Below are 548,120 nucleotides of genomic sequence, written 5' to 3'. Positions count from 1 at the left end.
GCTTAAAAGTATTGCAGCACCCTTCAGCGGGGTCTGAGGGGTGATGCAGGGTTGAATTCAGAGCAGTAGTATCCCCAAGGGAGTAGTTAAAGCCCTCCTGTAATTTTTATCAGTCACCCCAGATCCCCACTAGGGGAAAATGGTACTTTTCATATGACTGCTACTTCAAGACAGGTGTCCTGCCTCTCCCCACCTTCCTCACCTAGGTGGGAGCTTACAGAGGAAACTTTTTCTTCTGAATAAAAGATCTCAGGGTATCTGGCCCCCAGGGACTCTTGATGGAACATAAGGTGGCCCTAGGGGCCACCTGAGATGCCAGCCAACCCACCACCAGCCATCTCAACCCATCTTCCAGAACTGAACAGGGACTCACATTCTCAAATCCCCCTCATCTCCAGGATCCCAGGGTGGGGGGTGCCTACAAAGGCTGTGGACTGTGCCAGCCAGGCCTCTGGGGAGGTAACTCTGTCACCTGTCCAGTATCCGGCATCTGACCCTGCCCCTTGCCTGGAGCTGTAGCCACAATCCCCATACTTTCCAAATGGACTGGCCACTTCCTGTTGTTCTGAGAAATTTGATCTGAAACTGGCAGAGGGTTTGAAGTCTCCTAGGACAGCTCCTGTCAAGGAACCAGAGGGGGAACGGAGGCCCAGAGAAGGAGTGTGACCTGCTAGAGGCCACTTAAGAGAAGAGGGCAGGCTCCTGAGTGCCCAGGCCTGGGCTGTCATGTGGGAAGGGTCTCACCTTTCTCGCGAGATTGCTGTACAGTTAATCAAGTTGGCTGTGTAAGGCACTTGGTATCATTCCTGGTACACAGCAGGTGCTCAGGAAAAGATTAGCCACTTCCCCTTCCCCTGACCATTTTCAAGACAAACCAATGATCATTCTTGCCAACTCCCTACATAGTCTAGCGCCCATGGGATGCACACAGCAGGTGCTTCATAAAGCCAAGCAAGAGGATATTTTCTAATATTTGTTTATTTTTGGTGTGTTGGGTCTTAGTTGCCCCACGCGGGATCTTTTGTTTCAGCCCGTAGGCTCCAGAGTACATGGACTCAGCAGTTATGGACCGTTAGCTTAATTGCCCTGCGGCAGGTAAGGTCTTAGTTCCTGGACCAGGGATGGGACCCTGGTCCCCTGCATTGGAAGGCAGATTCTTAACCACTGGGCTTCCAGGGAAGTCCCCTGAGCTTAGCGTTTAAGAGCAGAGGTTTTAACATTCAGCCAACCTGGGGCTGAATCCTGGCATCTACACTTATGAGCTGGATCCTCTTGAGCAAGTGAGTTACCCTTTCACTGCCTCAGTTTTCTCACCTGGAAATTGGGACTAATACTAGAGCCCACCTCATAGGCTGGGTGTGAGGATAGGATGATTAAACATCAAACATTCAGCTCAGCCTGGCATACAGTAGGTACTCATAAGTATCATGACCATTATGGAAACTCCCGATCCCACCACTGTGCCTGACATTGAGCCCCACTGGGTGACTGAGCTCTGAGGCTGGGTCCTAAAGACATGGCTAGGGCGGAGTGCCAGGCCCAGCCCTGAATTTCAGGGATGGATGGAATGGCCACCCTTCAGTGGACTGTGGTCACACAATCTACACAATCCACTGAAGTGTGGATTCAGCTCCGGGTTGCTGAGCTGGGGGAATCTGAGGGTTTGCATCCCAGCTGAGAAATCTGATAGTGAGATCCGAAGGTTGGGCTCCTGCACCCCCGGTGGGCCCCACTGCCCAGGACTGGCTGAGTCCCACCCTTGCACCCTTGCATGCTGAACCTGAGGCCCAGGGAGGCTCACAGACACAGAGTAAGAGAGGGTTCCTCATCTTAGAATAGGGATCAGGCTTTAACTTGGGCAGGGGGTGCTGGAGGCTGCTTCTGCTGGCTCCTCAGAGCCAGCCACGCCCATGCCTTTCCAACCCTGTGTTCAAGGATGCCATATCTGGAACTTAAATCAACCATGGTAGGAGAATTTGTGCCATGGAAATCAGCAATTAAACACTGATTTTTTTTTTTTTTAATTTGAAAGTCAGTTTAACAACACACTCCTGGGCCCAGGCTGTCCGCATGGCTCTCTAAAAACTGCTCCTGAATTCAACACTTGTAAGATTTTACTCACATTCCCCCCAACTCCACACTGTCTTTGCCCCGTCTTTCCACCAGGAAAGTCTTTACATTCCTTTTATGATCTACTTCCTGGCTTAAGTCCTACAGATTCTATTAAAAAAATATTAGGAGGGGTGGGGTGAAATAAAGTGCAGACAATGTAAGAACAATGTCATGGAACACTATACAGCTGTTTAAAAGAATGTTCTTGAAGACTTAAATGACAGGAAAAGTACTTCAAAAAAAAAAAAAAAAGCAAGTCATAGAGAATTCCCTGCTAGTCCAGAAGTTAGGACACCATGCTTTCTCTGCTGAGGGCCCACGTTCAATCCCTGGTCTGGGATCTGAGATCCCACGAGCTATGTAGCATGGCCAAAAACAAGCAAACAAAAAACCAAGTCATGGGGGACACACAGTGTATGCAACCATATATAAGCATAAGCATGATACTGATGCCATAAAGTATTTTATCTTTTTATTTTTGGCAGCAGCACGTGGCATGCAGGATCTTAGTTCCCCAATCAGGGATCAAACCCATGCACCCTGTGTTGGGAGCATGGAATCTTAACCACTGGACCACCAGGGAAGTCCCCATGAAGTATTTTATATGCATAAAATTATTTTCATATATATAAGATGTTTACATATTTTGTATATATATGTATATAATTCTTTTCTTACTTAACAAATGTGTAGAGGGCACCTCCTCTATACTAGGCAGTGGAAATGCAGTGAGGTACAGACAACCCAGCCCTGTTCTCTTGGGCCCCTACGAGGATGATAAGTAAGAGGCAGCCAGGAACAGACCTTCAGTGGAAAGCACGAAGTGTCATGTAGCCGATAAAGCATGCATGGAACTGGAGGGCTTTCTTCGACATAATGACATGTGCTTCTTTTTAATCAGAAATTGTAATCAGAAAATACTTCCCACATCCTCTGATCTCCGAAAGCCCGATGCCCCGCTGTGTGTGTTGTCGCTCTGCTGGCAGCCCCCCGGGGAGCCTGGCCAGTGGCACAGGAGGCAGCGACGACCAGCCCCCCTCCCCACTCCCTGCCAGTCGGCCCTTCTCTGTGACCTTGGTCTCCTGTTCTCTTGTTTTGTGGTGATTTACATGCTCGTCTTATCTCCTAAATGTCAGGGACAATGTCTGATTCATGCGGTACCTCCCACACCGCTTGGCACATAAGAAAAACTCAAAACACACTCTCTGGATTAAGTAGAACTTGGTTCCCCTGGAGGGCTGGAACCTGGCCTCTCTCCTGTGATATTGGTCATATTATTATTTACTTCCTTTCTCCCCACAGTGCCTTCACCTTACGAGTCCCCACCTCTCTGCTACACCCCCAACCTCCGAGCGGGAGACAGATTCCTCCTCTGGCTCTGCAGACCTGTGCATCTCTAGACCTCAGTTTTCCCTGCTGGGAAGTGGCCCCATCTCCTCTGAGGCCAAGACTGGGGCAAGGCGGACCAGCCACGGGCCAGATTGGGGGTGCGGAGCGCGTTCTTTGTCTCAGGAACACAAAGTCCCATTTGTAAGCGCCCGGCACGATTCTGGGCAGGGAGCCACGTGGGACAGGAGGCAGCACTGGGCGGAGTGGGCTGGATTTCCAAACCCCCACTGTGGGCTGGCTGCCGAGGAAGCAGGCCACCAAGTCCCCTCCTCCCACGGCCAGAAGACAAGGTGTCCGTCTGTCAGGCCACACTGCGGCTTCCTTCTTCCTCAGTCCTACTCCACCAAGTGCCCCTCCCCTGGCCCCCTGCCTTGGAATGGAGAAGTAGGAACGGGGAGGCTGACCAAGCGTGAGACTGGGGGTGGGGGGAGTGGATATTTCCAGAGCCTGTGGGTTTGTGGCCAAGAGCAAGGCCGGCTGAGAAGCTGTGTCGTGTCCTCTGTTGCTCAGCAGCCCCACCCCGCCCCCTAGGATGTGGGGACAGTGACGGGGGGGAGTCCTACCTCAGCATTGTGGCAGGGGGTAAACCCCAAAAGGAGGGAGCAAAGCCAAAAATCCCAAAAGGAGGTGGGAGCAATGCCCCCATTTAACAGAGAGGAATGCTGAGGCCTTGGCTGGGGGTGGATCCGCCGGCCACAGAGCTAAAGCTACAGTTCCAGCTTTCTGAGGACTAGTGTTTGTGTAGGGACTCTCTCCCCACCTCCAAGCCCAGGAAGTTCCAAACCAGAGATGGGTTATCTCTCTATTAACAAACCCCAGGGCCCTGCACCTCTCAACCTGTGTGTCCTTGGAGGAGTCGCTTACCTCCTCTGAACCTCCGTCCCTTGTCTGTCACTTCTAATCCAGATACTGCCCTTCTGTGGCCCTATGCAGTCCTCCTGACAGGCTTTTTTTTTTTTTTTTTTGCTGTGTTGGGTCTTAGTTGTGGCACACGGGCTTCTAACTGTGGGGTGTGGGCTCAGTTGCCCTGCAGCATGGGGTTCTTAGTTCCCTAAGGAGAGATTGAACCTGTGTCCCCTACATTGGAAGGCGGATTCTTAACCATTGGACCACCAGGGAAGACCCCAATCAAACTTTACAATACAGACTTTTGTTCTCTTCTAGGCAGGACCATATCCTCCTGCCTCAGGACTTTTGCATGTTCTGTTTTGAAAACTTGGAATATCTTTCTTCTCCTCTACTCATCCCCTCTTACCCTTCAGGCCTGGATTCATATGTCACTTCCTCAAGGAGGCCTCCCTGCCCACTTCCTTGCCCTCTGCACCTCTCCTGGCAATCCTATCAGAGTGTAATGATGTGTTTACAGAGTGATTTGACTCGTCTGGCCTCCCCATTAGCTTCTAAGCCCCATGAAAGTGAAAGTGTTAGTCACTCAGTCGTGTCCAACTCTTTGTGACCTCATGGACTGTAGCCCACCAGGCTCCTCTGTCTATGGGAGTCTCCAAGCAAGAACAATGGAGTGGGCTGCCCTTCTCTAAGGGATCTTCCTGACCCAGGAATTGAACCCCAGTCTCTGGCATTGCAAGTGGATTCTTTACCATCTGAGCTACCAGGGAAGCAAGCCCCATGAGGACAGGTTTCTCTTATCCGCTGCTGTATCCTCACACAGTGCCTGGCACATAGAAGGTGCGCCATAAACATTGGAGGAAGGGAATAGACCTAAGGAGGGAAAGATCCAAAAAGGGGCTCAACTTGGGACTTCCCTGATGGGCCGGCGGCTGAGACTCCTCGCTCCCCATGCAGAGGATCAGGGTTCAATCTCTGATCAGGGAACTAAGATCCCACTTGCTGCAGCTAAGGATTCCTCATGCTGAAGCTGAAGGTCCCCCATGCCTCAACTAAGACCCAACACAGCCAACAAAATAAATAAATATTTAAATAAAAAGGGCTCAACTGTCTCTGGAATGTTGTGGTTAAAGAGGAGGGACTCCACATCCAGATGGCCTGAGTTCAAAATCCACCTTTGACTTGATACCACAAGCACACTCCATAAAAGAAAATGTGACAAGTCAGGACTCATCCCAATTTAAAACTTTATAAAAGACCATCTGAGGAGAATGAAAAGAGGAGCTACAGGCTGGGAGAAGATATCCAACAGAGGACTCTCTGGAACACCTCGATGTATATCTAGAATATTCAGAGAAGTCTCAAAACTCAGTTAAAAAAATCCAATTAGGACACAGGCAGCAGCCAGGAACAGATATTTTGCTGAAGAGGATATACAGATGGCAAATAAGCGCATGAAAACATGGTCACCATCATTAGCCAGTAGAGAGATGCAACCTAAAACCACAGTGAGATACTGCTACACACCAATCAGAATGGCTAAAACAAAAAATAGTGATGGCAGTTAGGATGCAGAAAAAAACTGGATCACATACATTGCTACTGGGAATATAAAATAGTGCAGCCATTCTGGAAAAGAATATGGCAGTTTCTTAACTTAAAAACAAAAAAAACTAAACAGGCACTGGCCATATGACCTAGCAATTGTACTCTTTGGCATCTATACTGGAGAAATGAAAACTCATGTTCATAGAAAAACCAGGAGAGGAATCTTCACTGAGGCCTTATTCAGAGTAGCCAAAGTCACGAATCAACCCAAATATCCTCCAACATGAGTGATTTCTTTTTTGGCCCCGCCGCCTCTCAGCTTGCAGGATCTTAGTTCCCCAAGTAGGGATGGAACCTGGAGTCCCTGAAATGGAAGCTCAGGGCCCATCCCTAACCACTGGGCCCTCGAGGAAGTACCATAATGTGAGGTACATCTGTCCCATGGAATGCTACTCAGCAATCAAAAAGAATAAACACCTGTAACAAGCAGCATGGATCTCAAGAGAATGATGGTGAGTGAAAAAAGTCAATCTCAAGCGGTTACATAGCATATGATTCCAATTACTGTATAACACCCCTGACCTGACAAAGTAATACAGCTGGAGAACAGATGAATGGAGGTAGGGGTTAGGGAGGCAGGAGGGAGAAGATGGATGTGGCTATAAAAGGTTGGATTAAAGCACTCTTGTGATGAATGTTCTGTATCTGGACTGTGGCAGTCATAGGAATCGACATGTGATAAAACAGCATAGAATGAAGGAATTCCCTGGTGGTTCAGTGGTTACACCTCTGATCTTCCACTACTAGGGGCCCAGGTTTGATCTCTGCTCAGGGTACTAAGATCCTACAAGCCTCGCTATTTGGCCAAGTAAATAAACAATAGATGGTACCACCCTTATGGCAGAAAGTGAAGAAGAACTAAAGAGCCTCTTGATGAAAGTGAAAGAGGAGAGTGAAAAAGTTGGCTTAAAGCTCAACATTCAGAAAACTAAGATCATGGCATCCGGTCCCATCACTTCATGGCAAATAGATGGGGAAACAGTGGAAACAGTGGCTGACTTTATTTTTCTGGGCTCCAAAATCACTGCAGATGGTGATTGCAGCCATGAAATTAAAAGACGCTTACTTCTTGGAGGGAAAGCTATGACCAACCTAGACAGCATATTAAAAAGCAGAGACATTACTTTGCCAACAAAGGTCCGTCTAGTCAAGGCTATGGTTTTTCCAGTGGTCATGTACGGACATGAGAGTTGGACTATAAAGAAAGCTGAGCGCAGAATTGATGCTTTTGAACTGTGGTGTTGGAGAAGACTCTTGAGAGTCCCTTGGACTGCAAGGAGATCCAACTAGTCCATCCTAAAGGAGATCAGTCCTGGGTGTTCATTGGAAGGACTGATGTTGAAACTGAAACTCCAATCCTTTGGCCACCTGATGGGAAGAGCTGACTCATTGGAAAAGACCCTGATGCTGGGAAAGATTAAAGGCAGGAGGAGAAGAGGACGACAGAGGATGAGATGGTTGGATGGCATCACCAACTCGATGGACATGGGTTTGAGTGAACTCCGGGAGTTGGTGATGGACAGGGAGGCCTGGCGTGCTACAGATCATGGGGTCACAAAGAGTCAGACATGACTGAGCGACTGAACTGAACTGAAATACACGCGCACACACATGGACACAAACAAGTGCATATAAAACGGGGCAATCTAAATAAGGTGGGAGGATTTTAATCAATGTTCATATCTGGTTGCGATCCGGACTGTAGTTGAGTGAGACGTCACCACTGGGGGAAACTAGATGAAGCAGTATGGCTTCTCTCTTTTTATTTCTTAAACTGCAGAGGAATCTACAATTGTCAGTCAATAAAAAAGCTGTATCCATTTAGCTATCCATCTTTTAGAATGACTTTTACAAACGTAAAACTGACAGTCCCAATTGCTGGCTAGGAGATGGAGCAATCCAAACTCACATGCATTGCTAGTGTGCATATAAAACAGTGCAGCCCCTTTGAAAACCAGGTTTGCAGTTTTTTGTACAGTTAAACATGCACTTACTATATGGCCCATCTATCATACGCCTACGTATTTGTGCAAGTGAAAAGAAAGCTTCTGTTTGCACATAAGCCCTGCACGTGAACACAGGCTATATTTATAATTGCCCAGAATTAGAAATAATCCAAGTGGAGGACAAATAAACAAACTATAGTATGTTATCAAATACTACTCAGTAGTGAAAAATGCATGTCAATACGTACACGTCAGTATGAATGAATCACAGATGAATACTGCTCTGCGGAAAAAGCCAAACTTAAAAGGCTGATAATGTATACAAGTCTACTGAGGATATTCTGGAAAAGGGAAATCTACAGGGAAAGGTAATAGTGGTTTCCAGGGGCTGAGTGAGGACAAGGTGGATCACAAAGGGACACGAGGACTTTGGGGGGGTGATGAAAATATTTTGTATCTTGACTGTGGTGGCTATACAACTTTATGCGTTTGCTAAAACCCATAGAACTGTATGCTCCGTATACATGGTGCTAGTGGTAAAGAACTTGCCTGCCAATGCAGGAGACGTAAGAGACTCGGGGTTCAATCCCTGGGTTGGGAAGACACCCTGGAGGAGGGCATGGCAAGCCACTCCAGTATTCTTGCCTAAAAAATCCTATGGACAGAGGAGCCTGGCGGGCTACAGTTTGAAGGGTCGCAAAGAGTTGGACACGACTGAGCATGCACACAACACAGCTGATCACACAACCATGTTAGTGAAGCCCTGTCCCACCCATCCGGGAGGAGGTTTGACTAGCCATGATGCACCAACAGTAGCAAATTCTAGACCAAAAGACCCACGTCCTGTTCACTGCACCCCAATTTAGATTGGGAGTTCAAGGCTCCTCCAGAAAGGGCAGAAACTGCCCCCTCCCTGCAGCCCCCTCCCTCGGGGGGGGTGGGGCGGATTCTCCAGTCCAGGGCTGGCAATGGAATGTTGTGTCGTTGGTTGCCCAGGCGACCAAGACCTGCTGGGTGGCTGCCTTCCGGGAGTACTGAGCGTGCAAACCTTCCATCAGAAGCCCCCAGGGCCTCCTAGACTTGTGCAAAATTCCAGAAAGAAAGCAAGCCCGGGGCAACAGCGGGAGAATGGCAGTGCCCTGGGAGGAATATTTCCAACTGGTTTTGGAAGAGAAACTGTCTACGTGAGTGGTGTGCAGGGCGCACTGAGGCAGGCAGGACGGGTGGGCAGGAGTGGGTGAGTTGGCCCCTTCCTTCCCCCCACCCCTGGATCCTGGCTTCTAAGGGCAGTTCTTGGTAGGGGTTTATGGCCCCACTTCCCAGAGGAAGACACTGAGGCTTGCAGGAAATGGCAATTTTCCCAAGGTCTCAGGGGTAGTTAGGGCAGAGCTGGGTCAATAATCCAGGTCTCTGATCTGTGCCTGAGCCCCACCCCTAGCTGATACTCAGTTGAGATGAAATCGTTCGACCCAAGGTGGGAAGGAATTACTCTCGCACCCTCTCCCTGCAAACTACATTTTAGAGGAAGATTGGAAGAAGCTTGTCAGCCTTGTTCAGCACTGTGGCTGGAGGGGGTCCCAACTTCAGTATCATTTAATATATCATTATATATATATATATATATATATAGGCTGTGCAGCATGTGAGATCTTAGTTCCCCTACCAGGAATCTGCCTGCAATGTAGGAGACCTGGGTTCATTCCCGGGTCTGGAAGATCCCTTGAGAAGGGCATGGCTACCCACTCCAGTATTCTTGCCTGGAGAATTCCATGGACAGAGGGGCCTGGTGGGCTCCAGTCCTCGGGGTCGCAAAGAGTCAGACACAACTGAGTGACTACTGCTTTCAGTTTCACCAGGAATCAAACCTGTGCTTTCTGCAGTGGGAGTGTGGACTCTTTTTTAAGATTTATTTATTTAGTTATTCCTATTTTTTTGGCTGTGGTGGGTCTTTGTTGCTGCACATGGGCTTTCTGTAGTTGAGGTGAGCGGGGGCTGCTCTTCGTTGCTGTGCATGATCTTCTGATGGTGGTGGCTGGCTTCTCTTGTTGCGGAGCACAGGCTTTAGGAGCGCAGGCTTCAGTAGTTGTGGCTTGCAGGCTCAATAGTTGTGGTGCAAGGGCTTACCTGCTCCGGGGCATGTGAGATCTTCCCAAACCAGGGATCAAACCAGTGTCCCTTGCATTGCAAGGCGGATTCTTAACCACTCGACCACCAGGGGAGCCCGAGTGTGGACTCTTAACTTAGGGGAGTCCCCCAACTTCAGTCTCAGAATCAGTAAAATGGGAGGGTTTCCCCTGGACCAGAGCTGGGCAAGCCGAGTGGAATTGTAGGACATCCCTCCTGCTTCTGACACAGCTGACCCTGTGGGGCTGGGTCCAGCCTCTCCTCTCTCCTGGAAGCCTGGCTCCAGAGCTCAGTCTCCTAGACCCTCCTCCACAGAGATCAACTTGCAGCTCAGTCTCAACTTGGCCTTACAGAAGAGCTGACCTTCCTGCTCCCCACTCAGCCTGCCAGCAGCAACATCCTTCCAATGTCGAGGTTCCCCTTTGAACTCCTCTCTCACCGCCTCATCACCCCATCTGCTCTGCTCTCCAGTGGTACCCAGAACCCACCACTCTTTACCTCTCTACAGAGCCACCCAGACCAGAATTGCATCCTCTCCACATTATCCTGTGATCTGTCCTGGGTCCCCTGCAGCTGCCCGACCCCTCTTATTGGTCTTGCTCCCCACAGCAGCCAGAGGGGTACCTCCTCTGCTCCAAACCCTCCCATGCTTCCCATCTCACTCGGAGTCAAAGCCAGAGACCCCCTTCATAGCAGCCCACTGCAGTCTGACCCTTGTAACTTCTCTGATCTCAATTCCCATCACCCTGCTCCTCCCTCCCTTCCCACCACACTGGCCTCCTGGCAGCTCTTTCTACATACCAAGGTCCTTCTTTTGGGGTCTGGCATTGACTATTCCCTCAGCCTAGAATCTGTTCCCTGCAGCATCAACATGGCTCCCTGCCTCTTCCCCTTCAAGTCTCTGCTCAAATGTCCCTTTCTCAGAGACTTTTCTATCTCCTTATTGAGAGATTTCCTTTAGTCTGCTGACTTTCATCTCAGTCCCTACCATGTCCCAGCATAGTTTATTTTTATTATTTTTTATTTTCGCTGTACCACACAGCATGTCAGACCTTAGTTTTCTGATCATTAGTCAAACCTGCGCCCCATGCTTTGGAAGCCTGGAGTCTTAACCACTGAACTGCCAGCGAAGTCCCTCAAAGTATGAAAGTGAAAGTGTTAAGTCGCTCAGTCGTGTCCAACTCTTTGAGACCCCACGGACTGTAGCCAACCAGGCTCCTCTGTCTATGGGGATTCTCCAGGCAAGAATACTGGATTGGGTAGCCATATTCTTCTCCAGGGGATCTTCCCGACCCAGGGATCGAACCTGGGTCTCCCACATCTCAGGCAGATTCTTTCCCATTTGAGCCACCAGGAAGCCCAGGGAAGTCCCTAGCATAGTTTGTTGTTTGTTAGCTTTCTTTTCTGTGTCAAATAGTGGTATGCCAGCTCCTGGAGACCAAGGATCTGTCTGTCTTGACCAAGGCTGCACCCCCCAGTGCCGAGAACAGTGCTTGGCACAGAGTAGATTCTCGGGACAATTTGCTGAATGAGTAAAAAATTCCACAGCCAAGAGGTGGTTAATAGAGGCATGTTAGGCACCACTGGAGAATTTGGGGGCCCTACCTCTTGCCTCCTTTACCCCCACTTCCTTTTGCCCCTCTAGGAAGATCCCAGAGCAGAACACAGACCACATCCCCCCAGTCCTGCGTCTCTTGGAGAAGAGGCAGGAGCTGGTGGATGCAGACCGGGAGCTTCAGGCCCAGAAGGAGGTGAGCCACTCAATGTAGTCCCTGAAACTTTTGGGGGACTCCAGACCCCTCCAAAAAAAGATGAGAAAGTGATGGATCCAACTTATTACTACAAGGTCTGAGACAAGCCACTGTGCTGAGCCTTGCTTTCCTCATCTGTCAAATGGGGGTCAAATGAGATCAGTGGTTGGTGCAAATCAATGCGCATTGAGCAGCTACTGTGTGCAGGATATGCCCTGGGATCAAAAGTCTCACCACAGCCCCTGCCCTCATGGGCTCAGCCTAGAGAAGAGAACAGACAAGTGTCCAGGTAATGACTGCTGTGAGGGGGGAAGCACTGAGCAGGGACGGCAGGAGCCCAGAGAAAGCCCCTGTCTCTACACAGGGGTGGTCACGGAGGACTTCCTGGAGGAAGTGATGTCTTAAGGATGGCTGAAGGGCAAGTCAGCTTCTCCAGCAAAGAGGGATAGGGTGAAAAGGGAGAAACACACAGAGGGGACAGCATATACAAAGACAGGAAGGTGAGGACAAAACACAGGTGAGTAAGAGTCTGGAAAACAGTGTTGAAGGAGACAGGGTGAGATGAGGCCGGAAGGAAGAGCAGGGATGCTGACATGCAGGGGCTACAGGAGGGAATTTGGGCTTCATCATGGATAGTGGGGGGCCACGGGTAGATATGAGCCAGGGTGCAGCAGCAAGATTAAGGGCAAAAGATGAGCAGAGTTAAATACGAACCTGAAAGTGCTGGATAACTTGAAACCCCAAACACACACAGATACCTACTGCTTACCGGCCAGGTGTTCGAGATCAGAAAGGCCTCCCTGAAACAGCGATGGGAACAGTTGGAACAGAAAGAGCAGGAGCTAAAGGGGTCATTCATCCGCTTTGAAAAGTTTTTGCAGGTATGTGGAAACTGGTGGGGGAAGGCAGGGCAGAGGTCACAAAGTCACAATCCTATGAGCCAGACCGGTTACAGAAACTTAAAAAGTGGGTTTACCCAATTAAAAAGAATAAAGTAAGACCATCTGCAGCAACATGGATGGTTGTCATACCTAGAGATTCTCATACTTAGTGAAGTTAATCAGGCAGAAAAGGAACATTGTATGACATCCCTTATATGTGGAATCTAAAAAAAAAAAATCATACAAATTAAATTACCTACTTACCAAACAGAAAGAAACTCACAGACTCAGAGAAGGAATTTATGGTTTCTGGGAAGGCAGGGCAGGGATGGATGGAGGGGTTTGGAAATGGGTGGGGAACAGATAGTTAGGGAGTTTGGGATGGACATGTACACACTTCTATATTTAAAATGGATAACCAACAAGGACCTACTGTATAGCATAGGGAAATTTGCTCAGTGTTATGTGGCAGCCTGGATGGGAGGAGAGTTTGTGGGAGAATGGATACATGCATATTTTATGGCTGAGTTTTTTTCGCTCTTCACCTGAAACTATCACAACATGGTTAATCTGCTATACCCCAATACAAAATAAAAAGTTTCGTGTTTTGTTTTTTTTTTTAAGTGGCCTTAGCAATATAAAAGGGACCGGTGGGAAATACACACGAACTGCCTGCAGCATTTTAAAAAGCGTGGGAGAGGAGTGAGGGGCCGAAAAGATTCTAGTTGAATTTGGCCCGCGGACCATCTGTTTGCAACCCGTGACTCAACGTGTGAATATTGGGACGGAGTGGCTGCGGCGAGCTCTGCAGGCTCCCAAGTCTTGGGAGTCGTTGCCTTCTCTCCATCCCTCTTTCCCAGGACGCCGAGGCCCGGCGCAGCCGCGCACTGCGGAGAGCAGCGGAGGAGCGGCACCTAGTGGGCCGCCGGGAGGCGGAGGCGCTGCGGCTCCGGGCTCAACTGGCCGAGCTGCAGCGGGAGCGCGCGCGGCTGCAGCGCGGGCTGCAGCGTCTGAAGCCCTGCGCGCGCCTGCTGGGGCAAATGTTGGAGCTGCTGCCCGAGGTGAGCGCCCTGCAGGAGGTTTTGGGGTTCAGTGTCACGTGCAGCCCCGGGCGGCCTCAGGGACGGCTTTGGAAGTGTGCATTAGTGAAGCGCTGACTGTATGTCAGGAGTCACCACTTACTTAGCACTAACTGTATGCCAGGAACACGCTTTGTTCTTGAATTCTCCCTAAGGTCTAATGAAGTGAGTCTTACTGTCAACCCCATTTTACAGACGGTGCAACTGAGGCTCAGAAAGATAACCTACTGAAGGACACACAGGCATGTGGGGGAGGGGGAATCCAGGAACTCGTTATAGTTCAACGAAACAATGAATTAACATTAATCACAGGCAGTGAAACTTAGATGGGTTTAACGGTAGTGGTGGGGAGTGAAAGTCGGTTTGGTCGTGTCCGACTCTTTGCGACCCCATGGACTATGCAGTCCATGGAATTCTCCAAGCCAGAATACTGGAGTGGGTAGCCTTTCCCTTCTCCAGGGGCTCTTCCCAACCCAGGGATCGAGTCCAGGTCTCCCGCATTGCAGGCGGATTCTTTACCAGCTGAGCCACAGGGGAACCCAAGAATACTGGAGTGGGTATCCTATCCCTTCTTTAGCGGATCTTCCCAACCCAGAAATCGAAACGGGGCGGGGAGGGGCGAGAGTAACTATCACTTGGGGCGCAGGGATGTGTGATGCCCTCATTTCACAGTTGGGCTAAGGAGGCGCGGGGTTTGGGCGTGGGGAGGGGAGGGAGCCGCAGGCCCGGTGAGTACCCGCTCTCGACCCCATCCCAGTTCCAAGCGGTCCCCGAACTGGTGGAGCGCTTCGACGGGCTGGCGGACATGCAGGCGGCGCTGAGGCTCACGGAGCGCCAGCGGCTCGCGGAGTTGGAGGAGGCGCGCGCGCGGCTGCAGCGGCTGCGGGACTCCTGGCAGGACGAGCTGCTTCTGCAGGGCCAGCGGCGAGCGCATCTCCTGGAGCGACTGGAGTCGGCGCGGGAGCGCACGCTGCACTGGGTACCGAGGCCGGAGGAGGTGGGCGTCCGGGACCCCAGGCTCCCACCGCCTGGGAGGAGAGCCGGGGTTAATAACAGGAGATGCGGTAACCCTTCTTTCATGGGCAGTTTTCCTTGAGAGAGCCTACAGGGATCTGACTTGTGGGAAGCAGAGGGGAATGGGGCTCCAGCCCTTTTCAGGCCGGCTCACACCTTAATGGGGCAGGGGGCGGGGTGTTCTGCAGGAATCCAAGTGGATTCAGATCCAGACCACGGCGGCTGAGAAGACCTTGCTCCTGGGACGCACCAGGATGGCAATACTCAATATGTACCAGCTAGTGTGTCAGCATCAGAGTCGGCCACCCGCCCTAGACATCGAGGACGCCGAGGGGCAGCTGGAGCAGGTGAGGACCCCTCTGCAGGTCACCTCCAGCCCCCCAACCTTTGGGAACATACAGTGCCTGCAATCCCACCTTCTCTGGGTTGAGCATGACCCTCTGTGATCAGAGCCCAGTCTCTTAGCTGCATGCCCGCCTAGCCCCCTGCCTGGGAGCCTTGGATCAGTCTCGACTCTGCTGCTGCGAGGACAGAAGGAAGTCGGACCATCTCTGGCTCTCAGTGGCTTCACTGTGCACTAGGCCAGGGTACACTGATGCATACAATATATTTATGCCAAGAGTTCTTTTGTTTTAGGATCAAACAGCACAATCAAGTGACAACATGGATAAAACCAGGAGATGGAAATTCACTTTTAATTAGTCCCTGACCCTCTGGCTCCTGCAGGGGCACGCCTCAGCTTCCCCTGGGGAGTGTGAAGGCAGGGTTGTACAGTGGTTTTTCTTTCTGCACAATGGCATCACAAAGGTCATTGTGTCCAAGGATGCCCGGTTTTTCTATTCACTCAGGTTTGTAAGGTGGTAGAACACGTGACCTGGTTTACACTGGAGGGAGGGGGTTTCTAACGTTGGACCCTTGTTAGGATTCTAGTGGGTCCCCAAAGCATAGCCCCTTTGAGAAGTGGAGGAAACAAAGCGAGGCACCCCGCCTTGGCCCCAGCCCACCTCACTCCCGTCCTGTACCCAGAGGCCAGAATTCCAACCAAATGCCCAGAACTGGGTCCCCAGAGCCTACCTTAGTGCCTCATCCTGAGTCAGGCGGATTCATGTGTACACCACTGTTCTCTCCAGTGTGGCCCAGGTACCCCAAGGGACAAAAGGAGACTAGGAGGGACAGAGGCTCGGTATGAAATAACGCAAAAGCCAGTCCCTTTTCAACCAACTCTCTGATCTTCCCAAGGAGAAAGGTTCAGTGGGGTTGGGGTGGGGGGGGAGGTGGTGACAACATGCCTTTAATGCCTGGAATATCCCTGGTCTCCAGGGCCTGGGACTCACATTTTTTGTGGGCAACTGTAGCTGCCAGAATTCAGTAACCTGGTTTCCCTTTCATTTTGTTATTCTTCCAGTTACCCCCACTTATGACAAGGGGTAATTTAATCTCTTTCCACTTTTGATGGAGACATAGTTTCCTTGTCAGATGTTTATTTCAGTGACAAAGGTGAAGGAAGAGCCCAAGGTAAGATTACCATCACGTTCTAGGTCTTGGCAGTGGATCCATGGGTGTTCATTAAGCTCATTTCAATAAACAGGTTAATTTAAACAAAATAAAGGTGAAGATGAGAGTAGGTCATACACTAATGAATATGACTGATCGAACTAAAAGGAAAAAAAAGAACTGATGTAAGTGAAAATACTAACTCAACTATAATACAGGTAATAACCAACTAGAAAACTGAAAAGTGCCTGTGAATGAATTGCTTGGAAGGCTTGGACTGAGATGTTGGACTGAGGCTTAAAAAACCCAGAAGGGTTTAGGCCAGGTTCACTGCCCCTGGGGAGCCAACATCACTGCTATCTAATAGGAGTCCCTAACCCCCACCCCTGCTTTGCATCCTCTGGTGTTTTGGGAGGTGGGGACTGGACCCTCAGGGGCTGGGCTCTGACTCTGGCTGTGTTGGGACCCCAGGTAAAGCTGTCCATTCTGGACCTCTCCACCACACTGGCCGGACTCCGGCAGGCTGAGCCCACTGCCCCTACCTCCTGACCCTGACCCAGGTGAGCAGCGGGAGAGGGACCCCTCGAGGGACCCAGCCTGAGGACAGGGGAGGTACACATTTCCTATGGGGTGTGGGCTGAGTGGCTCTCACCAGAAAGATGGGAGGGCTGTGGGGTGTACACAAGAGGCACATAGCAAGTACTAAGTAAATGTGAGCTACATGGGGGCCCCAAAACCACATCCACTATGTGGTCTGGTACCTGGTCCACCCTCCCAGGGCAGTGGGAGCATTTAAACCAGCTGATGTTTGTCAGGTTAGAACGGGGCCTGGCACAAAAATTCTGGGAAATTCTAGATGAGTGTTTGGTAAGTAAAGTAAAATAAAGGACCAACAAGAGGGTCACATGCGGACACCATTCCCAGGGCGTCTGCTCACAAAGGCTCCTCCATAATGGACTGGCGCTGAGGGGTGGCCAGTCTGAGAACCCAGCTGCAAGATGCAGCCCATGACCTTCCCAGGGCCCCCAGCAGGGGCTGAGGAGCACAGGGCTTGGAGGAAAGCAGAGGTCAGAACAGGTTTTGACCTCTGGGTATGTGGTGGACTCTTCGCAGCCAAGAGGAGCACTGCATGCTCTGATCCTTGACCCCACATCCCATCTGCCTCTCACCATCCAGTCCCAGCTGCAAGCCTGTCCTGGTGGGAGGAAAGGGACCCAAGGGCCAATTTCAAGGTCCTCAAACCTTGGCAACCTACCCATCCTCTGAGCCTGACTTTTCTCATCAGCAAAATGGAGACATCGGCAGAACCCACACAGGACCCACCCACACGCTCTCGGCTCATCGGCACTCCAGCTGAAATTCCAGCACCCTGGTCTGTCCCTTCCAACTCCTCAAGCAGACTGTGCTCCTGGTCCACTGGAGATGCTCAATAAAGGTTTATTACATTAAAAAAAACATCACTGGGCCTCAGGCACTCAGGGCTCAAACCCATGGGGCCACCACCTCTGAATCTGGAACACATGACAAGCAGCAGCGCTGAGGTGCCAGCTCAGGTTGTGGCCTACCTGGCACACTCCTATGAACCCTTCAACACCCTACTCGTGTGCCCTGTCTTAGGCAGAGGCAGCTGCTGCCCCTCTGTGGCACTCCTTTGCATGGGCCAAGGGAGCTCCCCCCCGTGCTCAACTCAGGGCCAGGCACACAGCGGCACACGGGGAACGCTGCTGATGTCCACGCCTGGACCAACTGAGGAATCGCGGGCTGTGTCACCTTCTTACATCCTCTTCCTCATCTTGCCCTTCTTGGAAGGGGCGCCCCGGCCGAAGGCGCCCTGCTGCAGCTCCTGCGCGCGGCGCCGGTTGCGGGCAGAGAGCTGCTTCAGGCCCCCACGCTGCAGGAAGCGCATCTTCTGGGCTCGGCGCCGCTGCTTCAGGATCTGCTGCTTGGTCTTGAGCTCTGAGCGCACGCGGCCTGTGGGGGTGCCAGGGGTGCGGGGCTGGGATGCACCTGCCGGGACAGAGATGCCAGGAGCTCAGCTTTCGGGTCGACTCCCACTGTCTTCTCCTCCCAGAAATTCCCGTCCCCACTCCCATTCTGTGTTCAAGCCCCAGCATCTGGCAGGTGGTAACCGCTGAATAAGGCTTAAGTTGTCTACTGTAACGGGCAACAGCATGGACCCTCTAGCCCAAACTGTCGGGTTCAAATCCCAGCTGTGATCTCATGGACAATGACATAGCTTTTCTGTGCCTCAGCTTCCCCGCCTGTGAATTATGAATAGCATCTACCTCCAAGGTCCCAGAGAGACGTAAATGAGTTACGTGTGCAGTGTTCAGAACAAGGCCTGGTCCACAGTAAGGCCTCCTAACTCTCAGAATCAAAAATCACTCAACAAAGGCATTTCAGCACCTCCTCTAGGCTGGGCACTGGAGACCCAGGCAGACTCCAATCCCTGTCTCTATGGACTCTATTGTCTAGGCTGTAGCTTAACCTTCTTCTGGCAGAAGAGAAATCAGAGGAGGTCAGTGAGGAGAAGGGACTTGTCCATGGTCACCCAACAAAGTGGTGGCGGCGGGTAGGAGCAGTCAGGCGCCTGCCCCAGCCTACTCTCCCGGGTCTCTGGGAGGGCACTCTTACCCCTTGCCCAGGGCCTCCCTGGTGGCTCAGAGGGTAAAGCGTCTGCCTACAATGCGGGACACCCGGGTTCGATCCCTGGGTCAGGAAGATCCCCTGGAGAAGGAAATGGCAACCCACTCCAGTACTCATGCCTGGAAAATCTCATGGAGAAAGAAGCCTGGTAGGCTACAGTCCACGGGGTCGCAGAGTCTGACACACCTGAGCAACTTCACTTTCACTTTACCCCTTGTCCACCTTCGTCTGTCACCCGCTGAAGGACCCAGGCCGCGCCAAGAGGACCAAGCACCCGAGTTGACCAAAAGTACTACTTGGCAGCCTGGGTTTTAAGGACGACCCTCCCAGGGCTCTTACCTTGCCCTCGGCCACGCTTCCCACCTCTTCGCTCTGGGCCGCGACGGTCAGAAGCTCCTTCTTCTTCTGAGTCACGATCATCGATTTTCTGTTTCTGTTTCCACTTTTGGTAGCTGGGGGACTGCATTAAGGAGGCTACTTGTGGCACGGAGACGCCCTTGGCGCTCCTGGGGTGTGACCATGCTCCCCTCCCCAACCAGGACACAGGCCTCACCTAAAAGGGGTTTGGTGGTTGAATCTGCTGGACTCTGCCCCGTCCCTAACCCCCACCTAGAGGAAGCCGCGGGGGGTGGGGGTGGGGGTGGGGTGGTGGTTGAGCTAGGCCACGCCCTCCATGACCCCGCCCCCCCCACCTACAGTGGCTGTGCTGATAGAAAGAGCTTGGGCCCGCCCCCTCTGGTCCCGCCCTCCAGGATACAGGTCCCGCTTGTAGGAGCTGCTGATGTAGCGGCCACTCTCAGTCTTGATCTTTTTCTTGTCCTCTTGTCCTGACTGTCCCACAAACCGCTTCTTCTTCCGGTCCCTGTGGGAGGAGTTGGGAGGTGTGCCGCGGAGGGAGGTGGCCCGCTTCCCCTCCGGGCCTGTGTCCCTCTGACCTCTCATCGCGTTGTTGGGAGGATTCAAGGAAAGCAGCATGCCCGCGTCTGGCATGCAGCAGGTGATCGGTTAAGGCCCGTTCCCTGCCGTTCCTCACCATACCCTGGCATCCCAGGCCTCCAAAAACAGTGTGGGGGCGTCTGGGGATTAGTCCAACCTGGCAGTCTGGGTCAGGGGCACAGGCCCCCTGGGGGGTTCCCCACCCCCACTTTACCACCTCCTGGCTCTGTGACCCTGGACTGAGTCACATCACTTCTCCAGAACCAGAGTTCAAATGGGCAAACTGGGTCATGAGCCCCTGTCTAGAAAGACTAGCCCCCCAGAAGGGCAGATGACCACATGGTGATTCTGGGCGGGGGGGGGGGGGGGTGTCATGATCTGTGCTCCAAAGGACCCAGTGAGGGGTGGGAGGTGACATAATTCCTGCTCTAGGGGATCAAACGGGAGTCAGGACAGTCAGGGGGTCACATGTCTGTTGTGGGGACCAAGTGGAGGGCAGGTGAGCATGGGAGGGGTGTCCAGCTGGCTCACTCACCACTTGAGCTGCTGCCGGCCCCTGGTCAGGCTCTGGGCTTCGTCTCCCATCAGGTCCAGCACTGCGCCAGCCACCTGCTGCTCGAAGGCGCCCCCATCCCCGCCGACGCTCAGGCTGCAGAGGGAGGGTGGAGAGACACCCTGAGGTTGGGAGGGGGGCCCAAACGCCCACCCCACTCCACCCCCGCCAGGACCAGCAGCCACTCACCCCCGCTCGCTGTCGAAGTCCTTGGGCCGGTAGGGGATGTAGAACGCCTGGTCCCGCTGCCGCGCCTCCTCCCTCCGCCTCTTGGCTCCCCAGTGGGGTCCGGGCTGCTGCCGCTTCCGGCTGACAACTTCTGTGAAGACGTCCTGGTGGACGGAGGCCCAGCGTCACCTGCAGCCCCCAGGGAGCAAACTGGTCTCCCCACCCACCAGCCCAGCTGGGGTCTAGGGCCAGGAACTTCTGGGACCCTCCGTATCCTCATCAGGACCCGAGCACCAGCAGAGACTGGACTGGTAGTGTGGGGGTGGGCAGGGTGCCGGCCAGGGTGAGCCCCACCACGTGCTAGGCCCAGCTCAGGCCTCCAGTCACATGACCAAGGCAAAGCCCCCATCCCTCTCTGGGTGGCCTTGCTCTCTATGATGTGGACTAGTCCAGCGGTCTTCAAGCGTATTTTTTGCCTACTGGACCCTCTGTCTGAATCAAGCATTAGAAGAGCAGGCCCAAGGCCTTATCCACCAGGTGAATAGGACACCCTGGACCCCCAGCCATGCCTTTGGCCATGAAGGCCCAGTGCCTGACCCTGCCTGAATCATGCCTCCGCTGCTGCCAACTCGGCCCCTTCCACCTGCCCGGACCCCAGGCTGAGACAGACGGTGATGACGACACGGCCACCTGGGCCTGTGGGAACCCTCCACGTGCCGTCTTCAATCTGCCCAGTGGACCCAGAACTGGGTACTGCGATCACGTGGCTGCAGTGCCCTCGACTACCAGAGTCTGGAAATGAACTTTCCAGAAACTCACTTGGCGGCAAAAGCCGACCTGAGCCGACAAGAGGCTGTGACTGCCCTCTCAGCATGGGGACCAGCGCAGCTCACTGTGGAAACTGAAGCATTTCACGGCAGTGACACCCCAGACCCTGCTGAGGGTGTGACATCATCCACAGGGGACCCACCGTAAAGACTCAAGTCCTGAAACGCACTTGGTGCCCTGGGCTTCAGGCAAGGGATGGTGGATGAGACTATGACTCCCTTTCGTAGATAGGGAGGCTGGGGCTGGGTCACTGGTTCCCCCAAATGTCAGAGGTGACTGGAATCACTGCCTCCACCCCTAGCAATGGCTCAAAGCCCTGAGGTCAGCCCCGTGGGCTGCTGGGACTTGACCCTCCTGTCCCCGACCCCAGGCCACACTCCAGGGTCCCCAGTATGGGGCCTGCACCTCTACACTCTCTCCCGCCGCCTCCTCCTTCTCAGCCTGCTCCTCCTGCGGTGCTGGGAGGCTCGGGGCCAGGCCCTCCTGCCGCTCCTGCCGTCCCTGCTGGAAGCTGGCGATGGCTTTGCGGTCCTTCTCCCGCTTGGCGCGCATCACCTGGCTGCTCAGGTCGCGGCTGGAGGCGTTGATCTCAAAGATGGTCTGTAGAGGGGACACCCGAGGCCCTCACCCACTGGCCGCTTCCTCCCCAACTCCAGCCTCCCCAGCTTGGTGTGCGCTCCCTGGTATTCCTCCCAGTTCCCTTCCATTCATTCCTGGCTTTTCACAATCATGGAGGGAGGCCCAGAGAAGGCGAGTAACTGGCCTAAGGTCACACAGCTGGGACATGCCAGATCTGGGATTTCAACCTAAGTTCACTGGCTCCCAAACCAGTACCTTTAACCATTCGGGTCTCCTGCTCCGTTTTTCCCGGCACCAGCTGACAGGCCCTTCCTGCTTTTGTGGGCATCTCCCATAGGCCTTTCCTGCTTTTGTGGGCGGCATCCCAATGGGAGTCAGGAGATAAGAGCTATGGAAAGCCAGCTCCTCTAACAGGCCTAGGGCAGGTCACTGCCCTCTATGAGCCCCAGGCTGCCCATCTGTATGGAAGGCCTGGGAAATGCGCTGTTGCACAGCAGGGATGGTTCCAGAGCAAGCAGAACCTTGGCTCTAGGGATGCTGACACAGCTAGAGCCACGGACTGAGAGGGTTCCCTGCTCGGGGAGTCAGTCCCGCCGGGGACTCGGGCACTCAGCCGGACCCAGGCCCCGCACTCACGGCCCGGGAGCGGTAGTTCCTGATGCTGTCCACCAGCCTGAGCCGCTGCAGCTCCTCCTGCTGGAAGCGAGAGCCTGGCAAGCGGGAGGGAGGGAGGCGTGAGGTCCGGCAGGTTCTGCAGGGTCCACCGTCTCCACCCCGCGCCCGCCCGGGACAAGGACTCACTGAAGAGGGGATGTAGGCCCAGCCCGGCGAGGTCCAGCTCCTTGGCCCTCTTGATGGACTCGGGCGAGGGCGCCGGCCGTGAGCGCACATACTGCTGCTGGGCGTTGTCGGCCACGCGGCTCAGGCCCCGCAGCTCCAGCGACGCCTCCAGGCTAGTCCGCAGGCCGCAGTCCTCGTCGTCCACCACGCCCTGCGGCACCCGGCCCAGTACACCATCCCCGCCTTCCGTGCCTGCTGCCCACCAGGAGCCCCGGTCAGAGACCGTCCTCTGCCCACGGCCCCTCCCCAGCCCCGCTCTGGGTCCTGAGTCACTAAAATCAGCCCCACAAGGGAAACCATCACTTATCGAGCAGCTCCTCCTGTTTTTATAAATACACATTTACAGATCACACCCCCCTCTACTCAGGTCTGTATTGTCTGTGGCTAATTTCACACTACAAGGGCACAAGTGAGCAGCTGCCGGGCATCAGGTGACCTGCAGGGCCCAAGATGTTTACTATTGACTTTGCAAGTGAAAGTGTTAGTCGCTCAGTTGTGTCTGACTCTTTGCGACCCCATGGACTGTAGCCCACCAGGCTGCTCTGTCCATGGGATTCTCCAAGCAAGAATACTGGAGTGGGTTGCCATTCCTTTCTCCAGGGAATCTTCTTGACCCAGGGAAGGAACCCAGGCCTCCTGCATTGCAGGCAGATTCTTCACTGCCTGAGCCACCAGGGACACCCTTATCTAGCGCTTTATCTGCCTTTCAAATACAGACATCTTCCCCTGGGGTCAAATTCCAAGCCAGGACAGCGTGGCCCACCTCCACCCCGTGTCCACATCATGAACTCCAGGGGGACCCAGTCCCGCCCCAGCTTCTACTCACCTGAGGGCTCCTCAGGGGGACGGGCAAGGGTCAGAGCACGGCCCAGGAACAGGTGTAGGTCCAGCAGGTAGGGGACCTCGTCGGGGGCCACCAAGGAGTAGGCCGTGCCGCTTCGGCCGGCCCGGGCCACGCGACCTGCAGGAGAAGGTGGTCAGACAGGGACAGAGGCAGAAGACCCCAGAGCCCAGCACGAGCCCCACGTGCCCAGCCCTAAGGGAGGAGCCACGCCACGGCCCCACCTTACTGAGCAGGGGCCACCTAGGAAGGGGGCAGGGCAGTGAGAATCACTGGGGCTATCTGCCCGAGAGGTTGTGACCCACACAGTGCTCTGGGAGGTCAGCAGAAAAAGACGCAAGAGAGACTTCCCTGGCAATCCAATGGTTAAGAATCCATCTTGAGATGCAGAGGACACGGGTGCAATCCCTGGTCGGGGAACTAAAATCCCACATGCCACAGAGTAACTGACTAAGCCCGTGAGCTGCAACAAAAGACCCTGCACGATGCAGTGAAGACCCTGGGTGCCACAACTGAGACCCGACGTGGCCAAATAAATAATAAGATTTTCAACAAAGAAAGACACTGCTCTTCATCGGTTATCAGAGGTCTTCAAGCATCCCCACGATGGGCGATTTTTCCCAGAGAAATAACCCAGGGTGCAAAGATTCAACCGCAGAGACCCCTACTCCCTCTGGAAGAGCAGCAAACTGGAAATCACCTAAAAGACGTACGGACAGAGGGTCAGTTAATTAGCTGATGACCACCTGGTGGGTACTACACAGCTGAGGAAAGAGGCTGCAAACCGCGGTCTGTGGCCAAATCCAGCCCCAGCCTCACTGTGTAAAGCTTTATCGGCGCACAGCTGCTCCTTCATTTACATATTGTCTGAGGCCGCTTTCAGGCTACCAGAGCTGAGATCTGTAACAGACTACATAGCTCCAGGGCTCCAAGAAAAAATATTTACCATCTGGCCCTTTACAGAAACAATTTGCCGACCCCTGTCACAGAATGGTGTTTAGATGATGAATGAAAAATATGCATGATGTACACAGAGGTAAGAATACGGTTATAGGTAAGAACGGCCACTGTGGGGACTTCCCTGGTGGTCCAGTGGCTAAGACTGCACTCCCAATGCAGGGGGCCTGGGTTCAATCCCTGGCCAGGGAACTAGATCCCACGTACCACGACTCAAAGTTCACGTACCACAACTCAAGATCCCGCATGCCACAGCCAAGACCCAGTGCAGCCAAATAAGTAAGTTTGAAAATAAGTTTTTTTGTTTTTTTTTAAAAAAGGAACATCCAGTGTGATTTTAATTTTGTGTTAAGTAAATCCATGGAGAACATGACACTTTAGCTTGTTTCTGCATCTTGCAAAAACCACATGTCATCATGTTCAGAAGATTTCGTTTGTGGTGGTCTGATTCACACTGCTGGTCATGTAGCACTTGAGAAATTCCCTTTGGGGGTTTGGAGATGCCTCAAGGGATGCACAGGGCCAGCCCTCCCAAAGCAACGGAATCAAGGGTACAGCACGCAGCAGCCAACGGGGAGACGAGGCTGGAGACCCAGGTGGAGGCTCCCTCGCACCCCAAAGGACCACCCATGGGCAGCCCACCACGGGCAACCAGAATTTACCCATTCGACAAAGTTCAATTATATGCAAGACAACTGAAAGAAAGCAGCCCACCAGACACTTCTCTCACACGAACTTACTTACTTGTATTTATAAATATAACACACATATTTATGAGTTAAAAGAAAAAAAAGGGAAGTAGGTTGATGGTTACCAGGGGCTGGAGAAGGGGAAGAAGGAATTAGATTAATGGGTACAGGGTTTCAGTTTGTTAAGACAAAGATGCTCTAGATAAAGAAGGTGGGTGATGGTTACACAACAATGTGACCATACTTAATGCCACTGAACTTACACCTGAAAGTGGTTAAAATGATCACTGTATGTTTATGTATATTTCACCATAATTAAAAAAAAAAGAATCCCAGACACCCCGCTTTGCTACGTGTGTGACACCTGGCTAGTTCTGAACCTCCCTGCCTCCGTTTCCTCATCTGTAAAATGGAGCCAGTGCGGCCGGTACTGCACAGGGTTGTTGCAAAGACAAAAAGAGCAAGCAGAACACCCGGGCCAGCCTCACATGACGAGCACCTGTGGCCATCACATCACCAGTGGGGGTGGGGGACTTCCAGGAGGGGAACGTCCTGCCTTCTAGGTGTTTTGCTCCATTTTCAAATTTTCCTACAACGTGTGGACCTTACTTTTATAACTGAAAGACGGAATGGAGTGAGTTGGCCTGGGTGGACTGGGGCCTGACAGGCTGCCTGGATAAAGTAGGGAGTCAGGAGACCCCGTCCACAGTTGATGGAGCAGGAGGCAGGCAGTGCAAAGGTTACAAAGGTCCCCAGGAGTTTTAGGGAGAAGACTGTAGGGAAGAGGGGTCGCACCATCAAGGACCCTGAAGGCAAAGAGAAGCAGAGGACTGGGGAGCCCAGAAAACTCGGGAGCATCACCTCCTTAAGAGTCTGAGGCTGCCAGACAGATCCGCTCCCCAGAGAATCTGACTTATCGGTCTCCTCCTTGGGCCTTGGTTCCCCAGCAGCAGCGTCAGGAGTCGAGTCCTGTGCCCTCAGTTCTTGCCGGGACTTGGCACCCCCGTGGGGTCCAGTCCAGCCATGGGCTCCTTACCTACGCGGTGCAGGAAGAGCTTGCCCTTGGCAGGGAAGCTGTAGTTGATGACGCTGTCCAGCAGTGGGATGTCCAGGCCCCGGGCGGCCAGGTCAGTCACGATGAGGGCCGAGCACTTGCCGTGTGTGAACCTGGCCAGGTTGATCTTGCGGGCCGTCTGGTCCAGGGCGCTGTAGACGTGGGCACAGCTCACCCCCTGGGTCGCCAGCAGCTGCTCGGAGTGAAGACCGGAGAGAGGGAGAGGGGCTAGACACGGTGGCAAGACCACGGGCTCTGGAGTCAGGGCCCTCAGTTTGAACCCTGGTTCAGCTGGGTGACCTCAGTTTGGCATCTTCATCAGTATAAACGGGACTCGTATCACCTCTCACCTTGGCAAGGTTGTTTGAGTGTCAAAAAAAGATGACACGTGCAGAGAGGTCTCCCTCAGGGAGGCTGCAAGTGCCGCTGTAAGACACACAAGTCTCATCCTGATTCTGTCGCTAACAGGCTGTGTAACCTTGCCCAAGTTTCCTAACCTCCCTGTGCCTTCCCTTTCTTCTGTAGAATGGGGAAAGTAAGTTTCCTCTCTGTAATTTTGTTACAAGGATTAAATGAGCTACTATACACACAGTGCTGAGAACAGGGCCCACAACACAGGAAGCACTGTGAAAGTGGTAACTGCTCTTTAAAAACGACTTTGGTTTTATTCATCAGTGACTCCAGCAGCCATAGGGAGGAAGCACCGTTAAATGTGTCATGTGAGTGAAACCCAGTGAACTGCGACCTCAGATAACAGACCCCAGGTGTGGCTGACCCGAGGCGGCTGCATTGACTCGGGAGGGGCCCGGGCATCCTTGGGGGTTAGAGGACTCCCTCCCTAGGAGGGTGACAGGTGTACACGTGCAGAAAAGTTCATCAAGCTGCTCACGTAAGATTAGGGCACTTTATACAGCTTACAGGATGCAGGTTATTTCTCAATTTAAAAGAGAGAAATGTGGGATACTAAAAACCTATAGAGAAATGATGGGACAGCTGAGATACACTTCAAAATACCCCAGATGGAGCGAGGAATATTAGAGATAAATCAAGGCTGGGTATGAGTTGATAACTGAGTACCTGAGAGTTCATTATGCTATTTTCTGACTTTGCTGTGTGTCTGAAATTTTTCGTGTGTGTGTCTGTGTGTGTATTTAGTCACTTCAGTCGTGTCTGACTCTGCGACCCCATGGACTGTAGCCCACCAGGCTCTTCAGTCCATGGAATTCTCCAGGCAAGAATATTGGAGTGAGTTGCCTTTTCCTTCTCCAGAAATTTTTCATAACATCTTCAAAGAATAAAAAAAATGGACAGCCCTCTGGCCAGGCCCGAATCCCGCTCTGGTGCTGCTCTCTAGTGGCCGAATCCGGAACTGCAGCTCCGAGCTGGCGCTGGAGTAGGTGTTGGTCCCCAGGACAGGAGGGAGGGGATGGGGGCGTCCCTGCTCACCTCGCTGAGATATTCCGCGTGGTGCTTGGTGGCCACAAACACGACCGTCTGGTCCTGGGGCCGCACCACGTTGCGCAGCAGGTGGAGCAGCACCGCGGCCTTGGCGTCCTCCCGCACCAGGAAGAAGGAGGTCTGTGGAGAGACGCGGGTTACTTGGGTTGGCTCGCGGGGGTAGGGGGGATGGGGTCCTGGCCCCGCGGGCTGGGGGAGGGGCACGGGTGGAGCCGGCTCACCTTCAGCTGCTCGTTGAGTTTAGAGTCCACGTCTAACCGGATGAGCACGGGCTCCGTCAGGCCTGCGGTGGGCAACGGAGGAAGATGGGCGGGGAGTTGCTGAGAGTCAAGACTGCCCACCCCCCACCCCCCAAGTACTGATGAGTTTCCCAGCCCCCAGCCCCGCTCCTGCGGCCCCCTCACCAGCTCGGGCGAACTCCACCAGCAGCTTGGGCAGCGTGGCAGAGAACAGGACAGTCTGGTGGCCCCCCGGAAGGCGGCCGATGATTTCCTGGAGCTGCTCTGCGAAGCCCATTTCAAAGAGCCTGGGAGGGCAGAGGCAGAGCACAGGGCAGGGTCAGGAGAGGGCCTTCCGGTCCAGTGAGTCCCAAATCTGCCATCCTGCCGTCATTGCTGTCACCTGGGCAGGTGCTTCTGTAACTCAGCTCACTTTCTCTATTTGACAACCTTATCCTAAGCAGTCATGATCTTGGTACGTGGGGCCTGGTCTCAGTTATGCTTTGTGTTGTTTTGTTTTGTTTTGGGTGCACTGTGAGGCATCCAGGATCTTGGTTCCCCGACCAGGGGCCAAATTAGGACCCTGAATTAGGAGTGCAGAGTCTTAACCACTGGACCACCAGGGAGGTCCTTCTTGTTTCCTACAAATTCAAATAAATGATAGCAGCCCTCACTCTGGGTCAGGCATGGCTCTATATAAATAAAACTTCCCCTGTGAAGTGTGTGCTCTTTTATTCCCACTTAGTAGCTGAGGCAGGCCACCAAGGTCCACGGATCCTCAAGGATTTGCCCAAGTTCGCGGAGCCGGGATCAGCTCCCACCCCTGTCTGGCTCCAGACTGTGCTCTCAGCCTTGTGCTACTTTTTATCTCTTTGAAATCATGTGTTTGCTGTTTTAATCTTTTCAATATTCCTAAAGGCAATATAAAAGGAGAACTGTTGGTCCAGGGAGCCCCATCAGCTCTCACATGACCTGCAGTCTGTGGCCCACTTTGGGGAAGACACTGCTTCAGTCTGGGCTGCGTAGGTCTCTCCTGGCAGAGCCCTCCCTCCTGGCCAACCCTGACATGAGTTCCCGGGAATGAGCCTGCAGCCTTACCTGTCGGCCTCATCGAAAACCACGTACTCCACACTCTGCAGCTTCAGGTTCATCTCCACAGCCACATGCACCAAGCGCCCAGGGGTAGCGATGATTCTGGAAGTAGTTGTGCTGGCCAGGTCACCTGGGGCCAGGGTCACCAGCATAGCCCTCCCCCCACTCCCCAGGCCCTGGCCGTCGGGGAAGGGACCCCAGAGCCTCATCCGCAACCCAGAGACTCACATGTCAGGATTTTCATGCAAGGCTGCAAATTGGTCTTCCATCCTAGGAAGAAGAGGGGGTATCTGTCAGCTTGATCGAACAGGTTTCTTTTGTCTCTCTCCCTTCCCATCTCCAAATGCCTAGATGAGTCCCACACCTTGACCCCAGGCTTGGAACTGGGGAAAAGCTATTGCTGAGGTACTAGGCAAGATCATTGACCGGACAAGGGCTACAAGTTCAAACATACAAAAGGACTGATAACAACAAAGTTCTCCAAAGAGGACTCAACCACAGAATCCATCTTTCACTCAGTTCAGATCGAAACAAAACTGCCTTTGACCCACAGCATCACCGAGCAACTAACCCTGGAACTCCCAGCTCCACCTGGAAGCAGGTTTCCTGGATCTCTATGTCCTTGCTCTCACACCATTTAAGCATACATCCCTAACTCTAGTTCTCCTCTGAAAACACCTCGGGACACCTGTAGGAGTCTGGAGGCAGAATTCTGGGCCAGGTCCAGCTTATGGAGGTATTTCTGACAACCACAGCAATAGAGATAATAAAGTATAATGTAGGCAAAAGAACACTGAAAAGCAAAACATTCTCTCAGTGAGAATCAAGAGTGACTGGTGACAGTGACATCCTGAGAGAATAAAGAAGGGGCTGGCTGCCCTTTGAGGGAGAAAATGTGGGACAGGGGCAGGGACTCTAATCTTAGCTCTACTTCCAGACCACCGTGTGGCTCTCTGGGCCCATCACTTCCTCAGTTGGCTCATCTGTAAAACAGGTGTGGGGCCTGTTACCTCAAAAGGACGGTATAAGCACATCAGGAAAAATATAGTGTTTTGTAAATTTGAGCTATCAAGAACATCCCTTGATTTGTGTGCATTCCACCTGAAACAGCCCCAAATTAAGCATATTAAAACATATACAACTAAGCAACCCATTTGGGTGACCCTGGTGCTTCCAGCTCTCCTTTAGGAACACCAGAACCTATGTCTGAGTTGTGTGGGAAATTTCTTTCTGTATTTTACTGTATGTTTCCCCTTGCTGGTATTTCAGGAATGTGCAGAGATGTTGCTGTTATTAACAAGCAGCGTGGGCTCTGTCCATCTGATGGGGAAGCCCAGGCAGGCTTGCTTTGGGGGCCACCACGCAGGGCACCAAGGGGGCTCTTACTTGTCCCCACCCAGGATCAGGGCAGTCTTGAGGCCAGTGAACTTGCCGAGCTGCGGGGAGAGAGAGAGAGAGAGACTAAGAAGAGCTGGTGATGGGAGCTCAGGCTTCCCTGGTGGCTTGGTGGTAAAGAGTCCCCTGCCAGTGCGGGAGAGGAAGGTTTGAGCCCTGATCGGGGGAGACACCCTGGAAAAGGAGATGGCTATCCGCTCCAGTATTTTTGCCTGGGATGTTCCATGGACAGAGGAGCCTGGCCGGCTATAGTCGCTGGGGTCACAGAGAGTTGGACACGACTGAGCAACTGAGCATGGCTAAGGATGGGAGCTGACCCCGTCCACTCAGGCCTCACTGACTGGTCCCAGCTCAATCTAGCCACCCTGTCCCCCCGCCCAGACACACCTCCTTGGTGAACTTCATGGTCTGCAGGGCCAGTTCTCGGGTGGGTGAAAGGATGAGGGCACGGGCCCCAGTCTGGGCACTGTGGGTCTTGAGCCGCTCGAACATGGGGATGAGGAAGCAGGCGGTCTTGCCGCTGCCCGTCCGGGCCATGGCCACCACGTCCTTGCCGTCCAGGATCATCGGGATGGTCTGCAGGGGAACGAGCGGGGCAGGGGAGGGTTCAGTTCCTGCATCCACAGACCACGTGATCCGGAGCGTCAAGTCCCAGCGGAGAATCTGGGCATCTCAGCAGAAGGGGTGGGGCCTGTCTCCCAGCCCTGATCCCACTCTTGTTAAAGCCTGTGTGCACAACTCCAGGGGTGTTACTCCTAACTCTTTCGACCTTTGGGACACCTCTCTCCCGGTTAAGCCAGGCTCTGCCTCCCCATCTGGTCCTCCTCCTCAGGACCCCAGAGAAACGCTGTCTCCCTCTTGGCTAAATGTCTGAGGACAACTATCATGAGACGACAGTGGGTGATGACGGGGTGTCTGTGAGCTGTCGGGGCAGGGACTGAGCAGGGTGCAGCTTAAGTGGCAAAGAGGCCCCGAGTCGAGCATCTGCCCTGCTGGGCCCGACTTTTCTCCACTTGTGAATGAGCAAGCTGGTGGGGCTTCAGCCAGAGTAAGGGGGGACAAGAGATGTGATGGCTGGGACAAGGGTCGAATGCCAAGAGGCCAGATGGACGGGTCAGGTTGGCATCCCCTCCTTCTGACCCGCAACAGCGTCCCTGCCCCGTACCTTCCTCTGGATGGGTGTCGGCACCTTGTAGCCCTTCTTCATGATGCCTTTGAAGACTGGGTAGCTCAGGCCTGGGAAAGACACGGGAATAGCCAGGGAGCTGAAGAAGCCCCTATGACACATGGCTGAAAACTGCATGGGACAAATGACTGTCTCATCAACAAATAAACAGCAAGGAAAAAAAAAGCAATAGAACAAAGCTGATGGATTAATAGAGACTGAGAAGACAAGTTTACTGATTGTGGGGTATGAACTGCATTTGGATTCTGATATGAACATTCAATGCCGTGGGCTTCACTGGTGGCTCAGACAGTAAAGAATCTGCCTGCAATGAAGGAGATCTGGGTTTGAGCCCTGGGTTTGGAAGATGCCCTGGGGGAGGGTATGGCTACCCACTCCAGTATTCTCACCTGAAGATTCCCATGGACAGAGGAGCCTGGTGGGCTACAGTCCATGGGATCACAAAGAGTCAGACATGACCGAGCAACTAATACATATATATGTACATACATAATGCCGTGAGACAATGGGGGTCTGAACACTGATGGGACCTGGGATGACACTGAGAAACTGGGTTTATTTCAGGTGGAGGAGGGTCCTGCATCTCTTGGAGGCAGGTGGGAAGTATTTAGGGACAGGAGGAGATGGCTTCTTTCTTTGCCCAGTTCTCTATCTGGGTGACTGTCTTTTTCTTATTGATTTGTAAAAGCTCTTTATATATTAAGGTTATTAGCCCTTTGTTCCACAGTTGCAAATACATTCCAATATAGCATTTACTTTAACTTAGCCTACAGTGTTTTTTCGCATACACATGTCTAATTACCATTCAGCCCCCAGATATCTTTGCCTGTTCCTGCAACAGCATCACCTAGAGTCTTGCCCTAACTGTTCTCTCATTCTGTCAGGCCCGCTGCCCCCATAAGAAGGCCATGACTGGCTTGGAGATTATCTGCTGCTTCCATCCACCCAAGCCTACCATAGTGCAGTCTGGAACAGAGCATGGAGGCCATGATGACCCCCTGTGACTCCGCCCACTCAAGTTCCCAGATGCCTGGCTCACTCACCCATGGACTGGAAGCCTCCTGATTTCTTCTTCTTCTTGTTCTGAGCTCGCACCATCTCCCGCGTGTCTGGCTCCACGTCTGAGGTGCATTCCGAGGTGGGGAAAGTGGGTAGGGGTCTGCCAGGCGCCAGCTGGGAGGGAGCAACAGAGAGGAAGCATCACTCCAGGTATAGTCAGACCACTAGGGGCAGGGAAGGGGGCTGTCCTGCTGCCAGGCCCCTCCAACTTGCCCTCATTCAAGATGTGTTGCTCCTGTGAGATCATGTGACTTCTCTGCCAAAGGGCTCTCCTTTGACTGGACGAAGACAGGGCAGTGAGTCTGAGAGTAGGCTCTGCAAACAGACTGCCTGTGTTTCAGTCTCAACTCTGTCACTTGCAGCTGTGAGACCTCAGGCCAGGGGACTTCCTTGCCCAGAGCCTGTGTTCCCAAATCACGAAAATGGGGATGACAGGAGCATATGTCTTACAGGGTGTTGTGAAGTCTAAATGGGTGTGTGTAAAGCTTAGGACAGTGCCCAGATGGTGGTACCATCATCATTATCATCCAGACCAGTCATTCAGAGCCCTCAAAACTTTGGGAAGCAAATCAAAACATCTATTAAGACTGAGGGAGACTTTTCCAATTTGTCCTGCACCCCTCTCCCTCACCCCCTTTCTGATCCATCACCCCTCCCCAGATCTATTCTCTCTCATTCCTGGCTTCCTGTCTCTGCCACCCACTTGTCCTAGAACAGCTAAATGAAGCCCAGACACCTCCTCTGGGGAGCCTTTTTGGACTAAAGCACTGTCTTCTTCCTCTCAGAAATAACATTTATAAAAACACTAATTCATAATAATGGCCAAAACTTATATGGCACCTATAAGCCAGGTGCTGTGCTGAGCGTTCATATAAATTAACTCATTCCTCACAACAACACTGTCAAGCAGCTATTATTATTTAGTCTCTTTTACAGAGAAGGAAACTGACACAAAGAGAGGTGAAGTGACCTGGCAAAGTCACACAGCCAGTAAGGGATATGAACTCTGGCTTCAGAGTCTATGTTCTTCCCTATGTGCTCCTCTGTGGTCCAACACAACCCTCTAGGTCAGAGCTGTACCTGTCTTGTACAGTCCCTGAGATAAGAATGGTTTTTAAATTTTAAAAGGTTGTAACAAAATCAAAGAAGACAGTTATATGACCGTGTATGACCTTGCAAAGCCTAAACTATTTACCATTTGGTCCTTTACAGGGAAAGTTTCCCAACCTACCCCTGCTCTAGATAGACATCTGATAACAAAGTACCTGTAACACACTGGTGCCCCAGCAATATTTACTGAAGAGTAGAATGTCTGAACACTGTCATTTCCTCCTTTCCACAGTGTTTGAGGCACACAGAATCAACTACTTGCTACCCGTGCAGAAGGTGAGGCACACACAGAGAGGTTAAGCAATTTCTTCCTCCTATACTCCCAGAGCCAGTACAAGGTGTTGAACACCTGGCCTTGGCCCGTAGTTATAGAGTACCTACTGTGTGAGGCTCGGCTGAGAGGGAATAAGGTCCCCATCTGGTCCCTACTTCTGAGGAGCCTAATACAAATGCCCACTCATTCATCTATTATACCCAGAGTCTTCCCTGTGCCAGACATCCGCTAAGTACAAGGTTGGGAAAAACAATAGGCTACAGCTCTTTTGCTCCCTTGGGGCTCACACCTGCGCCGCCCCCCCCCCCCCCATTTGCATACACTTGGCACTCAGTAGTGGAAATAGCACAGGGCCTGGAACCATGCAGTCCTGGATTTGAATCCTGGCTCTCCCACTCACAAGCTATGAGGGCTTGGTCAAGTTCCTTCACCCCTCCAGGCTTCTGTTTCTTTCTCTGTAAAATGAGGATAAGTACTTAGCTCGCAGGGTTGATGTGGGGATTAAATGATAAGGCTTATAAAAGCTCTTAGCACGGAGCCTGCACACAGTAAGTGATCAACAGACGCGAGTTTAATTTATTATTAGTTTCCCAGAGGTTTGGGGGCGTCGCTGTCTCAAAGCCACGAGGTGCAGCCTTCTCCTAATTCGTCCTCCCAAGAAACCCCAAACTCTCAAAAGTCCAATGTTCACCACCCGCACTTTTCATTGGACGAATGGAAACGAGGATCCGCCCCCCTTGGCCAGGAAGAAGCCAATGAGAAGCGCTAGACCAAGCGTCAGCCAGGAAGGCCCGCAGGCCCCCAGCTTACCCAGCACCGAGGCTTCGGACGTCTGGACCCCGGGTGTGGAGGGTCCTGGGACACGTGCTCAGGCCGGAGGTCCTGCCCTGACCCCCCGGCCAGCCGATCTCTCCCCATCCTCAGCCGTGCCCGCTCCCCACCTGGGGGAACTGCCGGGCACCGCGCGGAGCCGGAGCTCGGGCTCCGACGTGTATCCCAGCCCTGCGCTCCCTACCTTCTGGGCCCGGGCGTCATCTTCTGCCTGGATCTCAAACTCGCCGTCCTCCGAGTCGCTGCTGCGGGACTGGGACGCCGCACCCCGGCGCTTCCGGAGCCCCTTCTTCTTCTTCCACTGGGCCATGTTAGCTCTGGACCGCGGTGCGGCCGCCGGGCGCGTGCCGGCAGCCATGCGGGCCCCGGCACCGGGAAACGGGAGGGGGCGGAGCCCGTGGGGTCATACCAACAGCGCGGCGGGGGCAGGGGGACGCCTCCACGAGGCCCCGGCTGCGTTCCCGCTCCTTCTGCTGCCTCCGGAGGCTTGATCCACATGCACGCACATACTCCCCTTGCTGGCGCGGGAGGTCCCCCTTCCGAAGCTTTGGGGAGCTCCGGGGGGCGTCCGGAATCGGGGGCCTTAACTCACCCCCGAGGAGTGAATGGTTCAGGCCGACCCGCCCCATCCTGTCACTCACGGGTTGCTGTTGGACGCGCGCGCGCGCGCGGAACACACGTCGCTAGGGCCGGGCTGCCGGCGCTGAGTCGTTCCGCGCAGAGTCCCCGGCTTCGGCTGGGGCTGGGGGCGGCCTTGGAACTTCCCGGGCTCGCGGGCTCCCGGATTTCAGAGCTGCCGATTCTGATGTACGGTGCGCGCCACCGGTGCCCTAGGGCCCCCGCGAAAGAGTCCAGGCCTGGGAGCAGGGGACGCTGAGGGTAACGACCGACGTCAGCGAGCCAAGATGCTCAGGTAGGAAAATAACTCGATAATGCGGGCACATCAGACATCTAAGGGACGTGGACTTGGGGATCGGTGAATGTGGGGCAGCTGGAGGACTGGGTGTGATCCCCTACTAGTGGAATGGTTAAAAGTGCACGAGCTTTAGACCCTTAATCAGGTCAAATTCAATTTCCACTGTTTTAGCTTTATAGGTGTGACTGACACTTGAGACTACACCTTTTGAAGCCTCAGTTTTGTCATCTGTAGAATGAAAATAATGGAAGCTACCTCACAGGAGTGTTGAGAGGATGAAATGAGACAATGCTTGTAAAGCTCTTTGCAGGAGGTAGGCTTGGGATCAATCAATGCTGGTTATTATTTCTGCTCCATAAATATGTACAAGATATAGAAAACTGCCCTGTTTCCCCCATCCCCCACCAGCATAGTTGGCTTTCTGTTTGGTGCCAGAATAGGAACAGGCCCAAATCTCTTGTTCATCCCCCTAGTGTTCTGTAAATATTGACTGAGCACACACCAGTATGCTAGGAATGCGTATTTACTCATTAAATATTTGTAGCACCCCTGTCCCCATCATTTCTGTGTGCTCAGTCACTCAGTCGTGCCTAACTGCGAATCCATGGACTGTAGCCTGCCAGGCTCCTCTGTCCATGGGGATTCTCCAGGCAGGAATACTGGAGTGGGTTGCCATGTCCTCCTCCAGGGGATCTTCCCAACCCAGGGATCAAACCCAGGTCTCCTGCACTGCAGGTGGATTCTTTACCATCTGAGCCACCAGGGACGCCCACCCCTTAATTACAGCAACTCAGAGAAGGTCAAATTTCTGAAATGTTCCCTGGGATTGGCAGCTCCCCTTTGAGGAAGACTGGTTGAGGGAGAATGTGACCGTTTTGCCCTGGGGACAGAGACTTAATCGATTACCAGTCTTTTCTGATGACAGATGTTGCCACCCTGACCCCTTTTCTTAGGGAACCCTGGAGGCAGGGCCTGGCAAGCAGAGCACCCCTGCTGTCACCCAGGACTACAGAGAGCATGAAGACCCCGGTGGAGCTGGCCATCAGCGGGATGCAGACCCTCCACGTTCAGCACCGCGGCCGGGGTGGCTACCGGGTCAAAGTTAGGCCATCATACGTGGATGAGACTTTGTTTGGCAGCCCTGCAGGCATACGGCCTGCACCACCAGACTTTGACCCACCGTGGATGAAGAAGGCCAACAGAACCAGAGGATTGGGGACAGGGGTGTCACAGGCCTTGGGGGCCAATGGGAGCTGTGAGTCCACCTCTTCCAGTGGCAGCACCCCAACCCTCACACCAAGGAAGAAGAACAAATACAGGTAATAGGATAGGGAGATTCCCTGCTGATCACCTGCTGTGTGACCTTGGGCAAGCAGTTTGACCTCTCTGAGCCCATTTCCTCACAGTGGAAAGTGGGACGTAGTGGGGTTATTGAAAAGACTTAAGGGGGTGAGACATGTACAGTGGTTGGCACGGTTACCTGACACTAAGGAATAAATAAATGGTAATGCCATTAGACTGGACTTCTGAGGCCCAGAGGGGTGAGCTGATTTGTCCAACAGAGAGAGTGTTAGTCGCTCAGTTGTATCCATTTCTTTGCGACCCCATATACTGTAGCCTGCCAGGCTCCTCTGTCCATGGAATTCTCCAGGCAAGAAGAGTGGAGTGGGTTGCCATTTCCTTCTCCGGGGGATCTTTCCAACCCAGGGATTGAACCTGGGTCTTCTGCACTGCAGGAGAATTCTTTACCTTCTGAGCCACCAGGGAAGCCCTTGATTTATCCAAGATCACAGAGCAATTTGCATAAAATTACTAGTGTGGTTAGTCCATCAAATGACATAGATGTGATTCCAAACTTAAGCAAGTCATTTTGAAAATGGTTCTTGCTGCATTTCCACCAGCAAGTTAGAAAAATGGAATCTAATGCCAGTGGTTATTTTGTAAGGATTATTTAAATTATTTCAATTAATAGTCTGGAGGGAGGCCACAGGGCTCTATCTTATTGATTGTCATCAGTATCTTGAACAGAGATATGAAAGACTAGTACATTAATCAATCAGGTTTGTTATCTATAACAAAATACTATAGACTCGGAGGCCTAAACAGCATAAATTTGAGTTTTCACGGTTATGGAGGCTTAAAGTCGAAAGTCAAGATGCTAGCAGGGTTGGTTTCTCCTGAAGCCTATCCTTGGGTTGCAGATGGCCAGCTATTCCCTGGGTCCTCACATGGACTTTTCGTTGAGTGTCTACATTCTTGTTGCCTCTTCCTCTTCTTATAAGGACACAAATCCTATTGGATTAGAGCCTCATCTTTGTGGCCTCATTTATGTGTGTGTTAGTCATTCAGTCATGTCCAGCTCTTTGCAACCCCATGGACTGTAGCCTGCCAGGCTCCTCTGTCCATGGATTTCTCCAGGCAAGAAGACTGGAGTGGGTTGCTGTGCCTTCCTTAAGGGGATCTTCCCGATCCAGGGATCAAATCCAGGTCTCCTGCATTGCAGGCAGATTCTTTACCACTGAGTCACCAGGAAAGCCCATGGCCTCATTTAACCTTAATTTAATTCAACACAAATTTTGGGGGGAGGTAATTCCGTCCTTAATAACTAGCCAGTCCTATTTGGGATCCATTCTGAGCCAAAAGGCATGTACGCTAATTGAGAGTGGGAATAGTGCCTATTTAAGAGGATAAAATTCAACAGAGATAAAAGCAAGACCCCATTATTGTCACGTCTGCTTGACAGTTCCCATGGAGCACAGGGCAGGCTCAGGTTGACATTAGCAGCACTGACATCTACAACGTGGCTGAAAGTGCTGCTGTCACTGTAGGCTGCATTCACAGAAGTCTATGACAGGGAGGCACCAGCCAACCCTATGCTCGCCTGGAGGGTGGAATTTTGTGCTGGATGCTGACAGGTAGAGGGTGTCAAGTTAGAAGGTGCATAAGAGGTAGAGATGCTATTAAGCAGAAACTTTGGTACCAGACAGACATAGGTATCAACCAAATCTGGGTTTGAACAGTTAAATCAAGTGGCCAAAATGTTGACTTTCCAAAGACTTGCAGCTTGGGAATGGGGAGCACTTTTAGTTCTGGCCTAAAGTCGTGGACCTCACACCTCATAGATATGCCATGAATATTTGTGGGATTAATAAAAAAAAAAATGGCTGAATGAATCTAGTCAAAGGTGAGAGGCCCTTAAGGCATTTAAGTCTGGCTTAGTGATCAAGAGCTTGGGCCCTTGAGTGGAGAGGGGCAGGGGCTGGATTTGAATCTTGTCTGTACCTTCCTTGTTATCCTCCCTGTGCCTCAGTTTTCTTGTTTATAAAATAGGATTATCATATTGCCATCCTGTGGGTTTTGTGAGAAATAATGAGATAACACAAGTGACAAGCTGAGTCCTGGGCCTATACAGGAAAAGCCCTGAGTAAATATTCAAAAATTTTAAAAGCTACTCCGGTGGTGTGCCAGCTCACAGCACCCTCTACATGCCACGTGCTTGGCTGTGCAATTTCAAATGCAGTTAGAAGGGCCACATGACTGCAGAGGGTTCGGCTGACAGGGCCACTAGGAAAAAGGTGAAGTGGTGAGTTGAAAGAAAAAGTGAAGGCGCTGAAGACTAAGGTTATATTAGTGTTGGTTGCAAATAACAGAAGAATTGGGCTTGGAAACAAGCTAAACGGGCCTCAGCAGACAAAGGGCATTTGGGGCTCATATAACAGGGGCCCAAAATGTTGGGATTCTTTCCCACACACATTCCAGGTGAGATGGCCACCAGCTCCTTTGCCCTTATATCCTTCCTACCCGTTCTTAAGCACTCAGTGGAGGAAAGACATTTCTCTCCTAGTAAGTGTCCACAAAGATTCTAAGGGAGACTCCCATTGGGCAGAATGGGTCATGTGATTAGTCCTGAGCCAATCAGTGTGGTCAGGAGGATGGGGTATGCAAATTGGCCTGGCGTGGGCCAATTGGGCACATGCCCAGGATGGGATGGGGAGGATGCAGGGGGACTGGATGCTCAGCAGGGGGAAAATAGTGAGAGTTGAAGATAGTGGTACATGAGGGCTGTGGCTTCCCTGTGGGTACCATGCTGGGAGACAAGGACCTCTGGGATCTACAGGCAGTCCTCTGCTGCTGCAGGGGCGTGGCCGGGGCGGGGGGAGGGGGATGGGGGTGGTGGTGAGAAAAGGTTACAAGGCTTATTTCCCCTGCTCATTGTTTCTCTTCCCTTCCCAGACTGATCAGCCACACTCCTTCTTACTGCGATGAGTCTCTCTTTGGCTCCCGACAGGAGGGCGCCGGCTGGGAGGCCAAGTGGATGGCGAGGGGTGATGCTGCAAAGCTCCACGCCCTCTTCTGGACACCCCCGGCTACCCCTAGGGGCAGCCATTCTCCCCGCCCCAGGGAGACGCCAGTGCGAGCCATTCACCCAGCTGACCTCTCAAAGACAGAGCACAGGGTAGTGGCCAGCTCCCGGAGGCTGTCCGTGGATGGGTTAGACACTCCACGCCCTCTGAGGCGGGAGCGTTCCCACTCCCTCACCCACCTGAATGTCCCCAGCACAGGTCACCCACCCGCCAGTAGCCCCTGCACAAATGGGCCCCGAGATCCCAGGCCTGCCCCATCAGGGGTGACCTTCCGGAGCCCCCTAGTGACTCCCAGGGCTCGGTCAGTCAGTGTTTCAGTGCCAACTTCCCCCCGACAAGGTGGGGCTACCCAGAAAACAAAGCCCCCTTGGAAATGAGTTTCTTGGTCCTTTCTACAGGTGTGCCCATGGGGTCACAGCGAGGGGCAGAGTTTCAGAGAATGGTGCTGGTGGGCAGGCCTCTGGAGAGAACACAAGGCATTGGTGGAGCACTCCCGGGGACAGAGCGAGGGTGGGCAGTGCCCCCCCTCTGACCACCTCTGGTTGCTCCCTGCTTTCCCCACTGATATGGATTGGAGGGTCAACCCTTGACATACCTGTGTCCAGTCCTGTCATGGCCACATGGCGTATCAGTGCCAACCCAGGGGGTGTCTCCCGGGAGGGTCCCCCACCTCCTCCATCACATCCACAACATTGTCTCCCCACCAAGTGTGAATAAATGGTGTGATCGCCAACCTGGAGGGCTCTTCCTCCCTCCCTTCAAGCCAAGCTCCTGCTCAGGGTAAGTTTCCAGCTGAGTCTGGAGGCCTCAGGAATTTTCCCAGGCACCATGTGTGGACCAGCGGGGAACACGAGGACCTGGGTGATATGTGGGTGGACATTCAAAAATTTTAATAGTCATGTATTTATTTTCATGTATTAAATATATCAGTAGCTCATCAAAGCCATGAGTTTTGTTAATTTCTTTTTTCCCTGTAAGGTAAAGACCAGTGTTAGGCCTGAATTGATTTAAGTAACAAAATTAATAATGTCGCAATCACGACCATGGCAGTGGGGCAACTGATCCTCCTCCCATCATGGGCTTCTAACTAATGCCACTGATTGGTGCGTTGGCTGGGTCTTCCTGAGTTCAGAATATGGGCTACAGTTGTTTTGAAATCAGATATATAAACATGTATCTGATGTACATTTCCTACCTTTAAAAAATGCAGGTCAAGAAGCAATAGCTAAGACTGGACATGGAACAACTGACTGGTTCAAAATTGGGAAAAGAGTATGACAAGGCTATATAGTATCACCCTGCTTATTTAACTTATATACAGAGCACATCATGTGAAATGCCAGGCTGGATGAATCACAAGTTGGAATCAAGATTGCCAGGGGAAATATCAATAACCTCAGATATGCAGATGATACTGGCAGAAAGGGAAGAGGAACTAAAGAGCTTCTTGAGGCGAGTAAAAGAGGAGAGTGAAAAGCCTGACTTAAACTCAGCATTCGAAAAAGCTAAGATCATGGCATCTAGTCCCATCACCTCATGGCACATAGAGGGGGGAAAAGTGGAAGCAGCGACAGATTTTATTTTCTTGGGCTCCAGGATCACTTTGGACAGTGACTGCAGCCATGAAATTGAAGGATTGGAAGAAAAAAGCTGCTCCTTGGAAGAAAAGTTATAACAAACCTAGATAGCATATTAAAACGCAGAGACATCACTTTGCCAACAAAGGTCCATCTAGTCAAAGCTGTGGTTTTTCCAGTAGTCCTGTATGAATGTGAGAGGTGGACCATAAAGAAAGCTGAGCACCGAAAAATTGATGCTTTTGAGCTGTGGTGTTGGAGAAGACTCTTGAGAGTCCCTTGGACTGCAAGGAGATCAAACCAGTCAATCCTAAAGGAAATCAATCCTGACTATTCATTGGAAGGACGGATGTTGAAACTGGAACTCCAATGCTTTGTCCACCTGATACGAAGAGCTGACTCATTGGAAAGGACCCTGATGCTGGGAAAGACTGAAGGCAGGAGAAGAGCAATCACCAACTCAATGGACATGAGCTTGAGCAAGCTCCAGGAGTTGGTGATGGACAGGGAAGCCTGGCGTGCAGCAGTCCATGGGGTCACAAAGAGTTGGACACGACTTAGCGACTGAACTACAACACCAGAGTTCTTAAAAAGCAAAATCCACAATGATTGGACTTTGCCCAATTGAGGGGTCCAGTAAGACCACAAAGTTACACATGGCACCTGGAGAGCATTCAGGATGGAGCCCTAACTGGTCAGGGCCCACCCTCCCCTGCTCTGCACTGCCCCGGGTCAGGCACCTTAGGAAGAACCGCAAAGCCTTTGCCCTGATGGAGTTGCACCCAGAATTGCAGCATCCCAGTGGGTTGGGTGGAGGCCAGACTTCCGGCCTCTCCTTGTCCCCATTTTCCCATGATGCACCTCCAGGAAGCACGGAGATTCCAGACAGGCCAGCTGGAGGCCACATCTTGGGTTCTATCCCTCTACGCTGGGGGAAAAGATGCGCAAACACTCCTGGGGAACTGTGGGAGGAGCCGACAGTGACTAGGACCAGGGGCCCATGTGCAGATGCCTTTGCAAGTCGGGTGGGCCATGAGGGAAGCCAGCAAGCTGCGCCCTCAGCACAAACACAGCATATTAAACACGGATGTTTAAATTCCTAGAACTCTAACAGAATGAGTACCCTCCCCTCAGTTTTACTTGAAGCTTTCATTTGCCTTCATCTCCTCCCCCTATGTTTTAACAGACATTGGCCACAAATACCTCTTTCCTCCAAACTGTACTAAAAAAAAGGAAGCCACTGCCCAAGTATGATGAAAAGAGGCAACTGACACTGAGGCGGTGAGGGCTGGAAGACAGCTGGGAGTGGAGGGGACTGGGGCAACCTATCTCTGCCATCCACAGGCATCTATAGGGGGCGCTGCTGCCCATCTTTTGAAGACATGGAGGCCCAGGCTATCTGGATGCTGAGTTGTTTGTTTCCAGAAAAGTTATTTCTAAGCCATAGCCTCTGTTTTTTTGTTTTTTGTTTTTTAATGCCAGAAGTGTATTAAAAAATACATTGTTCGACCCCCCTGGATACCAAATAAGGCCAATGTGAGGTTGCTGGTTTTTGACCCTGCGCTTTCACAGTTTTAAATGGGGGCAAAGTTGTAAAGAAAGTAATACCAAGAGCAGGGGCTGAGGGCAGCCAGAAACCCTACTTGTCCCTCTAAGAGTTCTCTGCTCGCCCTGCCTGCCTTTGTCGGTGGCTATGACCCACACCCAACTGTCCTGGCTGGTGATGCGCCCATCGCAGTCAATGGCAACTTCTGGTCTGGGACCCAGGCGGGCAGAAAAGGGGGTGCAGCCTGGGGTGTTCCCCACCGCACACCCGCCCCCCAACAATGGACAAAGCATCTGCAGCGTGGACACACACCCAGGGGCCCTGGGGAAAATGAAGTTTATCTGTAGGCTGTGTTTGACAATGGTTTTTAATTTTGAAAAGGCGTGAAAGTCATAAACGACGGGGCTCCCCATCGCAGGGGCTTCCCAGGCCAGCTCTCGAGTGAGAGGTTAGATTATGGCGAGGGCGGAGGAAGGACTTACTTCTTGCCCTTTCCTTTGCCCTTGCCCTTCTTCTCGCCTTTGCCCTTGCCCCGCTTCTTCCTCTTGGACTTGAGCATGGAGCGGACCAGGTAGCCCTTCCACAGGGCCTGGATGAGCGTGGCGGCCCGCACCATGCGCACCATCTCCTGCTCCTCCTCCAGCCTCTTCTTGGTCAAGATCTCGCGCTCGGCCTGGATCTGGGAGAACTCTTCCACCAGCACGTCGTACCGTTTCTTCAGCTCCTCCAGCTGGAGCTGCTCCTCTTTGTGGATGACGTCCAGCTCCTCATACTCGTCCTGGGGCGAGAGGCAGGGAGCGGGTGGGCCATCGCCAGGCTCAGAGCGCCGTCTCCACCCTCTTGTGCGCATGCTCCCCGCTTCCCTGCAGGCGCTGCCGCCCCCAGGCATGGCCGCCAATGCTAAGCTTGTCTGCATCCCAGGCGGGGATGGGAAGGGGAGAGGTGACGGCGGTCCATCCCCAGCTTGCGGTGTGAGGCCCGGCTTAAATAATTTCAGGAATGAGGAAAACACCCAGCTTGTGAGCTGGGCCCACTGGGCTTCTAATCTCAGCTTGGCCGCGTCTTGAGGGGCTTCACCTTGTTCCAAGCCTTCCCTATTTCCTCATCTGAAATGTGGGGACTATTCCAAACCCAGGAGCAGGGGTGGGAACTATTTCCCTGATTAAATGTTGGGCTGGATGCAACATCCTAGATGGTGGCGCCAGGCACACAGTGGGGATGTTTAAAAAAAATGCCAACCGCTGCCAGCCACATGGTCTGTGTCACAAAGATATCCAGAGAGGACCTTCCTCAGGTGACCGAACCCCACAGTTCTTCCCCACCTCTAACTAACCACAGCCTCTCTTGCTGTAATTCACACCTATCTCCCTCCCTCCCTCCTTCCCACCAAGCATCTATTAGAAGCAAAGTACTTCCAGAGGAGGCAGAGCTAAGTGGACCCTGTCTTTGCCATCATTAACCCACCACCCTCACTGGGAACAGAGAAATGAGCACAGCCTCCAGTCTCCCCCTTCCTAGAGCACTGGGGATCAGACAGAGCCCGAGTTGCCCTTCTCTTGACAGCACGCCTGATGTTGGACCCCTCAGAAGCTGAGGTCCTCTCCAGTACTCACCAGGCCTTCCTGGCCCCAAAGCTGGGGCTCTGGCCACTGATGTTAGCGCAGAGCTGAGTGGAGGCCTCAGGACACCCCTGTTTTATAGACTGCTGTTCCCTGAGCACCTGCTCCAGGCCAGATCTTGTGTTGTACGAGCTTCACTGAATCCCCACCATGGTCCCAGCCTGGGTGTTACTGCTTATGTTGATCACATGCAGAATCCAAGGTCAAGTCCCTTGCTTAAGGTCACACATAAGTGACATAAGTGCCACTAGAGTAGAACCTCCAGATGAAAATGAGGACTTTCTTCACCACTGGAGGCTGGCACCTGGCCCATCTCAAGCACTTGGTAGAAAGTTCCTGGGCAACTGAGTGAAGTGGTGGAGGTGAACTCGTACTTGCATCCAGCACAGATGAGTCCTGGCTGGCAGGGCTGCTGGAGGGAGCTGAACAGGAGGGGACAGGGAGCCTGGGATGTTGACCCTAGATGGAGCTGAGATCTTTGGATCTGGTGCCAAACGCCACTTGGTGGCTGGCAGCTTCCGTTTCCTTCCTTTGCCACTGCTCCCCTCACTGCCCCAGGCTAGACAAACCCTTGAGCCTAAGGAAGGGACAGGGAAGTCACTCTCGGGAGGCCCAGAACTAGGCGTAGACCATGGACCATCCAAGGGCTTCTCTTCCCCTGCCCCCTCACCCCGATTCCTAGAGGATCTTGGGAAACACACTTGAGACAGAATTAGGCAGACAAATACCTGCTTTTCACTCATCTCTGAATCATATTTCTGGATCCAGTTCTCAATTTCTGTTTCCACTTTATATTTTTTCTGGAAAAAAAAAAATCCAATTAGTCATTGTTTGATGGACTGAAAGTAACAATGAGCGGCACCGAGTCTGCTCTGCATCAGCAGGCACTGTGTCACGCCTCGCCTACTCGCTTACCCGAATCCACACCACAAGGTAGGTTCTCCATTTCATAGATGAGGGCATGGAAGATCAGGAGTACTGACTCACTGGACCCAAGATCACAGAGCTGATGGGTGGTTAGAGCTCGGATTTGAAGCCAGCTGTCTGGCTCCAGAACATTCTAGGCAGGTGGAGCAGCTGGTGCAAAGGCCCTGAGGTGGGAACAATCTTGTGATGTTTAAAGAATAGGCACCTGAGCCTGTGTGGCTGGGATGGCATGGCCGAGGGGGGAGCATGGTCCCGGTGAGTTCAGAGTGAGAAGCTGTGTCACAGAGGGAGGGTCTGCAGCTGAAGGAGTTTGGTTTCTAGTGTAAGGGGGAGGGGATGCTCGCTGTTGCATGGATTTAGACACAGCAGAGGAATGTGCTCTAATTTTGTCTTTAAAAGATCAGCTCCTGTACATACAATGGAATGTTTAGTTCAGTTCAGTCACTCAGTTGTGTCCAACTCTTTGCAACCCCATGGACTGCAGCATGTCAAGCCTCCGTGTCCATCACCAACTCAAACTCAAACTCATTGCCAACATCCACTGGATCATTGAAAAAGCAAGAGAGTTTCAGAAAAACATCTATTTCTGCTTTATTGACTATGCCAAAGCCTTTGACTGTGTGGATCACAACAAACTGTGGATAATTTCAAAAGAGATGGGAGTTTACTCAAACTCATCTCCATTGAGTCTGTGATGCCATCTAACCATCTTGTCCTCTGTCATCCCCTTCTCCCACTTTCAATCTTTCCCAGCATCAGGTTCTTTTCCAGTGAGTCAGTTCTTCACATCAGGTGCCCAAAGTATTGGAGTTTCAGCTTCAATATCAGTCCTTCCAATAAACAATCAGAACTGATCTCCTTTAGGATGGACTAGTTGGATCTCCTTGCAGTCCAAGGGACTCTCAAGAGTCTTCTCCAACACCACAGTTCAAAAGCATCAATTCTTCAGCACTCAGCTTTCCTTATAGTCCAACTCTCATATCCATACATGACTACTGGAAAAACCATAGCCTTGACTAGACGGACCTTTGTTGGCAAAGTAATGTCTCTGCTTTTTAATATGCTGTCTGTGTTGGTCATAACTTTCCTGCCAAGGAGTAAGCGTCTTTTAATTTCATGGCTGCAGTGATGAAATCACCATCTGCAGTGATCTTGGAGACCAAAAAAATAAAGCCTGCACTGTTTCCACTGTTTCCCCATCTATTTGCCATGAAGTGATGGGACCGGATGCCATGATCTTAGTTTTCTGAAGTGGAGCTTTAAGCCAACTTTTTACTCTCCTCTTTCACTTTCATCAAGAGGCTCTTTAGTTCTTCACTTTCTGCCATAAGGGTAGTGTCATCTGCATATCTGAGGTTATTGGTATTTCTCCCGGCAATCTTGATTCCAGCTTGTGCTTCTTCCAGCCCAGCGTTTCTCATTATGTACTCTGCATATAAGTTAAATAAGCAGGGTAACAATATACAGCCTTGACGTACTCCTTTTCCTATTTGGAACCAGTCTTGTTGTTCCATGTCCAGTTCTAACTGTGGCTTTCTGACCTGCATACAGATTTCTCAAGAGGCAGGTCAGGTGGTCTGGTATTCCCATCTCTTTCAGAATTTTCCACAGTTTGTTGTGATCCACACAGTCGAAGGCTTTGGCATAGTCAACGAAGCAGAAATAGATGTTTTTCTGGAACTCTCTTGCTTTTTTGATGATCCAGCGGATGTTGGCAATTTGATCTCTGGTTCTTCTGCCTTTTCTAAAACTAGCTTGAACATCTGGAAGTTCACAGTTCACATACTGTTGAAGCCTGGCTTGGAGAATTTTGAGCATTACTTTGCTAGCATGTGAGATGAGTGCAATTGTGCAGTAGTGATTGGATTGGAATGAAAACTGACCTTTTCCAGTCCTGTGGCCATGCTGAGTTTTCCAAATTTGCTGGCATATTGAGTGTAGCACTTTCATAGCATCATCTTTTAGGATTTGAAATAGCTCAACTGGAATTCCATCAACTCCACTAGCTTTGTTCATAGTGATGCTTCCTAAGGCCCACTTGACTTCACATTCCAGGATGTCTGGCTCTAGGTGAGTGATCACACCATCGTGATCATCTGGGTTGTGAAGATCTTTTTTGTACAGTTCTTCTATGTATTCTTGCCACCTCTTCTTAACAGCTTCTGCTTCTTTTAGGTCCATACCATTTCTGTCCATTATTAAGCCCATCTTTGCATGAAATGTTCCCTTGGGATCTCCAATTTTCTTGAAGTGATCTCTAGTCTTTCCCATTCTATTGTTTTCCTCTATTTCTTTGCACTGATCATTGAGGAAGGCTTTCTTAGCTCTCCTTGTATTCTTTGGAATTCTGCAATGTTATTCTGCCATAAAAAGGAGTGAAGAGTTGGCAGATGCTATGTGGGCGGGCCTTGAAAAGGAGATGCTAGAAAGACCACATGTTTTATGATTCCACTTACATGAAGAGTCCAGAATAGGCAAATCCATGGAGACAGAAAGTAGATTAGTGGTTTCCAGGGGCTGGGGGAAGGGGAGTGAGTGAGAAACTGCTTAATGAGTACAAGGTTTGTCTGGAGGTGATGAAAGTGTTCTGGAACTAGAGAGAGGCTGTGGTTGTACAACACTGTGAATACTAAGTGCCACTGAATAAAATGGTTATTTTTTTTTGTTATGTGAATTTCACCTCAATTTAAAAAAATCGGCTCCTTAGTTCTTACGGGCTTCCCTGGTAGCTCAGATGGTAAAGAATCTGCCTGTAACTTAGGAGACCCGGGTTCGAACCCTGGGTTGGGAAGATCCCCTGGAGAAGGAAATGGACAGTATTCTCCAGTACTCTTGCCTGGAGAATCCCATGGACAGAGGAGCCTGGCGGGCTACAGTCCATGGGGTTGCAAAGAGTCCGACATGACTGAGCGACTAAACACACAGTCCTTACAGTGCAACAGTTCTTAGCTTGTGCACCACGCACAGGCTGGCTTCAGGGAGCCTGTGACCCCAGAATTGCCCACCCCCGTGCGCAGATGCCTTTTCATGGGGGAGAGGCCCAGGGCTTCCAGCAGATTCCCGAAAGAGTTGTGATAAGGAAAGGGAGTCCGCAGCAAACTGGGTGCCTGTGGGGCCTGGGTCCTGGCTGAGATGAGGGAGAAGGCGGATGAAGAAAGGATACTTATTGAGCACCTAGTTCTCGTAATAACTCATTAAGGCCTATTCAATCACGATCATCTTCAAGATGTGGAAACTAAGGCTTGGAGGGAGCTGAGGGATTTGCCAGAGGTTTCCGTGTGCCTTCACTTCCTTTGCAGGATGGGGGGGGGTGTGGTGGGTGTCGTCCTCTTTGCGGGTCTCAGAGGAGGGTGGGAGCTTGCTCAAGGTCACATAACTGGCATGTAGTGGGACCCCATGTCTCTGCCCCCAGTCCCCTCGCGGCTCCTCTGCCGGGCACCTGCTCCTCGCTCTGCCCCCTCCTGCCTTGGTGGCCCCACTGCCCCCACCGTCCCGCTTCCCCAGGGCACCTTCCTCAGCGCCTGCTCCGCCTCCCGGTTCTCCGTGACCAGGTTGTGGAACTGCGACTGCAGCACCAGGATCTCCTGCTGGATCTTGGCCACCCTGGCCTGCGAGGCCCGGAAGTCCGCCTTCTGCTGCTTCTCCGCCTCCTGCTTGGTGCGCTGGAGGCTGTTCTCCGAGAACTTGAGCACCTGGTGCAGGTGGTTTTTCAGCTCTTGGATCACAAAGTTCTCCTTCTCCACCTGGACCAGAAAGAGCAGAGACTCTCAAGGGTACCCCCCGCGGTCATGGGTCACCGTGGCAGGGGAGGCTGGCGTGCCTGCAGCTCTCAGAGGTGGGCGGGGGCATTATTATGTCTCCCAATCCTACCCCCGGCCCTGGATGAAGGCGGGGCCGCCTGCCTAGAGACGGGAAAATGGAGGGGTTGAGTCTGTCTGGGGTTGTGCAGCTTAACTGGAATTTGAAGCCAGGTCTGTCCCATCTGGAGCCCACGTCTGTGGCCACCACCCTCTATTTCCTGGCGTGAGCCAAGGGCTCAGCGTGCCTGAGACAGCTCCATGCTCCTGCCTGAGGCACAATGGGAAGCACCCAGTTGGCAGAGATACCTGGCGTGATGAATGTAGGTGTGAGATAAACACCCAGCACAGGGAATGCCACCCGGTTCTCCCCTTGAGGGCTTGGCTTGGCTCCTGCCCTCAGTGGGTCCTGAAACAGGAATTAGGGTTGGGGGTGGGGGAGTTGGGGCTGTTCCATAAGTAAGGCTGATCACAAGCACTAGGGTTTCCCTCTGAACACGCCGGTGCTGTGGCTGGCTCAGGCCGGCAGCCTTGGGCTGGGGGGCGGCTGGCAGTGGGGTCGCGGTGGGTCTGAGCTAACTTCCTGGACTCAGGGAGTGGCAGGTGGGGTTGGGGAAGGGGTTTGAGGCAAACCAATCCTGTGGGCAAGTCTTCAATCTTCAGGTGCTGGGTTTGAAGGCACGCGATACTATGAGGAGTCAGAGCTTCTCGTGTGGACCCCTGCAACCTACCTTATTGGTGTCACCCCCTCATTTTACACTGAGAGTCGATGACCTGATGAAATCTGCCCACCTGGCAGAAATGAAGTTTGCCCACCCAGAGCTGTCCAACTTGGCAGCCCCAAGTTGTTCTCCACCACCTGAATGAGATCAGCAAAGACACTTGGCAGGGTGGGGTCTTGTCCTTGTCCCTAAGTCACACCCCTCCAACCTCTGAGTGACCTCCTCTGACTGAACTCCCGGGAGCCTGTCATCTCTCCACTCACCAAATAATTAGCATGTCTGCTTTTCATGCCAGGTCTGCTGGGGACACAGCGGGGGGCTGAGAGAGACGAGGTCCCTGTCCTCTTGTGGGAGACCCAGACCCCAATCAAATCATCACACAAGTAGTCATCAACAAGCCCTAGTGAATGCTGAACAGGACCAAGTCAGGAAACCAGTGCAGCAGGGAGGGAGTGGCCTTGGTCTCTCATCGATCACGGGGCGATGAAAAGGTGGCAGCTGTCCCCCAGGACCCGCTCTCCCTGGCAAGGCTGTAGAGCAAAATATTTTGCTGGGAGCCTGGCCCCAGCTACAGACCACTTTCCCAGCATCTCTAGCACTGGCTAAGAACTGTATGAATGCTGCTTCTAGGTGGTGGCCCAAAAGAGCAGGTCAAAGCCCCCTCCTCTGCTTTCCTCTTTCCTGCTGGCTAGACCAATGACAACATGACTGGGGGAAGCTGGAACAGCCTCTTGGGTCCACAGTTTGAAGTCTCATGTGGGGGATGTCAGGGAAGCCAGCCAGAAGGAACTTGGGCCCCTGACAAGTTTATGAAGCAGAACTTCCATGCCGGCTCTCTGTTAAACAGAAATCCGTCTCCAGCTTGACTAAGCCCCTATTATTTGGGGTCTCTTTGTTTTAGCAGCTAAACCTATACTTATACATCACCTCCAGGGACTTTGTAAGATGTTGGTGAGAAAATGTATGTAAAAAAATAACACATAGGACTTCCCTGGTGGTCCAGTGGTGAAGAATCGGCCTGCCAATGCAGGGGACATGTGTTTGATCCCTGGTCTTGGATCAAACATGCCGTGGGGCAGCTGAGCCCAAGCACCACGGCTTCCCAGCCTATGCTCTGGAGTTTGTTCTTCACAAGAGAAGCCACCACAATGAGAAGCTGGCACACGGCAAATAGAGAGGAGCCCTGGCTCGCCGCAATCAGAGAAAGCCCGCAGGCAGCAACGAAGACCAAGCTCGGGCCACCAAAAATAAATAGATGAACAAAAATGATTTTTAAAATAAAATAACACAGTAGGTGTACCCAGATGGTTATTAGGTTGGGATCATGTTATCTTTTCCCCTCTTAAAAATTCTTCTAGAGCGTCCACCCCTCCCACCTGCCCTCAGGACAAAGATCACATTCCTTGAATAGGCCTCAAAGGTGATCTGTCAGCAAAGTCTTAAATATTTATTATCCAGCCTTGGCCTGGAAGGTCCCTGTCTATTTCACCCGCCTGGTTTACACCCTCTCATTCTTCAAGTCATGGCTTCCATGTCTCTGAGTTCCAAGTTCAGGCCTCCTATAACACTCTCTTATAGCACCCTGTACTTAACCCTTCCTTGTACTTATCAAGACTGTAATTAAATCAGCTCTTTGAGACCTGCCTTCCCTCTCATGAACTCCATGAGGCTGGGACCATGTGGACTCATCATTTGTAAGACCTGGCACCTGGTGAGTGCTCAAAACAATATTTGTGGGGCAAATGAATAAAAACAACTATTTAAACCGTGGAGGGAAGAAACCTCAATTGCCAGAAGACGTGGGGCCTCTCCCCCGGGACTCCCGCTGTAATCTGACCAGTACCTTGTATTCATACCTCCGCATTCCTGTTCCTCACACAGGCAGCCAGTTCATTTTCCAGGGTGTCGATGATCTCTTGGTGCCTCCGATTCCGTCGGGTGATGTCCTGGATGAACTGGATCTTGTCTCTGGCTTCCATGGGACTGGTGAGTAACTTCTCAAATAGGAAACCTCGGAGTTCTACCAGGCTATTGATAAAACACTGGGCTTCCTCACTCCTGCCCAGGGTCTGCGCTTGCAACAGGCTGGCGGCCTGGGGGTTACTGAGCAGGAGTCTCACGACGTTCTTGGTGGATTCTTTGATCTCCTGCATCAGCTGCGGGAGCTGGGATTTCTGCTCGTCCATGGCGAAGAGGCGCTCTCGGAACCACGCTTCGTCCTCGAACTCTTCTGCCTCCTGCAGTTTCCTTTTTTCCTCCTGCAGGTAACTGACTCGGTCCAGGAGGACCTGGCAGAGGTCCTCGTGTTCCCTCACAGCCTTGGTGACGTCCGGCCCCAGCATCCCCTCCGAAGTCTTGGGCTCGGAAGCCGCGTGGGACAGCAGGCTCACCAGCTCCACCTTGTGGATGGTCTCGTCCAGGACGGACATGATCCTCTTGGTCTCGATGGTGGTGAGTTTGGTCTTGGCGGGGGTCAGGGCTTTAGGTGGGGTGGTGGATTTTTTGGTTGTCTGGGCTATCAGCCTTATTTTGTTGATGTCAGGACCTTGGTAGAGGGGGGACACGGCGAGGACGTCCAGAGCCATTTTATGAGCTTCGCCTCTGCACGCCCTGAGAGATTGAGACTTGGGTAGGCTCCCTGGGCCTCTTGCTTTGATTATGTCTGGCCACCCTGAAAAAGGAAGGAGAAGGCAGTCAGCAGGGTCACACTGACATCGGGATGGCTGGCGTGGCCACAGCAGCTGTAAACTATTGACGTGGAGAGATCGCCTTAGATGTTCTGCATCTTTGACCCAGAACCTCTCACGGAAAGTAGTTTTTAGCTCCATGACAGTGTCAGGGCCCCAAGGGTAAGGGGACCAAATGAGGAGGTGGGTCTCAGGCACGTGTGTCAGGCAGGGGCCAAGCAGGAATACAGACACCATTCTAAGTATTTAAACACGCCCTGGGCTTACCCGGTGGCTCAGTGGTAAAGAATTCGCCTACCAAATCAGGAGACGTGGGTCAGATACCTGGGTCAGGAAGATCCCCTGGAGAAGGGCATGGCAGCCCACTCCAGTATTCTTGCCTGGAGAATCCCATGGACAGAAGAGCCTGGCGGGCTACAGTCCGTGGGGTTGGAAAGGGTCGGATATGACTGAGCACACACACCCGTGACATGGGTGATGGAAGAGCTGAGTGGCCAACCAGGGGAAGGGGAAGCCACCCAGCAATTGTCAATGGCCGGAAGCCACAGAGGAGAAGGAGGAGGGGCGGGTCTGGGGATCAGGGTCCCCCGGAGGAAGCTGGAGCCACAGCCATTTCCTGCCCGGGAGTCACTGTAGCCCCAGTGGAGCTGTGGCCTCTGCTGGAAATGCAGCCCAAAGCAGAGAGAAGAGGAGGAAATCTGGCTCCTCCCTTCGTCAAGTCCTCCAACCTAACACCAGCACCTCCTCTAGACCAAATCCAGGGGGAAACCAGCTGACAAGGGAGCCTGGGCAATGCAACCAGCAGGGGTGGACAGCCAGAGACAGAGCAGAAGAGAGACAGCAAATAATAGTGCAGAGAGCAAACAGCACTAGGACAAGCACAGTGTATCTGCATTGGCTTTTAAGAATGTATTTTAGAAATCGGGGTGGGGATGATCGACGACTTCAAAGCACAACTTAGAAAACTGTTTTGCTACAGAAACAGACTCATAGACACAGAAAACAAACTTCCGTTTATCACAGGGGAAGGAGGTGGGTGTGGGGATAAATTAGGAGTATGGGATTTACAGATCCACACTACTGTATGTAAAATAGCTAAACAAAAAGGATTTACTGTACAGAACAGGGAACTATATTCAATATCTTGTAATAACTTATAATGGAAAAAAATCTTAAAAGTTGTATGTGAAAAAAAAAAAAAGTTGTATGTGTATATATGTATGTGTATGTATATATATGTGTGTATATATATGAAACTGGACCACTGTCCCATATATCTGAAACTGACAAATATTGTAGGTCAAGTATATGTCAATGTTTAAAACTATATTAAAAAAAAAAAATACTGTTTCAGGGACTTCCCTGGTGGTCCAGTGGTTAAAAATCCGCACTCCAATGCAGGGGACTCAGGTTTAATCCCTGGTCAGGGAATTAAGATCCCACATGCCAAGGGGGCAACTCAGCCCATGCCACAGCTAGAGAGAAGCCAGAGTGCCATGATGAAGATCCTGTGTGTCACAACAAAGACCTCATACAGCCAAATAAATAAATACTTTTTTAAAAAAAGAAAAACTGTTTTGCTAGGTGCAACAGAGTATACTGAAGTGGCTCCTGGATCACAAGAAGGACATTAGTAGGAAAACTGATAATAGGCAAATAAAGTTGATAGTTTAGTTCCTAGCATTGTATCAATTTTAATTTCTTAGTTTTGACAAACCATGGTTATGTAAGATATTAACATCTGGGGGAGCTGAACGAAGGTTACAGGGGAATTCTCTGTATTATCTTTGCTACTTTTCCATAAATCTATAATTACTACAAAATTAAAAGCTTAAAAGACTTTCAGGAAAAAAAAATACCTATGGTAGCAGTCAGAAATCAGTCATTGGTGTTGCCTATATGGCTGGATGGCTAAGAGTACTAAGCTTTGCAGCAACCCCATGTGAGTTTCATATCCTGGCTGTGGGACCCTGGGCTGGCTATTTAATCCCACTAAGCCTGGGCTTCCTCAGTCATTAGACAGGTATCATCACAGGGGAAGTTTCTGGCACAGATCCTGGACATTGTGAGTGCTCAATAAATAACAAGTATTATTTTCTGGGGGAAAACGAAATCCTAAGCTCAAGACTTCAGTGGTTTCCCAGTCTGCATCTCCCACCACCCTGCCCCTCCCTGGAGATCCAGATGGCCGGGATCGGCTGGACCTCCCAACATACCGTGTCGAAGATGGACCCCACCACGTCTCCACTCCTCACCTTGTCTATCCAGTACCCCTTGTCTGGATGGTCAGCAATTCTGCCACCCAAATTGCTCAAGCCAGAAACCTGAGTGTCACCCGAACTCTGCCTCCTCTCCCACATCCAACGTACCACCCAGTTATCTGTGTTCACCCTTGAGAGCTCCCAGCCTGTTTCCTCTCAGCAGCCTCTCTGCCACTGAGCAGGGGCCTTGATGTTGCTTGTTTGATGATTAAAGTGTTCTTTAAGTGGTCTGCTTACATCTGCTGCTGCTCCCAGCAAGAAAGATTGTCCAAGGGGTCACCCATTTGGGTATTTATTGAGCACCCAGGGATATTAAAAAAGATGCAAGGTATTTCCTGTCCTCCCAGAATTTATAATGGAACAGACGTATGTGAAAGTTCAGCAACTATAGAAGGCGGGGATGAAGTTGTGTTGTCAGTTGCCTAGCACCTGATATGGCTGCCTTTCTTCCTGTTCTTTGGCCCTTTAGGTGTTTCTTGTTTCTTGGACTCCCTCCACTTCTCTCTGTTTACTCTTTGCTTTGTTGAACAGGAAGTATCTGTTCAATGCTCTCTCTCTGGTTTTTCTTTTTTTTTTGGCTTCACGCCATGTAGCATGTGGGATCCGACCCGATTTTGAACACGTGTCCCCTGCACTTGGAGCTCGGAGTCTTAACCACTGGACTGAAAGGGAGGTGCTCCATCTTGCATCTCTTTTATTCCCACCCGCTTTCTGCTCCTCAAACAATCTTGTGAGTTGCTTCAAGCTTTTCCTGAAAATAACATTTTAGGGATATCCATAGAGCTTCCTCAGCCTCTCTAGGGATGAAGGATATCTGCACCCCCTCCCCCTCCGGCCACAGGATGGATGTGAACAAAGTGTTTCATGAAGGCATGTCTCCCCATCGCCCCCCAAAGCTCTCAAGCATAAATCAGAATGGTCGAATTCTTTGGAGTGCAGCATCGAATGCAGTGTTGAAGAAAATGTTCCCAATTTGCTTTCAGCCAAATTATCTCTTTTGCTTTAAAGGGCAAACTTGTTTTCTTTGATTATGATGATGCCCATCAGTTCCTGACAGCTCATTTGGGTGAACAAGAAAAAGTCAGTGGAACTGGGACTGGGGGAAACACGTCTGACTTCTGATGACAAAAATCACTGGAGAATTTCTTTTCCTTGAATTCTAATGTGATCACTTCATGTCCTTTTTAATGCCACCAACCTTAATATTTAAATCGCTTCCAACACAAGCCTCTCCTTTTAAGATTCCTGCCCCAAGAGTAAAGCACTACTGTTAATGGAGGGGGGACTTTAATTGGATCATCCCTTTATTTGTCATTAATTCTGCTGCTGAATTTTATAAATGGAAATATATCTTTATCATGCAAATTATACCTCATTTTCATTCAAATGGGCTTGTGGGATGTTGTATTACTTTCCCTCTCAGAACAGTTTGGAGTTTAAAAAAAAAAAAGGTTTGAGGTAAATTATGTATGTTTCTCCCTGGGGAGAAAAAGGAGAAGAAAATCCAGCACCTACAAGTACCCTCAAATCCAGCCCTAGTCTATGGAGAAGTCAAAGGATGTGAAAAAACAAGCTTGAGAGAGAGAGAGACAGAGTGTCTGTGCATGTCTGGGTGTGGGTGGGTATGAGGGGCATCTCATTTTAATGAATGCCATTTAAATACTAACTCTTAGGAACTCCTTGGCAGTCCAGTGTTCAGGACTCAGTGCTCTCACAGCCAGGGGCCTGGGTTTGATAAGTGGTCAGGGAACTAAGATCCCACAGGCCGAGTGCCAAAAAAAAAAAAAACAGCAGGTGAGGGAGACAGACTAAGTCATTTCAGGGTAAGCTCTGAATCACCTCTCGTTGGTTTTTCCATTTTGGAGTCAAGTGCTCACATGCTTTGGAAACTTTTGTGGGTGCTGCTGTTATTCAGTTGCCAAGTCATGTCCGACTGTTCGAGACCCCCCTGGGCTGCAGTATGCCTGGCTTCCCTGGCCCTCACCATCTCCCGGAGGTTGCCAGAGTTCATGTCCACTGAATCAGTGAAGCCATCCAACTAGCTCATCCTCTGTTGTCCTCTTCTTCTTCTGTCTTCAATCTTACTCAGCATCAGGGTCTTTTCCAATGAGTCAACTCTTCACATCAGATGGTCAAAGTACTGGAGCTTCAGCTTCAGCATCAGTCCCTTCAATGAATATTCAGAGTTGATTTCCTTTAGGATTGACTGGTTTGATCTCCGTGTAGTTCAAGGGACTCTCAAGAGTCTTCTCCAGCACCACAATTCGAAAACATCAATTCTTTGGTGCTCTGCCTTCTTTACTGTCTAGCTCTCATATCCATGCATGACTGCTGGAAAAACCATAGCCTTGACTATACAGACTTCTGTTGGCAAAGTAATATCTTTGCTTTTTAACACACTGTCTAGATTTGTCAAAGCTTTCCTGCCAAGAAGCAATGATCTTCTAATTTCATGGCTGCAGTACCATCTGCAGTGATTTTAGAGCCCAAGAAGAGGAAATCTGTCACCGCTTCCACCTTTTCCCCTTCTATCTGCCATGAAGTGATAGGACCAGATGCCATGATCTTAGTTTTTTTAACGTTGAGTTTTAAGCTGGCTTTTTCACTCTCTTCTTCCAACCTCATCAAGAGGCACTTTAGTTCCTCTTCACTTTCTTTTTTAAGTTTTTAAAAATTAATTTATTTTTTAATTGAAGGATAATTGCTTTACAGAATTTTGTTGTTTTCTGCCAGATATCAACATTTTCTGCCATTAGAGTGGTATCATCTGCATATCTGAGGTTATTGATATTTCTCCTGGCAATCTTGATTCTAGCTTGTGATTCAGCCAGCCTGGCATTTCGAATTATGTGCTCTGCGTATAAGTGAAATAAACAGGGTGACAACAGCCTTGTGGTACTCTCTTCTCAATTCTGAACCAGTCAGTTGTTCCATAGAGGGTTCTGACTGTTGCTTCTTGACACGCATACAGGTTTCTCAGGTGACAGGTATTATCGGCGAATTACAAAGACACAGCATGTAACTGATGATGACACGGGGAGCACAGGGCAGCCTGATGCTGCGGTGATGGGTAACAAGAGATACCTTCATGCCAGCTGGTTCCAACTCCATGGCGCCCAAATCCCTCTCGCTGGAATGTCAGCTTTGTGATTTCTATCAGATCTCTAGACCAGGCTGTGCTATTATCAACTCAGTTATTTTCTTTAAGTACACTTTCATTCTTAAGTACTTCTCATTAAAAAGGAAACTTTTATATCTCTGCTGTAACTGGAAAATCTGTTTCAACTCATTAAACAGAAGATAACAATTTCTACCTCCTGATGTTATTTCATTCCAGCTAGATACTGGGACCCAGGCAAGATGAGTCTGAGACCAGATCGCTGTCCTTAAAAAGCAAGATTAGCAAGCAGTTGTTGTTGTTGTTTAGTCACTCAGTTGTGGCCAACTCTTTTGCAAGAGAAAGTCCCCCTATGGCCATTTTTGAAGAATTACTCAGTCCTCTTTTGTCCTTTTTGAGAACCCGTGTTCCCTGGATGGCTTCCGGCTTGCAGAAGATTCCTGGGCTGGAAGTGGAGCCGTGAACACTGGCAGTACTAACAGACTGAAACTCATCAGTGGAGATGGCTCTGTGACAGCAGGCTCCAGTGTTTCCCTGGGCCTTGGAGACAGACGACTGAATAGTGTCTGAGATTGGGACGGAATGCGCTCCGCGGGACAGATTTCCAAGCTGCTGGTTAGGTTTATGATGAATAACTCTCTACTGGCTACTGGCCACGGCTATAGCCCTGGGAAAATTCACTTAATTTTGTGGGCCCTTATCTCTGAACCTGAACAGGAAAACATGAGCCCACTGCATGGTGATTAAGTTTGGGGGTTCCCATGTTAGACAAATTTGAAGTTCGGTCCTAGGGGATCACCACTTCCTTGCTTCATGGCTTTAGGTAAGTCTATTAATAGAAGTGCACCGGCTGCGACGGACCGCGCACAAGCGCGCCGGCTGCGACGGACCACGCACAAGCGTGGCCTTGAGGAGCTACCCCTCGCCCAGGGTAAGGGGTAGCAACCGAGAGCGTCAGGCTGCAACAGCTCAGGAGCAGCGGCCGAGAGGAGCTTCCCCACGCCTGAGGGCAGGGGCTGCGACTAAGAGGCGCTACCCCACCTCCGAGGTCAGGTGCGGCAGCCAAGAGGAGCTACCACACGCCTTAGGACAGGGGCTGCGGCCGAGAGGAGCAACCCCAGTTCCAAGGAGCGGCTGCTGCGGGGCGCAGGAGGGCTGAGAGGAACTACTCCATGTTCAAGGTCAGGAGGGGCGGCCGTGAGAAGATACCCCTCCGCCAAGGTAAGGAGCAGCAGCTGCGCTTTGCTGGAGCAGCCCTGAAGAGATACCCCACGTCCAAGGTAAGAGAAACCCAAGTAAGACGGTAGGTGTTGCCAGAAGGCATCAGAGGGCAGACACACTAAAACCATAATCACAGAAAACTAGCCAATCTGATCACAGGACTACAGTCCTGTCTAACTCAGTGAAACTAAGCCATGCTGTGTGGGGCCACCCAAGATGGTCGGGTCATGGTGGAGAGGTCTGACAGAATGTGGTCCACTGGAGAAGGGAATGGCAAACCACTTCAGTGTTCTTGCCATGAGAACCCCATGAACAGCATGAGAAAGAAAAGTGATAGGATACTGAAAGAGGAGCTCCCCAGGTCAGTAGGTGCCCAATATGCTAATGGAGATCAATGGAGAAATAACTCCAGAAAGAATGAAGGGATGGAGCCAAGGCAAAAACAATACCCAGTTATGGATGTGACTGGTGATAGAAGCAAGGTCCGATGCTATAAACAGCAATATTGCATAGGAACCTGAAATGTTAGGTCCATGAATCAAGGCAAATTGAAAGTGGTCAAACAGGAGCTGGCAAGAGTGAATGTTGACATTCTAGGAATCAGCAAACTAAAATGGACTGGAATGGGTAAATTTAACTCCGATGACCATTATATCTACTACTGTGGGCAGGAATCCCTTAGAAGAAATGGAGTAGCCATCATGGTCAACAAAAGAGTCCGAAATGCAGTACTTGGATGCAATCTCAAAAACGACAGAATGATCTCTGTTCGTTTCCAAGGCAAACCATTCAATATCATGGTAATCCAACCCCAACCAGTAACGCTGAAGAAGCTGAAGTTGAAAGGTTCTATGAAGACCTACAAGACCTTTTAGAACTAACACCCAAAAAAGATGTCCTTTTCATTATAAGGGACTGGAATACAGAAGGAGGAAGTCAAGAAACACCTGGAGTAACAGGCAAATTTGGCCTTGGAGTATGGAATGAAGCAGGGAAAAGGCTAATAGAGTTTTGCCAAGAGAACGCAGTGGTCATAGCAAACACCCTCTTCCAACAACACAAGAGAAGACTCTACACATGGACATCACCAGATGGTCAACACCGAAGTCAGATTGATTATATTCTTTTCAACCAAAGATGGAGAAGCTCTATACAGTCAGCAAAAACAAGATAAGGAGCTGACTGTGGCTCAGATCATGAACTCCTTATTGCCAAATTCAGACTTAAACTGAAGAAAGTAGGGAAAACCACTAGACCATTCAGGTATGACCTAAATCAAATCCCTTATGACTATACAGTGGAAGTGAGAAATAGATTTAAGGGACTAGATCTGATAGACAGAGAGCCTGATGAACTATGGATGGAGGTTCGTGACATTGTGCAGGAGACAGGGGTCAAGACCATCCCCATGGAAAAGAAATGCAAAAAAACAAAATGGTTGTCTGAGGCAGCCTTGCAAATAGCTGTGAAAAGAAGAGAAGCGAAAAGCAAAGGAGAAAAGGAAAGATATTCCCATTTGAACGCAGAGTTCCAAAGAATAGCCAGGAGAGATAAGAAAGCCTTCCTCAGTGATCAATGCAAAGAAATAGAGGAAAACAACAGAATGGGAAAGAGTAGAGATCTCTTCAAGAAAATTAGAGTTATCAAGGGAACATTTCAGGCAAAGATTGGTTCGATAAAGGACAGAAATGGTATGGACCTAACAGAAGCAGAAGATATTAAGAAGAGGTGGCAAGAATACACAGATGAGCTGTACAAAAAAGATCTTCATGACCCAGATAATCACAATGGTGTGATCACTGACCCAGAGCCAGACATCCTGGAATGTGAAGTCAAGTGGGCCTTAGAAAGCATCACTAAGAACAAAGCTAGTGGATGTGATGGAATTCCAGTTGAGCTATTTCAAATCCTGAAAGATGATGCTGTGAAAGTCTTGCACTCAATATGCCAGCAAATTTGGAGAACTCAGCAGTGGCCACAGGACTGGAAAAGGTCAGGTTTCATTCCAATGCCTAAGAAAGGAAATCCCAAAGAATGCTCAAACTACCACACAATTGCACTCATCTCTCACGATAGTAAAGTAATGCTCAAAATTCTCCAAGCTAGGCTTCAGCAATACATGAACCGAGAACTTCCAGATGTTCAAGCTGGTTTTAGAAAAGGCAGAGGAACCAGAGATCAAATTGCCAATATCCACTGGATCATCAAAAAAGCAAGAGCATTCCAGAAAAACATCTATTTCTGCTTTATTGACTATGCCAAAGCCTTCGATTGTGTGGTTCACAATAAACTGTGGAAAATTCTGAGAGAGATGGGAATACCAGACCACCTGACCTGCCTCTTGAGAAACCTGTATGCAGGTCAGGAAGCAACAGTTAGAACTGGACATGGAACAACAGACTGGTTCCAAATAGGAAAAGGAGTACGTCAAGGCTGTATATTGTTACCCTGCTTATTTAACTTATATGCAGAGTACATCATGAGAAACGCTGGGCTGGAAGAAGCACAAGGTGGAATCAAGATTGCCGGGAGAAATATCAATAACCTCAGATATGCAGATGACACCACCCTTATGACAGAGAGTGAAGAGGAACTCGAAAGCCTCTTGATGAAAATGAAAGAGGAGAGTGAAAAAGTTGGCTTAAAGCTTAACATTCAGAAAACTAAGATCATGGCATCTGGTCCCATCACCTCATGGGAAATAGATGGGGAGACAGTGGAAGCAGTGTCAGACTTTATTTTTCTGGGCTCCAAAATCACTGCAGATGGTGATTGCAGCCATGAAATTAGAAGACCCTTACTCCTTGGAAGAAAGTTATGACCAACCTAGACAGCATATTAAAAAGCAGAGACATTACTTTGCCAACAAAGGTCCATCTAGTCAAGGCTGTGGTTTTTCCTGTGGTCATGTATGGATGTCGGACTGTGAAGAAGGCTGAGCACTGAAAAATTGATGTTTTTGAACTGTGGTGTTGGAGAAGACTTTTGAGAGTCCCTTGAACTGCAAGGAGATCCAACCAGTCCATCCTAAAGCAGATCAGTCCTGGGTGTTCATTGGAAGGACTGATGCTGAAGCTGAAACTCCAATACTTTGGCTACCTGATGCGAAGAGCTGACTCATGGGAAAAGACCCTGATGCTGGGAGGGATTGGGGGCAGGAGGAGAAGGGGACGACAGAGGATGAGATGGCTGGATGGCATCACCGACTCGATAGGCATGAGTTTGAGTCAACTCCGGGAGCTGGTGATGGACAGGGAGACCTGGCATGGTGCAATTCATGGGGTCGCAAAGAGTTGGACATGACTGAGCGACTGAACTGAACTGAACTGAACTGAACTGATTAATGTCTCTAAGCATCTTTGGCTTCCTCACCTGTGACATTCCCCAGTGGCTCAGATGGTGAAGAGTCCATCTGCAATGCAGGAGATCTGGTTTGAATTCCTCAGTTGGGAAGATCCCCTGGAGAAGGAAATGGCAACCCGCTCCAGTATTCTTGCCTGGAGAATTCCATGGACAGAGGAGCCTGGCAGGTTTATGATCCAGGGGTTAACAAAGAGTCAAACATGATTGAGCTAGAGTTTCACTTTCACCTGTGACATGGGGACAGTAACAGACCCCACTGTTGGGAGCCATTATGGGAGATCCCACCCATGACAAGGTCATGAAGAGAAGACCTGAAATGCAAGGCTGTTCAGGCTACAAGAGACCCTCCAGGTTGACCCTGGCCTCTACCCCACCCTGTAGCCTCCCCCTCTTGCTGTTGTCCTTGTTCGTCCTGTTGCAGATCTTTGCGTTGCCTGCCGAGAGCTCTCCTGCTCCTCTTTCACTAAATAAAGACCAACATAGAACCCTAATTAATAAATCTCCTGGACGCTGGTTCCCTATGAAGGGGCCAGGAATGAAGGAAATGTTTCAAGTAAGAACCCTTTTACTGGCGCTCTGGCTTGTTTGGCAGATGTGTACTAATGCACATGACTGCTCACAACCCCTTAATCATAAACAGCATAAAGAACCTGATCACAAAAGGCCCTGATAGGCACAGAGCCCTTCGGGGGGTGAGAAGGCCCTATTAGAGAATACAAAACATATTATTCTAAGAGTGGTCATTAGATCAACGTTTGATTGCTGTTAATGTGCTGAGGTTGTCCAGTAAAAACTATTGTTAATATAGTTAAGGATTTAGAAAAATAAGAGTTTAGCCCTAGTGTGGAAACAATAAGATAATTGTTAATTTTAATCAAGAGTGCTAAAACAGAGGCTGCCTCATCAGAGCCACAGAGTCTTTGCATGCTAAACTTTTTAGATAAATAGCTGAGAACTTTTGCAAAAAAGGCTGACATTTGCGTTAACAGGATTGTATTTCTACTATGTTGCAACCTGCTGTACCATGAGACTGCAACTTTTGTGTTTTCTGCTAAACTCAAGGCAAAATAGAACAATAAAGAATAGACTACGGAAAACAGTTTTGCTTTCACCTAGGTCATAAAATGTTAGTAGGCCCCAAGGCCAGAAGATAATGTACAAAGATCCACTATGAAAGAAGACTCTCATGAACAAAGAAGTATGCAGAAAACACCCTGGTTTCGTGAAGGACAAAACTGACGTAATATTAAACTAAACTTTGTATGCTTATCTTTCACCTCCCCTTAGAAATGTACTAACTTAGGGTATAAAAGCTATGGTAAAAAATAAAGCATTGTCAGACTCTGCTGCACACCCCGGTCTGCTCTCTCTCTCTCTCTCTCTCTCTCTCTCTCTCTCTCTCTCTCTCCCTCCCTCTCGCTGACGCCGTTCATCCTGAGGGTACCCTTGATCCTGCTGGGGCTGGACCCCGGCAAGTGGCGCCCGAACAGGGACCCAAAGGTAAGTCTCTCATTGTCCAGTTTTTGGGACAGCTAGGACCCCACCAGGGCACCGTGGTCCCCCCTGCATAAGACAGGCAGGGTGAGGAGGGTGGGTAGGACCCCACTAGGGCACTATAGGCCCTCCCTACATAAGAAAGGTAGGGCGAAAAATGTGGGTAGGTTTCAGGTAGGACACCACGAGGGCGTTATAGGCCCCCCTACATAAGAAAGGCAGGGTAAAAAAGTGGGTAAGTTTCAGCTTCATTCTTTTCTAAAATTAAGATCCTCTCCTTTTTCTTCTTCTAATTACTAACAAAAATGGGTAACAGTGAGCCGAAAGAAAGGCAACTTTTTATTGGGGTGATATTACAACTATTAAACAAGAGAGGTATTAAAGTAAAAAAAAAGCCAGCATTCAATCTTTTTTCACATTTGTACAGGGGCAATGCCCTTGGTTCCCAGAAGAAGGCACTGTTAACTTAAATACATGGGGAAAGGTGGGAAAACAGTTAAGAGATTATTATACTCTACATGGACCAGAGAGGGTGCCCACCGATACCTTCTCCCTGTGGAGTATGGTTAGAGATACCTTAGATCCGACTCATGAATCTGAAAGAGTAAAAGTTAAAGAAAATACGGTTGATGATGAGCCCAAACCGAGCTATCAACAGTTAAAACAAATGTTAGCTGCTAGGAACATCAATAGTCATCCAGAAGGTGGGGAAGAGAAAGAAAAACAGCTTTCACCCCAAGATGAGGAAGATTTAGAAGAAGCAGCAGCTCGTTATCATTCTGATGAGGATTGGTGCTTTTTTGCCAAAGAGGCCCCTAGAAGTTTAAGAGATACGTCTCCAATTAGGTCTTCTGTAAAATTCAATCTTAAAATTCCTAAAGCATCCTTAGAACAGGGTGAAAAAAAAGCATGGGGTGATCTCGACCCCCCATGCCTCCCCCTCCATATAGGGGTAAGGATCCTCCCTTGGACTTTTTGCAAAGAAGGGTGCTTTCAGGACCTGGAGATGATTTTGACCCCCATCTTGAGGCTTGCTTTCCTGTATTACTTGATTCAGAGGATGAGGAGGGCCCCTCTTGGGAGCCCCTTCCAATAAAATTGATTAAGGAACTCAAACAGGCTTGTGCCTCATATGGGGCTACAGCCCCATATACTTTAACATTATTGGACACTTTGACAGCTAGATGGATGACCGCATATGATTGGAAGACAATTGCTAAGGCTTGTTTATCTGGAGGACAATATCTACTTTGGAGAACTGAATATGAGGATTTGGCCTGTAAGCAAGCTAGAGATAACTGCAAATATGGTCCACAACATATTGTGCAGGAAATCCTGGCAGGCACTGATGAATTTGAATCAGCCAGAGATCAGATGAATTTAGATAAAAAGGCCCTAGAGCAAGTGACAACTTGTGCTCTCAGGGTCTGGCGTTCCTTGCCTCAAGGAAAAATGCCTCTTCCCTATCTAACATAAAACAAAAACCAGAGTGCCCTGACCAACCGGTAGGGAACAAGAGACTTTATTGACCTCTCTCCCCTTCCCTCTCTCTTTCCTCTCCTTAGCCCTTCCTATCCTTCCCGTTTTTCCAGTCCCCTAGTCCTGGATGCAAGAATCGGAAAAGCCTTTAAAATTTTTATTTATTTCAACTTTTTTACAAACTCTGTTAAGAATAATTATTCTTTAAAAATATCTGTCTACAATAGTCTCTCCAGATTGGCGTAACTTGAATTTCTAAGGGTTGTGTTAAACTAAGTATTGGAAGTCTATTAAATAATTAGGTCATTTCCAAATAAAATAAGATTTTGAAACATTTACTACTAAACACTGATTTCCCTTTACAGAAAAACTAAAGAGATTTGGGACTACAAATGAATAATGTTTTATGCCATCCTGAGATGTTCGCTAAAATTTTGTTAGAAATTGTCACTGGTATTTATGTTCACCAATCTATAGAATGCTAATATAAAAGTCAATTCTTGGTTGCTTAAGGAAAGTAAGACGTGTGTGTTCAGTAAAGAAGGTATGAGGAATGAAGTTACATTTTATGAAGGAAAAGGAAGGAAGTCTGACTTACAGGTGGCGGTTTCAGGATGGGAGAACAAAGTAATGGGTACAGAAAGTGTTAAGAAGGTTTGATGAAAAGTGCACTCCAAGGGAAGAGTTTTGTGTATAAATAAAAGTTTTCTTTGAGATGATGAACTGCCTTTGATAATGGATTTTAAGTTTCTTTACCTCTGAAGTGATCTGTTCTATGTTTACCTTTAAAATCTTCTTTTGTACTTTGGCTAAGTAAATATATTATTTCACAGTGATCTATATGATTCTACCTGACAGAGTACTACAAACCCTTTTGATATTTATTGACAAAACTGCCTAAATAGCTTGACTTCTAGCTGACTTTGGGATGCTTCAGAGGGCCCCTGAGACATCCCAAAGAGCTATTAAACTACCTGAGTTCATTTGACATGTTAAATTGCATGGGAAATATTGTTGGAGGAGCGATAAATCTCCTCAGGTTATATTGTATGGTTGATGTTACTGATATAGATATCCTAAAAATTATGTGAAATTCATGAAAGTCTGATATGTCCTGGTAAAATGTTGTCAGTTATTTAGTTATCATGTTAAAGTGTTACAAGTCATAGCAATGACCAGGCTACTTTGTCAATTACAATTTAATTAGATTTTAAACATGCTTTATATGGTTTCACTCTCATGCCTTTAGAAAAATACTGCTAGTTCTTCAAGATTTATTAAAAAGACTTTTCTAAGATTAACTGATAAATTTTGTTTGTTTGCTATCTGGTGAATTGGTAAGAGACTGAAATTTAGTCTACTTTCTATGTTAAGAAAACAAAGTTTTCTTAAAATAAATCTTTCAATAATAGATTATGAATTTCTTTGCCTTTAAGTGATTTATATTTGTTTTTAAAATCTTTTGTTACTTTAGTAAAGTAAATAAGTGCTATTTAAGATTATGGTACATGTAAAAGCTTCTTTTGCTTCTACAAAAAATAACCCCTCACTGTTAGACTAGTGCTATTCTAATGTCCTTAAAACATGGCAACAGTCTACTCCTAAATTGGGTAATTAAAAATGGGTGAACGATAGCTGAAAATCAAAGAGTCAGGGCTATGGGAGATCCAAGACGGCCGCTTGGCTTTTCCCAGCTCCCTGACAAACCTTATTTTTATTTGATGTGTTAAAGCCTTCCCTGGCTACAGGGTTAATATATCCATAATAAAAAAAATCACTAAATATTAAGTTTTGTAAATTGTTAAACTAAGTTTCTAGTTATGTTAATTAAGGTTTAGTGTTCACTAAGACTCACTTCTGAGATAGTTCCTTGTTATGTTATATTGCTAACAGATTTAATTAAGTTATTAAAAAAGACACTCTAAGTTTGTTTCTAAAGCTTATCTCAGTAATCTATCTTTGGATGAAGATGAGATGCCTCATGACCTGCAACCAGGACGTCCTGCACGGGCAACTCAACAAGCCTCCGTACCCACATGGGGGACAAAATGAGTCGCTTTGCCATCAACCACAGAGAATAGCTTCTCTACAGGGATCTTCAGCCTCTCCTAAAAGGGTTTTTATTGCTATGCTTGCTTTACTTTCTTGCCAGCGGCAGTTGCATTAACCCGGCGGGTACATACTGCACAGTATGTTGATACTGTGTCAAAGGGTGTCTCCTTGGCTTTGGCTGCTCAAGAGGTCTTGGACAGAGGACTGGAGATGAAGGTGGATGCTCTGGAGGAAGCAGTGATGCATATCGGAACAGAACTGCAAGCCCTAAAAGTGAAATTAGCACTGTCCTGCCGCGCAGACTACTGGTGGATTTATGTAACACCCTTAAAGGTTAATGAGACTGATTACAATTGGGAAAAACTTAAAAATCATATTTCAGGGGTATAGAATAACTCTAGCATAAGTTTAGGTTTTGATAGACTGCATGGACAGATTAGAACAATAGAGCATTCTCGATTGGATTTTACTGCCGCTGGAGCTGCCAGTGATTTCTTTAAAACCTTCTCCAATTTTATCTCTGCCAAAAATATTTTGTCTACTATTTTTAGTTACATTGCTGCAATAGCACTGATTATTATTATTATTGTTATTCTCCCTTGTATCATCAGAACTCTTCGGCAGAGCACTCAGAAGCTTGCAACAGAGATTCATCTGGCTGTTTTAAAAAATTAAAAAAGGGATGATGTCGGGAGCCATTATGGGAGATCCCACCCATGACAAGGTCATGAAGAGAAGACCTGAAACGCAAGGCTGTTCAGGCTACAAGAGACCCTCCAGGTTGACCCTGGCCTCTACCCCACCCTGTAGCCTCCCCCTCTTGCTGTTGTCCTTGTTCGTCCTGTTGCAGATCTTTGCGTTGCCTGCCGAGAGCTCTCCTGCTCCTCTTTCACTAAATAAAGACCAACATAGAACCCTAATTAATAAATCTCCTGGACGCTGGTTCCCTATGAAGGGGCCAGGAATGAAGGAAATGTTTCAAGTAAGAACCCTTTTACTGGCGCTCTGGCTTGTTTGGCAGATGTGTACTAATGCACATGACTGCTCACAACCCCTTAATCATAAACAGCATAAAGAACCTGATCACAAAAGGCCCTGATAGGCACAGAGCCCTTCGGGGGGTGAGAAGGCCCTATTAGAGAATACAAAACATATTATTCTAAGAGTGGTCATTAGATCAACGTTTGATTGCTGTTAATGTGCTGAGGTTGTCCAGTAAAAACTATTGTTAATATAGTTAAGGATTTAGAAAAATAAGAGTTTAGCCCTAGTGTGGAAACAATAAGATAATTGTTAATTTTAATCAAGAGTGCTAAAACAGAGGCTGCCTCATCAGAGCCACAGAGTCTTTGCATGCTAAACTTTTTAGATAAATAGCTGAGAACTTTTGCAAAAAAGGCTGACATTTGCGTTAACAGGATTGTATTTCTACTATGTTGCAACCTGCTGTACCATGAGACTGCAACTTTTGTGTTTTCTGCTAAACTCAAGGCAAAATAGAACAATAAAGAATAGACTACGGAAAACAGTTTTGCTTTCACCTAGGTCATAAAATGTTAGTAGACCCCAAGGCCAGAAGATAATGTACAAAGATCCACTATGAAAGAAGACTCTCATGAACAAAGAAGTATGCAGAAAACACCCTGGTTTCGTGAAGGACAAAACTGACGTAATATTAAACTAAACTTTGTATGCTTATCTTTCACCTCCCCTTAGAAATGTACTAACTTAGGGTATAAAAGCTATGGTAAAAAATAAAGCATTGCCAGACTCTGCTGCACACCCCGGTCTGGTCTCTCTCTCTACTCCCCCCCACCCCCCACCACCACCACACACTCGCTGACGCTGTTCATCCTGAAGGTACTCCTGGATCCTGCTGGGGCTGGACCCTGGCCCCCCACGCTTGGTAAAACTGTCGTGAGCATGACATGAAGTCTGGACTCAATCATGTTGGGCTTTTAGGTGGACTTACAAAATGATATGATTTAATATTGACATTTGAATACTTCTTAAAACATAATGTGCGTTTTTCCTCAAAATAATATATATTTGTTTTTGAGCAGAAAGGTTTATAAACAGCCAACATGGATCCATTTTTTTACTCCTTTTACTATTTCTGTTTTTAATTATGCAGGCTTCTGCATTATTCATGACTTTCTGTAAGTAATGGAGGAAGACAGAGACCGATTAAACCACTCACCATTTTCCAGGCTCTTCCCCCTTACAAATTAATTCATCACAATTTTTAATTCCTCTTTTGGCAATGTAGCTTTCAAAGTGTTTATTTCTGGTTCTCTGCAACTGTGGATAGTATCACTTTGGTTGTTTCAGACAGAAGGAAGAATTTCTTAGCAGTGAATTTGGATTTTTCTAAAATAGACTTCCCCCACTGAAATATATGTATACATTTAAATTGTAATCTTATCAGATGCAAAATACTGGCTTTTCCTGACTGACACATATTGCAGAAGAGTCTTTTTAAAACTGTGACCCTTTAGTGAGTGGTGGAATCAGTTTGGCTGTTGAGACTAGCATTAAAAATAAAGGAAATAGAAAATATCAGAGCACACTGCATGTAGTATCCTTTTGTATTTAAACAAGCTTGTGCTGTGTGCTGGGTTGAGGAGGAAAATGTATTTCTTTGTCTGGCTTGTGGGTAAAAAAAACAACAACCTGCATCCATAAGCCCATATGTTAAAGGCATTTGATTGGCCATAGGATATAACCTGCTGCTAGGGTCTGCCCAGGTTCCTCAGTGGTAAAGAATCTGCCTGTGAATGCAGGAGACACCAGAGTTGCAGGTTCAGTTCCTGGGCTGGAAAGATTTCCTGGAATAAGAAATGGCAACCCACTCCAGTATTCTTGCCTGAAAGTTTCATGGACAGAGGAACCTGGTGGGCTACAGTCTGGGGATCAAAAAAGAGTCAGATGGGACAAATAATGCATGCCATTATTTCAAAGCTAAGGTCAAAGAGAATTTCCTCTGACGTTCTGTATTTCAAATGATCTTGATTTTTAATCCTTTTTGCTTTCAGTTCCATTAACTAGGGCTTGAAGGGAAAAGGTAGGGGGGTGTGTGTGTGTGTGTAGCATTGTGTGAAAATAACAGTGTAGCACAGAGTTTTTCAGTCTCCACACTATTGTCATTTTGGGTCAGATAATTGCTTGTTGTGGAGGCTGTCCTGTGTGTTGTAGGAGGTTTAGCATCATTCCTGGCCTCTATCCCCTTGATGCCACTAGCATCCCTCTCTCTCCATTAGCTTTGGTCAGTTGGAGATTGCAGTGCCCCAGTCATTGCCCCATGTTCCTGTGGTGTGGGTGCGGGCCTCATTGAGAACCACTGGTTTGGACCACAGTGGCCTGGCTCCCCTGTAAAACTCTTGCCCTCCCATACGCTAAGCCCAGTGCTTTATCCAGAGTCAAAGGAAGGCTTGCTCATGCCTTGCCCACTCGGTCTGATGAGCTGACCTTGATGCCATCTCAAATCACCATCAGTTACAGAATCAAGCTGGGTCTTAGGAGCCCTGGGGGCAGGATCTGCCCCTGCCAGGGGCTCTTAGAATAAGTCTGGGCAAGACCATTCTCTCTTTTGCATGTGGGAACACACACCTGTCACAGGCATCAAATGGGAGCTGGATCGAGGAAGGATGGTTTAACAGATGGGAAGGCCCTTTGGAGGGTTAAAAGCTCTCTCTCAAGTGGAGTCATTATGATTATTATTATATGTTGAGGGATAAATCAGGTTATGTATTGACCTCACTGCCCAGAGCTGTTTCCTCCCAGGGGAAAAGGGAACTGTGTAGAGGTGGGGAATTTAGCAACTGAGTAGGGAGAAAAGACTCACATTTTAATTTTTTTTTTTTTCCTTGTAGCTGCCCCGTGTAGCTGGTGGGATCTTAATTCCCCAACCAGGGATCAAACCTGAGCCCACGGTAGTGAAAGTGCTGAGTCTTAACCCCTGGACTGCCAGACTATTTCTAATTCAATCTGTTTACTCATTATAGGTCTATTGAAAATTTCTCTTTCTTCTTGGGTCAATTTTAATAATTTGTCTTTTTTTTTTTTTTTTATAATTTGTCTTTTTAGTCCTGAGTGTTCATTGGACTGATGAACACTGATGTTGGACTGATGTTGAAACTCCAATACTTTGACCACCTGATGCGAAGAGCTGACTCATTGGAAAAGACCCTAATGCTGGGAAAGATTGAAGGTGGGAGGAGAAGGGGACAACGGAGGATGAGATGGTTGGATGGCATGAACAACTCAATGGAGATTAGTTTGGGTAAACTCAGGGAGTTGGTGATGGACAGGGTGAAGGAGTCTTTTGGGCCTAGAAAAGAAAACAACAGTCTCAAAGGCCCCTTGCCGAATCATCTAACTTCGGAGAAAACAAAGCATAACTTTAGTTCCACCCTGATGCTCCAGGCCAGTTGCATCTATCTGGGACTTATCACCCCCTGTCCGGAAACCTACCACCCCCTACACACACCCAGAAGACTTATCACCCCCTGCCCAGCTACAAATGTCATCTCAACAAAAGAATACTCAAAATATCCCGCCTGATTGACGTTTCCCTTATCGGTTCCACAAATCTCCCTATAAGTATGAAGCCTCCCTGATTCCTCTCAGCTCTCAGCCTGGTCGTTAGGCCAACTGTCACCCCTCCTTGCCTAAATAAAGGTAACCTACTTCTGTTGAGCTCATCTTTCCTTTTCTGCGTCGTCAGAACTGTACCTTACATTCTTGGAGCCGAAACCCGTGAGGGGGGCGAGGCACCCGTCTCACTCTCTCACTCTCCCTCCCTCTCATTGTTTTCCTCTTTTCCCCCAGAGTCTGGAAGCCCGAACCTCCTCCAAGCTCACTTTTCTGCCAGGGCTCTTAAATTCCCCTCAGGGACACCTAGTGCCTCCGTGAACAGAGCATCCTTGTGCTAAGGCTTTATTGATGCTTTGCGTTCCCGCAGGCCTCCGCTTTACCCCCTTTTCCCTCTCTCTCTGACGACCTCCAGAATAGGGACCTCTTGCCATTCGACCGCTCTACATGCAACACTCCACTCAAGCAGGCCCCTAGATTAAGGTAAGATCTGATCCGGACGGAGTTCTAGAGGCGCCCTAGAGCTCAGTCCTCTCCGGGTCCCGGGGACCCCCGGCCCAGGGCCACTCTGTAGGCGACAGTGGGGGACGCTCCACCTCGACACAGAGCTCTCTTCTCATAACTCCTATTGCGACTACGGGTGACGACTCGAGTTCCCAATAGGAGCTTCTGCTTGCCTTTCAATTATGGGGTCTGGTCAATCTGTCCCAAAAGATTCCCCTCTGGCCTGTGTTCTCAAAGATATCAAACCACTCTCACTCACTGAACTCAAAGCTAACCGCTTAAAACAACTCTGTACACAGATTTGGCATCAATACCAATTAGACAATCAAGACCGCTGGCCTGAAGTTGGCACATTTGACTTTAACATTCTCCAAAATCTCACTGACTTCCTTAAATGGAATGGCAAGTGGTCGGAGATCCCCTATGCCCACGCCTTTTGGGCCCTTCGGAGCAGGCCCTCCTTATGCCAGGCCTGCTCCACCCAGGAAGTCCTTCTATGCACCTTGCCTCCCAAGCAAAAGGGCTCTTCTTCCTCAACTAACCGCAGACCGCAACCTTTCGCACCCCCGGAGTTTGACTCCGCGGACAAGCCCCCTCCCTACCCGCCACCCCGCTGCCCCTTCCTTCCCCTTCATCCAACTCACCTACTGGCACTGAAACCTCTCCTGACTCCCCCTTGGCCCCGCTACCCCATCTCCCTGACTCCCCGTCCTCACTTCCCTCCCCCACTGCCACACGGTCATGTACCCAACACATGTTTCCCCTGAGAGAGGTGGCAGGACCAGAGGGCCCCACCCGAGTCCATGTGCCATTTTCATTGTCAGATGTGAGTCAAATAGAAGAAAAGTTGGGATCATTTTCTGAAACTCCTACCAGATACAGAAAAGAATTCCTGAGATTCTCCCAGGCCTATAACCTCACATGGAGTGACGTATATTATATCCTAAATGCCACTCTCACTCCAGATGAAAAAGACCATATCTGGCAAGCGGCAAAAGCCCATGCTGATCATTTACATAACCAAGACCGAGACAGCCCAGTTGCTGATGAGGTGGCGCCTCATCAGTCCAGTTAGATCCCCACTGGACTTACCAGCTGGGTGACCCAGGTATCAGGAAACTCAATCATATGATCACCTGCATTCTGGAAGGAATGCAGAAAAATACTCATATCCATGTCAATTATGATAGAGTCAGAGAAATTACCCAAGGGGCAGACGAAAATCCAGCCTTATTCTTGGCACGCCTCACAGAGGCAGTCCAGAAGTATACCAGCCTATATATCACTACCCTTGCTGGGTTACTCTACCTTCATGTTCAGTTCATCAGCCAGTCTGCCCCTGACATCAGACGCAAGCTTTGCCAACTAGAAAAGGGCCCTGAGAACCCCCCAGAGAGACCTTCTAGAAGTAGCCTTTAAGGTGTTCAATAATAGAGAGGAGGAGGCTAAGAGAGAAAAAGAACGTGAGAGAAAAGCTAAATATGCCTTTTTGGCAGCAGCAATTAAGGAAAGAGATCAGCCTGGCCCAAGTCATCCCAGAATGGGGCTTAAGATGCCCCCCAGACCCTGCTTCCGATGCAACCAGTCAGGACACTGGGCAAAGGCATGTCCAAACCCGCGGCCCCCTACAAAAGCATGCCCAACCTGTGGCCAATGGGGACACTGGAAGATGGACTGTCCTCAGGGATACCCTGGCGCCCTCCCAGACCTGGAGAGTGGAATGTCCACAGGGACACCCTGGCGCATCTGAGGAGATCCCCACTTCTCCCCAAAACCCCAGCCCAACTCTACGAGAGTTGTTCCAATGACGGGGCCTGGGTTCCAGCCCCCCAGCCCTTGTCCCAAACACAAGTTCGGAACTTAGGGTAGACAGGGTAGTGGCCAGAAAAAGATCTCTTTTATAGTAGACACTGGAGCCACTTTCTCTCTCTTAACTTCCTACTCTGGCCCAACGCAAGACTCAGAACTCACAATCAAAGGGGTCTCTGCAGTTCCCCTAAGGCCAAAAATCAGTCCTCCATTACTCTGTCAATTTGGAAAAGCGACCCTTATACACTCATTCCTCATAATGCCTTAGTGCCCAATGGCACTCCTAGGGAGAGATTTGTTATCCAAATTGGGGGTCTTTATTACCATACCCCACCTCGATACAGTCTCTATATTCTGCATGCAGATGGCACCTAGACAGTCCCTGTCCCTCTCCCCTGACCTTCCCTTGGATCTACCCACCTTAGACCCCCAAGTCTCGGACACTGATCACTCATCCATAGCCAAACATCATCCCCCAGTCTACATTAAACTAAAAGATCCCTTGACTATAATCACCCAACAACAGTACTCTCTCACCCCGGAGGCCCACAAGGGACTTAAGTCTATCATAAACCGTCTTCTTCAAGCCTCTATCCTAATTCCTACCCATTAGGTACACAACACTCCTATTCTGGCAGTAAAGAAGGGACCAAACTCTTGGAGACTGGTCCAGGACCTGAGAAAAATCAATGAGGCTATTATGCCGACATTCCCAGTAGTCCCTAACCCTTATACCCTTCTCTCTACCATACCCCTGACTGCAACCCACGTCACAGTATAAGATCTCAAAGACGCTTTTTTCACCATCCCCATCCACCCCCTCTCCCAATCCCTTTTTGCCTTCACCTGGCAAGACCCTGAGACTCATGTGTCCCAACAGCTAACATGGACAGTTCTCTCCCAGGGGTTCAGAGACAGTCCGCACTTTTTTGGACAGGCTTTACAAAAGGACCTACAGACACTCGACCTAGCCCCGAGTCATCTCCTCCAATATATAGATGACCTCCTGCTTTGTAGCCCAACCCGAAAACTCTGTCTCCAACATACTGCCAAACTCCTTGGAGCCTTGGGATCCTGGGGTTATCCCAATCTAAGGCCCAAATAGTCCAGACAAAAGTCACCTGCTTGGGGCTTTCCATATCCCATCAACAAAGAACTATTCCCTCAGATAGAATTCAGGCCTTAATTAACTGTCCACTTCCAAAAACAAAAAGAGAACTCCTGTCTATCCTCGGCCTCCTAAATTTTTTCCGTATCTGGATCCCCAACTTCTCCCTCATTGCAAAGCCGCTCTATGAGGCAACTAAAGGATGTCTGGATGAGCCCCTCTTTAATCCTCCCTCGCTGGCCAATCCTCTTCGCCAGCTCACCCAGAGCCTCCTCCGAGTGCCAACTCTCCACCTGCCAGATCACACCAGACCATTCTTTCTCCTTGCACATTCCAACCAAGGACAGGCCCTGGGGCTTCCTTGTCAGCAGGCCAGAGACACCTGGGCTTCCATAGTCTATCTATCAAAACAGCTGGACATGGACAGGGGTGGCCTCCCTGCATACAGGCCATGGCTGCTATTGCAGCTCTCGTACCCGAAGCAAATAAACTCTCCAGACATGCCCCTTTAACAGTCTGTTCTCCACACACCTTCCGAGACTTGCTATCACATCGGGCTTTCCTCTCCCTTCCTCCTTCCAGGATACAGGTCCTACATGCCTTTCTTCTCGACCCTCAGCTCTCATTCTCCCCCTGCTCTCCCCTTAACCCCGCCAGCTTATTACCCGTGTCCTCTACAACAGACTACCTCTTACAAAGCTGCAGCCTAACAGTAGATCTTACCCAAAACCCCTTCCAACATCTAACAGATCAGCCCATCCTAGACCCAGACACCCCACACTAGTTCATTGAGGTAGCTCTCAAAAATCGCCACCCTTTGCAGCAGGATATGCCATCATCCAGGGACACCTTTGTCACAATCATGGAACCCGGACAATTGAAGCTTCACCGCTGCCACCTCACACCACCTTTCAACAGGCAGAACGGACAGCTCTCACCAGAGCTTTAACTCTAGCTAAAAATCTAAGGGTTAACATCCACACAGACTCCAGATATGCTTATAACATACTTCATTCAAACGTCCTAATATGGAGAGAAAGAGGTTTCCTAACCCAAAGGGCATCCCCCATTATTCATTCAGACCTGATCCACAAACTTCTAGAAGCAGCACTCTTACCAAACAAAGCCGCCGTCCTCCACTGTAGGGGACATCGAAAGGGAAATCTCATATCAGCCGACAACAATGCTGCAGACCGGAAGGCAAAGGAGATAGCCCTGTCCCATCCTTCCCTCCAGTCCCCTGTCATCCTATCTTTGACTCCACCCGACCCTCCCACCACCAGAGAAATCCTCTCTTAACTACACTCACTTTTTCATCCCTCATCCAAGACACTCCAACAGTTTCTCCGTAACCACTTCCCCATATCCAAGGCTGACCAACAATATTTAGATAACCTTACCCGCTCCTGTCAAACATGTCAACGTACTAACCCCAATTCCGACCTTAAGCCAACATCCTTTCCAACCCATCAAATGCAAGGCAGCCTCCCAGCACAGGATTGGCAGATAGACTTTACTCATATGCCCCGAGTCCGGAGAGTCAGATACCTTCTAGTCCTTGTGGACACCTTTTCAGGATGGGTAGAAGCATTTCCCACTACAAACAAGAGAGACCACACCGTGGCCCACATCCTCATCACAGAAATTATCCCCAGGTTTGGCCTGCCTGCATCCCTACAGTCTGATAATGGCCCGGAATTTACATCCAAGGTCACCCAACAACTTGTCCAATTCTTACAGATACCCTGGAAATTTCACATTCCATACCGTCCCCAGTCCTCAGGAAAGGTAGAAAGGATGAATAGAATAATCAAAGAAACCCTTACCAAACTAACCCTCGAGGTACATCTGGACTGGACTAAACTTTTGCCAGTTGTTCTCCTCAGAATACGGGCTTTGCCCAGAAAGCCCCTGGGGCTGAGCCCCTTTGAGGTGATGTATGGAAGGCCCACGCTCCCTCCTGGACCCCCCGCTGAACCTCCTCCCATACCAAGCTTCCTACACGCCCCTCTGCTGGTGGAACTCCGTGATGCCCTCTGGAAATACGTCAACCACAACTTGCCTGCCCCTGACCCCCAAGCCTCCCTGCCCCCTTTACAAATTGGGGACATGGTCTATCTGCCTGATAGTCCCCAGGGTGACCTAACCCCAAAGGGGCAGGGACCATTCAAAGTCACCCTCCTTACCCCAACTGCAGTTAAACTCGAGAAGGTCACTTCCCGGGTACACCTCTCTCACCTAAAACAGGTCACCTCCAATCCTGCACTGCCCTCCTTAAATGACACCTATCAGGTGTCCCTCACAGGACCCACCTCCTTAAAATTCACCCGGTGACAACCCCTGTCAACCACCGGAGGGGACACTGAATGACCTGGACTCTCTTCAACCTACAACTGTTCCTGACCCAACTACTACAAGACCTCTGGACCAGCACCGCAACAGGAACCTCCTTCAAAGACCTGACTACACTGGTGTCTCGACTGTGGCTCCAGAAACCTTCCACAACCTGACTCCAGACGAAATCAATTTCTTTACTCTCATTCTTTACATCATTCTACATCCTGATGAGCACTGTTCCTTCTCAGATTCAAACAACCACCAACTTGGGGCCTTCTGCCCCTCACCCTGACTGGCCTCTCCCTGTCTCTCTAACTATAACTGCACTCCTAATCTTAATCCTTGCTATAGGCCTAGTAACTGTCTCCCCTCAGGACTGGCCCCCTATCCTTCGTCTTTCCGTGGGTATCACCTACGTTGCTGGCTGTATTCTGCTCCTAGGGCGCTATTTCCTCTGCACTGCCTAACTAACAGCCCATGACTCCTCTGCTCCTTATCCTTGCTGCGCTCCCCAGCCTTCTGGCCACTCCCTGCCCCTGCTCAGACATTTATTCCTACGTACATTCCTCATGTTATAATATAGCTCCAAAACCATGCACCATGAACCTCGGGGGCGGGAAGTCCAAATCCCTACTCACTGTCAAAGTTCAAAAGAGAGGGAGTTTTGTGAGTATCTATCATAAGCCAAATGGAAGAAACATATGTTTCTATCCCATTACCCATTGGGGGTACTCAGAAGGGGGCAGGGTACCAGATCAAAATCGGGAAAAGAAACAAGAACAAGTCATAAAGAACATAATTTCCCGGTTACAGGTGACCCCTGAGCCTTATAAACGCCTAGACCTCCTTCCCAATTACGGCCTCTCCTGAAACCTCCCTCTGGCAACCAACACCTGACTCGCCTTCTCAACTCTTCCTTCCAATTCTTCCAGTACACACAGCACACATCCCAGTGTTGGATATGCATGTCACTGTCTCCCTCACCACACAGAGCAATTCCCTTACTCTCAACCTGGCTGTCACAGGGCAACTATACCTCCCCTTCCCAACAGAAAACTACACAACTCATTGGGCCAGTCTCTGACAATGTCCTACTCTCAGCCTCTTCAAACCTAACCTGTATTAACTACTCTAGTCCCAACTACACTGGTCTTACAAACTCTGCTCCCTCCTTCTGTTCCACTTGGGTTCTCTGGAACACCACAAATAATTGCACCAATCCGGGAATCTTCATTCTCTGTGGGACCTATGCATTTTCATGCCTCCCCTTAGAAACCCCTGGACCCTGCATCTTGGTCTTCCTGACCCCAGGCCTAACATTCCTCAAAGAAGAGATAGAACAAATAGTCTACCCCCAAGGGAAACTTTCCCACAGAAAAAGACAGGCTGTCATAGCCCCCCTGTGATTGGGACCAGCATAGCAGCAGCCCTAGGCACCGGGATTGGAGGCATCTCGACCTCTGCCCCTTTCTACTACAAGCTGTCCCAAGAACTTAATGAGGGCATGGAGCGGGTAGTGGAGTCCTTCGTTTCAATCCAAAGACAAATTGACTCATTAGCTTCTGTGGCCCTACAAAAGAGGCGAGCCCTGGACCTTCTCACCGCAGAAAAGGGAGGGACCTGCCTTTTCCTAGGAGAGGACGGCTGCTACGTTGTTAATGAGACGGGCATAGTCCAGGGCAGAGTCAAAGAACTTAGAGACAGAATGAACGTCGCAGAAATGAGTTACAAAACCTTTACCCTCCCCAAAACCTGTTCCAACAGATCCTCCCTTGGTTGCTCCCTTTCCTGGGACCATTGGTACTTATCATTCTATTCCTCTTATTTGGACCCTGTCTCTTCAATCTCTTGCAAAGGTTTCTCCAAGAACGGATTCGGGCCATCTCTTGAGATCAGGTCAAGACCATCCTTCTTCTTGAGAGCCTCACCTCAAGCTCAGAAAAAAGAGACCGTGAGCCCTAAGGTGATCCTCCATTCCAGACCCAAAACCGTCGCCCCTATCCAGCAGGAAGTAGCCAGAGAGATACGGCGCCCTTTTCCCCATTTTTTTATGATTTCAGGGTCTGGAATGAAGGAGTCTTTTGGGCCTAGAAAAGAGAACAACAGTCTCAAAGGCCCTTTGCCGAATCATCTAACTTCGGAGAAAACAAAGCATAACTTTAGTTCCACCCTGATGCTCCAGGCTGGTTGCATCTATCTGGGACTTATTACCCCCTGTCTGGAAACCTACCACCCCCTACACCCGCCCAGAAGACTTATCACCCCCTGCCCAACTACAGATGTCATCTCAACAAAAGAATACTGAAAATATCCCGCCTGATTGATGTTTCCCTTATCGCTTCCACAAACCTCCCTATAAGTATATAGCCTCCCTGATCCCTCTCGGCGCTCAGCCTGGTCGTTAGGCCAACTGTCGCCCCTCCTTGCCTAAATAAAGGTAACCTACTTCTGTTGAGATCGTCTTTCCTTTTCTGCCTCGACGGAACTGTACCTTACACAGGGAGGCCTGGCATGTTGCAGTTCATGGGGTCAAAAAGAGTCAGACAACTGAGCGACTGAACTGAACTGAGGAATTCATTCATCTTCTGTAAGTTGTCTTAGTTTTTTGGCATGAAGTTTTTCATCATTTTCCTTATAATTCTTTAAGTTTCTGCAGTTCTGATTTTGGCAATTTGTGCCTTTTATTTTCATGGTCAGTCCAGCTATATCTTCCTGGTGTATTAGCCTTCCTATCAATATCAAATGGTCCCTCTTTGTTCTAGTAATATTTTCTTTTTGCCTTAAAGGTAATATTGTCTGATAGTAGTTTAGCCTTTCCAGCTTTCTTATGGCTACTATTTCCATGGAGTCCAGTTTTTTTTATCTTCTATGTCTTTTAATCTAAGATGAATTTCTTGTAGGCAGAATATATTTGTCTCACTTATTTATTCATTTATTTTAAAGCATTTCTTTCTCTTTTCTTTTTTTTGACTGTGCCGCACAGCTTATTTCCCTGACCAGGGATTGAACCTGCACCTTTGGCAGTGAAAGCACTGAGTGCTAACCACTGGACTGCCAGTCTCAGTTTTTATTTTATTTTATTTTCCAGTCTCATTTTTTAAATCTAGTCTAGCAACCTCTATTTTGATTGGAGTGTTTTTTTTTTAATTTAATAATTTACATTAAATTATTCATATAGTTGGATTTACATCTGATGTTTTACTATTTTTTATTTATTTCATCTCATGCCTTTTATTTTTTGTCCCCATGCTATTTACTGAATGCTTTTTATTGTGTTAAATGTTTTTAGTCCATTCTTTTGATTATTCCATTGATTTTTAAAATATTTTTTGCGGGGAGTGGCCTGAACCAAAAGGCTGACTCTGGGAGCTGCCTTCATCCTCAAGGGTCTGTTCGCAGACATAGCTCTCTGTCCCGCCACCCCTCTCTGGAATTTATTATCTAAGTTAAATCTTAACAGAACATTAGCAAGCCTTGAATGCACACATGATGCAGATGGATAAGCCTTTCTCGACCACTCTTAAGATAAACGGGATGCCCTTCTTAACCCTTGATGTTATCAGAGAGTTCTGGTGATTGTTATCTCAAAGTGATGTATATGGAAAAATATTTTCTCTTCTTAAGATTCTCTTCTTGGTTTAGTATAAATGTAACCCTGAGAAATAAAGAATCATCGCTGACTGCAGCAATCCTCTCAACCCCATCTGTTCTGTGTCTTTATTTCTTAGCCTAAAGGAACGCGTCGTGTTGCTCGCTGAAATCTTCCGGCTGGCCCGGCAAGTGGCGCCCAACAGCGTGGGGCTCGACGAAAGTTCCTTGCAGCCGCTGCCCATTGAAACTATTAAGGTAAGTAAGAATGTATATACTTGTATATTGAGGGGCAGGAAGGAATATTGTCGAGAGTATAAACCATGGGACAAGATCATAGCCGTCAGTTGTTTGTGCATATGTTACAGATAATGTTGCAGGATCAGGGAATGCAGGTTACTAAAACGAAATTGCAGACTTTTCTTAGTTTTGTTGAGGAAGTATGTCCCTGGTTTCCGCAGGAAGGGACTATGAGTTTAGAGATATGGAAAAAGATAGGGAAACAGATTCAAACATATTATACTCTCCACGGACCTAATAAAGTTCCTGTGGAAACATTTTCATTATGGTCTTTAATAAGAGACTGTCTTGATTTTGAACATGAGGAAGGGAGTAAATTAAAACACATGCTCCCACCCGAAGAACGAATTTATGCTACTCCCAAAGTTTATGCTACTCCTGAAGGGAAAGGACCCACAACCTTTGAATTAGAATCTGCCAAACCTTTGAAGGAAAATGAGGGAACGTTGACTCCAAAGGATGAGGAAAGTTTGGAGAAACAGGCAGCTGCTTATCATAAGGAAGATCGTTGGGAATTACTTGTAACTGACGATTTGAATGTACAGGCAGCAGCTGCCCCACCGACAAAGGGTCTGGAGGCACTCATGCAGCAATTATTAATAACAATAAAGGAAGATATAAAAAGGGAAGGTAGGGATGAAGGCGTTGGTGCAATCCCTACTGCGCCTCCTGCCTATGCACCCTCAATTATTGCTGGATTAGATCCTCTGCCTATTTCCAAACCTGAAAATTCGTTGAATATAACTCGTGAATTACACAGTTTGTCCCCTTTGCAAAAGGCTATGCAACAGGCCCAAAGAGCTGGAGAAACTGTTCAGGGATTCTCCGCTGCTTTCCTGGTATTCGAGCATGAAAACCAACGGTATTATGAGGCCCTACCTTTCAAACAACCAAAGGAATTAAAAATTGCCTGTGCTCAATATGGACCTACGGCTCCTTTTACCCAGACCATGATAGAGAGTCTAGGAGGTCAAAATTTGCCGCCAAATGACTGGAAACAAATAGCGAGAGCTCGCTTAACAGGAGGGGACTATTTATTATGGAAATCAGAATTTACAGAACAATGTGGCCATATAGCTGAATTGAATCAACGGCAAGGGATTAATACTACATACGAGATGTTGATAGGGGAAGGAGCTTATCAGAATACAAATGCTCAATTAAGTTACCTGCCTGGGGCGTATGCTCAAATTTCTAATGCTGCTCGGCAGGCTTGGAAAAAGCTCCCTTGCTCTAGTAATAAGACTGAGGCTCTTGCAAAAATTCGTCAGGGGCCTGATGAACCATATCAAGATTTTGTGGCTCGTCTTCTTGACGCAGTAGGTAAGATTATAGCTGATGAGCAGGCTGGAATGGTGTTTACTAAACAGTTAGCTTATGAAAATGCAAATTCTGCCTGTCAGGCTGCGCTTAGACCGTACAGAAAAAAGGGGGTTCTATCAGATTACATTCGTATATGCGCTGATATTGGACCTTCCTATATGTAGGGTATTACCCTGGCTGCAGCTTTACAAGGTAAAAGCATAAAAGAAGTATTATATCAACAACAAATGAAAAATAAATGAGGATTACCTAGTAGGGGAAATGCTGGCTGTTTTGTTTGTGGCCAGCCCGGACATCGTGCTGCCTTTTGCCCCCAATGAGCCAATTCGGGGAATATTAAAACTCCTAATTTATGCCCTAGATGTAAAAAAGGAAGACACTGGGCAAAAGATTGTAAATCCAAAATTGATGTCCAGGGCAACCCACTTCCCTCACCGTCGGGAAACTGGGTGAGGGGCCAGCCCCTGGCCCCGAAACAATGTTATGGGGCAATGCAGGGAAATCAGATGGTAGAAGGCGAGTCACAGACTTGTTCAGAGCCACCTCAGGGAGCGCAGGCTTGGACCTCTGTTCCTCCTCCTACACAGTATTAACTCCCGAAATGGGAATGCAAGCTCTGCCCACTGGGATATATGGCCCTTTGCCTGATGGAACTGTGGGACTTTTGCTCGGACGTAGTAGCTCCACCATAAAAGGACTGCTCATGGCTCCTGGAGTAATTGATGCTGATTATACAGGAGAAATCAAAATTATGGCCCATTCCCCACAATGTATTACCACCATAGCTAGTGGGCAGCGTATAGCTCAATTGATATTGGTCCCTGCAGTGCAGACTGGGAAAGCATTGGCTTCCAGGAGAGGGGAAGGTGCCTTCGGATCCTCTGACGCCTACTGGGTCCAGGCAATAACTAATAATCGTCCTGAGTTAACGTTAAGAATAAATGGAAAGTTGTTTACAGGTATTTTGGACACAGGAGCTGATGTTTCTGTTATTGCCGAGAGACACTGGCCCCGAGAATGGCCTAAACAGATAGCTATATCAACATTGCAAGGAATTGGTCAAACTAGTAACCCTGAACAAAGTACAGAACTGTTACATTGGACTGACCATGAGGGTCACGAAGGGGACATTAGACCTTATGTCCTCCCAAACCTCCCTGTAAATTTGTGGGGACGAGATGTTATGACTCATATGGGAGTATACCTATACAGCCCCTGTGAACAGGTTAGCAATCAACTCTTGGATCAAGGGCTTCTTCCCAACTCGGGACTTGGAAGAAATAATCAGGGAACTGTTGCGCCTGTTCAGACAAAAAGGTTACCAAAAAGAAGTGGACTTGGGTATTTTTAGAAGGGACCTCTGATCCTCCTGTAATTCACGCAGATCCTATTACTTGGAAGTCTGAGGAGCCTGTGTGGGTTGATCAGTGGCCCCTTTCCAAAGAGAAAATTGATGCTGCCCAACGACTGGTGCAGGAACAGTTGGAATTGGGACATATTGAACAGTCTAATTCACCTTGGAATTCGCCCATTTTTGTTATTAAGAAAAAATCTGGGAAATGGAGGCTTTTGCAGGATCTGCGAAAGGTTAATGAAACTATGGAAGTCATGGGAACTTTACAACCAGGATTGCCTTCTCCCATGGCTATTCCTAGGAACGCCCACATAATAATCTTAGATTTAAAGGATTGCTTCTATACTATTCCCCTAGCACCTCAAGATTGCCCTCGATTTGCTTTTAGTGTTCCTTCTGTTAATTTTTCCCAACCAGTGCGTAGGTATCATTGGAAGGTTTTGCCACAGGGTATGGCTAATAGCCCGACCTTGTGCCAGAAATTTGTTGCAGCAGCGTTACAGGAAACTTGGGCGAAATACTCCGATGCTTATATTCTGCATTACATGGATGATATACTGCTAGCGCATATAGATAAAGAGTATTTGTTAGCAGCTTATGCCTTCATGGAACCTGCCTTAAAAGCAGTAGGGCTAATAATATCCAAAGAAAAGGTACAAACCTTTCCTCCTTATTCCTATCTTGGCTTTCGTTTAGAAAGGGAAACATTTGGAGTTCAGCCCATTGCTTTATGAAGGGATAATCTGAAAACACTTAATGATTTTCAAAAGTTGCTCGGGGACATTAATTGGATTAGACCCTATCTACATCTTGCTACATATGAATTAAAGCCTCTTTTTGATATCTTAAAGGGAGATAAGAATCCTACCTCCCCACGTAGCCTCACAGAAGCTGGAGAGCGAGCTCTTCAGAAAGTGGAAACTGCCTTATCACAGCAGCACTCCAGTTACTGTGACTATGAAAGGCCTTGGGGACTTTATATCCTTGCCTCAGAACATTCACCTACCGGTGTCCTGTTTCAAGATAACCCTCTAAGGTGGATCTACTTACCAGTTTCTCCCTTACGGGTGTTAAGTGCTTATCATATTCTTGTGGCCAAAGTAATAGCAAAAGGTAGACAGGAATCTGTGACCTATTTGGGAAGAGATCCCCACTTTATCTGTATTCTTTTTTCAACTGAACAGCAACTATGGCTCTCTCAATTTTCTGATGATTGGGCAATTGCGCTTGCACAGTATGCAGGAGAGATTAAACAACATTATCCTGCTAATAAATTGTTACAATTTGCACAGCTGCATCAGTTTATTTTTCCAAAAGTCGTGCAGCAATGCCCTTTGAAAAAGGGGACAACTGTCTTTACTGATGGATCTTCCAATGGCATAGCCAGTTTGGTAATCGAAAATGAATCTTATTATTGTCAAACCTCATATTCATCAGCTCAAGAAGTAGAGCTTTTTGCAGTACTCCAGGCTCTGCAACGTGTTCCTCAAAGTTTTAATTTATACTCTGACAGTCATTATGTTGTCAGAGCTCTCTCAGTCATTGAAACAGTACCCCTCATTGGAGCTGCAAAGGCCTCTATTCAAACCTTGTTTTTGAAAATTCAGAATCTCATTCGAGCCCGAACTCATCCTTGCTTTTTTGGGCACATACGTGCTCACACTGCCCTTCCTGGGCCCTTAGCGGCCGGGAATGCTCTGGCGGATGAAGCCACCCGTATGGTATGTTATTCTTCCTTAACCCCTATCTCTGCGGCACAGGCCTCTCATGCAATACACCATCAGAATAGCAATTCTTTACAATTTGGAATTTCTCGGGAAGCCGCTCGTCAAATTGTAAAAGCTTGTCCTACTTGTCCACAATTTTTTGTGCTCCCAACATATGGAGTCAGTCCTCGGGGTTTACTCCCCAATGATTTGTGGCAAATGGATGTTACACATATTTCTGATTTTGGAAAATTGAAATATGTGCATGTTACTATTGATACCTTCTCTGGTTTTATCATGGCCACACTTCAATCTGGAGAGGCTAGTAAACATTGTATTCAGCATTGCTTATGGAGTTTTTCTGCTATGGGTCTACCTAAATGTATCAAAACAGACAATGGCCCCGGATATACTGGTCGCAATTTTCAAGCTTTTTGTGCCCAATTACGAATTGTGTATAAGACTGGTATTCCCTATAATCCGCAAGGCCAAGGTATTGTCGAATGAGCACATCAAACCCTTCAGCACCAATTGAAAAAATTAAAAAGGGGGAGTTTGTATGCTATTACGCCTAACAATCCTCTTAGTCACACTTTGTTTGTTTTAAATTTTCTGAGCCTCGATAAAAATGGAAAATCAGCAGCTCAACGTTTTTGGCACTATGATAATAAAAAGGCTCGGCTATTGGTCAAGTGGAAAGACCCGCTGGAAGGCAGATGGCATGGGCCGGATCCAGTTCTAATATGGGGGAGAGGTCATGTTTGTGTTTTCCCACAGAATGCCGAAGCGCCGCGCTGGCTCCCGGAAAGGTTGGTACGCGCCGCGGAGGCGATCGCTGGTGGAACAAATGAGACGACTTACGATCCAGGAGACAGCCCCGCTACCAACAGCCCAGCAGATACAGGCGCTGTTACAAATGGCGTGTGAGAATTCTCCGAATCTTCCCACTGCTTCGCCTACTAATATATTGATTTCTCTATTACTTCTTTTAAACCAGATAAGTTCCATGAATGCTGATGTCGTCTGGGCATATGTTCCTGATCCCCCTCTTTTGCAGCCTGTTGGATGGGAAATGAATTTTGTTCCCGTGTATGTAAATGATACAGTCTTATTAGGAGGCTTCTCTGATAAGCACATCTCTCCTCAAAGTGCTAATATTTCTTATAGGGGATCCTCTTCACAATTACCAATGTGCTTTTTCCGACATCAAAAGGTTTCAGGATGTCTTACTGTTAGAGATGCAGGATACCTTGCTCATGAGGAGGACCATGGCCGTAGTTGGGTAGTGGATATTCCTAGCATTACGCAATCCACAGGATACGCACGACGAGTCAATGGAACTGGACCTAAGGACATTCCATTTTGTGGCCTGGGGGTAAAAGGACGATATATAGCTGTGCCATGGAAACTTTGTAGAGATGAGACTGCTACTGTATATTCTATTACTAATGACACACATTCCCTTTGGGATTGGTCGCCAGACTCCAACAGTAACCCCGGAAAGGAAGTCAGCAGACAATTTGCAGCCAGAATTTGGAATCTTGGCGGTACCATGGTGTATCAGACCGAGATATGGAAGCTGTTGGCCGCTTTCAGAACAGATGGGTTACGTTTGGAGACCGGAGGGAAGACCAAAGGAGCACGATCCTGGAGAGATCACTGGTGCAATGTGACTCAGAGATATCCTCGGGCCTGTGTACCCCATCCCTTTATGATCCTTGTTGGCTCTGTGACTCTTTCTAAAAATGGTAGCCTATATTATGTTCATTGTTTTAATTGTACCCTGACTAATTGTATAAGGGGTATGAAAAATAATTTTGGGGCTCTGATAGTCAAACAACCGCCCTTCGTCATGATGCCTGTGAACCTCACTGAACCTTGGTATGAGGAGGCAGGGCTTGAGCTGTGGAATAAGATGCGTACAGCCCTTGCTAGGCCACGAAGGGAGATAGGATTAATAGTTCTAGGAATAGCATCGCTTATAACTTTAATTGCTTCTGCTATTACTGCTTCTGTATCTTTAGCTCAATCTGTGCATGCTGCTAGCACTGTAGACAATTTAGCAAAAAATACTTCTAAAGCTTTAGAAATTCAAGAAGATATAGATATAAAGTTGGAGGATAGACTAAACGCGCTTTATGATGCAGTAAGATTTTTGGGGGAAGAGGTGCAAGGGTTAAAGCTAAGAAGCAAGATTAGATGTCATGCTAACTATCGTTGGATTTGTGTTACGCCAAAACTTTATAATGATACCGAGACCCCTTGGGATAAGATAAAATTACATTTAAATGGTGTTTGGCATAATGAAAACATTTCCTTGGATCTAATACACCTTCATCAGGAAATTCTTGATATAGAAAATGCTCCTCGGGCTAGTATGGATTTGGCAAAAAATGCTGAAGATTTTGTTAACAGTTTATTTTCAAATTTTCCCTCTGTAACTACAGTTTGGCACCTTTTTTCGGGGGTCGTGGCTGTGCTCCTAGTGTTTGCGCTTTTTGTGTTCATTGCTCCTTGTATCATAAAGAAATTTGTCAAAGAGCTGTGGGACATCAAGGCTGTCCTACACAGTAATTACTTACGCCAAAAGAATCAGGCGTGCCATTTTACTAAATAAAAAAGGGGGAGCTGCGGGGAGCGGCCTGAACCAAAAGGCTGACTCTGGGAGCTGCCTTCATCCTCAAGGGTCTGTTCGCAGACATAGCTCTCTGTCCCGCCACCCCTCTCTGGAATTTATTATCTAAGTTAAATCTTAACAGAACATTAGCAAGCCTTGAATGCACACATGATGCAGATGGATAAGCCTTTCTCGACCACCCTTAAGATAAACGGGATGCCCTTCTTAACCCTTGATGTTATCAGAGAGTTCTGGTGATTGTTATCTCAAAGTGATGTATATGGAAAAATATTTTCTCTTCTTAAGATTCTCTTCTTGGTTTAGTATAAATGTAACCCTGAGAAATAAAGAATCATCGCTGACTGCAGCAATCCTCTCGACCCCATCTGTTCTGTGTCTTTATTTCTTAGCCTAAAGGAACGCGTCGTGTTGCTCACTGAAATCTTCCGGCTGACCCGGCAATTTTTTGAGGTTTTTTTTTTAGTGGTTGATTTAGGGATTATAATGTACACCTTAATTTATCATAATTTATTCTGGGATACTAAATATTTTCTATTTGATGAGTCATTGTTATCTTGTCTTCTTTCAATTATTCAAACATGGTTTCCTTAGTTCTTTGATCGTATTTATAATAGGTTCTTTGAAGTCTCTGTCTGCTGAAACCAACATCTGGGGACACATAGAGACTGTGTCTGTTGACTGCTTTTTTCCCCTGAGTATGTTTACACACATCTCACAATTTTTATTGAACACTGGAAATCTTAGAGGGAAGATTTTTTTTTTTTTTGGTAGCAACACAGTATTTTTTTCTTCCTAATGATTGCTGTTTTTGTTTTGCTTGGACAGTTGGTAATTTACTTCCTGGACTAAATCTGTCAAGTCAGTCTCCTCCACGGTGTGCAGCTACTGATATCTCTGCTTAATTTTTTTTTTTAATATTTTTATTTTAAAACGTGGCTTCCTAGGGGTCACCTATGTATCCACATAGTTTAATATTCAGCCAAAAATCAGTCAAGGGTTGTGCTCAAACTTTGAACCAGTAAGACTCCTATTCTTGGATGGCAAGTACCGTATACACTCAGTACACCAGTCTACACAGTCTTCAACAGCCAAGGATGTCTAAGTCGCTGGGGCCCAAGCAGGTCTCTGCTGCACATGCGCATAACCTCTAGTCAGTCAAGGTAAGACACAGAGCTCGTCAGGTTCCGCATGGATGCCCCATTCCCTGTAACTCCGAGCTTTCAGTCCACTGTTGGCGCCGAATAGAACCACAACCTTGGACTGCTACACCCGCCGGGGTTCCCTGTTCTCATCCCACCAAGACTGCTACTTTAGCCAACAGTCCTCCAAATCAAGTGAGCCCCATCAGACAGCGACAGTGAAGCTCTTGGTTTTCAGGGGGCTACCCGCCCTGGTTGAACTATTAATCGAGATAGAACTGAGTATGGGGAAATCAGAGAAGTCTCAGGTAAGTACAGAACAAACCTGAAGTTCGGTGGTTTTATGAATAAAAGCTCTCAGTTTGTTTTATGCCTTTGGCTGATTTTCAGAGTGCTAATTTAGCAATAAATGGTTTTGGCTAGCTTTATAGTTGGTTTGAAAAATTATTATTGTGTTAAAATATACATAACCTCAGCGGTAAAGAATCCACCTTCAGTGCAGAAGACCAGGTTGGAATCCTGGGTTGGGAAGATCCCCTAGAGGAGGGAATGTCAATCCACTCAGGTATTCTTGCCTGGAAAATCTTATGGACAGAGGACCCTGGCGGGCTACCGTCCAAGGGTTTGCGGAGTCAAGACACAACTGGAGCGACTGAGTTGGATTGAAGCAACTGAGCGCGCATGCAGGCAACATAAAGTTTACCACTGGAACCATTTTAAATTCAGTGGCAGTAAATTGTTATATTCATATCTATATGCAGCCATCACCACCATCTGCCTTCCAGAACTTTTTCATCATCCCAAATTGAAACTCTGTACCTATTAAGTAATAACTCTCCTTTCCCACTACCCCAGCCCCTGGCGATCATTATTCTACTTTGTTTTAGTTAATCCTTGCAGCAAACCCTTCGTCTTGAGTATGTAAATGAAATTATATTTTTAAGAACAGGGATGGAAGTTAAGGTCTAAAGTTATTATAGCACAAAAAGCCAACATTAGTACAAAGGTACATAATTTAAAGCTTCACTTTCATTGCATGCTCACCTTGGGATGTATAAGCTGTTGATGGAATGGTAGGGGGCATATAAAACTACTCTCTCACCCCCGGCACCTATGTGTGACTTGAAAGTAGTTTAACTTTGGTGTGATTCCACTTGACTAGTATCATCCACGTTTTACGGATGAGGAGGTGGAACCATGAAGTGGACCAGAGGAGGGGCAGAGTAGAGGCAGAGACACCAAAGAGGATGCCCAGTCGTCTTTGCAGAAGGTCGAGAGGGAGGTCCAGACTGAGGCAGGGGCTGGAGATCAGGCTCCTGAGTTGGGGACTGGCTCGCGGTGGGGGCGGGAGGGCGCTGCTGATTCCTCAGAGAGTCAAAAGATACAGGACTAGACCCCATTCAACATCTCCCCATCATCTCCAGCCCTTCCTCACATGATCACTCACTTGCTCGGTGGTCTTTAGGTTTTTCTATCGTTGATTACCACAGCTGTACCTGCGTTGCTAGGTTACCCATCAATCTCAGAAGGCGGGACTCGGTGTCTGATTAACTTTCTTTTTCACCATTCGATTCCTTATTCCCCTCGGTTTGGTCCACCTCCTGAGAACTGACCAATCAGAAACACGATGTGTGTAACTCTCCACCAATTGGAAGAGCCGGGCCTCCCTCAGGGTTAAGCCGAACGAGTAAGGCGGGGAGAATGGGAAGGCAGGGCGGGCAGGGAGGCTTGTATTAACTGGGGAAGGACGTAAGAGCTGGCCAATCAGAGATCATCATGACGGCCGAGGTAGCCAATGGGGCGCGGCGAAGGGGGGAATGGGGCGGTGCCGGCCAGACGGAGGGGACAGTAGGCGGCGGATGGGAGAGCTGGCGCAGCTGCCGTGGTGGCAGCGGCTGAGGTGGCTGTTTCTGCGGCGGCTGCTGCAGCTGCAACAGCTCCAAGCTCGGGGCTTTGGCGGCTGCGCCGGCGGGCTGTGCTGGTTGTGCGGACCCCGGCGGTCGGTCCGGGTTGCTGCGGCGGCGCGTGTAAGAATTCGAGGCGTGTGAGGGATGGCCAGCGGAGAGGGCAGGGGTCAAGGGGCAGGGGGCTCGGAGTGAAAGGTTGCGATTGGGCGTTTGGGTGTGGGAGGCGGGCAGGTCGGGCCAAGAGGGGCTGCGGGGTTCATTGCTGCGCGTCTCTCCCTCCAGTTCTGGTCGGCGCGGGGGCTGGGGGCGGGCGGGCAGCGTGGAGACCGCCCGAGGAAGCCCGGGGCGGGGAGAGGGGGCTCAAAGTCGAACACGTGGAGTAGATCCCGCACGCCTCTTCGCCCCTCCTTTTCTCTCAAATGCTCATCTCCCTGGCGCCCTCAGGCCACTCACCCTGCAAGAGACTCTTGCCTGATCAGTCTGCCCGAGTGGACAGCGGGACGGCCTGCCGGCTTTCCCTGGGACCTTTCCCTAGGGGTGACCCTTCCATTCTGGATCCTCTCTAGAGGGAGAAGCACTGTGACCTTAAGTAAGTCCCTTCTCTTCTCTGAGCCTCAGTTTTCCCTCTCTAAAATTATGGATTTGAATTCAGATGAGGAGACTGGTCTGGGAAGGGAGGAAGGGTAATGGTTATCAGGGAGGGTCAGACTGCCTGGGTTGAAATCTGGGCTCTATTACTTCCCCGCGGTCTACTTACCAGAGGTAGGTTAATTTAACCCCTCTAAACCTCACTTTCCTCATCTGTGAAGTGGGGACATCAGCTAAGTAAATTTTCCTAACAGCAACACTATTTACATTTTGAGCCACATATATCTCTGTTGTGATCACCCCCGCTGAGAGCCACAAAACTAAGGCATGCATTACAAGCAAACAGTCATATATTATACAGCTAAAATAAAAGCCAGTAGCTACTATAATAGCAATGATACAATTAAAAAAGCTCTTCTTGATGAGTTGAAAAAGTTAATAGTCTCTCCAGCCTACAAAATAAATACTGGCTGGGACAAGATGTTAATAATTGTCAGGGCTGAGTGATCAATACAAGGAAGTTCATTTACATATTCTCTCTACATTTGAGTATATTTGAAAGTATCTGTGATGAAAAGTTAAGCCAGAAAGAAAAAAAAAAGACATAAAATGCTTTAAGACAGCCAAATGGTAGCATCTCATTTGGAATTTCCTTTTCTGTTTTCCCACTACTGAGATTTAAAAGTAAAATGAATCCCCAGATCTGGAGGAAACTTAAAAAAAAATCTCACAGGAAGTTTGCTGAGCAGAGCGCTACAGGCTTAGCAGCAAAGAATAGTGCTCACTTTAAACTGCCTACTTTTTAAGAAGCTATTGATGCACAGGGCCCTGCCTTGAATGGTCGTGGAGGTTTCTGAAGGAGGTAAATTGCTGGGTTGCCTTTCAGTGGGTTGGTTTGGAGGAAAACTTGATTGAGACCAGAAAACTGCAGTTTGAGGAAGGAACCTGCTGCTGTTTTCAAGTTCAAAGGTCTGCTGTGAGATCTGCTGAGTGCTTGCATTTCTTTTGGTCCTCCTCAGCGGAAACGGGAATGTGTATAAATAGGAACTGTAAAAGGCTAGTTCTGACGGTTTTGAATTGGAAGTTCCAAATAAGCATTTCACTTAAAAAAATATTCTAGTCTCTTCCCTTTCCTCCCCAAATACCTAAATCTAGGAGAATAGTGCCTCTGTAAGAATGACATGGGTACGTTTAGATGACCTGGCACACTATTTATAGGTTATTGGAGCTAAGTGCTGCCTAAATACCAGGGCTGGACTTGGAAGAATTGTAGCATGGTGGCTGGGAGCACAGGTCTGGAGTCAGATTATGTAGTTCAAAGCTTGACTTTCCTGCTGTGGGATCTTGGACAAGTTACTTAACCTCTCTGAGCCTTAAGTCCCCCCTTCTGTAAAGCGGGACAATAATCCTACTTACTATTATTGAGTTTCAATCAACTTTACGTAAAAATTGCTAGAAGAGCCCCAGTATATAGTAAACCCTCACTGAGTACTAATTACTATTATATGAACGGTCATATATGTAACATACAGTTCCAGCAAGACAGAAAAGGAAAGACGACCTCAACAGAAGTAGGTTACCTTTATTTAGGCAAGGAGGGGCAACAGTTGGCCTAACGACCAGGCTGAGCGCCGAGAGGGATCAGGGAGGCTTCATATTTATAGGGAGGTTTGTGGAACTGATAAGGGAAACGTCAATCAGGCGGGATATTTTGAGTATTCTTTTGTTGAGATGAATTTGTAGTTGGGCAGGGGGTGATAAATCCTTCTGGGGGTGTGTAGGGGGTGGTAGGTTTCCAGACAGGGGGTGATAAATCCCAGATAGATGCAACCAGCCTGGAGCGTCAGGGTGGAACTAAAGTTATGCTTTGTTTTCTCCGAAGTTAGATGATTCGGCAAAGGGCCTTTGAGACTGTTGTTCTCTTTTCTAGGCCCAAAAGACTCCTTCATTCCAGACCCTGAAATCATAAAAAAATGGGGAAAAGGGCGCCGTATCTCTCTGGCTACTTCCTGCTGGATAGGGGTGACGGTTTTGGGTCTGGAATGGAGGATCGCCTTAGGGCTCACGGTCTCTTTTTTCTGAGCTTGAGGTGAGGCTCTCAAGAAGAAGGATGGTCTTGACCTGATCTCGAGAGATGGCCCGAATCCGTTCTTGGAGAAACCTTTGCAAGAGATTGAAGAGACAGGGTCCAAATAAGAGGAATAGAATGATAAGTACCAATGGTCCCAGGAAAGGGAGCAACCAAGGGAGGATCTGTTGGAACAGGTTTTGGGGAGGGTAAAGGTTTTGTAACTCATTTCTGCGACGTTCATTCTGTCTCTAAGTTCTTTGACTCTGCCCTGGACTATGCCCGTCTCATTAACAAAGTAGCAGCCGTCCTCTCCTAGGAAAAGGCAGGTCCCTCCCTTTTCTGCGGTGAGAAGGTCCAGGGCTCGCCTCTTTTGTAGGGCCACAGAAGCTAATGAGTCAATTTGTCTTTGGATTGAAACGAAGGACTCCACTACCCGCTCCATGCCCTCATTAAGTTCTTGGGACAGCTTGTAGTAGAAAGGGGCAGAGGTCGAGATGCCTCCAATCCCGGTGCCTAGGGCTGCTGCTATGCTGGTCCCAATCACAGGGGGGCTATGACAGCCTGTCTTTTTCTATGGGAAAGTTTCCCTTGGGGGTAGACTATTTGTTCTATCTCTTCTTTGAGGAATGTTAGGCCCGGGGTCAGGAAGACCAAGATGCAGGGTCCAGGGGTTTCTAAGGGGAGGCATGAAAATGCATAGGTCCCACAGAGAATGAAGATTCCCGGATTGGTGCAATTATTTGTGGTGTTCCAGAGAACCCAAGTGGAACAGAAGGAGGGAGCAGAGTTTGTAAGACCAGTGTAGTTGGGACTAGAGTAGTTAATACAGGTTAGGTTTGAAGAGGCTGAGAGTAGGACATTGTCAGAGACTGGCCCAATGAGTTGTGTAGTTTTCTGTTGGGAAGGGGAGGTATAGTTGCCCTGTGACAGCCAGGTTGAGGGTAAGGGAATTGCTCTGTGTGGTGAGGGAGACAGTGACATGCATATCCAACACTGGGATGTGTGCTGTGTGTACTGGAAGAATTGGAAGGAAAGGTTGAGAAGGCGGGTAAGGTGTTGGTTGCCAGAGGGGGGTTTCAGGAGAGGCCATAATTGGGAAGGAGGTCTAGGCGTTTATAAGGCTCAGGGGTCACCTGTAACCGGGAAATTATGTTCTTTATGACTTGTTCTTGTTTCTTTTCCCGATTTTGATCTGGTACCCTGCCCCCTTCTGAGTACCCCCAATGGGTAATGGGATAGAAACATATGTTTCTTCCATTTGGCTTATGATAGATACTCACAAAACTCCCTCTCTTTTGAACTTTGACAGTGAGTAGGGATTTGGACTTCCCGCCCCCGAGGTTCATGGTGCATGGTTTTGGAGCTGTGTTATAACATGAGGAATGTATGTAGGAATAAATGTCTGAGCAGGGGCAGGGAGTGGCCAGAAGGCTGGGGAGCGCAGCAAGGATAAGGAGCAGAGGAGTCATGGGCTGTTAGTTAGGCAGTACAGAGGAAATAGCGCCCTAGGAGCAGAACACAGCCAGCAACGTAGGCGATACCCACGGAAAGACGAAGGATAGGGGGCCAGTCCTGAGGGGAGACAGTTACTAGGCCTATAGCAAGGATTAAGATTAGGAGTGCAGTTATAGTTAGAGAGACAGGGAGAGGCCAGTCAGGGCGAGGGGCAGAAAGCCCAAAGTTGTTTGAATCTGAGAAGGAACAGTGCTCATTAGGATGTAGAATGATGTAAAGAATGAGAGTAAAGAAATCGATTTCGTCTGGAGTCAGGTTGTAGAAGGTTCTTGGAGCCACAGTCGAGACACCAGTGTAGTCAGGTCTTTGAAGGAGGTTCCTGTTGCGGTGCTGGTCCAGAGGTCTTGTAGTAGTTGGGTCAGGAACAGTTGTAGGTTGAAGAGAGTCCAGGTCATTCAGTGTCCCCTCCGATGGTTGACAGGGGTTGTCGCCGGGTGAATTTTAAGGAGGTGGGTCCTGTGAGGGACACCTGATAGGTGTCATTTAAGGAGGGCAGTGCAGGATTGGAGGTGACCTGTTTTAGGTGAGAGAGGTGTACCCGGGAAGTGACCTTCTCGAGTTTAACTGCAGTTGGGGTAAGGAGGGTGACTTTGAATGGTCCCTGCCTCTTTGGGGTTAGGTCACCCTGGGGACTATCAGGCAGATAGACCATGTCCCCAATTTGTAAAGGGGGCAGGGAGGCTTGGGGGTCAGGGGCAGGCAAGTTGTGGTTGACGTATTTCCAGAGGGCATCACGGAGTTGCGCCAGCAGAGGGGCGTGTAGGAAGCTTGGTATGGGAGGAGGTTCAGCGGGGGGTCCAGGAGGGAGCATGGGCCTTCCATACATCACCTCAAAGGGGCTCAGCCCCAGGGGCTTTCTGGGCAAAGCCCGTATTCTGAGGAGAACAACTGGCAAAAGTTTAGTCCAGTCCAGATGTACCTCGAGGGTTAGTTTGGTAAGGGTTTCTTTGATTATTCTATTCATCCTTTCTACCTTTCCTGAGGACTGGGGACGGTATGGAATGTGAAATTTCCAGGGTATCTGTAAGAATTGGACAAGTTGTTGGGTGACCTTGGATGTAAATTCCGGGCCATTATCAGACTGTAGGGATATAACAGGCAGGCCAAACCTGGGGATAATTTCTGTGATGAGGATGTGGGCCATGGTGTGGTCTCTCTTGTTTGTAGTGGGAAATGCTTCTACCCATCCCGAAAAGGTGACCACAAGGACTAGAAGGTATCTGACTCTCCGGACTCGGGGCATATGAGTAAAGTCTATCTGCCAATCCTGTGCTGGGAGGCTGCCTTGCATTTGATGGGTTGGAAAGGATGTTGGTTTAAGGTCGGAATTGGGGTTAGTACGTTGACATGTTTGACAGGAGCGGGTAAGGTTATCTAAATATTGTTGGTCAGCCCTGGATATGGGGAAGTGGTTACGGAGGAACTGTTGGAGTGTCTTGGATGAGGGATGAAAAAGTGAGTGTAGATAAGAGAGGATTTCTCTGGTGGTGGGAGGGTCGGGTGGAGTCAAAGATAGGATGACAGGGGACTGGAGGGAAGGATGGGACAGGGCTATCTCCTTTGCCTTCCGGTCTGCAGCATTGTTGTCGGCTGATATGAGACTTCCCTTTCGATGTCCCCTACAGTGGAGGACGGCGGCTTTGTTTGGTAAGAGTGCTGCCTCTAGAAGTTTGTGGATCAGGTCTGAATGAATAATGGGGGATGCCCTTTGGGTTAGGAAACCTCTTTCTCTCCATATTAGGACGTTTGAATGAAGTATGTTATAGGCATATCTGGAGTCTGTGTGGATGTTAACCCTTAGATTTTTAGCTAGAGTTAAAGCTCTGGTGAGAGCTGTCCGTTCTGCCTGTTGAGAGGTGGTGTGAGGTGGCAGTGGTGAAGCTTCAATTGTCCGGGTTCCGTGATTGTGACAAAGGTGTCCCTGGATGATGGCATATCCTGCTGCAAAGGGTGGCGAATTTTGAGAGCTACCATCAATGAACTAGTGTGGGGTGTCTGGGTCTAGGATGGGCTGATCTATTAGATGTTGGAAGGGGTTTTGGGTAAGATCTACTGTTAGGCTGCAGCTTTGTAAGAGGGAGTCTGTTGTAGAGGACACGGGTAATAAGCTGGCGGGGTTAAGGGGAGAGCAGGGGGAGAATGAGAACTGAGGGTCGAGAAGAAAGGCATGTAGGACCTGTATCCTGGAAGGAGGAAGGGAGAGGAAAGCCCGATGTGATAGCAAGTCTCGGAAGGTGTGTGGAGAACAGACTGTTAAAGGGGCATGTCTGGAGAGTTTATTTGCTTCGGGTACGAGGGCTGCAATAGCAGCCATGGCCTGTATGCAGGGAGGCCACCTCTTGGGCAATACCAATACGTACATCCAATAGGTAGATGTGTTGGAGGAGATGACTTGGGGTTAGGTCGAGTGTCTGTAGGTCCTTTTGTAAAGCCTGTCCAAAAAAGTGGGGACTGTCTCTGAACCCCTGGGAGAGAACTGTCCATGTTAGCTGTTGGGCCACATGAGTCTCGAGGTCTTGCCAGGTGAAGGCGCAAAGGGTTTGGGAGAGGGGTGGAGGGGGATGGTGAAAAAAGCGTCTTTGAGATCTAATACTGTGAAGTGGGTTGCGTTGGGGGGTATGGTAGACAGAAGGGCATAAGGGTTAGGGACTACTGGGAATGTCGGCATAATAGCCTCATTGATTTTTCTCAGGTCCTGGACCAGTCTCCAAGAGTTTGGTCCCTTCTTTACTGCCAGAATAGGGGTGTTGTGTGGTGAATGGGTAGGAATTAGGATAGAGGCTTGAAGAAGACGGTCTATGATAGACTTAAGTCCCTTGTGGGCCTCCGGGGTGAGAGAGTACTGTTGTTGGGTGATTATAGTCAAGGGGTCTTTTAGTTTAATGTAGACTGGGGGATGATGTTTGGCTATGGATGGGTGATCAGTGTCCGAGACTTGGGGGTCTAAGGTGGGTAGATCCAAGGGAAGGTCAGGGGAGAGGGACAGGGACTGTCTAGGTGCCATCTGCATGCAGAATATAGAGACTGTATCGAGGTGGGGTATGGTAATAAAGACCCCCAATTTGGATAACAAATCTCTCCCTAGGAGTGCCATTGGGCACTAAGGCATTATGAGGAATGAGTGTATAAGGGTCGCTTTTCCAAATTGACAGAGTAATGGAGGACTGATTTTTGGCCTTAGGGGAACTGCAGAGACCACCTTGATTGTGAGTTCTGAGTCTTGCGTTGGGCCAGAGTAGGAAGTTAAGAGAGAGAAAGTGGCTCCAGTGTCTACTATAAAAGAGATCTTTTTTTCAGCCACTGCCCTGTCTACCCTAAGTTCCGAACTTGTGTTTGGGACAAGGGCTGGGGGGCTGGAACCCAGGCCCCGTCATTGGAACAACTCTCGTAGAGTTGGGCTGGGGTTTTGGGGAGAAGTGGGGATCTCCTCAGATGCGCCAGGGCGTCCCTGTGGACATTCCACTCTCCAGGTCTGGGAGGGCGCCAGGGTATCCCTGAGGACAGTCCATCTTCCAGTGTCCCCATTTCCATAGGTTGGGCATGCTTTTGTGGGGGGCCACGGATTTGGACATGCCTTTGCCCAGTGTCCTGACTGGTTGCATCAGAAGCAGGGTCCGGGGGGAGTCTTAAGCCCCATTCTGGGGTGACTTGGGCCAGGCTGATCTCTTTCCTTAATTGCTGCTGCCAAAAAGGCATATTTAGCTTTTCTCTCATTTTCTTTTTCTCTCTTAGCCTCCTCCTCTCTATCACTGAACACCTTAAAGCCTACTTCTAGAAGGTCTCTCTGGGGGGTTCTCAGGGCCCTTTTCTAGTTGGCAAAGCTTGCGTCTGATGTCAGGGGCAGACTGGCTGATGAACTGAACGTGAAGGTAGAGTAACCCGGCAGGGGTAGTGATATATAGGCTGGTATACTTCTGGACTGCCTCTGTGAGGCGTGCCAAGAATAAAGCTGGATTTTCGTCTGCCCCTTGGGTGATTTCCCTGACTTTATCATAATTTGACATGGATATGAGTATTTTTCTGCATTCCTTCTAGAATGCAGGTGATCATATGATTGAGTCTCCTGATACCTGGGTCACCGGGCTGGTAAGTCCAGTGGGGATCTAACTGAGGCACCGCCTCATCAGCAACTGGGCTGTCCCGGTCTTGGTTATGTAAATGATCAGCATGGGCTTTTGCCGCTTGCCAGATACGGTCTTTTTCATCTGGAGTGAGAGTGGCATTTAGGATATAATATACGTCACTCCATGTGAGGTTATAGGCCTGGGAGAGTCTCAGGAATTCTTTTCTGTATCTGGTAGGCTTTTCAGAAAATGATCCTAACTTTTCTTCTATTTGACTCACATCTGACAATGAAAATGGCACATGGACTCGGGTGGGGCCCTCTGGCCCTGCCACCTCTCTCAGGGGAAACATGTGTTGGGTATGTGACCGTGTGGCAGTGGGGGAGGGAAGTGAAGAGGGGGAGTCGGGGAGATGGGGTAGCGGGGCCAAGGGGGAGTCAGGAGAGGTTTCGGGGCCAGTAGGTGAGTTGGATGAAGGGGAAGGAGAGGGTTGGTGGGGTGGCGGGTAGGGAGGGGGCTCGTCCGCGGAGTCAAACTCCGGGGGTGCGAAAGGTTGCGGTCTGCGGTTAGTTGAGGAAGAAGAGCCCTTTTGCTTGGGAGGCAAGGTGCATAGAAGGACTTCGTGGGTGGAGCAGGCCTGGCATAGGGAGGGCCTGTTCCGAAGGGCCCAAAAGGCGTGGGCATAGGGGATCTCCGACCACTTGCCATTCCATTTAAGGAAGTCAGTGAGATTTTGGAGAATGTTAAAGTCAAATGTGCCGACTTCAGGCCAGCGGTCTTGATTGTCTAATTGGTATTGACGCCAAATCTGTGTACAGAGTTGCTTTTAGCAGTTAGCTTTGAGTTCAGTGAGTGAGAGTGGTTTGAGATTTTTGAGAACACAGGCCAGAGGGGAATCTTTTGGGACAGATTGGCCAGACTTCATCATTGAAAGGCAAGCAGAGCCTCCTATTGGGAACTCGAGTCGTCACCCGTAGTCGCAATAGGAGTTATGAGAAGAGAGCTCTGTGTCGAGGTGGAGCGTCCCCCACCATCGCCTAGAGTGGCCCTGGGCCTGAGGTCCCTGGGACCCAGAGAGGACTGAGCTCTAGGGCGCCTCTAGAACTCCGTCCGGATCAGATCTTACCTTAATCTAGGGGCTGGCTGGAGTGGAGTGGTGCATGTAGAGCGGTCGAATGGCAAGAGGTCCCTATTCTGGAGGTCGTCAGAGAGAGAGAGAAGAGGGGGTAAAGCGGAGGCCTGGGGGAACGCAAAGCATCAATAAAGCCTTAGCACAAGACTTGCACCGCTCACGAAGGCACTAGGCGTCCCTGAGGGGAACTTAAGAGCCCTGGCAGAAAAGTGAGCTTGGAGGACGTTCGTGCTCCCAGACTCTGGGGGAAAAGGGGAAAACAATGAAATGGAGGGAGAGTGAGCGAGTGAGAGACAGTGAGATGGGTGCCTCGCCCCCTCCAGGGTTTTGGCACCAAGAATGTAAGGTACAGTTCCGGCGAGGCAGAAGAGGAAGGATGAGCTCACCAGAAGTAGGTTACCTTTATTTAGGCAAGGAGGAGCGACAGTTGGCCTAACGACCAGGCTGAGAGCTTAGAGGAATCAGGGAGGCTTCATACTTATAGGGAGATTTGTGGAACTGATAAGGGAAACGTCAATCAGGCGGGTTATTTTGAGTATTCTTTTGCTGAGATGACATTTGTAGCTGGGCAGGGGGTGATAAGTCTTCTGGGCGTGTGTAGGGGGTGGTAGGTTTCCGGACAGGGGGTGATAAGTCCCAGATAGATGCAATTGGCCTGGAGAATCAGGGTGGAACTAAAGTTATGCTTTGTTTTCTCTGAAGTTAGATGATTTAGCAAGGTGCCTTTGAGACTGTTGTTCTCTTTTCTAGGCCCAAAAGACTCCATATATATATATATATGTGTATATATATATATAAAGTATTTAATATCTTTACGAAACACACGAACAAGGGTTAAGAAGGGTGGAGATGGAACATACTAGCCATAATCTCAATCTGCAAACATAATTACACTTAACTTTTTAGTATGTGTTCTTTTAAAGTTCCCGCCCCATCTGCCATATTTCAGTGCAATATTGGCTCAGACAGTAAAGAATCTGCCTGCAGTGAGAGAGACCTGGGTTTGATTCCTGGGTTGGGACAATTCCCTGGAAGAGGGCATGGCAACCTACTCCAGTATTGCCTAGAGAATCCCCATGAACAAAGAGCCTGGCGGGCTACAGTCTATGGGGTCGCAAAGAGTTGGACATGACTGAGCGACAAAGCATAGTACAGTGGCACATCCTGGGATACTCTTTTTTATTATTATTATTAAGATACAATTCACATTACTGTAAGATCCACCATCTTAAAGGGTACCATTTTTAGTATACTTGTAAAGTTATGCAACCATCACCACCGTCTGATTCCAGAACATTTTCATCAGTGGTTGTATTATGATAATTGTCTTTTTCTTTTTTTTTTAATTCCCCAAACCCTAGAAGATGCCACTGATGGAGGAGTTTCTGAGAAGCACCTCGGGGCCAGTAGCTTTGACCGGGAGCTCAAAGGAGAGACTATTTAAAGCCTTGGACATCACCTCCTGAGGGCTGCAGGAGAGAAGAACATGGCCGTGAGTTTAGATGAGGACGTTTCCCTCATCCTGACCTTGGATGAGAGTGGCAACACCCCACTGGCTCCCTCCGATGACCTGGGCCCGGATGATCTGCCCAGCAGAAGTAAGATGGTAGGGTGGGCTGGGGGAGGGGGAGAGTGCATCTTTTCTGTTTTGTTGTGGGCTTGGTGGTCTGATGGTAGGTGCATGTACCTGAATGCCTGACTCCAAGTTTGACCCCCAAGTTCTGACACATATGCTAGTGGGAGACTAATTCTGTGGGGTCCTTATCCTGCACCCCCAGTTTAGGGATGTTCCCCAGGACTAGCCTGCCAGGCTTCCCACAGCCCTGCCCCTCCCTTGCACCTGCGGTACCCTGGTTCTGTTCGTGGATGCCTCGTGGAGACCTCAGGCAAACCTGCTCCTTGGCTAGCATCCCTGTCCCATTCCTTGTTAAAAAAAGAAACAGATTTCAACATCAGCCTCCGTCTGCCCGATCTTTGGCAGGAAAGTGGCGTTGACTGCTTCTCCCCGCTGGCGTTCAGTCCCTGCACTGCCCAGGACAGCGTGGAGTGGCAGAGGGCAAGCATTTGTCATAATCCATTGATCAGAGGGTTTGGGGTTTCACTTTGTCTTCCTCTAAACCAAAGCCTGGAAGCACAAAGTGAACCCAAGAGAGGTGATGAGCTTTAAATTTTTTAGATTTTAAGTGTGTTTCTGGCGGGAATGAGAGGTCTTAAAAAGCCTTTCTTGTCCCAAAGGCATTTGTTTCATTTGCTCAGGCCTTGGGTCCAGGAGAGCTTAAAATAACTTGCCTTCTGGAAGGTCCTAAGATGTCAGGGGCTAGTGCTTTAGGGTCTCCTTAGCAGATGGGAGTTCTACCCACCAGGCATGCTTCTCAGCCAGGACAGAGGGGTACTGCTTGGGTCCAGGGAAAGGCAAGCCTGGCTCGCTTATCTCCTTTGTCCAGAGAGAATACAGTTGGCTCACAGGGAGCTTAACAGCCTGCATTTGGAAGTGGTGAAGGACAGCATTGTTCCCATGGATGGGAGTGCAGTGGGAGGCCTGGCTCCTCTAAACTGGCCTCTCTCCACTTTAACCCATTCACCCATCTAGAGTGGCAGAGCTGGGTGATCCAGGAAGCTTAGAATAGAGACCACATTTTTCCCTAAGTGCCATTCAGGACCAAAAATATCAATGGCTGTGATTTCAGGCCCACTTCTTAAATACCCCAGAGTCAGCAAGCTAAGTGTTAGGCTCCTTCTTACCTGTTATCTTAACTAAGATCCTCTTGGCAAAGTAGGCAGTATTATCCCTAGTTTACAGAGGAGAAAACTGTGAGTCAGAGAGGTTAAGGAACTTACCTGACATTGCATAACTGAGTAAGCAGTTTTGCAGAGATTTGAACCTAAGACTGTTTGACCCCAAAGTTCTTCCCTCCCTCTTTTTCCCTTTTTCCTTCTCCTCCCCTCTTCCCTCTTCTTTTCCTCCTCCTTTTTTCTTCACAAGCCCTTAATAAATGTAAGTGCTGGCCCTCAGCATTTGCATAATTATTTCATCATATAACCTCAGGATGGAGTTATTGTTATCATCCATATTTACTGGGGAAGAAAAGCTTCAGAGAGGTTAGGTAACTTGTCCAGGGTCACACAGCTAGCAAGCAACAGTGCCTCGCTGATCTTCCCCCATCACCCTGTGTAAGGTGCTTTGGGGAACGGGATGTAAATGAATGTGACATAGTCTCAGCTTCAGAGTAGGCTGCCCACTAGAGAGGGAAGTGGTTACATCCATGGCCAGTGAGGGACTGGGCTGGAGGGAAAGTGGTTGACATCCGAGGGTGTGGATCATTCTGGAAGTAGCCAGGCCCAAGGTTCTGAATTGGACTCTTGATCATTGTTGCGGGTGCCACCTTTAAGTCCTCCCAAGTGTCAGAGCTGATGGCAGGGTGTCTAGCTCTCCTGCAGGATCAAAGTGGGAAGAGTGGCCTAGTTCTACGTCAAGATCAGGTTTTGAAGCGATGGCGGTGCTTGATGACTAGGAAATAGGCCAAGTAGACAATAAAACTAACCTTGGATCAGCTGCTAGTGAGGCTGTCCCTTTCTTGGCAAAGTTGGTGGCTTGTTTTAGTTTGTTTAAGAAAAACAGGATAAACTGACAGGGTCCAGGGAAATTATGTTTTTGGGAAGTGCATTGGCGCATCGGTTTACTCTCTCACCCTCTTCCTGGGATATTTGCTAAAAGCTCTAAAAACTAATGGGTGTAACCCGCCCAGCTTGGCTGAGAAAAACAACATCGCCTCTTGGAGAAAAGGAAAGATTTCAGAGGAGGCCTGCGTGCTCCACCTCCTCAGCGTGGGTTTTTCTTTCTCTCTCTCTTTTTTTACCTTGTTAAACATCAATTCCTCTTAATCTTTTTACTTTTTTTTTCTCCAACTTTAAACTTTTTATTTTGTATTGGGGTATCTTTCTTTTTTAAAAAAAATAGTTTATATTTGGCTGCACTGGGTTGTGGCATGCAGGATCTTTCACTAGGGCTTCTCCCTAGTTGCGTCATGCAGGCTCAATAATTGAGGTGCATGGGCTTTGCTGCTCCATGGCATGTGGGATCCCAGCTTCCTGACTGAGGATCGAACCTGTGTCCCCTGCAGCAGAAGGTGAATTCTCAACCACTGGACCACCAGGGAAGTCCCCGTCTGGGCCTTTCTTATTTCATGCTTGGATCTTGGCACTGACTTTCTTCTCAAAGTCCGCCTCCCACTTGTCTGAGTGGTCCATCTAAAACACAAATCCAAGCAGGCATGGTATGGGCATACCTTGTTTTACTGTACTTTGTGCATACTTTTCTTTTTTCCCCACAAATTGAAAGTTTTTGGCAGCCTTGCATCAAACAAGTCTCTCTGTACTGTTTTCCCAACAGCATTTGCTCACTTCCTGTCTCTGTGTCACATTTTGGTAATTCTTGCATTATTTCAAATCCTCCACCAGCAAAAAAACATTGTGGTTCACTGAAAGTTCAGATGATGGTTAGCATTTTTTAGCAATCAAGTATTTTTTTAAATTAAGGTATGTACATTGATTTTTATAGCATAATGCTATATAATGCTTTATAGCATATATATACACACACACATATATTTTTCAAATTTATTTATTTGGCTGTGTCAGGTCTTAGCTGCAGCATGCGAACTCTTAGTTGTGACATGTGGGATCTAGTTCCCTGACCAGGGATCGAACCTGGCCTCCCTGCTTTGGGAGCATGGAATCTCAGCCACTGGACCACTGGGGAAGTCTGTAGAAATAAATTTTTTATGCACTAGGAAACCAAAAAAGTCACGTGACTCGCTTTATTGCTGTCTTCACTTGATCATAGTGGTCTGAAATTGGACCCGCAATATTTCTGAAGTCTACCTGTGATTTCCCCAGCTTGCCCAGGTTCTCAAGACCTTCCTGGGCCCAGCAGAATTCAGCTCCTTAGCCAGCATATGCATGTTCTAGCGTCTTCTTGCCTGACCAGTTCCATTTCCTGTTTTACCCCACACTTCTAGTTCTCTGAATCCCCGGTACATTCTCAGACCTCTCTGCCTTGCTAGTAACTGCCTGGCATGCTTTTCCCAGGCGCTTGTTTACTCATGAGCTTCAGTTCTGTCTTGATAATCCTGCGATAATCCCATCACTTTGAAGCCTTCACTGAACCACTATTTCCTGATGGAGCTGACTACTTACCACCCTTTTCTGCTGTGGTATCTGATCTAGGCTTCCATTATTATTACACCAGCTTACTGTGCGGAAGCAACCGTTTAACCATCTGATCACCTCCTAAGCCCTGAGTATTCATTCATCCACGTATCACATAGCTCAGTGCCTACTGTAGGTAGGCATTCAACAAGCACGGTCTGTGGAGTAGGAAATGGCAACCCACTCTAGTATTCTTGCCTGGAAAATCCTATGGACAGAGGAGCCTTGCAGGCTACAGTCCGTGGAGTTACAGAGTCAGATATGACTAAGCACAAACAAGCAAATAAAGGCCCACGGTAAATCCAGGGTGATCTCAGCTCAAAATCCGTGGTCACATGTGCAAAGATCATGTCTCCAAACAAGGTCACCTTTGAAGGTTCTGGCGGTAACGACTTGGGCATACCTTTGGGGGCCACTATTAAGCCTGCTGTAATCTGGTAAGAAAAAAAAAAGTCATGGTCCAGATAAACCTAGTTGGGTTTCTGGAACCTCAGAGCTCATGGGACGGGCTTCCCAGGTGACTCAGAGGTAAAGAATCTGCTTGCCAATGCAGGAGCCACAGGAGATGCAGGTTTGATCCTTGAGTCAGGAAGATCCCCTGGAGGAGAAATAGCAACCCTCTCCAGTATTCTTGCTGGGATAATGTCATGGACAGGGGAGCCTGCTGGGTTACATGCCATGGGGCCTCAAAGAATCGGAAGTGACTGAGCAACTAAGCACAATAGCTGTCTCAGGTCCCAGGGGTGGAGGGGCTGTCTGAGGATCCCATCAGAGATGAGTGGCATCCCCTCCTGCCTCTGCTCACCAGTGGTTGGGGTCTCATCACTCCCAGTGCAGCTGATTGCCCTGGAGAGGCTGCCATCCTTGCTCCCCAAGTCTGTGGCTAATCTAAACCCTTGAGGGGTTAAGGAGTTTTCCGCAGACCGACGCCTTCAGCAGAGTTGGCAGCTACATGGGCACAACAGCCGCTGAGAGCTAAGCCAGCTCTCTGAGGTTGGGAGCCTTGACTTAGCCTGGGCCTCCACCCCGACCCGGCAGCTGTTCCTAGCGCCTTCCCCCGGCTGCATCCCACACCCACCTGTCCCTGTGCGCTCGGGCTGTCATGACAGAATTCCGCGGCAGTGGGATTGTATGGGCTCAGAGTTCTGGAGGCTGCAAGCCCAAGAGCAAGGTGTCAGCAGGGCTGGTGTGTCTGAGGCCTCCTCTCCTTGCCTCTTTCAGACAGCTGCCTTCTCACCGCGTCCTCAGTCTGTCCTGATCTCTAGGTATAAGGCTACCCCTCCCGTTGGATTAGGGCCCACACCTATGACCTCATTTTGCCTTAATTACTTTTTTAGAGGCTCTGTTCTTTGAATACCATCACATTCTGAGGCCCTAGGGGTGAGACTTTCAACATAGAAATTTTAGGGAGACATAATTCAGTCCATAGCACTCCTGCCCTTTCCTTAGATGAGGTCCTCAGGAATCTGGCTGTGCTGCCTGTGACCTTTGACCCTATGCATGGGATGCTCCAAGCTGGGGAATTGTCCCTACAGGAAACCAGGGGGCTTGGATTTTTTTTTTTTCCCCTTATTTGGGCAAGGATGGATTGTATCCAAGACTTAAAACATCTCTGGGCTATAAACATAGCAACTGAAATGCTAATGAATGACTCACAGGCAGGAGATGTCAGGTTGATAAAGGAGGCAGGTATGAGCAGAGGTATTTAAAGCCTAGAAATTAGGAGTAACCTTGAAAATAGTCAGTGGGGTTGGCATTTGACAGTGTGGTTTAGAGATAGCCTGCTGTCTGCACTGCGCATCAGTCAGTGATCTGGACCGTCCCTGGACTGTAGAGTATGAATGTGGTGGGCCAGACAAAGTATCCTCTTGGGGAGTTCTGTTCACTCTTAGCTTTCACCTTTTTATTGCCTTTAAGCCTGACCGCTGCCTAAGATGGGCCTGTACTAACGGGTGATAGTCTGGGTGATGAAGGGATTGTGGGCAAGGCCGGGGCTGAGGCTGGAGCAGGGCACTTGGTCTCACGCGATAGCTTGGCGCTGGGTGGTTCATGGTTTCCTGGTGACAAGTCATGTGGGGATAAGACCTAAGGTGATAGAGTAACAGGACCCCTCTGCCTCCTTCACCCTGATTCCTAAGACTTCATCGGCACTTACCCAGGACCCAGTACAAGGTGGAGGACCACTGCTCCCTTGCATGGGCCGACATACAACAGGCACCCTGGCTCCCTTTCCAGAGTTTTCATGCAGCCAGAACCAGCTGGCACCCATCTCCATCAAGGTGGGCCATCTCCATCAAGGTGGGCCACTGCTCCCTTGCAGGGGCCGACATAGAGTGGACGCCCTGGCTCCCTTTCCAGAGTTTTCATGGCAGCCAGAACCGGCTGGCACCCATTTCCATCATGTTGGCCCCAGGGCAGACATGGCCAGCCTGAGCTGGGAGAGAGCGGTGAGGCTATATAGCCAGGGGAGACCTAACCCTGAGGCAGGCTCTCCATCACAGAAATCAGTGTCTGCGGTTCTTTCTCTGACTGAGCTTCCCCAGCACACTCGCCAGAGAGAAAGTAAAGCCCAAGGACCCAGGTAGCTTTTGTCACCCGTGATACCCTGGGCGGTGGAGTGGTTAAGCGTTCGGGCTCTGGAGTTGAACTGCAGGCTTCCTGTCCTAGGCGAGTACGGGACTTAGCGTCTCCAAGCCTCAGCCTCCTCATCTGTAGGGTGGGATCACGATAGCATCTTCCAGTAGAGCTGTTGTGGGGACTTAGTGAGATCACACGTGTGACGCCCGTGGTGGGTGCTCAGCCAGTTCTAGGCATTATTGTCATGCCCAGAGACTGGGCTTCTTGGGGTCCTGGACCCAGGCCAAGAACTGAGTCCTTTGCCTTACTGCTGGCCCGGCAGGTGGCCACCACCAAGCGGGGAAGGGGAGGCAGTACGGCAGCTGGAGACCGAACAGCACTCAGGTTTTCCCAGCCTCCCAGGGAGCTCGGGCATCTGGCTCTGCTGGAGTCGGCCCCCTGGCTTTCCCAGGGCCTCGCTGAGACAGGATGGTCGTGTCTCCAGGCCAGCAGAGGCACCAATTAAAACGCGCAAGCACCCAGCATGCCGGTTTCCAGCCAGGTGAGCGACACTTGAAGCCTTTCACTTCCTCCCCACTCCGAGTCTTCGTGGGGATCCTGTCTGTTGCCTCGGGCCCCCCTGCCATGACATGCCATCTCCCCGCTCTGCACGCAGAGAAGCTGCTGCGGCGGAATGGCAGCCGTGGCAGCTGGGTGCGGGCTGGAGCCGGGCTCCGTTGTTCTTTCCCCATCCCCTTAGGGGGCTCTGCGCTCACATTTGCTCCAAGAGCGCTTGGTGAGGCAGAACAGTCAACTTCTCAGCTTCTGAGTCAGGGAGGGAGCAGGGGAGGTGGGGCTCTGATGGCTCCTGGCTGCAGTGTCCTGCCCGGGGCTGCCTCACAGGTCACAGCTCGGCGGACCTGGAAGGAAACCCAGACGAAGCACCAAGGGATCACCTCTGCCCCACCGGCCCATACCCCCCCAGGCCCCCGGAGGAAAGTTGGTCCCCAGGCCGCCCCCATGCCCCCTGTGAAGGGAGCCCCCTGGACCCCCTTTGCTGGCTGACTTCTCTGATTGTTTCCTGACTCTCCCTTCTCTCCCCCTCAGTCCAAGCTGTGCAGGGTCATTCACAGTAAAAATAACGGCTCACAGGTATTGAGCCCCTATCACGTGCCCGGCAGTGTCTGAAAGCACTTTGTGCTGTCTGTCACTGGGTCCTCCCAGCAGAGCTGCGCTGTTGGTTCAGCATCTGTCTCTGACAGCAGCGGAAACGGACACCCTGAGAGGCTGAAACTTACCCAGGACCACGCACCTCTGGAAACTCGTGCTCTCCTGATCGGGGAAACTCAGGTTCTGGGTGCTGAGAGATTCAGAACTGGCTGGGGGCTCTTGTCCCTGCTCTCTTGGCTTCACAGAAGAGAGACCAGATTTCATTCAGCTTTGCAGTCAAGCCAGATTGGGCATTTTTCTCTCTTTTTCTGTGTCTGTCTTCCTGCATTGGCAGGCGAATTTTTAACCACTGGACTGCCAGGGAAGCCCTTGCATCTGTTTTTCTTTTCAAGGCAAGATTTAGGAGCTTTGTTTTTCCCTGGAAGAATCGGTTATGTTTGGGGAGTCTCCCAGGTGAATGTATGGTGGCTAAGCCTGCGTTGGGACCGACATGTGCAAATATCTCCCTTTACTGCTCTGTGGGTGCTACCCCTGCGTCCTGGCTCAAAGGTGAGTCCAGAAGCTGCAAATCAGGGCATCTATTGTACCACCTCAAAGTAGAAGTCTTCCCCAGAGCCAGTCTCATTTCTCTCTTGTCGTAGGCAGCAACACTGTAAACCTATTACAGTTTTAAAAAATATTTTTATTTATTCATTTGACTGTGCCAGGTCTTAGTCACTGCATATCAGCTCTTAGTTGCGGCATGTGGGATCTAGTTCCCTGACCAGGGACCAAACCCAGGCCCCGTGTACTGGGAGCGTGGAGTCTTAGCTGCTGGATCACCAGGGAAGTCCTAAGCCCTATTACAGTTGATTGCAATTGGTGACTGTGTGCGCAGTAATGTTTACATAGATGGTCGCTCCAAAGAGCCCTTGTGAAGTGAGAGTATCCCCATTTTTCAGATGTGTAATTCGAGGGGTGGGGCGGGAAGTGACCTTCCGGGGCAGATAGTGGGGCAGTGGGCCTCGCTCATCGTCGATGTTGCTGGAATGCTGTGTGCCCCGTGCACGTCCGGGCAGGCAGGCCCGTGGTGCCCTCTTGGACTTGGATCACAGACCTGCCATTTCTATTTTTAGGCCTTGCCCAGAAGGAATGTTTCTTCCTCCAAGCTCTCAGGTCAGTCACTCAGTTGTGTCCAACTCTTTGCAACCCAATGGACTGCAGCACGCCAGGCTTCCCTGTCCATCACCAGCTCTCAGAGCTTGCTCAAACTCATGTCCTTCAAGCTGGTGATGCCATCCAACCATCTCATCCTCTGTTGTCCCCTTCTCCTCCTGCCTACAATCTTTCCCAGCATCAGGGTTTTTTCTAAGGACTCAGTTCTTCACATCAGGTGGCCAAAGAAATGGAGTTTCAGCTTTAGCATCAGTCCTTCCAATGAATATTTCAGTTCAGTTCAGTTCAGTCGCTCAGTCGTGTCCGACTCTTTGTGACCCCGTGAATCGCAGCACGCCAGGCCTCCCTGTCCATCACCAACTCCCAGAGTCTATCCAAACCCATGGCCATCGAGTCGGTGATGCCATCCAGCCATCTCATCCTCTGTCGTCCCCTTCTCCTCCTGCCCCTAATCCTTCCCAGCATTAGGGTCTTTTCCAATGAGTCAGCTCTTCACGTCAGGTGCCCAAAGTATTGGAGTTTCTGCTTCAACATCAGTCCTTCCAATGAACACCCAGGACTGATCTCCTTTAGGATAGACTGGCTGGATCTCCCTGCAGTCCAAGGGACTCTCAAGAGTCTTCTCCAACACCACAGTTCAAAAGCATCAATTTTTCGGCACTCAGCTTTCTTCACAGTCCAACTCTCACATCCATACATGACTACTGGAAAAACCATAGCTTTGACTAGACGGGCCTTTGTTGGCAAAGTAATGTCTCTGCTTTTAAATATGCTATCCAGGTTGGTCATAACTTTCCTTCCAAGGAGTAAGCATCTTTTAATTTCATGGCTGCAATCACCATCTGCAGTGATTTTGGAGCCCAAAAAATATATTTAGGACGGAAATATTTATGATTTCCTTTAGGATTCACTGGTTTGATCTCCTTGCAGTCCAAGGGACTCTCAAGAGTCTTCTCCAGCACCACAGTTCAAAAGCATCAATTCTTCGGCACTCAGCTTTCTTTATAGTCCAACTCTCACATCCATACATGACTACTGGAAAAACCATAGCTTTGACTAGATGGACCTTTGTTGGCAAAGTAATGTCTCAGCTTTTTAATATGCTGTCTAGGTTGGTCATAGCTTTTCTGTCAAGGAGCAAGCATCTTTTAATTTCATGGCTGCAGTCATCATCTGCAGTGATTTTGGAGCCCAGAAAATAATCTTTCACTGTTTCCGTTGTTTCCCCATCTATTTGCCATGAAGTGATGGGACCGGATGCCACGATCTGAGTTTTCTGAATGTTGAGTTTTAAGCCAACCTTTTCACTCTCCTCTTTCACTTTCATCACTTGGTGAGAGTTAGGCCCAATTCTTGGATCAACTGAAAATGAAGCCCTTGAAGGCCAAGCCCTCTGATCCACCTTCCCAGCCTCGCCCCACCCACCTGGCAGTGGCCCCAGCACTTTCCAGGCCACGAGAACATCCCTCTCAGTTACAACCCTGCCTGATTGGCCCCTGTTCCTTCACTCCACCCCCTCAGTAATCAGAACAAACCAGCAAAAGTCTTAACTGTGGGGCTCCTCATACCATCTCATTTATTTGTTTACTTTTTGGCCAAACCACACATTGTGCAAGACCTTAGTTACCTGACCAGGGATTGAACCCATGCCCCCAGCGTTGGCAGCATGGAGTATTAACCCCTGCACTGCAGGTAAGTTCCACTGTCATCTCATTTGTTTAACGATCACACAATCTTGCTTTTTTTTTTTTTTTTCACTTGAACCACTTTCACTACCAAAACTCCCTTTTGGCTACTGTCTCTTGCTCCTGATCCATCCCCCTTCAGCTTTCTCCAGCTGAAGATCTGGTCCTCTGTTTCCATGGAGCCTTCCCTGACCCTCCCTAACCGACCAGGGTCCCGACTGCAGTTCTGCACCTTTGAATCCTCGAGTAGCTGCGCGGAGGCCCACTCCCTCCCCAGCACCTGCACGTGATAGATTTGATTAATGTCTCATGTACTGAATCAGTTTTCTTTGTGCCATGACGGATTCTTAAAGGTTACGAGAAAAGGAAAATTTGGTGAAGTAGATGATTTAAAATACGAGCAGGACAGCTGAGTTTGGCAAAGCATCCTTTCATAGTATGATTAACACCCCTTAGTTCATCCAGTATTGAGATGGGTTTTGTAAACCATGTTCCTTTTCTTTTTTTTTTTTAACTTTTCTGGCTGCTCCATGTCTCAGTTGCAGCATGTGAGGTCTAGTTCCCTGACCAGGGATCGAACCCAGGCCCCCTGTATTAGGAATCTCAGCCACTGGACCACCAGGGAAGCCCCCAACCATGTTCCTTTTAATCAGGGTTTAACCTGTTGGTGGATTTCTTTCTCATGTCTCCATGATGCTCATTTGGGGTGGGCTGGTTGGATGAGCAGGAACGTCTAAGTAGGAGCTGTTGTTTTGGGTCCTAATGTATTGTGCCTTTTTCCGGGAGCACATGTATTTGCAAATGCATGGACCATGTCTTTCCTGCACACACCCGGGACACCTAATAAACAGACACATGTGAAGTAAGGGATCTGGGAGTGAGTCACCAGGTTCTACAGACACCCAAGAGACTTTGTTTGTTACATCTTAAACCAGCCTGTGGAAACCACTGGGTTGACCAGAAGACTCATCCTCATGTGATCAGGTCAGAAATAGCCCAGGTGGATCCTGGCCTCTGCTTCCCCTAGGAGCAGCCAGTCTGGGGCATGTCTTTGGTCTCTGCTTTCGGAACTCTCCAGGGCCCCCACATGGCCCATAATTTCCATGTCAGCCCAGGTCTCACCTTCCCCCACCTCTGAACTCACCCACCACCACTCCTCCACTCTTAAGCTGCCTTTCCCTCTTGCTAATCTCTCTTTTTGTTAGACTGGGTTTTTATTTATTTATTTTTCTTATGCGTTTAGCTCTTGCTGGAAACCGGCTCAGGCAGAGCCATTGTGCTCAGCCCTGGCTAATGGCCTGGAGCCGCTCCAAGCTGCCGGGTGCCTTGGCTTTCACTCGTGGGTGGTCGTGGACAAGCGTGATGCCTTCTCTCTGTGACACCCCAGGGTCCCCTCTTGCCAGCTCTGCTGCTCGCACTTGGCCGGCCTGCCTTGTTTCGAACGGCAGCTTGTACTGCGCACGCCGGAGCCCGTCTGCTTGCCTCCACGGGGCTCAGACTTTCTCAGTCACAGAGCTCACTCAGCCTTGAGGCCGCTTGACCTGTTTGCTTTTGCTGCCTGTTTCCTTTTGGAGTTCAGACACTGCCCTGGGGTGGCCAGGAGCCCCCCAGTCTGGAGACGGGGAAAGGGCTTGGGAGAATCCTCAGGTGGTTAGAAATGCGTATGCATTGGTGGAGTGATAACACGGGCTGATAATCTAGTGCATTCTAATGTTTCTTCAGAGTCTCTTGGTCTACAGCAAAGGATGGGGTTGAATTTCCAGTGTCCAGTCTTAGCAAGTGTGCAACCTTGAATGAGGAGCTAAGCTTCGGTTTCTCCCTGAGTTTCAGTTTCTTCGTCTGTAAAATGGGGATGAAAATGTCTCCATTCAGGGTTGACATAGGAAATTTCCGGTAACATTCCAGGTACCAACTCAGTAAGTGGAAAACCTCTTAACAGCAAAGTGTCAGGGTTTCATTTTCAACAAAGTAGTAATGACCCCCTCCTTGAGTCCATGAGTAGATAATTTCTAGTCTCTCTGAGTCGAGGACTTGAGCTTGCCCTTCCTTTTATTACATTCCTCTAAGGATTGGTAATTGGGGTTTGGATTTTCTTAGGGATCCTGTTGTGGCAAATGGGGAACTATATGTTAACTTCCTCAACCATCCAGGTGCACTGCAGGGACAATTCACCTCAAGTAACTCTACCTCCTGCCTGCTCTTTAGGATGGCTTTTTAGCCTTTATTGTATTTTCCTTTATTCACAACGTCCCTTAAAAAAAAAAAAATATTTATTTGCTTGGCTGGCCAGGTCTTGGTTGTGGCACACAGGATCTTCGTTGCATCTTCAGGATCTTTCTTTGAGGCACACGAGTGCTCTAGTTGTGGTTCATGTGTTTAGTAGTTGCAGCCACAGGTTTAGTTGCTCCTGCAGGATCCTAACTCGCCAACCAGGGATCAAACACATGTCCCCTGCATTGCGAGGTGGAGTCTTAACCACTGGACCACCAGGGAAGTCCCCACGATGCCTCTTTTGAGCTGTTTTCCCCACTCGGTGGAAAATGAAACTGAAGAAGAGGAAGAGAAGGCTGAGACCAGGGCCTGGTCACTGACCACTCAGACTCTGAGGTCCTGCCAGCTTCCCTGGGAGCAGCGCCAGCCAGCCCAACCCAGGTCCCTGGAGAAGTGGCGTGCCCAGGCCATCAAACTCTGCAGGACGTAGACTTCCTCCCAGCTGTCACCCCGCAAAGGAGCTATGTGTCTCCCGGCTGGCCACTTTGCCCTTGTTGCTGCTCTTCTGAGCATAGCCTCCTGCTCACAGCAGATCCAGATGCTGGGGTGTGGCCAGTGGTCATGGGATCCGGGTCTAGCCAGTCCCCCAAGTGTTCCCAGGCACGGGCTAGAGCAGACCTCTGATCAGTACCCTGAGTAGAGAGGGAGTCTTACAGCCAGGGTTGTTCCTCTGAGCACTGCTCATCTGCTGACCCCTTGCAGAGACCCAGGGAGCCCCAGCTTGCAGTGGACAATGCCTTTGTCTCCATTTAAAAAAATTTTTTTCAGTGGGGCTTCCCAGGTAACTCAGTGGTAAAGAATCCAGCTGCCAATGCAGGAGATGCAGGTTTGATCCCTGGGTTGGGAAGACCTCCTGGAGAAGGAAATGGCAACCCACTCCGGTATTCTTTCCTGGAAAATTCCATGGACAGAGGAGCCTGGCAGGCTACAGTCCAGGGGCTCGCAAAGGGTTGTTGGCCATGACTGAGCCAACTAAACAGCAGCCACAGATTACAATTTCATAGCTGTCTGTCAAAGCTTCCTCCAACCTAGTAATTTGTTGAGACGCGTGAAAACAAAAAGTTACAAAAGTAAAATATTTTTCAGTGGGTAAGCACACACTTTGTTTAAAATAGAAGCCTCATTTTATTTTACTTTTATTTATTGTTAATATTTTTTGGCCACGCCACACAGCATGTGGGATTTTAGTTCCTTGACCAGGGATCAAACCTGCACCCCCTGCATTGGAAGTGCGGAGTTTTAACCTCTGGACTGCCAGGGAAGTATGCCTTTGTCTCCATTTGCTCTTGTACTGCTCCTGGCCCCACCCCTGTGCATTTCACAATTAGCATTTCCAGTGCTTCCAAGTGAATGCGGGACAGATGTTCACACAGGTGCTACACTCTTCCTTGGATAAACACAGGGGAGTTTGCATGTTTTTCTGTGTGTGTATGTGTGTGAGTGAGTGTGTGTGTGTGTGTGTGAGAGAGAGAGAAGCGTAGGTCTTTGAGATGGATGGAACCTTTACAGATGTTTTCTCAAAGCATCCCATACACTCTGCACATGGTAGGTGCTCAATAAATGCTTTGTGATGAGTTTTCAGTGGGAGTCAAAGCCTTCTGTTTCATAATAAACCCAGTGGACCAGGCTTAGGAAGTACAGTTCCTGTTGAAGTACAGTTGTACTTGGAAGTACAGTTTCCAAGTCAAGCCTTGAAATGCACAGATTCAAGGAGTTGGAAATCATTTCCAGCCCCACCAAGAGACTATCTGCCGGCATCTGGCAAACCCCTCCCTCTGTCTCTGCCTCGGCAGAGGGTGGTGGTGGGTTGTGTAGCAGCGGCCAGAGGAGGTTTTCTCCACGGACAGGTGGTGAGGACCATCAGATGATGGAAGTGACCCCGGGGGGCTCCTGGCAAGTTAACTGCTCTGTAAATGTGAGCTCACCATGGGTCCCCTGGGGAAAGGACCCCACCTTTTTTCCTGTGCAGAATGTAGACGGAGTTACTGTGAAACCAAGGCAACCTGACTGGCCCGCATATCTCCGCTCATCACAACTGGTCCAGCTGCTCTCTGTTAAAACCCAGCGACTCAAGTCCAGCCTCGTTATCATGGCTTACAGCCTGCCCGCTGCTCCTGCTTCACAAAGGAGCCAGGCTGCTGGGCTCGAATCCAGCCTCGCACCTTCTCGCTCTGTGACCTTGGGAAAATCACTTAGCCTCTCGGGGCCTTAGTTTCCTCCCTTCTGGAAATTGGAGATAGTAATAGTCTCTGGTTCATGGGGCTTTTTTATACTTAGGGGAATTAACTGAGTGTGAACTGCTATTCTTGCCCTCATTCGTATGTATCAGCCTTATATCTTTGGTCCTTTAAGCTTCAGGATTACTGAAACCTCTGCAGTTTCCCATGAACAGAAAAGCTTGGTGGGCTACAATCCATGGGGTCACAAGACTAGGACACAGTTTGGCGACTCAACCACCATCACCACACTTCCCAAACGTGTCCTGCTATTTGCTTTTCTGTGCTTTATGCATGACCTTCCTGTTTTTGGAAGGTAGCCCTCACCCCATCCCCAGCCCTTTTTGGAACACCTTTTCATCCTTCATCCTATAAAACTGGCATGGATATGGCCCCTGAATCTCTGTCTGCCTCTTCCCTCCAACCCTCATGGACAGTAGTTGCGGTCACATCATTTTCTAGACTGCTGTAATAAATGCCTTTAATGTCCCAGAATCATCCCTTCTTTTGCCTCCTGACTGTGAGCTTCTTGAAGACAAAGCCCATGGTTTTACTTTTTCAAATCCAACACCTAACCTAGTGCCTGGTATACTGTAGGTAAGAAATAAATGTCTCCTCACATGAAACCACATTTATCTGCATCTAGAAGGTCAGCCTTTTAAAAACATCTTTCCCACTCCCTTTTTCTTTCCCAAATAACCGCATGATTTATTAAGACTAGAGACTTGCTTTCAAGGTTTCGTTTGCAGCCTCAGTATGTGAGTGCCCTGTGTGGCCAGTTTGGAGGTGGGCCCCTGGGACTGCCATTGCTACCCTAAATTACCAAGGGGTGCTTATTTTCCTGGCCCCTGCCAAGAGTCTGCCATTTCTAATCTTCACCCCTCCTGCCTTTTCACCTCCTCTGTTTACAGCCGCTGCTCTCAACTTTCTCACCAGCTCCACGCCCTTCCATGGCAGGCCTTGTGTATCTACAGGGAATCCCCCTGGATTTGGCCACTTAGGTCCCTATGAGCTGGCCGGAAACAAAGTTGGAGGTGGCACAGGGTGTAATCCTGGCTGCTTCCAAACCAGGGCTTCCTCCTAGAATAATGCCTGACCGAGTACCGGCCTGGGTGAGCCTTTCATCTTTCCTTTCCTCCTCTGGCTAAAGCCTTTGGCAGGACAAGGTTTGGGCCTGAGGCCAGCGATTCAACTTGAAGGGCTATGCGCCAGCTCTTGCTTTTCTGGAGGTCGGTCTATTAGCCCCGGGTTCTGCCAGGGTTCACAGCCTTTCCTAACATGCCTGGATGACACGGGTCTACCTCCCACACCATAGTGCAGTCAGTCACCAGCAGAGAAATCCTGAGCAGAAGGAAATACACGCTCTGCTGTCTTTTGGCACGGTGTCTTTTGCCTGATTTTTATCCAGGGGTCCTTTAAAGAGCCCACACGGAAGCGGGGTGGCAACGCGTGCCTGGAAAATTCATCAGTGCCACTCGGGTTGGCACTGATGAGAAAAGCTTTTTTTTTCCCCCATGGAGTGGGGCTCTCAGTGACAACTGGCAAACTGTTGGGCAAAGGCTCGTTGTCATTCTGGTGGGCGCCAGTATTTGGAGGGCTACGAGTGCTTTGTGGATTTTTGCATTCGTCTCTGAGATGCCGAGAGCACAGTTGGCACAGGTCCCGGTTAATGGATGAAGAAGCTGAGCCTCTGGGGATTAAGATCATGAACCAGGGGCGGGGAGGGGCACAGATGGGAGAGAACTTGGATGTACAGGGCTACGTTCTTTTTTTTTTTTTTAATTTGGCTATGCTGGATCTCAGAGTTGTGCCACGCAGGATATTTAGTTGAGGCATGTGGGATCTAGTTCCCTGACCAGGGGTTGAATCCAGACCCCCTGCTTTGGGAGCACGAGTCTTAACCACTGAACCACCAGGGAAGTCTCGGGGCTACGTTCTGTCTTGAAGAGGATGTGCACGGTATATGCATGCCTGTGTGTGTGTGTGTGTGAGCGAGAGAGAGAGAGAGAGAGAAGGGTAGGGGGTGGGCGGAAATGCATGAGGTTGTGTACATGTAAGAGAAGGAAAATAAAAGGAACAGGATTGAAAGGAGAGAGGGACCTCAGTGTAAACCTACAAAAGAACTGTCACCGCCTCACATACTTTCTGATCAGAGCTGTCTCGCACGAGGAGCTCATATGCCTTTTATCCAAAGCACCCTCTTGCCCAGGCCCTCAAGGAAGGCCCCAGTGGCCTACCCAGCCCTAGCAGACCCTGCGCTTGCTGGATGTGGGGGGTGGGTCACAAAAGCCCTCCGTTCCCGCCTGTCCTTTCCCCGTCCTCCCTGGCGCGGCTTTATAGCCAGCATATGGAAACTGTTTCTGTTTACCCAGAGCCACCTCGATGCTGCTGCACGCTGTGCTCCAGCGAACGGAAACCCTGGATTCCCCGCAGGGTCGTTTGAGAGGCTGCGTGCAAAGTCACCAGCTGTTTTGCAGGGAGCGTCTGGGCCCTGTTACATCAGCGTGGAGGAAGCATTACCATCTGTGCAAACAGGTCATCCTGGTTTATCTGCCTGTCCTCTGTGTGGGGAACGCCTCTCCTACTTGGAGGCAGCTTTTGTTGTTGTGGTTGTAGTTACGCTGTTTTGTATTCCACCGCCTGCCAATTCAGCCGTTTTCTTTCTGTTCCTTATTCTCCACATTTGGCTCCCTGGGCTTATTGCCAGGATGTAGGGAGGGGAGTTTAGGAGTAGGTGTTGCATAAATGTTTAGTGGCGAAGGTCGGCAGGGCCTGAAAAGGCTGCAGACTGGCTTTACAGGAGAGCTCTTTGCCCAGGACACCCAGAGTACAGAACAAAGTGTTTTTCTCTTCAGGGGCTGGGGAGGGGGCGACTTTTCCCAGAGGCGCAGAGTGGGAAGTTCCTGGTTGCCAAGAGTGTTCAGCTGTCTCTGGCCCTTTTCAAACCTCCCGGGAGCGGAGAAGCTGGTTGGCTTCTAGGAGCCAAGGAGTTAGCCAGGAAGACTGCCGCTCCCGCCCTCCTGTGCTGCCGTGCATCTTGTTCCCCGACTTCTTCCCTCCCGGTGCCAGCTGTCTCCCAGGAAAGGCGGAAATGCAGAGGCGAGGGCCAGCCGTCCTCTTCCTGGAGGAGGCAGCGGAGGGCCAGCTCCCCGACAGCCCCGTGGAGAGGTCATCCCGTCTCCTCCAGCTGGGCCCTTGCGGTATGCCTTGACCTGGCTGTGGGTGAGTGTGGCACCAAAGGTGGTGCAGGGTTGGAGACCGGACATGTTGATCCTTACGGGGTCTCTAATGTAATCAGCGGCGTGAGGGCAGGTCCCCGGGGTGGACCCGGCGTGCTGTGAGAGCCCTCCAGACGGCCTTGTCCGGTCTCTCCCTGCGCAGGAGATGCCTCAAAAGCTGCCTCACCCACTTTTTACCTGGAGATGGTGGCAGGGTGGGTGGCGCTGTTTCTCCCCAGAAGTGCAGATTCAGCCCAGGTGGTTAGGAATAGGCCAGGGCCGGGATCCCGGTCGCCAGGGCAGGTGGGCGCTCACCATCAGCGGGGTCTGAGGCTCCCCAGGTGTGACCTGGAGCAGATCCAGTGGGCGTGATGCAGGGACCTCCACAGTGACACGGAGACAGACTGTCCCCTGGGACATCATGCTCAGTAGTGATCAGTCCAGGGTCCCTGGGGTTCCCAAACAGCCTCACCTCCTGCTCCAAGGGAGTTCACTCCGAGGAAGCCCACGGGATACGTGCCCCCTGTCTGAACTACAGGCCCACAGCCTGACCTCTGACCTGCCCCCCTTGCACCAGCCCCCTCCCCTCTCCTCTGATTTACCCTAGCCATATTTCCTTTTGGGAGGCCGCCAACCCTCTGAGCATTCTTCATCCTCAACAAGAAGGCACTTGGGGGCTGAAGGGTTTCCACTGCTTCTTTGGCCACTTCTCCAACCTGGGAAGTGGGAAAAAGGGAACGGGGCAGGGAATTTGGAGTTAGCCGCTCCCCCCACCCCCCTCCAGAAAAGGTGACTTCCCTGGTGGTTCAGTGGCTCTGGACTTCCATTGCAGGAGCCCCGGCTTCCATCCCTGGTCAGGGGATTAGATCCCACATGGCACAAACTAAAACCCCGTGCAGCCAAATAAATATATTAAAAAAAAAAAAGAATTAGGTCCCACAGTCCCCAACCCCCTCCTCTTGGCAGCGCAGGGGAAATGCTTCTGGTCTTGGCCACTGGGCTGCCCACCGCCTCTGCATGAAGACTGCATGTGCAAGGAGCGGACTGGACCGTGGCTCCTGCCTTCCATGTCACGCTTTCCGTGATCCCTAAATGTGGCTCCCCAGCTGCTCCTGCCTGGATCGCGTGGTGGGGTAGGGGGGGCTCTTGGAAGTCACCTGTGGCCTTCTTGAAATGCCCTGCAGCAGCCCTTGTCACCAAGGGCCTTTCAGCCCTGTCCCCGCGTCACAGTCACAAACAGGAGCTCAGGCTTTGCATCTGGAAAGCCAGCCAAGTTCTGTGTTCTGAGCAAGGGGAAGGTTGACTGATCAGAAGCAATGAACAAAGTCCCCCCTGCTGGAGGGAAGGATTCTCTGCCCTGTCTCCTCAGCTCTTCGAGACCTGTTTCCTTTTTTCAGGGTTCTGCCTGAATTACTCTTGTGCAAAATTGTCCCTCTTGCACAAATCCTCCTAAGAAGGATCTTTGGAAAAGGCAGAGAGGTCATGTCAAACCCCTTCTTAACCACCCGAGGGCACTCCCCACTGCGCTCCGGACGAAGTCTGCCCACCATGGTGGGTGTGCTTCTGTCATCTTTGGGGCATCTTTCATTTCATTTCTGTTCAGGTATGTGTGTGGAGCTTTTGCACATCGTGCCTGGCCCTGTTCTGGGCTCTGGGGATACCACAGTGACCAAGACAAAAGCCCATGGAGCTGATACTCCAGGCAGGGAAGCAGGCACCAGGCAGGCCCACGATTGAAGTCCATGCTCCCCTCCCAGGCGGCAATAGAAGCCCGGGAAGAAGCTGGGGGTCATGTGAGGGGGCCGGGGCATGGCAGTGTGACCGGGGAGGCCAAAGGCAGCCTCTGTAAGATGACCTTTGGGTGGACACCTGAGAGACGTGACAGGCCAGCCATTCAAAGATCCGGGGGCAGGGCTGAGGGTGCAGCAAGTGCAAAGGCCCTTAGTGGAATGTTCCAGGCCCGTCCCAGGAGGACAAGGAGGCTGGTGTGGCCAGCGTGAGGGATGACTGGGATGACATGAAAGCAGAGATGTCTCAGACCGGGTTTCACAGGACCTTCTCTCCCCAGAGGAGGATTCTGAGTTTTCTCAGGAGCTGGAGGCAGGGGTGGCATGTTTTGGGCAGAGGAGTGCTACCACCTGACTTAGGTTTTTTTTAAGGATTACTGTTATACTGAGCTAAAAAGTTTACTTAAAACACGTGCATACACACACCAAAGGATTTCTCTGACCGGCGTAGAGAAGAGATGGGCAGAGAGGGGCAGGACGGGGAGCCAGACCAGCAGCAGGGGCTGTGCCCGGTGGGGTGAGGGGCTGGGAAAGTGCAGACGGTATATGGGGGAGTCACTCCACATGATGAATGAGGGGGGACGTGAGGGGATGAGCCTCCTGAATCCCTGGGGCCTCTCCTGCCCTGAGGTTCTCTGCCTGTACTGTGCATAGTCATGCCTGACTCTTTGTGACCCCCATAGACTGTAGCCTGCCAGGTTCCTCTGCCCATGGGATCTCCCAGGCAGGCATACTGGAGTGGGTTGCCCTTTCCTCCTCCAGGGGATCTTCGTGACCCAGAGATTGAACCTGCATCTCTTGCATTTCCTGCGTTGGCAGGTGGGTTCTTTACTAGCACCATGTGGGAAGCCAAGGTACAGCCATTCTGTTCAGCACTTGTAGGTCAAGAAAAATATTCCCCAGCCAATCAAGACCTTCCGCCTGTCCACCGATCACTCATGCCCTCACTGGCACATCCCAAGAGCTCTGGCCAATGGGAATGATGATCTGTGGTGGCCCAGTCACTTATTCTCTTTGGTTTGTCTCACTCAGGGCTGCACACAGCAGTGGTTACCCTGTGGCAGACCACCATCCACATTACTCTAGTGAGGGGTGAGTGACCAGAGTTTGTGGTGGGGAGACCTCTAGGCAGTGGCCAGGAGGCCCGGGTGCTAGAGCTGGCTCTCTGACGGATCAGCCCCGTACACAGGTACACTCTCTGCCGTGACCTCCGTCTCTAAGAGACGGGCATTCAATTAAATGGTCTCTCCAACCCGTTCCAGACCTGAGTGTCATCCGTTCTAAGACCCTGGACCTGACACTCATCCTTTCTATGGTGGACACAGAAAGTCCTCCAGAGTCCATGGAGGGAAACCCCGTAGTCCATTTTTTCAGTCGCTAAGCCCTGTCCGACTCTTTGTGACCCAGGGGACTATAGCATTCCAGGCTTCCCTGTCCTCTACTATGTCCCGGAGTTTGCTTAAATTCACGTCCATTGAGTCTGTAATGCTATCTATCCAACCATCTCATCCTTTGCTGCCCCGTTCTCCTCCTGCCTTCAGTCTTTCCCAGCATCAGTCTTTTCCAATGAGTCGGCTCTTAACATCAGGTGGCCAGAGTATTGGAGCTTTAGCCTCAGCATCTGTCCTTCCAATGAATACTCAGGGTTGATTTCCTTTAGGATGGATGGGTTTGGTCTCTTTGCAGTCCCCGTACTTTGGTTAAGCATGGGGATTCTCAGCATAGACCCTGCTGACCTTATAAATGTGTGAAGCCTGGGTGAGTTCACAGGTCTCTCTGGGCTTCCTGTACCTGATCTGTAAAATGGACACAGTAATGGTAGCTACTTCATAGGGTTATTGTGAGGATGAAATTTACAATGATAAATATATCATGCTGAAAGTAGCCAGGCACATAGAATATGCCCTGGAAGTGTGTTTGTTATTTCAGCAGAAGCCGGATTGATGAGGTTTGGGCTACATAGATTTATAGGGCTGAGGTTCGTTAGGGTGGGGGTGAGATACGTGTGCTAAGAAAGACCCTTGTCACCTGCTCCTTCCACCACGGCCGCCTTGGTGGAAGGCTTCCGGTAGCCAGCAAGATCCAGGCGGCTGGGCTCTGCACCAGCTGTGGCAGGGCTGGCCCCACGGGTAGCTCAATTTGCTTTGATAACCCACCCCCCGCCACACACACACACATGAGAGGAAGGGCTGGGAGGGCTCACATCGGGGGATCTCCAAGGCAGGGGCTCACGCGGATGCTTATGTCTAGCTCAGGCTGGGAAAGCGGCACTAATGTCCTCTGCCATCTGTGCCAGCCATCGCCACCCACCCTGCACCAGCACCGCTCTTTACTTAGGACCGCTGTGTCCCAGGCATCAGCTCCTGCCGTGTGGAGGGCATGGAGGATTCAGTGCAGGCACCCAAGATCCCAGCGCCAGCCAGCTGCCTGCCTGTGTTTCTCCTGCTCAGGAGTCACATTTGGGCTCACGCTTTCCTGATCCATGTGAGTGGGTGGAAGAAGGTGGTTTTGACCTTCCCCTGGCTCCACCTGGGGCTCAGTTCTTTCAGAAATGGGCATGGAGATCAGAGTTAGGAGATCCTGGTGTTGGGAGAGCAGGACCAGAATGAGAAGGGTCGACTGCAGTCAGATGTGATGCAACAGCTGCCGTATTTTTAATCCTTTCAGCCAAAGCTTGTCCTTCTTTTTGGGTTTCCAATTCTTGAGAGGCATGCATGCATGCGTGCAAAGTCACTTCAGTCATGTCTGATTCTTTGTGACGCTATGGACTGTAGCCTGCCAGGCTCCTCTGACCATGGGGTTTCTCCAGGCAAGAATATTGGAGTGGGTTGCTATGCCCTCCTCCAGGGGATCTTCCCAACCCAGGGATCGAACCCACATCTCTTACATCTCCTGCATTGGCAGGTGGGTTTTTACAGCTAACGCCACCTGGGAAGCTCCTTGAGAGGCATTCAGTTCAGTTTAGTTCAGTTCAGTCGGTCAGTCGTGTCCGACTCTGTGACCCCATGCACTGCAGCAGGCCAGGCCTCCCTGTCTATCACCAACTCCCGGAGTCCACCCAAACCCATGTCCATAGAGTCAGTGATGCCATCCAACCATCTCATCCTCTGTCATCCCCTTCTCCTTCTGCCCTCAATCTTTCCCAGCATCAGGGTCTCTTCCAATGAGTCAGCTCTTCACATCAGGTGCCCAGAGTATTGGAGTTTCAGCTTCAACATCAGTCCTTCCAATGAACACCCAGGACTGATCTCCTTTAGGATGGACTGGTTGGATCTCCCTGCAGTCCAAGGGACTCTCAAGAGTCTTCTCCAACACCACAGTTCAAAAGCATCAGTTCTTCTGCACTCAGCTTTCTTTATAGTCCAACTCTCACATCCATACATGACCACTGGAAAAACCATAGCCTTGACTAGACGGGCCTTTGTTGACAAAGTAATGTCTCTGCTTTTTAATATGCTGTCTAGGTTGGTCATAACTTTCCTTCCAAGGAGTAAGCATCTTTTAATTTCATGGCTGCAATCACCATCTGCAGTGATTTTGGAGCCCAGAAAAATAAAGTCAGCCACTGTTTCCACTGTTTCCCCATCTATTTGCCATGAAGTGATGGGACCAGATGCCATGATCTTAGTTTTCTGAATGTTGAGCTTTAAGCCAACATTTTCACTCTCCTCTTTCACTTTCATCAAGAGGCTCTTTAGTTTTTCTTTACTTTCTGCCATAACGGTGGTGTCATCTGCATATCTGAGGTTATTGATATTTCTCCCAGCAATCTTGATTCCAGCTTGTGCTTCCTCCAGCCCAGCGTTTCTCATGATGTACTCTGCATATAAGTTAAATAAGCAGGGTGACAATATACAGCCTTGACGTACTCCTTTCCCTATTTGGAACCAGTCTGTTGCTCCGTGTCCAGTTCTAACTGTTGCTTCCTGACCTGCAATACAGGTTTCTCAAGAGTCAGGTCAGGTGGTCTGGTATTCCCATCTCTTTCAGAATTTTCCACAGTTTATTGTGATCCACACAGTCAAAGGCTTTGGCATAGTCAATAAAGCAGAAATAGATGTTTTTCTGGAACTCCCTTGCTTTTTCAGTGATCCAGCCGATGTTGGCAATTTGATCTCTGGTTCCTCTTCCTTTTCTAAAACCAGTTTGAACAGTTCACGGTTCTGAAGTTCATGGTTCACGTATTGCTGAAGTCTGGCTTGGAGAATTTTGAGCATTACTTTACTAGTGTGTGAGATGAGTACAATTGTGCGGTAATTTGAGCGTTCTTTGGCATTGCCTTTCTTTGGGGTTGGAATGAAAACTGACTTTTCCAGTCCTGTGGCCACTGCTGAGTTTTCCAAATTTGCTGGCATATTGAGTGCAGCACTTTCACAGCGTCATCTTTCAGGATTTGAAATAGCTCAACTGGTATTCCATCACCTCCACTAACTTTGTAGGGATGCTTCCTAAGGCCCACTTGACTTCACATTCCAGGATGTCTGGCTCTAGGTGAGTGATCACACCATCATGATTATCTGAGTTGTGAAGATCTTTTTTGTACAGTTCTTCTGTGTATTCTTGCCACCTCTTCTTAGTATCTTCTGTTTCTGTTGCTGCTGCTAAGTCACTTCAGTCATGTCTGACTCTGTGCGACCCTATAGACGGCAGCCCACCAGGCTCCCCCATCCCTGGGATTCTCCAGGCAAGAGCACTGGAGTGGGTTGCCTTTTCCTTCTCCAGCGCATGAAAGTGAAAACTGAAAGTGAAGTCGCTCAGTCGCATCCGACTCTTAGTGACCTCATGGACTGCAGCCTACCAGGCTCCTCCATCCATGGGATTTTCCAGGCAAGAGAACTGGAGTGGGGTGCCATTGCCTTCTCTGTCTGCTTCTGTTAGGTCCCTACCATTTCTGTGCTTTATTGAGCCCATCTTTGCATGAAATGTTCCTTTGGTATCTCTAATTTTCTGAAGAGATCTCTAGTCTTTCCCATTCTGTTGTTTTCCTCTATTTCTTTGAACTGATAGCTGAAGAAGGCTTTCTTATCTCTCCTTGCTATTCTTTGGAACTCTGCATTCAAATGGGTATATCTTTCCCTTTCCCCTTTGTACAATGTCACAAACCTCCATCCATAGTTCATCAGGCACTGTGTCTGCAACCTACCAATTAGGAGCTAACCAGCCTAGTTTGGTATCCAAGCCCTGCTTCTCACCGACTGCATGACCTCAGGAAGGTACTTAATTGAAGTGTCTTGGAGGAGAAAGGCAGAAGAACAAAGAACAGGTGGGACAAATATGCAGTAACTGCAAGATGATATATTTATGCCTAACCATATTAGTAATTACATTAAATGTAAATAATCTAAATACTCCAACTAAAAGGCAGAGTTTTTCAAGCTGGAGGAAAGAAACAAGACCAAACTTTATGCTGCCTACAGGAAACAAAGTTTAAATAAAAAGACACAAAGAGATTAAAAGAATGGAAAAAGCTACAATAATCAGTAATCCAAGCAAATAATCAAAACTGGAGTAGATATTATAATCAGAGACAAAGATTTGTATATTTATAGACTGCATTATATATATATATGCATATATGTGACTCAAAATTTAAAAAAAGAAGAAAATAACATAACAGAAACAGGTAAGAGTTGGAGACACTTCAATTAAGTTGTGCAAATGGCAACTAAGCATATGCAAAGATGCTCAACATTATTAGTCTCTGGGGAAATGCAAATTAAAAGCATTGGAATTAAAACAATGCAGTAACATCACAATATTTTAGGATAGTTAAGACTTAAAGCAGTGAGCATATCAATTGGTGATGCGGAAGTGGAAGGCCTAGAACTCTCATTTACTGCGAGTGGGAGTGTAAATGGTACAATCACTTCGGAAAACAGTTTAGTAGTTTTGTGAAAAGTTAAATGGGTGATCCAGCTGTTTCACCCCTTGGAATTTACCCCCAAGAAATGAACACCTACATCCATACCAAGTCCTGTACATGAATGTTCATAACAGCTTCATTTGAAATAGCCAAACACTGGCAATGGTCTAAATGTCCGTCCATGGGACTTCCCTGGTGGTCCAGTGGCTGAGATTCCTCACTCCCAATGCAGGGGGCCCAGGTTCCATCCCTGGCTGGGGAACTAGATCCCACATGGCACAACTAAAAATCCAGAGTGCCACAACTAAGACCCATCTCAGCCAAATAAATATACAGTAAAAAAAAAACTTAAAAAAATAAAAAGCTGAGACTTGTTTGTCAACGCCATGGCATGTATCAGCAGACATACTTGAGCGCTGTGACGAGCCCAACTCAAAGAGGCTTAGGTATAAAAGGGTCTTTGTGGGCTCAGAGTTTGGGAATGCTCTGAGGTAAATGTCAGGCACAGTTCGATCCCACGGGTGTAACTCAGGCAGGTCTTCCCCACTTGGTGGCAGAGGCAGCCTCCAGCAGCAATAGGGAAAGAGCTCCCCAATCCCTCCACACACACACACACACACCCCTTTCTAAACTGGTCCTGGAGAAGTTCTAGGCTCACCCTTGTTGGCTAGACTTTGGTCAGCACCACTGGCTGAACCAATACCTGTCTGGGGTGGGATTGGGGGCGGGGGTGCGGTGGGGTCGGGGGTGGAGGGGATCTCATTGCACTGGATCAGCTGCCAGGGGTGGAGTTGGCCAGAGCTGAAGAATAAGGACAGAAAGTAGGGAGTGGACACTCTTCAAAGACAGACAGGACTGAGTTACCAGAAGGAAAGGGCATGGGTCTCAGCAGGGAAGAGCCACGGATGACCCTGCACCAGGGAACAAATCCAGTTATTTTTATTTTTCTGACAAGGTAGTATATTAACATGCTTCCACAAGTCAGAAGTCATCAAAAAGATCACTCCCTCTGAGTGACTTCTACCCTGTTCTCTCCATCCATTGTAGGTAATCAATTTCATCAAGTTCTAATTTACTCTTCCTATTTCTCCCGTTAAGATAAGTAGATATCTCTGTGCTTTCTTGTTTTTTTCCCTTATTTACACAAACAATAGCACTGGGTGCATGCTTTTTTATACTTGCTTTTTTCACTTAACAGGAGAAAGAAAAATTTAATTGAGGTATGGTTGATATACAACACTCTATGTTTCAGGTGTATAATGTAGTGATTCACAATTTTTAAAGGTTATGCTCCTTTTATAGTTATAAAATATTCCTTTGCTGCACAATATATCCTTGTAGTTTATTTATTTTATACATAGTAGTTTGTGCCTCTTAATCCCCTCCCCATTCCCTCTCCCCAAAGAAACCACTGGTTTGTTCTCTGTAACTATGAGTCTGTTTTTGTTGTTGTATTCACTAGTTTGTTTTAGTTTTAAGATTCCACATCAGCATAATACCCTCAAGGTCCATCCATGTCAGAAAAACATTTTTGCTAGACTTACTATTCTTGCTGTCATTAGTATTGGGTTGGCCAAAAAGGTCATTTGGTTTTTGCCAAAATATGTTACCCAGACGACCTTTTCAGCCAACGTAATACATGGGATCATGTGTAGACTTATGTGTGCTTAGCTGCTCTGTCGTGTCTGACTCTTTGGGACCCCATGGACTGTAGCCCGCCAGGCTCCTCTGACCATGGGGATTCTCGAGGCAAAAATACTGGAGTCGGTTGCCATGCCCTTCTCCAGAGGATCTTCACAACCCAGGGATCGACCCCAGGTCTCTTGCATTGCAGGTGGATTTTTTACTGCCTGAGCCACCAGGAAGCCCAAGTGTATACAAATGGTATTGACTTATATAATAGGATATGAGTGAGAGCATGTGAGTGACTGCCAGCCTTCTCTCTGGTGAATGGTGTCTTTTTATTCTCTCAAACCTGGGTTGTAAGTGAATCTCCTCTTGCAGTTGGAGGCAAATATACCGTCCACGACTCCCAGGCCCCCAGTCTGAGCTTAAAGGGCGAAAACTCCCCCTCCAGCCCCACCGGACATGAATGGGAGATGATTTATCAAGAGGCAGCAATCTACCTCCAGGTGAGTCTCTCCTGGGCAGCACCTGGCCCTTCTTGCCACGTGTTGGTGGATACAGGGAGCCAGGCTCTGTTGGATGCATGCCCAGAAATACAGTTCTGGCTTTAGTGCTCCGTGTGTGAGCTTCTCATTTCATAAGATCAGGCCGGGAGAGCCGACCTGACTGTGTCCGTGGGCTTGTTCCCAGGACCCCCGGTGTGTGGCCCTGCCTGCCCCCAAGTTCCCCGAGTCTGTCCATTTGGCCTCCCCCTGCCCTGCTCCCTCTTCTGGAGAGGCCGGTTCTCAGGAGGGAATTCTTCTTTTATCTACTGAATCCAGCTGACTTAGTGTGAGGAGTCTGGAGATGTTTATTCCTTCCTGTTTATCCTGCTGTTGCTTTCATATTTGCTATTCCATGCTTGGTTTTTGTTTTTAAACAAATTTTAAAGTCTTTATAATTCTGTCTGGTAGGTCTATCTTAATTTATTTAACTATCCTGATAAGTTTGGATATTTTCTCTTTTTATGTTTCCCTTACTGTATATTATGCATTTCCCTGTTATAAATTATAATATGAGGACAGTCTCTGTCTTCAGCTATTTCTCTCTTTTTCTCTTTAATATCGAGGATTATTTTATTAGGAAACACTCCAAGAAGTAGAATCAGTGGGTTGAAGAAATCAACATTTTTTAGGGCCCTTGATATATAGTATTGAATACTCTCCAAAGGGAATATTGCCTGTTAACTGCTATCTCACTATCTATGGTAGTTTCACCTTAATCTTGTCATTTTTGTCATAAGATTTCAGCTTCTGTTGAAATTTCAGCATTGAGTAAGGGTTTGGGTGAGGAAATGGGATTTTTCTTAAGTTCATTTGAATGATCACTTTCCCCTAATGTTTTTCTTCTTTGAAGTAGCTCTCCCTTGTAAGTATTTGCTTTGCTATTTTAAAAGAATATTTAATGAAATTCAGATACTTATTTGATAGCTGTTCAGGTGTCTGTGTGTTTATCACGTTTTATGGCTATACTCCTCAAGGAATGTGTTTTGATTCAGGTTAAGGCAGAAATGATTCAGGTTAAGTAGAACTGTTTTAGGGAGATTTTAGCAAGCGTGGGCATGCCTGTTGATGGGGCAGAATCACCCTGTACACTGTCACCCTCTCTAAGGTTGAACAGGTGCTAGATAAGAGGCCAGGATGGATCCAAATACGGGATTAGAATCATTGCTTGGTAATTCCTTCTTTCCTTAAGCAGGTGAGAACATTAGTAATAAAAATGGCTATCATCAAATAATAAATGCTGGAGAGGGTGTGGAGGAAAGGGAACTCTCCTACGCTGTTGGTGGGAATGTAAATTGGTACAGACATTAAGGAAAACAGTATGTAAGTGTCTTAAAAAACTAAAAATAGAGCTACTGTATGATCCAGCAATCCCACTCCAGGATATATATTTGGAAAGAAAAAACCCTCTAATTCAAAAAGATGCGTGCATCTCAGTGTCTGTCGTAGCACTCTTTACAATAGCCAAGGCATGGAGACAACCCGAGGACCAAGCACCCCTCAACAGACAGTGGATTTAAGAAGATGTGGCATATAATACACACACACACACACACACACACACACACACACACACACGAGCAGTGGAATGTTACTTAGCCACAATAAAGAATGAAATATTACCATGTGCCATAGTGTGGATAGACCTAGAGAATATGATACTAAGTCAGTCAGCTAGTGAAAGAGAAATATTATATAACTTCTAAGTGGAATCTAAAATATAATACAAATGTATCTATATACCAAAGAAAGACTAAGTTAAGTATGTACTTGCTGATCTTTCTAACAACCTTACCAAGCAGTTTGGTCATCTCCCGGTTCATATACCTGAGATTCCCAGGGCCTAGTGAGTCCAAAGCCAGCCAGCTAGTAAACTTCCAAGCTTGGATTTAAACCGTGTCCATCCAGCCTCCAGATGATGTTCTTTCTTCTCTACATGGTGGCCACGTTTCTGTACCTGACCCCATGTATTCACTCAAAAATGGACCATTTCTTTGGGGGAAAAGAGGTTACAGAACAGAAGGTATCATATGGTGATGTTTAATATATAAGTTATATATAATTTAATATAATATGTGTCTATGCATGCACAGATACCCATTCATATCTGGAAAGTTATTTGTCAGAATATTAAAGGTGATTATTTTTGGCTGATGGAATTTTTACTACCTTATAATTTTGTGTATTACTTGAATTTTTTTTTTTTTTTTACAAAAAAAGATCCATCCTCTTATAAAATTAAAACTAAAAGCAGAATCTGAATCCCCGTGGACAGTAGTTTCTGGCTGTGGAGGGTGGTGTTAATGGGTGTCCAAGAGCTGTTTTTGCGAGCGTTCTCAGTCGTGTCTGACTCTTTGCCACCCCATGGACTGTAGCCCACCAGGCTCCTCTGTCCTTGGGATTTTTCAGGCAAGAATACTGGAATGGGTTGCCATTTCCTCCTCCAGGGGATCTTCCCAACCCAGGGGTCGAATCTACGTTTTTTGTGTCTCCGACATTGGCGGGTGGATTCTTTACCACTGTGCCACCTGGGAAGCCTTAGCATCTGGGTCAGGATAGAGACTCAGATCCTATTTCACTCCGTCCTTGCTGGGGGAGGCCTCATCTTCCATCTCCCCTGAGGCAATTCCAAGTCCCTGAGGTCAGACCTGAGAGCTCCATGTCAGTGGTTTCCTCTTGCCAGACCTTCATCCCTGGCTACTTGTTGGAAGAAATTACCCGAGAATTGCATTTTCTAGAAGTCCAAGCCAGAAGCTTCCCAGGCAACCATGTGTGACCCCTGTGGCCAAGGCGGTGGAGGTGAAAACCACAGCCCGGCACAGATCACAGGGCGGGGAGTGAGGCTTGCCCAGCTTGCCCTCTGTGTGACTTCCAGGATGTTTGTTCCCTGCCCTGTCCAGTCTGTGGTTTGCCTTTTATTTATTTATTTTTTTTGATCATGAGGATAGTGATGTATCCGGCTTCAGGGAAGTGACTCGCTTGAAGTTCCGTTGGAAACCACAGCCAAGGTCAGAGCTCCCAGCTGCCTCCCAGCTACTAGACAGTCCTCGGGCCTGGCAGGCGCTTGGAGAATGATCTCTTGCAGAAATGCTTCATCTTACCAAACATCTATTAAATGCCCACTGTGTGCACCAGACACTGTGCCAACTGAGGTCTTGACTATGTCTCTTGCTCTCCCAGTTCTCTGTGACAAGCTTGGTGAGCTGAAGCCACCTCCGGCTAGCATAGGAGCCCGCTGCCTAAAGCTCCTTCCATGGCACCATGTGCCACCTGGCCCAGAGACACTTCTTCCTGTCAGCCTGGCTTTGCGACTTCTGCGTGAATCACCAGGCACGTGTGTTAGTTTCACTTTTGCTGGAATAAGGGTTTATGAGGATGGTTGCATGTGGCCTCATCCCAGAAGGGCCAAATATTGGAATAGTTGAAGGTCTGCCTGCATTCCAGAATACCCAGAATGCTTTTGGAAAGGATGGGTGTCCCTTCTGGGACTCTGACCCTTTTCTCCTCTAGAGATTGGAGCCAAGGGCAAGAACCTCTATTCTGAGTGTCTGTGCTGAGAATGAACAAGACAGGTTCTCCTAACTCAGAAGCATTGGTGTTTGGGACCGGATAATTCTTTGTTGTAAGGGGCTGCCCTGTGCATTTTAGCAGGTTTAGCAGCATCCCTGGAATTGACCCTCTGGATACCAGCAACATCCCCCAGGTGTGATAACTACACATGTCTCCAGCCCTGGGGTGGAGTCAGGGGAGGGCAGGTGGTCAACACTGCCCCCAGTTGAGAAGCACTGAAGCAAGGCGATGTGTGAAAAGTAAATGCTGTCTATGTGTAGGCTGTTGGATGGGGTACCGAGGTGATGAAGTTGATGAGGTGGGACCTCTCTTACTCTGACCTGTGCCCACCAAGCCCAGGGAGGCAGTGAAGATCCCCTACCTCCCCCAGAAGGCCGATCCTAACAGGGAGGGTCATCGGCTTATATTCTCAAGGGCTCCATCATTTGTTTTCTGCACCATCAGCAGGAGGCCACGAGTAGATAGAACAGGGCTGCTGGAATCAGGCTGCCTGGCTCTATGGGCTTGGGTGCTACAGAAGTTCCCTGTCATTGCTGTCAGATGAGAAGGCATAGAAGCATTTGCCTGGAAGGCAAGTTGTCAGGACTGAAAGGAGTGTTGGGGCTTAGTGGAGGGCACTCAGTGGGGGTCAGCCACTGTCTCATTATTATTGGGGTGAAAGCATCAAGGGGTTAGAAAGTTAGGTGGAAATAGAGTCAGTTAAGAAGTGGGGGGACTTCCCTGTTGGTGCAGTAGTTAAGAAGACTTTGCCTTCCAATGAGGGGGTGCAGATTCCATCTCTAGCTGGGGAGCCAAGATCCCACATGCCTCATGGTCAAAAAGCAAAAACAACAACAACTCACATAAAACAGAAGCAATATTGTAACAAATTCAACAAAAACTTTAAAAATGGTCCCACATCCAAAAACTCTTTAAAAAGGTAAATGGGATGGGGAAAGCTGCGTAAAGCAGGATTCTGATAAAGGGACCTTCAAGCTTTGCCCTCAATGTTACTAGCTTAAAGTAAATCATAACAGGTCACCTCTTCAGGGAGCTTTCCTTGTGCCAGACGCTGCCCTGAAAGCCCTGAGAGTAAGTAAGGTCGGTAACCCACGGATGGTTGTAAAGGTGCTGTTACCCAGGGAGAAGGGGGCGGAGCCAGGACACAGTCGTGGCTAGTTTACCCCAGACCCCGAGCACTTAGCCTCCCGCACCTGAGAGGGAGACTTTGGTCTCAGAAGGGACCAGATGCGCCCGCTTCCCTTTGATCTCTTGGGCGTTTTATCCTTTGATTCCTCCAAGTAGTTTTGGAAAGAAGCAAGTCTTTGGAGCCCCATCAGCGGCAAGGGTGAGACCTGTGGGGTGTGCTAAGCTGTGAAGATAATACTTAATTTTCCATCCTCTCTGGCCTGAAGCTCCCACCTGCCAAGGGCCCGCCCCTTTCCCCCGCCCAGCGCACATCCCACATCCCAGGCCGCTTTTGCGTCCCAGGCGCCCTGCTTCGTGCGGGTGCACGCACTACCGCGACTCTTGCTCTTTCAGGAAGGCGAGAATAACGACAAGTTCTTCACCCACCCCAAGAACGCCAAAGCGCTGGCGGCCTACCTCTTCGCACACAACCACCTCTTCTACCTGATGGAGCTGTCCGCGGCCTTGCTCCTGCTGCTGCTCTCCTTGTGCGAGGCTCCCGCCGTCCCCGCTCTCCGGCTGGGCATTTACGTGAGTGTCCCGGGGCCGCGAGCCGCGGCTCTCTGGGGGTGTCGGGGGTGGGAGGGGGGCAGAGTAACTCAAGCCTGAGAGGGAACATTCTGGAAGGGGAGACACCCCACGGATTTCAAACGGGGAGGCCCCGGGAGTAGCTGGCTCACCAGTCTTGCTTGGGGTCCCCGCCCAAGGGAATGCACCACCCCCAGTCTTCCCTGGGATTCCGTTCCCTTGTAACTTCTAAGGAGGGGCGGGGGACGCCCTCGGACTGCCTCACTTAGGACCCGTGGCCAAGCTTTGGCTCCAGGTGAAAAGCATACCTGATCAGCAGTCCTGCCCACTGTCTCCAAAGAAAAGCCAGCAGGTGTGCTCACTTCTCCGACTGGGGAGTGGCTGATGACGCTGCATCTCCTTCACGCCCTGTGGCTACAGGTCCACGCAACCCTGGAGCTGTTCGCCCTGGTGGTGGTCGTGTTTGAACTCTGCATGAAGTTGCGGTGGCTGGGCCTTCACACCTTCATCCGGCACAGAAGGACCATGGTCAAGGTGATGTGTCCATCTCCAGCATTTCCTTGTCAACGTCAAGCCTGTATCGTCAGTTCAACTGCAAATCCCCCATGGGCCTAGTCGTGCACTCGAAGCGTAACTCTGGGTCCCGGACTTCACCATGCTTCCAGCTTTGCTCTGGGTGTCACGGTGGTACTCACAGTAGCTAACATGATCCAGTATTTAGTTGGAGCCAAGCACCAGCATGGTGACTTTTGTGGGAAATGTGTAACTATTCCTAATTTACCTCCAGCCAGTCGCAAGAGAATGGGATCTGAATCCTGGAGAGCTAGGATTCCAAACCAGCCTGGCATGGCCTCCACACTCATGGCAGCCAGTGCCGTATGTGTCCACTTTCTCTGTAGCAGAGAGAGGCATCACTTGGAATGTGTCAGAGTAGTATTTAGCAGTGTCAGAAGTGCACACACTTGACGGGGAGGATGTGCCCAAGGAATTGGAGATCAGGACATGCCGAAGACCCCAGGGCGGGCAGGGAGAGCTGGAACCAGAGGGTGGGTGGCTGTGGCTTGCGGAGTGGTGGTTTTGTTCAGTGGGTACCCTCTGATGAGCTGCTGGGAGCACTGATCGCCCTGGAGCTTGTTATCCTGGGTCAGCAACCAGTGGACGTCTCCCTGGGGCCTACCTGATGTTGGGGGAAGTGAGAGAGGATGAGGGAAGGGCTTCTCCAGGCTCCCCTCGGGGATGGGGAGGTATGGGGGACCAATATCTAGCTGGCCCTCTGGCCAGGGCATACAGGAGGGGCTGGGGCACAGGGGCTAATGGTGCGCCTTGCCCGGCCTCCCCCAGACCTCCGTGCTGGTGGTGCAGTTCGTGGAGGCCATCGTGGTGTTGGTACGGCAGACATCGCACATGCGGGTGACCCGGGCTCTGCGCTGCATCTTCCTGGTGGACTGTCGGTACTGCGGCGGCGTCCGGCGGTAAGGCCTGGGGAGGAGCTGCTCACTCAGGCGCTCGCCCGGCCCGGCCCGGCCCCCTGGGTCTGTGGTGGAACAGCAGTGAGTCACCTAGCAATAAGGTCCCTCCTGCACTTGGCTAGGTCACATTCCTGATCACTTCCCTCTGTCATTCGACCCCTACAGAGAGGAGGGTGGTCCTCCCACTGCAGTTCAGGTCTCTGTACTCCGGGTCCAGGGCGCTCTCCCATCATTACCTGTGCCCCTCTGGGGCTCCTGGCACAGTATCTGCCCAAACACAGCCTGCGGCAGTAACTCAATGAAGTCCACGCAACTCAGCAGGCGGTCCTGACACTTCCCCTGGGACTGGGGGACTGAACTCAAAACAGGCCATTGACCTAAGATCAAGCTGAGTTTTTGTTTTCTTTTTATTTTTTTTAATGCTAGTGTTGATTTTTGGTCAGTGCTGGGTCTTCATTGCTGCATGGGCTTTTCTCTAGTTGCAGTGTGAGGGCCCCTCATTGCGGTGGCTTCTCTTGTTGCAGAGCATGGGCTCTGGGTGCTCAGGCTTCAGTAGTTGTGGCTCTCCAGCTCTAGAGCACAGGCTCAATAGTTGTGGTGCACAGACTGAGTTACTCTGAGGCATGTGGGATCTCCCAGACCAGAGATCGAATCCGTGTCCCCTGCATTGGCAGGTGGATTCTTCACCACTGAGCCACCAGGGAAGCCCCGGACTGAGTTTTGAGAATCCATCTAGAAAACCTCTTAGCTGGAGTCCTGTGAATGAGAGGGGGCTAGCCATTCACTCTTGGTGAGGTTGCTCAGTCGTGTCCGAGTCTTTGAGATCCCATGGACTATGGTCGACCAGGCTCCTCTATCCATGGAATTTTCCAGGCAAGAGTCCTAGAGTGGGGTTGCCATTTCCTTCTCTAGGGCATCTTCCAGACCCAGGGATCAAACCCAGGTCCCCTGCGTTGCAGGCAGACGCTTTACCATCTGAGCCACTGGGAGAGCCCACGGGGTCACTCTTGGTTCCCCGTCTGCAAAACTGGAGACACATGTCCTCAGACTGAGTAGCCCTGAAATGTCTTCCCGCATCCCATGCAGACTGACCTTGGCACCCGAGGCCATGCACCCGGCTTTGGCCTGCCTGCTCCATCCCTTGCAGGCACTTGCCTGCTTGGGCTCAGTAAGCACCACGCCTGCCCTGGTTCTTTCCCCATCACCCCCTGAGTGGAAGTCCTAGGAGATCACTGAGCATGACGTCACAAGCCAGGGTGCAACGGGATTTAGCGTTCCAGGGCTTGGGAGCACCAGGCCCCCATCTCGACAAAGGCATCCCGCACTGAGGAGCCCCAGACCATGCCCCCTGGGCCCCAGCCCGCCACCCACCGCCCCTCACCCCTCCTGGCCCTGTCTCTCTCCCCAGAAACCTGCGGCAGATGTTTCAGTCCCTGCCACCCTTCATGGATATCCTCATGCTTCTCCTCTTCTTCATGATCATTTTCGCCATCCTCGGTGAGTTTTTTCCTGAGCCCCAGTATGCAGGCACTCTGTAAAAGCAAACTTATCATTGAGAAAAAAGGCACTTTGACAGTTTTAGAAATTCAGGAAGGTTTTCAGAATGATAGAAACACTTGTGGACTCCAGCTTAGGAAATGCGGTATTGGGAGGAAAAAAAAATAGAAGCCACCTTTGTAACCTTTCTTGATCTGAGTTCCCTTTTGCTCCCAGGGGGTGCCCCCAGTCTTTATTCACACTGATGCATGGCAATGCAGGCCATTTGTTTTCACTGCAGTGTCGTGATCCAATACGTGAATATACCCACATTTATTTACCACTTCCTCCGTTGGTGGGCATTTTCCTCTATCGCAGATCACATTGATGTGAACATTCTCCTGCCTTTCCTGGCGCGCTCTCACGGGAGTTTCTCTACAGCATATGCCTGGGACCTTAGGGTTGACAAAGTTCAGCTTCACTAGGTGTTAAAGCAAGGTCACGCCCTTTCTAACAGCGGAGGAGGCCTTGCCTCTTCAGATAAGATCAAGTATTGATGCAACTCCCACATTCAGACACGGGCTTTAGACAGTGGCGGTCTCAGAACACGGCAGGGAAGCCCAAGGTCCCTTCCCTGGTGCTCAGATGGCAGAGACAGTGGAACCAGAGGGCCGTGACTCTAAGGCCCCCACCAGTGCTGAAACCCCTGGGCCCTTGTGACAGTCTGTTCCCCGAGCCATTGACTCCCACCCTCCCACCCCACTCTGGATAGAATTTCCTTGGTGTTCCAAGGGGCTGACTTCCCTTAGGGGCAGAGTTTCAGGATTTCAAGGACTCAGGGGAATAGCCCATTCTAAGAGAGAGGAAATTAATGGTGCCCCCACCTTGGACCCTCAGCTGCAGGAGAACAGTGGGGTCCCTTTGAAGTTGTTACCTGGCTGTCATGTTCTCAAAACCAAAGATTGCAAACCAGCAGTCTGGGTTCCAGACCCAGCCTACGGATGAGTTTTGTTTGGTCTGAAAGTGTTGAACCAGCATTTTATGTTTTATTTTTTTAAGATTTTTCTGATGTGGACCATTTTTTAAAGTCTTTATTGAATTTGTTACAACATTGCTTCTGTTTACATTTTTTTGTTTTTTTGGGCACAAGATATGTGGGATCTTAGCTGCCTGACGGGATTGAACCTGCACCCCCTCCACTGGCAGGTGAAGTCTTTAAAAAAAAAAAAAGCTAATTAATTTTAATTTTTATTTAATATTTTATTTTAAAGTATTTATTTATTTGGCTGCTCCAAGTCTTAGTTGCAGCATTTGTGATCTAGTTCCCTGACCAGAGATCCAACCTGGTCCCCTGCATTGGGAGCTGAGTCTTAGCCACTGGACCACCAGGGAAGTCCCTTGAGCCAGCATTTTTAAAACTAGATTTTTTGACATGAAAATACAGATTTCCAGCCTTAAAATCTTAAATTTTTTTAAACTTTCGTTTTTTTTTTTTTAATTGACATGTAATCGACATAGCACTGTATTAGTTTTAGGTGTGCAGCATGATGATTTATTATGTACATACTGCAGAATGATCCCCATAATAAGGTTAACAGCATCATCTTTATACATACTTATAGTTTTTTTTTCCCTTCTAATGAGAAGATCTACTCTCCTAGCAACTTTCAAAAACACAATAACGGTATCATTAACTAGAGTCCCTATGTTGTGCATCCAGCCTTTGTGTTTTTTGGCTGCACTATACAGCACATAGGATCTTAGTTCCCTGACCAGGGATCAAACCCCAGCCCCCTGCAGTGGAAGCACAGAGTCCTAACTGCTGGGCCACCAGGAAGGTCCTCAACTGGCCTTTTGTAATAATAGCTTCAGTGGTGCTTGGATCACATTCCCGAATGGCAGCAGTTACCTGGTGCCTTCAGCCAGAGCATGCGCTCTGCTCTGCTGTGGTCCCCACCACTCGCTACGCTTTCCCTCTGCCCATTGCACTCATTTACATTTATCAGTATCTGTCCAGTCCTTTTGACATCTGGGTTTGGGACTTCTGCTCTAACCCATGTTTCCCACCACCTTCTTCTAGGTTTCTACTTATTCTCCCCTAATCCTTCAGACCCCGTAAGTAATCAACACGTTTGTCTCTGTCTTCCTGTGTGTGGGGCCTTTTCACTTCGGGCCAGGTGGCTGGACTGACCCTCCCCCGGCCAGCCGTATTAGGAAGGGATGCCCTGCTTGGTTTCTCATCATCGCTTATGGCACCTGGACGTTCATTTCCTTCTTCGAGTGCCAAGGGGATTCCCTGTCCTGTCATTGAGAGGGGTGTTTCCAGGATCAGATCTGGAACACTGAAACATTTTGGCAGAGGAGTGGTGGAGGAGAGCCCAGCTCATTGTGCAAAACATGTGATTCTCTGGGAGACAATCCCGAGGCCAGGTGTCTGCTTCTGCCAGAAGCATTGAGCTCAGGAAGGAGGAGGCCTTGGACTCCGAGTTTGCTTGTTCCTCTGCCATCCTTAAGGGATCCCGCAGGAGGAGGGAGGGGATGCGTGGGTGGGGTGGGGGAGGATAGGGCTCTGGAGATGACCCACTGCACACAGCCTGTTCCCAGTGGTGTGTGCCCTCGGCCTGGCACCCATGTGTCCTCTGGCCCTCCTGTCCCCACAGTACTTCAGCACCCTGGAGAACAGCATCGTCAGTCTGTTTGTCCTTCTGACCACCGCCAAGTAAGTTTGGACTCTGCTTTGGCTTCTGCCTGCCCTCTGGTAGTGCCCAGGTTTCTTTCCTCTTTTCAGCCAAGGCTCTTCTACGTCTTGGCTCAGACAGCTGCTCAGGGCCACCATGAGGGATGGGAGTGGCCTGGTGAGCTGAGAGTGGGGGAGGGCGGAGGGAGCTGGGAAGGCAGAAAGAGGGACGTCCTTAGAGAAAGCAGAGACTGGCAGACATGGGCCTTGCAGGTAACACTCTGCAAATACAGCTTCCCAGATGTGATGATGCCCTCCTACTCCCAGAACCCCTGGTCCTGCATCTTCTTCATCGTGTACCTTTCCATCGAGCTGTACTTTATCATGAACCTGGTGAGTGGCCTTGGCTTGTGTTCTGTGGACCAGCCCCAGCCATTGCTGTGCTGGGCATTGTGGGGATAAAGTAGGGGTGGCCATCCACCTCCGAGGGCGGAACATAGGGGAAGGAAGTCCTAGACCCTGGGCAGGTGTGGTGTGACTAGGAATTCCCTGTCAAGACTTGAGTTCAGCTGGTTACCAGCAGTAACTAGCCTCTTTGCGATAGTACTGCTGCTGCTGCTGATGACGATGCTAGAGCCTGTCATTCATTCATTCACTTTTTCATTTATTTGAATGCATTGGGTGGGTCTTCATTTCGGCATGTGAGATCTTTAGTTGTGGCATGCGGGATCTAATTTCCTAATCAGGGATCAAACCCGGGCGCCGCTGCGTTAGGAGCACAGGATTAACCACTTAACCACGAAGGAAGTCCCAGAGCTGGAGTTTACCAAAACTACCCTGGAACCTTTTCCTTCTCACGGCAAACAGATAATAACTGGAAAAGCTGACACTTATGAAGCCTTAGTCAGGTACTATGCCAAGTGCCTTATGGATAGGGGTTCAGTAATTTAACGCTCAAAGCCTAGATGTCTTATTATGATTCTCAATTTATAGTTGAGGAAACTGAGGATCAGACCAATAGGGTGAGTCACCCTTGCCTGCACAACTCAGGTGGCCAGATGAGCTGGTCTGATTCCAGAGCCCTGCTCTTAACCACCCCATCCCACTGCACCCACATGCCAGGAATGTCCTGTGTATTTCTACACCGTTTATTATGAACCCCTGGGAAACCCAATACAGAACACATTCCTTTAAGGACAATGTGCAGTCCCCATGCACACGGGGAACTTTGAAGGCTTGACTGGCCACCAGGAATGTTCCTGCCATCAGCAGATCGCCTCCTCCCAGACCATACCATCAGGCTGGAGCTGAGACCACATGAACGCCAGAATTATAAGGAAGAGGACTTACCAAGTCTTGCATTTATTTTTATACTTCTGATGAGCGTCCCCACCCCAGTCACCACAGTCAGACCCGGGTATAGAAATGGAAAACAATTTCTCTGGGGGTAGGTAGACTTGTGTTGCTGCTGCTAAGTCACGTCAGTCGTGTCCAACTCTGTGCGACCCCATAGATGGCAGCCCACCAGGCTCCCGTCCCTGCCTTAAAATGTGATGTCTTAAGCAGGAAAATATTTTCTTTTTTTTTAATTTCTCAAGACCCAAAATAAGTATGTTGGATATTTGTTTGTACATCTTAGAGTTTTTTTGTACTGTTGTTGGTTTAGAATCCTAAAAATATCGTCATGTGTAATTAGTTGCTTTAACAGGTATTTTGAACTGTGAAAATACGGGTATGAGTCAGCCGTTGGGGCCCAAACCCAGCCTACCACCTGTTTTTGTCAATAGAGTTTTATTGCACATGGCCACGCCCATTCATTTGTATATAGTCTGACTGCTTTCATGCTACACCTGCAGGGTTGAGCGATTTCTACAGAGACCATCTTGCCTACAGAGCCTAACATATTTGCTCTCTGGCCCTTTACAGAAAAAGTTTGCTGACTCCCTTGATCTAAAGGGAAATGGGGGGGGGCAGTCTGAAGGGATAGAGAGGCAAAGAGAGTCCCCCTCAAAATATTTTTGGAAGAAAGTGTCCCCCAAAAAGTCTTCTTTCAAATTCTGCTCCCGCCCTCCCATCACCCTCTGATAACACAGGCTGTGTCGTTCACACGCTGACTTTGGAACTGGGCAATTCCAGAAACTTGTGCCGTTGGGTGCAGGCCCACCTCTCATCCCTCGTTTCTGGGGCCACACAGACTCAGCAGGAGAAGGAACACGGGGACAGGGGAGGAAGGGACAGCGATGTCCCTCCCTACTCTGAGGTTGGGAGGGCACAGGATGGACACACAGCCTCCCTGGCCATCACACAGAGCTAAATGGGGCAAAGGCCCCAGCGTGTTCCCCTCACCGCTTCTCTCCCCTTATAAAACTGCCCAGGCAGGGATTAGCCACAGGCAGAGAAGAAAAACCGCGGAAAAATGTAATAGTGTTTTCACGAATCTGTAGAGGGGAAATTTACAAGTGGCAATGAATGACCTTCCTCTCCTAAGACTTGGAGATGAACTTCCTACACCACCTGTCCAGGGGAGAGGCTCTTCTCAACCCGTTTCTGGGGTGGCTGGAGGAGTGCCCTCTGGAGGCTGGGGAACTGTTTCCTCAGGAACTCCCTCCCTGAGGCCCAGTCGGCGTGGGCACCAGGTCTCTGCTCTTCCCTCTCAGCTCCTGGCCGTGGTATTTGACACCTTCAATGACGTCGAGAAACGCAAGTTCAAGTCTTTGCTGCTACACAAGCGAACTGCCATCCAGCACGCCTACCGCCTGCTCGTCAGCCAGCGGGTAGGGGTGCCGGGGGCTGAGCCAGGGAGGGGGGTTGGTCCTTGTTCTCCTGCCCTTCCCCCCCACCTCCACCACACCCCCCAATATCTCCTAAGTGTGGAAGGGCCAGCAGCTTCAGAAACCAGGGGTCCTGCCCTTGGGAGAACGAGAGAGAGCAGGGCGCCGTGGGATCCCACGTGATGTGGGACATCGGGCATGGCTCCCCCCAAGGGAAGGGGCAGCTGGACTCTGAGTTTTCCCATGTTCCATGTGGCCATCTTCCCTCTCTCCCCAGAGGCCCGCCGGCATCTCCTACAGGCAGTTCGAAGGCCTGATGCGCTTCTACAAGCCCCGGATGAGTGCGGGGGAGCGCTATCTCACGTTCAAGGCCCTGAATCAGAGCAACACGCCACTGCTCAGGTGAGAGGGATGCCAAGTGGGTGCAGAATAGCTGAAGGAGGCGTTGACAAGAGGCCCTGGGGTGGATGGGTGGGCAAAGATGCTCTTAGAGACTTTGTTTTCTTCACAGAGCTTTTTATGCACATAGACCCTATTGCTCAGGATTCTTTTTACAAATGACAAAGTCCAACCCACGTCCAATATAAATTCACAACAAGAAAGGAATGTACTGGCTCGTGGAATGGACTGGCCCAACTGCTCACCCTCGAGCCCTGAGCAAGCTGGGGTAGTTGATGTGAACAGATCCATAGAGCAACGTGAACAACACACACAAACACACAGCCCTGGCACAGCCTTAGAGAACAGGCCCGAGCTCTCTACGGTCAGTCTTGGCCTACTGACTGCTGATGACCAAAACCCTTTCCTTTTCGATTTGAGAAGCAGCAGGCGTTCTGTAGAGACGAGGGTGAGAGAGCTCAGTCTGAGCTGACCTCTCAGCCCCTGTTGTTCTAGGTAGTCCTCTGCTCCACTCCACCCTTGTCTGTCTGACAGTGGTGGTCATTTGGGGGCTGGCTCTCTGGGGGACGCAAGCTGGTGGTAGCCAGTGAAGACTAAGTGGATGAAGTATCAATACAATAGTCTGGGGGAAGGAGAAGATGAGAAGCCAGCAGGTACTGGTCCCCTGGGCCCCAACGGGCTGGGGCTCCCAGATGTCACCCCCTCCACCTCTCGAAGGTGACCACAGGCAGGCGGGTGTGAGAACCACTGAAGCTCCGTGGGAACGTGCCCTGATTTTTTTTTTTTTTTGCCCTTTCTTGTTGCTTATGACAGCCTGGAGGACTTTAATGATATTTATGAAGTTGCTGCCTTGAAGTGGAAGGTGGGTGCTCTCTGGGGAGGGACCAGGCCGACGGTCCCATGGGAGGGGGATGAGCCGGTCCAGCTCTCGGCTGGGCGCCGTGCATTGTAGAGAGAACAGGTGGCCCCCGGCCCACACTTGCCCGTCCACCTGCAATGTGCTGTCCAGGTTAAGAGCCCTGAGTCTCAGACCCCATTAGTCACCATGTGACATCCGGCAGGTTATGGAACCTTTCCAAGACTTGTCTCACCTGGGAAATGGGGTCATGCGAGTTCTACCCTGCTGTGTTATTTTCAGGGTCATATAAAAATAATGCCAGTGCACAGCACACTGAGAAGATCGGCAGACCTGGCTGGCTTGGTGGTTCTGGAGATCCCCGAGTATTTTCATGGTTTCCCGAGTTAGTCAGAGAGCAGGAAAGGAAGCGGCACCCTGGCCCCCAGGGCTGGGTTCCGGTCCCTGGTCCTAACTTCCTCTCTCCCACGGCCCTGTTCCTCGGTCAGGCAAAGAGAAATAGAGAACACTGGTTTGATGAGCTTCCCAGGACAGCATTCCTCATCTTCAAAGGTAAGGACGTGGCGTCCTGACAGCTGGGGACGAGTGGAGGTTTCCAGAGGCCACGGATGAGCATTTAAAGAACATGACCAGAGTGTGTGTGTGTGCACGTGTGTGCAACTGGGTGTGCAAAAGAGTATGACGACCCTGGCAGAGAATCAGTACTGGACTAGGGAGGGACGTCAGTAACATAAAAACCACACAAAAAATAACAGTGGATTTTTTTCGAGCTATTATTGATTAGTTCAGTCAGTATTGAACTATATGAATAGTTACTCATTGAAGGAAATGGATACAAAAGTTAGATAATTAAAAGAAAAGGAAAGTCTCCCACACAGAGATAATCAGTATTAATTTTCTGATGTGTTTCCTTTTGTTACGGGTTATTTTCTGTGCCTTTTAAAAGCAGATTAAAAAACATTGTAGATTCTGTTCTGAAACATGCCTTTTTACCTAATAATAGGCTTTTTACCTTCCTGTTGTATCAGGATATTTAGCTAGTGTATCTGATCTCATAGTGATGCTTGTATCATATAAAATTCAAAATTTTAACATCTGAGTCCACTGTATCATTTACCTAATAGTTTTCCCTGAATTTCATGCCAGTTTTGAAGTTCCCTGTGCTTAGTTCACAGGGGTTACAGTTCAACTATTCTGAACAAGAGTTAAAATGGCCAGACCCCCCTGGCAGTCAGTGGTTAAGATGCGTGCTTCCAATGCAGGGGGCTCAGGTTCTGTCCCTGGTTGGGGAAGTTCCCCATGCTGCTCACTGTGGCCAAAAAAAAAAAAAAACTTAAAATGGTATATCCTATTTTGGGATTTCTCCCAAGATAGGATAGAACTTTGAGCACAGCTGTTACTATTCCATGTTCTTTAGTGAGTTTTCCATTCCATTGGGAAGATAGTTATTCAATTGGATGAGTAAACAGGGCCGGGTCTAGGCCAGGAGCAAACTTGAAGCTTCAGGAGCGGCCAGCAAAACCTTGTTCTGCTGTCATGGCTCCAGGTTGCCCCGGCTCTTCCCAGAGCGGCTGTTGCCAATGCACTGTTGTCCGGGGGCATAAGAATGGGCGTTCCTCTGAGAGCAGGCCCTTCCTTTTTCAACCCCTGGACATAAACACCCCATTTGCTTACATGCATGATATATGTGGTTGGTGATTATGTATATACTTATGTGTGAAAATTTCACTGTTAACATTTCTTTTCTTCAAATAGGAATTAATATCCTTGTGAAGTCCAAGGCCTTCCAGTATTTCATGTGTAAGTGCAAAATGTCACAGCTCTAGGTCTCTGAGTCTTACTGCTCCAGAAGGTGGAGGGGCAAGGGATAAGTCATGCTGTTGGCTTTTTAGCATAGAAAATTCCAAGCATGTGTGAAAGTGGAGGGACTGTAATGAGCATCCATGTACCCATCCCCCAGCTTCAACAGTTATCATCTCCTGGCCAGTCTTTCTTGCCCATCTAATCCCCTCAGTCCAGCTCATCACCCCTTCTCCAGACCTGGGGTTTTAGGAATCAAATTCCAGAACCACAGATTGTGGTTGGTTGACACGTCACTTTGACCTGTTTTAATCTATAGGTTTCTCCTCCATCCATTTTTCCCCTCTTGCAATATTTAGTTGAAGAAACAGGATTGTTTGTCCTTCAGCCTTGTTTTTGCATGTTCCTCTGTTGCTTATGTCCTGTAGTTTGGTAGTTAGAGCTAGAGCTGTGTTGTCCAACATGGCAGCCATTAGCCACACGTGGCTATTTGAATTTAAGCCAACTAAAATTAAAAATTCAGTTCCCATCACAGCAGCCGAAGTTTGAGCACTCAGTAACCACATCTGGCTAATGATGACCAATGGGACTGACTGCACAGATGCAGACTGTTCTACTCACCCAGAGGTTTGGTGGGATTCACCCTTTCTAAGGAGCTCTGGTTCCATTTAATGGGAAATGGTGTTTAGAGATCACAGTTGGAGATGCTAACAGTACGCGTTGCTTGGAGTTGGTTATTGTTTCCAGGACTTTCCATGGACAGAGGTAGGGTTTTGTGTTTTTCTTTTCTTTTTTAAAGATAAACTAGCTTGTGAATTTTTCTTGATATTCTTAATTGAAATTTTGGACTATAGGTTTTTACCTAACTCCATCATTCTTTCATATCTAAATTCCCAGTCTTAAAATCCTAGTTCCCAGCAATATTGACACAACCGCTCACTTGCTGTATCTCACAATCCACACTGTGTCTTCACACGTAGTCTCCAAAGAACAATACCAACACAACCATTAAAATTGTTAGAAACACCACCGCAGGGATAAACATTTAGATGACTATGTCTTAAGGTCACCCGGAATAGTTTTTCTCCATGTGGGTATGTCACCATCTAGATGCATGTTTGAGATTTATTTCATTTTTTTATTTCAAAAAAAATTTTTTTTTTAATTTTTCCAATGTTGTGTTGGTTTCTGCCTTACAATAACACGAATCAGCCATAATTATACATATATCCCCTCCCACTTGAGCTTCCGTCTCCCCGCTCCATACCACCCCTTTAGGTCATCATAGAGCACCAGACTGGGCTCTCTTGTGTTATATAGCAACTTCTCACCAGGATCTACTTTATACGACAATGTATATATGTTGTTCTTTCTCCATTGGTCCCAGTGTCTCCCTCCCCCACTCTGTCCACAGGTCCATTCTCTACATTTGCATCTCCATTCCTTCCCTGCAAATAGGTTCATCAGTACCGTTTATTTCATTTTTTAAAAAAAATTTTAGGGGACTTCCCTCGCGGCCCAGGGGTGTTAAGACACTGTGCTCCCACTGCAGGGGGTGGGGGTTTGATCCATGGTTGGGGGAACTGGGATCCCACATGCTGCGTGGCACGGCCAAAATAAAATGAAATGATAGAGCATTTAAACATTATTTTAGAGATGGCTTTTTACATTTAATTTTGCTTTATAATTATTAAAAAAAATATATATATATGATTACAAGTCAGATCTACCAGACAAAATATATTCAAGGAAGTCTCATTTAATCCTGTCACCTCCCCCACTGGGTAACTTTTATTATACTTTATCCTTCCACTTTTAAAAACTATAAGTAGATGCATATATGCACACTTTCCTGTCTTAAATAAACTAGCACAGTTTATACACTTTTTTCAACTTTGCTTTTTTCAGTTAACAATATGTTCTAGAGACCACATCTTATTAATACATAGAGATGTTCTTCACTTTTTAAATATTTAACTGTCTAATTGCTGATGATCATTTTTTTCTTTCTTTTCTATGGATATTATACATGTACTTCATGAGTGTTTTTTTTTTTTATTTTTTAAATTGTGAAAGTATGATAACACATTTACAGGAGACTTGGAAAATACTGAACCGAGTTATGTATGGTTCCATTATATATTATATATTAAAATTAAATAGATACATTAAGATTTTTAGTTGGAGTTTCAATATCAAACTCTTCAAAAATTTAGTGATATAGATAGAAAAGTAGAAGGATATAGTAGACCTGAAAAGCCCTATGAACCAGTTCAACATAATTAAGATTTATAGTTGACAGTATACCATTTCATGAATGTATCATCGTTTACTCATCCAGCCTCCTGTCCATCATTTAGGTTGTTTCCAGTTTCTTTGCAATCACAAATAGCTCTTCAGTAAATAGCTTTCAGCATACGTCATTCTGTTTTTGCCAGTGTCTCATTGGGGTGGATCCTGTAAGTGGGATTGCTAGACGAAAGGCCAAGTGCATGTGCAATTTTGCTAATTAGTTCCTGGTGTCATTGAAGGATCAGATGTCTCTAGGGAAAAACAGATGTCAGTACTCAAACCCTTTGTGTGTGGTCCATCTTATACATCAACCTGGAAAAGCTGCAGGTTTTATGGAAACAGTTTTTTAAATTTTTATCAACTAAAATGGTCTAGTTGCTTTACAGTGTTGTGTTAGTTTCTACTGTCCTGGAGCATCTTAACTGGTATCCCTACAGTGACAGAGCGTGTCTTTAGGAATCTGTAGCTGTTTTCTAAGTGAAGCCACTGGTCGATGTAGCTCATGGTAGCAGCCTTAAGCAGGAAGTCACCTGTTATCTGGGTGTACACGGAGCCGCCCTGCATTCTCTCAGAGTTGCCTATAAACTAAGCAGGGGCTGCAGCTGTGACCTGTGACCCACCTGTGCTCTCTCTCTCATGAGCCTGTCTGTTGCAGATTTGGTGGTGGCCGTCAACGGGGTCTGGATGCTTGTGGAGACCTTCATGCTGAAAGGTGAGCCCAGCAAGGGGACCGGCCTGGCCTGTGGGCGCACCTGGCCCACCTGTTTTTGTTTTTGTTTTTAAAGATATATTTATTTATTTATTTGCAACTATGCTGGGTCTTTGTTGCTGGGTGCGGGTTTTCTCTAGTTGTGGAGAGTAGGGGCTTATCTCCGTTGTGGCGCACAGGCTTCTCATTGCAGTGGCTTCTCTTGTTGTGGAGCGCGGGCTTTAGGCACACAGGCTTCAGTAGTTGTGGCACATGGGCTTGGTAGGTGCGGCTCCCGGGCTCTTCGAGCACAGGCTTAGTTGCTCCCCTGCATGTGGCGTCTCTCCCGACCAGGGATCGAACCCATGTCCCCTGCGTTGGCAGGCAGATTCTTAACCACTGGACCACCAGGGAAGCCCCTCACCCACCTCTTCACCTGCTGCTTCTCTTACAGGCGGGAACTTCGTCTCTAAGCACGTGCCGTGGAGTTACCTCGTCTTTCTGACTAGTAAGTTTCTGGCAAGGCCTTGCTCATGTGCTTGTCCTCACCACTGGCTGGAACCTCCTTTTGGGTTAGGGTCTCACGGCTCTTCTTTAAAGCTGGGGAGCGTCAGGGGCGGGAAGCAGAAGTAGAGTCTGATTCTCCCCTGTCCCGATTCTAAACTCTTTGGTGGTTGCCCACTGCCCTCCAGACCAAGTCCCTGTGCTGGGCATGACTCACAGGGCCACGTGGGGCCCCTTCAGCCTGCATCTGAGGCCTCATCTCTCACCAGCACCGCCCCCCAACCTTGTCCCCCTGAACGCATCCTGCTCCCCAGGACCCCCTGCCCTCTCTCACCCTTGGACTTCTGCCTGGGTGTCTCGTCTGCCAGTGCACTCATCCCCTCACCACACCCCTCTCCTGACACCCCTCTCCCCCCATCATGTCTAAACATTAGACATAACTAGGAACGCCGCATCCTAAATTGTTTTCATTCTTCTTAAAAAGTAGGACTTCGACTGCCTTCATTAGTGCCCTCTGGCGTCTTCTGCGGAGTTCAGAGTAGCATAGGGATTCAGCGCACACACTCGGGTCAGAGAGCCCTGGGGGTCCATTCCCGGCTGTGTCTCTCGTGTGACCCGAAGTCCCCTCCACAGCTCCCGTTTCACCTCCTCCTTTCATCATGTTCCAGTGACTCCCACCTTCCTTCCGCCTCTCAAGCAGGCCAAGATCACATCCAGGCTGGCCCCTGATTGTTTCAAATGTAATACCTCCCCCAGTGTAACATCCTCGTTCCCCGTCTTCCTCTAAACTCTAAGCACCCAGTGCAGGGCCTGGCACCCCCCAGACAGCGGGATTGCGTGCTGGTCTTGTTAGTAGGCAGCCCTGGTTGGCCAGCATCTGGGCCAGGTCCTGCCCCAGAGCCCACACTCTCACTGGGGGCACAGGTGGGACGTGGGTGTCCACAGCGCACATGATCAGACCCCAGGAGAGTCCTGAGAAAAGGAGCCAGGCCAGGTGTGGGGGAGGCTGCACCAGGGCCCCTGCTCATTGCCTCCTTCTGCGCACAGTCTACGCGGTGGAGCTGTTCCTCAAAGTTGCCGGCCTGGGCCCCATCAAGTACCTGTCCTCTGGATGGAACCTGTGAGTACAGAGCATGTGTCTCTCCTTGATTATTTATTTGACCATGGCGGGTCTTGGCTGTGGAGCCCAGAGTCTTCATTCTTTGCAGCCCGTGGGATCTCTAGTCACAGCGTGTTAACTCTTTAGTTGCGGCACGTGGGATCTAGTTCCCTGACCAGGGATCGAACCTGGGTCCCCTGCCTTGGGAGCGAGGAGTCCTAGCCCCTGGACCACTAGGGAAGTCCCCAGAACATGTGTCTCAACCACGTCAGAGACTCTGATGAAAGCCACGGGCCCTCTCCCTCTGCACCCACCACCAGAAGGTCCGAGGCCAGCTTGGGTCTCTGTCTTCTGGAGGGGTTCTGCCTGTGACTCCGGGCACCCCCGGAGGCCCTCATCTTCCTCCCTGGGACAACCCCACCAGTCCCTCCTGGAGGAGGCCTGTTGGGGGTCCTTAGGCCGGCTGGCTGTTTCTGAGTCACTGAACCCTACACCCCTCCCTGACCACTAAGCTCTCTTATCCTCCCTGGAAACCACAATGCTCACAGAGGAGGGGGCACTCAGCCTGATGCGATGCTCAGCATCGAGCTGGAGGCCCCTCTCCCTGTTTCAGAGACCCCGAGAGGTCACTCACCACCCACGAAAGTTAACTCACCTGCAAAGTCAGGTAATGCTCACATGGTCTCAGGTCCTAAGAGTGAAATAGGTTAATAAGTAGAGAGGAGCTGGGCAGAGCAGCAGGGTGTGCGCTTGCAGTTGGCAGGTGCAGGGCATTAATATATGCGGGGGGATGGGGGGTGGGTCCTCTACCCTGCGTGGGGGGAGCTGGTCTCCAGGCGGGCCTCCGCTGTGGTCCTGCCCCACCCCGAAGTTCCTTCCCCAGGGTCACTGGTGTATCCTGTGTCTGCCATGAGACCAGTGCGGGACCTTCAGGAAGGGGTTTCCGACCCGAGGGGTGTGCCGTTGACTGAGAGGCCCAGCCACGCCAGCCTCAAAGACACCTGACGGCAGCAGGAAGCTGACCAGCTGTGGGCCCTGCGGGGCCGGCGGCCGCCTTTGCTGTGGTTTGGTGTGTGGGCTCCAACCATCATGCGTGCTGAGTCATAAACCAGAGCGCCACAACCTCTGAGGGTCCACGGGGACCCTCTGAGCCCCTACCACACCTCAGCCCTGATTTTCTGAGTCTCTTGTCAAGAAAAATCCTCCCTCGCTCTCAGCTTCCCCTGGCCACCACCATAGGAAACGAGTACACATTTGTAGAAACCTATGGACGTTGTCCCTTACCCGTTGTGGGGGTCTCCCTAGAGTAGGGGAGCCTCGGGGGGGCGGGCTGAGCAGACCACAGCTTCCCTTCCTCCCTATCCCCAGGTTCGACTTCTCTGTCACAGCCTTTGCCTTCCTGGGACTGCTGGCTCTGGCCTTCAACACGGAGCCCTTCTACTTCATAGTGGTCCTGCGTCCCCTCCAGTTGCTGAGGTGACGGCAGGGCTGGGTCTGGTGGGTGGGCAGTGACCAGACGGAGCCCAAGGGCTCACCGGCCGGGTGTCAGAGGTGGCTCGCCCCTGCAGGAGCTCCCGGGGTTGGTGCTTGGGGGTGCTGGGGGCCTTGTCCTCCTGTGCAGACTGCTCCCCCGCTCACATCTTGGGACCCGTTGCCTCTGACCGTGGAAGAGAACCATGGCTCAGGGCTCTGGTGAACTTGGCCTGTGCTGGTATCAGCTGCAGCCACAGGAACCCATGTGCTCAGTCACAAACCAGGGAGCCACAGCCCCCTGAGGGTCCAGAAAGACCCTTTGAGCCCCTACCGTGCCCCAGTCATGATTTTCTGGCATAGTCTCTTGTCAAGAAAAACCATCACTTGCTCTCAGCTTTCCCCCCGGGCACCAGTGTATGAACCTAGCACACATCTGTAGAAGTCTATGGATGTTGTCCTTTACCAGTTAAGAGGTCTCCTTGTGTCCTCTGAAGCCTCGTTTTCCTCTAGAACATCCAGCTGCGAGCCCGTTCACGGCCATCCGAGTCTTGCCCTGAACCCCTTCACGGAGGGGGCCCAGCCCGTCCCGCCCCCAACGTCCTGGCTCCGCCACCACCCTCCCCAGGGTACCAGTCACCTAAGCCGAGTGCCCAGCTGGCGACTCTGGGGGAGAGGAGCGCTCAGGTGGCCGAGAGGCCCCAGGCCTGCCTTGCCCCCCGAGCCCCGGCGCGGTGGATGGGCCGGGCTGCGGCTTCGGTAAGTGACCCGGCCGGCCTCCCTCTTCCCTCACTCAGGTTGTTTAAGCTGAAGCAGCGTTACCGCAACGTGCTGGACACCATGTTTGAGCTGCTGCCCCGGATGGCCAGGTAGAGCCCTGACTGTGGGCCCCCAGGGCCAGGCGCCATGAGGCTTGTGCCCCCTCGGGGCGGGCAGCTGGGTGGGTGGTCGTGGCGGGGCGAGGAGGAGTCCCGGAAAGGACGGACATCGAGGGTCTGATGGGTCTTCAAGGAGCCCGAGGTCCTGACCACCACAGGTCTCCCTGGCTCCCTCTGTCTTCACTGAGCCATCTGAGATAGTGAATAGGGAGGGCAGGGAACTGTCACCTTCACTTACCACCTATGTCTACGTTCACAGGTAAGGGTCACCTGTGAGTCTACCTTCACAGGTAAGGGGTGGATTGCTGGTAGAGGGGCGTCTGGTGCGAGAGTCCTCACCCGAGCCGTTCTTCCACCCCCCGACCTGAATCCGAGGCCCCCTCCCCTGCAGGCACTCTCCAGCCGGCGCACCTGGCTAGGAGCATGCGTCTCCCCTCGGTCAGCTCGGGGGTCTGCGGTGCTGGGGCTGCCGGGCAAGCTGGGCTCTCCCGCCGGGCCCTCGATCACCCTGTGCCCTCTGACCCTCCTCCCCAGCCTGGGCCTCACGCTGCTCATCTTCTACTACTCCTTCGCCATCGTGGGCATGGAATTCTTCTGTGGAATCCTCTACCCCAACTGCTGCAAGTGAGTTCACGGCCGGGGCCCCCCGGGGGAAGCCTGCATTCCTGGAGGGTCCCAGACGGGACTGGCACAGCCAGCTGACTCCCCAGGGACCCGACTCCCGAAGCCACCGCACCCGTTACAGCCCTGGGATCCCGTGCTGAGCTTCCAGGGCTTGTCAGTCCAGTGCAGCAGCTAGGGGAGGGGCCTCCTTGAAGCGAGGACATTGAGCCAGTCGCCCTGTCCCCCAGGCAGGCTCTGGGAGCCTCTCTCCCACCAGGCCTCCGTCAGCTTTCCCTTCACGCTGAACACTGGAGGCAGCTCCACTGCTGGACTGCGGGCCAGGGGCCCGTGGCTTCCTCCTACTTGTCTCCGGGGTGGCCGGGGCTCCGGGCAGACAGGTCAGCTAGGGGTGGCCTGACAGGATGAGACAGACACACACGGGAAGGACAGAGCAGGGAACACAACCTCCCATGATCCCTTCCTTCCTCCCAGGCCCCCATGGTGCATCCAGGATTCTCTTTAGAATCCATCCTTGTAGCTTCAAGCTCTGATAGATAAAGGTCCCAGAGACACCGGCAGTGTGTTGGGCTCAGAACCAGAGCCCATAGTGGTGGGTCACAGATCTTAGGGCACACCAGAACCCCCAGGGCAGCTGCTTAAAAGTGCAAACTCCAGACCCCACCCTGTCAGGATGCTGCCCTCCGAACGAGCTCCTCGGGGGCCCAAGGACCAAACATGTCAAACCATCAGCGTGAGTTACAGCAGATGAGCCATAAAAGGCTGGAAGGGAAGTAGCAAGTAAGCTCTCAGAACAGGAGCAACTGATTGGAACAGGAGAGAATACAACGCCCCAGCAGGTGCTGGGGGAGCCCCGTGAGGAGGGGGCCTCTCTCCAGGCTCTGCTGGCACCTGGCCTCCAGAGCACACCCCAGACTGGCGGGCGTGGGGACAGGGATGGGGCAGTTGCCTAGAGGACGCACTGTCTTCCCCCTCCTCCAGCTGCTGAGAGGGAGGTCTCAGCTGGCAGCAGAGAAATGCCAAGTGGAGGAGGATGTGGGGGGCGAGTCCGGGGGTTCCCACCAGCACCCTGGGGACTCCCCTTGAGACAGGAAGACAGGCAAGAGAGCTGGGGGCTGGGGGGGCAGGGGGTGCTGGGCAGGAAACCAGGCTGGTCCAGGCCGGATGCTCCTTGGTCAGACCTTGGTTTGTTTAAATTTTCTGTCCTCTGTCGAGGTGACCAGTTGTCTTGTGACCTTCCCCCCACCCCTGTCTCCCCGGCCAGTACAAGCACAGTGGCAGACGCCTACCGCTGGCTGAACCACACTGTGGGCAACAGGACTGTCGTGGAGGAGGGCTACTACTATCTCAACAATTTCGACAACATCTTGAACAGCTTTGGTGAGTGCAGGAAGCGCAGGCGGGCCGTGGCACCCACAGGTCCCAGGTACCGGGGAGTGGGGCTGGCTGAGGCCTCCCCCTTCCCAGGGTGTTTGCCACAGTCACTCGAGTCTTGTCTGGCCCCCAAGGAGCCTCTGCTTTGCCCAGCTTGGGGTGCAGCCCAGGCCAGACCCCAGGGCTCACTCAGTCGCCAGGTTTTACTGCATCTCCTGTTCCTTTCTCAGCATCGGGGAGCAGCAGAGCTTCATGCCTGGCTGGGAGGGGTACAGCCTGATGCAGGGCGGGCCCCAGCCACAGTGCCCTGCACCACCCACGCCAGGCCCACACAGCTCTGCTCCCGGCTTCCACAGAGAAGCTGGGAGGGCAGGGGGCCATGGAGGGAAGGGGCGTTGCCAGACGCAGCTTTCTCAGAGCATCCCATCATGACATCCTAGACCGAGGAAGGTCTGGGGGGCTCTTCCTCAGCATCCTCACCCCAGCCCTGGTCCCCACCCCTGCATCTCGAGCTGCTGAGGCAAAAGACGCATGCTTTTGAGGCCAGGCCAAGATGGGACCACTTCCCATGGGGTGGGCGCTCTGGAAGGGTCTTGGCCACTCTCTCTGGAGCGCACAGCCCAGCCTGGCAGATAGGTGCATGGTACCCAGGATAGGTGGAGAGAGGCCACTGACCCCACTCTGCAAAAGCGGGTCTGATTAAGACGCTTCTGTGTCTCCCTTTTGTTTGGCAGTGACCTTGTTCGAGCTTACGGTCGTCAACAACTGGTACATCATCATGGTAAGGACCTCCCTGTCAGCTCCTGGGGGTGTTTGCCCACCATTCTCTGTGGCCAGGTCTCCCCTCGCCCAGCCCAGCATGGGGTGCTTTGCTCTCCTATCCCCCGCAGGGGGTGGGGTTCTGCGGGAAGACCAGGATATGGGCTGAATCCAGGGGCCACCCCACCATTAGCTGAACGTGGCCTTGCTCCCCACCCTCTCTGCACATCCCTCACCAGCCAGGAGAGGCCAGGCAGCCTCTGGTCTCTGTGCTGCTCCCACCACTGGGGGGGGGGGGGGGGGGGGTGGGGAACTTGCCAATCAAGGAACAGTGTGGCCAAGGTGCTTGGTTGGTTTTTCCCAGCCCTTAAATTCTTCCAAAGGCTGCCTGCATTAGTCCTGAACCGTTAGTTCTGGGCGGGGAGGTGTCCAGGCCTAAGGAGCACAGGGGAGCTTTTATACTCAAGGAGCCAGGTTCGCCTCCTTTGTCTCCACAACTGAAGGCAGAGCAGGAAGGGTTTGCAAAGAGCGGGGGCCATGGTGAAGGCTGCGTAGACAGCGCATCCCAGCCCCCAGCGCTCGCTCACCACCTGCTTCCCTCCGTCTGCAGGAAGGTGTCACCTCCCAGACCTCGCACTGGAGCCGCCTCTACTTCATGACCTTCTACATCGTGACCATGGTAGGTTGGGGGCTGCAGAGTGCCCGCCGTCCTGTCCTCACAAGCCGCCTCCTCACTGGGCGCAGCTCTGGGAGGAGGGGGCCGGGGACACATCTGGCTGGGCTCTGGGGCCCCACCGCAACTCACAGCACCCCATTCCTCTCTCCTCCTCTCCCTGCGCCTGGCCAGGTGGTGATGACCATCATCGTGGCCTTCATCCTCGAAGCCTTTGTCTTCCGAATGAACTACAGCCGCAAGAACCAGGACTCAGAAGGTCAGTGCAGGTGTCTGCCACCTGCTGCGCTTCTGTCTGTCCAGCTGTCAGCTTTTCAGCTGTCTGGATGTCCAGTCTCCGGGCAGTACTGCTTACCAGTCTGGCTCATCTTTCTTGACCTCTTATTTGCATTATTTTCAAATACTTAATGACCAAAAAAATGCCCAGGATCTCATCTTAAAAACCAGAACAATACAGGTCAGAGATCAAGAAAAACCACAGGCCGACTGTGACTCCAGCAGCCCTCTGTCCCACCTTTCTCATCTCCTAGTCTGCTCACCCCTTAGCTGTTTCTTTTAGTTACCGTCCCTGTGTTCCTAAACAACATGTTTGTCCTCTGGTTCTTGATTTTAAACGCTGTAAATACTGTGGGCCGCAGAGCTCATAGCAACTTGACAGGCCCCTGGCTTCAGTGACTGCCTCCCTTCTCCCGGGTTGCATAGCTTTCTGTGTACTGATCCTCTGTTCTTTCCAGATTCTCCATCAAAACCGCCACATCCCTACTGCTACTTGTTTCCAAATCTCTGTCCTCTCAGGCTACCTAATCGTTTTCTTTTGGCTTGGGGACAGCCTGTCCCCTGTACGCTGCTGGCCTGAGCAGCGCTCCTCACAGCACCTGTGAAGGGCAGGAAAGGGGAGGGACGGAAGTGCTAGATGGTGGGGGCGACGTGGGGGTTGTATCCTGCAGATCCAGGGAACCTTAAGCTCCCCATAGGGGCAGCAGGGAGGTTGGCTAAACCAGACCATGCCAGGCAACTTCCCACCGCCGCCCTCCCCTCCCGCAGTGGACGGTGGCATCACCCTGGAGAAGGAGCTCTCCAAAGACGAGCTGGTTGCAGTTCTGAAGCTCTACCGGGAGGCAGAGGGAGCCAACTCAGACATCGCTCAGCTGCTCAAGATCCTCTCCCAGATGGACAGATACGAGGTGGGGAGCCCCAGGGCCTCGTCCAAAGGAGCTTAGTGCAAACCCTCCCCCACTGTCCATCCCCTCAAGTGTGTGTGTGTGTGTGTGTGTGTGTGTGTGTGTCTGTCTGTGCTGGGCCTTAGTTGTGACATACAGATTTGGTTGCCCCGAGGCATGTGAGATCTCAGTTCCCCAACCAAAGATCAAACCCACATCCCCTGCATTGGAAGATGGATTCTTAGCCACTGGTTGTTTAGTTGCTCAGTCATGTCCAACTCTTTGCAGGCCCATGGACTGTAGCCTGCCAGGCTCCTCTGTCCATGGGATTCTCCCAGCAAGAATACTGGAGTGGGTTGCCGTTTCCTTCTCCAGCTTAATCACTGGACCACCAGGGAAGGCCCCTGTCCCCACAAGTTTTAGTGACTTTTTCTTTGGTGGGGGGGCACCTTTGCAGAAGCCAGAGGAGCAGGTGAGGCCTGCTGAAGCTGGGCACCATGGCCCAGACTCAGGCGGGTCCCTGTAACCTCTCCATTCTTCCCTAGCAAAATACCGTAGCGTTTCTGGGACGGAGATCCAGGACCAAAAGTGACCTGAGCCTAAAGATGTACCAAGAGGAGATTAAGGTAGAAGCACCCCAAATGCGCTGCAATCTCCTCCTACCCTGGAGTCCTCCCCACTACCGGGTGGGGGCTGATCTCCAGTCTCCGTCTTGAGTTGTGGGGAGTGCTCGGTGGGGAGCATCTGTTGGAACCACCACCAGTGGTGTCTGGGACTCGGGTAGGGGTGCTTCAGGGCTCAGCCTTGAACCCTTGAAGCATTAGGTGGCCCCCCTGTCTGCTCTTCCACATGTCACTGACCTCATCTCATTCTCATCCTGTGAGCCAGCACCGAGGAGGACACACACAGGGCAGAGGGAGCCTGGGGGGGTGGGGGGCCCTGGCCCGCTTGCCAGGGCCAGCCTCCTCAAAGAGGGGAGTTAGGAGGTGCACTGAAACGTCACACGACTTTATACAACTTATGAGCTCCAGGTTTTTCGGGTGTAATATAAGGATACCCAGCTCAAAGGGGATACATCATGGAGGGTTGGCGGGGGTACATCCCTTTGTGAACCACACAGATTATGTTCACAAGTAAAGGGTGATTACTACTACCTGGGCCTCATTTACAAAGAGGACTGTGCAAAGCATGCTGGACAAGGAGGTTTGCACACCTCTAATTAGAAAGGGAAAGACTGCTCAGTAATTTTCCCACTTAGGGGAACAGTCAGCCTTCCCAGCAGGTATGGGGTAGGGGTGGTGTTCGGTCCCAGTTGGGTGGTGCTGGCAGCAGACTCCCTCCGGCCACCCACAGCAGGCGGAGGGCCCAGAGCTGCCTGGCCTGGGTGACCCCCGTCAGGCTGGGGTTAGCTGGCAGGACCGGGGCGGGGACCTACTCAGCACGCTGTCTGCTCTCTCGCTTTAGGAGTGGTACGAGGAACACGCCCGCAAGCAGGAGAAACAACAGCGCCAGTTCAGCAGCTGCGTGGTCCCTGCCGCCCAGCAATCTCCAGGCAGCCGCCAGCGCTCCCAGACCATCACCTAAGCCCAGCCTGCAAAAGCCATCTCTTCTATGCAATAACACAATAGTATTATTTTACTACAATGTATCAAAGTAATGTATGTGTATATATGTATATGTTATACATACATACACATCCATATATATATATGCACATATTTATATACAGAAAGGAGAAAAAGGCCGACAAGATGGGGTTTGGTTTATAACCGCCTTAACCCTATTTAACCCTGGAAGTCAGCTTCGTCTTGGGGGCGGTCAGGCCACCAAGAGCGGAGCTTAACATGAAGGCCCCTTCTACAAGAGCACTTGAATGGACCTGCCGATCTCTGTAGGGCTGGCCTTCACAGTGGGCCCGCGTGCCTGTCCACACCGTCTTCCTGACACTGCTCTCAGAATCCTTCCCCGCCTGGCAGCCTCCCCACTGATCTGCCCTGTGGCCCCTGGCCCAGGGCTCCTGTGTCCTGCTTTGGGGACGAAACCACTTAAGAAGGAAAGAGCCCACATCCTCGGGTTGGTATGTCTCCAGATGTGATGATCATGGAATGGGTGTTCCCTTGGGAAACCAGTACCCAGCAAGCACCTACTGGAACGTGTGATCCGGGGCCGTGGGTACTCCACGTGTTCAGATCTCAGCCAGCGCCAGGTGGCCAGAGATGCTGTATCCTGGCTCCATGAGCCTTTGCACCTACCGTAAGTTTCAACCCTTGTTGCTGAAAATGCTTCTAAGATGGCCCATAGGAGGAGAACAGGCCAGAGGCCAGGCCGGTGGCTACCACCCCAGACAAAGTCCTAAAGTGAATGGGCTTTCTCCTTAAATCCCTTTGCCTTGGGATTGTCCTGTTCAAGCAAAAAGATATTTTGGTTAATTCAGGATTCTGCCAAAGACCATAGCAAGTCATTCACACATGTGCGTTCTCTGGAAACGGGAACAAAAGGCATGGAGGCTGACCTCAGGTTGTCCACAGCCACCTAACTCGTTGGTCCCCTTGGCCGGCTCTGCCCTCAGCTTGAGCGAGTCACTCCCCGTGGACTTGACTGAGGTGGGAGCGGGGACTCGGCTCACTCCAAGGTCTCCCCCTCCCGGGAGGAGGTTCAGATGGCCTCTCAGTTTCCCGGGGACCTTGGGTGAGTCCTCTGAGGTCGGAGCGCCGCTGGGGCGTGAATGCACAGCAGGGCGGGGTTAGCAGCGGTGCAGCTGCGGGAGGCAGCATGCAGGGACGACGGGGCCGGGGGAAGAGCCCCCACTGGGCATCCTGCTCCAACCCCAGCTCTCCAGCTGCCTCCACTGGCCTCTGTGAGCTAGGAAGGTGGCGGCAGTCGGCGGGGGGGTGGTGCAGACTCCGCCCTCCCCTCGTTCTCTTTCCAGCGGGACAGGACCCAGCTCCCCTACCCCATCTCCATGGCCAAGTCTTCTCAACTGCGGCCTTGGTTGGGCTGATCACTAGAGCCAGCATCCCCTAGCTCTGCCCCTCATCAGGGGAGGAGTGGTGATTTTTTTTTTTTTTTAAAGCACAGTCCTTTAGGGAAACAAATCACTAAGAACCACTGAGGTTTCCACCAGGAATCAGGAGACGGACGTTGTCCTCCTGATCTCTGGGGAGCGACAGGCTGCCACGGGCAGCTTGACACCAGGCCCAGGCCTGGACCCCTTCCCTGCTCCAGAGAAGGAACTTTATTTGCACAACTGGGTGCCTTTTAGCTTTTGTGTATTGAAATGGGCATTCTGGAAGCAGGAGGCAAGGGGCAGCCTTGAAAGGAGGGCATGAGTCCTCCGACCTCAGTATCTGCCCTCAGAAAAGGGGTGCCAGGGAGGCTGAGTGCACCGCCCACCCCCCCACCGCCGGGGTGACGGCTGCTACCAGGAAGAGTGGGGTTAAGTCCAGGCTTCCCAACCCTGTCCTGCGAAAAGCCCTGTTTTTAGTCAGGGACAGGACGGAAGCCAAGTGGTAACAGCGCCGATGGCCCAGACTCCAGCCCACTGGCGGGCACCCTCATGACTGAGCCTAAGGACAGCTGCCCCCGTGGGGTCACTGGGGTGGACCCCAGGTGGACCCTCCAACTTGCACATAGGCCATCGAGCAAGGAGCGGGTGTCACCCAGGGCTGTGAGCTCCCCCAGCTCGGATGCCCTCTCACTTCCCACATCAGCTCAGTGACGCTGGCACAGGACGCGCGGGCCTGCTCTGGGTGCCCCACCACCTGTCAGTCAGCGTCCGAGGGCCCTGTGCCCCGACCCAGCTCTGGGAGGGGGACGCCCTCCGGCCCCTCCTCCTCGCTTCCCTCCCCTACCTAACCCAGCCTTACTCCACACCACGTGACAATCATTTTGTATCGGTAGCGGGAACGACGCTGTAAGGTTTTGTACGTCAGCGATTTGTAACCGAGAAAACCCACCATGTCTGCGGATTTCTGGCATATTAATAAAGAGCCTCCGCTTTGTACGTGTGGCTGCCGCCTTGTGACTTCCAGCAGGCACCACTTGGGGGCCTCCATGATCGTGGAGAGCGGGGATACCACCTCAGCCCCACCCCTAGACGCGCCACAAAGTCCAGATCCATCAGGCCCAAGAACCTTCGGCCCTGGAACCAACCCCCCGTCACCCTGGCCCGGGTTAAGAAGAACTAGTAACAGCTGGGTATACATTATTTTCTGTATCCTTGAAATATTTAATAATTACGTTCATTGGAAGAAAAGACAGTCGAATCCCTTTACTGCTGGCCTAAGGCATCGAGCAAACGGAAAAGCGGCTTCTTAAAAAGGGGGGTCACTGGCTGCCAGCAGGAAGGCACCCGGGAGTGCTCACCACCCTCCCAGAGCTTGCAGGCAGGGGAACCCCAGCCCAGGGCTCCCCGTGAGGTAGGCACAGGGCACTGTCAAACCGACTCCTGTTTCGCAGATAAGGAAACCTCTGAAGCCGCAGACAGTTCTAGAGGCAGAGCCTGGAGCTGCACCATCCAATGTGGAGCCGCTGATGGGCCATTGCCACTGGCTGCTATTGTGGAGCAATACGTATTGTGATTAATTTCACCTTTTTCTTTTGGCTTTATTAGCATGGCGACTCAGAAATTCACAGTTAGGGTCATGTCTCCTATTTCTGCTGGACGGTGCAGCTCCAAAACTCAGAATGCTTTCTGTGCTGACCCGACATGGGCTATCTGCCAGGTCCGAGTCACCCTGATTCCCTAAACCCTGGTCTGGCAGCCCTCTGACCCTGAGACACATTGCAGGAAGGCAGCAAGGGGTGACTAACCGCCTCCAGTCCTGAACTCTTTGGGGTCTTCCCGAACCAGCTTGGAAGGCACCCAGGCTTCCCCTTCGACCCAAACCCCGACCTTCAAAAGAGGCTCTGGAGGTAATGCAAGGAAGTCTTCCACCTGCTGCCCGGGACTCTGTCCACAGGGAAGCCCCATCGCCACAGTCCCAGAAACGAGGTTTGACTGTCCTCACTGCGCATTGCAGTGACCTGGAATCTTTGGCAGAGAGCGCGGCCCCCACGAGCCCACCCCACCATTCACGGTCAGGGCCGCGCATGCGGGGTTCTGCAGAAGGCACTTCATCCTCCGTCTCACCGCCTGCAGTGACACCTCCCGACCACCAGGCGGACCCTGAAGCAGCTTCACTCACACAGTTTTCAAGTGAATCACTCCAAATTCAGTGAGCAAGGCCACCACGAGGAAGGTCAGGTAGAGGAGGAGCAGGCAGCAGCCGTAAACTCGGCTCAGCTGGAAGCACTGCAGCGGGACCAAGACCAAGGAACAGACGAGGCTGAGGCCCAGGGTGCCGGCCAAGACCCACACCAACAGTCCTTCTGGCTCCAGCTGCGGGGGGAACGGGGAAAGGCTGCGTTACTGCAACCGACAGGCAAACCGAGGTTTGAGGGCCCCTCGTGAGGGACCAGGGAGGGACTTTTGGCCTCCCTGTGAGACGGCTCCCCCCAGCTTGAAGTTCAATGTGTTTAAACCACCTGAGCGTGAACGTGCGCGTGCTCAGTCGTGTCCGACTCTTTTGCGACCCCATGGACTGTAGCCCCACAGGCTCCACTGTCCATGGGAGTCACCAGGCAAGAATACTGGAGTGGGTTGCCATTTCCTTCTCCAGGGGATCTTCCTGTCACTGAGACTGAACCTGAGTTTCCTGAGTCTCCTGCTTGGCAGGCGAGTTCTTTACCACTGAGCCCCCTGGAAGTCACCTGGTGTTCGGTAAACTAATTTATATATACATATATATATGTATATGCATATTATATATATGTATGTGTATATATATATAACACAGTTGTTGAAAAATTCTCCAGCAACACAGAAGAATACAAGGAAATGAAATAGTCCCCTTCCCACTTTTTTCCCCTCCAGACTTAGCACCTATCTAACACATATGGAAGGCTTAACCCTAGGCACTACGCTAGGTATTTCACACCCACCATGCCCTTTCATCCCCTCATCACGTAAGGAGACCTTCATGATGATCACCAATCCACAGTCAAGGAAACCAAGTATGGCTGACCCCTGAACAGCCCTGGTTTGAACTGCGTGAATCCACACATGTGGATTTTTTTTCAACCATAGTATCTGTATCTTCATTTCATGATCTTTAAGCCTGGGGGAAAAGTCCATGTTGGCTTAGAGATCACAATATGTGGAATCCAAAGAGCTAGGGTTTGAGACTTCCTGCTGGTCCAGTGGCTAAGACTCTGCACTTCCAAGGCAGGGGGCCCAGATTTGATCCTTTTCACTTTCATGCATTGGAGAAGGAAATGGCAATCCACTCCAGTGTTCTTGCCTGGAGAATCCCAGGGACGGCGGAGCCTAGTGGGCTGCCGTCTATGGGGTTGCACAGAGTCAGACACGACTGAAGCGACTTAGCAACAGCAGTAGCAGGGAACTAGATCCCATATGCGGCAATAAAGAACTGGTATAGACAAATATTGAAAAAGAAAAACAGCTAGGGTTTGAGTCCTGATTCTATTCAAACTCTTTCAGTATCCTGCCCCTGGGACATTCATTTATCAATTCCTTTGCTTTTGAGGCTGGAGAAGGAAATGGCAACCCACTCCAGTATTCTCGCTGGGGAAATCCCATGGACAGAAGAGCCTGGTGGGCTGCAGTCCATGGGGTCGAAAAGAGTAGGACACGACTGAGCGACTATCACTCTTTCATTTGCTTTTGAGGCAGAGACAGCACTATGCAGATTTGTGACATGTGGGGCGATCAGCACCCCTAATTCCCGCATCGTTCAAGGGTCGACCATAGTACGTGACAGAGCCCAAATCCGAAGTCCAAGCTCTTACCCTCCCCTGCGTCCTCAGACAGCAACATATGTCCACACAGATGTGTGGGTACACATGTGCACCAGAAGTCCCGTGTATTCTGTAACCAGACACGGGACCAGACAGTAGGTACGTGTTTAAGAGCAACCTGTTTTTCAGCCAACAGTACAGCGCGGACTTCCTTCTGTGATGACCTCTCGTGATGCCCTGTGTCTTACGCAATTAACTGCAGGAGCATTTTCTAAACTCAGCACAAAGGCAGAGGAAATGCAGACACACACTCTACAAGGAGCCAGAGGAAAGAAACACCGCCCCCAGGGGGGCCAACGCTGAAGCCTCATTATCTGGAGCTGTCCGAGAATCAGGAATGAAAGGAACCTATTAAACCCGTGAGAAGTATAAACAAAATCTGCAGAGAGAGGGTGTTTACCCCTTACAAAGGCAAACTTTTCAAGCAGAAGTTATTTGGCTTATGGGCGTGGCCACTGTGAAAGGCCGGCCCACAGCCAGTTCATTACAAGTCAGCCACGCGTGTATTCAAGAACTAGCGGCCTCCTGGAGAAAGAGGTGGGTGACATTGTTCCCATGAATGACTCCATCATTCAGCTGCACATTCCAAGTGCTTCCACACAATTGGCCTTAAAACCGTCCCCTGGGCCACATGCCCCATCCCACCTTCACCCTTTTCTGGTTTGGCCTTGGAATTCGAGTCCCTGGCAATGTATATGTGTCCAAATCTGGGACACATCTGCTTTGTACGGGGCGCTGTCTGACCTGTGCAATATTTCCAAACAGAAGAGCTCACCTAGGAATCCCAATTTCTTCTCAAAAAGAGCTGGATGATCTGGCCATAGGAGGCCCATCCAAGTTACCCACACAACTGGGTTACCTGCCCGAAGTAGTGTTTTCAACCTTGCTGGGGACCTGTCCCTCAAGGGTCCTAACCTTCATACGTCTCCAGGGAGTGTATTTTAAAATGCAGATTTCCAGCCTACCACCCCCTGGAATGCCGGGGTCAAGAGGTCTCAGTGCCCCCAAGGAATTTGCAGAGCCCCTTGAATCCACACAGCCTCTTCTGCTCAGTGCGTTTCAAATCTATGGAGATTCCTCCCTTCTGGGGCTGTCTCCAGCTCTCTCTCATCCTGGCCTGTCCTCTCCCGACAGTGGTGGGATAACGTGTTCAGCCTGGCCCTTATCTTGTGTATGGTGCTTATCCAGGAAGTTGGGGGGTGGGATCAACCCATTTCACAGGTGAGGAAGCTGAGGCTTAGAGACCCTCAGAGTTCTACTTCAGTCAAAGTCCTATAGCAAGACACTTCAGTGATGAGACCAAGACACCAGTCGAGAGCCTTCCTGCCCCTTTCCCTCAAAGCCACATCTTATTAATAATTACTCCACGACCTTGCAAGGAAAACTTTTAACCCTATATGCAAAATATTTTAAAGATATGCTACAAATCAGACGTCACACATCTAGACGAGTCCGCTCCCCAGTAAGTGTAACCTGCTGAGACGTGAATGGTCTCCGCTCTGGAGCAGGGAGGGGAGGAGGAGAAGAGACCCTTATGAAGAGGCCCCTTGTTGAGTCAGCTGTTACCCACCTTCACCTCCATGTGGCCCCTGGAGATCTGCAGCAGGCAGCCCAGCCCCACTCCCACCAGCATATCTGTGGTCCAGTTCAGGAAGTCTGATGGAACATAACCCCATAACCCCGACACACAGCCCACTTTCTTTCTGATCTGTGACTGCACCCCCCTCCCTTCCCCCAAAAGCCCTATCTGAGAGGCCTTATCCAGTTTTAGCACCTCTAAGAGATTGTCCAGTGTACATTTTGCCTCACTCTGTAAGGATCGCAGGAAGTGACAAACATTTGGTGCCTGGTGAGATGGAGAAACAGAGGTAATGTGGAGTGACTGGGAGGACTGGTGGTGGAGCATGGCATGGGGGGCACTGCTCCAGCCAAGGCTCAATCCTTCCCACCCCAACCTGAGAGCTCAGGACAGGCCACAGCCCTACACCCAGGAGCAGGGCACGGTGGGCAACGGGCCGTGACAAAGGACAGGAGGCATCTGCAGGCGGGTCACATGGCTGGCACAGGGCAGTGCTGGAACTGGGATCCAAGACTGCCCAGACTCCAAGCCCTGCCTTTTTCATAGCCCCAGGCTGCCTGACCCTCTCTTTTCTATATAGACCAGGCAAATGAAAGCCTACAGGACAATCCGGCCCACTGTCTGCTTTTATTAATAAAGTTTTATTGGGACAGTCAGGCCCATTCGTTCATGTATTGCCCATGACTGTTTTCACACTTTAGGGGAAGAGTTGAGGCGTGGCAAGAGAGTCCTATGGCCCACAAAATCTAAAATATGTACTCTCTGGCCCTTTAAGAAAAAGTTTGCTGGCATTCCCTGGTGGTTCAATGGTTTAGCGTCTGCTTGCTAATGCAGAGGACGTGGGTTGGATCTCTGGTCCAGGAAGATTCCACATGCTGCAGGGCAACTAAGCCAGCGTGCCACTACTACCAAGCCTGCGTGCTGCAACTACTGAAGCCGACGCACCCTAGAGCCCATGTTCTGCAACACGAGAAGCCACTGCAATAAGGAGCCCGTGCACTGCAACTAGACAGTAGCTCTCACTTGCTGCAACTAGAGAAAGTCTGTGCAGCAAAAAAGATCCAGCACAGTCAAAAATAAATAAATAATTAGGGGGAAAAAGAAAAAAATTGCCAACCCTGACATCTACAGACCATGACATCTATAAGAGGGAGAGATCTTCCACAAGCTTAGTGTGTGGGCACCTACTGATAATACCTCTGCCCTAACAAGATGAGTATCTGCCGTCAGCGCTGTTTACCAAGCACTTCTGTCACTTCATTTGATCTTTACAACAACCTATGAGGTCAGTCCTCTCAATATCCCCATTTTACAGATGAAAAAGCTGAGGCTCAAGCAGCCAAGTCACCTGCCCCAGGCGTTCCAGTGAAAGCCCATCCCAAGGGGGAGGAATAGAGCCCACCCTTGGCTCCCAGCACTGAGGGAAGGGCAACTGCAGAAAGGATACTGAAGATGATGCCACCGAAGCAGGCCGAGAACGCCATCCTCGGGTAGCCCTGGCGGGCCAGCGTGAAATCTGAGAAGACATCTGTGTGGACACAAGAGAAGGCCTTGAGCGGTGCGGGACTTCCCTGGCCCTTGTTGGTCACTAGTGCCTTCGTTCTTACCCACAGTCATTCAGTCGACAAACACTGATGAATGTCTGCCTGACTCTGGTACTAGCTTGTCCGGGTGCTGGGGGAGGCCACATTGTCCCATAAGACACAATTCCCTCCTTAATTCTTTTCACCTGCTTCTTTCCCACCAGGGGCAACCTTGTGGGTGTGACAAGCCAGCACCAGTCTTTCACCCATGTCCTGTCCCCTGCTCGCACAGTGCGTGTGTGCTACATCACTTCAGTCGTGTCCGACACTGCAACCCCATGGACTGTATGTAGCCTGCCAGGCTCCTCTGTTCATGGAATTCTCCAGGCAAGAATGGAGTGGGTTGCCATTTCCTCCTCCAGGGCATCTTCCCGACTCAGGGATCAAACCTGTACCTCTTGTGTCTCCTGCATTGGCAGATGTGTTCTTTACCACAAGTACCACCTGGGAAGCCCCAGTATACACAGTACCTCTGTGCAAATTAGGAAAAGGGGCCCAAAAACGTGAGTGGAAGGAGAGCTAGTTTTGGGGCCCTTGACCCCTTGTCAGCATGCCCTTGGGCAGTGTACAACCTGACTAACCGTACTTGGCAGCTCTAACTAAAGAAGGATATATGTATTGGATTAACCAAAAAGTTCATTCCGCTTTTTCTATACTGTTAGTGGAAAACTCCAAATGAATTATTTGGCTAACTCAATGTATGCATGAATGCCTACCCATGCCACACCTATGGATATACTCTGCTGGTTGACTGCAGTGAGCTCCATGTCCCGCCTGAACTCTCGGGAGCCATCAAGTATCTGTGCATCAGTGAGTGGAGAAGAGACTGGAGCTTCTACAGAGTCTCAGATGCAGTCCAGACCACCCCACTCGAAGCCCAGTGATGGTCACTCCAAAGACAGTAGGTATTGAGCGCTGCTGAGGGTGGATGCCCTGGAAGCCCTGCCCACATGTCATTCTGGCTGGGCGGGGGAAAAGAGCAGTGAGGTGGCTGTGCTAATTCCAGAAGCCCACCCGGCCCCGAGTCACCTCCAATGCTGTTCCCCCAGGCCAGCAGCGTGAGCCCCAGGACGGTGTTGCTCAGCCGGAAGACCACGCCCAGGGACCGGAGGATGTTCACCACCTCTGTGGCAGCTGCGTTGATCCACAGGGCGCTGGTCAGGAAGCCCAGGAAAGCAAAGAGCTGGGGGAAGGAAGAGGAACATAGCCTCAGTTCCTCAGCTATAAACTGGGGCGCTCATGGTACCCACATGTGAGGCAGTCATGAGCATGAATTGGTTGATGCAAAGCAGTTAGAGCCTGGCATACAGTAAGTGCTCAATAAAATGCTAGCTCGGCATTGCCGTTTTGTCAGAAAGGGGTACATCACAGCTCTCATCAGGCTTCTAGTCTATGGACCAGATGCCACCCTATCACCACAAAAAGAAACTCCATACTCATGAGCAGATGAGCAGGTGCTCCCCAGCCCACCCAACCTTCCTCCCAGCCCCTGGAAACCACTCTGCTTTCTGTCTCTCTGGATTGGTTTATTCTAGACACATCATAAAAATGGCTTCATACAGTATGTGGGCCCTTGGGACTGGCCTGTTTCACTCAGCATCATGTTTTCAAGGTGCATCCATCTTGGAGCATGTGTGAATACTTCAAAGACGAGTAAGAAACGCTGGCTAACGTTTCTCTGGGTTTCCCTGGTGGCTCAGTGGTAAAGAATCTGCCTGCCAACACAGGAGACACAGGTTCAGTCCCTGGGATGATGGGAAGATCCCCTGGAGAAGGAAATGGCAACCCACTCCAGTTCTTGCCTGGAGAAACCTATGGACAGAGGAGCCTGGTAGGCTACTACTGTCCATGGGGTTGCCAAGAGTTGGATATGACTGAGTGACAAAAAAACAGCAACATTTCTCTAAATAATCAATTTGCTGAAAATTCAAATTCCTTTGGGTTGGTATATTCATTCAGAATTTCTGAAAATAAAGACTAGAATTTTTAAAAGCAATAATTAGTTTAAAAAATTTAAGTAAACTTTAGGAAAGAATTCTCTGGACAAACTGCCTAAAAAATTATTTAGCATCCTGCAGAATGGAGAGAATGGTGTAGGGGGGAACACTCCCAAAGACCAAACAATTCCACCCCTGGGATGTGATCATTAGGAACTCAGGTGCCTTTCTAGTTACAGTGGTGGAAAAGTCTGGTAGATCTTCAAAAAAATGAACATACAGTTCACATTTGACCCACCAGTTTCACTCCTAGGAAGAGAAGGGAAGACACTGAAGAGAAATGAATCATTTCTACACAAAAAATCCTAGACCAATGGTCATGGCAGCATTGTTCATAATATCTAAAAAGTGGTGGGAAAAAAAACCCAGGGTTCATTTACGGATGAATGGATAAACAAAAATATGCTATGCCTGTACAATGGAATAGTATTCAGCCATGAAAAGGAATGAGGTCCTGACACATGCTATAGCATGGATACACTTGAAAAACACTTTGCTAAGTGAAAGAGGGCAGTCAACAAAAACTGCATATTGTGTGATTCCATGTATGTGAAATATGCAGAACAGAAAAATCTGGAAGGACTGAAAGCAGACTGTGCTGGCCGGGGGAGGACAGAGAGTGACTGTTAATGGGTACAGGGCTTCTTTTTTGGGGTGATGAATCCCAAATTGTGGTGATGGTTGTACAACTCCATGAATATAACGGAGTTGCCATTTCCTTCTCCAGGGGATCTTCCTGATCCAGAGACTGAACCCAGGTCTCCTGCGTTGCAGGCAGACTCTTTACCATCTGAGCCATCAGGAAAGTCCTATAAATATAATAAACACAATTAAATTGTACATCTCAGATGGATGACTTGTATGTGTGTGTAAATTGCAACTCAATAAAATGAAGTTGTTACCAAAAAAAAAAAAAAAGAACTTGCACAGGCATAAAATCTCTTAAAAGTGGCCTTAAAGACCTGTTATCATGGAAAGTGATCAGTGGCCTAACAGTCCCAGGATATCTGCCTGGGCATCCCCCCTCCCAGTTTGGAGAGCTGAGGTTTCTTACCCAGTGAAACCTGGGAGGCTCGCTGTTGGACGTGGCAAAAAAGGTCACTGCAGCCACGGCTGTGCCCGCAATCACCACCACGGCCCAGACGGGAAAGAGGCCACCTATCTCATAGACGCCATCTGCAGAGGGATGAGAAAGGGAGCTGGTACTCTCCACGGCTTCAACTTGGCACCTCCTCCTGGAAGCCCCCTTGGCATAATGGAGAGGGTGTGGAGGGGATAAAACCCACAGATAAAACTCAAACAACTGTTTGGATATAAGGTAGAGACCTCCTGTGTGCACAGCCCTGTCCTAGGCACTTGAGAGAGACAGAGAAATTGAAGACATAGCCCCTGCCCACGAGCTACTCACTCTGGAAAGACAGACATGAAAAACAGACTCTCCAGCTTGGAACTAAGATAGGAATGGCTAAGACCACTCACTCCTACTATCCTTTCCCATGTCCAAGGCAGACATCACTAATCAACCATGATGCTTTGGTCAACCTGAGCTTCAAGGGAGCACCCTCCAGCCAGGCATTACCAATGGATAGGCATGGCTCCATGATATGACCTGTACAGTTGAACTCAACCTTACTAATTCTGGCTCTCTTGAGAAGTCTGCTCTATGAACCAATCCACTACAAAGTTACAAAGGTTTTAGAGGTTTCATATTAAAACACCTAAGGGAGGAAACCCTGCAGGCAGGTAGAACACTCTAGAAATTTCCATATACCATCCTTTCATCACCAGTCTTAAAGGCAATGGATGATTCACTTGCCCAGACACATGTAACAAGACTTTTTTTCTTTCTTTAGTTCAGTTCATGGGCTCATAACATCAGTGCACTAAGGAGAACATAAGGGGATGAATATATAAAATCGTGCACATAATACATGGCAGATTTTTGGGGGGTAATTTTGACGGATGTGACTTTCATTTGCAGAGCTGGCTTTGGAACTTGACACCTGGGTGAGAGGTCCTTTCTCTGTATTTCTCAGTCCTGTGCTGGAGGAATTTCAGGAGGAGACAGGGGCATGGGGTGGTTAGGAGGGTCTTCTTGGAGGCTGAGGACGTGAGCTGAGTTGTAAATAGAGCAGGGCACAATGGTTCCATGCGCAGAGGGAAGAGACGGAAGGGAAGGAGCTGAGCAGATTTGTGTCACCGAAAGTAGATAAAGGGTTGGGGAAGGTGGCTGGCTTGGGATCTCAGAGATCTTGACAGATGGCTGGGGGACATGGCCTTTTTCCAAGAGGCACTGGGGAGCCATGGAGGTCTTAGAGTGGGGGAGTGACCACAACATGTGACAAGTGGCACTTTAGAAAGATGGCTCTAGGGACTTCCCTGGTGGTCCAGTGGTGAGACTCTGTGCTTCCACTGCTGGGGGCATGGGTTTGATCCCTGATTGGGGAACTAAGATCCTGCATGCTGTGTGGTGTGGAAAAAAAAAAAGAAAGAAAGAGGGCTCTGAGGGTGGCCTTGAGAAGACAGATGGAAGTTGACAGTGAGATTGGGAGGTGAGATTGTAATGCCTGGCTGGAGGGTGCTCCCTTGAAGCTCAGGTGGACCAAAGCATCATGGTTGATTAGTGATGTCTGCCTTGGGCATGGGAAAAGACAGTAGGAGTGAGTGGTCTTAGCCATTCTTATCTTAATTTCAGGCTGGAGATTCTGTTTTTTCATTTTGACTGGCAGACATGTCACCTCCTTGGGCAGGTGACCCCCTGCTGGGCTGACCCCTAGATGGAGAGAACCCCCAGACCTTGGGCAGCGTGCCAAGTCTGGGGCTTCTCTCTACGCAGGCATCAACCTAGAAGCAGTCACAAATGCTTTAGCCTGAAGCAGTCTTTCCCCCGCATGGACCTGCTACCACTAGACGGTGTTGGGGCAGGTGGCCAAGACACTAAATATCATAGAATCACATCTCAGGAAATGGATTCCCTCTTCAGTACTCTCACTGTAACAGATTTAAATATCTTAAGTGTACTGGAAACAAGGCTGGTTTCCCATTGATGCCGGTGAAAGAGATTCCTTTCCCAGTACATTGAAGTTAAAAAAAAAGAAAAATATCAAATACAACAGTTTAGAATGGGAGAAAAATCAAGACGTTCTTGAATGTTGAATGCTTGGGAACCCTTCTCTTAAGAAGCCACAAGAATGATGAACCAAGTCCCTGGGGGACTGGAGAGGCAGGGCTGTCATGAACCAGCCCACTGGCACCACTAGGGGGCGCCCTTCCCATCTCTGGGGTCACATGGACCAACTCCTTCCTCCACGACCATGTCTTCCCATAAATTGGAGGAGAAACAGAATTTGGCAGCCTTTCCATCCTGACGCTCATTAGCAGAAAAAAAAAAGCCACACTCAGCCCTGTATTTGCTACCAAAACCCTACCGCCACCTCCAGGAGATGCCCCTGGGTTGAGAGGCAGGAGCCCAGATGACACAGAGAGGACTGGGCAGCATGAGATACTCAAGTCAGATAACAGGAAGAACCTGAGCAGGAGGAGTTAGAAGACGCCTGACAAGACCGGGCAGTGCTCGAGCCAAAACGGGTCAGAAAAGGAAAGCCTGGGGCAGACGGGGAAGGCTCAAGGCCAGTGGGGACCACCCAGGTCACTCAACACGCAGTGGAAGGGTTTGTGAGGAGCTGGTCAGTGGGCACCAGCAGGAGGCGGGGCGGGGGCAGGGTTGCCTCTTCTCAGCTTCTACCAGTTCTGCTGTTAGGAATGTGGCTCAGATTATCTTGAGAAATCCAGCCCCGGATTTTGACATCAACTCTGTGAATTTGGTAACGCAAGCAAATGCGCCAGAGGGCGGGATTTGGTCCAAGGGCCACCAGCGAGTCACTCCCCTCTGGAGCCAGTGTGACCGATGGACTACTGGAGGCTCATGGCACAAGCACACATTAAGCGTCTGCTGTATGTCCAGGACTGCCGGCTGGTCCAGGGTCCCCTGGGGTGGCTGAGAAGAAAACGTCGGGAATGCGGGGAGGAGGGGGTGGGCCGGCCCGGGGGCAGGGACACTCACAGGCCCCCGACTGCAGGGTCAGGGTCAGGAACAGGGGGCTGATGACCAGGTGCAGGCAGTTGAGGGGCCGCTTCCAGTTCCTGTCCTCCTTGTCGGGGTCCATGATGGGGACGGTGAGGAGCAGCAGGAACTCCACGGGCAGCTGTCAAGTGCGGGAAGGCAGGAGGGTGAAGGCAGGGAGGCCTGTGCTTGGCCGCCACGCCCCGAGCTCAGTCACTCAAGAACCAGGCTGGACTTCCCCGGTGGCTAAGAATCCACCTGCCAGTGCAGGGGACACGGGTTCGGTCCTGGGTCTGAGAAGACCCCACATGCCATGGGGCAACCAAGCCTGCGCGCCCTGAAGTCCACGCTCCGCAACAAGAAGCTCCACGCTTCTCACTGCATGAGAAGCCCACACGCTGTGACTGAAGCTTGCCACAACTAGAGAAAAGCCCGCATGGCAGTGAAGACCCAGGACAGCAACCAACCAACCAACCAATCAACAAAGGAACAAGGCGTTACTGCCGAAGCAGCCACCGGGCGCAGACCCCCAGGCGCTTCTGACTGCGGCTGTAACACACTGCCACCGACCGCGTGCCAACAATGACAGCACTCTGAACAGGAACTCTGAATTTTCCTACCTTTTGGATTAAGAAACTGAGTCTCAGAGAGGCTAAGAAACCTCTCCAAAGCCACACAGGAAGGTATATGAAACCAGGATACAGGGCCAGCTCTGACGGACTTGATATCTGGTGTTTCACTTCACTTGTGTTTTTAGCCAACAGCTAAACTCCTAATAACACCTATGGAGTGCTTACCATATGCTAAGCACCACAGCCAGTCCTTCACACAGATTAGTTCATCAAATTGTCACAACCACTGTGGTAGGCTGGATACGGTCCCCAACTCTTCAATCCCCCTCTATCTGTAACAGAACTGATCACCCCCACACTTTTGTCAAATGACTACTCTGCAGAATATATTTCCCTGTCTCACTGATGTTGAACTTGGCCATGCCGCTTGCTTTGGCCAATGGGCTGTTGGTGAATGTGATGTGAACAGAGACATGGCTTGGGGAGTCTGCCTTGGTCTCTTCTGCCAAGAAAACAGCATACTCCCATGGGCCCCAGAAGGAGATATGGGGCAGACCTGAACCACCAGCCAGAGTCATCTCAGAAGACTGGATGAGAATAAATTTTGTCATCATATGTCAGTGAGATGCTGGGGGCTGTTTCTTACACAGCACTGCTGCAGCACTAACTTACTGATACAAGGATTCCAGAAGAAAGGCTCTATCATTATCCCCATTTTGCAGTGGAGGAAGCTGAAGCTCAGAGTGGTGAAGTGACTGGCCTGAGATCATGATACAGCCAGAGCTGTCATGGGGTATAAATATTAGTTGTTCACTATCTGCCCCCTGGGTCTAAGGAGACCTGAAAGGTATCCACACTGGAGGGCTATGAGGTGAGACCTCTGACTTTTTGGGTCTGGGTGGTGGAAAGCACTGCAGTCCTGCCTCATGGAAACCGGCCTGCTCACATCCAGACCTCAGGAGACAGGTAGCCCAGGGAAGCAGTGAGCGGTCAGTGCTATTTTGATCTCATTTAGACTCACTGTGACCCACACTCTCGCCTTCCCCAGTTCCTGGCTCTCAGCAGGTCAGGAGGGGTCCCTAACCTCCTCTCTGTCTGTCCTTGGGAAGATGCTCCCCTTCCTTCTTTGCGGGGAGGAGTCTGAGTCATGCTCCCTGACTCACATTCCCCCTGGAGTCCCAGCTCATGTATTTCCCCATCAAGTCCTCAGCAGAGCCCCCCACCCCACCCCCCAACCTCACTGCTCAGGAGAAGGTGGAGGGGCCACTGTCCTGTGCTGTCACCAAGTCAGAGGCCTGGCCCCAGGGTCCCCCCTGACCTTGAACACCTTGAGGACCCTCCAGTACACAGGCTTGGTCCTCCACTTCCTGTAATCCAGGGGGTTGAGAGCCCGCACCAGGATCTGGGCCGTGGTCTCCGGGTACAGGAGCAGCGGCCGGTACTCCTCACCTGGGGGCGCAAGCGGGGAGGGGCAGGTGTCCGTGGCTGCCTCGGCCTCTGGGAAACCCTCTCCCTTCCCTCCCACCAGTGTCCCCAACCCCTGGGAAGAAGGAAAAAGCCCAGAGCCTGGTAAGGGGCGGGGAAGGCAAACCCAGCTCAGCATGCAATGAAAGGTGTTCACTGCCTCCTTCCTGGGCTGGGGGGGTGCTGGATGGTCCCATCACCCACCTCTCCAGCCCAGTCCAGCTGGCACCCCCACCCCAGCTGGGCACAGAGCCCCCGGACTCACCATAGTCATAGCTGTTGGTGTTAGAAGACACCCGCTCCTCCTCGGAATCTGACAGCATCTCTGTAGGAGAGAGCGGAGTTTCCCATGAGCCGGGGGGGGGGGGCGCCCAGGCCCTCCCACCACTATTCTAGGGTAGGGCACCTCTGGGACCGCTCGGTATTCAGGGTGCAAGTGTCCAGGCCCCCTCTGTATCATCAACTTCTCAGCAATCACGCTGTACGCTCAGGAATTCTTACAGACTCAGGAAGTCTAACTCACAAAACATTTTCAAATATGGTGATGCGGCAGTGAGGTCAAATTTAATACAGCCGTCTGAAGACAAAACTCAAACATTTACTGATTTCCACGTTGCACCTTTCAGACTTGGAACCCAACATATTTTTCTTTTCCAGTCTGAAACTTTTCTCTAGAGTCCTCGGGATTAGAGGACCGAGCCCTGCAAAGAAAGGCTTCCCCAAAGGAAAACGGCTGCTCTCAAGTGAAGAGTGCTAGCCCTGGTTCTGCCTCTGTGTGACTCTCCAGGCCTCATTTTCCCCTTCTGTTCCAGCCCAGGGGGCTAGGATGGGTTTAAAAGAGAGCACAGGGTACTATGTGTTGAACTCTGAAGGCCCAGCGGATAGAGAAGAGAGCAAAAAGCACGGTAGACTTCCTGTAGGGGGAGTTACCAACACCTGTGCCAGGACGTCAGGAAATGATACAGTCCGGCCCTCTGGAAGCTCACAGTCCAATAGACAGAAACATAAGCAAATTAATAACAGAATGAAGAGATAAAGGCTGTGCTGGGGTGAGTCTGAAAGCTGTGCAAGCCCAGAAGAGACACCTGGGGGTCTCTGCAGAGCTCCCTCCAGGACTTAAGAGTCCTTAAGTCTTTTCAGAAGAAGGGCACACCAGGGAAACGGGACAGTACACGCAAAGCCTGGAGACAGCCAGGGGGAGCGTGGCATGTTCAGGGAGGTGGGGCTGGCCCTGCACAGCTGGGGAGTGGAGGCTGGGGCACGAATGAGTTTGGAGAAGAAAGCTGAGGCCCAGCACAAATGGCAACAGGTCAAGAGCAAGGTTCTCAGGCTCACACGCCAAAGAGGGCCAAGCACATCATGGGAACAAGTGAAAGAGGCTTCGGGGAGAATTCTGGCTTCCCAACATCATCAGGTCTGTCCATGTCGGGGTTGACAACAGAGAGCACTGGGGACTGGGGTTAATGGGGGAACCATGCCTTTCCCTAAGGCAGAAGTCCCACTCAGCTCAAGACATGTAACTATATATGTGTGTGGGATATGTGTGTATGTGTGTGTGTGCGCGCGCTCAGTCGTATCTGACCCTTTGCAACCCCATGGACTGTAGCCCGGCAGGCTCGTCTGTCCATGGGACTTCCCAGGCAAGAATACTGCAGTGGGTAGCCATTTCCTTCTCCAGGGCATCTTCCTGACCCAGGGATCAAACCCACATCTCTGGGGTCTCCTGAATTGGCCGGTGGATTCTTCACCACTGCGCCACCTGGGAAGCCTGTGGGTTGTATATGTGTATGTATTTGTGAATGTGTATTTGTATGTGTTGTGTGTGTGTTATGTTCGTTCATGCTGTTCATGTATTTGTGAATGTGTGTGTTGCATATTTCTGGATGTGTGTGTACATGTATTTGTGGATGTGGAAGCACCTGGCAGGGGGCACATTCTGGGATGCGGGAGGTGACAGCTCTTAGGAAGATCTGCCCCAGCAACAGGCAGGAGCACGAAGAACTAATGAACTTGGGGAAGCAGGTGATGACAAGGCTTCAGCAACACAAGCGAAACCATGGAGGGGGGACCTTGGTGGAACAAGTATAAAAAGCAGGAAGAGGAGATGGCTGGCACAGGCCTCAGGAGACAGAGGCGGCAGCTTCTGGGCACAGAGGGCGCCAGACCCAGGGGTCCTCCCGCAGGGGCTCCATTCAGACCTTACCTGGAGTACCTGGCATGGAGCAGACCAAGGATCTCCTCCGCTGCCACTGGTAGATCCAGGTGCAGAGAACCACGGTGACCACGTAGAACATGTAGAAGCCCAGGTAGCCTGCGGACAAGGGCACGCCGTCACCAAGTGGCGTCCTGGTCGCAGGGCCCACAGACCAAGGGCACCCAGTTCTGTCGCTGGCACCTGGCGGCAGCGGCTGTCTGTGTTCCCAGCCCAGCCCAGCCCAGCCGGCAAAGGGCCATTTCCTGGAGCCCAGGCCCCTTCCCCTCTTTGGCCCATATTTTCTCCCTACCAACCCCGCCCCTGCCTTCCCCGCCCAACCAATCCATCAATCAACAGTGGGTGTGACGCCTGGCACAGAGAGTGGCCTCCAGGACACAGTTCAAGTGCAAAGGGGCTAGTGTCCTGTCTGTGCCCTGGGAGACTGATCCCCTGCAGTATGTATCCCCCAATCTCTGGCTGCCCTGGGCCTGCCCACGGAGCCCCAAGAGTGAATCAGAAGGCGGCAGGGCAGGGTCTGGGGCACCCCCTCCCTGCTGTGGGCCCTGTCTCTGGCAAGACCCATGACCTTCCGCAACTCTCACTCAGGCTGGGTGACCCCCAGTCTGGGCCTGGAACCCTTCAGCAGGCTCCTGGGACCCTCTGCCCCTTTCAGGGGCTCCCACTGCTGCTGGCCCCTGGTGTCTCTGCATCACAGCCCCCCTCCCTGGTTTTTCTCAACCCTCTATAAGCCGCCCCTCCATCCATGTCTTTGGAACCATCTGGATGGAGTGAGATGCCGCCGGGACCCTGAGGGTCACAGTCAGCATTGCGGCTGTACCGCTCGTGAAAACTGGAAATTGTGAAAACCCAGAACATCACCCTGACTTCGCCCTGCCCTCTTCGGTGATCAGAACCACTTTCATGCCCAGGCCACCATGGTTCCAAGCAGCGCTTCCATCACTCGGACCCAAAGGTGACTCTGTGCCCTGCAGACCACCCGCTCCCATCACCCCCGCCCCGCGCCTCCCAGCCATCAGCCCTGGCAATGACCCCGCCCCAGTCCCGCAGCCGCTCACCCAGGGCCCACGCCAGCGTGACCCTGCCGCAGTAGAGCGCAGTGAAGATCAGGAGCACGGCCGCCATGTAGAAGACGATGTCTCTGAGGAAGGGCCTGGAGGCTGCCGTGAAGGGACGCAGGATGGCGATCCCTCCGGCCACCACGGTGGTGACCAGCACGCCCGCGCCTGCGGGAGAGGAGGCCAGGTTCGGTGCCCCCCGCGCCCATTTCCGGCTGCCCTCCCAGCCCCTCACCCGCAGCAGGGGCCCCTCGCTCGTACCAAACAGGGCCCCGAAGGCCAGGCCGGCTGTGCGTGGATCCGAGAAGGCCACCAGGGCGCTGAAGATATCTGGAGCCCCGTTCCCAAACGCCAGGAAGGTGACGCCATGGGGGGACATGTCAAGGGGCTCAGGGCAGGCGCTCCGGCTGGCCCAGGCCCATCTCCCAGCCCCCACACCCTCCGGCCCTCCCTCCAGGGTACCAGAACTGGACCAAAAGGATACTGCCACGTTGTGCGAAAGCTTCAGTGTGGTGGAAATGGCCGACAGGTTAGGGCAGAAGCTACGGAGGAAAGGCCAGCGGTGAGTGTTTCCACGGCGAGTGGCTCCTGCCCCGGGTCCTTCCCAAGTCAACCTCCCCCCCCCCCCCCCGGGACCCCCGCTCTCCCATCTATGAGCTGGACATCAGGCCAGGGCCAAACTCACAACTTCGCTGCGGTGACTCCCAGAATGAGAAACAGATAAAGCAGCCAGAAAGCCTGGGCGGGGGTAGGGGGGGAAGCCAGAGAGGGGGAAAGAGCATTAAGTCCTGCTGGGGCCACGGGCCCCTCTCACCAGCACACCCCACCCCCCCAGGGCAGGGCCTCACGTAGAGGGTGATGGCCAGAGGGAGGAGGCGGGCTGGGAAGTGGCAGAAGATGCCCTCGAGGTAGTCCAGGTAGCCCCCGTCACTGCGGCAGTCGGGATTGATGCGGACGAAGGCGCAGCGGTCAGAGGCGTTCAGGCCACACACTTCTCGACACTGCGGAAAGGGAGGTGCGGTGGGGACATCAGAGCCCACCGCCCCGTGATCCACTGGACCAGCCCCACCTAAGCAGTGAGGACAGCCTCCTTCAGCCTGGTCCCTAAAACTCCCAGGCTCCAGCTACACGCTTTCATGTTTAATAATAAACCTGTACTTGAAATGAACACAAGTAAGTCATGAATTTGTTGTTTAGTCACTAAGTTGCGTCCGACTCTTTGCAACCCCAAGGACTGTGGCCTGCCAGGCTCTTCTCTCCATGTGATTTTCCAAGCAAGATTACTGGAGTGGGTTGCCATTTCCTCCTCCAAGGGATCCTCCCAACCCAGGGATCGAACCCATGTCTCCTGCATTGGCAGGCGGATTCTTTACCACTGAGCCACCTGGGAAGCAAGTCATGAATACACATATTCAAAACAAAACAGGAAATTTCCTGGTGGTCTAGTGGTTCAGACTCAGAGCTTTCACTGCCAGGGCCTGGGCTCAATCTCTGGCTGGGGAACTCAGATCCTGCAAGTCATGCAGCATGGCAAAAAAAAAAAAAAGAGAGAAACAATATGTAATGATTTCTAAATTCTCCTTTCTCATCCCTGCCCTCCATAATCCCACCTCTCCCCTGCCATGATCAGCTTGAAACAGACATTTCTCAGTTTAATGACATTTGTAGATACATCTTAGTACAGAGTTTGTTTTGTTTTATAGAAATGGGTTTGTCCTAAAGTTCTTGTTTCTGCAACTTGACTTTTACCACTTCACAGACGTGCCATTTATTAACATATTGACAGACATAATGAAGAAAGTAAAAACATTCTGAGTGATTTCTATATGCCAGGCACAGCGCTGAGCTTAAAAGGTTACCTCAGTTAATCTAAACAATGATCTTACAAAGGAAGATAAGATTATCCTGCCCATTATACAGATAACGAGACTTAAAAGACAGCATTTCAGGGCCCACTCAGTGGTAGAGAAAGGGCTGGAATCCAGGCAATTTGAGGTTCTTCTAAATTTCCTGTCCTTGACCATTACTGTCCCATTCCTGGCCCACTGTAGTCTCAGGATTTCATACCGTGGATGACTCGTAATAGAGGGAACATTTCCCTAATGATGAGCAATTGAGTGTGTCTTTCCACTAGTGCCAACAGTCAACTTCCTTGCACATGACTCTCTGGGCACATGTGAGAATGTTTGGTCAGAGAGATTTCTAGAAGTGAAAGTGCTGAGTCAGACAGTCTCACAGTCTGAGTTCCTCCAGAAGCGCCCAAGAGACAAGGATTTCTAAGCAAGCAGCACATTCGGGAGGTGTGGGGAGCACAAGCACCAAGACAGGGAAGTGAGTCAGGGATGGGAGAAGCAACCGCGAAGGCTCGGTGGAGATGGTTCCCGCCACGGGCTGGTAATCCCAGGGGCAAGGGAGCTGGGGTATTTATACACCAACGCCTATCAGTCAGCAGGTGAGCAGAGCCAGGGAGGGAGGTGCTAGGTCCCCAGCACTTCTGGCCTACCACGCTTATAGGTGATTCTGGAAAAAGATGCTGTTGACCTGAAGTCAACGGAAGCCCACCAAAATGGTAGGGTCAGAAACTGCCCGACGGTCCAGTGGTTGGGACTCTGCACTTTCACTGCCAAGAGCCTGGGTTCCATCCCCAGTCAGAAAACTAACATCCTATCAACTATACAGCACAGCCGAAAAAAAAAAAAATAGGGTCCAAAGGATATGGGCAGATAGTGTCTGTTGCAGAGGGAGAAATTTCTTAAACCTCTGAGGGATTTTGCTAAAATACCTTTCCCAAAGCTTTACCCGGGGCTTCCCAGGTGGCACTAACAGTAAAGAACCTGCCTGACAATGCAGGAGACGTAAGAGACGCAGGTTCAATTCCTGGGTCAGGTCTGTATAGTGGAAGTTATGGTTTTTCCAGTAGTCACATATGGATGTGAGAGTTGGACCATAAAGAAGGCTGAGTGCCCAAGAATTGATGCTTTTGAACTGTGGTGCTGGAGAAGACTCGAGAGTCCCTTGGATGGCAAAGAGATCAAACCAGTCAATTCTAAAGGAAATCAACCCTGAGTATTCATTAGAAAGATTCATGCTGACAAGTGTTAGAGAGGCTGGGGAGAAATGGAACCCCTGTACAACTCCTGTTGGGGACGTAAAAATGGTACAGATGTTGTGGAAAACAGCACGGCAGTTCCCCCCTTCCCAAATTAAAAATACAATAACCAGTTCTAGGTATGTAATGTACAAAGTGATGACTATAGTTAACACTGCTGGATGGTATATATGAAAGGTGTTAAGGCAGTAAATCCCAAGAGTTCTCATCACAAGGAAAAAAACTTTTCTTTTGTATCTGTAGAAGATGATGGATGTCCTCTAAACTTATTGTCATCATCATTTCATAATATAAGTAAGTCAAAGCATTATGCTGTACATCTTAAACTGACATGGTACTGTAGGTCAAATGTATCTTAACAAAAACTGGGGGGAAAAAATAGAATTACCATACGATCCAGCAAATCTACTTCTGGGTATACATGAAAAAGAATTGAAAGTCAGATCTCAAAGAGACATTTGCACACCCATATTCATAGTAGCCTGATTCACAACAACCAAAAGGTTTAGAAACAACTCAAGTGTCCATCAGTGGATGAATAGGCTAAGCAAACTGTGGCATATCCATATGATGGAATGTTATTCAGCCTTAAAAGGGGGAAGAAAATTCTGACCCAAGCTACTACATGGATGAACCTTGGAGACATCATGCTAAGTGAAACAGAAAGTGTTTAACGCTCAGTCGTGTCCGACTCTTTGTGACTCCATGGACTGTAGTCCGCCAGGCTCCTCTGTCCATGGAATTCTCCAGGCAAAAATACTGGAGTGGGTAGCCATTCCCTTCTCCAGGGGATCTTCCTGACCCAGGGATCGAACCTGGGTCTCTTGCATCACATGCAGATTTTTTACCATCTGAGCTATCAGGGAAGCCCTAAATGAAACAAGCCAGTCACAAAAAGACAAATACTGTATAGTTCCATCATTATTTATATACGAGGCACTTGGAGTAGTCAAACTTACAGAAACAGAAAGCTGAATGGTGACTGCCAGGGGCTGGGGGAAGGGGGAAATGGAGAGTTATTTAATGAGAACAGTTTCAGTTTTGCAAGATGAGAAAGTCCTGGAGGTGGATGGTGGTGATGGTTACACAATGAGAATGTCCTGAATGCCACTGAACTGTTCACTTAACAGTTCTATCCCCTCCACAAGCCCTCTCTGAACTTCTACCAACGCCAAGCTGGAGGTGAGATTTCTGGTAACCTCTATCCCCTGCTTACTGGCTCTCTCTAGACACCGCACTGTTCCTTCTGCCTGGGGCACCTCCCTCAAAAAAACACCACTCATTCATCCTCCAATCCTCAGATGCTTCTTCCAGGAAGTCTTCCTTGACCACCCTACCCAGGACAGGGCAGATCCTCTAGTTACAAACTCTCTTCATCCCTGGTCTTCCTTTGCAAAGCACTTCTAGTGTTTTGAAATCCCCCATTATTTGTAGGATCACAGACTGACTTAATGTCCGCCACCCCCATCAAAGTCTCGCACACAGTCGGGACTCATAATTTTTTGCCACACACTGTGTTGGACCCCAACTCGCCCAGTCTTCAGAACAGACCTAGTACAATTGCTTCCACTTCACAGATGAGAAAACTGAGGCACAGAGAGGCAAAGAGACTCGCCCCAGGGCACACGGCCTGCCACTGCCAGCTGGTTTCAAACTCAGCTCTGCCTGAAAGTTACTAGCTGAAGCTCCCGAGGAAACAGCCCACCAGGAGCAGGGGCGGCCTCCTCCTCCTCCTGCCTTCTTCCCCACCTCCTGCCCCGGGCTCCTTCCAGTCCTCAGAGTCGGCCAGGGAGAAAGCAGGAGACACTCCCAGCCCAGCTCCTCTCCATCTTCCTGACAGCACAGTCAGCCAGCAAGGCGGGTCCCCCCGAATCTGGCCTCCAGAATCGCAGTCCTGCCTGCTCCCGTGCCCCAAGCTGGCCATCCCCTCCCTTGAAACTCATCAGGAGCTGAAGTGAGCTCTGCCCAGGGGATGCAGAGCTAACATGGCTCTGCTCTGAGTCCAGGGTGGTGAATCCTCAGTCCGTCTCCTTCCCCTCTCATCCTCTTCCCTGAGTCAGTAAGGATCCCCAGGGAATCCAGACAGGATCAAATATTTTCCCTTCTGTGGGTAAGTTTTAAGGGTCAGGATGGACAGGAGAGGGTTGCAAACGCAATGTCCTGGGGACCAGGCAGATTACACAAATGTCTAAAACCACCGGGGCTGCTGGCAAGGGTGGTGATGAGCTGGAGGGGGCGTGCCCTGCTGAAAGGCATCCACGTTATAAAACCAAAGACTGCAAGGAGATCAAACCAGTCAATCCTAAAGGAAATCAACCCTGAATATTCACTGGAAGGTGTGATGCTGAAGCTTCAATACTTTGGCCACCTGAGGCAAAGAGCCGGCTCATTGGAAAAGACTCTGATGCTGCGAAACACTGAAGGCCAAAGGAGAAGGGGGCGAGAGAGGACAAGATGGTTGGACGGCATCACCGACTGAATGGACGGCTTGAGCAAACCGCAGGAGATAGTGCCGGACAGGGAAGCCTGGTGTGCTGCAGTCCATGGGGTCACGGAGTCGGACACGACTTAGTGACCGAACAACCACCACCCCACTCCACCAAAAACCAAATAAAGCCAAAACCCAAACCACGGCGGCTGGACTAGCCCACGGGCTGTCAGTTTTCAATCCTATACCGGTAAGACTGGTGTGGAAGACAGGGTAGCTGAAAGGCAGCCTTGAGTCTGAGCCCCAGCTTTGCTACCAGCTCACTGGGTGACCCCTGCTGGGCTGTGTGCTCAGTCTCTCAGTCGCATCCTACTCTTTTCGACCCCAGGGACTGTAGCCGGCCAGGCTCCTCTGTGAGGGGGCTTCTCCAGGCAAGAATGCTGGAGATTATCCCCTTCTCCAGGGGATCTTCCCAAGCCAGGGATCAAACCCTGGTCTCCCACGTTGCAGGCAGATTCTTTACTGTCTGAGCCACCAGGGAAGAGGCCCGTTTAAGGTGTCTGGACCTTGCCTTCCTCACCTACAGGGCAGTCTTCATCAAACCCCGCCTGACCACCAGATCTCGGTGTCACACGTTTTGCTAAGTGCTTCTGCACACACCCTTTATAATTGACTATCAAACTGTAGACTGGGGCTTCCCAGGTGACTCAGTGGTCAAGAATCCACCTGCCAATGCAGGAAATGCAGGAGACCTGGGACAGGAAGATCCCCTGGAGGAGGAAATGGTGACCCACTCCAGTATTCTTGCCTGGAGAATCCCATGGACAGAGAAGCCTGGTGGGCTACAGTCCAGGGGGTTGCAGAGTCAGACACAACTGAGCACGCACGCATGCACGCAGACTGTAGACTATCAAAGTCCATGCTGCCTCCATTAAGAAGCCAAACAATTCCACAACTCCAGTACCAAGGGGACAATTCTAAATTGCTTCCATTTTTCACTTGGGGCCCATCAAGAAAGGCTTGGGTTTTCATTACCTGGATGCTCTCTCCAAATGTTGTTCAGTTCAGTCGCTCAGTCATGTCCGACTCTCTACGACCCCATGAACTGCCAGGCGTCCCTGTCCATCACCAGGTCCCAGAGTCCACCCAAACCCATGTCCATTGAGTCGGTGATGCCATCCAACCATCTCATCCTCTGTGGTCCCCTTCTCCTCCTGCCAAATGTTGTTACCTGCAGCCCAAGGCACTTCCTTGTGCATGGGCAGGACGGGGTGGCTTGGGAGGGATGAGGGGCTGGGAGGGGACAGCATGGAGTCACAGGCTCCTGGTTCATCCTCCCTGGCTGAGGAGTGATCCCCAAAGATGTCCAGTCCTAATCCGTAGAGCCTGGGTGAAGTGTGACCTTACGTGGCAGAAGGGGCTTTGCAGAGGTGATTAAATTGAGGCTTTGGGGATGGGGGGATTGTCCAGAATTATCTGGAGGGCTTGAGATCTCATCACAGGATTTTTATAAGAGGGAGGCGTGAGGGTCAGAGTGATAGAAAGAGATGCGCAGAGGTCCAGACAGTGAGAGACAGTGAGTGAGAGGGAGAGAGGGAGGGGGAGGGAGAAAGAGAAAGATGCTAGGCCAGTGGCTTTGAAGACGGAGGAAGAAGCCGAAAGCCAAGGAAGTAACGCAGGAAGCTTCTAGAAGCTGGAAAAGGCATGGGAATGGACCTTCCCCTGGAACCTCCGGAAGGAACACAGTACTGACACCTTGATTTTAATTCAGTGAAACCCATTTCGGGCTTCTGACCCCCCCAGATGACAAATACGTGCTCATTTTAAGCCACTAAGTTCGTAGTAATTTGTTACAGCAGCAACTGGAAACGAAAACATGCATCTAGAGTCAGTTACCTGCAGACATCAAAATACTCTCAAAGACATCTCACATTCTTAACCTCATTGACCAGCTCCCACAAGAGGAGCGGCAGATGTGACCTGCAGTGGAAACTCCGCTTTCCCGGCTCCTGTAGGTACACGTCCTTCTATTCTCCCAACCCCACAGCTGGACCCCAACAGGGCAAGTCCTCCAAGGAGTGGAAAATCACAGGTCTCCCACCAGGACCCCAACCCAGGAGCAGAAAGCACTGCTATTTTCCAGAAGCCCCTCGGCCTCGTGACAACTGCTCAGCAAGGCCAGGTGGTACACTGCTTCTGAAGACAGAGCTCTGGAGCCATGCAGCCTGGGTTCAAACCCTGCTCCCCCACTCATAGCTGTGCGACACTGGACAACTCACTCAACTTCTCTGTGCCTCGGTTCCCGCCTTTATAAAACGAGGCAGGGGTCGGCAACTATAAAGGGCTAAATGTCCCTCCTGGGGTCTGCCCTGGCAGTCCAGTGGTTAAAACTCCATGCTTCCACCTCAGGGAACATGGGCTCAACCCCTGGTCAAGGACCTAAGACCCTGCATGGCGCACAGTGTGGCCAAAAAACTAAAAACAATCAACAACAACAACAAAACCAGATCATATCCCTCCTGTGTTCTAAATGCTAACATGGCTCCCATCTTGTGCCTAGGAAAGGACCCACTTTGCACAGTGGTCCACAAAGTGAAAGTGAAGTCGCTCAGTCCTGTCCGACTCTTTGTGACCTCGTGGACTGTAGCCTACCAGGCTCCTCCGTCCATGGCATTTTCCAGGCAAGAATATTGGAGTGGGTTGCTATTTCCTTCTCCAATGGTCCACAAAGCCTCAGGCAATCTGGCTTCCCTCTCCTGTCTCCTCCCTCTTCCTTCACCCCTCAGGTCACTGTTCTGGCCAATTCAGCCTCCCAAAGTTTGTGACATGACATGGCCTTCTGCTCCTACCTCAGGGCCTTTGCACGTGCTATACTGCTATATCTTTGCAAAGTTTCAAGCCTCCCTCTGTACACAGAGAGGCCTGTCCCACCAGCCCAAGGCAAAGTGGTCACCTCTCTCCATCTCACTCCATCACATCCCTACCCTGTTTTGTGATCCTCATCGCTCAGTGAAATCCTGTGGATTTACCTGACCTGTGAGCCTGTTTCTCATGTGTGTCCCCAACTAGAAATACAAGCTCCATGAGGGCAGGAACTGAGTGATTTACTCCTCACATGTAGCACAGTTCCTGGCACATAATAGGTGCTCAATAAATATTTGTTGAATGAGTGACTACATAAAAGGACCTAGGTGAGGAGTGGGTGGCCTTTCCCAGCCTGCAGGCTTCCTGGCCAGAGGCTGGCAGGACTCCCAAAAGGCCATCCGCCTGTGTAGTCCTGGGAGGCGGTAAGCCAAAGAGGGAGGATCTGGATTTAGCCATGAGTCCACGTCCTGGCTCTGCAACTTCCCTCATGGCCAACTTCCCCTCCCTCAACCTCAGCATCCTCATGGGCAGCACAGAAATCATCAGACTCATCTCGGGGGTTTGAGGGCAGGATTTGGTGAGCACTGCACAGCGCTGGCTGAAGAGCTCAATAACTCAGAGATTATCTGACCCAAGCCACAGATAACCCCCATTTTCCTGCCTCCAAGAGGCAACAGTCAATTTTATAACCTACAGTAACCGCAAATCACTTTCCCATCTGTAAAATGGGCATAATTACCTGTTTGCCTGGTTCAAACAAGGGGCATGAAGGTACTCTGCAGCCCCATAAAGTTGGCGTGGGTGCTAAACACACTCTCAGCTGTCCGTTCAGGTGGGGAGGAGTTTGTTACTCCATTTGTCCTCCCATCGAAGAAAATACGAAGTGAGAATCCAGCCCCCCTGCCTTCAGATTTTCACTCTGGATCCACTGCAACCTCCCCTCCCCTTACAGACATCAGAACAGAATGATGAGAGTTCCCTGCAGCCGGTCTCCACCATCTGCCTACCTCCCTGCCTCAGAAGGAAGCCTCCTTGCTCTCATCACTGCTTCTCCTTTGGTGCATCCAAGTCAAAGGCACTACCATCCCCCCACCCACCAAGATACTAAGGCCAGAAGTCTGGAGCCATCTTTGACTCCTTTCTTCCACCACTTTGCCCCTCCACACAAACCATCAGTACCTCCTGCTTGTTATGCTTCCAACATTACTCCAAGTCCTGCCACTTCTTTCCTTTCTTGCACAACCATCACCTGGGAAGCTGCCAGAGCTTTCCTACTGGTCTCCCTGCTGCTACCCTCAATCCATTTTCTCCAGAGAAGCCAGAGACATTCTTTGAAGAAATAAATCAGATTTTGATAACTCCCTGCTGAAAACCTTCCATGGGCCCTCCACTGTTATAAAACAAATCCCACCTCCTAGCTTCAGCTCCTAAGGTCTTTTGTAATCTGACCACCACCACATCTCCATCTTCATTCTTAACACTCTCCCCCATGACTCACCCTGTTCCAGCCATTCTGGCCTCCTCACAGTTCCAGAAATCCACTAAGCTTGGTCCTAACTCAGGGCCTTTGCATATGCTTTTCTTTCCACCTAGAATGTTCTTCCTTCTGGTGTCTGTTACAGGTGGCTTCCTTTCTCCACTCAGGGCTGGGCTTAAAAGGTCACTTCCTCCCAGAAGCCATGTGTGATCACCCAATCTGAAACAGTTGTAAATACTCCCTGAACCTCATAGCCTCCACTCTGCAATACCACTTCATCCTCTTCATCTGTAGAGCACCTAGCATCTTACTGCATGAAATCTACATGTTTATTTAGCCATCCTCCTAGGAAACTGTTCACTCCATCAGGGCAGGGATTTTTGTCTACAGTATATGTTCCCTGGCATATTCCAGGGTTCATTTCAGTGCTTGGTACAGAGTAGGTGCTCAATAAATACCGGGTCATCTGACTACGTCCCCACCTGATACCAGTTCCCTGAGTGGATACTCACGTCTACCACGCCGGTCTGGCTCACACCTGAGGCTGGAAACTGGGAGCTAATGTGGGCCCCTGCAGATGGGGCCCTGGCCCCGGACACTGTCTCCACCATTTGCAGCACACAGAGCAAGCTCAGGACCCAGTACACATTCAGCAGTCCTCCGGCCATCAGCCCCCAAGGGGCCCAGCCCTCACCCGATGCTTCCCCTTCTGCAGTGTTTCAGTTCCAAACAGCTGGCACCTCCAGTGGCCTGCTGGGTAGGAGTGAGAAAGGGACAGTGTCATGGAAGACCAGACCGCAGGACCCAACAGGAGGGGCCTGAAGAAAGCCCCTCCCCCCATCTCCCTCCAAAGGAAAGCCATGCAGAAGCCACATTCTGGATGGGCCTGACTCATCCAGCAGGCAGAGTACATAGCCCTTCCTCCTGAGCCCCCAGTAGCGTTTCCATGGAAACCCAGGGCACTAACCGCCTCTGATGGGGAAATCAAGGCCCAGGGGGAAATGAATTGCTCAAAGTCAGACAGCCCATTAACAGCAGAGCTGGGCCGGACTTTAGCATCTGTCTTTTCCCTCAATACTAGGGAGAAACCAGCTTAATTTTTCTTTCAAAGAAATTAAACTGGAAAGGGAAAAAAAGAAAAAAAAGTCCCTGGCATACTAGTTTTCTTCTTTTGGCTCTTCCACGTGTTGCTAATGAGGCTGTTTTGCCTTCAAGAAAAACAAAGCCCAGAAAACAAGGTTTCTCTTTTTTTTGTAAATCTTTGCTCAAAGTCCTGGCGGGGGAGGGGGTGCCTGGGGAAGGACAAGGGGGCAGAAGGGCCTGTCTCCGCACTCTTTCTTCCCTCCTGCAGTTCTCTGTAACTGCCCTTGGCACTGACTTGGAGCCGACACTCCAGGTCTGCAATACAGTCCTAGCCACTGGGGCGCTATGCGGCCTTAGGGCGGTCACTCCACGTCTCTGAGCCTCTGATTCTTCATCCGTAAAATGAAGACAAACGCCGGCGCGTCAGAACAAACGATAAGGGTTCGTTTAACAAGGGCTCACGCCCTCAGGTGTTCCCAACTTAAGGATCAACACGAGTCTCCTCTCTATTGGCCGCCGATTTCTCGTGCTCACTCACAAGGGAGCATTTATTGAGCGCGACTGTGCGCTTGTCCGAGGCTAGACTTTCAGACACTCCGAAGATCTGCAGACCTGATAGGGAGGAGCAGAGGCAGGAAATTGGGGTTACGATCACTTCTGCGGCTGCACTTTCTAGGTGCGAGACCCCGGGAACGTCCAAGTGCTCCGTTTCCCAATCCTGGCGGATGTTGAGCAGATGAACTCCGGTTGCGTGATCCTCCCGCCGCGCCCAGGCGGGCGGTGACGCTCCTCTTACCTCCGGCCGGGCCTCGGACCCGCAAACTCCGCACCTCGACCCCGCAGGGCTTAGCGGCCTTTCCAGCCTCCGCCCGCCGGCCCGCGCTGCCCGACCTTCTGCCCCAGACGTCTCGGACTCGCGCACCCCTCCGGCAGCCGCATCCGGGTCCGGTCCCCCGGATCGCCCCAGGCTCTGCCCCGGCTCTCCCCGCGCCGGCCACGCCCCTCATACAACCCCGCCCAGCGGACACGCCCCCAAGGGCTCGCCCCTTCCCTTAAAGGCACAGGTGCCCTGCGCGGTCCCGAGGGTCTTCCCCACTCTCCGTCCCGTTCTCAGTCACCTGCAGGTCGGTTCTGCTTTCGCTGAAAAAGCAGAAGCTGAGATGAAACCTCATGCATATAAACCATGGGAGGCCGGAGAGGAACTTTTATAGGGTGAAACTAGGGGGTTCTCTTCCCAAGGGAGGGGTGGGCAAGTCAGCGTCAAAATTCTTCTGGTAATCAATGGTGATAAGTATCTGAGAAGGTACCAGGTTGGTGAGATTTCTGGAGAAGGGAATGGCAACCCACTCCAGCATTCTTGCCTGGAGACTCCCATGGACAGAGGACCCTAGTGGGCTAGAGTCCATGGGATCACGAAGAGTCGGACACAACTGAGCAACTGACTCACTTAGTGAACGCTCTGCCTTGCACACACAAACTCTGGCTGCCTTGCCTGAAATGCCTGTTTGTGAGATCTCCTAATTGGGTTCAGCGTTTCCATCTAGTAGGCTGGTCTTTAAAAGAAGAACATGGTGGGGAATTCCCCTGTGGTCCAGCGGTTAAGACTTTGCCCTTCCACTGCAGGGGTCACAGGTTCCATTCCTGGGTGGTAAACTAAGATCCTCACAGTAGGGCCAAAAAAGAAGAAGAGGATGAATATGGCAAATAGGTCAAAACAGGTGACTGGTCTACTCGCCCTGAAGGCTCTAGTTCCTCCTCCCCAGTTTCCCAGCCTCCTTTCCTTCTGTTGGGGTGGGGTAGTCGCTCAGTCGTGTCCAACTCTTTGCGACCCCAATGGACTATAGCCTGCCAGGCTCCTCTGTCCAGGGAATTCTCCAGGCAAGAATACTGGAGTGGGTTGTCATTCCCTTCTATCTTCCTGATCCAGGGATCCAACCCTTTTCTCCTGCACTGCAGACAGATTCTTTACCGTCTGGGCCACCAGGGAAACCCCAGGAGTGGGGCAGGGCACCGAAGGAGGGATCTGGGGGTTTCCTCCTCCAACAGCCTCCACCACCACAGGCTGCACACATCTCATCTCACCGCCTCCCTCTCTCCAAGTCTGTCCTGTCTCCTCATCACCTTGAGGACCAAGGCCAAACACTGAGCCCAGCGATCAATCGAAACCCTTTGCCTTCTAGCCCGAGCTCCCTTTGCTGATTTCATCTTTTATCTCCATCTCCACCCCCTGGGTCGGGAAGATCCCCTGGAGAAGGAAATGGCAGCCCACTCCAGTATTCTTGCCTGGAAAATCCCATGGACAGAGGAGCCTGGTAGGCTACAGTCCATGGGGCCTGAAAGAGTCGGACACGACTGAGTGACTTTACTTACTTTACCACCCTCTCCTGCTCTAGCCAGGGAAGTAGGGGACTTAACAGTCAACCACACCTCTGCTCCTTCAGAGCTGCCTGCCTGGGTTGTCAGCCCTTCCCTTGTCTCCCCAACAGACTCTTTCTTAGGTGCTAGACCCTGCTCGAGAGCCACCACCTCTGGGTGGTCTTTCATTCTCCTCCTTGCCCACCCCTCCCATCACCCTCGCATTCCTTGCCTTTAGAGCACTCTAGCTCCCCATCCTAGAGAGGATGACATTGTGGTCTCGAGCATATCTTTGGAATCTCGGCCTGTAGATAATAGTGATTCACAGAGTACAGTTTCGTAAGTGACAAGTGTCCTTGTCCCATTTAATGGCCTTTTGGATAGGGACAGAGGAAAGGGGCAAAGTAGGTGATTAAATAGTTAATCCTCTAGGGGACTGTAAGTAAAGAAAACAGTATGGGAGACCCCTGGAAGTTAACAATCACTCTAGAATGCAGGCTTGCTTAACCACAAAACCAAGCAGGTTTGTTTAGCAACAGAGCCAAGAGTCACGGCCCCAAACAATAAAACAATGGTGGCCGGAGCCCCACATCCTGCTCAGTGAGCTCAGAAAGTTAATGACCCCTAGGACATGCTCTCTGCACACGTAAAAAAAACAGTAATTTATGGAAAGGCGACATTTCAAAGTGAAAGACCATCATTGTATTGAGACCTAAAGTAATTTTTCCATAGTGCGGTAAGAGTCCTCCAGGGAGGGTAAGAAAACTCTCCTGCCCAACCTGGAGGAGGAGCTGATGATGGAAGCATGATGTCTACTCATGAAGAAGGTGGTGGTCTTTTTTCCCCCTCCCTCCTTTTGATTATAAAACTGTAACCCGCTAAGTTCTTGGGGTGCAGCACCCTCTCAGTTGCCTGAAAAAATCACCTCTTATCTATCACTTTGCCTCTCGCTGAATTCTTTCTACGCTGAGACATAAAGGAGCCCCCCTGAAATTCCACCTTGTGGTTTCACTGTGGGGTGAGGGCTACAGAGATCCCCATTTCACAGATGAGGGAAATCGAGGTTCAAGGAGATGAAGCAACCTGTCCCCAAGGCACCTAATAGGAAGTGGCAAAGCTTTGCACCTAGGTCTGAGTGACCCCAGGTGAGTCCCCTTCACCACAATGGACTGAATGTCCTGCATCACTCCACAGTAAGGCTAGATCTATCTGACATTCAGCAGCTGTATTCAGAAGGCCCAGGGCCTGGGTGGTGTCAACTGAAAAAAGTACAACCTTGGCATTTCAGTTTCACTGGGAGCTTACTGAGGACGATAGCCTCTCACATAGCTCTGAGGAATTGCTCCAAAGAGGTGGGGGAGAAGCCGGTATATATATAATCTTTTTAGCCTGGAAAATACATGTAGTCAAGCATACATCTTGGTGAAAGTTTATTGTTAATGACAGAAATATAGACATCTCAAGTTAATGATTGTAGTGCTTTTCTAAAGCACTAAAATGGATGGGAAGATGCAAAAATCTGGGGTCATTGAAATCTTCCCTTAGTTATGCATCTTAGCTTTCTGGGGGGCCATAGATCCAAAACCCAGAATGCTCCCTCCTGTTTTTTCAACCCTAAATGCTCCGTAGGGTGCACTGCAGTGGGTCATGATTGCACCCTTTGCAGAACTGGAAGATGAGCCAGAGTCTGTTCTTTTTATCGACAGTGGCAGCTTCAGGAACAAAGCAAATGTTTGGGGAAAGTGTGAGCAGAAGTAATAGGCTCAGAGGGGAACTTAAAAGCGGAAAGAGAGAGAGAATTAGAGCTTCCAGTCTTTACTGAAGAGGCCCAAAGACTGAGAAGGTGCCTTAAGCATACCTAAGTCTCACCTGCAACCAATGCAAATTCTCTCTTGATCCTAGCAACCCTGGGCAAAGAGTCGTACCACACCTACTTGAACTCCCCTGGGCACGGGGTGCTCATTACCTACCACGGCAGCCCAGTAACCAGAAAACAGTACCAACTTCAAGGAAGTGTTTTCATTGTCATTGCCAGGAGTTTGCATGGGAATAATCCTTCTAGAAGGGGACTTGGCCATTGATAAATGTCAATCTTGAGAGCCTTGAAAACACAGGTGCCTCTTGTGCCTCAGTTGCTCCTGGAGCTTTTCTGAAGAGGAGACGATTTGGACAACACTCGAAGCCTGGGAATGTTTACTGTGTCATCTTTATGTTTCTGCAAAGATTGAAAATATCCTAAATCTCCATCCGTGGTGGACTAAGGAAATAGTTGATGAATCTCCTGTGAAATACTGTTGTGTGGCCATTTAATACCCTGTTGTTCCTTCTTTTTTTTTTTTTTAAGAACAGAGGGATTTTATTTATTTTTATTCATTTATTTATTTGGATCTCCCTGAGTCTTCACACTGCACAAGGGCTTTCTCTAGTTGCAGTGCACAGACTTCTCACTGGGGTAGCTTCTCTTGTTTTGGAGCATGGGCTCTAGGCACACGGGCTTCAGCAGCTGCAGCACAGGGGCTCATTAGCTGTGGCTTGTGGGCTCTGCAACTCACTGGCTCCGTAGTTGTGGTGCAGAGGCTTAGCTGCTCCAAGGCACATGGAATCTTCCCGGACAAGGGATGGAACCCATGTTCCCTGCATTGGCAGGTGGATTCTTATCCACTATACCCCCCAGGGAAGTCCCTGTGGTGGTGGTTCTCCTTTTCCTCCTCTGCCTCCTTCAGAGAGATGAAATCTGCTTTTCTGGATCATGCATATCTTAGAAGCTTTTCTTCTAAGGAGCAAGTGTCTTTTTAAACTCGTGGAAGCAGTTTAGATCGCTCTGTGGTTATCCGGAAGTCAGAAGAACTCTGAACTAATTGAGGGGAGAAGGGATGAGGCCAAAGATCAAGCCACCCCGAGGTCCTTGATTTCTCCTTGGCTCCTCCCCAGCATCGTTCTACAGAACTCCCTCCTGTTCCTGGAGAACATCCAGTTAATTGCCACCAAGATATTCCAGATATATTCTGCTTCATCTCTCTATGGAGGCTTATAACTTATTTTTGCTTGCTTGCTTAGTTTTTAAAAATGTTTTATTGTGGACTGTGTTATATTTGCAAAATGAGGCAAAACTTGCTTACAGTTTGTTGACGGAAATAAAAATGCACAACATAAAAGTTGTGTTAGGTTTTATAGTGTTAAGTCCTCACTGAGGACTGTAGCCAGAGAGACAGCCTCTCAGATAGCTCTGAGGAACTGCTCCAAAGAGTTGGGAGGACTCAGAATATATGTAAATTCTGTTGTTGTTCAGTGGCTAAGTCATGTCTGAGTCTTTGTGACCTCATGAACTGCAGCAGGCCAGGCTTCCCTGTTCTTGACTATCTCCCGGGGTTTGCTCAAACTCATGTTCGAGTCAGTGACGCCATCCAACCGTCTCATCCTCTGCCACCCCCTTCTCCTCCTGCCCTTAATCTTTCCTAGCATCAGGGTCTTTTCCAATGAGTCGGCTCTTCACATCAGGTGGCCAAAGTACTGGAACTTCAGCATCAGTCCTTCCAAAGAATATTCAGGGTTAATTTCCTTTAGGATTGACTGGTTTGATCTCTTTGCTGTCCAAGGGACTCTCAAGAGTCTTCTCCAATGCCATAGTTTGAAAGAATCAATTCTTCAGCACTCAGCTTTCTTTATGGTCCAACTCTCACATCTATACAGGACTACTGGAGAAACCATAGCTTCGACCAAATGGATTTTTGTTGACCAAGTGATATCTCTGCTTTTTAATATGCTGTTTAGGTTTGTCATAGCTTTTCTTCTAAGGAGCAAGCGTCTTTTAATTTCATGACAAAAATCACCATCCTCAGAGATTTTGGAGTCCAAGAAAGTAAAAAATCTGTCACTGTTTCCACTTTTTTCCCATCTATTCACCATGAAGTGATGGGACCAGATGCCATGATCTTAGTTTTTTGAATGTTGAGTTTTAAGCCAGTTTTGTTTTTTTCACTCTCACCCTCATCAAGCTCTTTAGTTCCTCTTCACTTTCTGCTATTAGAGTGGTATCATCTGCCTATTTGAGGTTGTTGATATTTCTCCTGGCAGTCTTGATTCCAATTTGTGATTCATCCTGCATGGTATTTCGCATGATGTATTCTTCATATTAGCTAAATAAGCACGGTGACAATATACAGCCTTGACATACTCTTTTCCTAATTTTGAACCAGTCTATTGTTCCTTGTTGGGTTCTAAATGTTGCTTCCTGACCTGCATACAGGTTTTTCAGGAGACAAGTAAGGTGGGGGCTGAGAAATGCAAGTAGTCGAGGATTCATCTTGGTAAAAGATTACTGCTAATCACTAAAGGCAGACATCTCAAGTTAATGATTTTAGTGCTTTTCTACGGGTGAGAAGATACAAGAATCTGAGGCCACTGAAATTCTTCCCTAGATATGCATCCATCTTGACCTTGTAGGGGCCATCTATCCAAAACAGAGCGCTCCCTCCTGTCTTTCTGCATCCTGAATTTCCCTCAGGTGCACTGGAGGTGGGCCGCTGCAGTGGCTGATGACTTGATCCTCGTCGAAATGGAATGGCAGCAACCTTTTTTCTTTACAAGTTTAAAAATAATGAAATGAACAACGCCCTCAAGTTAAGAAAACAGAACCATCAGTAACCTTGAAAGTGATGTGGAAGCGTTAGTAGTTCAGTTGTGTCCAACTCTTTGTGACCCCATGAACTGTAGCTTGCCAGGCTTCTCTGTCCATGGGCTTTCCCAGAGAAGAATACTGGAGTGGATTGTCATTTCCTTTTCCAGGGTCCATCTCCTTTTCCTGGGGATCTTCTCGAAGCAGGACTGAAGCTAGGTCTCCTGCATTTGCAGGCAGATTCTTTACCACCAGGGAAACCCTAGGAGTCCCTGAAACCACCATCAAACTGCTGATCGTAAATCATTCCATCACTATATGTGTAAAAATTTCTTTTGTTCTATAAACATATATATTCACACATATCATGTATATATGTATTCTCTATAAAATAGTATATATATATAATACATATAATATATATATTATATATACTATATAGCTATATAGAATAGATATATAAAATAATTTTATATACTTTATATATCTATTAATAGATATATTGTATACCTATTGTATTATATATCTATTTATCTATTTTATATACTTATACATATAGCTTTACTACTATGTAAGTATTCCTAAGTAGACTTCCCTTGTGGCTCAGCTGGTAAAGAATCTGCCTGCAATGTTGGAGACCTAGGTTCGATCCCTGGGTTGGGAAGATCCCCTGGAGAAGGGAAAGGCTACCCACTCCAGTATTTTGGCCTGGAGAATTTCATGGACAGTACAGTCCATGGGGTCGCAGAGAGTCGGACATGACTGAGTGACTTTCACAGGTAAGTATTCCTAAGCAATGACTTGGGCTTCCCTGGTGGTTCAGACGGCAAAGAATCTGCCTGCAATGCAGGAGGCCCGGGTTGAATCCCTGGGTCTGAAAGATCCCCTGGAGAAGGGAACGGCAACCCACTCCAGTATTCTTGCCTGGAGAATCCCACGGACAGAGGAGCCTGGCGGGCTACAGTCCGTGGTGTCGTCACAGAGCCGGACACGACTTAACAACCAGAGCAGCAGCAGCAGTGACTTGTTTTGTTTTGCCTGCTTCTGAATTTTATGTAAATCAAAGAGCACTTTATGTATCCTTCTGTGATGTGCTCCTTTCTTTCATCATCCTGTTTGTGAGCTCCATCCCTGTTGCCTCTGTGCTGGCGGTTTGGGCATTTTCTGTGCTGTGTAATAATTAGTTCATAGCATGACTGCACGGAGGTTGATCTCTCCACTTTTTTCTGTTGATGAATATATGTGTTGTTACCAGGTTTTTGCTACCCATGACATCTTTTTACATTTCTTCTGGTGCATTTATAAAATAATTTTTCTAGGGTATTGTTTTGGTCAGTGTTCAACCAGAGAAACAAACAGTAGGAGATACAAATTTAAGAGATTTATCACAGAAATCTAAGAGCTGATCATCACTAGTTACAAAAGTATTTTTTTATAGCAAGAAATGAATTTCTGTGACTGTGGGGGTGGCTAGGCAAGCTCGAAATTCACAGGGTGCCTGGCTGGAAATTCTGGGGCACCAGCCAACCACAGGGGGAACTGCTTCTTCCCGGAAGCCTCAGCTCTGCATTTAAGGCCTTCCAACCAATTGGGCTAGGCTTCCCAAGTGGCACTAGTGGTAAAGAATCCACCTGCCAATGCAGGCAGCGCCAGTTTGATCCCTGGGTCAGGAAGATCCCCTGGAGAAGGGAATGATCACCAACTCCAGTATTCTTGCCTGGAGAATCCCATGGACAGAGGAGCCTGGCAGGCTGCAGTCCATGGGGTCACAAAGAGTTGGACACGACTTAGCGACTAAACCACCAACCAAACAGTTGGATCAGACCCACCCAGAAAATCTAGAATAGCCTCCCTTACATAAAGTCAACTGATTACAACTTTAATCACATCTATAAAATCCTTTCATAGCAATATCCAGCTTAGGGCTTATTCAATAACTGGGGACTGTAGCCCAGCCAGGTTGACACCTAACACTGACCTTCACATTTATAAGGCAGGGTAGTAAGCGTGCATCTTTATACACAATATCCTGTCATTTGTTACAAGTGTCTTCCCTTTCTTATTGGAAGGACAGAAAAGCTTGTTAAAGTCTGAAAATCAATAAAATAATGAACACTGCTCTCTATCTCCTTCTAAGGACCCACTGCAGACTCTATGCAAATACACTCATAGAGGAATTCTAACTTGGATTTCATTCCACTTTTGTAAAAAGTAGGCTTATATTATTGACGCTGTTTTGCAACTTGTGTTTTTAAAAAAATTAATACTACTTCATGGGAACCCCTCATTCTGGTGCATTTAAGTCTAAAATGTCATTGCAGGGAATTCTCTGATGGTCCAGTGGTTAGGACTCAGTGCTTCCAATGCCAGGGCCTGAGTTCAATCCCTGGTTGGGGAACTAAGATCCTGCAAGTTTTGCAGTGTGACCAATAAAAAATATAATTGTTCGTTATAATAGATGCTTGGTATTCTGCGGGATAAGGGAAGTTGCCATAACTTTGCAAACTTTCCCACACAGGTGGGCACTTGCTTTGCTTCTGGGTTTCGCTCCCTGCAAACAGTGCTCTGTCCACGTCCTTGAAGACGTGCTTTAAGGCGCAGGTGCTTTTGTTTCTGTGGGACAGAATCCTGGAGGGCAGACTAGCAGGTCTGCAGATCTTAAATGTCAACAGCTACAGCGACTCCCTTCTGTAAACAGCCGTAGTAAGTCACACTCCCACAGCAAGGTCCCATCAGGGAGTATCCATTTTCCTGTGTTCTCACCAGCACTGATTTTTAACAACTGGATTAACTCTTGCCCACCCAATGAGTAAAAAAAAAAAAAAAAAAACCTTTCTCATCATTGCTTTGATTTGTGCTTTTCCATGTTGGCAAAGTTGACAAGTTATCATCGGCTTAGAAACCATCTGCATTTTCTTTTCTGTGAACTGTTTGCTGATATTCTTTGAGTATTTTTCTATGGTGCTTAGGCCACCGTGGGCTTCCCTGATAAAGAATCTGTTGGTAAAGAATCTGCCTGCAATGCAGGAGACCCTGGTTCGATTCCTGGGTTGGGAAGATCCCCTGGAGAAGGGATAGGCTACCCACTGCAGTATACTTGGGCTTCTCTTGTGGCTCAGCTGGTAAAAAATCTGCCCACAATGCTGGAGACCTGGGTTCAGTCCCTGGGTTGGGAAGTTCCCCTGGAGAAGGGGACGGCTACCCACTCCAGTATTCTGGCCTGGAGAATTCCATGGACCATATAGTCCATGGGGTTGCCACTGTGTCATTAACAAAATTGTTAGGTGTTGGTTGGACTTTGAACACTAAAGCAATTCCCATCTGGGGACCCCTCTATACAGCGGGTAAGAATTAGGTCTTTGTGTCGGCGAGATCCGGGACTCTGCTCACTTGAGTTTGTTCCTGGGGGACGTTACCTCTCTTCTTGGACTCTGTTTTATTTATTTAGTTTTTGTCTTTAAAACAGGGTTTTAAGGGTTTCCTGGATCTCTTAGTGTTATTGTGAAGATTTAAGGAGAAAAGGCGTGTCATGTGGCCGGCAAGCGGATGTCAGGTGTCGTCACCGGGGGTTAAGTCTGAGGAACATGACTTGCTTGGTGGTCACATGCAGACACCTGCGGTGCCTGGTCAGCAGTGGCCCCAAGGGGTCACATGGCCCATTGGGAGGATCAAAGGCCGTGTCCTGGGACAATGCTGTCACAGCAGAAGGGCCTGCTTCATGCTCACCGGGTAATCCCTCGGTGCTCTCTGCCCAGGACCTCTATTCTCTTAAATGACGCGAACTCCAAAAGCTGGCTGGAACAGGGTAGCCTTTAGATAGGGGAAGGGGGGGAAGGGGAGAGTACAGGCCAAGATCCTGAGGATGTTAAGGTCTGCTCCTTTGCCTGGGGCCCCAAGTTAGCTGACGGACCCAAGGGAGTGGCCTCGGAGGGTGGGATGGGAGGCTTCCATGTCTTCTGGGCTTCTGTAGTGCCTGGCATGGCATACAGCCCTCTCAACAAGCCCACATGGTGCAAACGATTATGATCACCTTTTTACTGGGGCTCAGAGAGGTGAGGTCACTTCCCCAAGATCACACAGCCAGCAAATGATGGAGCTGGGATTTGAACCCAAGTCTGTCTGAACTCACGACGCCATGCTCCTTCCTACCCATTACCCCTCATTGTCTGGCTAATGAGAGCGGGAACTGCCCTTGTCTTCAGAGGGTCAGTCCACAGAGAGCACACAGACCACATCCAATGGGAAGTGTCACCCAGAATTCTCCATGGACAAGCAGTGTGCTTAGAAGGCATTAGTGCTGAGAAGTAACCTTTACCGAGTGACACGGTTTCAGCTGCTGTGCAAGGGTCTTATTTAATCCCCTGCAGTGCTATGAAGTGGTAGGTCCTGTTCTTGGCCCCTTTACAGAGATGAACAAACTGAGGAACGGAATGGAGCCAACGCTTTGGATAAGGACCCCGAGGGAATAAGGGTTGGTGTGGGGACACAGGTCAAAGTCTGCCTTTGTATCACTTTTCTGAGGACAGCAGAAAATTGTATTAATTGGAAAAATAGTTGGGAATTGGTGGAGTGCGCCCTCTGGTGGCAGTCTTGATGGGCAGCGTCTATAGAGCCGTGGAACTGAACTCAAATCCCCATTTGGACATTTCCTCATGTGACCTGGGGCTTTCCTGGTAGCTCAGACCGTAAAGTGAAGAAGTGAAGTGAAGTTGCTCAGTCATGTCCGACTCTTTGCAACCCCATGGACTGTAGCCTACCAGGCTCCTCGGTCCATGGGATTTTCCAGGCAAGGGTACTGGAGTGGGTTGCCATACCCGCCTGCAATGCGGGAGACCTATTTGATCCCTGGGTTGGAAAGATCTCCAGGAGGAGGGCATGGGAACCCACTCCAGTATTTATCCCTGGGTTGGGAAGATCCCCTGGAGGAGGGCATAGCAACCCACTCCAGTATTCCTGCCTGGAGAATTCCATGGACACAGGAGCCTGGCGGGCTACAGTCCGTGGGGTCTCACAGAGTTGGACACCACTGAAGAACGAAGCACAGCTCAGCACAGCATATGACCTAAGCAAGTCACATCACACGCTTGTGCCTCAGCTTCCCCATCTGTAAAATGGGGGTAGTAATAGTAAGGACTTCTTGGGTAGCAGTGAGGACTCCATAACGGAAAGTGTTCACAGGTTATGATTAATAAATGGTTAACAATGACAGTTATTCATGCCACGGGAGTGACTCCTTTCCTGGTGGGAAGGGGACTAGAGTGCCCACTCTGCTCCAGCTCACCAAAGGGATGGGGAGTGATGGGAGGGCATCCTCAAAGCTTTAAAGTTACTTTGGGGCAAATCAAGGACATCCCATTACCTCCAGTCACCCTCTCCCCTCCTTCATGGGACACCTTTCTATTCTTCCAAGACCATAACAGCCAGGACGTGTCAGAGCAGCCTGACACTTCAGCCTCCCCCATCTGGCTGCAACCACATACCACGTCTTGGCTAACCTCCCCCAAACCCTGCCTTTCTCATGCCCTTCACTTCCCAGCTCAAAAACCATGCATGGCTCACCATAACTCCCCAAATTCACTGCCCACCATCTACCATCAACCTACCCTTTTGAACTACCTCTTGCTCTCACCCTCCGCTCACAGCAAGTCCACAAGGCACACGGTTTCAGAGGTACTAAGCTCTGAGCCAGGCTCGGGGCAGGGGGAAAGCTGAAGATAGGGCTTGTCGTCAGATCCAGTCAAGCTGCTTTACTCTCTGCCCCAGAACCAGCCTTGCTTAGGCTGTACCCACTGCCGAGAAAGCCATCTTTTCTCTTTGATTCTAATGTCACTATCTGAAGTTAGAAACAGCAGAAACCAGCTGCAGGAAACCAGAGTGTGATCAATATAACCTACCACTGCTTAAAGATGTGGGTGCAGACTTTGACATATGGATAGACATTGGGTATAGACATATAGAAAAACATAAGGATAGACAAATGGATATACCTGTAGACATATAAAGAGGCACACACCTATTATGATCCTACCAGCAGTCTGCAAGAGTTTCTTCACAGCCTCTCCAACACGTTATTGTCTTTTTTCTTTTTAAAATTATAGCTACCCTAACTAATGTGAAGTGGTATTTCATTGTGATTTTGATTTGCATTTCTCTAATGACTAATGGGGCTTCCCTGACGGCTTAGACAGTAAAGAATCCACCTGCAATGCTAGAGACCTGGGATCGATCCCTGGGTGGGGAAGATCCCCTAGAGAAGGGAATGGCTACCCATTCTAGTATTCTTGCCTGGAGAATTCCATGGACAGAGGATGTTGAGCATCTTCTCATGTCCTTATTGGGCATTTGTATATCTTCTTTGGAGAAACGTCCATTCAAGTCCCCTGCCCACCTTTTAATTGGGTTTTTGTATTTTTGGGGTTGAATTGTAGGAGTTCTTTATATGTTCTGGATTTTAAGCCCTTATTAGATGTAGTATTTGCAAATATTTTCTCCCATCCTGTGGGTTGTCTTTTACTCTCTTAATGGTATCCTTTGAGGCACAAAAGTTTTTAATCTTAATGAAGTCTAATTTACCTATTTCTTCTGTTGTCTAAGATTTCGGTGTCACATGTAAGAAGCCATTACCAAATCCAAGGTCAGGCAGGTTTTCCCCTAGGCTTCCTTCTAACAGCTTTATAGTTTTAGTCCTTAAAATTTAGGTCTTTGATCCACTTTGAGTTAATTGTTGTATATGACATATAGGTGGATATCTAGCTTTCTCAGCACCATTTGTTGAAGAAAACATTTTTTTCTTCCTTGAATAATCTTGGCACCCTTGTTGAAAACAAACTGACCATAGAGGTAAGGCTTTATTCCTGGGATTTCAACTCTATTCTATTGGTCTACATGTCTGTTCTTCTGAAAATACCACCCTGTTTTGATTACTTTCACTTTGAGCCAAGCTTTGAAATCTGGATTCCTTGAAACTCCATATGGATTTCAGGATGAGTTTTTCCATTTCTGTAAAAGAAATACTATTGGGATTTTGATAAGAATTGCATTGAATCTCTATATCCCATTGGGTAGAATTGCTATCTTAACAATATTAACTCTCCAAATTTGTGAACATTGACTCCACTCTTTTTAGAATCCTCTGGTTACCATTTTAATAGGGGATTCTTAAAAGTGGTAATGCCTGCAGAACTCAAAGACTTGAATCCCTGATGGTCAAACTTGAGGCCAATGGGAAAGACTCATTTCTCTAAGAGACAGCACAGAATGCTTTCAGAAATGCCACAGATCAATTCAATAGGATCTATCCAGTGTCCCTAGGCTTGGGGGAAGCCGAACAGAAAGACAAAGGTTGTTTCAGAGTCTGGTCCACGATTCCTCCTGTATGTTAACAAGCAGTATGTGAGAATGCCAGCCTGCTGAAACAGGCTTTCCTCTCTGGATCATGACTCAAAATGAACCTCCCCAGGTCTTCCCTGGTGGTCCAGTGGTTAAGACGCCACGCTGCCAATGCAGGGAGCTCGGGACTGATCCCTGGTCAGGGAGCTAGACCCACATGCTGCAACTGAACAAAAAGAAAGAAAGATCCAGCATGCCTCAACTAAGACCTGGTGCAGCCAAACCACCACCACCGTCCGAAATGCACCTTCCTCCCCTGATTGGAGCATTCTGAAACTTTCTTCCAGGACCTGCCTGCCTTCTGCACAGGCTAATTTAATTCTCTCGAAGACCACAAGATGGCAGCAAGAGTGGAGCTGCCAAGAGGTCAGGAGTAGAGGCAGAGGTCAGGGAAAGAAGAGGGAGCGATGCCAGGGTGACGGTGTGAGCGGCACAGGTGTAGATCCGTGGGTGGTGCCCCCTCCGCCCAGCCACACGCATGGTGGGTCTAGGATACTGGCTGTGAGCGGGAAGCTGCCCGATGCCCACGGGTGGACATGCTCAAAGTTAAAATAGATAACGAAATTGTTAGCACACCAGCATTTTCATATTATATACCTGTAATTGATATGAGACTGTACATCAACTATGCTTCCATTTATAGAAAGAAACAGAAGTTTATGTATGGAAAGATGTGCCGTGGCAAATTTTTCAAAAGGGAAGATCTTTTTCAAACATGTCCAACAAAAATGAAAGACTAGGACATGAATTGCAGCAAGATCTTTTTTGATCCACTCCCTAATGAATGAAATGAAAATGAACATTTAAAAATGGGATCTAATTAAACTTAAAAGCTTTTGCACAGCAAAGGAAACTATAAACAAGACAAATATCATATGGTATCACTTATATGTGGAATCTAAAAAAAAAGGGTACCAATGAACTTATTTACAAAACAGAAGTAGAGTCACGGATGGAGAAAACAAACGTAACGGTCACCAGGAGACACGTGGGTGGCTAGGGCCAAATTGGGAGATTGGCATTGACATAAGCACACTGCCATATACCCAACAGGTAACGAATAAGAACTTGCTATACAGCATAGAAAACTGTATTCAATACTCTGTAATGACCTATATGGGGAAAGAATCTAAAATTGAAAAATAGAAAGTGAATATACATATATATATAACTTACTCACTTTGCTGTACCCCTGAAATTAACACACAGTGTAAATCAACTATCAGTTCAGTTCAGTCGCTCAGTCGTGTCGGACTCTTTGCGACCCCATGGACTGCAGCACGCCAGGCTTCCCTGAACATCACCAACTCCCGGAGCTTGCTCAGACGCAGGTCCATTGAGTTGGTGATGCCACTCAACCATCTCAACCATCAAATCAACTATACTCCAATAGAAAATTTTTAAAAATCACAAAAGGAAATAACTATTCTTACTCTGGCCAGTATAAGTTGTTAGATATCCACACTTAATACTTCTAATAATATTCACTTATCTAAAATAACCCCTTGATTGATAGGGTAAAAAAGCAAATAAATAAATAAACAAACCCACAAGAAAATGACTAACATCCCTATGATGACGTACCCGTATGATGGGACACAGTGACCTCCATATGAGGGAATATTACAGTGGTTTCAAAGAACATTGGATGACATGAGAAAATACTCATGATTACATACTAAGGGGCAAAACCAAGGCACACTATAATATATGCATGTTGACTCCATCTTTGTAAATACACATGTGTTTGTGTGGATGCAAAGAAGAACAGATGGAAGGTTAACTGAGATCATTCCTGGGTGGTAGGGGTTAGGGGTGACTTTTAGAAGCAGATTTCAGGGACTTCCCTGGTGGTCCAGTGGCTGACTCCTCCTTCCCAATGCAGGGGGCCCCAGTTTGATTCCTGGACTAAGAACTAGATCCCACATGCCAAGACTAAGAGTTTGAATGCAGCAACTAAAAGATTCTACATGCTGCAACTAAGACCTGGTGCAGCCAAATTTAAAAAAAAAAAAGTTTTTTTTAAAATGGAAAAATATCAGTTAGAAAACGTGGGTTTCATTTTTTCAAAATTCTCTAATATGCCTGAATTAAATGCATAATCTGAAAAAAATACACATGCACATAGATACACACATATTACACACACATAAGAAAACCAGCATTTTCCTTTAATACTGGGGATGGAGGAAATGAGGGGAAAATCAGGGATAGTAAAGATCTCTCTCTCTCCCTGGCCCCCCAACTCTCTTCCCCTCATGAGAAGACACATCAAGAAGGCAGCCACCCTCAAGCCAGGAAGAGGGCCTTCATCCGCTGGCCTACATCAGAGTTGTAGGCTTTTATAATAAACTGGTAATTAGTAAATAAGCTGTTCTCCTGGTTCTGTGAGCCATTCTAGAAAATGACTGAGCCTGAGGAGGGAGTCCCGGGAACCCCCAGTTTATAACTGGTTGGTTAGAAGCACCAGAAGCCTGGGGGCTTCCTGGTGGCTCAGAGGGTAAGGAATCTGCCTGCAATACAGGAGACCTGGGTTTGACCCAGGGTGGGGAGGATCCTTCGGAGAAGGGAATAGCAACCCGTTCTAGCATCCTTGCCTGGAAAAGCCCATGGACAGAGGAACCTGGAGGTCCATGGGGTCACAGAGAGTCGGACATGACTGAGTGGCTGACACTTTCACACTGGAGGCCTGGACTCTGAAGTGGAGGTGGGGGCAGCCTTGGGCGGACTGAGCATAGCCCCCAAACCCCAACTAACCAACCAAACAGAAAGCATGGTGACTGGCGTCAGAAGTACTGAGGGCAGAGGAAGAAAACGGCTTTCCCTCTTGTGTGGGAGTTGCTTCCCCTGGACGCAGGCTGGGCAGGATGGACTAACCGGGCCTGGAGTCGGAGGAGGCCGATTCTCCTCCAGGCCCAGGCCCTGAGCTGCTTACCAGCCCCTGCCCGAACAGGTTAGTACACATTTAGCAGCTCAGAACCATGCAAGTGCCTTATCTCACGTTTTGTGGTCAGAGGCCCAGCAGGCCTGGCTGGTTCCCCCGTTCTGAGCCCCACAAGGCTGAAATCTAGGTGTGGGCCGGGCAGCGTTCCTACCTGGAGGTTCTGGGGACAGTCTGCCTGCAGGGTCACTCCGCGGGTGGGTGAGCCTGGTCCCATGTGCTGTAGGATGAGGTGCCTGCCTCTTGGCGGGCGGCGAGCCCCCAGAAGCCTCACATTCCCCGAGAGCAGCTCAGACGCCTTGCCTGCCTCCTCTGTAGCTGACCCTCTCCGACCTCAGGTGGAGCCACTTCTCTGCCTTTAAAGGCTCGCGTGGGATTCAATTGGACTCACCTGGATCCTCTCCCCACCTCAAATCTTCAACCACATCTTCAGTGTCTCTTTTGCCATGTCAGGCAACATATTCACAGGTTCCAGAGAGTCATCTAACGGTTTTATCCACTGACAGTCTCTGCTTAAACCATCTGTTTCATCAGAGGTTGCAAAAGGGTAGTATTTCTAACTTGTACTTTCAACAAACATTACGTAGGATTTTCCACTTAAAAATTTTGTTTCTTTATCAGTCGTGGCCGTTTGTTTATCCTGAAATACAGTCTGTACGAGAAACTCTGGGTTTATTTCTTATTCATTGTTTTCTGAAAAAAAAAAAAAGGAGGGGAAGAAGGTACCCTAGGTACTTTCAGTGATGATCTGTGACTACATGTTTCTTTTTTTTTTTTAATTTAAAAAACTTTTAATTGTAGGAAAATTGCTTTACAATGTTGCGTTGGTTTCTGTCATACAATAAGCCAAGTCAGTGATAATTTTATATACATATATCCCCTCCCTCTTGAGCCTCCCTTCCCCCGTTCCATCCCCGCCTCTAGGTCATCACAGAGCACCAAGCTGAGCTCCCTATGTTATAAAACAACATCTCACTACCTGTTTTACACATGATAGAGTATATATGTTAACGCTACATTCGTCTCACTCTCTCCTTCCCCCGCTGTATCCACAAGTCTGTTCTCTACATCTGTGTCTCCATTCCTATCCGGCAAAGACATTCGTCAATACCATTTTTCTAGATTCCAAATATATGCATTATTATACAATGTTTGTTTTTCTCTAACTTCATTCTAGATTCATCCACCTCACTACAATTGATTCAGATTCATTCCTTTTTATGGCTGAGTAATATTCCATTATATATATACATATATATATATGTATGTATATATATATATATATATATATATATATAAAGTACCACATCTTCTTTATCCATTCATCTGGCAATGGGCATCTAGGTTGCTTCCCTATCTTGGCTACTGTGAAGAGTGCTGCAATGAACATTGGGATGACTGCATGGTTCTTGATCACTGAAACATTTCCTTTTCTTTGCTCTTAATGACCTTAAATATCTACTGAATGCTGAGAAAACTAAAATGGTCCCGCTGTGCCTCTCTGAAGGGCTTTGAGTTGCTCTTTATCTTTGCTGGTCTTCGTCCACTGTACACATATCACTTAGCGTGTGGTTATAAACTGCCCTTCATTCTTCTACAAGGAATTTGTTCTGGTTCATCTAAGTACATCATAAACCCTGTAAGAATGGGGCAATGTCTCACAGTTTCCTATCTATGGATCTAGGGCAAGTTCAGGTGTCTAGAGGTGTCTGGTCACTGGTAGACTGACCAGATGTGAACTTATACTGGTCATTCTTCCATTTCTCAACCTCAGGCCACAGCACTTTTCTTTGTCCTTATTCTGGGCCAGAATAGTGGTGCATTCCAACATCAGCTCACTGATACTAACCACGTGTCCTACAACAATTCAACTCAGTCTGACACTGCCTGGAGATGGTGTAGACCCTACAGGTTAAAGGGCAAAGTCCAAACAAGATTGTTCCCATCCCCTGGTGGCTCAGATGGTAAAGCGTCTGCCCACAACGAGGGAGACCTGGGTTTGATCCCTGGGTTAGGAAGATCCCCTGAAGAAGGAAATGGCAACCCATTCCAGTATTCTTGCCTGGAAAATCCCATGGGCAGAGGACCCTGGTAGGCTACAGTCCATGTGGTCTCAAAGAGTTGGACACAACGGAGCAACTTCACTTCCACATCCCAGCTGCAAGCGGGGTCCTTAGACAACTCTGACTTCTGCCTGACTTGGCTACAAATTCAAGGATTCCCAGGACCCCCCTTTCAGGTTCAATAATTCATAGAATGACTCAAAGAACTCAAGAAAGGGCTATTTTTACAATCACCATTCTATATAAAAGATACAAGTGAACAGCCAGATGAAGAGATATATAGGGGAGGAGGGTTGGCAGGATCCTGAGCACAGAAGCTGCCATCCCCCCATCTTTGTGATACATTCATATGCTCACCAGCCAACCAGGAAGCCTTGTTGTCCAGAGTTTTCATTAGGGTTTCATTACACAGTTGATTAAATCACTGGCCATGTGCTTCGCTTCAATCTCCAGCCCTCCTGTCCTCTTTGAAGGTTGGTAGTGGGTGGGGTTAAACGTTTCAACACTCATCACACTCTTGGCATTTCAGGCAAGGCCAATCCTTCGAAACTAAGGACCCACACCTCGTTAGCATAACACAGGGAGGGTTGGAAGGGGCTCCTCAGAATACAAAAGACAGCCCAAATCAGGAAGTTCCAAGGGTTTCTGAAGCCCTTTGCCAGAACTGGCGACAAAGACCAGATCTATTCTTGTTTTTCTGACAGGTGGTATATGAGGTAGTAATCAAACATTAAGTGGATATATGAGGTTAACACATTTAGACCTCCAAGTGTCTTGAAAGCCAAAGCCAGAGGGGAAAGCCTTTAGATTTGGCAAGAAGCAGCTCACAGATGTGGGGGAAAACGTAGGCTCAGAAGGAAATGTCAACAGTCATACATACGTAACACATGTACATGTCTATCTACATAAAACAACTGCTGATGTCTACCTAAATATCTGTCTATCTCAACAGTCACAATCCAAGCCTGTGGAGAGTGTGCAGTTGTAAGCAGAGCCCAGCTCACTCCTGGCTTAGGAGACCGTGAAGCGGCAGGGCCCCACGGGTCCTCTGTACAGACGGGAAGAGACGGGAGGCGGGCGGGGTGGAGGAGTATGAGAGCGAAAAGACAGAATCACAGGAACCGAGGGCCAGCAAAAGGGCTTCACTCTGGGAAGAGATCCCTCCTCTAAGACTTGAAGGAAAAGGAAGGAGTTCATCGGAAAAATACAGAATGGTTCACAAACATGGCGCACGTCAAGCTGGATGAGAGCAGATATGTTAATAACAGAGGTCACACACGGAACGAGATTTCAGCGAGGTGAGGTGAGACCTTATGGAGGGCGTGGAGGTGATGATTTCAAGAGGTTGGGAAGAGGTAATGGGGCCTGTCAAGGGAGGCATGTGTTACTCTTTTATACCATGAACTGATTCTTTAAAAGCTATTGCTTGATGGCCTCTAGAAGTTTCTCCCAGCATTACTAGTCCAGGAATCTAAGACTTCTGAGTAAGTGCATCTCATTGACCACAGAATACATCCCTGCTCCACAACTTCCTGGTGTCTTGCACTCTCTTGAAAGAAAGAAAGAAATATATGTGCAGGAATAAAACATATCCAAACCACTGGTGAAACGAGACAGGAAAAAGAAAGGAGGAAGTGTATCTGACAAGGTGACAATAACCAGGGACAATTTTGGGGTGCCTGTTGATGGAGAAACTGGTGGGAGAGCCAAGTATACCTGGTGGCAGCTATCTTGGAAGGAGGTGGAGCTTTGAACAGGTGTGGCAGGCACTCTTGGTTGGCTGACCCAACCCCCACCCATGGCTGTCTTCACCGCCCCCCTTTCTGGAGTCACTTTTAAGCTGCAAGCAATGCGAGACGACGGTTCCGGGTAAGGAAACCTAAGACTTTGCTGGATGAGGCTTCGAATAAGACACCCTGTGGGTAGGTGTCCTCCACCTTTCTGTTCCTCCAGCCTGATGGCAAACCCACCATCCAGAGGGGCAAGAGCTACTTCAGTGCCAGGAAGACTCAACTAGACAACTAAAGAGGTTGGAGCCAGAAGGAGCTAGGGATGAGCGTGCCCCAAGTGACACTCAGCCATCTCTGGAGACATTTTTCTTAAAAGAATTGATTTACTTATTTGGCTGTGACAGGTCTTTTGCATCGTGGCACATAGGCTTTCCAGCTGTGCTGCATGGGTTCCCGAGTGCGTGAGCTTAGTCGTCCTGCAGTACGTGGGGTCTTAGTTCCCCGAACAGGGATCAAACCCACGTGCCCTGCACCGCGAGGTAGATCCCTAGCAGGGAAGTCCCTGGAGACGTTTTCGGCTATTGCCCTTGGGGGTGGTGCGCCCGCATCTCCTGGGTAGGGAACCAGAGGCTGCCGCTTAATGCCTCACACTGCTCACACCATGAAGACCTATCCAGGCCCGAACACCAACTGTCATGGTGGAGACAATCTGCTCCCGGGGAAAGCCTGACGGAGCTGTTGAGTGACTCCTGGATTGCCTGCCTTAGGATTTCATCAAATGGGACCAAAAAAACCCAATCATTTAAGCGCCTGAGTTGGGCTATCTGTAATGTGTGGCCGAGTGAATCTCAGCTTCCTAGAGTAGAGGAAGCTCTTAGATGGAAGCCCATCCCAGGGTAATCTTCAGACGACACTTCCTTTAGAAGGATGATTCTGTGGGCACTTTCCATGGTTCTATGGAACATCCCAACTTATCTTTGAAGCAGAGAGAAAACAACCATTCAGTCGCTTCTTTCGCTAGAAGATGCCAACACCAACAGTTCCCTCCACCCACGTCGCCAGTAGGATCGGCTGGGTCCAAGATTATAGGCCTAAACGAGAGGTTAGGAGTCATTAGAGGCAAGCATTTTCAGAACCGGTGGCCACAGAATTAGGGGCCCATTCTCTTTTCCATGATAAAACAATGTGTCTTTCTAGCTTAGATGTCAGTCATTCCAATGTACTGAAACAGTTCGAAAGGATTCCCTAGAATTAAATCATATTGGTCAGAAAAGTTTTGAAAGCTATTCATTATTACGCACAGGAAGGCATGATATAAACATCTCCCCATGCTGGTGCAACTGAAGTATGATTTATCATTTAAGCAACTCTATTCCCCAGGTGGCTCAGTGATTAAAGAACCCGCCTGCTAACACAGGAGATGCAAGCTGGATCCCTGGGTTGGGAAGATCCCCTGGAGGAGGAAATGGCAACCTACTCCAGTATTCTTGCCTGAGCAATCTCATGGACAGAGGAGCCTGGTGGGCTACAGTCCATGGAGTTGTGAGGAGTCAGACAGGACTAATTGAGCACCCACTGTCAAGCTGGTCACACCCATGGCTGGCAAGCCACGGTATCTTTTTCTCTTTTTTTCCTCTCTTTCCTCCATTCTTCCTCAGTGTTCCTCTATTTTCTCTCTTCTCTTTTCTCTTGCTTCCCTTGTTTTGGTTCCCTGCTGCTGGTGCTGAGTGCATGCACTAAGATTCCTTCCTATTCTTGAGGAGAATGGTTTTGTAGGATGGAGATGGGAACCCAATCTAATACATAACCTGCAGGATCCTTCAGCAGTGAATAATAGCATTATTTCTGAGGGACACTCTTCCAGCTCTCACACCTTTTAGACCTGCCAATGAATCCCCGCTTTTCCTTGTGACCGAGAAAGATGAAAGCCGCTCAGGACCCAGTACCCTGGTCCTTCCCGCTCTGTTCCTCCTGGATGACATTTCCCCTGCTTCCCTGGAGATGGAGGGAGGTTCTGACGGTCAGCAGTTCCCTTCTCAGTTTCATATGAGGAATAATGAATCAGGGCCCCTGGGAGGTGAATTCTGGTCACCGAAATAGTGTTGGAGGGAATAAGGTTAAGAAACGGAGGGGTCTGGAGCACCTGGTTCTCTTCATCTGGTCCAGGAGGAAGTTCCTCAGAACTTGGCTCTCATTATTCAAACTGTAGTTGACCGTCCAGAAGATACAGAGATGCTGATATTGTTCGACCAACTTCAGGACCGTCAGGAAACCTTCAGCCAAGTCAAAATCCTGTTGTGCCCTGCTCCCCTTCTGCCAGGCATAGATGGTGAGCAGCTCCAAGGCATACTTGGGGGGCAGAGACCCCTTTTGCTTCAGTTTGCGTTCACACTGAGGGAAGAGCGGAAACATCAGCGATACTGGTTAAAGCAAGGAGGTGACACGCGCGTAGCAAGAAGGTACACACGAAGGATGCTGTGGCCACAGTGGGACAACCGCGTCATGAGACACAGCCTTGGGGGGACTGGTCTGCTGGGGGCCTGAGAAGGGCCAGTCTGCAGCTCAAAGGCAGCCACGAAGGCTTCTTTGTTGAACTTTGGCTTTATGTGCCTTCCCAGAGTTATAACATAGTCTTGTCCTGGATTTCGGTGGCTCAGACGGTAGCGAATCTGCCTGCAATGAGGGAGACCCGAGTTCCATCTCTGGGTCAGAAAGATCCCCTGGAGGAGGGCATGACAACCCACTCCAGTATTCTTGCCTGGGGAATCCCATGGACAGAGGAGCCTGGCAGGCTACAGTCCGTGGGGCCGCAAAGGATCAGACATGACTAAGCGACTAACACTTTCATCACTTCCTAAAGCCCTGCTCTGTGCTAATTATGTGGCCAGACATTCCACCTGCATCATTCATTCCTCATTCTCCAGTAGGCAGAGGTCACCGTGACGAAGTCATGGGGAAGCAAAGTCCTTTCTCAAGGTCACCCGGGAGCCCTGAGCGCTCTGAGCACCCCGGGGCTGGGTGTAGAGCTGGAAACCACAGAGTTCAGTCTTTTCCAGTTTCAGGAATCTGGACACAGAAAGGAAACGTCTCCCGAAAGAGCAGCTATCGTGTGGGGGCTCAGAAAATGCCCCCATGAGCTGATGGAAGTGAAGCAAGGTAAACCAGTACAGAAAATGCAGCCCCTGGTGCTGCCTGTCACTCCAACCTGCCTTCTGAGAGTAGCATCTGTGTGTGTTATGGGCACCCATCAGTAGGTAAGCCATGCTGGCGACTTGTAGGCATGCACATCCCAACTTCATCCTCCCTTCAGTTCCAGAATTCTTTGGGTGTCAGAGCAAAGGCAAAATAAACCACATGTAGCAGCTTTGGGGGTAGGAGGGGCTTACATCTGACCCAACTCAATGGGGTTAGTGATGCGAACACCGCAAAGACACTCAGGTTAAGAGCGGGAAGATTCCTTAATGTGGTTCGGTTCCCACCCAGCATGGGCAAGTGTGAGCACCTGGTAAGTGCTGGTTTCGTGGTCACAGAGTACTGATAAATATAAAGACCAGGACTTCGCTGGTGGTCCGGGGGTTAAGAATCCGCCTGCCACTGCAGAGGACTCGCATTCAGCCCCTGGTCTGGGAAGATCTCACATGCAGCGGGGCGACAGAGCCCCAACTACTACTGAAGCCTGCATGCCCAGAGCTGGTACCCCACCACAAGAGAAGCCACCGCAATGAGAAGCCCGCACACCGCAACTAGAGAGTAGCACCTGCTCGCTGCAACTAGAGAAAGCCCGCGTGCAGCCCACGCCCAGCGCGATCAAAAATCAACAGAGTAAGGGCTTCCCTGGTGGCTCAGTGGTAAAGAATCTGCCTGCCAGTGTAGGAGACACAAGTTTGATCCCTGGTCTGGCAAGACCCCACCTGTGGCGGGGCAACTGAGCCCAAGTCCCACAACTACCTAGCCTGCGCTCTAGAGCCCGGGAACCGCAACTTCTGAGCCCGCGTGCTGCAACTGCTGAAGCCCGCGCACCGACAGCCCGTGCTCCACAAGAGAAGCCACCGCCGTGAGCAGCCCGTGCATCACACTAGAGAGTAGCCCCCACGTGCCGCAATGAGAGAAAAGCCCAAGCGGCAACCAAGACCCAGTAAAGCCAAAAATAAATAAAAGCATTTTTTAAAATACAATAAATAAATAATTAAAAATAATAATAATGAGGTGGCTCTAGGACAAGAGCTGTCATACCCATTTGTACCAGTGCTTCACCAGGCGAATTAAATCCTTCAGTTTGGGGGGCAGGCGGCGAACAAAGTTGCGCTGTAGCTTCGTGAAACACGCAGAAAATTCTCCCCCCAGGGAAACATCAGAAGATTCATACAAACAGATGAGTTCATCATAGGTCCTGGGGCTGGGTGTGGAGCCAGACATCAGTTCACCTAGCATGGGCAAGAAATTTACATTATGCTATAGTCTCTCTAGACAGTAACAGATCTCAAAACACCGTCAATACAATTTAATTCTGGGAGATTACTTTGAACTCGATTAGTGTATGTAAACTACTGATGTCTAATATCTCCAGAGTAATGAGTTATTAAAAATTATATGGTTTATATGACTATAGATGGCATTATTAAAGTGTTATCTAGATCTGCACTGTCCTATAGGGTAGCCATCAGCCAAGATGGCTATTTGCATTCAAACTCATGAAAGGAAAATTGAAAAATTTAGTTCGTCAGTAGCACTAGCCACATTTTAATAGATACAGATACACATTAATAGACAGATTAATTATTAGACATCTATTAATAGATAAATAGATACACATTGAATAGCCACATCTCCATAGATAGAGAACACAGATATAGGACATTTTTGTTATTGCAGAAAGGCTTTCTGGACAGTGCTAACCTGAACTTTGGAAACTATGGCCCCCAGATGACATCTGGCCCCTTTCTTGTTTTTATAAATAAAGCTTTATTGGAACACAGTCATGCTCACTTATTAATGTATTGCCTATGACTGGTTTCAAGCTACAAAGGCAGAGTTGAGTAGTTGTGATAGATACATCATGGTCCTTAAAGCTGAAAATATTTGCTCTCTTATCTTTTATAGGGCTTCCCTGGTGGCTCAGATGGTAAAGAACCTGCCTGCAATGCAGGAGACCCAGGCTTGAAAAAGTTAGCTGGCCTCCACTCTATATACTGTCATTTCCTCTCTAAAGACACTAAGAACCATTCAGAAGGAAAGTACCAGAGTCTTCTTGATTTTGATTTGGAAAATGCCTGACATACCCTTGGTTTCTTTTAACACATCACTGTGTATCTGTCACTTACAAACTGAATTTCTAAAAAGGAAATTTTTGCCTATGATTGAAGGTGAACACCCAGATTTCCTGTTTTTGCCTCAGAATTTCTCCCAAAGTCTATTTTTAAAATTTCCTTCCCTAATACTTGAGGCATTTTATCTATAAATGTGTACTGAATTCCTGTGTACCTCATTCTCTGATCGACTCTGCGAGGGACACCGTGGGAACATATGATGCAGGTTCTGGCTGCTGCTATTGTTGTTGAGTCGCTAAGTCACGTCCAACTCTGTGACCCCATAGACTGCAGCCCACCAGGCTCCTCTGTCCATGGGATTCTCCAGGCAAGAGTACTGGAGTGGGTTGTCATTTCCTCCTCCAGGGGATCTTCCCAACCCAGGGATCGAACCTGCATCTCCTGCATTGGCAGGTGTATTCTTTACCACTGAACCACCAGGGAAGCTCTCTGGCCTTCATTGGGATATTTAAATGAGAATGAAAATGCACACAGGTGTAAGATGTTGGTGTCATTATGTCACCTGTTGGGGCACTGGACCCAAGACTGATGAGTAAGTTACGTGACTTTCCCTCTGCCCCGCCCCTGCCTCCATCACACCAGAATCCCTCTTCCTCTTTCAGAGGCTCAAATCTTGGGAGTCTTACCCAGGGCGTCAAATGCAGGCACCACATGAAAGTCAATGCTTTCGTTGAGGACTTTGGATTTCAGAGTGAAGCTCAGCACCCAGGGAGCCTTCCATTTTGAAATCTCAAACTTCACTTCAAAATCCTTCTGCTGCTGACAGGCTTCCAGCTGCTTATGGATTTCCCTGATGATGTTGCATCTCTCGTTTTTTGGGGAGGTGTAGCTTTTCAGCGAGTCTGCGAACACTACGAGGTTGGCATCGGAGCCAGTCTTCAGAGCCGTGCCTTTTGCAGTTGACCCCCACTAGGGAAGAAAGGCAAACCAAGATAGAGCATTTTGTAGAGCTTGAGCCCCTCGCCCCTGTGGGCTGGCACCCGTTGGGCTAATTGATAAGGCTGCCGGGGGTAGTCCCAAGTTTGTGTCTCCAATTAGGGCTAAGTCCTAAGCAGAGTGTTTCATTTTCCCAAGAAATAGAATCCTCTGATTCCAAAGGTGGTTTGTCTCACACTTTTTGATGTGTGAATTTACCCACAACAATGGATGGGTTAGTTTTAAATTACCTACTTCTCAAGTCAACGTCCTAAATACTTCTGGTAAAGACTGCATAGCTTTACAGACTCACGGACATAGAGAAGAAACTAGCGGTTACAGTAAGGGGAAGGGCAGGGGGAAGGGGCAATAGAGGTGGGGTGTAAGAGGTGTAAACTATTAGGAATACATACTGTACAACATAGGGAATAAAGCCACTATTTTATAATAACTATAAATGGAGGGTGCTCAGCCGCTCAGTCCTGTCTGCCTCTTTGCGACCCCATGGACTGTAGCCCGCCAGGCTCCTCTTTCTATGGAATTCTCCAGGCAAGAATATTGGAATGGGTTGTCATCTTCTCCTCCAGGAGATCTTCCCAACCCAGGGACTGAACATATATCTCCTGGGTTGCAGGTGGATTCTTTACCACGGAGCCACCATTTAAATTACATTATCTTAAACAATTCGAATCACTATATTATACACCTTGTGTGTGCTCAGTCAGTCGTGTCTGACTCTTTGCAACCCCATGGACTGCAGCCCACCAGGCTCCTCTATCCATGGGATTCTCCAGACAGAACACTGGAGTAGGTTGCCATCTCCTACTCCAGGGGATCTTTCCGGACCCAGGGATCAAACCTGAGTCTCTTGCATCTCCGGCATTGGCAGGTGGATTCTTTACCTCTGTGCCACCAGGGAAGCCCAACTGTATGCCTTATTGTGCCTTATATGATATAGTACAGTAACTACACTTGAAATCAATAAGTTTAAAAAGAGACCACAGTGAGAAAAAAGTATCTTCGACTAATAGTAAAAATCTAAAATTTTCCCACTACAAGTGATACACTACAAGCTAAGGATGGGCAGGGATGGCCAAGCAGCAATCCTTCACCTCTGTGTCAACCTTGGAGGTTAATGCAGAATCAGAAGTCTATCGTGAATGGGAATTCCCTGGTGGTCCAGCAGTTAGAACTCAATGCCGTAGGCCTGGGGTTCGATACCTGGTAAGGGAATAGAGATCCTTCGAGACACACCACGTGCCCCGCCCCAAAGTCTCTCATGAACAACTTAAGCAGTGCCTCCGCATCCCCCACTGAGAGCTGGGGTCTCAGGCGTTGATCTCCCCAGCTTCCCTCCCGCATCCTTTGCCCTCACATTTCCGGTGGTCACAACCCTTGCCGAGACCCAGGGACTGCTTAGTTCCCCGACAAGAGCAAAGAAAAAGGCCAGGGCTCACGTGGATAACTTGAATCTTTGTAGTTGAATGTCGAAAGCAATTTTCTTCAAGGAATGAACAGATGGTTTTAAGAGCCTTCTTGATCTGGTCTTGGAAAGTCTGGTCAGGCTGGAGAAAGTCCTCGATGAACTTATCTAGCAGATGGCCTGGGGTCAGGTAGAGTGGTGCGGGCTGTGGAAGGAGCCAGCTGTGAGATGCCCCCTGCCAGCCACCACCTCCCATCCCGCTTCCTCCCCCGCCTCCTCTGTTCCACCGACCCTTCCCTCCTGCTCTCCAACCTCCCACTGTACCTTTGTCATCTTGAGTTCTCATATCGACATACCCTGAGTTTCAGGTGGTAGCCAAGATCCGCCTGAAACAAAAGCTGCCCTCCTTGCTCCTCCTTACCCACAGGAGGGATCTGGCTCCTTCTCCCAAACAGGTTTGTGATGCCCCGGGCTCTGAATCACTCTCCAGTTTCCACTTTCTGTTCTGGCTTCGTCTGCCAATGGCCAGTACCTCCTATGAATAGCTACTCCTACTGCCGTGTTCCTTCCTTATTTTCCCACTCATTGTGGGTATTGTTGACTCCTTATGATCACACTCATTCCTTTTTTCAAGGTTCTATCAGACTCTGTTAAACACCCTGCGCCCAGGTGGACTGGTTTCCGGGCGCTGCTGTAACAAACCACCGTTCTGGAGACTAAGCACTTGAAATGAAAGTGTGGGCGGGGCCGGGCTCTCTCCAAAGGCTCCGGGAAGAATCCTTCCTCACATCTTCCAGCTTCTGGCAGTGCTGCCGTCTTCCTTGTCTCGTGGCGGCATCACACCTACCCCTGCCTCTGTTGTTATGTGACCTCGTCACCTCTGCGTCTGTCCCTGAGTGTCTTCTTATAAGACCCAGTCATTGGATTCAGAGCCCACGCTGATCCAGGGTGACCCCTTAACCAATGATACCTGCAAAGACCCTGCTTCCAAAGAAGGTCACATGCTGAGGATCTGGGGGGACGTGAATTTTCTGGGATACTATTCGACCCTTCACGGCAGGGGATGTTGTTCCCTCTAAGTGTGTCGAAGAGAGGGATGTCCTGGGCTCAGAGGGGCTGTGTGCTCATTCTGAAGGGGACAGTTCCCTGCTCTCGAATCAAATGGGGTCGTGGAGGGTGGGACCTGCTCACTCCCTCGCACCTGTGGTCGCTTCTGGAAGGAAACCATGCTCTGATGGGTAAAGGGGGTCTGACACCCGCCCAGAAGCGCGGTTCTCTCCTCTTCAGTAGAAAACGTCAGATGGGATGTGCACTGTGGACCACAGCTCAAGACACCTCACCCGAGCCTCTTCTCTTTGCTGTTCTGCTCAGGCCTCAGTCTGCAGAGGCAGTTTGCTTCTTGCTCGGGGGAGGGAAAACAGCGATACCCCTCCCCAATGTCCGCGTCCTGCTCTATGACTCTGCCTACCTTATGCAGCAGATGGGACTTTGCAGATATGATCAGACTTGTGTGGATCGATGTGCTTCTCCTTTGAGGGAGGGGAGAGGGGAAGTCAATACATCTGGCCGTGTCATTAGTTCCCATCTCCAGCCTCACTTCTCACTCTCACCCCCACCCCCATAGTGTGTGAAAGGAGCTCAGGGCCTGATCCAGCATCTGCTGGGGGGGCCACCACCCACGTCTCCTGGGCTCTGCTCCATTTCACCTGTCACCACCTTCTCACCTGCTTCCTCTCTTGCAGAAACTAACCTCTCGTCTGCAGATGCCCCTGTTCCTCTTTGTTCAGCTTTACACTTTACCATCATTTTAATGGGAGGGAAAGCCCCTAAGGGTGTGTGTACAGACTGAACTGTGTCCTCCTAAAAACTGCATTGAAGTCCCAACCTCTAGGCCCCATGCATGTGACCTTATTTGGAAATAGAGTCTTTGCAAAGAGGTAATCAAGTTAAGGGGCCGCCCCTGGTGGTGCAGTGGTCAAGAATCCGCCTGCTAATGCAGGAGGTGCAGGCTTGATCCTTGGGTGAGGAAGATCCCTTGGAGCTGGAAATGGCAACCCACTCCAGTATTCTTGCCCAGGAAATCCTGCGGACAGAGGAGCCTGGAGGACTGCAGTCTATGGAGTCACAAAAGTGAGCAAACAATGAAAAGAATCGAGTTAAGGTGAGGTCTTGCCTGTCGGCCCCTTATTCTGTATGACTGGTGTCCTTATAAGAAGAGCAGAGAGACAGAAACAGACAAGCATGGAGGGAAGACATTGTGAAGACACAAGAGAGGTTCGTGTGACAACGGAGGTAGGCACTGGAGTGATGCTGCCACAAGCCAGGGGTTTCTTGCAACCATGAGAAGCTGGAAGAGGCATGGAAGCACTCTTGCTTGGAGCCTTCAGAGGGAGCACGGTCCTGCTGATGCCTTGATCTTGGACTTCTAGTCCCCAGAACTGAGAAGGAATACACTTCTGTTGCTTTAAGCCACCAGTGCATGGTACTTTGTCACAGCAGCTCTGGGAAACCAACTTAGGGTGATCTTGGATAGGCTGTAGTCCAAGTGTCAGGCGGGCCCTGTCTGCAGCAGCACACCAGGTCTCACCGGAACATTCCAAGATGGTCCAGGTGACTCGTTCTGCCTGAGAGAATGCAACCGGTTTTGAGCTTCGTTTTTTAGCAGTGGCCAGTAGGTGTTATCTTTGCTCACATTATTGGTTGGGTCAGTTGGATCCAAGATTACCGGCCTATAAATTTCATTTGGTTAAAAAAAAAAATAATCAGTTGGGTTGCTTGTGGGAGAAGAAATCAGTTTAAGGGAAAGAGGGCTGGATTGGGCACCCAGGAATCTGTATTTTACCTCCTGCAGTTCCTCCCAATTGCTGAAGTGCTTTGTCTAAGATGTCTAGCCTCTCTGGTCTTGTTTACTCTGCTTCATAGACATGTTCCATTCATAAACTAATAAAACAGTCTCCTCTTTTTGCTGACCCGTCTCCTTAGCCCCTTCTTTCTATGAGGGGAAGTGCTTGCTTTGAGGACAAAAGGTGACAATGGTTTAGAATGTGAGGAATGCTGAAGCATTCCTCTTTCAGACAGACCTCTCTTTGCCTCCCTAACCACTGCAGCTGGTGTTCTTTTGACAGATCCCCTGGCTGGGGAAAGTGGGGATGGACCCTCATTCTAAGGGGGCACAGCCTGGCATGCAGATAAAGAGGGAAGGAGACATGGAATGGGAAGCTTGGTACCTCGGGGCTTGGAGCTGGCTCAGCAGGATGTTGCGGATGGTCTCATCTCCAAAGTTGTAGTTGACCGTCCAATAGACACATAGCTGCTCCTGCTTCTCGATGAGCCCCAGAACAGTCCTGACACCTTCAGCCATATCAAAGTCCTCCACTCCACAGCCCTGTTCCCAGGCATAGACTGTAAGCAGCTCCAGTGCATACAGAGGCAGCAGGGAGGAATTGTTCAGCTTTTCCTGGCACTGTGAGAGGAGAGAAGGCTGGCGGGTAACTCGGGACCCGTGCCAGGGGTCTGAAAGCAAGAAACTAGAAGTCTATAGGAAGTCGCCATCCCCTGCTAGTGATCGAAATGATATGTGGCTAAAATTCCATAGACTGACAATAGCAAGTGTTGGCAAGAATGTGCAGCACCTGAAACTATCATACACAGCTGATGGGAGTGTGAACTGGTACAAGCATTTCGGAATGCTATTCAGCTATATTTACTAAAGTTAAATTTATATCTATATAGTCCATATATTTATTCATATATGCCATGTGTATATGTATACACATATACATACATATTCATATATGTAGCTAAGTCGCTTCAGTCATGTCTGACTCTTTGCGACCCCATGGACTGTAGCCCACCAGGCTCCTCTGTCCATGGGGATTCTCCAGGCAAGCATACTGGAGTGGGTCGCCATGCCCTCCTCATTCATATATATATATATAATATATAAATATATATTACATATATAAGGTATGTGGACTTCCCAGGGGAGCAGTAATAAAAGGTTCCACCCCACCTGCCAATGCAGGAGAAGGAGGAGAAATGGGTTGATCTCTGAGTCAGGAAGATTCCCTGGAGGAAGAAATGGTACCCCACTCCAGTATTCTTGCCTGGGAAATCCCATGGACAGAGTAGCCTGGTGGGCTACAGCCCATGGGGTCACAAAGAGTCAGATACAACTGAGCAACTGAGCATGCATGCGCGTGCACACACACACACACACACACACACACACACACACAGTATACCTTATAGCACAGAAGTTTCACTCCTGCATTTTTACCCAAGAGGAACTGACTGCTTAAAGTCACCAGAAAAAAAAGACTTGTGGGGGAATATCCACTGTAGCCTCATTCGTGATAGCCCCAATTTGGGAGTGACCCACATGTCCCTTAGCAGTGGAATGCAGCCGAGTACAGTGTATCAATGCAATGGAATAGTATCAGACAATGAAGAACCATTACTCCCTGCAACAACAGGGAAAAACCTCTCAGGCCTAACACTGAGCAAAAGTACGTTTAGTATGATTCCACTGCCACCGAGTTTAAAGACAAAACTAATCTGTGGCGACAGATGTTAGGACAGAGGTTTGTTTGGGAGCAGTACGGACTGGGGTGCAGGAAATGTGCCCTATTTCGATCTGAGGATTGCCTAAAAGGATACAGGAATGCACTGAACTGCATTCCTTTGCGTGTTGGGGGGGCACATGGGGTCTTACTTCCCCTACCAGGGTTCGAACCCGCACCCCCTGCATTGGAATGGTGGTATCTTAACCCCTGGGCCACCAGTAAAGTCCTGAGCTGTATTCTTGAACGTGAACATGTCAGTCACTCAGTCATGTCCAACTCTTTGTGACCCTGTGGACTGCAGACCACCAGGCTCCTCTGTCCATGGGCTTCTCCAGCCGAGAATACCAGAGTGGGTTTCCTCCTCCAGGGGATCTTCCTGACCCAGCGTCTCCTGCATTGCAGGCAGCTTCTTTACTGTCTGTGCCACCATTCTTAACGATGTTGTATTGACACTTCACCCAGGATGAATCATCTCAGTCAAAGGGAAACAGATGACAGATTGCAATAGACACACAATTTGAAATTCACCTTTTGACACCAGTACTTTACCAAGAGGATCAAATCCTTTAGTTTGCTGGGATAGCTGCTAAAAAACTTCTCCTGGAGTTCAGTGAAGCAGACTGAGAACACACCGGGCCTGGCTTTCAGCATATCCAAGGATCTTTTGAGTTCCCGATAGCTCCAGAGGCTGGGCTTCTCACTTAAGCCTGGTGTGAAAGAGAAGCAGAACGTCTGATTTTCAGGGAGCCTGGCCTTGGAGAGCCCACAAAGAAGGCTGGATGCGGCTAGGTAGCACACGTTCACCGCTTCATCTGTAAGAGGATGGGGTATTTGCATAAAAGGTGAGGGGTGGTCTGTCCTGCTAGATAATAAAATGTAGTTAGGCTAATATTTAGTAAAGAATGTAATTTAAAAATTCCCCTGTAGTTTCCTTTTCTCAGAAATGAAATGTCAGTCGCTCAGTCGTGACCAACCATCTGAGCCACCGGGGAAGCCCTACTTTTCTCAGAAAGCAACCACTGTTGTATCCTCTAAGGAAAAAAAAAAAGAGAGAGATTCAAGTTTGGAATGTGTCGCTCTGCCGCCATCTCGTGGAAACTTCTGGATACTTGATGTGAGGAAGACCTGGTCTTTCGTTCTCACATCATCCTTGCATGACGGGGTGAAGCCAACAGAGGGCGCTCTGGCCTTATCTCCAGCCACTGTGCTCTGAATCAGAGGAGAGAACATAGGATTTCCTACGAATTCTGAGTCACAGTTATTGTTTCGTCTAGGGAAAAAAAAGAGAGATTCAAGTTTGGAATGTGTAACTCTGCCGCCGTCTCGTGGCAGCTCCTGGATACTACATGTGAGGAAGACCTGGTCTTTCCGTTCTTACATCATCCTTGCATGACGGGGAGAAGCCAGCAGAGGGCGCTCTGGCCTTATCTCCAACTGCCCTGCTGTGAACCAGAGGAGTTCAATTCAGTTCAGTCGCTTAGGCCTGTCCGACTCTTTGCGACCCCATGAACCGCAGCACGCCAGGCCCCCCTATCCATCACCAACTCCCGGAGTCTACCCAAACTCATGTCCATTGAGTCGGTGATGCCATCCAACCATCTTATCCTCTGTTGTCCCCTTCTCCTCCTGCCCTCAATCTTTCCCAGCATCAGGGTTTTTTCAAATGAGTCAGCTCTTCGCATCAGGTGGCCAAAGTATTGGAGTTTCAACTTCAACATCAGTCCTTCCAATGAACACCCAGGACTGATCTCCTTTAGGATGGACTGGTTGGATCTCCTTGCAGCCCAAGGGACTCTCAAGAGTCTTCTCCAACACCACAGTTCAAAAGCATCAGTTCTTCTGCACTCAGCTTTCTTTATAGTCCAACTCTCACATCCATACATGACCGTTGGAAAAACCATAGCCTTGACTAGATGGACTTTTGTTGACAAAGTAATGTCTCTGCTTTTTAATATGCTGTTTAGGTTGGTCATAACTTCCATTCTAAGGAATAAGTGTCTTTTAATTTCATGGCTGCAATCACCATCTGCAGTGATTCTGGAGCCCCCCAAAAACAAAGGCAGCCACTGTTGCCACTGTTTCCCCACCTACTTGCCATGAACCAGAGGAGAGAACATAGGATATCCTACGAATTCTGAGTCACACTGTCTCTTCACCTTGTCTCCAGCCCTCCTGCTAAAATGGAGCTGGACACTATGGTCCTTGCCTCCTCCCACCCCCACCATGTTCTCTGTCTGCCTTTTGCCTGTGGAAAACTTTAGTCAAAGGATAAGTGTAACCAGAGAGAAGAGAACATGCAGAAATAAAGGAAAAGAGTCAAAGGAGACCAAATAATAATAATGTAGTCATTAAACATAATTGAGCTACAGTCCATGGGGTGGCAAAGATTCAGACTTAACTAAACGACTAACTCAACATTAAGCTTAGCTAAGGACCTTTGGGAGTTTCCTTCTCAAGGATTATAGATAACATTCTGAGCCATATCTGTGAGCTGTCATATAGATACTAAAACTCCAGGCGGAAGAACTTAACTTGACCAGACTATACCCATGACATGAGCTGCCACAGTTCTGAGAATGGACCCCAAAGCAAATGGAAATAAACCGACCCTGGAACTGAAGATAAACTGCACCTAAAACCATTGAGATGATGCTGGTCAGATCACTGATGACCAATTTGAAGATGACTGTCAGAGCTGACTGTACTTTTTCTTCATGTAGCGCCCTCCCTTGGTCTATAAGAGCTTGTCTCCACTATCAGCGGGAGGAGTCAACCTTTGGACAGATGTCTGCCCTCCCCCAAAGTTGCTGGCATTTGAAATAAAGCTAACTTTCTTTTCCATCAGCTTGGCCTATTTATTGACTTTTGGACGGTGAGCAGTTGGACCCACACACCTTTCAGTAACACTGAGTCAGGCATGTATTCTCAATTCTTACTGTCCGAAAGGCCCTGGAAGTTAGCTTTTTCTAGCTTTGATCTTACAGTTGGACACAGGTGAGTTAGTAGGAGGATCAGGGTGAGAATTCCCCAGGCCGCCTAACTCACAAACTGCTGCATTTTTTCCTCTGAACTAGGTCACCTTTCTGTGAATGTGAGTCATCAGGTTTTGTGTGTGTGTGTGTCCACCTTGAAGGCACCAGGCCTGACACTTAAAAGACTCTGGCTTTTATTCTATTTCTGCCAGTAACTGGGTGTGTGGCCCTGGATACAGTCATTTCTTTCTGATTCCATTTGTTTAATGAGGGGTTGGATGTCAACACTGATATTTAAGTTTATGATAATCTATGTACCTAATGCTTGAGACTAAGCTGTGACTATGGTGAGTCTTTTTTTTTTTTTTTGGAACGAAAGGTCCGAGGGTTTTTTTTTTTTTTTTTTTGATATGGTGAGTCTTATTCACTCAGTCAACCAACCATCCATCCATCCAGTCAACCATCCTTTCATCCATTCTCCCAGTCAACCGTCCATTCCTCCATCCAGTCAACCATCCTTCCATCCAACCACGGATCCATTCAAACAGTTGCCCATGGAAGAGCCTTGCCTTGATGTTGACCTCATTAGAGGGCAACTCCAGGCCTGCTCTAGCTGAACTTTTCTCAGATGTTTTCCCCATTCTCTACCTCTAACCAACGTTTATTCTAGTTTACATCTTCACTATGGTCCGCAGAAGAGCAGCAACCACCATGAAGCTGGTTGGAAATATAGAATTCTGGACCCCAATCTCTTGAAGCAGAACCATCATTTTAACAAGTTTCTCAGGGGATTTGTGTGCATATCACAGTTTGAGGAACTCTACTGTAGGTTTCAGAGTCTAGAACATTTCCTCCAAAGTCAGTTAGGAGTTAAAGGAGAGGTTCTAAAGAACAGAGTAAGCTCAAGGTAGGAGGAGTCTTCTCTGGTGGCTGAAACAGTAAAGAATCTGCCTGCTCTGCAGGAGATGAGGGTCTGATCCCTGGCTGGAGAAGATCCCTTGGAGAAGGGCATGGCAACCCACTCCAGTGTTCTTGCCTGGAGAATTCCATGGACAGAGGAGCCTGGCAGGTTACAGTCCATGGGGTCACAAAGAGTAGGACACAACTGAGCGATTAACACTTTCACTTTCTTTTCGATTCTAGTGGTATTTATTCCATCCCCACGCTACTCACCACCTCTTTCACTGGCTTTGTTCTCTTGACAAGCCCTTCCAGACCCACACCTCCAACCCTCCCCACCACCCTGCACACACCCAGGAGGGCTCACCCAGAGCATTGAAGGCAGGCAGCACGTTGAAAGTGATGCTCTGCTGTTTTGTGGAAAGCTGGACAGTGACCCTGGAGCTCCTATTGGTATTCTGGAGCTCCATCTTGGCTGCCAGATTCAGCGTGCACTCACAATGTTTCATCTGTGCCCAGATTTCCCCGAGAAGTTCATATTGTCTTTTTTCCTGGTCCTGGAATTGCTCAAGGTCCCCGAAGAAGACGACCAGGGTACCATCGGAGTTGCCTCTCAAGACCGTTCTCCGGCCATAGGAGCCACCCTACCAGCAACAGAGAAGCAGATGTGAAAGTCTGAACCCTCTGAGGTCACTGGGCACCCCAACAGGCAGACGTATCTCTCAACTGGAGCAGAAGTCCCACATGTCACCGTCATCTAAGAGTTGAGTTGGCGGGTGGTCATCTCTCCACCCAGAGAGCTGAATCAGGGCACCCACAGCAACACTTTCCCTACGAGCCCCGGACAGAAGGCCACTTGGATGACCATCAGCAGTAGAGCAGACAAGAGTGGTGTGCCCACACAAGGGAATACATGGCAACAACGCAATGAGAAAACAACAGCTGCACACAACAACGTACGTTTCATCAACCGGTGGGTCAGAAACAAAGCCCGCACATTAACGCCACACCGTGCATGACGTCTTTTAGACAGGGAGACCAACCTGCTCAGTCTTAGCCCCGAGACGTCCATGTCCCAGAAAACCCTTCAGTCGCAGACAAACCTGAAAGGTTGGTCACTCTACACAAAGTTTAAAAATAGGCAAAACTAATCTATGCTGTTTGAAGTCAGGAGCATGGTTGGCTGGGGTTGAGGGTAATGACTAGACAAGGGGCCCAGGGACTCTTGGGTGGGGGCTGGGAAACTTTTATTTCTTGATCTGGGCATAGGTCACACATGTATGTTGTCTGCAGCAATCCAGCAAGCTGTACTGTACACATATGTGCACTTGTACATATTATTTTAATGAGAAAAAAGTTAACAATATTGAGAGGTAGGATTGCACAGTGGTTAAGGGTGCATGCTCCCAAACACATTGTCGCCATTGTTTAGTTGCTCAGTCGTGTCCAATTCCGCGACCCCATGCACCAGGCTCCTCTGTCCATGGGATTTCCCAGGCAAGCATACTGGAGTGGGTTGCCATTCCCTTCTCCAGGGGACCTTCCTGACCCAGGGATCGAACCCAGGTCTCCTGCCCTGCCGTGTGGACTCTTTACCATGGAGCCACCAGCGGGGCCCTCCCAAATGGGTTACCAGAGCTTAAAATCCCGGGTCGAATGCCAACGAATAATAACTTCCCCAAGCTTCATTTTCCTTATCTGGGCCAAGAGAGGAGACACCACGTGCCTATGTGTCTATTCCTAGGGCTAGTGGGTGTGTAAAAGGGCAGAGGCCAGGAAGCACGTGACTGCAGAGAAGTGCAATTCCCGTGCTGGAGAGCGTGAGGGTGGGGTTGGGCAAACGTGATCCCCTCCCCACCCTAGGGTCCTGGCACCTTCCCAGCATCATCTCTTCCTCAAAATTCCAGAATCTTCAGCCTCCACCCTAGGGTTTGTGCCAGAGCACCAAACATGTCTTCACTGATGAGGCCTCCCACCTCCTTGGAGTTGAGAAATCACAGAACATCCTTGAATAGTTTTACTGAACTCTTGTAGGCTCAGTTTACTTGTCTGTAAGACGGGGAGGATAAAAATGATACAAGTAACCACAGCTAATTTACTGCTGTAGCTTTGTACCAAGCTCTTGCCAGAGCATCATGCGTTTAAGCCTCTTAACTCTTGGCACTGAGTAATATTCCCCTCCCATTTTACACGTTCAGACACTGGGGCACAGAGAGGTTAAGCAACCTACCTCAGGTCACACAGCAGCAAGGGGCAGAATCAGCGCTCCCCCCGCCTGTACCCCTGAACTCTACACCTGTTCCATCAGGTCACCCCAGTGTGGGCTCAGACAAGGTGATGTCTTGCGCGCCCAGAGCCCAGAACACAGCGGGTGCTCAGTGCCAAGTCTCTCCTCCTCCCGGGTCCCAGAAGCACTGAGCCCAGCCATCTACTCACTTTGGCCACCCCTGTCACGGTGAGGGACTGGCAGGGTCTCTGCAGGACCGCACAGATGGTGTCCACTGACTGGTCGATGTCCTTCTGACAGTCTTCGGAGGGCCTCAGGTAGTTCTGGATAAACTCCTCCAGTTTCTCAGAAGGCTGCTCATAGACGCGGGACTTCCAGCTGCCCATGGCTCTGACTGGCTGCTGAGATGACAGCTGGAGGCAGAGCGGGAGGCTGAGGAGAATAAGGAACTTCTGTGTGCAGGGGGAGGAGAGGGGAGAAAATCGAAACTTACACCAGGGGAAAAGGAAACTCACAGAGTTTTCCGGCCCAATCCAGGCTTCAATCCAGGCCTCGCCCCCAGCCTTTCCGCTGCTCTCAAGGGAGGCTTGTAGTTAAAAACATGGCCCCTTGAGCTGGATTATGAGGGCTTGATATGGGTTATGTCTGTGTCTTTGAGCACACTGCCAGCCCTTTTTGTGCCTTGATTTCCCCATCTGTAAAATGGGGGTAACAGTGGTACCTATCTCACAGGCTTAATACAAAGATTAAAATACTTGCAAAGTGCTTAGAACAGGACCTAGTACATGGCTAGTGCTGTAAAGTGTTTGCAAAGCAAATAATTTCATAGGGGGCCAGAGGTCATCTTTTTATATATATATAATTGAAGTATAGCTGATTTAAAATATTGTGTTAGTTTTCAGGAGTATAGCAAACTGATTCAGTTATATTTACATCTAAATATGTAATATATATATACAATGTAAAAAATTATTTTCCCAGAGGTCATCTTTTGAGGCTCTTTCCCCTTCTCCCTGTTCCCAATGGCTTGGGAATTCAGAGTTGATGAGAACAGTGAGGAGAAGAGACCAGAGAGGGCCCTGACTTGTTTAGGGACACACAGCAAGGCAACAGCTGAGCCACTCGGGTTTCAGTTCTGCCCCTGAACAAACACAGGTCCCCAGAGGCCTGCTCCTGTGGGCCCAGTCCCTCAGCACACACATGACCACCTGGCAGGTTTCATCGGGCATTGAGCCACACCCAGCAAGGAAAGAAAACATGCCCAGTAGCACACAGGCCAGAGAGGAGACAGACGTGCAACTCTTGTGTCCAGAACCATGAGAACGAAACTCCTGGGCAGCTCCCACTGGCTTCCTCTGTAACACAGAAGGCAAACATCTCCAAGGGGGACAGGAACAGACAGACCCCTTTCTCTGCTGTGATGATTACTTTTATTATTATTATCTTTTAAATGGTATTTATTTATTTGTAGTTTTTGGCTGTGCTGGGTCTTCATTGCTGTCAGCGGGCGTTTTCTAGTTGCGGCGAGTGGACACTACTCTCCAGTTGTGGTACATGGGCTTCTTATTACCTTGAATTCTCTTGTTGCAGAGTTCGGGCTCCAGGGTATGCAGGCTCGGTAGTTGTGGAACATAGGGCTTAGTTGTTCTGTGGCATGTGGGATCTTCACAGACCAGGGATTGAACTTCTGTCCTCTGCATTGGCAGGCAGATTCTTAACCACTGGACCACCAGGAAAGTCCTGTGATGATTAGTTTTGTATGTCAACTTGACTATGATCATGGTACTCAGATATTTGGTCAAACATTCTTCTAGAATTTTTTTTTTTTTTTTAGTATATTTTTAAGATGAGATCAACATTGTAAACTTTGGGGAAAGCAGATTATTCACTATAATGTGGGTGGGCCTCATCCAATCAGGTGAAGGGATGAAAAGGAAACGGTCTGCTCTCTCCCTGAGGAGGAGGCAATTCCACAAGCAGATGCTTCTTTGGGTTTCCAGGTATCCTGGCCACCCTACCCTGCAGAATTTGGACTCACTGGCCCCTGCAGCCAATTCCTTAAAACAAATTTTTCTCTAAATCTAGATTTATAAAACCAATTTGTTCTATTAACCTCAAAAGTAAAGCAACCACTGTTTTACCAGCAAAATGGGTTTATTTGGGAACAGCGAAGAATTTCAATTTTGGACAATCAGGCAATAGCAAAAAGCCATAGGCAAGTTCAGCCAACAAAGAAGAGGAATATTACTTTATAGAGAAAAAGAGGAAGTTAGGAGGAGTTGTTTGAACATGTGTCCGTTGGAGGAAAGAAAGAATTCAGGGTGATGATGGGTTCTCATTGGCTCAGTTGCCAGGGGAGTTGGCTTCCTCCAGGAGAGATGCAATGTATATCTTTCCTGTCCTGGCCTGTCATTGACGATTTTTCCCTGTTGATCATTCTTCCTGTTAGGGGTGTGTTAATTAACTTGCCTTTCCTGGGATTGACCTCAGAGGTATTTGAGGTGTGAGAGCTCCCTCTCTGGTCTTCTAACTCCATAAGGTTTCCGTTTGTGAGTTCATTTTCACTGTTTGGTTTCTCTGGAGAAACTTGATGATTGCTCCTGTCCATAAAGGGCCCTTCCTTGCCCTTATCCGACTTCTAAAACACCTAGAGGTAGGCTGGGCTTAGGCTTCTTTTCTAAATGAAAATATAGAGGCTCAGAGAGCTGAAAAATATTTGTCCGAGGTCATAACAGCTTATAAGTTATCTGGCTAGCTTCTAACTACCTGCTTTCTAAAGTCTGTGCGTTTTTTATTTAAAAAAATATTTTATTTTGAAATCATCTGAAACACAAAGAACTCTCTCATATTCTTGATCCTGAATATTTCACCATATTTGCTTCTCATTCTCTGTGTACATTGTATTATCAGTACTGAGTCATGTGAGTTGTATCTTTCCTGTCCTGGCCTGTCATTGACGATTTTTTCCTGTTGATCGTTCTTCCTGTTGGGGGTGTGTCTTTTCTAAATGAAAATATAGAGGCTCAGAGAGCTGAAAAATATTTGTCCGAGGTCATACAGCTTGTAAGTTATCTGGCTAGCTTCTAACTACCTGCTTTCTAAAGTCTGTGCGTTTTTTATTTAAAAAAATATTTTATTTTGAAATCATCTGAAACACAAAGAACTCTCTCATATTCTTGATCCTGAATATTTCACCATATTTGCTCCTCATTCTCTGTGTACATTGTATTATCAGTACTGAGTCATGTGAGTTGTATGTTGCAGGTATTATGTCTCTTTACTCTTAAAAAAAAAAATATATATATATATATATGTATATAAACTTCGTTTTTCAGAGTGGTTTTAGGATCCCAGAAAAACTGGGCAGAAGCCAAGAGATTTCTTATATACCCCACTGCCACCACCCCACCACCCCACCACCCCACCACCCCACCACCCCACCACCCCACCACAACCACCATCACGCCAGCCTTCTCCCACCCCCAACAACATTCTGCAGTGGTGTTTGAGCTGAGCCCCAAAGAATTGATGCTTTTGAACTGTGGTGCTAGAGAAGACACTTGAGAGTCCCTTGGATTCCCAAGGATGTCAAACCAGTCCATCCTAAAGGAAAACAGTCTTGAATATTCTTTGAAAGGACTGATGCTAAAGCTGAAGCTCCAATACTCTGGCCACCTAATGCAAAGAACTGACTCATTGGAAAAGACCCTAATGTTGGGAAAGACTGCGAAGGCAGGAGGAGAAGGGGATGACAGAAGATGAGATGGTTGGATGGCATCACCTACTCGATGGACATGAATTTGAGCAAGCTCCAGGAGTTGATGAAGGACAGGGAAGCCTGGTTTGCTGCAGTCCATGGGGTCGCCAAGAGTCGGACACGACTGAGCGACTGGACTGAACTGATTTGAGAGGTGAGAGCGCCCCCTTCTGGTCTCCTGGTTTCACTTAAAACGGGGTTTCCCGTTTCCAAGTTCAGTTTCAGTTTCACATCAGTATCCCCTAGCAGGGTGGGACGCTTGTTAACAACCGGGTAACCCACAAGGACACATCATAACCCCCCAGACTCCTTTAAGTTCAGTTCAGTTCAGTTGCTCAGTCGTGTCCGACTCTTTGCGACCCCATGAATCGCTGCACGCCAGGCCTCCAGGTCCATCACCAACTCCCGGAGTCTACCCAAACCCATGCCCATCCAATCGGTGATGCCATCCAGCCATCTCATCCTCTGACGTCCCCTTCTCCTCCTGCCCCCAATCCCTCCCAGCATCAGGGTCTTTTCCAATGAGTCAACTCTTCGCATGAGGTGGCCAAAGTATTGGAGTTTCAGCTTCAGCATCAGTCCTTCCAATGAACACCCTGGACTGATCTCCTTTAGGATGGACTGGTTGGATCTCCTTGCAGTCCAAGGGACTCTCAAGAGTCTTCTCCAACACCACAGTTCAAAAGCATCAATTCTTTGATGCTCAGCTTTCTTCACAGTCCAGCTCTCACATTCATACATGACCACTGGAAAAACCATAGCCTCGACCAGGCAGACTCCTTTACTCTTTTAAAAAAAAAAAACAATTTTATCTGTTTATTTGTTTGGTCGTGCTGGGTCTTTGCTGCTGTGCAGGCATTTGCCTGGTTGCGGCGAGCCGGGGCTGCTCTCCAGTCATGGTGCTGCGGTGTGCGGGCTTCTGGCTGCGGTGGCTTCTCTTGTTGCAGAGCACAGGCTCTGGGTGCGCGCAGACTTCAGCAGCTGTGGCTCGTCGGCGCTAGACAGCAGTCTCAATAGTTGTGGTGCACCGGGGCCTGGCTGACCCGAGGCATGTGAGATCTTCTGGGACCAGGGATCGAACCTGTGTCCCCTGCCTTGGAAGACGGATTCTGAACCACTGGCCCACCAGGGAGGTCCCTCGCTAGCGTATCCTTTATGGCCTCAGTAGAGCTGTATTCTCTGCTTTTCCACGGGAGATAATTTGGTGGGGTTTTTTTTTTTTTTCTTTCTGGATTTATATAGCACATCGGCCCCCAGCACATCCGCTTCCCTGACCTTTTAATCCCATCTCCCACCATCTCTCATGGGAATATCACCAGCAAAGGCTCGCATTTGATCCGTTCTAAGAGCCTGGCTAAGAGCGAGTCTGCGCCTTCTCCTGGGGTCCTTGCCAGGGTGTGAAGTCCTGAAGTCCAGGAGGGGACTTCCAAATCAATAAGCTGTTGGTCATCTGATCTGACTCTGCCGCCCCTTGATGAAGTGCCCTTGGGGTCACTCCCCCACACACCCACCTGACTTGTGCTGGTACATGCTGCCGGGTCTTCCGGCTGTTACGGATACAAGTCCATTCCTCCCTCAGCAGGCCCAGCATGTCCGCAGCTGGGCTGTGTTGGGACTTGACCATACTTACAGTCCTAGTGGGCAGGAGGGGAGATGGATACTGCTCCTCGGAGTTGGGGAGTGTCTTATGGACGAGAAGCCCTTGCAAGGGGGCAGATGCTAGCTTTTAATAGCAGGGGTGGATAGGATAGTTCTGAACCAGAAACCTTGCTTTACTGTTTCTTGTGGTCATACAAGCAGTATAAATTACAGCCCAAAATTAATAATAATCTGAAAACTCAGGGAAGTATAAAGATGAGCACCTCTCGGTTGGGTTCAGCTACATCTCATGTACTCAATAGCCATCCGTGACTAGTGTCTACTGAATTACACAGGGCAGTTCTAAAATTTTTCCCAGGTATATAATCAGAGATGTGGACAAAGGATGAACTAAAGATGCTTGTCTCAGGATTATCTGTAGCTGAGAATTGAAAGGACCCTCATCTCTCGAATAGTAGAGTATTCCACAAAATGTCAGCTCCACGAGGCAGGGAGTTTTGTCTGCTTTACTCATTGCTAAGCTCCAATACTTTGGCCACTTGATGAGAAGAGCTGATTCATTGGAAGAGACCCCAATGCTGGGAAATATTAAAGGCAAAAGGAGAAAAGGGTAGCAGAGGATGAGATGGTTGGATGGCATCACCAATTTAATGGACAATAATTTGAGCAAACTCCGAGAGATAGTGAAGGACATGGAAGCCTGGTGTGTTACAGTCCATGGGATCACAAAGAGTCGAACACAACTTAGTGACTGAACAACAGTGATCCAGTGGCCAGAACAATGCTTGGCACAGAACAGGTGCCCAATTAATATTTTTAATTGAATCAGTGAATATGCTCACACACACATAATATGTAGATATACTTCTTGGCTCTGTACCTTGAGGTTAATTAACACCCAACAAATGGCATTTGCTACCATTTTTGTTATTACTGACAATAAATTAGACCATCACCTTTCCCCCCAGGTTCACAGAAGAAAGTCAAGGCTGGGATTCCACTCTTTTGCCTGAGTCTCTCCTGGTGTCTCGGAGAGGCTATTGTCAGGCTCCAATGGGGAGCGGGCTGTCTATGAAAGAAAAGAGAGCACAGAATAGTGGGAAGGCTGGGGGTCAGGAGACTTGGGTTCTGGTCCCAGGTCTGACATCAATTCACGGCTGTCTTTGGATCCAGGCCCCCTAGCCCTAGACATGAAGAGGGCTGGCCCAGATGGCTCTGGAGACCTTGCCTCCAAGATACTCTGGCGTTCAGAGGATGGTACATGTCCAGTTCTCTTCCACCTGGGGAGGGGCTCCTTCATGGAGCTGGGTTCTTGGAGAGGATCTATAAGACTGTCTAAAATCATAGGCCTGGAACATCAGGTCGCTGTGTTCTTGGGGCTGAAAAGGAGAAGCAGGTGGTCACATTGGAGAGCTGGGCCTCCCCGCTTGGCACGGGTCTCAGTAAGCATCCCCAGTGGACGCTGTGACCTGCCACCTGGATGCCCTTTGAGGAAGGCCATGCCCCCTCCTGGGTTGTCCACATTCAGCAGCTGACCGGTGTTGGGTCTATAAAGGCCTGGCCACCTCAGTCTTCTGTAGGACAACTCTGGAGGCTGTTGGGGCCCCCAGGACTCCCCGGGGGGATGGTCTGAGATGGCCAGCATCCCGTCCGCCCCTCTCTTCATGTTGGTACCCGCCTCGCTCCCCTCCTTTACACAGGTGTCGGTTCCAGTGGTCCTCCCCAGAAACCTCCTGCATGTGAACTTCATCCCAGAGCCTGTTTCCTGGGAAACCCATCTCTGGCATCATCAGCCCTCCCCACTCCAGCTTGAGAAAGATCCCTACTCTTGGAGTGGAAAGATGAGGCCCTCAGCCCTGACTTAGCTGTGTGATACACTCACATCCTCACCTACTCTGAGTCACTCGTTTGTCCTGTGATATGGAGGGGGGAGGGGATACAAGGCAGGCTGTTTAGCTCAGCGGAGTAAGCCCTGGCATTGGAGTCTGCTGAGTGGGATTCCCGGTTCTGGGGCTCCCTAGCTGAGTGACCTTGAGCAGGTGACTTCACCTCTCTGAGCCTCCTTTTCTCATCTGTAAGATGGGAGTAGAAATCAGGGCTCATGGGGTGTCGTGAGGATTTAATAAAACAATTAAATTTAAGGGGCTAGGAACAGAGCCTGACCCCAAAGCAGGTATTCATTAAGTGGTGGTTGTTATTCTTTTTCTTCTTAGTGAAATGAGCCAACTGGAGCTGTTAAAAAAAGTTACTTCTGGCCAAGGAGGCATTAATTAAAGAATAAGCTCTGGATAGGGATGTGAGAAGTCTAGGAACCCTCTGGGGTGAAGATGACTATAAATCAGGGAGCATAGCCTGGCATGGTGTGAATGGGAGTGACCTCTGTGAAAGTGAAAGTCGCTCAGTCGTGTCTGACTCTTTGCAACCCCATGGACTGTAGCCCACCAGGCTCCTCTGTCCATGGGGATTCTCCAGGCAAGAATGCTGGAGTGGATTGCCATTTCCTTCTCCAGGGCATCTTCCTGACCCAGGGATTGAACCCAGGTCTCTTGCATAGGCAGGCGGATTCTTTACTGTCTGAGCCACCATAGAAGCCCTAGTGACCTCTAGTAAGAGGCAATTTCTTTGGAAGGAATGGTCTCTAGCTACACACCCCATGATGTGTGGAAGGGATGGGGGCAGGGCAGCAGTAAAGAAGCAGAAGTTCTCACCGACACATCCCAGGAGCCCACTGGAGACCCGTCCCATTTCTTAAAGCATGGGTAATCCAGCCAGACCAAAGCCGCTTGCGCCAGCCGCTTCCAGCTATCTAGGTCTCCACCAGCAACATTTCCTGTAGGGTCCGCCGGGTCCAGAATCACAGGCCTGAAGAGTAATATTTAGAGAGAGAGAAATGAGAAGCTGGGTTCTCTCTGGTGGGTGGTCTAGATGCTCCAGGAAGGGCAAAGCAACCAGCCTGGCACAGGCTGAGACTCAGGCAGCATCAGGGCTCCAGCAGAGCATCACTCCCTAGGGTGTGTCCTGGGTGCCCTGCTCCAGGGAGGACAGTGAACAGAAGGAGGAGCCTTGCATTTGGGCTTTGATAAACCTGGGCGTGAATCTCACCTCTGCTCTTCTGTAGGAGTGTGACCTTAGGTAGATGTCTTGGTCTCTCTAATTCTCTGTATGCTCATCTGTGAAATGGGCAGATTTGAACATCCCTACTTCAAAGGATGTTCTATGAGGATCTAGATAAGCAACATGGAATACTCAGCACAGTAATTGGGCCATCGTAACGGGTTAGTGCATGACAGTTACAATAATCATAATTTTTACTATACTATTAGAGTGTGTTAGTCTTATAGCAAGCTCTTACTTCCTGGGAGGAATTATTATTGTTCCTGCAGCTGTTGTTATTTCAGTTGAAATTTCAGCTGTTTCACTCATTTTCTGTTAGGGTTTGAACAAGCTCTTTACTGCTCAGAATCTTGGTTTACTCATTAGTGAAGCAATTAACATAGTGCCTGCCTCGCATGGTCGTTTGCACATTGTTTTTAAAATTAGATGGTAGTAGTAAAGTGCCCAGTGGCATGATAAGTATCAGAAGATGATCAATAATTCCTTCGTTTCCGGGTGCTGCAGCTGTAAGCAGGGGTCCATTTACGTGGGGAGCTGAGCCAAGAGGGGATGGAGTACCTGGGTTTTGCAAGTTGCCTTGTCAGGTATTCTTCAATAATAGGGTTTTCAGAGTTATAATTCCTTTTCCAGTAGATGCAAAGCTTCTGATACTTCAGGACTAATTCCAAGACAGTCTGAAATCCCTGAGCTGTGATGAATCCTGTTTCCTGGCACCCTTGCTCCCAGGCATAGACCGTCAGAAGCTCCAGGGCATATTGTGGGGGCAATGGCTTTCCAAGCTGCTCCTTACACTGAGTAGATGGAAAACAATCAGAAAAATGGGCTTGTCTAGCATTTGTGTAAAGCACATTTCTCATGCATCAAATTCAGCCTGCCACTTGTTTTAGGGTATAAAGTTTTCTGAGAGCAAATCCACACCTATCCATTTAGGTATAGTCTATGGTGGCATTCACAGAGCTATTAACTCACTTGTTCAAAGCCAGATGGCTAGGAAGTGAACAGAAGTGTGTGTATGTGTGTGTGTGTGTGTGTGTGTGTGGTGTTGGTGGAGGATATAGCACTCATTAATTCACCTAACAATTATTTTTTGAACTCTCATGTGCCAGGCACTGTTCTAGGTTCCTGTGATGCAGCAGAGAATCAAACATATAAATCCTTCTGTTCTTGTACATTTATAGAGGGGAAAGTGAAAGTGAAGTCCTGTCTGACTCTTCGCAACCCATGGACGGTAGCTCACCAGGCTCCTCTGTCCATGGAATTTTCCAGGCAAGAGTATTGGAGTGGGTTGCCATTTCCTTCTCCAAGGGATCCTCCTGACCCAGGGATCAAACCTGGGTCTCCCACGTTGCAAGCAGGCGCTTTACCATCTGAGCCACCAGCGAATAGTGGGGAGACAGACAATAAATATGACTACTGGAAAAACCACAGCTTTGATTAGTTCTGAACAGATGTGAGACTTGCACCATAAAGAGAGCCGAGCACCAGAGAACTGATGCTTTTGAATTGTGGTGCTGGGCAAGACTCTTTGAGGGTCCCTTGGACTGTAAGGAGATCAAACCAGTCAATCCTAAAGGAAATCAACCCTGAATATTCACTGGAGGTTCTGATGCTGAAGCTGAAGCTCCAATACTTTGGCCACCTGATGCGAAGAGCCAACTCATTGGAAAAGACCCTGATTTGGGGAAAGATTGAGGGCAAGAGGAGAAGGGGGCGGCAGAGGGTGAGAGGGTTAGAAAGCATCACCGACTCAATGGACAGGAATCTGAGCAAGCTCTGGGAGAGAGTAGAGGACAGGGGAGCCTGGCATGCTGCAGTCCCTGGGGTCACAAAAAGTCAGACATGACTTAGTAACTGAACAAACATGAGACAATAAACAAACAAATAGGCACATGCAAAGGCCCGGAGGTTGGAGTGTAGACTTTCTCTCCAGGAGGACTAATGAAGAGAAGAGCATGGCCTGAGGGTGGTGGTGAGGGGGCAGAGATGGGGGTTCAGAGAGGTCAAGGGCAGATCCTTTGAGCCTCCAAAGATGATCTGGACCAGGGGGTAACAGAGGTGATGACCATGGATGAATCATAAATGTATTTTAATATGGACCAACATTTGCTGACTAGTTGGATGTGGGTGTCTGTGAAGAAGCCAAGGATGACCCTTGGTTTGGCCACAGTAACTAGAAGGATGGATTTGTGATTTCCCTTCCTTCCCCTCTGCTCTCCCCTCCCCACTGTTACCTCTCCCTCTTCCCACTGCCTCATCCTGGCTCCTCCCCACGCCTCTCCCTGCCCCTTGCATCCCTCCACACCACCCCTCCCGCCTCACTCTCTCCCTTCCTCCTCCACTTCCTCGGCTCTGCCCACATAGGACCGGCCATACCTCTTGGTACCAGTGCTTCACCAGGCGGATGAGGCTCTTCAGCTTGGTTGGACGACTCTTCAGGAAGTCTCGCTGCAGCTCTGTGAAGCAGGGGGAGAACTCGCCTTCTTTCCCCAGTTTCTTGCACTCTTGGATGAGCTGGACATAGATTTTAGGATCAGGTCTGTAACCTTTAGTCAACTGACCTGTTGGGAATGGATTCAAATTTAAATGTCAGCTCTTTTCTGAGCTTCTTTCTGTCGCCCCGGGGACACAGACTCACTGGCCATGGGGGGCAGTGGGGAGGTGAGCTGGCCCAGAGCCAGGAGGCCTGAGGTCCTACCCGGGCCTCCCTTCTCCCGCCTCCACCGCCGTCACCCATCGTCTCTCACCTGGACTCAGCAGAGGTGGCGGCACCCTCCTCCCTGGATCCTCCACAGCCCATACAGAGGCCTTGAAACCTGATCCTTCCACTTCTTGCTTCCCAGGACCTCTGGGTAAAATCCCAAGTCCTCACAGAGGCCCACGCGGACGGTGAGACCCGTCTCCTCCCTCGTCTTACCTCCTGCCTCAATCCCTTTGCCACTGACTCCCCTGGTTGCTTCTCTTCTTCAAACATGCCACGTTCATTCCTGTCTTTGCACCTGCTGTTTCTTCTTCCTGGGAGGTCTTCCCAGGCCTGGCTCTTTCTCATTCTTTGGGCCTCAGGCCAGAGGTCACCTCTCTTGTCGCCCTATCTACCAAAGTCCTCTGATCCCCTTTGCTCTCCATCGAGTCACCATATTTAGTTGTGGTCACAGCGAGTTATCATTTCCTTCCTGGTGTTCTTATGGTCAGGCTCCAGGAGAGAGGTTCTCTGTCTGTCTCGTTTAGGGCCATGGAACACCTTGGCCTTGCACCTCCACGTCTGTGTTCCTGCTCAGTCGCTCAGTCCCGTCTGCCTCTTTGAGACCCCATGGACTCTAGCCTGCCAGGCTCCTCTGTCCATGGAATTGCCCAGGCAATACTGCTGGAGTGGGTTGCCATTTCCTTCTCCAGGGGATCTTCCTGACCCAGGGGTCGAACCTGCATCTCCTGCTTGGCAGGAGCATTCTTAACCCCTGAGCCAGCAGGGAAGCCCCGCATCTAAGGTGCACACTGGAGACTCAGCCTCAGAGAATGCATTGCTTCCTGTCCCAGTGTCCCTGCACACGATCTCTAGATTCCAGCCCCAGTATAAGTTTGATGTGGTTGCCTCACATTTGCATAAAAAATGAAATTAACATATTGAATTTACCCGAGACCTCATTTTTAGAAAGAGAACATCACACAGTTTGCAAAAAGTCAAACTAATAAGCCTGGTAGGTGTTCTATACAAATATCTTGACCCCCAACTGTACCAGTTTGGTGTTTAATGTCACTTCAGTGGCTGAGTGTGACCCTAGGCATTCTTGTCCCAGGAGAGATGCCTGGGTCTCCTCCCACTTCAAGGGATACTTTGGTTACTAAGACATTTTATTTCTGCTCAGAGACAAGAAAAGAGAACGGAAGAAGCCCTGACATAGGACAAAGACTGTAGGAACTCGTGGCTGGGAGCACTCACCCAGGGCATCAAAGGCAGGCAGGACATCGAACTCCACCGCTTGGTTGAGCTTGGGGGACCTCAGGACAAAGCTGAGAACGCGGGGATTCTCCCATCGTCGTTTCTGGACCTCAAACTTCACTTCAAATGTTTCCTCTCTTTGACAAGCTTCCAGCTGTCTCCTAATTTCTTCGATGAATTCTCCTCGGCGCTCAAGCTGTTCCTGAAAACTTGTGAGATTGGTGAAGAAGACGACGAGGTCAGCATCTGATCGTCCTCTGAGGGTCGTGCCTTTGCCTGAGGAGCCGCCCTAAAACAGGTAATAAGAGTAAAACTGACATTTTTCATTGAGAAGAGCCTCCCTTAATAAAATGCTGAGAATAATCACTAACATTTTGAGTGCTAGCCACTGCTCTGAAGGCATCAGCAGCTGTAACTCCTAGAATGCTCACAAGAACTCTGGGATCTAGCTGCTGTTATTATGTGTTGTTATCTTCCAGATGGCGAAACAGATGCTGAGATATCATGTATCAGTCCAGTGACACAGCTAGTGGGTGGCAGAGATACAGTTCACATCCTGGTTGTCTTTTTCCAGGGTCCATATTCTTTCCTCCCTGTAATTTACGACCTTATATGATTAATACTGTAAACTGGCCCATGGCTGACTTTACTTGATCTGCAAGCCTGATGAGGTGCTGAAAATTCTGGATAAGGAAACTGAGGCACAGAGAGGTTAAGTGACTTGCCCAAGATTTCACAGCCAGCCGGTGCTATCTGCTTTCAAAACGTATACTCTTAACCAACTCGAGACTCTGCAGAAATGGTGAGATCCCACCCTGGTAAAGATTAGTGAACTGCAGATGCTGCCAGGATTCAGATTGCTTATCTCCAAAGCAGTCATGACCTAGGTGGTTTATACACTTCCCCAGGGAAATTGTTAAAAACCTACAGATGGATTCCCTCTCCCCAGAAGCTATTTTCACAGATGTGGTTATAGTTCCGGCATGGATAAATCAGAACCAGCCCCAGAGACCTCAGCCTCTTGCTCTCTGACTGTCCCTGTGCAAACACTTGCAAACCAGCCCCCCTTCTCCCCAGCCAGGCAGTTCTGGACTCACCTTCACAACTTTGGACACTCGAACTCGGTGAGGGGCATATCGGAAACACCTCTCTTTCAGGAAAGTGCAGATGATGTCAATGGCTTCTTTGACCTGCGTGCCGAACTCCTCGTTTGGCAGGAGGTGGTCTTCGATGAACTTGTCTAGAGACTTGGCCGGGGTATCGCTGAGCTCCATCACGACGCTGGGGACTGGAGACCCAGAGGCGGCAGAACAAACTGCGTCCTGAACCTGTGAGCTTCTGTCTCCTCTGCTGCCTGCGTCTCAGTTCAGTTCAGTGCCTGCCTCTAGGGGGCTGTTAAGTTTCATTTCACAGGCAGGGAGGAGCTATGCTGCTGCTGGTTTCGGTTCCTTGAATGGGAGGAGTTTTGTCTTGAATCTTTGTTTCTATTTTGCCTCTCTGCAAATGAAAGGCTCCTGCCACCGCACAGACCTGTCAGATCTCTCAGCTCTTTCCTCCAGAATCCCAGAATTCCTCCCTGCCTTTAGCAGGCCGACTAGAATATCTGGTCTGTCTTCAGACTATACTCTGAAAAGCTGCTTTTAAACCCACCTTAGTACTTCACCCAAGAGGAATCACAATTACAGATAGATTTCTGGTTTCCTTTTCTTCTTTTCACTGTGGACGAAATTGTTTTATAGTCTCCTGGGATCCTGGCAGCAGGACATGTATATTGCAAACAGAAACAGTCAGAAAAATCCGGAAGCATTGTTTAGTTCACCACTAATCCTAAACCTCAAAGACGACAACTATGACTACTTTGGGGTAGTCTTGTGAGATATTTTTCTAGGTTTATGCACACATACACACAAACATAATTTCTCTCTGTCTTTTTTTTTAATGGCATGAATCAATACGTTGTACTTTCTCATGAACTTTAGTTCTTTAGGTCGACAGAAAAATTGTGAGCTGTCCCTAGCTGTGCAGCTTTGAACACGAGTGTAACTGGGCAGCCTCTCTGTCCTGATTTGTAAAGAGGTCTTTCGACCTGAAAAGTATTCACAGCATAGAAGTTGAGAGTTATGTTTTATTCGATGGGAATTTTTAGCACTTTAAGCCAGGGAGGCAGCCTCTCAAGTGACCCTGAGAAGACTGCTCCAAAGCGGCGAGGTGAGGAGCCAGGTTGTAGAGAAGTTTCACAACATAGGTCAGGTAGTCTGGACATCAAAAGGGTTTGGGTAAATTAAAGAAAGCCAGATATCCCATTGAGGCAAAAAGGGGAAAAACAACAACAACATAAAATAGAAGAATAAGCTTTTTTCTTTCCATTTCCAGAGAACAAAGAAGATGAAGAGAAGAGTGGGCAGGCCTGAACATTCTTAGTCTTTCTACTTTGTCAGTTCAGTTCAGTCACTCACTTGTGTCCGACTCTTCGGGACCCTGTGGACTGCATGCAGCACACCAGGCCTCCCTGTCCATCGCCGACTCCGGGAGCTTTTTCAAACTCATGTCCATCGAGTCGGTGATGGCGTCCAACCATCTCATCCTCTGGTGTCCCCTTCTCCTCCTGCCTTCAATCTTTCCCAGCATCAGGGTCTTTTTTTTCACGGAAACTGCTCCTAACTCTACATGTCTGTAAATTTCCTTTTCTGCCTCCTAACTCTGCAGGAGCCACAGCTCACCCCTACTTCCCTCTGTGTGCGTGTGCTCAAGAGTGCTGAGTCAACGCCAACTCTTTGAGGCCTGGCGGGCTAAATGTTTCTGGTGTTTACGCTTGCAACACTCTTCCCCTTAAAGTTTTCTTTTTATATATCAGAAAGACGGCCGCATTGCCGCCAAACTGCCAGACTCAATTACTGGATTACTGATGCCAGCCCTTGACTGTGTCTGAAACAGTGCAAGAGGAAGAAGTCAGGAGCCTATCACCTTTGTTCCTCATCATTGATTCCTGACTGGAAGCCCTCATCTTGTAAAAGTCCCTGGGCCCCTCATGCTGGGGGGCGCAGTTCTTAAGGCATGAGTTTACAGAGCTCCCCTCTCTGCCGGCTGAGAATTAAAGCCACCTTTCTGTTTCCTCCAAACTCCATCTCTGTATTTTTTATTTGGCTTTGTGGGGCTGAGAAAGCCAAGATTCTGGCCAGCAACTACCCCAAGGTAAGAAATAGAGTGCTCTTCTATGGATGGGACGATGTCAGAGTCAGGGCTCACTGAAATCATTCCTTTGACAGGCACCTCAGCTGTCTGGGGCTAGTGTTGGGACGGTCCCCGGAGAAGGGAATGGCTCCGCGCTCTGGTGTTCTGGCCTGGAGAATCCCAACCCCACGGCTGCAGTCTGTGCTGCGCTCAGTCGCTCGGTCATGTCAGATTCTGTGCGACCCCATGGACTACAGCCCACCAGGCGCCTCTGTCCATGGGGGTTCTCCAGGCAAGAATACTGAGGTGGGTTGGAAGCCCTCCTCCAGGGGATCTCCCAACTCAGGGATCGAACCCAGGTCTCCAGCCTTTCAGGTGGATTCTATAAGGACTGAGCCCCCAGGGAAGCCCAGGTTATAGTCTGTGGGATCACAGAGTCAGACCCAGCTGAGTGACTAAGCACGCACGTCCTGCTCGCACATTCAGAGCTTCCTCTCCTCAGGGCGCACCTTTCCTTCCTGAGTTTCCTCAGGGCTCAGCGGATCACAGTGAAGGGCTGTAATTGCTGATGACTGGAACAACCTTGTTTACTGATATCAGTTCAGTTGAGTTCAGTTGCTCAGTTGTGTCTGACTCTTTGCAACCTGATGAACTGCAACACACCAGGCTCCCCTGTCCATCTCCAACTCCCAGAGCTTACTCAAACTCAAGTCCATCGAGTTGGTGATGCCATCCAACCATCTCATCCTCTGTTGTCCCCTTCTCCTCCTGCCCTCAATCTTTCCCAGCATCAGGGTCTTTACCAATGAGTCAGTTCTTTGCATCAGGTGGCCAAAGTATTGGAGTTTCAGCTTCAGCATCAGTCCTTCCAACCAATATTCAGGACTGATTTCCTTTAGGATGGACTAGTTGGATCTCCTTGCAGTCCAAGGGACTCTCAAGAGTCTTCTCCCACACCACAGTTCAAAAGCGCCAATTCTTCGGTGCTCAGCCTTCTTAACAATCCAACTCTCACATCCATACATGACTACTGGAAAAGCCATTGATTTGACTGGACGGACCTTTGTTGGCAAAGGAATGTCTCTGCTTTTTAATATGCTGTCTAGGTTAGTCATAACTTTTCTTCCAAGGAGCAAACATCTTTTAATTTCATGTCTGCAGTGATCATCTGCAGTGATTCTGGAGCCCCCACAAAATAAAGTCTCTCACTGTTTCCATTGTCTCCCCATCTATTTGCCATGAAGTGATGGGACCAGATGCCGTGATCTTAGTTTTCTGAATGTGGGGTTTTAAGCCAACTTTGTCACTCTCCTCTTTCACTTTCATCAAGAGGCTCTTTGGTTCTTCTTCACTTTCTGCCATAAGGGTGGTGTCTTCTGCATATTTGAGGTGATTGATATTTCTCCCAGCCATCTTGATTCCAGCTTGTGCTTCATCCAGCCCAGCATTTCTCATGATGCACTCTGCATATATATAAGTTAAATAAGCAGGGTGACAATATACAGCCTTGATGTACTGCTTTCCCTTTGGAACCAGTCTGTTGTTCTATGTCCTGTTCTAACTGTTGCTTCTTGACCTGCATGCAGATTTCTCAAGAGGCAGGTCAGGTGGTCTGGTATTCCCTTCTCTTGAAGAATTTTCCAGAGTTTCTTGTGATCCACACACTCAAAGTCTTTGGCATAGTCAATATAAAGCAGAAGAAGATGTTTTTCTGGAACTCTATTGCTTTTTTGATGATCCAACAGATGTTGGCAATTTGACCTCTGGTTCCTCTGCCTTTTCTACATCCAGTTTGAACATCTGGAAGTTCATGGTTCATGTACTGTTGAAGCCTGGCTTGGAGAAGTTTGAGCATTACTTTGCTAGTGTGTGAGATAAGTGCAATTTTGTGGTAGTTTGAGCATTCTTTGGCATTGCTTTTCTTTGTGAGTGGAATGAAAACAGACCGTTTCCAGTCCTGTGGCCACTGCTGAGTTTTCCAAATTTGTTGGCATATTGAGCTGGCATATCCTCTTTTAGGATTTGAAATAGTTCAGCTGGAATTCCATCACCTCCACTAGCTTTGTTCATAGTGATGCTTCCTAAGGCCCACCTGACTTCACATTCCAGGACGTCTGGCTCTAGGTGAGTGATCACACCATTGTGGTTATCTGGGTCATGAAGATCTTTTTTGCCTTGTTCTTCTGTGTATTCTTGTCACTTCCTCTTAATATCTTCTGCTTCTGTTAGGTCCATACCATTTCTATCCTTTCTTGTGCCCATCGTGCCTGAAATGTTCCCTTGGGATCTCTAATTTTCTTGAAGGGATCGCTAGTCTTTCCCATTCTGTTGTTTTCCTCTCTTTCTTTGCATGGATCAGTGAGGATCGCTTTCTTATCTCACCTTGCTTGCTATTCTTTGGAACTCTGCATTCAGATGGCTATATCTCTCCTTCTCTCCTTTGATTTTAGCTTCTCTTCTATCCACAGTTATGTGTAAGGCCTCCTCAGACCACCATTTTGCCTTTTTGCATTTCTTTTCCTTGGGGATGGTCTTGATCTCTGCCTCCTGTACAATGTCACAAACCTCCGTCCATAGTTCTTCAGGCACTCTGTCTATCAGATCTAATCCCTTGAATCTATTTGCCACTTCCACGGTATAATCGTAAGGGACTCGATTTAGGTCATACCTGAATGGTCTAGTGGTTTTCCCTACTTTCTTCCATTTCAGTCTGAATTTGGCCATAAGGAGCTCTTGATCTGAGCCACTGTCAGCTCCTGGTCTGGTTTTTGCTGAGTGTGTAGAGCTAATGGTCTACTGTTCCCCTTTTCACAATGGTCACCAGGGCAGCTCTTTCACTGGTAGCCACTCTGACTCCTTTTCCTGGAGGGTTGGGTAGATGGGGTGGTAGGGGAGTTGGTGAAGAAAGCAATTTGCATGTGACTGGGATTTAAGGAGCCCAGGAGCTAATGTTCTCTATTGGACTGTATGAGAAATTACACCGAATTGTAAATGATCAGACTCATTTCTAACATATATATTCTTTTTGAAGGAACTTTTTATTTCTAGAAAATCTGTTGTCTCGTCTACACTGGACTGATTCTAGACATGACCTCAACGGAAGCACTGTTTTCTATTGACAGAAGCACTGTGGGGGCAGGGCATGGGAGGGAATGTCGACAAGGCTGGATTGTCGCTGTTCGATCGCTATTTCGTGTCTGACTCTGTGCGACCCCATGGACTGCAGTATGCCAGGCTCCATTGTCCTTCAATATCTCCTGCAATTTACTCAAATTCACATCCTGCATTTAGTCGTTGATGCCATCCAGCCATCTCATCCTCTGTCATCCCCTTCTCCTGCCCTCAATCTTGCCCAGCATCAGGGCCTTTTCCAGTGAGTCAGTTCTCCCCATCAGGTGGCCAAAGTATTGCAACTTCAGCTTCAGTATCAGTCCTTCCAATGAATATTCAGAGTTGATTTCTTTTCGGATTGACTGGCTTGATCTCCAGGCAAGCAGGCCAACGGACTCCTAACAGTCTTCTCTGGCATCACAATTTGAACCAGGCTGGAGAGATCATTAATAAACACTCTTTGCTGTGAGTAAGGTAGTGATGGTAATTATTTATAATCATTATGGCAGGCATTAATTGAGCACTTCCTGTGTATCAGATCCCACAAAAGTACACCTCTAAAAAAAAAGAAAAAGAAGGGTACCTCTCAGGTCCCCAACTGCAGAGGATCAATCTATGCTGCCCCGTTGTTAGAAAAATAGTGTTCACACACTTTGCCATTAAATCAAACAAGTAAGGCTGGTGGGGGTTCCATAAAGAATGTCTGGTCCCCAAATTGTGCCAATTTACCGTTCCTCGTTGCCTGCTTGGCTTAGGCATGACTGTCCCAGGAGAGATATGATGATCTCTGCACCACTTTTTAGAGACACCTCATTTTGGTAAGGCTCTCGAACTGTGGGAGACATGCTCAGAAACATGAACAGAGAGAGACAGAAGCCCTGAGACAGGACAGCTCCCATGGGGCTGGGAGCCCCGAAGGCAGGTAGTAAGCAGACTGCACCCCTGGTGGGGCTGGGGCAGCTGACAGGATGCTGAGCCTCCAGGCAGGCTCAGAGAAGCCCACGCTCATCTCTCCAGCTCCAACCTCCATTCTTCCCGGTTTCCTTTCCTCAGCAGGAAGTGGCCCAGAATGGGGACTCAGCTCTGGGCAATCAGGCATTTATGTCGCGGCTGTTTCAGATTTCATCCAAGCATGTCCATCATCCCTTACACGCTTTCTTCTCTGTTGACGAGTCTGATGGCTTTGTGGTTGAACCAGCAGTTCTCAAGTGCGGCACCCTCGAGTCTTCTGTTACCTCTGTCTGCCAGCTTTGACCAAATCATCACAGCTTAGCTTGAGAAACACTTGTCAAGAAAAGTTTTGGAAGAAATTCGCTTTATTGTTTCTTGCAGTCATACAGGATATAGATTTACAGCAAAATACAATAAAACCACAAAATTCAGAGAAGTATAAAGCTCACTCATTATACTATAATCCAACACATCCACAGAAAACCCTGAGGTCTTCATGAGGTCAACATTACAAATGAAATTAAAGAAAGCTTGCTAAGTACACTAATATAAATATGGATATCTAGGAATAATATGAGAAAACACATGTAATAGCAATGCAGGGGAAAACTATAAAATGTGGTTACAGAGTCATTAAAGAAGAAAATTAATGGAAAGAAGTTCCAAGTTTGTGGACTGGAATTCTCAGTATTACATGGATGTCATTTTCCCTGAACTAATTTATGGAATTCCAATCAAATGCCTCCCTGTATTTTGGGTGAAAACTCACAAACTGAGTATAATATTAACATAGAAATAGAAAGAGCCAAGAGAGGACATTCGTTTGGATAGAACACAGTTTTCTACAAGACACTGAGAATTAATATCAGGCTACAGCAATTAGTACAGGTAGTATTAAACCAAGGACACAAAAATTGATCAACAGGATAACACAGGCTCACACACATGACTCTGGACATATGTCTGAGGTGGTTCTGCAGAACAGTGGGGAAGGACGGTCCCTTCAGCAAATGCTGCTGGAATATTTGGCATCCACATAGCAGAACTAGTATGCACCACCAACTCACCCCCATTTGTCTGTGTTTTGATATGATATTCATAAAATCATTGCCAAATCTATGTCATGAAGTTTTCTCCCTGTGTTTTCTTCTAGGACTTTTACAGTTTCAGCTCTTATGTTTAGGCCTTTATCTCTTCTGAGTTGATATTTGTGCATGCTGGAAGAAAAGGTGTGATTTTATCCTTTTGCATGTGGATATCCAATGTTCCCAGCTTGATTTATTGAAGACACTGTCCTTTCCTCATTGTATATTCTTGACAACTTTGCCAAAGTGTAATTGAATGTGTAAACAAAACACTGACAATAGAACAAAAATAGACAAAAGGGAACTAATCCAACTAAAAAGCTTCTGCCCAGCAAATGAAAAAAAACACAAGGAAGTGAAAAGGTAACTGATGAAAAAGAATAGATATACGTAGAGCTGAATCACTTTGCTGTACATTCAAACTAACACACAATATAAATGAACTATAGCCCAATAGAAAATAAAAATGAAAAACAGGTATAAAATGAAGGGAGAAAAGGGAATGGAAATGGAGAAAATGGTTACAAACCACTATCTGAAAAGGGGTTAGTGACAAAATAATGAGGGCCTTGGGCTTCCCAGGTGGCTCAGCTGGTAAAGAACCTGCTTGCAGTGCGGGAGACCTGGGTTCGGTCCCTGGGTTGGCAAGATCCCCTGGAAAAGGCAAAGGCTACACACTCCAGTATTCTGGCCTGGAGAACTCCATGGACTATACAGTGCCTGGGGTCACAAAGAGTCAGACATGACTGAGCGACTTTCACTTGGACAACTCACTAGCTAAAGGACAAATAACCTAACTATATAATGGGCTAAGGATTGGATTTTTATTTTTCTAAAGAAGGTTTACAAATGGCCAACAGGTATATGAAAAGATGCTCATCGCTATGATTATTATTTTGGCCACACTGTGTAGCTTGCCTGATCTTGGTTGCCCAACCAGGGATTGAACCCTGGCCCCAACAGTGAGAGTGCCTGGTCCTAACCACTGGACCACCAGGGAATTCCCATACTCAATATTATGAATCATCTGGGAAATGGAAATCAAAATCATAAGGCATCGCTTTTACCTGTTAGCATAGCTATCACATGCGTTAAAGGACACTGGTGATGGTGAGCAAGTGGAGGGCCTGGAACTCTTGACCACTCTTGCTGAGAGTGCAATTCGGTGTTGCCACTATGGAAACAGTGTGAGAGTTCCTCAAGAATTAACAATATGATATGATATCTACCATATGATCCGAGTGGCTCTTCAATTAAGCAACTATTTAGCAATTCAGTTAATCATAGGCCGTGACATTGACTGAGAAGAGGTGATGGCTGAGGATGACCAGGATGGGACCTCGGGTCATCATCACAGTTAGGATTTGCTGAAGAGCCCACACCTACCTTGAGGGTGGCGGCAGAGGTGCTTGTGTGGGTCTGGGTCACTCTAAGGAGCAGATGCCAATGTGAGATTAAATGCGGCAGATTGTTATTTGGGGAAACACCCAGGTGAGAGACAATGATCAGGGCTCTTAAAAAAGCTGGGAAAGCTGACAGCCCCGATCTAATCTGACTCTGGGTGAAGAAGGCAAGAAGGAAGGACAGTTGGCTCTGCAGTCAAGACAAGGTCCAGCAAGGTGGTGGAGAGTCCTTTCGCCAATGTCCCATGTCGGAGCTTCCCCTGACTCTCAGGGCTGGGGCGGCCTGAGTGTCCCTGGCACCCGTGGTCATTGTCTGGGAGCTCCAGGTAGGCAGCGTGGCTTTGGTGTCAACGTGGAGATGGGTCGCAGAGAGCGCCCATGTTGAAAGAATACAAAGACCGAGATGAAATTGCATTTGACTTAAGTAGCATTTCTAGACGTAGTTATTTCAACGTGCCATCCGGTCAGAAGCGTAATGAGGAGGCGTCACCGGCACATCCCAGGTGCTCACTGGAGTCCCATCCGAGTTCTTGCAGCACAAGTAACTGAGCCAGACTTCAACCTCCTTTGCCAGCAGCTGCCACCTCTGTGGGTCTTTACCAGCCACATTTCCAGTCGGGTCAGCCGGGTCCAGAATCACAGGCCTGGGAACGACAGTCAGAGATGACTGGTGAGTACATGGGCTGTGTCTGGGGTGTTCAGAGCTCCCGCCAGGGCAAAATACCAGGCTGGGCAGACGGTGTCTGGGGCAGCAGAAGGCCCCATGTGACACCTCTCCCTGGGTGGTGACCTGGGTGCCGCCCTACACGGGGCATTGAAAACCAGGTGAAGGGGGCTTGCATTTGGCCCTTGAGAGACCTGGTTTGAATCTCACCTCTGCTCTTTAGTAGTGGTGTGTCTTTGGGAAGGTCAGCTGAATCTCTAATCCTCAGTATCCTCATCTGTGAAATGGGCAGATTTGAACATCCCTACCTCAAAGGATGTTGTATGAGGAGCTAGAGAAGCACTTGACATGCTCCCAACAGTAACTGAAATATAATAAGGCGTCCATACACGACAGGTTTAATAACCAAAATTCCACTCCTCTATCAGAGTGTTTTTGTCTTACAGCAAGCTCTTACTTTCTGGAAGCAATTATTATTATTGCGGTAGCTATTGTTATGTCAGTAAAATTTCAGTTATTTCACTCATTTTATGTGAAGGTTTGAATAAGCTCTTCTTTCTCCAAACCTCAGTTCATCTCTGGGATGGTTAGCACAGTGCCAGCCTCACAGTGTTGTAGGTTATTATTTAAATTTATTATTTAAATTGCATGGTAAGAGTAAAGCGCTCACCATGATGGACAACAGCTGATGATCAAAAATGGGGAACCCTTCCTCTTCCTACATTTCCAGGGTGCAACGGCTGTAATCATGGCTTCATTTATACGGGGGTCTAAGCCATGTGTGGATCGAGTACCTGCGTTTTTCAAGTTGTCCTCTCAGGTATTGCCTAATAGTAGGGTTTTCAAAGTCATAATACTTTTTCCAGTAGATGCAGAGGTCCTGATGCTTCAGGACTAACTCCAAAACAGTCCGAAATCCTTCAGCTGTGCTGAAATTTGTTTTTGAGCCTTCCTGCTCCCAGGCATAGACAGTCAGCAGCTCCAGGGCATACTGTGAGGGTAGTTTTTTCCCATGTCTCTTCTTACACTAAGAGGAAAAAAATTAGAAACATGAATTTTTCAGCTTTCGTGCGAAGAATTAGTGAGCTAATGCAAAGTTTCTCAAACTATTCCAGAAAAGTGAGAATAAAGAAATGATTTCAAACTCATTTTGTACCAAAACCAGACAAATACAGCACAGAAAAGAAAACGATAGGTCTGATTATCATAGATGGGAAAATCCTCCACAAAATACTAGCAAAGTAAATTCACCAATATATCATAAGGTCACAGAGCATTATCAAGTTAGATATATTCCAGGGATGCAAGGATGCTTCAGTGTCAGAGATCAATCAGTTGATACATTTATATTAAGAAAATAAAGGATAAAAAGCAGATGACCATTTCCCCAGATACAGAAAAAACATTGGAGAAAATTCAATAACCATCTGTGATACAGACTCTTTCCAACGTGGGTATGGAGAGAACATAACTCAATATAAGCCATATATGACCAATGCACAGCTAAAATCACACTTGGTGGTGAAGGCTGAAAGCTTTTACTTTAAGATTGGAAACAAGACATATATGCCCTCTCTCCCCACATTCATCCAATATAGTATTAGAAGTCTGTTCATAGCAATCAGGCAGGAAAAAGAAACAAAATACATCCAGAGTAAAAAGGAGGACAGTATACTATTGCTATTTGCAGATGACATGATATTATACATAGAAAACCCAAAAGACACCACCAAAAAACTTAAGATAACCAAAAACTGAATGCAGGAATATTGTAGGATACAAAAATAATACATGGAAATCTGTTGTACCTCTATACACAAATAACAGACTATTGGAATGAGAAATTTAAAAACAATCCCATTTATAATTGCATCAAAAAGAATTTAAAAACTAGGAATACATTTAACCATAGAGGTGAAAGACCTGTACCCTGTAGTGTATAAGACTTTGATGAGAGAAACTGAAGATGACAAAAATAAATGGAAAGATATAGTGACGAAGGATTTGAGGAATTAGTTGTTAAAATGTGCAAATTACCCAAACAAACCATATGCACATCATCATGGTACATGATTTAGTGTTGCTGGGCCATGTTACTCTTCACAAATGAGAAAACGGGAGGCACAAGAGGTTACTTCATTTGCCCAAATTCAGACAGTCAGGAAGTGAACAAAAGAGTGTGTGTTGGGAGGTGGGGAGTAGGGGGTTAGCACTCATTAATTCATTGAATAATTACCCACCGAGCACCTATTATATGCCAGGCACTATTCTAAGTTCTGGGGCAACAGCAGTGAATAAAATATACAATATTTTGTATATTTTGTATACAAATATTGTATACAAAAATATACAAAATGTATATTTTGTATACAAATATACAAATATATTGTATATTTTTACAATATATATAAATGAAATATACAAATCCCTTCTTTTGTGGACATTTTTAGTGGGGAGATAGACAATAAACAAATAAGCTCATGCAAAGGCCCTGAGGCTGGAGTAGAGTTTCCTCCTTGGAGAACTAATGAAGAGGAGAGAACAGCCTGGGAGTGGTGGTGAGGGGGCAGAGACAGGGGTTCAGAGAGGTTGAGGGCAGATCCTGTGAGCCTCCCAAGATTACGGATGGTGCGGGGGAGGGTATGGGGGTCAGTGGAAGTGACCGAGACGGTAGCAGTTGATGATAATGGGTGTATTTTAGATACAGGACAAAGCACTGTAGACTGGTTGGATGGGTGTGTGTGTGGGTGTGTGTGTGAAAAGGATAAGAAAGACCCATGGTTCTGCCCAGCATAGCTGGAAGGATGGAGCTCTCCTTTAGTGATACGGGAAGACTAGGAAGAATGAGATGTCCACTGGCACCCGTCCCAGGCCTTACCTTTTTTGCTCCCTAACCTTTCCCCCCTCCCTGCAACCTCTACTCCTCCACCTTCTTCCTTTCATCCTTTCCTTCTTGTTTCCTGCCCTCTCCCCTCCTCCACGCCCTTCCCTCCTCTCTGTCCATCTCCCTCCTGCCTCCCGCATCCTTTCTGATTCCTCCCCTCCTCCTTCCTCTCCTCCCCACGCCTCTCCCTGCTCCTTGCCTCCCTCCACGCCACCCCTCCCTCCTCTCCCCCCTCACTCTCTCCCCTCCCCTCCTCCTCCTCCTCCTCCTTGGCTCTGCCCAGATGGGGCCGGCCATACCATCAGGTACCAGTGCTTCACCAGGCGGATGAGGCTCTTCAGCTTGGCTGGACGCTCCTTCAGGAAGGCTCTCTGCAGCTCCGTGAAGCAGGGGGAGAACTCGCCTTCCTTCCCCAGTTTCTCGCACTCTTGGATGAGCTGGACGTAGATTTGAGGGTCAGGTTTGTAATCTTCAGTCACCTGACCTATGGAGGAGACATCCAGAACTTTAAGGCATCAGCTCTTCTCTGAGGTTCATTCCCTCTGAGACAACAAGCTCACTGGCCTTGGGAGGCAGTGAGGAGGTCAGCAGGCCCAGAGCCAGGAGGCCTGAGGTCCATCCCCGGGCCTCCCTTCTCCCGTCTCCACCGCCGTCACCCATCATCTCTCACCTGGACTCAGCAGAGGTGGTGGCACCCTCCTCCCTGGATCCTCCACAGCCCATACAGAGGCCTTGAAACCTGATCCTTCCACTTCTTGCTTCCCAGGACCTCTGGGTAAAATCCCAAGTCCTCACAGTGGCCCACGTGGATAGAGAGATCTGTCTCCTCCTTCGTCTTACCTCCTGCCTCAATCCCTTTGCCACTGACTCCCCTGGTTGCTTCAAACATGCCACGTTCATTCCTGTCTTTGCACCTGCTGTTTCCTCCTCTGGAACCCCAGATCTTTGAGTGCTTGGCCTCTTCTCATCCCTCAGGCATCAGGTCAGAGGTCACCTCCCTTGTCGCCCTGTCTGTGAAAGTCCTCTGATCCCCACCTCTCTCTTTTGGATCCCCATATTCAGTGTTTGTCAGAGAGAGTTATCTCATTGCTGGTGTTCATATTGTCAGGCTCCAGGAGAGAGGTTCCCTGTCTGTCTCATTTAGGCCACGCCTTGCGCCTCCAAGGTACACAGTGGGAACCGCGCCTCAGAGACGGATTGCTCCCTGTCCCAGTGATCCTGCAGATTGTCTATAGATGCCAACGCTCAGCATAAGTTTGCTGAGGTTCCTTATGCTTTGAAAAATAGCTGAAATTAACATTCTGAGTTTACATTAGATCTATGCTGCTTCATTTTGGGAGATGGGATTTATCTATTCTTGGGCTTCCCTGGTGGCTCAGATGGTAAAGAATCTGCCTGCAATGCAGAAGACCCAGGTTCAATCCCTGGGTGAGGAAGATCCCCTGGAGAAGGGAACGGCAGTCCTGTCCAGTATCCTTGCCTGGAGAATTCCAAGGACAGAGGAGCCTGGCGGGCTACAGTCCCTGGGATCACAAAGAGTTGGACACAGCTGAGCGACTAAAACTTTCACTTATCTATTCTTATTTTATTGAAGTTCATTTATTTACAATATTGTGTTGGTTTCAGGTGTCCAGCAATGTGATTCAGTTATAATTAGATAAGATATACTATAAGATACTGAATATAGCTCCCTATTGAAAGTGAAGTCACTCAGTCATGTTCGACTCTCTGCGACCCCATGGACTCTAGCCTACCAGGCAACTCCATCTACAGGATTTTCCAGGCAAGAGTACTGGAGCGGGTTGCCATGGCCTTCTCCAATAGTTCCCTATGCTATTCAGTAAATCCTTGTTGGTGATCTGTTTTATGTGTAGCTTCTTCATTTTTAGTAAGGTAAGATTCACACACTTTGGCATAAGTAGAACTAGTAAGCCTGGCTATAAGAAACATCTTACCCCGAAACTGTACCAATTTGCTGCTTAATATTGTCGTGGTGGCTGAGTATGACCCTAATTGAATCTTGCTCTGAGAGAGATACTAAGATCTCCTCCCTGTGTTGACAGGATGCTTTAAAAGGCTCTTGAACTGAGGGAGATTTCTGCTCAAAACTGTGAAAAAAATAAAGAAAGAAAGAATCTCTGACATAGGACAAAGACTGAAATACCTTGTGGCTGGGAGTGCTTAGCCAGGGCATCAAAGGCGGGCAGGATATCAAACTTTACCCCTTGGCAGAACTGGGGGGACCTGAGCACGAAGCTGAGAGCACGCAACCTCCTCCTTCGCCGCTTCTGGACCTTAAACCCCACTTTAAATGTTTCCTCTTCTTGACAGGCTTCTAACTGTCTCCTAATTTCCTGGATGAATCTTGCTCGGCGCTTAAAGTTCTCCTGAAAACTTGTGAAATTGGTGAGGAAGACGACGAGGTCAGCATCTGAGAGGTCCTTGAGGGTCGTGCCTTTGCCTGAGGAGCCGCCCTAAATGAGAACTGACATTTATCATTGAGAAGAGCCTCCCTAAATAAAATGTTGAGAACAATCACTAACATTTTGAGTGCTAGCCACTGCTCTGAAGGCATCAGCAGCTGTAACTCCTGGAATGCTCACAAGAACTCTGGGATCTAGCTACTGTTATTATCTGTTGTCATCTTCTGGATGGCGAAACAGATGCTGAGAGATCATGTATCAGTCCAGTCACACAGCTAGTAGGTGACAGAGATGCAGTTCACACCCTGGTTGTCTTTCTCTAAAGTCTGTGCTCTTTATATCTTGTAATTTACGACCTTATATGATTAATACTGTAAACTGGCCCATGGCTGACTTTACTTGATCTGCAAGCCTGATGAGGTGCTGAAAATTCTGGATAAGGAAACTGAGGCACAGAGAGGTTAAGTGACTTGCCCAAGATTTCACAGCTAGCAGGTGCTATCTGCTTTCAAAACGTATACTCTTAACCAACTCGAGACTCTGCAAAAATGGTGAGATTCCAACCTGGTCAAAGATTAGTGGACTGTAGATACTGCCAGGATTCAGATTGCCTAGATTCGTGACCTAGGTGGTTTATACACTTCCCCAGGGAATTTGTTAAAAACTTACAGATGGATGCCCTCTCCCCAGAAGCTATTTTCACAGATGTGGTTATAGTTCCGGCATGGATAAATCAGAACCAGCCCCAGAGACCTCAACCTCTTGTTCTCTGACTGTCCCTGTGCACACACTTGCAAACCAGTCTCCCTTCTCCCCAGCCAGGCAGTTCTGGACTCACCTTCACAACTTTGGACACTCGAACTCGGTGAGGGGCATATCGGAAACACCTCTCCTTCAGGAAAGTGCAGATGATGTCAATGGCTTCATTGACCTGCCTTCGGAACTCCTCGTTTGGCAGGAGGTGATCTTCAATGAACTCGTCCAGTTTGTTGGCTTGGGTTTTTCTGAGTTTCTTCATGATGCTCAGGCAGGAAGGGGCAGGAGAACCAGTGGAGGGAGGCAGAACTGATAGCCTAAACCTGTTAGCTTCTGTCTTTTCTGCTGCCTGGGACTAGGCTGCTGTGAGTTTCATTTCCTTGAAAAGGTGGAGCCTTGCCGGAGTCTGGGCTATCATTGCTTTCATTTCTTCAGAAGGGAGGAGCCATACCCTTGTTCTTTGCATTGAAGAAATTAAGCACCTCTTTGATCCTGACATTTGTCTCCCACCTTTCTCTTGCTTTCTGAGACTTTCTGTTTTTAACCAGCCCGCTAGACAGCGGTCCCCAACCTTTTTGGTACCAGGGGTGGATTCTTAGAAGAAATATGAATTCTTGCAGGGCATTCAGGCAGTAATGCGAACGATGGGGAGCCCCAATGAAGCTTTGCATGCTCACCAGCCAGTTGCTTCCTGCTGTGTGGCTTTGTGTGGCTTTGTTAGGGGAAGCACGCTGATTGAAACTGCCCACCCTGGCCAGGCACCATAGTAACCATTTGAATGAGTTGTTTTATGACAGGAGATCCTGATAAGGAATACGGAACTAATAAGCCACCACCCATTGAAACATGCAAATTATCATATGTGAAACGAATTGCCAATCCAGGTTCGATGCATGATACAGGATGCTCGGGGCTGGTGCACTGGGATGACCCAGAGGGATGGGATGGGGAGGGAGTTGGAACGGGGGTACAGGATGGGGAACACACGTACACCCATGGCAGATTCAAGTCAATGTATGGCAAAACCAATACAATGTTGTAAAGTAAAATAAATAAATAATTTTTTTAAAAAAAGAAAGAAAAGAAAGATTCTATCGCAAAAAATAAATAAATAAATAAATAAAAACAAAAAAATAAGCCACCACCAACCAGAAGAGTTCTGGAAAGGTCGAAAGTAGACACTGCATGTCCGTCCACTTCCCAGAATCCCTAGCATCCATCTTGGCTGAGCGATGCGTGCGCCACCAGGAAAGAATCTGAATTAGAATGATTGGCCAAAGTCCATCCGGAAACTAATCCCATCACCATAAAAGCCTAGACTGCGAGCCACGTGGCAGAGCAGTTCTCCTGGGTTCCCTTAGCCTACTGCTCTCCGCCCGGGTGCCCTTTCCCAATAAAATCTCTTGCTTTGTCAGCACATGTGTCTCCTCAGACAACTCATTTCCGAGTGTTAGACAAGAGCCCAGTTTCAGGCCCTGGAAGAGGTCCCCCTTCCTGCAACAGCCTGGTTGGGACCTCTGCCCTAGAGCATTAGGCCTTTCTTCAGACTGTTCTGAAAATGTTGCTTTTTAAACCCAGGTTAGTACCTTACCCAAGAGAAATTGTAAGTAAAAACAATTTTGGGAGCTTTCCTTTGTCTTTTTGGTTGCCTACCAAACTGTTTTTGTTTGCCTACGATCTTTGGTTGCCTACGATCTTTGCTGGAGAAGGAAATGGCAACCCACTCCAGTACTCTTGCCTGGAAAATCCCATGGATGGAAGAGCCTGGTAAGCTACAGTCCGTGGGGTCGCAAAGAGTCGGACAAGACTGAGCGACTTCACCTTCATGATCTTTGCAGCACTACCTGCATATTTCAAAAAGAAAAATGCCAGGAAAATAAGAGAGTGTAAAGGCCATCTAGGATCCCAAACCTCAAGAAATACATCTATTGTTATAGCCACGCTTTCCGGGAAACAGACTCACTCAGAAGGACAATGCAGATAGTGGAGTGCAGTTTATTACGCCGGCGGGCCCAAGGCAGAGTCTCCTCTTAGCCAAGGACCCCGTCCAGCATTTGTGAAAATCTTTTATACCCCATGCGTACGTGTCCAAACCCACCACCTACCCCATGTGTACGTGTTATGTGTTCAAACAGTCAATAATCAATAAGCCTGCAGTTACATTCCAACCAGTTAATAATTGATAAGCCTGTGATTACATCCTGATAGATACGGAAAAAGTTTATGACCTGTCCAGAGACAGGGGTGATTACGGTATGCTTCCTCTTAGGCAATGAGTAACCTGGGTGTGATCTTCAAGATTCCCCTGTCTGGAGGGGGTCTTATCCTTCCATTGTCGTTCCCACAGGCACTAAGCAGAGAGTTCAGAGTCCACTGGAGAGGCAGCCGAGCACGACCAGCACGGACAGGCCTGAGATGGAGTCCAGGCCCTATGAATTCCTTCTTCACTATAAGCATTCTGGTGTAGATCTTTTCAGATATTTTTTTTTCCCCTAGGTTAATGGGCAATCGTGTGTCTCTTTTTTCTAAATGATGTTGTCCTGTTCGTCCCCCCTTTTTGATTAATAGACTATTTCCTAAAGAAGCTTCAGGTTTATAGAAAAATTGAGTATAAGTACAGAGTTCACTTATGTCCCCATCATTTCCCCTATTTTCGACTTTGGTGTGGTAAGATGAATTGGTACTGATATGTGAAAGGTTGTTGTTGAACCTCGAAAGACACTGGGATTCTTGGCCTCCGGAGGAGAAGAATTCAATCCAGGGCCAGAGACGAGGCTTGATTGCTCAGAGCTTTTGTGCACTAAAGTTTTATTAAAGTATAAAAGAGATAGGGAAAGCTTCTGACATAGACATCAGAAGTGGGCAGGAAGAGTGCCCCCTTGCTAGTCTTTAGTCAGATATTATATAGCTACTATCTGTCTGCTAATTGAAGAAAGGAAAGGTCTCAAAACTCAGATGATGGCACCAGGCCCCTCACCCACAACATGCACTTTGAGATAACCTTGGCACCAGGTGAGTCATCCGGGCCATAAAATGATTGACTTAAATCTTGAAGAAAGGCAGATTTCCATACAAATATATACTTTCATTAACATAGATTAGGAGAACAATGTCTGAGTATAACATACTGGTTTGTCAAGTTGGTTTGAGCCTTGGGGTAAATGCACAGCACATTAACATAGCTTAGATAAACATTTCCATAAGAAAAATGCATTGGTTAGTTCAAGGTTTGAGAAAAGTTAAGTTCAGGTGGAAAGTGAAAGTGAAAGTGAAGTCTCTCAGTCCTGCCGACTCTCTGCCACCCCATGGACTATATATATAGCCCACCAGGCTCCTCCGCTCCAGTATTCCTGCCTGGAGAATCCCATGGACGGAGGAGTTCAGGTGGAACCAGGTGTCATTATGGCAATACAGAATTTTAAGAGAAACCTCTTTTTAAATTTGTATGTTATAGCCACGCATTCTGGGAAACAAACTCACTCAGAAGGACAATGCAGATAGTGGAGTGCAGTTTATTACACCAGCAGAGTCTCCTCTTAATACAGAGTCTCCTCTTAGCCAAGGACCCCGACCAACTTTTGTGAAAACCTTGTATACCTTAAGTGTACTGCTTAAGCCCACTTCCCCAAATTCCTTAAACCTAGCCTGGAAAGTGTTAAAGGGAGATACAATCAGGTTATAGCCATGATTCATAGTCAGAAGGGTCAGCTGGTTATACACTGTAGCCTACACCAACGGGGGCCATAAAGATTACAAAGATGATTGACTGCATAGGGGTTATTACATTCTTTTTGGCGACGGGAAATCTTGGTATGGAATCTGGTGGGTATCAGTCCAGGAGGCCAGTTCAGCTGTAGGTATGTTATCCCCATGGCTACCAGGCACATGGTCCAAAGTTCACTGAAAGTGCAAGATGGAATTTCCTTCTTTTTCAAGATGGAGTCAGCTCAGCCTGTTCCTTTTGTCAGGCGAGTGTATGCTCCTCAGTTCTTTGTCTCATCACAACAAAGATTTGGAGTGACGGACATTCAAGCCCCTCAGGGTGTCACAGCTCTCGGGTCTTGGACAGACCATGTTATAGCTCTCAGGTCTCGAACGGACTGTGTTATAGCTCTTAGACAAATCAATGTTACAGCTCTATTTTATTTAGAAGATAGCAGGAAAATCCATCTTCGAGGTGTGAGGGCACGTCGATCCAAAGACGAGAAGAGAAGAGAGTCCCAGTGCACAGGGGAGAGAGTGAGAGCAAGCTTTGGCTCCTCTTTTTATGTGTTTCTCTCTCCCTGGGCCTGTCCTATGTAAATTGGGCAAGTCAGGAGTGCTGTTTGTTTTACCTGAGGTCCTCACTCCGGTCCTCGGACCTTCCTTTGTTATATTTTCATGGGCTTTTCCCTTCCAGGTCTTTTAGCCACCACCATTCTGGACTCATTTTTCCTATTCTAACTACCTAACATTTTCCTCCCTCAGTATAGAGAAGGGGAAAAAATATAACAGTAGTTTGTTTCCTCCTGACGCTTAAGAGAGAGATGAAAAATGTCTGACACTTGCAGCCTATTTCCTCCATTTGGAGACCCCTGGCCTTCCTGTCTGTTACCCTCTCACATGTTATTATTAAACAAAGCTCAAAGTTTACTCTACGGTTCACTCTGTTGTACATTTTATGACTTTGCCCAAATCATAATGTCTTATCTCCACTAATTATGAAATCACCCCAGAATGTTTTCACCTCTTGCTCCACGAACTCATCTCTCTCTGAGTTTAGATGTTTCTCTTCTTCTAATATATGTATTCAGTGCTAAAAGTTTTCCTCTAAGGGCTGCTTTCACTGCATCTCAAGATTTTAATTGGTTGTTTTTTTTCTTTTCCTTGAGTGCAAAATATTTTTTCCATGTCTTTTAGACTTTTGGACCCATGTGTTAATTAATCTTCAAAGATGCTGGAATTCTCCAAGTATCTTTCTTTTCTTCATTTCTTGTTTAATTCTGTTAAAGCATACCTTGTATGCTGTCTATTCTTTTATATCTGTTAAGGTGTATTCTATGGGCCCAACAATGGTCTTTCTTGGTGAACGTCCCACGTGAGCTTGAGAAACATGTGTATTTGACTGTTGTTGGGTAAAGCGGTCTGTAAGTGCCAATTAGCTGTCTTTCTGAATCACCCTTGTCTTAACCAGTTCATCAGTTGACACTCCCCACTTCTTCTGTGTAACATATTGACTTATGCCTAAGACATTTGGAACCATAAAGGGGATGGGTATCCATCTATGTGACACTCTGTACATACATTCGGAATATATGTTTATCAGAGATTCTGTTTGCTCCCAAATGACTTTTGGGCAATCATACATATTGATGAAATATATACTTTTGACAAAATATATGTAAACAAATCCTTGTTGTTGTTCAGTCACTAAGTCATGTCTGACTCTTTGTGACCCCAGGGACTGCAGCATGCCAGGCTTCCCTGTCCTTCACTATCTCCCGGAATTTGCTCAAACTCATGTCCATTGAGTCAGTGATGCCCCAAGGGCAAAAGAGATCTGTCCTTAGAAAACCAGCACTGAATTCTTTGGTAAGATGTAATAAAGCCAAGTTCCCTAAAACACTGCGTAGAGTTAAGCACGAGGGAGACAACTGTGAAAGGACTGAGGGCATAATTGGAAAAATCCAGAATTAGGCCCTCCTGCTTTCGCACGTGGCTTTATGTCCTTGTTTCCTTTAAAGAAACAGGCACGGGAAATCACAGATGGCTCATTCTTGTGGGTTTGTGTTTTTCTCTCGTGTGTTTTATGTGAGACAGATTATACAGGATTTCAGTCAGGGGGTCTGCCTTCAATGAGACGGTCTAGGTCTTCTTTGAACGACTGGGAAATGAAGACACATCTGTGGGCCTGGGGAACCAAGTGAGAGAATCAGGACACTGATGTCCTGCCTACAGAGCTGAAGACCCATAGAAGGAAGAGACTTGCTCAAGCTCATGAAGCAAATTTGGGCCAGAGCCAAGCAAAATACTATACCTGTTATGTGCATGGACAGCCATTTCTGTTTCCATGGTGCTTGGATTATTATTATTAATTAACCTTATCAGGCAAGGCCCCTGGCAAGTCTGACTGAGCTGAGGTTGGGCCAGCCCAGGGGGGTTCAGAGACCTGGGTGTTTAGTCCACTTGGCTCGTGCCCAGCTTTCACCAGAAGCCACCAGTCCCTCGATCTTCACCTTTGTCAACCCGGAGGGGAGACCAGACCTTGACAACTTGGCCTCACCTATTTGAGGTCTTTATTATTGTCCCCATTTTCCACGTGAAGAAACTGAGGCTCAGCTGAAGTTCCACAGCTAGGAAGTGACAGGATCTGAATGTCACATTGAGAGGATTAAATAACTGGTGTGCTTTCCTGGTCTGGTGATTTTTAGGACACAGCATCCCCTCTTATGATATATTTGGTTTCAGTGGGGACAAAGAAAATTAGTCAAGTTAGGTGTAATGATATATATGAAAACTTTCCTCTTGTATATTCATCTCAGCCCGTTAAGGGTGTCCCCATGCCCGGGTAAGGAGATGAACCATTTTAGAGGTAGAAATTAGGCTTCTCTTCAGCTGCTCTGGACTTACCGGTGGTGGATGCCGGGTTCTGTGGAAAGTGAGTTAGTTCAGTCACTCAGTCATGTCTGATTCTTCGCGACCCCATGGACTGCAGCATGCCAGGCTTCCCTGTCCATCACCAACCCCTGGAGCTCGCTCAAACTCACATCCATCGAGCTGGTGATGCCATCCAACCATCTCATCCTCTGTCGTCCCCTTCTCCTCCTGCCCTCAATCTTTCTCAGCAGTAGTGTCTAGTGGTGCATCATGAGCTCAGGAAAGAGTGGTAACTCGGGTCTCTGCCATTCCCGAGAAAGCTCTGTGGCCCTAATGGACACCTCTCTCCTCCTGGTGGCAGCTGACGGAATCGGAGGCAAGATGATGGACTTTTAGGGCAGAGGTTTGCAAAGTCATGATGGAGGTGGGAAGACCAAGCCATCAAACAGGAAATGTTTTCAAATACATCTCCGGTCCCCAGGGTGTAGCAGAATCTGAAGGGAGCAGAGAAGGTGGCAGGGCAAACAACGGTAGTTTGAAAAAAAAAAAATCTCCCCAGGTGATTCTAATATGCCAGCTTCTGTTCCCAACCTTGAAAACCACCCTTTTGGGGATGAGAAAAGGAAACTGCCTCAAACTTGGCATGGAAGAGAAGTTTCCCTTGGATGGAACTGTCAGCTCCTTCTGAGAGGTAACCAACCTTCCTGATGAGTTGCTTAAGCACTTTTGGTATAAGCTGAAAAATTTCATTTGCAGGGAGTTTCCAAATCCTTCTGAAAAGTTAGTTTACTTACTAGCTCACATTCAGGACCAATGAGAATCTCAAATGAGGGGTCCTCTCTGAAAAGGCTCACCGCAGGATGGAAAGTGCTAGAATACAAAGGAGGTGTTTGGTGAGTTGCCTCTTTGGATTGGTGCGTTAAGAGCAGTGCACACAGACAGAGTCCACTGATCTAGCTCCTTTCCTGGCATTGCGGCCATGAGACGTTGGGTGTGCCATTCCCTTCTCCGGACTTTGGGTTATTCATCTGTCAGATAAGTGAGTTGACTGAACTAGACTCTGGCTCAAATCTACGGTCTCTTTCAGCCTTGACATTATCTGATTCCACAACCACTAGGTGTTTTTCCCCAAGGCTGGGCTAGGCAGGAGAAGAGGAGGATGTTCCCTTCTTATTGAGTGGACACCAGCAAAAAGCATTCTTCCAGAAGGGTGTGAGCTCAGCCAAGTTGGCTGGAGCCCACCTTTCCAAAATGAAATCCATCAGAAAGCACGCTTCATGGACTTGGGGACCACATCTGCCTTGTTCAGTGTTGTAACCCCAGTGGCTGCAACACAGTAAATGTGCATTAAATACTGACTATCTGAGTAGGCATCATGCATGTCGGCGGGAAGAGAAAGCTCCAGAAACTAGAGAGGACAAAAGCCCAGGCCACCGGTTTTCCTGGATATTCCTACTTTATTTTTGGCTACATCATCACAAAGAAAGGCGATGGGTGGTTCTGCATGCACCAGAGGGCGTGTGTGTGTGTGTGTGTGTTCTAGGCAGGAAGGTACTTACATCTGTCAGGGAGGGGGCGCGCCTGGACTGAGGCACTGTGAGCTAGCCGCATGCTGAGTCCAGCGCCAATACCAGCGTTAGGCCTGGGCAACACAGCCAGCACGCTTTCTCCTAAGGGCAAACCATGAGAAGGAGGTGGGCTGAGTATGGGCACCAAGGGGGCCCCTGGGGAGAGAGAGGGTCAGTGGGGAAGATGGCAGCCAGGAAGCTGCTGGCCATCGTGGAGAAGGTGAAGTGCCTGGCATCTAGAAAATGGTTATTCAAGGCAAGAAATCGATGCCTTCCAATGACTTGTCAAGGGAGCTAGGAGTGGAAGGCCCTGAAATGGAAGGCTAACAGGTGTGCGTTTGGAGACAGTGAGAGTTTTAGTGTTCATCTGGCTACTTCTGTAGAAAATGGTGGGGTTTTGGAGAGAACAGGGTGATTTTCATGGAGGAAGACTTACTGGAAATTGAGGGAAAAAAATCAAACCTTTCTTGCAGGGCACTAGAGATGACCTGACCTCAAATCTTATAAAGTTTGGCCTCATTGCCTTTTCCTCTTTTAAAACAATTTTTTTTTTTTTAACTTTTAGAAAGACTGAACAATCCAGGATGGAACAAAAGCCTTTGGGTCAGGATCTGTCACTTTCTAACATTTTATGTGCACGATGATGTTTTACTCTCCCAACACAATGAACAGGGCGCAAGAGATAAAGAGACAGAGAGAGACAGAGAGACCAGAGGCGATTCTGAGTGAGACGTAGGATACAAGAGAGTCAGAGAGTCAGAGGGGGGGCGGGGAACCGGTCACGTGTTCATTTAACTAAGAGCAAAGGAAGGAGAAAGCCGGCGGCTTCTATGGAGAGGCCCCCTGGAAACCAGGGCTCTGGTTTGAATACCTTCTGCGCCCACCTGGGGAGGCCAGGGGCCGAGAAAGGCCCTCTACGCGGAGCGTCTACACAGCTTGCTGGAGGCTGCCATGCACCGGGGCAGTGCTAGCGAGCGGCCCGAGGGCCAAGTCCACCCGGCTCTGCCAGGGGAGAAGGGGTTACAGGAGCACAGACCTACCTACGTGGTGGTTCAGCATTCTGAGAGGAGGCGAGGAGGTGAGCCTGTGTTAAGAGATACGTTTTTGCTTTTGCTATTCTATCCCCACAGAGAGGGGGAAAGAAGGGGCAAGAGGTGGGGGTGGAGAGAAGAGATAAGGGGGTGAGGAAGAAAGAGGTGAATGTGGCATTGGGCGAAAGGAAGGAGAAGTGGGAGAGGGGTGGTACAGAACGGGGCTAGTTTCTGCTAGGAAGCAAATAGGGAACACTCTGAAAGAGGGGGGCTACCCAGTCCCTTGGGGTATTCTGCATGGTCATTTCTTGATGCATCTAGAGACGGGAAGTGTGTTCCTAGTCACTGGAGAGTTTAAACACACGGGTCTGTTTTGTGGCAATTGAGTGTATGATGTGAAGAGGTGGGGGGTGAGGGAGCTGGGATGCTCCATTTCTGTCCCAGGGCTCATCCTCATGACCTTGTCTGGCTCTGGGGACAGCTGAGGGTATAGGCGGATGGATGTTAGGTGTGTCCAAGGCCAGGAGGGTCTAAAAACAGTCCTAAATGATGAAGAGCCTCTGTAATTCACCCAGGCTGAGAGGTTGTTAAATGAACAACCTCCTTGTGAAATTCTCCCCATCCCTACGGCTCCATCCAGGAGGGATCAGAGACGGGCTGGATTCAGAGCCCGCATCGCAGCCTCGCGGAGAGCGGAGGTTATTGGTGGCAATGTCCGCGGTGCAGGAGAGACCTCAAAGGCAGGTTCCAGGAGGGATGGGTGGGGAAGGTGTTGAGAAGAGCGATCAGAATGCAATGGGCAGCTGGGGCAGGCTGGGGGTGGGGGTGAGGGGCACAAGGTGCGGGCATGGAGTTGGGGACCTGGGCGCCATCCTAATCACTTGACACGTGGTTCTCATTCTGTAGCTGGTGCCAGCGTTCGATCTTCTTGTCCTTGTTTTTCAGACACTCGTACCAGTGTTTTAAGCGCTCTCCCTTGGCTGAGATCCCCAGCTGGCAGCCTCCTGGAGGACAAGAGGGAAAGATAGGGCAGGTGGTTGGAGTGGAGGGATGCACGGGAATCTCATTCTAGACCCAAATGTCTAGCTGGGGGAAAACCTACCACCAAGCAGTGACCAACCCCCGTCCCCCCAGCCACTTGGGATCCATCCTTTCTCCTGGAAGTTGTGGTTGGGATGTTATTATTACCACTGGTTTTCTTTGTCTACAGACTCCCTGCTTAAGAGCCTGCAACGGCTCCCTACTGGGGCATCAAGTCATAACTACATTGTCTATTTTTCAAGACCTTCTTTATTTTTTTTTAAGTCTTTATTGAATATGTTATAATATTGCTCCTGTTTTATGTTTTTGGCATGTGGGATCCTAGCTCCCTGACCAGAGATCAAACCCACATTTTCTGCATTGGGAGGTGAATCCAGAGAATTCTTAATCTCTGGACCACCAGGAAAGTCCCCAAAAACCTTTTGAAAATCACCACTCTGCTCACTGAAATTCTCTCTCACCACTTGTGGGGACTCATCATGCATTTCCAAGGAGTCAGTTTCATCACCCTGATCAATCCTGCCTACACTCCTTTGCTGGAGCTGTATCCATTGTCTGGAATTCCCTCCCTGCTCCACAGGTAATGATGGTGCTTCCTTATTATTTGGAGGGGGATTGGGAACAATAGAACCTTCATCCTGAACTTGCCAGTAGACTAAGGAGATGTCCTTTGCACCCTATTTTCTGCAGAGGCCACACACTCCTCTCCTCTGCAATTGTTTATTCCACTGGAGGTGATTTGTTCAGCAAATAACCAATCATGATCCAATCTTCCCAGCTTTGTAACCCAAATTGGACCCAAATGAGGACCCTGGGTCCTGACTTTGCATTTGGACAAAGCAATTGCCAGAGTAAAGCAGGGTCCTCAAACCTCTGCATCCCTGGGTAAGGCTCTCTTCTCTTGGGAGGATAGAGGATAGCGTTTTGCCCGGGAGTTGGGAGCACTCACCAATGTAATCATTGGATTTGCCGATGTCATAGTCCCAGACTGAGATGTCCAGTGACTTCTTCGCCAGGTCACTGTGTTTGATGTCATAGAAAAATTCCTAGACGCAGCAGAGGAGGGCATGTGAGTGACAGGGTTCTCTGAACCTTCAGCATCAGGAGCTAAGAGGCTGAGTCCTAGGGGTGCTTGGACCAAGGGGAGGCCCTTGTATTGGCTATTTGGAATCAAGGGGGCCTTTACCCCAGGCCTGATAATCCGCTTTCAACACACACTCTGTACAACAAGGCCGCCCAGGCCCTGTAATTCTCTTTTCAATGACTGCTTGAAGTTGGGAAGACTGGTGGGGTTTTTCTAAGAAGGCTGATTCTGCTCACATTTCCTTGAAGGTAGACAGACATGAACCCAGTCCTTCCATTCCGATAGCTTCTGAAGTGGTTTTCCTCCCTCTTCATCACTCAGAGATTAAAGGTAGTTGAGGTTTAGGTGTTTATATTTTCAGATAACCTGATTTTTTCAATAACTCTTCTGCCCAATCATAAAGTTCACTCATGTTCACTTTTAAAACAAACATGGAAGCAACCCTGGCCTCCCTACAAAAACCCAAAACCAAACTTGTAATCTATCTACCCAAGAATGACCACGGTCAACATTCCCCATGTGTGACCATATTGGTGTATGTCTTAAAAAACCAATGTGAATATTAATTTGAATTTTATATCATATGAAATATTCAAATATTAAATTATAGAAATACAATATGAATATACTGTACTGTGGTTTCCTTTTTCCATTTTATAACATGGTAAAAAACAATTTTGCGTGTTAGCAGTTGTTTCTACATCACCACTTTATTCTTTATTTATTAACAATTTTTTTTTCTAAATCACCACTTTAATGGCTTCACCTACCAACTGCGTGGCTGGACCATAACCTAGTGCCCAAGAGTTGAGGATTTAGGTCCCTGACAAGAGGAAGGAACACCTTAAATGGGTATCTGGAGAGTGGCTTTAGCAGGACTGGATGCATTGGAAGGATCTGGGAATTGAGGGAGAGGGCGGTGCCACCTGGGTGGCTGGTAAGGGGGACAACTGCTCCTATTTATTTCCTCAAATATCAGTATTGTACACAATTAGAGTTGATAAAGACATTCTCTCTCCAAACACAGCATCTTCCCTTTGACATTCCAAATCTATAGGCTTTTGTCTTAGGCTTGATTTCCCTCCAGTGATGAGGAACTCATTCCTTCTTTAGATAATTCAAGGTGATCTATGAAAGAAAGCTTTTTCTAAAAAAATGTGCTTTACAACTTTCTAGCAGGAAATTTTTTCCACCTTCACATATAGGAACTATTATAGCATATGACAAAAAATGGGACAACCATACCTCATTAAATTCAGGATTCAAGGTTTTCTTCTTAATTTGAGTCTTGTGTTTGGCTTTCTTTCCCATGTCTGGTTTCAGCCAGCTGAGAGGAGACATAAGAGGCTATTATGAATGAAGTTTAATGAATAGGAATAGCCTCCTGATGACCCTAAATGTCCAACTAGTGTCAGGAGAATAATTAATGAACAGATCAGAAAGTGAATCAACATTAATAATGACCAGTGTGCATTAGAGCATTTACCTGGTGCCAGACGTTACCTAAGCGCCTTATGCACATTTAATCCTCAACAAACCCTAGATGGTATAACTGCCCGTTTACATATAAGGAAACTGAGGGACATGTGCCTCCAGTCACATAGCTGGGGGCTCAAGCCAGCTGTTGCCTCTGGAGTCTGTGCTCTTAGCCAGGGCTTTCTCCCAGTGGATCATTGAGAACCTGGATGATGGTGTCTGGGGCTTCACTACTGATTACCTCTTAAGCTGGGCATCTGTCTCGCTGTGTGACCTTGGGCAGGTTCTTTGCCCTCTCTGGGCTTCAACGTAAAATGATCTTGGGGAAGCTCTCTAGTTCTCCATTTGCAAGGACCTAGGACCCCATCTCGGGCCCATTGACAGGCCCCGGCATTGACTCACAGCTTGACAAATGGATCTGAGTAGCCATTGGCATCCATGGCCGCCAGGTGCACGCAGCGTATGATGCCCACGATGAGGCCTCCCTGCTGTGTGCTGTACATGAGGGACACCAGGATCTTGCCACGTTCCTCTATGTCACCAATACGCTCCACCTGCTGCAGTAGAAGAGGGTGTGTGGGTCTAGGACGGATGGGGTCCGGGAACATGGATGGTGATCATTAAGAGAGAGTCTGGAAAGTAGGAGGACTTGGGCCGGCACGAGTGCAGTTCAGCACCATGAACAGCAGAGACTCCCCTCCAACCTCCAGGGAGGAGCAAACGATGAAAGCCAAGAGGCCCAGTCCTAGGCACATGGGGGCCGGTGGCTTTATTCTGACTTAGTCACAGACTAAGTCTGACTCTGGGCATACACTGAGCCTGAACCTGATGCCAGCCTGATTCTGAACTCAGAACCCCCCATCCAACCAGTCTTCTCAAAAGTGGAGTGCCTGGGACCGAGGGCATGGCTGTGAAGCCCAACTCGAGCCTCTGCCAGATGCACAGCTTAAAGAACCTGCCCTGCCTTCCCAAGGGGCGCGTGGCAATGCCCTAGTGCAGCAGAATTACTAGAAGAGCTTCTGCAAACAAGGCCAAGGAACATGAGGGTGTCTCCTGCGGGGGCTCCAGGTGTGAAGAGCATGCTCCTGGTCTCATGTTCTAATGCCCTGGGCAAGGGCACCTCTCATTATGAACCAACAGGCAGGTGGTTTGGAGACAAAGAGTGGGAAAGGGACCAGGGAGGGAGAGAAAACGGAGATGCCAAACCCCGACTGTGGCTTCAACTGTATTTTTCCATTTCACTCAGTGCTCACCTCCTCCTCATAGAGGGCCATGCCTCGGGCTGACCCGGTGGTTCCAGCACGCTTCATCTTGAGGAGGGAGATAGAAAAGAAAAATAGCACTGTCAATCGGGCTCACTGCCCTACTCAAGAAAGACCGGAGACCTCTTCTCCTCCCCTCCACTAGCATCCAGAGCCATGAGGAGAGGTCCTCCAAGCTTCAGTCGCCCTCCAGCACTCCCCCTTTCAGCTAATATATATACATATATAAAATGCTAACCATGTGAGAGACCATGTTAATGCACAACAGCCTATGATGTAGATTGTATTAATGTCCCCATGTTGCAGATGATGACACTATCAGTAAGTGGCAGACTACCAGATCCACAAAACAGATAAGGTTTTGTCTGCTCTGGTTGAAGTGGCACAGGGGTCTTGAGATCTGGTCCACCAGATGCTTCTTCCCCCATGGCTCCTTTGGGGAACAGAATGTGAAAAGCACTGGTTAAATCCATCCTCTCCCCTTCAGAGACGAGGAAACTGAGGTCCAGAGGAGAAGGCACAGTGCTTAGGAGGTCTCTGTCCTTGGTGGGACACATGAAGGGAGTCAATGGTGAGAGGGTTAAGAGCAAAGATCAGCAGGGTTCTGGGGCCAGCGCAGGCCTGCGCTGCCACCTCCATGCCTCTGGGACTGGCTGTGTCCATCACAGCCAGATGGGCAGGCCCAGGAGCTGAAGACCCGAATGGGGGACTGGCCCTGTCTTGACCAACTGGACTCACTGAGTGAGGGGGAGGGAGATGAAGCCTGAAGAGCCAGCTTTTACCAGGCAAAGACCCAGAGGAAAGGCTTCCTTCCTAGGCACATCTGGCGATTTACTGGAGCCTGGCATCCAGTGTAAAGTTTTCCTTGTTGCTTTCTCTGTGCTATAGAACATGGTGTGGCATGCATGAGAGTCCCTCCTGAGGCTGGCCATCTGGTGGGAGGATGCTGCGGGCACCTCCATGGGGGCACTGGCTCAGTGCCCCGTGAAGAGGCACACTGGTCACTGCAGGAAAACTGGGCTACGGCCGGTGTCTGAGAGCAGAGTTACCGACTCATGGTGTATCTTAGCAACTCCCTCCTCTTTCTGGTCCTCAGGGGGCTCAGAGGTTAAAAAAAAAAAAAAAAGAACAACTGGGTAGGTTGGATTATCTCTAAAAATACAGATTGCTAGATCTCACCCTTCCTCGCTAAGTCAGAATATCCAGGGAGATCCTCCACAAAATCTATTTTGTAAAGCTCTGGTTTTACTATCTCCAGTTGATTCTGAGGTGCAGCCCAATTGAACAGCCTGTGTGGTTCTGGTTCTTTCTCAAAAAGTGAGTATCACATCTCACAATAGCAGTTGTAATGCTTTACATGTACTCTCACACCAATCCTTAAAAGACCATATGAGGTTAGTACCGTATTTTCCCATTTTACAGATAAGAAAACTGAAGCACAGAGGGGTTAAGCCAAGGGATTCAAGTTATACTGTAAGTGGCAGAAACTGGGACTCAAACCCAGTCTGGCTCCAGAGCCCATGCTCTTAAGTGCTATGCTATCCTGCCTTCTGTGAATCTCTGCAATGCTTTATGAACTTCTTGACTGACAGGTGGGTAAGGCAGTATTATTTTCTATAGTAACAAGAGTTAATTTATGAATGCCCATTATGTGCAAGGTTGTTTTAGTTATGTCTTTCACACAACCCTCCTACGAGGCAGGTGCTGTTGTGATGCCCATTTTATAGACAAGAAAAACTGAGGCCCAGAATAGTTCAGACCCTTGGCGAAGGCCAGGGAGCAGGGACATGGCAGGGCTTTGAACTCAGGCAGACCACCCTGCCACACCACACTGCCCTTCAGAAGTGATGCTAACCAGGGTTGGAAGAAGGCATAGCCAGGAGGCAACCCTGATTTCTGAGCTGAAATCTTCACCCTCCTCCCCAAAGCTGCTGCAGCCCCTCTCCTGTCTGGCACCTGACAGCTCTATCCCACCCTCTCCCTCACTGAACCCTCAGGGCATAGGCACTCACCGGGATCACCCGCTCCAGACAGATGTTGAAGTTCTTCCTCTGATTGGGCTTCAGTTTCTTGAGGGAGAATCTGGTCTCACCAATAAACTCATTATGGCCGAATTTGTCCTCATCACAGACAGAGATTCTGTGGTCAATACAAAGGATGGGGATTTTAAAAAAAAGAGCATGTATTGAGCACCTATTATGTACCAAGAGCTGTGACTGATGATGGTAGGGAACGTAAAATGTGCACAGGAATAATACAACCTCCTATTTATTGAACAGGTATTTTTAATTTCTTCTTGATCACTGTATAACTTAGCGACCAGTAACATGCACAAAACTTAAAATTTTTAGCTTGCTGGATTTTTGAATATGCATACACCCACGTAAGCACCACTCAGACAGATCAAGATATAGAACATTTCAGCTGCCAGAAGACCCTCATGATTCCTCCTAGTCACTAACTTCCTCAAAGATAACCATTTTGTCCCCTTGGCAAGGTTCAGTGTCTTTTTTTGACCTGCATATAAATAAAATCAGATGTATGGATTCTTTTACATTTGGCTTCTTTTGTTCAACATTGTCTGTGAGATTCATCCATGTCTATAGTAATTCGTCCTTGTTTTGGTTGTATAGTATTCCATCATGTAAATATACTCTAATAATATTGCTACATATGGGCATTTGGTTTTGAGCTAGTTCTAGTTGCTATGAATGAAGCTGCAAGGAATATTCACATTCATGTATTTTGGATGCACATGTGTGTGTTTCTATTGGGTAAGGCTGAGCCAAGTTTCTCCTGAGGTTAAACACACAAATTTAACCTTAGTAGAAACATTTAAACAGTTTTCCAAAGTGATTCCTCCAATTATATTCCTACCAGTAGTTTATTCAGGTCCTGGTTGTTCTTCATTCTAATTTCAATTTTGTCAGTTTTAACTTTAGCATTAGTAGGCCATAGTATCTATCTCCTTGTAGTATTAATTTACATTTCCCTGATGAGTAATGAAGCTCAGCCCCCTTTTCATCTGCTTTATGGCCATTTCAGCAGCATATTTTGCAAAGTTAGGCCAGGACCTCTTCTCACTTAATCCTTTCTCTTCTCCAAAAGCTCTTGAGTTTTCCACTTTGGAGAGGGACACTGGGGCCCAGGAAGGCTGAATAATTTTTCCCTAGTAAGGGCGGAGACGGCAGCCCACTGCAGTATTCTTGCCTGGAGAACCCCATGGATGGAGGAGTCAGGCAGGCTACAGGCCGTGGGGTCACAGAGAGTCAGTAAACAGCACCCAAGGGGCAGAGCCAGGGCTAAGCTCCTGCATCCTGGGTCACTGTGTGGTCTTCTGCCGTTCACTCTGTACAGCGTTACGTACGCCAGAGACACAACAATGGCTACTCACGAGCAAGGTACCTCAGGAGGCCCAGAGGACCAGCTGAGGCATGGTAATTCTTCCTGACATATACTAAGAGGAAGGAAGGAGCCTCCCCCTCACCAAGGCAAAGAGGGCAGATGGGAACTAACAGCACCTTGCTTCTAGGCCATCAGCATTTGTTGAACGAGTATACTCCAATAAAAAAAAAATTGCTGAACAAGGTTCATCGTTCTAGAGGGTTAGAACACCCTCCTTCTGAGCCCCATGTGTCCACACCATTCAGCCAGTAGGGGTGTGAACAACACCATCCTTTCTACAGGACAATGTGTCTCCAAAGACGTAAAAATAGTCTTGACCTAGCAATTTTTGACCTAGCAATGCCACTTCTAGGCATTTATCTTGAAGACATAAGTGCAAAAATATGTAACTAAAGATCCTTACTACAGTTTTCTTTGTAATTCTGAAAAAGCAGAAATAACATAAGTATTCTATAATGGGGAGACATCTTAAGAAAATTATGAAATAGTCCTGGAAATGTTAACAGTGCATATTGAAAATAATGTTGTAAATACTCACCAGGGAAATGCAAAAACCACCATGTGACACCCCTACACACTCAGCAGAATGGCCAAAGTGGAAAAGCGTTGATGAGGACGTGGCTGGAACTCCCATACATTGCTTGTTGGAGTGTAAAAACAGTTTCTGCTAAAACTATGGAAAACTGGCAGTTTCTACTACAGTAAACATATACATATACTGCGGTTCAGTCATTACACTCCCAGGTGTGTATACGACAGAAATTTATGCGAGAAACAGCTACTAAAATAGCAGCACTACTTGTAATAGCCCCAAACAGAAAATCAACCAAATGCCCATTAACAGTAGAACGAATAAATGAAACCATGTTGTATCCACACAATGAAATACTAAATAGCAATGAGAAAGAACAACTTACAACTACACACAACTCGGGTGACTATCACATGAAAGAAGACAGACGTAAAAGAATGATGTGGTATGATTTCATTGTATAAAGTACAGAACTAGACTAAGTGAACCTGTCCTGTTAGCAGTAAGGGTGGTAAACCCCCTGCGGGGAAAGGTCCTCACTGAAAAGGGACACCAGGGGAGGGCTTCCGTGGTCCAGGGATGTTCTGTTTTCTTTTTTTTTGTTTTTTTTGTTTTTTTTTAAGGGAGTTTCAATATTTTTAGTATTATTTATTATTTCAGTATTTCAATTCTATAACAAGAGATGTATGATGAGGTGGTGATTCTGGGTGTGTTCTGTTTTCTTAACTCAGTGTGTTCACTTTGTGAAAATTCATCTATCTGTACACTTTTCCCATGTGCACTTTTATAAATGGATGTTACACTGCTATAAAAATGTGTGCTTAAGGTAATTTTGTAGCTGATAGGAATGTAGTTGGAACAGCCCCTTTGAAGAGCACTTTGTATGTCTTGTAAAATTAAAAAGACCCACACCCCATATCCTGTGATCCAGCAAATATTCCTCCTTGATTTCTATCCTAAGGAAACACTCATTGAACACAAGGAAGTGTGAGGGATGCTCACTGAAAATTTGTTTATAATAGAGAAAAGCTGGAAGCTGTCTAAATGTCTGTGCAGAGGGAACTGGATAAATAAAGTGGTAAACAGTCATCTAAAACTTTAAGATATGCCAAACAATATCATATACTGTTTATAGACATAATTATGCAGCTGAAGCATAGGATACGCTTGGGAATGATACCCATAGAATTCAGAATAGTGGTTAGCCTTGGGAAGGAAGAAGAAAAGGGGTGGGGGATGGAGTATACAAGAGGAGCTTCACTTTGCATCTGTAGTGCTTAATTCTTTACAAAAAAGAACAGAAGCAAATACAACAAAATATTAAGGTTTTTGAAAGACAGAGTATTGCATTCATGGGTATTTGGTTTTTTTAATACTCTGTAAAAGTGTTACTTGCTCAGTCATGTCCCACTCTTTGCGACCCCATGGACTGTAGCCCTGGAGGAGGGCATGGCACCCCACTCCAGTATTCTTGCCTGGAGAATCCCATGGATAGAGGAGCCTGGCAGGCTACAGTCCATGGGGTTGCAAAGAGTTGGACACGACTGAGCGACTAAACCACCACCACCATGTACGTACATAATGAATATACACACACTCACAGAAGGAGAAAAGAGACCCAGGCTGGGGAAGGGACGAACATTTAAAGGCAGCTTTGTTTTCTCAGCAATTCTTCACAGAAGAATATACTCATTTATTGTGTGCTAAGTCGCTTCAGTTGTGGTCCATTCTTATAAACATTTTAAAAAATACTTAACTTTATTTAAAAAAATACTTTTACACACACACACCCACACACACACACACAAACACACACGCTAAACCCAGATGTCTAGACATCAAGATGTTAACAATTTCACTTATCTGTACTTTCAAAAATGTCTACTTGAAGTAGATAACATCTTTCAGAAGTAAAACTACCCTGAGTGTTTTAAGGCACAGCTCCTGGGGACCGCGTGTGCTTGCCTGCCCAGCTGTGCCCCGTCTCTGCCCTCCCACCCAGCAGGCACCTGAGGGTCTTCCTCTGCATGTCCTCGTCTGTGATGCCATGGTAGACCAGAGTTTCATTCCAGATGGGGTTTCTGGTGTTCCGCAGGGTTTTTGTACGAAGCTTGTTGGACTAGAACCCAGAGAGATGGACAGACAGACACCTGCCTCAGTGGGGAGCCAGCCCTGCAGCCACATCCCTTGGGCTCATTTAGAGCTGGGTGACTTAGGAGTCCACTCCCCTTAGGAGTGTCCAGGGGTCTGTTCTCCCAAGTACACGTTCTCGGGGGAGTTGGAGTGCAACTCGGGGGAGCTGGAGTCAGGCTCTAGGGTGCATCACCAACACTGAACAGTGGGCTACTCCTCCTTGCAGGAACTGGGCCCTCTCACTGACCTTTTCATAAAGATTAGAAAGCTATGATGTCTTTCTTTGAGAAAAATGATTATTTCCAGGACAGGGAGGCAGAAATGAGAGTCACTCACTCCTAGGCAGTGAAGACATAATTTCTGGGGATATTGGGATGATTCTCTCAATTTCCCCAAATAGCATCCTCCATGCTGAAAATTCCTTGGAGGGGACAAAATTTTTCTTTTTACTTTAGGAGTGAAGGCTAGAAATATACCTGGTGACAAATCTAATTCGTACTAACATGTATGACTGATTGGATTCTTCAGCAAAGTAGGTTTGGATTTAGTGGGCAAAGGAGAGTGTCAAGGAGAAGCAAATGTCACTCAGATTAGAAGGAGTAGTGGCCAACTAGTTTGGCCATGGCCAGATGGGACTGTCTTGTCTTCACTTGATCTTAGCCTAAAGGCTGAGAAGCGATGGGACTGTCTTTTCTTGATCTAAACAAAAAAAGAGTGAGATAGTGTGTGTGATATGTGTGTATGCCTGCACACATGTATGTGTATCCTTTTTTGTCTTATGGGGCATTTGATACTTACAGAAATTTTTGAAAAGGCATTTTCCTAAGATCACATGTATAGTATATATCAAGTATATAGTCAGCTTTGTTTTTAGGACATTCATGTCAAATGAACACAAAGCAAAAAATAAAACTCAAGAAGGCACACTTTCATTTCCAGCCTTGTGTTCTGAGGGGGTCAATGCAAAGAAAGGAGAATTAATCCCACTTTTCCTCCCCAGAGCAAAATAATGATCAGCAGGTGAGGTGGAGTGGGAGAGAAAGGTAGGAGGGATGTGGGCCCATTTTCGCTTAATGATAGAATATTTTCCAAGTTATCTGGAGAGGGTCATTCATCTCTGTTGAGAGATGTTTGGCTGAGGCACAAAATGAGTGGGGGAGGTGACCGTGGCCAGCCCTGGGGAGCCACTGAAGATATCTGAGCAGGTCAGGGCATAATGAGGGCATCTGCTTGTCTACTGGATCCCCGGTTTCTGAGTTGGAGAAATGAGCAGAGCCCCTGCCTCTTGAAGGAGGATGGTTCTGGCCCATGCCTTACCCCGTGCAAGGACTTTGCCAATCAGGGAAGAGGGGGCTTGGGGGCAGATAGGGCTATTTTAGGCTCTGAGCTGGGAACCTTGGGTGCTTTCCAGAGCCCATGTGCCCAGCTTGCTGAGAGGCCCAGGCCATATGGTACCTTGCTGGCTCCCGGCAGGAGGTGCAGCTTAACGTAGGGATCGGCCAAGCCGTTCGAATCCATGGGCTTCAGTCCCTGTAAGACAAGAAGGCAATGGTGTGAGGGCCTGGGGAGGGCTTGGGCACTCAGCTCTCAGAGGCAATGTGCAGTTACTGGTCCGCCCTGTGGGCTCTCTCCTCTGAAGAAAGAGACAGGAAATGCAGCATCTCAGAACGAGCACTGGAGTCAGGCAGATGAGGTTTAAAGCCCGGTCATGTCACTTACTGGCTGTGTGACCTTAGGCAAGTGTCAACCTCTCTGAGTCTCATTTTCCTCACCTATCAAACAGGATGTGTCATGGGCTGGTAAGATCTAAATGCGTTCCCACTTGTAAAAGTGTTTGGCACAGTGCCTGGAACACAGGAAGTGCTCCATCAAGGTTGGACTGTTGCTGCTGAGATGGAAGGACATGTCCCAGAACGGGTGGGAGAGGAGGAAAGGCTAGGGAGAGGAGGCTTGCGTTCTGGCCCTGGCCTCTTCACCTGCTTCTGAGACCTCAGTTTCTCCATCCGTGTGATGGAGATCACAGTCTCTGTCTGGTCCCTCTCAGAGCTGACATGGGGCTCAAATCAACCATAGGGAGAGGAGTCTGTCTGGGGTAGGAGTTAAGTTGGGCTTGTTATTAGATACACTTTGTCCACTCCCTAGGCCCTGGCTGGGTGGGTGTCTTATCTCTGGGCTCCCATGGTCTCCTTTTAGAGCACTAATCTCCAATCCCATGTGTTATGTCCTGTGATCTCTGGGAACCTCAGTTTCCCCATCTGTTCAATGGGGCTGAGCACAGCCAATGCTCCAGGGGATTCTTGGAGGAGTAAAGGAGCTCATTTGTGAAGGCTGAGCTCTGGTCCTGGCATAAGTTAAGTATGACCAGTGTTTGTTAGTACTATATGGGGACAGGAGGCCACAAAGTAGGGTGCAAGGGGTAAATCTGGCTGGGTAGCCTAGTGGGTAAGACAACACTGGTTCAAATCCCGGCTCCACTTCGTCCTGGCTCTGTGACGTGAGCAAGTCCCTTAACTTCCCCGGGTCTCCACTTCCCCGTCTGTAGAATGGGAATGACGATGGAACCTTCCTCATAGGTCTGTTGTGAAGATTAAATGGGACAAAATAATCTGTAGAAAGCCCCAGAGGGTGAATAATACTCGTGTGTGCTGGACTGCTCAGCCGCTCAGTTATGTCCAACTTTTGCAACATGGACTGTAGCCCACCAGGCTCCTCCGTCTATGGGATTTCCCAGGAGGAATATTTGAGTGGGTTGTCATTTCCTTCTCCAGGGGATCTTCCTGACCCAGGGATGGAACCTGGGTTTCCTGTGTCTCCTGAATTACAGGTGGATTCTTCACTGCTTGAGTCGACAGGGAAGCCCGAATAATACTCAGGAGATGCAATGGTGATGGTTTCTTATCCATTTCCAGAACAAAGTTCATGAGAGCACAGCCTATTCTCGCTCATTCTAACATTCTCCAGCATTAGGGTAGTTCCTGGTACACAGTAGCTATTTAATAAACATTTCTGGAATGTCTGCTTGGATTGTGAGTTTGCAAATCAGCAGATGTCGTGGTTTTCAAATTGAAACTGGAACATGTTGGTTTGGTAAACATTCCAGTTTACCAAAGTTACTACCATTCCCTAACACTTTCCACATGCTTTTCTTGTTTCTGTTACCAACCTAGCCCCTAAGTCATTAAGCCCCTGTCTCAAGGGGGCTGTGATGTTGTAGCTTTCTCCCATCTCTAAAGCTGGAGGCCATTACCTCCAGATTCAAATCCAGCTCTATCCCTTACCATTGAGTGGCCTCAGGCTTTAACTTTCTAAGCCTCAGTTTTCCCATCTGTACAATGGGGCTAATAACAATCTCTTCCTCAGAGGCTTCTGTGAGAATTAAACAAGATAATGTAGGGCCTTACATCACTGTGTTATTGGGGGTGGGGTGTAAATGCTCTTCCAACCTGGTCTGCCCTTCCTGCCCCCTCAGAAAACCAGATGACTGTCCTTGTATCTGCAACAACAGGGCTTCCCAGGTGGCTCAGCGGTAAAGTATCTGCCTGCCAATGCAGGAGCCACAGGAGATGTGGGTTTGATCTCTGGGTCGGGAAGATCCCCTGGAGTAGGAAATGGGAACCCGCTCCAGTATTCTTGCTTGGGAAATCGCATGGACAGGGGAGCCTGGCAGGCTATAGCCCATAGGGCTGCAGAGAGTCAGACACTATTGAGGTAACTTAGCGCACCCGATCTGCAACAATAGGCCCCTGACTGTCTGCTACTCCAGCTTGACAGCCACATCTGTAGAAGGAGCTGTTCAGTGACATGTCAGCTGTCAAGATCAGCTGTCACTGCCTCCCGGGTGACACCTCTGCTGTGCCCTCCAGAGGCTGTGGATGGGGCAGGTCTCAGCTCTGCCCTTGAAGCTTGGTTGCCTTCCTCCCCAGGAGGCAGATACAGGTAAGTGAAACCCCTCCCGGGCCATCCCCACAGGAAGTCCTCCCCTAAAGGAATTAGCCGTGGCCAATTCCTGCACCCTTCTCATTACTGTCAGTGTCACAGATAGACAAGGCCATGACAGGAGACAGGCCTGATAACACACGCCCTCCCCAAGCCCCTAGAAACGCCAGAGCATTCTGAGCGGTCCCCAGCTTGGCCCCCTCACCCACCTTGGCCTTTATGATGGTGCAGTGCAGGGAGCTGTTGTCCTGGTCATAGAGAAGGCTGAACTCCAGGGCACCCAGGGTGGCTGAAGAGGACAGAGGCAGGTACCAAGAAGACACTCATTCAGTCATTCAACAAACATTTCCTGAGCACTTACCATGTGTCCAGTCTGGGATAGGCATTGAGCCTCCAGGGGAGAGGGAGACTTATCTGGACTCCTCATCCTCAGAGACCCTCCTCTTCCGTGGAGCCCTCGGCACTAGTCAATGACTTCTATCCGCTAGGCTGAGAACCGTGAGGGTGAGGCTGTGACCGCCTTGTTCCCTGCTATGTCCCCACTGGGCACACAGCTGGCACTCACTGACTTGCTGAAGGAATAAACGAGTCTTAGCGTTTGCTGTTGCCTGTGTCTAGAATGCACTTCCTCTAGATCCTCATGTGGCTGGTGACTTCCCATTATCCACTTCTCAGTTTAAATTAAATGCCACCTCCTTAGAGAAGCCCTCTCTGATTGCTCCATCTAAAGCAGCTACCTTCTTGGTCATTGACCCTGTTTTATTTCCTTCACCATGCTCTATCTCTATTTGAAATCAACTCATTGGTACATTATGTGACTTTCCACTAGAATGCTAGTTCCATTAGACCAGCCATCTTGTCTGTCATTTTTTTTGTTTTGGCCATGGTATCCTTAGCACTTATGATAGTTTAGGGGCACCTAGTCGGTGCTCAATAAATACTTGTCAACACAGAGATGAGTGAGGGAGGGAGCCAAATACAGAGACAGGCTTGTTATAAATCATCAAGGACAGCTCCTATTAGGGATATACATAGGCTGGGAGGGATATTCTAGGCTTGGCAGGTCAGTGAAGAGACACTTCAGGTGGATGGAAGGAGCAGTGGTCACCGTTCTGGTGGGATAGACATGGTGCCTTTCCAGAGCAGAAGCAGCCTGTGGCCGACAGCTCAGATTCCTTTCCCCCAAGCCTTCAGCCCCATGACCCCTGGGGGAGACAGGACAGCTGGTATTTCCTCTGCTGCAGCATTGAGACTGACCGTCGGCCCCTCTTACTCACTGGCCATGTGAACTAGGACAAGCCCTTGAACCTCTCTGAGACTCCTCCCCATCTGTGAAATCGGAATAAGAAAATCGACTATTCCTAGACTCACTGGGATGGTTAAAGTGAGTACATGCACGTAACACACTTAGAAAAGTGCCTGGCACAAAATAAGTGCTCAGCAAGTGTGGACTATTACTATCATTACCTCTGATGTGCATGTTGCGTAATAATACTTCTTCACGTGTGTTTTGTACTATATAAAATGATCTTTGGTTTTTGATGCCCTTTCTCACGAGGTACCTCAGTTTACCCTGTACTTGTACTTGGTACCATACAAAACGTCTTGTGTGTGTTTTCTACTATATAAAATAACTTCTCGTTTTTGATGCCCTTTCTCAGGAGGTAACTCAGTTTACCCTCCCCTCAGCCCTGCATGGGAGGCAGTATTCACTCCCCTTTTTACAATGAGGAGAGATAACATTAAGGGCCAAAGCCATTCCACCGATTACAGTCATTGGTCCATTTCTTCAGAGCAGGTCCAGTCTCCCGGTCTGACCAGCAGCTCTTGGAATGTCCCTCCAACCCCACAATGTGAATCAGGTCCAGACACGACCTATCTGTGCTTCCTTCCAGCTCACAAAGGCCACCCCAGGTCTCCCCTGCAGCGCCCAGCCACACCCAGAAGTGCCGCTGGGTGTGTGTGTGTGTGTGTGTGCTGGGTGTGTGTGTGTGTGTGTGCGCGCGCGCGCGCGCGTTCCCTTGGGACTCAGGCTCCGAGTGAGAGAAGCATAGAGTCGACACTTTATAAATCATCGAGTGGATGGATGCAAGAGGAAACACCAGAAAATTTTAAATCATGGTTAAAAAAATGACGTTTAAAAGACACACTGAAGAGTTTGGGAAACTATTAAAACACACGCCTCTTTGTATACACCTAGGAGTGGAATTGCTGGGTCATATGATGATTCTATGAAATCACCCAGTAGAATATTGTGAATGTAGCTGAATTGTACTCATAAAAAATGATGTAAAAGGTAACATTGATGTTATGTGTGTTTTACAATGATGAAAAACCATATAGCACCTATATTTCAGAAAGCTGATGTCATATAGTGAATTTAGTAACACAAATTTGTATTTTTATAACTTGGCTAATATGTTTATGGGGGGCTGGGGTATACAGGGCTGTCCCTAGACCCATTCCTGTTTCCCAGGGCGTGACCACTGAAGCGACTTTTTCAGCCACCCCTCTGTTACGAGTCACCTACTTGCTTCATCTGAATCGTAGCTGTTGGCTTCCTCCTCGTCCTCCTCAGGGGGTGGGGGCTGACGGGCCGGGGCCACCACTGGCTGGGGAGCAGCCGCAGAGGCTTGGGAATAGGGGCCCGGGGGGTGGCCCGCTCGGTCCTCCCTGGTTCCAGCTGCCGAGTAGCCTCCGACTCCCCCGGTTCTCTCCTCCCGGGGTGGGGCGGCAGCCCCTGGATAGTCAGGGTCACTGGGAGCCACCTCTGCAGGGGAGATGGGGAGAGGGTGAGAAAGAGGCTGCTGAGTCCCTGTGTTGGAACTCTAGCAATGACAACTGCTGCAGTGTTACTGCGAGTGATGAGCAGCAACGAACCAGGTGCTTGTCAAGCTTTGCACCAGAATCACCCACTGCTCTGCACTGGGGGGACTGTCACTTCCCTTGGGTGGTGGTGGGGCACACTGTGCTGTTCTCCAGATCTCAGATGTCGCCTTTGTCAAAACCACCCAAGGAAGGTTTGCAAAAACGCAGGTTCCCAGGCCCCAGCTAGAATCTAAAGGCCCTGTGATGGGGCCTTGGAATCTATGTTTTATAACAAGACCCAAGGGCTGATTGAAATGGAGGCAAAACAGACACTGAGAACGCTCACTGGTGTGGGCTCTGAAGCCAGGCAGCCTGAGTTTGAATCTCAGCTGTGTGTCCTGGAGCAAGTGGCTTGTCTCTGAGCCTTAGTTTCCTCATCCCCAAAATGGTGAATTTTAAGACCTGAACATGCTCAAATAGTTCAGTTCAGTTCAGTCGCTCAGTCGTGTCTGACTCTTTGTGACCCCATGAACCGCAGCACGCCAGGCTTCCCTGTCCATCACCAACCCCTGGAGCTTGCTCAAACTCATGTCCATTGAGTCAGTGATGCCATCCCACCATCTCATCCTCTGTTGTCCCCTTCTCCTTCTGCCTTCAATTTTTCCCAGCATCAGAGTCTTTTCCAATGTGTCAGTTCTTTGCATCAGGTGGCCAAAGTATTGGAGCTTCAGCTTCAGCATCAGTCCTTCCAATGAATTTTCAGGACTGATTTCCTTTAGGATGGACTGGTTGGATCTCCTTGCAGTCCAAGGGACTCTCAAGAGTCTTCTCCAACACCATAGTTCAAAAGTATCAATTCTCCAGTACTCAGCTTTCTTTAGTCCAACTCTCACATCCATGCAGGACTACTGGAAAAACTGTAGCCTTGACTAGACGGACCTTTGTTGACAAAGTAATAGCTATTATTTAAACTTTTTTTTCTAATATATGCACAGGAGGCTCAGTGGTAAAGAATCCACCTGCCAATGCAGGAGATGCAGGAGACATGGGTTTGATCCCTGGGTCGGGAAGGTCCCCTGGAGGAGGAAATGGCAACCCACTCCAGTACTCTTGCCTGGGAAATCCCATGGACAGAGGGGCCTGGTGGGTTACAGTCCATGGGGTCACAAAGAGTCAGATATGACTGAGGAACTGGGCACATCGCACAGTAACTGGTGCATTAGCAAGCAGTGAATACGTTGTAGTTACATATATATCATGTAATAATCACTGTCACTTGGAGTGATCTTGGCAAAGAAAGAAGGAAGTTTGGAACAGAGAAGGAGACATCATTTGAGTGTTTTGCCCCAAGCACCGCCCTGCCTCCATTTCACAGGTGTAGACACTGGCCCAGGGGCAGCAGGTGATGGGCAGAGGCCACGTGCTAAGGTTTCTATGTATCAGTTTACTTAATCCTCACAACAACTCTATGAGGTAGGTCTTTGTGTTATTCTCATTTTAGAGATGAGGAAACTGAGGCTCAGGGACGTTAAGTGACTTACCTAGGGTCACACAGTTGGGAAGTGAAGAAGCAGTGATTTGAATCCAGGCAGCCTGGGCTCTTAACCACTGTATGTATTGTCATTTTCTGTCCATCTAATGTTAGTACGGACTCTCTAGAGTTTTAGAATTAGGGGGATCCCTTAGAGATCATCAGCTAGGTCTCAGGAAGCAGAATGGGCCGACGTCTGGTAGCCCCTGCTCTCTCTCTCCGTCCGCCTCTGTCTCTCTATCTCTTGTCTCTGTCACTCTCTCTCTCCCAGTTAGTGAAAGAGAGGTGGTCACCCACATAGGCACAGAAAGAAGTGAACACTTGCCTGGCCTCTGATCTGGAAAGCGTCCCGTTGGCCCCGGACTGGGTCTGCTGCCTCCTGGGGGCCCTGAGTGGGGCAAAGAGAGAAAGAAGTTTGGAACAGAGAGGCGGCATCGAGTGTTTGCCCCAAGCCCCCCTCATTTCACGGTGCAGACACAGGCCCAGGGGCAGTGGATGATGTGCAGAGGTATCCAGGGGTGCTGGAGCAGTCCCACTGCGGGGGTCCTGGGGTTGGAGAGGCCTGGCTTCAAGCCCCAGTCCTTCCTTCCTGAATCTCAGCTTCCTCCCCCTCTGTGAAGTGGGGCTGGTGATACCTGCTCTTCACATTTTGCTGGCTGTTATGAGATCGACGAGCTAATGGAATAAGAATCACTTGGCAAGGTAACAGGCGAGTCCACGCTTTGTGTCCACCATTATTATAGGGTTATTACCAGTCCAGAGGATTCTCTACAACTACATTTCCAAAGCTTAGGATGTGGGAGAGAGCCACAGGTTTGGGGCATGAAATAAAAATAACATTCAATGACACAGTGAGAAAGTCATTCTGGGATCCATTGGTTTGATACTGATCCCATCATGGGAAAAGTCTTACTGAGGTGCTACTTTTCTTTCACACATCTCTAACCTTTATAAGTGTCCCTTCTGAAAAAGCAAACGAGGACAGGCCTCAGGCTCCAAACCTTCAGCAGGCCAGGGTACTAAGAATATCACTGCACTGTTTTATCTTCAATACATTAATCTTTTAAAGATTTATGGGCCAAAGATCTAAACAGACATTTCTCCAAAGAAGACATACAGATGGCTAACAAACACATGAAAAGATGCTCAACATCACTCATTATCAGAGAAATGCAAATCAAAACCTCAATGAGGTACCATTACATGCCAGTCAGAATGGCTGCTATCCAAAAGTCTACAAGCAATAAATGCTGGAGAGGGTGTGGAGAAAAGGGAACCCTCTTACACTGTTGGTGGGAATGCAAACTAGTACAGCCACTATGGAAAACAGTGTAGGAGATTCCTTAAAAAGCTGGAAACAGAACTGCCATATGACCCAGCAATCCCACTTCTGGGCATACACACCAAGGAAACCAGATCTGAAAGAGACACGTGTACCCCAATGTTCATCGCAGCACTGTTTATAATAGCCAGGACATGGAAGCAACCTAGATGCCCATCAGCAGACAAATGGATAAGGAAGCTGTGGTACATATACACCATGGAATATTACTCAGCCATTAAAAAGAACTCATTTGAATCAGTTCTAATGAGATGGATGAAACTGGAGCCCATTATACAGAGTGAAGTAAGCCAGAAAGATAAAGACCAATACAGTATACTAATGCATATATATGGAATTTTAAAAAATGGTAACGATAACCCTATATGCAAAACAGAAAAAGAGACATAGATGTACAGAACAGACTTTTAGACTCTGTGGGACAAGGCGAGGGTGGGATGTTCAGAGAGAACAGCATTGAAACAAGTATACTATCAAGGGTGAAACAGACCACCAGCCCAAGTTGGATGCATGAGACGGGTGCTCAGGGCTGGCGCACTGGGAAGACCCAAGGGATGGGATGGAGAGGGAGGCGGGAGGGGGGATTGGGATGGGGAACACATGTAAATCCATGGCTGATTCATGTCAATGTATGGCAAAAACCACTACAATATTGTAAAGTAATTAGCCTCCAATGAATAAAAATAAATGGAAAAGAAAAAAAAATAAAGATTTATTTATTCATTTATTTTTGGCTGCGCTAGGTCTTTGTTGCTGTGTGAGAGCTTTCTCTAGTTGTGGTGAGTGGGGGCTACTCTTCATTGCAGTACACAGGCTTCTCATTGTCCAGGTGTCTCTTGTTGCAGAGCACAGGTTCTAGGCACACAGGCTCCGTAGTTGTTGTACATCGATTTATTTGCCCCATGACATGTGGGATCTTCCCAGAATAAGGATCAAACCCATGTCCCCCTGCATTGGCAGGCAGACTCCTAACCACTAGACCACCACAGAAGACCCAGTAAACTAATTTTTATAATGGCTTCTACAATAGGTTGAATTGCGTTACCCCAAAGATGTTCAAGTCCAAATTCTCAGTCACTGTGAATGTGAATACTTAGGAAGAGGGTCTTTCCAGATGACCAAGTTAAGACTCAGTCATTAGGCTAGGCCCTAATCCGATATGATCATGCCCTTATAATGAGGGCAAATTTGGACACACAGGACCCAAGCATGGAAGGAGGATGATGTGAAGATACCTCTACAAGGAAGGAATGCCTGAGGTTCCCAGAAGCGAGAGGAGAGGCTGGGACACATTCTCCCTCACAGCTCATGGAAGGAACCAACCCTGGAAACACCTTGATTTTGGACTTTTGGCCTCTAGAACTGTGACACAATACATCCCTTTTATTCTAAGCCACCCAGCTTATGATATTTGTTATGATTGCCCTTTGTGCTGTTTAGTCGCTAAGTTGTGTCTGATTCTTTGAGACTCCATGGACTGCAGCACGTCAGGCCTCCCTGTCCTTCACTATCTCCTGGAGTTTGTTCAAATTCATGTCCATTTAGTGGGTGATACCATCCAACCATCTCATCCTCTTTCCTAGCATCAGGGTCTTTTCCAATGAGTTGGCTCTTCACATCAGGTGGCCAAAGTATTGGAGCTTCAGCTTCAGCACCAGTCCTTCCAATGAATATTCATGACTGCCCCAGCAAACTATTAATAATACACTCTCTTTTTTTCTGGTATGGAATACTGGTTTCCCTTTATTATAGGTTTCTTTTAAAATAACAAAATTTTTTAAATATTTTGTTTATTTATTATTTGGCTGCACCAGGTCTTAGTTGCAGCGTGTGGGATCTTCAGTCTTTGTTGCAGGGTCCTTAACTGTGTCATGTGGGATCTAGTTCCCTGACCAGGGATTGAATCCAGGTTCCCTGCATTGGGAGCATGGAGTCTTAGCCATTGGACCATCAGGGAAGTACCTAAAATAACAGCTTTTTAAATGCATCTATTAGGAATTATTTCCATTCTTTTATACAAGCCACATGTGCTCAAATTTTCTTATATTACTAATCTCTTGCCCACTATTTCTTCCTGAATCTCACATACCTGTCTGAGAACATTTGCCTTTTCATTAAAGTCCAAGGTCCTTAAATTTTCCTTGAGAGAGAGTTTGTGATAACAACTTCGCTCAGTTATGTTTTTAAAGGAGGTCAATTTGAAGAAAATTTTAAGGAAATAAGAGGGCAGATGGTAGACGTATGTGGTGAGAATTGTGAGAGTGGAGTGACAATACTGGAAGGTGGGACACACTGGGGGATGAAATATTGTCACTTTTTGCATTTAGGTGGATATGACACTACCCATCCCCCTCCCACCCCTGCTGGGCTCCCAGCCTGGAGTATTACTCATTCTAAGGGTCTTGGAAGAGTTTAGGGTTTGGCAGTGGCTGCAGCTTTGCAAAAAGCCCAGCAGATTCTGCAAGCAAGGGTGGGAGGTATTGGGGTCACAGCTGAGTGACGACCTGGGCAGGCAAGTGGGTGTCAGGTACCTGGTTGCCCAGGCTGGGGAGGTGTCGGGCTCTGCATTGAGGCTGGGGCAGGTCTAGAAGCCTGGACTGAGTTGGCCCGTCTCAAACCTGCAGGGGAAAGGAAAGAGTCTGTCACACACACACAGATATGCACACACACATGCAGTCAAAGCAGGAAGAAGCTTGGGACTGGTGAGCTAGCAGAAGGTACAGTCCTCTGGGTATGAACTGGACGCAGCTCCCTGACATTCTCGGCTCTTTCAGACTCTCTTCTCCTCCCCTCAGTGTGTTCTCTTGTCAATACTTAGATCCCCCTGAGCAAGTCACAGCAGCAACGTGGGTATTGAAAAGCCCAGGTTCTATAATGTTGCTCCCAACATCTATGACTTTGCACAAATGACCTGTCCTCTCTGGGCCTCAGTCTCCTCATCTGTCAAATGGGGATAACAGTGCCTAGCTCACAGGCTGTGGTGGAGGCATAATGATATAATACATGTAAAGTGCTCAGAACAGTGCCTGGCATATAGTAAACACTCAACATCTGGAAGATGTTGATAATTTATTATTGAAAAGCTGTTTTATTTTTAAAAATCAATTTGGAATTTATTTTGGTACTTGTATCAAGCAGATTCCTCTTTTGGTCACACCTTGTGGCATATGAGATCTTAGTTCCCAAACCAGTGATCGAACCCGTGCCCCTCTTACAGTGGAAGCACTGAGTCTTAACCCCTGGATGTCTGAGGAACTCCTGAAAGACTGTTCTTATCCTCATGAGGACTTAGTTTTGCATCCCAGATTTTTCTTTTATAAGCTGTGTGTCTTTGGGCTGGTCACTCACCCTCTCTGAACCTCAGATGCTTCATGCAGGCAATAACTCTACCCACTTGATAACAAAGGGCTGATGTTTATTTATAAGAACTTATTTAATTTCATATCCTGTGAGGTGGGTGCTTTATGAGCTTCATTTTACAAATGGGTAAACTGAGGCACAGATGAGTTAAGGAGCTTACCTAGTGTCTCCTGGCTGGTTAGTAGCAAAGACAGGGTTTGAACTCAGGTGTTTGATCTCTGGATTCTACCTGAGACTGTTAGGTTCTACTGCCTCTTGCAGAGCTGCTGGGGGATCAAATGCAGATGATACACATAGCAGCTCCTGGTACCCAGAAGGTAAGACATTCCTGAAAGAATGCCTTTTCCTCTCTCACCTCGCTGGGCTGGATCCTACCTTTCCTGAATTTAGATCTTTTTAAAAAATGTATAACTTTTATTTCCAGAAATAAAAATGTGTAGGCTTTATAGTAAATCCTTTTTTTTTGGCTGCACCCTGTGGCATGTGGGATCCTTGTTCTCCAACCAGGGATTAAACCCATGTCCCCTGCGTTGGAAGCATGGAGTCTTAAACACTGGACCACCAGGGAAATCCTGATTTTTTTTTTTTTTTTTGGCCATGCTGAGTGGCTTGTGGGATCTTAGTTCCCTGACCATGGATCAAACTCATGCTCCCTGCAGTGGAAAGTGTTGAGTCCTAACCTCTGGACCACCAGGTAAGTCGTGAATTGAAACCTCTTTCACAGGAGAGATGCTTGAATGCTCAGAACAGAAAGTACTTGGCCACCTCTGGCTGGGACTAACTAATCCCCAGGTCTTGTCCCAGGGTCCTGCATTAACACAGCTTGTTTGCTTGTTCATTTTGGTTCTTGTTCATCCATCTATTGACTCACTCACTCATTCAACAAGTGTTCACTGAATGTCTACCAATGGCCAATGAATAAATGGATAAAACACTATCCTCCCCATTCCTTTTGATTCTCCTCCTCCAGGAAGCCTGTCTGGATTTGCCCATCTCTCTCACCTGCTGGGCTCTGGCTGGGGTCCCCAGCAGCTGTGCCATGGCTCTGGTCCCAGCTGTCTGAGTCCCGGCCAGGGGAGCTCATTCGTGCCTCAGAGGCCCTGCGCACAGGAGGCCCATAGCTTCCTCGCCCAGGAGCAGAGGTCATGTCAGGGCCTGGAAGGAAAACATGAATTGAATGCAGAAAAGGCACTGGAGGAATGGGGGAAAGGACTCCTGTCCCCAGAGTAGAAGACAGAGTCGGCGGAACCCACCTGTCTTCTGACCTGGGCCCCTCCTGTCTTCAGCGTCACCTGCAGAGAAAGAAAAAATTGATGAGGGGTATGTATTTGATGTTTTTGAAGAGGCATCACTTAAGGAGCTCACAAAAGGGTCTGTCCACCATTCCTAAGAGCTAAAAAAAAAAATTAAAAATTTCCTCTCCCAATTCCCCCTCTAATGTAGAGACTGCTTACAATATCACATTATTTCCTTTGCAAATGAGTTGGGATCATCAGCTCCGTATTGTTTCTAGAATGTACTTTGTTCACTTACTTTGATTTTCCCCAGGATTCATCAGGCATGCTCCAACCTCAAGCCCTTTGCAAGCGATATTCCCAAAGATTCTATGTGCACTTTGAAGCACCTTGGTCAGTTTCTCCCAAATATCATCTCTTCAGACAGCCCTTCTCTGACCATTCTGCCCAACATGAAGCTTCTACCCCCTCTATGTGTTTCACTTCTCTTCCAGGCACCTATCACTACCTGATGTTTATTGTATTTGCATTTGCTGTTTGTTGAGCATCTGTTTGTCCCACTAAACTTTAATTGCATGAGAGCACGGATTTTATCTGTTTTATTCACTGACTCCCTAGGGCGTAGAACAGAGCCTGGAACTCACTAGGTGTTCAGTAATTGCTTATTAAAAGAATATTGAAAGCTCATATCATGGGCATAATTCTAAGTCTATTATGTATGAAATATCATTATGTCTTAAAAAATGTACATGCCTTAATTTAAAAGTATTTCATTGCTTAAAAAATGCCAAAACAATTGCCATGGTAACATCAAAGACCACTGATCACAGATCATATTTTTGTGTGAAAAACTGCAATTACTGTGAAGTGCAATAAAGCAAGGTGCAATAAAACGAGGTATGCCTGTAGCATCTCATTTAATCTTCAAAATAACCCCATGAGTTATTAACCTCATTTTATAGATGAGGAAAGAGTTTCAGAGAAATTAGAATACTCATCCAAGCTCACACAACTTGTAGGTGGCAAAGCTGGAATTCAAATTCCAGTATTCCTGGCCTCAGATGTTCAAGATGTTGACAGTTTTGCTAGGCAGTCTTCTCAAATGAGATGGAGTAATGCTTAACCAGGAAGAAAGATGCTCTAGTGATGGAAACCCAGGGCTCCTCAGGGATATAGAGTATGTTGACAGTTTGGTGAGTCTCTGCAAGGAGTAGAAACTGCTTGCACCTTGCTAGGATGAAAGTATTTGTTGACGGCCTTTTGAGTGTTAGACATGGTACTGGGTGCCTTGAGAAGCTGTAAGTGGGCACTTCAATTTTTGCAACCTTCAACTATAACTTTCCTTTCAGAAGTACTGCTGCGCTCAACTCCAGAATTGTCATTCAGACCAGTTTTTATCACTTTGTTAATCAAAAGTACTGCAAGAGTTTTATGTGGTCAGTCTTAGTGGCCTTATTAAATTAAAATGTGTTCTATTGAGGTTACATTTTTTCTTTTTACTGTTTTTCACTTTTTATTATCATTTTAATAATTAATAACTATAGATAATAGTGATAATATCCATAATAGCAGTAATTTTCTTTTTGCTAATTTCCTTTTTATTCATCTTTCACTTTTAATTAGTCCAGTTTCAGATTTGCTGGTGATTGATATAAGAAATGTCAGAAGAAAATAAGGGCTTTTCAGCAAGCCTCCAATCCCCTGCCCTCCAGACTCCAGTGTGTATTTTGGTGCTGGGAGTCTTTCTCAGTTCCTAATTTTGACTTTCACCTCTATTGTACCTCTAAATACTCCATCAGGGATGACAACAAAGCCTTTTGGCAGCCTGGCATTGCTGGAGAGTTCACCGTGCTACCCTCTTGATAAAGGCTCATGGTTGAGTTGTGAAGGGGACATAGGAGTTCTAGACTGAAGCCCAGAGGCTGGCTGGCTGTCCACCAGCTGGCTAGAAACACAGACATGATGTCAGGACATCCTCCAGGTAGACCAGTTAGTCAAGATCTGTCCTTGGTCCTGAAAGAGGAGGCTGTATTTTCCTACCTCGAGAAGGAGCCCGGGCAGGGTGCTTGGGCTCAGGAGTGGGCTGCTCAGGGACACTGGGCACAGGCTCGCTGACTGGCTGCTGGGGCTTGGTCTTCTTTATTGGCATAGGCTGTGGGAGGACCTGTTTGGGGAAGCCTTTGAAGAACCATGCTCCCGAGCGCTTCCACACCTGGAGGAGGAGAGGCAGAAGATGAAGACATGGCAGCTGAGCACTACTGCTCCTATCTTGATGAATGCTAACTTTCCACTTTGCTCCCTGCCCTCAGAGCACTGACACAATAGGCTCCAGGAGCTGAAAGGGACCAGTCCACTCACCTCTCTCTGCTCGATGCAGATTTTGCAGAGCCACACAGGGTGCGGGCGGTTGTTGGAGGTCTCCACCCCACACTTGGTGCAGACATTCTGGGGACAAAACAGAGCCCAGCACACACTCAAGATATGTCAGGTTCAGAGCTGCTGGTAATCAGAAGTGGCTGGGATGGGTGGCAATGAAGCCTCATTCTCCCTTGTTCCTCACCTGCCTCCCATGACCAAGGCCAGTTAGAATAAAATTCTAATTTGAGTCTTGATTTCTGATAACAAGAACTGGAGTCATTCCCAAGCCTTCAATGCAGAGATTCTCCAAGAGTCTCTGTGGGGCCTGAGTTTTCAGCATCCATACCAGGGAGATCATTGACATAAAATTTTAAAAGAGACTATTTATCCATTTCTTCTTTATTTCTTCTTTCTTTCCTAAATGAATCGGAGACAACCTAGACTAGGACTACAGGTTCAACTCTTTATAAAGAAGGAAGTTATCTGAGTAGATGCTGTGACTATGTGATGGAACATTATACTTTTGGCTGAGTTTCCTGCCAGTCAAAACAAATAGGTCACAAAATTCTCACCATCTAGTTGGATACAGAAGACAGGTTTTTTGGAGTAAATACTCTTTCCCCAATATTCCATTCTAAATGCTAATTGGGACCCCAAGTAGGAGAAGTCAGGTGATATTACGGATCTCTCAAGCTGGATTGTCCCCTTGAATTCCTTTCCTGGGAATCAGACAGACCCAAGGACAGTTGTGTTTCTGTCCTGGAATGGTTGAGTGCAGACAACTTGAGCAGAGGGTACAAGGTGGAGAGGGTACAAGCCCCACGAGTGAATGCTTGAGGCTTTCCTGCCAGTCCAGTGGCTAGGACCTCATCTTCTAACGCAGGAGGTGTGGGTTCAATCCCTGGTCGGGAAGCAAAGATCCCACAGGTCTCATGGCCAAAAAACCAAAACATAAAACAGAAACAATATTGTAACAAATTCAATAAAGACTTTAAAAATAGTACATGTCAAAATATCTTTAAAAAAAAAAAAAAAAGAGTGAATGCTTAAGAAGACCAAAGTCTAACTTGGCCTAACTTGGCTGGAGAGGGGCTTTCTAAAATGGCTTGTCCTATAACCCAGGGTAGAGCATGCTGTGTATGCTTTCCATGTACACATGTATGTAGACATACGCCCAGCATACTTTTTGTTTTTTTTTTTGCCATATGGGATCTTAGTTCCCCAACCAGGGATTGAAGCTGCACCCTCCTGTGATGCAATCATAGAGTCTTAACCACTAGATTACCCGGAAGTCCCCCAGTATGCTCTTTAGGATGACCAATATCTTGCTAAGCCACAACCAGAATACCTGTAAGTTCAACCATAATTCATGTTCTGCCTCATTCTGCCAAGGTCATCCTGTATGGAGTAGAGCTCCAAAGGGATAGAAGGGTCAGCATGACATCTAGGGGAGGAACCATGAACAGGCACAAGAGCATGCTAGAAGGAATCATATTCTGGCTATTACCCTTCAGGATCCAAGCTCTATCCCTAAGACCCAAGGCCCCCAAAAGCCTGGAACCTGGGCTCAGGCCCCTTGCATGGGATGCACAGGGAAGCAGAGAAGGGGAGGGAGATGGTACCTTCTTACAGTCCTCACACACCACACAGGCAGAGCCCAGCATCCCCAGCTGTTCTCCACACAGGATGCAGCGGTTCACCCCATCCCCGGCCACATTCTTCCTCATGTTCTCTAGGCGGTCCACCAGGCGCCTGGAAGCAGAGTCAGGGTTATACAGACCTTACATGACCAGGACCAGTAGCATCTCCCTCAATATCTGGCTGATGGCCTTAAACCTTCTTTGGGTCACATATTTTTGAATATCTGATGATCACTGGTAGGTACCAAGGTGCACACATGATTCTATCTCTTTTGCCTCTGACTTCTCAGAAGTTGGGGTAAGACACCCAACAACCGAGCTGCCATCTTGTTCCCCTAAAGAATCCTCAATGTAGGGTGGAGAAATCTGGATGTTGGCCTTGAATTTTGCCTCTCTGGGCTGCAATTTCCTCATCTGTAAAAGGGAAGGTGTTGGGCTAAGTTGGTCGTTGTCAAATTGTGCTTTATGGCACCCCAGACGTTCCTCAGAGACCATCTTGGGGCCACTCACTGGAGTGGTATAGCGGGAGTGATACTGAGAGCTATAAAACACCATTTCATCCAGAGTACATCTGTGTTTATCTCTTTCATTTGTTTGAGCTGTTGAATTAGATTTCCTTCAGAAAGTTGGTTCCACTATTTAAAGAAACAGTTTGAAGTTGTCTGGAGCAGACAAATTTGAAGATGCCTTTCAATGCCATAGAATTACAAAATGTTATGAGACAATGAGGCAAGCTAATGGAGGCAGGGGATGGTAATTGCACAGTGTCATATATATATATATATATTTTTTTTTTCTGGGACACACATTTGTTCTCACATATTTTTTCCCCTTCATCCACAGCCAGATGAAGTGATTCATCTAGCCAGAAAGTAGTTACATTTTGTTCTCACTCTATGAGTGGTGGTAATGGTGGTGAAGGGCACGGTCCCAAAGCACAGAGCGCACTAAGCCTGGGCTAGAATCTAGTTCTCTGCATCAGGAAACCATCTTTGCTTTCCATCAAGTCCACTCATGGCCTCCTGCCTCAAGTCAAGCTTTGCCAACCCAGCTCAGGAAGAGAGCATGGGACAGACGACCCAACTCTAAACTGCAGCATACTTTACTCAGGAAACCTAGAAGGCTCACCTGCCACCACTTGCAAACCCACACTCTCGCATCCCTCCCAAGATGCTTGCTCCTTCCATCACTCAGTCGTCAACTCCAAAAGGCCCCATTAACATGCATTGTACTGGGAGTGTCTCATTAGCTTCTATCAGCGGCAGCAAACAGCATGGAAAACCAGATTGAAGATCTTTATCCAGATCTCTCAGCATAGTGACCTTGTTATTTGTGAATTCAGTACAGACCAATAAAGAGAAAGGGTAGTGGAGTAGGGTTGGGCAGAGCTTCCTTCTCTGCTCAAAGACAGGGATGAGCGGGGTGGCAGGTGTGGGGGTGTTTCCTATAGCCTGACCATTCAAACAACCTCTCTGCAGTCCCAGATGCCAGGGCCTGAACAGGGAGGGCCTGAATAGCCAAGGAGAGTAAGTTTGGAAATAAAACTTTGCAGGAAACTAAGTCCAAATTATGTCATGGAAGATCTGAGTCATAGATGGGTGATAAAACATTTCAGTTTCTTCACCCCATAAGGAATGTTTCTTGTTACCAGTCTTGACAGGGAAGTCCTATGTGCACTATGAAAGACACCTGTAACCTTCAATGCATGTTAATGACCCAGAAAGAATTTTAAAAAAGAAAAAAAAAAAAAAAAAACCAACGCCTGGGGTCCCAGCTCTAAAACTTCTCAGTTATGGATTTGATTACACCCTGAAACCAGTATTCAGCCTGTGGTCCGGTTGAGAGCCACTGCATGGGGGTATGTTCTGCAAATGGTGGTCCATCTAGATTACCCTAGAAGAGTGTTCAACATTCAGATTCTATGGGACTGGGATGAGTTCCAAGTGTCTGTAGTTTGGAGTAGCTCCCTATGGGATCCTGGTGCTGGTGAATTTTTGGCCACATTTTGAGAAATGCTTCGGTTGGGAAGGAAGCAGTGGGACAAATCACACGAGAAAATGCTTTCCTCATTATGTTAAGTGGAGGAAAACCCCCAAATCCATGCAGAACCGTGATCGTGGAACATGCTCATCTGAATACATTTGCCTGGTGTGCACTAGGCCAAAAAAAAAAAAAGAAAGAAAAGAAACACACTGAAGTATTCACAATGATTATTTCCACGTGGTGGGATTATGAGTAACTTTTATAGCCTTCTTTAATACCTGTGCTACCCTCTTCCCTTAAGCACCCAGTTAGCTGAACTCCTCTATACTTTCTTAACTTTCTATAATAAATATGAGCTACTTTATGTGAGACAATAAAACTAGCATGTAATTTTACTGGAGATAGAGAACATGTAAGTCAAGGGTTAAAAGCCATGGCCTTAAATCCTACCCCTTATCCAGTCAATGAGTGCCTTCACCCCAGACAATAATGTGAGCAGTTGGATGAGATGCGCCTCCAGCTTCCTCCCCTGGGCAGCATTCAGGGATTCTCAGATGCTGAGGCTGAAGAGTCACGGTATCTGTGTTTGACACTGAAGGGCCTGCCCTGACTGAGAGAAGCCCCGCCCGCACGGGCAGGCTAGCTGAGTCTGCCTGTCTGATGTCCCCACATCAAGCGCCCAGTGAGCGGGACACTGCAAGCGGCTGTCACTCTCTAGTTATGTCTTTTTTTTATTTTTTATTTTTTTTTTCCAGTGGGTTTTGTCATACATTGATATGAATCAGCCATGGATAACTGTATGATTCCTACTTGTGCCTCAGAGCCAGGAAGCCCATCCACCACAAGGCTGGGTGCTTAAGGGGAGCTGACGGTTATCCAGTGAAGTTGGGTGGGCATCTCCCATTCCCCAGGGTGCTTCCGGAGGCACCAGAAAGGTTATGTTAATGGTCTCCTCCTCTGGGCACCAACAGACAACCCCTGGAGGTGGTGGGAAGTGGATTCCCAAGGTGCTCTGACCTTGCTGTCCAAATAGACGCAGACAGGCTATTCATTCATGTGACGAATATTTATGGAGAAACGACTATGTGACAGTAGACAACGAGGACACAACTGGAAACAAAAGAGATGAGGTGGCTGCCATCACGGACTGTCATTCTCATGAGAGACTCAGACATGTTTTAAATGACCACATCGATCATCGTAATTAAGCTCAGAGTAAGTACTCTGAAGGACAAGCCCAGCTGTGAGAACTCAGAGGGAGGGACATTAAGTAGGATGGGGCCTCAGAGAAAGCGACCACTGAAGTGAGACCTGAGGATAAAGAGGAGCTGGACCAATAAAGAGGGTGAGGAAAAGCACTGGAAGAAGAAGGAACAGCAAGTGCAAGGGAGTTGAGAGTTGCTTAACAGGGCTTGGGAGGGACGGCAGAAGATGAGGCTGGAGAGGTGGCCAGGGGCCATTCCCTGCAAAGGCTTGGGTCTAACAGTGATGAGGAAGCATGAAAGGGCTTTTGGTAGAGGAAACCCAACATCCCCCATTTTGAGACAATGTATGGACATATGAATGGAGCCCCTGGAGTCTTGGAACAGTGAGAGTTTCAAATGCCAAAGTGGTTCTAGGTGGAATGAGGCAGGCAGGTCCCCAGACTTTGTCTACACATGGGGCTGGATCAGGCCTCTTGAAACTATAACATTGTCCCCAGTGGGTCTAACTCAGTGGTGAAAGTGTACACTACCAGGAAGCCCATGAGACGCCATTGCATGCTAGCTGGCTTCAAGGAGTCCCTCTGTGTTAGCTTCTTAGTGCTGTTGTCACAACGTACAACTTAGTGGCTTACAGCAACATAACAGTTCTAGCGATTACACACCCGACACGGTTTCACTTGGTCAAGGCACTGGCAGGCAGGGCTGCGTTCTTTCTGGAAGCTCTACGAGAACATCTGTTTCCTTGCCTTTTCTAATTTCTAGAAGCCATCCACATTCCTTGGTTTGTGGCCCCTCCCTTCATCTTTAAAGCCAGCAGTGTAGCATTTTCCAATCTTGCTGTGACCCTCCCACCTCTCTCTTACAAGGACCCATGTGATTATATTGGCTATTCCAGGGTAATCTCTGTATCTCAAGATTCTTAATCATATCTGCAAAGTCCCTTTGGCCATGGAAGGTAATACAGTCACAGGTTCCAGGGGTTAGGATGTGAACATCTTTGCAGGGTAGCATTATTCTATCCAGTACACCCATATTCCTGCCCCATCTGGCATGCAAGTTCTGTTTCCACCTGGTTCATGTCTGAATCAGATTCAAGTCCTCTTCTCTGTAGCAAAGTTTGGGCAGTTCCTCCCTGCCTGGCTGTGGATGTCATACAAATTAAGTTTTTGGACTCTGCGAGTTTCTGATCACCTTCTCTGGGTACTCAATCCCAAGAAAACATAGACTCTCTCCACACATGCACACACACATGAACACTTACACACACATACACACTTTCAGAATATAGAAATGCGAGGCACTTATGATGCAGGGGGTGGGGTGTCCATTCTGCAGTGACCTTGCCTGGGTGCACATTTGGACTTTGCGATTTTATGGCTCTGAGACTTCAAGAAAGTTACATAACCTTTCTGAGCCTCTGTTTTCCATCTGTAAATTTAACAAAAACAAAGTCCTTGCTTCCTGGAATTGTTTCAAAGATAAAATGAGAGTGTTTTGTAAAGTGCCCGGAACACGGTAACTACTCAGTCGTGGCTGCTGCTAATTATTTCTTCTGGAAATTTGTGGCTTTAATAGCTCCCTATGCTCACATTTTTTTCCCTGTGTAACCAGGGTGCTAAAATCTGTGCATGAAATCCATCTTTCTGAAGCTTTTAAAGGGGCTGCCGTGACTAGAAACTGACAGGACTCATGTGCCCATCTCTAAACACACAAACAGATGGCACATACAACCACACAGGAACACGGGTGTGATTGTCACCCGCATACAGAGCATGCTTTCACACACACACACAGCTGTACACACTCTGCTTTTGCAAGGAGCCTAGTCCTAGTTGGCTGCCTTCTGCAGACAAGGATACCAGCCAACTGCAGATCTGACAGTGCTTGTTTGTTGAGCTCAGGCTCCCTCCAAAAAATCCAAATTGGCCCCAGAAATGTTCAGGCAACTGCTTTAGAGCTTTCAAACCAGCATTGCTGCAACATCTTGATGAATGTTGAAAAGAAGCCTAATGGATGTACAATTGCTCCAGAAAGTAGGTTTAACAGGGTGAGCTGCAGACCTGAGAACACCCTGCCTGGGAAGGTGTGTTGGCTTTATGTGCTGGTCCCTGAATTGGTGAGGAAAATGACGAAAAGCTGGGCTTCCATCACTGATGGTGTGGAGACAGAGAGCTGGCTTTAGAGCCATGATGGAGCATGATTGCACAATGGTTTGTAAGACACAGCGAAGTGAGAAAGTGCGTCATGTTGTCTCTTTCTCTCTCTCATGTACACACACCATTAATTCCAGAGTCATGCTGCTTTCCCCATCACCCCAATTGCCAAGTGGGGAGATGCTACCTTTAGGTTTATTAGACTTCGCATTTCCTGAAGTCTAGATTGGGTCATCTAGACTGCGAACATGGCTGCTCTGAAGGGGGCTGGTCTGAGACTCCAATGCCAAGGTCTCTCGGGAACCTGTCCTTAAACGACTAAGTCCCTTCGTCAAGAAGCCATGCTGCTGGCATGCAGTGTGACTCAGTAATTTCTACTGCTGTTTATTACCGTCACTACCTGGGGAGCTGTTGATCCTACTCTCTCTCCCTGATGGATTGGTCAATGGGATTCTTGTCTGGACCCCAGCACTTTGGGGAACGGGGTCACCCCGGGTCAGGGCTGGAGCCAAGAGAGAAAGCCTGAGGGCTCTGCTGGGCTAATGTAGTCAGCCAGGCAAGGAACTGGGTCATTTAAACCCAATAATAGCAACAGTTATCTGGTGCTGTGCTAAGCATTCCTTGCGCATTGTTTTCCTTAAGCCACACAACCTGTGAGGTCAGTTTTATTATTCACTCCATCTTACAGGGGGCGGGATCAAGGCACACAGACAGGAAGTCACTTACCAAGGGCACACAGCCAGCAGGTGGCCGAGATGGGACTGGAGGCTGGGTCTAGCTACTCAGACGCTGTTACCGGCTTTGGAAGAATGAAGCCTTTGTTTCTTTTCAGTGCTTACAGTTGGGGCTCTTTCTAACTCCTGCACCTGCCCTTTCTTGTCATGGAAAGTAGGGTTGAGAGAATATGATGCTGAGGCCCACAGGGGACAGGGAAGGGTGAACTGCCCCACTATAGGAAGAAGTGTGTGACAGTGACTCTTTTAACCTGAGTGAATATATGAGACACCCTGTAAATTACTGACTTCCCTGAAGCGATGAAGTCATTTGTCAATTGCCTACCTGCACCTTTGAAAGGCAATAAGATAATGTGGAAAGAAAGATTCAAGTTCAGAGTTTGGTTTGGCCATGAAAAGACTGTGTGCCCCTGGGCAAGTGACTTAACCTCTCTGAACTTCAGTAATCTCATCTGTGAAGTAAAGACAGTAGTCTGTCACTCTGAGAGGACACAGTAGGGATTAAAGGTAATGCAACATATTTGAAAGTTCCTAATACAATCCTTGGCTATAAATGATTATCTCTCTATCAGTCAGTTCAGTTCAGTCGCTTAGTTGTGTCCAACTCTTTGCAATGCTATGGGCTGCAGCATGCCAGGCTTCCCTGTCCATCACCAACTCCCAGAGCTTGCTCAAACTCATGGCCATCGAGTCGGTGATGCCATCCAACCATCTCACCCTCTGTCATCCCCTTCTCCTCCTGCCTTCAATCTTTCCCAGCATCAGGGTCTTTTCCAATGAGTAAGTTCTTCACATCATGTGGCCAAAGTATTGGAGCTTCAGCTTCAGCATCGTCCTTCCAATGAATATTCAGGACTGATTTTCTTTAGGATTGACTGGTTTGATCTCCTTGCAGACCAAGCGACTCTCAAGAGTCTTCTCCAGCACCACAGTTCAAAAGTATCAATTCTTGGGCACTCCGTTTTCTTTATGGTCCAACTATCACATCCATACATGACTACTGGAAAAACCATAGCTTAAATCTCTCTATGGAATAGCAGAATAGGCATCTAACTCTGAAGCCAGCTAGTCTGGGTTTGCAATACCAGTTGTATTGCTTATTAGCTGTGCGACCCTGGGAAGTTGTTTAACCTCTCTGTGCCTCAGTTGCCTCATCTGTAAAATGGGAATGATAATAATACGGTTGAATGCATAAGGCTGTTGTGAGGGTTACATAGATGAATCTGCATAAAGCTTTGAGTACACTGCCAACACTCGGTGCTTTGTAAGGGTGAACTATTATTATTTCCCTAGAAGTTGAGTTATGGTTGCAAGAAAATTCTGATTTGTTTCTTCTTCCTATTTTGAGTCACTCAGCAAGAAGGCTAGAGCAGTGATTCTCAACAGGGGGTGACTTTGCCCCTCAAGGGGGCATTTGGCGAAGTCAGGAGACATTTTGGATTGTCACAGCTTGGTAACAGTCCCAGTTACTACAGGCATCCAATTGGAGGGAGTCAGAGATGCTGCTAAAAAATTCAGGGCACAGAACCACACCCATCACAAAGAATTATCTGTCTCCAGATGTAAATAGTGTCAAGGTTCAAGAACCTTGGGCTAGATGGACTTGGAGATGGACATAGTCCAACTCCAACTCCCCATTTTATAGATGAGGTCTGGTAAACCTCAGTTAAAATCATTCAATGAGAGACTTAGTCAGTTGGGTTTAGAATTATCCAACATGCATTCATTTGCTTTCTTCCTTTTATGCCAGGCACTGGACTACTTAACGAATTAGGAAGACATCTGTTTTCATTGGGGGCTTCCCATATAGCTCAGCTGGTAAAGAATCTGCCTGCAATTCAGGAGACCCAAGTTCAACCCACTCTAGTATTCTTGGGCTTCCCTGGTGGCTCAGCTGGTAAAGAATCCACCTGCAACACGGGAGACCTGGGTTTGATCCCTGGGTTGGGAAGATCCCCTGGAGAAGGGAACAGTTATCCACTTCAGTATTCTGGCCTGGAGATCCATGGACTGTATAGTCCATGGGGTCGCAAATAGTCAGACACGACTGAGCGACTTTCACTCATTCACTCACTCTGTTTTCATCTTGTGTAAACAGATTCCATATATTATTAAGGATGCATGGACATAAGAAAGTGTTGATCTGATCCCTTGAAAAACTGAGGTACTAAGTGTTTCTCAACATTTGGGGGTTCAGAATCCCCCCAAACCTGATGACATCTATGAATATTTCCTCTTAAAAATGAACACATACACACAGATAATTATGTTTATAATACCAGGATGCCCCAGAACCCCTGAGTTCTATCCACAGAATGTCTAGGACTCCAAGTTAAAAAAAAAAGTAGCAGGGAGAAGAAGATGAGCTGGCTTGTTGTCAGCTTGTCAAGCCATAGGAAAGATGCCTAGCTAATCAGATGTAGCAAATTCCAAGCATTATTACTCACTTTCCCTCTGTCCACACTTTGAGAAAAATTCTGTGCTAAGACTATAGGGGATGGTGGAACTGAGATGGGGAGGTGACAGAAATCCAACAGATTTTATCAACAACAGGTCTCCCAGTGTCTCTTTGACTTCCTCCTCCATCCTAGTGTTTGGACACCAAGGTTAATGACAAACCCTAATTACTTCTTCGGATCCATCTGTTGAGGGACATCAAACTTGAATGGAAACCACCAGGCTGCCTGTCCCCTTACAGACAAAATATATGAGCAAATGCCTTTGAGAGGCTCTGAATAGAAAGAAATATGATAAAAGCATGGAGGAACCTACCAGGGAAACAAAACAAAAACAAAACCTGCACACACAAGTTTCCCCAGGCAAATGTTTAATTCCAGATTTAATTTGCTTTAAAGGTCCTGTGGGCACCCTCTGGGTGTCTGTTCAATTCACAAAGGACCTTGGCACTCTCTTGAGAAGCACTCAGCATCCTTGTTTGTGTAGCCTGGAACCTCTGGTCACAGCTGATTGGATGAGAGGTGGGCACTCAGGGTGACCTGGACCAATCAGAGTTCCTTTCTTGGGAATTTGGAATTACGGCTAAGAAGAATTATAACAACTGAAGAAGTTATAGTATGCGACTATATTTTCTAAGATGTGGATGAGAAGCAGAACTTTCCTGAGTCTAAGCTGTGTACCTGCCCTTGGATCCCTTGAGATACCTCTGAAACTTTATATTCAATTCCCCTTTTTGCCTAATGGAGTAGAATCTCCAAAGAAAACTCCCATTTACAGCCTCCTCCCCTGGATGCATAAGTCATTCTTCCAGGAAGAGGTGGATCTCTTTCTACTCTCTAGTAGAACCCAGTGGAGTGATGCTCTACCAGTCCCAGACCTAGCTGTTAAGAATCCCGATGACTTCCATCTTTGCTCTCTTTGCCAGGCAAAGGAACTCAGGTCAGATGACTGAATAAGGAAAGATTTCTTGGAAAGAGAAGGGCCATGCAGAGCACACTGTGTGAAAGGATTGGAGCTTTCCTGGCCCTTCCAGTCCAACCCAGTCACTCACTGAATGCAGCTGAGTGAGTGACCCCTTGCCCATGTTACACAGAGCAGAAAATCAATCCATCAGAGTCCTGCCTAAATTCTTAACTCACAGAATCATTAAAAATTGTAAATTGTGGTTGTTGGCAGTCAGTAAGTGTCGGATGGTGTGTGATGCAGTCACAGATAACTGAAACAGTCTAGCTGGAATTAATTTCCTTTCTTGCAAGCCAAATGTCCTAACTAGTATAGAAAGTTCACAGCAGTCAGGGCATGAAAAATAAATTCTGAGATCCCACTTAGCCTTGAATAAGGAATGTGGGGCAAAATGAGGCTCTTTAATGAGTTTCCCTTCTGGCTGTCATCCTTCCCTCCAGGGATGCTGAAGAGAGCAGAGCTTGATTGCGGGCTGAGTAGTGAGTGAAGGTTTAGACACCCTCTTGGTCAAAAGCAAAGAGGCTCCAAGGCGAGAACCAGCTCTAGTCAGCTGCATCACCTAGGACTCCCTGGGGCATCTAACTCTAGCTAAACTGCCCCAGGGAGGCAGCACCTCCTGGGACACCTGAGGCTGATTCTTACTTGGAATTCCCCACAGCCTTAGGACCATGGAGATAAGTTCTGACAGTTCTGGAGGTAGGAACAGATTAGTAAGATCACTGGGAAGGAATCACTGGGCCAGTATAGAAGGGATTCTAGCTTCTAGCTCCCCCAAAAGTGAGTGAAGTCAGTCAGTCATGTCCAACTCTTTTTGACCCCATGGACTGTAGCCTACCAGGCTCCTCCATCCATGGAATTTTCCAGGCACGAGTACTGGAGTGGGTTGCCATTTACTTCTCCAATGTCCCCTCCAAACCTAAGCTTTAAATGTTCCCATATTCTGCAGAGTCTAACAATTCAAGGTCAGGCCTTCAGGAAAGACACCTAATAGTTAGGAGCGTAATTCTGAAGAGTCAGCCAGAGAGGGACATGTCTCTTAGCTCTGTGTGACCTTGGACAAGTGACCTAGACTTTCTAAGCCTCAGTTTCCTCAGCTGCAAAATGGGGATAATAATAGAACCTACTTGATCAGGCTGAGAGGAGCAGTTAATGAGTTAAATCTATATGAAGTTTTTAGATTCAGTGTTTGGCACACAGGAAATATTCAGTCTATAAATGGTACCCACTATAATGATTGCTTATTATATAAACAATGACTTCGCATGTCTCCCAGATGACTGTTAGGTAACAGAAAAGGAAGTTCAGCATCACAGAGCTGGTGTCTGGGCCAGAAGGGGACACAGTTATATCCACAGGTTTAATAGAAACAGCTCACTTGCTGAGAGGGGCAGCCAATAGCACGGTACAGGGTCCTCCACCAGTCACCCCCAAACACTGTACAATTGGATCAGGAAGGATCCTGAGACCCAGGCTGGCCTGCCTTACTGGATGGGTGGGGAACTGAAGACCCCAAGGCTCATTAACTGAGCCTCATGTTCTGGAGGGGGAGCCCCAATGGCACCCCATTTTCAGCTTCACTCTGTATCTGATGTGTCGCTCTCCTTTCATCTGACTCCACTCTGATCCTCTCCCAGGGAAGTGTGGGTTGAACAGGAATGAGGGCAGGTTCGAGCTCATAAGACACAAATAGCATGGGTTTGCCTCTGGCAATGCTACCAGCAAGGGCTGGCAGCTGGAAGGGCGTGGGGAAACAGCGGCAGCCAGAATCCTCCAGGACTGTCCTCCCTCCTGGCAGGATGAGAAAATGTAGTGTCTCAGAAAGGGGAAACTCTGTCACCATGGGCTTGGCCCTGGCTTCACTGGAAGGCTCTCAGATCTCCTTCAGGGGAAGCCAGGGGCTTGCCAAACCACAGTCTCAGGCATAATTCTAGAACAGAGGCTTTGGTCGGTGTAAAGAAACGCATTTCCTCAGCAAATGTGTTGTTAAACGATCATCACCATTAACTGAGCATGTGCTCTGTGCCAGGCACCATGGTAATATTTTGCACGTGAATTAAACATTCCCAGAGAAGTGTGTGCTAAGTTATCCCGGTTCTTGATGTCCTTCAGTTGCTAAGTCGTGTCTGACTCTTTGCGACCCCCTGGATTGCAGCACATCAAACTTCCCTGTCCTTCACTATGTCCTGGAGTTTGCCCAAACTCATGTCCATCGATGATGCCATCCAACCATCTCATCCTCTGTCACCCGCTTCTCCTCCTGCCTTCAATCTTTCCCAGCATGAGGGTCTGCAGAGGCTCAAATCAAAGGCACCTGCTTCCTGTGTGTTCATAACATCATTTTCCATCCAGGAATAAAATGATCTGCAGAGCTCCCCCATTCTGCAGATGAGGAAACTGAGGAAGGAGGAGCTCAAGTGGCTTGCCTAAGGCCACACAGGGGCTAAGAAATAGGGCTGGAATTTGAACCCAGGCCTCTCTGACTCTGGGGCCTCAGGGGTTAACTGCTGTGCTCTCCCACCACGTCACCAGATCATGCAATGTAGCAGGGCATGGGGGGCGAGGCAGGGAGCCCACCTACCCTGTTCTTGAATGTTCAAGCTAGAATCCACTTAGTTCACACAGATCCCCTTAATTTACACCCAAAGGCAGCCCAGTTAACAGGGATAGATTCTGATATAAATCTAAATTAGCCAGTTGTAGTGTCTTTGGAAATTTGGACCCCGGACTACAAAATTCCAAGCTCTCCAGCCTCATGGCCACAGGAGATGCAGGCAGAAACTGGCTTGGGTGGGTGGGAGGAGCACTGTCTACCGTGTTCACAAACTCACTCAACAAATACTTTACTGCACACCTACTATGTACTAGGTCCGGGGATTCCATGGTGAACAAAACAGGCAACAATGTCTACACTCAGGAATCTCATCATCTGATAGGGAGAGACATGCAACAGTCAAACTCAACGTAAAATACAAAGTGTGTTAGCTGGTGGGAAAGTGCTATGTAGGAAAAAGGTTGGAAGTTCTTGCCTCCAAGCAAGAATTTAACATCCATATCCTTCTGCAAGGATATCCTTTCTGCAAGGCTGAGGCCCCTTGTTGCTTGAAGTGAACACACACTCAAGCTCACACCCACACACTCACAAGACCTCCAGCCTGAACAACTCCTCACTCCTGATATATCTTTTTAAAAGCAAAATAAAAACTCAACCCTGTAAGCAAACCCCTCAAGACCTTTCCCCTTTAGCAACCTACTCAGGAAGCTGATGGAGGGCTGAACACAAGCTGACTCTACCTTTGCCAGGTTATCTGTCACTTGTCAACATCACCTCTGATTGCCCCAGCCTACCCAGAACAAAATGATCTGCAGAGGCTCAAATCAAAGGTGCCCACTTCTTATGTGTTCAGAACATCATTATCCACCCAGGAATCTTGTTAACTCCCTGCTGAGTGGATGGACAGGGAGATGAAAGGACACCCCAGTGCCCAACCAGTTGTAAGCAGTCAGCAAAGGCTGCTCCCCACTCTGCCCCAGGGAAGAAAGGTCTGGGAAGGAGGTGACATCTCAGTGACCCCTCCCATTTCCCATCTGAGGTTCAGTCTTGGAGGACCGCTTGGTGGCCTCCCTGAGTCCTGGCAGTGAAAACTTCTACCCATGCCATGAACCTCACCCCCCACCCCGCAACACACACACTCACTCTTCTCTTCTCCCAGGCACGCCTCCCCTCTCACTTCCCCATCTACCCCTCCCAAGCCCACCCGCTACCCCTCCCTCTCTCTCTAACACTGCCCTGGCTCACTGACGATGTCACTCCCTGACACACACACACCACACATCCTTCTTGCATCCCTTATGTGTTTTTGTTACCTCTGCCCTCCAAACCCCACTTTCCCCCTCCCTCCTACCATTCATTAAATGCAAAGTATGCCCAGGCCACCTGATGCGAAGAACCAACTCATTGGAAAAGATCCCGATGCTGGGAAAGACTGAAGGTGGGAAGAGAAGGGGATGACAGAGCATGAGATGGAATGGCATCACCGACGCGATGGACATGAGTTTGAGTAAGCTCTGGGAGTTGGTGATGGACAGGGAGGCCTGGTGTGCTGCAGTCCATGGGGTTACAAAGAGTCAGACATGATTGAGCGACTGAACTGAATTGAATGCCCAGGCCTCGGCCAGGAACGATACAAGCATCACTTCACTCCTTATGACTGTCCTGTGGGACGATGACTTTTATTCCCCCGTTCTAAAGACAGTAAACCGAGCCTCAGGGGTGAAGCAACGTGCATGGGAGCTGCAGCTGGTAAGCAGGGAATGGGGATGGAACCCTGAGTTCTTGGCGTCCAGACCCACCAGCTTAACCTCTGCAGCCTCACTCTCATGCGGGCTCCCCTTTAGGAAGGATTTCTCCCGTTCTCTCATATAGTTCATTTCAGGCGTGCGCTCTCTTTCCCGTACTGTGTCTTTGAAGTAGACTTGCTCCCCCTTACCTCGCCCTCAGCTGTACTTTCTGGAACCTGCATGGCCTACGTCACTAGAACACATTTCTGTGCAGCCGAAATGGTGAGACACCTGTGCTCATACACACACCTCCAGCCTCCAGAGACAATCTCCCATCTGCCTCTGAGAAGGTACCCGCTTCTCCATCTTTAATGCACCCCCAGCCCAGACGCCCCCTCCCCAGCCAGCCCCCAGACCACTCTCTCTGTTCTCTTTTCTCCTCTCCCAGCTCTCTCATCTCCCGCACCGAGGATTCCGGTTCTGCCTGAGTGGGTGGCTCAAACCCCAAAGGCAGCCCTGCCCCGTCCCCTCCCCCAGCACCGCGCCCTGGGCAGCACGGCCTCCCCACCCTTGACGGCTCTCAGAATGGAGGGAAGCTCAGGGTCTCACCCGATTCGCTCCTGCTCCATCTCTTCCATCTTCTCAGCACGAGCGATCACCCTGTTGATGATTTCCTTCTCCTCATCTGTCAGCTCTTCCTGTTTCCTCTGTCTGTCCGGCTGACCACTAGGGTGGACAGACCATCCTGTCTGGAGCCTGAAAGGTAATTTGGGAAGGCGTGAGGCTGGAGAGAAAGTAGGCCACTGTGATTAGGCTCTAGCCTGTGGAGTCTGGTAAACCTCAGTTCAAATCCCTTCAAGCAAAAGAATCCCAACCTCTCAGAGCCTCAGTTTGCTTATCTCTACAATGGGGCACATGGGGGCTTTGCAGGTGGCACAGTGGTAAAGAATCCACCTGCCAATGCAGGAGACGCAGGAGATAGGGGTTCAATTCCTGGGTCAGGAATGTTCCTCCGGAGGAGGACATAGCAACCCACTCCAGTATTCTTGCCAGGAAAATCCTGTGGACAGAGGAGACCAGTGGGCTGCAGTCCATGGGGTCGCAAAGAGTAAGACGTGACTGAGTGACTGAGCATGCATGCACGCGCGTGCGCACACACACACACACACACACACACACACAGTGGGGAACATATACATCCTTCATAGGGTTCTGCTGAGTGTATTTTTCTTAAGTGCTCACTCAGCATATGGCAGATACTCTTGACTTGACATTTGCAGGAAGTTCATGGAAACCTGGGCTTCCCCTGTGGCTCAGACAGTAAAGAATCTGCCTGTAACGTGGGAGACCTGGCTTCTATCCCTGGGTTGGGAAGATCCCCTGGAGAAGGGAACAGCTACCCACTTCAGTATTCTGGCCTCAAGAATTCCAAGGACAGAGGAGCCTGGAGGGCTACAGTCCATGGGGTTGCAAAGAGTCAGACACAACTGAGCGACTTTCACTTTTCATGGAAACCTGGAGGATAATGGTGTTCTCAGGAAAAGAGTCCAAACAGTAGACTTCTACAGCTGGAGTGGAAAAGATTCTGGGAGAGTGGTCTGAAGCCCTGGATCCCAGGTTGACCCCAACCCCTACCTGGCACAAATATGTTTAGTGTGGGCCACAGAATTTTTTTTTTCAAATTTAAACTAGTTGCCAACTAGTTGTATAAAAATCTCTCCATTTCACACAAACATCTAGATTTCCTGCCTCCAAAGCTCCTGTAGCATTTTAATTTCCATCCTGTGCTCTTCTTGACATTTTTGTTTCAATAAAAAAGCAAACACTGACATGGACTCCCCAGGTGGCGCTAGTGGTAAAGAACCTGCCTGCCCATGCAGGAAATGTAAGAGATGTGGGTTTGTTTCCTGGGTTAGGAAGATCCCCTGGAGCAGGGCATGGCAACCCACTCAATTATTCTTGCCTGGAGAATCCCATGGACAGAGGAGCCTGGCAGGCTACAGTCCATGGGGTGGCAAAGAGTCGGACACAACTGAAGCGACTTAGCAGCAGCGAATACTGACATAGCGCCTCCTGGAGGCCCACATTACTTCATTTAATCCTCACAACATTTCTACAAGGCAGGGATGGTTATCGTCTATTTTCTGGTGAGGAGACCCGGGTGTGGAGAAATTAGACAACTTGCCCGAGGTCGCACGGCTGGGAAGTGGCAGAGGTGGAATTCAGACCTGGGCAGCCTGCAGACTTAACCTCCCCAATATGAGGTGAATTGAATGCCTGTCCGTGTAGCCCCAGGGACGGTGCAGAGGATCAGAGCTGGGTAGAGAGCTAATGCTATGGTCTATGGCAAATAAGCATTCTCTCCACTAATAATATCCTCCACCTCCCAGGCGCTGAGGGGCATCGCTCAAGTGGAATGCAGGGCTCAACACCACTAGAAATTCTTGTCCCTGTTGGGGGAAAAAAAATCAGTAATTACAAATCCCCTGGAGCCAGCACCCCATTAGCTGCCAGCCTCTATTACTTCCACTGCTCTAATCACGTCAGCAGGCATGAAATTGCCTTTTCACACTTAAAGTTGAAAATGAAAAGCCCCATCTCCCCCCCTCCTCCCTCCCCACCTCCTCTCACATCCTCCCACCTTAGCTGGTTTGTTCAGAAGAGCAGAGAAGGATGAATTTGAAAGCAACCGGAAGCGGGCGTCTTGTGAGAAAGAAGAGGGAGTGGCCGGGGGAAACATGGATGGAAACATGCCTTGCTTTGGATCAGGGGCCTCTGGGGATGAACAAATGCTAAACATACTCAAAGGAAGAAAGATCAATATGGCAGCCAGTCTACCAGATGGTTCCCTGGGATATCTGCCTCCTGGTATTCACTCTCCCTGTGTTGTTTTCTTTCACATTGAATCCCAGCTGGTGCTGTGTGACCAGCTAAATACAATGGGTGTGACCGTGGCTGACTTCCAAGGCTAGGTCACGAAAGACATTGCAACTTCTGCCTTGGTCTCTTGGGTCATTCAGTCTAGGGGAAGTCAAATGCCATGTCATGAGGACACTCAAACACCCCTGTGGAGAGGAATTGAGCCCTCGCCCCTCCTCCCCACCACCCACCAGCCAACGCCAACTTGCCAGTGACCCTCTAGCCCTTGTCAAACCTTCAGATGGCCTCAGCCCCAGCCGACGTATGACTGCAGCTCTGCCAGGACCACCTAGCCAAGCCACTCTCAAGTATCTACCAACAAAATCTGCAAGAGGTAATGAGCAGCTACTGCTGTTGAAGCCACTGTGCTTGATGTGATTTGTTCTGTAGCATTGTTGTTGTTCAGTTGCTAAGTCGTGTCTCTTTGTGACCCCATGGACTTCAGTATGCCAGGCTTCCCTGTCCTTCTCATCTCCTTGAGTTTGCTCAAACCCATGTCCATTGAGTCAGTGATGCCATCCAACCATCTCATGCTCTGTCATCCCCTTCTCCTCCTGCCCTCAATCTTTCCCAGCATCAGGGTCTTTTCCAATGAGTCGACTCTTCACATCAGGTGGCCAAAGTACTGGAGCTTCAGCTTCAGCACCATTAGATAATTGGAAAAATCAACCTAGCAGTGGATACAGACGGGGTGGAACAAAGCCCCATCTACAATGCCTATGTTCATTTTCGATTGCTGCATAACAAGTTATTACAAACTTAGGGGCTTTACACAACACACATTTATTATGTCACAGTTTCCATGTTGGGAGTCCAGGCATGGCTTTGGGTCCTCTGCGCAGCATCTTACAAGGCTGCAATCAGATGTCAGATGGGTCAGATTCCAGATGGCTCCAGATGGCTCAGATTGTATCTGGAGGTTTTCTAGGCGGAAGAACAAGCTTCCAGGTAAATCTAACTCTTCCCAGCAGCTGTGTGACCTAAGCCTCCGACTTCTTGTTGGCTGTTGGCAAGAGGTCACCTCCACGTCCTGGAGGCAGGCTGCAATTCCTAACCAAGCGGACTTCAGCTTCTCCCCATGGGCCACTTCCTTCATCAGGTATGCAAGGTGACTGCCGCTCCAGTCAAGTGAGACAGAGTCTTACATAATATGATGCAGTATTCCATAGGTTAGAAACACAACCCTGGTCCTGCCCACCCTCAAGGCAAGGAGGTTACACAGAGACATGAACACCAGGAGGGGAGGGCCATGGGGGATCACCTGAAAGCCTGTCTTACACAGCCTCCCTATGGGGTCCTTCCAGCCTTGCTCGAATGCTCCCTGTGATGAAGACCTCACTCTCTCATAAGAAGTCTATGCCGTTCTGTTGAAAAGATCTTCCTCAAGGTATGCTAATATCCCTCAGCCTGATGTTTCCCCCCATTAATTGCAAAGCATACACTGGACTCCTGTATGAGGAAGACCACCCATCCTTCCCAAAGAGCCCTAGTTACAACCTCATCCAGCCACCTCCCCAGGTCCCTCTGGTTTTCCACGGAAATGGATGTCTCAACTACCCCTCTTCTTCCTCCTTCATCCCCACTTCTCCTTCTCATCCTCTTCTAATCCCCCTCCACATATTAAAAGTGAAGTGAAACTGTTAGTTGCTCAGTCGTGTCTGACTCTTTGTGACCCCATGGACTGTAGCCCTCAAGTCTCCTCTGTTTACGGAATTCTCCAGGCAAGAATACTGGAGTGGATTCCCATTCCCTTCTCCAGGGCATCTTCCTGAACCAGGGATTGAACCTGGGTCTTCTGCATTGCAGGCAGATTCTTTGCTGTCTGAGCCAACAGGAAGTCTCCATGTATCTCCTGCCTTTAAAAAGCAGCTCAGAGACCCAGACAGAGCACACATGAGATGCTGGGTTATATACCCAGTAGAGACCCTTTCATGGACACATTCCTACAGCTCACAGTCTGGTCAGGGGTATGGTCAGACCTGAAGTCAAAGCCTCTAACCCCACCATGCAACTCTCTGGGATTAGCATGCACAGGAAATGCACAACTCCAGAAATACAAGCAGGAATAGGGGTCCCCAAGAGGCCCACCTAGGATAATTGCCTCCATCTGCAGATGAGCAGAAGGCCTGCTGGAGCTCCCAGCATCTCTCCAGACCTTACCCACTCCCCGTCCTCTGCTCCAAAACACAAAGTTGACAAACAACTCATCTAGTGTTTGAAAATGTCACCAATTGGTCCCAGTGGGGATTCGCAAGCCTCCTGTGGATTTTCATGTTTTAATTTCAAAAGCAAACAGAGGGAAACAAACTGGTTTTTCAAACCAAAGCCTTTGCTCTGAAGGGAGAGAATGGCCATATCTGGGCCTCCTGTGGGCTGGGGAGCATTGTGAACATGGGGGCCTTGAGAATACTCTAGTGACAAGAAGGTGGCACCCTTGCCAAGGATTCAGGCTCCACATCCTTAAGACCAAAGTCCAGTGTTGGGATCTCATTAAAGACCAAAAGTGAGTCACTCAGTCGTGTCTGACTCTTTGCAACCCCATGGACTATAGCCTGCCAGGCTCCTCTGTCTATGGAATTCTCCAGGCCAGAATACTGGAGTGGGCAGCCATTCCCTTTTCCAGGGGATTGCCCTGACCCAGGGATCGAACCCAGGTCTCCCACACTGCAGGCAGATTCTTTACCATCTGAGCCACAAGGAAAGCCAAAAGTGGAGACCAAAGTGTTGCCTCCTTGGACAAGCTCCTCAGAGCATTGTATCCAACCCAGTAAATGCCTAGAGGGCCTGCTGCACACCAGCTTGAGTCCTCCTTGACCTAGTGGGGTTTAAGATCCAAATCCTGGGTCTGTTGCTTATTAGCAGTGTGCATTAGGGCCCGGTACCAGTCTGAATGTCCGCTTCAGATCTGTTAAGTGAGAAGGATTTCATGTCTGTTTCCTGCCAGGACTCTCAGAGGCTACTCCTCTTTAAAAAAAAAAAAATCATTTATTTCTTTAGCTGTGCCAGGTCTTAGCTGCATCACCCAGGACCCTTGATCCTCTATCTTCACAGCAGCATGTGGAATCTTTAGTTGCGAACTCTGTTGTGGCATGTGAGATCTAGTTCCCTGACCAGGGATCAGACCTGGACCCCCTGCATTGGGAGTGAGAAGTCTTACCCACTTAGTCCCTCAGAGGCTACCCCTGACCCTCAGTGGGTGCATGAGGAAACACCCCTGGCTCAGTGGCTGAGGCAGGTCAGGGCAAAGAGGGCAGACCCATCTCCACTCTTATTCACATACTTAGGACAAGGCTTCCTGGAGAATTATGAAGGGTACCTGCCTCTTATTCCTCCAAATTGTCTAAGCTGTTTGTATAGTTTCCTGAAGGGATCTCAAAGGGTTGCAGGTGAGTGGGCCATGGAGGGACAGAGTGGACAGGGAACCAAGCCCTCCATCCTCACTTCAGCCCAGATGGCAATGCTGGATTCCCACTAACAAAGCAAGGCTACTAATTAAAAAGAGAGTGAGCAAAAATAATTTTTAAGAATTTAATATTTAATAAAACCATGAGATCTATTTTATCGCATTGGTGACCTCAATACTTCACCCTTCTAAAGATCCATGCCCTTTGCCATGTGGATTTAAAATTGCTTTCACGCAAAGGGCAGAGTCTATTTCTCAACCGTTGAATCCCGCATGGAATTGTGGCTTACTTTGGCCAATAAAACACAGGGGAGAGATGGGCCATCCCGGGGCTAAGCCTGAAAAAGCCTTGTATGTTTCTATTTACTTTCGTCACTGAAACAAAAAACTCAGGACAGAAGGAGAGGTATGCAGAGCTGAGTCATTCTAGCCACAGCGTCTTAGATCAGCTGACAGTTTGATGCACAAGAGAGCCCAGCCAAGATCAGCAGAACCACCAGCCAGGCCCAGATTCCAGAAAATAAATCATCATTGTTCTATGCCACTGAGTTTTTTTTTTTTTTTAATAATTATTTATTTTTAATTGGAGGATAATTGCTTTACAACATTGTGTTGGTTTCTGCCGTATATCAACATGAATCAGCCATAGGTCTATGTATGTTTCTTCTCTCTGGAATCTTCTTCCCACCTCCAACTCCATCCCACCCCTCTAGGTTGTCACAGAGCATCAGATTTGTTACACAGCAAAAGATAACTGATACACTATCCACTATGGCAACAACAACAAAGTGAAGCTTGCTAAACTCGCTACATTTACTTTACAGTTTGGTATTATTTTAACTTACAGTTGCACCATGATACATTTAATGCTTTCAGCCACTAAAGATCTTTATCCAGCTCCACTCTTTATCTGTCTTATATATTTAGCTTCTGAATAAAACTGTATTCACAGAAAGAATTTTGCTGCTAATAAAAGTCTAAAGATCACTGCAGTTGATCTGCTCATTTTCCATACGCCCAACCCTCAAAAGAGGGAAGGGAATTGCCAAAAGAGCTGTGTGGGAAGGATATGGTCAGAGGCTCGAGAAACCAGCATTCTGGGTGTGCTTCATCTGTGACCTGAATGTACCTGCTCAGGTGCATCTAGAGATGGTTGAAAGGAACCCTCCCCAACAAACCAGCACCAGTGACCTCTAATACAAAAGGTAACTAGTCCTGACTCCAGGTGGAAGCCCCTCACAGATGTTCCCCAATCCCCCAAACACCGCAAAGCGCAGACTCCCAGCTTCTTCCTGCCTCCTACCTTGATTCTTCGTTTCATGCACACAATAGTCACATAATAAATACCCACCAGATGTCTCTATTAATATATTATAACTCCCCAAAGGAGTGGGATGATGGAAATGCTGTCAGGGCATGAAGGCTCTGAAGCATTAAACAGTGGTGGTGTGCAGAAAATTAATCCTTTTTCTTTTCTTTCTTCTTATCCCCTCCCTTCCCCCAGGATGCTGACAGAAGCAGGTGTCAGCAGGAAGTCTCTTTACAGCTCAGAGAATGAGATTTTAATGAATCCTGAAGGGGAGGGTGTGGAAGGAGGGACATCCACAGCACAGAACATTTTATACAAGTCCTGCTGGTATAAAGGCTCTTTTGGATGAAATTTACCCCTACCAGACTCAAGGGGGTACCAAAAGGATGCTGTGGTTTCCTAACTCCCTTCAGAAAGCTAAGGGGATCTCAAGATCCCGGCAATCTTTTAAACCAGACTAAGTTCCATTCAGCTTTCCTAAAATCCCATGCTCTCTCTCCTATTTAGACTTTGTGTACGCTGTTCCCTTACCTGAAATTCCACTGTCTCTTCTCTTTTAATTCCTTTACACAATCTCAGCTTACACAATACTTCTTCCAAGAAACTTCCCCATCATGTACTCCCACAGGACACCGTGATTCTGCTACTATAGCTCCTTGCACAATAAAGTGTATTTGTTGGTGACTGACTACTTATTTGTTTGTAAACCCTTCTTGGGTTTGGACCTAACAGAAGCAGACGATATTAAGAAGAGGAGGCAAGGATACACAGAAGAACTGTACAAAAAAGACCTTAATAACCTAGATAACCACGATGGTGTGATCACTCACCTAGAGCCAGACATCCTGGAGGTGAAGTCAAGCGGGCCTTAGGATGCATCACTACGAACAAAGCTAGAGGAGGTGATGGAATTCCAGCTGAGCTATTTAAAATCCTAAAAGATGATGCTGTGAAAGTGCTGCACTCAACATGCCAGCAAATTTGGAAAACTCAGCAGTGGCCACAGGACTGGAAAAGGTCAGTTTTCATTCCAATCCCAAAGAAAGGCAATGCCAAAGTCTGTTCAAACTACTGCACAATTGCACTCATCTCACACACTAGCAAAGGAATGCTCAAACTTCTCCAAGTCAGTCTTCAACAGTATGTAAACTGGGAACTTCCAGATGTTCAAACTGGATTTAGAAAAGGCAGAGGAACCAGAGATCAATTTGCCAACTTCTGCTGGATCATAGAAAAAGCAAGAGAATTCCAGAAAAATATCTACTTCTGTTTCACTGACTGCACTAAAGCCTTTGACTGTGTGGATCACAACAAACTGTGGAAAATTCTTCCTGACCTGCCTCCTGAGAAATCTGTATGCAGATTAAGAAGCAGTTAGAACCAGACATGGAACAATGGACTGGTTCAAAATGGGGAAAGGAGTATGTCAAACCTGCATATTGTCACCCTGCTTATTTTAACTTATATGCAGAGTACCTCATGCGAAATGCTGGGCTGGATGAAGCACAGGCTGGAATCAAAATTGCAGGGAGAAATATCAATAACCTCAGCTATGCAGATGACACCACCCTTATGGCAGAAATTGAAGAGGAACTAAAGAGCCTCTTCATGAGGGCGAAAGAGGAGAGTGAAAAAGCTGACTTAAAACTCAACATTCAAAAACTAAGATTATGGCCTCTGGTCCCATCATTTCATGGCAAATAGATGGGGAAACAATGGAAATGATGACAGACCTTATTTTCTTGGGCTCCAAAATCACTGCAAATGATGACTATAGCCATGAAATTGAAAGATACTTGCTCCTTGGAAGAAAAGCTATGATAAACCTAAACAGCATGTTAAAAATCAGAGACATTGCCGACAAAGGTCCATATAGTCAAAGCTATGCTTTTTCCAGTAGTCATGTATGGATGTGAGAGTTGGACCATAAAGGAAGCTGAGCGCTGAAGAACTGATGCTTTTGAACTGTGGTGTTGGAGAAGACTCTTGAGAGTCCCTTGGACTTCAAGGAGATCAAACCAGTCAGTCTTAAAGGAAATCAGTCCTGAATATTCACTGGAAGGACTGATGCTGAAGCTGAAGCTCCAGTACTTTGGCCACGTGATGCGAAGAACTGACTCACTGGAAAAGACCCTGATGCTGGGAAAGATTGAAGGCAGGAGAAGAAGGGGACGACAGAGGATGAGATGGTTGGATGGCATCACCAACTCGATGGACATGAGTTTCAGCAAGCTCTGGGAGTTGGTGATGGACAGGGAAGCCTGGCGTGCTGCAGTCCATGGGGGTCACAGAGAGTTGGACACTACTGATGACTGGACTGAACTGAACTGAAACCCTTCTAGACATCCACTCAGACTTTGACTAACCTTGTATTCCTGATGCTTAGCACAGTGCATGATACATACTAAGCACTGGGTATTTGTTAATGAAGGGGAAAAGGGAAGGGAGGGAGAGGGAGGAGGAGAGGGTGGAAAGCATGAAGCAGGGAGGGAAGGAGCATGAACATATATCCTACCTTTCAACTTCCAGCATTCAGGAAGCCTGAAGTTCTTAGGACCCTCTAAAGTCATGGACTTCTCTCTTGCAATGTTTGTATTTATAATCAGACATCTCGGCATCTCTACTAGCATGTCTGAATGATATACTCACAATATTCATAAAAAGATACTGACCAGTATCAACCAACAACAGAAAATGTAGAACACACACCATATATATATATATAATATATATATATGCACACACACAATGTATACATACAAGGTATATATATATATTTGTATGTATATAGTGTACATATATACACACACACACAAGGGTAAGGTAAGGCTGTAATCCACACCTTCCTCTGACTTTGTTTGGTGCTTTACAGAAGTTATGGCCAACCTAGACAGCATATTAAAAAGCAGAGACATTACTTTGTCAACAAAGGTCCATCCAGTCAAGGCTATGGTTTTTCCAGTGGTCATGTATGGATGTGAGAGTTGGACTATAAAGAAAGCTGAGCACCAAAGAATTGATGCTTCTGAACTGTGGGTTTGGACATGGGTTTGGGTGGACTCCAGGAGCTGGTGATGGACAGGGAGGCCTGGCGTGCTGCGGTTCATGGGGTTGCAAAGAGTCGGACATGACTGAGCGACTGAACTGAACTGAAGCTTTCCCATGCATCTCAGTTGACCACACCGCCTCCCTGTGAAGGTGGAAGGGCAGGGTTAACATAGCTAGGAGATTTGTGCATGCTCCGTTGCTAAGTCATGTCTGACTCTTTGCAACCCCATGGTCTGTAGCCCTCCAGGCTCCTCTGCCCATGGGATTTTCCAGGCAAGAATACTGGAGTGGTAGCCATTTCTTCCTCCAGAGGGTCTTCCCAGCCCAGGGATTGCATTGGCAGGTGGATTCTTTACCACTGAGCCACCTGGATTAACATAACCATGTTATAAAGGAGAAGGCCGGGGTTCAAGGAAGTGACACTGAGCCCCAGAGCAGAACTTAGACCTGGGTGTTCTGAGGCCAGGCTCAGTGCTCTGCTTGTGGATCTGTGATAACTTCCCTACCGTGGGGAGAGTAAAAATGACCTTCCATAGTCTCCCAATGTGTACACAAAACCAAAACTCCATCTGCTTTGCAGCCTAACTGTTCATTTATTGGACCCAGCATCCAATCTGTCATGCATATTTAGGAAATGAATCTAATTTAAAACAAAAGTTATGAGCAAAGATGGGACCTCTGAGTCAAAGGCATTTCATTGGGAAATCAGGCTGACCTCCCATGAGGTGACAGAGACCATGTATTTAGCATATAACTTCCCACAAGCTCTGTTCTGTTCTTCATCATCTTTGATTAATGACAACAGTCATTTGAGTTATTATTTTCTTTATCTAAGAACAGTGTTCCCAGGCAAAATGCAAAAGAAACAGAAGGTGGTTAATAAACTTGCTGAATCCCACAAGCTGCTAAAAAAAATTAAATTGAGGGCTCCCCTAAGGAATGCTTTCCATCCTTTTATCAAGAATTTTTTTCTTGAAATTTCATATTTTTTTCTCAAGAAGGGTGTGCTTTTTTTTTTTTTAACAACTTGGATTTTTTTTTTTATTAGCTATGTAAAACATGCTAGTTCCTTTTTGAACCATCTCTTTTTAGGGGCAAGCCACTTTCATCAGAAAAGAGATAAAATTTAGTCTGTAGAAAAATAAAAGTACCACAAAATACTCACTGTTCTTTATCACTGAAGGTAGGCAAAGAAGGGAGAGAAAGAAAAAAAATGAATAAAGTTAGGGAGAAAAAACATCTCGTAACAATATCAGCACTGGATGCCACCACCACACAGTTCAGTTTAAATTACAATGACCTACTTTCACTTTTTATCAGTCATTATTATCTTATTTTAGCACATCTAAAACATGGTTGCTGTAGGGTTCCACAGCTTTGAGGAACATGACCCATCAGTTCAGTTTATTAATTAACCCATCTGATCATTTATGTATTTGAATAATATTTTTTTTGGCACTAAAGAGGAATCATTTAATGATAACAAGGCCACCACCATTCTTGTTTTCTGTTGTTTCAAACACTGAGAGTTAAGGAGCACATTGTTATTGTTTAGTAGCTAAGTTGTGTCCAACTCTTTGTGACCCCAGGGACTGTAGCCCCCCAGGCTTCTCTGTCCATGGGATTTCCCAACAAGAATACTGGACTGGGTTGCCATTTCCTTCTCCAGGGGATCTTCCCAACTCAGGGATCGAACCTGCATCTCCTGCATTGGCAGGCGGATTCTTTACCACTGATCTACCAGGGAAGTTCTCAGGAGCACGTTAAGAAAGGGCAAAGAGCCCTGAACAAGCGGAACTCACAGTGCCCCTTTCTGGGGAAGCAAGTTCTTCCATTCTAAAAAGAAGACCAGCCTCTCCATTTACTACTAGTCATGCTACCACAGACAGGTCACATCTTCCCTTTGTGCCTCGGTTTCCACCTCTGGTCTCTGCCACTCTCAGGCTTGCAGACTTGAAAGCCACAGGGAATAATCAACTATCAGAGACAGCATTTCTCCCCATGTATCCCCAACATAGAGAACTGAATCCCTGGTCCACCTGTGCAAGAAAGAAATAAATTCTCTCCTTTTAAACACAATCATAATCGTCTTCCAAACACCATCCTTGGACTCAAGGAGACTGAGAGAGGAAGGCATTTGAAAATCACAAAGGCAGTAAGTGTATCTGGCTAGCCAGCAGTTAATTAAGACTAGATTTCTTAATTTACTGGAGAAAGACATTAGAGAATCATCTGCATTAGCACATCATCACTGCCGCAGACTAGATAGCATGTGTGATGACTATAATTCACCCATTAACATTTATTGGAAAATAATTTTAATATCTGAAGAAAATGCAGTAGCAATCAAGCCAGCCAGATGCATTAGGAAAGCCAAGATGTTTCACGGGAGCCCGGGAGCACTTTAAGGAAATAGCATCCAGACTGCTTGAATAATTCTAATTTAATTGTAAGGCAAATTGTTTGGCTTCATATTGACTAAAGTAAACTGTGATGGATGGGGTTTTAATTAACCAACATTTCTTATAAAATAAATATTTTACCCCATCCACCTTCAGGCAACTGTTTATCTTATAGAGAGACAGTTTTTGGCTGATAAGACATTCTTTGCCAAATGAGTTTGGTATCAAGAGAACGTTCATAGGAAGGGCTTGGAAACTAGAAATTTCCTTTCAAAATGGAAACCAACAGAGTTCAATAATGTCTTCAAAACTGTTAAACTCGTGGAACTAGAGGAGGTTTTAGGTGGAAATAGTAAACAGACAGGGATTTTGCTTCAGAGAATATGAGTGGACTAAATATTCTGAAAGACCCTCATCAATATATAATTAGGACCTTGATAATTAAGGGCAAATCTTATTAACACAGTTCTAGGATTGCTAGAAAGTAAATGAATTCTCCAAAACCCCTCTACCTTTGAAACAAACAGACAAAATAGACTTCATCAAAATAAAAAATGTTTCCTCTTCAAAAGACGGTTATGAAAAAGAAAATGCAAGTCATAGACTGAGAAAAACATGTGCAAAATGTGTCTCCAACAAACAACTTTTATCTACAGCACATTTAAAAAAACATGTAAAACTTAATAACAAGAAGATAAAAGACCTGATTTTTAAATGGACAAAGTGTTTAAACAGACACTTTAACACAGAGGTTATATGAATGTCAAACTTACATAAAAAGATGTTCAATATCATTACTCATTAAGGGGAGTGCAAATTAAAATCACAAAACAAATACCACTATGCACACATAGAATGTTAAAATGGAAAAGACAAATTGTAGCAAGTGCTGGTGAGAAAGAAGAAGACGGAATTCTCATACACTTCTGGTGGAAATTTAAAGTGGTACAAACAATCTGGAAAACAGTTTGCAAGTTTTTTTAGAAGTTAAACATTTACCTACTAAGCCACTGAGACATTTTCCTCCTAGGTATTTCCTTAAGAGAAATACAAATATATGTCTATATAAATTTTACTTGTACTAGCCAAAAAAACTAGAAACAACCCAAATGTCCATCAACAGAAGAATGGATAAACAAACTGTAGTACATCCACACAATGAAATTTTACTTTTTTTAGCAATAAAAGGGATAAACTATTGATATGAATAACAATATTAATGGATCATGATTTAATTATGCCAAGTGAAAAAAGACACCTTCCCTCAAAGAGATGATTCCATTTACATAATTACTTAGGGATGGGTGGTGACAGGGAGGGGCAAAGGGGAATGAGTATGCATATAAGTGTAAAAATGATCAAATTGTACTTTAGATGTGTACTGTTGGAGGTACATTAGTTATACCTTTATAAGACAAATTTTTTTTTTAATAGAAAAAGAAAACCTAGCAAACTGAATCCAGAACTGGGAGCTCTGAGCAGGAAACCAATGTAAACACTAACATTGTGTCCCAGAGACTGACTCTGAGCTCCTAACTAGATGAAGATGCTGAATCTGGGACCCCCAAGGAAGCTCAGATCACATCCTTGGTGAGTAGCACACACTTCCTGGCAGAAGCAAATGCAAATCTCTCTGAAGAAAATATTCTCATGGTAGATCCCCAGGATTCTCACGGGTTGAGCTCACAATAAAACATTATCAAGCATTCAGGATAAAGAAGCTGTGGTACATACACACAATGGAATACTACTTGGCCATAAAAAAGAACATATTTGAGTCAGTTCTAATGAGGTGGATGAACCTAGAGCCTATTATACAGAGTGAAGTAAGTCAGAAAGAGAAAAACAAATATCATATATTAACATATATATATGGAATCTAGGAAGATGGTACTGATGAACCTATTTGCAGGGCAGTAATGGAGACACAGACGTAGAGAAGAGACTAATGGACAAGGGTGGTAGGGAGGGTAAGAAGAATGGACAGAGTAGCATGGAGGCATATACACTACCATATGTAAAAGAGATAGCCAATGGGAATTTGCTGAATGACTCAGGGAACTCAAACTTGGGCTCTGTAACAATCTAGAGAGGTGGGAAAGGGTTGGAGGTGGGAGGGAAGGTCAAGATGGAGGGGACATATGTATACCTATGGCAAATCCATATTGATGTATGGCAGAAATCAAACCAGTATTGTAAAGCAATTATCCTTCAATTAAAAATAAATAAATTTTAAAAATTACCAAGCATTCAAAAAATAAGGCCTTTGAGTGAAAATCTTCAGTGATGATAAACAATAGACGTAGATTGTCAAGGTCTTTAGGCGGTGGTACGCTGGTGAATGTTTAACAGTTGCACTTCTAGAGAAAAACCCCAGCGAGGCTGATTTCGGGTACCTATATGATATCACTAAATGCAAAGCTGGGAGGAAACATGCAGTAGCATACTAATATACAGTATTTCACTATACAAGTATCACAGACAACAAGTAACACAGAGAATAGCAAAATGTAGTAAAATAAGTAAGAAATTATTAATGTTGAGTATTCACCACCCTTGCCTAATATAATTATAAAACTATACAACTTAATTTTTAATAACAGTCATATTTAACAATCAACTTGCAAAATTCCTGCAAATTTAACAACAGCTCTAAGGAGCCAGCACAGTACAGAGCCAATACACCACCAATTCAGGTATAGTAATTATTTAATACAGAATGTGAAGTTATTTTTATGTGAATTTCTCAATTTTTAAATGATCAGGCCAAAACTAAAGAATACATTTCTGCAAGTCAGAGTCAGCTGGTGGCCTGTCAGTTTGCAACCTCTGATTGAGTCCAACTTCCTTATTTAATTGATAATAAACTGAGGCCCAAAGAAGGGAAATAGACTCACCCAGTAAATTAGTTCAGATTTAGGACCAGAATCAAGTCTGATTCTCATCAACAGGTTAGTGCTCTTTCCATTTCACCAGACCACCTTTCATTTAGGGCATGGAGCTCAGAGTTTCATCTTGTTACTCCAACCTTTCAAAGTAGTAAAATCAGTGGAGGAGTTTCCATGACAGAACTCCCACTAGCTTCTTTTTTCCCCCACCCCAGGGATGGAAGTTCTCTTTTTTCCCCTACTACTCCTCTCCTCCTTCAAGTGTAGATCAGGACCTCATTGCCCCTGAGCAGAAGACTTCCAGGACCCAGTGACTTACTTTGATTGCAGGGGTCGGTCACTGGGATACATCCAACGGCTTGAGCTGCTGCTGAACACGGTGTCAGTCATGGCCGAAGCCCAGAACTCCTGGAAAACATCAGTCCAGAAAGGTCATCAAGCAAACGGTCATTCAGTCACTCCTTACTTCTCAGGGCCCTTATCTATGTCTGAGGGGCATGGGAGGAAACAGAGCCTCACCCACCTTCCCCGCTCTCTAGACGGGGCCTTCAGGACCAAGAGGGACACTGTCACAGCCCTCTTCTGGCAGAAATGATCAGAATGAAGAACTCTTTCCCTTTAATCTGTGTTCCTCCCATTCATTTTTGATGCAAGAGGAAGGGTGCATATGTGCATGCTAAGTCGCTTTAGTTGTGCCCAACTCTCTGCCCCCGCCCGCCATGGACTGTAGCCCGCCAGATTCCTCTATCCGTGGGGATTCTCCAGGCAAGGATACCGGACTATTGCCAAGAATACTGGAGGGTTGCCATGCTCTCCTCCAGGGGATCTTCCCCACCCAGGGATCAAATCTGCATCTCTTTTGCCTCCTGCAGGTGGGCTCTTTAACACTAGAGCTACCTGGGAAGCCCAAGAGGAAGAGCTCTCAACTCCAATCCGGGATATTTCTACTAGAGGATGGCATCTGGCTCATGTACTAGTCAACTTGGCCTTGGGTAGGTAAAAAAAAAAAAAAAGCAAAACCCGTCTCTCAGAGTTTTGAGGTCTCAAATGCTACAGTCATCCCTGGCTTGCTTTCTTTTAATACTCTACACCCAAGCCATCAGAAAGTCATGGCTTGATTGTCATAGAGCCAGAATCTTCCCAATATTCTCTGCCCTATTTGCTTATGTGCTGATCCAAATCTCTGCTGCCCCAGCCTGCCTTACTACAGGAGCCTCTTCAACTGTCTCCCTGCTTCTGCTCTTGGCCCACCTCAGTCTATGCTCTACACAGTGACCAGGGAGATGGTCACAGACATAAACCACAGTTTGTGAAAACAGTTGGAATCTCCCACTAAAATGTAAGCCTCTTGCAGAACTCTTCCTGTTTTGTTCTCTGTTTAATCTCTAATACCCAGCATAGCTCCTGGCATGGGGAAGGCATTTAGTAAATAATTATTGAATGCATGAATGAGTCTTCATCAATGCTAAGCAAGTCCAGCTGAACTTAGGCAAACTTGTGTTCTTTCTGGACCTCCACTCCTCCCTGCTCCCCCAGGTATAGCCAAAGAGGAAGGGGAAAGAGACTATGGCGATCACATTTAATTTATTGTTTTAAAAGTTTTGGAAGGTAGGTCATGGCGTCCAGTGGGTCCTGATTTCGCTGAAGTTCTTGTTACATTACAGTCCTTTTCCCTAGGAAGATGAATAGATGAACAGTTGGGAGGGGAACAGGGAGAGAACTGTCTTTCCTATTCTGCAACCAGTGCAATTATTAAATATTCACGTGGGTGGGGTGGGGGTGGAGGGCTCTGATGGTTGGACACAGGAGAGGAAAGACCCCTTACAGCAAAGCCATTTCATCTGCTCCCAGGTGGTTAACATAATCTTCCTAGAATAATATGACCGTTTCATTGTTTCCACTCTGAAAACAGAAAAAGGAGCAATGACTCCTGTTGCGAAGGAAATATGCTGAAAAACACCTTAACTTCTCATTACTGCCTGTGCCAAGAGCTGAATGAGGCTGCCCGGGCCCCCTGGGGTCCTCTGGTCCCTGCTGGGTACCGAGAGCGTCAGTCCTCAGTAATGAGCTTCCTCGGCTGCCCTTGACCGGAACAGCTAAGCGTTCGTTTGAATGCATTGCATCCTGAAGCAAGATGCAACAGTGCCCTTGGAGGATCCCAGGAGGCGGGGATGAGGGGATGGGACGGGTGATACACAGTCTCTGCTCAGGAACTCTGACCTCCAAATTCTGATGCTCAGAACAGACACCTGCCCACCCAGCCTGGAGATCACATGCTCTGTTAGAGCCAAAGCCCTGGCTTAAATCTAGTGAGGCAGCAGCAAGTTCAGAAAGCATAAAATAATTACCTTCCCTGGAAGCCAGAGGCTTAGCTCTCTGCTGGGCACCACAGCAAAGGGGCCACACCATAGCCCTGCTGTGAGCGCCAAGGAATGAAAGAAACAACAGCAACAATCACTAGTTCAAGTATCAAGGGTTTGGTACCTGCTAACTGCCTTTCAGATTTTATCTCATTTAATCCTCAAAAAGTCCACATAGTCAAAGCTATGGTTTTTCCAGTAGTCATGTATGGATGTGAGAGATGGACCACAAAGAGGGCTGAGCGCCAAAAAATTGATGCTTTCGAATTGTGGGGCTGGAGAAGACTCTTGAGAGTCCCTTGGACAGCAAGGAGATCAAACCAATCAATCTTAAAGGAAATCAACCCTAAATATTCACTGGAAGGACTGATGCTGAAGCTGAAGCTCCAAACTTTGGCCACCTGATGCAAAGAGCCAACTCATTGGAAAAGACCCTGATGCTGGGAAAGACTGAAGGTAGGAGGAAAAGGGGGCAGAAGAGGATGAGATGGATGGATGGTATCACTGACTCAATGGACATGAGTTTGGGCAAACTCCAGGAAATAGTGAAGGAAAGGGAAGCCTGCTGTGCTGCAGTTCATGGGGTCGCAAAGAATTGGACACAACATAGCGACTGAACAACAATCCTCAAAATAGATTTAGGAGGTAAATGTCCATATCCCATTTCACAGATGAGTAACTGAGTCACAGAGAGTTTAAGTGGACTTCCCAAGGACCTTCTTGAAGCCCTTCAAGGAAGCAATCTAAATGCCTAATAACAAGCACTGGCTAGCAGGATGCTGGTGCATCTGTATGGTGGAGGGCTTCACAGCTGCAAAGAATAATGAGAATTTAAGATGGATATGGATTGATCACCAAGATTACTTGTCTAGTGGCCAGGCCAAGACATAGAACACTGTTCGAGAACACTATTGTGTAAACAGGGAAAGTAGGATAATGTGCATGTTTAGGTTGTATATGCATAAAGCATCTCTGAAAAGAACACACAAGAAACGGACAATACCATTGGCCTCTATGGAGGGAGCCTGGGAGGTTGGGCCTGAGATGGGAAAAACTGTCACATGATACCCCTTTGTATTTGCAACCATGAAGATACTTTAGCTATTCAAAAATAAATGTCTTTTTCAAAAGATAATTTTTAAATAATAAATTACTTCAATTTATTGGCTGTCCAATGCATATAAGATTTAAGACTCTCTCCATGACCTCAAAGAACTGTCATGACCTTCTACCTGCTACTGTTCCTAGATCTTGGACCATGCTCCAGTCAAGCTGGCTTTTCCAGCTGCCAAGTGTTTGCCTTTGCTGAGTCTCTGCCTTGATAGCTTCTTCCTCTTACTCTTGCATAGCGGGTTTCTGCTCATGCTCTTCTGGTCTCTGCTCAAATGTCACCTCCTCCAAGAAGCCTTCACAGACGACACCCTCTAAGTCACCTCCTCTCACTCCTTACTTCTCACTGTTTGTTTCCTCTATAATATTTATCAAGACATGTAATTATTATTTTTTCTTTACTTATTCACTGTTTGTTTCCCCACCTATCCCATAATATCCATGAGAGATATTATGGGTCTGGGTCTGTATTTGTTCAGCAGTGACTCCAGTGCATGTGGAACCAACTTCATGAAGCTTTGGCCAGTACAGTCACACAGGGACCCATGTCTAGAAGGACCCTGAACTCAGAATGACCCCGTCCTTAGAAGAGCCCACACTTGGCTTAATGCTTTGCTGTCATCATCTCAAAATGTTTTATGGTATTTGAACAAGGGGCCTTACGTTTTCACTTTGCAGGAGTGTGGTATACAGTAGGTGTTCAATGAATCTCCACACAAGTCCTAGAGCTCAGTGAGTGCGGAAGGTACTCAGTAAATCTGCATGTAAGTGACAGAGCCAGGCCTTGTTCCAGATCTGCTCACCTCCACAGCTTGGTACTAATCTTTAAATCACCTGCATTTTAAAATGACTCAAAGACCCAGTGCCAAGCCCAGAAAAGATTCCAGAACCCTGCCTTTCTCCCTCTGCATTTTGTTCTACCTACTTCTCCCCTGGCTCCCATCAGCACTGTTTGTTAAGGAACTGTGCCTCCATTCCCCAGAATCTCCAAGGTCTTCTGCTGGGTTTAGTTGAACTGAAAAAAAAAAAAAAAAAAAACCAAACAACCCTGACTGTCCATTAAGCTTCAGAGTCACAGCAGGTGTCTAAGCGTGACGCAGCGGGGCTGGGCTGGGCTGGTGGCGGCCCTGCACGTGGCACTTCAGGGCACTGCAGGGACCCAGCATGGGCTGCAGCTGTCTGCGTGGAGTTCAATGCCACAGTCAGTCTCCCAGCCCCACAGAGCTGGAATTAAACCAGATGCTTCACAGTAGAACCTGCAGCCACCAGCTTGGATGGTGCCAAATCGGTTCTATCTCTGTGTCTCTTTTCCTGCCCTGTTCCTCTCCCCCTGAGTCCATCCTATCTCTACTCAATTAGGAATTCGGGGCGGAGGGAGGGGGGCGGAATCACTCAGACTGCCTGATGGGATGGGATATGCAACTTACACCAAAGGCTCCAAACAGGAGTGAAGTGGGGCTGGGGGGACTACACTGACAGCATCCAGGCTGAAAGTATGTTTTGTTTGGCCCATGCAATAGTTTTTAAAAGTAAGAGTAAGCCAGTATTTTAAAGGCACAGGATTTAATTAAAAATACAGATTGCCAGCTTCTCTTGAGAAACGGGAAGAATAAAAGAAATTTATAGAACATCTATTACTATGTGGCAGACACTGGTGTAGGCACTAGGGATACGGCATTAAAGCAAATAAAAAAGGAAAATCTTTGTCCTCGTGGAGCTTCCCTTCTAATGGGGAAACAGTAAGTCAAATGAAAGCATGTCAGCTGGTGACCAAGCACTTTAAAGAAAAACAAAGGAGGGTTGGTGAATGAGAGGGAAGTTTGATTTTAAATAAGTGGTCTAGGGAATTCCCTGGTTGTCCAGAGGTTAGTGCTATCACTACCAGGGGCCTGGGTTCGATCCCTAGTTGGGGAACTAAGATTCCACAAGCTGTGCGATGTGGTTAAAAAAAAAAAGGGTGGAGGCTCACTGAGAAATTATATTTGAGCAAAGACCTGAAGTGGGTAATGGACTGAGCCATGTGGCTATCTTGTGGGGGAGCATTCTAAGTGGAGGGGAAAAGCAAGTACCAAGGCCCCGGGGTGGGTGTGTACCTGGTTAGCTGGAGAAATGACAAGGAGGGCAGAGCGGCCGGAGTGGAGTGAGCAAGGGGGAGATGAATGGGAGCTGAAGCAGCAGTGGAGGCCGTGTGGAGGGGGGGTGGACCTCAGATCATCAGGACCACTTAAGCTTCTACTCTGAGTGATGTAGGAGCCACACAAGGACTTTGAGAAGTGAACTGAATATATCCTATTCTGTCTCAATGCATCCAGCTTTGATTATTTGACAGGCACTCATGGTTCCTACCAGAGAAGGCAATGGCACCCCACTCCAGTACTCTTGCCTGGAAAATCCCATGGACGGAGGAGCCTGGTAGGCTGCAGTCCATGGGTCGCAAAGAGTCAGACACGACTGAGCAACTTCACTTTCACTTTTCACTTTCATGCATTGGAGAAGGAAATGGCAATCCACTCCAGTGTACTTGCCTGGAGAATCCCAGGGACGGAGGAGCCTGGTGGGCTGCCGTCTGTGGGGTCGCATAGAGTCGGACACGACTGAAGCGACTTAGCAGCAGAAGCAGCAGCATGGTTCCTACATACCTTTGCCATGGCAAGGACACTTGGTCCAGTGAGAGAAAGATGGTGGTCTCTTGCCCTGCCTACTGTACTTGACAGAGCTGAGCATGCCTACACCTGCCTGCAAGCCTTGCCATTCCACTCTCTCAGAGCCCCAGCATCCTTTACCCGAGCTTCCTCCAGGGGATGCAGGCTGCTGCTGGCTTCTCTCTGCTTCCAGAACCAGTTGGGTCATCCCCAGCCTCCCCTGAACCTGGCCAAATCTGGAATGACAATACTTTGACTCCTTCCATGCTGAGCTGGTTGGTGTCCAAGATGAGGACAGAAACAAGTCTGAGAGATGCTCCAGATGAAGGCATCTCTGTGCTGCCAGCCTTGAAACAGAGCAAATTCACTGTCATCTCCCCAGGGTTCTCCCATCACCATATCGCAATAACAGATGGTTCCTACCATAAGCCCTCAAAAAATCCCACAGGATTTTATGGGTTTTTTTAAAAAAACCCATTTTATGGGTTTTTAAGGCAGGCACACAACTCATCTCCCACTGCTCTACAACTCTGGCAATTTGCAGAGACCACGTGGTAAGGGGCCATAATTGTCCTAGCCTATGCAGCTGCTCCATCATAAATTAGCCAGTCCCAGCTAATGTACCAGCTAACCACAGAAGTGAACAAGCCCAGCCAAGATCACCCAAGTCTGGCCTAGACCAGAAGAACCAACCAGGTGAACTCAACCCAGTGGCTGACTCTAAATAATCTTGAGATAAATAAATAGCTGTTGTCCTAATTCACTCATTTGTGGGTTGCTTTGTTATGCAGTAAGATCTGGCTGATGGAGCAGCCCATGTTGTGGAACAATTCCTGGCCTTGGACCCAAAGTCTGGGATCTGACCTTAGCTCCCCTATTCATTTCCTGGCATCTCATTTAGTCATTCTGGGCCTCAGTTTCTGCATCTGATTAAAATGAGGGCGTAAGAATTCCCATCTTTGTCATGCCAACTTCACAGGGTTTTTGGGAAGAGCCAAAGGGTTAATACACGTGCAGAGGCCTGGTAAGATAAAATACTTTTTAAGGATTAAGCAAAGAGGTCATTGTTAGTGTTATTTGAGGGTGGGGCTGGGGAGAAGAACACATGTCTAATTTCTAGGTGTTTTTAGGCCCGAGTGAGACACTGCAGTGGATGCCTGGGGTAGAGATTTCCTGCTTTTTCCTGTCCATCACTTATCCCTTTTTTTTTTTTTAAGTAACAGCACCCCCAATTTTCCTTTGGGAAACCATCCCTCTCTCATATCAATCTGCGTGGCTCAGATGGAGATTACCCAAACCTGGTCCCTAAAGGTGGACCAAAGATCCATCTCTAACCAATCAGTGTATTATATGCCCTATGGGCTCAGGGATAGGCACATGTCCCAGTCTGGACCAGTAAAGGTATGCCCTAAGACTTGTTGGAACTACGTGGAAAGAAGCATTCTTTTTCCATTGTGATTGCTAAACTGGTAGAAAAGAAGCCCGGAGCTGCTATTGGTCACTTTTTGGCACCAGATAGGAAAGGTCTGCCAAAGGATGAAAGTGGAGTTAAGAGATGGAGAGTGACTGGTTCCTGATGATGCTGTTGGAATGCTGGATCCAGCCACACCTGAATCCCTCATGGTCTGTTTTGGCTACCATATGCTGAACATATGAACAAATATGCTCCCATTTTTTTTTTTCCTGAAGTCAAATTTGAATTGAATTTCTGTCATTAGAACCCTCCTAACCTCTCTTTATGTGTCTTTATAAACCAGCTACCTTGGAGCAAATGGGGATCTCAAAGAAAACCAGAATTGGCTGAAGTCTGGGAAAAAAACACCCATCTTCATCCATCCCCCCCAGAAATGCACCCCCTCTTTACTTCAGAGGCACTGCCACCCAAGCTGAGGTTATGCAAGAGGACAAGAAACATTTGTTATGCATCCTCACCAAGGCCTGCTGAGACCCTGCACTGACAATTAAAATTCAGTGACAATAAACAGCACTAATTAAAAGCAAAACTAAGTACTTAATAGACAAATGAGGTGCCAGTATTAAAAGCTAGGATGAGAGAACTGGCATTAATTAAAAACAAAGACTAATTTCCTCCCTCCTCCAAATGGACTGCATTGTGTGTGTCTAGAAAATGTTTAGATTCATTAATGTACAAAATGCCATGGAAGCAGACAGGTTATGGGATTGGCTCTGTCTGGGGGTGGGGGTGGGGTGGGTCCTTCCCAAAACGGGTAAGACTGGGACTGCTCCCTGAAGGATGAGCTGGAGTATGCAAGACATGAAGACTGGAGGAAAAGATGAGGGAATAGAGTGAGCAAATGCTCAGAGGCTTCAATGGACATGGAATATTTAAGGAATGGAGACATTCAGGGGGATGGAGCCTGGGGTGATTGTAAGGCTGGGAAAAGGGGAAAACAGAAAAGAGTGAATAGGTCCCAGTGATGAACCCCTGTTTCTGTGGGTCAACAAGGACAGTGCATAGCGTCTCCAGCACTCTCCACGCAGACAACCCCTGCTTCCAGTTAAAGATCCAGAGGCTAAGATCACATATTCTTAGCAGACAGTTCAGCAAGGTGACTTAGGGTATGAGGTGGGGGGGCCAAGTCCATTCTGCCATTTATGAGCCTGACAAGTGGATTCACCTTCCTGACCCTGTTTCCTCATCTGTAAAGTGGGAACAATAACAGGACCCATCTCAAAATAGAATTGTGAAGATTAAATGAGATGAGGCCTGACACAAGTCATCTTCTTGTAAGTGGGAACTATCATTTATTTATGTTATTATTAATAAAAATATCAGCTATGTTTTCTTAAAGAAATGGGAACCCAACTTTGGCATGAGTAGGAAAAGTCTCAGGATTCTTGAAGCCAGATTAAGTATGTGAAGCATGATAATGAATGATGGAAATAAAAACAACAACAAAATGCATTCTGTTATTATGTAAGAGCAATATAATTGTACTAACACAAGGGTTACTTGAGAGTGCTATGGAGAAGGAAATGGCAACCCACTCCAGTATTCTTGCCTGGAGAACCCCCATGGACAGAGGAGCCTGGCAGACTACAGTCCATGGGGTTGCAAGAGTCGGATACAACTTAGTGACTAGATCATAATGGTTGTCATTAATGCTGATAACTAAATATTTCTGACTTCCCACAATGCGATAGGATTGCTCTTCCCTCTTCCTGGAAGGCTGGAACACAAAGTGTTTTGGCCAAAAAAAAAAAAAAAAATCCAGGTGGAAACTAAAGCAAGGGCTCACGTCACCGCTTTCCCCTTTTCCTGTCTTGACAATCGTAGACATATGAGGATGGAGCTCCCCCCTCAGTCTGGGTCCCTATGTGAGGACAAATGCAGAGCAGACACCCACTGCTAACCCACCATATCCAGGTAGCATGAGTGAGAAATAGAGTTCTGTTGTCTTGGTCCTTGCAACGTTCAGGATTGCTATTACCACAGCACAACCTAACCCATCCTTTCTGGACTCACTGTGAGCCGGTAACTGCACTAAGTGTTTCATGTGCAATATCTAGTTGTATCTTCATAAAGATCCTAGAAAACAGGAGCTTTTGTTACCCACTTTTACAGATCAGAAAACTGAAGCCCAGAGAGGTAAGGTCATTTGTCCAAGGACACACAGCCAATAAGCCATAACAGTGCGTGCATTCAAAATGAGTCCACAGCAGAAAACACATGACACACACTGAAAGCAGGGCAGAGCAGCCAGAGTTGATCTTCCTGGGGGGAAAAACGTCTCCTGCCAGAGGGAGGTGCCCCCATCATTTCCCTCTTCCCCTAGGTTATGAATCCCTCTGAACCCCGAGTCTACACATCCAAATACTGAACAATAAAATGCAAAGGTAGACACTATTAACAGAACACTCTTCAGGGCTCCCTGCATAGCCCAGCCAATTACCTGATTCCTTGATAAAGTGGAAGCTCGCCTTTGTTGTGCTGTTAATCGAGTTTATCTCTGCTCCAACTCCATTGTGGTGAGTAAGGAGAAGAGGAAAAGCTCATGATTGATTTCTGCACTTGCGCACACTTGCACAGACACACACAGCCCCAAACAGGAAAATGTGATTAGACAGGTCTGCGTATTAAAACAAGTAATTTAGCTTAATGGCCTCTGGCTGCCACTCAGGCTCAAGTTGCAATACCATTCATTCTGATTAAAACTCAGTTGGAACTGACTTATTTGCAGCCCTAAGCTAACTTTCCTCATGTTACAGAGACCACAAGTGTCACCCTAATTCCTCCTCTGCCTCAGGGATGAAATACTCAGAGCAGAGAGGGGCATTTATCCCTTTGAAAAAAACAGCATCCTCTCATTTGAGGGGCACTTTCACAAATCACAGATAGGAGACATAGGACTCCCATTTTACAGCTAAGGAAACTGAGGTCCTGATTTTCCTGAGGTCCTGATTTGAGGTCACATGGTAGCAGGTAGAAAATCCAAAGATATTCCTGGATCTGGGTCTTGTATAAATGAGCCTTCTGACCACTCTGTTATCTTGACTATTGTTGCAAATAATACAATATTTGTTATTTTAAGTGAAAGTCGCTCAGTCCTGTCTGACATTTTGTGACCCCCATGGACTATACAGTCCATGGAATTCTCCAGGCCAGAATACTGGAGTGGGTAGCCATTCCCTTCTCCAGGGGATCTTCCCAACCCAGGGATCAAACCCAGGTCTCCCACATTGCAGGCGATTCTTTACCCGCTGAGCCACAAGGGAAGGCCAAGCATACCGGAGTGGGTAGCCTGTCCCTTCTCCAGCGATGGGGGAGCCAACCAGGTATAAATCCAGGTGTATCTTCCCGTGATACCAAACTCCTGACCATCACTCTGGACAACCACTCATATAACACAGCTGCCCGGCTAGATGAGGCACCACCAAGTGAAAGGTACAGTGAGGGAAAGTCTAGCATAAGGTAAAGAACAGCTCTTGGGAATTCCGGCAGTCCAGTGGTTAGGACTCAGCACTTCTACTGCAGGAGACATGGGTTCAAACCCTGGTTGGGGAACTAAGATCCCACAAGCCACACAGTGTGGCCCTAAATCCCACAAACCAAAACAAACAAACAATATCCAGCTCTTGTTAGAGCTGATATGATCAGAGGTATCAAAAGGAGGATGTGCTACTTTGAGAAGTAATGAGTTCCCATTCACTGGAGTTGGTCAAGCACACACAGCGAAACTACTTGTTGGGACTGCTGTAAAGAGGGCTATGAGTTTTTCCGAAATGGCCTCTTTCTGCATTTGAAAAGGAATGGTTCAAGTTCACAGACTTTCCTCTTATGTGTGAGCAAAACTCCTCACATTTCACTTGTCTGACTCTCTCATCAAGCAAGCAAGGCCAGTTTCCATTTATAAGATAGAAAGATTCAGTACTCTGGTCTCAGATGCGCCCTGCCCTGGAAAAATGCACATGTCATTCCATCCTTGGAAGAAGCAATCAGGGCTCAGGAAGAGCTTTGCTTGCCTCCTCACCTCAACACACACAAACACACACTCACATTCTCTGTCACCCACACCCTCTACTTCGGTTCACCAGCACCTACCTACACTCACGCTACAGCCCCCTTCCTTCCCACGCCACATACTTAGATTTGTCCATCCCTACTGACAACATTCTGGTGCACTTATGCCCATTCATACTCAAACTACACATCCACACACCCTCTACCACACACACTCCACACACTCCTAACCACCCCTCCTCCCACACCCCCAGCACTTTCTCCACCCACAACACAGTCGTTTTCACACATGATACAAATTCCATGACAGAATCTTCCACCAAGAGCTCAGGCTTTGGCATTACATGGACCTGAATTCAACCCCCAGCTAAACTTGAGCTGAGTGAGCCTGGAAAAAATTACTTTACATTTCAGAGCCTCAGTTATCTTGAGGCTGTAAAATGGGGGCTGTAACAGCCCTTCCTTCATAGGGTTGTTGAGAGGTTGGACTGGAAAACAGCAGTAGAGAGCAGAGGCTAGTGCTGGGCCGGGCAAACCCTCACTTGGTGTCACCCAGGGGCTCTTGCAGAATTCTCACCCTCCAAAGGAACATAGGTTACAGGGTCTCTGGCCAGGAAGGACAGTTTTTGCCTCAGATGGTCCAGCCATGCTACCTTCCTGGGAGGTGGATTCTAAGAAATCTGAGACCAGGTCAGAAAGAACAAAAAGCTTCTCTTGGTTCCCATGAATAATAAATCTTGAAGACTTGGCTCTATCCACTCCTCTTTCCTGCTGTCCTGACACCAAGTGGGGGAAAGCAACAGAAAAATGAATCTCAGTCAGGGTTGGCTAGAGAACCCAAGTGAACCCCAAAGTTCCTGTTCCTCTCCCTATGTCCCCATGAAAACAGCCACCAGAGCAAGAATGGATGGAGCACTCTGCAATTTACAAAGTCTGTGGTCTTTACAATGACCTGGGCATGTGGGTGCTATGACCTTCATCACTGGAGGCAGAGGAGTGCAGAGGTTGAAAGGTGCTGAGTTGCCACAGTTCAAATTACAACTCTGTCTCTTTCTAGCTGTATGATGTTAGGATAGTTACTAAACCTCGCAGCGCCTTAGTTTCCTCATATGAAAAACTTCATAATAATAGTGATAGTAGTATTTACCTTGTAGGGATGTTGAAGGATTAAATGAGTTAATACTTGTAAAGTGTTTAGAATAGTGTCTGGTACATGGTTAGAATTAAATAAGGAAAAGTCTCCATTATATCCTGTCACATCGCCAGGATATAATAGCTGAGAATAACAGCTCTAATGGTATTTACCATTTACTGGGTGCCAGTGACCACACTATATGATTTACATACATTGGCTCACACAATGCTTGCAAAGAGACATCATTGAGTCCATTTTACAGATGGAAAGTTGAGGTTTAATAACATTAATTGGCTTTCCCCCAAACTGAATCAGAACCAATAAGAAGCAGGACTTCTTAGAAAAGTTGGGGAGACATCAAGAGAGCTTTGGCCCGAGCTATGGTTCAGGACCACAGACAGGGCACACATTTAATACTTTACTTCTCTCATTTTGGAGCTTCCCTGGCGGCTCAGATAGTAAAAAGCGACTGCCTGCAATGCAGGAGACCCAGGTTCGATCCCTGGGTGGGAACTGGAGAAGGAAATGGCAACCCACTCCAGTACTCTTGCCTGGAAAATTCCATGGATGGAGGAACCTCGTAGGCTACAGTCCATGGATGGGGTCGCAGAGTCAGACACGACTGAACGACTTCACTTTCACTTTTTCTCTCATTTTAGTGAATATACAAAAGTGTGTGTGTTGTGTGTGTGTGTGTGTGTGTGTGTGTGTGTGTGTGTGTATGTACATGGGGTGAAACTAGTAATTGATGAACTTTCTAAAAGTTGTGATCCACCATCATTTTATGATGTGAATCACACTTTTCTCCCCAAGGTTCATGCAACAGAAGCTACCAGGATGGTAAGGTGTTGAGAAGCCTTTTTCATTCTCTGAAATGTTCCTGCTCCTCCATTTAACACCTCAAGGCCCAGTTCAACTCTTACAGTCCCATGATGCCTCCTATAGCCCCTTGAACCCTTTCATCTCTGAAATTTTAAAGTACTTGGGATACAGAAACTCAGGGCTTAGCCTCCTATAGTTCACAGAAATCATCCTCCACAAGATGGAATGTTCCATGGGGGGATGGGAAGTGGACAACTGTCCTTCCTTCTCCTGGTATCAGCACTCCAATTTTATTTTAGTGAACCATCCTTTTCCTATCTTACCCATGGGGTTCTGATGGGAATGACCTCAACTACCAGCCATGAGGCAGTCACATGACCCTGGTCTGGGTAATCAACATATTCTCCTCTTCTGATTCAAAGTTGTATTGGTTCCCCAATACAAGCCAATTAGACTCAGTCCTGCAACTTTTGTTGGAATATCTTAGGAAGGAGTTTCTCTTTTTTCTTTACTGGACTGAAGATGGGATAAGACAAACTTAACTTAGTGAGGTTTGACCAGGTAGAGAAAATCTGCCTGGGAGTGAGGGTAACCCAAAGGGAAGCAGAATGAAGAGACAGTCAGATCTCACTCCTACAGCTGTTAAGCTATGGAATCCAGTCACGCCTCAGCTGTGTCATGGACTCTTTGATTATGCTGGCCAATAGATGTCCTTTAGCATCACTTGAATTAGTCTGAGTTAGGCTTTCCATCAATGTAGCTCACACAGACTAAGATGTGTATTAAATAAGGTGTCTTTAAACAGAAGCACAGAAAGCAAGGATATATATGGATTGGTTGATGCAGTGTAACCAGAAGCTTGCAGGAACTTAACCCTGATTTTCCTCTGGGAGCAATGGTTTTAGTCATTTGTTCATCAGTGACCATGATGATGAACTTTACAAAACATAACATGATGACTTTACAGAACATAACTACTGCAAAGAATGATAATCTGCTCCCTCCCTCTCTCTCTCTACACACACACACACACACACACACACACACACACAGCTTCCTAGGTGGCTTAGCAGTAAAGAATCTGCTGCAATGCAGGAAACCCAGAAGATGAAAGTTCGATCCTTGTGTGTGTGTGTTGGGGGGGTGGGGGTGATGATCCCCTGGAGAAGAGCATGGCAACCTACTCCAGTATTCTTGCCTGAATTTTCCAGGCAGAGGAACCTGGTGGGCTACAGTCAGTCCATGGGGTCGCAGAGTCAGACACAACTGAGCAAAGGAGCACAGACACACACATATATACATATATGTATATATAAAATAAATAACATATACATATATAAAGATGTCATATATCATATATACATATGTATCATATGTAAATATATAGAGAATACTAATCAGCAAGCACTCCCACCTTTCTACTTTTCCTCTTACAGACAGGACTATTAAGTGGGACAAATGCTTAGTAGTTTGGTCTGTTTTCTATTTTATTTTTCAGACTGCAGTAGAGGCAGAGGGCCGATAATAAGATAATTGATGCAAAGAGGCAATTTGGGAGGCAAAGAGCCAAGGACCTAAAAGGACTGTCATTGTGGTTTGTTTCCTGGCCAATTTCTCCCATGCAAAACCAAAGGTGCACTTCAAGTCCCATTCCTACACCATCACCTTTCTAGGGGCAGAATGAGGTGAAGAAGAAGAATGGAAACCAGCCAAGAGGGAACATATTGACTTGGGGTTCAACGGGGGATGGAAAGCTTGCAGGAATCATCTAGTACACAGCCTTTCTGGAGTCTAATCAGATAACAAACCACTGCTGGGAGCAAATGGGTTTTTAAGTATATTTTTAATCTCTAACATCCACGGGGCATGCTCAGAGGCAGAAGGTTTGCAGTGAGCCAGGGGTAGTTGCAAGTGGTTCCTCTCCAGCCAGGCTGCCAGCTCAGTTTCTACAACAAAATGGGTCACTTATGAGGGCTGATTTGAGGGAGGAGGATAGTCTTCATTTTTCAAAGCCAAGAACAAGTGTGGATTGAGTCCCCTTGTCCCTGATTCCCAGCTTCTTATTCAGGAAAGAAAGGAAAATTTGAAGGTCATTTCTCTTTAAAAGAGGAGTTGAAGTTTTACAATTATTCTGAGTTTTTAATCTGGTTTTTGCATGACCAAGTTGCAAGGAAAATCAAGAAAGGAAACTAAAATGTCCCCAGCAATGGGACCTGGTGACAGAGAAGGCTTGAGGGAAAAACCAAGCTCTTCTGATGTAGAACTGAAGACAGCAGGAGGCACTGGGTTAAAGGTCTGGATTTAAAGGCAAAAGGAAGAGGAAAGAGAAAAGTGAAGCCGCTTAGCTTAGTCGTGTCTGACTCTTCATAACCCTATGAACTGTAGCTCACCAGGCTCCTCTGTCCATGGGATTTTTCAGGCAAGAATACTGGAGTGGGTTGCAGTTTCCTTCTCCAAAATGAAGAGGAGGTGATGCTCAACTCCTTCCACACTCATTTCACCTGGTGCTTCTTGGGACATCTTCAGACTCTCTCGTCAAGAATTACCTTTCCCTGGAAGCCAACCTGTCTTTAGTTTAGGGACTCACTGCATTTGAAGTACCTAAATCCAGACATGTCACTGAGGCTGGTCTTGGCTCTATCCCCTGCTAGCCTGGAACCTTAAACAAGTTCCTTGGCTCCTCACCTTCCTTGTCCAGAAAATGGGGCTTATCACTGTGCCTTCTACTCAGGACTGATGGAAGAATTGGATGAAATCAGACATGCAGCACCCCTAGCACAGTGCTGGCCCACATTAAATGCTCAAAAACTGGCAGTTCTCATTTCAAAATAACAATAACTCTCATACAAAGTCCTCACTGCCAACCACAACCTGTAAGATTTGAACTTATACCCAGGTCCTCTTGTTTTTCCTGCCTTCTGCACCTTGTGTTGACCTTTCTTCTCCCAAGTGCAGTAATCTCCAAACTGAGAAGCCTCGGTGATCTTTTAAATTCTTCGGGGTTGCGGTGAGCATTCTGTGGCCCTAGATCCCCAAGAGGATGAGAGGGGTCAATTAGGCAACCAGAAGGAAATGGTCAAGAACCATCAAAAAGGCATTGACACATCCCAGGAGACCCTCATCAACTCTCCTACATGCACAGCATTTTAACACCTACGAAGATATCACAATAGCATCCCTCTTAATCTTCATTTCCTTGCAAGTCACATAAGATTAGAGTTTTAGGGCCCACTTCAAAGATGCCCCAAATGAGGACACATGAGGTAAGATGACTCATCAAAGGCACATCACTGGTAAACAGAAGGACTGCCTTAGAACAAAGTGTCACATCCCTGGCCGCAACCTAGAATTGTTGATGGGGGATGGGAGGAGTCAACAATGCTAATTTCAGGGTCCCAACCAAACCAGCTAAAGAAGATGCTCATGGTGGGTACCCACATCATACTTTTTGAAAGTCCTCCTGATGATGTTACTGTGCAGCTGGGGCTGAGAACCACCAGCTTAGAACCATGTGCCCTGAACCACACTCTTTCCAGGCTCCCTCTCCTCCAGCCAGTGTACCTTCAACTTGAATGCACATCAGAGTCAGCTGGAGGGCTCAGGAAAGTAGACAGATGCCCACTTCCCAGCCCTGCAGATTCTAATTCAGGAAGTCTGGGATGAAGAAGTGAAGTGAAGTGAAGTCACTCAGTCGTGTCCGACTCTTTGCGACCCCATGGACTGTAGCCTACCAGGCTCCTCCATCCATGGGATTTTCCAGGCAAGAGTACTGGAGTGGGTTGCCATTTCCTTCTCCAGAGGATCTTCCCGACCCAGGGATCAAACCCGGGTCTCCCGCATTGTAGGCAGATGCTTCACCGTCTGAGCCACCAGGGAAACCCAAGTCTGGGATAGAGCCCCCAAATTTGCATTTCTAAGTTCCAGGGTGATGCTATGCTGCTGGTCTAGAGACCACACACACTCCGGGGACCACCTCTGCATATAATGCTAGAAAAAAGAAGCACAGGAGACCAAATTTCCTGGTCCATAGTTTCCCTTCTGCTGACAGCACTCTTTTTGCTCTGAGTCAGAGCAAATGTTACCAGAAACCAAGGAAGCCCAGGGGGAGGCTGAGGGCTTTAGGGCTTTTTCTTCTCTTGTTTCTCTCCTTTTAAAAATAATCCACCACTTAAGAGACTGTCACTGAGCATTTGCTGCTTGTTCTTCCACACGCAGCCCAAACCCTTCTCCTGCAATGCAGGTCTTCTTAAATATTGAATAAGTCTGCTGTTCCACCAATTGCCACAGCCAGAGCTGAGGTAATGTTGGTATTGACAAAGGATTAATATCATTAATCAGGTTACAAAGATCAGGCTGCTGAGCTGGTTTTATAAAAAGACCTTCACTTTCTTTCCCATCACCAAAATCTCTGGAGCCTCAGCACCTTCCCTGACTGTCCCTCACCCCTTCTAGGGCACGGCGTTGCTTTCTCTTTCACTGCTTTTGCCATTTAATGAACCGTACGACGAGTCAGAGCAGCCTGGGGAGTGGGTCAGTTTCGAACAAGAGCAAAGAGCATTAGACTGACACTGTCAGTGTCCATTTGTCTAACAAATACTACTTACTGAGCACTTACTGTGCTGCCAGATGCTGTGGGGTACAGTGTATTGAGCTTATAGTCATAAAATAGTCAGATATTCCTGCACCGGTGGAGCTGACATTCTAGTGGAGGGAGACAGACAACAAATGAAATAAACAAGTAAAATTGTGTGTCATATGGTGCTAAGTGCTAAGGGGAAAAATAAAGAAGGAAGAAGCAGAATTCTGGAGGGGGGTGATATTTTAAATAAGATGATTAGAGAAGGCCTCACTGAGAAGCTGATGTTTAAGTAAAGTCCAAAAAGAAGTGAGGCAGTGGGCAGAGAGCGGAAAGGATTAAGAGTACCCCCTCTAGAATGTCGAGCTCTGTGATTTCATCAGCATCATCAAAATAACAGTAACTAGTGTTTATCAAGCATCTCTCAAGCCTGTTCCAGTGAAAGTCGCTCAGTTGTGTCCAACTGTTTGCGACCCCATGGACCATACAGTCCACGGAATTCTCCACATCAGAATAGTGGAGTGGGTAGCCTTTCCCTTCTCCAGGGGATCTACCCAACCCAGGGATCGAACCCAGGTCTCCCACACTGCAGGGGGATTCTTTACCAGCTGAGCCACAACAGCCCATGCCTGTTCCAAGCAAAGACAATATATACACTGACCTCTTAAACTCCCAAGACAATCCCAGGAAGTAGATATTACTGTCATCCCCATTTTCCAGATGAGGAAACTGAGACACATGGAGGTTTAGTAACTTGCTCAAAGTCACACAGCAGCAGAAAAGTGGAAGTGTTAATCGCTCAGTTGTGTCCTACTCTTTGCGACCCCAGGGACTGTAGCCTGCCAGGCTCCTCTGTCCATGGAATTCTCCAGACAAGAGTACTGGAATGGGTTGCCATGCCCTTCTCCAGGAGATCTTCCCAACACAGGGATCAAATCCAGGTCTCCCGCATTGCAGGCAGATCGTTTACTGTTTGAGCTACCCAGAAAGCTTGCATAAGAGCAGAGCTGGGATTCAAACCCAGGCAGACTGGCAACTATCCCTACCTCCTCCCTCCACTCTCAGCCCCCACATTTTCAGGAATCGGACCCTATACCATGATTCATTGCAGAACACTCCCTGGTTGGGGTCCCACTGTCTTCCTGATTTCTAGGAAGTCAGTGCTATAAAGAGAAGGGATGTAGGGGAATTGGCCAATACAAGAAACTTTCTCAGTCAGTTTAGAGTATTTCCTCCCCTTATTGTGAATCCTGTGCTGCAACCAGGAAGTCATTTTCAAAACAGATTAGGCTAGGTCATCCTTTTGCTTATAAAATTGCACTGCTCTCAGAATAAAGACAAATTCCTCATGATGGCTCTGCGGGTACTACCAACCTCATCTCACACTGAGCTCCCCACAACCCTATGTTTGCCCGATGCTGGCCTTGTTTGATCCTTGAATATCACCACCTCAGGGCCTTGACACACGCTTTTTTCTTTGTCATGAATGTTCTTTTCTCTTTTTACTTGGTTAACTTCTATTCATCCCTCAGCTCCCAGGTCAAACGTCACTTCCTCCAGGAAGATGAGGTCAGATTTCTTTGTGACATGTGCTCATAAACTTGTGCTCCTCTCTTTAGAACCCTTGCCTCAGGTTCTAATTATACATTCATTTGTATCATCACTGATTTATGTCTACCTCCTCAAGGGAAGGTACTAACTCTAAATTGTTTTCTACTGTATCTGCACAGTGAGCACAGTGCCCAATAAATACTAAAAATGAGCAAATAGAACATAAGGACACCCCCAACCAAATATCCCTCAGATAATAGAAACCTACCTTCTATCCAGGTCGTTAAAGTTTTTTACACTGTCATTATCTCTCTCTCTCTCTCTCTCTCTCTCTTTACTTGTTTTGAATAACAAAATAGTTAAGAAATTCTTTCTAAACTTTTCAACCATTATGCTCCAAGTGGTATCTCTTCCTTTTCCCATTCTTTAACAAAAGATATTTGTAGCAGATGACCTTTTTTTTTAAATTATAAAGTTGCCGTTACTTTTCTGGTTTGTTGATTGTTTTTAAAATATATGTCAGTGGCAGAAAGCATAGTTTTTATGGATTACTTGATTATTTTATATAAGAAGTATTTTTGTATAATATAGTTGATGAATCAAACACTATAAATGGACATTTGACCATTTCATCTATCTCCCTTAATAGGTTTTGTTTTCTTTCTTTCAGCTCCTAATAGGTTATTTTTTAAAGTCTGGCTACCCATTTTGTGCAAGTCAGAAGGGATTGATTTTACAGGGAAAATGTGGAAATTGAAGGTCCACTTTATTATTTGGGGATATCTGACCTACATGGTAGTAAGTAGTCAATAAGTATCTATCAACTGAATAGTGGTAACTGTATGTTGAATGAATAAATGATTGTATGTTGGTTGAGAGGACCTCTAAATTCAATGCAGAGCAGACCAGACATTCATTTTTGAATTATCCCCCTGAAAAAATGAACTTAGATTTATAGCCTCATACAATTTCCTCCTAATGTGCACTTAAAGATCCTGTTCTGTCTTAGGATTTTCATTTCTTCAGTTTGGTTCTGGAAGGTAAAATGATCAGGAGTGACAGCAAGCAGATCTAAGTTAACATCAAGGACAACCACGCTGATCGAACCTGTTCAGCAATGCACAGAATGACTTTGTAGGTGCTGAGCCAACTATCCTAGAGGCATTCGAGCCCACTGCCCTGGGAGCGATGAAGAGAATTCACCCATGGGAAAGAGCATTGTTCCTCCCAGAATGACCCATGGATCAGCTGCAACCGTATCAGTCAGGAAACCCTTTACCTTGCAGATTCCAGGGTACAACCCGAACCTTCTGAGCCAGAATTCCTAGGGATGGGCCTTGAGAATTAAAAAATACCCCAGGAGATTCTTGCATACACTAACATTAAATAACCCCTGAAGTTAATGATTGGGCAAAATAAGCTCCCAGACATTTGGATTTCTCAAATGAGTACAATTCTCTTCCAAATTTTAGCGGGGCACTCCCTAGAGTTGCCCACTTTTGTTGTTGTTGTTATTTTCCAAGGAAGGGCACAAAAAAAATTTTTTTTAAAGAAGCTACCATCAACTATTGCCAATGTGTCATTTTTAAAGAACATATTTTAACATTAAATGAGCAGAAAAGACAATATTAGACTAAATGAAAAGTCGTTCTAGGAAAATTTAGTTGGTAATGTTTTGCCTGTCTGTAAAGGCCTAATTTCCTCCTTTCACCAAGGCTAGTGGGAACTTCATTACAGGCCAGATCCATGTTTGGAAGCCACTAGTACAAGTGATCTCCTAGAGCCTTCCTGAACTATGAATAGATCCAAAGATCTGAGAACAAGTTTGTATCAGCTACTAACAAATAACAACAATGGTGATGATAGGGTCCTGGCCTCTCTGCCCATATGAACCCATTTGACCTTGTGAGAACCTGGTAAAATCCATGTTGCGGTTAACAGCATTCCCATTTTATAGTCGGAAAAAATCTTGAGGTACAGGGAGCTTTGGTAAATAGCCAGGTCTGCACAGTTAAAAGGGATGAAATGGAGATTTGAATACCCAAGGAGTCTTAGCTCTCATTGCTAAGCCCCGGCAGCCCAGCAGGGCTGTCCCACAGGCAAGTCAGGTTATTTACAAATGCCTGGTCCTTGCAAACCCCCCCCCGCCCCCCATCCTTGAGCCAACCAACTGGTGGAGTGAATAACAAAGAGCCCAGAGGTTTGCTGATGGCCCGTGTAGGGGAGTCAGAAGCTGGGAGGGGGGAGATACCCACCTTACCCCAAAGCATGAGAAGTAGCCTACAGAACCCTGCGTGTTTAGCCTGGGGCTCCTGGCGCCCTATGGGAGTCAGCCACCTGCTGTGTTTTATGACTTGGAGCCACCCACCTGGATGTGCTCACAGCCACAGCTGCTGGGGCCCACCAGGAAGGATGCTGAGGACACAGTTTTAACTGCTTGCTTTCTCCAGCATATTGTCACATTTTGTTGGCTTGATGCCTTGTCACTGGCCTGGTGGACCTGCTGTGCTTTAGGAGTTCTGTGGCTTAGCCATTGTCATCCCTAAAGACTGAACCTTTTTCTGGTTCCCAACTTACCTTGTGATCTTAGGTAAAAGGTTTACCTCTATGAGGTTTAGTTCTTTCATCTGTAAATGGAAGGAGCAAATCCCAACTCTCCCCTTCAGAAGGTTATTGTGAAACACCATTGACTCTAAAAGTAATTTTTAAAATGTCCTATGCAATAATAAACAGCTAGCATTTCTATAGTTGACCAGGTACTGGGCACTGTTCTGAGTGCTTCATACGTATATTAACTCATGTAATCTTCATAGCAACTCTACAAGGGAGATATTATTATTATTCCCATCTTATAGGTGAGTAAACTGAGGCCAGAGAGGCCAAACAACTTGCCCAAGGTCACAGTCCAGCAAGAAGCACAGCTGAATTCCAAAGAAGTCTAGAGGGAGTGGCTGTGCTTTAACCACTGAGAATACAGCATCCTACTGGTCAGTGAGATCCAGTCCTTTACAAGAGTGATATTGTTGCTTTGGCTACAAACCAGAAGGAGCTGAAGACTAGACAATCCATTTCTGTGGAGCTTTACATTGTTAAAAAGTATTTCTAAATTGCTCGATCTTTGCAACAATTCTGAATATTAAGGTAAGTGGTAACTGACTATTATCCTATTTTACAGAGCAGAAGAATGAGGCCCTGGGAAGTTTATTTCTTTGCTATGGAAACTTGACTGCAATATCCCAAAGATCTGGATTTGAGTTGTTGAATCCACCCTTTACTAAATGAACTAGGGGCGGGGGGGCAGGGGGGGCGGGGGGCGGGGAGGGGACTGAGACCTCTCCAGCTTTCTGTTGCCTCAGAATTCTGTATGCAAAATGGGCATAATACTACTGCCTCTTTCCCAAGGATTTCTGAGGGTTAAAGGCAATCACTCATATGAATGAAAAGCACAGGGCTAGTCCTTGGGACTGCTCTGTCTATCCCCCAACTCATTTGCTTCCTGTACAAAACTACAGCTCCAGGATATAATTACCGTGTTGCATAGCTGGGACTTGAACCCAACTGGATAGACTTTATCTCAGAGACCTTTCTAGCAAGAGGATGAAGAGCAGGTGGGGAGCCCCTCAGGGCATCAGAGACCACCCTGTAGTAGAGCCCTGAGGCCACCGTTATAGTCTGTGTCAATCAGAAATGCCCCCGTGCAGCCCCATCGGGATAAAGGCTCCCATTCCAGATCTGCTGCCATGACAACCTGAGGGAGGATTTTCCAGAGCTGAAAGCTGCTCAATCCCAGGGCGTTGGAGTGGCTCTGGGGAGCCTCTACGGCCACTTGAGGAGGCCCACTACTAGCCTCTAAAGCATTTTACCCTCCGAGCATATTCAGGGCCAATGAGATCCTTTCTGCTGCCCCCAGTGTTTTTCCAGAGGCCATGTTAGTGTTAGAGAAGGAAACCAAGGCTCTGGGGGGTACACAGAGAAGCTTGTGTGGTTGAGTCTGGGACAGGATCTGGGTCTCTCTGTGTAGTTGGGGAAATGACTACTCAACAGGTTGTTGAGGGAAAGGACTGCCTCAACCTTAGCCAGGAAACTGCTCCCCAACACACACACATACACCCCTCCACATGGTAAATTCAGCAGAACATGGAGGGGCCATTAACACCTATTTATCCACATCCCACCCCTAACTATCATTTAAGACAAAGTTTCCTTACACAAACCACATCATGCATAATCTCATTTCACTCTCAAGCAATCTTATAAAATAAGAATATTAAGATTATCCCCATTTTAAAGAAGAAACTGATACTCAGAGAGACAAACTCACTTTGCCAAAGGTCACACAGTCAATGAGTATCTGAGATAGAATTTAAACCCAGATGTCCCTGGCTCCAGACCCCATCAACTTGACCTCTGCTTTCCTCGACATACCTGGGTCTGATATTAGAAGCTGCTCCTCAGTGTTTGCTGAGCAAACCATCCAAAGCAAACAGCAAAGCATCAATCTGTACCTCTCAAATGACACTGCTACATGCTAAGTCGCTTCAGCCATGTCCAACTCTCTGCGACCGTATGGACTATAGTCCACCAGGCGATTCTCCAGACAAGAATACTGGAGTGGGTAGTCATTCCCTTCTCCAGGGGATCTTCCTGACCTAGGGATTGAACCCGGGTCTCCTGTATTGCAGGTGGATTCTTTACCATCTGAGCCACCAAGGAAGCCCCAAACGACATTAAAGTTCTATTAAAAATGAGTCTCTATGTCTTGAAAGAATCCCAGCTGCCCAGTACAGGAAAATTTCCAGAAATGATCTGGGTAACTGGAGAGAAACTAACATAATATAAGAAAATGCATAAAATATAAGGGATTTACACTTTGGAATACAGCAACAATTAGAAGCAAAGGATTACATGCACAGCTCACAATCTCTTCAAAAACAGTGCTGGGGGGGGGGGGGGCGGAAAGGTGAGAAACAATGAGATCTATAGCACCATACCATGTATGCAAATTAAAAATACATGTTTTGTGAACTTATGGTTGCTGGTGGAAAGGACAGTTAGGGAGTTTGGGAAGGTCATGTACACACTGCTATGTTTAAAATGGATAGCCAACAAGGACCTACTGTATAGCACAGGGAACTCTGCTCAATGTTATGTGGCAGCTTGGATGGGAGGGGAGTTTGGGGTAGAAAGGATACATGTATATGTATGGCTGACTCCCTTCGCTGTCCACCTGAAACTATCACAGCATTGTTAATCGGCTATATTCCAATACAAAATAAAAATTTAAGGAAAAAACACACGTTTTGCAGGTGCATAAACAACACAAGAGATGATCACTGAACAGAATAGAAGGGTTGCCTATTAGGGGAGGGGTGTGGGGTGGAGGAATAAAAGAGAATAAATAAATAAATAATTAATTAATTTTAAAAATTAATTAAATAAATTTAAAAAATAATAAAGAATAAATAAAAACTGAGAAAGAAGCCTGCAAGGATAGATGATGGTCATGGTCGTGTACTAGGATATGAGAAAGAATAAATTCACTCTCCGCACCTTGTATCAGAAAGAAAATTCCATGCTAATCTGTAAAGCAGATGAGTTCTCCGTGGAAAACTGAGAGGCTGTGAATGAGGACAGCTCTCCTCCCACTATAATCAGAAGTAAAGCCCCCACTTGGTAACCAACATATAAGCACTATTTATTTTGCCCGGGCATTTCTCCCCAAAGTGGCTTATGCGCTGTTCACGCGCCCAGGCCCGTCTTTAAAAAACACACAGATAACACGGAGGGCGGCCCTGGCTAGATCAACCCTTCCAAAGTTTAAAAAAAAGAGAGAGAGAAAGCAAACCGAAAGAAACAGCAGCAGATGCCTTTCTGAAAGGCAAACGAGGCAGGTCATTGGTCTGCACGTGGCTTTTCACCCCGCCGGGGGGGAAGGGGGGCGGAGGGGGTATGAAGGTCCTCCAGCGCTCTTCCTTCAGCGCATGCTCAGTGCCGACGAGGCCCTCTGGCCTAGGTTCCCGGCTCAGGTGAGCCACAGGTAGCTCTCTAACGATCAGAGGGGAAGCTGCAGATGCCAGAAGTGGTCCGCCATCCTGTCCGACAACCTTTCCCGCAAGCGCCCACCCCGATCTCCAGACCTTTGGGAGAGAGACTCGGCCCCACGCCCCAGCCTGACACGGCAGCAGCGGCCGCTTCCAGTGGCTTCTTCGGCTTCGCCAAGTTCCGTCGATGTCCTCCTTAACACTGACAGGTTAATCCAGCCACGGCTCATGGGAGAAAGAAAAACTGCAGCTGCTGCCTTTTCCTCTGGGGGTGGGGACGGTACACGTTAGCCGGCCTGGGAAAGGCATTTGCAGACCCCCCTGAAAGGCCCCTTCCTCTGCACACCCTGTTGGTCTTGGCGTCTTAACCCATGGGCCCCACTTTCGGTGCCCGCAATCACAACCGCTGAACCACTGCCAAGAATGGGCCTCCACCCCTAATCCATCAGTAAGAGGTGGCCAAGCTACTGCAGAAGCCACCCCGAATCTGACCACCATCTTCTTTGCACACCCTGGTCCCCCAGGCTGCATCACTGCTCCCAGCACTCCTCTCCTGACTTCCACCCCTGCCTCCTGCAGTCTGCTCTCCACTCAGAAAACAAAGCGATCACTACCAAAATTTTAAACTAGGTCATGTCACTCTTCTGATTCAAACCCTCCCCCCACCCCCCAGTGAAATGAAATCCAGACTCCATGCCTACCCTGGCAGGTCCTGCAGCCCCCAGGCCCCTCCCACCTCGGCCCCCTCGCTTTCCCCCCATCCCACTGCACTGGCCTGCTTGCTGTCTCATCAAGACAACATAGTTGTCTCTGCCTTTGCAACTGTCATTCCCCCAGCCTGGATCCTTTTGGCTCCTTCTAGAGACTTAGCTCTCAATCCAACCATTACCATCTCCCCTGGCCATCCTTTTTGTAACTCATTTTTAAAACTTTTTATTTTGTATGGGAGTATAGCTGATTAACTACGTGATAATTTCAGGTGGACAGCATATAACTAAATTTTAATTACTAAGTTATCTCTCTCCCTGCACACCATTTATCACTATTTGTCATGTCATGCTGTTTCCTTCATAGCACTTGACAGTCTAAAACCATCTTGTTTCTGTGTTTCTTTTGTTCCTCACTAGACTGTAAGCTCTAGAAAGGCAGGGAACTCTGTCTCATTCACTGCTGAGTCCCGAGTGCCTGGCACATGGTAGGATACAATAAATATCTGAGAATGAATGAATGAAGGAATAAGTGAGGGAATAAATAAATGAAAGGAAATGAGTTTGCAGAAAGCAGTGGATCTCAAAGTGGAATTCCTGGAGAAGCAGCATCCATGTCCCCTGGGAATGATGTGTTAGACATGCAAATTCTTGGGCTCCATCCTAGTCCCACTGAATCAGAAACTCTGTGTTAACAGCCCTCCAAGGAATTTTGACCCAGGCTCAAGTTTGGGAATCTCTGTCATAGGGACCACCTGCAGTCTCTCGCCAGATCCCTCTTGTGACTAAGGAGTGCAGAGCTAACTGGCTGGGTGGTGAGTCTTGTTGGAGGAAGGAAGTCAGAAAGGAGGAAGGAGTCAGCCCCATGCCCTTGACTGACCACTGGCCTTTGTACGCCTGGGTAGTCTTCAGAGCCACGCAGAGCCGTGCTGAACCCACTGAGGCTGGGGAGGGCTTCAGAAACCACGCTGCTCCTCTCCAGAGCAGGAGGACAGGCAACTTGCCCAGGAAGTTACATCTCTGGCCTTTTGAAAGCTCCACAAAGTCCCAAGCACTTGACCTTGGCAGTAAGATGACCAACTGGTCCTGATTTGCTTGAGTTTCTCCCAGGTTTAACACAGGAGGTCCTGCCTGCCAAGAATCCCCTCCGTCCCAGTCTAACTGGGAGTTGGTTCACCCTACTCAGAGACCCAACTTGAGGTCTCGGGACTTGTAAATGCATTCCCTTCCCAAGTCACTTTGATATATCTACCTGGGTGAGACTAAAGATGGGATGGGGAAGGGCAGAATTTAGGAGAGGAAGATGGAAAGAGATTGGGAGAAAATGCCAGCCAGAGGGAGAGAGCAGAGATCAGATGAGGGAGAAAGAAGGGGAGGAAAGATGAACTATGAGAAGAAAGAAAGGGAATTTTTAAAGGGTGGGAAGGATGGAGAAGGGGATGCGGTAGGGGTGTGAGAAGGGGAGAGAGAAGAGACAGAGACTTGGAGACACAGTGCTACAGTGACAGAAAAAACTGACAGGTAGAGGGGATGGGACAGGGGCCGGCTGGGCTGGGGGGAAGAGTGGACCACACAGATGCCTTCTGGCAGCATCTCGCATAGAGGGCCTCCCGACAAACTTTGAGAAATCATCTCTCTTCTCAGGAGCCCCAGACACCACCTCCCCATCAATGGCTGGCACCAAACTTGCTTGCCTAATCTGTTCTCTACTGAAAGCTGCTTCCATTCACAAGCTGCTGCTTATCATGGTGTAGATGCATTCAAGAGGAAAGGAAGAAAGAAAGAAAGAGAGGAAGAAAGAAGAAAAAGGCAGCTGAATGAACTTAGAAGATTATATTAAGAGATGCGGAGAGATTTTTTTTTTTCTCCCGCTCTCCAAATAAATCTTTCACAAAGCAAACATCATTATGACACTGTCAGATGAATTTCCTCTTGTTGATTGATTGCAGAGGGGTGGGCAAAGCCCCCAGCTTCCTGAGGCCGGTTATCTTGCTCACTAGCTGCATTCCTAAGCTTACAGAGTCTGACACAGCTCCATTACAATGAGATTTAAGTGTGCATTATGTCTTTTTTTTTTTCCCAATCACACTAGTACACATTATGTCTTTAAAAGTAATGACAGCAGGACAATTACTTCGAAGAAACCACAGTGACCTTGCATGCGCAGTCTGGTGCCTCAGCACTGCACACTGGCCCCCCGCTTTTCCCTGGCCCACATGGGAAGTTGTGCTGGACTAAGAGAAACCAAGTCTGTTCCCTGGCCAGGCTGCAGGGGTGATCCTTACCACCTTGACAACAAACCGTCCTATAACCCGAGTCCTTGCATCCTGCCTGAGAAAGAAGCAGCCTTCTAGAGCACTCAGGTTAGCAGGGAATGCTAGGTCCAGCTTGTGCTCCCATGGGAAGTAGAGGGAGCCAGTAGCAGAAAGTTAATGATGTGTCCTGGGGAGGCAACAGACCCAGTTCTCAGACCCTTGGGGCATGTGGAGGGTGGGGGACCATGGCAAAAAGTCTGAAGCTCACAACACACCTAGAACTGTTATAACTAACAGCTGTGAAAGTGTTTTGCATTTCAAATAACTCTTTAATCGGTAGCATTGGCGGTTTAGGAAAACACAGAGCACAAGGCCCTGCACTCAGGGTTTCTAACGGGACGGGTCCAGAATCTGACCCGAGAATCTGCCTTTCCAAACAAGTTATCAGATGATACTGATACCGCTGCGGGTGGGGATGGGAGGTGGCGAGGACCGTACTCTGAGAACCACCAAGTCAGATGAACCACCCAGTTCAGGTGAATCAGTCTCTTGAGCACTGAGAGCTTTTTAGAGCAGAATGTGAACCCAGCAACGTTGGTCTTTCTCTGCCATTTGCCCTCCCAGGTAAAGCCGCAAGCTTACTTTGTGCAAATGCTGTTTCTCACTCACAAAAAGCTTTTCAAAAAGCTCCCCTCACTTTTCAGAAAGGATTTTACAACTCCTCCTCACTAAAGTGTAAGTGACTAATAAGGCAGGATGCATTATTCCACCCCAAAAGCATCTGCTCTTCATCCAAGAGCAAAGCCTAAAGACAAAGAATGAAACTTTAATGATGGATTTTCACATATCAGTGAGCTGAGTGTTTTAGGGTGATGAAGGAAGCCCTCTTTGTACTAAAACCCGTCCCCTCCCTGAAAAGATCACATTTTGTAGGCAGTCACTTACTTTATCTAAGTCCCAAAGGGATTGTCTTTGTCACTATTATTTTTTTTGCCAATGCCCACCATGGTGCCAGGCATACTATAAGTACTCAATAAATGTATGACATATGGATAAATGTCAGCTAACTCTTTGATAAGAGAGAAAGGCCAGTTCTTTGCCTGTAGCAGATCTGAGATGAAAGCTAACCCCTTTTAAACGCTTCACCAATGACTCACCATAATGAACCAATGCTAACTAGGGACCTACTGTATGCAGGTCACTGGCTGGACCATAGGCTAAAGGCATCTCTCCAAACTGACCAGTTCACTAGTCAATCAAGTTTTCATTCATTCATTCACTCATGCAAGTCATTGCTGAGCACCTGCAGTGCTAACGGTGACTCTAAAAAGGAAGGGGGCACAGCTTTGGCCCTAAGGACCTTGCCCTGTAGCATCTTGGGAGCTGTATGTAGGGACACCCACCGTGGCAGGGGAAGCACCAACGCAGGAAGGAAGGGAAAGCTCAAGTCTCCTAGGAAACACCCCTGGGCTCCAAGCTGGTGAGTAGAGATGATTCAGCAAAAGCCTCCTAAGGCTTCCAAGAACAAAGGACAGAGTAGTCAGGAGGGCTTCTCCCCCAAATGCCCTCCTCCAGGGCCTGCCCACCACACTCACGACTGCCCTGTTTCCTTGGGGCCGCAAAGACTTCAAGAAAGGTGGTCATTATGCCCATTTCATGGGTGGATAAACTGAGGTCTGCCACCCCCACCCCCCGGCAACTGCACAAAGACCACGTACTAATAAGTAAGTGGAACTGGAAGTCCCCTATCTCCACGCCATGTCCTCTCTCTCCTGGGTCCCAGAGTTGTTTGCCTGGCACAGAGGAGTCCCCTTTCTCTATCCTAACTCAGTCTTATTCAGGTCAGGGGTGACTTCACTGCTACCATCACCAACAGCATCCCCATCACTCGCCTTTATTGGACACTTACTCCTTGCCAGGCTCAGTGAGAAGCGGTTTGCAAACATTAACTCAAAATGCTCACAGTTCCTTTATTATCCTCACTTTAAAGATGGAGAAACTGAAGCCCAGAGAGGTGACATGACATAACTAGGAAGTGCTAGAACCAGGATTTAAGCTCAGGAAATCTATTTCCAGAGCCTATGCTCTTTACCCACACTGTGCTCCCTTACTGCATCTGAGGAAAATGAGGCTCAGAGAGGTTTAGGGTCCGCCTGAAGTCGCACAGCAACCAAGCACTGGAGCCAGGATTCAAACTCAGGTCTGGTTGCTCCCAGCATCTCACACTGCAGCCCCTAGAGGCTAAAAAGGCTGGTTAAAGAAACAGGGGTGGGGAACAGGAAGGAGAGGTGGCTATTTTTGTGGTACCTCCTTCACTCTCCTAGCACATCAAGGATCTCCATCCTGGGTGGCAGCTGAATAATTTAAGCTCATCACTCCAGCCCACCACTACTGGGTCCCGGATTTATTTTTATCCCAGGTTACAGCCACAGTGCTTAACAGAAATAAACCATGCTGTTTGCTTCTCATCGCCTTTACATCAACTCCTGATTTGTCTGCATTCATGACCAGCTCCCAACTTGAAGGGGATAAAGAGCAGAAGATAAGCCCATATGTCATGGTGGTTTTTATTAGAAAGTGTCAGATTCTCTATGACCCACAGAGAGACAGATAGAGAGGGTTAAATAAAGAGTAAATAACTCAGCCTACAAATAGACCCCCAGAGCAGCCACTCTGACCAGACCCACAGCCTTAGATAGGCAGCCAGGATGTGTACAGGTAGCAAGAAAACAAAAGGCACAGCAAGCCGGGGAGACTGACCTCCCAGGCCACCGTTTCAAACTGCAGAATCTCTGGCCACTGCCTCCCTCCCACCACTGAGGAAGGAAACGTCCGCATTTGTCCCCACAGCTATGCTTCCTGATCACCTCACAGGACAGAAAATTGGGAAGAAGCTGCTGAAGGTCCTCCCCCTGCACCCCGGTTGGGGCAGGGGAGTGGCGGCTGCTGGAGCCAGGAATGATGGCAGGATGCCTCGTCCTTGTATCTTGCTGTGCATGACTCACTGTGTGGTCTTGGGCAAGCTGCCTGCCCTTCCAGACCCCCTGAAGACTAGATCAGAGGTTCTGAACTCGAGGTCCTCAGGTGGGCTATAGGGTATAGGCCTCTTTCCAGAGTGGAGGTTCTCAAAGGGATCCTTGGTGTCTTTCTGGGATAAGTCTCTAGAGGGCTTTCAAGCGCTGCCAGATCTGGATGTCTATGTAACTGAAGCCACAAACAAATAAGACCCCTCTCCAGCTGAGCACAGGATTCTAGGAACCTAGGGAAGTTCTCACAAGAGCCAGTCTCCATCTGACTCACCCAGGCAAAACCTGCTCAACACATCTGATAAATTCCCAAACACAGGGCTAACCCTTCCTAGAAGCATGAGTGTGCACATGCACAAATATACATAGTCAATACTCATCACACAGTTATAGAGCCTCAGAGATGGAAGCGGCCTTGGGGTCACCTAGACCAGCTACTTCATAGCACAGATGGGGAAACTGAGGCCCAGAAAGGGGAGGCAGAGCTGGGGCTGAGACCCAGGTCTCCTGATCCAACTCCAAAGCTCTTTCCAGAAGCTTCTGTTTCCCTTATGCTGGTGCACCACAATGCACCAATTCAAATGTGATGAGGGGGGAGGGACGGCAGCCTCTTGGATCTTAACCACCCCCAAGGAAGTAAGGATGGGAGGCAGCAAGTAGATGTTCAAAAAGCACCCATGGGTGGACAACCCAGTCCCAGCTACCTCAGGGGGGTTGGCCTGCCCTGCATGGCTGAACCAGTGGTTATCATATGTATGTGTAACTGAATCACTTTGCTGTACCCTTGAAACTAATGCAACACTGCAAATCAACTCTGGTTTTATATATATATATATATATTCACTCCTACACTGGATGGTTATATTGCATTGGCTGGTTATATTGCCCCAGCCCCTAAACTTCCCTGTAATCCAGCAATTAAAGAGCTAACACTCAGCACAGCAGGAACCCCTGAGATCCCCCACCCCAGGACCCCAGCCATGGTCCAGTCTGATCAGTTAGTGCCAAAGTTCAAAATTTTAAATATCACCCATGGGCCGATCTGCAGCTCCTTATTTGAACCAGATTTCCCCACATTCATCATTCACACTTAGGTTTCCCAAGCAGGAGACAAAGGCAACTTCCTCCCCAAGGTCACCCAGCAAGGAAAACCTGGGAATTCTGAGGACCAACTCTTTGGTACTAATCACCAAGCATCCTTTCCCACTGCCTCACATATCATGTCCTGCCTGAGCAGTTATATGCCTTGGGATTTTGGTGTCCCCACTTGGCTCTGCGGCTGGAGAAATTGACTGAGTGGGCCCTGCTTACGCTTGCCAGTTTTGGGGACTGATGTTTTATTCCTCCCACCTCCAAGAATAAGAACTGGAAGAGGAAATCCTCGGGGAGGGGGTGGCCCCTGAGATAATAGTGAAGATGCTAAAAATAAAGACATTCATTTCCAGAAAGGTAGATATAATCAAACCAGGAAGCAAAGCAAATCCCCTTTTGACAGGTCACAGATTAGCAGCAAAGGCTTTTAAAATTAAATGTGAGTTTTGGATTCAGTTATAAGGGACCTCCCCCTCCCACTCACTAACAGGTTGGTGAGGCTGATCCCATCAGAATAAAGAAACTAGAGCAGGGTATGGTCTGTCCTGGAACAGATCTGAAGCTGGAGCCTGAAATCCTTCCCCAGAAGCTGAACAAACCTTATTCACTCCTTTTCCTACTCTGAGACAGGCTCAAGGATGAAACCCTCTGTGTAATCACTTACAGGTTATACCACCTGTGAAAATAAAACCCTGTCTGCTCAGCAGACAGCTGGCTGCTCCCCTCTGACCTGCCTGACCACTCATTCCAAGAAAAATCTGATCCTTTCATGTTTCCCAGATCTCTCATCTCAGGAAACTGTGAACAGGCAAGCTTGCACAAAACCACCACAATTAAATTACTCAGCTGTCCTTGGAAGATGGTACAATCTGCACCCGGTCCTATGCAAGCTTCACTTGGCATGCTAGGTTACCCTAGGCAAGGGTTAACCATCCAGCCATAAGTGATCCTCTCTCATCCAGAGTCAAGGTGCCCATCCACTAGATCAGAATACCCAGAGACTGTCCATTCCAAGCTGGCCAGCACCACAAAGGGTTAATTCACTCAGAGAACTGCTGGCTACTTTCAAAAAGCTTCTGTTGCAAGGGAGAGGACAAATTGGGCAGAAGCCACAATTTTGATTGCATTGCCTAAAACATGAGCATATTTTACCCCTACCCTGGGCAGTGAGCCGAAATCTCATTTGGCTTTGGGGTGCCTCTTAGGCAATCAAACACTGCAGAATGTGGGCAAATAAACGTGGTCATTCCTTAACACCCTTTCCCTCCCACCTAACCTCTATCCCACCAGGTCATGTACACATCTCGTTGCAACTGGGACTCCAATACCCCTAGTCCATTTTCACAATTGAGAAGAATATCACTTACCAAGACACCAGAGGATTGCAGGGGGAATGGGCGAGCCAAATTCTTGCCAACTCCTCTCTTCTCTGATGGGTGGGAAGATGCTAACTCTGGATGACTTGGTTTGAAAGCTCAGTGGAGGTGCCTGAAAGAAAATTGTTCATTTGACTTTCCTACTGTTCCCAAAATAAAGTCAAAGCAACTGCACACACACACACACACATGCGCGCACGCACACACACACACACACATACACACACAGCAACTATCCCTAAATCACGCAGGTCCAAGATGAAAAGAAATACCACTGCCAGAAGAGGAGAAAACTCCGACCAGTCAGTCGAGGTAAAGACAGTGGCTCCCTCAGCCTGCCCTCCACATGGATGAAGGTTTTCACTCTCTGAATCTCTCTTTCTCTCTCTGTCCTCTCCCTTTCTGTCTCTCTTTCTCTTTCTTTCTGTCGTCCGCGTAGGCAACTCCGGGGCTGCTGGCAGTAGACGAATCAATCGCTTCCCCGGTGCGGGAATCAGTGGCGGCTGTCACCACTGCTGCAAAACCCGGTGTGAGGCAAGGGAGGGGGCAGCAGTTTCCCAGAGCAGGGGGAGCCAAGCCTGCCTTCCGCCCCCCGCCGTAATTTATGTGTGAGGTGCCTGGGGAAAGAGGGGTGGGAGCCCGGGAGGTGAGATTGGGCGCACCAGAGATCCTAGCTGGTGGAAATGGCAATCGGGAGATTGGCGATCAGCACCGCGGACAGCGCTAAAATGCGGCGGCGGAGGGGATGGGCGGGAAGCGAACCCTCAGGCTGCGAAGTTAAGTAATTGGATGGTTAGAGCAGAAAAGGGGGAGAGTCCAGGGAAGGTGGGGGTGGGGGAGTGGCGGGGAACGGGATTTCTCGAAATCACACAGTGAAGTCAGTGACAGCCTACCTACCACACACTTGTTCTAATCTTGTCGTTCACTCTCAGAGCAAAGAAGCTGTAACTTTACAGCCCTTTTTCCACATACGCCCCCAGACCTTCACTGCTTGCTCAGGAAAGAGTTTGACCCCAGTGTGGGAGCCTCCAAGTGGCTCCTCCCCACCAAATCAGCCTAGCTGACCTGTCCTCACCCACATTGCTGCAGATTTCTGACCTGTACCTCAGGTGCCTTGAAAATCAGGGCAGGAAGATGAGGCTTAGGAAATGGAAATTTCTATGGGGCAGGATGGCTTAGTTGAATAAGCACTTGACAGGTTTCTGGAACCAAGTCGAGCCCCCATACAACCTTGGAAAAGTCACTTAACATCTCCAAGTCTTATCTGCATAAAATGAGCATATGACTACGCAAAAAGTTAAAAAGCAACAATAAGAACATCCAAGTTGTGGGCTGCTATAACCCCATGATCCATAATCTGTCCTGTGATTCAAATGTCTTGACAGAAGGAGAAAGGAACTGACAGCCAATCCAGAATGGTATATGCTAGCCTCACCTTTCAGTTCATGGTTTGAGTGGGATGAAGTTGGGAAATTATAGAAGGTCTAAATCAGACAATTGAGCCATGGCCAAAGACCTAAACCCCAAAGACCCAGATTCATCTTCTGAAGTGAAATCACTATACAGACAAGAAAATAAAATCATTAAAAGGAGAAATACATAAAGAGAAATTGACTGAACTTTCCTGGTAGTACAGTGGATAAGAATCTGCCAGTCAATGTAGGGGACATGGGTTCAATCCCTGGTCCAGGAAGATTCCACATTCTGTGGGGCAACTAAGCCCATGCATCACAATTACTGAAGCCCATGTGCAAAGCCTGTGTGATGCAACATGAGAAGCTACTGCAACGAGAAGCCCGCACGCCACAACTAAAGAGTAGCCCCCACTCTCTACAACTAGAGAAAACCCGTATGCAGCAAAGAAGACCCAGTACAGCCAAAAAAATTAAAATATATATTTTTTTTAAAAAGAGAGAAGCTGATTCCCATGGCTTCCAACATTCCAGATCTCAATAGGTCTTATTCCTGCTTGTTGGGAGGAAAGGACAGGAAATCTCAAATACACCAGGATCTGTTTAGAACTTCTCAGCAAAGTGAATTAGAACCCTGTTCACTGTGGACCTTCCTCTAGACAGTCCCACTGAGGGGGCCCAGAGTGAACTACCACATTCGTCACCTAATCCCCTCCTTGAAAAGTAAGGCTTAAAATGTCAGGATCTTAAAGACCATTTAGAGCTTCACTTTATCAATGATCATGATGATGGTGATGATGGTGATGGTGATGATGATGGCAGCTGTCATTTTATTGAGAACCAACTACACACAAGCCCTTTGGCTAAGGACTTTACATGTGTCATTTCCTTGAATCTTTACCATGACCTTTTGAGGGAACTATTATTACTCCCATTTTACAGTTGAGGAAACTGAGACTCAAGAAGTTAAGTCTCTTGCATAATGTTACACCAGAAATGTCAGACATAGGATTGAAATCCAGGGTTGTATAATTCCAAAGCCCATGCTTCAGGATGCCTCTCTCAGAGTCAAGTTCAAATGAATTCTACAATTCTTTGGCAGGACTTCACTGAATCTTTTCTAGAAAGATCCTATGACACAAGTTCAATGCCCTCATTTTGCATATGGAGAAACTGAGTAACAGAGAGAGACAGTGGCTTGCCCATAGCTAAAAAGATAGAAAGTAGCAGAGTTGAGTCTGGACCTTAGGCCTTTCAGATGCCAAGGCCTGTGTTCCAGCGTCTAGAACAGTATCAGGTACATGTTTCAGTAGACATCTGAAGACTGATTCAAGAAACCCACATAGGATGACGATGGTGGAATCAGAATCCAATTAATTCCCAGGTCTTTTGGCTCCCAGTTCCAAGGAATGTCTACCCACCTCCCCCCACCTCGCAGCTTCCCTGGCCTTAGGCACATGTTCTGGGAAGGTCTGTCATGAATTCAGATCACCCTTAGGAAACGAAAATAGCTACCACCTGCTAAATGTCTAGACATCTGCCACCTGTATTAAGCACTTTATGGTTGCTAACTCCAATCTTTATAACTATGAGGTGGGTGCTATTATTGTCCCATTTTCAGCTGATGAGACTGAGACTCAGGTGAAGTAAAGCCCCGAAGCTCACACAGCCAAGAAGTGGCACAGGCAGAAATGCAAATCTTGGGTCTGTCTGATTCCAGGGCCTCTGTTTTTGCTACCCTGATAGTTTTTTCTCAAACTGGCCCCCTTTCAAGAGGCCCCTGTTGGAGTGTAAGTGAGGTCTGAGTTCCACCACGCCCCCCCCTCCACCCCTGCTTTCAACCTGAGCAGTTGCACTTTTAAATGTTTTGCATACTGGGCATCTGCCCAAGTCTTCATTGGAACAAAGCTTTGCAGCAAAATTAAAAAATAATAATATGGTTGAAACCAGAGCTCTGCACCTTTCCCAGTGACCATGCCATCTAGGAACCAACTCTGCCTTCTCAGATTTTGCCTCCAGCCTCCCTACCTCCCTGGTCACCATCTTCAAACCCCTCTTCCATTCTGAGAGCTTCTGGAGAGAACTCTTCATTCAGAGAACCAGCTGCGGCTGTGAGCTCTGGCAGCTCTGCAGCAGGGAGATGCCTGGACACCAGACACCCCAAGGCTAACTAAGCCCAGCCAGGCTCTGATCCTCTCAAGGATGGAGCACTGCAAAGGAATTTCTCAGGACCCTGGATTCAGCAAGCTGTCCTGGCCTGTCCTTGTGCTGCTGAGACCAGAGGCAGCCCACTAAGACTCTCCATCACCGCCAGCATAGACAAACAGTGGTGACGGTGGTGGTGACTGTAACAAGAGCTCCCCAGTGTGTGCTGGGTGACTCGTATGACCATGCTGTTATGTCGTCCTCACAACAATCCTGTGTGTTAAGACGGCAATTGTTTTATTTCCATTTTAAAAAATGAGAAAACTGAGGCTCGGTTGCCTGAAACAACTAGCCCTTTAGTTCATAAATGGTACCACTGGGATTTGGACCGAGGTTTATAAGTATTACGTTACATGACATCCTAGTTTAAATTGCTGCTTCCATTTTTTTTACGTGCATATGATTCACCAGCTGACATGTTTTATCACCCCAGCAATATTCACGACTTGTAACAGTGAAATGAGGTTGTACTGCATTATTTGCCCATCTTAGAGATGAAGAAACTGGACACAGAGAGCCCAGGTGATGTGTCTAAGGTAAGACAGCTAGGAAGAGATGGGGAGGGCAGGATGTGAATCTGAACAGTCAATCTCAGGGGCCGTGTGCTCTTCTGTCTCCCGGCGAAATGGTGCTGAGTCTGTCCAGAAAGAGCAAATATTCCCATTTCACTTGGTGAGTGGGGCAGAATAACAGCCCTCAAAGATGTCCACGGGCTAATCCTCAGAAGTGGTGAACATGTTACCGTATGTGGCAAACGGCACTTAGCAAGTATGTTAAGGATCTTGAGATAAAGAGATTACCCTGAGTTATCTGGGTGGACCCAGTGTAATCACTACTGTGTTATAAGGGGAAAGGGAGGCAGGAGGATCAGACAGGAGAGGTGATAATGGAGTAGAGGGTTGAGAGAGGTGGGGAGAGAGAGGGAGATGGAGAGAGAGCGAAGAAGGAGAGGGAGAGAGAAATAAAGAGAAACAGAGGGAGGGAGGGATGGAGAAGGAGAGAGAGAGAGAGAGCGAGCTGTGTTATTGGTCTTGAAGATGGAGGCTGCTGCTGCTGCTGCTGCTAAGTCACTTCAGTCGTGTCTGACTCTGTGCGACCCCATGGACGGCAGCCCACCTGACTCCTCTGTCCACAGGATTCTCCAGGCGAGAGTACTGTAGTGGGTTGCCATTTCCTTCTCCAGAAGATGGAGGAAGGGGCCACAAAGCAAGGAATGAGGGAAGCCTCTAGAAGCTAGAAAAGGCAAGGGAACAGATTCTCCTTGAGAGCTTCCAGATGGAGCACAGCCCTGCCAACACCTTGATTTTAGCACTCTGACCTCCAAAACTGTAAGACAATAAATCCGCGTTGTTTTAACCCACCAAGTTTGTTGATACTTGTTACGGCAGCCATAGGAAACCCACACAGCAAGTCTGCTGGAGGACCCTACAATAAGAAACCCAAGGCAAACCAGCCTCGGAATCACACCTGAGCCCCCTCTTGGCCAGAGGACCCGGGCTTCAGTCATATCACTGCCTGTTCTAAACAGTACAGTGTACATGTGTGTGCAGGTGTGCACGTGCACACACGACTGTACATGAGTGCACACAGAAGGAGGCCCTACAAGAGAGAAGATTCATGCTCAAAGCCTCAGCCCAACCACCAAGCTCTGTCGCTGGATGGCACTGGCAGGGCACGACATGTGTTATTCACTCCCTCCTCCTCTTTTTTTAAGAGCCTCCAGGGAAAAGCTATCATCCGGACCACAAAAGAGAAGACATGTCACAGGGCAGCTTTCCAGGAGCACAGCTCATCACAGGGGATCAGTCAAAGACAAAACAAGTAGACGGAGCAGAGAGACAAGCGAGCAAGAGAAAGAGAAAGAGCTAAAGAGGGAGAGAGAATTGCTGGGTTCCTTTCACAATTGCTTTGTGCCCTGGGAGATCCTGTCCCACCAGGAAAGGGACAAATCTTAGGAAAGCCCATTAGTCCCCTTAGGAGAAAATATGGCTAAGTACAGGAGAGATGCTGCAGGACTTGACAAGATAAGCTTTTAAAACAAATCAACAAGTATTACTTATTAACCAGTCGATTTGGTGTTATCAGGCAAGGTACTTCTAGGAGAAAGAAACTTGGACTTGCCTTCTGGTGCTATGAGCTTGATCCTGGGCTCCCCTCACTCACCAGCTGTGTGACCCTGGGGAGGCCACTTGAACATTCTGAACCTCAGTTTCACCAACTATAAAATGGGACTGCAAGACCCTTCGCACCTACCTGCAAATGTGGCTAGGACATTTCATTGAGCTAATGAATGTGGATGAGTGTTATATACTCAAAAAAAATAGCAGTTACTATTTATTAAGCACCTACTATGTGCTGGGTGCTTACCTAGGCTCATTTTTTCCTCAAGGAGTGCAGTTAAACACCCAGCCTCAAACTACTACTGGTGCTGGAGGAAGGAGCATCAGCAGAGACAGTATAACGAAATGGTTAAAAGGCCAGGCTTTAGGGTAAAGCTAGCTCGGTTCCAATCTGGCTTTACCACATACAAACTGTGTCCTGGAGGAAGTTACTCAACCTCTCTGTGCCTCAGCGTTCCCATGAGCGAGGTGGAGACTGTAGCAGTATCTCTTCATATGGCTGTCATTAACTAATGTATGTAAATCCCTTAGCATGCCTGGCATACAGAAAATCCCGTGTGTAGCATTGTTGCTTACTATTGTTACTATAGTGATGATGATTATTGTTGAAGAGAGGCGTTTTCCAAAGGGTGATACATGCTGTGCTGAGGTGAAAAGGGTCATGTTAGGTGGCCTAGAGACACATTTTTTAAAGGTTTAAATGTTATATATTTATTTTAAAGTGCATCAGAAAAAATACTGTATTTCCATTTCCAGTAGTGACATAATGTTTTCTTCTATGCAAGTATACTTAAGTTGAAGCAATGTTAGGCAAAAATAGGTTTGATTTTCTCTTCTATTTCCAGCACTTCTATAGCATTACCTGCCCTGAATCCATCCTCTAAACATGCTAGATTTACCTAACTGCCCTGCCCCCAATACCTTTAGCAACTGCATCTCTCGTGGATGGGGGTCAGGAGCTCCAGTTACTCCAGGAAACCCAGAAGCATGGTCTAATGACAATAAAATAAAGAAAGAATGCAGAATCTTTGCACTCACAGGCCCCCTCCAGAATATGCTCCTGGTCTATAACAGATCAGTTCAGTTGCTCGGTGGTGTCCGACTCTTTGTGACCCCATGGACCCCAGCACTCCAGGCTTCCCTGTCCATCACCAACTCCTGCAGCCTGCTCAAACTCATGTCTGTCAAGTTGGTGAAGCCATCCAACCACCTCATCTTCTGTCGTTCCCTTCTCCTGCTGGCTATAACAAAGAAATAACACTTATTGAAGACTAACCATATGTTAGTCCCTCATATGAGCTCCTGAAATATAGCCTACTCCCTGGGTCTAGCATACATTATAACCCATTCTCCATCAGACTGGATGCCTCAAGAACACGGTTCAGTCTTGAGTGTCTCTAAGTTCTCAGGGCCCAGACCACTTTGATATTTTGTTTGTTCTGCATGTGGACTTCCCAGGTGACACTAGTGGTGAAGAACCCACCTGCCAGTGCAGAAGACATAAGAGATGCAGGTTTGATCCCTGGGTTGGGAAGATTCCCTGGAGAAAGGAATGGCAACCCATTACAGTATTCTTGCCTGGAGAATCCTTATGGACAGAGGAGCCTGGCTTAGAACACATGCAGTGCTGAATAAGTGAGTTATTCTTAGAATGTTTAATATTTGTATCTTTTATTTTACTGAAATCTCAGAAAGAGAGTATCTGACCACCTGAAATTGCACATATAGTTGTAAATGGCATATGACAGTAGGTCATGGGATTCTGCAAGGGGCCCTACCTATGTCTTCAAGATACAGCTAGCTTTGAACAATTTTAGAAGGACATGTGCTAGATCATCATCCAAGATGATCAATACAGAGTTGCTGGCTGCAGGGGAGACCAGAGCTAGGAGAGGCCAGGAAACTCGCCCGAGGAATGAGATTTTACGCTGCTTAAATTTGGACAAGTGGAAAGAAGAGCTGAGTGAGGAAGAGCAGCTTGAGAAAGAAGCTCAGCTGTCCTGACGCCCACTAAGGCATGAGGGATGGAGGGGACTGACATTTGCTGGGAGAATCCACATTTTCACAAGAAGCTTTAAGCTCCGGGGTTTCTTTTTTTGTTGTTGTTGTTGTTTTTTTAAAGAATGAATCCATAATGGAAGGATCCCAGGCACTCTGATTGAAAGTGGGGAGGTCAGGAGAGGCAGAACTGTAGCCTGTTAGGTCTTTCAAAGCACACCTCCAAGAATATCCTCTCAAACCCTGGTCTGGCTTTCCTCTTAAAATAAATAAACCAGATTCCTCACTTCTGCTGAGAACAGATATCTGTTGGTATCTTCCATTCATCAGCCAGTATCAGGGAGGAAGCAAACGGAAAGTTTGGAGTAGGAAATGGCAACCCACTCCAGTATTCTTGCCTGGAAAATCCCAAGGACAGAGGAGCCCGGCAGACTACAGTCCATGGGGTTGCAAAGAGTCAGACACAACTGAGGACACACATACTCAAAGGGAAAGTTGGCTCCTCATGAAGTGACTCAGATACTCACCAAGCACCTAGAAGAATGACTGAAAGGGAATTGGTCTTGGGTCCCACCTCTTCCACTCACTGGCTGTGTGACCTTGAGCAAGTCACTTCATCTCTCTGAGCCTTAGCATCCTCATCTGTAAAATGGGACAATACTAATACCTACAGCATATGTCTAAAGGAATAATTCAATGAGAAAAAATATGTGGCTTGATATAGTCTGTGAAGTGCCTGAAAGTGTTAGTCACTCAGTTGTGTCCAACTCTGTGACCCCATGGACTGCAGCCCATCAGGCCCCTCTGCCCATGGAATTCTCCAGGCAAGAATACTAGAGTGGGTTGCCATGCTCTCCTCCAGGGGATCTTCCTGACCCAGGGATCGAACCTGGCTCTCCTGTATTGCAGGTAGATTCTTTACCAGCTGAGTCACCTGGGAAGCTCCTGATATGATATGATAGTCGTTCAGTCTTGTCCAACTCTTTGTGACCCCATGGACTGTAGCCTGTCAGGCTCTTCTGTCCAAGGGAATTCTCCCAGGCAAGAATACTGGAGTGGGTTGCCATTTCCTTCTCCAGGGGATCTTCCCAACCCAGGGATCAAACCCAGGTCTCCTGTGTCTCCTGCGTTGCAGACAGATTCTTTACCACTGAGCCACCAGGGAAGCCCCTGGCACATAGCAAATGCTCAGCACATTAGTTGTTGCTATTGTTATTATTATCCTCATCTTATTTTTTGTTTTATCATTACCTTCTGCCAGATACTGGGGATACTGAAAGGAGTAAGATTCTACCCTTTCATGCTACAGGCCAGATGGAGAGACAGAAAAGTGTCCCCCAAATTACAAAACAGTATATGACAAGCCTATAAAAGAGCCGCAGGATGCATGCTACAGACAGGACGCTTGTTTCTGTTCTGTGTGTGCGGTGGAAAGAGGTTGAACAAGGTTACCTCCACGGGAGTCAAGGGAAGCGGACGGGTGGGAAGGGGGGCATGCCACGTGACTAACCTCCCAGTGCCCCAACTGTCCCTCCCTCCCCTCCCCAGTACTTGCTCCAACATCTGGGAGCATCTCTCCTCCAAGGAAATTTCTCAAGATCACACTTACGTAATCCTAACATGACACGACAGATATCCGGAAGGCTTGCAAAAGGAAGAGGCTGGTTCTCTCCAGCAATCCCATTTGGCCAAGCAGGCAAGGCAGTGAAAAGTGCTGTGGAAATGGTGAGAGGCCGTTTTTCAGGAAGCAGGCTGGCGATCAGATTAGCCGACTGGTACCCAGCAATGTACATTGATACAGCCTTCCTGGAGGGTGATCTAGCACTAAAGTGTCCAAAACCTTAAAAATTATATGCACCTACCATTTTGACCCCTGAGAGTCTCTTAAAGAATTTAACCTAAATAAACAAATAGATGAATGTACAGAGATTACAGAGATGCTGAAGCCCCGATACTTTGGCCACCTGATATGAAGAGCTGACTCACTGGAAAAGACCCTGATGCTCGGAAAGATTGAGGGCAGGAGGAGAAGGGGATGACAGAGGATGAGATGGTTGGATGGCATCATCAACTCAATGGACATGAGTTTGAGTGAACTCTGGGAGATGAAGGACAGAGAAACCGGGTGTGCTGCAGTCCATGGGGTCGCAAAGAGTTTGACACAACTTAGTGACTGAACAATAACAGAGACTATCATCATGACAATGTTTATCATGATGACAAATTGGAAACAACCTAAATATCCAATAGTAGGGCGGTCGTTTAAATAAACTGTGGTATGTATGAGAAGAGCTGACTCATTGGAAAAGACCCTGATGCTGGGAAAGAGTGAAGACAAAAGGAGAAGGGGGTGGTAGAAGATGAGATGGTTAGATAGCATCACTGACACAATGGACATGAATCTGAGCAGACTCTGGGAAGTAGTGGAGGACAGAAGGGCCTGGAGTGCTTGCTGTCCATAGGGTCACAAAGAGTTGGACACAACTTAGCAACTGAACAACAGCAACAAAAATATTTCATACCAGGGGAGGTGAAGCAGTCCCACACTGATAGTTTTGGTATAACCCCCAAAAGATATAGTCTTCATATTAAAAAAAAAACAAACAAACACAAGGCACTTCTCTGGTAGTACAGTGGTTAAGACTCCATGCTCCCAATGCAAGGGGCACAGGTTCAATCCCTGGTCAGCGAAGTAGATCCCACATGCCACATAGCATGACCAAAAAAATTTTTTTTAATTTTTAAAACGTACAAAATGGTATATATGGCTTGAAAGTGAAAGTCACTCAGTCATGTCCGACTCTTTGCAACCCCATGGACTATACAGTCCGTGGACTTCTCCAGGCCAGAATACTGGAGTGGGTAGCCATTCCCTTCTCTAGGGGATCTTCCCAACCCAGGGGTCGAACCCAGGTCTCCCACATGGCAGCAGATTCTTTACCAGCTGAGCCACCAGGGAAGCTGAAGAATACTGGGGTAGTTAGCCTATCCCTTCTCCAGTGGATCTTCCTGACAGGAATCAAACCGGGGTCTCCTGCATTGCAGGCAGATTCTTTACCAACTGAGCTACCCCATTAATTACTACGGTTCCTGGGAAGACAGAAATGCTGGAAAAATCCTTCTTTGTGCACCTTATATCCCTCGTTCAAAGTTCTGGCCAGTCATTCATTTACTCACTCAACAAACATGCTGAGAGCCAACTTGATTGCCAGATGCTAGGGATATAGAAGGATGCAAAAGTGTTACCATCCTTGCTCTTGCCAAGCTTACAGACTCAAAGATCACTTCCTCTAGGGAGACCTCTCTGATAGTTCCTCTTTTCTGATCCCCAGTAGTCCCCCCCCGCCGAGAATTTATGAAGGAGGATAATAGCAATTTCCTAAGATTTTAGCTAAGTTCTTCATTTGCAGGATACTGTTTAATGATTATAGCAACCCTGGAAAATAAGTCCTAGGATTGATCTCCCTTTTTCAGATGAGAAGACTGAGGCTCAGAGAAGCTAATATATTTGTTCAAACTCACACATTAGCAAGCAGTCAAGCAGGGACTCAGCTCACTTCTGTCTGACATCAGAGCCCTTGCCCTTAACTACCGTATTTGTGTTGAGCCAACATGGAAGACCCCGGAACTGCCCTCTCCAGGAGCCTCCCCAACTCCTCCCAACAGGGTTGGACACTCCTTTTCTCTGTGCCCATTGCAAATATCTGGCCACGACAACAGCCTGTCTCCATTTGGATATCCATTGTGATCCAAAACATGGGGGAGACGGACATCTAACCAGCCTAAGTTTCAGGCTTAGTTATCATAACTAGAATTTGTCAGTGGTGAAAGGGATTCTGCAAGAAGCCCCATGTCTTCCAGATGCTGTTCTCTGTGGACAAGTTTAGAAGGACATAGGCTAGATCATCATCACCTGGCAAGACCAAGGCCAGAGTTGCTGGCTGCATCCAGATATCTGTTCCTTGAGGACAGGGGACTACATCTGTCTTATGTACCTAACAAGATAAATACTAAATAAATAGCTGAATGAAAAAACGATTGGGGGCATCATTTTTGCCAGCCATTTATTTCCTAGATAAAAGTTGCTTGATAAAAAGTTTCCTAGATAAAACTTCTCTGGGCTGGATGCCAAAAGCTCACTGAGTCTACTACCATCATCACCATGCTCAGGAAACTGCAAAGACACTGAGCAGAAAGAAATACAGGCCACCCATCCACCCAGGGTCCCACATGGAGGAGGAGGCTTGGAGGAAAGAAGGGGAGTGATGGTTGTGGGGGAGGCCAGCTGAAAGTCTCCTGCCTCAGGGCTGATGCTTCTAAAGCTGCAATCACGTGGGACATTCCTGCTCACTCAGGCAGCAAACCCAGGAACCTCATGCCAGCCCTTTCTAGCACAGGAAACAGAGAGAGAGAGAGAGAGAGAGAGAGGGAGAGAGAGAGAGAGAGAGAGAGCGAGCACGCGCAAGTGAGAGAGAGTGAGCGCCACAGGGAACACGAATCTGGCTGCATTTTGAAAATGCCTGCTGGTTTTTAGGGGGAAATCACGTAATTTCCAGAGGATACTTTTCATAAAAATTTATGTGTCATTCTCAAGTCAACCTCGAGGGGCATCAAAGCACAAAATCATTTCTCCTCATCAGCCCACCCTGATACTGCTGCAATTCATTGCAGGGAAAGGGAGAGGTAATTCTGAGCCTCTCCATTCTCACCTGTAAAATGGGGGCAAGTTTATCTACCTTCCTAGATGTTTATAAGGACCACAAGGGAACTGAAACATATGAAAGAACCCATTGAAAAGCTCAGCAAACAGCAAGTGTTCAAAGAATGCCTGTTCAGTCTGAAGGCTGTAAAAATCACCACTAAACGTCAGTATTGTGTGCTGTGTGCTTAGTCACTCAATCATGTCCAACTCTCTGTGGCCCTGTGGATTATAGCCTACCAGGCTCCTCTCTCCATGGGATTTTCCAGGCAAGAATACTGGAATGGGTTGCCATTTCCTACTCCAAGGGATCTTCCTGACCCAGGGATAGAACCCACGTCTCTTGCATCTCTTGCATTGGCAGGCGAATTCTTTACCACTTAGCACCACCTGGGAAGCGAAACATCAGTGTTATTCCCTTTCAAATGTATGGAGATTTATTTTCGTAAATAAGTCTTTTTATTTTGCAATGATTTCAGATTTACAGAAGAACTGTGAGTCCCCACAAACCCTTCATGTATCTTTTCCTAACATTAACATCTTACATTACATGGTACATTTGTCAAAACTACGAAATTAACATTGGTACAATACTAACTGACTTTTTATGGATTTTACCAATGTCTTTTTTTGGTTGTTTTAGGATCCAACATTGCATTTAGTCATCTCATCTCTTAGTCTCCTTGTCCAAACTGTGAATTTCTCAGTCTTTCCTTCTTCCATGACATAAACACCTGATGAGTACTGGTCAGATGTTTTGCATAACATCTCCCCAATCTGGGTTTGTTTGATGATTCTCATGATGAGACTGGAGTTATGAACTTCCAGCAGGAATCCCTTCTCAACACGTCCCATCAGGGGACATATGATGTCAACATGACTATGTCTCTTTTTCAGACGCCATCCTTAGACTTGCATACAACCCAAATCTTCTTGATCCAGTATTTCTAACTAACTAATCACAGACTCTGGAGCTTTGGGGCTTCCCCAGTAGCTCAACTGGTAAAGAATCTGCCTGTCATGCAGGAGACCTGGGTTCAATCCCTGGGTTAGGAAGATCCCCTGGAGAAGGGAATAGCTGCCCATGCCAGTATTCTGGCCTGGAGAATTCCATGTATAGTCCATAGGGTCTCAAAGAGTTGGACACGACTGAGCGACTTTCACTCACTAACCACAGACTCTGTGACTTCGGGTTTGTTTCTTTGTTTGTAGGGGGGAGGTGGAATTTAATGTGCAATTTATTTATTATTAAGATTCTTTATTTATTTATTTTTGGCTGCACCACACGGCATATGGGATCTTTGTTCTCTGACCAGGGATCAAACCTATGCTCCCTGCAGTGGAACTGTGGAGTCTTAATCACTGGATTTTTAGTTGGAGTATATTTGCTTTGCCAGACTCTGTGGCTTTGGATTTATCTAATCAGCACTGCCCATGGGGCTGGGTGGGGGCAGAGTAACACAGCACAAACAGAAAGGAAAATCAGAGAGGTGACAGGTTCTTTTAAGAGGATATGTCAGTGTCCTACGGTCACTGTAACAAATTACCACCAACTGGATCGCTAAAACAACAGATTTATTCTCTCACAGTTCTGGAGGCTGGAAGTCCTAACCCTGGTGCCAATAAGGCCATGCTGTCTCTTGAAGTGGAGAAGGCAATGGCACCCCACTCCAGTACTCTTGCCTGGAAAATCCCAAGGACGGAGGAGCCTGGTGAGCTGCAGTCTATGGGGTTGCGAAGAGTTGGACACGACTGAGTGACTTCACTTCACTTTTCACTCTCATGCACTGGAGAAGGAAATGGCAACCCACTCCAGTGTTCTTGCCTGGAGAATCCCAGGGACAGAGGAGCCTGGCAGGCTGCCGTCTCTGGGGTCACACAGAGTCGGACACGACTGAAGTGACTTAGCAGCAGCAGCAGCAGCCTCTTGAAGGCTGTAGAGAAGGACCTGTCCATGCCTCTCCCCTCCCTTCCGGTGGCTGCTGACTATCTTTGGCAATCCTTGACTTGCGGCCGCATCGCTCCGATTCCTACCTGTCACCACGTGGGCTTCTCCTGTCTCTTCTTACCAGGATACCAATCACATCAGATTTAGAGTCCACCCCAATCCCCATGGCCAGTCTTAACCTAGCTAATTCTATCTGCAAAGACTCTATTTCAAAATAAGGTTCCAGGTGGACATGAGTTTGGGGTATGCTGTTCAACAGGAGTGCAGACGGGGGATGATAGGTAGGGAGGCAGGTCAGCATCTGAGTCCAGCTCTTCACTGACTAGGGGCTTGGACAAATCATGACCTCTTCTGTCTTACCGTCCCCATCTGTAAAACGGGAAAAGGTGATGATGATCATTATCTGTATCATGGGCATTAATTAAGCTAAGACCTATTATAGCACCTTTTAATCTATGATATATTTTACAAATATGAGTTATTATCTGTGACAGCCATGAGAACGTGCCTTACAAAGCTCCGGCTACAGGAAGCTTAATTGACTGAGGGCCCCAGCTGCTGTGCTCTCAAAACCATTGGTGCAAACGAGGCCACGCTTCCCATGGGCTGTTCCCAGCCAGTAACTGAATGCAGCAGGAATGCTAAAACAGGCCTAATCGGGGAGAGATGGGACTTCTCTGCCAGAGACCGTCAGGAGAGGACTCCTAACACCTTGCTGAAACTTTCTTGCAATGCCTGGAAGTCCAGGACACTCCTACTGGATCTTCCTTCTCTCTCCCCTTCACTCAGAGACTGATGGCTCGCCAAGCCTTCCCAGCTCCCTTGCTATTCCCCGCCCCCCAGGTGTTTCCCCTAATTAAATCCTGGGTATTTAATCCCACCTCGGTGTCTGCTTCCTAAAGGACGCAGACTAGCACATTATCCCGGAAATCACCTGTTACCTTTGCCCGAGCAGCACACATTTCCCTGCTCCTGACTGCCTTTCAGGTAAATCACTTCTCCCCTGTAGTCTGTCCATGAGGTCTGGGTGAAACTGATGCCTCCCTCTACTCCAGAGGTTGGGCCCTGCATAATAAGCCCGACCAATCTTTCTACTGGATTGGCCACAATAGCCAGTGTTTGGTCCAGAGAAGGGCATGGGACTCGATGCAAACCAATGAGATCCCCATCTGAAACCTTGCTAGTGCTCTTAGGAAGAAGGCATACTTTTACACTGGATTGCTAAGCTGGTAGAATATAAATCTAGAGCTGCTGAGGGGCATTTTTGCTTCGCTCCAGCCTGAGACTGAAGTCTACGCAAAACAGAGTGATGTAAGAAACTGGTGCCATTATTTGAGCGCCTGGAACCAGCAATGTCTGAAGCTTCTACATTTGTCCATAATGTAAGCCAATATACTCCTTTCTTGCTTTCTGCTTTTGGATTTTGTTTTGTTTTTGCTTTAGCCTATTTGAGTTGAGTATTCCAACTAAAAAATTAAATTTATAATTTTTCCTGACACCACTCTTCCAAGTGAGGGCCAGAGGATGAGATTGGGGCTTCTAGAGAGGGACTACAAAGTCAAGTAAATATCAAGGATGGACAAAATGGATTCTTTTAATTCTATGTGTGAACTACTTTCAGAGTGTCAGAAGGATTAAAGAGAAAAAAGAAACAACCAAAGAAGCATCAGTGGGAGCCAGTTTGGCATTAGGCTGCTTTTTAAAGAAAGCTTCTCCACAATTAGGATTTCCAAATATAATCCCTCTCTCATTCGACAGAGCCCAGTACCTAGACAGCTACTTCTAAAAATAAGAGAAATAAAATCTGTCTGTTTTCTGATGAATCACAAACACATTTCATCTCTGGCTCTTCTGTCTTGGGGTGGAACTCAAAAGAAGGTGTTTCCCTTCTTATAAAAAAATTAAAATTTGTGGAGATTCCTATCGATAAATTTGTTCTGCTCTTCTCCCTAAATGTAGGTTATTTTTTTTTTGCAGATGCTGGTGCCTACCATTTGGAAAGGAGGCTGATGTTAGGCCCATAACATCACGTTGAGGTTTATCCCACATGGTATCCCACATGGTAAAAAGCATCTTGGCCATTCTTTGCTTGGCAATATACAAGAGCCCCAACAAAACCAAGACTCAGTAATCCCTATTCTCATAGCTCAACTAGGAGCACCCAGCCTGCTGAGGCATTGTGAGCAGGACTATAGAATTTATCAAAAATGCAACCTGTGAGGCATTTCTAACTCAGGGCTCAATATCCCTCCTTTGCAAAAAAAAAACAAAAACAAATAACAAACCATTAATATTTGGCTGCATCATCATTAATTAACATGAGGAGACCAAACCTCACTAAACAATTAATTCCACTTTCTTAAGTAAATGCAGATGGCAAACTAAGGTCTGTCTCATATCAGGACCCTCCTGCCCCTGTTTCAGATGTGTCTCTTTCCCTGGCACAGCTTTGATGGCAAAAAGCAAATGCACCTACTTGTTCTTTAAATAGATCTCTGCCCTGGCTGCCTTGACAGCTAATGGCCAAAGGATGCTAACGCACAGTGGCACCTGTGTTCGAAAAATCAAGGAAGTTTTCCATCAACTGACTTGCTCCTTTATTAAGAGGAAAAGCAATCAGGCATGCAGGAGCAAAGCTCGGCTAGGGGATCTGAACCTCTGAACTGCACTGAGCAGATGCCCAGGGATGAGGAGGACTCAGATCAATAATAATAATAACCTTAATTATTCCCACAACAACAGCAGCAGAAATGGCTATTATTTGCTGAGCACTTCCTGCAAGCCTGGCTCAGAATCACTGCTTTGTATGCATGATCTCACCAAATTCTCACAGTAACTCTAAGAAGTAGGTGCTAATATTATCTTAGCATAACAAGATGGCTGCAAGAAAAAAAAAAAAAATGACCCTAATTCTTCCTTCCTTATACCCACAGTCCTTGCAATATGACTTCACAGTGCAGTGAGATTTTGCAGCTCTGTCCTTTAAGAGATGGAATCAATTTCTCTACTCCTGGAATCAGGTTGGCTTGTGTCTTGCTTTGTCCAATAGGATGTCAAGAGCCTAGAGTTCAGAGGGCCTTGCAATTTCTGCTTCCTCTCTTGAACACCTGCCCAAGAAGAAGCCCAGAGTGTCCTGCTGGAAGATGAGACACCTAGGCTCGTCTTGACCAGTCAGCTCCCTGAGACCCTCAGCCCCTAAGATAGCACAGAAAAACTAGCCAGGCCCTGCCCTGATTGGATTTCCACCCAGGCTCCCCACAGACTAGTGAGCAGTAATAAATGCTTACTGTTAGGTGCCCCTGGGGTTTTGTGATTGTTTCTTAAATAACATTCTTGTAGGAACAGATAACTTGATACAATGAGGAACCTAAGTCACGGAGAGATTAAAGCAATCTCCCAGCAAATTACTTAGCACATAGAAGATATTCAATAAATATTAGTTAAATGAGTGAATGAATGACTAACTAAATGAATTGGAATTCAAGTCCAGGTCTGTCTGACACCATAGTCTGAGCATTTGACAAATAGGCTATATGAGAATGTACATTTCTATCCTAAACTGAGTTTGTTCCCTTTCAAAACCATGCAGCACAGACCTGACTCAATAGATACCCCCTCATTTCTATTCTCTGCCACTCCTGATTTCTCCCTAGCCCATTTAATTCAAACCCTTGCTTATGAAGTCTCTAGAGAAAGTGGGAAATGCAAGTAGTGATAAAAGATGTTAGACACGATTATAATCCACTCCTGGGGGGAAAAACATATTTCAACTCTTCTCTGTTTTTATGTGTTAGATATACTGGATTACCACTACCCTGCCCCCATACTCTCCATCTTGATCTCTCTCTGTTTTTTTCATCTTTTTTTTGGCTGTGCTGAGTGGCTTGCAGGATCTTAGTTTCCTGACCAAGGATTGAACCTGAGCAACAGCTGCGAAAGCACCAAGTGCTAACTACTGGACCACCATGGAATTCTCTGAGCTCAGTCTTTTAGCTAGTAAGTTCAGACCATCTATATTTATTATAATTACTGAGATTTTTTAATTTAAACTTTTTATGTTATATTGGAATATAGCCTATTAACAATATTATGATAGTTTCAAGTGCACAGCAAAGGGACCCAGCCATACATACAGATGTATCCAATCCCCCTCAAATTCCCCTCCCATCCAGGCTGCCACATGACATTGAGCCGAGTTCCCTGTGCTATACAGTAGGTCCTTGCTGGTTATCCATTTTAAATGTAGTAGTGCGTACAGGTAGATCCCAAACTCCCTCACTGTCCCTTCCCCTCACCCTTCACCCTGTAACCATAAATTCATTCTTGAGGTCTGTGAGTCTGTTTCTGTTGCAATTACTGAGATATCTGAATCTTGCTCTACCATCTTATTTTGTGCTTTCTGTTGACCCTGCATTTTGCATGGTCCTCCCTCTGCCTCTCCTGCCTACTATTTTCCCCACTGCTAATAGGAAAGTTATAGTTTCTTTCTATTCTTTCAGCGGTTCCCTTCCACTTTTAATATGCCTGTGGCACTTAACCTAAAATGATAACAACAGCAATCTAAAGATAGCAATCTAAAGATTTATTCTCACAACATGGCTGGTTCCTTTGTTAAGATGTGCTTTGCACACCTTCCTTGTATCCCTTTCCTTCCCTCATGCCTTTATTTATTTTTTCTTAATTTTTAAACTTTTGGCTGTGCTACATCTTCATTGCGGGACAGGCTTTCTCTAGTTGGGCTGAGTGGGGGCTACTCTTCTTTGTGGTGCACAGGCTACTCGTGGTGGATTCTCTTGTTGCAGAGCACAGGCTCTAGAGCACTTGAGCTTCACCAGTGACGCACAGGCTCAGTTGCCCCTGGCCATGTGGAATCTTCCCGGACTAGGGATAGAATCTGTGTCCCCTGCACTGGCAGGCAGACTTGCAACCACTGGACCACCAAGGAAGTCCCCCCTTGGGCCTTTCTTTACAAAGCAGACTTGTTACTTGACTTTCCTTTCCAACATCCTCAGCCCTCCCTCAACCCCTACTTCTCCTTTCACCATGGCCAGTGGTGATGTGGGCAACAAACTAATTCTATCCACTGACACCAAGAAATGAAGGAAGATTCTGGAATGCTGAATATCAACATTAATTTTAAAAAGGTGATACACCCTCTCCCCTCTGTAAAGAGTTTTAATCTTTCTCTTCAGGGGATTAAAACATTTGAAAGTAGCAAATGAAAACTAATTTAATCTCTTCATTCAAATATGTTCCATCAGCCTATAGATTATTTTTCTTAAAAAAGAAAAAGATGACAGTGCTGAAAGTGAGAAAAATAAACTCAATTTGTACTAGCAATCAACATTTCAAAGCTGGGGTCAAGCCTCATAATGGAAAAGAAGCAAAAAATCTTTTCCACACCAGGGAACCAATTTCACTATCATTATATTGTACCTCTTTTTGCTTCTGCAAAGCCCCATCCTTCAAAGTGAGGTCTTATTTATTTTCTCCTCCCCATTAAATTTCTGTACACGCCTTGAAGAACAATGTCCCAATGACAATACTAATAAGAGCTAGCAATTATTGAGCATTTATCATGTGTCAATCACTACTTTGGCCACCTGATGTGAAGGGCTGACTCATTGGAAAAATCCTGATGCTGGAAAGATTGAGGTAAGAGGAGATGAGGGTGACAGAGGATGAGATGGTTGGATGGCATCACCAACTTGATGGATATGAGTTTGAGCAAACTCCGGGAGATAGGAAGGACAGGGAAGCCTGGAGTGCTGCAGTCCATGGGGTCACAAAGAGTCAGACACAACTTAGCAACTGAACAACAACAAATCACTAGTCTAGGTACTTGACATGCTGTATAATACATTCAATGGCCCACACTATGCTATGTACCGAGCACCATTATTATTCCTACTTCATAGATCAGGAAACTTGAGGCACAGAGAGGCAACTATCTAGGAAGTAGAAGAGGAAAGACCTAAGCCAAGGGGGACGTTGCCTCTGGCACCCATGTTCTTAACCACTCTACTCCACGGCCTCTCAAGTCCACACCATTGCTGTCCCCTAAGATAGATCACTGTCCAGTCACCTGTTTCTCCTTCTGAGTACTCTCCACCCTTGTCCACCCTGCTCTGTAAGGAGCAAGCATACAGGAGGCTGAATGATATAGACTGCATCATTGGACTCCCTTGCCCATTAGGGTTGGCTAATGGGAGGTCTTGGTAGGAGGGCAGAGGATGGGAGGAGAGACAGCTGGTGTATTTATTTCCATGCACCCTTCCAGTGGGGTCGCCATAGGTTGGCCAAGTACCTTAGCCAAATGCCATCCGGCCCTGCCCCTGTCAGGTGGCCCTTCCACGACTTTCTCTCTCAAGGTCCAGGTAACATTTCCCTCCTCTCATCCCTTAACACCGAGAGCTATAACCTTCTCCAGCTGGTTCAAGCCCCCTGGTTGTTGCACAACCTTTTGAAGGTTCTTTAAATCTTGCCTTTCATACCCTGCAGACCTCCTGCCTCTGTTCCTGACTGGTTCCTGACACGGCCTTGGCTGATACACATGCCCAGAACAATTCATCAGAATTTCCTCAGACTATCACTTCACAGACAGCAAAGAGCTTCTGCCCAAAGGAAGCCTCTCCTTGCGGTGGCTTCTCTTGTTGTGGAGCTTGGTCTCTGGGCACCTGGGCTCCACTAGCTGTGGCTCCAGGGCTCTACAGTACACAGGCTCAATAGTTGTGGCACACGGGAGCTTAGCTGCTCCGCACAGCATGTGGGATCTTTCCAGATCAGGGATTGAACCCATGTCTCCAGCATTGGCAGGCAGACTCTTTACCACTGAGCAACCAGGAAAGCCCAGGAAGGACTTTAAAGCAAAGGTGATTGAGAATTTATTCAAGCAGAACTCTAGCCATTGTTTCCATCACCCCAGAACCAGCAGCAGGACTTTCCACTGGGGATGGTACGCTCTCCTAGGGGGAACTAAGAAAAGTGGAGAAGAGGCATTATTTTAAGTTGCAGTGACCAAGAGGGTTCTCCTGATACTTAGTGTCTGGGGGCAATGATTCTAAATGCCCTGTACTGTGCAGGAGGGCTCCTCGCCAGGAAGGCTGATGTGTTCTGAATGTAAATAGCTCCCCTTTGGTGAAACCAACCAGCTCACATCTGACATGAGGTTAGGTGGGGTCAGATGACAGAAGGGAGAATGAATTTGCATCAGTACATTTTTCTCAAAGGACAGGACAAGAGATGAAAGGGAAAGGGGAGCTGCAAGAAAGAGACGATCTGGGGGATTTTTGTGTTTTTTTTTTTAATTTTAGAGTGAGAGTTGAGAATAAAAGATTGGTCCAGAAAGTAATTGCCATCACTGTAGTAATCTTTTTCAAACTCTTTAGACCAAGACCCATGGTAAAAAAAACTATGTTTTACATCACAACCCAGTTCATATACACACACAAATACCCAGATGCATGGCTAAAGAAGTTTGACAAAACAACACTTCACGTTACCATTAACAATATTCTCTGTTATGTGCTATTCTATCCTATGCTGATTTCTATCTACTAAATTAACTTTCCAAGACATTACTTTGACGACAAAGGTCCATCTAGTCAAAGCTATGGTTTTTCCAGTAGTCACGTATGGATGTGAGAGTTGGACTATAAAGAAAGCTGAGCTTTGAGGAATTGATGCTTTTGAACTATGGTGTTGGAGAAGACTCTTGAGAGTCCCTTGAACTGAAAGGAGATCAAACCAGTCCATCCTAAAGGAAATCAGTCCTGAATACTCATTGGAAGGACTGATGCTAAAGTTGAAGCTCCAATACTTCGGCCACCTGATACAAAGAACTGATTCATTGGAAAAGACCCTGACTCTGGGAAATATTGAAGGAAAGAGGAGAAGGGGATGACAGAGGATGAGATGGTTGGATGGCATCATTGACTCGATGGACATGAGTTTGAGCAAGCTCTGGAGTTGGTGATGGACATGGAAGCCTGGTATGCTGCAGTCCATGGGGTCACAAAGAGTCAGACATGACTGAGCAATTCAACTGAACTGAACTGAAGCAGATCTCACTACTTGGTTTGAAAAACATGGCTGAAGACATAACCAGAGTGTATTTTAAACATAAAAGATGTGATACTACATTATGTTGATGAGCATGGGGGGAAATGAACACTCTCATAACTACAAGTGACAGCAAGAATTAATGCAATTCCATTAGTCGGCCATTTGGCATTCCATATCAATATTTTAAATGCATATGCCTTTGACTCAGCAATTTCACTTCCAGGAACTTCTTACCGATCTATTCATGTATGTGCCCAAAGATGAATGTAAAAGAATACACACTGCTGCATTGTTTGTAGTGACATAAGATCAGAAACAATACAAATGTACATCAACAGGACACTGGTAAAGTGAATTATAGGAGTTGTGTCTGACTTTTTGTGACCCCATGGGCTGTAGCCCACCAGGCTCCTCTAAACCCAGGGATCGAATCCAGATCTCCCACACTGGGGGTAGATTCTTTACCATCTGAGCCACCAGGGAAGCACCCCCTTATATAGAATCCTAAGCAACCATGAAAATAAATGAGGCAAATTTACACAAACTGAAATGGAATCAGGTCCAAGACACAATCATATAGTTGAAAAAGCATGGGCGATATGCTGGTAATTGTTCAGCTGAAAGATGAGTACAGAGGGATTTATCATACTGTTCTTCCTACTTCTGTTTATGTTTGAATTTTTTCCATAGTTAAAAAATGAAAAAGACAAGCGTCCGAACTATGTTCAGTATGGTACCATTTATGTTTAAGCCAATTTGCTTTCATAGACAAGAGGATATAAAAGACTGGAATCAATACATGTCTCTGGCAAGAGAACTAGGGAACAGATGCAGGAGGGAGGGTTTTAATCTCATATCCTTTCCCTTCTTTTAATTTGTAACTATGCATACCTCTTCTCTAAGTGTGAATTTATCATTCGAATGGAAATAAAACTGGTTTGCCAACCTCCATAAGGATAAACACAATTTCTATCTGAAGTCAAAAGAATCCAAATAATACCAGAAAACAAACACACATTAAAAGGACATTAAAAGAATGTCCTCCTAACTTTTGACTCTCGCCCACTCCCCACTACACCACTACCTTTGGGGGTTTCCTGGGCAACCTAGTAAAAACAGAATAGTGTTTAATTATGTTTTGGGGTCAGATTGTTATCTGTTTGAATTGACACAGAACAAATCCTGGGCCCCGAGGATGCCAATTATACCCAGTTATACTGGAAATGATTTCAAGTTTAACCTGTTCAGTTTCCTCGCTTTAAGAATAACAGAACTACAATACAGCATTCTATTTCTCAATATCCACCTAAGAGAGGAGGTCTGAACAGGATATTTATTACAGCAAGGTTTACAATAAGGAGAAACTGAAACCAGCTTAAACATTCATCAATAAGAAAATAGCTAAGGGAATACCCTGGTAGTCCAGTAGTTAAGACTCTCTGCTTCCAGCGCAGGGGGCCAGGGTTCAATCCCTGGTCAGCAAACTAGATCCTACACGCTGTAACTAAGCGTTCACATGCCGCAACTAAAGATCTTTCATGCTGCAAGGAAGATCAAAGATCCTAGATGCCACAACTAAAACCTGGGTCAGCCAAATAAAATAAATAAGTAAATTTTTTAAAAAAGAAAATGTTAAGTAGGTAGTGACCTATCTGCAGGATGCAATACTGTTATGGAGGGAATATTTGTCACCCTCTCGCCTACTGACATGCATTGTTGGCCCCTAACCTCCAGTGTGATGGTATTAGGAGGTGAGTCCTTGGAGAAGTAACTGAGTTTAGGTGAGGACATGAGGGGGGGGCACCCCAGGTGAGATTAATGTATGAGGAAGAGACAGCAGAGTTTGCTCTGTCTCTGCCATGTGATGACACAGACAGAAGGTTAGCTGTGAGCCAAGAAGAGGGTTTCACCAGGAATGAAATCACTTGGCACTTTGATCTTGGACTCCCAGCCCCCAGAACTGTGAGGAATGAATGTTTGTTGTTTAAGCCACCCAGTCTGTGACATTTTGTTGTATACCCTGAGCTGACTAGTAGAAATACCATGAAGTTATTCAAAAATATAAAATGTATATATGACTGACATGAAAAGAATTTTAAGACACCTGTTGGATTGAATAAGCCAGTTGTGATTACAATCTTACAGTATTTTTATGTATGTATATTTATGTATAACACATGCTCATACAACAATACTATACATATTAATACATTCCCAGGCGGTATAACAGTAAAGAATCCTTCTGCCAATGCAGGAGACTTAAGAGACGTGGATTTGATCCCTGGGTCAGGAAGGAACCCAGGAGGAGGGAACAGCAACACATTCCAGTATTCTTGCCTGGAAAATTCCATAGACAGGGGAGCCTGGCAGGCTACAGTCCATGGGGTCACAAAGAGTCGGACATGACTGAGTGCACACACACACATTAGTACACAGATGCATAGAAAATTATCTAGAAGTATAAACATATAACATATAGGATACTTCAAGAACATGGGAGAGCCATGATCAAAGGGGATTTGGACTTGGTTTTAAATTTTAATTTTTTATTAAAATATATTTCTCTATTACTTATGTAATTTTAAATTATCTCAGGATGTACCCCTTCCAAAAGGTTCAGAAAAGATAGCCTGACCTCAAGCCATACAGTCAGTCTACTTCAGGGATATTTCTAGAATTAAAATTCTGAAATCTGCATCCCAATCTGAGAGTTCTTCCCACAAACACTGAGTTCTCCATCTTAATTTCGAAATCAACACAAATTACATTCTCTTCCTGGAGACAGAATAAGGCAGAACCCACATCCCCCCAGACACCAACGAGGAGATAATGTTTTTATGCACTAAACACAACATGGTTAGATTTCAACAAGGTTAGCGAAGACAATTAATTTCAAAGTCTTCCAACTGACAGCAATACACAAATTAGCTTCCACATCAGCTTTAGGAAACTAATTTCGCTACGGTGAAGAATTCAGTAGGGGGTTCTGATGCCTTTTTAAAGAAGAGGAGGATTTACTTCAAAGGGAGATGAAACTATTTTCTAGAGCAACTTCATAATTATACCACAAGGACAGTGTTTACCTCTAAAACCAACACCCAGTAGGAATATGCTGGGAGGAAGAAAGAAGCCTCAAAACAGTGGCAGGTTGAAATCTACAAGAGACATCCACGAGAAGAAAATTTAAAAAAAGCAGAAGTCTCAGAAAGTTTGTTAGCAATTAAAGTAGGCACTAACGTTCATTTTTTCAGCCAAAAAAATATTGAGTACTGACAGTGCCAGGTGCTGGGGAAACAGCAGCGAACAAGACACACAAAAATCCTGCCCTATTGACATTCTGGCAATAAATGTAAGTACTACAATAATCTGAGCAGGTGAATAGGGAGCACTCAGCTAGGGGTTTCTATTTTAAATACACTGACTGGTCAGGGAAGGTCCCACTGAGAAGGTGATGCTTGAGTGATCACCTGAAGGAGGCAAAAGAGCAAGCCTGCAGATATCTAAGGGACTTTTTTTCCAGGCAAAGGGAATGGCAAGTGCAAAGGTCCTGAGGTAGGGACATACCTAGGATGTGTTGTGGAGCAGTGAGAGGCTAGGATGATCAGAGCAGAGAGACCACAGGAAGAATCCCAGGAGATACTATCAGAGAGGAAGCCAGCACCCCAATGGTGTAGGTTCCTGTAGGTCACTGTAAAGAGATGGGCTTTTCCTCAGAGCCGTAGGAGCCATAAAAGAATTTAGAGAGCAGGAGTGACATGAACTCATGTACCACTGAGTACTCTGATGGGGAGCAACAGGAGGGGTAGGAAGACTAGTTAGGCATCTTATTAATTGCAATAATCCAGGGGAAGGATGGTTCATCGAGTACTGGCTTGTGAGCAAGGGACTTCACAAGCCATATATTCCTGTTTGTTTGTTTGAACTGAGGTGTAATCCCCACACCATAAAACTCACTATTTAAAAATGTACAGTTCATAGATCCACAGACATAGAAAACAAACTTATGCATACCAAAAAGAATAGTGGGGTTGAGGAGGGATAAATCAGGAATTTGGGAATGACATAAACACATCAGTATATATAAAACAGATAAACAAGGAGCTACTGTATAGCATAGGGAAAGTGAAAGTAATAGTTGCTCAGTTGTGTCCGACTCTTTCAACCCATGGACTGTAGCCTGCGAGGCTCCTTTGTCCACGGAATTCTCTAGGCAAGAATACTAGAGTGGAGAGCCACTCCCTTCTCCAACAAGGGGCCTTGCTAAGGCCCTTGTTCATGCCACAATTAGGCAATCCAGTTAATGACATGGTCAAATGGTCAACAATGATCCCCTTCTCTAGGGGATCTTCCCAACCCAGGGATCGACCCCAGGCCTCCTGCATTGCAGGCAGATTCTTTACCCACTGAGCCACCAGGGAAGCCCAGGGAACTCAATATTTTGTAATAACCTATAAGTGAAAATAATCTGAAAAGGATATACACCAATACAGATAGATAGATCTGAATCACTTTGCAATATACCTGAAACTAACAGAACATGTAAATCAATCATACTACAATAAAATATAAAATTTTACAGTTCAGTTGTTTTTAAATGTTCACAATGCTATGCAGTGATTGACATTAGCTAATTTCTGCACATTTTCATCATTTCCAAAAGATACCCAGTCACTTCCCATTCTCCCTGCCCCTAGCTTCTGACAACCACTAATTACTTTCTGTCTCTACAGATTTGCCTATTCTGAACATCTTGCATAAATGGGATCACACAGTATGTGACCTTTCAACTCAAGATTTCTTTAACTTAGCATCCTATTTTCAAAGTTCCTCCATGTTGCAGCCTGTATCAGTATTTTGCTCTTTTTTACGGCTGAGGAATAAAATTCCCACAAAAGGCCACGAGGAAGAGCTATCATTACCATGCCTGGTTTTTTTGTGAGAAACTGCAGCATTGAAAGGTCAGGTAACTAGACCAAAGACAAACAAGAAATTGGAAGAGCTGGCATTGACCTTGGCAGTCTTACTCCAGTGTTGACCCTTTGACCATGTCATTAACTGTCTTGCCTAATGGCGGCATGAATAAGGGCCTTAGCAAGGCCCTTGTTGGGCTGGGGAAGTGGAGACCCTGATTTCATACAGAGCTGAGCAAGGCTATGACTGAAACTCAAACATCATGACATTCTATCCATCTCTATCCACTCTAACATCTCCTTTATGCACTGGTGGGTCCTTCTCATTCTGGTGGAGTCAGATGAGATGACTGAAAGGGATAGATACAGGGTGAGATCAAGGAGACGGGCAGTGGGTGTGGGAGCAAAATGTCAGTAGCATTACTTCTCCCACGGCTGAACTCAACATCAGTTCAGTTCAACCAACATTTGCTAAGCACTGACTATGTGCTAGATATCTGTGAATAAAGTCCTAATGAGACGTGGTCCCTGACCTTGAAAAATTCACGTGGGAGTTTGGAAAATGGCCATCTCAGTATTATCTCAAAGAAGAGGCTGTGAGCACTCTTATCTTTGTCTTGTCTTTACTATGCTGGGTGCACAGCGTCTGTCCAGGAGACATCTGCTAAGGAACATCTCTGCACTAGGGACATCACCTGTTCCCATTAGCTCAGTCTTATTAACCCTGCTCCACCTTCAGCCTTCCTTCAAATGGGCCATTTAATGCCCTACGCAATCCCCCAGCCACACCTGTTTGGGAAACGGCTGGTCACCTCACTCACACAGTACCAATCAGAGTTCTGTTGCTGAGGGTTTGAATTGGGGCTATAAAGAGTGAGCTATTTTGCTCTTGGAAGGAGTGGTTATTGCTGTCAGGGCTCTGTCCAGATTGCCCTAGCTCCCGTGACCATTTTCGTGCACACTGACTGCCTCTTAGTTGACACAGAGAACCCCAAGAGTCTGGGAATTAATTCCCTTAACTAGTGACTGACAGGTTGTTTTTGTTTAGTCGCTGAGTCCTGTCTGACTCTTTTGCGACCCCACGGACTGTAGCCCTCGAGTCTCCTCTGTCCATGGGATTTCCCAGGCAAGAACACTAGAGTGGAAGTGTGGGGATATAAATACTCCAGCTCCCTCACCTACTTACAGGGATAGCTCCAAGGTCTGACCACACTGTCTCCAGAACTGCCCCTGCAGGATTATGTGAAGATCACTCCCATCACTTCATGACAAGTAGATGGGGGGAAAGTTGAAATAGTGACAGATTTTATTTTCTTGGGCTTCAAAATCACTGTACATGGTGACTGCAGCCATGAAATTAAAAGATGCTTGCTCCTCGGAATAAAGGCTATGACAAACCTAGACAGTGTATTAAAAAGCAGAGCCATTGCTCTGCCAACAAAGGTCCATATAGTCAAAGCTATGGTTTTTTCCAGGAGTCATGTGAGAGTAAGAACACAAATGCTGCAGTCCATGGGGTCACAAAAAGTTGGACACGACTCAGCGACTGAACAACAATAACTCCCTTGGAACTGTCCTCGGTAACCCATTCCTGCATGGCCTCTTTTCCTTCCCTTGAGATCCCTATTTCCCTACCCTCTTCACAGTTTCCCCTGGGAACATGTCTTCATAAATCCTTTTCACATGAATCCTCATCTCAGTGTCTGCGTCTGGAAAACAAGCATTGCTTGTCCATTCTCTTTTCTGTGAGGCACATCAGGGAGCTGTGGCATCTTCACTTAACTGTGTCTGTGCTTGCTGTTCAGAAATAATCTCACAAGCCACCCCTACTAACATCTCAGAGTCCAATTTAGGGAAGCTGGCCTTCCTTCCAAAAAACTGAAATTTGGACATATCAGTAATAACACACATACAGTAGAAACACCACACCCTCCTCTCTACTGCATCAGTGATAAACATCTTTTGGTTCTCCCACTGATAAGCTCCTCCCTGACCAACTGGGACCATGCAGACAAGCAGCAAGGTGTCTGATGAATGGAGAACTTTCAGTGAAATGCAGGGTCTTCAGAAAAGGATGACTTGTCTCTTTCAAACCAGCAGGTGAAACATTCTTCTCAGGACAAACCAAAGTCCCTCATGGACCAGATGAGTGTGTAGAGCAGGTGCATTCCCCATGGTTTGAGGGTTCCAAATGAAACCCTCTAATGGGTCAGTATCAATCAGATCCCAGCCAGGAAAACAGGTGCCTCTGTAAGTATTTCAAACAAACGAAACTTAATGCTGGAAACTGATTGTATAGGGGACATAAAAGATCAGAAGCCACGATAGGATGGTGAGATGACCAGAGATTAGCCACAGCAAAATGCCACCACTTGTCCCTAGGTCTGGATAGCCAGAGGGAGGAAAGAGTTTTTTTTTTTTTTTTTTTTTTTTTTTTAGGAAAGGGTATTTTCAGAGCCCATGGGTCAGGGTCACAAGACAAAAGCTGGAGCTGTAGAAGAGATACAGCCATTGCCAAAGAAGCCTTCCAAGGTAACGGGAGGTAGAAAAGAAAGGCTCCAGGTTCTGTGACACCAGTTTTGGCTGATTGATCACCATTATAATAAAGAGTAATGGTCATTAACGGGCTTCCCTGGTGGCTCAGCAGAAAGAATCTGCCTGCCAATCCAGAAGATGCAGGTTCGATCCCTGGGTCAGGAAGATCCCCTGGAGAAGGAAATGGCAACCCACTCCAGTATTCTTGCTTGGGAAATCCCATGGACAGAAGAGCCTGGAGGGCTACAATCCACAAGGTTGCAGAGTCAGACATGACTTAGCAACTAAACAACAATAACAATGGTCAGTGAGGAGGCAATGAAAACACCTACATTTAAAATCTAGAGGCTGATGTGGGACTTGAGATGCCATGTTTCATCTTATTAAATGTGGCGTTTCAGCTCAGAGCCTCTTTGGGGTGGTTGCCAGAATCTGAACCAGGCTGTAGTGGCCACCGTGCCGTGAACATCCACGCTGCCCCGACTCAGGCTCCTGGTCCAGCTCAGTGACTCAGCACCGGCAAACATGTGCTTCTTTAAATAGATCCTGCTCTCAGCTGGGTCTCAGAGGTGATCAATGACTTATCTGTCATCGCAGGGACATGTCCTGGGGCTTGCTGAGCTGCTGTGGAGCAGAGGGACATACAGGGCACTGGAGGAAGGCTGTCTGGTGGCAGTAACCCTGCCAGAGAATGGAGATTACAATGGCCGAGTGAGATTCCACCCAGAAGCAGGGGGTTTGCCTACACCCGTCCCCTAGACTGGCCTCTTGGGGTTTAGTGCCACTCTCCTTCTCTCCCCAGAGCCCCTGAAGCTTTGCAGAAACAAGGTGGGCCAGGATCAGGAGACCTACATTCCAATTCCAGCTTTGCCACCAAAGAGCTACACGACCTTGGGCAAGTCCTTCACTTTCTTATCCTCCCATCCATCAAGTGACATGCTAATTATAAAAGCACAACAGGAGGCAGATGACAGCCTGATCGTTCTCAATGGAGGACTGGCCAAATGACTTATGGTCCGTCCATATCCTGCAACAAATGCTACTCAGATGAGAGTGGTAATTGACATGGGCTGAAATGAAACCATCCCCAAGCAGGGTGTGGGACAGGGATCTGCCATCTGAGTGTTTTTAAGTGGCTTCCTATACAGACAGGTACTGCAGAATATTTGGACGACATCTCAAAGGATACGTGCACACACATTCTGGTGAATCACATGAGCAGAACTGGTTTAAAAGCCCAGCTGATCATGTAGGTGGGTAATCAACTGAACTTCACAAAGCCTCATGCCTCAGTGGATAAAAGGGACAAGAGCAGCTGCCACAGGAAGAATGACAATAGCAAGGACAGTGGCAACAACCATCATCTCTATCCCCATGAGAACAGCATGAGCTAAGCTCATTCTGGCCAGAAAGCAAGACAGGTGCATGGTTCATAAAAGGTACATAAACTAGGCCTAATACACCTTCATCCAGGTGAGAGACCAGATTTGCCACCTTAATATCCACACTATGATGCCAACTTCCCACCTGTTCATCTAGTGTATAAAGCACATAGATCCACTCCCAACCACCCATTTCAGAGAATGAATTAGGTCTTCTGGGCTTGGGAAGCATACAATCCCACTCTATTCCACTCCTACTGAAACTATGGCTAAGGAGAGAGAGCTCTCTGGATATTCTCAGCCTTTTTCTCCAGAAGGCTACCTACTCGGATCTTGTTACTTTAGCCTCTTGTAGAGCTGTCCACCAGGAATGGCACTTAAACGTGAAATCCTGGGCTTTTTATCAAAGAACATGATAAATAACCACAACCATGCCAGATCTGTTCTCACTTCTACAGAGTTTTATTTGGGACATTGAACCCTGATATTTCATGCCCCCCATTTATATTCATCTTAATCCATTCATGTGTTTATTCAGCAATTATGTAGTGAGGGAATCAATAAGAAAAAGACAATCTAATAGAAAAATTGTTAAAAGGTAATAAATAGGCAGTTCATAGAAAACACAACTGACTCTAAAGCATTTGAAAAGATGCTCAATCATACTTAAAAAGGGGGGGGGGGGGGGGTGGAGAGAGAACTGCAAATTAAACCTACACTGAGATACCATTTTCCCCATCAGATTGGCAAAAATTCAAAAGGTTAATAACACACTTTGTTGGAGAGGCTGTGAGGATATAGGTATTCTCAAGCACTGCTGGTAGAAGCATTCCTATGGTGCATAATTTGGCAATATCTATCAAAATTGTGAATGCAGATATTCTTTGACACAGCAATTTCCCTTCTGGGAATTTATCCTGCAGCGATGTTTGGACTTGTACGAAACAATGTATGTACAAGGTTATTCACTGCAGAATTGTAAAAGCAAAATACTGGGAACAATCTAGATGCCTTTGAACACACTAGGTGAATAAACAAAAATATATCCAAACAATGGCATTCTGTATAATTTTTTTAAAGAATGAGAACTCTTTATTCACTGATTAGAGAAAGATTTCCATGATACATTGACAAATAACAAGACACAGAGGTATATGGATATGGCATTTCTGCAATAACACTGCCTAACAAACCACCCCAAAACTTTAAAGAGTGGATCATTCATTCTCATGCTCATGGATCCAAGACCTGGCTGAAGTTCTATCAATCTTGGCTGGGCTCACCAGGGTAGCTCTGCCTGGAGTTGCCCTTCAGGTTCTGATTGAACCTATTCCACATTCCTTATTCAAGGGCCAGGGTGAAGGGGCAATAGTTAACCATGGCATGCTCCTCTCTTGGTGGATCATCAAACACAAGAGAGCAAGACCTGTCACATAAAAACATTTCAAGATTCTCACATCTTGTCAGCTCACATCCCATTGGCCAAAACAAGTCTCATGGCCAAGACCAAAATCAAAGGGTGAAGAAAACCCACCGTGAGATCACAGCTAGAGTGTGGACGCATGGGACCACCAAAGGGAAGTGAAGAATGGGACCAATAACTGAATATAACACTGTATCAACACACACATATAACATTTAATTTTATGTATCTTTGTATAAAGATGTCTGACAGTCCTGCCTCCCTTGTATAAAGACCCTCTGATTACATTGTTCTGTCAAACCCTAGAAAATCCAGGATAATCTTCCCACCTCAAAATCCTTAACTTAATGGTATCTGCAAAAGTCCCTTTTGCCACACAAGGTAACATATTCACAGGTTCTGGGAATTAGGACATGGACATTTTTAGAGGGCCATTATTCAGCCAACCAGAGCTGAGATTCAAACCCAGGCCTCTCTATCCCCTAATCATGTGCACTTTTCACTGTTCTTTGCTGCCTTGAAGAAATCTGGTGATTATTTCTGTGAAATCATTAATCCCAGGGCTTTGGTGGGTCTATGAGGAGAGGGAAGCATATTTCTCTGCAGATTGGACAAGACACAATAATAATACACGCTCTACCCAAGAGAAATGCCCCCACCCCCATTTCCAATTGGAGTGGGCAGTGTTATTCATCAGGTAGGGCAACGAAGGGTGATCCTTACCACCCCTTGCCATTTGCCAGGTGAGGCTCCAAGAAGTGGCCAATGTGACTTTCCTGCACTACTCATTTGTTTCCTTGTTCGTTATCTCTTTCACTAGAATGTCAGCCTCAGGAGAGTGAGGACATATCCGTCATACTCATCATACTGCCCCAGAGCCCAAAAGAGCCCAGCACAGAGTTGTCATTTCATTGATAAATGCAAACCCCAAAGTTGCCCTAACCCAATGGATAGAATTTCACTTGGCTATGAAATTTGAAGACGGGGGAGGGAATCAAGTGGGCTCCGACCAGAATCCCCTACCTTTGGGAAGGGTCAATGTGAAAGCTGAGGTCCCTGGTCAGGATCATAATGATAGGGAAATGTGAGCAAGATAATGTTTGCTTAGCTGTACCCTTCTGAGAACAGAGATTACATCTCCTGAACATTCTACATGAAGCATTCTGAATCGATCGTGCTTAGACATCAATAACAATCCACCTATGAAAAATTCTCCCACAAGGGCACAAAGATAGATGTACAAGGATATTCACTGCACTGTTTGTAGCAGCAAAAATACTGGACACAACCCAAATGTCTATCAGTAGGGACTTGGGGAAATAAATGATCATACAGTCACAATGATGGAATGCCATGCAGCTATTAAAAGAATGAGATAGATGGGGGAAAATGTCCAAGATATATTGCTAAGTAAAAACAGTAAGTTGCAGGAAAGTGTAAAGTATGGCCCCATGTTTAAAAAAACAATATATATCAAAACTCATCAAACTGTGTACTTTAAGATCTGTGAATTTTACTGTACATAAATTATAACTCAATGCCTTCTAGTTCTTTGATTTTAAGAAGCAATTTTTCACATTGTTTTTGAAATTAAGACTTGCCTTTTCATGTGATGCAGCATTTTAAGTTTTGTTGAAAGGCTGTTAAGTCAAAAGAGTAACCTACCAATGATGATGGTTTAGAAGAGAAGAAATACAAAGGAAATACATTAGCATATACGTAGATGGTAAACAAGAGATAAGCATATGAGTAGAAAAGCTAAAAATAGAAACATTTTGAATTTAGGAGTGAAATAATAGAGAGTAGGTGTGGGAACTAAGTAATATTTTTCTACAATTGAATTTTTCACTAGGAACACACATTCCTTTGGTAATGAGAAACAAATTAAAGTTAAGGAAAAACCGTTTCTGTGACCTATACCTTTTGTCGGGAAGAGTGAAAATCCACTTCGTATTTAGGAAACTCTGGGGCATCAAACCCTGGGGAAGGAAATGGCAACGCACTCCAGCATTTTTGCCTGGGAAATCCCATGGACAGAGGAGCCTGGCGGGCTACAGTCCATGGGGTCGCAAAAAGTCAGACACAACTGAGCGACTAAGCACACAGGGGCATCAAAGGGGCATTTGACAATTTAACAGACCAAGGGAACTGAACTTCATCTGTGTTGTTAAAATAGAAAGAACTTTGTTGTTTTCTGATTATAAAAGTAATATGTATTCACTGCATGATTAAACACCCAAACAACACAGAAAATTGGCACTGAAAGTTACCCACCATCCCACACTTTACCCCCTCAGACAGAGCGAACCTGAACATTGGGGTGCATACCCCCATTTTCAAAGGCAGCATCAATCTATACTACTGTTTTAAAACCCAATTCCATCCCTCTTAATATGTAAATAATATCTTTGCATGTCATAATACTACAATACGTACATATACATTATCATTTCAATGATCCCAAATATATTCCATCACACTCTTATACTGTAATTGGTATAAAAGGGACCCTGTTGCTGAACATCTACATTGTTCCCAATTTTTTGTCAGTGTAAATAAAGGTACAAAGAAAATTCTCATACATTTATCTTTAAGCATTTATCTGATTATTTACTCCTCAGTAAATTCCTAGAAGTTTAACATGCTGAGTAAAGAATGTTGCACACTCTAAGGGCTTCTGATCCTTGAGACCATATTTCTTTTCCATAACAGGAGTCGTCACTAGCATTATCAAATACTGAGCATGGACTTCTTGCCAAGTCTTTCACTCCTTCTGAACAATCCTATGAAACTGGTGTTTTAATGATCTCTCATAGGGAACTGAGGTTCGAGAGGTATATAACCTCTTGACATCACACAACTAAAAACTGGCAGAGCCAGAAATAAGACCCAGAACTGTCTCCAAAGGGCAGGTTCACAATCATAGCACTTTGCTGCCTGCATTTGAGCAAGCTCTGGGAGTTGGTGATGGACAGGGAAGCCTGGCATGCTGCAGTCCATGGAAAGCGTTGGACACGACTGAGCGACTGAACTGATTAATTTGCCTCCCAGAATAGTCCTATCATTTCATCATCCAGCCAACAGCGCATGAGAAAGCCCATGTCCTAGCTTTCTTCTGCTTCGTCCAAACTGAGTATTCTCATTTGAATCATGTAAGGAGTATGCAGTCGCAAGCAACAGAAAGCTCAACTCAAACTGCCTGAAATAATTAAGTGATTCATTGGCTCAAAACCACAAGTCCTACGGAAAGCTAATTGTCAAGAACAGCTTGACTCTGCAGCACAATGATAAGACAAAGGTTCAGGTTTTGTTCCTTCCCCTTGTGTCGAGGGTGTTGGCTTCATCTTCCACTTGACTCTCCTTCATGATCTTGAGACAACTCCCAAGGCTGTGTGCTTTATTCCCCAACTCCAGACAGGAAAGAGAAGGCTGACTTTGGAAGTCCTCTCAGAAGAGTAGGAAAGATTTCCCAGATCCCTTAGCTTCTCTGTGGCTTGAACTGCCCCAGAAGCTCATCTTGAACCAGTAACTGTGGCCAGTGGGTAGGACGGTGATGATGAGTTTATGCCTGAGCCACATATTTGCATTCCTAGATCCCAGAGCGGGGGGTTGATTTCTTCCCTGGTGACTCAGATGGTAAAGAGTCTACCTGCAATGCAGGAGACCTGGGTTCGATCCCTAAGTTGGGAACACCCCCTGGAGAAGGAAATGGCAACCCACTCCAGTATTCTTGCCTGGAAAATCCCATGGGTGGAGTAGCCTGGTGGGCTACAGTCCATGGGGTTGCAAAGAGTTGGACACGACTGAGCAACTAACACACAAAGACAAAAAGACAAAAGGCTAGAGAGAAAAGGTGTGGAATGAAAATCAGGACACTATCAAGAGAAGGAAGGCTGATTTGGGGGTTGGCAGAATGCACTCTGTGCCCCACCATCTCCTCTTGGGCTCTCCATTGTAGCACACCCTACATGTTAGTCTATCCTTGCTCATGGCAGCAAGATGTATCAGGGAATTAATATCCCCAGGGAGCAACGTACAACCAATAGTGATAGAAGAGGCGTATAAATACCCCGGCTCCCTTACCCTTGTAGGTGGGTCATCATGTTCTACAGTAATCCCTAGAGTTCTCCAGTGGGATTAAGCTCCAGTTGCCCACAGTAATAACTGACAGGTGACTCGGTCCTTTCTGGTCCCTTCTCTTTCATTCTCATATCCCCACTCACCTCCCAGGGTTTCTTGGTTTCTTACAAAGAAACTTAACACCTGACTCCCTGACTTGGGGTCTTATGTATGGAGAATCCAAATAATGACTGTTAATGCAACTGCAAAGTCCACTACATTATTGCTTTTGGTCTGTGTCTAATTTAAGCACATTCTGCAAAGATAAAATTGCAGCATTAGGATGGAAGACAGACATTCATGCGGTAGCTCTCCACGCTGATGAAAGAAAAGTACCTAGCCCTAAGCTACCTCCTTCACCTTCAGTGTGAAGGAGAAAAGAGGCCCCCTTCCATCAGAAACCACTTTGCATGCACAGCTACCTCAACAGTGACCAGACAAGAATGTATTACTAAGCCCCCCATTGGGAGACTGTCCTGCAGATAGAGACATCTGGACTCCTTGGCGACATTCCTTTAGGAAAAAGAGTGAGAACTCCCTCCCACAGTAAATTGGAGTTTTTAATATATCTCTTTCCGGGAGCGCTTGCTATAAACAAACTATCAGTCTCGTTGAGTGATAAAAAGGAAGCCCTTCTTCAAAAGATGCCACACATTAATTTTTAAGTTCACTCCCAAAAGATGTAATACCCTCTTTTGCACCTGTTAATGGGATTTGCACAACAATCATTTATTTATAATTAATTGCCATATAGCTTTGCATGGCTGGATGCAGCCTTGACAAATGGCTGATTTCTATAAGAAAAAGATATGTGAGCAGCTTCCTTTTAGGGAATGAGCCATAAACTAAGCAGATTTCTAGCTCAGAAATGGTCTTTTTCAAAGAGGAAAAACCTTTAGACTCTTTTAAATGGGGCCCAGTTTCTCAGCCGGAGAGTAGGAAAGGAATTAAAAGATGATTGAATTCAACTGCCTCCTTTTACAGATGAGAGAACTGAAGGCCAGGAAAAAGAAATCTCTAAGATTACTGAGTGAGTTAGTGCAGAGTTAAAACATCCCAACGCCCAGCTCAGTGCTTGTCCCATTAAGCCCTCTGCCCACACCTCCGAGCACTGATGAAACAGACAAAACATATTTCTGTCCCCAGAAGGCAGGGCTGCAGGCTGTTCGATCAAATGGATTGAAGGCAGAGGCAGAAAGAATGCCTGGCCTAGAATGACCTTGAAAACACATCATTCTCTCTCTCGCTCCTCAGAGGAGACTAATTCTGGGATGAACTAGAATTCTTGCGATAACACACAGTTACTTAGACCAACAGTATCAAATGCAAATGTCTTTAATCTCCATGTAGGCAACAAATGGGCAGAGAAGGTGGGAGGTGAACCTCAGGAAGTGGTGGAGACTGAGACAAATATGAGAGCCCTTGAGCATCTCAACCATCCCAGCACTGACAGATCATCTACATTTTTAAAGAGAGACCGAAAGTCCAAAGTATGATATGAAACGGTGTTGCATATCTTCCAGCTTTTAAATCTTAGTAATTGGCATAATTTCTTAAATAAAATATTTAAATATTTAATTTAATTATTTAATTTAATTTAAAATATTTAATCTCCATACAAGTCAAACAAAACATATCATCTCCCAAAATATCAGTTTGATTCCAGTGTGCAGGAAAGTTTGGAACAGCTGGTCTACAATGAGCCAGGCTGTGGGCTAGCTACTAGGGACACAAGGATGACCAGGACAAACATATTCCCCGTCTTCACAGGGCTTAGAGCCCAGTGAGGCATTCAAACAGGTAACCAGATGTAGCCATGGCTGTCAGCTATCCACCAAACCTGTTCTCCTCCCCACCATCTTCCAGGTCACACGCCGGACTAAAGTTTTCCTAGTGTCTTTTGCAGATAGATGGAGCCACACATCGGAATGCTGACCAATAAGAATGTGAGCAGAAGCCATTTGTGTCACTGCCAAGGGGTAATTTATGACACATGGCAGGTGTGCATTTCTTTGCTGTTTGATTCCTGCGGCCAGGTATTGAGGATGGCAGAGCCACTGTCCACCCAGGTCAATGGGTCTGTGACCAATGGTGAGGACCATTTATTGACCTAGACATGTCCCCTCTGAACAGCTAAGATCTTGTTTCAGCAGCCCAACCAATGCACTAAGCAATTATAACAAAGACTATGACAGCAACAGCATCAGATGCTGGGGGAGCACAGACCGAGATGTGAGGAGGCAATCAGGGAGGGCCTCCTGTTTATTCACATACTCGTTCATCCAACGAATATTTCCTGAGCACCTGCTATGCACCAGGCATTGTTCTGGATGCAATTAATGAAATCAGTTAATAAGTTATTATATAAAAATCCTGTTTAGGAGTTGTGAGGGATACAGCAATGAAGGAAAGACTCAAAAATCCCTATCCTCATGGAGTTTAGGCCCTTCAAAGTATAAGGTGGCATTTAAACTCAGACCTGAAGGACAAACAAGGTAGGCAGAAATCTGGGAAGGGAACACAGATATCAGTGCTCCTGGGAAGAAGAAAGACACGTCATGGAACAGCCATGACAGTGGGAGAACGTGGCACTTTGGGGGAGTTTCAGGGCTTCCCAGGTGGCGCTAGTGGTAAAGAACCCACCTGCCAATGCAGGAGACTTGAGAGACACAGGTTCGATCCCTGGGTCGGGAAGATCCCCTGGAGAAAGGAATGGCAACCCACTCCAGTATTCTTGCCTGGAGAACTCCATGGACAGAGGAGCCTGGCGACCTACAGTCCATGAGGTTGCACAGAGTCGGATACAACTGACGTGACTTAGCACACATGCACACCAGTAACTGGGCATGACTGTAACAGAGCAAAAAGCTGGGGGGGATGAATGGTAAGACCACAGACAGAGACTTGAGACTGAGAGACACCCAGAGAGACAGGAAAAGAAACTGGCAGGCACACAGAGAGGGAGACAGAGCAAGGTGGAGAAACTGTCAGAGACAGAGAGACATCTGACAGGGCCAATGTGACAGGCACCGCAGAGCCACCTCCCTGACCCCACACCCTCTCAGGCCTTCCTGTGACAAGGGAGACAGGCGTCCACATTGACTTCAGTTTACCTTGCTTTGTTGAGAAGGTAAATATTTGATCTCCTACAACTTCCAGAGATTTCTCCCAGGTGAGAAAAGCATCATTAATTAGCCGGAGAGCAAGCCTATGATGGGCTGGGACAGAGCCAGGGGTGAGGTTTGTAATTCACAGACTGGGGCTTGGGTTGGGGATCCATCATGAGACTAGTTCTAGACCCTCCTTGGCTCCAGGCAGCAGTGGGGGCTGTGCCTTACTTTCTTCATCTGTAAAACGAGTACTTTCCTACTCCGACATCCTGTGGTGGGACTTACCGAGGTTTGTGATCCTATATTTAATTGTGAAATTGTTTAATGGATGCTTTGAGAGCTTGAGAGAGATGTCTCTGTCTTATTCACAGATGAGCACATAATACATGTTCAAGAGCATTGACTTGTTAAAAAAAAGAAAAAAGGAAAGGAGTGGGAGGAAGGATAGAGGAAGGAAAGAAGAATGGAGGGAGGAAGAAGGAAGGAAATGGTGTTAAAGACATAATGAGTGCTATGGCAAGAAAGCAAGGAAGAACAGGATACAAGGGGACTTAACCTCACCTGGATTAAACCTTTACGAAGAGAAACCCAGCAGGATGGGTCTAAAATGGCTTTGCTGAACTTCCCCGGGGAAGCCCATAAGTTTTTATGCCTCTTGTAGAGGCACCCACACGTTCCACAACCACAGAGCAAGGAGAACCTGGCATATACAGGTGGCCACAACCAGGAAATCAGCAAGTTGGGTGGCCAACCCCCTCACCAGTCCTCGCCCCCACAGTGCAGGCTGAGTGACAGCGTCATGCTGGGGGAGAACCTGTGTGAGCAGCCTGGCTCCTAGACATTCTGGAACCAACCCAGGCTTCCCCTGGGGCTTGATGGTGGTTCCGTAAAATCCCCAAGCATTTGCTCCTCTTCCTCCTCCTTCTTAGGGTGGAAGTCTGGGAATTTGCTCCTTTCTAGCTAAAGCTGACTATTTCTAGACAGTGGGAGGACTTGGGATTTTCCAAGGATGAAACAGGAGGTGAGTTGATAATAGGAACAAATGAGGAAGTGACAGCACATTTGTGGAAACAACCAGTTAGGAGATCAAATTCATAAAGACAGGTGACTCCATGAGCCCCTGTCAATAAAGCAAATGTGAACAAATTAATAAATGTGGAGAAAGGAAGCTCCTCCTTATCGGAGAACGCAACAAAGAAATGTAAAAGGAATGATGTAGTTAGAAGTGAAAAGTGAAATACTCAGTCATGTCTAACTCTATATGATCCCATGGACTATAGCCCACCAGGCTCTTCTGTCCACAGAATTCTCCAGGCAAGAATATTAGAGTGGGTTGTCATTTCCTCCTTCAGGGGATCTTCCTAACCCAGGGATTGAACCCAGGTCTCCTTGCAGGCAGATTCTTTACCGTCTGAGCCAGCCGGGAAGCCCTTCAGAAAACCCTCAGTGGATGCTAAAACTAAAAGGTAAACACCCAGGGATTGAACCCAGGTCTCCTTGCAGGCAGATTCTTTACCATCTGAGCCAGCCGGGAAGCCCTTCAGAAAACCCTCAGTGGATGCTAAAACTAAAAGGTAAACGTTAATGAGTGAAGTGAAGTGAAAGTCGTTCAGTCGTGTCCAACTCTTTGTGACCCCATAGACTATACGGTCCATGGAATTCTCTAGGCCAGGATACTGGAGTGGGTAGGTGTTCCCTCCTCCAGGGGATCTTTCCAACCCAGGAATCGAACCAAGGTCTCCTGCATTGCAGGCAGATTCTTTACCAGCTGAGTTACTAAGGAAGCCCAACACTGATGAATAGCAAGAGAGATTTATATACATAATCCAAAGTATCTCCCCACAATTTCCTTATTAATCACAAAGAGGAAGATAGCAGCCTTCAGTGGAGAAACCTGTTGGCCATATAAATCAAGTGATCAAGGTGACCCTCACCAGGAGTAGGACAAGTCAACAGTATGCACTTCTTGATATGATGTACTGAGAATTCAGCATCACATCTGCATTATCCCTGCCGAAAGTACACAGCCTGGCTCTGACCACAGTGAAGCACCAGGGAAGCCCAAATTGAGCAACAGTCTACAAAATAACGGCTTGGATGCTTCGAAGGTATCAAGGTCAAGAAATGGAGAAGGACTGAACAGTTGTTCCAGGACAGGGAAGGCTAAAAAGACATGACAACTCAATGCCATGCAGAAACCTAGATTGGATTCTGGACAGAGGATGGAAATATATTGCTGAGAGAATTGACAAAATCTGACAGTGGATGTGGATTCGATAACAATGTTACAGAGATGTTAAATTTCCTGATTTTGAAAACTGAATTGTGGTTACATAAGAGAGCATTCTTTTTCCTGGAATACACACTGAGTTATTTAGTGGTTAAAAAAAAAAAACTAGAAGGATCTGAACATCAAAGCAAAGGGTAAGGGCTGGTTTTAGGTGTTGGAGCAACTGTGTTCAATTCCCAGGTCTATTATACCCTGGCTGTGTGACCTTGGGCAAGCCACCTGACTCTCTGAGGTTCAAGTTTCCCCATCTCTAAAATGAGACTAAATGGATAAGACTCCACACTTCCAATGTAGATGTCACAGGTTCGATCCCTGATTGGGGAACTAAGATCCCACATGCCTAGTGGCGCAGCCAAAAACAAAATGAGGCTGCTGGTGGTGCCTGTCTTCACAGGATTTTTGCAAAGATTTGATGAGGTGACCAACTTCAAGGCCTGAGCACAGTCTCTGGTGCATAAGGACATTAGAGGCAGCTCTCAAGTTACACGTCCCTGGGTTGGAGGAGATCCTCAGTCTTTCAGACTCGCTTTCCTCCAAATGAGGGTCTCACTAGGAAATGCCCTCTAAGGAAAGAAGGATGATTCTAAATACCAAGGAAAAGACAGAGATGTTAGTGCCATAGTCTAATCCTTTTTCTTTACAAATGAGGAAAATCTCTGAATCTCCCACAGTGGCTAACACTGGTCTTGCCCATAGTAGGTGTTCATTAAAATTTTGGTGAGTCCAACTGAACCTGGTGAAGCCACTTGACCTTAATAGTTTTAGGCTTCAAAGATAATCAGGACCAAAGACTGAGTGTGAAAGCACGTGTGTGTCATTACTAGAAAGTGGAGATGAAGACAAACCAGAAGGAAATCTCACCCACATCTCCCCATGAAATCTTACCAGTCCTCAAACCTGCATCTTCATCCTGGATTGTCTGGGTGAGCTCTGAACATACTTACAAGCGGGAGGCAGAGACAGATCTGACTCCAGAAGAAGCCAGAGAGGAGATGACAGAAGCAAGGGGTTGGAGAGAGACAACTGCTGGCCTGGGCTATGATGCAAGGAATATGGGTAGAAGCTGAAAAAGACAAGGAAATGAATTCTCCCCTAGAGTTTCCTGCCAACACCTTGATTTTAGCCCCAGGAGACCCATTTTGGACTTCTAGCCTGCATGACTCTAAGATAATAAATAGGCATTGTTTCAAGCCACTGAGTTTATGATAATTTGTTACAGCAGCCATTAGAAACTAATACCTGTGCATCATGCCATCTCACAACTCCCTTGGTCCTCATAGCGCTGTGACGTCAGGAGCAATATTTACCCAACAAAGAACCAGACTTTCTCCTTCAGACCTGGAGGGATAATGACCCCCTCCCTATCCACCACACTGATAATAACCCCCATCTAGAATTCCAAATAAGAAATGATAAAGAATATAAAAGCCCTCTGAGAATCCTCAGATATATCCAAAAAGGCAATGAACTTCTCACAATACATAGGATGAGTGTTTGGACCATTTTTTTTCTGATTTTGAAGGGACAAGCAATCCCAAAAGTGTGGAGGAACAGGTGACATCCAAATGGTATATGCAGGTGGCACTTTCAGACTTTGAACTTGAGCACCAATGGTCAAGGCCTCCCAATCATAATGCAGAGTAGAGATGTATCTGAATCTCTGCTGAACCGGGGTGTTAATTACATGTCTGTGAGACAGAGACAGTCGGTGAGAAGGCTAAAATTAGCCAACAATCTGATATGTTGACACTTGGCATCAGTAACTGAAGCTTCTATGAAAGACATATTTATGAGATGAGCTTATGTTTCATGATGACATGCAGGCTTTCAGAAGCCCCAAGAAATTCTGGAAGTTCAGCATTTTCTCTCCATCCACCTGGCTATAATGGTGAGAAAAGCTGCTGGCTTGTCCCCTCTTTGAGGCTGAAAAGGGAAGAAAAAGAGAGGGGCAAAGACATCAGAATAAATGCCAAGTCTTTGTCACTGGAACACATTTTTCTGGTGACATTCATTAATGTGCATACCCAGAACCAATGCTTTTCAGAAAAGTAAGGCAGAATAAGTCTTTGTGGCTAACTATATAATTAATTGTGCTTCAATTGCTGGAACTCATGCCTAGAGTCTCCGACCTGGAAACACCATTATTATATGCCAGAAACTGAACCAAAGGTTTAACTAAAATTATCTCATTTAATCCTCACAAACACATCAGGTGATGGGTACTGCTGTTATTCCCTTTTACAGATCAGGAAACCAAGGCTCAGAGAAGTGAAATCACTTAAGCAGCTAAGGCAGGATTTTCCAAGTTTCGAAGTATTTACAACAGAGAGAATTTAATGCAGGCAATTGATCACATGGGTGAAGAGGGAGCAAGGATGGTGAAGCTACCCAGAGATTAGTGATAGCAGAAAGAAAACCTACACCTAGGCTGCAGGATGGAGGGAGTCTGGGAATAGGTTCACCTGGTGGAAGCTGGTGCCTTGAAGGGAGCAGAGAAGACGGAGCAGAAATACCCTGGTTTCCTCCCTCTTCCCACATTTTAGTGTAAGGCCAATGCCTCTCACTGGCCAGACCCGGCAGGAAGCCAGCCAACAAAGAAGTCTGAGTTATGCAGCCCATAGGGATTGAAACAGAGCAGGACTCTATGGTCCTTGTCCCACCATGTCCTCTATCTGCCTTCTGTCTGTGGAAAACTTTAGTCAAAGAATAAGTTTAATCAGAGAAGTGAGATGCGGAAACAAAGGAAAACAGTCAAAGGGAACTAAATAATAATAATAATGTACTATCGAGCATAATCAACCCTGAAAATTCATTGGAAGGACTGATGCTCAAGCTGAAGCTCCAATACTCTGGCCACCTGATGCAATGAGCCAACTCATTGGCAAAGACCCTGATTCTGGGAAAGATTGAAGGCAGGAGGAGAAGGGGACGACAGAAGACGAGATGGTTGGATGGCATCACCAACTCAATGGACATGAGTTTGAGCAAGCTCCAGGAGATGGTGAAGGACAGGGAAGCTTGGCATGCTGCAGTCCATGGGGTCGCAGAGTGGGACACAACTGAGCGGCTGAACAACAACAAAGCATAAAGACCTTTGGTTCTTTCTCAAGGGCTGTAGATAATAATCTGAGCCATATCCTGTGAGCTGTCTTATAGATACTAAAACACCAGGGTGAAGAAGTTAACTACAGATGACCAGACATGAGCTGCCACGATTCTGAGAACTGGCCATGAAGAAATGGAGGCAAATGGACCCTGGAACTGAAGATTAACTGTACCTAAAGCCACCAAGATGATGCTGGTCAGACCACTGATGACCAATTTGAAGACGACTGTTAGAGATGACTGTGCTGTTTCTGCATGTAGCCCCTCTCCCACTTCTGTCTATAAAAGCTCTCACCTCCCTGCTTGGGCTGGGTCGGGGGGTGAGGCAGTCAGCCTTTGAACAGACATCTGCCACCCTCTCCTCCACAGTTGCCAGTATCTGAAATAAAGCAAACTTTCCTTTCTTCCAACCTGGCCTGTTTATTGACTTTCGAGCAGCAAGTAGCCGGACCCACCACACGCCTTTTGGTAACAGGATATGCTCCCAGTCCCAGGAGAGCTAGGAAGAGCCTTAGCCAGAATATGACACAGGTCTGCACCATCCCAGTAAATCACAGGTCCTTTCATGGGAGAACACAGAGGCCAAATGTAAATTTCTTCCGTATAGCACCTGTGGTTCCCGACAGACACTGAAGAGGCTCAGATAACCCTTCTAGATTCTAGGCAATGCTCCCTGTAGGCAAAAGGGGGGTTGCCTAGGGGACTGAGTCCCAGGCCTGGCTCAGAGAACAGCTCCTTGTGTGACTTTAGACAAATATTTTACCCTCTCTTGAGCCTCAGTCTCCTCCTCTGGTACACAGGTGATAGAAATATACCCCTCACAAGACTGATTTACAAAGCACCCGGTTCACAGCAGGTGTTCCAAAAATGGACCGAATTACACCACTGCTACCATCCACGGTATGTAAGCTGTTCACAGGATTATCATCTCATTTATGGGCAGTGGGCTCATGAGGAGACAAGATCGGCAGAAAAGAAAAATGAGTTTCTCAGTCACGTCTACAGAGCTGTCCTGGGCATTTTCTCAGGGACCCCTCTGCTATCAAGTAAACTTACTCAAGCTGAATAACAGTTATACGACCTGCTCCCAGAAAAGAATACCTAGGGATGCCGTAAACTCTGTTTATTCTGGCTTCTCCTTAATGAGTGCATTTACCTCACGCTGTGACCTTGCTTTGCTTTCCTTAGAAAATCATCCGCTAGAAAGTAAAGAGAAAGCCAAATACCTAAAGCAAACAAACCCAACTCCCAGACCCCCGTAGATCTGTTGTGAGCCTTTGCATTAGAAGGGATCAGGGAAATGCAAGGCACCATTAAAACAATTAAATGTATAAGGTGGGGACATTCAGCACGAAGTTGCCTGAGCTGCTCTGCTGTGACTGGATGGGCTTCATTTGTTCTGCATTCGGCCATCCAGTGAGTCACCTGCTGTTTCTGATCGGGCTAGAGATACGGTGGCTCCCCAAATGTGAACACCACTCACCTTCCAGGGGGACCCTCTTCACTTCCTCCACACCTGCGCTGTCAAGGCAGAAGGGGGGTATCATGTAAATCAGGGCTACTCAAAACAATCTCAAAAATGCTTACTCTCTGTACCATATTGAATAGCACTCCCCTGTGCCAAATGAATGTCCACCTAGAGCTTCTGAATGTAACCTTATTTAGAAACAGAGTCTTGGTATATGTAATGGGTTAGGATGACATCATATTGGTTTAGAGTGGCCCTAAGCCCAATGACTGGTGTCCTTATAAGAAGAAGAGAACACACACAGTGATGCTCACAAGGAGGAAGGTCATGTGACAATGAAGGCAGAGATGACAGTGATGCATCTACAAGCCAGGGAATCTTGGTAGAGGCCAGGGAAGCTGCTCAACACCCTAAAATGCCCAGGATAGCCCTCATAACAAAGAAATGTCCATCCTAAAATGTGCTAAGGTTGGAAAACCATAGGTTAAATGAGTCAAAGTCAAGGTGAATTTAAGATGGGTTTTGAAGGATGTGTAGGAGTTTATGAAGTGAAGAAGAGGGGAAAAGGCCTTCTAGGCAGAGAAAACAGCCTATCCAAAAGCAAGGAGGAAATTAAAGGGCAAGGCCTATTCAGAGAAAGGGGACAGCTCAGTATGAGTAATAAAGTAGAAAAGGGTTGGATCCCAATGGACCCAACTAAGTAGTCTGAATTTCATCCTATTAGCAATGGGGAGCCACTTATAGTACTTGAACAGGGTGGACAGTATCATTACTGAATGATAATATCATATGAAAAATTAAGGGAAGATGAGCAAAGCCAGGGGTAAGAGGCCATGAAATCAGTCTGGTTCCCCACACCTTCTCTGCCCAGCCTCCAGTTAATCCTACATCTAGGCATCTAATCTCTGGCAGAGCTGACTGCAAAGTGGTGTTCTCCATCCCAGACTCCGCCAGGCACAGATTCAAACAGCCATAGGCCTCAGTGTCACTGCTGGCCCTGCCTGGGAAATCCTGACTCAAACAGGAAAGAGTACAACAGATTTCCAACCCCTGCCCTCTGGCATTTCCAGCCATTTTTATTTGGAAGAGACTTTGTTTCCTGCTCCCTTAATGAGGGGGAAGGCAGTCTAACTTGAGCTCTCCTTAGAGGCTCACACAGAGACACAAAGAAGTTCCTAAGGTATTGTCCTCAACACTCTCCATGTCTTCCTTCCTTTCTATCGACCTTGTCTGCAAAGTGGTTTTAGGGTCACAGTGAAAAGGCCAAGCCTCACCTCCTCCCAGGGGTCATAGAGACACCCCCTAACCTCCCAGCAAATTGGCCACTTGCCATCTTTGCCATGAGCCCATAGAATCAACACCATGCTCTCAGATCTTGTTTTTTCCTTGAGTGATCTTCCCAAGGCCTTTATCTTTGCTCTGTGGCAGTCAGGGTCACAAACACTAGAGTTTCCATTTCAGGAGCGTGGTGGACTCATTCATCGTATGACTTGGACAAGTGACCTCTCCTGTGGGTCTCGTGTTCCTCATCTATAGAGTGGGAATAGTAAATTCTCTAATTCAAAGGATTGTGCAGGGATTCATGGAAACCATGCATGTAAATTGCTTAGTACAGTGGTTGGCATGTAAGAAACACTCAGCAGATTGTATAGTAATAATATCATGGTTACTGAGTCACCTAATGCTGCATGACCTTTCATACTCCCCTATTTCTTGCTACAAGATCCAAAACCACAAAAGAAAAGGCGGAAGGGGAGGAAAAATTCTCAAGGTCCATTTACATGTTTGCCATACCTGCTATGTGCATGCATGCCTTCCTCTAAGTCTCATATGGGGTTTCCTAGGTGGCTCAGTGGTAAAAAAGAATCTACCTGCCAATGCAGGAGACAAGAGTTCAATCCCTGGATCAGGAAGATGCCCTGGAGGAGAAAATGGCAACCCACTCCAGTATTCTTGCTGGGGAAATCCCATGGACAGAGGACCCTGGTGGGCTGCAGTCCATGGGGTTGCAAAGAGTCAGATACGACTAAGCGACTAAGTACACATGCATGCAAACTTCCCATGGCAGCCTTGGAGATTTTCCTTCAAGAAAGAATTTCCTTTAGCTCTGAGAACCTTCAGGACTCAGCATTCAGAACTGCAGCATTCAAGGCAAGGCCACCTTCTCAGGCAGCCAGACAACAAGAAGCATGGCAGGGGTGCCACAGCCTAGCCATTTCTGTCCAACACAGGGTTCTTCTAACAGGCAATCTTTACTCCAGGGCCCCCCATTGGATTGGCCAAGACTTGAGCAGATCTGCATGATGGCCTGAAGGCTCTCCTTGCCCATTCTGCTTCCTTCCCCCTTTGTCTTTCACTGGCATCAACCTCCCAATAAACCTCTTGCACCTGTAGTTCTGTCTCAGTGTCTACTTCTTGGAGGACCTACTGAAATATCTCAAAACAACTCTAGATGCTGTATCTGTGTGTGCCTCTGTATGTCTGTGTGTGTGTGCAAGTGTTAAGAGTGTGTTTCCTTACGACTTCCCTGGTGGTCCAGAGGTTAAAAATCCACCTTGCAATGCAGAGGATGCGGGTTCGATCTCTGGTCAGGGAACTAGATCCCACATGCCACAGTAAAGATCAGAGATCCTGAATACTGCAACTAAGACCTGGAGCAGCCAAGCTAAATGATTGTTTTTTTTAAAATACAGAGCGTGTGTGTTTCCTTCCTTGTAGCATGGAGTCATCCTGGTCTACCCATCATGTGAATTAACCCTGCAAAACATAAGACCTTCATCTTGAATGTGAAATGCATGTGCAAGCCAGTGGACGGGACCCAGCACCCAGCACGGTGCCTGGCACATGGCAGGAGTCACTAGATACATATTTGTTCCATAAATGACTAATTGATGACTGTAACATGGTGTTCAGGACACTCCTCTGCATCTTACAAAAGTGAAAAACATTCAAAAGGAATTGTTTTTAGTCCGGACCCAGTAATAACAAGAGGAGCCAGCCTGTACTGAGAGCTATGGTGGACAAGGGATGCACCCCCTGGCTCCCCTACAAGGAAGGATGTGACACCCTAGCTGCAGAGCCACCTCGCCTGAGGTCACCGGCACCCCAGGCTGGCCCACACGAGTGACTGATGGATGTTCAGGACACAGACCCACTGGCCATTCCAGCTCTAGAGCACACTGTGGGCTCAGCTGGAGCAATCAATGGGCCGTCCTTGCAGCTCCAACCTCTCCCTCTGCTCTTTCCTGCTCCCATCCCCTCGTTTTCACTGGTGTTGATCCTGAGAGGTCTCCTTAATAAACATCCTGCCAGCTCAACTCCACTTAACGGTGCTAAGAGCATGCACTTGCATGAACTCACTGCATTCTCACTACGACCCTAGGGGCAAGAATTATGCATCCCCCTCCATGTTGCAGACGAGAAATCCAAGGCTCACAAGGGTCACACCTCCAGCAAAAAGAGAGCTGAGGTGCAAGCCCCAGTGTGTGGGACTTCAAAACCTGAGGAGTTACATCTTTGGAAATGAAGGTTGCCATCCTCCACCTCCAAGCTGAGTCTCAAAGGCAAGTCCCAATCTCACAAATAAGCCAAGGCAAGCACCACAGGCAAGCGCCTGACTCCCCAGACTCACGTTTTCCCTTGAGTGTCCCCGGAGGAGCCTCAGAGGGACCCACCTTGACCCAAGAATGCCAATCAGGTAACACAAAAGGTCATTTTGAAAGGAGTCCCTGCCAAGCTGATAACAAGTTTAAAAGGATATTTAATCAAATCTATTTATCTGATTCAAGCCTGAACCCAAGAAATGAACTTGAGACTTTTCACAGCCCACTGGAAACCTGTCAAAGCAATCAAGTAAACACACAAAATATGTAGCTTCTTTATGGATTTTTTCCCCCACCGTCTCACTGGGCAAGAGAATGAGAGGAAAAAGCACAAGGGACGCACCAATTTGATTGAAATATTTACTGTCTTTGGAACCAAAAGAAAACCTTTCTCCATAATGAAATGTCATTTTTTTTCTAGAAGACTTAATTAGAAAACCTTCAAGGGAGAAATCTCCCAAAAGGGTATGACATGATACCTCCATCTGAAACTGTTAAATTAAGAGGAAGAGGAGGGAGAGGGCTTCCCAGGTGACTCAGTTGTAAAAAATCCACCTGCCAATGCAGGAGACGCGGGTTCGATTGCTGGGTTGGGAAGATCCCCTGGAGTAGGAAATGGCAACCCCCAGTATTCTTGCCTGGAAAATTCCATGGGCAGAGGAGCCTGGCGGGCTGCAGTCCACGGGGTTGCAAAGAGTCAGACACAACTGAGCAAGGGAGCATGTACACGCACACATGTGGAGGGAGAGGTCACTCAAACCACACCAACGGGCAGAAGCCAGGAGGCTGTCGAGAGCCCCTTCAACAGAGCAGAGATGTGAAGAAAGGAAATTAAGAAATCTTGTCCTGATTCACCTTTTGCTATGAAGTCTCTGAAACGCATCCACAGGTAATTAAGCTTTTAGAAGACAGGCATTTCCTTTAAATTTAATAGGAATAGAGAGCTGGACATTTATTGAAGCTAAAATGCTAAATAATAGGTCATGTATTTTGTACTTGACTGGCAGTTTTCATCATGCATTGGGGGATGGATAAAGTGACTTTTACTACCTGACTCTGATGACTGAAAGTCCCTCCCTTGAATCTTCAAAAAGACAGTGATGGAAACTTGCACATGTATGTATTAACAGGTTCCTCTCTCTCTGAAATTTCTCCCTCTCTCTCGCTTCCTCTATCATTCTCTCCCCACCACCTCTTCTCTCCCTCTCTCTCTCCTATACATGTATGCCATAAAATGAAATGAACCTGGAGAACTTAGAACTTCCCTTCCCCCTAAGTGAAGAACACCTCACTCTTCTCCATCCTCAATATTTAAACATCTCAAAATATAGCCAGCTTCAACACAGAATTCTTACAAATGATTAATGACAGCCCAGGATCACTCTGGAAACCCTGCCCATCTATTTTCTGTTTTTTTAAAGATATATCTATTTATTTTTGGCTGCGCAGGGTCTTCACCCCTACGTGTGGCCTTTCTCTAGTTGCAGTGATTGGGGGCTACTCTTTGCTACAGTGCATGGGCTTCTCATTGTGCTGACTTCTCTTCTTTCAGAGCAAGGACTCTAAGCAAGCAAGTGGGCTTCAGCAGTTATGTCTCAGGGGCTCAAGAGCACTGGTTCAATAGATGTGGCACAAGGGTTTAGTTGCTCCTCGGCATGTGAGATCTTCCCTGACCAGGGACTGAACCCATGTCCCCTGCATTGGTAGGTGGATTCTTAACCACTAGACCACCAGGAAAGCTCTCATCTATTTTCTTGTAGGAAATCGCAGAGGATTTCACAGAAATGCACTCCAAGCCATCCTCGTTCAGCCTATCACCAGAGGGCAGAGGGTGGGGGTAGCAGCCTACAGGACCTGGTAAACGCATTGATTGGAGACCCCAGATGCCCAGTAAACCAGCCCCAGAACAAACAGCCAACTTCATTCTCTGCTAAATTCTTCAGCTGGGGTTGGAAGACCTTTTCATGGTTCTCACTTCCTTCTCAGATGGCATAGGGAAGGGAATGGGGCTTCCCACGTGGCTCAGAGGTAAAGAATTTGCCTGCCAATGCAGGAGACACAGGTTCGATCCCTGGGTCAGGAAGATTCCCTGGAAGAGGAAACGGCAACCCACTCCAGTACTCTTACCTGGAAAATCCCATGGACAGAGGAGTCTGATGGCCTATCGTGGGGTCTCAAAGAGTCAGACGCGACTGAGTAACTGAGCTCATGCATGCACACAGGGAAGGGAATGCACAGAGATTCAGCTTCCACCAACATCGGCAAAAGGCCATGCCAGGGGTTTTCAGGGCTTGCAGATGGGAAAACTGAATCCCTATGTCACAAGTCGAGGTCTCCAAAAGCACACATTGAAATAGAGTTTGGAGTTCATGATGTTTACTAGGGATCAAACTTGTCAAAGGAGGAGGAGGGAAGCAAGACTGGACAGAGAATTGTCAGCTTCAATGCTGGCGGGACAAAGCCTCGGCCAGCCCCCTGGGGAGTTCTGGGATAAATACTATCCATGGGAGTCACCCTGTATTGGGCTGAAATGGCCAGATCTTTATGCCCCCACCTGGCTCAGACACTGAATGCTGACTTCCCAAGGAAAGACATACCCTCAGGCAAGGCGGCTCTGCAGCTGAGGTGGACCCTGAAGGACAGACCATCTGCTGGCCACATTCTCTGCAGCTGGACAGCAAATCCAGTGATGTATCTTCGTGTCTGCTTCACCCAGTGTATCAGTTTCCTAGGGCTGCCATACTAAGGCACCACAGGTGGGGGCCTTACAACAACAGGGATTTATTGTCTCACAGTCCTGGAGGCTAGACATCCAAGATCAAGGTGTCAGCAAGGTTGGTTCCTTCTAAGGGCCAGAAGGGAGAATCTGTCCTGTGTCCTCCCACTAACTTCTGGTGGTTTGCCAGCAATCTTTGGTGTTTCTCGGTCTCTGCTGTATCACTCCAGTCTGTCTTTGTGTTCACATGTATGTGTGTGTGTGTGTGTATTGGATCTAAATTTTACCTTTCTATAAGGACATTAGCCAAATTGAATAAGGGACCCATCCTACTCCAGTGTGACCTAATCTTAACTAATGACATCTTCAATGACCCTATTTTCAGATAAGGTCCCATTCTGAGGTATTAGGGGTTAGGACTTCAATATATGAGTATGGGAGGCAAGGGGAGACACAATTCAACCCATGATGCACAGAAAGGCTAAAAAACACGCCCACATTCACACAGGATGTGAGCATCAGAATTGCAATTGAAAGGGAAGTCTTTCAACTTTTAGGAGACCACAGCCAACTGAATTACAAGTTATCATAAACTGAGCAGTTCACTGGCCCCCACCCCCGACTCTATTAATGCAGCTAGTCAATACCTGGGATTGCAGTGTATTCCTCTGCTCCACCCAAAGTGGGTAGGGAATTCTTTTAAGGTTAAATCCTGGGAACAGTCTAATAGTTAATAACCACCTAAAAGGCACTGGGTCTTAAGATTTTATGGGTCTCAGAACACTTTGGTTTCCTAATCAAAGTTATGACTGCTAGGAAAAAAAATTACTTTTTGTGGCACATAGGATCTTAGTTCCCCGACCAGGGATTGAACCTGTGCTCCCTGCAGAGACAGGGCAGAGTCTTAACCACTGGACTGCCAGGGAAATCCTAGAAAAAATTCTCATATGAAACTTTTTACTCCCAAAATTTTGCACACAAGTTCAAGGCATTCATAATGCTCATGCATGATCATCAGTAGATATTACTCCTGCCATACGGACAAATTAAAAAAAAAATAGAAGCTTAAAAAGGGAGTTCAAGAAGTTATGAAAACATGAAGTTAAAAGTTGGGATCTGCCTATTTTGCCCCACAGATGTGGGAGCAGGGTCTTCCACAAGTCTGGTGACTTGGGAACAGATGGAAGCTGGTGCTAAATTTCCCTGCTCCCATGATTTGCCACTTCCAATTTTATGTTACCAGCAGAGAAGAAAAATTCTGCTTTTGGAAAAGAAGGAAGATCTATACCCAGCACCCAACCTTCAAGAGGATCTTGCCTGCAGTTGAAAGTAAAGTCACATCAAGATTTCCCCCTTTGAAGATGAACTGAAAGGAAAAGCAGGGTACTTTGGTTTTCCTCTTCCATAGTAGGTCTGCTTTATGTACCTATGTGTTTTCATTTATTGAATTATTGGGCTAAGGTCTGGCTTCACAACAAACTATTGTAGGGAAAGAAACCATCATCCCAGGAGAGAAGTTATCTTTCTGAATCAATGAAGCCTTCTTTGGTTTGTAAACAACAGAAAACCCTACTCAAACTGGTTTAAGAAAAATAACAGAATTTTTTTCATTTAATGTACTGGTACTGTGTTCAGGTAAGGTTTGATCCAGGAACCAAAACCAGGTCATCAGGACTCTTACGTTTCTTTCTAATCTTTAGAATCTGTCTTTGCTACTTGGCTATATCCTTGACTCATGCATCATTTCCAACATTATCAAGATTCCACCCCCTCTAGGTTCAAAGTCCATGGGAAAGAAACACCTATGGTTCTGTCACTGGTTTTAACTAATTGCAGTAGTCATCTGATGATGAAGCTGAAGCTCCAATACTTTGGCCACCTGATGCAAAGAGCTGAATCACTGGAACAGACCCTGATGCTGGAAAAGATTGAGGGCAGGAGGAGAAGGGGATGACAGAGGATGAGATGGCTGGATACCATCTTTGACTCAATGGACATGAGTTTGAGCAAACTCTGGGAGATAGTGAAGGACAGGGAAGCCTGGCATACTGCAGTCCATGGGGTCAAAAAAAATTGAAAACATGACTGAGAGACTGAACAACATCAAGTAGTCATCTAAGAAAATGCCTTTATATTTTAGAAATACAATCTAAAATATGTAGGGGCAAAATGGCAAGTATATGAGTTTGCTTTAAGAAACCTCAGCAAAGATAGAGAATTAAGGGATAGGTGAAGCCAGTGTGGCTAAACTTGTATAACTGTTGAATCTGAATTATGGGCATGTGAGGATTCTACATGACACTATTTCTACGGTGGGTTGATCTACAAATTTTCATATTAAAGATGTATTTCAAGAGTCTTCACATCTCAGTGGCTCCGATTTTATCCCACATCTCTTCCTAAACCATTGCTGTGGCCAGAAGAATGCAAACCTCTAATTGGTCACACTGACAGCCAATTTCCCACCCCTGAGCTGTGGATGAAGCCAATATCACCTGCAGCATCCCCGGGAGGAAACCAAGGGGTCATTACTAAAGGAAGGACAGAGGATGCACAACCAACTCAACTCAACTCATGGAGACGTGAGTCTCCATCTCACACTGCCTCAATCAACAATGGTCATGGCCATAAGAAAGCTGATGCTGGCCTCTTTTTACCACTCAGCATCATAAAAGCCCCTTTCCTTTCTCCCATCTTCTCCATCACTTTCCTAAAAAGTGAAGCTGAATTTTTTTATTCCTGAATGAGAATTTATTTTTGGCCTACTCTGTATATCTACCTACAGAACAGCTAGGACACTATCTCTGAAGAACTCCCCATTCCTTTCCAAAGGAGGTGATTCCAGTGACCTATTTTCAAGTTTTCTGGGTGAGACCCAAGAGAAAGGAGAAGAGCTTTCCAGAAAAATCCAAGTCTAATAGGAAAAAGTTCTCCCAATCAGCTTCTAAACCATTTCCAAGGCAAGGAGTCTTCCCGCCGTAAATGAGCGAGTTGGGGAATGGATGATTTCTCTGGGCTCTTCCAGCCCTGACATTTTATAGCACTTTTATAGAGTCCGTTCATCATATCATCACAGGTGCTGATAGATTTTATCTTGGAAGGGTTTGGAGAAAGGAAGTTTCACTATTTTTAAAAATCCATTTCAACTTTACTGAAAAAAGAGGTTGGGTTTTTTTTTCTTTTGTTAACGGAACTGGGAAATGCATAAAAATTGGAGACATAAATTCTTGGATAAAAAGTATTAAAAGCTCCACTTCCCAGCTGCCTTATCATCTTCATTTCACTGGGTCATGTGTAACTTGGGATTACAACATCTAAAACGGCCATATCGCAGATGCAATTACTGTGGCAATAGCGGGTTCCATAAGTATGCATTACTGAGATTGGCAGCTCTTGCCCATGAACTGGAAAATCTAAATAAGGTAGGCTACCACAAGAAAAAAATCATTATCTAATCTTATTATTCATTGCAAAAGCTATCAAAGCACAGCAGTCTACTTTAGCATTTTTTAAAAGGATATTATTTTGCTTACAATTGTTAGCCCAACAAGTTTAATATATTTAACTTGAACAAATACATTAATGTTTTCTAATATATTCCTGGAGGGTGGTATCATCACAATCTGGTCTTCCATCTGTTTGTTTCCTGAAATATTGCTATCCTAAGTGACTGCTGTTGTTTGTTTTCCTGCTGATCAATTGAAAACTTAACACTCTTCCTGTTTCCAAGGGTCAGATCTGTTAAGATCATCCATTGCGACCCAAGCCAGGCATCGCTGGAGATTGACAGACTCCTCCAGGCCACTGAAATTCCAGGAAGGGCAATGAAGTATTCATTTGCATGGTGGCAGATAACAAAATAGATATCTAGTTCATATTCACACCCCTAGAGGAGTTTATTCTATCTTTTAGAGCTTTTGTTTCCAGCTACAATTTATTGAGCATTTGCCACATGCCAGAAACTCTGGTAAGTGGCTTATGTGTATCATTTCATTTAATTCTTGAAACAACACCAAGTTGTGGATATCTTATTATAATTGTTTGTCAGATGGATGAGAAACCTACACTTAAAGAGGTTAAGTCATTTGCTCAAATCGTAATCAGTCAGTGGAGGAACACAGATTGACTTTAATCCAAGTCTGTCTGTCTAATTCTGGCTCTACACACTGAGATAGAATAACTCTTCACCATTTCCTGGATCCATGCCCTTTGCCATGCACTGCAAAGGTCCCCCCACAAAGGACAGAATGTATTTCCCTGCCTCTTGACTCTGGGCTTGTCCAAGTGAATTGACTGGGTCAACTGATTCATGCAGATATGACAGAATCACATACTTGGAACATGTCGTACAGTGGGCTTGCCCTCTTGAAATTCTACCATTACTAAGAAAAGACCATGCCTTGGCTGGCTTGCTGGGCCTGGGGGGAGGAGCTATTCCAATCTACCTGCAAATTTGTGAGCAAAAACTACACATTTGTCATCTCCCACTGAGATTTCGAGGCTGTTTGTTATACAGCAATAGCTAACTGATACAAAAACTATAGTTTACAGTCTTGTGTATTATAGAACTGTATCACATCTGGGAGGAAAATTCTGTTCTTTTAATTCAGTGTGAGTCACTAACAGTTATGGAAAAAAGAAATTATATAGCCACCAACAACTGGGAGATATCACCTGCCTGCCACAATCGATATCCTCAGAGCTATGGGCCCCATGTCATTCATCATTATATTCAAATGAATGACTTGATTAAGTCATATGAAACCTATGAGTCTGAAGTTGAACTGTGCACTTCCTCCAAAAATCTCCAAATAGCCTATCAACAGAGGAATAAATAAAGAAGATGTGGGGTGTATGTGTGTGTGTGTGTGTGTGTGTTTATGTATATGTGTGTGTGTATAAAATGGAATATTACTTACGAAAGTGAAAGTCGCTCAGTCATGTCCAACTCTTTGCCATCTCTTGGACTATATAGTCCATGGAATTCCCCAGGCCAGAATACTGGAGTGGGTAGCCTTTTCCTTCAGGGGATCTTCCAAACCCAGGGATTGAACCCAAGTATTCTGCATTGCAGGCAGATTCTTTACCAACTGAGCTACAAGGGAAGCCCTTGTAGCTCAGTTGGTAAATTATATATATATAATGGAATATTGCTCAGCTGTAAAAACAAACAAACAAACAAATAATGCCATTTGCAGCAATCTGGATGGACCTAGAGATTATTATACTGAGTGAAGTAGGTCAGATACAGAGAAAGACAAATATCATATGATATTGTTCATATGTGGAATCTAAAAATGGGATACAAATGAACTTATCTACAAAATAGAAATAGAGGTAGAGGTACAGATGTAGAAAATAAATTTACAGTTACCAGGAGGTAAGGGGGCGGGATAAAATGGGAAATTGGGACTGACATATATGCAATACTATACATAATACAGATAAGTAATAAGGACCTATTGTATAGGACAAGGAACTCTACTCAATCTGTAATGACCTATATGGAGAATGAACCTAAAGAAAGAGTTGATACGTGTTTGTTGTTACTGCTGCTGTTTAGTCAGTAAGTCGAGTCTGACTCTTTGTGTGCCCATGGACTGTAGCCCACCAGGCTCCTCTGTCCATGGGATTTCCCAGGCAAGAATACTGGATTGGGTTGCCATTTCCTTCTCTAGGGGATCTTCCGGATCAAACCCACATCTCCTGCATTGGCAAGAGGGTTCTTTACCACCGAATCACCTGGGAAGCTGACGCATGTTTATGTACAACTAATTCACTTTGCTGTATAGCAGAAACTAGCACACTGTAAACCAACTATACTCCAAAAGAAGTTTTAAAAAACAACATTGCTATTTTCACTGTAAAAATAAATAAATACATGGCAAATTTTTTTTTAAAGAAATCTCTAAACATACACACACACACACATCTCCCTACCATTCAGGAAGATGGTTTTCAATATTAAACTTCAATCTGTCTCTCCGCTATTGCAAAGAGATTCAAGAAACAACCTAAGTACAGAACAAGCCTGTTGTGGGGACAGTCATTCTGACATTTCTTTTCTTCGGGGTCTTTTGGTGCAATGAGGAGAAACGGGAAAGGGGAAAAGCGACAGGTTCAAAGAGAAGCTGCTTCAAGGCAGAACGCAGGTGATACATGAGGGGAAAGATAATGAATAAAGAAAGGAAAATAAGGTAGTGGTCATATTCAGTAAAAAGGATGACAATACATTCCCAATTCCACTGGCATGGGGAAAGTACCCAATTCAAGTGACACAGAGGTTGAGTCTGCTGTTCCCTTGAAGTTCTGGAGCAGCATCTGACTTGGCTCCTATTAGTACACGCTGGACAATTCCTTAATAAAACAATAAAAAGCTTAGATTGGCCAGCTGATCCCATCTTTCCTGTGATAACATCCTACACAATAGTCCCTGTGTCCTATTGCTCTCTTTGCCATCCCTGTACTGAATCACACTATTGGACAACTTCTTTCTGCCCCATTATGGCCAGTAGATACAGCCTACTCCCCTCAGGAATACACAATGGCAATAACTCTCAGCTGAAGAGGGGAACACACATTCGCCTGTAAAAAGATCCAAATCCTGGGAGGAGTATGTGTGCATATGTAATGAACCACCTGCCAGGAATCTTGACAGCCCGGACACCCTCTACTTTGTCCCCCAGTTGGGAATTATTTCTATAGACTGTAGACGTATTTCCTCAGGAAGAAAAAAATGTTCTTTCTTAGAAAATGCAGAAGCATTTGCCCTTTAAGGAAATATGAGAATGTTACTTATGCATGGAGTCCTGGATATATTCTATTTTCTTTAATAATCCAAATTCGTATTTAAGTATATTTTTAACTTGATGTAACCTGAATTATGACTGTTTAATTTGAATAGGTCAACATACACTGCTGGCTAATTGAAGGTAAATCTTTCTCAAGCTCTGGGTTAGAATAAATTTTCATGGCACTCCTTCCTTGGGAAAGTTAAGAGCTGCATTAGCCAAGCACAAGGAAAAGAAAAACATCCCCCCTGCCCCCCGCCCCACCACCCTGTTACCTGTGTGGATACCAGAAGACAGGCTCAATTTGATAGTGAGAATCTAAGCTGGTACAAAATGAAACACAATGAATATGCCTGAAGGAGAAATTTATGTTTAAAAGCAGGACCAAAAGAATGAAATAATACCATTTGAAGTAACATGGTTGAACCTAGAGATTGTTATACTGAGTGAAAAAAGTCAGACAGAGAAGGACAAATATCATATGAAATCGCTTTTATGTGGAATCTAAAAAAAAAAAATGGTACAAATGAACTTATTTACAAAACAGAAATAGAGTTACAGATGTAGAAAACAATCTTATAGTTACTAGGGGGAAAGAAAGGGAGGAATAAGTTGGGAGACCTGGACTGACATATACACAGTACTATACATAAAACAGATAGCTAATAAAGACCTACTATAAACTCTGTGAAGACTACTCAGAACTCTGCAGTGACCTCTATGGAAAAAGAACCTAAAGAGAGTGCGTGCGCACACGCTTAGTCGCTAAGTCGTGTCCAACCCTCTGCGACCCCATGGACCATGGTCCCCCAGGCTCCTCTGTCCATGGGATTCTCCAGGCAAGGATACAGGAGTGGGTTGCCATTTCCTTCTCCCTAGAAAAGAGTGGATGTATGTATACGTATAAACTGATTAACTTCACTGTACAGCAAAAAGTGGCACAGTATTGTAAATCAACTATAGTCCAATAAAATTTTTTTTCAAAAAAGTGAGACCAAAATATGTTTTAATCTGACAGCAATACTATCTACCTATTAAGGTGACTTAAAGCAACAAGAACTCAATGTCAAGAGCCAGCAAAAACACAGAGAAAATGGAACCTTTGTACACGGCTGGGGGAGATGCAAAATGCTACAGTCACCCTAGAGAACAGTTTGGCAATTTCTTGTAAAGTTAAGCAAATATTTACCATTCAAACTAGTGATCCCACCTTTAGACAGCTACCCAAATGAAATGAATGTTTTTGTACATTTGCACCAAAATGCCATACAAAAATGCTTAAAAGGGTTTAATCACAATTTGTCAAAAACTGGAGGCAACCAAAATGTCACTCAACTGGAGAATGGATCAAGAAATCGTGATACATACACACAATGGAGTACCACTGAAGAACAGAAACAGAAACAATGCATTTCAGCTTCATCCACGTTACCGGCACGTGCAATAACATGGATGAAGCTGAAATGCATTGTTACAATGAAAGGTGCCAGATTTGAAACATATAAACACATATACATATTACTTTATATATAGGATTTATGTGGGAGATATATATGCTTTTAAATCTGGCACATTTCATTATATATATATATAATTATTCCATTTATATGACTTTTGGGAAAAGGTATAAAGAACACGGATAAAGAGCAGATATATGGCTGTCAGGGGTTAAGATTGGGGGGAAATGTTTGACTACACAGGGGCAGGATGAGGGAATTTGGGGATGGAGTGGTGGTACTCTACTTTGACTAAGATAATGGTTGCATTACTGTATGTTTGTCAAAACTCATAGACTTGTGTACCACAAAGAGTGAATTTTAGGGCTTCCCTAGCGGCTCAGTGGTAAAGAATCCACTTACCAATGCAGAAGACATGGGTTCCACCCCTGATCTGGGAAGATCCCACGTGCCGCGGAGCAACTAAGCCCATGCACCACAACTGCTGAGCCTACACTCTAGAGACAGGGAGTCGCAACTACTGAGCCTGTGTGTTACAACTACTGAAGCCCACACGCCCTAGAGCCTGAGCTCCACAACAAGAGAAGCCACTGCAATGAGAAACCTGCACACTGCAACTCAAGAGTAGCCCCCACTTACTGCAACTAGAGAAAGTCCTCGCGGGGACGAAGACCCAGCAGAGCCAAAAATAAATAAATAAAATTATTTTAAGAAGAGCGAATTTTACTGTGTATAAATTTAAAAATAAAAACAAATCTAAAGTAGCCTCTCAATTGATTACTTTATCCACCAACCCAGACTATCTTAGAACACTTCTCCGAGCCTCATCTGGAAAACAGGGCGACTTCATAGGCTATTATAAGGATTAAATGGGACCAAGAATGCAAAGTGCCTTGCACATAATAAATCTTCAATAATTGATTTTTTTCATTATTCGTTTAACAACCCTTACCCTGGGCAAGTCTCCAAGTATTAGATTTACTTGCCTGTCTGTACATTAAGTTGTAGGCTTCTATTGGGCAGGGAACATATACAGTGTTTATCTGTACAAACCACAGTGTCTATTCCCAAGTTTCACACAAGGAAAACAGTAAATTTTTGTCAAATTGTAATGTTGTGGGCAGAAACTGCTAATTGCCCCTCAACATCCATACTCTATTTAATAATATTCATGAGTTTTAGCTGAAAAGTGACTGCCTAGCTAGAGACTACATTTCCCAGACTTCACTGCAGCTAGGAGGGGACATGAAACTTGCTATGGCCAATGGGATGTCAGTAAAAGTAAGGCGTGTCCTTCCAATTTGTGGTGCTGACTGGAGAGCCAAGATTAGATGCATTGCTTTGATCCCAGAGACGAAGGGACTTATGAAGGTGGCAGAGGTATCCAACCTCCTATATTGAGAGACTATTAGGTGAGCAGCAAATAAACTTATAGCCTCTGTTAAAGCCTAAAGCCTCCGTTAAAGCAGGCCGATGAGACTTTAACCCAGACAACTGGATGCCACTGTACAATACTGTTCCTTCATTCAGTCATTCAAGCATATTTTTTTTTTACCATCCCCTGCAGCATGTGAGATCTTAGTTCCCTGACCAGGGATCAAACCCATGCTCCCTGCAGTGGGATCGCAGAGCCTCAACCACTGGACCACCAGGGAAATCCCTTTGACTACCTTCTACGTGTCTGTCACTGTTTTAAATACCAGGAATAAAATAAGGAGGAAGAGTCAGAATTCCTACTCTCTGGGGGCTTACATTCAAGTGAGGAGGGGCCAGGAGAGAAGATAATAGACAAAAAAGCAAATAAATCAACAACAGTAATTAGTGCCTGGATGAAAATAAAAACAATGTAGTCTGACAGAGAGGAACTTGAGGGTTAATCTATATGAAGTGGTCAGGGAAGGTTGCCCAAGGAGGTAAGACCTTTAAGTTGAGACCTGAATGATGACAAGGAGCTAGTCATGTAAAAATCAGGAAAGGATGTTCCAGGGAGAAGGAACACAAAGTTCAAAGGCCCTAAGGAAGAGCAATTCAGATATGCTTTTGAAATTCAAAAGAAAGGTCAGCATGGTAAAACAAATAAACAAAAACCAAAAACATGTTGAGAAGGGAGAGAGACAGCATTAAAATAATAAGTATTTATTAAAAAATACAAACACTAAGAATATGAGTAAGGAGGAAACAGTGTGAATTAGATTTCTCAAAGAAGGCTTCCTGGAGGAGATGAAACTCAAGCTGGATAGAGAGGAAGGAGGGAGATTTGGATCAGTAGAAAAGGCAAGGGAAGTCATTTTAGAAAAAAGAAAAAGAAAAGTGGGCAAATTATAGAGGTAAAATGGACCTGCTTTACTCTAAATGGATATATGGATGACAAATACGCAGCACGGATTCCTTCATTTGCCATTTCTTCACCCATGACAGACATTGCTAATCAACCACAGCACTTTTCCTACAGTGCCTGAGCATGGTCATAAATCTTCACCCATCACACCATCAATTCCAATCAGTCAAGTAGTATTAATATGAGTAGTATACAAGGCGAAAACTCTGAGTCAGCACTGAATGAATTTAAAGGGTCCCTTAAAAGTTCAAGAAAGTTGGAAGGGGAAAGTCCCATACTTGAAAATGACATTACAGATTTCTGTAGTTTCTTGTCAACGGCTGAGGCAAGAGCCTCTTACTCAGCAATATGCAAATACAGCTCTCCCTTAAGTCCTGCACCACACAGAGACCTGGACCCCAAACAAAGACAAGGTTTTGCCATTCCTGTTCTTGCATTGGCACTCCAATGGTGATGACTGTGCAAGCTGACTTTGTCTAATTCCAGTGAACTTTAGCTCTGCTTCCCAAATCCTTCCCCATAACAGGAGTGGCTTCTCACATCTCCCTATAAGCACCAGCTCCTCCCCTCATGGATTATGTTCTAAATAGTTTTCTTTGGCATTTAAGGCACTGCGTCAAGATGCACTGCAGTGATTACATGATCCCATTCCAGGCAAAGAGGCCCTCCTGAATGACTGCTCTCAGGAGTCTGAGTTTCCACTGAGGTGGCTTGTGACCTGTCCAGCCACCTGGGCCCTCAGAGGTGGGCAGAATGGGGGCAGAATCAATGTTGATGACATTTAATAGGGGCCAGAACCTGTGCCAAACACTTCACATAGCAAGCTCCCTTAATCCTCTTATTAACCCCATAAGACCCTCTTATTATCCCCATTTTGCAGATAAAGAAACTGAGGCACACAGAGAAGCTAGGCAGCTTGCCCAAGGTCACTAATAAATGCCAGGAACTGAATCCAGATCACAGCACTGAACCCAGCTTCCCTGCTTCACTAATTCAATTCCTCTCTTATTTCTCACCCACACCTCCTACTCCATCATATAATACAGTTTAATTCAAAGCAAAGGACAAAACTGATTTTAACTCAGAGCTACCTTCTGCCATCAAGTGGGGTGTCTCTTCCCTTTAATTTGTTCTTGCAACAAATATTGATTGGACATCTACCACATGCTAGGCACTGCCAGCTGGTGGGACTCTTTTCTGACTTTGCACTAGAATATTCTTTTACTCTTGCAAAAGCATGATTCCCAAGATGGTGGCATACTTCTGTTGTTTAGTATTAAATTGTGTTTTTTGTCTTCAGCAAATCTCATGGAATCTTTCTCAAAACAAATATTTTCAGAAAATATAGACTGAAACAAGCTTGGGATAAAGGCTGGGGAAAAGATTGTAAAAATGAAATGTGTTTCTTTTTCCATGCACTGTTGATTTTACTGCAAATCCTTTCAGCTACTTGATTTTTGAAAATAACATTAAGCTAGAGCTACACAGATAGACATGAATGAATTTCAACCATGACTTGAGAAAGGAAAGCAAGTTACAAAAAGGACCCGTGTCCCTAGTTATCATTTAAATAAAGTAAGGTGCAAAACAATACAATATGTTTTACTTTGGATACACACATAAGAGATAAAAATGTAAACACATGTATGGGAATTATAAGCACCAAATTCAATATGTAGGTTACCTTTGGTGGGGAAAGGACATTGGGGAGGAGACTCCAATTGTTTGGGCTAGTGTATTATTTCTTAAACGGATAGTGAGTACATGGGTGTCCATCGCATTATTCTTTATACCTCTTTGAATGTCTGAATGTTTTATACACTTACAATAACTTTAGACATCTGGACTAGTTTATCATGGTTTCTATTAGAGTGAACTATAAGAAATCACCACCATTCAACTGTTTTTGACATACAAAGGGTAATTTCATATTTCAGTATGGAATACAGGTCTGTAATGTATCAATTCACCTAAAATAAACCTTTCTATAATAAAACTCAGTTAAGAATAATTAAGAATAGAAAATGGTGATCTGGGCTGATTTATGTGTGTGTGTTCTTGAACTCCAATTAACTACAGTTTCCAGAGGACAGAACTAAAATTAATCTAAGAGCTAAGATGTGCAGAGAATGGGAAAAGAGATCTTACAGCAGAAAGTGGGAAAATGTAGCATTTGCCTCATCTATCAGTGTGGATTATCACACTGGTCAATAGGGCCCACCCAATGAAATGCCTGGAATAACTGTCCTTTCTCAACAACCTGAAGTCCAATGAGGCAAATTTTTGACCACTAAAACCATGAGGAAGGTTTTATTAGGTATATAAAACAAGCCACTCATTTCTAAGGTGTTGAGTATATTTTCATTATCTTATAACCAAAAAGAAAAAAGAAAATCTATTCATGTCAAGTAATGGAACTCATCCTAAGACAGAGGAATAATGAGAAAACTACTGCACTGTCAGCGTTTCACTCACTTCTCAATTCTTTTCAACTGAGAGTTGTCCCCAAAGAGATGTGCTTCTTTATTTTTCTCAAGGCTTTAAAGAAAAAAAAAAAAAAAGAACTTTTTTAAATAAAGAGAGGGAGGCTCAAGATTATAGCACTATGATCAAAGCAAACAAACTATACTTATAAAAGGCAGCTGTGGGGCCTTAAGACTTGAGTGTACACAAGAAACATTCCAGGGAGCTTATTAGAAATGCAAATTCCTGCCCCTGCCCAGGTCCTGATTCAGTTGGGTCCAGCCACGAACCCAAGAATTGTACATTTTAAACAAACATTTAGGGTAATTCAGATTCAGGGCATTTACAACAGGAAATAAACATGGTGGGAGGATCTGGCCACCCTAAAACTGGTCTGAATTCTGCCAAACACTGTTCTTGATCAAAGAAAGGGTAATGCTGCTCCCTGTTTGGGGTTCATTCTGAACGAAAGAAAGCATTCTAAGCTAACTGACTCCAGCTGCCGGCCTACAGAATTGTTCATTCACTTAATTTGTTCAACAAATATTTGTTATGCTAGGTGTTACAGTAAGAGATTCATGCTCTTCATAAAAGGAAAGAGGTAGAGAAGGAGGGAGGAAGGTAGGTAAAAGGATGCATTAAAAATAAAAATACAGAACTGCCTTGGTGGTGCAGTGGATAAGAATCTGCCTGCCAATGCAGAGGGCAATGGGTTCAATCCCAGGTCCAGGAAGATCCCACGTGCCGTGGAGCAGCTAAACCTGTGTGCCACGACTACTGAGCCCGCACTCCAGAGCCCTCGAGCCGTAACTACTGAGCCTGAGTGCTGCAACTACTGAAGCCCACACGCCTAGAGCCTGTGCTCCACAAGAAGAGAAGCCCCGCAATGCGAAGCCGGTGCACTGCAATGATGAGTAGCCCCTGCTCGCCGCCACTAGAGAAAGCCAGTGCAGCAGCAACCAAGACCCAGTGCAGTCAAAATAAATAAGATTTTAAAAACAGAAAGATACAGACCAGCAAAAAGAAAAGGAAAGAAAAAAAATCATCAGGCAGCTTTTTGTGGAGACTAGCACATAATTTATCATGAGTACTTCACATATCTTGCTGCTGAATGTACCTAAGTCCTTTCTATTTTCTCTTCTGGACAACAAGCTCTAGGCAAAACCATCTCATCTATTATCTACCACCAGAGACCATGCACGCTAGGGAATTCTTGCTTCTAGCTTTGGGGTCCTTAAGGATAAGTCACAGCATCACAAACATGACTGGGCCTGAAAAGGAAAAGCAGAGGCCAGGGCTGGTACCTTGGAGTGTGTCATGACTGCCTGGGGACCTCACAGGGCACAGAAGTAGAATCCTCATTCCTCTTCTCCTATGAATGTAGAACCACCCCTTTCTGTCCTCTTTGCTTTATCTCAGCCAACCTTCCATCCCAGAATGACCCACCATCCCTGTTTGTCCAGGAATGATAGGATTCCCGGGACTTGAAACTTAAACAGCTAAAATCAAGGGAGTCCCAGGAAAACCAAAACATGCTGGCCACCCTGCCTATTCCTCTCCCCCAAAGCATCAACTAAAGAACAAGAAAGAAAACCAACCATGAGCACAGGGCCTGGGATGTGGTAGGTGCTCGATAAATGTTTGTGGAACGAATGAATGGTACACATCCTGGGACCCAACACAGAGTAAAGCTACCAACTTTTACTATTATTATTAGAATTAATAATGATTAAGCATATGGGACTTCCCTGGCAGTCCAGTGGTTAGGACTTTGCCTTCCAATGCAGGGGGTGCAAGTTTCGATCCCTGGTCAGGGAGTTAAGATCCCACATGTCTCATCGCCAAAAAATCAGAATGTAAACAACAGAAGCAGTATTGTAACAAGTTCAATACAGACTTTAAAATGGTCCATATAAAAAAAAACTTAAATAATAAAAAATAATGATTAAGCACCTACACAGCACACTTCTTAAACACCCCATGTAGCAGACATCTTGCAGGGTCCATTTTTAAAACTCAAAATAAAATCTCTGATGTCACCTTTGCCATACATAGCCATCCAGGTGGGCTGCAGTTTAAAGGGTTAAGGGTTTGGTTATTTTGTTGTGGTTTGGTTTGGTTTTTTTGAAGGCGGTTGCCATAAAATTAAAGGGAACTGTTTCACAGAAACTTCATATAACTACTCTTTATTTTAATTCTCTGTATCAGGTATTCCTTCAAAGGATATAAAGGATAGTGAAAATCAACACTGTAGTAGAGTTTTTGTTTATTTTCATATCTGTATGATTCTTCATAGCATCCAGGTCTGGGAGAGAAAGAAAACAAGAAACAAAAGGAAACAAGCTTATTTCTGAGACTTCCTCACTATTCCTGGCACTTCTCACCTTCAGGTAGTTCTGTTTTCACGGACAATCTTGGCCCCTGTGCTGCTTGATAACTCCTTGAAGTTGAAGATTAGATACTTGGAACTCAGGCAAAGTTGCCCCCAAGCCCAAAAGCGATGACCTTGCTCATCATTACCAGTGCTCTTCTTCCCTCCACCGCCCCACGACCCACTGGGCCTAACCCAACACTGAGCACACCGTGGGTGCTCCACAAACACCTGCTGATGGGGTAGACCCCTTCCACCCCCGCTGTGGCATCTCACTAATGACCAACCTGCCATCTTTGACTTCAGTTCCGGTACTGGCCCCTTTCCTTTTCTCAACAGCCTTACAGATGCAGTCATCCACCTGGACAACCTGATGAGGTTATTATGACCCATTTCTCCTCGTATCCCAGAAGAACTGTACTATTTAACACCTTGACTGCTCCCTGAGAGAAAAAAGTAAGTGAAATTAAGGTAAGCTATACTGCTTGGGTATATAAAATCTCTCTCTGCTATGTGAGGATCCCCAAAGACTCAGTCACATTCTGAAACTGCAAATACCCAATGATGTAACCAAGGTGAATATGATATTTGCTACAATTTATTAAATGCCCAGCACAGAGCTAAGCAATATATATATATATATTCTCATTTATCCTGACAACCACTCTATTAGTGGTTAAAACCACAAGCTTTGACGTCAGATCTTGGTTTAAATTCCAGTTCTGTGGCCTTATTGGGTGGCACTGGACAAGTGACACAACCTCCTAGGCCCCAATTTCCAATATACTTGTAAAGTGGAGGCACAAATAATTACCTGAAAGGACTGGTGTTGGAGTCAAGGATGGAATGTGTCTAAATAAGTTATCACAGTCCATGGTTAGGTAAATGGTGCTGATAACGGTCAAGAAGAAAGAAGGGGAAGAAGATAAACCAATTCAAAGAGGCTACTTACCTTACTTAAGGTCTCACAACTAATCTGTGACAAATATGGAATTCAAAGCTAGGTTTAGCTCATTTTCAAATGATTTTTAGCATCAGAAGATGCTCTTCCAACATTTTACTGGGACATTCTTGGTGGTCCAGCGGTTAAGAATCTGCTTTGTCCATGCAGGCGATGCAGGTTCAATCCCTGGTCAGGGAACTAAAATCTCACATGCTGCAGAGCTACTGAATCAGCATGCCACAACTAGAGTCTGTGCTCCATGACAAAAGATCCCACATATCACAGTGAAGATCCCACATGCTGCAACTAAGACCCGACACAGCCAAATAAACTCTTTTAAAAAATCTTACAACTCTGAGCATTTGTGTCCCACCCTCTATTCAGCACTACTCTGAAGGAAGCTAAAAAGATCACTTAGGGTGCTGAGGAGCACCATTTGGAAATGGAAAACTACTGCTTTTAATAATTAATTAATAATTAATTTAATGCAATATCACTTCCTATGTATCTGTGATCTACTGCTGCAATAATTCCAGGTGTAACAAAACACCACAAATAATGAATGTTTATTGCTCACACACCTGCAGTCAGCTGTGATCTGGCTGGTTGAGTTCGGGCTCAAGTCCATCTACCATTTTTCTTGCACCAACAACAAGCCAGAACAGGTTCTCAAGGCATGACAAAAGTACAAGAGAACATGCAGAAACACACAGGTCTCTTGAAGCACAGGCTCAGAACTGGTACCTTGCTCTGTTGCTTAAGTGAGTCACACAGCCTAGTCCAGAGTCAGAGTAAAAACACACTGCACAATTAGATGGAGATGGAGTGGTACCTGGAACTCATTGAGTCGTTTCATATTCAACTCTCCAGTGGATGACACATGCCAGGATGTTGTTGAAGCTCCTCGCAGAGTTTGGCAAAGACCCCCATGATCAGGACACAGCTGTCCCTAGCTCACCTCTTCTCCCCTCTCTGCAGTCACCCTCTTTGCTCAACAGTTACTGCTAGCTCTTTAATACACCCTAGCACCAGGGAAATAGCTCAAAGCCTGGAGATCTGTTCCCTACCAACTGTGTGATCTTGGGCAAGACACTTAGCCTCCCTGAGCCTCATTATCTTCATTATGAAACAGAGATGATTATACCTGCCTTCATCTCTCTAGGGATGATTAAAAACTATCTAGGTAAAAAATGTTTCCTGAATGCTAGAATGATTCTTGAACTCCTGAGCAAATCTTTTGAGGTGTTTCTCTCAGCCCAGTTCCCAATACTGGGTTCTGGCCATATCTAACTCAAAGAGAAGTTATTGCAAGTATAAGCATCTGGCCACTTCCTTTAACCTTGACATAGGATGGAAAGGGAAGCCATTTATCTCATTGTTTGCCCAAAGGCAAGTGGGAAGTGGGAAAATGGGAGACATTTCCCAGAATATTCTGAAACCTAAGAAAACCTTAGTGTTGTTGTTGAGTCTCTAAGTTGTGTCCGACCCCATAGACTTGCCCACTAGGCTCCTCTGCCCATGGGATTTCCCAGGCAAGAATACTGCAGTAGGTTGCCATTTCAGCCTTGGTGTGGCTTCTGCCTATAAAGTAGAAAGGGAAACAAACCCAAGAAATGCTGAAACTGAGCCAATTCATCTGCATCCAATGGCAACTTCTGTCCTTCAAACTTTTCCAGACGCACAGGCAGCTTAGTTGGTATTCAGGTCATGGCTGTGCTTGCTCAAGCCATCCAGCATTTATCCCAAGTGGAGTCCCCTAACTCCCTTCTGCTTTGTTCTTAATCCCGAAACTAGGGGATAGCAGGGGAGGGTTAGCTCACTTCTAAGGAACAGCATATATACTCTTTGCAGGTAACGTATTGATACTCAGAGTCCAGATTAGTTGACATCACAATTGCAGAAATGAGGCAGCTGACATAAGTTTCTGAGTGGACACTCTCAAAATAAGTGTAAGGATGGGTTCCTGCATCCTGGTTGTCCTTTCTTCTAACCACATCTCTTCTTTGCTGTATTTCATTCTTGTCGCTTTGCCCTATACATTTAAGCCACAAGTCAGTCAGTCCTGGGACTGGAACCATTATTAGAACTCACTCAGCTCAACCACAGCATATTAACCTCTCTCTCACTCCCCAGTCCAAAGTTGAAAACAATCCACTAGATTTCCCCCAAGCTCTGCTGAAATACCTCTGGTAAGAGAGAGCTCCTGCCTCATGAGAAATTTGTATGTAGGTCAAGAAGTAACAGTTAGAACCAGACATGGAACAGTGGGCTGGTTCCAAATTGGGAAAGGAGTACATTAAGTCTGTATATTGTCACCCTGCTTGTTTAACTTATATGCAGAATACATTATGTGAAATGCCAGGCTGGATGAAGTACCAGCCGGAATCAAGATTGCCAGCAGAAATATCAACAACCTCAGATATGCAGATGACACCACCCTTACGGCAGAAAGCGAAGGGGAACTAAAGAGCCTCTTGATGAAGGTGAAACAGGAGAGTGAAGAAGCTGGCTTAAAACTCAACATTCAAAAAACAAAGATCATGGCATCCGGTCCCATCACTTCATGGCAAACAGATGGGGAAACAATGGAAACAGTGTCAGATTTTATTTTCTTGGGCTCCAAAATCACTGCAGATGGTGACTGAAGCCATGAAATTAAAAGACACTTGCTCCTTGGAAGAAAAGCTATGACCAACCTAGACAACGTATTAAAAAGCAGAGACATTACTTTGCCAACAAAGGTCCATTTAGTCAAAGCTATGGTTTTTCCAGTAGTCATGTACAGATGTGAGAGTTGAACTATAAAGAAGGTTGAGTACTGAAGGATTGATGCTTTTCAACTGTTGTGTTGGAGAAGACTCTTGAGAGTCCCTTGGACTGCAAGTCAATCCTAAAGGAAATCAACTCTGAATATTCATTGGAAAGACTGATGCTGAAGTTGAAGCACCAACACTTTGGCCACCTGATGCAAAGAGCTGACTCATTGGAAAAGACCCTGATGCTGGAAAAGACTGAAGGCAGGAGGAGAAGGGGACGACAGAGGATGAGATGGTTGGATGGCATTATGGACTCAATGGACAAGAGTTTGAGCAAACTCTGGGACGTGGTGAAGGACAGAGAAGCCTGGTGTGCTGCAGTCCATGGGGTTGCAAAGAGTCGGACATGACTGAGCGACTGAACAACAACAGGAGGTAACTAAATCTCAAAGCAGCAGCATCCATTATAGGAGACCTTCAGAGGGTACCTTAGTTAGGTTAGACTTAATTAGGTTAGGCTTAGTTAGCCCTCTCTGGGTCAGATGGTAAAGAGTCTACCTGCAATGCAAGAGACCCAAATTCAATCTCTGGGTCAGGAAGATACCCTGGAGAAGGGAACGGCAACCTACTCCAGTATTCTTGCCTGGAGAATTCTACGGTCAGAGGAACCTGGTGGGATACAGTCCATGGGGTCGCAAAGAGTTGGACATGACTGAATGACTAACACTTTAGTTAGGTTAAACCACAATTCACCTTTCCACAGCTCCTTTAGGCCTGATTCTGTTCACTGAGGCTTCTCTCTCCTATAGTTGTCCTTTGGTATACAAAGGCAACTGTCACATCTCCTCACTGAGAAATTTTAGGTTTGATCTTTTTCAGCTTCTTACCCTGTACCTGGTTCCCATCCTCATCCCCATCCATCATCATGCCCTTCCCTAACACCTGAAGAGTATAATTGTCTCTTTTTCTGTTTTCAATCTAACCTTTCCACTTATGTTCTTGGCTCCATCTCCTCATGCCCTCTCCATCACCTGGGTGATTGAACTAGACTTGGGAATCAATAAAAAACAAGAAGGAAGGTCCATACCCAAGTTTATAGCTTGCACGGCTAAATGAATGGGGAAGCCATCAATTACAAGAGGGAGAAGAGAGAAGCAGGTGTGGAAGGGAGATAACAAGTTTGGGGGTCAGAGGCAGGTCGAGCTTGAGATGTCTGCGGACATCCAAGTGGAAATGTCTAGCAAGTGGCTGGACATAAGTTTCTAAAGCTCGGTAGGTGGGAGGAATTGAGAGATGGGGACTGACATGTATACACTCTTGATGCCATGTATAAAACAGACAGCTAATGAGAATATACTGGATAACACAGGGAACTCTACTCAATGCACAGTGGTGACCTGCATGTGAAGGAGTCCAGAAGAGAGGACTTGCATACGTCTGCCTGATTAGTTTTGTGGTGCGGTAGAAACATGACATTGTAAAGCAACTATAACTAAAATAAAATTAATTTAAAAAATAACATGAAGTTTGGGAAAGAGGCTTGGAATGGGGATAAAGATTAGGGAATCATCAGCATACAGAAGGTGGTTGAAGAGGAGAAATGATACGAATGCCCAGAGAGGATATATCAGGGGGACAAGTACACTATTTGGGGGGACCTCAACTTTTAAGGGCTTCCCTGCTGGCTCAGCTGGTAAAGAATCTGCCTGCAATGCGGGAGACCTGGGTTCAATCTCTGGGTTGGGAAGACCCCCTAGAGAAGGGAAAGGCTACTCACTCCAGTATTCTGGCCCAGAGAATTCCATGGACTCTATAGCCCATGGGATTACAAAGAGTTGGACACAACTGAACAAATTTCACTTTTACTTTCACTTCAACTTTTAAGAGGTGAGAAGCAGGATAAAGCAGAGATGGAAAACATACAAGGAAAATCAAGAGAATTTAGTGAAAGGAGAGCCAAAGGAGTAGAGAGAAGGGAAGGAGGGGTGATCAGCCATGTCAAATGAGTCATGCAGTCCAGGTAAAGAATTAACGGAAAATATCCAGCAAATTTGACTGTTAAAAGATCAGGAGTGAACTCAGAGAATGCAATCCTTATAGACAGATGGAGGCAGAAACCGAACTGCAGTGGGTGAGAAATGGCTGAAAGGAAACCCAACATAGATGTCCCTTTTGAGACAGTTACATGAGACTAAGAGGAGTTTCTAAAGGAGTTTCTGATTTCAGAGTTGTATGTTTCCTAGCACTGCTGTATGAATTATCACAAACTTGGTGGCCTTAAACAACAGAAATTTATCCCTCACAGTTGTAGAGGCCAGACTTCTGCAACCAAGCTGTTGGCAAGAATGATTTCTTCTGGAGGCTCTGAGGAAGAATCCATCTCAGGCCTCTCTCCTAGCTTTGCTCACTGTAGGTAATCCTTGATGTTCCTTGGCTTGTAGATACATCACTCCAACCCCAGCCTCTGTCTTTCCATGGTCATCCCCCTCTGTGTCTCTATGTTTGTGATTTGAACCTTCCAGCCTTTTGGATTAAGGACGCACCCCAAATCCAGATCATACAAAATCCTGGGTTGAATGACTCACAAACTGGAATCAAGATTGCCGGGAGAAACATCAACAACCTCAGATATGCAGATATACCACTTTAATGGCAGAAAGTGAAGAGGAACTAAAGAGCCTCTTGATGAAAGTGAAAGAGAAGAGGTGAAAAAACTGGCTTAAAACCCAACATTCAAAAAAAAAAAAAAAGATCAAGGCATCCAGACCTATCATTTCATGGCAATTACATGGAGAAAAAGTGGAAATAGTGTTAGATTTCATTTTCTTGGTCTCCAAAATAAATGCAGATAGTGACTGCAGCCATGAAATTAAAAGATGCTTGCTCCTTGGAAGAAAAGCTATGACAAACCTAGACAGCATATTCAAAACAGAGACATTACTTTGCCAACAAATGTCTGTCTAGTCAAAGCTCTGTTTTTCCCAGTACTCATGTACAGATGTGAGAGCTGGACCACAAAGAAGGCTGACTGCTTAAGAATTGATGCTTTCAAGCTGTGGTGCTGGAGAAGACTCTTAACAGTCCCTTGGACAACAAGGAAATCAAATCAGTCAGTTCTAAAGGAAGTCAACCCTGAATATTTATTGGAAGGACTGGTGCTGAAGCTTAAGCTCCAATACTCTGGCTACCTGATGGAAAGAGATGACTCATTGGAAAAGACCCTGATGCTGGGAAAGATTGAAGGCAAAAGGAGAAAGGAGTGGCAGAGAATGAGATGGTTGGATGGCATCACTGACTCAATGGACATGAGTTTCAACAAACAGTGAAGGACAGGGAAGCCTGGTGGGGTGCAGTCCATGGGGTCGCAAAAAGTCGGACATGACTTAGTGACTCAACAACCAAATTCAGAGTGATCTCATCTCAAGATCCTTAATTTAATTACACCTGCAAAGACCTTATTTACAAATAAGTTAACATTCACAGATACGAGGGGTCAGGGCTTGAATACATCTTTTGAAGCCATTATATCCAATCTACCACAAGGGTCCAAGTATAGATAGAAAACAAGCTTTGACAAAAACTCTCTCCTCCCTCACCAATCTATGATGTCTAAAAAGTAAATCATCCTATTAATATCTTATAAAGATGAGTTCATTTAGGTAAATGGAAATTTTAAAAGCCTCAACAGGGGTAATATTCATTCAACAAAGATTTATCGAACTCTTTTGTGCCAAAGCATACTGCTAGGCACTGGGGATAATGAAACGGACCAAAAAGAAAAGTAAAAACTCATTGTTAAATTAATTTCTGGAATTCTTTGTAAGAAAAAGGCAGAAAATCCATCAACTCTGGAAAGTGTATACAGATTTTCTTTAATAGATACATGATTTTTATTTTTAATCAACTTTATTGAGATATAATCTGCATACAGTAAAATGAACAGACTCTACATGTAGCAGTTTGATGAGTTTTGACAAGTGTAACGACACCCCCAATCAAATAGAGAACATTTTCATTACCCCCTAAAAGTTCTCTTCTGTCTCTTTATAGTCAAATCCATCCAGCAATCACTAGTCTACTTTCTATCACTATAGATTAGCATTGCCTTTTCATAAAAATGGAATTGTATTCTTTTCTATATGGCTTCCTTTACAGAACACAATGTTTTTGAAATTTATCATGGTGTCATGTGCATAAATAGCTTATTCTTTTTTTATCTCTCAGTAGTATTCCATTGTATAAATGTACCCCAATTTGTTTATGCATCTACCTACTGACAGACATTCAGTTTCTTTCCAGTTTGGGATAATTATGAATAAAGCTGATGTGTGAAAAAGTGAAAGCAAAAGTGTTAGTCACTCTGTGGTGTCCTACTCTTTGTGACCCCATCGACTGTAGTTCACCAGGCTCCTCTGTCTGTGGAATTCTCCAGACAAGAATACTGGAGTGGGTGGCCATTCCCTTTCTCCAGGGGATCTTCCCAACCTAAGGATTGAACTCGGGTCTCCTGTACTGCAGGTGGATTCTTTACCATCTGAGCCATGAGGGAAGCCCATATAGGGCTAGTTATTTAACTATATATATATATATATATACACACACACATATATATACATATATCACTCAGTTCAGTTCAATCGCTGAGTCATGTCCAACTCTTTGCGACCCTGTGGACTGCAGCAAACCAGGATTCCCTGTCCATCACCAACTCCTGGAGCTTACTCAAACTCATGTCTACCTAGTCAGTGATGCCATCCAACCATCTCATCCTCTGTTGTCCCCTTCTCCTCCTGCCTTCAATCTTTCCCAGCATCAAGATCTTTTCCAATGGGTCAGTTCTTCACATCAGGTAGCCAAAGTATTGGAGCTTCAGCTTCAACATCAGTCCTCTCAATGAATATTCAGGACTGATTTCCTTTAAGACTGACTGGTTTGATCTCCTTGCAGTCCAAGGGACTCTCAAGAGTCTTCTCCAAAACCACAGTTCAAAAGTATCAATTCTTTGGTGCTCATCTTTCTTTATAGTCCAACTCTCACATCCATACATGACTACTGGAAAAACAATAGCTTTGACTAGATGGATCTCTCTTGGATAAATAACCTAGCTGTCTGTGGTCATGTGGTAACTCCAAAATCACTGCAGACAGTGACTGCAGCCTTGAAATCAGAAGGTAATTGCTTCTTGACCAGAAAGCAAAGACAAACCTAGACAGTGTATTGAAAAGCAGAGACATTACTCTGTTGACAAAGGTTTATATAGTCAAGGCTGTGGTCTTCCCAGTGGTCATGTACAGTTGTGAGAGCTGGACCATAAAGAAGAGAGAACACCAAAGAATTGATGCCTTCAAACTGTGGTGTTGGAGAAGACTCCTGAAAGTCCCATGGACAGCAAGGAGATCAAACCAGACAATCTTAAGGGAGATCAACCCTGAATATTCACTGGAAGGACTAATGCTGAAGCTGAGGCTTCAGTATTTTGGTCATCTGATGCGAACAGATGACTCATTGGAAAAGTCCCTGATGCTGGGAAAGATCGAGGGCAGAAGGAGAGGATGAGATGGCTGGATGGCATCACCAATGCAATGAACATCAACTTGGGCAAACTCCGGGAGATGTTGAGGGACAGGGAGGCCTGGCGTGCTGCAGTCCATGGGGTCACAAAGAGTCGGACACAAGTGGACAACTGAACAACATGGCAACTCTACATTTTACTTCATAAGACACCGCTACGCCATTTTCTGAGGGGTTGTACCATTCCTATCAGTAACATATGAGTGTTCCAGTAGTTTCATATCACCAACTTAGTATTAATCATTTGTTTTAAAAAAGCCATTCTATGGCAGTGGCTGCCGCTGCCCTGTGTTATGGGTAGGACCGAGCCCCGCCCTGACAACTCTCTGGGTGGAGTGAGGTGGGGCGGGACAGGGAGCTAGTGGAGAGCGGTAGGGTTGAGGCCAGGGGGACTCATTGCCAGGGATCACCCCTTCTGCCTGCTCTTGGCAAGCGCAGTGGATGACTGAGGTGGGGTGCGTGTACGTGTGTGTGTGTGTGTATCTACGTATACGTACACACCCCTACCCCGCCTTCCACGCTAGCTTTGTTTAGTACCAGGCCAGAGTATCATCTGATGAGTGGCCTTGGGGACTTGTATTATATTTATCTTCTTGGTGTGTAGCAAAATCTCTCCTCTTCCCGCTCCCCATTCCCTGGGTAGCATCTGACTAGCTCCCAATTTAAGAGGGCTGGGGATACACAAAGCTGCCCTGGAAGTCTCTTGTGATTTCTAAGCATAAATGTCTTCTGTTTCTTTTCTTCCACCCCTTGTAAGGGAAAAGTTTACTTAAGTGCTTTTATTTATTTACTCACTTATTTATATTACTCACCTACTTCAAGTCAAACTCTTACACCCCTAAATAATTCAGTTTTCATAAAAAATTTTAAAAAAATAAAAAGTAAAAAAATGTTTTAAAAAAGCCATTCTAATTAGTGTGTAGTAGTTTCTTACTGTGGTTTTGATTTGCATTTCTCTAATTATTAGTGATGTTGAACATCTTTTCATATGTTTATGTGACATCTCTTCTTTGGAGAAGCATCTATTGAAATATTTTGTTCACTTTTAATTGGTTTGTTTGGTTACCTATTATTGTGTAATGGGATTATATAAGTGTATATACATATTTATGTGTATGTGTCCTCCAAAGTACAGAAGTTCTGCATTTTTATGAAGACAAATTTATCAAAGTTTCATGGTTCATGCTTTTTTTGTCCTTCCTAAGAAATCTTTACCCAACTGAAGGTCACAAAGATTTTTCTCCTATGTGCTTTGTAAGACGTTTTATAGTTTAGCGTTTTAAATTTAGATCTGTGATCCATTTAAGTCAATATTTGTATATGGTGTGACACAAGGGTGGAGGTTCATTTTTCATATGGATATCCAATTGTCCTCGCACACTTGTTGCAAAGATTATTCTTTCTGTATCGAATTGTCTTGGCACCTTCATTAAAAACTGACTGCACATGTATGAGTCTATTAATCAGCTCTCTGTTCTATTCCATTTTTATCTTTCTATTCTTCTGCCAATATCACATTGTATCGATTACTTTACCATTTTAGTAAGTCTTAACTCAGGTAGAAGGAGTCCCCTGAATCTGTTCTTTTCAATTCTTTTAGTTGTTCTGAATTCTTTACTCTCCATATAACTTTTAGAATTAGGTTGTCAATTCCTAAAAATAGAAGCCTGCTTGGATTTTGAACAAGATTACTTTAAGTCTACAGATCAGTTTGAGGAGATTTAACATCTTAGCAATATTGAGTCTTCAAATCCATGATATGGAATATTCTGCATTTATTTAGGTTTTCCTTCATTTCGCTCAGCAATGATTTCTATCAGTATAGGTTTCATACATATTTCATTAAGTCTATCCTTAAGCATTTCATGGTTCTGATGTTATTATATGTAGTATTGTTTTAAATTTTTTATCTTATAATTATGTATTGTTAGTTTTAATAGTACAATTACATTTTTATATTAACCTTGTATCCTGCAACCTTGCTAAATTCTCTTCTGTATTCTAATAGTTTTAAAATAGATTCCTTAGGATTTTCTACATACATGAGCATGTTGCCTGAGAATAAAGACAGTTTTATTTCTTCCTTTCCAAACTATATGCCTTGTTCTTTGCCTTGCTTCCATGGCTAAGTCCTCAAATATGATGCTGAATAGAAGTGGTAAAAGGGAACATCCTTACATCCTCCCTATATTAAGGGAAAAGTTTTCAGTCATTCATTAATTATGATGCTAATGATAGATTTTTCATAGATGTAACATTTTTTTAAATCGAATAGTATCACTGTTACTGTTAACATTATAAAGGATAAGTGTATTTAAATGTTAATCAAGCAAACAGAACAGAAAGGTATGACATAAAATGTTGTGACCCAGTTCTACCAATCTCCCCCCAAAGGTAAATATCATAATTATTTGGATACTGAAAGAGAGAGAGACAGGAAGACTGGGAAGGGGAAGGGGCAAAAAGAGAATACACGTTTATTTAAAAAGAAAACCGGTAAGTTGCTCTATAGCACAGGGAGCTCAGCCTGGTGGTTTGTGACAACCTGAAGGTATGGCTTGGGGTGGGAGGTTGGAGGGGGGTTCAAGAGGGAGGGGACATGTGTATATCTATGGCTGATTCATGTTGATGCATGGCAGAAACCAACAGAACCTTATAAAGCAATTATCCTCCAATCAAAAATACATCAATTTTAACAAAAGAAAAATAACTTCAGTTATCTAGAGTGCACCAAATCTTTTCTATGAGATAACTCTCCTCTCTCCCTGAAGTTTTACCTGAGCCCAGATCATTCTGATTCAACTGTCTTCTCTGTATGCAGAGGACAGGGAACATGCTCCTTGGGATCAGAAGAGTGGGGATGAGAAGAAGTGCAGCCTAGCAATTAAGAGCCTGAACTTCAGAGTTAGACCTATCTGAGATTACATGCTCGTTGCAATTCTTATTCATGTGTAAACCCTGACCCTCTATTTGCACATCTGTTTAAAAAAAAAAAAAAGAAGAACCATGGTATTAGCACAGGTCTTACAAGGTTGTGGTATAAAACATGAGATGTAATACATGGATGTAATACACTCAGCACTTTGCCTGCAAATAAGAAATCCACCCTGGATGTGAGCAGTCACTGGGTATCTTTGGGCCCATTCATTAACCCCTAGGATCCCATCAAATGAGGCTCTGCCCATCTGCTTCCCAAGATTACATGGAAATGAAATGAGAGGATGAACATCAAAGACAGAGCCACACAACCAAGTCTGATCAATGACTGGAGGTAAAAATCAAAACTTGATTTAAGATCTGTGCTCACGTTTTTCACTCAAAATTGATTTCCTTGCAAAGCTCCAGCACTTGCTCCTTTATTGACCAACTTCTTAGATGACCAATATTATACTGGGTAGGCAATAGCCTCAATTTCTAAATAAGAATGAATTTGTTTACTCTGAAATGAGCACACTTCATTTTTTCCCTTCCCAAACTATTACCCTTTCTAATGAAGTGCCAAAATAGAAGAGTGTCTGGCAAGCCTCCCAGTCCTATAGGTTTGGGATAGAATATACATCAGAAACAACACCAATTATCTTAAGAACACATATCCTCAATCCTTGTCTATGGATTAGAATTGCTCTATTTAGTGAATAAAAACACAAGATGCCTAGTTAAAAGTGGACTTCAGATAAACAGTGAATAGGGGTGGGATTCTTTTTTTATAAGGAAAACCCATATAAAATTTACACTAAAAAATTATTCATTGTTTATTTGAAATTCAAATGTAACAAGGAGTCCTGTATTTTATCAAACAACTCCATTATGGATTTCATCCCCAAACTGCGTCTAAAACTTTCAACAAGTTAGGGTGTGAGAATTCAGAAGGAAACAGCAGAGATGGAGTAAGAAAGGAAATTTCAAAGATGGTGCTAGGTATTTTAGATACTTTTCCTCATTTAATCTTCACTCACACATTCAACAAAAGGCATATGGGTTGGCAGTCTCTTCCATTTTATGAATGAGGGGATTGAGGCTGAGAAAGTTTGAGTGGTTTATCTTAAATCTAAAGTAATTATCTAGGAGAGTTTCATGGCAGATGAGACCATTTCAAGCAAAAAGAATGCTTAGAAGGAGAGGATCCAGGAATAAGAACGGCTTGTCATGGGGATACTGAGTGTAGGACAGAGGACATTCCCCTGAACCTCACACAGGAATGGCTATGAACCTGAGAGCTCATCACAGCCCAGGATGCCACCTGGGTCACTTTTACTAGTGAATTGCGTTACTGGGCTTCCCTAGATCACTGACTCATGGTGTGGTCTCTCTCTCTCCCATCTCTTCCTTTCCCTTGCTTCTTCTGCATGGCCATCTCAGCTTGCTGGTCACCCCACAATAACACTGTCGCTTGGAGGAAAGAAGAGGTCCTACTCAGTCCTCGGCTTAAGTCACTGGCCTGAAAAACATACATGGGGGTGGGGCACTTGCCAGCTAATAACCAAATGAAGCTTCTACTTCCTGTTTGTCTCTGTGCCTTGTATGTGTAAAACTGCAGCTAGGAGATGGACTGGCTGGGCCGAGCAGGATTCAAGCCATCCCTGGGTCCTCCCACCAAATTCCAGCAAATGCTCAAGGCCCAGCAATAGTAAGTCTGGTCCACTTGGAGATGAGAGTCAGGGAGTTTGGGAGGAAAATGACAAGGAGCCATGGAAGAGCACTGCAGGTAAAGAAGAGCCACTTGAGGTGTCTGAACAAGACAGCTGCCGTGCTAAGAGGGGCTGAGGTGTGAACAACAGCTTGTTGACCAGCTAATGAAACACCTTTGGTCTCAAGAGGAGTTTTCCACTAAGAGTGTGCAGGGCAGACTGGATACCAGTTAGGAGGGCCATGCAGGACTCCTGGCCTTCCGTCAGCAAAGGAGAAGATGCATCAGGCATCTTCTAACTGGAGAAGCAGGACAAGCACTGCATCTATTCTAGATGCTGGGGACATAACATCTAACAAGAAAGACCCAGTTCCTGCTCTCCGGGAACTTACATTCTGATGGGGAGACAATTAGCAAATAAGCTAGGGAATAAATAAGCACAATTTTTTCAGCTGGCAGGAAGTGTTTTGAAAAAACTAGTTGATGGGATAGTGGGGAGCAGGGGGACATCATTAGAAAAGAGAGTTGGGGAAGGGAAGGCATCTCTGGCTTCAGTAGAGACTTCAAAGATCAGAAAGAGGCAGCCATGCGAAGATCTGGAGAAGAGAACATTTCAGACAGAGGAAACAGTGAGAAAAAGAAATTGAAGCAAGAACAGATAGCCATGTGGCTGGAGCAGAATGAGTGAGGAGAGAGGGGGAAGGGGTTGAGGTTGGACTGGTGGGGAAAGGCCAAATGACACAGGGCCTTGCAGACCAAGTTAAGAAATGGGAACTTTATCAATGTATGACAAAACCCACTGAAATGCTGTGAAGTAATTAGCCTCCAACTAATAAAAAAATTAAAAAAAAATAAAAAAATTAAAAAAATAAATAAAAAAAAAAAAAGAAAAAGAAATGGGAACTTGCCCCAAGTGCAAGGACGAGTTTTTGGCTAACATGATAAATGATGGCAGCAGGGAGGAACATTTCCAAAAGTCACTTCAAACCTGGAGAAGCCAGGACTTGAGAGGTGAGAGGTGAGGAACCCAGAAGGACGATGATCTCCTTGTGTTTGATTCCAGGACACTGATAAGCCCATGTTTGCTGGTGATGGGCAGGGTTTTCTAGTATATGCAGCTAACCTTGATTCTAACTGGTATTGGGGACAGTCTATGCCCCGACCAGTAATGCTGAAGAAGCTGAAGTTGAACAGTTCTATGAAGACCTACAAGACCTTCTAGAACTAACACCAAAAAAAAGATGTCCTCTTCATTATAGGGGACTAGAATGCAAAAGTAGGAAGTCAAAAGCTACCCAGAGTAACAGGAAAAATTGGCCTTGGAGTACAAAACGAAACAGGGCAAAGGCTAACAGAGTTTTGCCAAGAGAACGCACTGGTCAGAGCAAACACCCTCTTCTGACAACACAAGAGAAGACCCTACCTGGACATCACCAGGTGGTCAACTGAAATCAGACTGATTATATTCTTTGCAGCCAAAGGTGGAGAAGCTCTATACAGTCAGCAAAAACAAGACTGGGAGCTGACTGGGGCTCAGATCAAGAATTCCTTATGGCAAAATTCAGACTTAAATTGAAGAAAGTAGGGAAAACCACTAGACCATTCAGGTATGACCTAAAACAAATCCCTTAACATTATACAGTGGAAGTGACAAATAGGTTCAAGGGATTAGATCTGATAGACAGAGTGCCTGAAGAACTATGGACGGAGGTTTGTGACACTGTACAGGAGGCAGTGATCAAGACCATCCCCAAGAAAAAGAAATGTGAAAAGGCAAAATGGTTGTCTGAGGAGGCCTTACAAATAGCTGTGAATAGAAGAGAAGCGAAAGGCAAAGGAGAAAAGGAAAGATATACCCATCTGAATGCAGAGTTCCAAAGAATAGCAAGGAAAGATAAGAAAGCCTTCCTCAGTGATCAGTGCGAAGAAATAGAGGGAAAACATAGAATGGGAAAGACTAGAGATCTCTTCAAGAAAATGAGAGATACTAAGGGAACATTTCATGCAAAGTTGAGCACAATAAAAGACAGAAATGATATGGACCTAACAGAAGCAGAAGATTTTAAGAAGAGGAGGCAAGAATACACAGAAGAATCATACAAAAAAAGATCTTCATGACCCAGATAACCACGATGGTGTGATCACTCACCTAGAGCCAGACATCCTGGAATGTGAAGTCAAGTGGGCCTTAGGAAGCATCATTATGAACAAAAGCTAGTGGAGGTGATGGAATTCTAGCTGAGCTATTTCAAATCCTAAAAGATGATGCTGTGAAAGTGCTGCACTCAATATGCCAGCAAATTTAGAAAACTCAGCAATGGCCACAGGACTGGAAAAGGTCAGTTTTCATTCCAATCCCAAGGAAAGGCAATGCCAAAGAATGCTCAAACTACTGCACTCATCTCACGCTCTAGCAAAGGAATGCTCAAAATTCTCCACGCCAGGCTTCAATAGTACATGAATGGTGAACTTCCAGATATTCAAGCTGGTTTTAGAAAAGGCAGAGGAACCAGAGATCAAATTGCCAACCTCTGTTGGATCACAGAAAAAGCAAGAGAGTTCCAGAAAAGCATCTACTTCTGCTCTACTGACTATGCCAAAGACTTTGACTGTGAGGATCACAACAAACTGTGGGAAATTCTTCAAGAGATGGGAATACCAGACCACCTGACCTGCCTCCTGAGAAGTCTGTATACAGGTCAGGAAGCAACAGTTAGAACTGGACGTGGAAAAACAGACTGGTTCCAAATTGGGAAAGGAGTACATTAAGGTTGTGTACTGTCACTCTGCTTATTCAACTTATATGCAGAGTACATGATGCAAAATGCCAGGCTGGATGAAGCACAAGCTGGAATCAAGATTGCTGGGAGAAATATCAATAACCTCAGATGACACCACCATTATGGCAGAAAGTGAAGAACTAAGGAGCCTCTTGATGAAAGTGAAAGAAGAGAGTGAAAAAGCTGGCTTAAAGATCAACATTCAGAAAACTAAGATCATGGCATCCAGTCCCATCACTTCATGGCAAATAGATGGGGAAACAATGGAAACAGTGAAAGACTTTATTTTGGGAGGCTCAAAAATCACTGCAGATGGTGACTGCAAACATGAAATTAAAAGACACTTGCTCCTTGGAAGAAAAGCTATGACCAGCCTAGACAGCATATTAAAAAGCAGAGACATTACTTTGCCAACAGAGGTCCATCTACTCAAAGCTATGGTTCTTCCACTAGTCATGTATAGATGTGAGAGCTGGACTATAAAGAAAGCTGAGTGCCAAAGAATTGATGCTTTTGAACTGTGATGTTGGAGAAGACTCTTGAGAGTCCTTTGAACTCCAAGGAGATCAAACCAGTCAATCCCAAAGGAAATCAGTCCTGAATGTTCATTGGAAGGACTGATGCTGAAACTGAAGCTCCAATACTTTGGCCACCTGATGCGAAGAACTGACTCATTAGAAAAAACCCTGATGCTAGGAAGGATTGAAGATGGGAGGAGAAGGGGATGACAGAGGATGAGATGGTTAGATGGCATCACCGACTTGATGGAGGATGAGATGATTAGATGGCATCACCGACTCGATGGACATGAGTTTGAGTAGGCTCCGGGAGTTGGTGATGGACAGGAAAGCCTGGTGTGCTGCAGTCCATGGGGTCCCAAAGAGTCGGACACAACTGAGTGACTGAACTGAACTGAACTGATTGGGGACCAGGTTATCCAGAGAAGTTCTATCCCCATAAGGGCCAGTGAGCCTCACAGCAGTCCCCCTGAGAGAAGCAGGAGATGGGAACTCCCACATGCCACCTTCCTTTCTTCCCAGCAGTGGACAAATAGGACAAGAGCAGCAGGGACTGGGGTTTACTAAGTAAGACTCTCACTCCCACTTCTGCTCCCAGAGGCTCAGGGGCACAAGGGCACACAGTCAGTCAGAGACAGAGTGAAAAACTGAACACATGTTGACTGACTTGACTTCACCTTGGGGCCTCACATTGTTGTTGTTGTTCAGTTGCTAAGTTGTGTCTGACTCTTTGTGACACCATGGACTACAGCATGTGGAGCTCCTCTGTCCTCCATTATCTCCCAGAGTTTGCTCAAACTCATGTCCACTGAATTGATGATGTTATCTCACCATTTCGTCTTCTGCCACCCTCTTCTCCTTTTGTCTTCAATCTTTCCCAGCAACAGAGTCTTTTCCAATGAGTCATCTCTTCCAATCAGGTGGCCAAAGTACTGGAGCTTCAACTTCAGCATCAGACTTTCCAATGAATATTCAGGGTTAATTTTCTTTAGGACTGGCAGGTTTGAGCTCTTTGCAGTCCAAGGGACTCTCAAGAGTCTTCTCAAGCACCACAGCTTGAAAGCATCAGTTCTTCAGTACTCAGACTTCTTCATGTCCAACTCTCACATCCATACATGACCACTGGAAAAACCATAGCTTTGACTATACAGACCTTTGTCAGTAAAGTGATATCCCTGCTTTTTAATATGCTTTCTAGGTTTGTCATAACTTTCCTTCCAAGGAGCAAGTGTCTTTTAGTTTCATGGCTGCAGTCACTGTCCACAATAATTTTTGAGCCCAAGAAAATAAAATCTGTCATTGCTTCCCCTTCATGGATGATAGCCTTGTCATGGTGAAGGGGCTTGCATAACTCAATGAACCTATGAGCCATGCTGTGCAGGGCCACCCAAGATGGAGGGGTCATAGTGAAGAGTTCTGACAAAACATGGTCAGCTGGAGGAGGAAATGTCAACCCACTCCAGTATTCTTGCCGAGAGAGAGGACAGTATGAAAAAGCTGGGCCTTAGGGCTACCTGATAAATCCCTTAGATCCTCAGGTGCAAGCCCAGTCTCTTGGCCCTGAGGCCAATTGGAACCTACCATCCTTCCCCTCCCAGCGAGGGCATCCTCCTGTCCCAGTGGAGACAGGTGGTTCTCAAAGCCCTTCTCATGGTTAGGAGCTTTGTCTGCACTAGGACATCTAAAGGGTCCTCTTATAAGTTTTGCATTTATAGGGAAGATCTCTTCCCTTTTATTTCCAACCAGAAGTCCCTTCTTGCTTCCTCATCCAAAGCACTGTCATTGCTCTCATTTGTCTGAGCAATGTGGCTTTGTGAGAGTAGATAAATGGGGTTCCAATGAAGGCTCTTCTGAGTATTTCTGCCAATCAGAGGAGTGCTGGAGTAGGATACTAAGACCAGAAATTAGAAAGAAAAATATTTTCAGACTTGAACACATTATTTTTTTCTGTACAGCTTAGACACTGAAAACAAAAGTGGAAGACAATTGACAAATCAGGAGAAAATACTTGAAATGTATATGATAGGAAACAGGTTAACATCTGTAATATAAAGTGAAAATCAGCAAGAAAAAAGGAGCAACACAACAGACAGAACTGAGAAACTCAGAAACAGATGCTCAGCCTCCTTAATAACCAAATAAATAAGAATCAAAGTCAGTTTTTTTATCAGATTAGCACAAGATTGATCTTTTGCAGAACTGAAGAGAGTAATTAGAAATGGACATTCATATTGTTGGTGGGAGTTTAAAATAGAACAATGTTTTGAGAGAGCAGTTTGGAATGTCTATCAAAATTTTAACATCAAGTTGTATAGATTAAATATCCACAACTTTTTGCATGTCAATCATACCTCAATAAAGCAGTTAAATTTAGAAGGAAGGAAGGGAGGGATGAAGTGGGGAGGGAAAGAGGGAAGAAAGGAAGGGAGATAAATAATGTGCCTACTTCTGAGGGTAGTCAGGACACTGTAAGTGTTCAAGGAGAAGTGAATGAATGAACTGGGGCTGCCACTGCAGTTAATAACAGACTAACACTTTTTTCCAATCACCTAAACACTACAGGAAGAAAACTTCCACCCTACAGTCACAGTGATATTTTGAGACTCAAAGCCAGTCATATTATTCAACCACCTAAAACTCTCCAATAACAATTAAGTCCAGGAAATCCCCTGCGGTCCCGTGGTTAGGACTCGGCACTTCCACTGCCACGGGCCTGGGTTCAACCTTATCCCACAAGCCACAGTGTGGCAAAAGAAAAATAATAATAAGTCCAAAATTCCTACCTCAGCCTTTGACGCCCTGCCCACCACTCCAGTCTCACCGTGTAAAACTCTCCCCAGTTCATGTCATTGAGCCCCAGAGGCACTTTTTCCCATCCTGTGATTTCCCACCCCGGGTCTTTGCACATGCTGTGCCCTCCACGTGGAACATACTTCCCACTGCTGTCCTCATACCAGGTCTCCTCTGTCCTGCACGGCTTGACTGAAATGTGGCATCCCAGGCTTTCCTGACAGCACACTCCAAAGCCAGCCACCCAACACCAGTCTCTATCAAACACCCTTTTGTTTCCCTCCCAACACTTGGCACACTCGGCACTATGTATATGTTTACTGCATGGGTTTTTTCCATCTCTCTGCCCTCACTGGACTGTGGAGCTTCACAAGGGCACAATCATGCCCGCTTTGCACCTGCCCTTGAATTCCAAGAACCTGGCACAGCAAGACCTCATTAACCATTTAATGAGCGAAGGGATGCCAGGCTCATTAAAGGACCCTCTCGCCTTAACCCCCTTTGTGGCTTCCCCAGAAGCTCTATCTTCCAAGAGACAGTGGGCCCTGTCACACCAGGACAAGAGTGTTACAGCCTGAAGGAGAGCCAGGCTTCTTGGTGGAGGTTAAATTGGCATTCTGATGTTCGAAAGAAGAGAAGAAATGGTATGAAGTAGCCTGCAGTCTAAGAATAGAGATAGAAAATGCAAAAAGCAACAGTAGAAGAATGTTAGAGTTCATGGGCACCCGACATGGGGCTCCCTTCCCAGGGCTGCAGGGTCCTATCTAATCTGTCACACAGAACAGAGATTCTGTATTTTCTGGTCTGCTTCCAAGTAGACTGTTAGCTATCAAAACGGAGACACAAAGATGTTACAGCAATACTGAGTCCCATCACATCTCTTCCATCTGAACACATGCCTGACTTAAGAGTCAGCACCCAATTATTTTCTCTTCAAAGGCTGTTAAATCCCTCATCTTGTTTCTTCCCTTCTTGCAGCCTGTTCTGCAAAACAGGTGAAAATAACTATGTCCAGACCCTTATAGATTTGAACAGGAGATGAATCCAAACAGGAAGGCATAAAAGTGTTTTTCTTCACAGAAAATCCTCCACGGCATTGATTTTTGTTGTTGTTGATGATGACTGCATTTATTTTGTTATCTCTGCATTATAGGCTCAGTGAGCAAAGATCTTAGATATCCAAAGCAGATCAAGTTTCAAATATCTTTTCCTCTTGCCTTCATAGCTGCACTTGTATTTCCAATTTCTGGTTCTGGCTTCTGAATTTTAGGAAAAAAAACCAAGAACAGACTTTTTCACTTGGAGAGAAAAACCCATCCTTGGGTTTTTTAATTAATAACAGCAATGATGGTTGCCTTGTATGGCTCATTTGCTGTGTGCCAGGCACTGTAATGTGTGCCTTGCAAGCATCACATACCATTGACACCAAGACTCCCTGAGGTGGGGACTATTCCTGTTCCCATTTTACAGGAGAGAAAACTGAGTCTTGTGGTGGGTATAGAGCCTGTGCAAAATCACACAGGGAGAAAAACAGCAGGCCCCCCAGCCTGTGTAATAATGAAGCCCAAGCTTTTGGTTTGCTTTTGTTTTCATTGTTCTCCTTTGACATGAGCCAGGTCCTATCCCCCTTCTCTTGGAAGCCAGGCTCATCCCAGCAAGGAGGCTCTGACAGGTCAGCGTCCAGAAACCACAGTTACTTTCCTGGGTGTGATTCTTCTTTTTCCAGTTGCCTAACTTCATGAGCTCTTCATCAGAGTGGAACTGCCTTTTTATGAGCCCGTGAAGAGGTTCTATCACAGAAAACCAGATTTCACTACAGCTAGCTGTAATTACTGAATTGAAGAGCCCCACAAAGAATCTACCTGCAATGCAGGAGACTCCGGGGTTTGATCCCTGGAGTCAGGAAGATCCCCTGAAGAAGGAAATGGCAACCCACTCCAGTATTCTTGCCTAGGAAATTCCATGGACAGAGGAACCAGGCGGGCTATATTCCATGGGGTCACAAAGAGTTGGACATGACTGATGCAGCATAGCATACGCAGGAGGAATCCCCAAATCCCAGACTGGCTGGGATGCACTCCACTTTCAGTGGGGCAGAGAGGTTCCTGCCACCTCCCCACCCATTCCTTCTCTTACTCTTTCCCTAATTGTTGCTGTTGTGTCTGACTCTTTGTGACCCCAGGGACTGCAGCACGCCAGGCTTCCCTGACCTTCACTATCTCCCAGGTTTTCTCAAACTCATGTCCACTGAGTGATGCCACCCAACCATCTCATCCTCTGTCGTCCCCTTCTCCTCCTGCCCTCCATCTTTCCCAGCATCAGGGTCTTTTCCAATGAGTAGTCAAGTGGCCAAAGTACTGGAGCTTCAGCTTCAGCATCAGTCCTCCCAGTGAATATTCAGGGTTGATTTCTTTTAGGATTGACTGGTTTGATCTCCTTGCAGTCCAAGGGACTCTCAAGAGTCTTCTCCAGCACCAAAATTCCAAGGCATCAATTCTTCGGTGCTCAGCCTTCTTTATTGTCCAACTCCCACATCCATACATGACTACTGGAAAAAACCATAGCTTTCCATAATATTGTCATCTTATTTCCAGCTGCCCCTTTTCTGTCCACCCCAGCCTCTGAGAACAGCTCATGACAACGTCAGAATGTGTCTCCCAACTCTCGCACAGAGAAGTTCATTTATTTGAGCCATCACTAATATTTGGATGGTGTGCTCTAAGAGGAAGCCAGGCCTGGCCTCCTCCAAGCCATTGAGCCCCTCAACACTGCTCCCAGGAAAGGGGCCCTTCCCCTGCCACAATTTCCTCCCACACCTTCAGATTTCCCCCCAGGAGCTTCTGTCAGTCCACAGGAGGGAACACAGCAGCATCTGGAAAGAAGACCCAGTCTCATTCTTACTGGCATCTGAAGTTACTGTGGGCCTCAGAATCCAATTTTGAAATCGTATGGAAGTCACACCAAAATCATGGTTTAGTTTGTGAGTTTAGCCCTGCTGGGGAGAGAAGCCAGGAAGCAGCTCAGTGACAGAATCTCAAAGCAGTTTTGATGGGTGGGCAGAGGCCGAGGGCCCTTGTGCTATAGTACTGGTGGGTATTAAGGAAAAGCCAGAGACAGCGCACAACCTGGATGGAGTGAGTCGGAGGGAAAAGGAGTTTGGTTTACGAACGTTCAGTGCCAGCCCTGGGCCCCTCTGCCCTCAGACCCATCCTCCCCGACTCTGCCCTGTGTCACACACACCACATTTCCCGGGGTCCACTGCTCACTCGAGGCAACGCCTGAAACATCCAAGTGGAGGTATTTAATAGGTAGCTGGTTACAGAGGCTAGAGCTCAGGCACATAGGGGGAAAGAGCATATAGATGATAGTTAAATCCCAGATTGTGCCCATGAGCAAGTGAGCAGAGTCCTGAAGAACTCTGCTGAGAGGAACACGGATATTCAGAAGCAGGTGAAGTAAATGAGGAAAAGATTGGCAAAGAAGTTGAATGAGAAATAGGTCTTGGAGTTTTAAGAGTCAAGGAAGGAGAGAATTTCAAAGACAAGAGAAGAATTGGAAAGAGGGAAGGCAGTAGCTTTAGAAACTGGATTTTTTTTTTAAATGTATTTAAATGCTTCTATGAGAGGAACCAGGAGACGCAGGTTTCATCCCTAGGTCAGGAAGATCCCCTGGAGGAGGAAATGGCAACCCACCCCAGTATTCTTGCCTGGGAAATCCTACGGACAGAGGAGCCCAGTGGGCTCCCGTCCACGGGGTCACCAAGAGCCGGGCACGACTGAGCGGCTGAGCGTGAGCACAACATGGCTCACGGGCCTCAGGCAGGTTCTGCCAAGGGGAAGCCGTAGAAACCCACGGGCAGGAGAGACGCGAAAGCAGAGCTGACTCCCCTTCCCTCTTTGCCTCGAGCAGCTTCTCTGGAAGGAGAGGCATCTCCTCTGTGAATCCAGCACCAGCTGGGCACACCTCCCTGACCGCGGCTTCCACCAGGAAGACCTCAGCTCCTTGACTCTACTCACACCCTCCTCCTCACACCCCCTTCTGTCTGTTCCCTCCCATCCTGGGGTAGCAGTGTCCTTCAGCTACTGCTGGCTTCTGATTTCCTCACCACCACCTGTTCAGCCAACTCCTGAGCTCTCTCTCTCTTTTACTTAAACACTCAGTCATTTCTGTTCTCCTAAGAGGACATTGGCTGATACAGCCACCAATACTGATTAACAAAACCCTGAAAATACAAGATGTATAGGAATGCAATTTTTCACAGAAAGCAATGAATACCTGAGCCAAGAGTTCAACCCTGCAGATATAGGCAGAGCTGATAATCAAGGCCTCCCAGAGGTCAAGGACTTTTTTAAAAAACTAGAAAATGAAAACAGAAATAGAAAAACACCTTTCCAATCAAATATGAGTGGGTTTTCAAATCAAGCCAACCTGGGTTTGAACCCTAGCTCTGCCTTTACCAGCTGAAGGACTCTGAACAGGTCACTTAAGCTTCTTGAGCCTCAGTTTTTTCATCTGTAAAATGGGCAGAATTGTACCTGTACTTTATACGATTGTCTTGAACATAAAGAGGGCACAGTTCCTGGCATGGAGTTAACTCTTATGTAAATGCTGGTTTTTTTGGACCTGAAAAAAGCTTATAGTCACCACAAACATACTCTGGAGGTGACAGATCTACCTATGACACTTGTTCTAACATTTTGGTCTGTTGTGAACCTTAAAGAAACATGAAAAAAATGCCCTCAGCCTTTCAGAAAAACCCTAGTGTCTCTTGAGAAAATTCCAGAGATAAATCATCAGGAGGGGGAGAAAAAGTTACTTCCTTTAACAGGGAAGTAGCAAGTTCTGGTGAGGAATAATAAAACTTTTGACACATGAAACCTGTTTTATGTAGTTTTAGTTCTGACAGAGATGAAAGAAAGAGAGATTCAGCTAAGACACTTCTGCAAATGCCATCTCTTTGGAGCCAGAGAGAGATTGCTACTGTTTTACAGGTTTGGAAGCTGCCCCATGGGACCTTACTGCTCAGAATTCTTTAGTCTGCGGTTGCTGTGACAAAATTGAAAAGCCAGCTCTGACTTTCACTTGTGATGTTTAAAATAAACCAAGGAAGGAAAGACCCTGAGAAAGAATGTCGATTGGGTCTTTTTTGCTTTTTTGTTTCAAATAAACCCCTGCTTATAACTTTCTATTGCCCATCAGATGAGGCGCTGTCCTGCTGCTTCTGTATCTCTTGTGCAGGGGCATCTGAAATGAAAGCTCAGATAGCTGGTCCTCAGGAATGTGAGATGAAAACTCCGATTCTGGTATCTTGATAGATTCCTGGACGGGGTCAGAGATAGCAAATCTCTACACTCTCTACCTCCAGATGCTCCCGGGGAGGTAGCCTAAGAGGGTTGGCATAACTCAAAGAGATTTGAAACAGTCTCTTGCTCAGCTGTGTCAGGGACCCTGTTGGGTAGAAATAAAGTCATCAGATGGCAGAGCCCAAACCACCACCGGTGTTCTGTTGCAAATCCAACAAAAGAGACTTCCTATGTCACATATGTGTCACATGCCTATATGGCACATGCCTATGTATGCCAAGCAAGGCCCACATGAACAAAACTCACTAACTGTGCAAGAAGCAAGAGATGAGAGGAGGGGGTAGTGACACAGGGTGCTGGGAGACCTTGACTGACATCTCAGCTGCTCCTCTTCCTCACACTTCAGTCGTCAGCAAGCGACCTGCTTCTCTGTCTCTGAGCTTTTGTTTTCTCAGTTGCCATACAAAAATGATAATACATCTAACAATAATAAGCTGTGGCCCTCACAGCATTACTGGGAGGATCTAAGGAGAGAATGAAGAGGAAAGTATTCAATAACAGTAATTGTTCAAATGTACTGTCTGAGGCTGTTCCCTCCAGAAGCCAATATGACTGCAGTTTTATCTGGAGACGGGGTGAGGTGAAACAGGGAAAGAGGGGAGCCAGGAAACAGTGCAGGACAAGCGCTGTGGGCACTCCTGCTGGGTAAACCTGGGACATGGGATAGGATACACCTCCAAGAAATCCCAACTGAGGGCTACATCCGCTGGGTATTTCCTCACTAACTCCCCATCATTGCTGCAGGCTGATCTGGGGGATATTGGCTTCATCACACTTCTGGCTAACCGGCTGCAAAGGCCACTTGGGAAAATCTGGGGGCCTGTGGAGAATGTGCACCCAAGTGAGGATGTTTGGGACAGAAAGGTTTCTTAGAATACAGAACTTCCAGTGCTAAAACAGGGACAGTCCTGAACGTGGAGAGAGCTGGTGGTCACCCTGGAGCTAATCCACCTGAGAACTGTCTCCAGGGATATTAACTCTCTGGCACTTCCATCCTGCCCTGAGGATGGGCGTGCATGGCCCAGGGTCAGATGAAAGTCCAGAGGGTGAGTCCCAGGTATCTGCAGTAAGCCAGCTTCAGGGCGTCAAGGGGAGCGATAGCACCGGCCGTGAGCCGTCGGCTGAGCCCAGCACTGAGCTCCCGTGGCATCTCACTGAATCTCACCACAACCCTGTGAGCTTGCATAGGAGGAGCCAAGGTGCAGAGAACCACACGGTAAGTCACTGGCAGAGGTGGTCTCAAAACCTGGGATGGTTTATTCTATGTGTGCATTTGGCTAGGCTGTTGTGCCCATCTGTGTCATCAAACTCCAGGCTAGACATCGCTGTGAAGGTATTCTTTGGATGTGATAAACATTTTTTAATTTAATTTTATTTATTTTGGCCGCACTGCAGAGCACAAGGGATTCTAATTCCCCAGCTAGGGATCAAATCTACACCCCATGCAGAGGAAGCATGGAGTCTTAATCTCTGGATGACCAGGCAAGTCCCTAAATGTGATTAACATTTAAATCAGAAGATTTTTGAGTAAAGCAGGTTACCCTCCATAGTGGGTGAACCTCATCCAATCTCCCTCTCTCCCTTTGTCTCAGTCTGTCTCTGCCTCAACCTCTGTCTCTCTCATCTCTAACCTGGTCTGACATCCCTTTAGTCCTCCTGTTGCTCATCCCTCCTATCCTATACGTGTTCAAGCATTCATGCTTCTAACAGACTTTATTCCTGGAATGAGGCTATGTACTATCCCTGGTTTGGATTGTTTCTTGAAAGTCTTTAACAAGATGTTAAAATAAGACTGTGATTCATTTTCTCTCCCTCAGCCCCCCTACTCCCCATCCTGGGTCTTTCAATGAGTGATTTCTTTCCCCCGATCCTTCCCAATGGGCAGCTCCCATTAACCTCCTACCCCCTCTACCTTTGGTTTTTCTTATTGCCATGTGAAATTTTAAAAAGACAATGTTACATAACCATGAGTAAGACTACCTTAGTTCGTCTGGTTGATCCCCCATATCAGTTCCTAATAGTCTCAGACACTTGTGCTGTGTTTTACGTAATCTTAAATATATTTTAATTTTTCATATTAGAAAACTAACATTAAAAAAATGAGAGACAGAGAAACAGAAAGAGAGAGATTGATTCATATTGGGTCTACTTTTTTGGAAAACCTTGACTAGGACAAAGCCTAGTCTAAGTTTAGTTCAGTTCAGTTGCTCAGTTATGTCCGACTCTTTGTGACCCCATGGACGGCAGCACGCCAGGCTTCCCTGTCCATCACCAACTCCCGGAGCCTGCTCACACTCATGTCTATCAGCCTCCAAAGACTGCTCTTATGCTCTTTGCCACTCTATCATTTGTGAACTGTAAAGTGCCTCTAACTCCCATGCTCCAGTTCTGCTCCTTAGTTCACCAACTGATAGTTCTTCATAAAGCTCTGCCCTGCCTGTTGAAAATGCAAAAGAGAACACAAACCATGTCCCTTAATATCCATTTGTCCCTTCTTCTTTTAGTAACAGATTCCTTGAATGGGGTAAGGGGGAGGTGCACAGCATGGCTTGCAGGATCCAGTTGAGTCCAGATCACTCTATAGTGCAGAGTTCTAACCACTGGACTGCCTTGGAATTCCCTAAATTCCTTGAATTTTAACTGGGCACATAGTTACCCAAACTAAAGACTATCCTACCCTTGCAACTAGCTATGGCCATGAGAATAAATCCTAGCCAATGAGACATGAGCAGAAGTGATTCGTGCAACTTCTGAGCAGTTCCTTTAAAGAGAAGAGGCATGCCCCTGTTCTCTGCTTATTAATGGAATGTAGACATAAAGGCTGGACCTGGAACAGCCACTTTAGGATATGAAATGATAACCATGAGTTTGAGGATAGCAAAGCAACAAAGCAGAAAGTGCCTGCTGAGGACTTTATGACAGGGAAACAACCACATCAGTCCTAGACTGTTTTCTCAGACTTTGAAAGAAATAAACATTTATTATCTCATTTCAGGTCTCCTTATTACAGTAGCAAAATCTACATTCTAATCAATATAAAGACTCAGAGTAGGAATTGGCACCAGCCTATTGCTTCCATGTCTACTTTTCAAAGTCAGACACAACCACCCACTTCCTTTTAAATCTACTAATCATAAAAAATAAATGACTCATGGTTGGTGGCTCAGAAATCAGAGCAGTGTCTTATTGCCAAAACTTTTTTTTTTTTTTTTTTTAAAATATGGAACGCTTCACGAATTTGCGTGTCATCCTTGCGCAGGGGCCATGCTAATCTTCTCTGTATCGTTCCAATTTTAGTATATGTGCTGCCGAAGCGAGCACCAAAACTTTTTTTTAACAGTCAAACTTGGACATCTACCCTGTAGTTGATTAATTGCTTCATAATCTCAGTTAATATCCTCCCAAAATCCATGTCTTTGCCACATGACTTTGCAGCTCCTCCCATCAAGAGGTTGGATCTGCCTCCCCAACTCTTAAATTAAGGCTGGCCGTGTGATTTGTTTTGGCCAATAAAATGTAACTGAAGTGATGGTATGCCAATTCCAAGTCTTTGCCTCTAGAGTCTTTGTGTTCCTCTGTTCTTCCTTGGGACATGTCTTCCTGAGAACAAGGTAGAGTTAGACACTAGATAAAGCATATATAATTCATCCCAGCCAAGTCCATCCCAAATCACCTACCACCCATGTGGCCACAGACAGATGAGAACCCAGCCTAGATCAGCTGAGCAGAGCCCAGACCAGAAGAACCACCCATCCAGTCCATTTTAAATTGTCAACACAAAATCACTTACTAAAAAAAACAGCTATCGTTTTAAGCCACTAAATTTTGGGGTGGCTTGCTACAGTGTAATAGCTAACCAGTATACCCTCTTATTGGAGAAGGAAATGGCAACCCACTCCAGCATCCTCGCCTGGGAAATCCCATGGACAGAGGACGCTGGCAGGCTATAGTCCATGGAGTCGCAAAAGAGTTGGACACGACTTATCAACTGAACAACAACAAACAATACCTTCTTATTCCACGTGCCATTCAAGAACTCAGAAACAGAGACGTCCCTGGTGGTCCAGTGGTTAAGAATCTGCCTTCCAATGAAGGGGACTCAGCCTCCATCCTTGGTCAGGGAACCGAAATCCCACATGCTGAGGGAAAAACTAAGCCTGCACACCACAACTAGAGAGAAGCCCATGCACCACAATGAAGAGCCCGTGTACCACAACTAAGACCCAGCACAGCCAAAAATAATAACAATTTTTTTAAAAGAGCTGGAAGGTTTTGGTTACCTGCAGGTGGATAAGTAAACAGATATCGGCTCTTGAGAAGGTTCTTGGCAATATCTAACATTTTAAATGCATGCACCGTTTGATACAGTAATCCCATTCCTGGAAACAGATCTATGGAAACAGTTGTGCATATTCTGAAATCTAATTACAGTCATCCCTCCGTTTTCACAGGGGATGAGTTCCAGGAACCCTGAGGATACCAAAATCCACAGATGCTCAAGTCACTTATATAAAATGGCATAATATTTGCATATTACCTACACACATTCTCCCATATACTTTAAATCATCTCTAAATTACTTGTAATACCTAATACAATGTAAATGCTATGGAAATAGTTGTAAATACAATGCAAATGCTATGGAAATTGTTGCTGGCATGCAGCAAATTCAAGTTTTGCTTTTTGCAAATTTCTGGAATTTTTTTCTGAATATTTTTGATCCAGAGTTGCTTGAATCTGTAGAAGCATAACTTGCAGATACAGAAGGCCAACTGTATCAAAGATGAACATAACAGCATTATTTATAATAACTAGACATTAGAAACAATCCAACTATCTGTCGATTAGAGTCATTAAATAGATTATGATATAGAATGCAATGGAATACTATACAGCCATGAAAGGGATGAGATAGGTGTGTATGTACTGACACAGAAAAGTGTACAAGATATATTAAAAGAAAATAAGAACAATATGCTTAGTATTATCTCACTTAAATTATGAGTGTCAAATTTATGTGTGTACACTCTAGAAAAATATGTGTACAGAAACGTTTTAAAAATCTGGAAGTAGAACAAGCTAACACAATAGTAATTGGTTTTACAGAGTTTAAGGGGAGTTGGGGGGGGTTCACTTTTTCCTCTACTTTGTGATTTGGATTTGTTTATAAAAATGGGTCTTATTTCTGTAATTTAAAAAATCTCAGGGAGGAACTACCATAGTGATCCAGTGGTTAAGACTCTGTGCTCCCAATGCCAAGGGCACGAGTTTGATCACTGGTCAGGGAACTAAGATACCACATGCAACACAGCACAACCAAAAAAAAAAATCACAGAGAAAACTTCTAAGCAACAATGTCTACAATGAGCTGGTGGCAATGCATTTAAGAGTATTTTTTGCCAACTTTTTTTTTTTTTTTACCACAAGCTTGCTTTGTTTCTAACTGTTATTTTTCAGGGCAACTGCTAGTTCATGTAGCCTTCGAGGCAAATTTAAAAAAGGGCCCCTCCTTCCAAGTCCATTCAGGTGATAAACAGATTACGGACTGGACATCAACTCCCACTCACTTTTCACCCTTGAGCAGTGAGCAACTTGCACAACCATACCCAGCAACTCTGGTTATCAATGATAGATATCACTGTCTTTAGTGGATTTAGATGGAGTTGGGATTTGAAATAGAAATAAGGAGAAAGAATCTTCATTTTTCATTGCTCATGAAGCTACTTGGAAGACAAATGTCTGCACATATATCCACATTGTTATTCTGCTCTGGACCCAAAAGAATAAAATCCATTAGGAGTTCTGAGAGGGTGAAATCAGGGCAGCACTGAGAATGTTGCTCTACTAATTCATTCTCTACCCAAGTGTACCTACAATAAATAAGGAACCAATGGGAAATTCAAGTTTACAGAGCAGTCAAATTTGGAAGTGCTTTTTCCAAAAGCATCATTGGTCACCCTAAGAGATATTTATAGAAAATCACCTACCTGTTAGAGAGGGCCAGTCTTAGAGAAAGCTCATTTATTATTTATTCATTTCACAAAGAGTTTGTGTCTTTGGGGGTGGGGAGCACCTGTGTGCCAGGCATTGTGCTGAATGCAGGGGAGAGATTATGAGTAAGACAAATAGGACTACTGCCATTCCAGATCTTACAGCTTGGTCTATGAACTGAGATACCAACAACATAATCACACAGATACATAATTACAACATGTGGTGGGGCTGTGAAGGAAACCAAGGAAGTATTTGAAGTGAATGATCTACTCTGGGGGAGTCAGGGAAGGCTTCCTGGAGGAAGAGATGTTTGAGCTGAGGTCTGAAGAAAGTATAGGACTTAACTAGGCAAAAGGAGCAGGGAAGGACTTGCCATCCATTCATTCAACAACATTGTTTTAGTTCCTACTCAGGCCAAGCACTGTCCCAATAGGGAGCAAGGGAGCAGATGAAACAAGGGAGTATTTATTCCTCACCTTTTCCTTGCAAAGTTTCCTTAGGATAGTTCTGTCCCCTGATCTCAGTGGTCACCTAAGGTGGCCTGTTTCACACAGTTCCTCCTTCTGAGTTTGAATAGCCTTTGTCTCTTTTCATTCACCTCAGGCTAAGACTAACAGATCTTCTGCTTCAAGTCCTGGGTCCCAGCACTATGTGTATAAGTTCTTTCATTCACATCTTTCTAATTGGTCCCTTTATAAATAACTCCTCTTTAAATTACCCTGATTTGAATATGCCATGTTTTCTGCTGGAGCCCTGACTGATAGGAAAAGAAATCACAAATGACCCTTGAATTTGCTGCCTGAGCAAATCCTTTTTCAGAGATGAAGATTTGGAGAAGAGAGGGCGCAAGGTGGGAGAGGGAATCCAAAGCTATCTTTGACATATTATGTGAGCTTCCTAACAGACATGCAAGTGAAGATTTAGGCTTATATACAGTTCTTTGGGGGGGGGGGGGTGTATATATATATATATATATATATATATATATATATATATATATATATACACACAAGTCTATATTGCAAGGTAGAGGTTGGGACTAGAGATTCATTTGCAAGGTAGAGGTTGGGACTAGAGATTCATACCTGGAAGATGCCCTACAGGTCAACAGCATTTAAAAACTTAAGACTGAATGAGATAATCAAGAAGGGAAGAGCAATAAAGCGAGCTAAAACAGCATGTGCGAAGGCCCTGAGGCAGAAGGGAGTGAGGCACTCTACTTTCAAAGAACTTGGAAATGGCTCATGTGACTGGAGTAGAGAACCAGAGAGTGGCTTTAGGATCAGGCTGCAAGAGTCCATGGAGAGGTTTCAGGTCTTCATCTTAAGAGATCTGAAAGTCATCAAAATGTTTTAGGTAGACAAAATCAGATCAGCATTTCTTTTTTTTTTTTTTTAAGATTTTTTATGTGGACCATTTTTAAAGTCTGTATTAAATTTATTACAGTATTTCATCTGTTTTTAAAATATTATTTATTTATTTGGCTGTACCAGGTCTTAGTTGCTGCATGCAGGATCTTTGATCTTCCTTGTATCATGCAGGATCTTTAGCTGCAGCATGTGAACTCTTAGTTGTGGCATATAGTATCTAGTTTGATGACCAGGGATCAGACTTGGGCCCCCTGCATTAGAATCATGGAGTCTTAGCCACCGGACCACCAGGGAACTCCCTTCTTCTATGTTTTGATTTTTTGGCTGCAAGGCATGTGGGATCTTCATTCCACAACCAGAAATCAAATCTGCACATCCTTCATTGTAAGGCGAAGTCTTGACCACTAGACTGCCAGGGAAGTCCCAAATCAGCATTTCTTAATGATGATGCCAATTAAGGTGTGGAGGATGGATTCAACTTAAGTCTCTGCTGACTAGAGATGAATCATAAGTAAAGATGTTGGTGATGGTTTACTTGCTAAGTTGTGTCTGACTCTTTGCAAGCCCATGGACTGCAACCCACTAGGCTCTTCTGCTCATGGGATTTCCCAGGCAAGAATACTCGAGTGGGTTGCCATTTCCTTCTCTAGGGGATCTTCCCAACCCAGGGATCGCACCATCTTCTACTTCACAGGTGGATTCTTTACCACTGAACCACCTGGGAAGCCCCTCAGTCAGTTCAGTCACTGAGTCATGTCCGACTCTGCAACGCCATGGACAGCAGCACGCCAGGCTTCCCTGTCCATCACCAACCCCTGGAGCTTGCTCAAACTCATGTCCATCGAGTCAGTGATGCCATCCAACCATCTTATCCTCTGTCATCCCACCATCTCATCCTCTGTCATCCCCTTCTCCTCCTGCCTTCAATCTTTCCCAGCATCAGGGTCTTTTCCAATGAGTCAGTTCTTGGCATCAGGTGGCCAAAGTATTGGAGCTTCAGCTTCAGTATCAGCCTTTCCAATGAACATTCAGGACTGATTTCCTTTAGGACTGACTGGTTTGATCTCCTTGCAGTCCAAGGGAAGCCCCTAAATAAAGATAAAACTCAGCTAAACATACCATGACAATGACACTGAGATTTGGGCTCCAGAAATGCGGTTTACACAGTTTCTCAGGACCTTTGCTTTGGGTCAGATGCAGGCGTGAGGGTCAGCATTGGAAACTTCAGGAGCAGAGACCCCTCCCCTTCCCAGTGCACCTTCTGGAGCCACCGCACGGGTTCAGGCACCGTCTCTCGTCCCACAAGACTCCCGGACTCGGGCATCTCTTTTCCACTCTGGCCGCTGTTCTCACTCGGGTCACTTTGACCAGACAGGATTTTACATTGGAGGGGAAAAAAAGCTCCCCTGCTTCTTATTCTCCCAAGTCCCAAGGTGGGGAACTAGAGCAGCCCAATGTTCACACCTTCGACTGCCCAGCTGGACTGGATCAATAAAACAGGAGAGGTTTCAGAGGAGGCCCATACCAACTGTAGATGTCAGAACCGGGAGGCCCAGGCTATTCCGAAGGCAGAGAGAATTGATGACAGTGAGTTTGTTAAAGACTGGCCAGGGAGGAAAACTCAGAATATGGTCACTGATGTCACGGCCAGGACAGGATCCTAAAAGGCAAGGCTTTCAGACATAAACCCCCCACCCAGCCTTTCCCCAAGCCATTAAAAGGCCCCTGGCACCACACAGCAGAGAAAAAAGACATAAGCTATTAAGTTCTGTTTCCATCTGAACAGCAGCAAGATAATTTCCCATCAGTGACCTACACTGTGTGACGGCGGCCACGGCTGCATCGGCAGAACCTGACTCCCAGCTCAGGTAGAGGCAAGAAATTGGAGTCATCTGCCACATCAGGGCTTGTTCCCAGTGAGCAGCAAGGGGGCTGCGCTACTGGTCTTGAACCTGATGCTTCTGACTCCCAATTCACGTCGATTCATCTGACCAGGCAGTGGCTTCTGGGCCTCTGCAGTCACTGTGCCCCCTACAAGTGAAAAGCCACACTTGGCTCAGGAAGCCTTTGCAGTAGTGAAGAAGCTTTCAGGAAATAGATTTTTAAAATCTGAGTTTATAAAAACAGCAAAGGGTGATTATTTGCATTACAAGAAAGTGTTTCTTCTTTTTCAAATGGATTCACAACTGTGTCCCAATAAATAAGTATAATCCCCTTGTGCAAGTAAGATTTGTTTATAGACCATAAACTCTGAGGATAAAAGAATTTTGAAGACCGCTAATAGCCAAAATCAAGCAAACATTCAAATTTGAACAAAAATAACTAAAACTTCATAGCATATCTAATCGTGTGCCAGGCACTAAGCCCTTTATCTATATTTACTCACTTGACCTTTGCAAAGTTTTACCTCTGAGATAGAAAACATTAATGTCCCATTTCACAGATGAGGAAACTCTCATTATCAATTTATCAGTCCCAGAGAAGACTTTGATGGGCTCAGGTTGGTCACATGTCCATCCTTGCAGCTGGGGGTGCAGGTAGTATGGGTCACTATAATTCACAACCCTCAGGACCACAGAGCAAAATTTGGTCAACTACAGCCCATGGAACAAATGTGGCCTGTTTTCTGTTTTTCTAAGCAAACATTCACTGGAACAGTCAACGCATTCATTTGCCTACTGTCTCTGAGTTCAATAGCTGTGAAAGAAACTCTATGGGCTGCAAAGCCTAAAATAATTACTATCAAGGCCTGCCACAGACAACAAGACAGGAATGAGCCCCACTTCATGCTTATAGCAAAACCCAGTACTTCTTATTGGATGTATAACCTTAGGTGTATCACAACATCTCTGACCTTTAGGTCCTTATCTGCAAGATAAAAATAACAATACTTTCTTTTTTCTTTTCTTTGTTCTTTTTTTTAATTTGGCTGCACTGAGTCTTCAATGCAGCATGTGGGATCTAGTTCCTTGACTGGAGATCGAACCTGGGTCCCCTGCATTGGGAGCAGAGTCTTAGGCACTGGGCCACCAGGAAAGTCTAAACAATACTTTCTTCACAGGATGAACTGAGTAGATGGATGAATGGATGCATCCATGCATGCGTAGAGGAGCTCATACTAAAACTTCTTTGTCTAACACTGCATTCCTTTAGAGTTAGATTTAATTATGAAAATAGCTAATCTGGAATGAGTTGAACGGGGAGACATGCCAGGGAAACGCCCCTGTACAAAAAATAAAGAGCTTAATATAGAGTCATGCACACAGGAAACACTCAATACATAGCAGACCAACAAAAAAAAAAAAAAAGTTAGTGGAAACCCAAAGAAAGTGAAGCTGCCCCACGGAAGGAGAGCAGCATTAATAACTTTGTAAAGGTACAGAATGACCTAGGGCATTTCATCCTACCTCCTCCCTACTGAGATCCTGATGCAATTATGCCTCAATCAAGAGGAAAACAATTTTGTCCCCATTGTTTGGAGATGAGAGAATGGTCCCCACCTTGATGTTTGAACACCTCATAATGCTGAGGTACAGCTACCAGTGGATGCTGACCCAGACTGCACTGGGTTGCTTATTTTGATGGGGAAGGGTGGGGAGGCAGAGCGGTGTTTGTGTAAAGCTGCTGTGGAAACAACTGTTTTCATTCTAATCAGAAGAAATGCTCCAAGAACAACTCTTCCTTAATTGCTCACAGAAGGTAGCACACTCACTTTTTAATGGAACATTAAAGACTGAAAAGCACTTACAGACAAAACTGTAAGTGCTACAGTGCTACATCTGCTTCCTTTCAAGAGCTTCTTACTCTTTGTTGGACTCAGTTGCCTCATCTGTAAAATGGGAAGAGAGCACTTCACTTCCATGAAGATCTTCCAGGGGCCTAGACCAAACTGCGCCTCTAATTACTCACGCCCTGTTTTGAATGAAACACTATTTTCAGGGACCTAAACAAGAATCCCAGAAGCTCACTTACCAACCAATTACCATTAAGCCAGACTCTCTCCTAGGTAATTTACACATATTGTCCCATGGAATCCACACACCCCCATCTGAGAAAGCAGGTGTTGGAATTATCTGCTCTTTCAGATAAAGAAATTGAGGCTTAGAGAGCTGCCCTGCCCTGCCCAAGGTCACCCATAAACTTGGTGGTAGATCGAAGATCTCAACTTAGGCCAGTCTGATTTAAAATCCCACACTCCAGGCTTTTTACACTAGAGGAAATGGAAGCTTCAAAAGTCAACTTACTGTCAAATGATTCAGCAGGAAAAAAAAAAGTTGGTACTGTACTCCCAACTTTTCTGTAACTTTGTGATTATCTCAAATTAGTTTTCTAAATATATATCAAAGAATATCTATCTACTGTATGAGATTTGAGTGTTAAGAAGAGTGCCAGGCATAAAGAAAGTTCTCAATCAATATTAGCAGTTATCATTATCATCATCTTCTTCTTCCTCCTCTGAACCTGAGAAGATAGACCATAAGGCACCAGCTGGCAAAGGTCAGTTAATCTGACCATCTGGGCACCAGCCCCAAAAGCAACCATCTTCTATCAATAAATGGATCTTGCCCCAATATATCAAACCCTTAGCAGTCATTCCTACAGATGCAGCAAAACATTTGGTTTCTTTAGAGCATTTTATTGACAAATAAGTCACACAATCCACCCACAAGTTCTTTTGGCTCAGCCTGCAACACGTCTCCTGAATCCAAACATTTCGCATCACCTCCACAGCTAACAATATGGAACATGTCCTCATCTTCTCTCCCCTGGATCATTGTAACTACTTTCTAAGTGGTCTCCCAGCCTTTGCCCTGGTCCCCCTTGCAGACTGTGTATGTGTGTGTAAGTTGCTTCAGTCATGTCCAACTCTGAGACCCCATAGACTGTAGCCCACCAGGCTCCTCTGTCCATGGGATTCTCCAGGCAAGAACACTGGATTGAGGTACCTTGCCCTCCTCCAGGGCATCTTCCCTTGCAGACTACTCTCAACATAGTAGGTGGCATAAACCCGCTTTAAAAAGGGAAGGAAAGGAGGGACTTCCCTGGTGGTCCAGTGGTTAAGAATCCGCCTTCCAATGTAGGGGACACGGGTTTGATCCCTGGTGAGGAACTAAGACCCACATGCCACAGGGCAACTAAGCCCACGCTTCACAACTACTGAGTCCATGCGCTCAACAGTTGGTGTGTCAAAATTAGAGAGAAGTCCACTACCACAACAAAGATATCAAGTGTGACAGCTAAAACTCAATGCAGCCAAATGAATATATAAATAAGCATTAAATAATAATAATAATAGGAAATACTTAAAAAAAAAAAAGGAAGGGGAAAAAAAAGGAAAGAAATCAGATCCCACTATTCCTCCAGTCAAAATTTTCCAGAGATGCCCTCCTTCACTCAGAAAGGAAGCCAATGACCTTACAGGAGTCTCCAGGAGGTCATTCTGCCCTCATGATTTCCCTAGCCTCATCTCCTCCTATTCTCCCTCTTGCTCACTGTCCCCAGGCATGCTCTTCTAGAGCATGGAGGCTCCTACCTCAGGGCCTCTGCACTGGCTGTTCCCTCTGTCTGAAATGCTCTTCCCTTCATCCACACCTCCACCTCCCTCCTCCCCACTTCAGGTCTTTGCTCAAAGGCCACCTTCTCAGTCAGTCTTTCTGTGACCCCCTATTTAAAATAGCAGCATCTCTCATCACAGCACTCCCTGCCGATTCCCCTATATTTTTTTCCTCCATAACTATCTTCACCCCTCTATATTTTCCAGTGTTATCTATTTATGTTGCTTATTGGACTATTTATAATTATCATCATATTAGCTCCTTAAGGGCAGAAACAGTATTTTCACCAGAATATTCCAGCACCTAAACCTATGCCTGAAACATGGCAAATCAATCAATATATATGTGTTGAAACATGAATGAATGAAAGAAGGAAAGGGTGTTTTCATGGGGCAGAGGAAAGAAAGGAGGAGAACAAATGTGCACAGGAACCTCACTCGATGATGGGGGCTCTCCAAGGACAGAGTTTTATGTTTTCTCTTGGGTCGTTCACCAGCCACCCACCCACTTTGGCCCTATGGTTACACACACAAATACAGGAAGTGACTGGTTTTTCAAATGAAAGTTCCAGACTGGTGGTTGCTCAAAACAAGCCGCTATATGATCCAGTAACTCCACTTCTCAGTACGTATCCCGAAAATTGAAAGCAGGAATTCAAACAGATATTCGTACATTCGTGCTCACGGCATCATTAGTCATAATAGCCAAATGGTGCAAACAACCCAGATGTTCATCGACAGATGAACAGATAAACAAAATAAGTTCTAACCACGCAATGAAATACTATTCAGCTTTCAAAGAGGAATAAATTCTGATATATGCTGCAACATGGATGAACCTCAAAAACATTTTGTTTACATAAAATAAGCCAGGGACTTCCCTCCCTGGTGGTCAGTGGTTAAGAGTCTGCCTGCCAATGCAGGGACACGGGTTCTATCCCTCCTCGGGGAAGATCCCCCATGCCTCGGAGCAATTGAGCCCATGTGCCACAACTGCTGAGCCCGCTTGTGTAGGGCTTGTGCTCCGAAACAAGAGAAGCCTCCACAATGAGAAGCCAGAGCGCCACAGTGAAGAGTAGCCCCCACTCATCACAACTAGAGAAAGCCCAAGGACAGCAACGAGGACCCAGCGCAGCCAGAAATAAAGAAAGAAAGAAATACATAAAACAAGTCAGACACAAAGGGACAAATATTGTGTGACTCAACTTCCATGAGGTCCCTAGAAAAGGCAGGCTCATACAGGCATAAAGCAGAAGAGTGGTTACTAGAGGCTGAGTGGGATAGGAAATGGGAGATACCTTTTAAGGGCACAGAGTTTCCATCTGGGATGGTAATCGCACAATGTCATGAATGTACTTAACATGACTCAATTATACACTTTAAAATGTCTGGAATGGGAAATTGTATGTTACATATATTTTCAGTTCAGTTCAGTCCCTCCGTTATGTCCAACTCTTTGTGACCCCAGGAACCACAGCACGCCAGGCCTCCCTGTCCATCACCAACTCCCGGAGTTCACCCAAACCCATGGCCATCGAGTCGGTGATGCCATCAAACCACCTCATCCTCTGTCATCCCCTTCTCCTCCTGCCCTCAATCTTTCCCAGCATCAGGGTCTTTTCAAATGAGTCAGCTCTTCACATCAGATGGCCAAAGTATTGGAGTTTCAGCTTCAACATCAGTCCTTCCAGTGAACACCCAGGACTGATCTCCTTTAGGATGGACTGGTTGGATCTCCTTGCAGTTCAAGGGACTCTCAAGAGTCTTCTCCAACACCACAGTTCATAAGCATCAATTCTTTTGCGCTCAGCTTTCTTTACAGTCCAACTCTCACATCCATACATGACCACTGGAAAAACCATAGCCCTGACTAGATGGACCTTTGTTGGCAAAGTAATGTCTCTGCTTTTTAATATGCTGTCTAGGTTGATCGTAACTTTCCTGCCAAGGAGTAAGCGTCTTTTAATTTCATGGCTGCAGTCACCATCTGCAGTGATTTTGGAGCCCAGAAAAATAAAGTCAGCCACTGTTTCCACTTTTCCCCATCTATTTGCCATGAAATGATGGGACCAGATGCCATGATGTTAGTTTTCTGAATGTTGAGCTTTAAGCCAACTTTTTCACTCTCCTCTTTCACTTTCATCAACAGGCTCTTTAGTTCTTCTTCACTTTCTGCCATAAGAGTGGTGTCATCTGCATATCTGAGGTTATTGATATTTCTCCCGGCAATCTTGATTCCAGCTTGTGCTTCCTCCAGCCCAGCGTTTCTCATGATGTACTCTGCATATAAGTTAAATAAGCAGGGTGACAATATACAGCCTTGACGTACTCCTTTTACCATAATAAAAAATGAAAGTTCACAATTCCATTACACTGGATGTCTCTGGTATCAAGAGTGACGTGGATCTATAGTACTGATATGCAAAAACACCAAGATATAATTAAGTTTTTTAAAAAGTCAGGTGGTATTTATAATATGAACCCATTTGTATTTTTAAAAATTAGGAGTTTGGGATTAACATATACACACTGCTATATATAAGACAAATAATTGACAAGGGCCTACTGCATAGCACAGGGAACTACACTCAAAATCTTGTAATAACCTACAATGGAAAGGAACCTGAAAAAGAATATATATATACAAACAGACATATATATATATACATATATAACTGCATCATTTTGTTGTAGACCTGAAGCTAATACCCACTGTAAAACAGCTATACTTCAATAAAAATTTTTTAATTTATAGTGCACATATATCCATTGAGTCATTCAATTAGTTACTGAATGTCTTTGATATTTATTATACATATTGAAGGCTTTCAGATAATCACTGGGCCCTCATGTGTACCAGATCTTGCTACCAGCACTAGGATACAGAACTGAGAGACAAGACCAAGCTCCTAGCTGTCACAGTGCTAGCTCTCTTGTCAACAGCACCTCTGAGAGTGGGCCTGGAGATAAGCAGGGAGGGGTTTTTTTTCTTTTTTGCCTCTCTGTACTGTTTGAATTATTTTACCATGTGTGTGTTACTGTTCTAGTTTAAAAGCTACTTTTTATTAAATATATATATAAAAGGGGATGAGAAAGATTCCACCTTTGGACTCCGTTATCATACAAGAATCTCTTCTTGGCTTCCTCTCTGATGTTGTTCAGTCACTAAGTCATGTCCAAATCTTTGCCACACCATGAACTGCAGCATGCCAGGCTTCCCTGTCCTTCACTATCTCCCAGAGTTTGCTCGAATTCATGTCCATTGAGTCGGTGATCACCTATCTAACCATCTCATCCTCTACCGTCCCCTTTTCTTCCTGCCTTCAATCTTTCCCAGCATCAGGGTCTTTTCCAATGAGTCAGTTCTTCGCATCAGGTGGCCAAAGTATCGGAGCTTCAGCTTCAGCATCAGTTTTTTCAATGAATGTTCAGAGTTGATTTCCTTTAGGACTGACTGATTTGATCTCCTTGCAGTCCCAGGGACTCTCAAGAGTCTTCTCCAGCACCACAATTCGAAAGCAATCAACACTCAGACTTCTCATATCTGTACATGACTACTGGAAAACTCATAGCTTTAACTATACTTTGTCAGCAAATTGATGTCTCTGCTTTTTAATATGGTGTCTAGGTTTGTCATAGCTTTCCTTCCAAGGAGCCAGTCTGATAAGGAAGACTTCATTGGATGAAGAAGGGAAAATTTCTAGAAGAAGTGAGGGAGGGACTTCCCTGATGGTCCAGCGGTTAAGATTTCCACTTCCAAAACAAGGGGCATGGATTCGATCCCTAGTTGGGGAGCTAAGACCCCACATGCCTCGCAGCCAGAAAACCAAAACATAAAACAGAAGCAACGTTGCAACAAATTCAACTAAGCCTTTAAAAATGGTCCACATCAAAAGATACTTAAATAAAGTAAGGAAGCTTGGCAATGATCAAGCCAAGCTTATCAGTGTGGCAGGAAGGTTAGAAGTTCTCATTCTGACATCAGGGAGCCTGGACTTGAGTCTCAGCTGCTTCAGTTCAACAGCTTCAACTCTAGAACAGGGGTTATATTAGAGATGAGGTTATACTGAATAGGACTGCCTTGGCTGCCTGGACCGAACTGGAGATGTCAGCTTTCCCAGACTTCTAAGATGCCGCCTCATTCATCCAACAGATGTTTCTTGAGAGGGTGTGTGCCAGGAACTAAGGTGATGTGGATCTGTGTGTGTCAGTCGCTTAGTCAAGTCCGACTCTTTGTGATCCCACGGACTGTAACCTATCAGGCTCTTCTGTCCATGGAGTTTTCAAGGCAAGAATATTGGAGTGGATTAGCCATTCTCTTCTCAAGTGACCTTCCCAACCCAGGGATCGAACCTGGGTCTCCTGCACTGCAGGCAGATTCTTTACTGTCTGAGCCACCAGGGAAGCCCCAGTGTGGATCTATTTTCAGTGCTAAATATATGATGACAATGTTGATTCTAAAAGCTGCATATACAACAGCTGAATTTTATATCCCTTCCCCCGACCCTGTCAAATTCTCATGTTGATGCCCCAACACCCAGTCAGAATGTAACTGTATTTGGAGAGAACTCCTTTAAAGAAGTGATTAAGCTAAAATGAAGACAACAGCGTGGGACCCTAACCCAATATGAAGGTGTCCTTATGAGAAGAGAGAGAGACAGGGATGCACCAGCACAGAGGAAGGGCCACATGAGGACACAGTGAGAAGACAACCATTTATGCCAAAGAGAGAGATCTTGAGAAACCAATCTACTGACGCTCTGATCTTACTTACAGCCTCCAGAGCTGTAAGAAAATTAATTCCTTCTGTTCAAGTTCCGCAGTCTTCAGTACTTTGTTATGAGAGCCTGAGCAGACTGATACAGTTGTAAATAAAGCAGACAGGATATCTGACCTTAGTGAAGTGAAAGTCGTTCAGTCGTGTCCAACTCTTTGCGAACTGCATAGTCCGTGGAATTCTCTAAGCCAGAATACTGGAAAATGGGTAGCCTTTCCCTGGGGATCTTCCGAACCCAGGGATCAAACCCAGCTCTCCCACATTGCAGGCGGATTCTTTACCAGCTGAGCCACAAGGGAAGCCTATCTGGCATTAAGGAGCTTATTATAGTCTAACGCAGTATTCTTGAAAGGCAGGCACCCAATTGCTCCAAGAACGTGGGATCAATTAATGCAAATAGCACAAGTGCTCAGAACACAGGAGTCCTGCAGTCTTTTCTAAAGCGGGGGACACTGTGACCCAAAGAGAAGGTAGGACTTGCCTTGGGTCACAGGTCTTGGTTAGCAGTTTCATCTTTTACCCCATTGCTTTAACTGACGGCATCACCTCAGTTCCAGGATAACCAAGAGTCATAAAGTCTCCACAAGGCACTGGATAGAGATCTTTTTTTAAGTAATTTAAAATGAAAAGTGCTAGGGACACCAAACAGCAAATCTCACTACTCTTGGAGATGAATGGACATGAACTTTTCCAACTTGAAAAGGGAATAAAATGCAATGTAGCACTATCTGAAGTCTACCAAGAGATCTGGTTCACTTCACATCAATGAACCTCCCCCCACAAATAAACACTGTAGGTTTTCAATTTCTGTAAGTGAAGAACCAACCATCTTGAATTTTGAATCAGCAATTTCATATTTGAAAATGTCAACTAAGGAAATAACCTTAAATATAAAGGAGGAAAAATATAATGCACATTATGCATGTAGAGAAAAATGAAAATCAGCCTAAATGTCTTTTAACTGGTGACTTGGGTTAGCATGTTAGTCAGCAGAACATTGTTCAGCCCTAATAAATCATGTTTGTGGCACATCTGTATCATGGAAGATATTTACATCATCAGGTCAAGTTAAAAAATAGAATTATATACAGTATATGTAGTGATTTGTAATTGTGATAGATGAAAAACTAAGAATATAAAAATACCAGTGGGAAATACACTAAAACATTAACAGTGATTGTTTCCATATGTTCTCTCATCTGTATTTTGCAAATTACTTACAATGATTTTATATATATATACATATATATATGTATATGTATATATATATATAAAATACATAAAGGAACATATATTCCTTTCAACACAGAAGAAACTAAAATACACTAAAACATTAACAGTGGTTGTTTCCATATGTTTTCTCATCTGTATTTCGCAAATTACTTACAATGATTATATAAATATACATATATATAAAATATATAAGGGAACATATATTCCTTTCAACACAGAAGAAAACTAAATTTATTTTTAATATATTTTGTAATGTCAGGAAAATATATAACCTAGATTTTCCCCCAGAAATGAGTTTTCTCTTCTGAAGACTCAATCACAATAATAATAATAGTGACAATAATTAACATTAAGGCATTTGCTATTGTGCCAGGCACTGTTCCAAGCACTTGACTTGTGTTAACTCACCTAAATGTTTGGTGTCTGACCTTTGTGGTCCCATGGACTGCAGCCCACCAGGCTCCTCTGTGCAAGGGATTTCCCAGACAAGAATCCTGGAGTGGGTTGCCATGCTTTCTCCAGGGGATTTTCCCCACCCAGGGATCAAACCCAGGTCTCCTACACTGCAGGCAGATTCTTGACTCACCGAACACTACCCTCCTTGCTGTTCCTCAAACTCTTTGCTGCCTCAGGGCCTTTGCACTTGCCATTCCCTCTGCCTGAAACCTGCTCTTCCCCCAGGTACACATCCACATGGCTCACTTTGTCCAGGTCTCTACTCAAAGTCACCTCCTTGGAGAGGCCTTCCCTGACTGCATGACCTAGGACAGTGCACACCCTTCCTCTCCAGTCCTATTACTCTGGTTATTTTTCTTCATGGTACTTACCCCACCTGACATATTGTGTTGCTTACTTTTTTTTTTTAATGGCTTTTTTTTTGTTTTTCACCATGTCGGGTCTTAGTTGCAACATGTGGGATCTCTGATCTTTGTTGTAGCACATGGAATCGTTTAATTGTGGCATGTGAACTAGTTGCAGCATGTGAGATCTAGTTCCCTGACCAGGGATTGAACCCAGGCTCCCTGCACTGGGTGCACTGATTCTTAGCCACTGGACCACCAGAGAAGTCTCTTGCCATTGACTTTGTTTATTGCCTATTACCCCCATTAGAGCATCTGCCTGTTTTATCCACTGCTGTCTCCAGCACAGAGAATAAGACATACTAGACAAGACATAGTAAGACAAGAATAAGACATACCTATCACATAGTAGGTGTTCAATACAGAGTGAATAAATGCAACAATCCTATGAGGTAGTCACCTTCAATATCCCCATTTTACAGATGACAAACTGAAGCACAGAGGAACTAAGCTACTTGTTCCCAAGACTGTATAGTCAGTAAGTGGCAGAGGAAGGGTTCAAAGTAAACAGTCTTGCACCAGAACTCACGTTCTTGACCAAAAAATGACCTGAAGTGGTGTAATAACAGGGTATTGGTGAAATGGAACAGATTTTCAGGAAAGACAAGTCAAGGACAGCACAACTTTCATTCACTAAGGATGAAATGTGGGTCTTTGAGCTGGGGAGGGGAGGAGAAAAACTGGTTTGTGCAAGTGTAACACACTCAGACTCCTTGATTTTTGGTGTATTCTGGGCTCTGAAAGAACCAAAGCTAATATGTGACTAAATGCATACTTCAGAGTGGCCTATGGCCCAAAAGAAGTAGTAGTTTCCCAAATTATAAGATGTGAACCCTCCAATGTTAGCAAAAGGGATCACACAGTGAAGACGTGCCCATTTACAAAATGATCTCCACATCCCTCATCAGGACAACCCTGCAAGCTGGGACTCTCACCAGCCATCAGCAATGTGAGGACAGAGACCATGCCTGTCTGTTCCTGCCAAGTCCCAGGCCCCCAAGTGACATCTGGCAGACAATCAGTAAACAATGAATATCGAAAGTGGAATGAACATTAGGAATGAGAAAACAGAGGCTCAGAGAGGGGACGCCACCTTTTCAAAGTCACACAACTAGTAGGCAGGTGTTTCATTTGACTCTTCAGTTCTCCAGGGAGTATCATTTCTTCTACCAGGACAAGGGTAATTCAAACTGTCAGACCTCACTGTGCACTTGAAGCCTTTAAAGCAGAGAAGAGGGAAGCTCCCCTAACCTGTCTTCACTTACAGAAGTTTAAACCTACAGCGTTTATCTGGAGAGGTCTTTGATGCAGAGTGAACCAGATCTCTTGGTAGACCTTAAGTAGCGTGTGGTGGCCACAGGAGAGCAGAGCTCGGACCTCAGAGAGCAAAGCTGAGAGTGTGGTTGGCTGACTGCCTCCAGAGAACCCAGAGACCCACCTTCCCAGGGTTGCTCCCAACCTCTGACTGAGCACGGCAAAGGTAGGACAGCTGGGCCACTCAGGATAGACACAGGACTCTTGGGGGTGCATCTCTATTCTGGGGCTCCCTAGAAGCCTAGCTGAGATCTTCTCAGGGCCACACTGGGGTCTCAGGCTCTTCCGAGGCAACCCTCTTTCCTGCCCCTCCCTTTTCACAGGTGGCAGACCCACCTCACACTCTATTCCTGCTCCTTCTCCTCTTCATCCTTCACAGGCACTCACCCGCATAACTCTCCTAACATCTGCTTCCTCCAGGACCGGAACAGGCACAGACGGAAACCTGACCCATCCAACAGGCTTTTGAAGGATTCTGGGTAATTGAGGTGGGGTAGATAATGACACTGCTCCCCCCAAGATGTCCACATCCTAATCTATGGAACCTATGGATATGGTACTTTATGTGACAAAAGGACTTTGTAGAGATGATTAAGGATCTTGAGATGGAAAGAAAATCTATTAATATCTGGACTTTTCAGGTGAACCCAATGTAATTATGAAGGCCCTTATAAGAGGGAGGAGGGAGGTGGAGGACTCCCCTGGGGGCCCAGTGGTTGGGATCCACCTGCCAATGCAGAGGACACAGGTTCGAGCCCTGGCCCCAGAAGATCTCACAGGCCACGGAGCAAATAAGCCCACGCACCACAACTACCGAGCCTGTGCTCTGGAGCCTACAAGCCACACACTGAGCCCACACACTGCAACTGACAGCGCCGGGCGCTCCAGGGCCTTGCTCTGAACCAGAGAGGTCGCTGCAGTGAGAAGCCAGCGCGCTGCGACAGTGTAGCCCCCGCTCGCCGGGCCTGGAGAAAGCCCCCGCGTAGTAATGAAGACCCAGCACAACCAAAAACAAGTAGATAAATAAAAGTTCAAGTTAAAAAAGAGGGAGGCAGGAAGTCACACAGAAGAGAAGACGCTGCATTGCTGGCTTTGAAGATGGGGGAAGGAGGCAGGAGTAGCCTCTAGCAGCGGGCAGAGGCAAGGAAAGGATTCTTCCCTGAATCCGACGCAAGAACTGGCCCTGCTGACCCCTTGATTTCAGTCTTCAGCATGAAGTCTTTGATTTCATCCTTCTGACCTCCAGAATTTAGGAGAACAAATTTGGGTTGTTTTAAGTGACTAAACTCCTGGTCATATTTGTTACCACAGCCATAGGAAAGTCACACAGAAATGAAGTACAAGGGAATAGCTGGATTAACAAAATGCTAAACCCAAGCTTTTTGATCACACAAGGCTTTGGCATCCTTAAGGCATCCTTAACTAGGCCATATTTCAATGGTCCTGCTGTTGACCAAAACACATGATACTATGATTAAAGCATTCGATCTGTGTCTGACAGATTAACAAATACTCTCCGCAGGATGGATGACACAGTTCACAATTTATTTTGCCTCGGGTTCTTTGAAGCAGTTCAGTCCCCGGAGAGTGAATGTATCTGTTGACACTTCCAATGTCAAGGTCATGAGACAGTCCTGGCATCAAATTCCAGTTCTGCCCCTGTTTATTAACTGTGGGAACCTCAGCAAGTCATCTCAAAAGTCATATGGTTTCACTCTATCATAGTCACAAGCTTGCCCAGGTTCAAAGGGAAAGAACATAGACATTGCCACTCAAGGGGAAAGGCAACAAAGTCACACTATAAGAAGAACATGTGGGCTTTCCTGGCGATTCGGTAGTTAAGACTCCCGGCTCTCAGTGCAGGGGGCCCAGGTTCAATTCCTGGTCAAGGACTAGATCCCACATGACACTCAGTGCAGCCAAAAAAGAAGAAGATGTGAGATGGAAGATACTGTTGTGACACTTGGAAAACATAATCTGCCACAAGATTCTTGGGTAAAGGTGATCCTCTCCCATGGTCATCATTCTGGTTCCATGCCCTTTGCCTGGCTTAGGCATGTGATGTGGTTCTAGCCAGGGAGTTGTGGGGAGAAGCCTGCTGGGGTCTTCAGAGAAAGGTATTTTTTTTACTCTTAAAGAGAGACACACAGATGAAAAATGGAACTTCTTCCATGACTGGACATTAAATTGCATCTGAAAATGACATCTAGAACAGGAAGAGCCATCTGGTGACCATTAGAGCTGCTGACATAAAGACATTAAGATGTCAGAGGAGACATTTGAAAAGAACATTGGTCCTAGGTGAAGTTAACAAGGTACTGAATTAATCCTGGAATCACTGTTACTTGAGACAAAAAAACTTTTCCTATTGTTTAAGTCAGTTGAATCAGGATTTTTCTTTTGGTCCAAATAAAAGCATCCTGAATGATAAAAATAGCTACCTTTTCATTGAGCATTTACTATGGACCCACAGCACACAGAACCATAATCTCTTCCACTGGACTAACTCTTGTACATTTGTTATCAAATTTAATTTTCACAGCAACCCATGAGGCAGGCACTGTTATCAACCTCATTTTACAGAGAGGAAGCTGAAGCTCAGAGACAATATGAAAACTGTCCGATGTCTCCCAGCTAGCGGCAGAGCTGGACTTCAAACCTAGGGTGGATGCTCTTGTATTTTACCAGTCTTCTATAAAACTGCCTCCCTTAACTGTCCACAGGCTGTCTGCTTCTTCCACTCAAAACCCCACTCCTATTTACAAACTGATGAGAGAGCAGCTGTTGCAGCCACAAACTTATGAATCAGATCTACTGGAAGCAATTGCAATCTTCAAACAATTCCATGAAGATACCGAAGAGCGTACTATGAAATCCAAACCAGATGTGATTTACCCCCAAGGATGGCAATTCAAGCTCCAGCTGGAGGGGAAAGATGAAATTTGCAGAGCAGAGCTCTCTCTGCTTTGAAACATCCTACACCTGCCTCGGCAAAAGTGAGATCCCAATTTAGTTCAAGCACTGCTTGCAGAATTTGTTTTCAGTTGTGATAACAGTCTTAAAACACAGTTCAAGTGCTTTGCTCAAGCGTTTAAAAGCACACCTTTCAGAGAACAAGGCTCTCTGGCAATAAACAGAGTAGACCCATGATGTGCTCGGATGATCTATATCCAGAGAATCAGGAAAAGCTGCATAGATAAGAACGTCATTTGGCAAAACCAAAGAAAGTTGCAGACATTTAATGAAATCAAGTGAACTAACTTCAAACGAGGCAGAAACATACATAATGATACTAGACAATATGACCCTTTGTTATGGCATCAAAACAATCAGATTGTGTGTGTGTACTCAGTCGTGTCTGACTCTTTGCAACCACATGAACTGTAGCTCACCAGGCTCCTCTGTCCGTGTGATTTCCCAGGCAAGAATACTGGAGTAGGTTGCCATTTCCCTCTCCAGGGGATCTTCCCAACCCAGGGATCAAATCTGGGTTTCCTGCATTGCAGGTGGATTTTTTTTACCACTGAGCCACCGTCAAGGGTGACACTAAAATTAGTGATGCCTTGTGGTTTAATTCAGTAACAGTCATTTCAAACTCTGAGCCTTGTAAGCCTCACTTCTGTAACTCTCACAATATATCCATGTTTGACTTACGGGTCACAACACTTTAGGTTAAATCTGAAAAAACCTCTCACTGCCCCCCCCCCCCGAAAAAAATGGAAATTTATTGTTTCTGGAAAATAAAATGACCAGGAGTCTTTTGCTTCAGGTAAAGCTGGATCCAGGCACTCAAATGAGATGGTCAAGACTTGCTCTCTCCCCAGATCATGATTCTGCTTTGCTCTGGGTTGACTTTCTTTTCAACCAGGGTCCCTCTCTGAGGTAAGTCCCCCCAGTTACTTAGGGTAGCATCAGGCTTTTACCTATCTATTCTAGAGAAGAGTGAGTCTCTTCTCAACTCAAGCAAGTTTTTTGTGGATATTCACTTCACCTACACAGCAACTAAAACTGAGGATGAGTAAGGACTGAGAAAAAGCTGTTGGAGATGGTGATCTGAGGATCTTTGATGGAGTTCAGAAGACTGAGCTAATGTTGGAAAGTCCCTGGTATGTAGGAGATGCTCAATCAGTGTCTGTTGCCCACTGTAGCAGAGACGGTCAGTGCTCATCCGTATCCCCTAGAGACTCATCAGATGGTATGCCCTTGTGACTTTGCACCAGAGGGCTTCTCTTGGACCACTTACAGGACAAGTCAGAAGTGAAAGAGAGTTAAATGTGTCAAGAGTATCCCAGTCAGTCAACAAGAGATTGTGTTGGAGGATAAATACTGCAACTCCCTTGTCCCCTCAGATGGAACAACTCTGAGGCTTGTGTTCTACGCTGTTTCCCAGAGCTCCCCAGCCGAACTGAGCTCTAAGCTCCAATCACCTACAGTGGTATCAAGTTTAATACTGAATGTGTAGGACTGTCAAACAAAATACAGGACACCAGTTAAATTAGATTTTAGATAAACAACAAATAATTCCTTAGTATAAATATACCCCAAAATATTTCATGCAATATACCTAATACTTAAAAATGATCTATTGTTAGAAATTCAAGTTTAGGGACTTTCCTGGTGGTCCAGTGGCTAAGTGCAGGGGCTTGGGTTCAATCCCTGGTCAGGGAACTAGATCTCACATGCCACAACTGAGACCCTCGTACAATCAATAAATAAATAAAAATATCTTTTAAAAAAAGAAGTTCAAGTTTAACCCAGCAGCCTGTGTTTTTATTTGCTAAAGCTGGCACATCTCTAAATGTATAACTTTGGACAATTTAATTTAATCTCTCTGAGCTTCAGTTTCCTTATCTGCTGGATAGAGATAAAAATTCAGACCTTATCAGGTTATTATAAGAAATAGAAAAACGTACTAAATGTATGCTGTGCTGTGCTTAGTCACTCAGTCATGTCTGACTCTTTGTGATCTCATGGACTGTAGCCCACGAAATTCCTCTGTCCATGGGGATTGTCCAGGCAAGAATACTGCAGTGGGTTGCCATACCCTTTTTCCCAGGGATCTTCTCAACCCAGGGATCGAACCAGGGTCTCCTGCATTGCAGGTGGATTCTTTACCAGCTGAGCTACCAGGGAAGTCCAGTAAATATGTAGTACCTATCATACAGTAGGCACAAAACAAATTATATTATATAAATAGCTATATATTATAAATATATGCATAAAAGTAAATACATTCTAAATAGTTACTGGAATTATATATTCAGGGATTTAAATGCTGTGTTTGTTATTTATGCAAAGAAAGTGAGATCCTTGAGCACAAACGCTGTCTGTCTCATTCATTACTTCCTCTCCTACATTAAGCAACCAGCAGGGAAGAGCGTGTGCTTGGAAGCCAAACACCCTTGGTTTGAGACTCAGCTCCGTCATCTACTGGCTATGCAACCTTGAGCAAGGCACTTAATCTCTCTTTGCCTCCATTTCCTCACCTGGAAAATAGTAATAATATCAGAACCTATGTGTAGTTTCTATAGTCATGTATGGATGTGAGAGTTGGACGATAAAGAAAGCTGAGTGCCAAAGAAATTGATGCTTTTGAACTGTGGTGCTGGAGAAGACTCTTGAGAGTTCCTTGGACTACAAGGAGATCCAACCAGTCAATCCTAAAGGAAATCAGCCCTGAATATTCATTAGAAGGACTGATGCTGAAGCTGAGGCTCCAATACTTTAGCCACCTGATGCCAAGAACTGACTCTTTGGAAAAGACCCTGATGCTGGGAAAGACTGAAGGCAGGAGGAGAAGGGGACGCCAGAGAATGAGATGGTTGGATGACATCACCAACTCGATGGTCATGAGTATGAGCAAACTCCAGGGGTTGGTGATAGACAGGGAAGCCTGGTGTGCTGCAGTTCATGGGATCACAAAGAGTCAGATATAACTGAATCAGTGAACTGAACTGATGTGTAGGGTTTTTGCAAAGGTTAACTGAGTTAATAAAAGTAGACTGCTTAGTGCCTGGCCGTGTTATGTGCTCACCTAATCCTGGTTGAAACAATGAGTGAATTAATGAAGGCAGCTGTACTTTATCACATCTCAGTCCACATAAAAACCCACTTATCTGTCTCAACAGTATAATCACAGAGCTCCACAATCTCTAGCCTTTCTCTGGTGTTAAGGGTCTAAACTCCACATTCAAGCGCATCTAACACACCCCTCTGTGATCCAGATCACTTAAAGCTTGCTGTTTCAATCAACAGCTAAAATCCTAAAAGAGGTTCACCAGAGTAAATAAGCAAGCAGTAAATTTACTGTGTAACTTTGGCTTTAATAGAGCTGAGATGCAGGCTGGCTGCAAGAGGCAAAAATTAAATGGTGACCTTTTCAAAATCTGCTTTCTCTGACGCAAATGCTAGCCCATGGCTGCAACCAGACATTTATCATGTCTGGTTAGTAGATTTATAATCAGACAATTCTACATGTACAGAAAACAGAAATGTGCTCTAATTTAACTGTACTCAGACCTCTTTCTTAACCAAGCTTCTCAATGTTTGACTGTTCGATATGAGTCAGCCACTTTCCATGCCCCAGACACACAAATACCCCATTAAGAATGACTGCATTTATACTATAGTTACTTTTTTCTACCACCTCTGCTGGAAAGCTGGGGGGAGGAAGGATGCTAAAGAGAAGGAGAAACTGGCAAAGAAAACTAGAGAAAATCGAGAGCACTCAGAAAGAGACATCGGAGACTAAAGGGTTCCCACTTGTCCTATTCATCATTCTTCATGCTCCCGCACTCCACACCTGTTAGAATATTTTAGGAGGTTACTGAGATTTGCAAAGGGTATTAAATTCCATGGCCACAATCCCCTATCTCCACAGAACTTGCACGCACTCAGATTTCTGTGACAGTTGATTCAATCAAAATTTAGTGAACTAAGCATCTATTACTCCAAACTGGGATGCTATTCAATTCAAATAATATGCATCAGGCATTAAGTGTCCCAGGATAACTATCATGAGAAGAGAGAGGGAAGAGTGGAAGGGAGGGGAGGCGAGAGAGGAGGAAAGAAGGTGAAAAAGAGAAAAGGGAAAGAAAGAGGGACAGTTAATGAGCATCTGTGTCATGTGTCACGTGTAACGAGGCTGTGGGGTGCAGTGGTTAAAGTCACAGCCTTCAGCCAGAGCCTGACTTTGAGCCCCTGCTCCACTGTACCCCAGCTGTGTGACCCCTGATGTATTACCAAACCTCTCTGAGCTTCCACTTCCTCAAACATAAAATGGAGGAAACTGCCCAGAGTTGTCTGAGCCATTGTGAGGACCCCCAAATCAGTACCCAACCCCCGGCAGGTGTTACCACTGTCAGCAGGTGTCACGCTGAGTGCTTCCGGGTTCTGTCCCCACCTAACGCTGCGCTACAGGGTCAGCACAAGTGTGTGGACCTGGTTATGGAGCTGATCCTCAGGACGTAGCTCTCCTGTGTCCTCCAGCCATTTCCAGCTGCCAACGTCTGCATCTTTGTGGAGATTTTGACAGAACCACCGAAGCCCTCTGGCCAGCAAGCAGAGTGGATGTGCCCAGGTGTCAGTCCCACCCCCACCTAGAAGGCAGCCTTCTGGAGACCAGCTTACTGCTGCCCCCGTACCGGCCACCTTCCCTTCCCAGTATCACTCCTGTACTCTTCTGGCACCACTTGCACGGAAATTCGTGCCTTGGGATCAGTTTCTTAACAGAGGCTCAGAGAGGTTAGGGCAATTGCCCAAGGACACACAGCTATTAATAAGGGTGGGGGTGGGAGGAGGGGAGGGTGGTTAAACTAGAAGAGTCTCATTCCCTAAAGGCTGTGATCATTCACCATCTGGTCTCCTTAAAACTAACAACATGCCAGTGCTTAGGGATGGTGGCACCCATCAAGAGGAGCTTTCCTGCAATGAACAGAGACGGCTGCCAGCCCCGCCCATATTCTCCTCGACCCACTGATGACAGCTGGCACTTTCTCTATCATCGCAAGTCTCCTCATCTCAACCTGATAGGGCAATATGGCCATGTGTGGCATTCTCTCTCTGGGATATCTGAATAGAGGATTCAGGGAGCATTTCCAGATACTCAGTCCCCAAAACAGTGAGATGCGGTGTTTAAAAGAAGAGTCCTGGGGATAAAATTAGGTGGGGCAATTCTGGATTTGCTAACATCCTCCTGGAGCCTCACAGCACCATTAATGCATTAAACATTATCAGAAACTCTGCAGTTTCTGATTGCAGATTCTGATGCAGATTTCTGATGAAATCTTTTGGGGGTTTATCAATTACCAAGATCTCAGTAGAGTCTCTTCAACAAGTGGTGCTGGGAAAACCTGACAGCAACATATAAATCAATGGATTTAGAACATTCTGTAACACCATATACAAAAATAAATTGAAAATGGATTAAAGAGCTAAATATAAAACTCCTAGAGGAGAACACAGGCAGAACTTTCTTTGACACAATTCATAGCAATATTTTTTTGATATATCTCCTGAAGCAAAGAACATAAAAGCAAAAATAAACAAATGGGACCTAATTAAACTTAAAAACTTTTGCACAGCAGAGGAAACCATTGACAAAATGAAAACACAACCTACTGAATGGGAGAAGATATTTACAAATAATATGACCCATAAGGGATTAATATCCAACATATATAAACAGTTCATGCAACTCAACATCAAAAAACCAAACAACCAAACTAAAAAATGGGTGAAAGAACTGAATAGACATTTTTCCAAAGAGGAAGTGTGTAGATACTCAACATTGCTATTCACCAGGGAAATGCAAATCAAAACCACAATGAGATATCACCTCACACTTGTCAGAATGGCTATCATCAAAAAGAACACAAATAGTAAATATTAGTGAGGGTGTGGAGAAGAGAACCCTCATACACTGCTGGTGTGACTGTAAATTGATGCAGACACTGTGGAAAACAGTACAGAGGTTTCTAAAAAAACTGAAAATAGAATTACCATGTGACCCAGCAATTCCACTCCTGGGTGTATATTTTTAAAAATACTAATTTGAAAAGATACATGCACCCCAATGTTCATAGCATCAGTATTTGCAATTACCAGATGTGGAAGCAACCTAAGTGCCTATCAACATATATTGGAGTACTATTCAGCCATTAAAAAGAAGGGAACTTTGCCATTCACAGCAACATAAATGGACATGGAGGGCATTATACTCAGTGAAATAAGTCAGATAGAGAAAGGCAAATATTGTATGATATCACTTACATGTGGAATCTGAAAAATACAACCAACTAGAGAATATAACAAGAAAGAAGCAGATTCACAGATACAGAGAACAAACAAGTAATTTCCAGTGGGGAGAGGAGGAGGGGAAGGGCAATATAAGGGTACGGGAGCAAGAAGTGCTAACTATTAGGTATAAAACAAGCTACAAGGATATATTGTACAACATGGGGAATACAGTCAGTATTTTATAATAATTATATATGGAGTGTAACTTTTAAAAATCATGAATCACTATATATACACTTGTGACATACAAAATTGTTCACCAACTATACCTCAACTTAAAAAAAAAATACATAAAAATAAAATTTTCAAAAGATTCCTATAGAAACTAGTGTTCCACAGAACAGTAGATTAGGGACTGATCAGAGATAAATCTTGCCTGCTAAGTAGGATCTAACTAACGTGAAAAGTGAAAGTGAAAGTCGCTCAGTGTGTCCAGCTCTTTGCAACCCCATGGACTACACAGTCCTGGAATTCTCCAGGCCAGAATACTGGAGTGGGTAGCCTTTCCTTTCTCCAAGGGATCTTCCCAACCCAGGGATCGAACCCCAGTCTCTCCAATTACGTGGATGGCCATTAATCAGCATGTGTAGATCTGGCCACTGTGATAAGATGTGGATAGGTTTATGGTGCCAATCAGCCAACGCCTACTAGACCCATCAAGGATTACTGTGGTGCCACTTAGCAGGTACTTACTGTCTATATCATAAGATGCTGAGAATTGAAAGGCTGTAAGAGAACCAAGTAAACCCCTGGAAAGGATCATCAACAACTGTCTTCAGGCCCATTTCCTCACCACCCTTGCTATTGATCATGGTTGGGTGATAATGGTGAGGTGGTTGAATAGAAAGGAAAATGGAATTTATTTACAGGGCAACAATGGAGAAACAGACATAGAGAATAGACTTACGGACATGGGGAGAGGGGAGGAAAGGGTGAGATGTATGGAAAGAGTAACATGGAAACTTACATTCCCATATGTAAAATAGACAGCCAACGGGAATTTGCCGTGTGGCTCAGGAAACTCAAACAGGGGCTCTGTATCAACCTGGTGGGGTGGGATGGGGAGGGAGACGGGAGGGAGCTTCAAAAGGGAGGGGATATATGCATACCTATGGCTGACTCATGTTGAGGTTTGACAGAAAACAGCAAAATTCTATAAAGCAATTTTCTTTCAATTAAAAATAAATTAATTTTTAAAAATGAAAGGAAAATGGAAAAACTAATGTAAAATGAAAGAGGTCTGGCTAGATTAACTATGGCCCTTAATAGAAAAGGTCTGCTGATCCCTGATCTACTCTGTCACATATTGTTTCTCCAACTCATTGCACTCAAGTAAAGTTATCATAAGGAAGGATTTCCACCATCACCCCCTCCACCAAAAAGAAAGATAGTATATCATGACTATAAGTGGAAAATCAACACTCACCAAAAGGCAAGGAATAAAAAAATGTAAAAACAATGGAAGCAACATGATATTAAGTTCTAGCCAAGCTCTGTTACCTGCCCAGGCTCCAAGTCCGAGGCCCGCTGCCTGTTTGCTAAAGAGAGGGATTAGAGCCAGTGTTGGGAGCCAAGGGCACCCAACTGAGATTTTCTCCATGACCAGAGGACTGAAAGTGATTTGGAAAGAGAGCACACATTTCTCTATGTGAGTCAAGCAGTTATGCAACACGATGCCCCAGATCATCTCACACCCCATCAGAAATCACCTCATATACCAGGGAGCACATTTGACATATGGGAGATACACAACCAACTCATCATGTGAATCTCAAAGCAAGCAACGGCTGACATGGATGCCATCCACTCAAACTGGTGACCCGTTTATTTTTTTAATTGGCCTCAAGTATGTACATCACTGCTACTCTGAGAAGCATGTGCTTTGAGCAAATCACGTTTACTTCCTGTTGTGACTTGAATGCCATCTCACAGACAGAAAATCAGAGAGCACAGGAACACATGCAGTGTGAGCCTTGAGGGAGAACACAATTAGATCTCAAACAACTTGCCGAGGGCCACCTGGCTGAACCAAGATGTGGACCCAAGGTGCCCACTCTGGATCTTGAGATATTCATAAACTCTGAATGTTGAGAAATACTGTCTCCAAGCTCAAAATCATAAGGAAAGATGTGCTTTCAACAAAAACATGACTCCTTATGAAAAGGTAAACACAACTAACAATCACTATTTTGAAGGTAATTCATATAGATTGTTTCTTTTTTTTTTTTTTAATTTACTTACTTGCTTGGCTGCACTGCATGGCATGTGGGAGCTAGTTCCTCAACCAGGGATGGAACCCATGCCCCCACCTGCAGTGGAAGGGCAGAGTCTTAACCACTGGACCACCAGGGAAGTCCCTATATCACATTTTTTTAAAACATCAGTTCCTTACTATGGCCTACAAGGCCCCACATGATCTGGCCCTGCGTCCCTCTCAGACTTCAGCTCTCCCCTCTCCCCTGGTCCTAATGTTCTAGCCACGTTGGCTAACAGTTACAGAGGGCTGTCCTGTGTATTGTAGGGTCTCTAGCAGCATCTCTAGCCTCTACCTACTAGATGCCAATAGCACCAGCCTCCTCAGTTATGACACTCAAAAATGTCCCCAGGGACTTCCCTGGTGGTCCAGTGGTTAAGACTTCACCTTCCAATGCCAGGGGTGCAGGTCTGATACCTGGTCAGGGAACTAAGATCCCACGTGTCCTACAGCCAAAAAACCAAAACAAAACAGAAGCAATACTGTACCAAATTCAACAAAGACTTTAAAAATGGCCCACATGAAAAAAAACTTAAAAAAAAAAATCTCCAGATATTGCCAAATGTCCCCCAGAGCAGAGGGAGCACCAACAGACCCAGTGTCGTATCTTTTTTTGGTTTGGATATGTAAGTGGCACTAGCAGTAAAGAACCTACCTGCCAGTGCAGGAGACACAAGAGGTTTGATCCCAGGTTTGATCCCTGGGTTGGGAAGATCCCCTGGAGTATTCTTGCCTGGAGAATTCCATGGACAGAGGAGCCTGGCAGGCTACAGTCCATGGGGTCACAAAAGAGTTTGTCAAAGAGTCATGACTAAAGCAACTTAGCACACACACGTAAGTTTCTAAGCCACCCTGGGAGTGGAATTATAAACACATCCTACTGTCCAAGGAGGGTGGGCTCTACCACTTGGAGGATTCCATGTGATTTATTCACTGGCCATGCAAGCTTGAGCCTGGGTTGAGGCAGAGTGAAACTGCTTGCCATAAAAAAGGGTAAGGAGATTTTGAGAAAGAGCTGGAGGAGTCAAAAACCTGAATCCCTCAACCCACTGAAAAAAGAGAAAATCAGTGCAGCTAGTCCCAAGGAGGGCATCCATTCCTTGTTCTGAGGAGAAGAGAAATACCCAGTGGCAATCTTTCGAGTTGTCCCATAATGTTTTGCGTGATGCAAGCTCCATCTGCATCTCACTATGAAATCTCCAGCAAAGCCCACAGTGCTCAATGCTTTCGTGTGACTTTGGGGCTTCCCTGGGGGACCCTGAAGAGGTGTGGAGTTTTGTGTCCAGGTTGCCACAAGGTTAAAACAGAAACAACATGAGCAGAGGCAGAAGTCAGATTACAAGGGGCCACAGTCATCTTAGTTACCCACTAAACACCTGTAAAAACTAAACAGACAGAGGCAGGCTGGGGATGAGGCAGCCCCCACATCACCCCATCTCCTCCACCTGGAATATCCCTACCCCCACTTCACACCTGCTCACCTTGCTACTTCATCAGCCTAGTCTGGTGTCAGCTCAGCCATCACCTCCCACCTAGGGACTGAAAAGTGAAATTCGCTCAGTCATGTTCGATTATTTGTGACCCCATGGACTACACAGTTCATGGAATTCTCTAGGCCAGAATACTGGATATTCTGAAGGGAAAGAATACTTTCCCTTCTCCAGGAGATCTTCCCAACCCAGGAATCGAATCCCGGTCTCCTGCACTGCAGGCGGATTCTTTACCAGCTGAGCCACAAGGGAGGGACTGAACCCTTATATTATAATCACCTACTGAATGTCTGTCTCCTCCACCCACCTCCCAGACTGAGAACTAATGATGGCAGGGACTGTATCTGTCCTACCCCAACATAGCCTGTGCCTGGAATAGTGCCTGGCCACCCTGGAGTCACCAACAATTGTTTATAGAGCAGGTGTATGCAAAACTGACCTGCACAGCAGGAGATAAAGGGCAGTGGAAGCTGTTGGCCACCTGATGTGAAGAGTCAGCTCATTGGAAAAGACCCTGATGCTGGGAAAGTTTGAAGGCAGAAGGAAAAGAGGGCAACCGAGGATGAGATGGTTGGATGACACCACCGATGCACTGAACATGAACTTGGGCAGACTCCGGGAGATGGTGAGGGACAGGGAAGCCTGGTGTGCTGCAGTTCATGGGGTCACGAAGAGTCGGACGTAACTTGGTGACTGAACAACAAACAAAATGCTATTGGAGCCCTGACCAGAACCTCTTTACCAGGTGCGGGTACACATTCCCCAGCTCCTGTGGGTGTTGGCTGCTGAGGGCTCACAGCTGTATCCTTCTCCAAAGAATGTCCTCCAGATGGGGACCACCTTGCCCAGGAGGCAGTCCAGGACTGGGCACCTGCCCCAGTCCACCCCTGGGCAGCCCACAGCCAATAACTGGCTAGCACTGTAGTACGGAAAGCCAGTGCCCTCGTCTCAATATGGCACCAACTCCATGGTGTGATGTAGGTTCCAGAGTTCCCTGCAGGATCAGGCTGAAGTTGTCTCCACCTTAAGACCATGTCCCTGCTGAGCTTTTGCCCTGCCCTCTCTGGTTTTTCTCACACCCCTTCTTCTGAGAACTCTCCTTTAATAATCACTTGAATAAGAATCCCCATCTCAGAGAATCCCAAAATAGGACTAAATCATTGAAAGCATTAGGGAGGAGATGAAATCTGGGCAAAGCAGCATGGTATCACTAACACTCTAACATATATAGAACTCAATAAATATTCATGAAATGACTGGATGGATGAATAGACAGAAGTATCCATTAACCTATGAGAGCAAAAAATAAAACATACTGACATCACACCTCACGGAAATGGTAAAAGGTCATCAGATGAACCTGAGCCTGAATCTTTCTCTACCTCTTTCTCTAGGCACTTCTTTCTCTAGCTGTGAGAGCCTGGGCAAACTACGGCACATCTCTGAGCCTCAGTTTGCTCATCTGTGATATGGCAGACAGTCATGGTATCTACTTCATAGGGTTGTTGAAAAGTGCCCAGGATTTCGGAGAGAGGGAGCTCTTAGCAAAGTGCCTGATATATAAGTGCTTATAAACAACATCTATTATTATTATCAAGATTTTTATGATTACTATTGACCCAGTTAAAAGTCAAGTACAAAAGGCATTCCCCTATTGTGTCACAACATAGATAAACAAGTAAAGCTGGTTTAAAAAAAATTTTTAAAGCAATTGCCAGGAGCTAATTGTTCAAAAGGGAAAGATTAGGTTCAGGGAAGTGAGCTTTTCCTTGTTGCAATAAAATTAAACCCAACACAGCAAACAGGTTAATTTCTTAGGGAAAGAAAGTAATGACCTCACATAGGAAGATGCCCTACATGAGTTCTGTGTGTCTGAGTCCTCCAGAGAAGCATTTATCAATGAGTATTTTAACAGCCTGGCCTTCTCATCTAGAGCCAATCGATAAGTATCTCCAGGTCCCTCTCCAGTTTTTGATTAGCTGTTTTCATTATTTATATTTGGCTACATGCAGATGGGAAAATGTTTTCACGTTATTCCTAAACATCAGGAATTAATTACATAGGAAGTTCTGAAAGTATGAGGCATTGGGCCAAGCCTGGTGGGTCAAGGAGGAATAAATAATACACTGTTTATCTCTTTGACCTCAACACCCCACCACCACCCCAGCACTGCCACCTTCCTGGTTCACGGCACCATCAGGAGTATCCTCCTGGGTCTCCCAGTCTCCTTCCTCACCCCACTTCTGTGGATTCCCCTCACAGCATCTCCAGAAATCCTGTTAAAATATAAGTCAGGCCTGCACTAAAGCCTTCTTGGGTTCCCCATGTTAATCAGTGTTAGTTGCTCAGTTGTGTGACCCCATGGACTGTAGCCCACCAGGCTCCTCTGTCCATGGAGTTCTCCAGGCAAGAATATTGGAGTGGGTAGCCTTTCCCTTCTCCAGGGGATCTTCCCAACCCAGGGATCGAACCCAGGTCTCCTGCATTGCAGGCAGATTCTTTACTGTCTAAGCCACCAGGGAAGCCCCATGTTAATCAGAGTGATAGTCAACATCCTACAGTGGTCCCAAGGCTCTACCCAATCCACACCCCCCTCCCATTACCTCACTGGATTTGCTTCTTATGACTCTCCCCCTTGATTGCTCCACCTCCAGCAAGACCAGCCTCCTTGTTTTTGCCTACAGATTCCAGGCGTGCTTCAACCTCAGAGCTTTTGCACTTGCTGTCCTCTGCCTGGGATACTCTTTCTCAGTCATTAACAGGCCTCACCCTCCCACTTCCTTCAGGTCTCTCCTCAAATGTCACTTTGTCATTGAAGGTCCCCTGACTTCCCTATCTCAAGTAGAAGAGACTCCCACCCCCTCCCACCCTCAATTTCTCCATCAGAACAGGCTGGTTGGTGGAGGGCAAGAGAGGACTGGCAGTGGGTTGGCCCCAGGTGATAGCAGTGAAGGTGTAAGAAGTGCTCAGTTCTGGAAATGGCTTAAAGGTGGAGCAGACAGGGTTGGTTGATGGACTAGCTGTAGGACTAGTGAGAGAAGGAGAGGAATCCAAGAAGATGCCAGGTCAGGGACCCGTGCCAGAGGAAGGACGGAGTTGCCAGTTAGTGGCACTGGGAAGATTATGGAAGTACGGTTTTGTTTGGAGACTGAGTTTGATTTTGAACATGTTAAGTTTGACATTCTTATGAGACATCCTAAGACATCCTAGAGGAAGTACTGCATAGGCGTTTGGCCATACAAGTCTAATAATCAGGGGAACCACCAAGCTGGAGACAATAAATTCAGAAGTCATACATACTGAGATGATACTTAAAATCAAATTTAGATGGAGAATAGAAGACGTCCAAATAAAGACCAAGTCCTGGAATACTAGTATTGTTTAAAGGTGGAGGAACCAGCAAAGAAGACTGATAAGAAGCAGCCAGGGAGGAAGAAGGAAAACAAGCAGAATGTGTTGTCCTGGAAATGACAACTGAGTAAGTGTAATGGGGATGTGTAATCTGCTTCCCCGGCCTCCGTCCCCCTTCTAGCGGCTGCCCTCAATTTTCACTGAGCAATGTATTTCTTCTGTTCTAAGACCACATGATCTGGGTGGGGCTTTACTCCCAGCTCCAAGCATACAGCATCATGACCTTGTTGTTCAGTTGCTAAGTTGTGTCCAACCCTTTGCAACCCATTGGACTGCAACATGCCAGGCTTCCTTATCCTTCACCATCTCTCAGAGTTTGTTCAAACTCATGTTCATTGAGTTGGCACTGCCATCCAACCATCTCATCCTCTGTGGTGCTGGAGAAGACTCCAGAGAGTCCCAAGGACAGCAAGGAGACAAAACCAGTCAATCCTAAAGGAAATCAACCATGAATATTCACTGGTAGGACTGATGATCAGAGAAGGCAATGGCACCCCACTCCAGTACTCTTGCCTGGAGAATCCCAGGGATGGGGTCGCACAGAGTCAGACATGACTGAAGTGACTTAGAAGTAGCAGCAGGACTGATGATGAAGCTGAAGCTCCAATACTTTGACCACCTACCTGATGCAAAGATTCAACTCATTGAAAAAGACCCTGATGCTGGGAAAGACTGAACGCATGAGAAGGGGATGATAGAGCATCATGACCCAGAGCTAATCAATAAAAATGTGCTTCACAACACTGGCTGGCGGTTGGCTTAGGGGTGAGCATGTGGCTTCAGTCAAGCCAATTAGAGTGAATATCAGGACTCCTGCAAAAGCCACTGGGAAATGATTTTCAGCAGGATTTTTAACTTCGCAGGAAAGCAGCCACCCTGAGAGCAGTTTATCTGCGGAAGAAGCCCACACAGTATGGCGGTGGAGAGAGTGGACCCTGGCGACTTCATTTGTCACCTGGATCAAGCCACACCTGAAGTCTGAAGTGCTCGACTTTTCAGTTACGTGAGTCTTTGTGCATGCCACTTTGGGTTGGATTGTTCTGTAACTTCTAAAAAATCATGGGAATGGATAAAATCATTAGGGGGTATCCATCCTATAGAATATCATTATGTTGATAAAAGCAAGGTAGAACTCTACCTATTGACCTGGAAACATGCCCATAATCATTAATAAATGGAAAAAAGCATAGTGTTCTTCATATCCACTAAGATGGCTTAATCCAAAAGACAGTAAGTATTGACAAGGATGTGGAGAAACTGAAACTTTCATACATTTCTGGTGGGGGGGGATTATAAAATGGTGTAGCCACTTTGAAAAACAATTCGGCAGTTCCTCAAAATGTTAAACACAGGATTACCAATAAGACCAAGCAATTAAAAAATTATTCCACACCTAGATGTGTGTATACATTTATATATGTATATATATTTGGGCTTCTTAGGTGGCTCAGTGGTAAAGAAGCCTCCTGCCAAGCAGGAGATGGTGTGATCCCCGTGTCAGGAAGATCACCTGGAGAAAGAAATGGCAACCTACTCCAGTATTCTTGCCTGGGGAATCCCATGGACAGAGGAGCCTGGCAAGCTATATAATCCATGGAGTCACAAAGAGTCAGACACGACTTAGTGACTAAACCACTAACACCACCACAAATATGTGTGTGTGTGTGTGTGTGTGTGTGTGTGTGTGTGTGTGTGTATTCATTCCCAGGAGAATTGAAAACATATGCCCACACAAAAATTTGGACACAAGTGTTCCTAGCAGTATTATTCATAATATCCCAAAGATATAAAAATCCCAAATGGCCACCAACTGACACATGGATAAGTAAATTGTGGTCTATCCATATAATGCAATATTATTCAACCATAAAAAAAAAGAATAAGTACTGATTCACGCTTCAACACAAATGAACCCTAAAAATGTTATGGTAAGTGAAGCCAGACACAGAAGGACAGATTTTGTATGTGAAGGGGAGCAGAATATACAATCTCAAAATCCACCTCTTTAGCATAAGGATTATTTCAGGCTGATTATTAAAAAAAAAAAAAATCAGTTATACGGAAAGCTCTGAAAACTGAGTAGAAGTTACCCTTTCGTTAAGGGACATTCATCTTGTTTAAGAGAAATCTGCATTTGTAAGGGTGTCTCCCTTGCTGCACCAGGAAGAGGGGGATGACTCTAATCCCTAGAAAGCTTTATCACTGGAGAAGGGAATGATTTACAGCTGTAAAACAACCTTACTCTTCTTTACCGAGCTTTTCCTAGTAATCTCCCTGACTCACTGCTTTCCCCACCAACATCTTCTTTGGTCGTTAGCTGGAGAAATTTAAATTTCTTAATTTTTCTGGGTCTCTCCCACATACAGTCAAAGCTATGATTTTTCTAGGAGTCATGTACAGATGTGAGAGCTGGACCATAAAGAAGGCTGAGAGCCGAAGAACCGATGCTTTCAAACTGTGATGCTAGAGAAGACCCTTGAGAGTCTCATGGACTGCAAGGAGACCAAACCAGTCAATCCTAAAGGAAATTAACCCTGAATATTCATTGGAAGGACTGATGCTGAAGCTGAAGCTTCAAGACTTTGGCCACCTAATGCAAAGAGCCGAGTCAATGGAAAAGATCCTGATACTAGGAAAGACTGAAGGCAGGAGGAGAAGGGGGCGACAGAGGATGAGATGTTGGACAGCATCACTGACTCAATGGACATGAGTTTCAGCAAACTCCTAGGTGGAATTTTCAGCAAACTCCAGTGGAGCCTGGCATGTTGCAGTCCATGGGGTCACAAAGGGTCGGAAATGACTTAATGACTGAACAACAACTCCCACATATACAGGAGGTATTCATGTTATTACACTTTTGTTTGCTTTTCTCCTGTTAATCTGTTTTTTATTATAGGAGGTGTCTCAGCCAAGAACCTAGAAGTGTAGAGTGAAAATTATTTTCCCTCCCCCATATATGATTCCATTTATATGAACTGACTGAGATAGGCAAATCCATAAAATAAAAACAGAAAATAAATTAGGGGGTACCAGGGGCTGAGGAAGGGTGAGGGAAAATGGGGAGTCACTGCTAGGGGTTATGAGTTTCTTTTAGAAGAAATGAAAATATTCTGAATTTAAACTGTGATGATCTAGATTTATATTATACGACTCTGTGAATACACAAGAAACACTGAACTGGTCCTTGGCTAAGAGGAGACTCTGCCTTAGGCCCGCCGGCGTAATAAACTGCACTTCACTATCTGCATTGTCCTTCTGAGTGAGTCTGTTTCCCGGAAAGCGTGGCTATAACATTTGGTGCATTGGCCGGGAAACTCCTCACTTTGAGGAGACAGGTCTCATTTGAGGCCACCCCGAGGCTTTGTGACTTGAATCTCCTAGAGGGGGGAAGGCGCCTCGCCCCTCTGGAAGGATTCAGCCTTTCAAAGCCCGGTTTCTTCGCTTCGGCAGGTAGTGGACGGCAGCAGGGAACTGAGCGCTCAGTTAAAGTTGCAGGCATTGCCCCTTGGATCCATCATACCAGAGCGAAGAAGGCATACAACACTGACCCGGAAGACGCTGAGTGGACTACCCAGGAGGACCCCACCGACCCACGGGGAACCAAGATCATTCTGAAGAGGAAGAAGAGGACGAGATCCCGGACGAGCCCTCTACAGGATGGAGCTGGGTAAACGACTCCTGCTGCTCGGCCTCATCAACGCAATTCTGAACCTCACCAGTGTTCCGGCACAGGACAACGTCTTCATCTCGTGGGCACATTCTTACGCGAACTTCCACAACTCCTCCAACTGTTGGGTATGTGGGGCCATGCCCCTGTCAGTAATGGACAGACTCCCCTGGTGGGTATCGCCACTCCGTTATGGGGACTTTATACCACTGTGTTCCTTCTTAGAGCAACAGAAAGGAACTTTTCTCTCTCTCACCAATCATAACCTTTCTTTGCTCTCCTGGTGTAAAAAGAAGCCATCAATGGGCTAGGGACATAGGGTTACATTTAACATGAACACCAGCCTTACCGAAGTAACAAAGGCTTATACCTCATATACGAAAAATAAAAAGGAGAAGGATTCTCTTACAAAAGGGGGACAGGCCTCCCGGTACCTTGAGCAATACTACCAGGTCTGGGATGAATATTTCTGGATGACTCCTGAGAAAGGACAGTTGATTACCCCTGCTACTATTTGCTGGGAACAAAAAGAACAGAAAGTTGGATTTGGAGACCACCCCCTAGACCCAAAAGAATTAAAATATATGGGTTATTTGCCCCCTGAACAATGTAAACAAATCTTGGAAGTTACCTATCACCCCAATCAGTCTGTTCAGTGGCCCGGTTCCAACTGGAAATATAATCCTGGAATCCGCTGGGTAGCCCCCAATGGGACCCAGTGGCTCTGTGGGCTTAACTTATGGCCATGGTTACCAGTTGGCTGGGTGGGGCGTTGCACATTAGGATTTGCTTTCGCCCATGGCAGTATTAAGCCTGGCCTACACCAGCCTCCAGTAAACCTGCCTTATCTGCATGCAAGATGGACACGATCTGTGTTCCAATGGTATGACTATCTTGCTGCCTTGTTTGTACCCTCTGTAGGGACAACGGATATCATGGTTAAGGTAGAGGCCTTAACTAATTTCACTAAACAGGCCCTCTTAGACAGTACAAAAGCCATTCAAGCTTTGAACGAAGAACAAATTCAGACGAGGAAGGCAGTAATTCAAAATAGGATGGCATTAGACATACTCACAGCAGCCCAAGGAGGGACTTGCGCCGTAATTAAAGTCGAATGTTGTGTGTACATCCCTGACCTGTCTGGAAATGTATCTACTGCCTTGAAGGATATGCAAAATCAAGTGAAAGCCATGTCTAATGAAAATATTCCCTTTTGGACTTCAGTTCTCTCCTGGGTAAAGGGAGACTGGTGGAAAACCATTGTAACTGTTGTTATAGTAATCTTGATCATACTGCTCTGTGGGCCCTGCTTCCTACAATGTCTTGTGAATTTTGTAACCCAGAGGTTGATAGCATTCTCTCATGTGGGTGACAGGAGAGCTAAGGTACAATATATCTCAATAAATGATGCTCGTTATGGAAACTAAGAGCATCAAGAGGGGGGAATGAAGAAGGAATTCATAGGGCCTGGACTCCATCTCAGGCCTGTCTGTGCCGATCGTGGGTGGCCACCTCTCCAGTGGACTCTGAACTCTGTGCTTAGCGCCTGTGGGAATGACAATGGAAGGATAAGACCCCCCTCTGGGCAGGGGAATCTTAAAGAAGAGAAAACAGACACTAATCACCCCTGCCTCCGGACACTATCTATCAGAATGTAAGCACAGGCTTATCGGTTATTAACTATTTGGAATGTAACTGCGGGCTTATTGATTATTGACTGTTTGAACACATAACACGTGAATGATGGGGTTATTGTAGTTGTATTTACCCTTCCTTTGTTTATGTAAGTCTCAAGGGAACTGGGATAGTGGGTTTGGACACATACACATGGGGTATAAAAGATTTTCACAAATGCTGGACGGGGTCCTTGGCTAAGAGGAGACTCTGCCTTGGGCCCGCCGGCATAATAAACTGCACTTCACTATCAAAAAAAAAAAAAAAAGAAACATTGAACTGTACACTTTAAATGGATAAAATGTATGGTATGTGACATATCTCAATAAAGCTGTTTTTAAAAAACAAACAACTCAGGCTGTTTCCCCAGGGTAAAATGGGCTAACATATCCCCAGGTCATGGCCAGAGAATCGTACACCAGAGACAAGCTGACTCCTGAAGCTGTAATTAAGAAATAGAAACATCAGAAGATGATTAACCCCAGTCTCTGTGTTCTTCCCCTTAAAAAAAGAAAATCCTACCTCAAAGACCACTTTGGGAGTGGATCTGAGACTCATCTCCCACTCTCTTCCTTGGCACCTGCAATAAATGCTGTACTTTCCATCACCACAAGTTGTTGGCTTTGCTGTGCATCCAGCAAGCAGACCCCAGTTCGGTTCAGTAACCGTGATACCTGATATCAATATTGATGTACGTACACAAGTACAGGCTTCCCTGGTGGCTCAGACTGCCTGCAATGCAAGAGACCCAAGTTTGATCCTTGGGTCAAGAAGATCCCCTGCAGAAGGGAATGGCAACCCACTCCAGTATTCTTGCCTGGAGAATCCCATGGACAGAAGAACCTGGTGGGCTACAGTCCATGGGGTCACAAAGAGTCGGACACGACTGAGTGATATTCACATTCACATATGCAAGGACAGGAAGACCTTGAAAAGGATAAATGCCACACCAGTAACATTGGTTCCCTCTGGAGATGGGATTGAGAGCAAGGAACAAGAAAACTTCCGTGTGCTTCTTTTATGTAGTTCTGGTTTGTTTGAATTTGTCATGATGAACATGAACGATTCTGTCATTCTGGAAAAGTGGGGGGGGGGAAAGCCAACTCTAGTGCCACCTCCTCCAGGAAGCCTCAGGGGCTAATGTAAGAAAGGATCCCCTCCTTAACACTGCAGGTAAATGTTGTTCCTTCTGCTACTTCAGCACTTGCCACTTGAGGAGAATTAACCATTCTGGTGAGATAGGAGGGAAGTGGGCAAGGTGCAGCCTTCAAAAGAATGACACAGCCATTGAGGATGTGACAAAAACTGGCTAGAACGTACTAGACCTGAGAAGGCAGAAGATTCGACTTCCGGTGGACTTCTAGCCTCATCATTTGCTCATTGTAATACATTAGCATATGCTAAATGACATTCCCACCCGTACCATGACAGTTCTGAGAGGGTGTGTGCTCAGTCTGTCTGACTCTTCGTGACCCAGTGGACTGTACCCCACCAGACTCCTCTGTCCATGGAATTTTCCAGGCAAAAATACTTGAATGGGTTACCACTTCCTACTCTAGGGGACCCTCCCCACCCAGGGATGGAACCTGCATCTCTTGCTTCTCATGCATTGGCAGGCAGATTCTTTACCACTGTGCCACAAGGGAAGCCCGACAATACTGAGACTGACCATAAAAGTCAAAGAGTGGGCAGTAGCCCAATTCCAGGAAATCTCTGCCCTTCCCCAAAATAGTTGAAATATTCCTCCCATTGGTTAGTCTATGAAATTATCCAGCCCATAAAAACCAACCACCCCATTTTCCAGGGTGCTCTCGCCTTTGGAGAGGGACCACATTCTGTCTACGTGTGTCTGTTTCAGCAAACATGCTTTCACTCTACTGTGGCTAGCTCTTGAGTTCTTTCCTGCATAAAGCCATGGAACTTCACTTGGCTGCCCGTCCCAAGAACTTGCGTGAGACCCGCGACATTACCATGTTCTCACACCTCATTTTCCTGCAACTTCTTTCCAAAGGATATTAATAAATCTATTTCTTGCCTATCGCTTTGCCTCTCACTGAGTTCCTTCTGCACCGAGATATGAAGAACCTGAGTTTCACTGAACCCTGAGACAAGCTGTACACTTTCAGTCAGAAGATTGTGGGTTCAAGTCCCATTCGAAAAAGGGCAGTTTGCTCCAGAGGGCAGAGCTTGTTCATTTTGTCTCTCGGATACTGATCTATAAAAGGAACTTAGTAATAACTGTCTGGGGAATGAATGGACAGAGAGTGAGTGAGTAAATGAATGAGTTCACTATGGCCACAAGTGTCTCTGACGCCTGCCCATGCCCAAGCACACTCTATGGAGACTGGCTAAATGACAAGAGTAGCCATTTGGGGATGCTGGATGCCCCAAGATGCCTGGGATTAATGCCGCCAACACCTGAGCAACACGGATTTGCAAGTCTTAATTACATGCAGGGACCAGCAGGAACACTTCATTCGATAACTGCGACCCCAGAGACTCAGTGCTTTCCTTTGTCCCTTCCCTCTTGTTTTCCTGGCACCTCCAGCTCCCCAGAGAAAGCCGGGAGTAGGGAGGCAAAGATGGAAAAGGGATGATGCTCTTCAAACAGGGAGGGAGAGGGGGCTCAGGCTGCGGGAGCTCTTCAACTTCAGCTTTAGACCTCAGGGCCTGAGAGGGGGAAAAACATCTTCCTGTAATTTAAGGAAACGGCTCAGCCAGGGGTGATGGTGGGAAGCTGGGTCCTTGCCCAGAATTCAGATCTGCATTAAAAATGCCTCTCAAATCCCCCCTCAGGGAAGCCGGGAAGTTGTTGATAAGATCTGTTCTCCCAGCTGAGCTGAGAGGCAAGGAAGCTACCACGTTTGTCTCTGCCAACCTCCCAAATTTCAGTTACTGGATTAGCATTCTACCTCTGGTTTCAGAGCATCTGACAGATCATCTCTTCTGTGCATCTCTATGGGTGAACAAGTAAGAAATCAACTGAGGAAACAGGAGGATGCTACATGAGCTCAACTGAAAAGCAGACAGAAGTTCAAATCCCAGCTTCACCAATGAACAGCTGTGTGGCCCGGAGCGAGTTGATTGACTTCTCTGAGCTTCAGTGATATCATCTCTCTTATTTTTAAAACCTCTTACTGCCTGATGTTGGGCAACTTTTACTCTCTCAAGATTTTGCCTTCGAATTAAAGCATTATCATCACTGTGTGTTAGTCACTCAGTCATGTCCAACTCTTTGCAACCCGATGGACTGTAGCCTGCCAGGCTCCTCTGTCCATGGAATTCTCCAGGCAAGATATTGGAGTGGGTTGTCATTCCCTTCTCCAGTGGATCTTCCTGACCCAGGGATCAAACCCAGATCTCCCGCATTGTAGGCATCATCACTGAGAATACTCTTTAAAAAAAAAAAAATATATATATACACACACACACACACACACACATATTTGGCTGCACTGCATCTTAGTTGTGGCATGTGGGATCTTTAGTTGCAGCATGCAAACTCTTAATTGCAGCATGTGGGATATGACCAGGGATCAAACCCAGGCCCACTGCATTGGGAGCAGAGTCTTAGTCACTGGACCATCAGGGAAGGCTCAGGAATACTCTTCTAAAATGCAAAGAAACCCTTTAAAAGTCTCCAACTCAGCCTTGAACATTTGAGAATGGATCTATTCGTCAGAGGCTAACAACCTGATATTTAGGAGGGCCCTGATGACAGGAGATAACAGACAGGGAAGATTTAATTGGGAGATAGAAAGAGAAGTTACTCCCAGAGAAAGAGAAAATAGGATTGCTGACCATGAGGATTCTAGGGAACGAGACCCAGGCCTCAGTTTCCCCATTTCAAGCAGATATTATAGAGGAAACTTTACTAAGCATTTACTAGCTTCCAGGCATCATGCTAAGGGCACCACAGATTCTCTATTCACGTTTACAAAAATCCCATTTTACAGATGATGAAACCAAGGCCCAGGAAGGTTAGGTAGCTTGCTCAAGGTCACACTACCAGTATATGAGAGAGCCAGCTTGAAATCCCAGAGATTTTACTTGCTAACAACGGGTAACTTCAGGTTCTTTGGAAGCATTGGGATCCTTATACAAGGTTGGGGGAAGGATGTGACAAAAGGAGGGGGTAAGGAAAGTAAAGAAGTCACTGAAAGACAAGTCCCAGCCACTCCTCAATTGCTATAGGATCTGCCACCCTCTACGCTGAGATCTCCACTGGAGACAAAGCTTACTGGCTGAGGCGTGTCCCCAGGAAGCACTGGCTGGCATGGGCACCCTTCCCTCCTTCATTTCCTCTGGCTTCGGCTGGCCCAATGCCCCTGAAACTGTTGCCATGGAGACTTCCTCTTCAGTGGCCAGAGCAGGGGAGGACTGGCGCTGGGTTGGGAGAGTGAGTGCTGGTGGCCCTGGGGAGGTGGCGCCAGGGTTTGCCAGATGGCTGAGGGCAGAAGGCAAGCCCATCTCCATAAGGCAGGTCCCCAGTTACGCTAGGGTCTGCCAGACTCCTCAAAGCTACTAGCAGAAAAAAAAAAAGACAACAAAAGCAAAGAAACACTGATTTCTAGCTGTCATTAATTATGTCTTAAATATTTGTGCAGTACTTGCTGTGTGCCAGGTACTATGCAGGCTCCTGGGATATGATTATAGGAAATCCACAGATCCTTTGACGCTCATCCATGAGTCCCCTAAAATAGAATGAGTCCCCCAATATAAAATAGTGCAATATTTTATCCAATAGACAGGATATCCAACATCTAATATCCAGTAGATAGGATATGAATTAGCCCAACACAAAGTTGCTCCTGAGTTGATTTTTATTTTCAGGTTCTTTGATTGGCATGCTTATCTTCATATTAGCATTAATAATAATAATATTAGTGGTAACAGTAGTCATTGTGGTCGTTGTTCATTCACTCAGTCGTGTCCAACTCATTGCGACCCCATGGACTGCAGAACCAGGGCTTCCCTGTCCTTCACTATCTCGCAGAGTTTGCTCAAATTCATTTCCATTGAGTCAGTGATGCCATCCAACCATCTCATCCTCTGTCACCCCCTTCTCCTCTTACCCTCAATCTTTCCTAGCATTGGGGTCTTAGCTAACATTTAATCAACACGTACTACGTACCAACCATAAGGGAACTTCTGTGCATCAACTCATTTCATTTTTAGCATCAGGCTATGATGCAGGCATTGTTACTATTATGCCCATTTCACAGATAAGGAAATTGAGGCTCAGAGAGGATCATGCATAAGCCCAAAGACAAACATCCTGGTGTATTAGTTCTCCATTGCCACTATACCATAAATTTAGGCACTTAGAACAAGGCAGATTTATTCTCTTGCAGTTCTGGAAGTCAGAAGCCAGAAATCAGGCTCCCAGGGCTAAAATCAAGGTGTCAGGAGAACTAGTTCCCTCTAGAGGCTTTGAGGGGAGGATCTATTTCCCTGCCTTTTCCAGCTTCTAGTAGCTGCCTGCATTCCATCCTTGGCTTATGGCTCCTTCCTCCGTCTCTTAAGGACATCTCTCCAATCTCTGTTCCCTGTTGCTATAGACAGGATGTTTGTGCCCCTCCAAACTCATATGTTGACAACTGATTCCCAGTGTGGTGGTGACTGAAGATGAAACCTTTGGGAGGTGACTAGGTCATGAGGGTAGAGCCGTCATGAATGGGATTAGTGCTCTTGTAAAAGAGACTCCAATGAGTCCCTCATCCCTTTTACCGTGTGAGAAAGCAGCGAGAAGACAGCTACTGATGAGCCAGGAACTGGGCTCTCACTACACACCAAATCTTCCAGCCTCTTGCTCGTGAACTTGCAGCCTCCAGAACTGTGAAAAATAAATGTGGTTGATAAGACTCCCAGTCTGTGGTATTTTGTTGTAGTGGCCCAAATGGATGAAAACAGTTGTTATATTCCTTCTCTTAACTCTGACCCTCCTGCCTCCTGCCAGATCTTCATAATTACATTGGGTCCCCAGATAATCCAGGATAATCTCCCCATCTTAATCACATCTACAAAGTCCCAATCCCATTCACAGGGATTAAGACATGAACATATTTGGAGGCCATTATTAAGCCTACCATAACAAGGAGTGGCGGAGCCAGGATTCAAACCCCCAGATCTGCCTGACAGCAAAGACTATCCTGTGAATCACCAGGCCAGCAAGAGTATCCCTGACACCTCATTTCCAGAGAAGAGGATGCCTGGGCCCTCCAACCAGCAGGCCAGTGGATTCCCATAAAGCCAGGCCCTAAACTAACTCAGGTGGTAGCCAATCTCCTGGATTACCACCCTCATGCTTCAGTCTGGAGCATCTATGTAGCAGAACAAGGAAGACTGTGGGCTTTAAAGTCAGACAGTTCTAGATTTCACTCTGCACAATGACCTCTACCAGCTCTGTGACCTTGGGCATGCACTTAGCTCTCTCTGAGTCTGTTTCTCCATCTGTAAAGTGGGCATAATTAGACCCACCTCACAGGGCTGTTGTGCCCGTTAAATGAGGTTAGGAGAGAATGGTCTTAACACAGACCTAGCAGAGTCTGAGTTCAATAGATAGGAATAATAATAATAATATATAATAATAATTTACTATTCTTATTGAATAAGTACACAAATTTGAGCAAACTCCGGGAGACAGTGGAGGACAGAGAAGCCTGGAATGCTGCAGTCCATGGGGTTGCAAAGAGTCGAACACAACTTAGGAGCTGAACAACTACAAAAAAGAACTTTGTCACCAGCCAGCCCACCTTGAATAACCTTGTTTACACCCAGATGCTTTCCTTGGATTTCACCTGGAAGATCTTAGAAGTTAAAAAGTAAAACTCTCTGAGGGAACCCCAAGGGCAGACAAAAGAACCCCAGTCACAGGTGAAAAGTTTAACAGAACAATAATGAAGTGCTAACAACTTCCTGAGATGAAAACAATGACAAGATTTCCCAGCCCCATTAAAGGGGTGTGCATTCTAAGAACTGGGGTAACAACATGTTTAACTTCAATCACACCAACAGCCTTTTAAGATCTAGATATGCAATAGGAAATAAAACAGAAGTCAGCAGACTTGTTTCAGCCCTGAAAATGCACCAAAGGCTGCAAATTAAGAGGCTCCTGGAGTAGTTCCAAATGAATAGCCCACCCCCCCAAAAAAAATATTTTGACAGGCTGGGTTGAATTATTCAAAAGACATTGCTCTTTATTTAAAGCAGAGCGTGGGTTTGCAAGAGGTTGCTTTGTTTCCACTTTATTTCTTCTCTGGAATCTTTATAGTCCGGATTTCATTAGTGTTCCAAAAATGCCACACTGCAGAGCATGGGGAAATGCGGTAGTGACAGTTAAGATTCTGGCCAATGCACCTATATCTGACAAACGTTTCAGCCACTAGCCATATGTACATCCATTTCAATTAAGGAGTAGGAAGGACAGTTATCCTGCTGCAGGTTGCTAATTTCATTGAGGGAACTCTCATTATCTTTTCCTTTTTATCTTCCTTCATGACTAGAACAATTATGTAAGAGTATTTCTATTTGCTAGAACTGAACACTAAAGTAAGAAATAATGACCATGATTTCTCTCTAAGATGCTCCGAATAGGATGAGTAAGGATCCAGGTAGGCTTAAAGCATTCCCAGAAGAGTGGTAGAAACTCCCTGGGGCAGAATTCTTACACCTTTCCTGGGGAAGTAAAAAGAATGTTCAGCTGACCATCTCTGATTGCAGTAGTGGTTACAGGACTACATTCATTTTTTCTAAACCCATAAAACCACGGGACCATGAACCAGTTCTATTATATAAAAATGAAAAGACATCATTACCACTGGTCAATAAAATTGATTAACAAACAAAAAGTAAGAAAGAAAGAATGTCTGGAATCTGCCTAAACTGATCCTGGAAGTATTTTTGCTTGCTGAAAAGCTTAATTGCACATCCAATCCAATTGCACATCCATTGAACAAGTATATACTGGGCACCTAGAGAAGATGCTTGAGAGTCCCTTGGAGAGCAAGGAGATCAAATCAGTCAGTCCTAAAGGAAATCAATCCTGAATACACATTGGAAGGACTGATGCTGAAGCTGAAGCTCCAATACTTGGCCACCTGATGCGAAGAGCCAACTCATTGGGAAAGACCCTGTTGCTGGGAAAAGATTGAGGGCAGGAGAAGGGGACGATAAGAGGATGAGATGGTTGGATGGCATCACCGACTCAGTGGATGTGAGTTTGAGCAAACTCTGGGAGATAGTGAAGGACAGGAAGCCTGACACCCTACAGTCCATGGGGTCACAAAGAGTTGCACATGACTTAGGGACTGAACCAAGATTCAAGGCACTGTTCTAGGCACTAGGGAAGCAGCCATGCTCCCATCCATCAATCAGATTACAAGGGATGTACATTCAAGCAGGAAGAGGCTAACTGTAAACAGAAAAAGTATATATATAGAACAATCTCAAACAAGTCTAAGTACCATAAAGACAACCAAATTAGATAAGGGAATGCAGAGGGACTGGGCAAGGGGCTACTTTAGGTAAATCAGAGAGGACTTATCAAAGGGAAAGCCATTTGAGACTAGAATGAGAAGAAAAGCCAGAAAGAACAGCAAGTGCAAAGGTCCTGAGGTAGAAACAGAGTGATGATGGGTATGGTGTGGCTGAAGTCAAACAATCCAGGGAAGGGGTTTGCTACAGAAGCAGGGTGGGGGAATATGGGACAGGTGAGGTGGGCAGAGTCAGATCACTCAGTACTTTGCAGCCTGTAGGGAGAGCCTGAGTTTTATTCTAAATGCATTAGGAAGCCATTGGTGAGTTTCAAATGAGGGTGCAAAAGTGGAACAATTACTCCATTGGCTCAGGGTACACACTAGGAGGTGTGCTAGCTATTCTGTCACCACGGGTACCAAGACCATTGGCCCACTATGTGTTAGAATTGGATTGGGGGTGATTTTCCAGACGTTAGTATTGGATTTGCTTTCCATCACCTGGATGCTTCTGACGAGTAGGATGCAAGCTGGCAGACTGGTGTGAGAAGAAAGTTCTGTAAGCTATTCAATACATATTACCAGCTATACCTATTCTAGACTTCATTTTAGAGACTGGCGAATATAGCAATGAAGAAGGCACAGCTAGTCCATAACCACGCAGAGTTCCGTCACTGAAGCCAGAAGGCGGCAGGGAAGGGAAGTACCAGAGCTGTAAGAGCATTGACAAGGAGTACCTAATGAAGGCTCAAGGGATCTGAGGAGGCTTCTCAGAGGAAGCAAACTGAAGGATAAGCAGGAAGCGGAAGGGGGGAAGGGAATGGCATTCTGGAGAGACAGATTATCACGTGCAAAGGCCCAGACGTCACAGAGGAAACTGAAAGGACAGCATTATAGCTTGACTGAACCAGAAAATACGAGGGTGGAGCAGTAGGCAAAGCCTCATAAATTACATTGAGGAGCTTAGAATTTATCTGAGGGGACACAGAGAGCCATGGAAAAGATGCAAGCCATAGAAGGAGGGAGTGATCAGATCTACATGTTAGGAAGATCGAGCTGTCTTCAGATGGAGAAAAGAGTAGCAGAAGGTGGAGTGACCACAGGAAAAGGGGACTCCGGTAAGAAGGCTGTTACGGTCATTTCAGGTGACAGACAGTAGGAGCCTCACCTAGAGAAGTGTCACTGCAGACTGGAGAGAGAAGGATGGATCAGTGAGCCATGGATGAAGTGGATTCAACAGGACTCCTGACTGGTGGGATACTGGAAAGGGGAGAAGAAGAAGTCGAGGATAATATCCTTGAACTTCTAACATACAGATATGGTGGTACCACTGGATAAGAAACAGTCCTTTAGGGGCTGGAGAAGATGATACTCATGAACCATCCAGATCTGCACTATCCCAATATAGTAACTACAAGCCACATGTGGCTACTGAGTATTCAAAATGTGGCTAGAGTGACTAAAATATGGATTTTTAATGAATTTTAAAACCAAGATTGATCCAGTTATGAGAAAAATTTTAAGTATGCTGAAATATGACTCTACTTTGCCAATTGTAAATTTTATGAAATCTAAATCAAATACTTCAGATGGAAATTTAGCATCCAAACTGCAACATGCTGTAAGTGTAAAATACACACCAGGTTTCAAATACATAGTACAAAATAAAGTGTGCTTCTGTTTCATGTTCTCTTTTCAAAGTGTGTGTGCTTAGTCACTCAGTTGTGTCTGACTCTTGGCAACCCTTTGGACTGTAGCCTGCCAGGCCCCTCCGCCCATGGAGTCTTCCAGGCAAGAGTGGGTTACCATTTCCTTCTCCAGAGGATCTTCCTGAACCAAGGATCGAACCAGCATCTCTTGTGTTTACTGCACTGCAGGCAGATTCTTCACCCACTGAGCCATCAGGGAAGCCCTTTTCAAAGTTTACTGCATGTTTAACATAGAGGCTCAAGCCCTTGGAAATTAACCATTGCTCGCTTTTCACAAGCAGATTTGCATGTGCCAAGTCTTGAGTCCTACCATCTTAGAAGTCAATTTCCCCAAATATCCTGAGTTAACATTTCAATTGAAAGAAGTCCTTAATTAATGAAATAAAAAAAAACTAACCTTGAGAACAAAAGTGTTCCCCAAAGCACAATACAGGAATTTGCTAATTTAACGCAATAAATATTTACTAAGAACCTACCATGGGCAGTACAGTAGTTAAAAGGGTATATTCAGTAACGATTGCTTTGTGACAAACCACCCCAAATCTCTAGTTTCAGCCAATGATGGCACTAGAGGTAAAGAACCCACCTGCCAGTGCATGAGACATAGAGACACGGGTTCAATGCCCGGGTCACGAAGATCCTCTGGAGGAGGGAGTGGTGAGCCACTCCAGTATTTTTGCCTGGAGAATCCCACGGACAGAGGAGCCTAGCAGGCTACAGTCCTGGGGGTGGCAAAGAGTCAGGTACAACTGAAGTGACTTAGCATGCTCGCATACACATGCAGGCCACCTTATCAAGGCTGGGCTCTCCTGGCGGCTCTGCTCCACGCCTCTCAACCTCTTCGGCCCAGCGGCACCATCACTTTCTTCTCACTCTTTGTGCCAAAGTGAAATATCTAACTGAACCCAAAGACCAGAGGTGGGGAAATACAGGGTATACCACAAATTTTAGGGCAGTTTTAAGCTTTAATAACTTTGGGAGTAGAAATGCTACCAACTTATAGAATACAACATGTGAATGTTTAACTTTCTTTTACACTTATTTAGGGTTAAAAATTTCAAATATAATACTTTTACTTTTTTGTTTACATCCCTCTCATTGAAGAGAGCAAATGTTAACCAAATCTTGGCTACAAGAAAGAACAAAGAATTAAAGTCCATGATACAATTTTACCAGCCAGTGATAGAGATGAGTTTGCAAGGAGCTAGCACTCTGGCTGGAGAGGTGGCTGGAGGACAGTGGGCATTGACTGTGGTACGTGCTACCAAAAAGTAGGACGAAACAAATGCAAAATACATCATTATACATCCCATTTCTAAAAATAAACATGGACCAGGCAGTACACTGCTTCATATGCATCATTTCATTTACTCCCCACAACAACACAAAGAAGTAAATATCATTATCCCCATTTTACAGACAATAAGTTTAAAAATTAGAGAGGGGAAGTGACTTTGCCAAGGTAGCACAGTAAGTGATGGAAACCAAATTCATTCCCAGGTCTGTCAGATTACCAAGCTTGCGCTCGGAACCACTTAACTAGATATTGAGTTCCTGAAATTAAACGTAAGAGTGATTCAAAGAACAGACAGGGAATTGAAAGTCTTCTTGGAAGAGAAATCCTTTGCCTCTGGGTCCTGGTAATCTGAGTGTGATGGTGATAGGTAAAAAAAATAGGAAAGGGAAGAAGAGCACAGAAGTTGGAGGGAAGAGAATGAATCATAAGAGGGCAAATTTTTAAATCCCAGGGCATGTGTGGGGAGAAGCAAGTCAACTGCTTTGGCTTCCCAGGAAAGTTAAGATTCTGGACTGAGCAGCTGGTATTCAATGCAGTGGGCAATAGGGAAGCACTGAAGGTTTTAGAGCTGGAGGGTGACTTCAGATCAAACTGCCTTTCTGTTAGTCATAAAATGAAGCACGTGCTGAGCAAAGAATAGTGTATCTAAGAGACAAGAGATCAGGCCAAAATCACAGGTAGGCATTTGTGGGGAAGAAGAAATTGGAAAGAGGATTCAGGAAAAATAGAGTTTGCTGGTGTTAGAGCCCTGCCTGGAATCCATTATTCATCAACTCTAGAGAGGACAGCGAAAGCTTCCCTCAGGGGTCTGCAGAAATTCCTGCAAACCCATCAGACACTCACATTTAGGTAGATGATTAAAAAGCACTTTTTCTAACTGAGTGCCTCTCTTTCTTATGCTATTTAGCATGTCTTCCAATTAACATAAAACTGCATTAGCCAGTTTCTTGAGCCAATGGGAGGGGAAACAAATCACTGCTAGCTTTTCAAATATGTCCTCCTAGACTGCAAAGGAAAAGAAAAGGTAATTATGTACATAAGTATGTTGCTCAATCCCTGCATGTAAAAAACATTCTGAACAACCCCTCTGGCTTCTATTAATTCTGTGCAACTATTATCTAAAACTACTACAACAAGCAAAGGCAAGCAGGATATAATGAATAGATTTTTTTAAGTACATAGTATGGGTGTGCTGTATAGACAATCTGAAGGTGTTAATTGTTAAGAGATGGAAGGAACCTCGGGAATTATGCAATTGAACCCACTCATTTTAGAAGCGAAGGCAGTTTGAGAGGCCAAGGAATTTCTCCAAGTCACGCAGCAAGCTGAGATCTTGGTATACAGAGAAGTGGCTTTATAAGGGCAAGTGTGTTTAGAAATGTAAGGTGCCTTTGTGTGCTGACTATCTTGCAGTCGCTAAACTAAGTACTTTTTATGTATCATCTAATCCTTGTAACAGTCCAATGAAGTAGGTATTGCTTTTAATCCCCATTTTATAGATGAGAAAACCAAGATTCAAAGAAATAAATTTGCTTGCCTGAGGACCCACATCTAGTAAATGGTAAAACTGGAATTTGAACCCAAGTTTAACACAAATCTATGCTCTTTTCACAAGAGTAAATGCAAATTAGAATATTAACTCTGAAATGGATCAGAACACCACCCACAAATATGCCGCTTTGACATAAGAACTATCTCAAGCTGAATGCAACTGAGGAAATAGCACACACAGGAAGAGCTCTCTACCCTCCTCTGTCTAAAAATAAGGCACAAGTTTTCCTTGTAAAAGTGAGATGTTTCCACACATAGAAGTGTCCTCTTCTCCCCTACCAAGTAAAGAACCACTTTTATCATTAGAGATTACTTGAGTCTAGTCTGAAAAACAAACCTTAATAAGCCTTTGTCTACCATATATTGCCTATCACCTTCCTCAAATTTACCACCCTTATGGAACCCAAATCCCTATTTTCTTTGACTATTCACTTCTCCACAATTTATCACTCTTTGCTAAGATGGCATATAAACCCCTGAACTTAATCTTTTCTTTGGGTGTTCACTTCTGCAAAGCCTTGTGCACATAAAAATATTAATATGAATAAAATCTGTCTTTTCTTCCGTTATCTGGCGCTTGTATTTAATTGCAGTCCTGCAAGACATAACTTAAGAGGGTAGGAGAAAAGCTCTCCCTCCCCTGACAGTTTCAAGCCCGCTAACTCCTATGTCTCTGCCTACTGACACCAGTGGAAAGACAGAGGAGTGGCCTATGGGCAAGAAGGAGTCAGTGCCAAGCAGGTACCAAAAGAACAAAGGCACATAGATAAGTGATGGCTCAACATGGCTTATCCAGAAGATCGTATCGCTTGCCTCCATTTTATTAATGGGTTTTTTGTGAGAATCAGATGATATGATGTGTATAAATGACCTTTGAAAATTCTGAAGAGTTATACGAAGGATAAATTAAACAGACCCTTATAATTATCATTATTTCATCCAAAACTTACCCACAACTTCAATGATCTGCAAGACGAAGAATCCAGAATAGATGAAGAAAGCTTTCAGAGCACTCCAAAACGTTATAAATGCCACCTGATGATTCATATCAATGTATGACAAAACCCACTGAAATGTCGTGAAGTAATTAGCCTCCAACTAATAAAAAAATAAAAATTAAAATTAAAAAAAAAAAAAAAAAGAAAAACAAACCCCAAATAGTCACTCAGAGTCTACTGACTCTTGATGGACACACAACTCACACTAAAAGTTACCAGGTTTCCCAATTTCACAGGAGATTCAAAATTCCAACTTAGAATAAGAAAGATGTTGCTTAGATGTGACAGATGATAGTTAGGCAGATAGAAAGGGGAAAGCTTTAAAAGCAAATAAAGAGGCTTGCAGTCTGGGGCAAATAAGCATAAGGACAAACAGCTCTCCATTCCTCAGTCAGGGAGAAATCACAGTACAGTGAAAAGAAAAAAAGTGTGGAACCATCTAAAACTATGGTTGCATCTAACCTCTACCACTTACAAACCCTATGAACTTCAGCAAGTTGACGGCACCTCCCTGAGTGTGGTAGTTCTAAAATAAGTACAAATCCTTTAATACTTCCACCTTCAAGAGGTGTAGAGCCAAATTCTCCTCTCCTTCTAACAAATAGAACAAAGCAGAATTGACAATGTTCACCTACAGAGACTAAGTCTTAAAAGGTATTACGGCTTCCATTGTGGTCCCTGTCTCTCCTGGATCATTCCATGATGTGAAGACATGTAGGTAGCTTATGGAAAGATCCATGAGGCAGGGAACTGAGGCTTCTGGCAACGAGCATGTCAATGGAAGTAAATTTCTCAGCCCTGTCACACCTTCAGAGGTTAGAGTCCCCGCCACCCTCTGATGCAGCCACATGACACTCTTGGCCAGAGCCGCCCAGCTAGGCTGCTTCTGCTACACTGACTCCTCGGAAACTGTGGAGGGTCATAATGCTTGTTGTTTACAGCTGCTCACTTGTTACACAGTGATCGATAATGAACACACACTGAGCCACAGTTTCTCCATCTATTAAATGGGAATAATAACAGATAATAGGGAACATAAATAGAAATGTGTAAGATGTCTGGAATGTGCAGATACCTGGCATGTGGTCGTTGGTGAATATGTGTTAGCTTCTTTCCTACCTGCCCCTCAAACACACCTGAGAATATAACTTCGGAAAGGAGGCATAACTGAATTTTATAACATAGGAAAAAGTTAAATTGTTCCCCTACTCTCTTTTAGAAAGCAAAACAGTTTCTAAAAGGGGGATGATTCTTGGAGTGAAAGTGAAGTCGCTCAGTCATGTCCAACTCTTTGCAACCACAGGGACTGCAGCCTACCAGGCTCCTCCATCCATGGGATTTTCCAGGCAAGAGTACTGATGTGGGTTGCCATTTCCTCTTCCAGGGGATCTTCCCAACCCAGGGATGGAACCTGGGTTGCCCGCCTTGCAGACAGTCGCTTTACCGTCTGAGCCACCAGGGATGAGTTTCTTGGAATGACTATCATTAAAATCACCCTCAGTAAAATAGAAAAGTTTTAACGACACATTAGCAAATAGAAACGCAAGTCCTTGATCTGCCAGATATCAGCTTGGCCACTTTACCAGCTGTGTTCCCTTGGAAAAATCACTTAACCTCTCTGAACCTTGTGTTCTGCATATAAATATAGATGACCTCAGGGGTGTATGTTTCAGCCACCTGGAAAATGTACTCATTTATTGATAGAACTTCTCCTACCTTGGAGTTCCAGATCAAAGGGTCAGCTATCAAGAAGGCCAGAGCTGATGACTTGGCAAATGTTGCTCCTTCAGTCATCCACAACCAACAGACACACACAAACATACAAAACTAGGCAGTATGCTGGAGGGTGAGGAGCAGTATATTGCATTCTCTTTTCACTTCAAGACTGTAAAGCTTCTCTTACAAAGAAGTTGGGATTGGAGTCGAGGAGCCCGACATGTGATGACTTGTCTCAGTCCTGCCAGATAAGGTTGGTCCCATTTCTGCAGTAGGAAGTATACCTCCTGCCATCTCTTCCACACATCCACCCCAAAAAGAGCCAACCGATATCTGGGAGTGTTTGGAGGTGAACAGAATGAAGCCAGGGAGGTGAATGGTAATTAAAACACAGGTGGAGAAAGCACAAAAAGTGCTCCTTTAACACGCAAATTGAGAACCTGGCTGCCAGGAAGCTTTGTTTTGAGCCAGGTAGGCTGGGGGTTTTGTTAGTGAGGCACTAAGAAGAAATGGAGGTGGGTGGAGAGAAGCTTTGGGTTCAGGAAGATTAAAGAATCTTTAATGGTTTTTGGGGGTGGCAGAATCTCAAGAATACAGAAGGGGTCCCTAAATTCCTTTCCCCATGGCTGGGGTGCAATTTTTAAAAATTACTGTTACCCACTTGAGATGTTCAAGGTGTGAAATGAAAATATCTCCTGCCATATCAATAAACAAGAAATGTCACAGCCATCAAATGCAAATTTGTTGTTGTTCAGTCACCCAGTCGGGTCTGACTCTTTGTGACCCCATGGACTGCAGCATGCCGGACCTCCCTGTCCTTCACCATCTCCCGGAGTTTGCCCAAGTTCACGTTCATTGCATCGGTGATGTAGTCCAGCCATCTCATCGTCTGATGCCCTATTCTCCTTCTGCCTTCATTCTTTCCCAGCATCAGGGATTTTTCCAATGAGTCATCTGTTCACATCAGATGACCAAAATACTGGAGCTTTAGCTTCAGCATCAGTCCTTCCAGTGAACATTCAGGGTTGATCTCCCTTAAGATTGTCTGGTTTGATCTTGCTGTCCAAGGGACTTTCAGGAGTGTCCTCCAACACCACAGTTAAAAGGCATCAATTCTTTGGTGTTCTCTCTTCTTTACGGTCCAGCTCGCACAACTGTACCTGACCACTAGGAAAACCATAGTCTTAACTATACAGACTTTTGTCGGCAGAGTAATCTCTCTGCTTTTCAACACACTGACTAAGTTTGTCATAGTTTTCCTACCAAGAAGCAATCGTCTTCTGATTTCATGACTGCAGTCACCGTCCACAGTGATTTTGGAGCCCAAGAAGAGGAAATTTGTCACTGCTTCCAACTTTTCCCCTTCTATTTGCCAAATGCGAATGAGGGCTCTCAAAACTTCAATCCAGTGGAAGCTGCCACCCTCCTCGGTGACTGCTGAGGAGCTGGGAAAATTCGGAGAAGCAAGATAAACAAGCAAACAGGATTGGCCCCAGATAGCTGAGGTGCATATGAAAGGAATGAATTCAGTGAGCCCAGAGGCTTGCATCTTCCCATATATAGAATGCTAAATTCCTTAACTGATACCTGATCTTCAATGTTCAACTGTCTGCTCCCTTTGTTGCCAACTTGTATAGAGCCTGACTTTCTCTCCTGCCTCCTTGGAGCAGTTTTCTCAGAGCTACTGAGATGGTATCTCCCGGGTTTGGAGTCCTAAACATTCCCACCAAATAAAATAACTCTCTACTTTCAGCTTGTGACTATATTTTTTATTCGACAAAGGACATAAAAGATAACAAATGCCTCCAATAGCAGATTAAGAAATAAGCATCCTGAGCTCCCTAGTGGCTTAGTGGTAAAGAATCTGCCTGCCAATGCAGCAGACACAGGTTCGATTCCTGGTCCGGGAAGATCTCACATGCTGTGGAGGAACCAAGCCCATGCACCACAGCTGCTGAGGCCGCACTCTAGAGCCTGGGAGCTGCTGCTGAGCCCGCCTGCCTCGGAGCCTCTGCTCCGCAACAGGAGAAGCCACCACAATGAGAAGCCCACGCACCACAGCTAGAGAGTAGCCCCCACTCTCCACAACTACAGAAAAGCCTGCACGGCCAAAAATAAGTACTTAAAAAATAAATAAATAAACATCCCAATATATCTGAAGGCTCTTGTGTGCCCCCTCCTCAACCATACCCCCCACCACCTCCACTGAGGGAGTCTCTGCTATGAAGTTGGTGTTTTCAGTCCCATGTGTCTCTATACTTTTACTACCCATGTGGGTAATGTGTATCCCTGACTTTATTCAATTGCTTTGCGTAGTTCTAAACTTTATAGAAATAATATTCCATATGCATTTAGGGGCAACTTGCTTTTATTGCTCTCGGCATTATGTTTTTTGGAGGATTCACTCACGATTCACAAAGCCCAAGCTCATTCATTTTCAGTGGCATGAATCTAATGTATATACCCACTTTCCTGTTGATAAGGGGCTAATGTACATCCCCACTCCCAAATACACTGTGAAGAAAAGATTATAAAGGGAATGGATTTAAACATTGAAGGCGTCTGTTTGTCAGAGTGTTACCATATGAAACGAGCCAAACGCTTTTCATATCTACCTCAGAGGGTTTCCCGTCAGGATTGAGGAACATGATGATAACAATAAAAATGAACATTTATCAAGTGCTTATGGCGAACCCAGCTTCAGGCAAAAAAGTTTTGCATCAATAGTGCATTTAACCTTTAGCACAACTTTGTTGATGAAGCAGCTCCTGTCATCCCATTTTACAGATGAGGACACTGAGGCTCAGAGGAAAGGGAAGTGACTTGCCTGAACACAAACTGCTTGGAGGAGGCAAGAGTGGCACTTGAACTAAGGTTTCTACGAGGATGCTTCCCTCTAGACACCATGCTAGGAAAGGGCTCAGGGCAGAGTCTGGCACAGAACAAGCCATTCAATCAATGGTAGTTGCTTTTATTTAGTAATAATGAACCAGTTTTGAGCCAGGCAGGATTATCAGAACCAGTATTAACTATTCAGCTCACCTGGGGAGAGTGACTTGCAGTGGAGCCTGTATTTAAACTAAGAGGAGGGAAATAGATGGCAGAGTGGATCTACCTTTTCCATAATCTGATTCTAATTATACCCCCGGGGAGTGCCCTAAATCCATAAACATTGGGAAGCTGCACCACTGTGATTCAAAATCTGTGTTATGCAATCTTTTTCTCTAGGTTCACAGCTCAGGGTGAAGAAATTATGCACTTATTGGAGCCACAAGGTATAATTCTGAATCCTCCAAGTGTAATTAACTCACTCAGGCCTCACAGCAACCAAGGAAACAACTTTTGTCGTCCCATGGGACACCCAGAAGCTAAGGATCAGGAGATCAAGCTATAATCCAGAGCCACTGAGATAGCTAGCAACTGTGGTATAATACCAAATATATGTTTGGTCTCTGTCTTTGGTTGCTCATACAGAGCTCCTAGAGCTCCTGTCATTTCCTAAATGACAGGATGCTGTGTGCTTAGTCACTCAGTTGTGTCCGACTCTCTGTGACCCCATGGACTGCAGCCCGCCAGGCTCCTCTGTCCATGGGATTTTCCAGGCAAGAATACTGGAGTGGGTTGCCATTACCTCCTCCAGTATCTTCCCGACCCAGGAACTGAACCTGTGCCAACTGTGTCTCCTGCACTGCAGCCAATTCTTTACCCACTGAGCCATCTAGGAAGCCCCCAACAGAGTGCTAGGAGCATCTTTTGTTACAGTAGTTGGTCTTAGTCCCCTATTCTTGACACAAGAGCTTCTAAGACCATTGGATCTCTGGAGTGATAAGTGTGTTTTTATGCTGATGAGATGACAGGTTGCTGGGAGCCCCTAGAGAATTTTAGGATGGAAGCTGGTTATGGAAAGACTGAGACATAGAGGGTTGGAACTTGCAGCCCCAGACCCCTCCCAACCTCCAGGAAGGGAATAAGGGCTAGAGTTGTGAGTTAGTCACCAAAAGCCAATGATTTGATCAATCATGTCTGTGATGTGGACTGTGGACTACGTTAGTCACTCAGTTGTGTCCTAATCTTTGCAACCCCACGAACTGTAGTCTGCCAGGCTTCTCTGTCCATGGAATTCTCCAGGATTCTGGAGTGGATTGCCATTCCCTTCTCCAGAGGAAGTTCCCAACCCAGGGATCAAACCCTGGTCTCCTGCTTCTTTACTGTTTGAGCTACAGGGGAGTCTGTGATGGGATCTCCATAAAACCCTAAACAGTGGGGTTCAGAGAGCTTCTCCTCCCCATGCTAGAAGGGTGGCACACCCCAACTCCACTGGGGCAGAGGCCTCTTCAACTGGCTGTTTCATCAACTAGTTGAGGTATATTACAATGGGTACAGTGTTTCACAAAAGGAAACATGTATCAATTTCAATTATACAAAGTAGAACTCCTAGAACCAGAGATAAAGGTGGTTGCCAGGGGCAGGGGTGGGGGTGGGGGTTGGGAATGAGATAATAGTCAAAGGATATAAAGTTTCAGTTATAAGATGAATAAATTCTGGAGATCTAATATATAGCATGATGATTATAATTAGTACTGTATTGTCTACTTGAAATCTGCTAAAAGAGTAGATCTTTTATTTAAGAATCTTTATTTTATTTATTTATATTTTGGCCACCTGTGAGGCATGGAGGATCTTAGTTCCCTGACCAGGGAACAAACCCACATCCCTGTGGTGGAAGCACAAAGTCTTAACCACTGGACCGGCAGGGCAGACCGAAGAGTAGATCCAAAGTGTTTTCATTACCAACAAGAGCAACAACAAAAAGGTAACTATATGAGTTTATGGATGTGTTAATTACCTTGATTGCAGTCATCATTTCACAGTGTATACACATATTAAATCATCACATTGTAGACCTTAAAATCACATTGAACAACTTAAGTATATACAATTTTTACTATACAATGTACATAAAATACACATTTTTTGTATATATAATGAATATATAGTATATATAATGTATACATGTATAACTCAGTAAAGCTAGGTGGAAAATAAAATTCAATTTTTTCTTTAATTTTATGATTTTCTTTTCATATTTCAGAGGCCACTTATTTTTTAGTGTGCAAATATTGCCACAGGCCTTTGTAAGGTTCATAAGCTCCTAGCACTGATATCACAATACCTGATGGATAAACCAGATCTCATCTCAGACACATGAATAGAAAGTCAACTTTCTCTTATTACACAGACATCATGACTCGCCTTTGTCTTCCTCCATGTTGGCCCTTCTAATATGTCAAAGCCAGTGCGGCAGGCGATATGGAAAGATGCTGACAGCAGAACACCAAGAAGACAAAGGATTAATGGCTGCCCCCCGCCCCCACTCCCTGGAAGAGAGAGATTAATTACTGGCATCTAAAACATCTGATAGGAAGATGTCACACATCTATATTACCAATTAACCTCACCTCTAAGAAACTGTCATCACTGCAAATACTAGAAAATGACTGTCATCCTAATTACAAGGACTATACAAGAGGCCAGGGTTAGGCAAGGAGGCTTCTGTCTTCACCTTCTCCTGGTTAGTTTCCTATTCTGTTTGGCATCCTTGCAACACATTACACTTGGGTTCCACTTCCTCCTTAAAGCTTTCCTCAGAAACAGTTGCTGCTGCTAATGTAAATCATTTTTATTGAGTACTTACTATATGCCAGGCACCACACCAAGTACATTCTCCTCCTCCTCCCACCCACTTCGCTTATTCATGGTCCCTGCCTGGTAAGATCTTTTAAGTTTCCAAACTCAATCCAGGTTTCTCTACAGAATTCAGTTCTGGCCATGTACTCCCCCAAAGGGGCTGTCTCTCTTGACTCACACCATCCAAACTCACAAAAGACCAATGTATAAATCAGAGGGCCAGTGTCCTGACTGCTGTTGAGACTCAGAAGCAGAAGGGCTCAGGGAAGAAAAGCTCATTTTCTTCACCAAGCACATTTCCTTCCTGTTACAAACCTGTACCAGAAAACACAGTATACACTACTGCTGTCCTTCTCACCATCCCTTGCACGCTGATGTGACAACTTCTGTCAATACCTGTGATTCTTTACCAGGGCTTCTCTGGCTGCCGAAGCCTGCTAAGCCAGTGTGTAGAGTGCATCAGAAGTGTACCCCAGGAGTAGCCCTTCAATGATGACTGGTGTGAGTGAAGGACATGTTCTTCCTTACCCACACAGCTTTGCACACCATAAGCAACCGTGAAGCACGTGCTACACAGCCTCCCAGTTGCCCTCAGCAAGAGGCTACTACTTACTGCCCTTCTCTGTCGCAGTTCCCTGCCGACCAGGAATCACCTGTCAGATAAACCCCTTGCATTGAAACCCCCGTCCCAGGATCTGCTTTTGGGGGAACCCAGCTTCCCAGGTGGTGCTAGCAGTAAAGAATCCGCCTGCCAAATGCAGGAGATGCAAGAGACACGGGTTTGATCCCTGGGTCGGGAAGATCTCCTGAAGGAGGAAATGGCAACCAACCCCGGTATTCTTGCCTGGAAAATTCCATGGGGAGAGGAGCCTGGTGGGCTACAGTTCGTGGGCAAAGAGCCAGACATCACCGAACAACTGAGCACAACTCTGCACAAGCCTCATAACATTGAGGCCCTGCATTCTAGGGATTGGCCTGCATTCTAGGGATTTCTATAAACAGGTTCTTTGGCTTACTAGTCTAGGAACTCTCTTGGGGTCAGTTCTGGGCACATACACTGACCTGTCTGGAGTCCCTGAACTCACTTCTATAGATCCTCAGTTAACACAGCCTCTCTTCAGAAGACAACCCAATTGATCAGCTTTTTGTGCTTTTAATTACAATCCCCATCCAGGCACCTTCTGACATAGGTAGGAAGGGTTCTAGGCTCTCCTAACTCATCAATCACACACATACCCTTATCTGGGCTTCCCTGATAGCTCAGTTGGTAAAGAATCCGCCTGCAATGCAGGAGACCCCGGTTCAATTCCTGGGTCAGGAAGATCTGCAGAAGGGATAGGTTACCCACGTCAGTATTCTTGGGCTTCCCTTGTGTCTCAGCTGATAAAGAATCCGCCCGCAATGCGGGAGACCTGGGTTTGATCCCTGGGTTGGGAAGATCTCCTGGAGAAGGGAAAGGCTACCCTCTCCAGTATTCGGCCTGGAAAATTCCATGGACTGTACAGTCCATAGGGTCACAAAGAGTTGGACACGATTGAGCGATTTCCTAGCTTTAGGATGGTCATTTACTTTTTTCTTGTAACAGATTCTTAAATACATTAAAAAAAGGTCCCATTTTTATAGTAATTAAAACATGACAAATAAGGTAAAGACCCTCTTGAACACCACCTTTCTCCAGGAATCTCAGTCCCATTTTCCTCTCCCCTGTAGTCAGTTTGGTATGTTTATTTCCAGTCTTTTCCTATGAATTTACACAGATATATTAAGTCATGGAAATACATGGGTGAGGTTAACATAAATGGTTGAACTGCTCCAATATCTGAGCAAGCATAGTTGGCTTGCTTAGATACTGGGGCAAAGAGGGAAAGGGGAGGGAGAAGGCTGTTGGTGGTCAAACATCAAATACAGAATCTGACTCTTCATTATACTTGATTTATGTCAACTTGGGTAAGCATTTCACTGCATAAACCACATATCCTCTAGATCAATAGACAATCACTAATCAATTTACCTTAGACTATGACTTTAGCAGATTGTATCTGGTTAAACTTGTTTCTGCTCCTGACTCCATCTCCCCATAGAAAAAACTGTTAAAGAAACCCACCTTGGGACTTCCCTGGTGGTCTAGAGGCTAAGACTCTGTGCTCCCAATGCAGGGGGCCAGGGTTCAATCCCTGGTCAGGGAACTTGATCCCACATGCTGCAGCTAAGGCTGGGAACAGCCAAATAAATAAATAAAATAAATAAATATTTAAAAAAAAAAAAAAAAAAAGAAACCCACCTAGTGAGAAATATACCTAAGCTAATCACTCATCTTTTGTTGAGCACTTACTTTATATAGGAACTATTCCAAGAACTTTTGCCGTAGTTAACTCTTTGCCATATAACAATTCTCTGAACTAGGGGTTTTTATTATCCCTATTCTATAGGAGAGGAAACTGACATATAGAGAGGTGAAATGATTTGATTTGCATAGCCAGTAAGCAGCATGGGACTCAAGGCCAGGCTGTTCAGATCCAGAGCCCAGGCTCTTAATCACTATGCTGAAATGTGGACTCCTTCAGGAGACTGGCAAAACATGGTCCCATGTATTTGTGCAACTCCAAGACCACATAGCATGCAATGTAAATGGTATCCTTTAGAGTTGTGAAACCAATTGGGTCTTGTGTACACCTAAGAATGCCTGGCATATGTAAGTGCTCAATAAACATTGGTGAATTAATTAATAACTTTACATATAATAATAAAAACAAAGCAGCATTATATTATCCATGAGGATATAAAAACCAATACAATAAAATCAGCTAAAGAGCTCCAGCTCACACACTGAACATTATCTCAACATCCTATGTCAATAGCCACTGAGGAGACATTGCCCTCTACTCTTTAGAGAGCACCAGAAGGCAGAAACTGGATGGATGAATGAATGAATGAATGGATGAATGTCTGTGGATTATTGGATGGATAGTGGGGTATATGGATGGATGAATGATCACATGAATGAATGGATGGATGACAACAGAATAAACAGATGGGTGGGTAGGTAGACAGGTGACATGAGCAGTTAAAATCATGAACTCTTTAGTTACACTGCCTGGGTTCATATCCTAACTCTGTAAATTATTCCAGGAATAAATATGGAATTAAGGAGCCTGGAAAGCAACCCAAAATCAGATTCTGAGAAGGAATAGGCCATGTGAATGAAATAATTATGAAACATCAGAGCCAAAAAGAACTGATTTAATCAAACATCTTTCCACTAGTGTCCTAGTGGAAACACTGGGATCCGGAGAGGTAAAGCTACTTGTCCAAGATGACACAGTTGATTAGTGGCAGTACAAAGACACAAGTCCAAACTTTCTGACTCTCTTTTCTTCAACAAACATACATTGAATATCTACTATGCTCCAGGCACTGTGCTAGATGCTGGAGATATCACATTGAGCAAAATACACACAGGACCTATCTTTTGGGTAGTTAAAGTCTAATGTGAAGTTATGTGGGATAAGGGGATCATATTAACAGTGAGGAGCACTCTAACCTGGTGATCAGAGAAGGCTTCCTTGAGGAGGCATTATAGTTAAGACCTAGAGACAATTGAAAAGATGGATAGGAAGCATTCTGGCAGAACCATGTATTAAATAGCTCTATGACTCTGAGCAAACTACCTAATTTCCCTGGACCTTGTTTGCCTCATTTTAAAATGTGGAAAATAAATAACAAAATGCACTCAATAAATGTTAGTTCTCAACCACCAGAGAAGTTCCCTTACTCATTATTTCTAATAGAGAATGTATCAGTCAGCTTAGTCTAGGTTATGCTGCAGTAACAAATACACTAAAACCTCAGTGCTTTAATACAATAAAAATTTACTCTCCCCTAGCACAGAGTCTGCTGTGGTTCCAGGTAACTCAGAAATCCAGGTGAAAATAGTACTCTGATTCCACATTTTCAACATGAGGCCTTCACAATTCACACAGCAGAAAAAAAGTAAACAGAGCACTCATAACCATTCCTATGCCTAAGCCTGGAGGTGACGCACACTCTACTCATAGACCATCAGCCAGAACTAGTCTCAAGGCTCCACTTCAGTGCAAAGGGACCAAGAATGCAGCCTAGAACACGGACTGTCTGATGAGCATTACTATCTCTGCCACAGTGGGGATACACACAAGGACATAATTACAATTCCGATATGTGCCAGGAAGGGTCTGACTGTGGATGGACTGGCCAAAACTCCTGAATTAAGACTTCAGGAGTCAGCGGACACACAGAGAAGAAAGAAAGAAATGACTGTCCATCACAGAACTGTTCTCAAAACCAAGGTAGGAGTCTTGCAAGTTATCCATCCCTGCAGCCTGGCCACAGCCAAGCAATGATTTCATTTCTAAGCACAAATCACTAAAAAATAATGCAGAGCACAGAAATTCAGTCACACAATTCCCACAACACCTGTAAAAACAGCCTGACATAGCACAATGCCCAGGATTTATTTACTGGGTCCTGTTCTGAGTAAAAAGCTCAGCACATCATGGCCCGTGCCTAACCAGTACCTGGGTTCAGCTCAGATCCAATAAGAATCAACAGAGGTCTCAAAGGAGAAAGATGGTCTCACAGGACTGGGACCAATAGGAGACATTGATCGGTTTAGAGGGCAGTTGCTCCTCAACACCACCTAAGCACTACTACTTGGGATTATTTTTAAATTTTTAAGAGAAGTTGGAAATCTGGATTTTTCTGTGAGATCTCTTTGATTTTTGTAAAGTGGGAATTAAGTAAAGTTATTAAAAATATTCTTTAAGTTGAACAAAATACATCTGCTGTCCAGATTCATCCAGTGGGGCTGGATGTGAACAGGCCTGCTGTGAAGCCAGACTCCAACTCTCTCTATTCAGACTCTGAAAAAAATGTAGCCTGGAGCCTTCAGAAAATGAGTCATCCCACCAGCAGTAGCCTTAAGAGAGAAAAGCTGCCATCAACCAGTATGACACCAGTTAGGGAGTGGTTATGTAAATTCAGTTGCCCAGTGAAATATTACGTACCCATTAAAGATGTTGTTTGTGAAGACAGGAAGGACAGACAGACATGCATAGGGAGAAAATGCTAACAGAAAAGCATACAAACCTATTATTATGTACAATAAAAATAATCTGCATATCAAAACTATATAGCAAAAAAAAAGATGAAAAGAAATGCACCAAAATGTTCATGCAGTTCTTTGGGTGATAGAATTATGGAGAGTTTTCATTTGTTCTTTTTATTTCTCCCCAAATCATTTAATGAGTTTGTTCTTTTCATAACAGGAGGGAAATACTTATTAAAAATTAAGCATTTGTTGATGTGTGCATTAAAGAATTTCAGACCTTGGAAAAAATGTTAGTGGTCATCAAGTTCAAAACTTCTGACTCAACAGAAGAGGAAATTGAAGCCCAGAAAGGTTGACTACCTTTCCCATGGTGACACAGCAGCAAAGCCAGAATTTAACTCAGCTGTCTTGATGCCAGTCTGGGTTCAGGTATAGCAGGCTACTGACCCAGACATAACATAGAGGAAAGGAATAGCTCAACTGGAAAAAAAAAAAAAAAACCATAGAGGAAAGGAAAATTAAAAAGGAAAAGGAAGGCCGGAAGAAGGGAGTGGAGGAGGAAAAATCTTAAAACTTCCCAAGCTACCTATCTTTTTTCCCCCAAACATTTCACATTATCTCTAGACCTGCCTGTTTCCATAAAGGCTGACGATCCTAATTTTGCCAAAATTCTGCAAAACATTTCCTCTCTGTAATATTCCCCAAGGGAGGAAAACTTGCAGGAAGTAACCAAAGAACAATTTTTACTTTCTAACTTAATTACTGCTATTTTCTTCTATTAGGGTGCTCATCAAGAACTGAGATTTAAATGTTCCCCCCTCTAAGCTGGTGTGTAATGACTAGATACAGAATTAAGAAAAATTAATTTTGAACATCAGTGTAATTCCTGTGGGAGAATACATTTCTATAATTTACCTCCCTGACCCATTAGTGCTTTGACAGTTTTAGGAATTTAATATTTCAGTCACATCTCACATCTTGCAAACCAATCCCCACAAATTTGCTAATAAAAAGACTATCTTGCTAAAAGTTAGCAAGCCAGTTAACTTCCCCCTGCCGCTGTGATATACAAAATACAAAAATTATGTTAGCTAAGCCCTTGATTAGGGCTTTCCTGATAGCTCAGTTGATAAAGAATCCGCCTGTAATGCAGGTGACCCCGGTTCGATTCCCAGGTCTGAAAGATCCCCTGGAGAAGGGATAGGCTATCCCTTGGAGAAGGGACATCCCCTGGAAAAGGGATAGCCATGAAATTAAAAGATGCTTACTCCTTGGAAGAAAAGCTATGACCAACCCAGACAGCATATTAAAAAGCAGAGATATTATTTTGCCAACAAAGGTCCATCTAGTTGAAGGTGTGAGAGTCGGACCATAAAGAAAGCTGAGCACCGAAGAATTGATGCTTTTGAACTGTGGTGTTGAGAGTCCTTGAGAGTCCCCTGGACTACAAGGAGATCAAACCAGTCCATCCTAAAGGACTTCCTTCAACCTTAAAGCCCTCATCACGTCCTGAATCTCCAATGGAAGGACTGATACTAAAGCTGAAACTGCAATATTTTGACTACCTGATGTGAAGAACTGACTCATTGGAAAAGACCTTGATGCTGGGAAAGACTGAAGGCAGGAGAAAAAAGGGATGACAGAGGATGAGATGGTGATATGGCATCACTGACTCAATGGACATGAGTTTGAGCAAGCTCCGGGAGTTGGTGATGGACAAGGAAGCCTAGCATGCCACAGTCCATGCATAGGGTCACAAAGAGTCAGACACAACTGAGCGACTGAACTGAAGCCCTTGATTAAAAATGGCCTTATATGGAGGGGACTCTTCATAAAGTCATAGATTGTTAAAAAAAAGGGGGGGGACTAACAGGAAAGATGGGGTGGTAGGGCTGGGGTAAGGAAGCCAGGGGAGACAGAAAGAGGCAGAGAGATACCCTGGTGGTCCCAGTGGTTAGGACTAGGAGCTTTCAGTGCTGGGGCCATGGGTTTGATCCCTAGCAGGGAAACTAAGATCCCACAGGTTGTGGGGTGTGGTCAAAAAAAGAGGAGAGACAGAGAAAGAGTTTAATATAAAGTCCATGGAAAGAAATTGAGAGAGAAGCAGAGAAAGACAGACAAGAGTGAGACACAGGCAGACAAAGATACACAGACACAAGCAGAGACTGAGAGGCAGATAGACAGAGGCAGAGACAGGAAGACAAAGAAACTGACAGAGAGCAATAGAGTAAGAGGGGAAGTGAGAAGTGGGTGCTGGTCTTCCTTCAACCTTAAAGCCCTCATCACGTCACCATCACAGCAGCAAACCATAATCACTCTGTCACCCGGGTTCAGGGTCTCCACTGAGACTGGGAGCAAAGTCAAAATAAAGTGGGTTGTTAGGATCCCAGGCACGACAGGAAGAGAAGGACCAACACAGCTCTCCGGCAGAAAGTTAGACTCCCAGGACTCTGAGCTTTGGACGTGGAGGCAAGTCTTCTGGTGCTTTCTAGGCAAGCTGGTCCCCAAAGCATCCATTTTCTGCCCCCTGCCCAGACAGTACCAACAGGGCATGAGGGTGAAGCTTCACGTGGCTTTGAAGTACTTCATATTATAAGGACTAATGCCTGCAGGCCAGGGAAATGCCAGGCTCAAAACCTATGCGCGCTTTCTCTCCTGTGACCTGAATGCATCACACATGTTCTTTTTTGTCCCCCAGCCTTCATTGGTCTTCACAAACTTGGAATTTCGCCTTGATTTTTCTCTTTCAGCTGATATTTACACAGGGGGAAAAAAAAAAAACCACAGCGATAATAATATCAGCAGGTAGTTTTTGACCACTGATTGTGTGGCAGGCATTGGGCCACACTTTACAAGAATTATGTCATGTCATGCTCACCACAAAATCTTTACGTTTTAGTCACAGTATTTTTTAGGTAAGAAAAGTGTGGCTCAGAGTTATGTTTTGTTTAAGAGCACATTGCTAATGGGTCAGGTAGAAAAGATTTTAACCCATCAACCAGTTCTTCACCACAGTGCCTCTAAGTCTCTGCTGTGAAGGTTCATTTAGTTAAAGAATGCAGTTCCAGGGAATTCCCTGATGGCTCAGTGGTTAGGACTCTGCATTTCCACTGCAGGGGGGCATGGATATGATCCCTGGTCCAAAAACTAAGTTCCCACAAGCCACACAGCCAGAAAAAAAAAAAAAAAAAAAGAATATGATTCCAAGTGGCCAAGAAAATGGTTCCTAAAATTGCCATGATCCCTTCCCTCAACAGGGCTTTGCATAAGTAATCTAATTAATAAATTACTTAATTATTAAGAGAGTGAGTGAAATAACTAGAAATATATGTTAAAACCAAAATTAGAAGTATGAAGATAGAGAAATGCCATAAGAATCAGCTAAGGGGGTTGAAAACAGTTGCCTCTAAGGATGGACTAGGAAAGAAGTGGGAAATATGATTATTCTGTTATAAATATGTGATAATTGACTTCTCAGCTATATGCATGTATTATGTCAATACAGTTAAATCATAAAAATTAAAAGCAATGACTTTACTGGAATTTTTTTAAACATAAGAAGAAAGATGAAAGGGAAGGAGAAAAGGAGTTTTTCAAATGGGAAGAAAATGGAGTGGTGAGGGAGGGGAGGAGGGAGGGGAAGACACATCCTAGAGAGCAATCCATGCAGTTCAAAGGGTCTGTGCTTGTGCTTAGTCACTCAGTTGTGTCCGACTCTTTGAGACCCCATCAGGCTCCTCTGTCCATGGGATTTTTCAGGCTAGAATATTGGAGAGGGTTGCCATTCCCTCCTCCAGAGGATCTTCCCAACCCAGGGATCAACCCGTGATCCCTGCGTCTCCTGCATTGCAGGCAGATTCTTTACTGCTGAGCCAACGGGGAAGACCTGGGTACCCACAACCTAATTCTCAGAATGAGGAGTCACTGCCGACCTTGAGCTACACAGTGGAATGGAAGGAGGCCTCTATGAAATTGTATACAAAATGAAGTTACGTGTGAATTTCCCAGGTTCTGTGTTTTCAACTAGCTTATCAAAGGAAGCTGTGATGAAAGGTTAGGAACTAGTAAATAAACAAGGTAAAAAAATTTTTTTATATTTTTTAAAAATGGAAAGGGTTCATGGAAAGTTCTAGATTCCCAACTAGATTCATGTAAAGTTCCTGACTCTGACCGCCAAAATACAGTAACGCTGAGTCTGTAGCTTCTCATGGTAATAATGATTGTGCATAGCTGAGTTGCTGCTGCTGCCTGTGTAATAGGGACAAGCAAATCTGACTTGATACTGGATCTATTAGTACTTCCTTACTTTAACCTTTGCATTCTATTGCTTTTGCTACAGATTAAGAATGTTGCCTATAGCCCGAAATATACTGGATAGCCCATTTCCAAGGCTCTGTCCTTTAAAGGTATAACACGTTTCCATCATATAGAGATAAAAAATTGCAAAACAGAGAGTAACAGTTCTCATGTTGGAAGTTTACAGGAATATGGTGACCTGACCTATATGGACAGCTGCAAAAACAAAGGGTTCTCACAGGGTGAAGTTTGCAACAACCAACCACCTGCCTTTTAGCATAGAAGAAGCCGGAATTCTAACTTGGGTAAGATGTTGTTGTCGTTGTTTTTCCCCCTAGGAAGAATTTTATTGTCAAGTAACTCCCTTAGGGAACAAAGCCTTCTGAGAAGTCTGAAGCACACTTCCCCTTTCCTTCTGTGATTTAAGATGGTTCTTTGGGACACTAGACTACCATCTTCTTGGTCTGCTGGCTTTCCAAATAAAGTCACTATTCCTTTTGCCCCAATAACTCATTTACCAATTTATTGGCCTATCATGCAAGAAGCAGTATGAGCTTGAACTCACTAACATCTATAGATGGAGCGCATGTTCTCCAACTCACCACACCCTACCACTCTTGTATTTTCCTGGCCCAGGCTACTTTACTTGTTGACATTTTATGCTTGAACCCTGTAAGCAGTTGAGTTTGCAACTCCTAGCTGTCAGAAAGTGGCTAGTTCAGACTAAAATGTGAGTGGTTGATATGTTTGCATGGTTCTGTGGTTTCTTTTAAAGAGAAGCTTACTGAACCCATCAAAATTCTTAATGATGAAATTCATAGGTGATCTATTTCTGAGTCCCTCAGACCATGTTTATATGTCTTACTCTTTCTTGCATTCAGATTAGACTAACAGAAACCCAGCTCCAAGCACGCTCCCTCCAAAAAACTTCTGTAGAGCTTCCCAGATTTCTCCACAATCTATTTTTATTGTTAACTTAGTTTGGATTGGCTGATTTTGGCTTGTTTGATTTTGGAGTCTTTGATTGGGAGTTGTTTCTTTTTTCTGTTGTTTTCCATGGGGTTTTTTCGGCTTGGTTTTTGCTATTTTAAGACAAATTATTAGCTGCTGACAATCATAATTTTTCCTGTTGAAAGAATCTTGGCCTCCAAGAAAATGGGGAATCAGTAGCTCCCTTTGACTGACACATACTTTTGAAAGTTTCTGTTTGCCTCCCTAGCTCTGAGGTAACTATCATAGACAGTCACTATTGCTGGGGTCACACTGAGAAAAACACTGTTACCTTTCCATAATAAACTGCTGTGCAGTCTGAAATTGTCTCATGCTGGGCCCATTTTCCTAACTGTCTGGCACCTGCAAAGGGACAAAATGACTTTGAATTGAGGGGTAGTGGTGAGAAAAACAAAGGGGAGCAAAGTCAAAGACTGTGATGTTCTTTATATGAGAAGTGTGAGAACAGTGACTTCTATTGCACCTCAAAAGGAGAGAGAGATTCCTTGCCTGAGGCTGGTGTCTAAGAGACTGAATCTCTACTTCACTTGAGTCAATTACATTTGATTCAGTACTTCCTGAGCATCATGCAGTTTGTCTGACTTGTGAGGATGCAAAGATGAGGAAGACAGAGCCATAGTTCTCAAGGAACTTGAAGTCTAATAGGAGAGATCAGACAAAAACTCTAAGAATGATAAATAAATAAATATGGTTTCCAATTACATAATCTTTCTACTCTTTCCTAACAAATGTTTATTCCCACTATTCTTGGTAACCACCACCACGTTCCCAATTTCAAGCTATTTGGTTCAGGAGAGCCCCACTGAGAGAAAGATAATTTCAACTATACTGGTTGAGCCCCTGGATCAAGCCATACCTGAAAGTTTCCCCCTTAGTCTTTTCTGAGCTTTCAAGCTGTAAAGTCCCCGTTTGTTTAGCATAAGCAGGTTTAAGTTATCTTTTTAACTGAAAGAATCCAGACTAATAAAAACATATACAAATACTCTTACTTATATTATCTCATTTCATCTTCAAAGCAATTCTGTAAGATTTACAAGAAGGAACTGCTCAGGGACCTGTAAAGGGTAAGACTGGTGTGAACAATGCCAGTTCCATTACGTAACCTAATCAAACCTTCCTAAAGAAAATGCTTACTCCACCAAATTATCCTGGGCCAGACCTGAGCGTTAGTGTATCAAAGGCAAGAAAGTCAACTCTAAGATCAATAGAAGATCATGAATCTGGAGACATAAAGAACTATCTGGAAGGAGACTAATATAACTTGTCCAGGCAAAAAAGGCCTAGAGCAGTGTCTCTCAAACTTTGATATGTATATCAATCAACTGAGGATCTCATTAAAGTCCAGGGTCTAATTCCGTAGGTCTAGGGTGGGGCCTGAGATTCAACATTTATAACCAGCTTCCAAAAGATATGATAGAGATACTGCTAAACCAGGACCACACTTTGAAGAGCCAGGGCTCAGATCAGGGCAGCGACCACCCAGACATGTTTAGGACAGAGGTAGCTACCAAACATGTTTTATTTGGCTCAACACAGTAATTTTTAAAAATTTTTTTTAAAAGTTACTATATCAGTTTCTCTATTTTGTGTGTTTGAAACTTTTCATTATAAAAAGTGTTTTAAAATTTAAGTCAATAGTCAAAATCTAAAGATGACTTTACAAAAATGTCCCACTTTCTTCTTCTCAAGAAATCAGAATATCTGGCCACACTGGGCTCACAATCCTGCCTGGAAACATGAATCTCTCTGGTGGGGCTCCAAGTTGATCCCACAGTCCATCTGCTCAGCACAGCACAATGGTTGAAAGTCTGGAACCTGAACCCACCCTGCCCATCTGGTCCTGACCTGGTACTTCTTACCTGTGTGATGGTGTGCAAGTAACTTTCACCAGATTCCCCATATGTGAAATGGGAATGATAACAAGTAGCAACCTTGAGGTAGGGTGAGGATTAAGTAAACGGATATGCTGCTAAAGCTCTCCAGAGAGTGCCTGGGACCAGGTAAGGCTTGGGATCATTACTTATCTCCTGGTCCTTGTACGCACCTGAGTTTACCATCCCTGGTTTAGAAGATGAAATTTCAAGAATATTGTCAGCGGGTGAGACCAGGAAGACCCACTCTGAGTATGGAAATCACCATCCCTGGGGTGAGAAGTGAAGACCAGGGTAACAATCTGATACACACAGGCTGATGTTCACTGGCTCTTAAGAGTCCAGATAACTACACTTTCTGCATCTCCCCTCTTCTGCTCCCCTTGAAAGACCCTTGACCAAGGCCCAAAGAGGGAGAGGTGTCCCAGTTGATGCCAGGAAACCCCTGGGATCTCTGGAGAAGGCGCGCATCCAACACAGGAGGCTACCCAGGCCAGGTGTTAACCCCCTGCCCACCTGGGGAAGAGGGACACCGCTGGAGACACAGGCCACTGAGCCCCAGGGACCAGTTGCGCTGGCGACCACCTGTTTTCCGCGCGCAGACGCTGCCACTAGCACACCCTTTCGGGACTCGCCCCCCAAATTCCGGTCGGATCTCGCCGGTCCTGTGCCTTCTCCCCGCCGTCCAATACCGTAGGCGCCCCACCCTCAGTTCCAGTGCATCCTCCAGCTCCAGCTGGCCCCGGGGACATCTTCCTGCGTCCCCCTCCCCACCCCAAATAACACCCCACTATCCCGGACTCAGCGCGCTCGCGGAGGTAGGACCTGCGGTGGCCAGTCCCCTTCCCCTGAGCAAACCCCTTCCCCGCCAGCCCACCTTACCCTCCCGCAGCGGCGGAGAGCCCGCCGTCCCTCGTCCTCCTCCTCCAGCCTTGTCGCCTCTGCCACCGCCGCCGCTGCAAAGCCACCTGCGCGTGACCCTCGATCACCAACACCCTCCCCCACCAACCCCTCACGTACACACCCGCGTGCGCGCTCAGACCTTAGATGTGGAGCAGTGGACGCGGGGAAGCTCAGAAAGGGTTAACGAGCCAAGCTCAAAGATCAGGAAGACCACCTCCCTCCTCCATCCCCCCTCCACCACCGCACGTAAGTTGTCCCTGCAGTTGGGCTTCTTGGCTGGCAGAATCCATTCACCCACTCCTCTCTCCTCCATTCAGTCATTCACTCATGTTCCCTGTCCCCAGATACACAGTGGTCTACCGCCACTGGTGGAAGATGCCGGGAGAGGGGGAGTCAGGGGAGGGGGTGTCACTTGCTGTCCCTCTAGGAGCACTTTCTCCCCCTCCTAAGGGTCCTCAAAGAGAAAATCAGGAAAGCTGGGGTCGGGCTGGGGTGGAGGAGTCAACTTTCATCTCTGCTCTCAAAAGAAACTGCTGGCTAGAATGAGCAAGATGTTTAATCAGTGACTTAAAGGGTGCCTAAAGTGGACTTTCAGCCAATTTATTTAATCCCTCTGGGACCAAATGAAGTAGAGTGGATGTTGGAAGTATTAAATGCATTGTTCTTAACAGTGTCTGGCACACAGTAGGCACTCAATCATGGTAGCTATTATTATTGCCCCCTGCATTCAGCAAGACACCTATTCCCAAAGCTGGAATGGAAGAGAACATCCTGCCAGTGTGGAAATCATCTCATTCTCTTCCTCTTTAAGCCAAGTGATATAAACCAGAGGCATGTGGCCAAGGGTGGCCTGCAAAATACATTCTGTTTGGTTTAGTCAGTTGTTGTTTTTTTTTTAAGTGAACTAATTGCCAACACTTACAAACTGAGAGACTGATGGCTGAAACTGATGCTCCAGTACTTCGGCCACCTTATGCAAAGAGCTGACTCATTAGAAAAGACCCTGATCCTAGGAAAGATTGAAGCCAGGAGGAGAAGGGGACAGCAGAGGACGAGATGGTTGGATGGTGTCACTGACTCGATGGACATGAATTTGAGCAAGCTCCGGGAGATAGTGAAGGACAGGGAAGCCTGGCATGCTGCAGTCAATGGCATTGCAAAGAGTCGGACACTACTGAGCAACTGAAAAACAACAATAAACTGGGAGGGCACATAAATATGGGGATTTTCAGTACCTCTTTGATAAATAGAAAGTCTGAGCCATCTAACCACACTTTCCTGAAGGCAGGAAGTTCAAAAAGCAGTGGGTCCTTTAAACAAGTGTTTTTCCTAACATTTCTTTTTAATTTTTTTTGGTCACACCATGTGGCATGTGGGATCCTAGTTCCCCAACCAAGAATCAAACCTGCACCCCCTGCATGAAGCATGGCATCTTAACCACTGGACCACCAAGGAAGTCATGGTGTTTCTTCTGATTAGTCAATTTCCACTAGGCCCACTTCCCTCGTTTACAAGGTTTTCATGGCCCCTGTGAACCTTTATATTTATTAATTTATTTGGCTTCATCAGATATTCATTGCAGCTTGCAGGATCTTAGTTGGGCTTATTCTGGCTATTTACAGGGTAGGCTAGAGCTAGGCTAGTGTCAGGAGTTAGCTCCCCGCCCTTCTCCCGGAGTATGTCTCAACCGATGACTGGCCAAAGGTGGGGGTGGGATAAGCATCAGATCCCAGATCCCTCACTCCTTGGTGGAGGATATATTGCATGTGGATTTGGGCTCTGCTGCCTCAGTGGCAGTCTGCTCAAGATGCATCTGTATTTGCTTTCTTCCTTTGCTTTCCCCAGGAGAAGGCAATGGCACCCCACTCCAGTACTCTTGCCTGGAAAATCCGATAGGCGGAGGAGCCTGGTAGGCTGCAGTCCATGGGGTCGCGAAGAGTCGGACATGACTGAGCGACTTCACTTTCACTTTTCACTTTTATGCGTTGGAGAAGGAAATGGCAACCCGCTCCAGTACTCTTGCCTGGAAAATCCCATGGATGGGGGAGCGTGGTAGGCTACAGTCCATGGGGTCACAAAGAGTCAGATACAACTGAGCGACCTCACTTCACTTCAGCTGTTGAAGGAGGTCATGGAGACGATGTGACTACTGTTTGGCCCTTGAGGTGGCCCTGGGCAATCAGAGGCTCTTCACCTCCACTCTTCTGACCTAGGAATGTGCATTCTGCCCATTATTCCTGCAGTGAGAAGCATTTTCCAGGACAGCCTTGGGAGAGTAAGGTGTGGTTGAGACCATCTGGATGGTATATGTAACTGAGCCCAGTTATGGCATCTCTGTAAACTTTTCAGACTGGCAAACCGGTATGGAGATGCCCCTGTCTTGTGTCGGCCCAAGACAAGCCTCGGAAGTAAGTTCCCTTACTTACTGAAACTGCCATCTAGCAGCCTGGAGTGGCTGTCCCTTTCTTTGGTCTCTCCCTGCTCTGTGTGTGAGAACCAACATCTGGTGCTGGAGGAACACAAATTAGGACACTCCACACTACCCTTAACATACTATCCACATATCCCGTCTGGTCTACACTGCAGGTATGACCTGGTCCCTACTGCTGCCTGCTCCAGTATCTCAGTGAGCCAGGCTTTCACCTCCTCAGACGCGCTGAGATTAGGTGGCCTCAAGGCCTTTCTATAGGGCCTCTAGCTTTTTCACTTGGGGACCATTTCCCCAGAAGAGCATTCTCTCACTCCTCAGCCTAAATTCAGCACCCTTCTGCCTGCTCCCGATTATTTTCCTTCAAGCCTGTATCACCACTTGGAATGATATATTTGTCTGCTTATTTAATGCCTACTTCCCTTCCCAAATTGTGCGCCTCTTTGAGGATAACCACATCTGTCTTATTCACCATTGTAAACCCAAAGCCTGCTTCACAGAGGTGCTCAATACATACTTATTAAACAAATGAACAAAGTGTTATTATGCCCATTTCACAGAAGAGTAAGTTGATGTTCAGAGTGATTGAATCATTTGTTCAAGTTAACACTTTTGGAAAGTGAAGGTCTGGATTTAAACCCGATTCAGGAAAATGTCTGCTGAGTCATATGGTATCTCTTTAACTTTACAGGAGACAGCAAACTATTTTCCAAAGTTGTTGTACCAATTTGCATTGCCACCAGCAACATATGAAAGTTCTAGATGCTCCGTATTTTTGTCAATACTCAATGTTGTCAGCTTTGTTAATTTTAACCATTCTACTGGAAGTGTTGATGTATCCCATTGTGGCTTTAATTTTGCATTCCCTAATGATTAATACAGGCCTCCCAGGTGGCGCTAGTGGTAAAGAACCCACCTGCCAATGCAGGAGATGCAAGAGACACAGATTCGATCCCTGGTATTGGGAAGATTCCCTGGAGAAGGAAATGGCAACCCACTCGTTTTCTTACCTGGAAAATTCCACTGACAGGGGAGCCTGGTGGCCTACAGTCTGTGGGGGTCGCAAAGAGTCAGACACGACTGAGCACACAGCGCAATAATTAATAACACTGAACATCCTTTCATGCGCTTATTGGCCATTTGTATATCTTCTTTTGTGAAGTATATTTTTTATTTCACAAAATAAAATAAAGATGGGAAGATAATGACCCAATCATGGAACAGGGTAGAAGCAAAGTATGAGATGGGAGAGAAAAAACCAGGTCAACCTGGCAGGTGGGAAGAGCGAGTGGAGTTGTGAAATTAAAACGTTGAAAGTTGGAGAGGAAAAGGCAAGGACTATTAGAGCAGGAAGACTTGCCCACTGCTGTATCTCCAGCACTGACCTTGCCGGCCAGTTAGTAAGTACCCACTAAATATTTGTTCAATGAATAATAGCAATCTTATGATATTTTTACTATTTCTCTCATGACTGCCCTCCCTTCCCTCCACCTTTCTTTCCTTCCGTATTAAAGAGTATATTCACATCCTATGGAACTAACTGGAGGCTTGAGTAGGGTGGCAGGATGAGTCAGGGGCAAGTACTTTGGACTGAATGCTCCATCCTCCCAAAATTCATATACTGAAATCTTAATCCAAGATGTGACGGTATTTGGAGGTGGGGATGTGGGCCTTTGGGAGGCGATTATGTTAGTGGGGCCATCGTGACAGGATCAGTGTCCTTACAAGGAGAGGGAGAGATAGGAGATCTCTCTCTTTCCTTCTCTCTCTCAGCACACACCCAAGAAAGACCACGAGAGGCCAGAAGCTGGGACAGAGTCCTCATCAAGAACTCCACCATGCTAGGACTTCCCTGGCAGTCCAGTGGTTAAGACTCCAAGCTTTCACTGCAGGGGGCGTGAGTTCAATCTCTGGTTGGGGAACTAAGATCCTACATGCCCCCACAGCACAGCAAAAAAAAAAAAAAAAGAATTCCACCATTCTGGCACCTTGATCTCAGACTTCCAGCCTCCAGAACTATGAGAAATAAATGTTTGTTATTTAAGCAGCCTAGAGAGCTGAAGCATTCAGAAGGCATGGATTTGTCCTCCAAGGAAATCACAGTCCTATTCACCTCCAAGAACTAAGATAATGGCTGTAAAAAGATCTGGGTCAAGAGACAGTGGTATCTATCCATAAAGTGGAATATTATTCAACCATAAAAAGGAATGAAGCACTGATTCATGGTGCAACATGGATGACTTGAAAATATTATGCTCACTGAAAGAAGCCAGTCACAAAAAAAAACACACATTGTAAGATCCCATTTTTATGAAATGTCCAGAATAGGTAAATCCATCAAGACAGAAAGATGAGTGGTTGCCAGAGGGTAGGAGGAGAAAAGGGAGTGGAAAGTGACTGTTAACTGGGTACACATTTCCTTTTTGGTTGATAAAAAGGTTTTAGCACTAGATAGTGGTGATGGTTGCACAACACTGTGAATGTCACTGACTTGAACCCCTTAAAATGGTTAATTTTATGCAAGATGAATTTAAGAAAAAAAGGCCTATGAACATAAAAATGGGAATTTTTCTGAAAAATCCCTCATAGAGATTATTCTAGCTAACGCCAGAGACTTTGCTGCTGGCGCCTAGTTTCATGTCTCATGTGGTGCTGCCACACTGCCCACTCCAGGGGCGCCATCTCAGTCAGTTCAGTTCAGTTCAGTTCAGTCGCTCAGTCGTGTCCAAGTCTGTGACCCCATGAACCGCAGCACGCCAGGCCTCCCTGTCCATCACCAACTCCCGGAGTTTACTCAAACCCATGTCCATCGAGTCGGTGATGCCATCCAGCCATCTCATCCTCTGACGTCCCCTTCTCCTCCTGCCCCCAATCCCTCCCAGCATCAGGGTCTTTTCCAATGAGTCAACTCTTCGCATGAGGTGGCCAAAGTATTGGAGTTTCAGCTTCAGCATCAGTCCTTCCAATGAACACCCAGGACTGATCTCCTTTAGGATGGACTGGTTGGATCTCCTTGGGGCGCCATTTACAGGGTATTTATTCTACATGAGTGGCGCCCCCTAGACTTGTGAGATGTGGCAGCTCCACTTTTAGGGTCAGAAACAGATCCACCTGGCTGGAATGCTGCTGCCTCCCCAAGTTTGTGTCTTTCTCCTCTCCCCCAAAAGGCTCAGGGACATGGCTCTGACAATCCTGACTCTAATTAGAAAAGCAGTGTTAGAGGCTGGATCACGGGTGCCTGCAGGTGGCTGGTGAGAGTCCCCAGACAGCCCTGGAAGGATGGCTTCTTCACTCTTTACAGAATCTCTATCCCAGGGTTGTTAGGCTGGTTCAAAGGGCAGAGTGAGGAGTGCTTGGTAATTGCATTGAGCTGGGGAGCTTGCTTCCCAATTACTGGGCATTTGAAGTTATTTGATGTGGGAAAAGTGTCTGCACTGCTGAACTTCCTCTAAGCTGCTGTGGGAACAGCGAGAGAGCACCGGCTCCACGCTGAGATGGACCAGAGGCCAACCAGAGATGCCTGTCTATTCTGGTGTTAGCCATTCCCTCCTGGGCACAGCTGGGCCAAGACGGGCACTTAAAAATAATCATCCTTATCAAACTGTCATTGACATGCCACAACACTAAAGAAAGAAACAACTTCATGGAGGTGTGATTTCCGTACAACAATGCACCCAATGAAGTGGACAGTTTGGTGCATTTTGGGGCTACTCTGGTGGCCCAGCAGTAGAGAATACTCCTACAGTACAGGAGACGGCCTACAATGCAGGAGACATGGATTCAATCCCTGGGCATCTGCATAACCACCACTCCAGTAAAGATACAGAACCTTCCCATCACCCCAGAAACTTTCCTCATATTCCTTTGCCCTTAACCCCCCCCCCCAATCCTAGATGGCCACTGACATGAAAGAGCTCTAGAATTTCATCTAAATAAAATCACACAATATGCACATTTTTCTACCTGGCTTGCTTAGAAGAATGTTTTTTATATTTGTCCACATTGTTCACTGTATCAGTAGTTCACTCCCTTTTCATCACTAACAAGTATTCTATTATATGGATATACCAGAATTTGTTTATCTATACATATGCTGATGGGTGTTTGGGTCACGTCCATTTTGGAGCTATTATGAATTGCACTGCTGTGTGTAAATCTTTGTATAAGCATATGTTTTCATTTCTCTTGGTTAAATGCCCAGGAGTGGAACTACTGGTCATATGATAAAGTATAAGATGAACTTTATAAGAAATTGCCAAACTATTTTCCCAAAGTAATTGTACCACTTTGTGTTCCCATCAGCAGCTCTTCAATGTTCCAGTTGCTCCAAACCCTCACAAACACTTAATATTGTCAGTCTTATTAGTGTGAGCCAATCTGGTAGATATGTAGTGGTTGTCTCATTGAGGTGTTAATTTGTATTTCTCTAATGATTAATACCGAAGAAGGCAATGGCACCCCACTCCAGTACTCTTGCCTGGAAAATCCCATGGGCAGAGGAGCCTGGTAGGCTGCAGTCCATGGGGTCGTGAAGAGTCAGACAGGACTGAGCGACTTCATTTTCACTTTTCACTTTATGCATTGGAGAAGGAAATGGCAGCCCACTCCAGTGTTCTTGCCTGGAGAATCCCAGGGACGGGGTCGCACAGAGTTGGACACGACTGAAGTGACTTAGCAGTAGTAGTAGTAGTAATGATTAACACTGTTGAACACCTTTTCATGTGTTTATTGGCCACTTATATACATTCTTTTTTGAACTGTCAAGTATTTTGCCCACATTTTGATTGGGTCATTTGCTCAATGTTGAAATTATAAGATATATATTCCAAAGGCAAGGGGTGAAGTTATTCGAGATTCTCAGTGTGATGAGAGGGGTTCCTAGTCTCCGTTTTTCTCTGGGGTCTGGCCAGGACAACTGAGAAGAGAGCCTTTGGTAGTATAACCTGAGGTGCAGAAAGATTAAAAGCATAAATCCTTATAGCATACAGCACACAGGAGGACGTTAACCTCAAACTTTAGTATTCATGAGAATCACCTGGAAGACTTGTTGAACCAGAGATTCCCTGGGAGACTCACCCCAGGTGTTTGAGTCGGTAGCTCTAAGGCAGAGCCCAAGAATCTGCCTTTCTAACAAGCTCCCAGCTGATGCTGAAGCTGCTGGTCTGGGGACCACAGTTTGAGTTACACCTTAAAGATGCTTAATGTGAAGATGGACTACAGTGAGGACCCCTTACTCCTCCCTCTTTTCCAATCTGTCATCTCTGAAGCCCTCCCCTCTTCCTCCATCCACCCACCCATCCCACGCTCTGAGTACTGGACAGAATGGAATGAGTGACAGACCACACTGTCAACACAGAGAGGACCAACATGGTCCAGGGGCTCAAGGAGAGTGCTTTCCCCAGTGACCTCATAGGGGTAGATGCAACCTTAAGGAGTGCCCTAAAAGTCAAGAACAGAAGTCACCAACTAGCTGAGTCAGGCCTGGATATGAGTCTCTTTTTGTAGGCAAGGGGGTTGTCTACACAGTAATCAGGATTCTTCTGAATTAGTCATCAACATGTATACAAAATTGACAATAAATCCAAGGTCATTTTTTTTAGAGCCAATGGTTGCAACCAAACTCTTTTTTTTTTAATTTGCTTTTTTATTTAACTTTCTATTTTTTAAATTTTAAATCAGTTTTAAATTTAAAATTTAAACCCGTTTTTCCTATTGTTATTTTTAAATCATTTTTTTCTTTTTTTTCAAACCCTTGTGTCAAGGACTGACTTTCAATAGGTCGAAGCGAGGGAGCTGCTCTGCTACAAATGAAACCCCAACCCAGAAGCAGGTCGTCTACCAATCAAACTTAACTTAAACTTTCCTGTGAAAGGTAGAATTATGCTTACTAAAAATAACTCTTAGTGACTTTGGCATCTGAGTCTAGGACCTAGAAATACATCTGGGGACAAACATACCTGGAGAGACAGCAAACGCTTGCTAGAAGTGGGAATGCATATAGATAGGCGTGTATGTGCACAGCACACTTTTTTTCCTTTTCTTTTTTTGGCAACACAGCGCCACATGCAGGATCTTAGTTCCCCGACCAGGGATCAAAACTGCCCCCTGCACTGGGGGCTCAGAGTCTTAACCACTGGACCAGCAGGAAAAAACACACATCTTTTTCTTATATGTGTTTATTGAGCTAGAAGACTGCACAACCCTAAAATTGAAAACTTAACAGTAACGACTTTGATTTTGCAAATTTATAAACTACAGAGTAAAATATAAATAAAGAAACCAAAAAAGAAGAAGAAGAAATGAAAAGGAAAGAACACCTACAGTTGCCAGTAACTAGGACCAGATGAAATAAGAAACATTTTTGATCTTAGTTAAACCTTTAGAAATTTTCCAAAATGCTTAAATGAGAGAGAGGGGGAAAAAAAAAGGAAGTAGAGTGAATAGGGGAGAGGGCACTGCCAATTCAGATGAAGCTAAAAATTTAAATTCTTGTTAAACAATCCTAACAAATTGGCATTCAAAAGATGTTATTAATAAAAATGCTCTGTTCAAAAAGATGGTTTGGTGTAAAGTACTTTTTCCCCTTTATACTTTCCCTTACCCCTCAGGTATTTGGGATATAAAGATTGGATTTGGATTTCAGTTTTGCTGTTTATTAGCTATGTGACCTTGGACAATTCACTCGACCTTTCTGATCCTGTTTCCTTACTTGTAAATTGGGAATAGTGAAAATTACTCCTAGGGAAACTGGAGAAAGCTCACCAGTAGACCTTAGGCAGAACTCAAAAGGTCCACAGCAAGGGACCTCCCTGGTGGTCCAATGGCTAAGACGCTGCTTTCCCAATGCAGGGGGCCAGGGTTCAAACCCTGCTCAGGGAACTAGATCCCACATGCTGCAACTAAAGATTCTGCATGATGAAATGAAGGTAGAAGATTCTACATACCACAACTAAGACCCAGATAAAGCCAAATAAGTAAATAAATAAATATATATTTAATACTAAACACTAGATTTATTACTAAACTCATATTTATGTTTTAAATTAAAAAAAACAAAAACAAAAACCTTGCCTGGAAATATTAGGTGCAGCTGGCTGCTGAAAGTTTTCAGGTCTGTGTGCCCAGAAATGGAGTGTGCCAAGCGGATATGAGCAGGGCACCCACAACATCTGTTACAAGGAGTCACTCAAGGATTTTAAGCAGAGTGATTTTCAAAGCTCACTCTGGTCTTTGGGAGAATAACAGGCTGTAGGTGACATCAGTGGAAACACAGTGTAGCGTGGATCCTGCTGGCAGTACTCAGGCAGGAGATGGCCGTAGTTTGGACCAGTATGGCGGATGGGGGTGGAGAGAGTGGGAAGGTTTGAGATAAATTCAAAGTAGGAACTGCAGGGCTTGACGATGGATGGGATGTGGGTCTGAGAGAGTGGGGCATCTAAACTTCTGGCTTTGTCAACTAGGTGAATGAAGATGCTACTCTCTGAAAAGGAACTGGAGAAGAAAATGTTGGTATTATTGTGGAATTTGATTGAATTAAGGAGACTGCACCTAGTCTGGGGCCTTCTCTATGCAAGGCTCTCAGTAAGGTTCTGTGTTTTACCTTCCACTTTCATGTTCTTTGGAGACAATATCAAACCCTGCTGGGGCCCACAAAGAGTGAAACATTTAATCTCTGGGAAATAACAGACAATAGAAACAAACTTCCCAGCCCACCTTGGCAGGTTTACTGAAATTCCATGTGATATCCCTGGTGACTCAGATAGTAAAGAATCTGCCTGCAATGCAGGAGACCCAGGTTCAATCCCTAGGTCAGGAAGATCTCCTGCAGAAGGGAATGGCAACCCAGTCCAATATTCTTGTCTGGAGAATTCCATGGACAGAGGAGCCTGGTGGGCCCGTCCATGGGGTCACAAAAAGTCAGATATGACTGAACGACTAACACACATGTGACATCCCAACCCAATTCTGGAAGCAAATTCCAGATCTTTTTTTTTTTTTTTTTTTGCATCAATTATAAACTGAGGGTTAGAACAATGTGGTCATTTTCAGCTGATGATGTGCTTTTAGTTCAGTATTTTCAAATGGCTCAGAGTTTTCCTCTTAACACATGGTCCAAAAATAAACATGGAAAAGCAAACATTTGGGATTGCTCCAGAAGATCTGAATCAATCATTCACATATTCAACAAACATTAGCATCGAGTGTTTTCAAGGGAACTGGTAGAGAGAGGAGCTTTCTCAAGGAGCTAAATCATATGAGCAGAGATGAAACTGTTCACAGCCAAGAAAGAAAGTGTACTGGGCGGGGGGTCAAAAAAGGGGGTGATTATTATGTACAAGTGTCTTTACAGGGAATACAGGAACATGGAATGATGCAATAGACTTAGAGACAAAAAGACATGCAGAGTTACCTGAAGAGAAGTGCAAATTGGTACAACCACTTTGGAAGACTGGCGGTATCTATTAGAATTAAACATACATAAACACTGTAATCTAGCAATTCCATTCCTAGGCATATACCAAAGAGAAATGCATTCATTTGTTCACTAAAAGACATGTGCTAGAGAGTTCAAGGTCATGCTATTCATAAGAGCAAAAAAATCAAAACAAAGAAACTGGAAACAACAGCTGACCAATAGTAGTATGAATGAACAACTGTGGTATATTTACACAATGGAGTATTATACACTGTACAGCAAAGTGAATAGTTTACAGGAACATGCAATAACATGGATGATTCCCATAGAGTTATACTTCTAATAATAATACTTTACAGTTGGACATACTGTTAAATAATTTCAAGAAATACTGAGAAGTAATTGCTAGAACAGGCTTCCCTGGTTCTAGGACTCAGTGGTAAAGAATCCGCCTGCCAATGCAAGAGATGGGGGTTTAATCCCTGGGTGGGGAAGATCCCCTGGAGGAGATCTATTCTTGCCTAGAAAATTCCGTGGACAGAGGAGCCTGGTGGGCTACAGTCCCTGGGGTCACGACTGAGCAACTGAGCACAATACACACACACACAATTCCTAGAACAGACACTGTCCCAGGTACTGGAGATGTAGACAGTAAACAAGATCTTGAAAAAATGTATTTTACATTCTAGTGAAGGGAACAGACAGCAAATAAGTAATATATCTGAAATCTCTGAACATGTTTTAGTATGGTTTTGGCTTTTAAATGGAATTAAATAACTTAATGGCCAGGACTGAATTAAATGAACATTATCCTCTAAACCTGGAGTTGAGGAACATCTGTGGAGAGGGGTGACCCTTGATGGATATCAAAGGACCACCGAATCTCATAGAATTACATGTAAAATGTTGTATGTCCGGGGATTTTTCTGGGGAGATGGTCCAAGGCATTCTCAGATTCTTAAAAAGGTTGCCGACCCAAAGTGAGTTCCAAATCTCCAGATTCTCCCCAGTGCTGCTCAGGGAGCATACACACAACCCCAGAATACTTGCCAATAATTACGGGATCAACTGTATTTTGCTCAGTTTGCTCAACATTATTTCTCTGAACCAGAAAATGTATAGCCCTGTCCTACGTGGCATTCATAAATGCTACAAAAGATCTTGCTGCTTCATACACTGATTGCTTTGCAGAACCACTCCCTGCCCGTGCGTCAGGCATGGGGTTGTTTCCCCTGTCTTACCATTCCACAAAGGTTACTGTGAGAGCTTTGGAAAGATTGTTTGTTCCTTTTAAAGTGTTGTCTTGAAGTGTTTTCAAAAACTGCAAGAAGTGGGTCAAATAGTACCAACGGTTTAATACTCCAGAATGGCTTTTGACCGCATTTTCAATACAGCAAGAAGAGCTATTAAAAATCACCTACAGGATTTGACAAAGGGATCGTTTTAGCTTTAATTCATCATTGATCTTCCTCTCCCCTCAACAATAGTAGTCATTTATCTGTGATAAAATAGCAGAATGAAACATACTTATTACAATAATGGAAAAATACCTATTTTCTGGCAAGATATTTCATGCTTCTATGCCCTTGGAAGTTCCTCTCAAATTTTTTTCATTCACCATAACCAATGTGTCAGTTTCAGGGTAAACAGGCAAGATGGAGTGGGGGGTGGGGGGGTTGAAGGGTGGAATGTTGCCATGGTAACAAAGGATTTCAGTGATGAGTATCCATGGTGATTGTTGCTAAATTCTGAGAGGCTTTAAATGCTTTATTTAAAATACATAACAACTGTGCAGCTGCTGAGGATGTTGTGAGAGGAAAAGAGGAATGGACTGTTTGTTCCTTTATGGATCCGTGCTTGGTGTAGTTCAGAAGGAAAAAAATAAGGCAGTTTAAGGACAGACGTGCTCCCTCTGTGATGCTATTTAACAGCTATCAAGGTCTGCTCTCCCTCTAACAGAGGATGCTCTCACAGTTCTGGGTCCCAGTTTTACCTTGATCGCCTACTTGACAGGGTAACGCCTGAGATAAACTCCAGCAGGAGCCAGTTCCCATCCTGCTCCTTCCTCGGGCACCCTACCCACATCACTGCCTCAGAACAGAAACACCCAGCACCCTGAGCAGAACTGAGAGCTCCCAAGGGGTGAACCCCAATGGAAGCTTAAAATGAAGGCTGAGGGCTGTGAAGCAGGGACTAAATTTTTCACCCCCAAATTTGAATGGAAGATGAATTGGAGGAGTAGGACTAGAATCCAGGTGGTCTAATTAGTAATCCAGAGTTCACTCATTCTCCTTTTGTATTAGAATGAACTTTCGCTATGAACAGCAAAGATCCAACATAACAGAAACTTTTAAAAAAAGAAACTCATTTCTCTTTTATAAATCCAATTAATTCATTAAGCAATAAATCCAGAGGCTCAGGGGGCCAGGGTCCCGTTATTGTTCCACTGGACTCCATATTCATGGCTCCTTCTTTGTCCACCATGGCTGCCTAATTCTAACCATCACATCCAAATTCCAACCAACAGGGAAGAGGAAGGGATGAAGAAATAAAAGCAATGGTCCAAATAAATGTCTTTTTAAAGAAGGTTCCTAAAAACTGCTGACACTTTCCTTTATACCTCACCCATTGTTACCGAACACAAGTCCGTGTGCGGATACCCAGTGAGGCCAAACAATACCACAACGTTGGAGTTTGGAGCAGAGAAAGGCTTACTGCAGAGCCATCCAAAGAAATGGATGACTCATGCCTTATAAACCCTGAACTTCCCGAAAGCTTTCAGCAAAGCTCTTTTATAGGAAAGGTGAGGGAGGGGCATGGTTAGTTGTTGCAAACATCTAGGTGTCAGATCCTTTGTTCTTGAGGTCAGGACATGATCAGGTTATGACATATAAACCTATAAACCTACAAACCTATAAAGCTATAAACCTCCACCAAAACAAATGCTAGTCTCTGTTCTGATAATAAAGAGCAAGGTCCCAAGGTTTAACTTTTGCCCTCTAGGGCCCATATGCCAGCCAATTACTCTGCCCAGGAGCATTTGTCCAGCATCCAGTCTGGGTCCTTCTGCCTGTGCCCAGATCCTGTTGAAGAGGCAGCTCTCAGCTGGTGGTGCCCTCGGGGCCAGGTCCCCAGGCCCTACCCAGTCATCATCACTGAGGGAGCCAGACACCCTGGACCCTGCCGCTCTCAGGCTTTTCATTCAGACAGGAGAGAATAGTTGCATAGGATCAACAAAATACATGTCATAGCAAGTATCAGGTTAATTCCCAGCTCACCACAATTGCCCTTCTTTGAGAACAGCCCCAACTGTTAGGGAAATCACTGACCAAAACTGCCCACCCTCGCCAGGCATGATAGTAACCACTTGCATGAGTTATCAAACAGAAGGTCCTGGTAAGGAACATGGAACTGACAAGCTACTACCAACCAGAATAAAAAAAAATCAAAAGGAAAGAGGTGAGACGCCAGTCCATGTTCTGCCACCCTCCCAGAGTCCTTCTCACCGGACTCCATCTTGGCTGAGCAATTAACGCGCCACCAGGAAGGGCCCTGTGTCGGAATGATTGGTCAGAAACAACCTGGAAACTAACCCCATCACCATAGAACCCAAGACTGCGAGCCGCGGGGCAGAGCAGTCCTCCTGGGTTCTCTTACCCTGCGGCTCTCCGCCAGGGCACTCCTCCCCAATAAAGCTCGTGTGTCTTCCCGAACAATTCCTTTTTGAGTATGAGACCAGCGCCCA

The 548,120-nt window shown here is 46.7% G+C and overlaps 10 protein-coding genes and 1 non-coding gene across 33 annotated transcripts; 3 read left to right on the top strand and 8 right to left on the bottom strand.

Annotated features, from left to right (window-relative positions):
• The first annotated feature begins 8,917 nt into the window (after positions 1–8,917).
• On the top strand, positions 8,918–18,535 carry CFAP73 (cilia and flagella associated protein 73). Of its 3 annotated transcripts, XM_043901715.1 has the most exons (8): positions 8,918–9,085; positions 11,671–11,776; positions 12,553–12,657; positions 13,518–13,718; positions 14,494–14,733; positions 14,939–15,097; positions 16,716–16,804; positions 17,530–17,664. In XM_043901715.1, exons 1-7 carry the CDS (start codon positions 9,030–9,032, stop codon positions 16,791–16,793), a joined length of 945 nt encoding a protein of 314 aa, XP_043757650.1. In that variant the 5' UTR covers positions 8,918–9,029; the 3' UTR covers positions 16,794–16,804; positions 17,530–17,664. The 3 variants fall into 3 exon arrangements, with proteins under 3 accessions (XP_043757650.1, XP_043757649.1, XP_043757651.1); XM_043901714.1 differs by having other exon boundaries at positions 16,716–18,535; XM_043901716.1 differs by having other exon boundaries at positions 8,936–9,085; positions 14,494–14,715; positions 16,716–18,535.
• Positions 17,659–35,341, bottom strand: DDX54 (DEAD-box helicase 54). Of its 3 annotated transcripts, none has more exons than XM_043901703.1 (20): positions 35,143–35,341; positions 32,728–32,857; positions 31,664–31,734; positions 30,886–31,074; positions 30,490–30,539; positions 29,332–29,373; positions 29,110–29,205; positions 28,198–28,319; positions 28,015–28,076; positions 27,782–27,913; positions 26,318–26,528; positions 23,621–23,755; positions 22,756–22,989; positions 22,591–22,664; positions 21,781–21,975; positions 20,569–20,711; positions 20,362–20,475; positions 19,648–19,752; positions 19,230–19,342; positions 17,659–18,251 (listed from the first exon to the last, which is right to left on the bottom strand). In XM_043901703.1, the coding sequence occupies exons 1-20, from the start codon at positions 35,314–35,316 to the stop codon at positions 18,019–18,021; spliced, it is 2,625 nt and encodes an 874-aa protein (XP_043757638.1). In that variant the 5' UTR covers positions 35,317–35,341; the 3' UTR covers positions 17,659–18,018. The 3 variants fall into 3 exon arrangements, with proteins under 3 accessions (XP_043757638.1, XP_043757639.1, XP_043757640.1); XM_043901704.1 differs by having other exon boundaries at positions 22,756–22,986; positions 35,143–35,339; XM_043901705.1 differs by lacking the exon at positions 21,781–21,975 and having other exon boundaries at positions 35,143–35,339.
• A 253-nt stretch (positions 35,342–35,594) lies between these two features.
• Positions 35,595–41,180, top strand: RITA1 (RBPJ interacting and tubulin associated 1). Of its 2 annotated transcripts, none has more exons than XM_043901719.1 (4): positions 35,595–35,871; positions 36,054–36,187; positions 36,828–37,193; positions 40,108–41,180. In XM_043901719.1, exons 3-4 carry the CDS (start codon positions 36,892–36,894, stop codon positions 40,613–40,615), a joined length of 810 nt encoding a protein of 269 aa, XP_043757654.1. In that variant the 5' UTR covers positions 35,595–35,871; positions 36,054–36,187; positions 36,828–36,891; the 3' UTR covers positions 40,616–41,180. The 2 variants fall into 2 exon arrangements, with proteins under 2 accessions (XP_043757654.1, XP_043757653.1); XM_043901718.1 differs by having other exon boundaries at positions 36,046–36,187.
• Positions 41,181–43,712: 2,532 nt separating this feature from the next.
• On the bottom strand, positions 43,713–92,046 carry IQCD (IQ motif containing D). 4 transcript variants are annotated; one of them, XM_043901699.1, is made up of 5 exons: positions 91,948–92,046; positions 52,283–53,097; positions 49,417–49,650; positions 45,709–45,780; positions 43,713–44,139 (listed from the first exon to the last, which is right to left on the bottom strand). In XM_043901699.1, exons 2-5 carry the CDS (start codon positions 53,009–53,011, stop codon positions 43,840–43,842), a joined length of 1,335 nt encoding a protein of 444 aa, XP_043757634.1. In that variant the 5' UTR covers positions 53,012–53,097; positions 91,948–92,046; the 3' UTR covers positions 43,713–43,839. The 4 variants fall into 4 exon arrangements, with proteins under 4 accessions (XP_043757634.1, XP_043757636.1, XP_043757633.1 ...); XM_043901701.1 differs by lacking the exon at positions 91,948–92,046 and adding an exon at positions 53,412–53,582; XM_043901698.1 differs by lacking the exon at positions 91,948–92,046 and adding an exon at positions 53,438–53,581.
• A 289-nt stretch (positions 92,047–92,335) lies between these two features.
• On the top strand, positions 92,336–163,308 carry TPCN1 (two pore segment channel 1). 4 transcript variants are annotated; one of them, XM_043901689.1, is made up of 29 exons: positions 92,336–92,527; positions 92,852–92,996; positions 103,139–103,375; positions 130,911–131,038; positions 136,166–136,342; positions 136,760–136,873; positions 137,681–137,811; positions 139,217–139,305; positions 141,365–141,399; positions 141,945–142,003; positions 142,255–142,354; positions 144,619–144,735; positions 145,010–145,134; positions 145,945–145,993; positions 146,476–146,539; positions 147,743–147,787; positions 150,735–150,791; positions 151,222–151,275; positions 152,319–152,391; positions 153,739–153,846; positions 154,638–154,709; positions 155,253–155,342; positions 156,604–156,719; positions 157,448–157,494; positions 158,083–158,151; positions 158,320–158,404; positions 159,190–159,329; positions 159,851–159,931; positions 160,770–163,308. In XM_043901689.1, exons 3-29 carry the CDS (start codon positions 103,264–103,266, stop codon positions 160,887–160,889), a joined length of 2,457 nt encoding a protein of 818 aa, XP_043757624.1. In that variant the 5' UTR covers positions 92,336–92,527; positions 92,852–92,996; positions 103,139–103,263; the 3' UTR covers positions 160,890–163,308. The 4 variants fall into 4 exon arrangements, with proteins under 4 accessions (XP_043757624.1, XP_043757625.1, XP_043757622.1 ...); XM_043901690.1 differs by lacking the exon at positions 92,852–92,996 and having other exon boundaries at positions 103,142–103,375; XM_043901687.1 differs by lacking the exon at positions 92,852–92,996.
• Positions 163,309–163,505: 197 nt separating this feature from the next.
• SLC8B1 (solute carrier family 8 member B1) lies at positions 163,506–192,658 on the bottom strand. Of its 6 annotated transcripts, XM_043901693.1 has the most exons (18): positions 192,450–192,657; positions 191,905–192,265; positions 191,083–191,326; positions 181,540–181,692; positions 181,377–181,429; positions 181,176–181,233; positions 180,953–181,058; positions 180,692–180,859; positions 179,625–179,732; positions 177,687–177,746; positions 177,276–177,406; positions 175,386–175,527; positions 172,377–172,498; positions 170,355–170,508; positions 169,190–169,270; positions 167,734–167,798; positions 164,492–164,685; positions 163,506–163,859 (listed from the first exon to the last, which is right to left on the bottom strand). In XM_043901693.1, exons 3-18 carry the CDS (start codon positions 191,236–191,238, stop codon positions 163,667–163,669), a joined length of 1,944 nt encoding a protein of 647 aa, XP_043757628.1. In that variant the 5' UTR covers positions 191,239–191,326; positions 191,905–192,265; positions 192,450–192,657; the 3' UTR covers positions 163,506–163,666. The 6 variants fall into 6 exon arrangements, with proteins under 6 accessions (XP_043757628.1, XP_043757629.1, XP_043757627.1 ...); XM_043901694.1 differs by having other exon boundaries at positions 191,901–192,657; XM_043901692.1 differs by having other exon boundaries at positions 191,905–192,657.
• An 18,565-nt stretch (positions 192,659–211,223) lies between these two features.
• OAS2 (2'-5'-oligoadenylate synthetase 2) lies at positions 211,224–231,526 on the bottom strand. The gene is made up of 10 exons (XM_043901683.1): positions 231,285–231,526; positions 229,216–229,492; positions 225,505–225,683; positions 223,639–223,874; positions 222,999–223,140; positions 220,446–220,616; positions 218,700–218,982; positions 216,980–217,170; positions 214,890–215,137; positions 211,224–213,837 (listed from the first exon to the last, which is right to left on the bottom strand). The coding sequence occupies exons 1-10, from the start codon at positions 231,459–231,461 to the stop codon at positions 213,666–213,668; spliced, it is 2,076 nt and encodes a 691-aa protein (XP_043757618.1). The 5' UTR covers positions 231,462–231,526; the 3' UTR covers positions 211,224–213,665.
• A 5,690-nt stretch (positions 231,527–237,216) lies between these two features.
• On the bottom strand, positions 237,217–244,934 carry LOC122693818 (2'-5'-oligoadenylate synthase 1-like). 3 transcript variants are annotated; one of them, XM_043901685.1, is made up of 7 exons: positions 244,577–244,934; positions 243,480–243,768; positions 241,919–242,103; positions 240,104–240,336; positions 239,128–239,293; positions 238,864–238,877; positions 237,217–237,722 (listed from the first exon to the last, which is right to left on the bottom strand). In XM_043901685.1, exons 1-7 carry the CDS (start codon positions 244,751–244,753, stop codon positions 237,578–237,580), a joined length of 1,209 nt encoding a protein of 402 aa, XP_043757620.1. In that variant the 5' UTR covers positions 244,754–244,934; the 3' UTR covers positions 237,217–237,577. The 3 variants fall into 3 exon arrangements, 2 of the variants coding, with proteins under 2 accessions (XP_043757620.1, XP_043757619.1); XM_043901684.1 differs by lacking the exon at positions 238,864–238,877 and having other exon boundaries at positions 237,217–237,810; positions 239,140–239,293; positions 244,577–244,922; XR_006341018.1 differs by lacking the exons at positions 237,217–237,722; positions 238,864–238,877 and adding an exon at positions 239,534–239,601 and having other exon boundaries at positions 239,175–239,293; positions 244,577–244,913.
• A 6,122-nt stretch (positions 244,935–251,056) lies between these two features.
• LOC122693819 (2'-5'-oligoadenylate synthase 1-like) lies at positions 251,057–260,575 on the bottom strand. Its single transcript, XM_043901686.1, has 5 exons — positions 260,010–260,575; positions 258,913–259,222; positions 257,048–257,232; positions 254,659–254,891; positions 251,057–253,844 (listed from the first exon to the last, which is right to left on the bottom strand). The coding sequence occupies exons 1-5, from the start codon at positions 260,187–260,189 to the stop codon at positions 253,649–253,651; spliced, it is 1,104 nt and encodes a 367-aa protein (XP_043757621.1). The 5' UTR covers positions 260,190–260,575; the 3' UTR covers positions 251,057–253,648.
• Positions 260,576–267,940: 7,365 nt separating this feature from the next.
• RPH3A (rabphilin 3A) lies at positions 267,941–533,619 on the bottom strand. Of its 5 annotated transcripts, none has more exons than XM_043901678.1 (22): positions 533,511–533,619; positions 362,154–362,274; positions 328,307–328,395; positions 323,863–323,874; positions 312,628–312,774; positions 298,228–298,357; positions 296,606–296,692; positions 296,288–296,459; positions 294,266–294,304; positions 294,015–294,167; positions 292,184–292,270; positions 288,636–288,698; positions 286,502–286,741; positions 284,181–284,260; positions 281,491–281,565; positions 279,912–280,021; positions 275,978–276,104; positions 273,957–274,013; positions 273,106–273,260; positions 272,473–272,554; positions 271,093–271,189; positions 267,941–270,106 (listed from the first exon to the last, which is right to left on the bottom strand). In XM_043901678.1, exons 3-22 carry the CDS (start codon positions 328,375–328,377, stop codon positions 269,976–269,978), a joined length of 2,115 nt encoding a protein of 704 aa, XP_043757613.1. In that variant the 5' UTR covers positions 328,378–328,395; positions 362,154–362,274; positions 533,511–533,619; the 3' UTR covers positions 267,941–269,975. The 5 variants fall into 5 exon arrangements, with proteins under 5 accessions (XP_043757613.1, XP_043757615.1, XP_043757616.1 ...); XM_043901680.1 differs by lacking the exon at positions 533,511–533,619 and adding an exon at positions 368,938–369,014; XM_043901681.1 differs by lacking the exon at positions 533,511–533,619 and adding an exon at positions 362,825–362,846.
• On the bottom strand, positions 459,251–459,357 carry LOC122695743. Its single transcript, XR_006341500.1, has one exon. It is a non-coding gene; the product is annotated as a U6 spliceosomal RNA (small nuclear RNA).
• Positions 533,620–548,120: the final 14,501 nt, after the last annotated feature.

This window comes from Cervus elaphus, chromosome 5, assembly GCF_910594005.1.
Source record: "Cervus elaphus chromosome 5, mCerEla1.1, whole genome shotgun sequence".
Classification (NCBI taxonomy): domain Eukaryota; kingdom Metazoa; phylum Chordata; class Mammalia; order Artiodactyla; family Cervidae; genus Cervus; species Cervus elaphus.
This window is presented reverse-complemented; position numbering and strand designations above follow the sequence as displayed.

What these genes read in the sequence shown, in the direction of transcription:
- RITA1 (XM_043901719.1), top strand. Translation starts at nt 36,892, where the DNA reads ATGAAGACCCCGGTGGAGCTGGCCATCAGCGGGATGCAGACCCTCCAC. An exon ending in AGGAAGAAGAACAAATACAG is followed by an intron (nt 37,194 to 40,107) that starts GTAATAGGATAG and finishes TTCCCTTCCCAG; the next exon opens with ACTGATCAGCCACACTCCTT.
- LOC122693818 (XM_043901685.1), bottom strand. Translation starts at nt 244,753, where the DNA reads ATGGAGCTCAGCGATACCCCGGCCAAGTCTCTAGACAAGTTCATCGAA. An exon ending in GAGTGTCCAAAGTTGTGAAG is followed by an intron (nt 243,769 to 244,576) that starts GTGAGTCCAGAA and finishes TACCTGTTTTAG; the next exon opens with GGCGGCTCCTCAGGCAAAGG. An exon ending in TGAAGCACTGGTACCAAGAG is followed by an intron (nt 240,337 to 241,918) that starts GTATGGCCGGTC and finishes CCATCTACTCAG; the next exon opens with TGTAAGGAGCAGCTTGGAAA.
- OAS2 (XM_043901683.1), bottom strand. Translation starts at nt 231,461, where the DNA reads ATGGGCAGCTGGAAGTCCCGCGTCTATGAGCAGCCTTCTGAGAAACTG. An exon ending in AGCCAGCTCCAAGCCCCGAG is followed by an intron (nt 223,141 to 223,638) that starts GTACCAAGCTTC and finishes TGAAATTTATAG; the next exon opens with GCCGGTAATCTTGGATCCAA. An exon ending in GACCAGATGAAGAGAACCAG is followed by an intron (nt 213,838 to 214,889) that starts GTGCTCCAGACC and finishes CCTCTCGTTTAG; the next exon opens with GCCTATAATCTTGGACCCAG.
- LOC122693819 (XM_043901686.1), bottom strand. Translation starts at nt 260,189, where the DNA reads ATGAAGAAACTCAGAAAAACCCAAGCCAACAAACTGGACGAGTTCATT. An exon ending in GAGTGTCCAAAGTTGTGAAG is followed by an intron (nt 259,223 to 260,009) that starts GTGAGTCCAGAA and finishes GTTCTCATTTAG; the next exon opens with GGCGGCTCCTCAGGCAAAGG. An exon ending in GGACAACTTGAAAAACGCAG is followed by an intron (nt 253,845 to 254,658) that starts GTACTCGATCCA and finishes TGTCGTTCCCAG; the next exon opens with GCCTGTGATTCTGGACCCGG.
- SLC8B1 (XM_043901694.1), bottom strand. Translation starts at nt 191,238, where the DNA reads ATGGCCGGAGGACTGCTGAATGTGTACTGGGTCCTGAGCTTGCTCTGT. An exon ending in AGCCTCCCAGGTTTCACTGG is followed by an intron (nt 170,509 to 172,376) that starts GTAAGAAACCTC and finishes TCCTTCCCCCAG; the next exon opens with CTCTTTGCTTTCCTGGGCTT. An exon ending in GTGATTCACTTGAAAACTGT is followed by an intron (nt 163,860 to 164,491) that starts GTGAGTGAAGCT and finishes GCTCCACAATAG; the next exon opens with CAGCCAGTGGCAATGGCCCA.
- RPH3A (XM_043901678.1), bottom strand. Translation starts at nt 328,377, where the DNA reads ATGACTGACACCGTGTTCAGCAGCAGCTCAAGCCGTTGGATGTATCCC. An exon ending in TGCCCGGGCTCCTTCTCGAG is followed by an intron (nt 294,305 to 296,287) that starts GTAGGAAAATAC and finishes CTTTCTCTGCAG; the next exon opens with GTGACGCTGAAGACAGGAGG. An exon ending in ATGCAGAGGAAGACCCTCAG is followed by an intron (nt 276,105 to 279,911) that starts GTGCCTGCTGGG and finishes TATTGACCACAG; the next exon opens with AATCTCTGTCTGTGATGAGG.
- IQCD (XM_043901698.1), bottom strand. Translation starts at nt 53,507, where the DNA reads ATGGGATTCTCCAGGCAAGAATACTGGAGTGGGCTGCCATGCCCTTCT. An exon ending in TGAGGAACAGGAATGCGGAG is followed by an intron (nt 49,651 to 52,282) that starts GTATGAATACAA and finishes TTTCTGGTCCAG; the next exon opens with GTGGAGAAGGAGAACTTTGT. An exon ending in CGGAGCAGGCGCTGAGGAAG is followed by an intron (nt 45,781 to 49,416) that starts GTGCCCTGGGGA and finishes TTTTTTTTCCAG; the next exon opens with AAAAAATATAAAGTGGAAAC.
- DDX54 (XM_043901703.1), bottom strand. Translation starts at nt 35,316, where the DNA reads ATGGCTGCCGGCACGCGCCCGGCGGCCGCACCGCGGTCCAGAGCTAAC. An exon ending in GGTGGAGTTCGCCCGAGCTG is followed by an intron (nt 28,077 to 28,197) that starts GTGAGGGGGCCG and finishes TGCCCACCGCAG; the next exon opens with GCCTGACGGAGCCCGTGCTC. An exon ending in GGGCCTACATCCCCTCTTCA is followed by an intron (nt 22,665 to 22,755) that starts GTGAGTCCTTGT and finishes CCCGCTTGCCAG; the next exon opens with GCTCTCGCTTCCAGCAGGAG.
- TPCN1 (XM_043901690.1), top strand. Translation starts at nt 103,264, where the DNA reads ATGGCCGTGAGTTTAGATGAGGACGTTTCCCTCATCCTGACCTTGGAT. An exon ending in TGTACTTTATCATGAACCTG is followed by an intron (nt 142,355 to 144,618) that starts GTGAGTGGCCTT and finishes CTTCCCTCTCAG; the next exon opens with CTCCTGGCCGTGGTATTTGA. An exon ending in TTGCTGCCTTGAAGTGGAAG is followed by an intron (nt 145,994 to 146,475) that starts GTGGGTGCTCTC and finishes TTCCTCGGTCAG; the next exon opens with GCAAAGAGAAATAGAGAACA.
- CFAP73 (XM_043901714.1), top strand. Translation starts at nt 9,030, where the DNA reads ATGGCAGTGCCCTGGGAGGAATATTTCCAACTGGTTTTGGAAGAGAAA. An exon ending in AGCTTCAGGCCCAGAAGGAG is followed by an intron (nt 11,777 to 12,552) that starts GTGAGCCACTCA and finishes CTTACCGGCCAG; the next exon opens with GTGTTCGAGATCAGAAAGGC. An exon ending in CCGAGGGGCAGCTGGAGCAG is followed by an intron (nt 15,098 to 16,715) that starts GTGAGGACCCCT and finishes TTGGGACCCCAG; the next exon opens with GTAAAGCTGTCCATTCTGGA.